This window comes from Cricetulus griseus, chromosome 4, assembly GCF_003668045.3.
Source record: "Cricetulus griseus strain 17A/GY chromosome 4, alternate assembly CriGri-PICRH-1.0, whole genome shotgun sequence".
In the NCBI taxonomy this organism is placed as follows: Eukaryota; Metazoa; Chordata; class Mammalia; order Rodentia; family Cricetidae; genus Cricetulus; species Cricetulus griseus.
In genome coordinates, this window is record NC_048597.1 from 90,659,515 (window position 1) to 91,236,230 (window position 576,716).

The 576,716-nt window shown below is 45.4% G+C and overlaps 3 protein-coding genes, 1 long non-coding RNA gene and 3 pseudogenes across 7 annotated transcripts; 3 read left to right on the forward strand and 4 right to left on the reverse strand.

The window, feature by feature from the left end:
- The first annotated feature begins 3,803 nt into the window (after positions 1-3,803).
- On the forward strand, positions 3,804-403,873 carry Ttc28 (tetratricopeptide repeat domain 28). 2 transcript variants are annotated; one of them, XM_027415916.2, is made up of 23 exons: positions 3,804-3,957; positions 16,764-17,042; positions 209,870-210,017; positions 217,832-218,104; positions 219,051-219,181; positions 299,789-300,296; positions 348,493-349,834; positions 351,015-351,538; positions 354,700-354,809; positions 356,583-356,712; positions 358,312-358,530; positions 360,155-360,320; positions 378,148-378,288; positions 384,873-385,017; positions 389,442-389,621; positions 390,048-390,768; positions 391,591-391,715; positions 393,368-393,599; positions 394,129-394,205; positions 395,315-395,338; positions 396,023-396,152; positions 398,007-398,114; positions 399,051-403,873. In XM_027415916.2, the coding sequence occupies exons 1-23, from the start codon at positions 3,874-3,876 to the stop codon at positions 400,634-400,636; spliced, it is 7,383 nt and encodes a 2,460-aa protein (XP_027271717.1). In that variant the 5' UTR covers positions 3,804-3,873; the 3' UTR covers positions 400,637-403,873. The 2 variants fall into 2 exon arrangements, with proteins under 2 accessions (XP_027271717.1, XP_027271718.1); XM_027415917.2 differs by lacking the exons at positions 3,804-3,957; positions 16,764-17,042 and adding an exon at positions 107,629-108,411 and having other exon boundaries at positions 399,051-400,636.
- On the reverse strand, positions 23,264-23,712 carry LOC100768710 (annotated as a pseudogene).
- Positions 50,920-51,234, reverse strand: LOC100768418 (annotated as a pseudogene).
- Positions 378,926-379,855, reverse strand: LOC100768996 (annotated as a pseudogene).
- A 22,699-nt stretch (positions 403,874-426,572) lies between the features above and the next one.
- Positions 426,573-436,763, reverse strand: LOC107979398. Its single transcript, XR_003485353.2, has 3 exons — positions 436,533-436,763; positions 434,155-434,264; positions 426,573-426,822 (listed from the first exon to the last, which is right to left on the reverse strand). It is a non-coding gene; the product is annotated as an uncharacterized LOC107979398 (long non-coding RNA).
- A 141-nt stretch (positions 436,764-436,904) lies between these two features.
- Positions 436,905-482,478, forward strand: Pitpnb (phosphatidylinositol transfer protein beta). 3 transcript variants are annotated; one of them, XM_027415919.2, is made up of 12 exons: positions 436,905-437,033; positions 441,574-441,604; positions 444,511-444,656; positions 447,596-447,687; positions 448,289-448,296; positions 448,947-449,021; positions 450,833-450,916; positions 465,376-465,453; positions 475,000-475,110; positions 477,125-477,247; positions 479,457-479,541; positions 480,551-482,478. In XM_027415919.2, the coding sequence occupies exons 1-11, from the start codon at positions 437,014-437,016 to the stop codon at positions 479,502-479,504; spliced, it is 816 nt and encodes a 271-aa protein (XP_027271720.1). In that variant the 5' UTR covers positions 436,905-437,013; the 3' UTR covers positions 479,505-479,541; positions 480,551-482,478. The 3 variants fall into 3 exon arrangements, with proteins under 3 accessions (XP_027271720.1, XP_027271719.1, XP_027271721.1); XM_027415918.2 differs by lacking the exon at positions 479,457-479,541; XM_027415920.2 differs by lacking the exon at positions 479,457-479,541 and having other exon boundaries at positions 436,909-437,033; positions 444,542-444,656.
- Positions 482,479-514,336: 31,858 nt separating this feature from the next.
- Positions 514,337-552,365, forward strand: Mn1 (MN1 proto-oncogene, transcriptional regulator). Its single transcript, XM_027415921.2, has 2 exons — positions 514,337-518,060; positions 552,190-552,365. The coding sequence occupies exons 1-2, from the start codon at positions 514,337-514,339 to the stop codon at positions 552,363-552,365; spliced, it is 3,900 nt and encodes a 1,299-aa protein (XP_027271722.1).
- The last annotated feature ends 24,351 nt before the right edge of the window (positions 552,366-576,716 follow it).

Sequence of the window (576,716 nt, forward strand, 5' to 3'; positions counted from 1 at the left end):
TTTTAAGGTGATCCAGTGCTTCTTTAAACTAGGCCCTTCAGCCATTCTTGTGTTAGAGGGGAAGGTGAAGAAGGTAGGAGCTAGAGACATCTCTAGTGATTAAGAGCTTTGGCTGCTCTTCCAGAGGACTAGGGTTCAATTCTCAGCACCCACATGGTTGTGTTAATCCTACTGTCAAGAATAAGACTACTACCGTAATTTGAGCCAAATTTGAAGCAAGCTTCATTTTTATTGGGGTGTACCCATGTGCTGAGCTGGCCAGTGACTGCCTCCTAAATTTGGTTAAAGAGAACATCCTTGAATCCATTTCTTGGGCCCCTTTTAAAGAGTAAAATCACAAGTAGTTGCAAAGCAGGTTTACAGAAGAAACAATTTGGCAATAAGGAAATGCAGGGGAAAAAAATCTCAGAAAACATCTTGTGGTCACCATCTGATGACAGGGTGGGTGGGGGAGGGTAAGGGTAATTAAGGTTGCTGGGTGATGGTGGTGGTGGGTGGTGGTGGCACACTCCTTTAAACCCAGCACTCTGGAGGCAGAGGCAGGCATATCTCTGAACTTGAGGCCAGCCTAGTCTACAGAGTGAGTTCCAGGACAGCAAGGGCTGTTACACAGAGAAATACTGTCTCAAACAACAAAAAACAAGTCAAGGTCATTGGTTGGGGTAAGTGATGGTTCTAGAAAACTTAAATACAGCAATTCAACTCTTACAGTAAATAGAAACCTATTTTTAACAGTAAAGCTTAATGGACTTCTAAAAGGAGTCTGTAAGGTTCCTCAGTGGTTCAAAATTGTAACTCTATCTTCAGTTGAACTCATTTTAAGTCTGAATCATTTTAAATAAAAATGCATTTAATAATTCCAACCTGTGTAACACAACAGAGTATGAGTTCCCTGGTAACCCCGTGGTTGGGAGTTTTAGAGCCTCTGGCACCCCTGTGGCTTCTGTGGGTACCAGTCATGCAAGTGGTGCACAGACATACATGCAGGCAAAACACCCATGCATATAAAATTGGATGAGGAGGAGGAATAAGGAAGGTTGGAGCCAACCTAGGTCTTTCTGATTGTAAAGCAAATGTTCTTTGTCTCTTGTAATTTATTAAGTCTTACTAAGGGATGTTGACTCAAACTGACAGAATCACAAGAGCCTAATGTCTAAAATTTTTAAGACTTATTGTATGTAAATGAGTTTTGCTTGCATGTATGTTCACTGTGTGTGCTTGGTGCCCATGAAGGCCAGAAGAGATCATTGAAGCCTCTGGAACTGGAGTTACAGATGATTGAGTCATCATGTAGACTCTGGAATGTGAACCCAAGTTCTCAACAAAAGCAACAAGGGCTCTAAACTTGAGGATTTTTCCTTTCACTATGAGCCCAGAACTGCCAAAAGTAACATAATGGTTGTGGGTGGTTTTTCTTTGTCCTGCCAGGTCTCGCCACCCTTGAGCCCCAAATAAACACACAGACGCTAAATTAATTATTGAACTGTTGGTCAATGGCTAGGGCTTCTTACTGGCTAGCTCTCTCTTCTTAATTATTAACCCATAACTATTAATCTATGTATTTCTACATGGCCTTATCTTACTGGAGAACCCCTAGTGCATCCTATCCTTACGGTCCCTCCATGGCATCCTCTTCTCGGCACCTCTCTGCCTACCTTTTCCAGAATTCTCCTGTCTCCTAGTCCCGTCTATCTTCCTGCCTCTACTGGCTATTGGCCAAACTGTTTTATTCATCAGCCAATAAGATGAACATATATACAAAAGGACATCCCCATCACATAATGCTTTTTGTATCCCATAAGCCTAGCTGCAGTGACAGCCCTTTGATATGTAGAAGGTGAAACATTATTGGTGGCCCACGATTTACCTCATAAAAAGTGGAATTTATTTCAGGACTATATATGGCTGTGGGGTTAGTAGCCACAGGAACACAGGCAGTTCTAATAACAACTTCTGTGTTTCTGATCTAGTGTGTCTGTAACTTTGCTAGTTGATGACAGACCACACGGTAGCTTGCTGGCCAGGCTATCAACTAAGCACTATACTTCAGAAGCCCTTTACCTGGACAGGACAGTCAAGAGCTGTTCCTATGAGTTCCGGTTGGTAGTTTCAAGGCTGTAGAAATGTTCTGAGGTTTGGCTGGCCTAGTGCTGAGGGCTAATGGGAACTGAGAGGCTTGAATGTTCAAGACAATGAAAGAAAGAAGAGAGGACCAATAGAGTTCTTGGCAGGGTTATGTAGGAAGGAGAAGCTGGGGGAAGGGAAGCCCCCCACCTGGAGAAGTTTAGGGTAGGGGTGTGGTGAGAAGAGCCACAGGTAGTTGTTATAGTGAGATAGCCTGGGGTTGGGGGCAGTATGTACTGTGGTATGCTAATAGGCATCTGGAATAGCCTTTGACCCAGTTTCTATTGGTTCTGACAATGGGAACCTTTTCAGTAGGTGGAAGCTAGTTTTACTTGGTTCCCCATGTGGAAAGAACTACATGAGAGGGTAGCAATCACAGATTGAAGACTCAAGGCCTATTTGATAGATAAGTTGATCCAGGTGCAGACAAGATCTCAGGTGCAGCAATGCTGGGAGGTGAGATACCACCCCAGGATCTTAGTTATAGGATCAGGAATATTCCTTTTTTGTTTATTCCAGGCTGAGTTTATCTGTTACTTTTATGTGAGAAAGATAAGAGGAGCAAACAACTACATAAAAATCACAAGAGTATTCAGGCAGTGGCACATGCCAGGAGGTAGTTCTGAGGCCATGGGGGCTACAAAGTGGGGGAAAAATTCCAAGAGATTCTTTATTGTAGGGAAAATGTTCTCGTAGGGGAAATGTTCTCTGCTATTGTTTTCCTGCTACTTTCGTGGGTTTTTTTTTTTTTTTTGTTTTTTGTTTTTTGTTTTTTTGAGAAGCCTGTGGCAGAGAGAGCTGTGGGAAGAATGGTTGGGTGAATCCCTTCCTGCTAATTACACCACAGGGTTTGAAAACTGAGCCCCTTTCATTACTTTTGTTTGTTTTTTGGGCACTTTGGAAGGACACAGCAGGAATGCCACCTGCAGGGCTGGGAGAGCCTAGTGTGTTCCAGGCATTGTGTGTGCATTGTTATTATCTTTATGTGCATTGGTGTTTTACCTGAATGTATGTGTGAGGGTGCCAGGTTCCCTGGAACTAGAGTTACAAACAGTTGTGAGTTACCTTGTGAGTGCTGGGAATTGAACATGGGTCCTTTGGAAGAGCAGCCAGAGCCCCACAATAGTTTTTTGTTTGTTTCTGAGACAGAGTTTCTCTTTAGTCCTGGAACTCATTCTGTAGACCATGCTGGTCTCACAGAGATCCGCCTGCCTCTGCCTCCCCGAGTGCTGGGATTAAAGGGGTGCGCCACCACCGCCTATACATTCATTTTTTTTTTTTAAAGGAGACTAGGCGTTGCATCTTTTGTAAGGATCTCTCAGTTCTTAACCGCTCATAACACTAGGTCTCGCCTCCAGAGAACCAGCTAGTGAGGACTAGGATCAAGAGGTGGGCTTCTGCAGATTCCATCCTAACCGGACAAGGGAGAGCGCTCACGCGGGCCTTGCTCGCCAGCATTCACCGTGTCACCTACACTGGCGCGCCTTCCCTCGCCAGGGCCCGGCGTGGTGCCCTCGGGGTGGTCCGCAGTGCGGCGGGCGGCTGCTCAGAGCCGGGAACAGCGACCCCCGCTTCGGGAGGGCTCGGGCCGGGCTCGCACTTGCGCGGTGCGAGCTGGCTCGGCCGGCGGGCGCGCGCGTGCGCGTTGAGGGGGCGCTCGCGGCGCGCGCGGCGGAACATGGCCGCGGGGCGGGCGCGCGCCTAGCTGGCGGGACCGTTAGCTCTAGCGGACGCGAAGGGGCCCGCGGGATGGAACAGCCGCTGACGCTGGCGCCCGAGCCGTCCTCGGCGCGGAGCCGCAGGCGGCGGGAGCCTGAGTCTCCGCCGGCGCCGGTGAGTGTGAGCGGGGCGCGGGCCGGGAGACTTTCTTTGTGAAACTCCGTCGGTGCGAGCCGGGCCGGGCCTCGGCGCCTGACGAGTGACTTGGAGGCCGGGCCCCCCCCACCCCCTTCCCCGCGTGGCTCTTCGGGGTTCGAGCCCTGCCGCGAACCATTAGGCAGACCTGTCCCGCCATCTGCTCGCCTGCCTCAGTTTCCACGGCTGTGCGCGCCCGCGCGAGGGTCTTGGAATGCAGCGGACACGTCCTGTCCGCACCTCCTCTTCCTCGACCCCGCCCCCTCGGAGCGGGACGGGACCGGACGGAACGGGCGTGGGGGGCGGGGTACCCGAGCCCACCATGGCTGCAGAATGCAGCCGCAGGGATGCTCAGGTGTTGCCATTGCATCCCAGGTGTCGGTAGGGAGTGGGCTTTCGGTTCCCAGAAGGCGACAGGGTGGTTGGTGCCTCATCACCGACAGAGACTGGAAAGCTTGAGGTCCACCAGTTGTTTGGGTGTGTCTGTCAGACTGAAGGATGCTGAGCAAAATTGACTGGCCTGGCTGGAGCAGCCTTTCTCCCTGGACTCTTCTCTCCCCGCCTCCTCTGACCCCCCACCCCCCACCCCAGCTACTAACTAGCCAGGGTATAGAAATAATCTGGAATACTTTATTAAAATATAGGTCACACATTGCGCCAAGAGATACACGCACAAACTGGTTTTTCAATGCAGAAGAGATTTTTATTTTTAATTTTTTTTTTGAGTTTTCATCAAGCCCTCGAAGTTGTGACTGGGGGAGTTTGCTCAGTTTTTACTTCTGCACGGTGCCTATCATGTAGCAGATGTTTAGTAAATATCTGTAGAACTGGAGTTGCAACCTAGGAACCCTTGAGATAACTTCAGTTGCCTTTTGAGGTAAATATCTGTCAGCTTTATTTCATACATGATTTTTCTCAGCTTCCAGGTTAACTTTTGTGACTGTTTATAAGGTGATGTTCCCAGTGTACTTTAGTAAAAAAACAAACAAACAAAAAACCAAGGTATATATTGATTAGTATAAGGGATCATTTCTGTATATTCTGGCTAGATTAAAATTAATTCTGAGTGTCGGGGGTATGTCTCAATGGGTAAAGGTATCTGCCATCATGCCTAGACATCTGAGTTGGATCCCTGGGACCCACACAGTAGGATAGAAAGGACTGTGGCAAGTTGTTCTTTGACCTCCTCACCTCCTCACAGGTGTACCCTCCCCACAAGGAATAAAATTTAAAAGGTTCTGAATTTAAAAAATGTGCTACTTCATTTGAAGACAATCCTCTAGGATTTTTTTTTTTTTTTTTTCGAGACAGGGTTTCCCTGTGGCTTTGGAGGCTGTCCTGGAACTGGCTCTTGTAGACCAGGCTGGTCTCGAACTCACAGAGATCTGCCTGCCTCTGCCTCCCGAGTGCTGGGATTAAAGGGGTGCGCCACCAATGCCCGGCAATCCTCTAGGATTTTTTGTTGTTGTTGTTGTTCTTTTGAGACAGGTAAACATTTACATTTTCTTTAAAAACTTTAAAAAAATATGTTTGAATGAATGTTTTGTTTGCACATATATACTGGTAGCAGAAGCCAGAGATGGGCTTTGGATCCCATCTTAAGTTACACTTGGTTATGAGCCATGAACTGGGTGCCGAGAATGGAACTCTTTAACACTTTGCAAGAGTAGTCAGTGCTTTTAACCATAGAGTCATCTCTTCATCACCAATATTTACACTTTCACCCAAGGAAATCTGAATTATTATGTATTCAGGAAAGTTGGCAATTGCTTTTTTTTTGAAGTTTTTTTTTTTTTTTTTTCTTGCCAGTACTACAGTTTCTTGATGCTGTGGTTCTTTTTCCTCCATGTAGTTGTATTTCATTTAGTTGATTTCTCTTCAGTAGGGTTTTTCAAGAAATAGAGAATTCAAGTATAAGAAAGAACAATTGGGGCTGAGATTGTGTCTGGAGAAGAGAGACTGAAAAATAAAATGATGTAATCTCTAAATGTGTTGTTTTGTTGCTTGTATGGTTACGTTTTAAAAGAATAAACTGTGTTTAGGGATTGGGGAGACAGCTCATTGGATAAAGTGCTTTCTACCAAAGCACAGGGACCCAAGTTCCACCCCCAACTCCCCGATAAAATTGGGCAAGGTGGTATGGACCTGTAACCCCAGAACTGGGAGTTAGGAGTGGTGGAGACAGGTGGACCCTTGGTACTCACTAGCCAGCTAGCCCATCTAAAACAGTGGGATTTAGGTTCAGCGAGAAATCTCTTAAAAAATAAGGCAGAGAAAACCTGGTCTCCCTTTATTCAAGAGGTTCTGAGTACATAAAATGTCTGGAAATTGGTTGACAGTCTTGGATTCCCTATAGATATGACCCAATGTAGCCTTTCTTTCACTTGTTCTAGTGTTTTTCTGCTTATACAGACCAAATACAAACACAATAGTTTTCTTACCTATTTTGTTTCTGGAAACTCTATGGTTGATTAGCCAATACCAAAGGTCCCTATGCGTCAAGCCATTATACACATTGCCTGTGCTGCATTGCGTATTAGGCCATCATATTATTGCTTTCCCTGTACTGCTTGTTATGATAAAAGTGCTCACAATGTCATAGGCAATTCAGTGCTGCTACCTGGCCCCTGCTACCCTGGGGACCAGTTAAACCCTTTACATTTAATTCATACAGTTGAGCAGCAGCTTCTTTGACTCTAAGATCTGGTAGAAATGACAAAGCTCTTCAAATGAGTTGGTGCTCCTCATCATTTTACATCTTACAACATTAGTGAAGGTAATGTCTCCTGGACCCTATCATTGTGGAGGATTGGGTTTTACAGTAGATCCGCTTCAACATTTCAGTTTCCCTCAGCCTAAAATCCCTTTATCAACACTGGGCCAAGTGATATCAAGAATCCCTAGCTCTTTCTCAGTAGACCAACTTTTACAAATACTTCAGCCAATAAACCAAACAAACTTTTGAACTCCTTTTTTTTTTTTTTTAAAACTGTGCAAGCTCCATATTGAACCTTGAAGCATTAATCTAATCTGTGGCTTTGGAGGCTGTCCTGGAACTAGCTCTTGTAGACCAGGCTGGTCTCGAACTCACAGAGATCCACCTGCCTCTGCCTCCCGAGTGCTGGGATTAAAGGGGTGCACCACCAACGCCCGGCTCTAATCAATCTTATTAATAATAATAATAAAAAAAAAACGGGAGTCAAATATTGTGGCGAGGACCTGAAAGATCAGAGAACCGGGAGCAGCCACCAGTTGTTTCCTACCTCTCACCTTGCTCTCTCCAAAAAGGCTGACATCCCCTCTCCACCCCGCCTTATCACTTCCTGTCTCCTTTCTGTAGAGTCCTCCAGACCTCTATGGTTAACTGGTGGCTACACTACTCCCCGCCCCCCCATCCCCCACTCCAAGCAAACTTTGTCAGAACACAAAGAAAATATCACACAACAGAACCTGGAATCTCCACTCATGGGCCCATATTGATAAACTCAGACTGATCAGTTTAATGTTCCATTCACCATTATACCCTTAAAATTTAGCCCTAGACTTCTTTTTTTGAGACAGGCTTTCTCTGTGACCTTGGAGGCTGTCCTGGAACTAGCTCTTCTAGACCAGGATGGTCTCGAACTCACTGAGATCTCCCTGCCTCTGCCTCCTGAGTTCTGGGACTAAAGGCGTGCGCCACCACTGCCTGGCTGACTTTTTAAAAAATATTTATTTTATTTATTTATTTATTTATTATTTTTATGTATTTCTGCCTTTATGCCAGAAGAGGGCACCAGATCTCATTATAGATGGTTGTGAGCCAACATGTGGTTGCTGGGAATTGAACTCAGGACCTCTGGAAAGAGCAGCCAGTGCCCTTAACCATTGAGTCATCTCTCCAGCCCCAAGTCCCAGACTGCTTCAATAAATTAGTGAGTATTATTAAGTTCTTTAGTGATGGAGCTTACCTCTTTTTAGATCACTTTCTATATCATCTCTAAGAGCTTGCTTAATCTTAAGTCTGGTTGTAGATTTAAAGGCAACAGTTAGTGGATACCAAGGACATCAGTATTGTTTGATATCTCTTTCAGGGAAGGTCATTGTTGGTTATACAATACAGGATTAATTAATTCCCTTAGGCAGGGGCTGGAGAGATGGCTCAGTGGTTAAGAGCACTGGCTGCTCTTCCAGAGATCCAGGGTTCAATTCCCAGCACCCACATGGCAGCTCACAACTGTCTGTAACTCCAGTTCCAGGTGATCTGACACCTTTACATAAATATACAGGAATGCACGTGCAATCAAAATAAATTACTTAAAAAAATTAATTCCCTTAGGCAAAGGTAGAGAGGGCAGTGCTGCTGGGGCTGGAGGTGGGGGGCGTATATCCTGTGCTACAGGTGGAAAGACAGCTTCCTCAGGTGACATAAATCCTTCAGAATCTGAGCGTTCAAACTCCTCAGCCTGTTAAGGTCTTTCCATACATCATCCCTGGTTACAAGATCCCAATATTGGTTCCCTGACTCATTGGTTTTGCCCCTACTAAAGAAAGTAATGAACTTAAACCAGTATGGATCCATGGAGAGATTACAGAAATTAGTACCATCATCAAGGACTTGAAGTAGTTCTTACCACATCTTCCTTTAACTCTCTTTTGGCCTGTACAGAAGACAGATGGATCATGACAGTTGACTATTGAAAACAATCAGTAGTGACTCCAGATTGCAGCTGTGGTAGTAAACACGGTGTTCTTACTTGAGCACGTCAGCACATCTGCTGGCACATGGAATGCAGTTACTGATCTAACAGATGCCTTTTTGTTAATACCTGTCCATAAGGACCACAGAAACAATTTGCTTTCAGCTGGTGAGGCCAGCACTACACATTTATGGTTTTACATAAAGGAATATTAATTCTCCAGCTCTGCTTCATGACTTAATTTGAAGGGATCTTGATCATTTGTCTTTTTTTGCAGAATGTCATGGTGTCCTACTGTATTGATGACATGTTGATTGGATCAAGTGAACAGGAAGTAATGATACAGAAGAAACTCAAAACAATAGAATTGATGTTATAAAGGATTTGTTAATAGATTGGCTTAGGAGACATTGAATCACACAAAGTACAATTTAGCTGGGGTATGCTGTCCCACAAATAAACCCAAGATATAGTATGGTAACCAGGCTTGTTAAATTTGCAATGATAGGAGGTAAATGTTTGTTCACTAAGATTGGCTAGCCATTAGACTCATCCCCAAAGAATGTGCCTCTGACATGCTCAAGGGGGCAGTGCAGGGCACAACCAATGTTCCTTCTTGGCCTGCCATAAAGCCCCTTGTTCTTTTCTTGAGGAAAGCATTCTGCCAGATGGCAATATGACCAGGTGTATGTAAGTCAGTAAAATTTTCTGTCTGAGACCAAATTATTTGGGCATTAGCCCCAGTTGTCCTTGTGACTTAGTGAAGAGCTCTTCCTTCATGTCCAAGTGAATGGAGTGATTCCTCACTGGGGAGGCATATTATTTCAATTGAAGTAGCAGCCCTTTTGGACTTCTTGGTAGTACAGATGCACATCAGAAGTGTGGTGGTTTGAATAAGACTGGCCTCCATAGGTTCATAGACTTGAATGCTTGTTTCCCAGACAGTGGCACCTTAGGAGGGATGGCCTTGTTAGAGTAGGGGTGGCCTTGTTGGTGGAATTGTGTTTCTGGGGGTGGGTGTTGAGGTTTCAAATGCTCAAGCCAGGTCCAGTGTCTCTCCCTGCTGCCTGTCGATCTGGATGTAGAACTCTTGGCTCTTTCTCCATTTCCATGTCTTTCTGCATGCTGCCATGCTTCCTGTCATGATGATAGTAGACTAAACTAATGAACCCATAAGCCCTAATCAAATGTTTTCCTTTATAAGAATTTCTGTAGTATCTTCACAGCAATAGAAAATTGACTAAGACAGAAGTTAGTTTTGGGGCCTGGGGTATTGCTATGACAGGCTTGACCATATCTCTTGGTGGAATGTGGACTTTGGATTAGAAAAGCAGTTGAACAATTTAAGTGGGGCTTAATGGACCATACTAATAGCAGCAAAGACAGTGGTGCTGGGAGCAATGTAGATTTTGATGGCCAGATCAAGAAGGTTTCAGAGGAGAAGAATATTAGTTGATGGCCTCAAGATGTTCTTGTGCTGTTTTGGTGAAGAATGTGACTGTTTTCTGCCCTCATCCAAAAAATCTGCCTGGGGTAAATTGAAGAGTTTTGGATTAACAACATTGATGAGGTGATTTCAAAACAGTCTGCTATTGACTGTTGTCATGTGGTTGTTAGTGGCCAGGCTTATGCAGATATATAACGAAAAGGAACAAGCTGAACAAGGAAAAATACAAAATGTAGAGTTTGAGGAGAAAAAGGGCCACAAGGAAGTGTAATTGAACTAAGTGCTCTGCTAAAGGAGATAAACAGAACAAAGAAAAGCCAGTTGCTAAATGGAATAAAGGGAGTGGTGACTTCAGGGCAATACCCCACCCAGCTAAGCTTCCAACTTGTGGAAAGGAATAAAAGAAAAGCTTAGGCAGTGAAGAAAACCACTGAAGACAGAAATCCAATAGGGATGTAATTGAACAAGGGGGCCCTGTTGGATAGGAACAATCTATTATCAACCAATCACAGTATCATGTGCTAGCAGGACTAAGCCGGTCCTGGGGCACAAGCAAGTCATGTGAAGAGGCCCAAAGGCCTCTTGCAATGCCATCTACTTCTAAGCATGCAATCATGGTGGTATGCTGTGGTATGCCGTATGACCAGTTGACAGAGGAAGATAAGACTACTAGGGTTTCCTTTACTGTTGGTTCTGTACTGTCTTAATAATTTTTTGATTCCTGTGACAAAGCACTAAGGCAACTTATAAAAGAAGGTATTTAATTTGGGACTCATGGATCCAGAGGCTAGTAGAGTCCATGACCATCATGGCGGCAGGTAGGCAGGCATGGCACTGGAACAGCAGCTGAGAGTTTACATCTGGTCCACAAGCATGAGGCAGAGAGAGTTTAGTGGGACTGGCATGGGCTTTTGAAACTTCCAAGCCCATCCACAGTGATAAACCTCCAAGAAAGACACACCTCCTAGTTCCACCAACTGTGGACCAAGCATTCAAATATATGAGCCTGTGGGAGCCATTCTCCTTCAAACCACTACATGGACACTGCAAGCATCTAGAAGTAGACAAGTGCAGCATTATAGCCCATTTCTGGACAATTATGAAATAGTGCAGAGGGAAGTCTTTATAGTGGGCAGAACTTCGGACAGTGCACATAATTGTACATTTTGCTTGGAAGGAGAAATGGCCAGATATGTGACTATTTCTTGATTCATGGGCTGTAGTGAATGTTTTGGCTCTGGTCAGGAACTTGGAAAGATCATGATTGGGATTTGATGAGAAAGACTTGAGGAAGATCTTTGTGGCTAGATCTCTCTAAATGGGCAAATGATGTGAAGATACTTGTGTTCCATGTAAATGTTCATTGCAATATAACTTCAGCCGAGGAGCAGTTCAGTAATCAAGTAGACAGGATAACATGTTCTCTGAATGATCAACCTCATCCATGGCTGTCCCTGTTGTTGCATAATAGGCCCTTGAACAAAGTGGCCATGGTGGCAGTGATGAAGGTTATGGATGGCCTAGACAATATGGATCTCCACTCACCAAGGCTGATCTGGCTAAAGCTGTTGCTGAGTGCCAGATCTGTAACAGCAGAGACCAATACAGGGCCCCAGTATGGCACCCTTACTAGGGATGAGTAGTCAGTGACCTGGTGGCAGGTTATTATATTGAACCCTTCATTTGTGGAAAGGAAGAAGTTGTCAGTATGACTCCATACCTCCATGACTCTAATAGCTCCCCTAAAAGACCTTTTGATTTGAGTCAGTTTAGTCAGGTATCAGGATGCAAAGTTGGCCTAAAAAACCACTAGCATTTCTGTATATCAGTAATGAACTAGCTAAAAGGAGATTAGGGAAGTAATTCTGTTCCTCAAAGAAACCTCAAAAGAGAAAAATTGAAAAAGAATGAAGGAAAGAAAGAATAATAGTCTAAGCCTATCCTTAACTAAGGAAGTAAAAGACCCCTCTAGGGAAAATTATAGCAGTAAAGAAAGAAATTAAGACACTGAGAGTAAGAGTCTTTTCATTGTCACCATGTGTAGTTAATATTGTCAAAATGGCCATGTTAACTGCATCAGTTACTTTTCTGTGAAAAAATACCATTACCAAGACAACTTATAGAAAGTTTATTTAATGTCTGGTTCCAAAGGGATGAGAGTCCATCATGTCAGGGTTGGGGTAGGGCAGGTATGGTGCTTGAAGTAGAATGCTGAGAGCTTACACCTGGAATCACAAGTGCAGGAAGAGAGCCCTTGGAATGACATGAGGCTTTGAAACCTCAGAGCCTACCCACAGTGATGCCTTCTCCAACAGAGCTGGACCTAATGTTTCTGGACAGTGTTCAAATGGGGGAACAAATGTTCAAATGCATTAACCTAGCGGGGACTTTCTCACTCAAACCACCACAGTCTACTCCTTGATCTTCATAGATTCCTAGCCATGTTGTACTGCAAAATGCATCCAGTTCAAAGTTTCCAAAATCCCTATAGTTTTTCAGTTTCAACACTGTGTTGATTTTTTTTTTTTAACATTTTGCCTCTTTTGAGGGGCCCACCACCCAGCTCCCAAATGCATCACACACAGAGGCTTATTCTTAGCTATGAATGTCTGGCCTTAGCTTGGCTTGTTCCTTGCCAGCTTTTCTTATCTTAAATTATCCCATATACCTTTTGCCTCTGGGCTTTTATATTTCTTTTCTGAAAATCTTATCTTCATTCTACTCTGTGGATTGCTGTGTGGCTGGCCCCTGATGTCCTTTCTCCTCTCCTTGTTCTCTTCTTCCTTCTTCATTTCTCCTGTTTATACTCTCTGCCTGCTAGTATCCTTGCTCCTGCTTTGCTATTGGCAGTTCAGTTCTTTATTAGGACCATCAGGTGTTGTAGACAGCCAAAGAAACACAGCTTCACAGAGTTAAACAAATGCAGCATAAACAAAAGTCACACTTAAGCAATCTTATTTTACATACCAAATCCCAGTTCCCTCTCTCTCCTGTCCTCCCATGCCTTCCACCAACCCCCCCCCATAGTCACACATCTTAAAATAATATTCTACCATATTTTCCCCTTTTTGTCTAAAGAAAGGTTTTTTTTATTTTTTTGAGATAGGGTTTCTTTATTGTTTTGGAGACTGTTCTGGAACATGCTCAGTAGACCAGGCTGGCCTTGAACTCAGAGATCCACCTGTCTCTGCCTCTTGAGTCCTGGGATTAAAGACTTACACCACCACCCAGCTAAAAAGAAAGGTTTTTAACTTTAACATAGTAAAACTATATACAACAAAAACATTTATCAAGAATTAATATTGCCAGGTGGGCGGTGGTGGTGCACGCCTTTAATCCCAGCACTCGGGAGGCAAAGGCAGGCGGATCTCTGTGAGTTCAAAACCAGCCTGGTCTACAAGAGCACAAAGCCACAGAGAAACCCTGTCTCGAAAAACCAAAAAAGAAAAAGAAAAAAAAGTCAGAGAAAATAATGCATTCTCTATCCTATCTTAGTGAATCTAAAGTTTTATGCCTAACTTACATAGCATATCTAAGGAAACTGCAACTATAACTACCTAGCCTTCAACTCCATCAAAAGCACCAGAAGGATATAATATTTAACAAAAAGTGCATTGCAAACAACTTCCAAAAACTCTAGAAATGACAGAGACGTCTGACTGCTTGCGCAGTCACCCAAAGTTTCTTTGCAATGTTGGGGCATTCATATTTAGCCTATAGGTCCATTGTATCTGACAGACTTTTCAATGAAGCAGGAAATTTGAAAGACTGTTCTGCCTGTATTGGTAGTCTGTCAGTCTTTTTCTGTGTGTCCAGCAGAATGTCTGTCAGTTTCTTCTGTGAAGCAGGAACCCTGAAGAACCATCCCTACTTGTTTTGGCAAAGTTCAGTAGTCACTTTCCTGTGGATCCTGCATGTCCAGTCTGCATATTGTAAACAGTCAACAGCGAGAACAGTTTTTTTTGCTCAGTTCCTAACCTTGCCCCAATGAAAGCAAACTCCATTAAGGAGTTTCTTCAGTGCTTATCATCTTTGAAGTAAATTGTTGCTGCCAGGATCAGATGTGTCTCATTGTCATGAAAAGCCCTAAATTAACAAAACATTTTAGATTCCATATTCTGTAGGTCTTTGAAAGGTTTGAAGACCATCTGTCTCTCTAACATATCTCTATATGATCTGGAAAACAAACCTAGCATATCTACAAATTTGATTGTTATAGATAACTAACTACTGACCTATGTTTTTTCCTTCCTTCCTTCCTTCCTTCCTTCCTTCCTTCCTTTCTTCCTTTCTTTCTTTTTCTTTTTGTTTTTTTGAGACAGGGCTTCTTTGTATTGCTTTGGAGCCTGCCCTGGCACTTGCTCTGTAGATCAGTTGGTCTTGAACTCACAGAGATCTGCCTGCCTCTGCCTCTCAAGTGCTTGGATTAAAGGCGTGAGCCATCATCACTGGGCAAAATATCTGAGATTAATAATTGTTTTTTTATCTTATATCCCCCTAAATTATAACAAGCACTCATAATCTACAAAGTAACCAAAAGCCTCTCATACCATTTATTGGGAATTTGGGCATAGTGTTCTGCAGACTGCTTCCTGCCTAATGTTGGTGAAGGCATCTTTAAGGTCCCAGAGAGAAAACTTGAGATATTTACCTAGTCCAGAGAAGACCAGCAGTAACTTTTGTTGATAGATATTACCTGTCAAGTGTGAGGATGTCTCCCCTTATTAAACCAGATCCATATCAACCTGGAACAAACCCAAAGCCTCTTGTTTCCTGTGGAAACAAAATTCCAAAGCAAATTGATTTCCATTTGACAAATACTTTTCTTAACTTTTTTAAAGTTAAGGCATTTTAAAGATATCTAGGCTTGTTTATTTCAACAGCCCCTCTTTCAAGTCCAGGTCTCTTAGCAGCTGTCCTTTGCTTTTCAGCAATCATAAAATTCAAAATCAACACAATAACATTCAGGATTCAGTCTCCCTGTGTATTTCCCATCTCTGTGACTTTTTCCTTTTTTATTATTCTCTCTTTAAAGACTATATTTTATTTTTTAACTATTTCTTGTACAACTGCCTATACTCATTTTCTTTTCTTTCTTAAGTCTACACACATTGTAGGATACAGGTTTTTCTGTCTGGACCTGGCTCCACCCGCCCTTGGGTCAGGTGGGGAAGCCAAGCCCAAAGCTTGTGGCCCAGTCAAGAACTGCATTAAACCTTACCTGCTTTTACTTAGCTTGCTGTTTCTAGCTTCAATTTAGCCCTGCTGGCTGAACAGCAGCACCTCTTAAAGGAGCCATATACTTTTTCTTTCTTTCTCAGGCTCTAGATGGTTATCAGAGCCTCACATTGGTACATCATTTTGTTGTGTGAAATGTTTTTGTTCTTTTGGGGGACCTGCCACCCAGCTCCCAAGTAAATCACACATGGAGGGTTATTCTTAGTTATGAATGTCTGGCCTTAGCTTGGCTTGTTTCTTGCCAGCTTTTCTTAAATTATCCCATCTACCTTTTGCCTCTGGGCTTTTATCTCTCTCTTCTGTAAATCTTGCTTTCACTCTTAGTCCATGGATTGCTGTGTGACTGTGTGGCTGGGTGGCTGGCCCCTGATATCTTTCCTCCTCTCCTTCCTTGGTTCTCCTTTTTATACTTTCTGCCTGCCAGCCCCTCCTATCCTTCCTTGCTCCTGCCTTGCTATTGGCAGTTCAATTCTTTATTAGTACCATCAGGTATTGTAGACAGCCAGAGAACCACAGCTTCACAGAGTTATACAAATGCAGCATAAACAAAAGTTACCCACATTGAAATAATATTCTACCACAACACTGTTTAAAAGTAAAGTCTTCTTTCTTTCTTTCTTCCTTCCTTCCTTCCTTCCTTCCTTCCTTCCTTCCTTCCTTTCTTTCTTTCTTTCTTTCTTTCTTTCTTTTTCTTTGTTTTCTTTCTTTCTTTTTATTAAATTCCCTATTTTGGGGGAGAGGTCACAAGGGTTGAGGTGGACCTGGGAGGACTGGGAAGTGAGTGTGATCAGGGTACATGATATGAAATTCCCAAATAATCAATACAAATACTATGTTGTAAAACATTTAAAAGTAAAGTCTCCTAAGTCTCAGTGGAGTCTCTTAATTGTAACGTTCTATAAAATGAGAAAAAAGTACATACTTCCAAGATATGATGGCCTGCTGGGTGAGATGGCACACACCTTTAATCCTAGCTCTGTGGAGGTAGAGACAGGCACATCTCTGTGAGTTCAAGGCCAGAGAAGACTAGAGAGATCTTAAAAACTAATTCAGCTTCTCTATTTAGGCAGTTTGCTCTGGAGATCCTGTCCCTGCCTCCTGAATATGAAGATTACTGGTGTTCACCACACCTGCCAAGGTTTTTAGATGGGTTTTAGAGATTCAACCTCCAGTCTTCATGCTTTCTTGGAAAGTGTGTTAGCCTCCTGTATGTGTCCATTTAAGGTACTGTTAGCTGTTTCAAGGAAAGCTTAGTGTCAACTTTGAGAAGTAGAATTGGTTAACTCCAGATTCAGAAAGAGACCTTGCTGCAATGAATAACGCAGAGAGAGAGAGAGAGAGATCAAGGAAGATACCCGACATGAGCTTCAGGCCTCAGGGATCTGTGTGGACTGTTTGAACTTATGACAATTTCTTTATAGATTCCTCTCTTTGGTGTGAAGACTATTGCCCAGAGAAGTCCTGATGAACCAGCACTGAGCAAAGCTGAATTTGTTGAGAAAGTCCGTCAGAGCAACCAGGCCTGTCATGATGGAGACTTCCACACAGCTATTGTTTTGTATAATGAAGCCCTGGCAGTTGACCCTCAGAACTGCATTTTATATAGCAATAGATCTGCAGCCTACATGAAAACTCAGCAGTACCACAAGGCATTGGATGATGCAATCAAAGCCCGACTCCTCAATCCCAAATGGCCAAAGGTAGCAGTTCTATTTACTTTCACAGAAGTGTCTGTTTTGATATTTAATTTTAGGATAGCATTGCATTGATTCAGTACAGATATTCATTCATAGAATCAATACTTCAGCAAAATCTAAAGTGACCAAAAACCAGCAGCCACCTTCCTTTTTAGTGGTTTTATAAGTGTGCTTTCTGCCCACATTTAATTCTTTCCCTTCTTGTTTTAGATTTATCTTGGTTTATCTCACTACGCAGGCCCCTCTCAGTTCTTCTCACCTTACCTCTACCCTAAGCTTCTCCAGATCAAGTGCTTTCTTCCCTCAGCTTCTCATTCTTGCTATGCACCCTCTTGGTCTATTTTCTCTTGGTCCTCTCTTCTGGATTCTTCCAGATGCTTCTGGCTGTATTTCCCCTCATATCTGCAGTAAAAATCTTCCCCTCAACCATAACTTGGAGTGGCCATATCCTCACTTTATAGAGTATGTATGGAGACACATGACTACTTTTGAGAATCAGGGTCTCACTGGTTCTGTGGTGTTTTTTTGGTTTTGGGTACTCTAGGGCTGGCTGGCCCATGGGCTTCTGGTGATTCTCTTGTCTCTACCTCCCAATGTATTGTAGGATTGTTGGAATCACAGGGCTTCTCTGTAGCTGGATAGATGGTGCCTGATCCTAGTTTTATCTGGTAACACATGTGCATGCAAACACACACACACACACACACACACACACACACACACACACACACACACACAATAGCAGATGGTGACAGGATTAAAAGCTGTGAAGAGGGTACCTACAGTGGGCCCTGCCAAGGTATGTCCCCAAGAGAATACACCATGTGCAACAGAGCTAGTGCAAGAGGTTTATTGGGGGAGGGGGAAAGTGAAAGCCAAAGGCTGACTTGGAATGGGGACATGAGAGAGGCAGACAGACAGACAAGAAAGCAAGAGGAGCAAGAGAGGGGACTGACGATCTGGTACTTTTTTTTGGTTTTTTGAGACAGAGTTTCTCTCTGTGGCTTTGGAAGCTGTCCTGGAACTACTCTTGTAGTCCAGGCTGGTCTCGAACTCACAGAGATCCGCCTGCCTCTGCCTCCCGAGTGCTGGGATTAAAGGCGTGCGCCATCACCGCCCGGCTGGATCTGGTACTTTTAAGGAGTGTGTATATTGCATAGCTGAAGGTGGAGAGGCACCTGGCAGCAGGTGATGACGGTAACTGCCATTGTGGGGACTAACCTAACAGATAGTACAAATGACTCCTGTATACTTTTCATCTGGATTCCCTATTTTTAACGTTTTACCACATTTGGCTGATACTTCTCTTTCTGACTATATTATTTTTACTGTTATTTTTGGAACCATTTGAGACTAAATTGAAGACAAATTGTCTTGCCACTTCTAAATCCTTCAGTATATATTGAGAACATTCTGCCATATAACCACAATGCAAACCTTAAAACCAGAACATTAACATTAATATAATAATGCTGTCCAATCTATAGACCCTATTCACATTTCCGTGATTGCTCAAGGAATGTCCTTTATGAACATAATTTATTTTCTGGCCCCATATCTACTATTTGGAAAGAATGTGTCAGACTCTATATTATCAAACCTATATCATCTACCTACATTTTAAGTAACTTACTTTATGTACTAGATTCTCATAATTCTTTGGCCCTTAATTGTAATTTTCTTGTTGGTGCCTTAACCTTTGATTACCATAGTAAAAAACCAGAAACATGTATTCCTTGCCTTTTGTTTTTAACTCTGCTTTTGCCTGTTCTACTTGTAATGCATTGGTGATAGTTTGGAAAGCTTGGAAATCTTGATTCTGGGAGCCAGCTCATCTCTTTGTTGCTGAGCTTGAAAATAAAGGAATTAGAAATTTTTCTGTGTGTCTGTGCTTGCTTCCAGGTCATACTAGGTGCCTCTATAATTTATGTCCAGCCAGCATCAAGACTATAAGATATGTACTGAAAAGAGTGATAGACCTCTGTTCAGAATCTTAGATTAGGTGAATGTACTCTTGAGTTATTTTGGGTTATGCCTGTGTTTACAGTCTCTGTAATCTTAGTATAATGTATCACTAGGGAGTAGTTCATTATTTTACGAATGAATAAGGTAGTAAAAGTAATGGCCAGCATTTGGGACCAGTTGGCAACTCTGAGGAGCAGAGGTCATTATGATTCTGATTATTGATACCCAGAAGTAAACATGTTAAGATTTGGTTGGCTTCTATCTTAGTTACTTTTCTATTGCTGTAAATAGTCATCCTGACCAAGGTTACTTAGAAGGCATTTAATTGGAATTGGGAGATTGTTTACAGTTTTAGAGGGTATGACCATCTGTTAATCCAACTGGGCAATAATAAGACTACTTTTACAATTTTTGGGCCACATTTGAAGCAAGCTTTATCAAATACTGACAAGAAGATGGACACTGACCACATCCATGCCCAGGATTCCCAGAGAATGGCTGCAAATTAATATTAATCAGGCAATCCCCACAAGGCTGTGTACGTCCTGCCTTTGTCTAATTGGGAGAAAACATACACTCTATTGTACTTCCTGGCCACATACCTCCTGCTTATGTGGGTACATCCTGTGCAGGGGGGGCAGCCAACCTTGGTTCTGAAACCTCAAAGCCCATCCCCAGAGACACACCATCTTTTAACAAGGTCACATCTCCTAACCCTTTTCAGAACAGTTCCAACAACTAGGAACTAAGCATTCAAGTGTATGAGCCTTTGGGGTCCATCGTCATTCAGACCACAGTTTCTAAAAAGGTCTCAGAAGTTAGACTAAAAGGCGCAGTAAACACTTGATTATAGTCACATGTATGTTTACACTCATCTTTCTAAATCAGCCAAAGTCTCTTAACTGGGTTTAAGATCCTTATTTCTTACTCCAAGAGGCAAGAAGTGGGACACAAGTCACAGAAAAACCAAAGTCCAGCCTCGTAAAAAGCTCAGCATCAGACACTAGGGATTCATTCATGACTTTAAAGGGCATGGGAAGCTCCACCTCTAAAGCCCTGCTATTCACAGCATGCTGAGCTCCTCTCACAGGCTCAGACAGGCTCTTCTAGCCGCTGCTGCTGTCTTTGGTGACTGTCCCATGGCACTGGCATCTTCAAAATGCTGCAGTCTCTACTGCAACTGGGCCTGACCTTCATCAGTAGTTCTGCTGGCTCTCTTCAGGGACTCTGACTCTGACACATGGTGCCAAGCCCTGATTTCTCTTCATGCACCGTCACCAACGCCTCTCTTGGTTCCAAGCCTCTGCTGCTCTCTCAGACTCCTCATGACTTCAAAACCCTGATTCACCTTGGAGACTCTTACACATTCTCAAGTTCAGTGCGAAGTCCAGTCTTGTGCGTCTCTGGACAACAGCTTCTTCATGCTGCTCCTGAGGAAGCACTTCCCAAGATTGTGCCTCAGTGATGCTGATCTCTTGTTAGGCACAGCTGATTGTCCAGCTCCAGCTGACCAGCCTGTTCCAGCAAAGGCTTCACTTTAGTTAGTGGTCCTTGTCTCTTGTTAATTACAGATGATTCTTTAGCCCCAACTGACAAAGGGACTCTCAGATTTACCTTTGAAACTTCATAAATTGGGCTCCATGTCTAAACTAGTCTCACAATAGCTTTTAAAGCTCTGAACACCAGATTTTTAAATTTTTATTTATTATTATTATTTTAATATCCAAAAGTTCCAGTGTCCTTCTGAAATCCTCCCCAAAACATGGTTATGTCTGTCACAGCAATATCCCACAAACCTGGAACCACAATTGATTTCTCTCTGTTTTCTGGAGGAACATAACCAAGGGGTAAAAAAATTTTTCAGAATTTATCTCAGAATTTATTAAGTCATCTTTAAAATAGTAGCAACAGCTAAGTCACACCTGAGAAGCTGAGAATTCAGTAGTTACTCTGTCCTTGAGTTTGGGTCTCTCAACAATTGAAGTATAAAAGGCCATTCTGCCACTCAGTCAAGCCAGTTGCTTCGGGATGGTGGGGGCAATGGTCACATCAGTGGATTGCCTGGACATGAGCCCACTGCCACATTTCCTTAGCCGTAAGTGGGTTCCACAGTCTATTTCAGTAAGGATGAAGCACTGTCTCCTCCTCAGTGGAAGTGGCCCATTGTAATCAACTTGGCACCAGGTTACTGGATGGTCACCCCAGGGAATAGTGTTATGTTGGGTGCTCAGTATTGGCCTCTGCTGCTGGTAGGCCTGGCATTCAGCAGCAGCTGTATCTTGATCAGCCTCAATGAGTGGGAGTCCATATTGTCGAGCCCATTCATAATTTCCATCTCTGCCACCTTTGTCACTTCGTTCATGCCACCATTGAGCAATGACAGGCATGACTAGGGAAAGAGGCTGGCTGTCCACAGAAGGGATCATTCTATCTACTTGATTATTAAACTCTTCCTCCTCTGAAGTTACCCTGGTGAGCATTTACAATGGAACACAAGCATCTTCCCATCCCATTTGGAGAGATCTAGCTGCATACTTCTCCCCCAGATGTCCTTCTCACCAGTTTGGCTCCTTCTAATCTCTGGCCATCCAGCCAATCCGTTAGCTACAGCCCACGAATTAGTGAACAACTGCTTATCTGGCCACTTCTCCTTCCAGATGAATCCACAACTGTGCGCACAGCCTGAAGTTTTACCTACTGTGACCATTTCCCTCCTCTGCAGTCTTTCAGGGTTTTCCCAGAAAAGAGCTGTAATGCTGCAGCCATTCACTTCTGGTGCTGCACTGTGTGAAGAACCATCAGTGAGCTGTGTCCCAGTCTCTCTTCCTCAGCCACCTAATCTCTAGGGCACACCCCATGAACCAACAGGTGAATCACAGCAGAACAGATATCTACAGATAACTGTTCTTGGGAGACACACAGCTTGCGGCCCATTAGTGGGGCCTTAGTGAAAACTGAATGTTTGGCCATGGACCATCAGGTTACCCTGCAACCTGAGCTGCCCTTTACGAACAGGATGTTCGTTCAACCACCAAATCATAAAGTCAGACGTGCACAGCAACTGTCCAACAAATTAAAGTGTTATCTGGCTGGAGCAGGTCCTCAGGGAACAAGTATGTTACATGAAGTTGCCCAAATATTATGGTTCCTATTCCCGCCACAATGGTTTCTATCCCCTAGCATGTGTCTGTGTATGGGTAGCACCACACCCTCCCCTTTCCCATTGGACTTGTCTTACCATGTTTTTTTTTTTTTTTTTTTTTTTTTTTTTTTTTTTTTTTAATAACAAAACCAAATTTTTTTTGGGGGGGATTTTCGAGACAGGGTTTCTCTGTAGCTTTGGAGGCTGTCCTGGAACTAGCTCTTGTAGACCAGGCTGGTCTCGAACTCGCAGAGATCAGCCTGCCTCTGCCTCCCAAGTGCTGGGATTAAAGGAGTGCGCCACCACCGCCCAACACAAAACCAATTTCAAAAGGTATAAAATACATGCAGTTTAACAAATGCTACCCAGAATGAGAAATGATAATGTTTCCTTTGCAGTGGTTATTTGTGAAATTAAGTGTAAATGCATCCTAGCTTTATTCTTGATATAAAAGCCTGGAGGGGTTTGGAGCACTGATAATCCTCTTAGGTGAAATATGACCTTGAAATTAATTTTTGGACTATTGCTCTATTTTGTTTAGCTAATATGGTAAGCAGTATTCTCATACAATGTTGTTTCATTCTGGCTTCCCTAGTAAGAGGAAAAGATTTATTATGTTTAACGATTTTTCCATGTTTCCACCCAGGACTTCCCTTCCCAATGTCTGTCTGGCACTCATTGTACGCTTCTTGAAGATATCTCAGCCTCTGCAGAGTTAATAAATGATTAAGTGATTAGCCTAAAATCTAGTATAGTCACCTGTAACTTCCAGGCATTATGCAGGAGTGCTTCGCTCTCTTCATCTGCCATTAAGATGTAAGTGGATGCTGTTGCTTTATCCTTTAGTCTGAGGATAGAATTAAAAGTAACTTTTCACTGTAAAGTAATTTATTTTTATTTTTTTGTTTTTCGAGACAGGGTTTCTCTGTGTAGCTTTAGAGCCTATCCTGACACTTGCTCTGGAGACCAGGCTGGCCTGGAACTCACAGAGATCCGCCTGCCTCTGCCTCCCAAGTTCTGGGATTAAAGGTGTGTGCTACCAACGCCCGGCTGTAAAGTAATTTATTAAAAAGGAAAAGCTCCCCAGGTAATAGCCAAGTAGTTTGTTTGTTTGTTTAAACTTTTAATGATGGAAACAAAAATATACCTAAAAGCGAAGCTTCTGGAAAAACCATTTGTTCTTCCCTGTCTTGTATCATTCCTCAAATTTGACCTTGGCTTCCTGCCTCTCCGAAGACTTCCTTGTTGACAACAGTTTTGTCCAAGGGGATGTCCACAGAGTACCTTGTGGATATGAGGTGATTGTAGTTATAAACTTTCACAAAAGACTTGATTTTTGACTGCTTGGCGATTTTCTTCTTGCCCATAGCAGCTGTCACTTTTCGGGGATAGTGGTCAGTTCCAGCCACCAGGGCATGGCTGTAAGGGCGGACTGAAGTGCCATTGTCAATGTTCTTCACGATGATGGCTTTGTGTCCGGAGTAGCGTCCAGCCAGGACCAGCACCACTTTCCCGGGTTTCATGAACTTGCCCATTTCAACAGCAATCAGCCGGTTCCCAGAAGAAAGGAAGCGCCAAGTAGTTTTCTAAGTATTAATTTTGCTTTCAGTGCTACATATTAGGCATTGAAAACAATTTAAATCAGCAGAAGTGTACTATGTAGCTTAATTGTTTAGAGTTTTTATTTGCACATATTAATTTTACACAATAATAGAGTCATTATGATATCTCTATTCATATATATGATACAGTTTGATATAGTTTGATTAGTCACCCTATTACCCTTTCTTGGCCCCCCTCCCCCTGTTCTCCTCCCCCAATCCTCTCCGCTTCCCAGTTAGTACCTGTTTACTTTCATGCCATTGTGTGTGAACCAATACCTGAAGTTAGGGTTATCTGCCGGAGTGTGACTGAAGTAATTTAGCAGTGGCTACGAGACAACATGTTGAAGGGTCTAATCTTGTGCATGTCTGCTGCATGAGCTCTGGAGTGTAGTGGCCTTGTCAGTCTAGAAGACAGCAGCATGAAACACTTGCCTTTTTCTCAGCCTCTTACATTCTTTCCACTCTACCATTCCTCTTCTCATGCAGAATAAAATTCTTATCATAACCCAAGAAAACCCTGATTTGGCATCTTTGATTTTGTCTTTTTTGGTCACCTTTGCCTACCATACTCCAATTATAGTCTTCTCTCTATTTTTTCCGTGGGCCATGAATATTTTCATTTCTTTGTCATTTTAATCGTATTGAACTTGCTCCCTGTAACTGTTTATTTCCCTCACATGGTTGCAGCAGCTTCTTTATAGGCTGAATGTCCCTGCCTGATCCAATGTGACTGTTTAGCCACGTTTAGTCATGTTGTTGCTTGTTGTATTTAAATAGATTTTCTTTCTTTTCTTTTTTCTTTTTCTTTTTTTTTTTTTGGTTTTGTTTTTTGAGACAGGGTTTCTCTGTGGCTTTGGGGGCTGTCCTGGAACTAGCTCTTGTAGACCAGGCTGGTCTTGAACTCACAGAGATCCTCCTACCTCTGCCTCCTGAGTGCTGGGATTAAAGGCATGCACCACCACCACCCGGCTTAAATGGATTTTCCCTACAGCTCTTTTCTTAAAAACAATATTTGTGTGTGTGTGTGTGTGTGTGTGTGTGTGTGTGTGTGTGTGTGTGTGTGTGTGTGTGTGTGTGTGTGTGTGTGTGTGTGGTGTGTGTGTGTGTGCCCAAAGAGGCCGTAAGAGGGCACTCAGATTCCTTGCAGATGGAGTTACAGGTGGCTGTGAGCTTCCAGATATGGGAACTGAGAACTGAAATTGGGTTCTCTGGAGAGAAGCAAGTGCTCTTAACCACTGAGCTTGAGCTTGAGCTATCTCTTCAGCTCAGACTTATGCAGAAAAAAAAGAAAATATAAAATGTTGTATAAGCCCTGATATATGTATGTATGTATGGGTTTCTCTGTGGCTTTGTGGACTTGAACTCACAGAGGTCCACCTGCCTCTGCCTCCCGAGTGCTGGGGCTAAAGGCGTGCGCCACCAACACCCCATGAGATAATGCTTTTTAAAGAGAGTATTTTGAAGGGCTGGAGAGAGAGATGGCTTTGTGGTTAAAAGCACTAGCAGAGGACCTGAGTTTGGTTCCCAGCAGTTGAAGTAAGCAGCTCAAAACCACCTGTAACTCCAGCTCCAGGGAGATTTGACACTCTCTTTTTGCTTCCCCTGACATTAATGTAAAAAAAAAAAAAAAAAAAAAAAAAAAACCAAAAACATTTTAGAAGTTAGGATGATGGCTCAGTTAGTAAATTGATTATCTTGTAAGCAGGCAGACCTGAGTTTGATCCCTAAAACCCATGTAAAAAAGGAGCCTAGGTTTGCTGCTGCATGCTTGAAATCCCAGTGCTTGGAGTTATTGGCTAGCCAGTTTAGCCTACTAGGTGAGTTCCAGGCTAGTGAAAGGTGCTGTGTCAACTGTCCCATATCTCCCCAAAAGAGAGGTGATGTCACCTGAAGATTGACATCCAAAGCTGTCTTCTGATCCCCATGCATTGTGTGTGTACACGAGAATTTTTAGGAAAGCCTGGTAGATATTTAAAAGACCTATGTGGACCTGTATTGCCAGTACAGCGTATCTGTATTTTGTACTTCCTGATACAATTTTCTCAGTACTAATCCACCCTTATCCCCTGGAGGCATCAGTAGGCACACTGATAGTGCTGGGTGCTGACTCAGCGTGACTGCTCTTCTCTCTCACCAGATATGAGGACTTCAAGAGCTTTCCTTAGCATTATATTATGTTGTGTTTGATGCCCAGAGAGAGCTTTCCTCCTTCAGTACTTGGAGTATAATGATAGACAAGGATATTTATATGCACAGGAATACCTAATTTTACTTCATTATATTTTACCATACTATAGATTCTTTTCCTATAAATTTTTTTGTAGATTTAAAATTTTATGAATTTAAATTGGTAATGTAGTTCATGAGGCCCTTGGTTCCAGTCCAGCACTACACAAATTCTGCTTGGTGGCACAGGCAGGCAGTTCTACCACATTGGAGGTGGGAACAGGAGGATCATAAATTTAAGATCATACTTGACTGCAAAGCAAGTTTTATGCTAGTCTGGTATACATGAGACCCTGTCTCATAAAAGAAAAGAGAGAAAAGGAAAAGACAAAAAAGGGAATCATCATAATAGCCAATGTTACAAAGAAAGTTCACTCCATTTTGGCCTTTTAAAAAGAAGAGCAAGCCCTGAGTGGGAGACAGGGCTACAGAGACCCCTGTTAACTCTGGACTGTAGATAAAGAGGAAAAGGACCACCCTGAAAGACATAATAAAAGGGAATACAAAAAGCAGGTTGTTAACTTTCATTAAAGGGACATATGAATAGCTGAGAAATAGTTTCTTGGGACTTTAATCTTTTGATAACTTTCAGATTTGATATTAACAAATCTGCTTTTTTTTAACAGATATAAATATATTTGAAGAGATTTTTTTTAGGATTTATTTATTATGTATACAGTGTTCTGCCTGCAGAAGAGGGCACCAGATCTCATTACAGATGGTTGTGAGCCACCACGTGGTTGCTAAGCCAGTGCTCTTAGCCCCTGAGCCATCTCTCCAGCCCCCAAGAGATTTTTAAAAAATACGTGTGTGTGTGTGTGTGTGTGTGTGTGTGTGTGTGTATGCATGTGGGTAGGGGTGCCCATGGAGGCCAGAGGCATCTGATCATTTGGAGCTAGAGTTACAGTTTTGGGCCACCCTATAGGGGCGTTGGGGTTTGAACTTGGATACCCTAGAAGAGTTGTGCATCCTTTTAGTCCCTGAACCATCTCTCCAATCTCTGGTACAAATGTTTTTGCCAAGCTGAAAGAAATGTTTTTATTTTTATATTTTGTAACTATCTTGTCTTAGGATTTTTATTGCTGTAAAAAAACAATACCATGATCAAAAAGCAACTTGGTGGGAAAAGATTTATTTTGCTTACATTTCCACATCACAGTTTGTCATGGAAAGAAGTCAGGTCAGGAAGTGAGAGACTGAGTCATGGAGGAGTGTTACTTACTGGCTTGCTCAGCTTGCTTTCTTACAGTACTTAGCACTACCTCCCCAGGGATGGCACAGACCTAGTGAGCTGGGTCCTTGCCCATCAATCATCAGTCAAGAAAATGGGCCACAGTCTTGTCCAAAGGCCAGTCTGCAGGGGGTGGGGAGTGTTTTGTCACCTGAGGTTTCCTCTTCCCAAACAACTCTAGTTTGTATCAGGTAGACATAAAACGTGGCTGCACACGGCTGGCTATCTGATTTTTCTGCTGAGTTATAATTAGGCATGCTTTGTTTTATCTTGATCTGTGTAAGTTATTCATGCTGTTTGTTTTAATTTTTGGTATTTTGAGACAGGATTTCTCTGTGTAGTCCTGGCTGTCCTAGAACTTGCTCTGTAGATCATGCTGTCCTGGAACTCAACAGAGATCCGCCTGACTCTGCCTCCCTCCACTGCCCAGCAATGCTGTGTTTTTAAGCTCCTAGATATTAATGTTAGAAGTTCCTGAGCTTCTGCAAGCCAGGTTCATAGAAAACATAGAGATTTCACAAGGAATTGTGGTTAGTCAATATAACTCTTTAGTTCACAGTTTAGTAATAGTATTGTTTCCATAGTACTACATTGTGCGTTTGCCGTCTGTTGTATTACACAGCTAATTTTAGGCAAGAGAGATGTGTTACACTTGTCATCTACTTTTAATCCTGCATTTTAAATAACATGCTTTTCTTTTTTCTTTTCTTTCTTCCTTTTTTTTTTGTTTTTTTTTTGTTTTTTGTTTTTTGAGACAGGGTTTCTCTGTGTAGCTTTGAAGCCTGTCCTGGCACTCATTCTGGAGACCAGGCTGGCCTTGAACTCACAGAGATCCACCTGCCTCTGCCTCCTGAGTACTAGGCTTAAAGGCGTGTGCCACAAACTCCCGGCTTTTCTTTTCTTTTCTTTTCTTTTCTTTTCTTTTCTTTTCTTTTCTTTTTTTTTAAACATGCTTTTCTAGACAGCAGCAATTCTATTGTTCCAGCACAGTTTGATCTGATGTAAAAGTAATGTTATACATGTTTGTAACTTTTATTACTTATGTGAAAAGCTTATCTTTTTTCCTTTTGTGGAAATAAAAACGAATCATAAATTTTAACTAAAGAACTTTTATTTCTACTTGCTTTATCTTTTTCCTGCTATCCCTTTAAATAGTGAAATTTTGAAGTGCTGTGCGGGAAGAAAGGGAGGAGACATATTACGTTATTAGGGTGGGTAAAGGACAGGCACTTCCATCACTAGGCAACAGGCTGTGTTGAGAAGTGTAGCGTTCCTCATTTGTGTCATCGTGTAACCACCGGGGAGCCTGAACTGGGATCTCTTTTTAATCAGGTCCAGCTGTTGATCTGGGGCATCAGCAGTGTTTCCTTCTTTCCTGCTGCGTCTTAAGCTGCTACTTACACACTGCCTGCCGTGCCCGCCCTTGTGGACTCAGCCCCTGTCAAAATATAAGAACTAAGAGTGTGACTTGACAGTGTTAAGTTTTGTTTTAAAATAAATAGGACTCTTGTTTTTGATTTGATGAGCAGGAACTTTCCAAATTTAACCCTCTCTTTACAATCTGTTTTTAATTTGCAAAAAAGATGTGGTCCAATATCCAGACTTAAAACTATTTAATGTTTTTTTTTTTTTTTAGATTTTCTCATTCACTAGTCATATCATCACCAAATTTAATACATTATTTCACAGATTTCAGTGCTTTTATCATTTGCACACTTATCTTTACTCCTTTGATATCAATCCTCCTATTCTACTTTCTTTTATCTCTTTATAACACTGTATTCTATTTCCTTTTCCTTGGAAGATCTCCTGCCTCACCTGGCCTCAAACCTAGCTATCTAACCTCTGTGGTTATTCTGTTTGAAACACATACACATAAGATACAACATGCAGTATTTGCCTTTTGGGGTCTTTGCTTTTTGGCCCAGAGTGGTTGTTTCTAGTTCGAGGCCCCTGGTCTTTGCTGTACCATCAATGTTGGTCCCTCCCTGGGACTCTTTCTGAACATCCTATTGCCACCCTGTGTCATGGAGATCTGCAGCCCTGGGTCCAAAGAACTGACCTCTCCTTCCCCAGGGCTCCAGCAGATTACAGATGGGGTAGATGTTGGGGTGGGCCAACATATAACCCTGGTTCTGGGCCTGGATAGTTAGTTGCAGGCTTGGTCAGCCTGCCAGCTCTCCCTGTCTTTGCCACGAGAGGTGTACTCTCCAGCATTGCCCTGGCTAGTTCACCCCTTGCAGCAATGTGCATGAGAGTTTTGTCTTCATGTAGTATGTCTGTGCACTACAAACCTGCTTTGTGTCATTAGAAGTTAGCCTGGAGTACAATCAAAGTGAGGGAGGATCGATAATATGAACAAAGGAGTCAAGACCATGCATGGGAAACCCACAGAATCAGTGGGTTCAAGATCTAACTCTGATGGACAAACTGACTTAGTGGAGCCCATAATGTATGGAGAGATACCTTGCTCAGCCTAGACATGGGGGAGGCGGTGTCTTGGTCCTGCCTCAAGGAGATGATGGTACAAACTTAGCAGACTTCCTAGGAGAGGCCTTACTTTCTCTGAGGAGCAGATGGGGTGTGGGATGGGGAGGAAGCGGTGGGGAGTAGGAGGAGAGGAAGGAGGGGGAACTGGGATTGGAATGTAAAAAATAAATTAATAAATCAAAAAATATTTAAAATAAAAAATACAAAAAAGAATTTAGAATAGAGTTTTGGATTTCCTGGAACTGGTGTTACAAAGCATTGTTAGTCTCCATGTGGGTCTTAGACATTGAACCAGGATGCTCTTCACTGAGCCATCCCTCTTTTTTTTTTTTTAAATTTTAAAATATTTTTAGTGACAGGGGTTTCATTATGTAACTCTGGCTGGACTAGATCTTACTTTGTAGACCAGGCTGGCCTTAAATTAACAGAGCTCTACCTGCCTCTACCTTCTGAGTGCTGGGGTTAAAGTGTGCTATGCCTGGTTTTATTTGTATTTCTTGCCAAGTGTCCCTGCTGCAGTCCTTTACTTCGGGACACAAGAACCTAGAATTAAGTGTCCTTTGGGATAGATCCAAGGCTCCTTACTAAGCCAGTTGTTTTCCTTTCCTTTGGATACTGTCCAAAGGCTTCAGCATGCTTTCTGGATCACAGTGGGCTTCTGAGTTCCTCAGACCCACCCTGACTTTCTCCATCTCCCCCTCAAAAGGAAGAGTTGGTTTCCCTGGTTACAGTGGCAGGAGGAGCACTAGGCAGCTGGTCATATGTTGACTGCAGTGGGGGAGCAGTGGGAGATGATGCATCCTAATGCCCAGAGTGTCTTTCCTTTTTAACCAGTCAGGACCTCAGTCATGGAATGGTGCTGCCCCCTTGAGGGTGGGCCTTCCCTGCAGAGTAACTTCTTCCTGGAAATAACCTTTTAGAAAATTTCAGGTTTGTTTTCATAGTGAAATAGCTCTAAGACCATACTCTGTATCTCAAAAATATGTATTTTAAATGCTGAATGTATTTTAAATGTAGGTGCATTTGATTTGTTAACATGCTTATTAAATATATTTATGTATTAAGCACATTAAGATATCAATTTACATGTTTGTTATAAATATTTATTAAATATCTTTAACATTAAGCAATGCATGCTTTAGGGCTGGAGAAGAGATGGCTCATAGTTCTTGCTGCTTAGATGACAGAAGTTTGGTTCCTGGCACCCATGCCAGGCATGGCTCACGGCAGATGGGAACTGCCACTCCTGGGCATCTTATGCCCATTTGTAGCCTCCCAAAGCAGTCCACAGAGAAACACACACATAGAGATTAAAACAGAAAGGCTGAGTGTGTTATAGAGTTAATGCATGTGTTGAGGTCTGTGAAGACTAATGCCCTTGGATGCAGTGCCCATCCCTTAAGCCTGTGCTTGACATCCTTATAGCATAAAACAGATCAGAGAATGTGGGTACTTCATAGTGTCTCACAGCTCTCTTTTTATAGTGTTTAATAGATCAGATTACATTAGAGATCATCTTATGAAATTGCTTTGCTACTGCAGAGATGAGAGGTGTACATTCATTGTACAAGTAAGGTATGGTAGCTTGATTAGCCAGTAATGTGGTTTACAGAGAGTGTGTTGCAGTTGTCACTGATTCTGAGACACTGGATTATGTAGGTGGATTTACAATTCTCTCATGTCTGGTAAAAGAATTAAAATGGTCTCATCTTGAAAGAATACAGCTTGAGCGAGGAAAATGCAACCTCAGCCTTACGGAGTTTTGCAGGTTGGAAGGGATGAGGATCGACCTTTTGGCTTTCTATGCCTAAGAACCCTTTTGGAGAACTTACTATCTATTTCTGTTGTAAACACTATTACTTGTTCCTTCCAGGAAAAGAGATAATTCTTTGAAAATAAAACAAATGTTATCTGGTAAAATGTTGTGTCTCATTATTGGGAAAATACCTTTTCAAAATAACTGTCTGTGGAGACAATTGTCATTGATCTTTCAGTGTATTAATCATGTCGTATAGTACACTAAAATCTTTAAGTGTTAAAGTATGTGTGCTTGATTCTGAGTGTGATAAACTTCAGAGCTCAATAAAGAAGCACAAGAAGTCTGGGCTCAAATAAATATGGAAATGTAGGAATTTGGGATACGTACTTTGCAGGTTTTTTTTTTTTTTTTTTTTTTGAGACAGGGTTTCTCTGCGGCTTTGGAGGCTGTCCTGGAACTAGCTCTTGTAGACCAGGCTGGTCTCGAACTCACAGAGATCCACCTGCCTCTGCCTCCCGAGTGCTGGGTACAGTTATGTTTTGAAAAAGTGGTGATTGAAGAAAAGTGTTAAAGACCTTGATTCTGCAGTTAACTTTTCCAATTAGAAACTCAAGTATTTTTTGTTGTTTGTTTTTAGACATCTGAACAGAAAGAAGCTGTGAAACATAAAGCTCTTTTTTATTTTTTGAAAAGGAATTTAAATTCTGGAAAGTATTGTTATATATTTTAAATTTAAAATGTTCTTGTTCAGTTAACTGGAAAATAGTTGAATAGTCTTAAGGTATTAGCATTATACTGGGCAACGTGGTTAGTAAAATTAAGATGAAAATAAGGAGAGAATCAGGGTCCTTTGTGAATGGAAGTTCTGTTTTTCTTTACTTTTTAAAATTTTATTTTATGAGCATTTGTGTTTTGCCTGCATGTATCTCCTTGTAAGGGTACCCATCTGGGGAACTGAGGCTACAGACTGATGAGAGCCACCATGTAGGAACTGGGAATTGAACTTGGGACCTCTGGAAGAGCAGCCAGTGCTCTTAGCCTCTGAGCCATCTCTCCAGGCCTGAACTGTTAGTTTTCAATTTTGTATTTCTGGTTTCTGCCCAGAGCCTGGCATCAGTAGATGTTTGCTAGATGCTGTTTGAGTATATGAGTGTCTGAAAATGATAAGAGAGTGGCTCTCAGGAAAGTTAAAGTCCTCTGATATGATGAGTACAAAGAAAATCAGACCAAAGACTATACAACAACTGATTTAGAGGTGTTAGGACTTGGAGGGCACAGCAGTGTATTTGTTGCACTGTTATCAGAAATTATAGCTGCAAAGTCAGTAATGTCTTCAGAAGAAAGTTGCACATGAACAGTCCCCATAGATTGGCTGGATGTGGATGTGAATAGGGAGTCCTCTTGAGTGAGGACAGTATCATGACTAACAGTGGAGTGAGAAAGTGTGTTGATGGGATTGGAAACTGCTGACCTCGGTGGGTGAAGTTAGTCTAGGACACCAAAGCTAATTTCCTGAGTGCCTCTCAGCTGTTTGCTCAGAGGGTTTGACAGATGTAGAAGTAGCAAGAAACGATGCTTTTAATGTTTGTAAGCCTTCCCTGTGAAAGCTAGAATTTTAGCATGACTTTGGTCATTACAATTCATGATTTATAGTTGTTAAATAAAATAGTTGCTCACCTTCCTTTAGTACGCTGGTTCCCACTTGGATAGAGCTTTCTCTGCTCACCCTATCCTCTACTTCTTCAGTGCACTGAGCTGCCAGAGTTGTCGGTTACTTATTAAGACATCTATCTGCAGAGAAAGGCATATGCTTGCCACAGAGCATTATCCCTCAGGGCCCAGGATTAACAGAGAAGTGGATAAGAGGAGCAGAAGCTCAATTGCCAGAGCCCTGCAGGGAGGGGCGCAGGCCAGAGGAGAACTTGAGGAAGCTTGTAGAACTCAGTCTGTGTCACAGTTTGGTGTGAGCTTACCTGGGATAATTATGTACTGGCTTTAGATAGTTTCCTGTTTGTTTTTTTTTTTTTTTTTTTTTTTTTTTTTTTTTTGCTTTTGTTTTTGTTTGGTTTTTTGAGATAGGGTTTCTCTGCATAACAGTCCTGCCTGTCCTAGAACTCACTTTTTACACAGGTGGCCTCAAACTCACTGAGATCCGTCTGCCTCTGCCTCCCAAGTATTGGGATTAAAGGTGTGCGCCACCACCACCCAGCTGTAGTCTATTTTTTAATTTAGTGATTGGCTAGAACTGTGTAGTACAGACTAGTAATGGGAAGAATTAGTTATTATATCCTTGCCTGTTAATTATTTGAATTTTGGCAAAATTGTTTCTTGTCCTTATTAAGGAACCCAGATTAAGAGAGCAGGTGAAGTGACCTTTTAGCTCTTTTAAAGTTCTGTGTTTGGCCATTGTTGTGTGTGGGAACACCATTAGTCTCAGCACTTGGGAGGCAGAGATAGATGAGTTCAAGGCCAGGATGAACTATGTAGTAAGTTCTAGTCCAGCCAAGGCTACTTAGTGAGACCCTGTCTCAAAAACAAACCAACCATCTTCAAGTCTCAGCAGGCAACAGAGCAGCATAGTTGGAAATGAAAACATGAGTATTGGATTAGAGATTTTTCTTGGACCAAATACCTGACAAGAGGCAACGTGAGGGAGTAAATTCTTGTTTTGTTCATGGTTTGTGGGTACTGAAGAGAAGGCATGCTGTTCTGCCATGTTTGGACAGATCGGATGCTGGCACTCAGCTCACTTTCTTCCTGTCCCCATTCTGTGCAGCCTGGGATCCCAGTCCCTGGGACAGCACCACCCAAAGTCGGGCTATTTCCTACCCTTTGAGTTAATTCTCAATAGAGATACCCACAGACACACCCAAAAGTATGCTTCACTAATGTCTTAGACTTTTCTCATCCAATCAAGTTTACAATGGAAATAAAGCATCACTGTATTTGTAACAAAACCCTTCTCTGTATTGTTTTGGAGGCTGTCCTGGAACTCGCTCTTTAGACCAGGCTGGCCTCGAACTCACAGAGATCCTCCTGCCTCTGCCTCTTGAGTACTGGGATTAAAGGTGTGTGCCACCAGTGCCCAGCGGATAAAATAATTTTATCAATGGCTGTGTTCACTTTTTTTTTCTAACAGTGAAACTAATAGTTGTTCACAGGGTACACACTTCCTCTCCTCCAAACAAGGAGTTTGTACTTGTTCACTTGTGCTGTTCAAGTCTGTTAGCTTTACTGTTTTATATTGTAATTTTACTGATTGTATTCCTATATATGTATATATTTCATGTTTTGAGACAGTCTCAGTCTTTTTTTTATTTTTTATTTGTTTGTTTTTTCGAGACAGGGTTTCTCTGTGGCTTTGGAGGCTGTCCTAGAACTAGCTCTTGTAGACCAGGCTGGTCTCGAACTCCGCCTGCCTCTGCCTCCAGAGTGCTGGGATTAAAGGCGTGCACCACCAACGCCCGGCAAGATAGTCTCAGTCTTATAGCTCATTATAACCTTTGTAACTAATCCATATCATCCCTAAAACTATGGTAGTTCTCTTGCCTAAGTTTTTCAAGTAGGATTACACATCTTGCTGATGATGTACTTGTGCGTTTAGTATGTGTGTGTACAGAGTTCATGTGGAGGATGCATGTATGCCAATGAATGTAGAAGACAAAGGTCAACGTCAAATATCTTCCTATGTCACTATCGTTTTTGTTTTACAAGTAGCATCTCTCCCTGAACCTGGAGATCACTGGTTGACTAGACTAGCTGGCCAGCAAGTCCCCAGGATAGTGCTGTTTCTGTCTCTCAAGCACTGGGATTACAAGTATACACTTTTGCACTTGACATTTTTTGTGGATGCTGGAGGAGAATCCAAACTTTGGTTCTTAATGCTTACACAGAGGGTAAGCACTTCACCAATTGAGCTACCCCTGTAGCCCCTGATAATAGTTAAAACTTGTATAATTTACATGAGCCACCTAGCTCTAAGCATTGTTGATTGACTTGAGCCCCTCTGTATATTTTTTTAAGATTGAGTTTTAGGTGTGTGTGTGTGTGTGTGTGTGTGTATACAAGTGAGTAGAGTGCCTGTGTGAGGTCAGGGATCAGATTTCCCCTTAGAGCTAGAGTAGAGGCTAAGAATTAAACACTGAGCTGGGCAGTGGTGGTGCACGCTTTTAATCTCAACACTCAGGAGGCAGAGGCAGGTGCATCTCTGTGAGTTTGAGGGCAGCCTGGTCTATAAAGTGAGTTCCGGGAGAGCTAGGAATGTTACACACCAAGAAACCCTGTCCTGAAAAACAAAACAAAACAAATAAAGAAGGAACTGAGCACTGATCCTCTGCAAGAGCTCTTAACCACTAAGCTGTTGCTCTGTTCCCTCCATAATTTTGTTTAAACATGTATTTAATTTGTATGAAGATGAGAGAGGGTGTGGAAGTCAGAGAACAATCTCTGGGAATTGGTTGTCTTCATCATGTGGGGGGTCAAAATTTGATCATAAGTTTTTGTGGCAGTTCCCTTTATCTGATGAGTCATCTCAGTGGCACTATTATTATTATTATTATTATTATTATTATTATTATTATTATTATTATTATTGATCTTGTAGAAGCAAAATGACTGAGATATAATAGCAATCTAGTCTTGACTACACCTTGCACAGGTATTTGTTTTATAAGGTCTGACTTGTTTGGTAGAGCCTCAGAAATTTAGGTCCACTGTAGTTTAGGGCTGGGATGCTCACTTGAGACATTAGGAAGGAAGTTTTGGTGGGCACTGAAAGTGAAGGCATTTGGTCAAATTTACTTTAAAGTCTGAGCTGGTATAAGCTTTATCTTGCATAGAGGAGAGTTCAATCCTTTTTTGCTTTGGGGGTACTTTATTGTCCACAGTAGTCCAAGGTTGGGTTGTATCATTCAGAATAGCTACAAATTGTACTTACCTCATTCTGTAAGTCATAGTCAGGAGCATAGAATGATGAAGTGAGAGGAAAATCCAACATCACTTGGTAGAGTGTTTTGTCTCTAAAGACATCATTTAGATCTTGAGCGGGATGTTTGGCCTTGGGAGGATGATGAGTTCAAAGGGTTTGGGCAACAGAGTGGGTCTTGTAGGTTATAGTGTACAATGGGTGGATGCGGAGGGGCTGAGAGCAGAGGGAGAAGGGTAAGGAATGTGCCCTGGGGCTTAGGACCTAGGGACTGGGGCATTTAGCAGGGAGAACAGTTACTCATCACCTCTTCTTCCAGTTGGTGCAGGCAGTGTGTGTGGAGACCTGAACTTTTATTAGTTGCACCAGTCGGTGATCTTCAGTAGACCTGTGACTGTTACTAGAGGTCAGACATGTGGTTTCAGGCCTCAGACAATGCAGATCTCTAACTTATCTGTTAATAAATCAAAGATGAAAATGCCATTAAAATCTCATTTTTATATAAGAATGGGTATCTCTTCATAAATATTGCAAATGTTAACAGTGTTTTGTGTTAATAGATGGTAAAATTTTATTCTGTTATCTCTGGGTCTGAACAGCACCTCATTTAGAAACAGCTTCCTGCAGAGGGACATACACTTAAGATATAGGTATTAAATTCTTAATCCCCATCACAGTTCTCATGTACTTTAAAATATCAATAATTTTTGATTATATAAGTCATACACATGAGTCCATATATTACATGCACTGCTAGGAATTAGAGTTAAATGCAAGTTTATCTTCTTATTGTCTCTTCTACTCTGTGGTACCTGAATTTGTCTTTGCAGATCTACTTCCCAGAGGCAATTCTCACAACTTGTTTTTTTTTGTTTGTTTGTACTACAATAGATCACCTGTGCATTTTAAGATTTTACCCATAATCACTAAATGTATGTATGCACTAATGTGCATACATACATACGAAGTAGTATTTTTATATTCTTCTGGCCTGTTCCTTTTTTCTCTTCACATGGCTTAATTTTTTCATATCTCTTCATTGACAACCACTTATCAATTGGCCACTTTATATTGAATATTTAGGTACTTGGAAAATGTTTTATTTATTTAGTGTGTGTGTGTGGTGTTTGAGCATGTGCTGGGAACTCTAGGATCAAACTCAGCTCATTAGGCTTTTTATTAGTTACTTTTTCCTGCCTGCCCAAATTTAGGTATCTTAATTTAGTTCTCCAAGGTTTTGATAATACATTGTTTACATAATGGATATCTATTTCCTTGTAATTTTTGTATTTTCTTAGATTGCTATTTGTTTTTTAACTTCATTATGTACTTTAAAATGCTGCATAGAATTTTAATTATACATTTTATATATTTTTATAACTTTGGTCATTCAATTATTCTTTTTTAAAATTTCTTATTTTAATTAGAAAGAAAATTATTTTACATGTCAATCCCAGGTTCCTCTTCCTCCCCTTCTCTCCTGCCCCCACAACTAACACCCTACCTATCCCGTACCCTTTCTGCTTCCCAGGGAGGGTGAGGCCTTCCATAGGGGGTATTCAAAGTCTGTCATATTCTTTGGGATATGCCTAGGCCAACCCCCTGTGTCTAGGCTCAGGGAGTATCCCTCCATGTAGGATGGGCTCCCAAAGTCCATTCCTATGTTAGGGATAAGTACTGATCCACTACAAGAGGCCCCATAGATTTCCAAGGTCTCCTCAGTGACACCAATATTCAGGGGGTCTGGATCAGTCCCAAGCTGGTTTCCCAGTTATCAGTCTGGGGACCAAGAGCTCTCCCTTTTTCAGGTCAGCTGTTTCTGTGGGTTTCACCAGCCTGGTATGGACCCCTTTGCTCATCAGTCTTCCTTCTCTGCAACTGGATTTCAGTTCAGTTCAAGGTTCAGCTGTGGGTGTCTGCTTCTACTTCTACCAGCTGTTGGATGAAGGCTCTACGATGGCATATGAATTAGTCATCAATCTCATTATCAGGGGAGGGCATTTAAGGTAGACTCTCCTCTGTTGCTTAGATTGTTAGTTGGTGTCATCTTTGTAGCTCTCCAGACATTCCCCTAGTGCCTGATTTCTCTTTAAACCTATAATGTCTCCCTCTATTATAGTATCTCTCTCTCTTTTTTAAAAAGATTTATTTATTTATTTTGTATACAATGTCCTGCCTGCATGTATGTGTGCACACCAGAAGAGGGCACCAGATCTCATTATAGATGGTTGTGAGCCACCATTTGGTTTGCTGGGAATTGAACTCAAAACCTCTGAAAGAGCAGTCAGCGCTCTTAACTGCTGAGCCATCTTTCCAGCCCCCCTATTATAGTATCTCTTATCTTGCTCTCTTCTGTTCTTCCCCCAACTCAACTTCCCTGTCCCATCACATCTTCTGCACCCCTTCTCTTCTCCCCTTCCCATTCTCCTAGATCCCTCTTCCCTCCTCCCTTGCTTCCAATTTGCTCAGGAGATCTTGTCCCTTTCCCCTTCTCCCGGGGACCATGTGTGTCTTTCTTAGGGTCTTCCTTGTTTACTAGCTTCTCTGGCAGTGTGGGTTGTAGGCTGGTTAATCCTTTACTCTTATGTCTAAAATCCACATATGAGTGAGTATATACCATGCTTGTCTTTTTGTGACTGGGTTACCTCGCTCAGAATGGTTTCTTCTAGTTTCATCCATTTGCCTGCAAATTTCAAGATTCTATTGTTTTTTTTTTTCCCACTGAGTAGTACTCCATTGTGTAAATGTACCACATTTTCTCTATCCATTCTTCAGTTGAGGGGCATCTAGGTTGTTTCCAGGTTCTGGCTATTATAAATAATGCTTCGATGAACATCATTGATGCTGCAATGAACAACACTGACAATTATTCTTTGAAAGGATTTTCACTAAATTATTCATTTTTGTATTGAAATGTTTGATCAAATTAGAATTAATTTTAGTATAAGCATATCCATCCTCTTTTTCTTAGATTTATTTTTAAGTGTTTTAATGTTTGCTTGCATATGTGTAATATGCACCATGTATGTTCCTGGTCCCTGCAGAATCCAGAATATGGCATTAGATCCTGTGAAATTGGAGTTACAGGCATTTGTGATTAACATGTCCATGCTGGGACTGGGAACTGACCTCAGTTCCTTTGCAAGAGCAAGTGCTCTTAATCACCAGGCCATCTCTCCACCCCTTCCATCTTCATTTTTATCTCACGATAACTACCCATCTTTTATTTTCTGATGCAGACTTTTGTCACTGCAACCATACTGGTAACCATTATCTGATATTAATTTTATTTATATTAAATTAAGCAATATAATTATATGCTTTAGCATATGAGTTGGATTAATTTTCCTCATTGCCTCTAGTTCATTTGATTTCTACTTTTATTGATGGGGATTAAAGCAGGGCTCTGTGCATGCTCCGAAAGTGCTCACCACTGAGCTACCTCCTCTGTCCATTGTTTTTTATTCTCACCGTTTTGTTGTCTGTAGGATTAAGGTCTCTTTATTCCAGAAGACACCAAGGTAAAACACAGGCCAGAGCTAGGTTATAGAACCCAGCCAGCGTGGCCAGAACAAAAAGGGCCAGGGTCCCCATGTGCAGCCCCTTAAGAAGCTCTCTTACGTCACCCCGGCTTTCCTTCACCACGCCCTTATGGGCGAGTCCCGGGTCCACCTGGTACCTGTCCCAGGACTATTGGGCGGGGCTAGGGTGTCTCCCTACAATTCCCCTTTTAGTCTAAAAGAGGATTAAAACTTAATAGTGTAAAATATCCAAAACTAACAATCATAAGGGTGAAATACAAGAAGATACAATAATCTGCTATGGTACATCCTATGTCTATTCTAGCTAAGTCTTAAAGTCATGTGGAAAAAGTGTCTAACTTGAACACCTTCTTCCAATCCCAACTCTAAACAATAAGAAGGTCATTCTTAACTAGACTTACACTACCCTAATACACAATAATGGGGAACGGGGGCGTAGCATCTTCTAGGTTACTTCCTGCTGAAATGGGACGATGGTAGTCATGTGGGGGCCCTGTGGAAAAAAAAATGCCAGTACAGGGAAAGTCTCTAATGAGTTATGTCTAGTCCATGTTAGATGAGATTTGTTTGATTGAAGATCTACGTTGAAATCCTCAACTTGATTGAAGTCAAGGTTCTGGTTGGAGTGTCAGTCGAAACGGAGTGAGTTGAATCCAGTGTAGTCGGGGAGGTGTAGTCCAATTCCTTTTCTGGAGCATGCAGGGATTGCTGTCAGGCTGGGTCTTGTTGGCTGTATGGGACTCAAACATAAGTGTCATCAGAGAAATGTTCCCTTGTTTATGTATGTGTACCGGGAAAGGTACCTTGACGAACCTTGATGAACCTTGACGAACCTTGACGAACAACGATTATGAGAGGGTGTGAAAGAAAAAGCCAAGAAAAACAAAGATAGTCCTCTTATTCTTCATTTATTCTGTATTATAGCAATTGGCTTCTTGATATAACACAGAAACTTTTAAATGTTGTTAAATAACATGCTTGGATTTTAGAGTAGGAAAGCCAAATCCAACTCTAAATCCAGTCTCGATTTAGTTGAATAGGGACTAGGAAATGAATAGACATAGAGTTATTCGAGAGACAGCTGTAAATTTTACCGTATAGCACGTTCCTTTTGTTTGATGGTTATAGCTACGTTCTTTCCTTGAGTATCCATACATGTAGTGTCCTTTGACTTATAGAGGGGGGTTCCTCAGAAAATACCTGTCAGTCATCCTTGTCGAGGGGGTTGTCTCCCTCAACTCGAATCTTGATCAATTTTGATGGTATCCAAAGATTTTCTTCTCCTGTGGAGACAAATGCAAAACCCCTACCCCAACGTAATACATGTCCAGGTTTCCATACCAAGGTCAGCATATCTTTGTAATACACTGGTTGGTTCAGTTCAGCAGTTTTTTCCGTAGTTCAGTGTCTTTCCGCAGCTGTCTGCCCACTGTCATTGGCATTAAGAAAGTTTAGTGTTAATAAAGCATTATGCAATCTATGTTTGGGGGGTTTCGACTTACCAGCTTGCCTATGGAGCATCTCCTTAAGTGTCCTGTTAGACCTTTCGACGACTGCTTGTCCTGTAGGGTTGTGTGGTATACCTGTGACATGCTTAATGTTATAATATTTGAAAAACTGTTCCATTTTTGTGGAGACATATGCTGGAGCATTGTCAGTTTTTATCTGCGCCGGTATGCCCATAACTGCCATCACCTCCAGTAGGTGTGTAATAACGGAATCAGCCTTTTCAGAGTTGAGAGCAGTAGCCCATTGGAAACCTGAGAATGTGTCAATGATATGATGCACATATTTCAAATTTCCAAATTCTGCAAAGTGAAAGACATCCATTTGCCAGATCTCATTCCTCCGAAGGCCTTTAGGATTGCATCCTGCTGGCAGTGGAGTTTGGTTATAAAAGGAACAAGTAGGACAGTTTCTCACTATCTCCTTGGCTTGTTGCCAAGTGATGGAGAAGCCCTTTTTTAAACCCTTGCTATTTACATGATGCTTTTTATGAAATTCCGAGGCTTCTAGCACAGTGCCAATCAATAAACGATCGATCTCATCATTGCCTTGTGCCAGTGGGCCTGGCAGACCCGTATGGGATCTGATATGCGTAATGTACAGTGGGTTACTTCTGTTTCTGATTGTTTCCTGTAACTGCAAGAACAACGAGGTTAGTTCAGTATTATCAGGGACAAATTCTGCAGTCTCTATGTGCAAGGCGACTCTTTCTGCATATTGGAAATCAGTAACTATATTAAGGGGTTCCATAAAATCCATAAGCACCATAAGAATTGCATATAATTCTGCTTTTTGTACAGATGTATATGGACTTTGAACTACTTTACTTACCTCACCTGCTTTATAACCAGCCTTACCTGTTTTGTTAGCATCGGTGTAGAAGGTAAGAACTCCAGAAATGGGAGTTTGTCTTACAATGCGTGGAAGAATCCAAACTGTCTTTTTTATGAATTTAATTCTGTCAGTTTTGGGATAGTTGTTACTAATTGTTCCCAAAAAGTCGGTGAGAGCTATTTGCCAATATTCATTATCCTTCCATAAGGAGGAAATCTCATCATTAGTTAAAGGTACTATAATCTCTGCTGGGTCTTTCCCAGTCAACTGACGAAGTCTTAATTTGCCCTTTAAAATCAAATCAGAAATCTTTTCTATATACGTCTTTAACTTTTTGTTCTGCTTATGTGGCAAGAATATCCATTCCAATATAGTGTCTTCCCTCTGCATCAGAATCCCAGAAGGGTATTCTCTGGATGGCAAGATGACCAGAATGCAGTCTAGATCAAGGTTTATCCGATCTACATGCGCATCCAATATTCTGTTTTCTACCCATTGTAGCTCTTTTTCTGCCTCAGCCGATAATATTCGTGGACTGTTTAAGTCCTTATCACCTTTTAGTGCCATTTTTAAATGCTTTAAGTCATGTCCTTCCACACCAATAATCGTCTGTAATTGAGATATTTCTCCCAGTAGCTTCTGAAGACTGTTAAGAGTTTGATAACGGTCCCTTCTAATTTGTACCTTTTGAGGTCTGATTCTTTGTAAGTCTATCTTATATCCTAAATAGTTAATAGAATCTCCTCTTTGTATCTTTTCTGGGGCAATTTGTAAACCCCATCTAGGCAGAACCTCCTTCACCATTTTAAACATACGTTCTAAAGTTTCCTCACTAGAATCAGCTAAAAGAATATCATCCATATAATGATAAACAAGAGAGTGTGGAAATTGTTTACGAATTATTTCCAAAGGTTGTTGTACAAATTGTTGACACAAGGTAGGATTATTTAGCATCCCCTGAGGTAAAACCTTCCATTGGTATCTCCGAACTGGTTGTGAGTTATTAAGAGTTGGCACCGTAAATGCAAACTTTTCTCTATCACTTTCTTGTAATGGTATAGTGAAAAAGCAGTCTTTAAGGTCAATTACTATGATGGGCCATCCTTTAGGTATTAAGGAAGGCAATGGCATTCCAGGCTGCAGAGTGCCCATAGGCTGAATTACCTTATTTATGGCTCTCAGGTCTGTCAGCATTCTCCAGTTACCTGACTTCTTGATGACAAATACAGGAGAATTCCAAGGGCTGGTAGATTGCTCTATGTGACCAGTCTCTAGCTGTTTCTGTACTAACTTTTCTAGAGCCTCAAGCTTTTCAGAGGTCAAAGGCCATTGCCCTATCCAGACTGGTTCGTCTGTAAGCCATTTTAATGGCAGGGCCTTTGGTTCCTCTGAAGGCCTGTCATTTGTATTTAGTGTCTGTACAGCCCGGATAGTTGGTAACCATTTTCCATGGCATCTTACCCGATCTTTTCTACTATCCCACGATTGTCTAGAATTCGTATCTGACACTGGAGGGATGTTAATTTGAGTATTCCACTGTTGTAATAAATCACGACCCCATAAATTTATAGCAATATCTGCTACGTAAGGTTTCAATATTCCTTTTTGTCCTTCCGGTCCAATACAAACCATCGAGTTAACACTCCGTCGAACTCTAGATAGAGTTCCAATTCCTAAAAATTGTACATTGGCCTCTTTAAGTGGCCAATTCTTAGGCCAACATTTCTGAGTGATAATAGTCACATCAGCTCCAGTGTCCACTAAACCAGAAATAACTTTATTGTTAATTTTAATTTTTAACTGAGGCCTTTTATCATTAATAGAAGCTTGCCAAAATATGCGTTTGTCATTTTCACCAGTCACATGTGATTCTTCATCACTATGTAAACTACCCTCTAGAGCAGTATCATTTTCCACCATAGGCAAGGAATTATCTATTCGTCCTGCGAGAGATTGTCTTCCACTGTTACTGGGAATGATCGAACTGTTCTCGGGGCAGGGGCCTGCTCGAGGCCCCTTTTCGAGTTTCCCGGCGCTAATAATTTCCCCTGAAAATCCCTAGTTGATCTGCATTCATTAGTCCAGTGTTTGCCCTTACCACATCTCCTACATAACCCAGAGGGCAACGACCTGTCGCGTGGGGAATTGTTAGAATTTCTCTGTCTACAATTTTTCTTTGTATGTCCTATTTTACCACAGCTGAAACATCTATTCTCCTGACGCCTCCAAGGACTTCTGGAGCGTGCTCTTCCTATGCGAGGCTCTGGGTCAAGGTGGCGATGAGCACTGGCCTCACGGTACCTGTGTGAGCCCCTGTAAGGTGCTCTTCCTTCCCAAGTCCTTCTGTTACTATCTTTTCTAATCTCCTTTTGTTTGTTGAAACCTCTTGGGACAGCTTCTTCTGCCCAGATTCCAGTATCTTGTATGTTACAGTCAATATGGGCAGTATGCAAAACCCATTCTTCTAGTGGAGCTGATCTGATCTTTAGAGGCAAAAGTATTCTTTTGCACATTGGGTTTGCACTGTGATAAGCTAAACTATACACAATTGGATGTCTTATTGTTGGATCTGTTACCTGTTTGTCTACTGCTCTGGTCAATCTAAGAAGTCTTTAAATGGTTCTGTTTGTCCCTGTTCTATTTTTGTAAAAGCTTCTAGATGTTCTCCTGATTCACGAACCTTGTCCCATGCATTTAGTGCTGCTGTTCTGCATGACAGCGTATGGTCGTCATATTCAGCCTGAATCTGTGGGTCAGAATAAATACCTTCTCCTAGGATTTTTTGGAGGGGTGCATCAACCCCGTCCCTGGCGGCTTGCCGTTCTAGGATTCTTCCTTCCTCCCTGAACAATGCTCTCCATTCAATTAAGCAGGAATTATCGAGGACAGCTGAGGCTAACCCTATCCAATCTGCGGGCGTCACCCTGTTAAAGGTGGCCCATGAATGCAATAGCTGTTTTACATATGGGCTATGAAGACCATACGAAACAACCGATTCCTTAATATGCCTAAGATCCTTTAATTGGGTTGGCTGCCATGTATATGCTGTCTGCCCCTGGGAGTGTTTTTTAGATGGTTGCCTGTCCACCACCATGGCCGGGTATACTAAAGGTGTGTGTGTAACCACTTTAGGGTGATTGAAATACCTTCTCGAATTGTGCATCTCGGATCGGAGTGAGTCAGTGTCTTCTTGTTCAAGATATGTCAGCCGGGTCAGAATTTCCTCACGAGAGGCTTTAATCTCATCCACCATAAGGGATTCAAGGCGTGATGCGGAATCCTCGATTTGCTTCGACAATTCTCCTGTAAGATTTTCTAGACGAGTAATGCGTTCATCCCTAGCTAGCATTTGGGTGGCCTGGAAATAGCCATCCAGAGATTGAAATTTAGAATCAAGGTTGCGATTAATCTCTGCCATGAACTCGGTAGACATTTCCAGTTTGGCAACCCTGGTCTGTAACTCCTCCTGTAATCTTTGAAGCTCAGTTCTAAGTTCATTATAGTCCCTCTCACATTTCCCAGCTATTGACTTAGTGGCATTATCTAATTGTTGAAGCCTATTCTGGGTCTCTTGTACCTTAGTGACAAAGGAATAGGAGAGAGAGCCTAGCTGAGTTTCTAAGCGGCTGCATGCCATCTCTAACGATTCACAGTCTGCTGCCTGCTTAGCCATTAAGGCATCATGGTCTGTAGCCTGTTTGATCTGTAAGGTCTGAATAAGTTCCTGAATCTCATCACGGTCCTTTGCTCGATCGGCTTGTAAAGACTCTAAGATGGAGCATCTGTCTATTTTTATGTTGTTATGAATGTGCTGCACTTCAGCTTGAGTATTAGACAGATCTGCCTGTATCGTATAGAACATTGAACGAAGCCTATCATCCAGTTTTTGTTCTACCAGCTCAAGAAGCAATGAATAGGTAAGTTTTGATTCATTTTGAGCCTGGCTACGTAAGGCTTGTATATCCTGCAAGTGGGTAGAGAGATCAAACTTCCTTCTGTTCTTGAGGAACAACGACACGTGAATCAAGAAAGTCACAGCTAACAAAACATACAAGCCAATATTTTGCAAGTCAGCCTGCTCCTCCAGCAGTGAATGCATATAAGCATAAGATATGTTATACATGTCTAACTGCAAAGGAAATGCAGCCATATTTATTGGTAATTTCATTTCTGGTTGTAGTAACCACGTGCCGGCCAGCAGGTGGCGCAGCGTCTATCTAGGGTAGGATCTGACTCACAGAAATCTGCTTTTGCCGCTAAGGAAATCTTTAGAACTTACCTGTCGGGTAATTGTGTCAGACAGGTGGCTGTGCCCAGGGCTAGAGTTGAAAGACTTACCCTGCCAGGGTCTGGCCGCAGACGGCGGCAGCAGGTGTAGAGGCAGGCGGGAACAGAGGTGCTTTCCCTGTGAATGAAAGCTGAAAACCTGCCTCTGTGCGCGCAGGAGCTCTGCGTTCAGGCCCTAAGCGCACACAGGTAGCTATCTAAAGTGAGTGCCCGGGAGAATTCTCCCAGGTAGCCGGAGGGCCAGACAAAGCCAGGCCGGGTCTCCTGCGGGTGGTGGAAATACCGCGGCGGGCTGTCGCAGCCTGCAACGGCGCCCCGCGGGAAGAGGAGGAATCCGGCCCAAGCCGGTGTGTGGGCGGGCGGACCCCGCAGCGGGGAGGAGAGGGCGGGGGAGGGGATGCGCCCCGCACACGCGGGTGAAACTCACTGGATTATCTGGGTGACCGTTGGCTCTTCAGGGTCGTAAAGTTCTTGGGCGCCACGTGTAGGATTAAGGTCTCTTTATTCCAGAAGACACCAAGGTAAAACACAGGCCAGAGCTAGGTTATAGAACCCAGCCAGCGCGGCCAGAACAAAAAGGGCCAGGGTCCCCATGTGCAGCCCCTTAAGAAGCTCTCTTACGTCACCCCGGCTTTCCTTCACCACGCCCTTATGGGCGAGTCCCGGGTCCACCTGGTACCTGTCCCAGGACTATTGGGCGGGGCTAGGGTGTCTCCCTACAGTTGTCTTGGGTACTAAGTTGAGAATCAAGTTGCCTAGTGTCTTTGTTACTTTTTGATTAGTGTGATAAGACACCCTGATCAAAGCAGCTTGCAGAAGAGAGAGTTTATTGTTGGTTTACAGTTCAGAGGATGAGTCCATGACCATTATGGTAGGGAGCATGGCAGCATGCAGGCAGGCATGGTGCCGGAGCAGTAGTTGAGAGCTTATGTCTTGATCTACAAGAATGATGCAGAGAGAAATAATGGAATGGTATAGTGTGTGCTTTGGAAACCTCAAAGTCCACCCTCATTTTCACCTATTTCAAGAAAGCCACACCTCCGAATCCTTCCTAAACAGTTCTACCAACTGTCGACCAAGCATTTAAATATATGAGCCCATGGAGCCATTCTTACTCAAACCACCATACCTAGTTAAGATTTACCTTGATATTTTGGTATTATATTACTCTTAGGAGGAAAATATGTTATAGAGCTGGGCAGTGGAGGCACACGTCTTTAATCCCCTTTAATTAATCCTTTAATTGTTATTTGCTTTGCCAAGATTTATTTTTATTTATTCTTATTTATTTGTTTGTCTATCTGGCAGTCTGTATGTATATATATATATATATATATATATATATATATATATATATTGATGTGCATTCAAGTGCTGAAAGAGGGTGTTGGGTCCCTTGCAGCTGCAGTTTACAGGTGATTGTGAACCCTTTGGTGTGGTGCTGTGGGACCTGGACTTGGGACTTCTTCTTTTTTTGGGGGGGGAGGTTCGAGACAGGGTTTCTCTATAGCTTTGGAGGCTATCCTGGAACTAGCTCTTGTAGATCAGGCTGGTCTCGAACTCACAGAGATCTGTCTGCGTCTGCCTCTTGAGTGCTGGGATTAAAGGCGTGTGCCACCAACGCCTGGCTAGGACTTGAGTCTCTTCAAGAGCTCTCATCTGTAGAGCCACCCCTTGAGCTCCTCTTGATGGACAGTTTAAAAATCAGCCTTATGCTTTTCAAAAGAATGTGTGTGCATGTGCACATGTATATATGCAAACACACAAGTGCCTATGGAGACCAAAAGAGTTTGTCGGTTTCCCTGGATCTCGAGTTACAGGCGGTTTGATACATCTGACATGAGCACTGGGAACTGAACTCTACTTCTCTACAAGAGGACCAAGTGTTTTAAATTGCTAAGCTGTCTCCCCAGCCCCTAGAGTGGTATTTTTAAAGATGATCATATGCATCCTTGATGGTTTGCTGAGAGTATGGAACCACTTGAATAAAAAATGAACTTTGCAGTAGCATAGTTCACCACCACCCCTCATTTTAAACGCCACAAGTTTAATTTTTTGTTTTAATCAGCCATGTGTCTGTTACAAAATTAAGAGAGCAAAATACATGTCTTGAGTATTTATTTACAGGTTTACCTCTCTCTCTCTCCTTTTTCTTTTCTTTTCTTTTTTTTTGACATGGTCTCGTTATGTATTTCTGGCTTGCCTGGAACTCACTCTGTAGACCAGGCTGGCCTCAAACTCACAGAGATCCTCCTCCCACTGCCTCCCAAGTGCTGGGATTAAAGGTGTGCGCCACCACTGCCTGGTCTAACATATTTTTCAGGGGAATTTATTTTTATTTTATGTGTTTAGGTGTTTTGACTGAATGTACAAGTCACCATGTGTGTGCAGTGTCCATGGAGATCAGAAGAAGGTGTTGGATGCCCTGGGCCTGGAGTTACAGATAGTTGTTACCCACCATATAGGTGCTGGGAATTGGACCCAGAGCCTCTAGAAGAGCAGCTGGTACTCTTACCACTGAGCCATGTCTTCAGGCCCCCTAGAAAATATTTTTTTTGTCTTAATTTCTTACTTGATAGGTGGACTTTTTTTCTTTCAACATCTAAAGCTATTATGATGTCGTTGGGTGTCTCTTTCCTTTCCCCCTTCACATTCTTTTCTCATCTGTCCCCTTTCCTCCTCTTTCCCAGCATACCAGCAATTCCTTCCACCCCTGTTTCTTCTCCTCTCTTCCCTTTCCTTTCTCTCTGTCCTCTCATTGTCTCCACGTCTCTCTCTGCCTCCCTTTCCTCTTTTCCTTCTCTACTGGGGGTAGAACTTGCACTTGCTGAGCAAGTCCTTGACTGCCAAGCTCTACCTCCAGCCTTTGTCTCTTTTGGACAGGGTTTCACTCTACAGCGCAAACAGTTCTCTCACCAGGCTTGGCTGCCCTCACTATTTCTGAAAGGAATTTAATGTTCCCTATTTTAGCTCTTAGGATCTCATTCTTTCTCAGTTTCCTAAAAACTTAATTAGGTAATGAATTTAACTTGGTTAATTCCACAATCCACATAATTAAACTTTGTGTTCAATTTTCAGCAATATTTGCCATGTATCTGCAAGAAATAATCTTTTAGGGCTATTGTTGATGCCCGGTGGATCTTCAGTTACAATTTGGTCTATGTTGATATCCTCAAAGTTGTCATAAGCACTGTATGTAGGCCCTGAAATATATTCAGAATAATACATCTCATACCCTGTCCCCTGTAGACATCTTTTGCAAATTGCAGAGTGAGTTAGCCACTTGAACCCCAGTGGTATTTGGTTTTCTTGGCACTTCATTAACAGCCACAGGGAGTATTTTGATTAACTGTGGCATTGCACGCCATGAATATTAGCATCTTGTTTCTCTCACACGTAAGGGCTAAACCCAGACCAATCACAACATTCAGGTGGCTATTTATATATATATATATTTATTTATTTTTGGACAGCTAGTATTTTATTCAGATAGCAGTCTCATTACATGTGGTCCAAGAACATTCAAATAAAAACTCAAATAAAATAAGATGTTAAAGATCAGTCTTCGGAAGCCGGGCATTGGTGGTGCACGCCTTTAATCCCAGCACTCGGGAGGCAGAGGCAGGCGGATCTCTGTGAGTTCAAGACCAGTCTGGTTTACAAGAGCTAGTTCCAGGACAGCCTCCAAAAGCCACAGAGAAACCCTGTCTCAAAACAACAACAACAACAACAAAAAACAACAACAACAACAAAAAAGATCAGTCTTTGGCCCTCTGTCCTGCCCAGGTTCCCGAGCCTCAGAGCCCTCATCCAGTGGCTGATGGAAGCAGAGGCAGACATCCACAGATATACACTGAACTGAACTCTGGAATTAGTTGCAGAGAGGGAGGAATGAAGATCAAAGGGGTCAGTACCAGGCTGGTGAAGCCTATAGAAACAGCTGGCCTGAACAAGGGGGAGCACATCGACTCCAGACTGCTCTCTGCCAGCCCAGCACAGGACTGATCCAGACCCCTGAACATGGATGTCAATGAGGAGGCCTCTGCACTCTAGGGGGCCCCTGGTAATGGATTAGTATTTTTCCCTGGTGTAAGAAGGGACTTTGAGAGCCCATCCCACATGGAGAGATATATTCTTGCCCTGGACACATGGGGGAGGGCATAGGACCTGCCCAGGATGATGTGGTGGACTTTGGGGAGCCCCCATCAAGGGCCCTACTCTGCCTGGGGAGTAGAGGTTGGATGGGGTGGGGGGTAGGTCAGGGTTGGGGGAGGAAAAGTGGGGGTGAGGGGAGGGAGAAGGATTGACATGTGTAACAAGCTTGTTCCTAATTTGAACTAATAAAAAAAACATTGAAAAAAGATCAGTCTTCAAACATCATAGCCAATGATGCCACGTTTGCCTATGAACTCTCTCTGAAATAAAACCACATCCACACCTCAGTGGCGACCCAACCATTCATAGCTTCCTTAACTGTAAGCTGTTTGAAGCTACCAGTTTTAGCACTTTGAATTATTTTTTTCATACTCTGAATAGCTGCAGGGAGTTCAGTAGGGATTATGGGAACCAGTTCAACCTTGGTGTAGTGCCAAAAAGGTGGCCAGGCATGCCTTGAGTAAATAAGTCATGGCAGCACTTACTAGCACCGGGGCCTTCTCTGGGAAGTTATGGACGAACTTGGCCATAGTCTAGAGTAGAAGGGCTCTCTCCTCAAACCGCAGGCTAGCATTCAGGTTTTTAAGGTTGTGTTTTCTGAGACTATTTCATGTAGCAAGTAGTTCCTGGTTCAATTAGTTACCAGTTATTTGAACAGGAGTCTAGTACAGAGAATTATCAAGCTGTTATAAAAACGTCTCTGCAAACTTAAAATAACTCTCTAGGGTACTGCAGAACTGGGGGAGAGTTGGAGGGGGAGGAAGGGATCGAGGGAGGGAAGGAGTGATGGAGGAGAAAGCAATAAAGGATAGATGTTGGGAGGGTCTTCCACAGACTTGTTGACCACTTCAGAAAAGACAGAGATGTGGTACCTTGGGTGGCAGAAACATTTCTGGTGTGGCAGGAATGGTCTGTAGTTGCTTCTGGAGCACAGAGCAGGTTTTTGGAGCATTATTTAACATAAAGCACATTGAAATGGGGGTACCTGACATGCATGAGGCCTGGAGGCATGGTGTTCCACGTTGGTGTGGTTGTGGCAGTGAGGTGAGGGGCACAGAAATAAGCAGAAAGAGCTCAGCCGGTCTGGAAAGGAGGCAGGGTTTCAGTGTCCAGTGTCCCAAGAGGTCGCAGAAAGCTTTCACTGGCTTCAGCTGCAGTTGAGTTTACTAAGGCTCTGTATATTCTTAGCACTTGCTTGGGCAAATTACCACCAAGTGCCTTCAGCTCCATCCCCCCTGTTCAGCAGCCAGAGATCTGGTTCATATAATAGTCCTCCAGTGCCCTCTACTGAGAAAGTGCCATATTGTGTTCATTCATTGTAAGCAGGGATCCCATCGAATGCTTCAAGTGGATATCTGACAGCTGAATTTGGAGCTTTAAGGCAGTTAATTGATAACGATCTAGCTTTCGTCTGGAGTCCTGTAGAGAGGGAGGGCCTCTGTTAGTCACACATTCTTACCAAGGGTAGGTCCCTTCTTTCAGGAGTTGGTTCCTTTTCTATTTGATCTTGGTGATGGTTTAGCTTCAGCTGGTTGTTTTTTTATGCTCTGTTCCAGGGTTATAATTTCTTATGCTTGAGAGACTCTATATGCTTCTCTGCTGTGATTTTAAATAGAACCTGTTTCTTTGGGGTGGGGTGGGGGGTTATTTGAGACAGGGTTTCTTTGTGTAGCCCTGGCTGTCCTGGAACTAGCTCTGTAGACCAGGCCGGCCTCGGACTCAGAGATCCAGATCTCCCTTTGCCTCCCAAGTGCTGTAATTAAAAGTGTGCATCACTACCACCTGGCTTTGGACCTGTATTTTTTTTTTTGGACCTGTATTTTTATTATGAAACTTTAGTATAAGGAGTAAAAATGTTCTGAACTGAGGGTTCTGGATTGTTCATTAGAATTTAGTCCCTCTAGTGCATCTTAATGATGAATTTATGAGGGACATGGAACATGGTAGATATTCAATGGGCATTTGCAAAGATGGATTTATTTTAATTTAAAAGCCATATTACTATTTTAGAGAATTTATTGCCTAACTATTATGTAAAAGTGCCCTAAGGATTTTATTTTCATTTATTTTACTTTGTTGTAAGAAACCCTTGGAAATAAGTTAAAGAATCACACATTACAATTAGCCATATCCAAAGACCATACAACTTAGTGAACATGTGTGCAGTTAGAATTAGCATTTGAGTTGCAAGCTTTGAGACTTCACACTAAATTTATACTCTCTTCTATCACTGAAACTAGAATGTCCATGACAGAATTAGAACTAGAAAACATTTAACTTCATAAGGATGAATTCCTGTGGTCACCTGTCTTTATTCCTCTTCACCCCCTTGTATTTCTCCTCTCTTTTATGTTATACTCTCAGGGTTTAATAGGTCAGCTAGTTCTGAGTCAGCCCTTTCCCCCACCCCCCTTCTTCTTTCCACACTGGAGACTGAGCTCAGGGCCTGCACATGTTTCATAAAGGTTTGCAGTATCTTCAGTGCTATATTTTTTAAATTACTTATCTAAGACAGGGTCTCCAAGTTGACCTTGCTGGCCTTGCATTTGTGATCCTCTCGCCTCAGCTTGAGGAATGTCTGGGATTACAAGCCTATCCCACTATGCCTGCTTCACTTCTTCTTGTTTTTTTCTTTTTCTTTTTTCTTTTTCTTTTCTTTTTTTGGTTTTTCGAGACAGGGTTTCTCTGTGTAGCTTTGGAGCCTATCCTGGCACTCGCTCTGGAGACCAGGCTGGCCTCGAACTCACAGAGATCAGCTTGCCTCTGCCTCCCAAGTGCTGGGATTAAAGGCGTGCGCCACCAACGCTCGGCCGCCTGCCTCACTTCTTAAATTTGCATTTTGTTGAAGATTTAGTTTCATGTTCTCACAAAGCTTTAATACTAAGCATCCAAGAATCAATTCCTTCCCTTATATACTTACAGGCTCCATTTTGTAGTTCTTATGCTGTCTGTGTTGTATAATCAGCTGTTTAAGCAAATAATGAAATTATGTCCTTAAATATGTTCTAAATCCCAAAGTGATCCTAATTGTAATCATTCAGTAAAAAAAAGATATGGATGTGTTTATTCCTGAAAGATTTGTATTAGTTGATAATGACTAAAGCAAAAATTATACTAAAAGAGCTTTTTAAAAACTAAACATACTGTAGGTATCCATTATTTTAAAGATACATTATGTGTAAAGAAAAAATATCATAGAAGTTAACCCTTGGTGGTGGTTGGTTCTGTCAGCTGGACACAAACCTGGACACATGTGGGAAGAGGAAATCTTAATTGAGAAAATGCCTTTATCATATTGGCCTGTAGGCAAGTTCGTAGGTTATTTTCTTGATGTCACAGCAATCTGTGAATTAACTGTGGCAGCTATTATTTAATTGCAGATGTGTCCAGTGTGGCCAGGGTGACATTTGAGATATTGACATAATATTGGATATGATTAATTTCTTAAGGCATCAGTTCTCTAAAATGACTTTGAAATTTTTGACTAGGGGTCAGTCAGGTGGTACACAGCTGTAGAGGTAGAGGCAGGAGGGTCAGAAAGTCAGGGTTACCATAGGCTGCATAGAGAGTTCAAGATCAGACTGGGTTACATGAGACCCTTGTCTAATAATGAAGTTTCTCATTTTCCCCTTCATATCACCCCTGTCTTGCTATTCCCCTCTTTAGAATCCCCTCCTCCTAATATGGTCCTTTTCACTTTCCTGGTTTCTGTCATTAGTCTAGGTTACATACTCATATCTAAAGATTCAGAGAATTAATATCCACAATATAGGAAAAACAAAAGTCAAGAAAACAAACAATTCAATTTTAAAGTATGGGCTATGGCTGTGAAAAGAGTTCTCAAAAGAAGAAATAAAAATATCTGTGGAATACCTTAAAATGTGTTCATCATCTTTAGCAATTAGGGAATTTCAAATTAAAACAATTTTGAGATTTCATCTCACCCTAATCAGAATGACAAAGATAACAAAACAACTGACAACAAATGCTGGAGAGGATGTGGGGAAACAGGACCCTCATTCACTGTTGGAAGGAATGTCACTCTGGAATCAGTGTGGAGAACCCGCAAAAAGCAAAAAAGTAGATCTACTGTTCCTTGGCATATGCCTAAAGGACATGATATCATACTTCACAGATACTTGGTCAGCTATGGTCATTGCTACTCTGCTCACAATATCGAGGAAATGGAAACAACCTAAGTTTCCTTTAACTGATGAGTGGATAATGAAAATGTGGTATATAGGCACAATGGAATAGTATTCAGGTGTAAAGAAAAACTAAATTATTAAGCTGACATGTACATAATTTAACTGGAAAATATACTGTAACATAATATAAACCCAGAACAAGAAAGACACACACCTTATGTTCTCTCTCATTTGTAGTTTTATTATAACTTGTTATGCTGTGTTTGACTGATATTCCTGGGTGGCCTGATCTTTTCTGAAGGTAAATGGGGAAGGAGTGGATCCAGGGGAGTGAGAAGATGGAGTGGGGAGAGGAATGGGAAGCTATGGTCAAGGTATAAAATATAAGAGAATAAATAAAAAAGAAACAAACACCAACTTGGAGGGCTGGCTAGAAGGTTATAGGGGATCTTCTGTAAAGTAAGTTAAGGTAACTGTGTAGGCAGGAATGAAGCCCTTTCAAAGCCTGACTCACGGCTCAGTGAGGCTGGTCACCTCTTACCTTGCCTCATTTCCGAAAAGAACTCGATCCTTTCCGAACAGCATCTGCACTAAACCATCTGTCTCGCTACCACTGTTTGCTGTATGCTCCTTGTGAGGCCTGTAGTGGTAGTTACAGTAAATACACAGATCTTCTGGGTTCTAAATAGCATGGGGTTGAAAGGGAGCAGACACCCCGAGGTCTAGCTCAGGTACTCTGGCCAACTTTCTGAGAAGGCCCTAGTGTCTCCTGTTTAGATGGGGGCTCAGGCTGCCAACCATCATCAGAGTTATTTATTGATTGAAATGAGGTGTACACTACCCAGACTGGCATCTGACTACTGTGTTCAAGTGATCTTCCTGCCTCTGTCTCTTGAGTTGCCAAAACAGTTGTAGTGTTACCATATCCAGTTTATTTTTTAAATTAATATCACAAACACCTATGACAAGACACTTTGTTACCTCAGTGATTACACAGACCAGATTTTTGTCAGAAAAATGGTAATAACAGCAATGAAATCTAGGATAAAGGCTCTAAAAGCTCTTGTCACTCAAGTCTGACAACCTGCATTTAGTCCTTGGAACCATAGTTGAAGGAGAAAACTGCTGAAAGTTGTTCTCTGACCTTCATATATGAACTGTGGCATGTGCCCATCCCTCTTGTGCTTATTGCTTGTATGCACACCTCCACACAGACTTATATGATGCCATCTGCAAGTACCTCATTCCCTCCCCAATATCCTTCTTGTTTTTCATTATTTTTAAGTTGTTCTGCATTTTACTTCATCAATAATCTAGTCATCTTTTGAATTCCAGTTTTAGTTATTTTTCAGTTCTATTATATCTGTTTTAATATAATATAGTTCTCTGCCACAATTCTCAATCTTTTTCTCAATGTTTTGTGTTTTCTCTTGCTCCCTTTTTTGTTATTATGAGTGTGTGGCCACCCCACACATGCAAATGACAACTTGCAGGAGCCACACACCCCCCACCTTTATATAGGCCCTAGGGATCAAACTCAGGTCTCAAGGCTTGCATGACAAGCACCTTATCTCACTGAGCCATTTTATTGACCCCCTGTTTCTCGGTTCTCTCTCTCCTCTTTTTAAAATTATACTTTAATTTATTTTGTGTACGAGTGTGCACATGCCACAGTGTTCATGTGGAGGTCAGAGGACAAGTGGCAGCAATTGCTTCTCTTGTTTTGACATGTAGACCCCAGGGGTGAACTCAGATTGTCAGGCTTGGTAGCAGGTGCCTTTACTAGATGATTCATCTCTCCAGGCTGCCCCCTCCCTTCATGTGCATCTGCTTGGTGTTCTTGTTTGTATCTGTTTTGCATGTATGTAGTACATATAAAGGCCTGAAGTTTAAAGTCAGGAGTTATCCTTCATTGTTCTTCCTCCTTAGTCACGGAGGCAGAGAAACTCAGATATTGCTGGCCTTGCTGATGAGCTTGCTTTGGGGACCCCCAGTCTCCATCCTGAGCTGGGATTAGAGGTGTAACACGATGGCCAGCATGGGTTATGGGGATCTGAAATTTGGTCCTTGTGCTTGAGAGGCGAGTGCCGTAGCTTCGGCGTCATCTCAACAGCCCTACAATCACTGTGCTTCAGAGTCTTCTGTCTCACTGTGCCTGCTGAGGTACCTGGGCATCTTTTTTATTACTGTTGGTTTGATATATGTAGTGAATTTCGGTATAAAGGGAGGTTTTATAAAAGTGTGAGTCTCTGCCTGTCCTCTGCTGGTCAGAAAGTGGGGGTGGTTACTAATCCATTTGGGGGTGGAGTTGAGAATCACATTAGTACAAGTTTTAACTGAGAACCCAGTGTGTCTCAGCTTCTTGTCCTGATGGCTTCTGAACTCTAAGTTCTAGTCTCCTCAGGTGATTGAGAATGTTCCCATGCTTTTTAAAGCCTTACTGCTTACATAATGGCGGATATATTTTTATTTTATTTTAATATACTTAAATTGCACTTTACCTCTTCTTTTCCCTCCCTCCAGCCCCTTCCAGGCACCCTTCCAGGACCTTCCATGTACCCACTCTCAAACTGATAGCTTTTAAAATTATTGTGTGTGTGTCTTCTTGCTTGTGTATGCACAAATGTACAAATGCAACCTGCTGAGTACGTTTTTGCTGTTTGTATGCATGGTTTTAGGGCTGGCCCTTTGCATTAGACAGCCCAGAGTACTCAGCCCTGGGAGAAGCTGATTCCCCTCCCAGCAGTCATTCGTTGCCTTTAGTTCTTTGTCTAGGGTTGGGACTCCATGAGACTTTGCCTTCCACATTGACATGTCTGTTGATGTTGTCATTGTTTTGGTCTTGTTTGTGCAGCTATCTTAAGGGGAAGAAAACTGGGTATCAGGCTCTGTTCTCTACCTCTTCTTTCTGGGCTTTTGACTCCTCAAATTTCTGACTTTGTCTGATTACCCAAAGGGGACAATCAGAGCATTGCTTGTTGTTAATGTTTTCTAAAGCAGCCTTATGCCTGAGTGAGGGCAAGTGTCCAGTGGAGAGGGGCAGCAGGGCATCTACCCACCCTGTTGCTGTTCTCCTCTCTTCTGACTGCTGCAAACAGAGCTCCTCAGTCAGCTCTCTGGTGTCTTTCAGTAGACCATTTTATTTATTTATTTATTTATTTATTTATTTAAAAGTTTTTATTTCATTTTACATACCAACCACAGTTCCCCCTCCCTTCTCTCCTTCTGCTCCCCTACACCTTCCTCCCACCCAAACCCCCATTCACTTCTTAGTAAGGGTAAGGCCTCCCATGGGGAGTCAACAAAGTCTGGCATATCAAGTTGAGGTAGGACTAAACCCCTCCCACCTTGTTTTGAGGTTGAGCAAGGAACCCTCCATAGGGAATGGACTCCAAAAAGTCAGTTTATGTACTAGGGATAAATCCTGGTCCCACTGTCAGTGGCCCCACAGACTGCCCAAGCCACAGAAGTGTCAATAGACCATTTTAAAAGACAAATTTGTGACTTTACTGGGATGTTTTTATGGGAAAGTTGCTTTGCCACAAATAATTCTGTCCAACCTGAATCTAAGACATACACACAGCCAGTAGTTGTGGTGCGTGCCTGTAATCCAAGCACCTGGAAGGTGGAAATAAGAGGACTAGAAATTCAAGGTCACCTTTAGCAATATAGCAAACTTTACGGATTTACTAGTTAGTGGAAAGCTTGCTTTCTCAGAAGTTAATTCATTTGCTCCACTGATCTTTGTAAGTATCAGCATTGCTGTTTTCTTCTTTTTTGGTGTTTGAGACAGGATTTCTCTGTGTGGTTTTGGAGCCTGTCCTGCAACTTGCTCTGGAGACCAGGCTGGCCTCGAACTCACAGAGATTCGCCTGCCTCTGCCTCCCGAGTGCTGGGACTAAAGGCTTACGCCACTAGCTCACCTCTTAAGTCTCTCGAGAAGTCCTGCTTTTTCTTGCCCCTTCTTATAAACCGTTCTCCACCTGGCTCCTCTCTACAACGTCCTGTCAGCTAGTTGCTGACCCAGTTTCCTGACCGCAGGTGAATTTTATTTAATCAAACACATTTTTGCATCATTAAACAAATGTTGCAGAGTATAAACACAAGTAACACCTTAAAATAGGGTCAGAGAGAGGGCTCAGTGATTAAGAACACTAACTACTTTTTCAGCAGTCCTGAGTTCAATTCCAAGCAACCACATGATGGCTCACAACAATCTGTAATGAGATCTGGTGCCCTCTTTTGGCCTACAGGGATACATGCAGACAGAACACTGTATACATAATAAATAAATAAATCTTAAAAAAAAAAAATCTCCAGAGCAAGTGCCAGGATAGGCTCCAAAGCTATACAGAGAAACCCTGTCTTGAAAAACCAAAACCAACCAAACAAAACAAGAACAACAACAACAACAAAAAAACCGCCTTAAAATAATATTCTACAACAGTCATCAGTGGTTAGAAACCTTTAAACTTCTTTCCTAATGGATAGGCGAATTCTGTTAGGCATGTTACTTCAATATACATTTATTTCCATGTGTTTTCACTCATTTCATTTTACATACTAATTCCCCCAATCTCATGTCAGTCATAATCTTAGGTCTGTGCTTCCAGGTTTGTGATCTTAGGTCTGAGATCTTGGGTCTGTGATTTCGGGTCTATGGTCTTAGGTCTGAGGTCATAGATCTGTGACCTAGGGTGAGCAAGCCAGCAAATTCCTTAGTTCACTGAAAACGATAAAAGATTCATAACTTTTCAGAAACTTGAAATTCCCATGCTGAAGGCAGTGGGAAGAACATTTTAACATTTTTAGATAAAATGCTGAACATAATGAATCTAATATATATGACATTGTTAATAATTAATATGCTTTTGAGAAACCTCTATGTATGAATTTCAGAAAGAAAAGTGCTTAATAGTCACTTTTAAGCTTATATTTAATTTTGGATATTAATGTTGAGGAATTAAATTGTTGAACCCATTTTTACCTAGATAGAATAGCCAGAAAGGCCCTTTAATAAATGTTTAGGAAGTGTTCAGGAACTTAAATAACTTGATGAAGTTATCCAGTTAGTTATGATATATACCTTTATGTTATATGCCCAATGTGGGAATGGACACTCTTGAGGTTTGATGGCTGAGATATTCTGTAGCTGAAGAGTTGACAGAAGATTTTGTGCAACAGAGAGCCTTGCCATTGGTTCATGCACTGGACCTCCTTCAAGTTTCCTGACCGTGTCTTTGTGTTCTCTATAATCTGCCTAGATAGCTCTTATCACCATTCTTTTGGGGATGCTTAGAGGCAGACATCACTGACTATTTTTTTTTTTTTTGTGGAAACTGTACTTTTTCTGTTTGGATTTTTAATTGTGTTGGGTATTGTGTGAAATAAGTTATTGGAGGAAAATGGAAGCATGGACTCAGTTGTACTCAGAGTGGTGATGGCTGACTTTTATTGGTCTGAGAGGTTGGTGCCCTGAACACTGTGAATTGAGAGTATATAGGAAAATATGCAGTGAAGGGACTGAGAATAATTTGTGTAGTCAGGAGCAGGAAGGCAGAGAACATAACTTCTCCAGATCCAGAACTGTTCTTCTGGATAAGCTGTTTTCTGAAGCTGCAAAGTAAGAGCTGAAGATAGCCTGTTTTTTGCAACCTCTGGCTCCAGGGTCCCAGGACCTTATTCTTAACGATACTGCTCTTTGCCAGCAGCCCACAGAAGGCTGCTTAAAAGAAACTTCTAAGTTTCTTGACACTGGAGTCTATTGTCTTCAAATGCTGGGCAACATATAGGGTAACAAAATGTTAGAAACTCAATGGATTTGGGAGTCCAGTGGACACGGGGACTTGAGTCATTTTGTGGAGTCAGAGTTACAAATATTATAACCAGATCATTGTGATTAGTCTTTGATATTAGTTTACAAATGTTTTGTTTTTTATTTGTTTGTTTTGTTTTTTGAGACAAAGTTACTCTGTGTAGCCTGGGCTGTCCAGGAACTCACTCTGTAAACCAGGTTGGCCTTGAAGTCAGAGGTGCACCTGCCTCTGAATCCCAAATTTGGTGTGTGCCACCACTGTCTGGCTACAACTTTTGCCTTTAAAATTGTTTTGGGAGAGTTTGGCTTTCACTAGTTAGCATTACTTATAGAAACTGTAGTTTGGCTGCCAGGTTCTTCTGCTGTCTAGTTGTAGCAGTTCTCCCTTTCTGTGGTTTTGTTTTCTGCAGTTTTTGTTGTCTTCAGTTAACTGTGATCTAAAATATTTTATGCGTATGTCAGAAAGAAAGAATTTGTAAGTTTGGGCCTGCACACTGTTCTAAATACCATGTTTGGTTGTTAGGTATTCACACTCAGTGCTCTGACAATTGCTGTGTCATTGGGCACTGAGTAACTACTAGCTCTGTCTACTCTTTGATCTGTAGTCTTTAGAAGTTTTGTGCTTTGTACTTCGTCTGTCAATTTGATCAGTTTGATCTAGAGCAAACCTGGTAGTTTTTAGAGTTAGAAAGACATAGTTTGATGGAGTGATGAGACAGCCCAGCCATTAAAGTACTGTACAAGCACGAGTACTTGAATTTAATCCCAGCACACATGTAAAAAGTTGAGTGTGGAGACACATTTTGGTAATACAGGTGATGGGAGGTAGGTCTGTTCCTGAGACTCACTTGCTAGCAGCACCATTGAGCACCAGGTCCCAGGGAGAAACCCTGCCTTAAACACAGGGTTGATGGTGCCTGAGGAGGGTAACATCCAGGTTCCTCTGGCCTCTACATGAACACTGATGTGTATTTGCACACATACACACAACAGTCTGAAAAATCCAGCTTTGCCACTTTCCAGCTGCAACCCTGGGTATGACACTTGTTAGCCTAAGTTGCTAAAGTATAAAATAAGTTACAATGAATATTATTTATTCACTGCAGGATTATAGAATTCTTGTAAATAAATGGGTTGTATTGTTACTAATTTTCAATTGACAAATGAAAATTTCTTTGTTTTGGATGAACAACATAATGTTTTGGTAGAGATACTACATGTGGAATGTCTAAACATACTGGTAACATATGTACTACATCATGTGTGCATCATTTTTTATGGTGATGAGTCTTATTCACAACATTTAGAAGCTATTATATTGTCCTGGAGTGTGGTACTGGTTTTACAGCTGAGTCTCTCTTGTTTTCGGAAACATTTTTGTCTAGCATTTCTAGATAGAGTTTGTTTTTTGAAATACTTCGTTAAAAAATTCTAAACTTGTGTGTGTGTGCTAAAGTGTGTTATGTGTGTGGTTTGTATGTGTGTGTGAGTGTGTATGTGTGGTGTGTGTATGTGCATGTGTATATGTGTGTGTATGTGTATGTGTGGTGTGTGTGTGTGTGTGTGTGGTGTGTTTGTGTGTGTGTGTGTGTGTGTGTGTGTGTGTGTGTGTGTGTGTGTGTGTGTGTGTGTGTAAGTGCTACTGTGGCACAGCATGAGTATGAAGGCCAGAGGACACCTTGTGTAGATGAGTTCTTTGTTTCCACCCTGTGAGTTCCTGTGTTCGAACTTAGATTGTCAGATTTGGAAGTGAGTATCTTTATCTGCTGAGCTATCTTTCCAGAAATACTTATTTTCTATATATATGTATGTCTAGTCTGTATGTGAACCATGTGTCTGTGGTGCTTATGGAAAATGGAGAACAGTATCCAATCCCCTGGAAACTGAAGATACAGGTGATTGTGAACCTCTGTATGTGGGTGCTAAGAGCTAAACCTACAGTTGGTGTTTCTAACCTTCGGAGCTATCTCTCCAGCGCCCAAAGTGCTTAATTCTTTTTTTTTTTTTTAAAGATTTTATTTACTTATTATGTATACAACATTCTGCTTCCATGCATATCTGCACACCAGAAGAGGGCACCAGGGATGGTTGTGAGCCACCATGTGGATGCTGGGAATTGAACTCAGGACCCTTGGAAGAGCAGTCGGTGCTCTTAACCTCTGAGCCATCTCTCCAGCCCCAAAGTGCTTAATTCTTAAGAAGCATTGCCATGTACTAGAAAATTTCAGGCCTCAGAGAGTCATAGTGTTATCATATTAGTTTACTGTTTATGTTAAAAAGGCATAATTGAAATCATCCCTTTCCAAATTACATCAACTCATTGAAATTCATTTGTAAGTGGAAATATATTAGTATCTATTTTAGTTTTTGTTTTTTTGAGACAGTGTTTCTCTGAGTAGCCCTGGCTGTCCTAGAACTCACAGGGATCCGCCTGCCTCTGCCTCCTGAGTGCTGGGATTAAAGGCGTGCGCCACTACCGTGCCCAGAATTTATTTAAATGTTAAAGATGTAAGTTGGACATGGTCACACACACACCTATTATCTCAGTACTTGGAGATAGAGATAGGATAATCAAAAATTCAAGGTCAATCTTGACCATGTAACAAGTTTGAGGTCTTGACTCAAAAAAATTTTTCAGTAGATAAAGTTATAAGAATTTTGTCTTAGCCATATGTAGTGGCACACACATTTAAATCCCAGCACTCAGGAGGCCAATTTAGGGAGATCTCTGTGCCTTCGAGGCCACCTTGTCTACATAGTTCCAGGACAGCTATAACTACATAGTGATACCCTGTCTCAAAAAAGTTCAGCCCCCCCCCAAAAAAAACCCTCACAACTTTGTCTTATAGTATTTACCTTATTTTTAAGTTCACCACATTGTGAGTGCTTCTGGATATGCCATGTACCACAGTGATTAGATAGGCCTGCCTCTTGTGGGGATGGCTAGATGAAGACATGCTGTAGCTTCAAAGGGAGCTTCAAATGCTCTCTTGCATTGCTCAAACATTAGATTTCTTGACATTTACCTTAAAACCGTGAATGGTTTGTGCTGCAGAGCTCTGGTGTGTGCTTAAGTACCTCAGTAAACACGATGATGTGAAGGACCTCCCCCCTTCCCCAGGCATCTCTCAGAGTTTCCTGTACTTATACATGGGATCAGGGACCAAAATAATTTGATATGAGCAATGTTGCTTTTCACTCCAGTTTTTTTTTCTGATTTAAAAATAATTAAGAGCCATGTGTGATGGCACATTTGTAACCCTAGCACCAGGAAGCTGAGACATTAGAATTGCCACAAATTTGGGGTCAATCTGGAGTACACGGAAATACCCTTCTCAAGAGAAAAAAATTAGGAGGTTGTTTAATAATGCTTTGAAAGTAATCATGAAGGTTTTAACTATCTTGGAGGATCATAGGCTCCCTTGTATAGTCATCTAAAAAATTTGTAAATAGGATGCTTAGCTTTAAATTAGGAAATCAGGTCATTAGTGAGAGCTTTTCTTTGGTAGAAAAGCTGCTTTGATTCTTATTTGATAGTCATTAATGAAACTATCAATTATATGAATTATGATTTTCATTTCACATAGTAATTTCCATCTGTCTTCATAATAAAATCCACTCTGTAATCTCTTCAACAAAGACACAGTAAACAGCACCTGCCATAGCACACAGCTACTTGAGTGAGTGTTCACACTTCACTGTATGAAACAACAGTGAAGGGTTAATGAAAGTTGGATACATTATAAGATTACAAAGGTTTTATTTATGAGAGGATAGGGAGGGTATGGTTATATGGATGAAACATTAATAACCTCTCCATTCTGCAGGAACTACTCCTTTTAGTCCCATAGGGACTGTGAAACTGTGTTTTGGTGGTCTGCACAAGAGGTTAAACTTGGCAAATGTTGTGGTGAATGATGTCATTGAATGTACACCATATGTATTGAAAGTCAGGGAATGCTCTCTTACTGCCATGCATAGACATATATAAGTGCTGGAATGGAAAAATCATTTCTGTGAAAATATAGACAAGTAAGACAAGAATGTTCTGTACTGAGTCTGATCCAACCACCAGTAGCTGCCAAGTATGATACACCCTGCAAAGTTTTCTCTTCTTAATTTTCCAGCTTCCAGCCTTTCGTTGGCTCTCAGAGGCAGTCTGTTTGGAAAGCTTTATTCAGTATGTTCTTTCTGTTGATATGATTTGAACATCAAGTGAGTCTTCCATTTTCTCTGTTAAAAGAGAGCTGGTAGAGTAGTCTGGTGTGCATGGTCACAGCAGATGGAAATGATTAATTGATTTAGCTTACTCACCAAATTCTTCTCTTTTCTAGTAGAGCCTCGTTATATTAGAGATTCATACTACTTATCTTTGTTCTATCCATTAATATATCAAAGATTATAATTGTTACTTTAATCATTCTTATTACCATTATTAAAAATGTTATGTTTTCATGCTACACTAATGTGTAGCTGAACATCAAGAATATTAAGCAATTGATTTTTAGAAGAAATTTAGGGTTTATGACAGAATACACAGAGATAAAAATATTAAACACCTATTTATTTTATTCTTTAATTGTGATCATCAAATCACAATGTCTTTAGTAAAAATGTTGTTTTTCTTAAGGTGGATACCCTAAAAGCTTGAATGAACTATTTTATATTCTGTATAGAAAACCACTTTATCTAATAGTATGATTCCACTAAAACAATATTTATGACAATATTCAATAATAATTCAACAGTAATAATTGATCTATCTTGCTGAATCAGTGTCTGTACGGATTCTCCCATAGTGGGGGTTCACTGGTCCAGGAGTCAAGGATTGGTAATGAGAATGGTTCCACTCACCATTAGCCATCATAACCCACTGGGAAAATTTTTCTTCCTGTTCCCAAGACCTTAAGCTCCGCTGGCTTAGAGGTTTTGGTTCCTGATTGGGGAAAAAAGATACCAGAAGATGGAAAACCTCCCATGCTCATGGATAGGTAGAATCAGTACCTGAAAATGGCCATCCTACGAAAAGCAATCTACAGATTCTATAAAACTCTCATCAAGAGTTTGACCCAATTTACAGAAGCCAAATGAACAAATTTTATATGGGAGCCTCTTTTCTGATTTTTAACTCTTTGAGGAGGCTCCATACTGATTCCCACATTGTTTGGGCTAATTTACATTCCCATGATCTTATATGAAGAAGCTGGTTGTGATTTTTCTTTTTTCTTTTGTTTTGTTTTCCACCTAGAAGTGCTTCCTTTAGAGCTAAGAATGGGTGGCTCTAGAACCTGACTTTTAGGATGAGTTAGGCAGCACAAAGATGTGAAGGGGAGGATTAGGCTTTTGCACATGTCCACTGAGGTTATCATCTTGAGCTCTGTCCTCAGGGTTGAGATATGGATTTAAGAGCTATTAACCATGTTTTGAGAGCTATTCCTTTCTAGGCAATGATACAGACAAACCCTATATATTAACACAGTGGAGCAAGTATTGGGTTCTAACATATAGGTACATGCAGAATATATATAAATAAATGATTATATATGTATACACATGGATAGAGACACTAGTCTCTAGACTATCTTAGGAATACCTTGGAAGACTACAGGATCCAGAGTATAAAATTTCATGTGATAAATGATTATACTTTATGTATCTGCCTTTCAGTTGTATGCATAGGATTTTTTAAGAACCAGAGATTCTAAAGTTATCAGAGGTATCTGAACGATATAAGCGAATACTTGGGTGTGTATTTGTTTATTCTGACAAGAGGAACATTATATTTCTGTTGTTTCTAGGATTAGGTTACAGTAGAACATAGGAAAGGAGATGTGTGTTATTATAGTCAGGCCTGTATTAAAGATCAAAGACTGCAAATGTAGCAAGTATAGCAGCACAATGTGTATTTTCGCTCGTCTATTGACTCAGGTGAAGTTGTGAGTGAATTGGAGAGCCTCATCTTTCACTATTGATCCACGGTTTTGATGCTGTTCTTGACTGTGAGACAGCTCATGGCAAATGCTGCTCTCTGGAGCGTGAGCTGCAGGAGGCCTGGCAGGCCTTCCACTGAGTGGACAGGTATGAAGCAGCAGTGCTGATATCAGTGCTTGGAGACTGTGTAGCTGTTCCCAACTGGAACTAATAATTGCTTATTCATTTTGTCAGATAATCCCATTGTTTGTTATCTTCTTGATAATTTGTAACACTTTAAAGGTTTTAGCTAATATCACTGTTACAGATATTAAACATGAAATATCTTCCCAAGAATAATAGATTAATATTTTTGTACCATATTGGAGGTTGAAATTCCCCATTAGTCTTAACAACTCAGTGAGGCAGTGTTTTTTATTATCTTCATTTTATAGATTTGGAAACTGAAGTCTAAGGATGTTAAGTAACCTTTTTAGTTTATTTACTAAGTTGCATAATGATTTTCAAATTCATTTATTCGACAAAGACTTATTTTGAGTCGATTGTAAAAGTCACTGGGGATAGTCACATGGCACTTACATCATGAGGGAGAGTCAGATATTAAAGTAATCAATCATGGACTTAATTATTTTATTATAGTAGTGATAAGTAGTGCAAAGGAGTACAATGTGGGATGAGGTGTGTAAGAGGAAGACCCAGCATATCTGAAGTTCCCTGAGGAAATACTGCATCTGGTTTGAAGGAAAGTAGAGTATGTGGGGAGTTCTGTAGATGGGGGTAGGGCATGGGCAATACTGAGGAAAAAGTATATTCAAAAATTTGGAAGTTGAAACTAAGCAAGTGTGTTTGGATCACAAGGAATGAGTACAGATATCTGGTGATTTGGTTGGGAGCATACATTTTAGAAAAATTCAACAAATTATTTAATGTCTACTCTCCATGTGATACAGTATGAAAGAGACTATCTGAATTAAAAATGCCCCCAAGATCCAGCAGAGGGTGGGAGCAGGATGCCAAAGTCTTCTGCTGGCATGCAGGCAGAAGACTGTATATATAATAAATAAATAAAAAATGTTTTATCTATTTATTATGTAATAATAAATAAATAAAACATTTTTTATTTATTTATTATGTATACAACATTCTTCTTCCATGTATATCTTCACACCAGAAGAGGGCACCAGATCTCATAACGGATGGTTGTGAGCCACCATGTGGTTGCTGGGAATTGAACTCAGGACCTCTGGAAGGACTGTTGGTGCTCTTAACCTCTGAGCCATCTCTCCAGCCCAATGTGCTTGTTTTTATCTTTGGTTTGCAGCAGTATCTTTTTTCCTCTCACTTTGGTGTACATTGGAGACTGTTACATGAGCTTACTGAGGTGACAGCCTGCTGTCAGAATTTTGTGGAAAGCTCTTTAGAACTTGGGAACGCTGCCTTTACTGGTTCCCTTGTGTTTTCCTCAGAAGGGAGTCTGCATTCTCCTAGTCATTGCCAGTGAGTGATAGCGCTATGATTCTGCATTTTGCAGGCTGCAGACTCTCAGATGCAGGGACTATGGAACCCAATTGTATTGGACAGAAACTGATGCTCCACTGTAGAAGTAGAAACAACTGTTACCTCTTAACTGATTGTTACCAGATGTACTTTCAAGACTTGTGCTAGACCAGTGGTTCTCAACTTTCCTAAAGCTGCGGCCCTTTAATACAGTTCCTCATGTGGTGACACCCAACCATAAAGTTATTTTTGTTGCTATCTCATGACTTTAATTTTGCTACTGTTACAAATCATAATGTAAGTATTGGGTTATTGATGCCCTTAGGTGTCCCTTGTGAAAGGATCATTCAACCCCCAAAGGGTTCGTGACTCACAAGTTGAAAACCACTGTTGTAGAACATCAGCAAAGACAGTAATTATGTTCTGTTGTATTTGTAAAATATGTGTTAGAATACTGTATTAGCTACATAAGTTTTAAAGATAAAGGTATGGTTAAAAATATGCATTTGTAGATAACAGAAAGTGTTTGTAGTACCACTCAGTTTTTCAAGTAAAATACCAGAATACTGGGGGCTGGAGAGATGGCTTAGTCAAGTGCTTGCCATGCAAACATGAGGACCAGAGTTTGTTCCAATCCTCGTGTGGCATATGCTTGTAATCCTAGCTCTGGTTGTTAGAGACTGGTGGATTCCTGGGGCTTGCTGTCCAGCAAGCATAGACAATATGGGAGCAACAGGTCCCAGTGAGACTATATTTATACCAAGGTGGCTGGCACCTGAGAGAGAACAAACACAGACAGACAGACAGACAGACAGACAGACAGACAGATACACACACACACACACACACACACTACAAATGGCCGAATCTACTATAATACTAAAAACTTAATGGTATTTTAAAAATTCATTTCATTAAAAGACAATATGTGTGTGTCATGACTTTTAAATGTACATTTATAAGCTTTATATAAACAGAGACTTAAATTGTTTGATTTGAATTACATTTATTTATGTGCATGCACCCACATGCCATGTATGGTGCTCTTGTACATCACAATGTCTGTGTGACAATGAGAGGACAGTTGTTGGATCTGTTCTCTCCTGGGTAGTGAACTCAGGTTGTCGGGCTTGATAAGAAGCTACTTTACTAGTTGAGCCATCTCATCTGTCTTATCTGTTTGTACTGACATGCATATAGGCACTCTTCAAATTTAGATGGAAAAGAACTACTCTATAATATGTTAATTTATTTTTTAGATATCTAGGACAAAAAATGAGATTTTTTTTCAAAATTATAGGAAATTTTCTTTTGTTGGGCTGGGGAGATGTCCAGTACAAATGGAATCCATCGAAGCTGGCCTTGGCTACTGTGCAAGTTTGTGGTCCACCTGGGCTATGTGAAATACTGTATAAATAAATAAGTAAGTAAATAAATAATCCAACAAACAGAATTCATCATTTTTTAGTCCCATCTGAATATTCTGGTTCCCTTGGCTTTGTTGAGTGTAGGATTGATCAGTAGTTGGTTCACCTTTGTTGCTCTATGTCCTGCAATATCCTTCTTCTCTGTAACAGATAGCTACTTGAATAGTTTCTGAGCTTTGCTTGTGAAGAATAATGCTGCTACGATCTTTCTGCAGTTTGTTTAAATTGCTGGTGTACAATTTGAACTTCCATGAGTGATTTGTGAAAATTCCAGTCCTTCCATTATCTTTGCCAACCTTTGGTATTTTCTGTTTACTTTTAGCTGATTAACCCGCTCATCCCATGGGGAATTGAACTTAGGATGTCCTGTATGCTGGTCAAACTGTCTTCCCCCATGGCCTGGTTAATATCTTTTGAGTCTGCAGGGCCTGTGGTGATTTCTTCTCTTCTTACTCTGGTTCTTTGTCTTCTTCCTTATGCTTTTTCCATGGAAATCTTAAATCTCATTGCACACATTAGAGAGTTAGCTTCTGCTTCGGAGATCATCTGTGTAACCTTTTTTTTTTGTATTATTATGTTCTGTTGTCTTTGTTTAATTTTCTGCTTATTCTTCTTGACAAAGTTGCTTAAGATTTAATATTTTTCAGTCTTTTTCATATGTATGCATACAAGACTATTTTCTTTTGAATCCACCTAAAGTATCATCCCAAACATTTTGATATTGTATTGTTTCTGTGATGAAATCTGGGCATGTGGACTTCTTTTATTGGTTGTGTTTCTTATGTGGACACAGCAGGCTAGCCCAATAAACAGGATGCATATTCTGGCCCAAGCCTGCAATTGGGGGTGTTGTGGGTTCCTGAGAACAGGTAAGGATGTTGGATGTAGAACCTAGGCTCCAGCTGAAGACTGGGGTACACTTATGTTGGGAAGAACTAAGAGGGCATATTTACCAGCTGGAGCCAGAGCAAGTGCGCCTGGCGGGTTGATATGGAGTAAGATGCATTGGTGTAAGCTCTGGCAGTAGCCCTGGCCCAATCCTGAAGGTTCAGTTTTCTTTTTAAAGTTGTCTAATGTTTCATTGTGTGTGTCTGTTACATCGTCTTTACGTAGCCATCAGTTGAAGGACATTTGGTTGCTTCCACTTGGGCTATTATGGATTATGTTTTAAAGTGGATGTGCAAATAACACTTGAGAGCCGGGTGGTGGTGGTGCACGCCTTTAATCCCAGCACTCGGGAGGCAGAGGCAGGTGGATCTCTGTGAGTTTGAGACCAGCCTGGTCTACAAGAGCTAGTTCCAGGACAGCCTCCAAAGCCACAGAGAAACCCTATCTCAAACCGCCCCACCATCCCCCCCCCAAAAAATCAAATAACACTTAAACAATCACTTTTAGTTCTTTTAGATATATACCAAGAAGTGGGATTAAAAGGGGCTTTAGTTTGTATTTGTCTTCCACACTTCATATATTGGAAACTTAAATAAAATGTTGCAATATTGAGAAGTAGGACCCAATAATGTGATTTATCATGAGGGTTGTGTGCTGCTGGGTCCTAACGGCCCCTTGGGGGTGGGGGTGGGGTGAGAATTCTAGAAATCAGAAGTCAATGACAGAGACCTGGGGAGTAAGGTTAAAGGAAACCACAGACTCATTTATTTAGCCATAGATACAAATCTTACTCTCCCAGCACACTGGGTTCTGAGCTGTCTGGGTTCTGAGCCGTTGACATTGCGTAGTCGCCACTCATTGGCTAGGCATGATCAGAACCTCTGACAGCTCATGTTGCTAGGGCCTCAGAGGCAGGATTGTGTGCACCCCTCATTGGCTGGGCAGGATCAGGACCACTGACAGCAACTGTCAAACTCCAGGTTGGCTCCTCTTGACCTGGTAGGCCTTAACTTCCTACAGGCTGTGCTTGCATGAAAGGTTAATGTCATTGATGCAGGAAAGAGTATGTCATAAAACAAAATTCATAAACATATATAGTGGCTGACATCTGAAAGGAGAACCCAGCACTGGGAGCTTGGGACTGCTAAAAGTTCCAGGTCAGCCTGGGCTGCAGGGTTAGCCCTAGGCCAGCCTGGTCTAAAGAGTGAGACCTATGTCAAAAATTCAAAACAACAACAATAACAACCCGTATCACACAATAGCAAATGATTGAATGAATGAACGAGCAAGTTTGGATTCTTGGCCTGGTGGCACAGGACTGTAATTGCAGCTGCTTCAGAGGCTGTGGCCAGCCTGGGTCATACAGAGTCAGTTCAAGGCCAACTTGAACAACTTAGTAGGACCCTGCTTCAAAATCAGGGAACAAACAAAAACAAGAAAGCAGCTTGAGTCTTCCCCTGCGTTTGCCTTTGCACACTCTTGTCCTTCTACCGTCACCATTGGTCAGCCCCTTGCTCCTGGATCCTTAGTCTGCAGACCAAATTTATCAAGGTTGTCTTTCATGATTTGAACTTTTAAAAGTATATCTAGGAAATCTTTGCATAATAAAAGATTATGGACAGGCATGGTAGCTTGTGCTTATCTTCAGAGGCTGAGGCAGTAGGATTGCTGAGATTGAGGCTAGCCTGGGCTATAGATAGTGAACTCCAGGACAACTTGGGCTGCAGTGTGAGGTGCTGTCTCAACCAAAAAGAAAAAAGATACTGAATATTTGGTCCTAGGTACTTTGTAAATTTTAGGCTTTATGTATGGCTGGTAGTCAACTTTAGGTTAAATTTTTAAAAGGTAATGATTTTTATGTGTGAGCCTGCTTGTGTGTATATGCACCATGTATGTGCAGTTAATCCCAGGAAGACAGAAAAGGATACTGAATCCCCTGGAACTGGTGTTATAGGCAGCAGTGAACCTCTGTGTGAATGTCAGAGCTGAACCTTGGTCCTTTGCAAGAGCAACCAGTGCTCTCTCATATCTCTGTAGATCAAACTTTATCATAAGTTTTATGTGTGTTATAAGTTAAGACTTGAGGTTCTTTAATTATTCATATACTTGTTGTCAAATCACTGGCTAAAGAATCTCTGCTACTGAATTAATTTGGAAATTTTGTTGAAAATGTGTGAATGTTGAAAATGAATGTATATACCTGGGATTGTTAGTAGATTCTCTACAATTCCACTAACTTAGATATGCATGTAGTATTACAACATCCTGTTTTTTGTTTGCTGTCTTCTTAGAGAAAGTCTTTTAAAAGATTTTTTTTTGTTTAAATTAGGCTGATTGTGGTGGTGCATGCCTCTAATTCCAGCACCTAGGAAGCAGAGGCAGGTGGATCTCTGTGAGTTTGGGGTCAGCCTTGTTGGAATAGTGAGTTCCAGGCTACCTAGCTAGGGTTACCCAGTGAATTTCTGCCTCAAAAACTATTTTATATACTTATTGTGTGTATGTGTGTTTAGGCATGCCAGCATGTATACAACAGGGAAACCCAGAGAACAACTTCTGGAATTAGTTCTCTCCTTTCACTTTGAGGTTACTGGGCAACAAACTGCAGGTCATGAAACTGTAGCAAACACTTTTCTTTACATGCTCAGCCATCTCACTGGCCCTAGAGTCTTAATGCCATATAGTATGAATTTTCTAGTTTGTATGGATTTATTTACTTATTTGGTCCCTCCCTCCCTCCTCCCTCCCTCCCTCCCTCCCTCCCTCTCTCTCTCTCTCTCTCCTCTCTCTCTCTCTCTGTGTGTGTGTGTGTGTGTGTGTGTGTGTGTGTGTGTGTGTGTGCAGGCCCATTTGTACTGCAATGTGCCTGCCTGTAAAAGTCAGCAGACAACTCTAGGACTCTAGGATGTAGATTCTCTTGTCTTCTTGTAGTCTCTGGGCATCAAGTTAAGGTCTGTGCACAGTGGCCTCCACCTGCTGATCATCTTACAGGATCTTGTTCTTTTTATACTTTGTCTTGTTCTAGATATTTTGTTTCCATAGAACTTTTAGAACCACCTTGTCAATCTATGAAGAGCTTGCTGGTGTTTTGATTTTTACATTGACTCTGTAGATAAAATTAAGAATATGAGCTCCTTAGTCGTACCAACTTTTCCAATCTGCAAATATGGTATGAGCCTATTTATCTATATTTTTAATTTTCAACATGATATTTCATACTCTCTGTGATCTGACTTTCACTAACATTTTAAATCTTGTCACTACTATCCTCTAACTTCTTATTTACTTCCACTCAGCTAATTTGTTTCCTTTTGACAACTTTCCATGTCAGGTTTTTAGACATTCTAATGGTCTTCTATACAGGCAGTATGTATTGTGTCTTCATATGGTTAGTAATAGCTTCCAGAGTCAGACAGTTTAAATTCTGGAAGATCTTCATAAGCACTGATGGCATTTTGGTAACAGTGAATGACATTTTGGTAACAGTAATACACTGATTATGAGTTCTGTGTGAAGTCACTTTTTTGTGCTTAAGTGTCTTTTCTTTCTTTTTAAGAAGGGATTGCCCCCCCCCACTTTTTTTTAGCATTTATTTATTTATTTGTTATGTATACAGTTGTCTGCCTGAATGTATACATGCACACCAGAAGAGGGCACCAGATCTCATTATAGATGGTTGTGAGCTACCATGTGGTTGCTGGGAATTGAACTCAGGACCTCTGGAAGAGCAGCTAGTGCTCTTAACCTCTGAGCCATCTCTCCAGCCCTTGAGTGTGTTTTCATGCTTGGCATAAAGTAGGTGCTGGATAAGTGTTTCTTTTATATGATTTTTTCAAAAGCTCTGGAAATAAACATTGGTGTATTATTTCACAGCACTAAGAATTATTCCTCTGGACTCCAAAATTTTATGAAATAAGCTTATATCATTTTGCCATTTCAAAAGAAAATTAATGGGTGACTGATATTTTTTTTATTCATAGATTGCAGTACCCCAGTGATTGACCTGATTGTACTTTTTCTTCATTTTGTCTCATTCATGTAATTGTTAGCTGAAGCTTTATCTTATTCTTTGTATTTCATTATGAAGCTCAGGTTGTCAGCGGCTGTGCAGAAATCTGTTCCTGTTAGTAAGTGAGAATTGTTTCTGCTAATGAAAATTACAGATCACTGTGATAAGGAATTGTCTCTTATAAATGTTGGGGTTTCTGCATATTGTAGACTTTAATGTAATTAGACATGTTCCAGCTATATTACATATTATTTCAAAAGATAAAAACAAATCTGCATATCAAGTAAGGATTTTATCCACATTATACTACTTCTGCTATTACTGTTGTGTAATTAGTTTTTTCTCTGTAATGATTTTTCTTTATATAAGAAAGAGTTTTCTTTATATAAGAAAACTCGGTAAAGCAATGAGACCCAATGATGGAAACAAGTGGTCTTCAAGCATCAGTGGTAAAATTTTAACAGCAAACATTAGAATGGAGGCTTTCAGACATAGACTGCAGGTGGCAGACAGACCATGGTAGTTGTTCAGGTTAATGTGATGGTTGTTTCTTGGAGATTTTTTTTCTTAACTGTAGGCTTAAGAGAAATTGAACAATTTGTTTCAGTACTTAGTATCTATATTCTTTGGGAGACAGAAGTGAGAGGATCAGAAGTTCAAAGTCATCCTTTCTTCTTCGGCAGTTCAAGGCCAATATCAGCTGCATGAGGCCTGACCTAAAACAAACTGAAAGATAAGGAAAAAAAATCCAACAAACAAAAGAACCGAAGAATTTATTCTGATTTATTTTAGGAGTGACTGTGCTGTGGAACTGTCACTACTTAGGTACAGTTCAGACATTTAATTTGGGAAAAGGGCCATTTCTCCTTCAGTTCAGCTCTCCATGCTTCTATTCTTTTTCCAGCTCATTGTTCTTTTAAATATTGTTCCTTTAAAAGGTGTCCTTTATTCACAAGCCCAGAAATACAGGGAACTGAAAGCTATCCTATTCAGTTAGAGTACACAAGTTGTATTCTTAGTACTTGGGAGGTGGGGATAGGAGGGTCAGGGCTGTATAATACTCAACCTTTAAAACCAAAGATAATTTGTTAATTCTCTAACACTCAAAGAATTCTTTTCATCTTTGGAGAATTATCCAGTGTGCCTATCATAAAACTTAGTCTTTGGTTAAGACGTTTATCTCTTTTGAAGGGGTGTATTTGAGGACTCAGCTCATTGCCTTGGGAGTACTAGCTAAGTGCTCTACAGTTGAGTTCTACCCTAGCCCTCATATATCCCTTGATAGGACTAAGTGAAGATAAACACTTCATGTTCACAGGTCATCTTTTTTTTGTAAGTCTTAGCTCTGTCATAGAAGTCCATAAAGATTGAGGACTGCACCCACACAGTTTGATCTCAACTGAATGTTGAGGAGTCATCGGCTTCCCAAGTTTCACTGTACACATTTTTTTTTATTACTTAATAGTAAATCTCAGCCATGTAAGTAGAAATTGCTGGATGTGTGGTATTTATCAGAGGAAACTGTGTATACTGAGAAAAATGCAGATACTTGGCATGTGTGATGTTAACATAGGTCTGATCTTCAGTCTCAGAGCTCTCTGTGGTACTTTTGGTGCATTCTTAGTTTTGTGTATCTGGGTGTATATGGGAAAATTGTGATGTGAGCCTAATCGGTAAGGTGTGGGTGAGTAAAAAAACGTAAATCAGATCTCAGTTGCTTTGAAAGGATTTCCTCTGTCTGGAGGATAGCATGTCCTCTCCCTGCTGAGTCGGCCCTTTTTGCTTTTATCCTTGGATTTGCTCTATATAGTTTCCATTTGTCATTAGGCTATTTCAAGAAAGAAAGGTATTGTAAAATGCACATGAAAGTGTTGATTATTTGTAATTCTCACCAGAGTAGGGGAATCCCCTCCCCCACTGTGGCAGTCTGCAAACGGTTAAACGTGATGAAATACTAATGAAGAATTACAGAGTTATTTGTTTGACTTTGCCACTTGGGACACTTGGCAAATGAGACAATTCATCTCAGTGCAAGCTGGTCTTATTTCTTAAAGAAAATTAATTAATGCAGTTTGTCTTCTTCCCATATCTTTGATTATAGTCCTTTTATTATATCTTCACTTTCCTGCTTTACTTTTTTCCCCTGGAAATAACTGTTTTCAAGCCTTCCTTGTTTCTTTCAACCTGATAAGTAAAAAGCAATTTTCCTTAGTGTGAGTGTATATTTGTAATTTTAGTACACTTTAGACTAGACATTTGTACAGTATCCCATGGGGGATATTCTACTCTAAAGAATTTCACTGCACCAAAGCCTCTTTTAAGGTGATTTAATCAATTTTCCCTTAGAATTGTCTTTGTTAGTCTTTATCTTCCCTTTGTGAACTGGGTTAGCACTGAGTGTCTTATGGAAGCTCAAGCTTACACTTGTCAACAGTGATTCTGCTTTTCATATCTCTGCTTTTTATGCAGCGATCCCTGTGATTTTAGGTCCACATTTTAGTAGTTTCTGAAGAACAGAGTGTTCTATAATTTCAACAATTACAACAATGCAATTTCCTTTCAAGAAATGGCTAAAGCATTTTGTTACCAAATCTCCTTGAATAATATATATTTCTCCCTTTACTGTGGATTTCTCATTTTAAAGGTAGAGTATCTATATACTCATTTTTTTTCTCTTTGGATACTCATTTGAAACACAGGATTTTTAAAAATCTAACTTTTAAATCACTTCTAACATTTTTTTCCAGCCCACAGACACAGCAAGGAATCAGTTTGAGAAGAATAAAATTATTATCAGTCATCTTCCATACCAACATTGTGTAAAAATTTTTAATCGTGCTGACAAGAACTTGAAGAACTGGAAAGAAAATGTTTAAAGCCAACTGAATGAGAAAAGATCTGGGAAATACAGGATGAAAGTGGAGTTAATTAGGTATTAAACAAATAATACATGTTAAGATAGCAGTTTGTTTAGTCATATTTAAATTAAATAAAGGCTGTATAAAGTCATTTTTATAGACTGTTGTGGTTTCCAGATTGTTTTACATTACATACAAGAATATTGACTTGGTGTAACTAAGAATGAACTGTTTTCCCTCAGTTGTTGTGTGAATTATAGCAATGGAAGGGTTTTTATTTTTCTAAGAAAATTAGATGAATTTTCTTATCAGACTAGGTTTTAGAATTACTGAGATTATTTAATCTACTAACCTTTAAATACATCGACTCCATGCAGATTACAAAAATACTCTTTATCATTTGCCCCGGTAGTGATATTTGACAGTTGAAGGGATGTTAACCTTTAAAATGAAATAACCTTGTCATAATATCATGGCTGAAAACTGACAAAGATACTAAAAATATACTGGACTTTAAGGGCTGCTCTGTTGAGCCATTTGCAGATGTTTTTATTAGAGAGATTTACAGATACCATGCTGTTAGGTATATGTGCTGTCAAGCTGAGGAGACAAATCAGACATATAAATCATGCTTGAGGATTCATAAAATAACTAAACGAGTCTTGAGAGGTGGGTGTGAGGCAGGCGCCTATTGTTTACATGTTTTACTGGCTCACACCTTTGGACTGTCACAGAGGTTTCTGCGGGGCAAAGGTGTCTCAGGTAAGTCTGTATGGTTTTATCATTCTAGATTGGGAAATTTTCCTTTATGGCTGTGTTAGGACTTTAGTGTCTTTATCAGCTATTTTTCTCATTGCTGCCACAAAATACGGACAAAAGCAACTTCTGGGTTGCTTTTTATAAGTTACTTGTAATGCACATCAGTGTGAGGGTGTCAAAACCTCTGGAATTGAGAGTTACAGACAGTTGTGAGGTGCCATGTGGGTACTGGGAATTGAACCCAGGTCTTCTCGGGGAGCAATCGTTGAGCCGTCTTACCCACTGAGCCCCCAAAACCAACTTCTGGAAGGAATGATATAGGAATTACTTTTCTCTTGATGTGATAATACTTGACTAAGACAACTTTTAAAAAGGAAGTATTTAATTGGGTGTATGGTTCCAGAGGGTTAGAGTCATTAATGGTACAGGTGAACCAGCGGCATGCCAGGCAGGACCACCTAAGATCTCACATCTTGATCCCAGAGTAGGAGGCAGGGAGAGAGAGATAACTGGAAATGTCACAAGTCTTTTGAAAACTCAAAGCCCACCCCCAGTGTCAGACCTCCTCCCAAAAGGCCATGCCTCCTAATCCTTCCCTAACAGTTCCACCAGCTGAGGACTAAGCATTCAGACATATGAACCTATGGGAGCCCTTCTCTTTCAGAATACTACTTGGGTTTATCTGGGCTCAGAGTTCAAGAATAGAGCCTGCCATGGCAGGGGAGACAGAGAGAGGGAGGTGAAGGTGTCCTCATCTTGCTTTCTCCTTTTTGTTCAGTCTGTGTCATTTAGGGCAGGTCTTCCCACTTGAGATGATCCTAGAAACTTCTTCTCAGGTGTAACCAGAGGCTTATCTCCTGGCTGATGCTAGATCTCATCAAATCAATGATATTAACCTCACAGTGTGCATTGGGGTAGAGCCTTGGTATGGGTCCTGGGGAATATGAAGGAGAATACTTACACAATGGATTTAAAAGTCTCAAGTTGGGGAAATATTTGAGGTTATGTGTCCTTGTGGCTTGCAGGGATGACTTAGAGAAGTTATAAGAATGAAAAAATGACATGCCATGGGGGTTGTGATGGAGTCATAAAGCTTTTATTAACATATCTGGGAGTGATGGGATATTAGTAGAGCTGTCATAGAGGAAGGAAGAAAGGTATTCTGTATGCGGTATATGTGTGTTTGGGTTGTATGGTATGTACATGTGTGTATGTGTTTGTGTATGCTCATGTATGTATTTTGTGTATGGGTGGTGGTAGTAGTGGTGTATGTATGTGTGGTTTTTTTTTGTGTGTGTGTTTGGTGGTGGTGGGGTTGGTAGTGTGTGTGTGTGTATATGTGTGGTGGTGGTGTGGGTGTGTATGTGTAGGTGGTGTGTGTTTGGTGGTGGTGGTGGTGTGTGTGTGTGTGTATGGTGTGTAGTGTGTGTGTATGAATGGTGGTGGTGGTATGTGTGTGTGTATGTGTGGTGGTGGTTTGCATGTGTGTCAGGTTGACATTTACTGCTTTTCTCTATCGCTTTTCATCTTAATTTTTGAGACAAGGTCTCTCACTGCAGTTGAAGGTTGCTATTTCTGCTAGACACTTGGGCAGCCAACCTCAGTCATCTGTCTCCCCATCCTTCTCCCTTTTCTGGAATTATGGACTTTTGACTCTTCATCTGATTTTTTTTTTTTTCCGGTCAGGGTTTCTATATGTAGTCCTGGCTGTCCTGGAACTCACTTAGCAGGACTCATAGAGATCCACCTGCCTCTGCCTCTGAGTGCTGGGATTAAAGGTGAGTGCCACCACCTCCTGGCTCCTTCAACTGGCTTTTAAGTGGGTTCGCCATCCTTGAATGATACTCTTAGCTAGTCTCTAGAAAGCTGAGTTGTGTCCTGTTGAACCTCAGTGTCCACAGGCGGTTGATTCACAGCCTCTACCATCCCCAAGTATTCATGTGTTCAAGTACCCCCTGTAAATGGCATAGTGTTTGCATATAACTTACACATCTCCTCACATTTAAGGTGTGTCTACCTGTGTGTATATATGCGTGGTCTTACTTTACCTTTCTCAATCTTGATTTCTCATGTGCAATATGGCAGTGTTTATTCATAGCATATTTAGATTATCTATGTATTTTATACATTCATGTATTTGTGCATATTTGTGTAGCTCTGTGATCTAAATTTTTTTATCTTCAAAATGGGAAAGTTTATTCATAAGTTATGTAGTTCCATGTGTATGTCAAATTCATATAGGTTATAGATGTAATTTATGTTATGTGGAGCTGTATCAGACATGTGCTAGGCACTAAGATTGTTTTATGATAGGCTGTCCTGAGCTTCCCAAGTGTTTCTGTATATCACTGCCCTTCAATATATGGTATACTCAGCCCAGATGACATTTCTTCAGGTTGTTTAAACTAAGATATCTATCACAGCTTACCTCTAAACAGAGCTGAGCTGGTGTAAAGGCCAGCAAGGCACTGCCACTGCAGTGCTGCTTGGACTCTAACTTTAATCAAACACAAATCTGAGTTTCTGCCACAGAGAGTACTGGTGCTCAAAAATCCACCAGACTGCTTTTATTTTATGTTGAACAAAGTAAACACTAAGAATCTCTACGTAAAGTTGCCAGTCTGGATCAGCAGAAAAAAATTATAAAGGGAACATTACTCAAATCTAAAAGATGAAAAATTAGACAGAGGCAGGTGGATCTGTGAATTCAAGGCTAGCCTGGTCTATGTAGTAAATCCCAGGACAACCAGGGCTAATGTAAAGAGACCCTGTTTCAAAAAAAGAGAGAAAGTAAGTACATAAGTAATTATTGTTACAAAGCCTTTCCCTGATTACTGAGATGTTCTTTTCACACTTTCCTGTATCAGGGAAGGAGAGGCCCCTCCCTTACCTCATGCTAAGCAAAGTATACATTTCATAGCACTTGCTACCATCTGACAAGACATGGCTTTCCTATATATGGTTAATATATATTTAAAGATTTCCTTCTTGTTATTTCTCATAAAAATAGAAACCTCACTAATGCAGGAATTTTATCTCAGGTGGTTGTTTGGAGGTTGGGGAGAGGGCTGAGTAGATAAAGTATGATGTACAAACAGGATGATCTGAGTTTGCATCCCTAGGAACCCACATTGGGAACCCCAGAGTGGTGGCATGAACCCAAAATCCAATTCTTGGAGGTAAGGAGGACATGGAGATAGTCAGATTCCTAGACATCATCGACTAGCCCCTCTAACCAATTTGTGAGCACTGTGGTGGAGAAGGGTACAAGAAAATACCCAACGCTGGCCTCCATGAGCGTGGTACTCACTAATGCTCACATCCTCACACACATCAGCACAGTCGTGTCTCTCCCTCTCTCTGTTTCTCTAACACACACACACACACACACACACACACACACACACACACACACGTGATTCTTGTTTGATTAGAAAACAGTTCACAGTTATCCCTCAGAAATTAAGCAGAATTATCATGTCATCCACACTTCACCTCTACACACACACACATATATATATATATATAATATATATATATATATATATATATATATTCATTCAGAAGAAGTAAAACCAGGAACTTGAAACACACATGCACACATGGTAATAGCAGTACCATTTACAATAGCTGATATATAAAACAGCTTGAATGTCTGTCTGCTTATGATGGATTGATATGTATATTCAGTGGAATATTGCATAAATATAAAAAGGAGTGGAGTTTTGATTTGATATTTGCTACAACATAGATGACTCTAAAACATTATGCTAAGTGAAAGAATCTAGGTACAAAGGGCCATGTGTTGTGTAATCCTAATGTTTGAACTATCCATAATGCATAAATCTATGGAGATGGAATGTGAAATGATGGCTTCTAGGAGCTAAAGGGAACAGGAAGAAAGTATAGAATGGGTGTAGGCTTTTATTGTGGGATGATAACAGTGTCGTATCTCAGATTCAGATTGTGAGGATGCTAACTCCCACTGAATTATTCAGTTTTAAATGACTAATTTTATGTTATATGAATTTTGCTGCAGTTCCTTTGAATGTTTGTAGAATAAATGATTGCATATGGTCATTTGTTTGGATAGCCTGCTGTGAGTTAGGTTTTATATATAAAATTTCCAATTTCTAGCTCTGTTATCTGAGAACAATGAGAGAGTGGGACCAAGCTGTGATTACACTAAAGCATCTATGGTACTATTTGATTTACATGGGAGAAGGGAGATCCTTAATTGACATGGAGCCACTTATTAACAGAAATAGTTCCTAAAATCTGAGGTAGTATGAGGGACAGCAGAATAAGATTTCTGGTGCACTGACTGCTGTGTATATGTGATGTTCACTGTCAAGTGCAGATATGTTAATTCTTAGTTCTCTCCTTCCAGTGGGAATGCCTGCCTATGTGATGGAACTCATGTCATCTACTCTCCCTTACTTTGACCTACTGTACATTCTATGTCATGATTGAAATCTTTCTTGGTTGGGGATGCAGTAGACACAAAATGTTAGCCCCAAACCAACCTTTAATTGACTAGCAATATCACTGTTGAATGACACAGCTTGCTTCCTAGGAAACGGAGGAAAAAAATCACCACTGAGAATCACTCCAGATTCAGTTTGAACACAGGACTCCATGAAGCGATTTTCCTTCAGCAGCACTCAATGGAGCGGATTGCCTGTTTTTATAGATTCTATCTCACAGCTTTCTTGGGCTTTCCAGTGGTTGTAATATGCAGACTTTCTGCAATTTGTTCATCAGAATACAGATAAGTTTGGATTATTTCAAATCATAACTCTCCCCAAATAGGTATAGCCCTTTCCGCACATTCTACGTAGTCTTTTTTCAGTGTGTATTCACTGGTGTGTAATTATTAGCAGTGCTTTCACTGTTTTGTGGATTTCCGAAATGAGGAAGTACTAGCTCAGGTTTGTCCTCATGTTGAAACTGCAGAGATTAGTAATTGGAAACAGAAATATGTGTGCTATGTCACCTGTTATATTGGTGACAGGAATAAGAGTTAAAAAGAAACTTTAAAAGAAAAATAGTGCCCATCTTACCACAGTTTTGGCTCTATGTTAAGTAAATTACAGAATGTGATGCAGTGCACAGGACAGAATACAAGAGTGGTTGAGGAATTGGATCTGACTTCCATCTTGCTGGTAGTGGGTGTGATCCTCAGTTTAGCCTTTAGAAAAGGAGCACGATCAACATGTTCTCCAGTGTGATGGGCTCTTAAAAAGATAAGGGTTACTCTACCTAGTGAGCTCAGGTAGGGCCTGACATGCAGACAGAGGTTTGCATTCTCTTAATCACTGGTTTGAAAACAGTAAGAAGTGTTGGCAGAGTGCTTCTTGTTTCTGGGCTGCGTTCCTTCCTAGAGTGTCCCTGGTGTCGTCTCTCCCTCTCAGTTCTCACTGCTGTCTCCTTGCTTAGGAAGAGTTTCAGAAAGTCTCCCTGAGTGAAAGCTCTTCCCTAAGCTCCTGGAACCTCAGAGTTTGACTTAGTTCTCATGTGTGTATGAAATGAAGCACTGGAGCTCTGTGGAGATGTAAATAAAACATAGACTTACCAGTCATCAGATTGTAGTGTGCTAGAGCAATGTGCCAGACTGCTTTGGACTAGCACAATGAAAGGGTTTTTTTCTTCAGCATCACAAATCCTAATTAATTTTCTGAACATTTCAAGCTTCCCACTGGATCTGTCTGTCATTTGTGACCTGAGGCTGGCTGGTGCCAGAAAGTTGATGGTGAAAATTTTTAGTTTTATGGTGAGATATGATCTTTGTATAGCCTAGTGACACAAGAAACAAGTGTCTGAAAGTGTGAGAGTTGTTTTGTGTGCGCAGTGCCTGTTTCCAGTTCTCATTAAGCAGATGCTTTCAGAATGAGTAGTTGTAGAAGCAAACTCCTCCAATTGCTGCGGTGTTTGTCATGACTGACAGTCCACATCTGGAGCTGTGGAAGTCTCATTTGGCTTCACCCCTCTTTTGTGGTACTAACTTGCTGCTCCCTCAAGAAGGAGATGCACAGTCTCATGGGTAACAGTGTTATTTCTTCATTGATTTACTTCTCATTTCTCATATTATTCAATAAAGATTTAAAAATAATGAGAGTTCTATTTTATATATCCTTGGTGAGGAAGGGAAGGAAAGGGGATAAGATGGGTATGGACAAGGAAGAATGGGAATACTATGTGTAAAATATGTGGTCGGATGCAGTGAATCGAAGAGAGTGGTGAGAGCATAAGGACAGTTGTTTCAAGGTCAGTGACATTAGCATTCTCTAATTTCTTCCTACTCATCTATGCTTTGAGTTTCTGATTGCTGCCTGATCACTACAACTTATGTTTTCCTTAAAATGTTTAATAATTATGATCCTCTAGTTCTGGGACATAAGTCATCAGATGGTCAGAGCAGTCTAGAAGAGTGGACATCCTGTCAGGTGCATCCTGGATGACAGTGTAAGTCACTGTAAGCACAAATTGTTATCCTCACATAGTCCCAAAGGAGTATTTCTCTTGATAGTTCACTGTGAGGGTTTGTGTTCAGATTTCTGGAAGTCTTGCTAACTTTGCTGTAGTTGTCTATGATGTAGACTTTGCAATGTGGCGGTCCCTGTGAGAAACCAGCCTGCTTGCAGTTAGCAACCTGTGCCAAGTTAGCTCTCATTCCGTGTTTGTGAGGGAATTTTGTTGGACAGTTTGCACATGTGTTGAGTGTGTTATTGTATGAAGCGTAACAGATGGGTTTTCATTTCCATGCTTTGTCCATATATGATGCTACTTTAACTTGTGCAGCTGATTGTGTCTTGATTATTATTAATTGTTTAATATGTTATGAGCTGGGAATATGATGATGCTGGGAAGTCAGAAGTGAGCACAGCAGTCAGTGCCTTGTGTGGTATACTTCAAGTGTCAGGGTTGCAGTGGTAATGAGATGGACATGCAGGTACATAAACAAGGTGATTTCCTAGGAGTTCCAGGCCAGCTTGAACTTCAGTATAAGACCCTCTCTCAAAAAGAAGTGGTGGCAGGGGTCCCAAGAGGACAGGAAATCAGGATGATATGATACACATTGACCTGGGAAGAACATTTATTTTCGATGGGTTTGTCAGAGGTCGTTGAGAAGGCAAGATTTTTAACTTAAGCCTCTAAAGTGAATTGAGGCAGAAGGAGCTGTAACAGCTGCAGTCTCTCTGAGATTAGATAACCCCTGTTTTTTTTCTGATTATGGAAAATTTCAAATATATGTACTTACCAGTTTACACAACCATGAACCCATTTTCTTTCATTATAGACAAACATTTCTTTAAATCTCCTCCCATGTGCCTCCCGTGTGTGTGTGTGTGTGTGTGTGTGTGTGTGTGTGTGTGTGTGTGTGTGTGTGTGTGTGGCCACACATGGGTGTCTGAGGTGGCCAGAGGAGGCTGTCAGACCCCTTGGAGCTGGAATTATGGGCAGTTGTGAGTCACCCAGTGTGGGTGCTGGAAACCAAATTCCTGTCCTCTACAAGAACAGTAAATACTCTTGGCTGCTGAGCTATCTTGAGCTGTCTCTGCAGCCCTATAGATGAAGTCTTCTAACCCATCCCATCCCCATACTATTTAAATCTGAAATGTTTGATTTTTTCTTTAACTTTTTTTTATTTTGATTTTTGAGATAAGGTTTCCAGGCTGGCCTTGAACTCACAGAGATTTGCCTGCCTCTGCCTCCCGTGTGTTGGTATTAAAGGTGTGTGCCACCATCACCTGGTTCTTCAGTATGTTTGAAAGATAAGGATTTCTTCAAAAAGTATACCGAGATACAGTTATTATAATGAAGTACTTTAATAGAAATCTCTATTTGTATTAATTATTTATTTGTTTATTTTAGGGTTCATGTAGCCCAGTCGTTAACTCACTTTGTAGCTGAGTTTGAACTCCTGTTCCTTCTGCCTCTACTTTCCAAGTGCTAAGGTCACAGGCATGTATCACCATGTATGGCAGCAGGGTCTTTTAAAAATGTCAAACATCCAGTCTTTATTCAAACTTACAGCTTCTTCAGTTATTTGTCATTTCTCTGTTGTCCCAGTTATATAGAATAACACTTAACCGCACAACCTCATAGAATGTATAGGAGTAAATGTGGACTCTATAGATCTTGTGGGTGTTTTTTTGTTCCAGGCAGAGCACCAGAGACCCATTGCTATCTCTGATCAGCTATGGCCAGACTAAGAGATACTCATGTGGATTCTCTCACATATCTAGAGCATCATTGTCCCAGGCAATCTTGGGCATGCTTCCATGGTTAGGGCAGAGAGGTAGGAGCCAAGCCCTATTGTGCAAGAGGACAAGTGGAGACTTGGTGTGGTTCATTGGTAAAGCACATAGCCACCATATGCAAAGCCTTGAATTCAATCCCCAATTCATGCCCATGTACATACAACAGGGTGTTGGGGGGAGACAGAGACAGGGTGGGGAGAGAAAGACACACACACACACACACACACACACACACACACACACACACACACATTACACACATTAGAATACCCTTGTCTAGGGGTAGAGAGGAAGGGAAAAGTTTTTACAGTTTTGCTAACTTTCCTATTGACCAAAAGAAAACTAGGAGGAACTTTATATGTGAGACAATCAACTTATAGAATAATAAGGATTTTTTTTTTGGCTCACAGTTTTTGAGGTTTAGGTTCAAATCATGGCACTAAGGCAGTGAATCTCAACTTTCCTAATTCCCTTTAATACAGTTATGTCCCCAGCTGTAAAATTATTTTTTGTTGCTACTCTATAACTGTAAATTCACCAGTTACAAATTTAATTTAATAATGTAAATATCTTATATGTAGGATATCTGATAACCCCTGTGAAAAGTTTATTTAATCCCCCAAAGAGGTCATGTCCCACAGGCATGGAGGAGCAGACCACTCATCTTGTCATTGACTCAAGACCCTCCTACCAGACCCCACTTCTTCACGGTCCCACCACCCAGTAGCTTCATGGTAGTGACCAGGGGAACAAAGATATTGGGCAAAATAGGATAAGTTTGGAGAAGCTGTTTACTTGGTTTTATTAATCCTCTACAAATTGTGCCAATAATTTCCTTCTGAATCACATAAAGTCCATACTTACTTTGTAATTAGTTGCTGCTTCATGATCTCTTCAACATGTGTTCTTCTTATATGTCACTTTTAAAAAAGAATTTGGAATTCCACACAGATAGGGAGAAAGTTAATGTGACTGGAATGTGATAGAGGATAGAGTGGCTGGCAGAGTCAGTCAGTATCTTGTGTAGCATGGGAAGGGGTGGGCTTGATTCTAAGGGTAGTTGGGAGGCTTTAGGTTAGAGCTGTGGAATAGCATGCTAGCCATTAACTAGTTATTTTTTCCAGGCTTCTGCTGAAGGAGGGAATGATATATATATTCCAGGCTTCTAGAGGCCAGAGGTGTGGGTGTGTTAAGCTTGGTATACAGTTTACCCAGCAGTGACAGAAGTGCTGGGCCAGACACAGAGCTGAAAATGATAGCTGTCCAAATGAACTAAAACTAGCCCCGTATAATTTTGACATCGTCATCTACTTATCCTACAGCATTGCACCTCCACAGGTCTTCAAGCTCTAATCTGGAAAGCACAATCTGGATGGCCTCATCTCTTGAGAATTTTAGCCCATTGTTTCTTCATCTTTGTTATCTTCTAGAGCGACTGTTTCCTGCCACCTTTTATGCATATTCCTTCCATCTTCAAAGCAATAAAGCATCTTGCCTCAGTTGACACATCGCCTCCTGCTTCTGCAGTAAAAGCTTTCTGTGCCTCCATTATAAAAGTCATGTTTGGTTGTATTTAGGGCCCACCTGGATAATCTAAAATGGTTCCTCTCTGAAGATCTTTGGTAACATACTATTTCTGTCTGAAGTCATGCAGGTTCTAGGTGCCAGGGTCTGGATACTTTATGACTGTTACTCAGTTTGCAGTGGTCTTTATAGCTTATCCTTCTAGCAGGCTTCCTGTCTGTCTGTCTGTCTGTCTGTCTGTCTGTCTGTCTGTCTATCCATCCATCTATCCATCTTCTATTTTGCCCAAACCTCCAGTTCTTTCTTTTTTGACATATAGGTGCCAGTTACATTGCAGGGGAGTAAGATTTTCCTTCACTCTCTAGATCTCCTAGCCAGTCTGAAATAAAGACAGACTAACAGAAACAATGAGGGATAGAGGGAAGTGTAACCAATTTATTATTCACATTTTAGGAGTCACAGGGATCTTAAGAGACTAGAACCCACATCCCAGGGTAAAGTGTTTCTACACTTAGGAGTAGTGGAGCACAGTGAGCCCTGTAAAGGCGTGACTGGATGGACTAAAAGAGAATGATGTAGCAGCAGTAGATGGAAAGGGTTTGGGGCACGTAGGAAGGCCTCTCTGTGGCTGCTTTTCTCCTGGGCATGGGACAGGGCCTTTAGAAGGAAGTCCTTGTGACTAACTTCCAGACAAGCTAAGTTAGAGCCAGCTCTTACACAGAATGATGGAGAGATTTTTCTGCAAATGTTGGGGTCCAGTCTCTATAAAATCCTCCTCCTATGGAAGAGGAATTGCAGTTTTTCTGGCCTGCCACACAGGAGAAGCAGGAGCAGGATAAAGAAGAGTAGCCCAGCCAAGGGTCATGATAATTTGTGTCTGAGCTCCTTCTCTTCAGTTCAAAGTCCTAACCGTTTCACACTCTGGATTCCTGTTCAGAGCCACTGTGTCTTGCTCACACACTCCACTACCAAGGTCCATGCCAATAGGATATCTGAGAGTTAGTTTAAGGTTCCCACAGAACATAGTTAGAATCCCTGGTTTGGTCAGATGTCCATCCAATCCCGAATGTCTGGACTCTTGATCAAAAAGTGTTACACTTGTCAACCTGTTGAAGAGGTATGATTTTCTTTTAAGAGAGAAAGTAAGAGGGGGGAAATGTATAAAGAAAAGATTTCAACTGAGATTGGTAATTTAGCTGCAGCTAAAGATAGCAAATCCAAAAATAATCTAAAAAGAATCTAAAAAGAAATGATAGATACTCAGTGATTATCATTATTACCTTGCTCTTTAAGCCAAATGCCAAATGAGGGCCAGTTCTATAGTCTCATTCCTTAAGATGAGCGGCAAACTCTTGTATATGTACAAAAAGAACTCGGATATCATAGTGTAGTGTAGAGGAAAAGCCAGACACAGAAATTCAGTAGATAATTGGTACTGACCATGTCTTCCTCATCCTGTTGATTTAAAAAGCATTTGCCATTGCTTGAATCAATTTGGGTTTGCAGACCTGTGTTTGAACCTGAAGACCCCCTCCAGTAACTACCCCCAGCATTTGTAGGCCAGCTGGGATTAGCCCTTGGGGAGCTATTCAGTTCTTTCCAGGGAGAATTATGTCTGTAACCCCAAATCATGCTCACATTCCTTCTTGATTTTTGGATATGAGATCACATTTTTTTCCTATCGTTCTTATCTTGAGCCTTATTTTTCTAAAAAAGCAGATTTCTTTTGTGATCTTTGGTATTTGCTTTTCTTTTTTGATACAACAAAAATCCTTTTACAGAATAAAGGAATATTTTTATTTTTATATTTTCTTGCTACACACAATTCCTAAAAAGGACAGTTGCATAATGAAGACTAATTTGAGTATCCATTAATTAATGACACTTGTGATAGAAGAAAATGACCATATTCAACAGTATATTGTTAGTCTGGGAACAAATTGCTGCCACAGCTGCCTCTGTGAATAGGCTTGCACGATGTGTCTAGTTGAGCTAGATGCCAACAGATCAACAAGTACAGGACTATTATAATATTCAAACCCTATATTAAAATTCAGCAAAAGCTCCTGTTTATATTTTTATTAAATTTTCAAAAATTGCAGTTATTAGTATGGATTATTCTTCAATAAATGAATTAGGATTTGTGCTAGTGAAATACATGGCCATATTTGGATATGGGGGAAATGATTTTCCTAATGTATTTTGTGTTAAGCAGGCACTTTGTGTCTTCCTTAGATATTGTTTAGCAAGGTCACAGCAGATGTGGCTTATCTGTTTATTTTGGATGTGAGAATACTGGTTTTAGGAAGTAGACACAAAAAGAATATAGTGGTTTATGCTAGGAGACTAATGAAGGATGAAGGTTTGGTGCTGCTCATGCCTGGACCCCATAAAATGCAGTAGATGTGGGTGCTGACCCACAAGTATGTGCAGAGGGCTCTTCTCTAAAACCATCTGGTGCAATGCATTTATATGAGCAAATTACAGATGTAAATGTGTCTGTGCAGGATTCATCGTGCACTGTGGTGCTATCTGCTAGTAGAGTGCCAAATCACATTTCACATTCTTACTACTGTGTATGATTTCTTGAGATTTACTACATCTGTTTGCTATACCCTATCTTAACACATACTCTGTTAATACAGTGCATTAATGCTATGTGGTGGTGGGAGTGTCCCATGTCTGTACCTACACCTCGGAAGACCTCAAGAGGAAAGGAAGCAGCACTGGTTTTCCCTTGTTCCATGTCCTTCATTGCTCAGATGACACCTGAAGTACTTAGCAAATGCATTGCTGCCTGTGTTTTGAGATCACTCTTGGAGTTCTCAGCATTATCTTGTATTTTTCTAACATTTTTCTGTTTGGGACTCTTATCTGAAGAGCTAGGAGACTTTTTATGAGAAAATGTAAAGTGATTTGCCAGAGTCACAAGTTAGGGGCTGGTGCTGAAAACCAACTGAATCTGATGGTCACTGTGGCAGAATTGCTGCCTGTTTTGAGTATTTGTGGGTAAAAGCCCTCACCACACAAGCCTGGCAGTCTGCCTTCAATTCTCAACCAAGAGTGACAGGAGAGAAGTGGTTCCTGAAGTGTCATCTGAGAGGTGGCACAATGCCTCCTACACCCAGTCAACAATAATAAACAACATAAAAGTTATTTAAAAAGAAAAAAATCCTGAAATTGTTCTTAACTGTTTAATTTATTTTATCATTATTTTTAATTATACTCTAGTATTTTAAAGATAAAACTTTTAACAGAATTCTATATGAAATTAAGACAGTACTAACATCAAACATTTTTTATAATTTTTAAAAGATTTATCTATTTTATGTATGAACGTTCTATCTTCATGTATGCTTTTATGCAAGAATAGGGCATCAGATCCCACTAGAGTTGGTTGTGAGCCACCATGTGGTTGCTGGGAATTGAACCCAGGACTTCTGGAAGAGCAGCCAGCACTCTTAACCACTGAGCCATTTCTCCAGTCCCAACTTGGGACATTTTACATGCAGTAAGTCCAAATATGTTAACTCAGAAATTATAACAAGAGTTCAATACTTGAGTGGTATTCTATTCAGCATTCTACAGTGCTCCATTCTACTCAGTGTTTTATGGCACTCCAACTGTGTTTCGAAAACAGGAGGGCTGCAGACATGGCTCAGTGGTTAAGAGTGTTAACTGTACTTGCAAGGGACCCAGCTTTGATTCCCAGCACCCACAGGGTGACTTCTAGCCCCCCTCTCCAAAAGTTCCAGTTTCAGGAGTCTGACAATCTAGTAAAGGCCCTGCACACATTTGCTGCATTTACAAACATACAGGCAAAACACACACACATACAAACAAAATAATTCAATCTTATTGAAAATTGAAATGGGGGAATTTATGATAAGCAAACATTGCTTAGAATAATCTAAATAATTCCATGTATAGTTTTATATGAATTTATATGTGGAAAGTTCATTTAGAGGTATAAAAGGCACTGGATACATGGGCAGTTTCTGTATTCATGACTTTTTAGAAACAGTGGGATGTTAATAAAAATTTCAGTTTTTCTGGGATATGTTACCTCATTCTTTGCAAATTTATTATAGGACAATAAATAGATGAGATATAAAATTTAACTTGGAAGGAGATGGTATGAGGAGGGCAGTGGGATGACGAATACACATGCAGATGCCATGGTATAGTACAATATGTGTCTTAGTTTGCTTTTCTATTGCTGTAACAAAATAACTGACCACAAGCAACTTTGGGAAGAAAGGATTTATTGCATCTTACAGGTCAGTGGTTCTCAACCTTCTTACTGCTGTGATGCTTTAATATGGTTCTTCATGTCATGGAGACTCCCAACAAGCATAAAGTTATTTCACTGCTTCCTCATAACTGTAATTTTGTACCTATTATAAATTGTGATATAAATATCTGATGTGCAACCCATGTGGGGGTCGTGACCTATAGGTTGAGAACCACTGTTTTAGTCCACTGTTTAGTTGAGGGAAGTCAGGGCAGGAACTCAAGGCAGTAACCATGGAGGAACCTACCAGCTCTCTCTCTCTCTGGCTCAGCTAACGTTTTTATACAGTGCAGATAGACCCATAGTAATCTAGGCCCTCCAACATCCATCATAACAATCCTTTACAGACATGAAACTTCATTCAGCTGTCTCTAGGCTGTGTCAAGTTGAGAGCTGAAGGTAACCAGGACAGTATATAGACTTAAAAACAATACAAAAAACGGGAAATTATTTTACAAAATAATTGAAAAAATTAAATATATAAAACAAAAGGCAAATTTTTACCAAGTAATAACTAAACAGTATATTATTTGGATAATTATGTTGCCTATAAAGTCATGTAACAAAATCAACTGGTTAAAGATGGAAACTTGTGTAAACAATGTAAGAGTTTGGGATTTTTAGGTGAAGTGACACTGATAGCAAAAATAGAACTGTGACTCGGAATACCCAGGTCCCTAGGTTTTTTTGTTTTGGTTGGAGTTGGTTTTCATGGGATAATCACTATGTTTTAGGGTTCGACTTCAATTTTTTTTGTCTTTGAAGTGACAATGTTAAAATTATTGAGAATTACATAAAATATCCTACCTATTTTTAAGGGAGGCTGAGAAAAAGGGTTACATAGTTTTTAAGAGTTTATAGGGGCTGGCAGGATGACTCGAGAAGTAAAGGTGATTGCCACCAAGCTGGACAGCCCAGGTTTGAGTGCTGGTGCTCCAGGTAGGAGGAAAAAACCGACTCCCATAGTTGCTGCCGAGTTCCAGGATTTCCTCTTCTGCATGTTCTGGGGATCTGAACTCAAGTTCTCATGCTTGTGAGACTGGTAGTGTTTCAACTGAGCCCTCTCCCCAAACCAACCCTCTGCCTCTTCCTTCTTTTTTTAATCTTTTGAGATGGAATCTCAGTTTTCTGAAACTCTTGATTCTCTTGATTGCAGCTGTTGGGATTATAGTTGTAGACCACCATGCTCAATACAACCTGCCAGCTTTTCAAATGATAGCTACAGAAAAAAAGTATTGTGTGGCATATACTGTGATAAAACTGTCTGGCCTGCCAGCACGTCTTCTTCGTGTTTATATTGGTTTGCTAGCTCATTTTTATTGTCTAGTGTAGAAAAACAAATGGTATAGTTCATATTGATGATTGCAAAGTTTTTTGAGCAATTAGGCACAAATAGTTCATGCCTATAGACTGAACTACCTGGGAGGCTGAGATAGGATTGCAAAAGCTCAGGAGTTTGGGACCAGCTTGAGGCATGTAGTGAGACCCTACCTTTTAAACAAATATGTAATTAATCAAAGGAAAACACCAGTTGAGACAGTTACATATGAACTTTTTGTTGTTGGTCCTTTTCTTCATGCTTCGAAACGGTTTTGTAGTTGGATGGGTTGTGGATTCCTGACCCTGTGTTTCTGCTGGTGTTATTGCAGGGTGGGCAGCACATGCCTGCCTTAGCTTAACTTCTTAAATCAATTTGAGAAAGGCGGTTTTTCTTATTACCATGACAGAATGCCTGAAAAAAGCAACTTAAGGGAGAAAGGATTTATTCTGACTTGTGTTTGAAAACAACTCATGTGTGGTGGTGTGAGGTGACAGCTGGGGAGCAGATCCAGCCCTCCAGCCCCTGCTCCAACAGCACTACCTCTGCCACTTGGGTCCCATGAGCAGAAAGTTCCATGGCCTCCACAAACTCCAGCTGAGAAGTGAGTGTTCAACTCTTAACAGCTGGCTACATTTTTATAATGACTTTATTAAGGTCTGATTCACACACCATCAAGTCCAGCTTCTTGAAATGTACAATCTCATGGCTTTTTGTAAAGTTGTGTCTCCATCCCCACTGCCTGGTTTCAGAAACACCATACCTATTAGCCGGCAGGCTTCACCTCCTTAGTCTCTGATGTCCTTGTCTACTTTCTGCCTGCGTGAAATTGCTGTACAAATGCAATTATATAACATGTACCCTTTCCCTGTAACCATAGGATGCAGGGATCCAAGTCTAGAGACATCCCATTCTTACCTAATTTGAGCATTCTACATGCCAGAAACCTGGTGAGATGTGAGAAAGTAGATGTGGTGATCTTCCCCACCAAATGGAGGAGAAGATTTCACAGAGAGGCTCTCTTGAGAATTGTTAGCTTTGCAAGAAGGAGGACCACTTGGGGAGGGAAGAAGCAGACCTCCTAAGGGTTGGGTATAGAGCTCAGTGCCACCTACTTGCCAAGCAGGCAGGGCCCCTGCGAAACCAGTACCCACCCCTAGAAAAAAAGAGAAAAATAATCGAGACTAACACATTTATTTCAGGTACATGAACTTGCTTGTTTATTTCTTGTTTTGAAATAGAGCTCCACTCTAGTCTGGGCTAGCCTCCCAGAGTCATGACAACCCTACTATCACAAGCCACCACCAACCTTTAGCTACAATTCGATGGCTAGGTGGTTCAAAATGTACTATTTAGTAATCCTAGCTATTGATTGATACTGAAAGTTGTCACCGGCATTCTGTGCTACTGCCAAGGAGCTGTGGCGTAGGTGCGAAGAGTATTTTGGTAGGGTGACTCTTGTGAATTACTTTCTAAACATGTCAGTGAGTCCTGTCTTACATGCCTCCTCAGCTGAAGGAGTTGCTCCTTGATATGAATTGCTGTTGCTTAATTTGGTAATCAGGATGTTCATTATCTGACTTTTTCAGGGACCTTTGGAGCAGGAACACAAAGCTCTCTCTTGATTTTACAGGGTGGCCAGAGAGGCAGCACTTTAAAAATTAGCATATGAATGTTTTGACTGCCTCACTTAAGACAGCCTGTCAGCTTGGCAGCCCCAAGCCTGTTATTTCTGCGTCTTCCCTTTTTCCAATTTCATGTTTTGACAAATAAGATTGTACTTTTGACAAGTGATTTCTATTCCATCTAAGAATTTCAGAGTGTTTTAAATGTGTTTATTAAACTATCTGAAGATCATCTTATCTTCTCATCTTTGGTAATACAAAATTTCCCTGATATGGAGGATAGAAGGTGATAGTACTGGTGTTCCTGTAATAAAATGAATATTTGGATAATAATTGTTTTTCTTTCAGAATAATTACTCTGTGTCTTTCAGAAACATTTCTTTCAGTTCTTCTGATTTAGGCCCGAGTGTTTTTGAGTAATGGCCTTTTCTCTTCCTTCCTTCCTTATTTCCTTCCTCCCTCATCCCTCCCTTCCTTCCTCTTTTCTTTTCTTTCTCTCTCATGATAGGGTCTTATTCTGTAGCCTAGGTTGGCCTGGATCTCACCATTTAAAACAGAATTCATGGCAGTTCTCCAGCATTGGCATTTTTGGACTGAATATAGGTCTTAGCACCCCACTGAGAGTCTTATTGCTAAAGCAAGTTCTATGTATTTAATATTATTATGTAACTGAAATTATAGTTATTTATTTGTTCAACAGATATTTAATGAATACTGTGCTGGATAGTTTTGTGTCAACTTGACACAAGCTAAACTCATCTGAGAGAAGGGAACCTCAATTAAGAAGATGCCTCCATAGATAGGTCTGTAGGCAAGATGGTAAGGTATTTTCCTAATTAGTGATTGGATGAGGGAGGCCCAGCTTATTATAGGTGATGCCACCCCTGGGCTGGTGGTCTTGGGTCCTATAAGAAAGCAGGCTGAGGAAGCCATGATGAGCAAGCCAGTAAGCAACACCCCTCCATGGCCTTTGCATCAGCTGCTGCCACCAGGTTCCTGCCCTGTTTGAGTTCCTGTCCTGACTTTTTCCAATGATGAACAGTGATGTGGAAGTGTAAACCAAATAAACCTCTTCCTCCCCAACTTGCTTTTGGTGATGATGTTTCATCATAGCAGTAGTACCTGTCTAAGACATGTACTTATACTGGGACTTGCCCCAAAGTCTGGAGTCATAATGTTGGACAGACACCATCTATAGAGCTTACATATGCAAAGTAAATTATATCATTTCAAATTGGTTGCTTATTTAATTTTTTGAGGTTGACTCTCACCATGGCTCTAAACACCTGAGCTCAAGTAATCCTCCTGCCTAGACCTCCCAAGAGTTGGGACTATAGGCATATATGGAAAGACCAAATGGTGTCCTGTCTGGGAAAAAAAATCAAACAAAACTTGAATACAAAGAAGGACACACCAGTTTTCCAGGAAGAACATTTATAGCTACCAAGATTGTGAAGGACGGTGTGGCTGCACCAGAGAGAAGGCAAGTACAATGAGAATGAGGGTAAAAATTAGTCTAGAACATGGGAAAGGTATTCAGTTTCTGTTTCTGTTCTGTGTGTGTGTGTGTGTGTGTGTGTGTGTACATGTGTGTTTGTGCATATGTGTATGTGTCTGTGTATGTATACGTGTGTGTGTGTGTACATGTGTGTTTGTGCATATGTGTATGTGTCTGTGTAAGTATACATGTGTTGTGTGTGTGTGTGTGTGTTTGTGTGTACATGTGTGTTTGTGCATATGTGTATGTGTCTGTGTATGTATACGTGTGTGTGTGTGTGTGTGTGTGTAGGACACGATTCATTTGAGTATCTTCCTCTCTTACTCTCTACCTTCCTTAAAAACTGATAATTTCATACATGCATGTATGTATTTTGACCGACTCTACCCCACATTCTCTCCCATACAATTCTCTTCCCACCATTTTTCCCTCCCAACTTCACATGATTTGTTTTCCTAAGCTGCTGAGTCCATTTGGTGTGGCTTTTATGTGCCTAAGTGTAGGGCACTCTGTGGAGGGAGCAGGAGCAGGGGAGGCTCTCAGGGGCTGCATTCCTACGCAAACTGACTCTCCTGCCAGCAGTCATCATTTGCTCATAGCTCCTCTTCCCCATCTTCATTAGTGTGTTGCCTGGCTTGATCATGTGCACGTCGTATCCATGTGAACAGCCTCTTTGAGTTCACAGGTGGAGGTGGAGGTTTCTCCACCTTACTCCCAGAAAGGTCTCTCAAGAGACCTCAGCTCCCAGTTTTGACAGCGAGTCTCTGGGATCTGACTTTCCCATCTCCAGTGCTGAGGTTACTGTTGTGAATCACTGAACCCAGTTTTTACATGAGCTCCAGGGATCCAAATGCAGAAACTCATGCTTTCACACAAAGACTTTCCTCACTGAGCCATCTCCCAGTCCCTGAAGTTTATTTTTTTGGAAAGGGAGCATTCTCACAGGTCTTTTACTAGGAGAGATGTGTGGTCTGATTTGTGTTGCAGGGTTGTTCTGCTTGACCAGGAGACCAAGAGTATGAAAGCTATGACAGTAGTGAGCCTGGATGATGTTGATGCGTTGGGGACTGAAAAGGAAGGTGCAGAGTGACAAGTGTTGGGGTTTAGGTTAGATTTTGAAAGGATACAACATGTTGAGGGCTTGCTAAGGCCTCAGATATCAGCAAAGAAGAGAAAGGTCAAAGGTGACCGTGAAGATTTGGGCCTGTGAGTGAAGGTGCTTCTTACTGGTGTGCTAAAGAACCACTCAGCCCTCCAGAGAAGGAAAGAAGGCAGCTGTGCCACGGAATTCTCCAGAAGACTCATGGGTGTGCTCATGCAAGGAGAATGGCTCCCAGCACAGATAAAATCAAATATCTATGAAGAAACAGAAAACCACTATGATTATTTTAGTTAAAAGACTATTGAGTGCCTTATTGAATCATTAAGAAACCAGGCCAGTTGGGGTGGAGAGATGGCTCAGTGGTTAAGAGTACTGGTTGCTGTTCCAGTGGACAAAGTTGGTTCCCAGCATCCACATGGAGCCTTGTAACCTCACATCCATCAAGTTCCAGGGGGCCTGACACCTTCTGGCTTCCTTGGCATTCGAGTGGTGCACAGACATACATGGAGAGAAGCACCCCCATACAGATTAAAAAGAAAGATAAGGCTGGTAAGTCAGGCTTACAAAGTGGGCAGAAATCAAGGAGGCCGGTTAGGAATTTTGTTCTTGTGATGCTACAGCAGCTGTGTTGTATCAAGGATGTCATAGCTGTAACTGTTCAGGTTGGAGCTGTAGTAATATGCCACTGTGAGGCTACCATCATCCAGGGCTGAGAATTTGATGTCTTCTGTAGCTTTAGCCACTCATCTGTATGTCACTTCACATTCACAGTTCTACCAGAGAACTGGATGTTCAGAGGTGTAGTGTGTAGCTGTCAGGTGCTAGGGAACTCTCGCTGTCGGGAGTTTTGGATGCTGTAACGACAGACACTCCCTACCACGAATCGTATCATATCATGAGGAAGTCCCCCAAAGCAGAGAGTATGAATTGAGCAGCTTGCTCTACCTACTTCTCAAAAAAAGAAAAGAATGTTTTCTTACTTCATATTCAAGTTTTAGTTCTGTGAATATTTGGATGTTATTTACTTTTTACTTTTTGGTTTTTTTTTTTTTTTTGAGATAGCATCTTATTTTCTAGCCCAGGGTAGTCTTGAACTTCCTATGTAGCCTGGGCTGGCTCCAAGCTCACAATCTCAGCCTCACAGTGCTAGGTTTCAGTCATGCATCACCAGACCAACTTCATATTGATAACATTCTTATGATAGTGTACTCACTGTTTGCCAGAGAGATAAGAAAGGGTTTCCTGGCCAGCAGCCAGTTACTTCGTGAGCAGTACAGAGAAGTGGGTGCTGGGCATTTCTGTTGAGCAGTCCTCCATGTTGTCTTCTGTCACAGAGTCCAGGTGGACAATCATTTGCTGAGTGTTTGCTCTCCTCATGGGTTGTTTTCAAGCTTTGGAAAAGTCAGGGTAGATTTGGTTCTAGATGCAGTCTTCTAATTGGATGTGACACTTGTTGATTTTGTTTTTTGAGACAGGATCTCCTGTAGCCTGGTTGACTTTAAACTTCGATTTCCCCTTCCTCCACTTTCCAAGTACTGGGGTTACAGGCCTGTGCCATTATGTCTTGTAATATTTTTTGGAGGGGGCAGGGATTGCCTTTCTCTTTTTTTAGTGTATGTGGTTATTATGTTACATAAGGACAGTTTCATACAGGCATATAGTATACTTGGAGCATAGTCCCTGACACCCAGCTACTCTTCCCTTCCTCACATTACAGCGCCATGAGTTCCCTTGTTTCCTAGGTGGTTTGAAGTTTACTCTCATGTTACATGTACAAATACAATTTTATGCATCAATATAAAATCTAGGAACCATTAATGTGAGAAAATGTGACTTTTGTCTTTCTAAGACTGACTTATTCATTTAATATGGTGGTCTCCAGTTGAATCTATTTTCCTATAAAAGGCACAATTTCATTCTTCTTCTTCTTCTTCTTCTTCTTCTTCTTCTTCTTCTTCTTCTTCTTCTTCTTCTTCTTCTTCTTCTTCTTCTTCTTCTTCTTTTTTGGTTTTTTCAAGATAGGGTTTCTCTGTGTAGCTTTGGAGCCTATCCTGGCACTCACTCTGGAGACCAGGCTGGCCTCGAACTCACAGAGATCCGCCTACCTCTGCCTCCCGAGTGCTGGGATTAAAGGCGTGTGCCACCAACGCCCGGCTCATTCTTCTTTTATGGCTGAAAAAAAATCCATTGTGTGTATAAACCATATTTTTGTTTTATTTTCTTTCGCTATACAAGGTTTCTCTGTGTACCTCTGGCTGTCTTGGAACTAGCTTAAATCCCAGCACTCAGGAGGCAGAGGCAGGGGGATCTCTGTGAGTTTGAGGCCAGCCTGGTCTACAGAGTGAGTTCCAGGGCAGAATGAATTTCCATCCCTTTTTCTCTTCTCTTTCTCCCCCATGCCTCAGTCCCCACCTTTATCTCTCTCATCCTGGTTCACATTCCATCTTTGGAGAACTTTTATAAACCTAAAGTTTTATGAATTGTTAATGTAGTCTTTATAGTTGTATTTATGAATGTATGCATTTATCTTTTATTGATTTGTCTATAAGTTGTATCTATGTCTATCACCGATCATCTATCTTATCCATCATATACCTATCATCTATTGTCTATCCATCCCTATCATTTATCTGTCAATTATGTCTATCATCTGTCCATCTATGCATGTATAAATGTATGTATATCTATCATATATCATATATTATCTTTCTACATAGCTATCATTATATCTATCACCTGTCTGTCTGTCTGTCTGTCTACCTATCTATCATCCATCTGTCCATCTCCAAACCATGCCTCCTCCTCTTTTTTCCCCATTTGCTGCATCTGTCACTTTGGTATCTTGGACTCTACAGGTCTCAAGCTGAATTCAGAGTCTACCTGTTCTTTCTGTGAGCTGTACTTTAACTAACAGAGTGCTTGTTTTTCTGGAAGATGGTACGTTCTGAGATAATCCCTAAATCTTCCTTCATGGCCCCTTTCACAAGCAGCTTCTCCTAAAAAGGCTCCTCTTTTGTTTGTGCTGCCCTAGCTCAAAGCTGCTTCATCTGTTATTGATTTATTGCCACAGAAACTTAATTGATCTTCTTGTCTGTATTGTTCTCTTATTCTGTCTTCTCAAGTATTTACAGGATTACCAACATAAAACTCAAATAGATTTGCCAGTCCGTTGTGTGATGCAGTCTCATCACCATAGTCTAACTCCAGTGTCAGGAGGAAGGCTTTGGCTTCTGCCTCGTAACTGGAAACTCCTTCCTGTCACCCTGTGGACAGGCTGCACTGGGAATTTGCTAACCCTTTATTTTTAGTTTCCTCTTCCTTAAATGGGAATGTTAATAGTCCCTTCTCATGAAGAAGTTATTTCATGCTATTTTTATGTATGTGCATGTGTGTGGAATATGTGAGTGTGTGTGTGAGTGTGTGTGGTGTATGTGTGTGTTGTGTGTTGTGGTTTATGTGAATATGTGTGAGTGTGTGTGTTGTATGTGAGTGTTGCATGTAGTGTGTGTGTGGTACATCAGTGTGTGTATGGTGTGTGTGTGTGTGTGTATGTGTGTGTGTATGGTATATGTGAGTGTATGTATGGTGTATGTAAATCTGCATATAGTATATGTATGTATGGCACATGTGAGACATCCTCCTTTCTCACTCTGCACCTCACGAAGCAGGGCCTCTTGCTGCTCTTGGAGTGTATGTTTTCCAACTAGGCTGGCAGCCAGTAAGCCTCAGCAACCCTCCGATCTCCACCACCCTGTTCCACCCCAGTGCCTGATTTAAAGTTGTGCTCAGGACCCACCCTGGTGGTAATGTGGGTGCTGAGGTCTGAATTCTGGTTCTTATACTTGCACAATAATTGCTTTTAACTACTGAGCTATGTTTCCTGTACCAAAATATTATCTGAAAGAAATAACCATTTAAATTGTTTCAGTGCTTGAATATACTCAGTGAATGAACTATTCTGGTTAATACTCTCATAGCATTCCTAGCTTTCTAAACTTAAAAAAAAACAGTTTTTAAAAATTTATTTATGTGCATGTGTGAGAGTGTACACATGTGTATGGAGCCAACTTCAAGTGTTATCTCTTATATGCTGCTGACCTTGTCTTATGATACAGGGTCCCTTACTGGGACCTGGGACTTTCTGATTAGGCTAGGCTGGCTGGCTCAGAATGTGGGTTAAAATGTGTTCTAGGGATTGAACTCAGGTCCTGGCTGCACCCAAACCTCATTAATCACTTGGCCAAGTGAGCCATCTTCTAGCCCTGCCCCCTTTTAGTGGTTTTGTAGGGTTGTTGTTGTTGTTGTTGTTGTTGTTGTTGTTTGTTTGTTTTGAGACAAGATTGGTAGCCCACATTGATCTCCAAATGGAGGCTACATAGTCTTCCTAACTTAATTCCAGTACAGCTTGCCTTGCATTTTAGGGTCTATTGGATGATTCCTAATGACTTGCCTTTCAGGTTTGGGCTCTTCACTGAATCTAGAACACTGCCACTCAGAGCCTCTTTATGTTTTGAAAAAATGCTGTGGCCTGTTCCAGTCCTCAGAGTCAGTTTTAACTATCCCTGGACTTCCCTAGCCCCAGCATCAGAATGTGCCTCCCAAGTCTCAAGTCCCGAGTCCCATCTTGTCGTGCTTGGTTTGCACACCCAGGAGCCATGTGTATGATCAGGTAATGTTGGCTGCTGTGGTTGTTTTGTTAGCTGTGCACCTACTCTGCCTCCAGTACAACAGTCACCACTCATTTCTGTCTTGGTTCCCAGAGCATTGGTACATAGTGGGTGCTCAGTTAGTGTTGAACTAAGCAGGACCCCCAGCCTCTCCAGAGCTGCTGGTGGTTCCGGAGGTGAGGTTAAGACTTTTAGAAGTGGACCTTGTGTTTTAGGGAGGATGGAGGCAGTTCCTGCAGCCAGGGGGCATGTGGCTCACTCGGACTTTGGCAAGTTATTTTAGTTTCTTAGCAAAGCAAGACTTTAACATTGTTGTGTATGAAATGCCACTAATGAAGTTCACAGACCAAGGTCCTGTAGAGGTAGACTGCAGATGCCTTTGGAAAAGGGCCCCACAAGTTAGCAACTGTTTGGTTGCCAAATTTCATACAGGAAAGTGCAACCTTAAGTGGCTGAATTAACAGTCATACTTTAGGACATGCAGATGGAGTTTGGTCCTATGGTTATGCTTTGGTCGACTTCTTAGGATACTTTAGGAAGTTTGCATGGTCTTCCTTACAGGTTGGAGGCTTTGGCATGGCTGATTCCCTCCTGTACTCATGGGTTACAATCCTCATAACTACCTGTGTTTTAGACCCATTTCATCATTCATGCCACTTGCTGTACCCTTCTGAAAATGTGTGTTCTACAGAAATCCAGAGGCAGTCTAAAGAAACTTCTCCTCACTCCTAAACATCCACCCGCCTTCCTGATCTGTCCAGCAGGGCCAGTAGTCTGAGCCTTTCTTTTCTGTGCACTTATGATATATCCTTGAACAGGTCATGTAATTTCTCTGAACTTTGGTTTTGTTGTCCATCAAAGAGTTATAATAAGCCTTTTAACCATGCACATGGTTTTAAAAAATTCATAAGAGCCTCATAAAACCAGAGTTAATATTTTCTTTTGTATTAGGTAGGTTAAAATGAAATGCTGCTTTGGGCTGGACTTAATACATGCCTGTAATTCCAACAACTTGTGAGGCTCAGTTAGGATGACATCCTGAGCACAGGCATTAAAGGTCAGCCTGCAATCCGATCGGAGAGAGAGAGAGAGAAAGAGAGAGAGAGAGAGAGAGAGAGAGAGAGAGAGAGAGAGAGAGAGAGAGAGAGAGAGATTTAACTGTGCCTGTTTTCTTGCTGTTAATCCTTTCAGTGCTTTTTATTCTATACAATAAAGAATTATTTGGTTCCCACAACAAAGTATCATCTATTTAGTGTGAAGTAGATTAGAATTTCATCCATTCACCATTCTTTTCTTCTCTCTCTTCATTCATTCTTGTTTTGTTTTGAATTTTGATAGGGGTCTTCTGTGGTAGCCCACCTGGCCTAGAACTCGCTGTGTATCTGAGGATGACCTTGAATTTCTGATCCTTCTACCTCTGCTTCCCTAGTGCTGTGATCACCCAGCACAGGGCCCCATGCTTGGCTTCCCTTTGCTCATTTAAAAATTTACACCGTGTGTGTGTGTGTGTGTGTGTGTGTGTGTGTGTGTGTGTGTGTGTGTGTGTTTATGTATGTGTGTATGTGTGTGTGTGTGTGTGTGTGTGTGTGGTGGTGTGGCTTAAACCAAGCACATGCCAGACAGGTGTTTTACCACTGAGGTTCTCTAACACATCTAACACATGGACATCTTACTGGCTACTTGGTGTGTATTGGTCTGTCTATGTATATCTAGGACAGGATCTTGCTGTGGAGTCCTGGATGGCCTCTAACTCTCCGTCCTGCCTTCACTTCCCAAGTGCTGAAATGGGGAGAATGCCACCAAGCCCAGTGTTGTTGGGCATCGTAATGATGTCCTTGTCTGTGCTGATATTCTATGATGTAACAAGTAAAGCTTGCCTGAAGATCTACCCACAGAGCTACCCACACCCACAGAAGACAGGCAGTGGTGGTGCACACTTTTAGTCCCAGAACTCAGGAGACACAGGCAGCTGGATCTCTGTTAGTTCAAGGCTACCTGGGCTACATGAAAGTGAACAAGTCTAAAAGAGAAACAGAGTTCACACCTTTGATTCCAGCACTTGGGGTCACATGTATTTAATACCAGAACAAGGAAGGTAGAGACAGGAGTGATATGACTGGGTGGATGCAGGAACTCATTGCAGTCTGAGGAGAAGTGTAGTCTGGAGAGGCAATCTGAGGACAGGTTGCCCCTTCTGTCTGAGAACTCTCTTGTAGCTGCCTGCTTTGCTTCTCTGATCTTCAGCTTTACTCTCCCTCCAAAAAAAAAGAGTGGAGAGCATTGCATTCTGAAGTTTGTTGGAGAGCAGTGCAGTCAGAGGAGCAGTGCAGTCTGGATATGCAATCTGAGGACAGGATAGCCCTTTTTGTCTGAGGTAGCGAGAGGTAAGAGCCAGTGACTGGCCACTTTGCTTCTCTGATATTCAGCCTTAACCCCAATATCTGTCTTTGAGTTTTTATTATTAAGACCAACTAGAATTCATGCTACATTTGTTCCTGGGGCTAGAGATAGTTCAGGAGTTAAAAGCACCCTGCTGCTCTTCCAGAGGACCCAGGTTTGAGTCCCTGCATCCATATGGTGACTCACAACCATGTCTAATTCCAGTTCCAGGGGATCTGTTGCTCTTTTCTTGACTCCCCCAGCATTGTTGGCAAAATACCCATACACATAAAAACATTTTTTTAAAGTTCCTGTTCCTTTGAAATTTGTGTTCTTGTAGAGAAAACACTTTTTTTTTTTTAAAATCAAAAACAAAGTATGTGATAGAGCTGTGCACTAAAATGTAGCAGTGTGAGGAGGATTAAAAACAAACAAACAAACAAACAAACAAACAAACAAAACAGCCAGTCATTCTAGATAGCTTTCTAGTGTGAGGAAGGAGCCAAGGAGGAAGGTTGACCCAGGTACAGGGCATCACAAGTGTGTTCATGGCATGTTCAGGGATCAATGAGAAGTCAGTGTTCCGGGACCCAGTAAGGGAGAAAGGGGAGAAGGAACTCAGAAAGGCAGGGGTGGGGGTAGGGGATCAGATCCTTAGAGGCATTTCAGCTGTGGTAGGCACCTTCGCTTCTGGCTTTGGGTTAGCTGCACGTCCCTGGATTTTTACTTCCAGTTCTTCTGTGATGATGTGTTCTCTAGCTAACTCCCACAACAGCTTTTGGCCACAGAGCCCCTTAATTATTAAAGGCGTGGTTGTCTCTCACCAGGCTCTGTCCTGACTTCTTGGTAACCTCCTTTAGCTTAGGGTTTTCCTTTATTACTTTCTGTCCTCTGCAATGTTTTGTACCTAGTTGGTACAAATGTTTCATGAGGCTCTGGCTTCTGGAGCCAGCAAGAAGAATTTGAAAGTGACATTTGGAAAGACGTGAGAGGACTTGGTGACAGATTAGATGTGAGAAATGATGTGGTGTGAGTTTGTGGTCCTGGGAACATAGTGATGTCACAGACAGAAACAGGATGGTTAGGAAGCGAGGCTGATTTTAGGTAGGTTAATATGGAATTTTCAGTTCTGGTAGGATATGTATACTAAGTTGCCAGAATAATTTAAGTATGTCACAGTACACTGAGAATGTTGGATTTCTTTGTGGCTGAAGTCATGATTTGGAACAGCCTCTTCCTTGTATTTGTAGCACCCAGGAATGGGGTTGACAATCAGGGCTTACACTTACGATGAGGAGTATGTTAGAGAACAGAGAAAGTCTTGAGTGGCTAAAGCCCTGAGTGAATGTGTGCTGTTGACACCGGCATAGCCTTGTCAAGGACCCCAGAGCCTCAGGCTCAGAGAGCTGACAAAGCCTTCTTGGGAGACTTAAGTGCAAGTGTTGCTGATATGTACAGAAAATGTCTACCATAGCTTTCTCCCCTGGATATTTAAGGCCTGAAAACTGTACTCATACAAAGATTGCTCCAACTGAGATTGCTAAACCTATCTCCCTGTTCATCAGAGTGCAATAACCCCCACCTCTGACTCTATAGTAAACCTAGGGGTGGTGAGGCTTCTCCATCTTAAAGCCAGTCCACCTGACTCCAGCTTTTCTGTCCAAGTGTCCACCTGTCTGTCTTTACTTCACTCCCTTACCACCCCATCAGGTCCCAATCCCTGAGGCTGTGCAAGGACATAGCAGCGTTATGTGGCACATAGCTGTGGTGCTCAGTGTGTAATGACATAGGCTCTGGAGTAAAGTCCTGTGGGTGTGAAGTCCAGCCCCCATACTCTATATGAGCATCTCAGTCGAGCAAGCAACTGTGAGTCTCAATGTCCTCCTATAGAAAATAGAATGAGAGAAATCTGTGTGGTCACTGAAGGGTGGCTGTAATTGTTTTTGGTGCTTTAATGACTTTATTTATAATCTGGGATAGTGACACACCTGCATCTGATTCCTGTATAAGTTAATTCTGCTAGTGTGTAGAGAATGTTAGGTGCATACTGCATCCATTAATGTTGTCTGCATCTGTTAGCAGGATAGTAACTTCTACTGTTGATTATATTAGCAGCTACTGAAGTAACCTTAAGGTGGACTAGGATTTGACAGGCATGTTAGATAAATGATAGTAGTATTACATAGTATTTTTATTCATAGATTAATCGCCACCCACAGTACACAGAAGATGAATAAAACTTAGTCTCTATAGTAATATTTTATAGTGATGAAATTAATACTATCCAAATATGGTGGTCTGTGCCCATGTGTCCAGCTAAGCTATTCAGGAGGGTGAAATGGAAGGAAGGCTTGAATTGACAAGTTCAAGACCAGCCTGGGTTAAATAGTGAGACTTTGAAAAAGCAAGTAATTTAGAGGAGCAAATAAAATTAATATTTAAGTTGCTAGGACAATTTTTTTTAGCTGTTATGTAAGTACTTTTTTAAAATTAGAATTTTTATGGACTTTTAAAAGATTCATTTTTATTTATTTTATTTCTGTTAAGTGTGGCTGCTTGTAAGAGTTTAGGTGCACAACCATGTGCCGGAGCCAGTGGAGGGCAGATCCCCTGGAACTGGCATGGCTGATGGTTGTGAACTAATTCCTGGTCTCTGGGAACAGGTCCTCAGTGAAGTTAGCTGAGGAGACATCCCTCCAGCTCCCTAGTAGCTGTTTGATTTGGATTTTTCTCCTTTTTGTTTCTCTATGTAGCTCACAGAAATCTAAGAATTCTAGAGAGGTTTCCTAGCCAGCCTGTGGATGCCCATGGAACTGTAGCTTTACTTTTTTTTTTTTTTTTTTTTTGCTGTATTGTAGATGTCGTGGCACTAAGACCCAGAAACCCTGTGCTCAGTGTGGCTGGAGCTGGGCTGTGCTCACACTGAAGGGAAGGAAGTCATTAGTGCAGACTGAGCTGTGGAGTTAGGTTCTTGCAGGATTTCCTTCCAGCCTTTCCCCACTAAGGTTCTTGGGAATTAAAAAAAAAAAAAAAATCTAAACACACAAACCAAGTTTTCCTATTTACTGTGCTGAGGGAAGGTAGGCATTTCGGAAGGGCAGATCCGATCCCAAGTTGTCTGAGAAGCAGAAAACTGCGCAAAGAAGCTCTGATTGCAGATCTTTGGAATTTTCTTTGCTAAATTTTACAAACGAGAAATACACCCAGAATTTTGGGAATTGCTCCAGGCTGCGTGTGAGGGTTTCATTGCTTGTCTAATCTTTTTCGAGAAGAGAATTCGCCAAAAGGGTCTTGGATGGCAGGAACCGGGCCGGGTTTCTGTGGCAGCTCGTGTCTTGGGTCTCGGCTCTGAGGGGTCTGCGGCTGATCTGAGAGCTCCTGTCGCTGGCTGCGGGGCCCTTTCGTAAGCTCGGGTTGGGGACCATGCCCCGCTCCGGCCCGGGTGAGCCGCTGGCTGCTGGGACTTCCTAGCCCCGTGGGAGAGTGTCGTGGCCGCGGCACTTCGCATTGAACCGAAGACGAAGACTGTCGGTCCTCTCCCGGGCTCTTCCCTCTCGCTGCGAACACGGGAAAGAACTAGGGGGTGCAAGGAGGCAGTATGACTTGCAGTCGCCACCGCCCTGCGTCTGCCCCTAGCCCCCAGCCCACATCTTGATGCGCCCCGGGTCGGCTGTACAAATATGATGAAATGGCAGCCCCGGAAGAAGGTGAGTGCGGCGGTGACGGGGCCGGCGCGGAGGGGAGGGCCTGAGGGACCCCCGAGGCCATCTGGGTCCGTGTGTCCACTGCCCGCCAAGTTTTTGCCTCTGGGCGCGCGCGGCCGGGCGGGGTGACAGCTGAGTCTCAGCCCCGCGTGCTGGGCCGGGGCCGCGCTGCGCCCGCCCCGTTAGGCCCGCAGGTGGGCGTCGGAGCGCCCCCTGCCCCGCGGGGATCGGCGTCCGGCCGCTGGCAGCCGCTTCCCCTGGGCCCCGCTGGGGGGCGGGCAGCCCCGGAGCGAACGCCGAGCAGCTCCCGGCATCGGACGGGCCTTGGGCGCCTAGGCTGCGGCGGGGAGGCTGCCCGGTTCGTCGGCCGCGTGGGCGAGTGCGGGCGAGCCGGCCATTGTGCACCGCGTGTGTGCATCGATCGTGGGCAAGGGGGAGGGGGTACTTTGCTTTTTGCAAGATTATTTCCTAATATGGCTCCTTTGTTGAGAACTGAAGAAAAAACATCCAGTGGTTCTATCAAAATAAATTGCTATTGGTCCCCGAAATAACGTTTCTAAATGTGGGACCCGTCCCTTCCTTGGGACACCGAGGGAGAAAGACAGCTTTCTTCAAGTTCTTGGCAGCTGTGTGTTTGGCCAGGGTTCCCCAATGCAAACTTGCCTGACTGCCACTGTTAGGTTAACCCAGCGGTTTACAGTATAGCGGGACTTTCCCTTCAATACATCATTTGGCCATGGTTTTTATTGACATTCTTCCGAAGGAAAACACAGCGAACTGAATGTGCTGTGCCCCTCCCCAGCCATGACCTGTCTCTGCTAGCAGCTGTCTGGTGTTTCACTCAACTAGCTAAACTGATTCTTTCTTTGTGCCATGATGTGTGATGTTGAGTTTGACATCAGAGCTGAAATAGAAATCATGTGTGAAATACAGAGAAGACACTGTGCGCTTGTTGGACTGCTGGGGAACCCAGCAAACCTTGCTTCATCATAGTCTGGTGAACGGAAAGGTTTTCTTCAGTATCTAATTGATTCGATTTTGTCCTGTGGCAGTTGTTTGTGCTTAGCCCAAAGCCAGAATCACTCATGTATTTGTTCTGTTCTCATCACGGGGCTTCATTCAGTGATATTGATTTAAGAGATTTGTGTCATCCCCCCATTGAAAGAGGAAAAACCCTCATATAATCAAGCCTTTTAAACAGATGCTGCATAGTCCTAGAATCTTGTATATTTGTATAATTTTTATGAGTAGTTTAAAGATATCTGCAAGCTGTACATTCACAAATGCCTGCTTTTTCTATTTTAACCAACGTGTAGTAACTCATATGGTTATGTCAGTGAAAACCCCTCCGGGTACTGGTATTGCTTGAACCACAGAAGTATTATTCTTGGCAGCCAGGTGGATTTCTGGACTCTGGAAGGCTCTTTTTCAAGCGTTAGGATTCACTGCAGTATTTACTCATCCTGTGACACTTAAATGGTTATACCAGAAGATTGTGTTTATTTTCTGTATTCATAATCACAAGTCATCATGCTATAATAAGGATGCAGATAGCAATCTGCAGAGTTCATAGAAGCTGAGCTGTCCGATTCTGTGTGATCACTTGCTGGTAGCTTGAGAGCAGTTCTACATTGAAAGTGAAAGCTACCTTGGGAAAGATGCTATTCAACCCCAGTAGGCACCACCAAGCCTTTAGCAGACTCAGTTTATTTTCTTAGTCATGCCAGAATACTCAGATTATCACACCATTGCCATGATTTCTGCCTGGGTCTGCCAACACATTTGTAGTTGTACAGTCACATCCCAAACTGATCCATCCATAAAGACTCTTCACACCCCAGAAAAAGAGTGGTACCACATTGGTGTATTCTGAATAGGATTAGGGAGAGCACCCACAAATGGGACCACAAGCAGCTTCTCACCTGGGCTTTGGGGCTATGGCTGGTTGGTGGCTTGGGGTCTCGGGGTCTTGTCAGTCACTACTAGTCTGGGCTTTTTTGAATTCTGGGTTTCTGAGTTCTCTGTAAGAGAGTGACTATAAATTCCAGATTTCTTTGTTTCTGACTGAACATGGAGCTGGGGTGCGTGATGAAAGGGGAGCTCTTTGCTCCTCTTTACACCGTTCATTTGGTTCAGGGTAAGGTTCATGAATGTGTCAACCTGTAATATCTTTTTCAGGTATGTTATCTTTCACAAAGGAACCTTTCAACATGATTTATCAGGTCCACACCATACCCCACCACACCACACCCCAAGCGGAGTCTTAGAGGGCCTTCCAGGCATAGTGGGCCCTCACCAAGAGTTAAACACTTTCCTAAAAGGAATATTCATAGTTGTATACTTATTAACTCCAGACTCATCATGTTTTATAAATTAAATATGGACAGATTTTTCTTTATCAATCATACTGCAAATAAGTGGGTTAAGTAAAAATGCAAGATTCTGAGTAATTGCCCTGGTTTCATGGTTGGGATGACATTTTCTGTCATTCAGGTAGCAGCTAGTGTTTTTAGGCACCTGCTGTATGCCAGGTGCTTCTGGCTGTCTGTGTGCATTTGTTTCATTCTAATCGAGTTCTAGTCTAGTTCCTTCTAATCTAGTAAACTGTAGCTGGGGGTTACAGCAGGACAGGATGAGAAAAGGATTGAGGCAGGCCTTATTTTCTTTAATACCATTGTGCTTAGGAATTTTGATGATCAGAGCCCTTTATCTGAGATAGATAAAACCAAGCAGGATGTTACTACAGACAGAGCTTTGCTCCCACTCCCAAGATGCTTCCCCCACCCCTCATCCCCTTCCCCCTTGAAGGAACACAGTGACTTTAGCTTACCTAGGAATTCTAAGAGCATTTATATTCCATGGCTTTGGAGGCTGGTTTCATTTTATAGGCTGGAATCTTTTTTCTTTCTCCCTGCATTTCTATCTCTTCAGGTATTTATCTAGCTTCTTTGTAGAGCTCTAGTTCCCTATGTTCAGGGGCCATATCTCTTTTGGTTTCAAGAATAATATAGTAGCTCAGTAAATGTTTATTTTGAGTAAAAGCAAATTACTACTTGGTACTATCACTTGTGTTTTTAGACCTGCTACTAAAGTTGATTCATAGATTTGACTCTACTGGGTTATTGACCAGCACCAGCATATTTTGTCATTGGCTTCTAATCTTTACAGACAACATCAGAAAGGGGGCAGCCACTCTCCATAAAATCTCCTTAGAACTCATGATTAAGGCAGACATGTTTAAAATGTGGTACCAGGTTCAGTAGCAGAACTTGCCCCAGTATCACGACCGTTTTGTTTCTGTAACCTAATTGGTCTTGTGGAATGCACTGTTCCCTGTATCATGAGGCACATTGTTTTTTGTCTTGTATTTGTAGAAGTGATAGTAATTAAAACTTCAGTCTCCTAGGAGCATGTTTGTTTACCACTGCCTTCTAAATCCAAGGATTAGCATTAGATAGCTGTGTGTCAATAGGATTCCAGCCTGAACGTCAGAAAGCCTCTGATTGGATGTTTTCGTTGCTTATCTAATGTTATTCTACTGTTCACACATAATAAAAGACTATTAATAGGAATGTGTCACATAGGCTACGTTAATTATGTAATTTGAGAATCTTATGATGTATTTATCTTGCTATACTTGTCATGTTAATAAAATATGAATCTGGCTTTACTTATCTGTTTTGTTTAAGCATATAGAGTAATGAGTTTCATTGTGACATTTCCATTCTTTGTGTTATACTTTGTTCTTACTCGCTCCCTCTATGGCCCTTCTCCCAGCACCCAGTTCTTAAATGGCTTCTCTGATGGAGCTCCATTGCGAAGCTGGTTTGAAGCTCACATGTAAGGATTGCCTCCTGTAGATATGCATCTTGCAACGACATCACTTTTGTGAAAGAATGTGTCTCAGATCTCTACTCTTTCTCTGTGATGAAGTATTCTGTCTCTGGATCATAACAGTCATTTCAAATTTTAATACAGCTGTACTTTAGTGTTTTAGTATTTATTACCTGGTTACTTATGAATTCTTTGCAGTTAATATGTCTGTGTTTCTCATCCTGGGACTCAGCTTGTTTAGTGGCATAGGATCATGTCAGCAGTCTTCTATAGATCAGTCTTCACAACATTCCTAGGTCCCTGAGCCAGTGGTTCCCTTGACTCACGTCCTTGGGAGTCATTTAATCTTTCACATTTGACTCCTCATTTTGGATCTATTTTAAATGCCATCCTAATGGTTCCCCCCCCTTTTTTTTTTGCATCTCTTCCCTCTAGGTTCTCCTTATTCATTTCAAGTATTTGTTGGAAGACATAAATACACTTATATTATTGATCTTGTTAAAGTCTAGCCCTGACTCCATGCTCTGGGAGAGGCACAGAGTGGGGTAAGCACATTCTGAGTTGGATAGGGTCATCATACTACAGAAGACATGATAGGATAGGATATGGTTTCTCACTTGCTCTCTCCCTTGCCCAGAGGCCAGAGGGGTTCTTTTTTTGGTTTTTCGAGACAGGGTTTCTCTGTATTGCTTTGGAGGCTGTCCTGGAACTCCATCTGTAGACCAGCTGGCCTCGAACTCAGAGATCTGCCTACCTCTGCCTCCCAAGTGCTGGTGTTAAAGGCGTTCGCCACCAACGCCTGGTGGCCAGAGGGGTTCTTAGTGGTGCCCATTCTTTGTTCACCCAGGTCATTTGTTCACCATTAGTGTATTAATATAATATTGTAGCTTTTACCTTAAAATTGCAATTTTGCAATTAGATTTATTAAAAAGGAACACCTGGAAACAGACAGCTGTAGTGTGAATTCTCTACTGATGAGGGAACCCTGAAGCTGAACAGTGGTGAGGATCCAGCTCTGCTCAGGTGCAGCTCTGTGGCCAGAGACTTCATTTTTAGGAGGTCTTGGCTTTGTTGATTCTTACAAGAATACTTGGCATGGAAAAGTCCTCGCTGGATTTTCACCTTAGCACAACTGTTAACCCGGCAGTCTAGCTGGACATTGGCACTAGTCACTTTCCTATGCCACAATACCTCCTTCCCCTCCTTCTCCTCCTGCCCCTCCTTCTCCTCTCATTCCTCTTCTTCTCCCTCTTCCCCCTCTTCCTCTTCTGTTTTTTGAGACAGAGTCTCATTTGCTGACCTGGACCTTACAGAAACTCATCTGCCCTGGCCTGCCGAGTGTCCTCATATTCTTACTAATCTTGATCTTGTCATTGGTTTTATCATGGAGCTTGCCTTTCCTTTGACAGTTCCTCCTTTGATTATAATCGTGTAAGCTACAGTCCTGGCTTAGGACTACAGCTGCCAGCCTGTGTGTCCATCTCCATGATTTCAGGGGCGTGGTCACTGAGGAAGAGCTGAATGAATGAATGCCTGAATGAATGATACTCTTATGGAATGACTAGTTACAAGATTATGTCTGTGCGTTTGTTGACCTTTTGAGATTGCCACATTGCATAGGTGAGAGTGACTCACCAAAAGGATAATCAGAATTTTCAGTGCACCCATTAAAAATATAGCCCCACTCACAGGATGGTGGCTTCATAACGTGCATCTAATAAGTGTCACTGAGACATGTACCTGTGGATGGATAGCCTTTCATGTGAACTCCCCCACAACTGAAAAAGGGAAAAGACATTGAAGCGACTAGTGACACATTTCACAGTGATCACAAGACATCAGTGCCATGATTGTGAACTACCACATTAAATCTTTATTCTCTTCACGCCTCAGTATGTTATTCATTTGTGTGGTGTATGTGCGTATGTGCTCACGTATCTGCAGGTGTGCACAAACGTGTACATAGGCATGTAGAGGCCAGAACTCACTATCAGCAGTCTTTCTCAATCACTGCTTGCCTTACATTTTAATGCTGTACTAGCATATATTAATTATTCATAACAGTGGGCTTCACTGTGACACCTGTAGGCCAGGTACATATTATATTTCAACTGTATCCCTCTTTGCCCTGTATCCTGACCTGCCCCCTCCCATCCCTGATAATCCCTTTCCTCTCCCCAACTAGATCCTCCTTTCCTTTCTTGTCTTCTTTTTGTGTGGGACTCAATGAGTTTCACCAGATTGTTTAAATTAACATGTAGGTGAGAGTCATGTCTCCACTCCTTAACAAGGTGTTGGCAGACCCACTCTTTCTACCTTTTTTGTGAGATAGTTTCTCTCACTGGCTTATTAGGATACGTGGAAACATCTCTGGGGTTTCTGATGTGCATGGAATCACTTAGCTTGGGATCTGAACTCTGTCTGGTTCTCATTCTTGGTGCTGGGAGGACTGTGTAACCCACTGTATTACATCCCCAACCCCAGTATCTTGGATTCTGTATATTTGGTTTGGATTGGTCATCTTTACAAGTTTCAGGAACTTTAGAGCACTTGGGGATAGTCTTACAGATTAGATGAGAAGTGAAGGATGGAAGAAATGAAGGATTCTGTGTCAGCACCTGTGCAGTCCAGGATGAGCCAGCAAACATGCCAGTGTGAGGGGCTGCAGAGTTTGATTGGCCCAGCTTGAAGAAAGGGCACTACCAGCTGCCTTCCTTTTGCTAGTCAGTCACTGCGATGACATGCTGTGGACAATACGGGAGGAGCAGGGAAAAACCTGGAGTCCTGGCTGGTTCTGTGGGCTCCAGCTCCCCCAGCAAATGTATGTGTTGCCAGTAACAGTGACTGCCTCAGCAGTAAGACTTTGCTTTCATTGATGTGCTGAAACCATGCAGTTTTATTGAAAATTCATAATTATTTCATTTAACCCACATGTTGAGGAGTCATATGACACTTCTGTCATGTACTTTCTTCACCCCCTTTTAAGGTTTTGGCAGCTAAGAATTTTCATATTCTCACTTGGCTAAGCACTTTAGCTTCATTCCCTTTTTGCCATATTTGTCCTTTAGATTATTCTGTTAGTGGTTTTTTTTTTTTGTAATTTTTAGCACTTTGTCCTTTTTGCACATAGTTTAAGAAAAATATAAAATGTATCCTTTAACATATGCCTTTTGTATAAGAAACAGCATTTATAGAAAAATACACGGACTAATTTATTTTATGTATATGGTGCTCTATCTGCATATACACCTGCAGGCCAGAAGAGGGCACTAGATCTCACTATAGATGGTTGTGAGCCAACCTGTGGTTGCTGGGAATTGAACTCAGGACCCCTGGAAGAGCAGCCAGTGCTTTCAACCGCTGAGCCATCTTTCCATTCCTTAGCATGTATCTGACTCTGTAAAACAGTGTCCAATTCACAAATGTGCCTGAGTGTTTAGCATCCCTGGTGATGTTTCTGACTTATATCATATGGGGTGAGACGTGTAGAAGTGCATATATTTGTAAGGCAGAGCTGAGGTGTGGGACAGCCAGCACCTGGAGGAAGAGCCCAGAGGAAGTGGGAGCCAGAGGCACTGTGGGAACCTACAGTGTCTGGAGACACTTGGTATACAGATTTGACTGAACCTAGAAAGGTGGTAGAGGGAGATGAGAGGGCCCAAAACCTCAAAGCAAGCTTGTTTGGTACCTGGATAACTTGATTATGTTCCCACGTTTTCTGCTTTGAATTTTACTCATTTTTATTTACTCATTTTACTTCCCCCCATTATTAAACAGATTATTTTCTCATACAGTGTAACCTGAATATAGTTTCCCCTCCCTCTACTTCTCCCAGTTCCTCCCCATCTCTTCTTCCATCCAGATCTACTCTCTTTCTGTCTCTGTTAGAAAAAAACAGGCTTCTAGGAGGTAACCAAACATGACAAAATACAGTAAGATTAAACAAAACTGTTTGTTGCATTGTAGTTTTTCATTGATAAATTATTGCTCATTCTACTTTGTCTAATGTTTTATGGAAACTAAAAACACATTGTTTTATTTTTTTTCTTGGTATTTCTAGTTAGTGCAAAAATCACAAGTTACATCATGACGTTTTCATAGACACTTGTCTTTGTTCAATGCTCTTAGTCACCTCTCCCTCCTACTGACTCTCCTTCTCCCTCAAACAGTTTCTCTTCTGCTTTCCTGGCATACACATGTTTAAATTTAGAGTCTTTAAATGAGAGAAAAGATTCAGCGTTTTGTCTTTTTCTCATCTGGTTTGTTTTCACTTAACACGATGATCTCTAGTTTTGTCCATTTTTCTGCAAACAAAATGAGCTGCTGCTTCTTTACTGGAGTGTAAGCATTTGTTGGTGGACATCTTGGTGGTTCCGTGTTCCAGACTGTTGGAAATTGTGCACAGTAAACATAGATATGTCAGCATCTGTGTGTCGTGTGCTGAGTCAGTGCTTTGGGATTATACCCAAGAGTGCTATATATGATCACATAGGAGTTATTTTTAAAGTCCTTCCTTCCTTCCTTCCTTCCTTCCTTCCTTCCTTCCTTCCTTCCTTCCTTCCTTCCTTCCTTCCTTCCTTCCTTCCCTCCCTCTCTCTCTCTCCCCTCCCTCCTTTCTTTCTTCTGTATATATATATATATATATGTTGTGTGTGTGTGTGTGTGTGTGTGTGAGAGAGAGAGAGAGAGAGAGAGAGAGAGAGAGAGAGAGAGGGAGAGGGAGAGAGGGAGAAAGAGAACAATGTGTGGGAGTTGACTTTCTTCTTTTTCTTTCATGATGTGGGGCCTGGAAACTGAACAAAAGCTGTCAGGCTTGGTAGCAAGTCCTTTTACCCAACTAGCTTTCTTTTTAGTTTTTAAAAAGGTGTTTGGGTGTGTTTCTTGCTTGTATGTCTATGTACTGCTTGCCTGGTATCTGCTTTGGAAACCAGAAGATGGTGTCAGATCTTAGAACTAGAGTTATTGACAGTTGCGAGCTACCATGGGGGATGGAAATAGAACCCTGGTCTTCTGAAAAGCAGCTGGTGCTCTGAAATGGTGAGCCATCTCTCCAGGCCCTGCTTTTAGTCATTTCGAGGAGTCTCTATGCTAATTTCCCCACAGGATGTACCAGCTCACATCCCTACCTTCAGTGTGTGAGGGTTCCTCTACCCACACCCTCACCAGCATTTTTAGTCACTGTTTTCTTAGTGATAGCCATTCTTCATGGGATGAGGTGGAATCTCAATGTAGCTTTCATTTGCCTTCATATTGGTTAAGGATACTGTACATATTTCCAAATACTTGGCTAGTTCTTTTGGGAACTTCCTGTTCAGTTAGGATTTGGTTCTTTTGGTGTTTAATTGTTTTTTGTTATTTGTAGGCTCCATGATTAGCAAAGATTTCCTCCTTCAGTGTGCTGCTCATTTCATAGTGTGGAACCCCATTGCCAGTTTTTGTAATTCCTTGCTAAGTTATTGGAGTCCTTCTCAAAAAGCCCTTGCCAATTCTGTATCCTGGAGTTTTTTCCTAGAAGTTTCAGACTTTTCACTAAGGTCTCTGATCTACTTTGACTTGAGTTTCATATGGGATGGCAGATTTGGATCTAGTTTGATTCATCAAATTTGGAAATCCAGCCCTCCCAGCACCATTTGTTGAAAAGGGTGTCTTTTCTCCAGCGTGCATCCTTTTTTTATCTTGATAAGCATTAGGTGGCTATAACTCGTGGGTTTGTTTCCATCCTGTCCTAATGGTCTCTGTGGCTCTCTTGTGCCAGTGTCATGCTGCCTTTGTTACTATGCTCTGTAGTGTAATTGGAGGTCAGGTTCGTGTTATCTGAAGTGTTGCTCTTTCTGCTTAGTATTGTTTTGGTTATTCTGGGTCTTTGTGCTGCCATATGAATTTTAGGACTGAAAAATACTTTAAATTTAAAAACAGACTGAATGATACTGACAGTCGTCACTGAATAAATGAGAACTTTTTCTATCATACCTACCCGAATTATGAGATCCTGGGTGCAACAATAAATTGTTAGCATGCTTTATTTTTTCCATGTTTCCATACCTGGAATGCATACCACACATCTACATTTTCAAGATGATCTTGGGTTTGGTATCTGAAAAGCTGCATTTGCACCCACATCCGTTGTGTATTGTGGGAGCTGAGTTTGTGGAGTACAGGGTGTCCCCATACATAAGATGGTACAGCACTGGGGCTGCAGCTCAGCCAGGCGAATGCTTGCTCAGTCTGCATGAAGCCCTGGGTTTGATTTCTAGCACACTGTCAACTTGTCATGGTGACACATACCTGGAATTCTAACCCTTTGAAAGTAGAGGAGGGTGGATCAGGACTTTAAGGTAACCCTGTACTCTATAGTGGTTTGAAAGCAGCTTGAGCTAAATGAGACCCCCTTCCCCATTCTCTCAAAAAGAAAAGTTATTGTTTTGGTTGAAGAGAATAAAGAAACGTATTAATGGTGTTAGAGACAGGATATTTTTGGACAGCCTTCTTCCTTCCTTCCTTCCTTCCTTCCTTCCTTCCTTCCTTCCTTCCTTCCTTCCTTCCTTCCTGTTTTTGAGAAAGCAGCTCTGGCTGTCCTGGAATTCACTATATATACCAGCTGACCTCAAACTCAGAGATTCACTTGCCTCTGCCTCTTAAGTTCTGGGATTTAAGGTGTGTGCCACCACACCTGGCTATAATTCCATATTTACATTCCATATGTAATTCTAATTTCCAAAAGAAATTAGACTGAAGAAATAAAAAATAAACTGAAAAATTCTTTCAAAATTATTGTTAATGAGTCTGGTAGCCTTGTTAGTTTGGGCTGTTTCAGGTTGCTTATGTGTGATTATCTTGACTATGTTCAGAGGTGGTTGTAGAACCTTGACCACACATCTGAACTTTGTAGTGTAAGAGTCACCCAGGTGGTGTGGTTTGAAGGCATGAAAGGGTTATAGACAGCAGTTGAGGCTTGGCACTGTGAGACCCCAGGAGAGGCCATTGGTGAAGGTTCAGCCTCAGTGGCAGTTGAAGGCCCAAGATAGAAGGGGTCATGAAGAGAAGTTGAAGCTTTGCACTATGAAAGAGGAGAAGCTATTGGTGAAAGTGTAACCCAGTTGCAGCAGAGACCCCAAGATTTTTGAGATGCCAGTACCATGTGATGACCACCTAGGACAAGCTGTATGCTTTGGAGAGGGCTGAGTTGGAGATGTGACCCAAGCCCTTTTGAGGAGTGCAGAACATCATGAGTGAATCCCAGATATTGGACATTCAGTTATTTACAGTGTTGGAGTTTGCTTTTGCTTTGTTCAGATTGTGACTGTGTCCTGTTTTTTCCCTCTTGAAGTATTAACTTAATTTTGATTTTTTTTCAGGAGCCCACAGCTGAAAGACTTGGAACTTTTACAAAAATTTTTGAAGGTGTATATGTATGTGCGTTATGTATGTATGTGTGTATGTGTGTATGTATGTATGTGTGTATGTGTATGTATGTATGTATGTATGTATGTATGTATGTATATATGTATGTATGTAAGTAGTTAGCTTTTTGAGACAATGGTTCCCTGTGTAGCCTTGACAGTCCTGGAGTTTGCTTTGTAGACCAGGCTGGCCTTAAACTCACAGAGATCTACCTGCCTCTGTCTCCTGAGTGAGTGCTGGGATCAAAGGTGTGTTCCATCACTGCCCAGTTTCAGATTTCAGATTTTCAAGGAGAATGATTTTTTTTTTATTATGTATACAGTCTTCTGCCTGCATGCCAGCAGAGGGCTGCCAGATCTCATTCAAGGTTGTTGTGAGCTACCATGTGGTTGCTGGGAATTGAACTCAGGACCTCTGGAAGAATGGTCAGTGCTCTTAACCTCTGAGCCATCTCTCTAGTCCGAGACTGAATTTTTAATGTGTTTGAATTTATAAAGGCTGGGACTCTTAAAGTTATTTATGTTTTATATTGTGGTGTTAATATTAATGTACCATGTTGAGACTAAATGAGAAAGGAACAGTTCTAATTGAAAAGTGATGTGTTTGTGTGTCAAGTTGACAAGGGGTCAGTTGTACTGGCTTGACTCAACTAGACTCAAACTAGAGTCATCAGAGAGGAGGGAGCCTCAATTGAGAAAATGGCACCGTAAGATCCAGCTGTAGGACATTTTCTTAATTAGTGATGGGGAGGGCTCCACCCATTATGGGTGGTGCCATTCCTGGGCTATTGTTCCTTGGAGCTATAAGAAAGCTGGTTGAGCCAGCCAGTGAGCAGCACCCCCCCTGCCCCTACCTCCATGGCCTCTACATTGGTACCTGCCCCAGGTTCCTGCCCTTATTGCTTTTGACTATTATATGGAACTGTGAGTGAAATAAACCCTTTCACCATCCAGTTGTTTTTGTCATGGCGTTTCATCACAGCAATAGTAACCCTAACTAAGATAGTCACCCAGCAGCTTGCTAAGAAATGGGTTCCATATAACCACTTGATGTAGCTGGAAGAGCGAATTGTGAAACATCATTGTCACAGTCTCTGAAGCCTGGCTGCAGGTAGAGAGGGGTCCACTTTGGTGGGGACCTTGGGCAGCTGAAGAACAAGAGTATCTGCACCTTTGCAGACAGGACAAGAATTAGTTAGAAGCAGACACAGGGGGAGGATGTTGGTCACAAACTCCACATACTGAATTACATGGGAAGACCGACCAAGACTAAGGGGAGAGTAAGCGGCTTCTCCCAGTAGATAGAATGATGGGTGAAAGGTAAGGTGCTTATACAAATTCAGAGTAGACTTCACTGGCAGGCAGGTCCTTATCTGAGTGTTGCCATTGCTCTGACTGTTTCTGGTGACAGCTGTGGTTCCTCTAGACCTTAAATGTACTCTACAGATGCTACATGTCTTATAATGCTTATGAAAGAAACATCTTAGAGTGACTGAGCTATTACAGAACCAGTGTTTTCCCCAAAGACTATAACTGGGCAAATTATCCTTGCTAATTTGTGTTGAACTCTAGGACCTTATTTCCAAAGCAACTCTGTAATATACATTTACACTGCCACATACTTGACTAAGATAAGTGAGTGTAAAAATTTGTTAAGATTTATTTTTAATTTATGTGTATGTTGGGGAGGCTATGAACAAATGACTTCAGGTGTCTATGGAGGCTAGAGCCTTCTGATCTCTGGTGCTGGGGTTACATCTAGCTGTGATCTGTTCCCTGTGGATGCTGGGTACACAGTCAGGTCTGGTGTAAGAGCAGCATATCCTTTTAATTGTTGAGCCATCTCTCTAGCTCAAGGAATGTAAAGAAAGTTCTTAAGTTAAAGTTGAAAATACTACATATCTATAGAATATACTGCTGGCATGTTTATTAGAACAGGCAAAAATACAGAGAAACAAGGCTAGAGAGGTATGCTAGTGGTAAGAGCACTTTCTGCTCTTCCAGAGGTCCCAGGTTCAATTCCAGCACCCACATGGCAGTTAACCACTGTCTTTAGCTCCAGTTCCAGGAGATCCAATGCCTTTTTCTGACCTTAGTGGGCCCTGTATGCACATGCTACACAGGCATGCATGCAAACACAATACTCATACACATAAAATAAAATAAAAATCTTAAAAAACAAAGCATTACAAAAAAAAGAGGAAGAAGAAACAATCATAAAACTTCTAACCATAACATGCTCATCAGGGTTGGGGATGTAGGTCAGTTGGTAGAGTTCTTGCCCTACATGTATGATAGCCTTTAAGTTGGCTCCATGGCACCGTGGACATGGTGGTGAATCATTAGAATCCTGGGATGCCATGTGCAGGATGTCAGAGGTGGATCAGAAGTTCAAAGTCACTCTCAGTTACATAGTCAATTCAGTCATTCTCTGAAAGAAGAAAGGAAGGAAGACAGGAAGAAGGAAAGAAAGGAAGAAGGAAAAAAAGAAAGAAAAAGAAAGACTTAAAGGTGAGCTTTTAAATTCCAGGTTATTGACTGTAAATATTCAAGCACAGTTAACATTTGTGTTGGCCGTGGCTAGGGTTGCATCTCAGAAGTGCAGCTCTTGTATACATGTGTTGAGTTCCTCGGTGCAATTGAGTACTGAAAGAGAAAAATTGTACCAACCAAGTACCAGGAAAGATTAATAGTCACAAAGCTTATTATGTTAAAAACCATAGATGGGTTTTAAATACTAATATAACAGTGCAGCTTTTATAAATAAAATCAGGTATTTATGTATACTTTGTAACCTTTTAGAGATAGATATTTTGTTTTGTTTTGTTTTTCAAGATAGGGTTTCTCTGTACAACAGTCCTGGCTGTTCTGGAACTTTCTTTGTCCACCAGGGTAGCCTTGAACTCACTGAGATCCACTTGCCTCTACCTCCTGAGTGCTGGGATTAAAGGCGTGCACCAACACTGCCCAACTAGAGATAGCTTCAATTTTGTGTTTTTCAACTGGAATAATTTTAAAAACCAAGATCAAATTTATTTTGAATGATCACAGTATTAAATATTTAGTGTAGTCACAAGATGTTGAAATATAGGCAAAATACATTTCTGAGCTTATAATATAGAAGAGAGAATGAGACAAGTATACAAGTTCTTCAAACACTAGATGGCACATCTCAGGCAGCCTCACCAGGGTGGCAGAATAGCGACAAAAGGAAAAATCACAGCTGGGGTGGAGTTGATAGGATGGACTTGGAGTTGGAGTAGAAACTTGTGGACCAAGCATCTTTATGACGGAGTAGCATTTCAGCCATCCTGGAAGGTCTGATGGTTTTTACTGGGCAGAGATGAGCCTGTCCCAGGCAGTGAGAGTGATGTAGGGAGAGGCGAACTCTGGGCACGGCTTTCACTATGGTAAGGAATCCCAATTTGGCTGGAGAGGTGACTTCTCTTGCCAGCTGAAATCTAGATGGTAATTGGCCCCAAAGATGGTGAAATTAGGTTTCACATGCCCATTCTCCTCCTAATGCCCAGTCAGTAACTAGTTTTTCTCACATTTTCATATTAAAGGAAAAAAAAAAAACTGAGTAGGCTGCAAATGATGGGATTTTACTTGGCTCTGCGAGGGTTTCTATAAAAACGACAGCAGCTGTTTACATGGTTTCCACGATTACCCCGTGCGCATCAGAATGATTTCCCCATTGTTTTATGCACAAGCCCACATTTGATTCAGCTGTCTTTGATTGTTTGCCATTCTCACTTTGTTTGTACTTACCTGATGACAGGAATGTCATAAATTTGGAATTCCAAGCTCTTCCAGCTTCACAGTGTCGCCTCTTTACCACACGTTATGTAGCACCGATAATCAGTTTGAGTGCTCTAGCACAATTCACAAAGCAGCCATCGCTCCTGGATTTCCAAATAAAGCATTTGAAGGAAATGATATTTGCAGAATGTGCTATAGTGGTGAATTTAGAGAGTACAAGATAATTACTTGTAATTATGGCAATTTCTGTAAGGGAAATCATCTTAATTTGTTCCCACTAAGAAGCAGAATTGCTTTTCTCATAGCGTCGAATCTTTTTAGGAGATTAATGCCGTGTGCCTTCATTACTTTGAATGGACATTACAGCTTTTCACTATGTCTGAAATTACCCTTTTAATCCACACTTCTGTTTGAATTTCTGTTAAATGCAGTCTTCACTTATTTAAAAAAAAATCATATTCCGGAGCTTTTGGGCAGAGCTTACACATCTCTCCCAAGTGAATAATACATCTCGACTAGGCAAGGAGACCATAGAGAAGTGACAGTGTGATGGCAAGAGGGACTATGCCAACTGTTCCTGAAATTTTTTAAATTAGATGGCCATTAGGCTTCTGGGTAATTGCTCTGGATTAAAGGAATGCTGGTGTGTCTGGCATTTTTGTGGAGACAGACTCTGTTTCTTTTCGATGCAAGTATTTAATTGTGCCATTTGGGAAAGGTAACTTGTATGTAGGATAACAGAGAAATTGAAGTGGAAAGAATGAATTTTTAGTAGACTATAATTAACTGGAAAATACCGAAAAAGGAACAAGGGTTGTATGTCTCCGGAGTTGACAGTGGTGCTTAACTTTGAGACCCAAGTTACTGTTAGGCTATCGTTGACTACAAAAAATAAATAATTTGGGTACCTGAGCCCCTGGGAATGTTCAAAATAGTTTTGAAGGGAGATGGCTCAGTGGGTAAAATGCCGGTTGCAAACCTGAACTTGGACTCCTGGCACTCAGGTAAAAGCTGGACATAGTAATGTGCATTCATCAGTAACCCTAGCACTGGAGAGATGGGGGTGGAGACAGGAGGGTAATGTAGCCAGGCTAGCCAAAACGGCAAGCTCCAGACAACGGCAGGCCGTCTGTCTGTTTCTAAAATAAAGGAATGATGTTGATTTCTGGCCTTTATATGCACACATGGGGTTTGTATACACACACACACACACACACACACACACACACACACACACACACACACACACACAGACACACAGACACAGACACACACACACACAGACACACACGAGAGAGAGAGAGAGAGAGAGAGAGAGAGAGAGAGAGAGAGAGAGATCATCTTTGTGTTGTGTGGGGATTTCTTTTGGCTGCAGTAAGTTGAGGATAGTGTGTTGTCTAGTCAACTGCTGTATTGCTGTGAAGAGTCACCATGACTGAGGCAGCTTACAAAAGAAAGCATTTAACTGGGGGCTTGCTTACAGTTTCACAGGGTGAGTCCATGACCATCATCACAGGGAGTGTGCCAACAGACATGGTACTGCTGAAACAGTAGCTGAGAGGTTATATCTATCCAGAAGCATGAAGTGGAGAGAAGATGGGAGGAGAGAGAGAGAGAGAGAGAGAGAGAGAGAGAGAGAGAGAGAGAGAGAGAGAGAGAGAGAGAGAGAGAGAGATTGGGCCTGGTGTAGACTTTTGAAACCTCAAAGCCCACCCCAGTGAAACAGTTCCTTCAGCATGGTCCCAGTTCCTAATCATTCCCATAACAGTTCCACAAACTGGGAACCAAACATTCAAATATATGAGCTAGGGGACCCACTTTTATTCAGTTGTGCTAGAATTTTTCTCTTCCTCAATCCCAGATGCAACGTTTCTTAGAGTAGAGGCACTCCAGTGTTTGATTTCCAAGAGGGAAGGTGGCATTTTGGTTGACCGTTCTTAGCACCAAACAGAAACTAGCTTTTAGGTAGGATCTGATTAGGATCGGGTAGGTAGGCAGAGCTAGGAGGGGATGAAAACTTCAGATAACTCAGAACACACATCTTAGAAGTTTCCAAAAGGTCTCAATTGTTGCCAAACTTGAATAGATTGAATAATTGCTTCAGTAGTCACTTATTGGTGGTTTATGAATATGCCAAACAAGTAGTTTGGATTTGGGGCTTTTTCAGGTTTTGGAGCATTTACATATACAAAATAAGACATCTTAGAAATGGGACTCCTGCCTAACTACAGAGTTCATTTTGTTCATGTACACCTCATATCCATAGTCGGAAGATAATTTACACAAGTTTACTTGGTTTTGATGGTGACTCACAACAGGAGATCAAGTATGGAATTTCCCATCTGTTGCATCACATTGACACTCTTAAGCTGGATTTTTGTGGTAGGAATGCCCATTCTGTGATGGTAATTGTCCCCGTGACTTCTGTTCCCCACATAGCACACCACCCTCCTTTGGCCAATAGTTTAGTTATATAGTCATGAAGAACTTTTTAATGTATGAATGATGCTGTCTTAGTTAGGGTTTCTATTGCTGTGAAGAGACACCATGCCCATGTCAACTCTCATAAAGGAAAAACATTTAGCTGTGGTAGCTTACATTTTCAGAGGTTTACTCCATTATCATCATGTTGTGACATGGTGGCGTGTAGGCAGACATGGTGCTGGAACAGAGAGTCCTACATCTTCATAGTAGGAAGTGGTCTGAGACACTGGGTGGTATCTTGAGCATATATTAGACCCTAAAGCCTGCCTCCACAGTGACACTCTTCTCCAACAAGACCACACCTCTTCCAACAGGGCCACACCTCCTAATAATGCTACTCCCTTTTTGGGGCCATTGTCTTTCAAACCACCACAGATGCCCACATTGTTTTTCCTTTTTTAAATTCTAAAACTAGTTTCTAAACCATGTTGTGTAAGATTAAAGAAGAATAATTTCAGTTGTTAAAAAAGTTTAGAAGAAGGCCGGGTGTTGGTGGCGCACGCCTTTAATCCCCGCACTAGGGAGGCAGAGGCAGGCAGATCTCTGTGAGTTCGAGGCCTTTCGGGTCTACAAAGCTACACAGAGAAACTCTGTCTTGAAAAACAAACAAACAAAAAATTTGGAAGAGGTGTATGTAGTTACTCCCTCCCAGGGATTCTTTGGCTCAATGAAGGGTCATAGGAGACCCTAGGTGGAAGAGGCCAGATACTTCTAATATAACTGTTCTGTGGCAACACAAAAGAGCTAGTTTTAGGAATTGCTTTCTTAACCTGTCTTTGTTTGAGGATTAGGTATGAAAATGTTATCTATATAGAGATATTCTTTTTGCAGTTGAAACTAGTTGGAAGGAAATGAAAGATGGGAGAGGGCATGGGGAAACATCAAGAGAAGACTTTTACAGGCACAGAGAAAGGCAATAGGAAAATGTGTCTTGAATGATACGCAATGTGATCATGATGTGGCATAATAGAAACCCATGATCAAGCTCCTGGTTTTAATATTTCCCCAGAGACATGAGATAATTGCTAAGGGACAATGTATTTTTCCTAGCAGTTAATTTTCATAGTTCCTAAAACATGTTCCCAATGTTTTTTCTTAAAAAATAATACCTATAGGTTTGACTTTGCTCTTAAAGGAGTCATGTTTTCTTTTTTCTTTTCTTTTTTTTTTCTTTTGTTTTTTTTTTGTTTTTTTTTGAGACAGGGTTTCTCTGTGGCTTTGGAGGCTGTCCGGGAACTAGCTCTTGTAGACCAGGCTGTTCTTGAACTCACAGAGATCCACCTGCCTCTGCCTCCAGAGTGCTGGGATTAAAGGCGTGCACCACCACCACCTGGCTGGAGTCATGTTTTCTAACAGTGTAAGATAAGATAAGAGGATGAGTACCCTTGGTGTGTCTTACAACAGGAAAGCTTTTCTCCCCGACAGGTAGGGCTAGAAATGCTTGGCGTTCCGCCGGAGTCTCCATGCAGGCTTACTTGGGTGCTTGGCTTGTACCAAGCTTCTCTTGGCCTCCAATGAAGAGATGAGGGTTTTGTTTGGAGATTTCTGTTGCTATTCTTTTGTACTTCCATTAAGAATAAAGGCCACGCACCTACTATTGTTACCTTGCAATGGCTACACTGTGGCTGCACCACGTCAGCATTTGGAAATATTGATAGTTGGGGAATACAGTTATGAGAGTGATATGACACAATGAACCAAAACCATTTATATTTTTGCATGACCCTGCTTATCTGAATGGAATTATGAATTACTTTAGTGTGTGTTTATAGAGTCACTGACCGTCTGAAAAATGTTATGTAAGATATTATAAAATTTAATGAAGCTGCTATTTAATGAAGCAGTAGCTATCATTTAAAATTTGGGAACTTAGAATGTCCAGAAATCTTTGGGAATATGAGGGATATACAACAATTTTTTGACTGTTAATCTTGAAATTTACATGTCAGAAATGTGGTACTTAATATTTATGCTTATTCACTTAAGAGCAACAACAAAAAACCAAACCATGCTTTCACTATTTTGATCACAGTAGTGTCCATTGGAAACAAAAAGGGACCACCAGCGGGACTGCCAGTAATGTCAGGAACAGACCCAAAGTATCACTGATCCTACAATTAAATATTAGACCTTTGGGTTCATTTTGTTTTGGGGACAGGACCTCTTACTCTGTAGCCCTGGCTAACCTGGAACTCACTATGTAGGCCAGAATACCTGTGAACTCACAGATGTATGTGCCTCCCAGTGCTAGGATAAGGGCTTGGCCACTGAACCCAGCCAGCCTTTTAGATTTTATGAGTAAAGGGCAGCTTGCTGTTTGAGGTTTTAGTGGGTTTCATTATTATATTTGAGGCATATATAATGTTGCTGATCATACTCCCTCCTTTCATTTCTGTTGAGCCTTCCTCTTCCTTCCACATTCCAGCTGGTTTCCCTTTTGCCTCCCTGCCTCTCTCTGTGATATCATCCCAATGGCTTCCTTTAGGGATGTTTAAGGCAGATGGGTGATAGTTTGTTTATAGGAGCATGACCATCTTACCAGTGACGATACCACTAACAAAAATGTCTGTCTCTCCCACCAGCAATTGTTAATGACTAGAAACTTCTGAGGGCAGGAGGCAGTTCTGTGAGTCCCTCCCCAGTTTGTGATGGAATGTTGCTGGGCCCAATCTTGTGCAGGCTTTGTGCAGATAGTCATAGTTTCTGAAAGTTTGAGTGCAATGGCCTTGAGGTCATTGCTCTCTTGTTTTATGATTGTTGGTTGTCGAACAGTGCAGACTGCTCAGAGCCAAGAAGTATGTAGATACATGAAGGTCAGAATGTTTGGTGGACCAAGTCATTTATATTTCAGGGATGATGACCATCACCTTTTGTGAAACCATCCATGTATCTTCCCATTCATAAATGGAATTCCTTAGTGCTCCTAAATGCCATTTAGCAGTGAGAGTGAGAGTGAAGTCGGAGCCACCTTCCTTTTCATGTTCACGGCAACATTGCTTCTGATGATGCTGATTTTGCCTCTGCACTCTGCTGAGTTAGCAGAGACACTTACCCTTGTTCTCTGTTCCCCTTGTTCAGTACTCAGACACAACTGAAAATCATATTCACGTCCAGTCTTGTGAAAGCTGCGACTACACCGCATGACCATATTTCATCTCTTCCTTTTTAGGTATTTGTTACAGATCTTGAAGTAGCAGCTGTAGACTTTTTATTACATGTCTTAAAGAATCATAATTGTACCAACTCTTTCATAAATGGAATTCTTCCTTGAAGTGAAGTTTCAGCCTTAAATTGGTAATTATTGCTTAAGGTATATAAGGAATAGTGACATTTGAACCTCATTAGTCATTAAGGAGTTTGATATCCCTTTTTGGGGTTTATGGTTTCTTTCAATGATATGCTCACTTGTAATTTTCTTCAAAAAGTCAAAAATTACCATGTAAAAATAAGGGGTTCTTTTTAGAAATGCCAGTCTATTGCTTTTATTACCTATAGCGAGACAAATGATTGTTTTAGAGTTGTGTTTTAATTTTCAAAGTTTCTGTTGGGCATACTATTGGATGTTTTGTATGAAGGCAGGTCATAGTGTATAGATCCCATTTCTGTATTCAACTGGGATAGGACAAAGAGAACGATGTGGGCTGTGTGGCTGAACACACTGATGTGGCTGCTGCAGGTACAGCCCACACAGGTGAAACTCCCTAGGACAGTATGGTCTTGATGTTCCTGTCCTAATTTAGTGATAAAACACTTTATTGGATCACATAGGTTATGCATAAGATGTTGCAGTGAACATTTGGACTCATGATAGTAAATATAAAATACACAAATAAGGATGCCTCTGGGCTATTACGCTCACCCTCATTTTTTTCTCTTCAGATATGATTTTGAGAAGCGTTGGTGTGTCCAAGGAATATTACCTGGGGTTCCAGTACTTAGCTTCCATGTGGCATTTATGCTTAGTCAGTTTTTGTTGGTACCAAAGTTAGAAAAAGAGATCTTTTCAAAGAGGCTGACCTGAACTCTGAGAGTGTCCTTGTGCTCTTTTTTTCCCCTTTTCTTTTTGAATTTTTTTTTTTTTTTGAGCTAGGATCTTGTTTAGCCCAAACTTGAACTTGATTCCTGTTTCTTCTGCCTCAACCTCCCAGCATGCACCATCATATTTGACTACTCATGCTTTTCTAACTATGACCCAAATTAGTACTTAATAGCAAATAAAATTAGATTTTTAGTAGGGAGAGTAACAGACGTGATCATTAGCCAAGATGAACATTTCACCATCCAGCCAAAAGCGTTCATCTGTCTCCTTTACAATTAAAGCAGAATCTACCAGTCTTGTCACTCAACAGTCATCTGGTGTGATGACAAGGGCTGTACAAACACTGGTAGCAGCTGCCAGAGAGTCAAACTCTAACTTTTCATAAATCAAAGTTGCTGCCTAGGAAATAAACCAGCTTTTTATGATAAAATTGGTAGCTTGTTTGCTTAGCTCCCAATACATTTGTAAATTAACATCTGTAGTGGATTCCAGGACACTTTGGATCTATCATCTATCTTTCCATCCATCCACCTGTTTTATGTCTCTCTTCTAATTATCTATTCATTTTCTATACCTCTGCCATCTATCATTCATCTATGTATTATCTATCACCTATCTTCCATCCATCTTCTGTCTATCCACCCATCTGTATGTATCATCTGTCTGTCATTTATCTAACTATTATCCATCCATCTACCTATTGCTTTCTTTCTTGAGATAATGAGTTTTTTCTTTATTCTCAACTTGCAGTTGCTGTTGGGAAAACAAAACTCAGGCCCTGTAGCTGTTCAGCTCAGGAGACAAGACAGACACTGAATGGTCTTGAGCTTCAGACGTTTCTGAGAATGAGATAAATGGCTCCTTTTGTTGTCAGTTCATTCATCCAGTGCTCTAATTCAGACAGAGTGCTGACATGCTGTGTCTGTCAACTCATTGTTTTGTTTCGAATTTTAACTTAAACACTTGGTTTGGTGATGAACATCACATGTTTTTAGCAAGAGTTCTAAATCAGTAGCAATTCCTGATATCCTCAGACAGCAAGAAAAAGACAAAAGCTCGAACAAATTTCTGTGGCGCATCTCCTCTGAGTGAATAATTAGGTGCTGAAATAGATAGAGAGTATATAGATGAGGCTCGATCTATTGAAGAGGCTAGTCACTTATCAAGTGCTAACAGCCTTCTGCAATGGAAGCCGAGATATCAGAAGGATAATTAACACAGCAGAACATGGTGGGAATGGTTCCTGCTCAACAGCTCAGAGAGGCTTCTTTGAAAACAGTGGCATTTTAATTTGTCATGAAAAATGAGTAGATCATCAACAAGTGGACATGGGGTAAAGTATTTTGGAAAATATGCATTCTGCTATGTAGCCCAGGTAGGCCTCAAATTCACTATACAGTCCAGGCTGCCTTGAACTTAAGGCAATCCTCCTGCCTCAGCCTTCCTACTGCTAGAATTATAGGCTTACACCACTGTACACAACTATTATTTTTTTCAACTGTGCTGGCTCATTTTTGCCAACCTTGCAGAAACTCATGTCACCTTGAAAGAGGGTATTTCAATTAAACATTTATGTCCATCGGATTGGCCTGTGGCCGTGTCTTTGGGGCATTTTCTTGGTTAATGATTGATGTGGGAGGGCGCAGCCCACTGTGGCTGGTGCCACCCCTACACAGGTGGGCCTGGGGTATACCAGAAAGGTGGCCAGGAAGGTCTTGGAAAACAGCCAGTGAGCAGCATTCCCTTGTGATCTCTACCTTCTTTTCTGTCACCAGATTCTTGCCTTGAGTTACTGCCTTGGCATCACTCAGGGTGGACTGTAACTTGTGTAGAAATAAACCCTCTTCAAGTTGCTTTTAGTCAGGGTGTTTTATCATGGCATCAGAGAAATAAAGTAGAATGGAAATGACCGTGGTCTGTTTTGTTATTTTTATTTATGTGAGTGTGGAGGTGTGCACGGAGGCCAGAGAGGGCAGTGGCTTCCCTGGAACTAGAGCCATAGCAGTTATGAGCTGCTCAATGTGGGTGCTGGGAACTGAATTCTGGTCCTCTGGAACAGCAGCAAGCTCTCCTAACCACTCAGCAACCCCCCAGCTGCCCACAAATAATGACTTTGCAAGAGGAAATGGAATCCAGGAGCATTGTGGATTCATGTAGTTGTACAGGATTCATAGGCATGGCTCTTTAGCTTTTGGCTTCCTAAGAACAACAAAATACTCAGTGGAAGGTAACCCCTAACCTTGATGGTCATTTTAATAATCTTACAAAATACTTATGTTTGGATCCTTCTCTTAGAGTCTATCCCAGTAACTCTGTGTAGGGTTACACTTCCTTTTTTTTTTTTTTTTTTTTTTTTTTTTTAGCTCTGTGACTGCCCAGTCATTTTATTTTATTTATTTTGTTTGTTTGTTAATTTGAGAGAAGGCCTTACAGTGTAGCCCTTGCTGGGCTGGAACTCACAGAGATCCACCTGCCTCTGCCTCCCCAGTTCTGGGGTTAAAGGTGTGGCCCCCACACCTGGTGCCAGTCAGTTTTGAAAACAATTTTTCTCCAGAGGCCTTCCTACCTATGTAGAAGTAGCCTTGGCTCCTCCAAACAAGGTGGGGGACATGTTAGACCCTGTTTAATTATGAGTCTATAAATTTCAGTGTTTGAGTGGGTTTGGAATTCTCTAAAGGCACACACAGGTGCTCCATAATAGTAATGGCTAGTAGATAAAAATATGCTAATACATCTTAAGGTTCAATTCCAGAGACAAGAATTTAAGAGTCTTCAACCTCTCCCCCCACTTCTCTTCCTCCCCTTTTCTCCTATGTTTGGTTCCAGAGTTTGATACTTTTAGATTTTTTGCAAGCTCTGAAGTACCCTGTGGCCTCACATGGAACATCATAAACATTCGAGTTCCTATAACTTTCCAGTGGGCATTGAGATGAAAACAACCACATTGCTGAAAGTTTCTGTAGTTCACACCCCCTCTGGTAGTGGTTATTTTTATTTTTGATTTTTTTTTCCCCTTTAGATAGTGTCTCACTCTATAGCCCAGGCTGTTCTGGAACTTAATATGTAGCCAATGCTGGCCTTGAACTTGTGACAACCCTCTTGTCCCAGCCAAGATTACAGCAGGAGCCATCATGCCTGGCTGAACATCTGTAATTATAAGTCTCTATTGTGGCCTGATGCTTTGTTTCTTCATGAGTCCTAAAATCTATTTTCTGGAGGTTCTGGGAAGGGAATGCATGCCATGAGTATTTTGAAGTTCTAAGCAGTTCCAGTGATGTCACTGAGGGTTGAACCGAATCTATTTGATTTGTTATAGTTTCCTTATTCTACTCACTCAGCATTTCCCTGGCAGTTAATTACACAGTGGCTTCGGGTATGTTCCATAAGACGCTGAAGACAGCTTTGCCGAAGGCTGACACACTTTCCTCCTTGGTTACACAGCTAATGGCCACTCAGGGATAATTAGTGAGAAGAAACTCCAATGGCCCAATTACTGTCTTCTCAAGGTTTTCCTCTTAATTCTTCTTTGCGCAAATCTTGAGAGATTGCCATCATTGTAGGTTATGTGTGTGTGTGTGTGCTATTTAAAAACTGGGTTTTCTTAGTTCAGTCAGACAAAAGGTAGAAGACCTATATTTAGCATGTGAGGAGAACCCTGTGAGGAGAGGCTGCTGTGAGGCCTCTGACAGGCCCCAGAGAAGCAGCATTCAAAGAAGTGGTGGCTGGTATTTTACAGGCCACAGCTGTGCCTGGCTTTTGCTTCCTGGGATAAGACTCATACCTATCATGCCCTATCTGTATACTGAAAAGGCTTGAGGTTTTCGTCTCTGAGCTGCTAGAGCATACATGGCTTTGTATGATATGTAGATTAGCAATCAGATGTGCCATTTTTCTGTCAGGAATCTTGACTTGGGGTATTGTAGCTTACCAGTGTAATGAAAATGCATGTGCATATGTCTTGGTAATAAAACTATGTGAGCATGCCCACCACAGTGTTTGGTAGGTAGAGAGAATCTTTAAACCTTGTAAATTTCTGAGTCATCTAACTAGGCCATATGTTGTCTGCCTCTTTGGAAAGTCTGCCCAACAGAGATCCGCACAGTGATTTAATTCTTTTTCTGAAGGTCCATGTCGGAATTAGGTGCTTCTTACTGGAGCCGGGCAAGCAGCTGGGAAAAAAGAAAAAAATGACTGCATGAAAAAGAAATCCATTAAAAAAAACAAAAAACAAAAACCAAAAAACCAAAAACCAACTGCCTTCTGGAGTTAGTATGACTACTGTAGATGTGCCACGTCTATGATTGTATTCTTTATACACAGTGGTCCCAGGGGGTGTTTGTTGATTGGGTGGAGGTAATAAAGGTTTTCATCATTGGAGTTTGAGTCTTTCCCTTCGCTGCTGTCTTCCTGTTCAGTTTAGATGTCCCAGCTCCCTCCACAGAGCCCATCACTGTCTATAATCAACCCATTTGCTTCAGCATTTGTGCCATGCTTTTCCAAGGTCCTTATGAAAGTCAGCAGAGGCTATCCAAAGCCTCAGAAGTTTAGTAGAGGCTATCCAAAGTCTCAGAAGTCTGGCAGAGGCTATCCAAAGTCTCAGATGGTGAAATTGAGGCAGGTCTTGGTGGAGGAGGTCACTTCAGTGTGATCTGCTTTACCTACCTACCTAGCGAAACTGATGGCATCAGGAAAGAATATTGCTGGGAGATGAGTCCCTCGTCACAGCTTGGCAAATCTTGTCATCAGAGAAGTAGAAGCCCTTCAGGGACGAAAGCAAGGGGTTGCATCTGGAATATGGTGACCACATGATATTCAAGTAATTTTCATAGTTCCAGACTGACACAGAAGCCCCTCCTTCTGACTGCCAGAGTTCAACAGGAAACTGTGACTCTGTGCGCTGTTTCCTGGGCAAAGGAAGAAGTCAGCCCATTGAATATCATTTTCTAAGTACAAGCCTGCTGCTGAGCCCCTGTACACAGAAGCTGTGGAACTAGAGGCGGGGACGTAATGTTGTCGGATTTCTCCTCATTTCGGTGTGTGTATGTGTTTTAAAGTTTTCAGTGTACATTTATAATTCTTTGGTTTTCATTTAGTAGTGTGATAAATATTTTCCCTTAAATCTGTATCATCAATTGTTTTAATAAAAATTATAGTTGCTTACCCATATGCTTCCGGGGTGTTGAGGGGAGTCTTTGTTGCTTTACTTTTCATTTAAACTTTTTGGTTACATTGGGTTATTATGTGTGTGCATGGACTTGCTATCTCACACATGTTGCAGTCATAGGGCAGCTGCCTCCATCAACCAAGTGGGTCCCAGGGATTGAACTCAGGTTTCAAGGCTTGGCAGCAAGTGCCTTCCCCTGATGCCAGAGTGCCTTTCTCTCTGGTCCCTCTACTTTCCCCCTAACACTTCCTTCATTTATCTTGGGGCATTTTGTCTATCTGGTATTATCTTACTATTATTTTTGTGTCACCCAAGGATTATGATAATTACACTAAGACCGTCACTAACTATGGCATGTGTCCCAAGACCTTCGCCTTAGGCACACCCCCATCTTTTCCTGTGTGACCCCAGGTCCACCTGACAGTGTTCATATGAAGCTGGCCAACTTTAATTAAGCTTGTGAAGAAGATTCTGTGCCCTTATCTTACATATTTTGCTAGGATATAGTTTTAAGTCATTAGTTATGTCTTAATAAAATAAATTAAGCAATTAAAATATTAAGAGTAAATTGATCATTTTTGTCCAAACTGACCACTTGTTTTCTATAACCACCATATTATTACTTACTATTCCATTTATTTTTATCTTATCAAGACAGGTCTCATTATGTAGCTCTGGTTGGCATGGAACTTGACATGTAGACCAGATTGGCCTCTAACTTACAGAGATTTCCCTACCTTATTCTCCTGTTTGCTTGATTTAAAGGTATATACCATTCACCACACTTGACGTTTCCATTTATTTGAAAGGAAGGCATTTCTTCCCCCCTCCTTTTCGTTGTTTGAAAACTTTATACATACACATATAACATATTTTGATTAGCCCATCACTCCCTCACCTACAATCCCTCCCCTATCCTCCTCACTATATTTTCTTCCCAACACACTTTGGTCTGCTTTTCAAACCCACTAAGCACATGTAGTACTGTAGCCTGTTTGTACATGGCACAGAACATCTCCTAGAGCATGGGTAGCTGGCCAACTCCCATACATACCAGCCATCACGCTTTTCCAATCGATCCTCAACTAAGGATTGCACTTCTTGATCCCACTTCCTCCTTCCATTCTGGTATTTTGTCTGGTTTGATCTTGCATGGGTCTTTCACAAGCACAGTGAGTTCATATGTGTTATTGCCCTGTTGTGAGTTCATATGTGTAACTGCCCTGTTGTGAGTTCATATGTGTAACTGCCATGTTGTGAATAGCTGGGAAAGCAATGTTTCATTGTAGTTGTCTATTGCATTTGGCTTTTTCAATCTTTCTGCCTTCTTTGATAATCCCTGAGGCTTGGGAGGATGGGTGTCCCGCGCGCTCTGTATTTCTCGCCAGCAAGAAATCATACACGGGACACTCGGATCCTTCTGCAGACAAGCTTTAATGCATCTTGAGAGTGAAAGAGCATAAGCTTCCCAGAGCGGAGAGTGAGCGGAGACATTGAACCAAGAAAACCATCCCTTATAAAGGCTGACCAGCCGCCTGGGACGTGTTACCCTATGAATGGCTTCAGCTCCTCAGGCCAAAATGAGCCACGGGATAGGCAGAGATCAAAGGAATGGAGATTACCCAGCGCCTGTGAAGTAATTTACATCTTGGTGTCTTCAGGCACCATTATAATGCAGGAAACGGCCCCTTACAGATGGGCTGTGATATTGATGTCCAGTTGCAAACTCATCACTCTGCAGTTTTGTGGTCCCTGTATGTTGAGCAATTGTGGGACTTGGTAGCATTTGCCTCAGCTGCACAAAGAAGCTTCCCTACTGAGGGTTGATAGATGTCCTGTTCCACAGGTTTAATCAAATGATTAAGAGTCGCTTTAACACTATATCCATTTAGCAGAATAGTAGTTGTAGAATCTTTCCGAGGGCCTATGATCTCTCTAGCAAGGGTTCTTGACACTAATAACAGTGTCAGACATGGGTTCTGTCTGGTGGAAAGGGCATTAAATCCAGTCAGAAAGTGGTTGGTTGCTCCATAACGTTTGTGTCACTCTTGTGCTAGAAAGCATATCTTGCCGGGCTAGTTGCTGTTGAACCCAACAGTAATTCATAGCTGATGGTTCCTTTTCTACCCTGGTTGTGTGCACAGCACCTTCCAGAAGTATAAAAACTAGCTGATAGGGATGAAATTTCCAAGGTTGGTAGCAACTAGAGTTCTCCAAGTTTTGTGACTCATGTATCGTGATGTCTTTGGCAGTAAGGTTTATCATCAAGTAAAGGATACCCAAGATAGCCAAGATAGCCAAGAGCAATGGCATCATCCTGTAATGTTAGGAGGTCTAGGGGACCCCCACTGCCTAACAACTCTAAAAGAGGTAAACCATTCCTGGTATTGGGATTTTTTTTTTTTAATAGCCTATGGTATCTAGGAGGGTCATTGTTTCCAGCTATAGGGTAATTTCACTTGATCTCTTTATATGCATATGTATATATTTTAAGAAGCTTCTATAGTAATAGGTTTCATGTTTTTTTTTTTTTTTTTTTTTCCTGAGACAGGATTTCTCTGTGTAACAGCTCTAGCTGTTCTGGAACTAGCTCTGTAGACCAGGCTGGCCTCGAACTCACAGAGATGCACTGACTCTGCCTCCCGAGTGCTGGGATTAAAGGTGTGCGCCACCACCACCAGGCCTGGTTTCATGAGTTTTTAAAAGGTCTTTAGTGTTAATCATTGCTCTCTATACTCCCTCCTTTATCCCATCCTCCCATCCCCCACTCACCGTCTCCTTCTTACTCTATTGTTTCCCATTTCCCTTTTATTCCACCTACGTTCTATTCCCCCCACTCCCACCCCATGGCCTCTTACTATTCTTTTTTGTGGAGGCTGGATTTTTAAAATTTTGATATAGGTGTCTAAACTGGAGTATCTGTAGAGGTAAGGAAAATACTTTTGATGTTTCTATTCAAAATTGGAAAGTGAGCTACTTAGACCAAATGAACAGTTAGCAAAATTTTGTACATTTTGGTGTTCAGAGGACTGTATATTCACTTTTCTTCTCTTGGGACTGGTTCACACTTCCTCTCTGTCCTCACACACTGTTTTCCATGTTTGGGTGAGCATCATTGTTTTTTGAGGTGCATGCTTCTTGTGCTCCTTTCCAATGGTCTCTGTTGTTCTTCATCCCTGAGGCAAACTCCTCTGCAGAGGTCGCCTGTCTCCACTTAGAGTGCTTTTCCTACTGCAGGCCACTCTGCTGTGACTCTCTATCCTGAACTCTAACAGAACCACCTCCTGGCTTACGGAATAACCCATTCATCTTCCTACACTCTCCACCTTGCATTATTGTCTTGGAGGGGTGGAGTTAGTTCCCAGATGTTTCCAATATTCCTTCCTGTGACCATTCCCCGGTTACAGTCTGACAGCTGTGGATTTACTGCTGCTCTCCAGAGAGCAGAGCTGCATCTGTCAGGGTGTTTGTTTCCAAAAGGTCATTTCCTGCTGTGAATTCCAACCAATGTGAGCAAGCCTGAGGATGCCCTTGCTCTCCTGTGCCCTTGTTTTACTTGGGAGAGAAATTAGGCTCCTTTTAGATATGCTGAAGGCAGATGATATTAGACGATGATGTGACATATTGATGATTGACTGAAACAGGTGACAATAAGAGGAGTATTTAAGCTCAACTGAGTTTTGACATGTGTCTTGGTTTAAGTGAATTAAAGAGGGAATGTTTCTGAGTTTGAATTAGTCAGTAGTTTCTGCTCCCCGTGGTTTATAACACCCGCCAAGAGTATGAAGATAGCCTAAGTCCTCACCTCTCTAAGTTGAGTCTCATTTGTCTGTCAATATACTGAGCTTCTGAACAGCCCAAAGCAAGGAATCTTCTTTATTCTGTCTTTGTTTAATGAGATGGGCCACAGCTTATAGCAGTGGTGGGGGACAGCTAGCTTCTCGATTTTTTTCTCTGAATTCTCTATTTAAATCTTTTGAAAAATACAGATTTGCTATTTTATCATTTTAAGTAATCTTGAGGTTGGTTATTTGAAATGAAATACATTCTTCCTGCATCATAATTTTAAAGTAAGTTTTCACATAACAAAATTGATTCTCCTTTTTTAACCCCTGTGACTGCCACCTTCCAGTCTGCTTGTGGTATCAATTTAGTAGGTTCACTGAAGCATTTCAACTTCATGAAGATAAAGCCCTGTTCATATTGTTCTCCCATTATCCTCAGGTGACCAGGAACATTCTGGTTTTAAGGTGGGAGTGTATGAGGCAGGTCATTCCTGAGCCCCACTGGAACTGCTGTTTGGCCTTACAGAGCCAAGCCTTGCAGCATGTGTCATCACTTTTTAAAAAGCTTCTAGTCAATGGTTTATATCAAGTGTTTAATGTGAGGAAAGTCTGTTCTCTGCTGTTTTATAGTCTTGTCGGTTTGCAGCTCACTTGCATCGCCATCCCCAAATGCAGAAAGAAAAATTATAGAAAAACACAGTACATGCTAAATCTGTGAAATGAACAGAACAATAATGGAGGAACAGACTTTGAAAACAGAGCTGGCTGTACAGGGCGGGGGAGGGGGTAAACTTGGAAGAAGGAAAGGGAGAGTAGAGCCTGTCTAGCACAGAGCTGGCAGCCATCTGGTATACCTGTGTTAGACAGTGAACACCAGTGTGTCTTGTTGGAAGTCATAAGGAGTCAGGGCTGGGAAGCTAGACCCAGCCCTGCTGTGAAGAGCCGTGTGTCAAGCTAAGCAGTTCTGGACTGCAGGAGCCAGAAAACATCCCACATTTTCCAAACTTGTCAGAAAAAAAAACAAAAAAAACAAAAACGATTCCCCCCACTCCCCAGTGGTAGAGGGTGGTCTGGGGAAGGGCAGCCCAGGAGAGCAGGAGGCCTCCTGAGGGCCAGAGGCTGTGGTTGAAAAGTGCTAACCATGACTGCCCTAAGACTCTGGCTCCAGTTTGAATAGCTTCCATTTGTCTTTATCAAGAAAGTCATGAGATATTGGAAGGTCTTTTGTGATTTGATGTGGAGAACTTATGTATTCCCCACTCCCCTCTCAGAATAGAATAGGGGTGGTTTGGTGACTTGCCATCCAGCCTGAGAATATTCCTGATTACTTTCTGTTCCCAGCTTCCATGACACTGTTGGGTTACTTTGGTTTTGAATGACAATGCTATAAAACACTTGATTATTTTGAAATAATACTTTCTATAAGGTCTTTAGCCCAGAACTTTGGGAGGCGAGGGCCTTTAATCTGCCTGATATGATGCTGTTAGCTTGTTTTCAGACTGGCAGCAAAAATGATTGGTTTGGTTATTTATTTATTTTTTTATGATTCAGATAGTACATTTGTATAGCTTGTATACTACTAAGTGTGTAGTGATTTGAGATTGTGGCTTCCTCTTGTGGTGGTGGTGGTGATGGTGATGGTGGTGGTGGTGGTGGTGTGTGTGTGTGTGTGTGTGTGTGTGTGTGTGTGTGTTAGTGTTTTTCTGAGGCAGGGTCTTGCTATGCAGCACAAGTGGATCTTGACCTTGTGATATCTCCTGCTTCACCGTTCAGCAATACAAGCATGTGCCATACATCTGCTATAAGTGGCAGTTTACTTTTTACTCTGCTATTTTCATGTCTTTGCCATCATGACAATCACTAATTGTGCAGATTTACATTATAGCTGTTGCTGTGATCCAGACTTTCTTCCAGGTATCATTTTAATCTCAATTTAATTTTCTTTTTGGAAAGTCTGTGGTCCTCATGTGTTTATTGTAGGGGTGTTGGTTTCTAATGCACTCTTTCGGGAGGGAAACATCTTAGGAACCTCATCTTGAGTTTCCTGGATTCTGAAGGATGTATTTCTTCCAGCTCTTCAGCGATAGAAGGCTAGTAAAACATGATTCTGAGAGTGACCTTGTCTTCAGTTTGTAACTGAGTAATTTAACGATTGTTATTTTTCTTCTCCTGATTAACAGTTTTTCACAGCAGACAAAGGTAGAGTAAAATTCCCACATTCTGAAGACAGATACTATATTACATTGCAAGGCAGGCAAGAAGCAAGGATAAGATCCATAAATTGCAGCTGGAAGCTTAAAATTAATGCCTTTATGCTACAGTAGCTCAAAGGATTCAGCTCGGAGTTTAATGCACAGTAGAATCTGAGCTGAAGAATCCTCTGTCCCTGAATCCTTAGCAACTTCTCGTAAGTGCATGGCTGGCTCCAGGCAGGAATGGCTCTCTTTGTTCACCTTATCTTTCGAGGTTTGAAATGATGCTGAAGGGTCCATTCCGCTCAGTGGCCCTGCAGGTTATGCTCCAGATGCCCGCAGCCTGTGAGCATCATAGGGTAAATGTGGACGAGCCCTGGCTTAATATTAGCTCTCTAAAATAACAACTGGGGACTTTGCCCTCAAAGAGTCTGCTGACTTTGTGCATTATGAGAAGTGTGGAATCTCCCAGGCAGAACAGACTTCATCAGTGTCCATTTGGCATGGGCAAAGCCCTGAGTCTGACCCACTGCCACTCCTCAGCTAACAGATACTGTGTCTAGTCTCCCTGAGAAATTAGAACAACTCCTTGATAAGTATACAGAAAAGCTGTGTTTTCTACATGGTGATGTTTTAGAGGGTCTACTTTCCAGCATCTTGTTAGTTAAGTTTACTTTACAAAACTATGCGCACGAAACGGAAAAATAAAGATGAAGGGATTTCTAATAATCCTTCCCAAATGCGACTAAAGTGACAGAGCACTGAGACTTCTCAAGTTGTTGAGAAGTCACAAAGATATTTTCTGTAATTAACAGAGCGAGCCAGACCTTTGCTGGTCATTGTAACAGCTAAATGATAACAGTGTGACCTTGAGTTCTCCACAAAGCTCTTGGGTAATAGAGGATGCTGGGTGTGTGTGGTGATTACTTCAGCTTCTTGGTATAAGACATGGCATCATCACCTGTAGGTAGTTTTCTGTTCACCCAGTGCCAAAAGAAATGGTTTGTCTATGTGAGAATGAGAAAAGTAGCAAAGAATTTGTCACGAGGGTGCTCCAGTCCTACATGCATTGTATGTGTGAGCTACAGTGCATACCACACTGCGAAATGCCTAAAGATACTGCTGTCTGGGCCTTGTTACAACCATAATTTTTATTTGCTGTAAAATGACTACAGCTCTAAAAAATTTAATCAGACAGTGAAGCAGTTAAATGGGTTATTAAGCTATGTCTATCTCAGTCTTATACTGAATCGAAAGGCTATTGCATACAAACACCCAGACCTTGTATAGAGCACTGCTGTTGTTTCTGTCTGTGTATATCATATTCCCTAATAAGGAGCCTAAGGAGTTTGACATGCTGGGAAAAGACTTGTTTATAGAGTGCTATTAGAGAGATGGGAGATAAAAAAGATTTGGAAATTAATATCGCTGCCTATGTGGGCTTTCCTCCCTCTTACTTCCTTTAGAATTGTCTTTGTCTCAGGTCTAGGAAAGTGTTGGGCAGATGTGGAGTGAACTCTGTTTCTTTGCTTCCTAATTAGGCCAGAAAATAAGAATAAATCCATTTCCCCTTCTCTATAGGCAGGTGAAAAATCATTTCTAAGAAATGCCAGCGAGAGCAGTGTCCATCTAGTCGCTAGGAGTCAAGGGTGTCACCATCTTGTTCTCTGTTATGGGTTACTGTTTCTACAGGCCTCTCTGAGGTCCAAAACACAACAGCCTACTGGACATTTGCTAACAGCCTTTATTATTTATGAATTAATAATAAACTGGAAACAAGCCCATATTTAAACAGGCAGTGATGCACAGAAATGGAACTTCATCCAGTCCTGGCGCTTGTGTTAGGAGCAGATTTATTGGACAGTGTAAACTCACCAAACTTGTCTGATACTGTCATTAGGTATGAGAGTTGTGTCTGAGATAAAGTATCTCTTCTCATAATTAGGTGTTACTAGGACCAGGCTTCAGACTTCCAATGTACCAGATGCTACGAAAGTTTATGATTGTCTTTCTGGGTGTCTTTAAGATTGTTTTCCTAGATCCCAGTGGGAAATGCATCTCCAAGCCCACAAGGCTGCTTCTCTGCTACACAGCAGGGCCAGGCTCTTCCCCATCTGTCTCAAACATAGATTTCAGCCTGAAATTGAGGAGAACGTGTGCCGTGTTAAGTCATTAACAACTGTTTCAAAACAGTCTGATTTCTAACAGTTGGTGCATGTGGAGATACCTAATTAAAATAATTCCAGTCTCGTTAATAAGATAAGTGTGTTTTCTAGTTGCCATGGGATTATCACTATCAGATACAAAGGGTTGGAGGCTTAGCTGAGCAAATGAAGCTTATATTTTAGTCCCTTTATTAACTTCATTATGATTTAAAGAGTTAAGTCCCCCCTTCCCCTTACATTTTCATGTTAGTGAGCAGCAGTGGGGGATGGGAAGATGGTACGCACAGCAGTGCTAACAGCAGGCATAGCACCTCTGAACCCCAGCAGACTGAGCTCCCACAGCAGTTACAGAGATGAGACACTGTGTGTTGTGGATTGCTAGCCTCTCTGATCATCACCGTCACTGTCTTTTCCATAAGACTTTCAGTTGATGACCTCTGCCTCCTCGGAGCCCAGAGTGCATTGTCTGTGTCCTTGTGATCCTGTGTCCTCCATGGGTTCTGCTGCTGCCCCGTGCACTGGCTCCTGCATTGTTGCTGTTCTGTGATGGTTTGTCCAGTGAAAGACAAAAGGGAAAGAACTAACATTCCCATGTACATGTAATCACTTCAGAGTCTCAAGAAAGGACTCTGGAAGGGGGCCAGGGAGAGAGGTCAGCAGCTAACAGTGCTTGCCACCAAGCTTGATAATTTGAGGCCCATCCGTGGAACCATTGCTGGAAGGAGTGAAGTACCTCCTGAAAGCTGTCCTCTGACCCTGGCATGTACACTGTAGCACAAGCGCATACCCTTCCCCAGTAAACAGAAACAAAAGGGACCCAGAATCTGCTTTTAGCCGTATGGGGACGCTTATTCTGAACTCTGAAGAACATGAAGTCACAATCACTTTGAGAAATCCCTCATGCTGCATGAAAGCCAAGTAAATCAAGCTTTCTTCAGGGAACTCTAAACAAAGACAGAATTCGTTATTAGCTGTTCAGAGCTGAGAGCTGTTTACTAAAGTGGTCTTGAGAACATACACTGTTAAATGCTAAACGACCACACAAACAGAAAACCCACTCATTTTCAATAGATACCGGAAAACACTTCGTCAAGTTCCACTTCCGTCAGAGGTTGGTCACTCCCAGCCCTGTGGGACCAAATCAGTTTCCTGCCACTGCTGTTGTTCATCTTCTATATCCTTCATGGTTAGTAACCATCCCCATTCCCCCAGAGTTCATGCCCCTTAAAGATATAACTCTCCCCTTCCCTCATCCCATGTAGGTAACGGCAGAGTAATGTTTTGGATAAGATGTCAAATGGATGAACTGGGGGTGGGGAGGGGGCAAAGATGATGGGGAGAGAGATGATTGTCAGAATGGCTGGAGGGAGGGGAGAAGCTGGAGGTAGGTTTGAGGGATGCCAGGGAAGGCGATATGTGTGCAGTAGTGCTGAAGTCAACATTTGCCACCTCCTCCATTTCCTTTTTGTATGTTGAATCATGAAAAAGAAATATCCTATGTCTCTAACTTATTAATAGCTAAGGAATATTCTTATTTGTAATTGAGTGTCTTTTTTTTTTTTTTTTTTTTTTCTCCTGGAGCTTGTCATTTGACAAACAAAGGTACTACAAACCAGGCTGCAAGCTGCTGCAGTCACATGAAAACAGGAGTTCGTTACCTAAGCATCTGGGACATATGCTTCTTAACTTCCTGTCCCTGTTGCCTTTCCAGCTTGACTAACCTCCTCTGACCCAGGTAGCAAACGGCTTCCGAGCTTGTGTTTAGGTGGCAATTAGAGCCACAATGGCACTGGACCACACAAAGCTGTTAACCTTTGACAAGGAGAGGCCCACTAAGGCCACCTACTATGTTCTCTTTAACCTTCCCCTACCTGTTACATGTGAGCAGACTAAATGGGGGCTTTTCAGGCAGGGTACTCTGTACAGCCAAGAGACAGTTCCAACCATCACCCCAGGTGTATTGGGAGCCAAGGACCTTCTTTAATGTTTCTCTTGAACCATTCAGTAATAATGTCAGAAAAGCCTTGAATTTAGAAGTGGGAACAGCTGACACCAAATAAGTTGAACTGCCACGGTGGAGTCCACCTGCCTATTCCAAAACTGTGTCCCCTCACGGACATTGGCATCACCAGTATTTTGCATGTTGTGACAGCTTTATTCATAGTACATTGTGTGTGACTAAAGCTAAGTGCACTCCTTGTTTGTGGTCTCGGGTTCCAGCACCAGTTGCAGCAGCACAGTATGGGGTAGTGTTCTGTCCTGTCTGATGAACTTGGTGTCTTGTTTGCTTAAGGGCAGACTGATGGACAGTCAAGAGGCACAGAGCATGCCATCTGCAGCTTGAACATGACTGCCTCTTAGGTTAAGTAGCCTTCTTGGGGCTGTGTGGTTGTGTAGAAGCCACTTAAGTGTCTTATTTAATTGCTGGCTTAATAGTTAGACCTGTGGTATATGGAGCCTTGAGTGTCAGAGCAAAATTGGAAGTAAAACTTCTCTAATTCTTATTCATTTTCATGGATGTTCCCAACAGAGGCAAGGCAAACTGAATTACTGTTCACCCAGGGCCTCCAAATGCCAGGCACTGTCCTGGAGTCATGTCACCTAACAGTATGGAGAGGTTCAGAATGGCTGTCTTACAAGTGAGGAAACTGAGTCTAAGGGTTGGTTAGTGTCAGTACATAATGATCTGGGATTTGAACTTGAGTCTCTTTGAATCAGGTGCACTACACAGTTCTATGTGTTTGAGCTTCAAAATGAGGAAGAATTCAGGGTTAAGGTCTAAAGGGAAGTTCATATGGCATGATGCCCCAGAAATCCATGCCTAGGGAGGTGACTCAGGGTTAGCACACTTTCTGGGCTCCTCCAGAGGACTTGAATTCAGTTTGCAACAGCCACATGAGGTGTTTCACACTCTAATTCCAGCTCCACAGGCACAGTACTCACACGAGCATGGCTGCATATAGTCACGCACACTTCCACATAGTTAAGATAATAAAAATAAAGTCTTTCTAAAAATCACAGAAAACACAAGTTCCAACACATTATCAGAGTTCACCGACTAGACAGCATGTGATATCTGGGTTGAATTTAGAAGCCAGTCACTGAACTGAAACTGCAGGATAATTAGGTAGATTACTAGAGTATTAATAGGTCTTACTTTGTTTGCACATGCCACCATGAGATTTTTAACAAGCTGGGTTTCTAGGCTTGGTATGTGGTAATGCTCATGGATCCTCGTCTCATATTACTGCATCAGACTTCGTTCAGAGTGGACAGCAGGAAGTTGTTTTCTCCTTCATCTGTCTGGAAAACTGGAATTCTGCTGAGCCTGCCAATCTCAGGCTTCCTCTGGTTTGTGTGGTGGTGGGACTGGGTGTGCTGTTCCCACTGCAGCAGCTGGATGGGTGCACTCTGTGGGAGCCATATTGAAAGGTAATTGTTGGAGTCAGACTTGAAATTTGGATTAAGAGTAGGCCAACAAGCAAAAAGCTGATGGTAGGAGATCTTGCCTTTTTTTCTGAGAAAGGATAAACATGCCCTATATCTGCAGTGTTACAACAGTGAATTAATTATGCATATCTTTCCCAGTGGGTTGATGTTTAGTTTTGCAACAATGGGCCAGTAAAGTAGTTGGTTAGGTCTGTGTTCTGCTGTTCTAAAGGCTTGGGTGTTTTTTCTTTTGTTTTGCTTGTGAGATAATGTCTCACATAGCCTGGGCTTTGAACTCAGCTGAGGATGACCTTGAATTCTTAACCTGCCTTCAACCCCAAGTGCTAGGTTTACAGGTCTTCTTCACCATGCCTGGATTCTAATGGTATATTTAAAAATGGCTGGGTGGTGGTGGCGCATGCCTTTAATCCCAGCACTCGGGAGGCAGAGGAAGGTGGATCTCTGTGAGTTCGAGACCAGCCTATTCTACAAGAGCTAGTTCCAGGACAGCCTCCAAAGTCACAGAGAAACCCTGTCTCGAACCGCCCCCCCAATTGCTTTTACATTTATTTGCGTGGTGTGTGTGTGTGTGTGTGTGTGTGTGTGTGTGTGTGTGTGTGTGCATGGTATTTGTGTGTGTATGTGCAGTATGTGTGTGTGTAGTATGTATGTGTGTAGTGTGCATGTGGTGTAGGTGGTGTGTGTGTGATGTGTGTTGTGTATGTATGTGTGTGTGTAGTGTGTGTGTGTGTGTGTGTGTGTGTGTGTGTGTGTGTGTGTGTGTGTTTGTGTGTGTGTGTTGTGCTTAGGGGACAACTTGAAGGAATTGATTCTCTGATTCTACCTTGTGAGTCTTGGGGATCGTACTCAGATCATCAGGCCTGGTGTCAAGCACCTTTACCTGCTGAACCATCTTATGGGCTGTGCTGGCCAATTTTACGTCAGCTTGACACAGAGTGGAGTCATCTGAGAGGAGTGAACCCAATACAGAAAATGACTCCAAAAGATGAGGTTGTAGGCAAGCTTGTAGAGCATTTTCTTAATTAGTAATTGATGGGGGAGGACCCAATCCAATGTGGGTGGTGCCATCCCTGGGCTGGTGGTCCCGGGTTCTATAAGAAAGTAAGCTGAGGAAGCCATGAGGAACAAGCCAGTAAGCAGCACCCTTCCATGGCCTCTGCATCAGCTCCTGCCTCCAGGTTCCTGCCTAGCTTGAGTTCCTGCCCTCACTGCTTTTTTTTTTTTTTTTTTTTTAAGATTTTATTTATTATGTATACAACATTCTGCTTCCATGTATATCTGCACACCAGAAGAGGGCACCAGATCTCATAATGGATGGTTGTGAGCCACCATGCAGTTGCTGGGAACTGAACTCAGGACCTCTGGAAGAGCAATCGGTGCGCTTAACCTCTGAGCCATCTCTCCAGCCCCCTCACTGCTTTTTTATTTTTTATTTATTTTTTTATTTTATTAGTTCAAATTAGGAACAAGCTTGCTTCAGATGTCAATCCCTTCTCCCTCTACCTCCCCTCCCCTCCCAACATCCCACCTGCCCCTAGCCATCCCCCCTCCACTCCCCAGGCAGGGTAAGGCCCTCAAAAGGGGCTCCCCAAAGTCTACCACATCATCCTGGGCCAGGCCTAGGCCCTTCCCCATGTGTCTACCTGCCCTCACTGCTTTTGATGATGAACTGCTCTATGGAACTTTGAGTGAAATAAATCCTTTCTTCCCCCAAGTTACTTTTGGTCATGGTGTTTTATCACAGCAATAGTCACCCTAACTAAGACACTGGTATAAGTTTCACTGAATTTATGGAGAATGTTATTTGACTGGTATAATAGAATAAGTTTTTTTTGTAGTCTGTTACATACTGCCGAAACAGGCTGGCTCAGATTTACAGTGTAAACCAGGCTGGCCTTAAATTCACCGTGATCCACCTGCCTCTGCCTGTGCCTCCCAAGTGTTGGGATTAAGAGCGAGCGCCACCACATCTGGCTTCTCTTTCTGGATAGATGGCATTCATTTGGTTGATAGGTGTCTTGGCTTGGGCATGTTTCTTGGCCTTAGTTCTTTCCACAGCAGGGGGCGGGGTTCAACAAACACCTGGTGAGTGAGCCAAGGAATACAAATACATTTGGCTTCACTGAGTGTCTCTTAAGTGTGTCTAAAAGCTTTGGTTTTTATCCTTATTTTGTTAACCTGATTCAATTGATTACTTAAAAAGCATCAACCCTGTTGTTGCTATCGGATGAGGGTCATAGAGTGAAGGGCCACCTCACATGCAACTTGCTCATCTCCGGCTGCCTGGTCAACTGACTCATGTGCCTTTGGTTTTCTCTTTGTTTCCCTTTACCAAAACTGGTCTGCTCCTGGTAACGTTTTGTTATCTCTCTTTTCATATATATGTATTTCCTTATCTCATTCTCCTCTTACTACCCCATCCTTTCTCAATTCAAATGTAAGCAAGAGTTAAATAAATCAAACATAATTTTAAATAAAAATTGTATCATTTCAGCATTTTATGAAGATGTACTTACATATTTTAAAGATTTATTTCTATTTTTACATGTATAGGTGCTTTGCCTGCATGTATATCTGTGTACCACACGTGTGCCAGTTGCCCCTGGAGTCCAGAAGAGGGTGTTGATCCTCTGGAACTGTGTAGTGCTGGGAATAATTGCACCCAGGTCCTCTGTAAGAACAACCATGAGATTAATTCATCTCCCCAGCTTCTGTGTTTACATCTTCTGAAAAATGTTTGAGTCTAAGAATTGAAGAATTAACTCCTTCCTGTTGGATCCCTGTCCCACCCCCACCCCCGCCCCTCACCCATTACGGTTGTTTAGGATTTGTAAGGCTTGTAAGTGGAGAGTTGGCATGTATTATCTTTACCATATGGGCCACCTTAAATATTTTAGCCAATATTTGCATATTAAATCATAAAGTTCACTTACATCTCAATCATTCTGGTTAGTATAGCCTCAAAATTGAAGGGTGTTTGCATGCGTGCATGTGTGTGTTTTGGATTGAGAATGGATTACTCTCCAGCTTGGTTCTGTTTTGTACTGAGCTTTGCATGTGTGGGCTAAGGGAGCCTTTCCATCTTCCCAAGTGCAAGGTGGCTGCCATTGCTTTTTGTTTTTAGACTGCCCAGTTGTTTGTTGCGGTGAGTATAAAGGGGCTTAGGCCAGGCAGCTTTGGGGCTGTGACAGGACTGAGCTGGCAGACGGGCAGCAAAGAAGGCAGGTCATTCCTGGCATGTGGAGGACAGTGTGAAGTAAAGCTTGGCCGAGGAGGGTCTCCAACTGGCACTAATTTAGAAAAGACAGCTGGGACCCATCTGCGATGTTTGAGTTTGTAGGAATTAAATGAGATGGAGACTTGCAGAAATGAAAAAGTGAAGGGTTTGGGCTTTCAAAATGGAGCCGTGGAGGAGTGTGCCGAGTGTAATGTTAACACCGAAAGGTGTATGTGATGTGGGGCACGGGCAGAGCTGCCTGCTGCGTCAGGATGGTAGAGTGTGAGGTGTTCGAGGTAGTCATTTGTCACACAAGTCAGCAGCTAGCGAGAAATAGCCGGTAAATTCTTGATGGCAGGCAAGGATGGCTCTTGAGCTTGTGTGGCCAGGGAAGGCCAGCCAAGTGGTGCAGTGCTCTGCACTGAGTAAGAATAAAAGCCCGTCTTTGAACGGTGCTTGAGATAAATTGTGTGATTATAAAAACACTGGTGATGAAACTCACTTCTATTCTCGGCTTATACACAGATTGTTCTGGAAACAGCTCAGAAATGAGCTGAGAGGCTGGAGCATTCGGGCTGGTATTTAAATTTCAAACAAAAGCAGACAGGCAATGGTTGGCTAGAGGGAAGGAGTCTGCTGGAGCAGCGGGGTGGGGAATCTCAGTGAGTCTCCACTGCCAAGTCTCTCCAGCCAGCAACTCAAACACTTTCACTTGTGTAACCAGGTTGCATCTTAATGCTCGCCTTACATCTGAACAGGCTGCTACAACCTGGAATTTCTAAATTGAAGTAAGAAGGAGGCTGTGGAATTGATGTACTAGAATAATGACTACAGACTATTGGTACTTAGGTGACTGGAAATGACCCCAGGAAAATTTCCTCAAGTACAAACCTCACTTGGGAGGTGGTTCCTAAGTCAGAGTCCAAGTGAAAAGGGGAATAGTCAAAATTGTCTTGAAACAGCCTTTTAGAATTTCCATGTTAGGGAACCAGTAAATCCAGCCATTGGTGGAGCCCCAGGTATACTTGACTTGTATCTAGGGGCCGTAGGGAAAGGGGTAATGCTTTCCCCCCCAGAGCTGCTTTCAGCCAGTTAGCCTGTACTTGTCAGAGGCCTGGAGACAAGGCCGAATGAAGGACAGCAGATTCTCACCTTCCCTCCCTTTCCCTGGCCCCACAGCTCTGTGTTTTTGTTGCCACACCTTCTTTCCCATTTCTTCTGTATTCACCCTGTTCCTTCCCCCTTCTCCATTCTCCTGAGTTCAGCTGGGCCGGTCTTTCCGTTCTAGCCCTGCAGCTCCTGGGGTGTCTGTCTTAAGAACTCACCTTCTGATGGGCGGCAGTGTGGGCTGCATGCTACCCCGAGGAGATTTGTACTTAGTCTTGGGGCAGCTTGTGTCTTCTTGAGTCAGTGCTGTACTGTGCTGTCAGGGAGATCCTGGCTTGCGTCTGCATGCCTTAACCATGCCCAGGCCCAGTCTGCAAACTCTGAGGGTGAGTGGGATTATGAGGTCAGTATGAGGCTTGCAGTTCATGGGATGTTCTTAGGAACCCTGGACTGAAAGGGCCTTTTCCAGAGTGGATTTCCTGTGTATGCACTGAAATAATGCATGTGATAGTCACAGTTTCCCTGAGGGAGGAAGAAGGGATCAGATACCTGATTCTATAAATCCATGGTTAGATTTGTGTTCTTAGCTTCTCATGTTTGTGGCATATTTTGTGGTATAAAGTTTTTGTGATACAACTATGGGGGAAAAAAAAGAATTGTAATTGAGGTAACAAATGAGCAGCCATCCAGTATTCACAAAGTGTCCGTGTCCCAGTGCCTGGAACCCATACTTAGCCCTGTCCCTTTTCTGGGCCACCTTCCAGCCTGTTGTTCACCCACATACACTCTGGCTGTGTGAGGCAATGCAGGTAGATGTGGGTGTTTATGCAGGTTCTCGTTCCAGCCCCAGCTTTGGGGTGCTGATCCTCTTGCCACTCATCCAGAGCAGCTTTCGACTTGGAATCCACTCTTCTGTCTGTTAGGCATTGAGCTCTGTCACCCATTGCAGGACCTTATCAAGGGGCAGCGGGCTGTGAAGGATGTGTAAAGGTACAAGGGCTGTTAAGCTGCAAGAGTTTGCTAGGCTTTTGCTTGTTTCCTCTGCCTTAACTACACAGTGAGATGATCTGGACCAGGGGCTGGATTTTTCTTTTCTTTTCTTGTGCCTGTGTGTGTGTGTATGTGTGTGTGTGTGTGTGTGTGTGTGTGTGTGTGTGTGTGTGTGTGTGTGTACCTGCATGCTTGAGGCTGATGTCCAGTGTCTGTCTCAATCACTCTTCACCTTTTTTTTTTTTGAGATAGGATCTCCCTGTGTAGCTCTGGCTGGCCTGGAACTCACTGTGTAGACATGACTGACCTATCTCTGCCTCCCCACCCCTGGAATTACAGACATGCCACTGTACCTCACTTTTTATGTGTGTGCTAGTGTTCATGGTCAGGTCCTCATTTTTGCACAGCAAAGCTCGGTTTGCCAGCTGAGCCATCTCCCTAGCCCTGGGTTTAAAAATAGATTTACTTTGTCTCCGGCATCGGATTCAGTATTTGACATGCAATAGACGGACGCTCCCTAAGGACTCACTGAATCAGGATCTCACTCTTAAAAGTGAATCCATTCACCACATAGTCCATAGTCTGCAACACACTTTCAGCGATGCAGCCATCATGTGTTCAGGGAAAGGCCAGTGCTTCATTTCCGGTGAACCTGCAATAGCAGAAAGTCAGTCGGGGTTAGGGGTTCACTTTCAGAACCCAGTCTCCTGCTGTACTGGGTTAGCACTGCTGTGTGGGAGGGGAGTGTAGCATTTTACTCAGTCTGGCTTGAGATATTCTGAGGGGTTTTTATTATCACAGTGAATCTGTTGGAAGCTCCTCTGCTGCCTTATAGATTTCATTTTCTTTAATTGGGATGGAGATGGAGGAAGAAAATAGCATTTACTTGGCATTCTTGCCTTTTAGAGCTGTGGGTTATTGATTCAGGGGCCTGCAGTGGTAATGCTTAGAAGTAAAGTTTCCCTTGGGAGCACCTGTGTTAAAGGGCAAAGGGAAAATGATTAGAATTTAAATCTCTAGACTCCACTGAACTCGTGGCTTCATTAAAACAAGGAGGGGAGGAGGAAATGATCTGGGCTGCTGCTGTGGGCTTTGTTTAACACTCGCATCCAGAAACTGATAACTCAGAATAAAGCCTCTGCAAGTGCAGCTACAGGGCCAGTGTGAGGACCCGCCTGCCAGTCTGCTGGGGAGGCTGGAACCTTTGGCTGTCTTTAAGCTAGTTTAATCTCTCCTGCCTGATTGTGGGTCATGTAATCACACACATGTTGTACTTTGATGTGTCACTCTTTAGAAATTGGAGGATCCCAAGTTGGAGGCCAGCCTGGACTGCATAGTGAATGCTGTCTCCATTTTTAAAGAATTTTCCCGAGGCAGGCTTTCTTTTAGACTACTTATCTGATACCTAGCATTGCTACTTTTAGAACTGCATTTGCTTTTTTATCTATTAGTAGGAGGGAGTAACTGTGGAATATGGAGACAACATTGCACTGGAAATAGATTTTGCCACCAAACAGCAGTATGACCCTGGAAAGCTACTTTATCAAAATTCCCTACGCTTATAGTGAAGGACTTGGGAATGACACATGAAGTTTGAGGTTCCAAATTCTGTCTTTCCACACTACATAAAATGTAATCTATTAGCTGGGTATGGTGGCACAGGCTTTAATCCTATCACATGAGAGACAGAGGCAGGCAGATCCCTGAGTTCCAGGCTGGCATGGCTTACAGAGTAAGTTTCAGGACACTGAGCTACACAGAGAAACCCTGTCTTGGAAAAAAAATTAATCTATTAGTTTTCCAATATCTAGCTACAATAAAAGAAAACAAACAAACAAAACAACCTTATCTCCTTTCACTTGTAATGTGTAATTGCTGTGTACAGAAGCCCTGCAGCAAAGTGGTTGAGAGCAGGAGCTCTTGAGGAGTGTGTCTGGGTGCCCAGGTGACAAGCAGCAAGTGCCACGGTCCTAGCACACAGAAAGAGTACACTGCCATCAAGCTGCTTTCTCAGGGAGTTGTCTTCCCGAGTCTCTATTAAATGTCTGGAAAGACGGACAGGCACCCTCTTAGATTGAGTGCCTGCTGAGGGTAGTTGGTAAATCGGTATGTAGATTTCTGAAGTCTGGGGAAAGTCCTTTCTGAGTACTGGGGTTGCTGCTGTTCAGAAAGCAAACTGTTTTCTAGTATTCTACCTGCTTCCTGGAAATGATGAGAGAGGTGGAAGGGAAGAAAGAAAGGAGAGCAGGCAGATTTGGCCATCACCTTTAAAGACTTAGACGGTTAAAGATCGTGTACTGAGTGCAGTAAGGTACATGTACACAGATGTGTGTGTATTGATGGGTGAATGGGCATTGTCAGGTCAGGCTGAACACACAGCATAGTGCATTCTGACTCCAGGTTTTTAAACTGAAACTCAGCTCCCTGCTTGGAGGCTTGAATTAAGGGTAAAAATATGGAGGCTTTCAGATATACAGACTGGTTATTCATCTTGCTGACAATAACTGGATCATTCAGGTTCAAGTAGGAGTCAGAGCTCTAGCTCCCATGGGTTTTTGACTTTCTCAGGAGTAGTGAAGACAAAATACTGAGCAAATGGGGACAGTATAATATTCTGCATGCTGAAATCCAGGCAGTGTTGAATGCTATGTGCTCTGTGCATTACAGGTTTCAAAACAACAAAGCCGGAGATGGCCTTTGCTCTGGGGGTTGGGCAGTAGCCCAAGCAGTTGTGAAAGTGGATTCAGAAAGGTCCCTATTTGTCTTGCCTTTAAATTGGTTTTGTTCCATAGTTTAACATCACCAGAGGTCACATCGCTTACTGGGGCTTTGAAAGTCAGACTGACATTGTTGCAGTTCAGATCATTGCATAGCAAAGCAGAGCCTGTGGAATCTAAGTATTGCTTCTGGTGTAGCACATGGGATCTGAGCAGAGAAAGACTCCATAGGTGACTAAGGTGGGGATTTTTCAGGAATTCCAGATTTGGACATGAATATTGATTTTAGATTTGAGATCTTGAGAATATTGGAGTAATTTCAATTGTTTCTGAAATTAAATGTAGTAACATACATTGTTAATACAGCCAAGGACTAGACTTTTGGTTCCGGATATTAATCATTTTACTGTAATGTGTTACACACACACACACACACACACACACACACACACACACACACACACACACACCCTCTGTGAAACTGCCCACTCAAAAGTAACAGAGCTTATAAAAAAATATGGTTGAGTATAAAACATTAAGAAATCTACACTACCTTGAACCATAGAAGCATGTACAAGCATGAATGCATGTCCAAATGTGTGCCCGTCCCCCACAAAAACAAACAACAATAAAAATCATAGTGCAGACAATCCAGACATGCAGCGAGAGGAGCATGGGTGCGAATGCTAAGGAGGATATTGGAAGTGAACATGCAAACAAATAGTATGAGAATGTGCTGACTTGCAGAGTGTGAGCCAGGGCACTGGAAGTGCAGCCCTGAGCCAGCAGGGTCTCTTATTAAGGGGCCAGAACAGGAAGAAAGACTCGCTTGAGGTGAGAACTACTCTTAACCTTGTGTATGAACGCTCATTTTAGATTTTCCTTAAATAAAGTGAAAGCCTTCTCCACACAGAAGCCCCCTGAAGCTGCTTTACTTTTCCTGCAGAATTCTACTAAATTTTCCTGCTCCCTTTGCCTAAGGAAAGAAAAAGAAAAACACACACAAACCAGTAACTTCCACATTTTTTTGGTCTCAGCTTAGTATTTCAGTGGAAGTGTGTGCTATAGCAGAACAAACCATGTAGTTCTGGGATGTTTAGTGAATGATACTAGAAATGAATGATGAGAAGTTTGGAAGTAGCTCTCATAGTAGATGAGTTACATCTATTCCTTAACAGCCTGCTTCACAATGCCAGGTATTGCTCAGCATGTGCCCTGTGGTCCCTGCCCACAAGGCAAGGACTGGAAAAGAGACATAAATAAAGTTAACATTTGAAAGTATGGCAAAAACAGAGGTGAGTCTTCCTGCAGAAAATTGGGTCCCAGCTGGGCTTTGAAAGCCTGGGGGAGCCTGGCAGACATGCTGTAGGGAAAGGGTATTTTTGGCAGAGATGGCGCATAGAACAGGAATAGTAAATGCAGACTGTGATCAGAAACAGTGGGTAGAATTGTGGATGGAATAAAGGTTGCACAGAGGCGGTTATATGGGGGTGGTTAGTGAAAGGCCAAGTTGAAAAACAGATTGGATCCAAATTGTAGAACTCTGAAAGACAAACTAAAGGGCCAGTGAGGTGGGACATTTGGTCAAGGTACTTGCTGCCAAGCTGGCAATCTGAGTTTGCTCTTCAGGGATTCACATGGTAGAAAGGAGAGAACTAACTGTGAAAGTTGTTCTCTAACCTTGGCACAAGTGTCACGGACTTACACACACCCACACACATTTACGTCTGTACACACAAACAACAAATAATGTAACTAAATATAAAGACGAAAGTAGGACTAAAGAATTTGATTTGATCTCTGTTGAGTGTTATGTAAGCCAGTTAAAGTTTTGAACTAGGAACGACCAAATCAGAGTTTGGAAAGGCACAAAAACCTCACAATGGATGAGTGTATAGCTATTTAAGTACACACACACACACACACACACACACACACACACACACACACACACACGGCTGTCTGTATTTATTCCTCACACTAGTCCTGAAAGTATTATGTGGTTAGCTTTTAAGAACTCTCTGTACCTTTTGTCCAATCTTGCTGTGAACCTAAAACTTGTTTTAAAACTGTATCTACTGAGATAGACATAGTGACCCACATTTTGAGGCTGAGGCAGGAGGATGACAAGTATAGGGCCAACCTGGGTTATTTGTGAAACCCTGTCTCTCAAGCAGAACCAAAACAAAACTAAAGAAAAAAAAAACCACTCCAGATTATTTGAGGAAAACCAAAAGGAACACCACCAAAAGTGTGATGGGATTTGGCTGTAGTCCCAGCACTGTGAGATGGAGACAAGGCGATTGATCAAGGGTTCAAGATCATGCCTGGCTCTATGGCAAGTTCCAGGACTGCCTGGATAACATGAGATCATGTCTGAAAATAAAAACAGAACCTCCTATCTGCTACTATCTCCATTTACAGAGGAGCAGGCTTCCCATCATCTTCCCACCTCCATAGACAGAGACTGAGTACAGCAAGGGTATTGGGGAGGCTGAGACAGACTGGAAAATGAGGGCCTTGTGAAGGGAATGGGGATGTAAAGAAGTGAAATGGATACAAACAATGAACCTAGAGACTCATGGCATGTAAGTAGCATGGCAGAAGCTCTAATGGTACCCAGTGAACTTGTTCATAGAGGTAAGATGCACTTGTCATCTGCCTGCTACTGCTTTGGGCAATAGCAATTCAGCACTGAGAAAAGCAAAGTTCCTGTGTCCATGTTACTAATCACCTACTGAGAGAGAGAACTGAGAGAGAACAAATGTATTTTATTTGTGGAACTCTGTCATCTGGCATGGTGTGGCCATTGCTGCCTTGAAATCAGTGAAGCTGTGGTCACCTGGACAAGCCACTCACATAATTTGGCCCACTAACATCCTCTTGTGGAAGGAGAGGAGGGCTCATGAGGCTCAGGAGTCCTCTCCTGAGGGTCCACCACAGATTGACAGCTGTGTGTGTGTGTGTCAGGGTGGGACAGCCACTCTTGCTGCTGCTGCTGCTGCTGCTTGTAAGTTGCTTGTTCTGTAAATGATCCCCCACCTGTGCTCCTCCTGTAAGTAACTCTGATGAACTGCATTGGTGTGTCAAGTTAGACTTGGGTGGAGTTGTTTCTCTGGCATGTCTCTACCTTGCGTAAGTAGAAATAAATGCCCCAGGAAAAGTCAAAGATGGATAGGAGAGGATGGCAGGTACTTAGAAGAAAACGAAGTCATAGAGAGAAGACTGAGATGATGGGCATGACTGGCAATAGTGTCTTAGGTGGAATGGAGTTGTGTTTCTTAGGAAATGGAGGATGAGTAGACACAGAGACAGTAAGGGAAATGCCACAGGCTTCTGGGGAGAGCAGCCTAGCAGAGGGATCCTGAAAGGTAAAGACCAGTGGAGAGAATATGCTGGTTGAATTTAAGCGGGGGATGAGGAGAGGTGTGTGGCTGGCCAGGGGAGAGAGGTGAAGCTAGCCTTGGGTGAGTACAAGGCCTCTGGTCATAGAGGAACAAGACAAACAGGTTTTTGGGAGAAGGCAGATCATTTAGGATTTTAAGGCAGTGTCGTATTTTATTTTAATGGGGGGGGGATTTTAGATTTTTAAGCAAAATAGTGACATCAAACTAATGCTTCCCAGGATCATCCTAGATGGGCCAGTGTGCAAGGATTAGAGGGAGGAGGCCATTGAAATTCAGCTCTTGGTCATCTGGGTGAGAGATGATGCCTGAGACCAAGGTGGTTAGAGAGTACTAACCCTTTGTTAAAATGGTTGGGTTTTTTTCTGACAGCAGAGTTAACTGAAGTTTTGGAAGGATTGGACAAGGTCTTGACAGATACAGTGGTACCCAGACATTTGGCTTAAGCATCTGGTGGATTAGAGAGAGGGGGTAGAATTAGATAGAGAAGCTTGGTGGGAAAGGTAGCTGGAATTAATAGTTTATGTTTGATGACTATTAAACATCTCAATGGGAAGTTGAGTACATTCATGGAGTTCAATGGAGGAATACATTTGAGAGTTATAGATTGTAACTATGGCCAGTTAGTCTAAAATGACAAGTAGAGATGGGAGGAAGGATGTGGACAGTTTGGGGTGATAGGCAAAGGATTTTCTCATACTTCTTGATACAGTTCTCATTGGAGAAAGTGCTAAATGAAACAGTAGGTGTGTCGGATGGAGACCAGGTCTGGCAACCAAATCTTCCATACTCCATTATCAAAGGGTAGATGAAGAACGACAGGAAACTGAGGGTGTGGCCAGTGAGTGAATGAATGAGTGCACACCAGCACATCTGGGTTCCTGTCTGGGACTTGATAGACTTTATCATAGGGAGAGAGTGAGACCTTGAGACCCAAAGTGAAGGATGTTTCACAGCTGAGGATAAATAGTCAATTAAGACCGAGAGTGGAGTTCACATCTCTTTGCCATTTGTAATCTTGCTTAGATAAATTTTCTCAAGGTGGTTCGTGGAAATGGGAGACGGAGGCTGAAGAGATGGCTCAGTGGTTAGAGTGTGGACTGCTCTTTCAGAGGACCCCAGTTTGGATCTCAGCACTCATGGTGGGCCGCTCACAACTACCTGTAGCTGAAGCTCCAGGGGGACCCAAAACCCTCTGGCCTCCAGGAACATCTGCCATGTAAATCACCACCCCAGATACTATAGACATGCACATTTTTACATTTTACAAATAAAAGAAGAAAAAGTAGTGACAGTAAGTAAACACAGCTCTATGTCTTTTGAGATTCTGTTACTCGGGGCATGCATTCTTAGGATGATAAGGTATTGTGAATGAATTTTCCCTTTTATAATTATAAGATGGTTATTGTCCTTTCTGATTCTATTCTTCATTCAAAGTCCTCTTCATTGGAGGTTAATAGCTCCATTTGCCGAAGCCCTGTCTGCTGTGGACTTTCTCTCTGGTGGTGCTTTTGGGCTCTCAGTTTCTTTGATAGGTAGGGTTCTAATTGGAGGCATTTGCCAAGGGTATGAGTTTGGTCTGCTGGGCTTTCTGGCCCTCTGCTTATCTGATTACTTCCTGGTGTTGCATAGCCAACTAAGAACTGTTATCCAAAGGTAGAGTCCACAGATGACACAACAAGAATCAAATCTACTTTTTTATCGCTATTTTGTAGATGACTGTGCCTCATCTGTGAGCAATGGCTTTGAGGCTGAGGAATAATGATGGGTAGAAGGATAATAATGTAGAAAAAGTGACCCCAAACTCCTGCCAAGTCTAATAGTGAGCAATAAGACACTCAGTGTAGCTGTCATCGTTGCTACATCACGGAATGTTACTGTATTCCTGTCTGCATCTTGAGTGGAAATGCATGAAGTTTACGTTGAACCTTGGTTGCCTGGATGGTGGGTTCGATGCATTTCTGTGATGGCTGGGGTCATGCCAGCAGTCTTGTATCCTCATGACTTCCATGCTGATCCACTAACGAGGTTCATGCTGTTTGTTAAAATGGAGTAATTAAGTCCTGCTATTGAGCCTGGGTTTTGAATCCATGTCTGTTCTTCAACTGTAAGTCTAGATGTGGTTGTCTACTGCTATCTGTTTTGCTCTTCAACCAAATCTCAAAGAATGGGCACTTTCTCTTGTGTCCTCCTGGAAGGACATTGCTAACGTCTGAGAGTAGACTGAAGGGTACTTTGATTAGTTTTTAATCTAGTCTATCAGGACATCAGAGAGATATATGTTTGGAAATATAAACAAGACAATTTTTATGGAAAAAAATAGCCTTTAAATCTTGCAGTTTTCTTTGGCAGAACAATATTAACATCTGGTTAGCAAACTGTGGTGCCCTTAAGAGAATTGGATTTGGTCCAATTTCCAATAAAATATTGGATTAAGTGACTACTCTTGAGTTTTTATTATTTTCAAGTACATTTTTAAGCTTCCCTTCTCCCTGTAATTTGCAGTTCGCATTTCCTCCTAAGCCGTGATTTTAGTTTGCATGATGAATCATTCTCCCTACCAGCATTTGTAGGCTACCACAAAAAATAACCTCAGAATGAAAATGCCAGGTTACTGACAGGCTGCAGACAGGGAGGCTCCATGTCCTAATAAGCAGCTGTTTTCTGGAGTCCTCTGGTTGAGGGGGAGGGGCCTAGTGTCTTTGGGTGCTGGTTTAGTACCAGGAACTTCATGTGTGTGATCTCCCTCAGCTCTACCGGCAGCCTCCGGGAAGGCTCATTAATTCTAAAGTACAGCAGATGTCATACTTTATATGGGTTCCGTCAAGACTAGCAGATTCAGAGGGTTTGTGAGTTTTGCTGCATCATCAGGCAGTGGTGGTGCTGGGAACACAACCTCCATTATTCATTTCTGTAGGCAGACCTGTAGCCAGCCCCTAAGCAGGCGTGGCTACAGGTTCCACGCCTGCTCATTTCTTTTAAAAAAATACAGCATGTTTATTAATTATTTGAGATTTTCATACAATGTATTTTGATCATATTCATCCCAAACTCCTCAAGATAGACTCCCACCTTGCTGACCTACCAACTCCCTGTCCTTTTTTTTTTTTTTTAAAGATTTATTTCATTTTATGTGTGTGACTGTTTTGCTTACATGTGTATCTATACATCATATGTATGCCTGGTGCCTGCAGAGGCCAGAAGAGGGAGTTAGATGACCGAGAACTGGAGTCGCAGATGGTTGTGAGCTGCAATGTGATGCTGGGAACTGAACCCAGGTCCTCTGCAAGAACAGTAGGTGCTCTTAACCCCTGAGCTGTCTCTGCAGCCCTGTCCTGTTTTACTCATAACCCATCAAATGCAATGCTGACGGTGAAGACAGGGCTATCCACTGGAGGCACAAACTGCTTCTGCTTCCTCCAGAAGCCATCAGCCACCACAGTTCCTCACTTAGCGGTGAAGGAAGGGCTCACGAGCCCCTCTCCCCATCCCATGGTAGGATGTTGACTGGCTTGGTCATGTGGCAGGTCTTGTGCAGGCACCCACAGGCGCCACGAGTAAAGCCGAAGCCATATCCTGCCCAAAGGACGCTGTTAATCTCTGTCCCTCCCTGATCCCTGGGTCTTTACTATCTTTCTCTCCCCTCTCCCACCATCATCTCTGGGCCTGGAATGGGGTGTGGCATAGATGTCCCATTTGTGGCCGAGTACTCCACAGATATTTATTCTCTGTACTTTGACCAGTTGTGGCTTCTGCTATAACCACTATCCACACACAGCACAAAGAAACTTGTCTGATGAGGTCTGGGAGCTCCACTCACCTACTTGTGCAGAGACACACAGTTAGAGGGCAATTTGGTACATTGTACACTTAGCAGAGTAACAGCAGTAAGTTCTCCCTCTGGGCCTGTGCACTCCCTAGCCAGAGGATTACAGTATCAGACACGTTTCCCTGTTGATTAGGCTTCGAATCCAGTCGGGAAGCAGATGATTACAGCCGTAACAGTGATGCCACCATTACATTCATAGGTATGTCTTGCCACACCTGTCACAAATTACTAGTTTCTAGTCTAGTACTTCCACTGGGTCTCACTACACTGGCTTTGAGAATACGGTGGTATCACCATCAGAAACCTGAGTGGCTTGTTTTCAAGTTCAGCCTTCTTACCCACCATTCCCTTTTCAGTAGTTGTAAATACAGTACAAACACGTCCTAAGACCAAGATGGAAATGGTTTCATCCTGTATGGGTTTGCAGTTGGGTGGGTAAGGCGTCTGTGAAGCAAATGCGGGAGGAGGTGCTTCACGGATGTGGTTCCAGAATATAAACCGCTCGACTGGAGGAGCCAGGACTCGAGGGCTCACTCAGCTATAAAAATGGCAATGGTGGTTTATTCTTATGTTGGTGGTGGGAATCAACAGGACGGTAGGGTAGCTGGTGTGTGCTCAGTGTTGTGTGTGTTAGCTGTTCCATAAAACTACCATTCAGGTTGAAATGTACGAGGCTGAGAACTAAACTCTGTCATCCTCTGGGCAGGAAAGACTCCAATAGGAGTCACATGCGGAGTCACACTAGCCATCCGTGCTTGGCACTCTTGTTTGGTTGGATTTGGGGGAGACTTCTTATTGTCACATATGCCACAGCTTTGGGGAAGAAGAATTTTTGTTTTTATTTTTGCTGTGTGTAGATCATGAACTTTAGGCCCTTCCAACAGTATGGACTGGACTTATTATTTCTGTATACTATAGTTTAGTTAAAACAAGACAGAATTGTTCCTCTCCCCTGGTGAGATCTAAAATAAATTGTATTCGTCTTGAAGTTTGTTCGCCTGTATTAATTGTGGGTTCTTTTTACTTAGAAATCTCAGACCTACAGAAAAGTTGCAAAATCACAGTGGAGTTCTGTATCCCCAGACCCACCCAACTTTGTTGTTTGTGTTTGTGAACAGGCAAAGGTGGATAGCAGTCTGGAAATGCCTTACCCCTAACTAATAAAATGTCCTTTATATTGTCTATGTTGCTTCCTAGTGAAACATTTTACTGCATACTGCTCACCTACAAGGGATAGTATCTTCTCCCATGGCCAGGATGTGGGCAGCCCTACTCCTTTTACTTCATTTATTGGCCAACATTCAGTATATGGATGTTGTGTAAAAACACACACACACACAAAATATCTGTGAAAAGAAAAACATAACTTTTATCCAAGTCTTTACTTCATCAAGTTAAATGTGATTAATAAATGACAAATCCAGATTTGACAAAGACAGTCTCTAATAGTAACTCTTTCTTACAGTTTGAATATGTAACTATACTTGTAGATTTTAATTTTCAGAGCAAATCTCTTCTTGGTGGCTACTACACATGTTACTTTCTTTTTGGTCTAGAGCCTTTCCAGAATCACATCAAATGGGGCTGCTGTTTGCCAATTTCATGGAAGTTGTAATAATTCCTTTAGTAGATTCTATTTATAGATCAAATGTCTGACTAAATATAATTACTTGCAGCTAAATCCGATCAAAGCAGTAAGCTCAGAATAATTTATGTGGAATTTAGAACAAAGAAAGGAGGCAGAGCTTGCAGGGGATGGGCATTCTCAGTTGTTTCTCCAGAGGAAAAAAATGGCTGTTTTTTTTTTTAAAAAAACAAAAACAAAAACAAAAACAAATGATTGTCTATCCTTGTTTTTACACAAAACAAAACAAAACATACACCTCAGCTTTTATCTTACCATAGTGTCCTTGTAGGAGACAGTTTTCAGACTTAAAGCTGGTTAATTTTCTTGACTTGTTACACATGGTAATTGATAAATTATGTTGTCTCTAGCCTTCCTAGTATTAGAGCAGTGTTTTCTTTTAAGGGATCTATTTTGACTGGTTTTTCTTTTTACTGGCTGTGGATCTAGGCAGAAGATCACCATCGCTGTCAGCAGCTGGTTTTTGCTCAACTCCCTAGGAGAGCTCACAATAGTTAATTGCTAGTATTATTTATTTCTTCAGCAGCAGTTGGTAGCTTCACCTGTTAGACAAGCTTGCATCCGTCTAGGTGATAAGATTGCACCCAATGGTACCTGCTGTCATCAAAATGCATCCTGCTAGATGTACTTTTGTTGCTTCTCAAGTTTGAAATGGACCAAGGTTTCCTGGCTGTGGTTTCTGGCTTTGCCTTGTCTGGAGCCAGGCAGAGCTGGTTCGTCCTTCCCGGTGATGATCACTTGCTGCTCTGTCTCCCTGCCCTTTGCACTCTGCTCCAGTCTTCCCTCCCTTTCTCTGTTTCTCCCCTTTTACTTTCTCCTTCTTTTCATTCCCCTCTCCCCCTCACTGCCAACCTGCATAATTGGTTTTCTGTCTTTCTTTTATTTTGGTTTTTCAAGACAGAGCTTCTCTGAGTAACAGCTCTGTCTGTCCTGGAACTCACTCTGTAGATCAGGGTGGCCTGCCTCTGCCTCCCGAGTGCTGGGATTAAAGGTGTATGTCACCACAGCCTGGTGGTTTTCTGTCTATAGTGTCTGAGATCCATAAAAGAAAGAGGTCTCTTTGTTGGACATCGTAAGAGCTCCAGATGTGATGTGAATGTCTGTCCCAGATTTGCTGAGGGTGTGTGCTCCTCTGTGCATGTGGAAAAGCAGCAGGGCAGGTAGATCCTTGTTGCAGACTTTGTACTTGAAGGCAGAAAATAAAAACCTAGTGCTAAGTGAGAGCAGTTCTAAGAGAAAGACAATAGTCTATTCACAAGGGCCCTGCTCTTCTGAAAGCCATTACTTCTCAGTGAGATTGCACCATTAATCGAATTTCAGCTTGAGACTGGATAAAGACAAACCAACTGGATCAACCTCTCCGTCCTTTTCACACAGATTCTATTCTCATATGGTATTATTTGAATGAGTTGTGACTTATTTGTAACCTGGGACCAAATTATGGTACAGATAGAATGAAGACCAGCGACCAGCACTTAAGGATGTCAGTGACTCATTCCCATCCTAGTAGTCCACGTCAGTGCCCGTTCTCCCTGTTCTTAGAGGAACAGCACTGGGGTCTTGAGCAGTGGTCTGCATTGGCAACTCTCTCAAGCACACAGTCCCCTAGGCTGGCTCGACCACTATAGAGCATTTGGGTGACAATTCAGAATCCGTTAGTCTTTAATTCCCCCTCCTGATTTGATTTTGGCTTTTAAAGGAGTCTATTTCTACTACATGGCCCAAAGATTTAAGCTTGATAAGGTTCAGACCGGCCAGCTCTTTGAACTAACTGTTTAAATTCAGCCTTTAAGTTCTTCATCTATAATATAAGAGAATATAACTAGATGGTGTCCACGCCACACCCTTTTATCTGTGACTTTGTGTTTTTAATCCTTAGATAAGGAATATTTCGTATATTACCTTTTTGTTCAAATACCTGTTTGTATCATTTTCCCCATCAAACTATGAATTTCTCTTTCCACTTAGTGGAGCCTTATATCCTCTGGGTTTAATATGAGGATCAATCAATGCATAATAATAACCTCTCAATTACACAACTAATGGAGATGAGGAATTGTCTAAACAAAGTATCATTTCATTCATTTTGGAATATATTGCTGAATGACAGCAAGGTTCCTCCCACTGACTTTGCTCAGGTCAGTGTCTGGTATGGTTTGTTTTTGGCACCTACACTAACCAGGCAGTCTTTGACTACAGACAATCTGGGGCTTACACAGCAGAGCAGCGTGAGATCCACTTTAACACCTAGCACTTGTTTACATTTGGTGTTTCTGACTGGAAGTGCAGTTAGTAACTGTAGGGCAAGCTGCGTGGTGGGGGTTTTGATTTTTATAAAGAAGAAATGAGGATGCAGGGTACGATGGACCCTCTCATTTATTGAGTTTGCACTAAGAATGAGCTTTGGATTTAATATTTCAGAATATAACATTTACATGTTTTCTTTACTTAACCATCCATTTTCTGAAATAAGCCCTTCACTGTTTTCAGGCAAGTCTTTGTAAGTGTGTATTTATGCACAGTGATGGTCTGGGGGGTGGCTCAGTGGGTAAGGGGCTTGTTGTGCAAGTATGAAGCACAACACCTCTGACCGTAGTGACAGGGGAATGGGTAGAGACTGGCAGATTCCTGGAGCTCACTGTACATTCAGCCTCACCAACCTGTGAACTCCACATTCAGTGAGAAACCTTGTCTTAGAAAATAGGTGACTGGGGCCGGGCGTTGGTGGCACTCGCCTTTAATCCCAGCACTCTGGAGGCAGAGGCAGGCGGATCTCTGTGAGTTCGAGGCCAGCCTGGTCTCCAGATAGAGTGCCAGGATAGGCTCCAAAGCTACACAGGGAAACCCTGTCTCGAAAAACAAACAAACAAACAAAATAGATGACTGGGCTATTAAGAGCACTGGCTCCTCTTGCAGGAATCCTTGGTTCGATTCCCAACATCCACATGGTGGCTCACAACTGTCTGTAACTCCAGTTCTAGGGGATCCAACGCCCTCCTCTGGCTTCAGTGTGTACTAGGGACACACATGGTACATAAGCACACATGCAGGCAAAACACTCACACACATAAAATAATATTAAGAAATAAGGTGCTCGTATTTGTAATAGCCAGAAACTGGAAGCAGCCTAGATGCCCCTCAACCAAAGAATGGATAGAGAAAATGTGGTACATTTACACAATGGAGTACTACTCAGCGGGGAAAAAAACAATGGAATCTTGAAATTCACAGGCAAATGGATGGAACTAGAAGAAACCATTCTGAGGGAGGTAACCCAGTCACAAAAAGACAAACATGGTATGTACTCACTCATATGTGGATTTTAGACATAGAGTAAAGGATTACCATCCTACAATCCACACTGCCAGAGAAGCTAATAAACAAGGAGGACCCTAAGAGAGACATACATGGTCCCCTGGAGAAGGGGAAAGGGTCAAGATCCCCTGAGCAAATTGAAAGCATGGGAAGAGGGGGGAGGGAGCTATGAGAATGAGAAGGGAAGAAGAGGAAGGATGCAGAGGTCATGAGGGAGCAGAAAGGTTGAGTCAGGTGTAGATTAGAAGAAAGGATATGTGATAGGTAGGGTTTTAGTTGGGGGGTGGGAGGGGAGGAGGGGAGGAGAAGGGAACTGGGATTGTCATGTAAAACAATCTTGTTTCTAATTCAAGTTAAAAAAATCTGGAAAAAAAAAAAAGAAATAAGGTGCTGAATCAAGGAAGACATCCAGCATTGACCTCTGGTCTCTACGTCTGAAGTGAACATTAGCAGGTACACACCACACACAGATAGATACAAACATACACACAAAAATAAATGCAGTGTCACTGTATCCCAGTGGAAGTTCAAACAGATGGGCAGTGTAAGACTGGGCACCATACAGAATTAAATGTATGTAAAATGTTCATGAGCTCTCAAGATGGGTGTGTCTTGCCTTAAAGAATTTCGTTGTGTAGAAAGTCAGCATCCAACTGAAGAGAACACAAGGGGAGATATGTCTGCAGAGGTTTGAGCAGAATTACGAAGCTGAGAGAATGGTGAGCTCTCCGGGAGCTGCACGACGGTGGGGCTGGCACCACCTCCCTTAGCTGGAGATGGAGAGCATGTGGCACGAAACTCCTTGTTAGGAAGCTCCGTGGTAGGAGTTGAGGTAGGAGAGAGCAATTGGTGAGGCAGGGAGGTGCTGGGGAGATGGGAGCAAACATGGCCTCTTGTCACTCTGCTCTTAAGTGACCAGTCCCTGTGAGCCCAGCTGGGCGGAAGGAGGGCCAGGGGGAGTGGGGCGATGGGAGCCCTGGGGGCTGATGTTAGTCCATAGAGGGTGCTGGCATGGCAGAGTGTGAGGACAGCACTTTGCACCATCACCACAGAAAGGACATCTGTCCATTAACAGTCAAATTCAACTTCCAAATAGAATAGAATACGCCCCTGCATACATATGAATTCTTTTATTTTCGTGCTTGAGAATTGATAATGATTTTCTTTCTGCCTTCCTTATCCCTTCAGGAGAGAGAGTTGTATGTAATTGCTAAAAGCTGAGCCTAGCTCTAGAGATTTGTTTACTTCTATAAATCCTCATTTTATTCAAGAAAAGGAGATGCACTGGTGGTGTTGACATTTCTTTTAAAGCTGATGAAAGATATTTTAAATTAGGCATGAATCTTTGAAGACCTCCGTAGCTCATTTTTAAAACATGGGCCATCCTCTGAAGTGCGTGAACTGTGAGAATGGGAGTCTCTCCGCCTAAGCACTCCATGTTTCCTTTTGAACGATGCGTTACTAATCTAATTATCGTACTTGTTACAACTGATCACACAGAGGATGATTTTTTTCCATGGGCTTCTGCAGTCTGTGGATCCCCACCTGCTGACTGCCTCAGCTTTATTGGTGACCCACCAGAGTCTCATCTCTGGGCAAGAGTTGCGTGTTAGAAAGACAAAACAACACTCTGCCCCACAACAAATGTGGTTATGGGTCCTGAAGACGTAGCCTTTGTGTTCAGGCTGTGTGCACACTGCACCTTGCTATGGCCCTACACTGTCTGCTCAGCAGTGTCTGCCCTGAGAAGAGGAAGAGAAAACACAGCCAGGTATCTTGCCTGTCATCGCCTGTATTCATTTCTAATCCCAGTCACCATAGCCTCTAAAAGATATGTGTGTACTGTTTCAGGGCTGGCTTTATCATTTTGAGCTTTCACATTTTTTTTTTTCCATTTTGGCAAGAATGGTGTACCACTTTGAAAAGTCAGGGCCCCTTTTAGTTCTTTATTCATATCTGAGCTTCTGCTTGTTACTGGGGTACTAAGAGCACCCAACAAATCAGGGTGGTCAAAAAGAGGAAGTCCCTCTAGTCAGAATCGCTATCCAGAAGACTGTGACTGCCCTAGGCTTTAGCCTGCCTACAGTGTTACAGGGCCTCAAGTAAGTAATGGAGGGGAGTTTGATTAATTGTCAGAAAAAAGTCACTGTTGCCTGTGGGGTACTTTCCACTCTGTCACAAGGTTTATCTCACCTGTTGTTCCTGGACACTAACAAGCAAAAGGAGACAGGTGCAAATGGAAGCAGTTGTGTTACCCAAGGGGCACTTGCAGGTCCACTGAGCAGTCATGCAGTCCTCTTTACAATGAACAGCACAGTCTGAGAAGGTGCCATCCGCAGCAAGTACCCTAGGCAGACAAGGCTTCATTCTAGACTACGGGTGTCTTTTGTAGAACATCTTGAACCTTACTGACTTGTTGAAGGGCTTTTATTTTGTTAGTGTATTATGTAGCGTCTTGAAATGCTGTTCAGCCTTCTCAAGTACGTCTTCACACACTTGTAAATGTGTTTGCACAGTCTTTCAGTACCACCCACTGTTCTATCAGTTTAAACACTTGTCCTACTAGGCAGAGAATTCCCATACCACAGTGTGTACACTCAAATGCGACTTCTCAGAAATATTGTAGCATCATTTCCACCATAGTATAGAAACATTCTTTGTAGTGTTGTATCATTATAGAAAAACAAATACAAATGGTGGGTGGGTGGATGTGAATGGAAACTTTTGAAAAGAAGCTGTGTCTGCAGAGACTGGTCGACCCACTAGAATTTCAATACTGTGGGGAGATTGGGTTGTTGCAGGTCCAGGGGCTAATTACCTGTCTTGGACTAATTCTAGCCCTCTGGAACAGCTAGCTGTCCCTTGCCTTCTTCCTCCGTGTAGGCACTAACATCTTGTGGCTTACAGATAGAAACCTCTTTGGGAATGTATTAACTTAGCAGACAGCTAGCTTCGATCAACCCCAAAGCCAAGAATGTCGTCAGACAGCATCTTGGTCCTGGAGAAAAGCTTCCTCCATCTCACTGTGCTCACCTCTCTGGTATGTCTATCCGTGTCTTTTAAACAGACCTTGGTTTATGAAGTTCTTTGTTCTGTAAAACTATGAACTTCATGAAACTTCCTCCATGTTGGAACATGGAGTCTGAGGTCACCTAAATCTGTGTTCCTGTGCCATGGTCCTTCTCTATGGCTCCAGAATATACTATCTCTTATTCTCTTTAGGATGATGGCTGGACAGGAGAACTCAGTAATGGCATTCGTGTCTAGTGCTGGAGAACACACACCCCAAAGAAAAGGAAAGAAAAGAAAAGAAAAAAGAAGGTTAAAAATGGGGAGAAAAGTTTCTAAGTCTCACACAACTTTTAAGTGATGGAATTTGTACATTTTTAATATTGTGTGACAGAAAGCCACCTGCCAAACAGCTGTTTCTTCCCCCACTTAGTCACTTAGATGTAACTTCTCATAGATAATGGAAACCTGCTTGAAAAACTACACTAGTTGGATCATTGCCTCTGTTGTGATCTTACCTCTTTCAGTTTTCTTGCAAAAAAAAAAGAAAAGAAAAGAAAAAGGAAATCAGGGAAGTAACTGCTAATTCCTTATTTAAACCCTTATAAAATGTTCATTACAGGGCTGGAGAGCTACTGGCTCATTAGTTAAGAGCACTTGCTGCTTTCAAAGAGGATCCAAGTTTGGTTCCTAGCACTTACATCGAGTGACTCACAACAGCTCCTAACTCCAGCTGGGAGCGGGGGGGGGGGGGGGGCAGTGCCCTCTGTTAGCCTTTACTGTCTCCTACAAGCATGTAGTGCATATAATTCTCTCTCTCTCTCTCTGTCTCTCTGTCTCTCTGTCTCTCTCTCTCTCGCTCTCACACACACACACATACTCTCTCTCTTTCACACACACGCATGCACACCATTTAAAAATAAGTTTATTGAGATATATTTAACATATAAACTACCCATAGTTAGATTGTACAACTAGGTGTTTTGACATTAATGAAACCTATTATAATTATAAAAAAGTTCAGCTTCTACTGAGAGGGGAATGTGGACACAGGGTCCCACCCCTAACCAAGAAGCCATTTGCAATTGATACCTGCTGGGAAAGGGAAAATAAGTTTTCTCCAGTGGAATGTCATCAGATATATTAACCACACTTGAGGGCAGGCTCCATGCCCAATAGTAGCTGGCCACCACAAATCGAACTCAGTATTTTTGTGGATTTGTTATTGTTGTTTCAATTTGCTTTCTTTGGCACTTTTTGTCATATTGGCCGTTTGCTGGTGTGTGTGTGTGTGTGTGTGTGTGTTTTCTTTTGAGAGAGAGAATGTAAGGTAAGAATGAATGGTTAGGGAACATCTGGCGGGAGTTGGGGGAGTGAAAACATGATCAAAGTTATATGAGGAAAAAAAAAAAGAATCCAGATGCTGTTCTGGGCCTTCCCTCTCATAGATACTGACTTCCTAGCTAGCAGACTCCCAGGTGCCAGGGTTTCTCACCAGAGGAAGTGAGCATGCATTAAAGTAGGTGTTGGTGGCCAGAGCTCTGCTTTCTACTGGCCTCCCTGTCTCTTGCCTGGAACAGAGAGCCTAGCTGCAGACTTATGCTGTGAAACCTCCCCACCCATGTTGGCCCATCCAGGCTGCTGCCTCTATGTCTGTTTTCCATTCTTAATAAACTCCTTACTCCTCAACAGTCCATCTCATTGTGTAGCTCTTGAGTCCCATCTAAATCTTAACTAAGACCTTTCCATCACCCCCAAAAAGTTTTCCTGTGCTGTTTGTAGACCCCTGGTCCTTCCTTGCATTTTCTGTTTTGTGACACACACACACACACACACACACACACACACACACACACACACACACACATTTGAATAATGCAGTATACACTCCTTTTGTGTCTGGCTCCTGTCAAGTAGCTATGTTCTATTTCAGTATGTCTTACTTATTTATTTTTATTATCGTTGGTGTTTCATGCATACTCCATCTTTTACTGGACTCAGCCGGTTTTTAGTTTGGACCTCTTATAGATAATGTATCTACGTATGAGCACTTTATGGACCAGCCTCTCCTTGAAGATCAATATCTAGGAGGAGAATGCATGTTTTATGGTAGGTGTATGTTTAACTTTTCAATAAACTGCCACTTTGGGCTCTTTAGATGATTGTGTCATTTTACATTCCCACTTGAAATGTATAAGACCTTCAGTTCCTGCTTAGCCTAGCCAGCACTAATTCATGCATGGCCAGTCTGTTTAATTTTAGTCACTTTCCCAAGGTAAAGAATAGGGTGTCATTATGGTTTTAATTTGCATTTCTGTAATGACTAACGACCTGAGTGCCTTGTCATTGTATGTCTTTCATATGATTGTCTCTTTTGGTAAATGATCTAAATCTCTTAATAATCTGTTTTAATTGAGTTGCTTGTTTTCTCATTGATGAATTTTGAAAACTCTTTATATTTTAAATATAAGTCCTCTCTCAGACACACACTTTTTTAAGTATTAGTTTTCACTTGTGCCTTGTCTTTTATTTTTATGAGGTGTAATTTATCAATTTGTTACTTTATAGAGTTTGCTGTTGGTGACATATCAAAGGTATAGAAACTTTCTCCTGAGTGTGCCTTCCTCTCTGGGTGCCTCCCTCTTCGCCCCCCTTTTCTTTTCACTCTTAGGCATATAGTCATCCATCGGTCATCAGCTTGTTCTGGCCCCTTTGCTGAAAAGTCTATCTTCTTCCCCTTGCATTTGGCTTCCTGCTTTTGTTACAGCCAGTGGGTTTTCTGGTTAAGTATGTCTGCTTTTCTGTTGCATTACTTAGCCCTGTGAAAACAAAAGAACAGATAAAAACCAAACTCTTACAAGCTTATAAACAAGACCCCAAATGATCTGCCCTAGTTTGACATCTGTATTAACTGTCTGTTACTGTTCATTCCGTGCCTTTCTCCAGTGCGGCGTCCTCCCCTGTCAAGTTCACACCCTGCAGCAGACAGATCTGCTAAGTGTGTGTTACTTTGATTGTGATTTTTTTTTCATATCTGTCTTTCTGAGCAGCTTTTTTCTACAAAGGCCAGGTTAATTCATGTTGTATCCATGGGCTAGAACTTGGGACTGCCAAGAGAAAGGTCTGTGGAAAGAAGTGGGGATGTACAAGTAGACACTTGAAGAGTATTGGCGGAAAGTGCAGTTGTTTTAGATTTGCCTTCTTTCCTGAGCAGAGAGAAATGCATCATTTTCCACAGGCTACTTTATCTGCTTTGCAGGATTCTTGGCTGACATAGTTTCTTTATATAGTTCAGTGCTGTGAGTAAATGACACAGGAAAACAAAGCCAGTACTCAAGAAAGGTGTGCAAGAGTAGCATTTCAGCCCACAGACTGGACAGTTGTCACTGTGTCATTAGGGTCTCAGGAGGTCCATATATGCAGAAATGAGCTTGAGCTGGGCTCTAGAAGGATTTCTGGCTGCATTTCTTAGGAACTTGTGAAACAAGTCATTTCCCTTGCCTCTGGCAGAAGGGTAATCTGACCCTCCATTGACACATACCTGTGGTGGCTATCAGCATATCAGAGCCCATGCTGGCCTCCTGGCTCCCACAGTCCCTGTTCACAAGCACCCATTATATATTTCAAAGCTTTCAGGCTGCTGTAGGCCACCATGGTGAGTGGCATACCCTGTCACTCCTTTTCATCCCTAACTTTTTCATTTCCAATACCCATAAAAATAGATTTAATTGGACATGTTCAAAGGATCTAATTTTGGTTGTTTCTGTTTTAATAAGACTTGGCAATATTTCCTAATAAGCCGACAAATCCAGCGTGAAAAAGAAGCGATTAGAAGAAGTAACCAAATAACTGTACATACACACATGTGTTAATAACTACATATAGATTTCATTCTTTCCTTTAGAAAAAATAAGTATGGGCTTCACGACAGAGAGCAAGATTTGTTTCTTTAAGCATTTGTAGAAACAGTTCCTGAGCAGAGACTCTGTGGAGCCCATTAGCACTAATGAAAAGAATCTCCAGAGGAGGTGCCCTAAATGGTTTCTGTTTGCATGTGGCAATCCCATGTGCGATCTCAGCCATTTTTGCAGAGTTTGCTTCTGTGCTTGCCGGCTCATGTTCCCATTTCCTGGCAGCTAAGCTCTTAGTAATGACACATTTCATACCTGTCTGTCATTTCATGGCTTTATTGCCTGCCTCCCTCCTCTCCCTTCTTTCTCAGACAAGGTTTTGTTATGTAGTCCAAGCTGGCATTAAGCCCACCATCCTGTAGCTCCCCAGTGTTGGAATTACAGGCATGAGCCATCGCTGGGCTCCACTTCCTCATTCCAAACATTGAATGATCATGTCTGAAATATTAGAGCTGATTGTATTAAAGGCGTTGAAATAAAACTATAGTACATTTCTTTCTTTCTTTTTTTTTGGTTGGATCTCTTTTTTTATTTAATTTTTTATTTAATTTTTTATTTAATTTTTACAAATGATAATTTCACATGTCAATCCCTTCTCCCTCTCCCCCCCTAAACCCCCACCGTCCCCTTTCCCCCTCCACTCCCCATAGAGGGTAGAGCCCTCCACCGGGGCTCCCCAAATTCCATAACATCATCCTGGGCCAGGCCTAGGCCCTCCCCGATGTGTCCCAGATGAGAGTATCCCTTCATGTGGGATGGGCTCTCAAAGTCCCTTCTTTTTTTTTTTTTTTTCTTCATTCATCTATTTAGCTCATAAATAAAGTCATGCACAATTATGATACACAATGCAGTATGTTCACAATGGCATGGCTAAATAAACCAATTCACATGTTATATCACACATATTCATCATTTTTGTTTTGAGAACACTTAAAGTATGAACTATAGTACATTTCTTGCTGACTGAAGTTTTTGAAAAGTTTTACTTTATTTTTATTGATGTGTATGTCTCTGTGTGTATGCACACACGTGTACATGTATCCTCAGAGTCCTGAAGATTCTCTGGAGCTGGAGTTATTGGCTCCAGCTGTCCAATATAGGTGCTAGGAATCAAACCTGGGTCCTTTGCCAGAATCTCTCCAGCCATGAGAAGCACTTACTTCCTAACTCCAGTAAAATGTGTGTTGTGTGAACAGAAACAGACTCTTGGACTCTAGCTGGGTGTTCATTTTCCTTGACCTATCACTAAACCAGTTTGCTTGGTCAACTTTCAGTTGTACTCAAGTAGTTCTCACAGGCAAAGCCTGCTGTTGAAATGGGCAGGGTTCATGGCTGCAACGAAGAGACCACTGATCTTCAAGAAAAATTTGACATGGTACCTGAGATGGCTGCTGGATGAAAAACCAGTCTAATTCCCAAAAGTCTTTTGATATTAAATTTTAGTCATCATTGTAACCTGAATTTTAGAATCCAGTCCCTAGACACAAGCCTATTGGTTGGTAAAATTATGCCAAACTATTGTTCACCTTCAGTGTTGTTAATGGAAGAAACAGCTTATTGTAGTTATTCTTTGGATGTATAACATGAGAGGACAGAAGACCCAGGGTAATTTTCAAAATCCCATCCCTGTTTTACTCAGGAAGCTGAATAGATACCGAGACGTGAAGTAGTCAATAAAAAAAGCATCAAGAGCACCAGGAGCCATAGTGGCCCTCGTCCACCCTGTCTGTCGACCATGGGAGCTCCAGGCTGAATGCAAATCATAAGCTCCCCCCCCCCCCCCCCCCCCCCCCCCGGGCATGAGATATTTCGTCCTTGTAGGAAGCAGTGAGTTCTGTGATATATGAGAGTATTACTGGCTTGGGACAAGGCTCTCTGTTCTAATTGGAGGCACGTTGTAGGACCACGTTTAGCATGCCAGCCGTCCCCCTTGAGTTGTAGTGCAAATTGCTGATTAACTGCTTTTATGTATGCGGAACCGACACAGCACCTCATCTAGAAACAAACAGGAGTGCTCTAAGGAACCAGTCAGAAGTTCAAACTGACATTTAGAAATTGTAAGCCCACAGACTTCATGACAAGTAGTGCTGTCAGTTTAAATTATGGCTTTTCTACCTAGAGATAGGATAAAAGGAGCCAGGCTGATGGCCCGTGAGTAGGGCTTTGGCAGCTGTGCTCTGGTGAGCTGAGAGATTGCTCGTTCAGGTCTAATATGTGTGAATGCTTCCTCTCCCCTAAATATGTTCTGGTGGTCAGCGGCTGTGAGGGAGGGGCAAGGCTGCAAATGCTTGCAACAACAACAAATACAAATATTTTTTGCTGTTATGGGATTAATTTGAATGAATTGATGAGTTGAAATGCATAGAGATTTCTCAGAATAAAGCACTCTGTGTTAACATGAGGAAGGCTAAGCAAAAGCTCGTTGTCTGGAAAGGTTAACCATCCAGTGTGTGTATTAGGTGGGCAGGAGAGGTGGTTCAGCAGGTAAAGCACAGGGTCTCACAAACAAGATAGATAACACCTGAGCAATGACACTCTGGGTTGTCCTCTGGCCTAACCCCCTCTCCTCATAACAGACAGACACACACACACACACACACACACACACTGAAGAATGTAACCACTTGGTGTCCCTTGATTTTGGTGTCTCCTACCTGGCTCAACTGTTTCTGCTATTTTTTTTGATAGGTTTTCCCACACTGTCAAGAAATCAGCCCTCATACTGTAACCTAAAGCAGCATAGTCTCTCCTGTGATTGCAGAGTCCTTGGATTAATTATGCATCAAGGTATTTAATGGATAAAATTCCTGGTGAAAAAATTAAGTGCCCACCACATATTTGGCTTTAGATTGTCTGTTGGTAACTGTCCTTCAAATTCTTGAGTATCCAAAAATCAATTGAATTAGAAATCTTGACTGTAACTGACAGAAATATGGTGGGAATCCTTCCCCTAATAGCTAAATGGATGCTCATGTAGACAAATGGCTGCTATGCTCATTTTCTCATTTTCTCATTTTGCCCTTCACTCAGGAAGCACGGGGCATAAGCACAGCACCTGGAGCAGGAAGTTTGGCCTCTGCTTCTACTCCCATGGTTCCTGCAAAGCACCACGCTTTCCCCAGTGGGTTCTCCAGTGGTAAAATGGGCTGTCCATTCATATGCATGCATACATACATAAATGGAATTATTTTGTTGACTTTGTTTTACACAGATACTATGATCACATGGAACATAATAGAGTCATTATACTAGGGCATGGCTGCATGGGATGTCATTTTAAGAAGGGAAATATATATATATTTTTTTGGTTTTTCGAGACAGGGTTTCTCTGTGTAGCTTTGGAGGCTATCCTGGCACTCGCTCTTGTAGACCAGGGTGGTCTCAAACTCACAGAGATCCACCTGTCTCTGCCTCCCAAGTGCTGGGATTAAAGGCGTGAGCCACCAACCTCAAGCCGGGAAATATTTTTTATGATTTATTTATTTATTTATTTAGTATACAGTGTTCTGCCTCCATGTGTGCCTACAGGCCAGAAGAGGGCACCAGGTTTCATTACAGATGGTTGTGAGCCACCATGTGGTTACTTGGAATTGAACTCAGGACCTCTGGAAGAACAGTCACTGCTCTTAACTGCTGAGCCATCTCTCCAGCCCGGGAATTTTTTTTTTTAATTGAAAATAAAGTATTTTCATACATTGTATTTTGATCACAGTTTTCCCTCCCTTATCATCTCCCCACCTCCCCATCCATCCAACTCCACACCTTGCGTTTAGTTTACTCTTCTTTTGGGGATGGAGCCACGATCCTTGTAGATGTTAGCCTGAGCTGCTTCACCAGCCCCCATAGTTAGAATTTAATGTTGCTTACCATGTCCCTTGTGGCTTGGGTCTGGAAACCTGACTGGGGCAGTGAGGGAATGAAGAAATGACAGATATGTATGTAGAAGAGATGGGTCCAGGTGGACTGTACACACACTGTTGTGGTGGCACCAGCTACCACAGCAACCCAGAATCTCAGCAGGAGGGAGGGACAGCTGGTCTTTGCAGGAGATGTATGTAGGTAAGCAGTCTCAGGCTGTAGACATCAGAGAGGAGGAACCTGCAGTTTCTAGCTTTTGCAAAGTCTGTTTATTCATTCCTAAACACTTGTAGTTGCACAGACTATTGATGTGCGATAATGTTCTTGTTCACTGTAAAGGTTTGTCACTCATATTGGTTTATTTATTTTTATTTTTTAATTTTTTATTTAATTAGAAAGATTATTTTACATGTCAATCCCAGTTCCCTCTCCCTCTCCTCCCCTGCCTCACCAACCAACACCCTACCTATCCCATACCCTTTCTGCTCCCCAGGGAGAGTGAGGCCTTCCATGGGGGGGGTCTTCAGAGTCTTCATATCCTTTGGGATAGGGCCTAGGCTCAACCCCTTGTGTCTAGGCTCAGGGAGTATCCCTCCATGTGGGATGGGCTCCCAAAGTCCATTCCTATGCTAGGGATAAGTACTGATCCACTACAAAGGGCCCCATAGATTTCTGAGGTCTCCTCACTGACACCCACATTCAGGGGGTCTGGATCAGTCCCGTGCTGGTTTCCCAGCTATCAGTCTGGGGACCAAGAGCTCTCCCTTGTTCAGGTCAGCTGTTTCTGTGGGTTTCACCAGCATGGTATGGACCCCTTTGCTCATCAGTCCTCCTTCTCTGCAACTGGATTTCAGTTCAGTTCAAGGTTTAGCTGTGGGTGTCTGCTTCTACTTCCACCAGCTGCTGGATGAAGGCTATAGGATGGCATATGAATTAGTATGCCATCTTTGTAGCTCTCCAGACATTTCCCTAGTGCCTGATTTCTCTTTAAACCTATAATGTCTCCCTTTATTATAGTATCTCTTATCTTGCTCTCTTCTGTTCTTCCCTCAATTCAAACCCCGTGCCCCATCATATCTTCCTCACCCCTCCTCTTCTCCCCTTCTCATTCTCCTAGTTACCTCCCCCCTCCCCACATGCTCCCAATTTGCCCAGGAGATCTTGTCCCTTTCCCCTTCTCCAAGAGACCATGTATGTCTCTCTTAGGGTCCTCCTTGTTTACTAGCTTCTGTGGCAGTGTGGATTGTAGGCTGGTAATCCTTTACTCTATGTTTAAAATCCACATATGAGCATATTGGTTTAATAAAACACTGATTGTCCAGTAGTCAGGCGGGAAGTATAGGTGGGGATACCAGAGTAGGAGAATTCTGGGAAGAGGAAAGGCAGAGTTGCAGTTGCCAACCAGACTCAGAGGAAGCAAGATAAGAATGCCTCATTGAGAAAAGGTACCAAGCCATGTAACTAAACATAGATAAGAATTATGGGTTAATTTAAGTTGTAAGAGCTTCTTAGTAATAAGCCCGAGCAATAGGCCAAACAGGTTATAATTAATACAAGCCTCTGTGTATTTATTTGGGACTGAACAGCTACAAGGTGGGGCAGATCAGAAACTTCTGTCTACAGATTACAGTCAGTTGTTTGTAAACACTCATCCTTGGATCAGAGCAAGGTTTTGCCATTCTGAGCCTGACCTGAGAAAGGCTTTGCCAGCTTCTTAAGGGTCTGAGATATTGGTCCTTGACATGTCTGGGCCTATGTCAACAATACACATTCACTGAAGACTTCATCTACTTCTTACAAATTCACTCAGGGATTCCTCTACGCCCTACTGCTGCTGTCTTGAAATTCTGAATAACTGTGTTTGGGTGTTTAGTATGTGGCATCAGATAAACAGGGAGTGCATGCCTAGAACAGGCACCCTGCACCTCCTACCCCTCCTGTCCTCATTACCCAATAACTTCTACCCTTGGCAGAGTTTGGGTGTAGACACATTGCAGGTTTATACTGCACCTCAACCTGTGAATGGTGACCTGTGTGGTACCTGTGAGCATCACAGCAGTAAATTGCAAAAATAAATAAATAAATAAATAAATAAGAAACAATATAACTTGGCTAGAGAGATATAACCAAAGAGAAGGGGGGAGTTCTTTCTGCTTTTCAAGACGAGAATAGAACATTTTCATTTTTCACTGGCCCCCATGAATTATATGCCTCAGAAAAATAGAACCAACCTGGCTTTCAGAGTCTTTGGAATTTTTAAGGGCCCTATCAAGACCTCCATGCTATAGAAAATTGTGACATCCACAGAAACCTTTGTGGGAAAGGTAGAGTAGATGTCAGCTTAAGCAATGAGTAAAGGATAGGAAGATGTGACAGCAATTTGGAAGAAATTGTTCTATTAAATACATTTATTGAATTATAATTACTCCACAGCTAACTCTGAATCTTACATATCAGTAATGTTTAAGAAAGAACTAAAAAAGAAAGGCTGGCTTTGAAGAATGGGGAAGGAAGCAGTAACTGCACTGGTTGCTGGAAAGAGTGGTCTTTGCTTTCTGTGAGTCAGAGAAAACCGAGCAGTCCTTAGATGTTGAGAAGATGAAGTCAAGAGCAGGAAGTCAGATACGATCATCTCTAAAACGTCACCGGAAATGTGTTGTGTGGATTTTGTTTACTCTTCAGATAAGGATCAAAAGGTTCTCTTTTCCAAACCGCCAAGAGGTGCTTTCTCTTCTGTTCTTTGAGCCCAAATGGCTCTGTGAGCCCCTTTCCTGTGGCTCAGGGCCACGCACGCTTGGCTGGCTTCTCCGCCATGCTGCAGCAGAAGGCTCAACAACAAAGCAAGTGGACTCCTGCCCTGTTCGGGGTGTTTGGTTGTGAGATCCGCTGGGCTTTTGAGTATGCAGCCATGTGGCATGCTAGGGGCAGCTGTCACATTGGCTCTTTCCAGTATCTTGGAAGCTATTGGCAGTGACTATTATTCTTTGACTCCCTAGGGAATTGAATTAATTGGCTCCCACATGGATAGAATATTTATCAGAGTTTGGAAGTTGTGAATACATATTAAGGATTATTATATTTTGGTTGTATCCTTTTAACTGTAAAATAGGAATAGCAATTTCTACCTTACAAATTAAGAGTAGATTAAACTAGGTAAGAGGTGTAAAACGATGGAACTTGTTTAAATATCTATACCTTTTTGTGAAATAAAGTATTAGTTATATTAACCATGGCTATGATATATAGGCAGGTATTAGAAAGAGACATACCATGAGTCATTTCTGTCCTCTTGCTTGTTTATATATTTATTTACTTTTTTTTTTGAAAATATGCTGTCATAAGAGTTGTCATTTTAAAAATGTAGCGGAACACATTGCAAACATGTCCAGTTGGCATTAAGTACATTAATAGCTGTGCAGACATACTTGCTGTTCATCCCCCAAACAGAAGTTCTACCCCCTGGGTCCTGATCCCCGATTATGCTCACCCCACATTCCATCTCCATGAGCCTCCTTTTCTAGAGCCTCATCTGATTGAGGTTGACCAGGATTTGCTGTCCCATATATCTGGCTTTTTTTAAAAATTTTTTTAAATTTTTTACTTTGCAGGATATTTTCAGGGTTGAGCCATGTTGTGGCATGCATCTGAATTTCATTCCTTTTTATGGCTGATATGTATATCACATTTTGCTTATTAATTCATTGACTGACACTTGACTGGTTTCCACTTGTCAGCTCTTGTGGATTCCAGTGCTCTGAGCACTGGTATGTGTGTGTCTAAGGGAGTTCTGGAAGTATTTTCAGACACGCACCTAGAAGTGCAATTGTGGGATCATATGCTATTTCTATATTTACCTTTTTGAGGGCCCACAAACCCATTCTGCATTCCTGTTATGCACCACAGTTACAGCTTCCTCCGATCCTTTCCCATACCTGTTTTTCTCCTTACTTTAAAAAGCAAAACAAATCAATAGTTGTCCTAGGCAGTCCAAGTGGCCTCTCACTGTGGTTTTGCATTTTCATAGGGATGAATTACAATGTGGTATCTCTTCCTGTGCTTTGTGTGTGTGTGTGTGTGTGTGTGTGTGTGTGTGTGTGTGTGTGTGTGTGTGTAGAAGTATATAAGTCTTCTGGTTTTCTTTTTTTTTTTTCCTTTAGCTCTTTGTCTTTATGTCAAATGGCACTGTTTTGATTACTATATATGTATAAAGTATTTTAGTTAGGGGTATAGCTGTAGTTATTCAAAACTTTATAGTTTTATAACTAGGTCTTACAATTCCACGTTTGAATGTAGTTGGGCATTTCCCCAATATCATGCGTAGAAAGTACCTCAAAGTGTTTGGTGTTCTACCTAAGAAAAAAGATTGCCAAATCCAGTGCCATGAAGGCTTCCCTTACATTTTTTTTTCTACAAGTTTCATAATTTTATGCTTAGGTCTTATAATTAGGACTTTGATTCACTTCGAAGGACCTTCTGCGTATGGTATTAAGGAGATGTCTGACTTCGTTTCTTCGAATGTTGGTATCTACTTCCCAAGAACCTTTGCTGTAAAGATTGGATCTCTCCATTGAATAGTCTTGGCTCTTTGGTTGCAGATAGTCAACCACATGGGGCAAAGACTGACTTGTGGGATTTCTATTTTTTTCCCCGTTAGCTCTTTGTCTTATTTATGCCATATGACACTGTTTTGATTACTGCAGCTTTGAAAGTAAGTTTTGAAATCAGGAAACTGGAGGCTCTCATTTTGTTCTTTTCCACGATTGTTTTCACTACTCAGGGTCACATGAAGTTCTGAAGGGACTAGCTCCCCTTTCGGCAGCCATAACAGCCGAATACGTGCTTGCTATAACCTTGCCTTGGTCACTTAGAGGTCAGATGCCTGTCTCGTGACAAGGAGCCAATCAGAAGTTAGCTGGTGGCACTATGCTTTATGGCTCTGGGTGTGCTTTACGGACAAGAGCACAGCAATGACGTAGAGAGCATAGCAACCACCCTGGGAGGGCCTATGGGCCATAACAACCAGTTGACCAATCAACACAGGGCAAGCCCTCCAAGCCTGGAGGCACACCAATCGTGAGCCTGTGCGTACCCCTAGACACTCCCCTTACGCTGCCCTATAAGATCTTTCAGGAGCCCCTAGGAGCCGTCTTTGCTAGCCATCCGCCATGGTGGGTGGGTGAAAGACCCGAGCTAACATGGGGTTAGCTCGTTAAATTACAATAAAGCCTCATGCAATTTGCGTCAAGCTTTCGCCTCCATTCTGTGATTGGGGTGGCCTCGGTCCTGGGCTAAGATTCTGGAAGCCTGGGCTTTCCGAGGGTCTTACAGTTCCATATGAGCTTTAGTATAGGTTATTTTATTTTATTTTATTTTTTTTAAATTTTAGTATAGGTTTTGTTCTGTTGATTTTAGCAAATATCTATTTAGTTTTTTTTTTTTTTTTTAACATGAGTTGCAGAGTATGCACCTATGGAGTGAGTGTTCAGCCACAAATGACACATAATGCCACACTCCCTTCCCAAGGCTCAGGAACAATTAAGAAAGATGGGGTGGAAGGTTTATGAGCCTCAAACAGGGAGGGTGGAGTAAAACAGTATATTGTGGGTATGACAGGACTGCTGCAGTCACGTGCTCATGGCACTTGTGATCACCTGCACAAGATCAGTCAGCATTCTGTCAGCATGGGGAGGGTGCATGAGCCCGTGACTGAGAACCTGTGAATAGTTGTTTGTTTCTAGTAGGGGAGGGACAGTCAGTATTTTTCTGATGGTATAGCTCCTGGTAGGTTGGCCACACTCCCGTTGGTGTCCACCACACCCAGAAGTGAATAGACAGCACACATTGGAGTGAATGGGTTATTAAATGAACTAAAAAAAAAAGAAAAAAAAAACACATGAAGTTGAGGGGTAGGAAGGTGAGGATGGATCTGGAAGGAGCTGGATGTGAATATGAGAATAATACATTGTAGTATTTTTAATACATTAGTGTTATAAACTCACCTTCAGGTTATAACATGCTACATATATACACCTATACCAGAAATATTGGGTTCAGCTGTAATCCTTTAGGAGTGATACTCTTCATTTACAGTGAGGATGTTTTAGGATGTAGTTGATCTGTGTCACTGTAGGGACGCCTCATTTTAAAGCTGTATCAATATAGTGACACTGTCCCCTAACGATGATGATGACAAGTGAGGTTTAGAATTACATGCGCCTTCAAATCCCTGCTCTGATGTTTACTATTTACATTGTGTATGTGTATGACTTCAGGCAGGCTCTCCCTTGCTAAGCCTGCTTCTATCTTTGTGAAATGAAAAAAAAAAGGTAATTAATGTGAAAATTCAGTGCAATAACTTAGGACAGTAAGGCTCCTGCAATGTCTGATATATTCGGAGAGCACACATACCTTAAGCATCTAGAGAAATTTTTGTCTTTGGCAGATGTGTGAGTGAGAGTGAGTGGCTAGCCATTTAGGTTCTTCCTGCTTTGCCTCTAACAGCAGGTTTTGAGATTAAAGACAGGCTTTTCTTACTATGGGATGAGATTTTTTATAGCTCGGATTCCTCACGCATGTCTTGTGCATTTCCTCCTTGCTTCTTTGTACTCTTGTTTGATGTATTTGGAACTCTCTTATTCTGGCCTCCTCCTCACAGCTTCATTTCTCCACGTCTATCTCCTGTTTATCCTGCAACGTGGATTTAATTTGATTTCCATCGTGACCTTTGGGTTATCTGCCTTGCCACTGTTGGCAACCTTTCTGTTTTTGTCTGCTGAGGCCCTTCCCATTCAAGTTTCTGTTTTGTTCTTTTTCAAATCTGCCTTGGTGTTTTCTAGACTGCCCCTATTTAATCCCATTTAGTTTCTTCATCTTCTTCAACATTTTAAACACAATTGTTTAAACTTATGGTTTGTAGAATTACACTTATATATCTCTCATTGTGCCATTTCCCTGGGTGATGGCTTGACCTTTCTGACCTCTGTTTGTGGGCTTGATGACTCCTGCTTCATTCAGGTAGGTTGCTACTCCAGGGCTGGATTCTGTGACTGAGTCCTGGAATCTCTGTCCTCCTGGGGCTTACTTTGGCTCTAGCTTCTGCCCACCTTTCTGCTCAGTTCCTCATTATTTCTAGCTCTTGTACATTTTACTTCACTGGATATAACTCAGCCACATAGCTTAAAATCATTTTCATTTATTCTGTCTATTCTTGGTTTTGAGATTGAGAGCTGTGTCTTTAAAATTGGCACAGTACTTGGTTTTCACATATTGACCGGAAGCCTCTGTGCATGCTTAGACACAGACATTAACATACTCCTAAGAAGTCTTTGGGATCTGTGATTAAATAATTCCTCTTTGTTCACACATAGTGTGCGGTAACTAGCTGATAAAAGAGGGATAAATGAACGAGCTCCAATGCACTATTGTCTGTTTTGAAGTTATAAGCACTAGTGAATCTTTAAGCTTTACTGTTGCTCCATACTGCAGTTCTCTGCTTTGTTTTATTCTGAAACAAATGGTACACATGTATTAATTAAAGTGAACCTATTCAGAGGGTGGATCAAAGAAGGGAGAATATCCAGAAAGTGCAGCACCTGGTGTTTAAAACTGGGCTGCATATCAGCAGGGGAGGTCAATATCAATAAGCCGCTAGCAGAAATTCCTAGATGGAGCTGGCAAACACCCCCAGGGTCACTTCTGAAGGGAGAGAGCAGTCCATTTGTGCTCACCCACTTAACTCATGTCCTTATCTTCATAAGCAGACTCTGATAAAAGAACACTAAGTAAGTAGTTTGTTTTTTCCTGGCTTCCAAGGCTGCTTTAATTTCCCCATAAACACCGAGATAATCTCACTTAAATGAAGTGCTTTGCCGAGTTGGGTGGAGCCTGTGTTCTGCTGCTGTTCAGCTTGAAGGGTTAATACTGACTCTGGATGAACATCTGCTGGCCCCATATTGACACAGGAATAAATTATTCATCATGTAGTATTTGGGAATTTTAAAAGCTCCATGATGAATCCTACAAAACTATATTATGTCTCTGACATCCTTGGGTCTCATTATTTTGTCTTCAATTATTCACAAAGGCTTTTCACGTCTCAAAGCATATATGGAATGCTTGAGGTCAGGCGGGCACATGGCTGAAATGATGGAGACACTGCTAAGATACCGTCTTCTTTTTGTTTGGGAGCTGTTCTCCTTCTGGGGACCAAAGGCTGAGCTCTATTGGCCAAGGACGTGAGTGCTTCCGTTTATGGAGCACAGATCTCGGGCTGTGTTCCTGGTGTGCAGTGGCCAGTCTTTCCCCAGTTGCTCTGAAGAAACACTGTCTTAGGGATTTTCAGACTGTACTTGGCATAAAAAGATTTGCTGGGTTTCCCGTAAGTGCACAGAGTGATATTCTAAGACCAAGCAAAAGGCTTCCCTGAGTATGCCTAGAATCAGGTTTTGTTTCTCTACTGCTAGTGCGTTAATTCCTGACCTCTGTCTCTGGCTGCACTGTTGTGGCTGTCCATAACCAAGGGATTCTTGAACATGTGTTTGTGTGTGCTTCCATGTAGAGTAATGGTCTCTGTTGCAGTCAGGTGGAGCCTATGATTGCAAAAGAGGTGACTAGAGAAGTATCATTCCATGCATGTTCTGGGAACAGAATGCAGGACCTTGTGTGCGCTTGACAAGCACCACTCAGTTACATCCCAAACCCCACCCATGCTTGAAGCCAATATGTTTTCTAGTTTATCTTACTCCTGACCTCAAAAATCAAAGCAAAAACTTTGCTTTGCTATGGCTAACCCAGAAGCAATTTTTTGGAGAGTTTGGACAAAACACATTGAACTGTTTAAAAACAATTAACAGCTAGATTTATTACTTCTTTAAAAAGAGGCTTAAAACCAAAGACTAGAGGTCCAGATTATCCATAACATCATTGGTGAACCTGCCAGATACACAGAATGTATAGTAGGAAAATAATTGGTATAGCTGCGGGGAAAGTGCACTTCTCTGAAGTGAAGTTGATAGTTAAACTATTCCAGGACTGCTTTACAGTGTTCTTTAGCTTCTGTTCTGCACAGTGTATGATGGAGGGGACAACGTGCTCTGACCTTCTAGGAAAGGCACAGTGTCCTGGACAGGTGTGCCTCCACTGTCTCACCTCACCAACAGTGTGGGTTCAATAATGCCTTGAGAGAGTTATAGTAATGCGTTGGGACTTTTGAGGTTGCCATTTTGTTGAAGTAAATTCGGATGTGTTTTTAGATTATGGTAAGAAATTATTGATCTTTGTAATTTGCCCTCAATACATGATGACATAGATGCTCATAACTGCTTAGATTTTGATGTAAACATTTACAAAACACCAGCTCATTTGCTCTATCTCTCCAGTGCCTAGAATGTGGCAGAGATTGATGCTATTTCACAGAAGAGGTTGTAGGACAGAGGTGGTCTCCCTACTGCTTGTTCTGTGACTCCAGGCTGCACCGTTGCTCATACGGCTTTGGCAGATGGAAGGGCGTTTGTTCAGTCTTGGTAATGGACATGGATTATGTCCCCATCTGCTTGATAGAAACTCAGTGACTACAAAGAGCAATGTCCATTTAAAATATTAAATTGCATCAAAACTTATGACATTTAAAGTGCTTTTACGATTTAGTTAAGATAACAGTTTCATCTGTTTCCATGTAATTACAGAGGTTTTGAGTCATTTTAATTTAGCAGGCCGGAAAAATCCGACCTCTGGCTACATGGCCTTTTCATTGACACACATACACACACACACACACATACACACACACACACCATGGCTAATCCTTGCTGGTTGATTTAAGGGTGTGTGTGTGTGTGTGTGTGTGTGTGTGTATGCTTGCATGAATGCGCATGTGTTTGAGGAAGTTTCATTACTTTCTGTTGTGCTTCTCCAAGGGCTCTAATTGTCCCTACTGCAGCCCCCAGGCTCCTCCTCCCATCTGCTGACAGCAGTCAGGATTTCCATGTGACAGAACAGCAGATTATTGAGTTTTTTGTTTTGTTTTGTTTTTGTTTTTGTTTTTTTTTGTTGTTGTTGTTTTTGTTTTTCTAGACAGGGTTTCTCTGTGTAGCTTTGGAGACTGTCCTGGGATTTTGTTTTTTTTTTGTGTCAGGGCAGTAGGTGTGTCCCTTGAGGTGGTCTTGTGGGCACATAGTTCATCAGTGATTATGCACAGGACCCACTTTAGTCTGAGCAAGGAAGGAAATGTCAGGCAGAAAAGCATGAGTTGTTGCCCCTAGGGGTGAGTGTCAGGGCATCGCACTGGAGAGACACTGCTGCACTGGTCCTCCAGCATGTCACTCTCACATTTCCACTTGGCATGTTTAAAGAGCCTGACATTTTGTTTCTCTTTGTTCATTTGAGTGGGGAATGTGGGATTAGAAGCCATCGATTGGTTAGCAGTGGTCTGTAGCTCTCAAGTAGCCTTTGGTTGTGAGTGAAAGACCTGAGAGTTTGAAAACCAGTCTAATAATGAGGTCCATCTGCTGTGGGTGTCTGTCCTCTTCTGGCTTAACTGTGAGAAAGTTGATCACCATGGCTACAGGAAGCCTCGCCTCCTCTCAGGTGAGAGCTCACTCTAAGGATTTTAGAAACTGTGCATTTTCCTGGGCTCCAGTTCTCCACATGGTAGACTTGGAAAACCCCATGGCTTTACAGAGTTAACCCCTGGAGCCCTTCTAAGTGGGCTTGTACTAAAGTCCTGAAAATCCGGAACAGCAGCAGCTGACTCCCCAGCCTCTTGGCCACACCCTGCCTTGCAGGGATGAGCAGCACAGGGAAGACTTCAGGGCCACAGCACCCATTGAAGATGTGTCTAGGTCTATGTGTTCAATAGTAATGGCTGTTTTCCTCTACAGATTTTAACCTTAAGGCCATCACTGGCCAGAGCCCTCAAGCATTAGGTGGACTGTTCCAGGCCAGGGTAAACGATTCTACATGACTCTTGGAGTAATGGGAAGGCAGGTGTCTGCCTCTCTCCTGCTTGTTACTGATGAATGGAGTGTGATTTTAGTTTTGATTGATTGATAACAATATGGAGGTCTGATGGAAGATGCCAAGACCCTTGCTTTTCTCCTTGCCACCCTTCTGACTGGGCCTTATGTTCCCTGAAGGAACTGGAGAGGGTTTGGTGATTATGGGGCTTGAGATGCAGTATGCTTTTACTCTGTGTCCAGTATGCATGGATCTTGTTTCTTGTGTCTGAGGCAACTGTGAAGTTAAATGAGGTGCACGCTCAGTGGAGGAGGATGAGAGATGGGCACTTGGACCGAACAGAAAGCGGCAGCCACTCTTACACAGCTACTCTTACGAGCTTTTCGTTCACCTTCTGCCCCAGCCACCTGTCTTGTTCTTACTTCCTTTTCTCTCTCCTTTGCCACTTATGCTGTGCGCCCACCACCCCTTCTCCCACTCGTTGTTCCCGGCATCTTTGTTCTCCTGGCCTCTGTCTTCCTCCTGTTGCCCCGGTGCCCGAGCGCAAGCAGCCTTTGTGTATTAACAGACTGGTACAGAGTGAGCACACACCCGGATGACTGCTCAGTAGTACTCAACGGTACACAAAGGATGGCATACAAGTTCTCCTTGTCAGCAAGAGCTGTTGTCAGCTTTCTGCGATAGCAGGTGGCAGCCATGGCCCACTGTCAGCCCGCTTGGATCTCCTGTTCTCAAAATCTGGCAAGAGTTTGGAGCTTCTGTCGTGCACCACCCCTTTTAGAAATTTCCAGTAAACAGAAGTAGTTACAGTGTTCAGACAAAACCTGTAGAGCAGGAATGTCTTTCACTACAGTCTTGCAAGTTGTATGCCAATTCTAGCCTGACACATGAGGGTGAGGGTGCCACAAACCACCAGCACTCCATTCGGACAAGCACGCGATGTGCTCACACAAAGAATGCTGAAGTATAAAACAGTGTGCAGAGACTGGATGCCCTGAGCTCTACTTTGTGGCCCCAGACTGTCTGCTTACTCTTCTGAACCTCATGTTCTGGTCTATGGTATGGGTTACTGCTACCCATTCTATGGGATGGGTTACTGCTACCTGCCTCCAGAGGATCGGGAGGTTAAATGAGACCATGCATGAGCCACAGCCTGTCGAGGCAACCCCTGACATTTGCTAGCATTTGTTTCCTTTTTTCCATGCAAATTACCTGACCACCAGCTCCCACCCTAAAAATTAAATAAGGACTCAGAAACTTGTGATGAAAGAAATAACTTGCTCTGAATGGCAACTTTTTCCTAAGGAAAGAATGAATTCCCATTTGTTTTAAATATTTTAATATGATTTTGTTTGAAATGAAGAAGATGGACCATGTAACTGCTCAATACCTCAAAGCCCAGTAGTTTTATGATTCTTTATTGTTTTGGCAAAACCAATACAGCATTCCTTTCTGGGTTTGCAGTTCTGGTTTGTATATAGTGAAAGCCTTTGAAAATGAGGCTGCACTCCATAAGAAGCCTTTCTTGTTCTAGTAACCAGAGCATTCATGTTTTGTGATGATGTTTCCTCTTAAAAATAAAAACAAGTGAAAATGAATTTCTTTGCCAAACTCCTAAAGCTGCTTTGCCTTAGGCACAGCAGATCCATAAAAGGTCATTACAGGCACACTGACCACCAGCCTTCTTTGCTCCCAAAGACAGGACCAAGGCGGACTGAGAAAGGGGTGGCTTGGGAAGGAAAAAGACCTGGCTAAAGCATTTGCTTGTCTCACATGCTAGAAAAGGAGTTCAGGGTGAGCATTAGCATTTTGGGAGCAATATTTTTCTTTCCTTCCTTCCTTCCTTCCTTCCTTCCTTCCTTCCTTCCTTCCTTCCTGTGAATTTTTATTTTGGGAACTACCTTTTGAAAGTTCTGTTAACTAGAACCTTATTGGCTCTAGCATGACATTTGCCTATGTGATCCCAAATATTTGTGGCTTTTCTTTTAATTTCAGTTCCTGAGATATTAAGAACAGCTGGTTAAAGTTATTTATTCTGATACAGAAAGGTATTATGACTAAACCACGCCAAATAAAATTCAGCCAGGGAGGTGGCAGACTGCAGGGGAATGAGAGTGTGAGCACTTCTTTGTTTCAGGAATGTGTGAGGAGATATAGGGAGGTGACTAAATCCTCTAAGCACCCCCCAGGGAGTATTTTGGGGTGCAGGGGTAGGGAAGGTGGTGGATATCACCAGGCTGCTTCATAAAGGTGTCCTCATGTAAGTCTCTCATTATTCCTCTTCCTCTCCTAGTTTATAAAAGAACGACTTGCTCTCTGGTTTCCTAAGAGCAGAGTCTGGGCAGCAGCATGGGAAGGGGTGAGAGAAGAGTGGTTAGGGAGGCCCATCTTTCCCCTGGGAAACATCCCTGTTCTGTGATAGACTCTGCCTTGATATGTGTTATAGAATTAGGGCGGGACCTGGAGAGGTGGTCCAGTGGTTAGAGCACTGGCTGCCCTTCCAGAGGATCCAGGTCAATCCCTAGCAGCCACATGGTGTCTGGCAACTGGATGTAACTCCAGTTCCAGGAGATCTGATACCCTCTTCTAGTCTCTGTAGGCACTACACATGCATGTAATACACACAGAAACATGCAGCAAAACACTCATGCAGAAAAAGTAAATAAAAGGATTTTTAAAAGAATTTGTATGATTATCAAATAGCTGGTATTGGGGAGTCAATGGAACACTCAAGTGACTGTTCATTATAATAATTCTTACCTGTACTATGAGCAATCAGAAGGCCAAGTCTATTATTTTCAGGGATATTTCCAGCATACTGGGATCTTCATGCAATCTCCTTGATGCTTCCAGGTTCTTGGGTGTCACCTTTCAGTATCAGCTAAAAGTTTTTTTGTGTGGCCTTTTTGTTCTTCCATGTCACACTTTTCAAGGATATTAAAAAAATGTTGAGGGGGAGCCATTACAGGGTTAGGGAGAAACTTGGTGCTTGGAAAATTTCCAGGAATCCACAAAGGTGACCCTAGCTAAGACTCCTAGCAATAGTGGAGAGGGTGTTTGAACTGGCTTTCTCCTCTTTTGATTGGCGACTTTCCTAATTGTCATCATAGACCCTCCATTCAGTAACTGATGGAAGCAGATGCAGATATCCACAGCCAAGCAGTTGAAGAGATGGAGGAGAAATTACATGAGCAAAGGCTTGGGGGTTGGGGGGTGTCAAGATGATGACGAGGCAACCCACAGAGACAGCTGACCCAAGCTCGTGGGAACTCATGGACTCTGGGCCAACAGCTGGGGAGCCTGCACTGGACCAAACAAGTCCTTCTGCATGTGGGTGACAGTTGTGTGACTTGCTGTGTTTGTAGGACCCCTGGCAGTGGGACCAGGATCTATCCCTACTGCATGAGCTGGCTTTTTGGAACCCATTCCATATGGTGGGATGTTTTGCTCAGCCTTGATACAGGAGGGAGGGGCTTGGTCCTACCTCAACTTGATATGCCAAGCTTTCTTGACTCTCCATGGGATGCCTTACCCTTATTGAGGAGGGGTGGGGAGTGGTGGGAGGAAGGGATGGAGGGGGAACTGTGGTTGGTATGTAAAAGGAATAAAAAAATTTAAATAAAAAATCTTGAAATGAGATTCTTTGAATTAGGTATCTGTGCATCCTTAGTTCTAGTGTGGCCATGCCTCTTCTTCAAGACACAGCTTGATGTGGCCTGATTTCTGCCTCATGCTGGGTGATGTCACTCTAGACTGCTAGGCCATGATCAAAGGATTGGTACATGGTTGGTGAGCATGGTCTGTCTTAGGCGTGAGCCAGATGCCATTGATGAGTACTGAGGGTGCTTTAAAATAGTATTGGTATTTGTTGCTATGCAAAGTTATGGTATTGCTAAGGCATAGCAGTAAATGCATAATATGTGGTTATCTTTATATGTAAACATAGCATACATTTAATGTCAAAATAAAGACTCCTCTTATCCTTTCTCTAAACTCTCAAGGAAATTCAAAATACTAAAATTTTACATTAAATTCTTGAATTGCTCCTATTTAGGAGCAATTTTTACACCCATCTTGGACAGCCAAGGAGTACCTGCTGATGGCATGTGCAAATGTGACTCAGTGGACGTGTTGGTATAAAGAGGACAGGCTTACATGCTCCCAGATGTCTGCGCATGCTCCGTGCCATCCTGCGGGTTCAGCGGAGAGCTCTGCGCTTACCATGTCACATCAGAGGAGTAAACAGACAGCTGTCCTTCCTTGTTGGCATCTTTGAAAGATAAATTTGACGTTCTGACCTGGGATTTTCTTTCTGATTTCTAGTCTGTTTGGTTTTCTTTTAAGACTAAATTTTTTTTTGTGAATTATGCATCTTGGAGATATTTTCAGGCTTGTAGGGAATGTTATCAATGTTTTGGATTCCATCATTCCCACAGTGTGCCTTTTTCTGTATCTCTGTGGGCAACTAGAAACTGTCAGAGAGAAAATATTTGTCCTTTCATGCATCGTCTGGCTCTGGAAGCAGCCACTGTTTGGGGTGAAGGCCATTTGTAATCTTCTCTTCTGGGTCTAATTGTGTCCTTACTTTAAAAATTCCTTTAAATATTCAGTTTCTTTAATCTGTTAGTCGTCATGGTATATCTATAACATGATAAATGACTTACAAGTCCAACATGCTCGTGTAGCTTCACTTACCTGTATAATTATGCTAAACATCTTCAACTCCAGAATATAAGCTTGGCTAGTTCTGATGCAAGGTGAACACTTACTATTTGGGGTTTTTGTACCTCTATGTGTATGTTTGCTCAGCTGTGTACAGATGTTTGTATATCATGGACTTGAAATCATAACTGACTTGTTATTACTTTGTCATTATTTACCTTAGATGTATGTAACTAATTGACTACTTAAGACAACTTAGGCTAAAAATAAGTGGCCTCAGGAATTACAAATTTTTAAAGATTGTGTGTCAATAAAATTATGTCAGATGCAAGCACAAGTGTGTTCAATGGTTTCTGGGTGATGGGATGAAGAGGCAAATTTACTTAAATTTCTTTTTTGTTTTGTATTTTTACTAAATTTCCGTAGGTCAGCATATATTTTCTAATTAGATAATACACATCTTTGAAATAAAATATGGAGTTTTAATTTCTAAAACATTTAAAATTTATTTATTCTGTCCTCTAGTTGAGAAATACGATGTTAGCGTAAGATCCCGAATCTCAAACTTGAGCGTGAAGTAATTTTGTGCATTGCCTTTCTGTTTCCTCATTACAGTCACATGCCAATCACATACCGAGACCCGGTATTCTTAGCAGGGCTGTGTGCCTTACTTAGGGAGCAGCGCTCATGTTAGCATTCATACACCAGAATACAGAGATTTTTCATTAACATTTTAAATTATATTCATAATATATTTAATGCATACTAGAGTTTATTAACATTAAATTTTATTTTTTACATAGCTGTTAGTGTAAAATCCTGTAATAAAACGATCAAGTTGTCTGAGATGTCAAAATAAATAAGAAATTGCACGTTATTGTGAGCTGACGTTCTCACAAGGTCGGTTGGATAATGAGAACTCGATGAAGTCAGAATGTTGCAGGTTCAGAGCCAAATTATGTCAAGCTCTGGTTAAGCCCCTCAATAGCCATTCCTTATTCACCTCTTTGTCTGACCTAACAGACTCGTAACTGTCAGATGAAACTATTTTAGAATGTACTAACTATGCTAGCCCAGCAGCCTGAGGCTAAGGATGTCACTAGTCAGCCTCTGGGGCCTTTGTGGTAGCCTCCTAAATGGGTGGGGCCTTTGCTGTAGCCTCTCAGTGGGCGGGGCATTTTCTGTAACTTCGTCGGTGGGCGGGGCCTTTGCAATAGCCTCTTTGGTGGGCGTGGTCTCCACTTAAGACCCTCACCTGTTCTGTGGTTGCGAAAATCTGGAATCTGTTCCCATGTGGAATTGTGTGTTTCTGGGTCAAGGTCCGGGATAAACTGTCTTGTTCCCTTTTTGGTAAGAGCTGTATTTTTGTGTCAGTATTATTGTGATTTTACAGCTAACTGAGCCGTTTTTCTTACTCTTTTGCTGTGATGTATTGGTCTCCAAATGCTCTCAGTTGCCGCTGCATTTATGTCTTATTCACCTTCATTGGTCGAACTTGGATCCTTCTGGCCTTGAAGTCAGATGCATCCTCGGGTCCTCAGGTTGCTCCAGGTTTCTAAAATAGGCCATGTGTGGTAGGTACTCTTTGGAGACTTTAAGATATTTTCTCTTCCAAGACCTGTTAATGCTGGAAAAGGGCATTAGAGCAATAAACATGGTGTTTTCAGAGGGCTCATTAAATCTACAGAGTGTTGTTTTTGTCTTTGGTCACCCTATAGAGGACTGTAACTGTAGGCCTGTTGTGAGGTATATCTATATGCATAAATCAATTTTGACATTTTCTTTAGTTTAATGATAATGTGACTTGGTAATAATTACCGTGGTAACTTCCAATTAATGAGAATTGTGACTTGGATTAGATGCCTTCTAATTAGTACTTTGTCATTTTACATCACCAGAAAATGGTGTGTGCTGAATTAAGGAAAGAGTTCCATTTGGCAATAGGTGGTTCATTAACACATGGGAAGAGACAGACAGCTCCCACCCTTGCCTAAGCCTTTGTTAAAAAGGAAGGGGGGATGGGGATGGCAGATCTCCTGTTCAATATTTAGGGGGATGGGGATGGCAGATCTCCTGTTCAATACTTGGAGGGGGGATGGCAGATCTCCTGTTCAATACTTTGTGCTAGGTTTGCTTCTTGAGGAGTGGGGTGTTGGAAAAGCAGTCAAATTGATGCCGATGATTGATCAGTTCTCAGTGATAGTGAATTTGGAGGCATTAGGGAGAAGTGTGAGATACTTCAGCAGTTACTCACTGTATGAATAATTAAAGGCAAAGAACATTGCATTTCACAAAGTAGGACCTCGCAACGGTGTAGCTGTACAGACCCTTCAGAGGTCACCTGACTCCCCCACTTTAGAGATGATGGAACTGGGGCTTATATAACTGGCTAGTAAAGAGGTCAGGGCCAGCACAGGGCTTCTCACCCCACCCCTCAACACCTCCATCCAGTGCCAGCAGGAGGGTCAGGCTGGAAATGTGACTATGCATAACCAAGGTTAGAAATACAGTGATCTGATTCCCTCAGATTTGTCAAAAGCTTAATACAAAACTGTGCCAGAGAACTCTGACTTAGCTGCTGTCCCATGGTTAACAAAGCAAGCAATGGATAAGTGACAGATTTGGAAGAAGGAACCCAAGTGCAGTGTGATAGACATCCTTGGGGATGGGACTAAAGCTGCTCAGAAGATAAGGTTAGAGACATAGCAGAAGTCACTCCCTGATATCACAGGGCTAAGAGGCATCCTTGCCCCATCACTGAGAATGCTTGCTCTGCTGCTGTGATGAGCGACAGCCAGAAAGAGGAGTTTTTCAGTGGATGTTCTCCTGACTCACGCCTTTCTGGTAATATATGGACTAGTTCTCTAGCTCTGTCTAGCTTGCAGTGAGCAGCTCTCCCACCCCAGAGTGAACCAGCAGGAAGTGCAAGAATCTGAGACTCCCCCTTTTGCTGTTATTACAAAGTATATTTACAGTTGTTCATTTTGTTTGGCTTAAAAATGTTCAGATTGCTTGAAATAAGCAAAAGAAATGTAAATGATTTTCAAATAGACTAAATTGGCTCTTGTAATATAAAATGGCTTTATTTCTGTTTGCATTGGCCCTGCTTATTGCACTTAAGTATTTCTCAGGAAAGGACCTTTTCTGATCCTCGGTCTCCTTAGCAAATGAAGTCAGGATGAGTGTCTGAATTCAAATGTGTGTTTTTTTACATTTAAATTGCTGTTCTCTGCTGTAGGAAGAGCTCATGAAAGCCATCCATAGTTCATAAGGGTGGACTCTTGTGGTGAAATTAGAGGCCATTAGAACTATTGGTCTTATTTCCAACTGAATTAGTTAACTGCCTGTTAAGGTTCAGAGCATATTGACCAATAGGCATTTATTACTCTAGCCATAATGACACAATGATTTCCATTAACTGCCAGAGTTTACAGAAATAAAAAAGACCTTGCAAAGAAAGTGGTTGCATTTAATTATGAGGATTAATTAGGCATTTAAATGTGGATGTAAAGTAAGTTTTAAAAACGAGTATTTCTTTTTCATCGCTGTGAGCCAGAGTGCTGAAGGGTATGAAGATCTTGTTGTCTGGGTCTTCCGCCTCACCAGCGCAGGCCCTGAAATTGCTGATCCATGATTCCAGAGGCTACTTATCAGCCAGTGTCACATGGTGCGTAGTCATTTAACATTTTCCGTTAGTCATAACGTGGATTGTGCTGGGAATGATGAGTCTGGCTGCTATCTGTATCTATCCTAATATATTAGAATATCAGATATACTCTCCCGAGAGCTTCAGAAAGTGATGTGAATTCTTTCTGAAGGACTTTGAAAGTGAGACATTCTGAACCCACACTGTATCACTTTCGTATTTGTATTTAATTATGGTCATAGCTTCATAATTAACAAGGATTCCTTCCTTCAGGAGCTATCAATTAAACTAGAGGCTTTGCGTATCAGCTTTGAACTTGCAGTGGTTAAAAATGTCTGTGAGGAGCTAAGTTAAAAGAACTTTTTAAAAAATTAATGTATCCTGAAAGGATATAGAGAAGATGACAGATTATGAAGTGGAACCTACTTTTTAAGCATCCGGGATTCTATTGCATTAAAAATTGATGAGTGAGCTCTGAATATTCATCTCTAGGAGCGTTTGAACTGATGCTGGCGAATCAGCTACCTCTCTGCAGAAGACTCATTTGCAAGTGTCAACCTGCATTCATCTCAAACTGCTTGAAATGGGTTTCTTCATTTGTTTCAGAAGTAGTTTCAAAAGTTGATGCAACTAAGTATCATTTGTATTTCCTCAGGAGGAGTCAAAAATCCACCTTGTTGACTTTAGTATGGGTGGTTTCTCCCCGAAGGGCAGTGCATCATTTTTTTCAAGCTTAGGGCTTTATGGGCAAAGCAGCTGTGCTTAAATTCATGTCTGTCCTGGTTAGGGAGCATGGCCAGCCACAGAATGGAGGTAAATGTGGATTTGTTCCCTCTGGGTTTTGGCATTAAAAGAAAGGGACAGAGAACCAGGAGTTTGAAAGATGGGGCTCTTCCCTCAGCTTTGACCTGTGACTGGCACTTGCTCTTGTATTCTCTGGGTTGCTCCTTTTCTTGTCTAAGCTTCATTATGCATCCACCTGCCCACATGCATTTGGATTGTTTGCAGTTAGAGGGAAATTATGAGTAAACCTGCTATAAACATCTACAAGCCTTGTATGGATATAAGTTGTCATTTTCCTAAGGTGAAAACTAGGAGTGGAATGTCTGAATCAAATGTTAAGTCTAAATTTAATAAATAAGAAACCACCAAACATTTTTCTAGATATTTGTGTTCCACTATTTATGTTCAAGACTTTAGTTGCCCTGTGTCATCACCAGAACTTTTTGTTGCCTCACTTTCCCTTTTCTTCTGTACTCTAGTCCATGCACAGTGTATTTGCTGTGGATTATCCTCTCAGTATGAGTTCAAACCATGTCCTCTGGACAAGAAAGGACCCTGTACCCATGAGCTCGCAGCTGCTCGCAGCTATCTGAACAAGATCAAGACTATTAACATTGCAGCATAGAGTGGAGAGGGGTTCATGAGTCTCCACCCCTAGCTGGGGAGCTATTGATAGTGGATGGCTGCAGGGAGTTGGTCTTCTTTAAGGTTGTGTCTCCTAGCTAGTCAACCACACTCTAGAGCAGCTGTTCTTAGCCTGTGGGTTGCAACTCCTTTGCAGGGCATGGGAGGGGGGTGTTAAAGGCTCCTTAGGGGTCACCTAGCATCATCAGAATACACAGATATTTACATTAAGATGCATAACAGTAGCAAAATTACAGTTGTGAAGTAGCAACAAGAATAATTATGGTTATGGGTTACCACAGCATGAGAAACTGTATTAAGGGGTTGCAGCATTAGGAAGGTTGAGAACCACCTCTCCAGAGGGTGGTTGCACAACCATGAATATGTGGATGGCACAAATCAGTTTAGGTGGGTTCTTGAATAAAACAAAAAGACCCAGAAAAGGCGACACAAAGCTGGGAGGAAGGAGTAGAGGGCAGATTTGGAAGGAGTTAGGGTGAGGAGTGAACATGAGTATGATCGAAACAGTTGTATGCACGAATGCCATTCCCAGAGAATTACAAAACCTATTTAACATGTTCAAATTAGTGTTTAAAGTGTTCGAAAGAGGAAATGTTGCTATGTATCCTACCATAATAAAAATCTTATTAACTGCCTGCCATAAAAGCATCCTTGAACTCTTTATATTGCTCCATGGTATTTTATACGAAGAGGTTTCTCTATAACACATGCATTGCCCCAGGAGAGAACTTTGCAGGAGCAGGGAGGATGGAGCGTGGGTACTGTTCAGTTTCTCTGTGAACCTAGAAAGCCTTTACGGAGCTGGTGAGGTAGCTCACCAGATACAAGTGACCCGGAACCTAAGTAAAAGTGGGAGAACAGAATCAGAGTGTCGTCTGACCAACGTGCACACTCCTAAAGCTTCAGGTAACTCTGCCATCTCAGAAGTGTGGCTACGCACAGCCTCCTGGTGCAGTGCCATAGACTCTCATCTGAAGTGGTGTGAGCAAAAATCAAGAGTTGCTAGCCAAAGAGTAAACCAGAGGCAAGCCCTTAGTGATGGAATCACCACTGCCCCAGGAAGCCTGTGTGGAGCTCCTGCATCTCACCCTCTATGTAGCTGTGATTTTCATAGACCGTTCTGGAAGGAACTGATTGGCAGCAAGCAGCAGCTACATATGGACACAGACTGCTGAGACTGCCCTGGGTTCCTTTTGAATCAGTGAGAACTGAGGCACTTGATCCACGTGCTGAGGGTGGGCGTGTCTCCTGGTCCACTCTTGTTCTTTGCCCACCAGTAGTTTTTTCCTTCCCCACCTTCCAGGCTGTGTGTGAAAGCACACAGTCTCTGTGTTCTGGCTGGAGGGAGGGTGGCAGGGCAAGGCTACAGACTCATGCTGAAACCAGATGGTGTGTTTGGAGAGGTCAGGAAATCCCCTGGTTTTCTTCTTGGCTTGAGTTTACAGGCTCCCTGTGCCATAGCTGTGGAAGGAAAACCCAAACTACTGCAAGTTCAGAGCCATTGCTGGGGGGGTGGGGGTGCTCAGACACCTTTGGTTGTGTTTTTAAAGCTTAGAAGAGAAGCTCCAGACGAGGTTTACACGTTTTTATGAGCTGACTCAGTGCTGAAAGTGGCATCCACCTACTTATTTAAGTCCTGGTTTGACACTTCATCTTTTTTTTTCTTCTTTTTTTTAAAGCTGCTTATCAAGCTATGCTCCCCCCCCCCCACACACAACTCTTTGGTTAATACACTTTTGATATGATTAATCTAAATTAATTTTGGGAGAAGAAATAGTTGATATGATGCAACAATTAGAATTGAAGGCAGCTTTCCATTAGATAATGAATCTGGACAAAGCAAAAGCCAAGAGCCAGAGAAAAAACATCTCACAGCTGTGGATTCAGTTGGAACATTGTGTTTAGGACATTTGGTCTGCTGATTCTGGGTTCCAGAAAACATGATGGTGTTTTCTAAAGCAATCCCTGATTTCTCAGGTGTTCTTTCAACATAGAATATGGCAGATCAGTTAAAAAAAAATAGTGAAATCAGAAGTGTAGTTTTTTGGAGAGGTAGGAGTGATTTCTCCCAGCTAAGCAGTAGAAACAGTCACCATGTGTTCTTTGCTTATTCTCCAGGCTTTGTTTTTTTTTAATTTTAAATATAGGATACCAACAAATAGAACCAAGAGAAAACTCACTTGAAAAATATTAGAAAATAAAAGAAGTATAGCAAATTCTATTGTAGCCACAAACAAACAAGCCTGGGCTTGCTGGTGGCTTCTTTTGTTTCTCTGTGATTTAAAGCCTTGCACTCACAATCTAATTAACATCGAACTGAGTTGCAAGTACAGTGGCCTGTTTGGTTCAATAATAATACATTTATATGAAAGGTTAATGAAACGAATTTTCTCTCTATCCAATTCATTAAAAATTGTTCCACAATCAAGGGTTGTAATGGAATAGAGATTAAATATTCATGTTCATAAATTGTCTGTGTCATTTCTGATTTTCCTTTATTTTGGCATCCATGTTTTGAATTTTACAACTAGAACAATTCCCCCCAAAAATGCTGATTTAGAGGCTAATTGTGTGCATTAGTTCTTTCATCAAAGACATTGTGTGGACCAGAGAAAGAATATGGCAGTCAGGTTGGTTGTGCTCAGTTTCTGGGGACAACTTTGCCTACAAAGGTTTCCAAAGAAGTCCTTGCATGGGACAGAATGGTAGAGGTAATGCTCAGTAAAACAACAGCACATGGGTCTGGGAAAAACATGAATGACTTAGGTAGGCTTGGCAATTTTTTTTTTTTAAAGAAATGTATCTATGCCATAAAAGGAAATCCGTAGTAGTGGGGTTAATAGGTCAACAGTGAACTCTTTTAAAGTCTATGATAGTTATCAAGGCTTAATGGTAATCATGTGCAGACTAGGCCAACAGTCCCTCAAAGGAAGGAGTTTTCAGTCTTCCATCCCTACCTCCTCCTTCCTTCCCACCCAGGCCTAATGAAGAGTGTGAGCATGTAGTATGAAAATGGATCCTATTCAGTAAGGAGTGCTAAAAGTTTCAAACCACGCCTGTCCTTTTAAAATCACTGTTTACATATGTATTCTCCAGTTTTGTCCTTTTCCATAACAGTTGCATGCAGTTGTTACACTTGCACCAGCATTGGAGGCTTTTGGGGTTTCTGGCATCATGTAATCATTTTCATTTCTGACTGTGTTGTTTTACATCAGAAGTCAATATTCCTGCTTTTCAAAGAGCCAGAACCAGCACTTCTATTCCCCCTAGTTTTAAAAATAAAACAAGGGGGAATTTGGTAGTCACGTGGCTTACAAAGCATGATGAGAGGTGGCGGTGGTGAGGAGAGTGCAGTGGCACAACCTGGCCACACCAGAGGTGAGTACTGAACAGAGGATATGCGGCATTCCCATCCAGATTAGAAAAGGCAGCCAGGGAATCTTAAAGGCCAACATACAAAAGTACAGATTAAAGCTGTCAAAAGGGAAATGATTTGCAAATGCTTGGATTCAGTAAATATGCATTGTACGTGTGGATCTCACTCTTTATCCCATGTAACATCACACACATCTGCCGCTGTTTCTAGGAGTGCTTGAAGGATGAGTAGTTTGCTGTTGTCAGTGTTTAGCTGAACGTTTTTCCTTTAACCCTCAGGATGACCACCTAATCTAACAAAATGCTATAATAATCCTAACAGTTTTTTAAGCAACAAATAGTAAATACTGTAGTCGTTAGATAGGTTTTGTTATTGCTGAAATACAGTGACAATCCTAGTGAGTTAGCATTTGCTGCCGCTTGCCACTTTTCTAGTCTTTATGCCCTGCTTTGGAGCGTGGCACCTCTGGCACACAGGTGGTGCCCATGTGTGGAATAGGGGATGTCCTGAGGCATATGAGGGTGACTGTACATAGGCATTTAACATCATCCCATAAGTTCAGCTTCCCATGACATGTGGCACAGTGCTGCCTCTGCTCCTTGTGAAGGGACCAGCATGTCCCCTTTCTTGGATGAAGTGGTTTCCCAGGGAAACTGTAATAGAAGAGGGGCAAACAGGCACCAGGATGTCATGCCAGCTTCTTGGTGCCGTGGTTAACAGCCAAATCTCTGCACACCCTGATCCTTGCTATGGTTGGGGCTGGCAGTGGCTCCTGGAGTAGCTGCTGTTATCTCCTTGGACTCAGTAATTCAAATTACTTTTTGTCAGCTAAAATAGATTTTATCTGTCAGCCTTGTAGCAACAAGTAGTTGTTCAATTATATGGCTTCCGAGTTGCTCAGGTCTCTTTGTAGCAAGTGAACGAAACGAAGATTGGAATCGGATAATATTTTAAAACATTTCTTGAGATTGATTTTATGTGTATGATTGTTTTGCCTGAGTGAGTGTATGCACACCATGTATGTATGCAACACATCTCTGCATCATTAAACAAACATTCTGCAGCACAAACAAATGTAACACATCTTAAACTAATATCCCAGAACACCTACCAACAGTGAATGAGGGGTCCCTTTGCTTCACATCCTCTCCAGCATTTGTTTTATTGATTTTTGCCATTCTAACAGGGGCAAGAGGAAACCTCAAAGTTGTTATGATTTGCATTTCCCTAATTGCTAGAAACAATGAATAGTTTTGCTTTGTGTTGTTTTGAGATATTTCTCAGGCATTTATATTCCTTCTTTTGAAAACTCTATCTTCAGATCCAGCCAAGGCCCAGTTTTTGAATGGGTTGGTTGTTGTGTTTTCTTGACTCTGATTTTTGAGTACTTTATATATTATGGATATTAATCCTATGTTTGCAGATGCATAGCCAGGAAAGATTCTATCCCACCCCGTGGGCTTCCTCTTCACAAGATTGTTTCTTTAGCTGTGTAGAAACTTTTTAGTTTTATAAAGTCCCACTTTTCAATTGTTAGCTTTAACTTTTGAGCAAATGGAGTCCTATAAAGGAAATCTTCTCCTACACATACTTCATGTTCAGTAATTACCTATGCTTTCTTCCTTCAGTTTCAATGTTCAGGTTTCATGTTTGGGGCTTGATCCATTTGGAGTCAGGTTTTGTGCAGTGTGATAGATGTGGGTCTAATTGGCTGTACTCCTGTCATTCTTCTGAATATCCAGTTTTTTTCTTCAGAACCATTTGTTGAAGATACTTTCTTTTCTCCAGCTTATGTTTTTTGGTGTCTTTGTCAAATATTAAATGGATAAAGTTATTTGGGCCCATGTTTGGGTCTTTGATTTTGTTCCATTGGTATTACATATCTGTGTTTGTACTGGTACCATATTGCTTTTATTATTATGGATCTGTAATAGATACAATCTGGATGCTGATCCCTCTAGCATTGATCTTCTGGTTCAGGGTAGTTTTGGATATACAGGGTCTTTTATGGTTCTATATAATATAGGATAATTTTTTTTAAATATTTCTGTAAAGAATGAGGAGAGGATTCTGAGTGAGAAAGCATCGAGTCAGTAAATGTCTTTTGGCAGAACTGTCATCTTCACAATATTCACAATCTTCACAATCCGTGAGCATGGGATATCGTTCCATTTTCTAGTGTCTTTCTCTCTTCATTTAGAGGTTTAACATTTCCATTGTAAAAGTCCTCATTAAGGTTTATCCCTAGATATTTTATTTTCTCTGGGGCTGCTGTGAATGGGAGTGTGTTCATGATCTTCTCTTTTTGTTTGCTGGTAATGTATAGAAAAGCCAATGATTTGTGCAGGTTGATTCTTTATCCTGTCACATTGCTGAATTTGTTCATTGCTTCTAGAAGTTTTCTGGTGGAATTTTTGGGATCTCTAATGTATCATATCATTTCCAAAAAGGGGAAGTTTGACCTCTTCTTTCCCTTGTTTGTATCCAGTAATTTCATTCTCTTATTTTGCTGCTCCAGCTAGTGTGCTTCAAGCCCAATATTGAAAAGGAGTGGGGATGGTGAGCATTCCTGCCTCCTTCATGATTTCAGAAGGATTGCTTCAAGTCTTTCTCCATTTAGGATGATGTAGCTGTTGTTGTGTTGAGGTATGTTCCCTCTCCTCCTATTCTCTTGGTGATTTCTATCATGAAGGTGTGTTGGATTTTGTCAAAGGCCTTTTCTCCATCAATTGATATGATGGTCATGTGATTTTGTCTTTAAGTCCATTTGTATGGCCTGTTTTTTTTTTTTTGCCTTGTGTATATCGAACCATCGTGTTTCAGAGAAAAAGCCAACTTGATCATGGTGGATAATCATTTTAATGTATGTCTATATTGAGTTTGCAAGTACTGAGAACTTGTAAATATGTTTTCATCAGGGATATTGGCCTGTAGCTTTATTTTTTATTGTTTATATTTTTTTGTCTTTACCTAGTTTCAGCATTAGAGTGATACTAGCTTCATAGAAGGAGTTTTGGAATTCTCTCTCTCTCTCTCTCTCTCTCTCTCTCTCTCTCTCTCTCTCTCTCTCCCTGTCTGTCTCCGTCTCTCTTTCTCTCATAATTTAAGAAAAATTGGCTGCAGATCTTTGAAAGTCTGGAAGAATTCTGCTGTGAAGCTACCTGGGCCTGAATACTTTTAGCTGGAATTTTTTTTACTACTGTTTCAGTTTCTTCATTTGTTATGGGTCTGTTTGAGTTGTTGTCCTCTTGGTTTAATTTTGTTTGTTTGTCTGAATTTAGGAATTCACCTATTTCCTTTAGGTTCTCCAGCCTACCGGAGCACAGCTTCCTGTATTCCTTTATAATATTCTGAATTTCTTTGCTATCTGTTGTAATGTTTCCCTCTTCATTTCTGATCCTCATTTGGATCCTCTCTTCTTTCTTTTGGTTGGTTGGGTCATGGGTCTGTTGATCTTGTTTATGTTCTCAAAGAAGCAGCTCTTAGACTCATTGAGTCTGCTGTTGTTGTAATTCTTCCTTTGGAATCTATTTAACCAATTCCTACTCTGATTTTTATTAGTTCTTGTCATCAACTGGGGATGGATTTGGTTTGTTCTGTTTTTTGTACATTTTAAGTTATATCATTAAGTAACTCCTGTCTGGTTTTTCAATCTAAGCACTTAGAGCTGTAAGTTTCCCTCAAAGGACTGCTTTCATTGTGTCCCAGAAGGTTTGTTGTGTTGTGCTTTCTTTTTCATTGAGTTCCAGGATTTCTTTTTTTCTGTCTTGATATCTTCTTTGACCTATTTATCATTCAATAATGAGCTGTTTAATTTCCATGAGTTTCTGCATTTACTAGAGATTTGTTTGCTATCAATGTTGAGTTTTATTGCATTATGGTCAGGTGGAATACATCGAACTAGTTCAGTCTTCCTGAATTTGTGGAGATTTGCTTTGTGCCTTTGATATTCAGGTGGAATGTTCTGTAGATATCCATTGAGTCCGTTTGAGGTATGATGTCATTTAATTATGATGTTTCTCCCCCTACTTTTTGTGCAGATGACCTGTCCAGGTAGACCCTGGAGAGTGATGTGAAGGATCTGTCTGGCTGAGTGGAGAGATTGGAGGCTGTGTTGAATGGGGACTGGCAGGGACTGGAGGTTGATTTCAGTGCAGTTTTAGTGCAATTTTAGCAATTGTAGCTAAACTAGGCCAGGGCAGTGGATGTGGGTCCCAGTTTACATCTTTGAGTTGTGGAGGGTGTGTGAACGGGGAGGATCAGGTAGACTCATCCAGCTAGACTGTGGAGGACGATAAATAATATTTTTAATATTTGCATATATATTGGAATTCTGTATATTTTCTTAATCTAGAATCTTGTGTTCTTGTTAAGTGTTTTCTCATTAACTAGCAAAGAAGGCAGTTCTATTCTGTGTCAGGTGATATGCTAAGTGCTCTAACCTTGTCACAATAAACTACACTTTAGTTTTCATCTTTATTAGCTTAAATTTTGTTGTGGCATATCCCTCACAGAAACCCCGAGAATTAATTTTATTCTGTAGTGACCTGTTGCTGGGAGATCCTCCACTGGGTGCCCACTTGCCATAGAGTATGTTGTTCAGACATGATGTTTCATCCCAAGGGAACACTGCTGAGCACTGACTGACAGTGTCTGAGGGCATGGGGAACTGAAGAAGCCTTCCCTTTGCTTCTGAAGAATGGCATCTAAAGCTGTGGGAAGTAAGACTCCAGTGTTACCCTTCTCATCTCCTGTGAGTCTAAGAAAAATGAAACAGTCAGAGACTCTTGCACTGCCAGTCACATGAGACCACAACTTGCATCTTTAAATCATGTGTGTGTACATGTGTTTGTGTATGTGTCCATGCCTGTGTGTGTGCACATGTGTCTGTGTGTATGTGTGTGTACATGGCTTTGTGTGTGTATATATGCCTGTATGTGTGTACATGTGTATGTGTATATACCTGAGCGTGTGTGTATACATGTCTGTGTGTGTACATGCCTCTCTCTCTGTGTGTGTGTATAGGAATGCCATGGTATGCATGTGAGAGCAGGAGAGTGTCGTTTTTGTCTTCCACCTTATTTGAGGATCTATTGTTTATAGCTTGCATTTGTAATTGAACTTGGCTTACTTCTTTGGCTAAGGCAAGTAAAACTTGCTTTTAGTAATTTTATTTCATAAACCATGAACTCATTGATCTCTCGGTGAAATAATGGATGATTTGTTTTAGGATACAAGAACTTTTCAAAATTAATACTAAAAACTTAAGATTTTTGTTTCTTATAATGCATACCTGAAATCAATAACTCTAGATATTCTTTATCTCCCTCCATAAGCAGTTATTCTTACTTATAGATACCCAACACATTTATTTGTGTATACGTATATATACACACACACTATTATTTATTTATTTATTTTGAGGTATGATTTCACTCTGGAGCCCAGGATGATCTGAAACCCACTATGTAGATCAAGCTTGCCTCAAACTCTTGGTAATCCTCCTGCACAGCCTCCTTGGGTCCTGGGATTTTCTGGTTGTGCCACCACATTCGAGAAACATACCTATATTTATATAAACCAGGGTATATCTGTATTTTAGCCTTGTACATCTGTTCCAGGCCCACAGACCTATGGTTATTTCTAGGTGTACTGTATTCCTGGAACACTCTAAAATGTGACGCGAGTGGGTAATGAAACAATGTCTGCAAACACCTTAAAGATGGAAACAGTGACCAAGTCTAGTGGGAGGAAGTGAGGAGAGTGCACTTGTGGGTTATCATCTTACTACACCTACATTTTAACAGCTGCTGCTTGTTTAAACCCATAGAGACAAAACAGCCCACAGTTATTTGAGCATTCATTCCGTTATGGGTTAGTTCTTGGTAGAAACCCAGACTCGTCCTTTTTCTTCTTCACATTACCTCAGCGTGCTGCTACAGAAATGAAGCAAGTGGGTTTATGTGGGAACATGAAAGTCACCTGCTCTCGTGTTCTCCGTGTGTTTGTGTGACAGTATAGAACTTCATGTTAAGCAGTGGTTTTGAGAGTTTGAAACTTCATTTGGATCACATGAATATCATTTGTGAAAATGGTCAAGTCTGTTTAACTAAAGAAAGGTAAACTCGTGTTGTAAACAGTATTGTAGGAGTAGATTTTAGAGACAGATGTTGTGCATCTGTTTTAATTTTATTTTTATTATATATTTATTTTTTTTTGATTTTTCGAGACAGGGTTTCTTTGTGGTTTTGGAGGCTGTCCTGGAACTAGCTCTTGTAGACCAGGCTGGTCTCAAACTCACAGAGATCCACCTGCCTCTGCCTCCCAAGTGCTGGGATTAAAGGCCTGCGCCACCACTGTCCGGCTTATGTGGGGGTGTTTGGTCTTTATGTGAGTCTGTGCACCACAGTGACACTCTGATCGTGCAGTAGATTGTTCTCTGTGTGCTTGAAAAGCAAACTGTACTCCACAAAACTTAAAACAAATTATGATTTAAACTCTAAATTCAAGGCCTGTGGAAACTGCTTACCTTGAAAGCTATAGAGCCTTCATCCCCATGAAAGAATCTACATAAAACACCGGGTGTGATGGCCCATGCCTGTGGTCTCAGCTGTGGCTGAAGCTAGACAGCCAGTCTAGCAGTATCATTGAGCTTAAACTCCTGGGGAGAGAGACTTTGTCCTAGAAAACACTGTGGACGGTTCCTGAGGAACAGCACCTGAGCCTGACCTTCATCCTCATACATGCACACCCAAGTATGATGGAGCACACACACACACACACACACACACACACACACACACACACACACACACACACACACACACACACACACACAGATTTTTTTCTAAGACAGGGTTTCTATGTAGCCCTGGCTGTCCTAGAACTCTCTCTTTAGATCAGGCTGGCCTCAAACTCCCAGAGATCCACCTGCCTCTGCCTCCTGAGTGCTGGGATTAAAGGCATGTGCCACCAAATCCAGATTACAAACAGAATTTAAAAAGAATTCTATTGTTAAACATTTTTAATGTCTCCTATAATTTCTTCAGTTAGCTGAAAGGGAGGAAAAGGTTCTCTTATGTTCACATTGGTTTTTATCAGTTTAAAACTAACCAATTAAAGGATGCAAAAGATGATCTTGGTTGTTTTGAAAGAAAGCACATGTTTTAGGTAACTGTTTTAAAATATGTTTGAAACCCCACAAAGCATGTAACCATTGCCAGGTGTGGTGACTAAAGGGAGACAGAAGAATAGCCACAGGGAGTTCGTGGCCAGCCAGGGCTACATAGTGAGGTCCTGTTTCAAACAACAAAAACAATCAATCAAAACCCCCAGACAAATAAAACAACAAATGTGGGTGTCCAAACTGAGTTTTAAAACAATGATTTGTGCATGCTCTCTCTCTCTCTCTCTCTCTCTCTCTCTCTCTCTCTCTCTCTGTGTGTGTGTATGTGTGTGTGTTTTCCTCTCTCTTTCTCTCTCTCTCTCTCCCTCCCATGAACTTGTGTTCCTGACTTCTCTTGATGATGGACTGTAATTCATGAGCCAAATATAAGCTTTTCTTCCCCAAGTTGGTTTCTGTCAGTGTTTTATCACACAACAGAGAAGCAAACGACAGCAAAAATCGCCAAATAGCTGTCCTTAAGCAGGACGTCTCATACTGCTGTGCTGCCAAGGACAGCCTTGTCCTTGATCCTTCTTCCCGTGTCTCTCAAGTGCTAGAATTTTAGGGATATCAGGGCCAGTTAAGAATGAGAATTTCTGTTGGGACTTTATGTGTTGCTGGGGATGGAACTCAGGGCTTCATGCTTGGTAGGTGAGCACCATACCAGCTGCAGCCCAAGACTGTGTTTTAAATTATTTAGAAACAATATGAGAATAAGTACCAAGGCCCAGAACAGAATCAGTGCGTCTGAGAAATGAAAACAAATTTAATGTAAGTTCACGAGAGACATACAACTTGTGATGTTTAGAAGAAATGAGTTCTTTGGTCTTGAACCCTTTATTCTGTTTTGAGCCACAGGCATCTTATTCAAAGCCCTGATAAAGAATCACTCTGGGCACTTCAGACAGCAAAGTGATGAATAAAAATCTGTGTTATCTTCCCCGTGTTTTCCAGGCATACTTCCGGCAGGGTGTTGCCCTCCAGTACCTTGGACGCCACGCAGATGCCCTGGCAGCCTTTGCATCTGGGCTGGCTCAAGACCCCAAAAGTCTCCAGCTCCTGGTGGGGATGGTAGAAGCTGCCATGAAGTCTCCCATGAGAGGTAGGTAGGATGAAGTTCTTCAGGTATTAATGAAAAGCAGACCACCTAGCCTTCCAGGGTGTTAAGGTCACCTCAGAGGGTTCAGAGGTGATTTTGACAGGTAAGGTGGGGTCTGTGGGCTGGTGATGAACCCTTGGCATGGGCAGATGAGTGTACTTCTTTGTATTTTAGGAATATTTAAAGAATTCCCACTGTGAAATTAGATTTAATATTAATTAGATTTAATATTTTAAACCATAGTACCTCTAACAAAAGTTGATTTTCTTGTATGAACAAATATAGCTTTTAGAAATAGAAGACATTAAGCCAGTCTTCACTCCTTCCCTCTTTCTCTCCTTCCCTTCCGTTCCTCCCTCCCTCCCTCTTCATTTCATAGGAAACACAGCAGTCAGTTCAAAGGTATTAACAGGTAGTTTATTCTGGAGCCAAATATGAGTGACCATGGCCTCGGGAACACACAGTTTATATTTTCCTACATCTGTGTTTCCAATATGGATATAGTTTTATAGCAAGAGAACAAAGAACATTATAAATCAAGGCATTGCCTTAGGAGAAATATCAGAGAGGTGGGTTACAGCAGGATGCGGGCTTCTCAACTCTGGCCCTCAGGTGTCTGCTGCTAACATCCTTAGCCCTTCCATTGGTGGAGGGTAGGGTTTTGTAAGTTAGTGCATTCTGAAGGTTCTTATCTGTTTATCAGGATGTCAGGCCTGACACAGAGGTGGGCAAGGGGTGCCTCCTTAGGAGCTAAGCATAGCCCAAGAGTACTTGTAACTAGGCTCCCAACCCCGCAATGTTCCAGTCTCTCCAGCCTTTGTGGACACAGCTTCTTTCAGGAATTCTCAGTCACACTTCCCCTCTTTCTTCATAACAGAATCCTACTCTACAGAGTTGGCCTGAACTCACTGTGTGACCAGGCTGGCCTGAGCTTACAGCAATCCTCCTATCTCAGCTTCTTGACTGGAAGGACAATAGGTGTGAGCAAGTGTTTACACAGCCATGGGCAGCACTTCACATCTTTAGGGGAACATCAAGAGGATGTGTTTTGCACTCAGAAGAGATGAAAAGGAAGACAGATTGAGGCTGTTTATTTTCTCTGTTGCTTTATTCAATTGATCTTCTGAGAAAACAAGAGAACACAGGGAGATGGTACTGGGCAAGGCTGCAGGAATTCTCAGGCCCTGAGCGGTTGTCTTCATTTTGCAGAGTCATGTTTTCACTTTCTTTTATTCTGTGATCCTCTGAGGTCACACCTGGGACCGGAAGAGTACTGAGCAAGCATTCTCCAGATCTCTGAGTCCTGAGAACACTGTGAGCACTTAGGAAGTTTTCATTAAACACGTACATGAGCTGTCATCTTAGGGTAGTGACAGGGTTGTGACAGTGGATTTGCAGCCAATCGGCAAGGCCACTGCCATATTATGCCCATAGCTTATGTCAAGCAGGACCGCCTCTTTGCCACAGAAATGGTCTGCCTTTTAATTGTTTACACTAGAGAATGAACATTTTGTTTAGTTTTGAAACATTTACAGCATGAGGTGGCTTTAATTTGCTGCCTGTATTGTACTTGGCTCAAAGTATGTGCTAAACAAAAGTCTGATGAACAAGATAGCGCTCATGTCTCTAGGCGATCCATCACTCTATAGAAGAGTTATTTTCCTGAAAGTTGGACATTTCATACTTTTGGGGAAAATTAGTAACAAACCTCTCTTCAAGCTGTTTCATAAGTACACAAAGCCATGTCTTTGCTTCAGGGACTAAAAGCTTTCCCCAACATGGGCCTTGCTGTCAATAAGTCATGATCCAGGGTTGACCAGTTGGGGCTCCAGGACATTTTGGGAAACAGACAATAAAAAAGCCAACCTATCTTCTTTACCATTTCCTCTCCACGCCCCCCATCCTCTCCATGAAGGATGTGCATAGAAGTTTTCCAAGAACTAGCAACATCTTTTAAAGAATATACATAGAGCATTTTTATTTAGTCCATGAAGATAACACCTGTTCATTCTGAGGCATTCCTGCTTCTGCTGTAAGATGTTGCCCTGGATGTGTTGATGCCAGCAGAATGATTCCAGTTTGTTTTTGAAGCAATTTGTTGAGAAAAATGTGAAAAAAAAAAGAAAAGAAAAAAAGTCTTCCCTGTGGTGTGAAAAGCAGCTCAGAGCAGCTGTCACCCCTTGGGTACCTTCTATCTTACAGTGAGTGACCCGAGGCTGACCCTGGAGAAAACTGGTTCTTACAGGTGCCTGGAGCAGTTCAGTGTCATCTTCTTACCTCAAACTTAATAAATCTGGCTTGTTTAGCATTGCCTTCGCCACCCTGTCTGCTCCAGGCTGGCCTCTTCTGAGCCTACTTTCTAGGGCCTGTGGCTGTGCACCATCCTGCATCCTAGTAGCCTTACTCTGGGACCACCATTGTTTGCTTCTCATGTTTTACAGACCTGCCTCCTGCATTTTTCTAAGTTTCTGACAATGAGGCCAAACCCTGTAGTTGGACCCATCACAAATAGATCTGACCTGCAGTGTCCTTTTGATGTTGTTCTAATTATTTTGTCTGTTTGTTGAGTCAGGCTGTCATGAAGCCAAGACTGGTCTCTGATTCACAGTGTAGCTAAGGCTGGTCCTAAACTCCTAGTCCTCCTGCCTCTGTCTCCCAAATGCTGGGATTACAGGTGTGAGCCAAGATGCCTGGCTTGTTTTGTAATTCTGAAAGGCAACAGAGAAAAAAAATTTCCTTAGCCCAGGTGCTTTGGTAACCAAACAAAACTCTCATGACTTGAAAGAATGTCTACAATTTGGTGCTTATTTTTTTTATTGATTTATGTTTTTAATTTTATGAGAGTTTTGTTTGCATGCATGTATGCCTGTGTACCACATGTGTGCAGTGCCCATGGAGCCAGAAAAGGCTCTCTGGTCCTCTGGAACTGGAGTTAGAGGTGATTGTGAGTTGCCATGTGGATGTTGGGAATTGAACCTGTGTCCTCTGGAAGAGCAGCTGGTGTTCTAAACCAATGAGCCATCCCTCCAGCCCCAGTTTGGTCTTTTTTTTTTTTCTTTTTTAAGGAAGGTTCAGCCTATATTAATCTACTTTTTTTCTATATAAATATACTATCCATATCATATTAAAATTGATTTGATTTTTATTATTGTCATCTAAAGACATTGCCTTCATGAGCTGTCTGTCGCCTGTTCTGAGTCTGTCATCTCTGTCATCTCTGGAGGTATCCATGGAGGCTGCTTTATCATGTGCCCATGGAAAATGGCTGGCAAATGCTTAAGTTTTTGTCTCTCAGTTTGCAGGCCTCACCTGCATTTATCTGTGTCTGCCCTCCATGCAATCCTCCCTCAGGCCCAGTCGCTTTTCACAAGAGTCCTGCTTTGGAAATGTTATGTGAGGAACATGGAGTTTTTCTCCCATTTGTTAAACACATTTATAGTGAGATGGCTTTGCTTCCTCTGTGCCTAGCCTTTCTGTGAGGGGGAAATGATGGTGTCCATCCCCTAATGTTCTGGGAGCTACACACGGGAGTGAGGCCGGCCCTGCAGAAGCCTTCTCCTCTGCAGGAGGGATGTGTCCTTTTAGGGTGTCCAGGCTGAAAAGAAGCACTTTACCGTACCCAGGGGCTTCTTCATGTGCACTCACTGGAGTCTCTCAGGGCTTAGCATCAGAAACCTGGCTTCTCTTTCTTTCTTGTCTGGAAGACATCTGATGCTTCCTAGACAACACTGTGATTTCCAGTATTTCAGTTTATTCCCATGCCCCTTCCTCTGTGAGGCCCCCCTCCTCAGGACCCCTCATTTCAGCCGACAGTTCTCAGAACCCTGACTGGGAGCTGCACCATCTGCTTCTAGATGCTCACACAGTCTCTCCTTGCTACTCACATCTCATTTATGTAGATTAGGTTGTTTAGATAAAGTGGCTGGACATTGTGAGGTACCGCTTAGTTCCAGGTGTGGAGTCCCTAGTTCAGAACTGTTGACATGTAGAGAGGTGTGCATCTCAGGGCTGGCAAATGTCGAATGCCCCTTAGCAGAGGGTGGTTGTTTATCACCCACCTCCACTACGTTCTCACAAGCTCCTGAAGTGCCAGGAGATGTGACTTTGTTCTTCTTGAATTCCTAAAGACTTTACATTTCAAAAACCTGCAACAGGGCCCAGTTAGTGTTGTGAAGGGCCTTTATATTCCTATGGAATTGGGTTGACATCAGTTATTTCATGTATTATGCATGCATTCTAGAGAGAAAAACATCTGAGTAGCTACAGGCTGCCAACATTCTGTTCTGTCTAATCTGCTAAAAATCACAAAATTAGTCCCTCTGATGATAGCACAAGTTTATCTTAGAACAGAAAATAGAGCAGTGGGGTTGGAAAGAGTCTTAGAGGGCATCCATAGATTTTTAAAAAGAGACTTGCTGTCTTTTTCATCAAAAGCAAATGCAGTTGGCTGGATACAGTGGCATGGTCCTGTGGCCCTGGCTACTTGGGAGGTTAAGATGGGAGGATGGCTCAAGGCCAGGAATTTGAGACCAGCTTGGGCAACATATCAAAAACCCCAATTTGAGTTCCCCAAACCCAACTGCTGGCTAGAGATTCTGATTAGTGACCTCTGAGATGTAATCTCAGCTCAAGCAGAGAAACTTAACATAAAAAAGGAAATCACATACAGTGAAATGGGTGCCCTGTGTATATATATATTACTATATACATAGGCAGAGATGTCACATTCACATAGGTGTCTGTGGTCACATGTACACATAACCATGCACTTGTGCACACATGCATCCCTGTGTAACCATGGCAACAGCCATAGCCTATGCACTTGGCAGTGTGGGGAGCCTGAGGTTAGCAGTTCTGAAGGACAGACATGTTCTTTCAGCCATCATTCGCTGTTTTCTCCATTAAGCCACATCAGCTTCTGTTGCTTCATACACTGCCTGATCAGCCCAAACTGACCTTTCGGAAACCTCTTTCTTGCAGAGATTTGTCTGTCTCTTGCTGACTCCCTGTGTAAGACATTCATTCTCCCTAAAACACCTCCCATTCAAAATAAAAACAGTGACTCATTTAAACGCTGCCTTTTGTTTAACAGGTCAAGTTCTCCTCCCATGAAGCTTTTGATCATCTTGAAACGTTTTCACATCCACTTTATAATTATCTTTGCAGTGGTATTTGCCTTTTAATGTACTTATATTCTCAGTCTTATAATTTTCTTAATTTATCCTCATATATCAAAAAACTTGCTCAAGTGAAGACTTTTTTTTCTTCTTAGGAGTTTTTCCTTCTTGGGAGTTTCCAGACAGCTCCTAACCTTGGCTTTCTAACTGTTACAGTGCTGTCTCCTACTTCTGCTGCTGTTTCAGGGGCTCCACAGTTGCTATGGGAAAGACAGTCTCATACTAAATTAGCACAAGCCCATGCCTGCGCCCCTTGTTTCAGGATGAGCAACAGAACATTTTCCTTGTGTGTTAGGAATTCCCATTCTGCATATCTGCTTCCTGCCTTCCAGTGTAAAGTGAAAACGTCCAATCCCAACTTTCCCACACTCCTTTGCATTCTGAGTTCCAGACTTTGAATCAGAAGCTACAGATTCAATGAAGACAGGGTTTCATAGAATGTGTTACTGTGGTGGATGGCAGCATTTCTTCTCTGAGGGCTGTGTTCAGTGGCAGGGCTCTGCTTCAGTCCCGAGGCTGCATCTCTGCCTTCTACAGCATCACTCGGTGGGTTTCTATTTAAAAGCAGCTAAGCTAAGGTCTCTGTATCTTGCAACTAAATCTTCCTGCTGTGGTGACCCAGTGGCCTGGAGCCCTGCAGTAAGTAGACTCTTACACTGCCTCTGACCCTGTCTGATGACCTTAGATGAGTCAGATAAACGCCCAGATTCTTTGTTCCTAAAATGATGGTGCCTGATAGTTCTGGTTTTTGTTAACTGGAGGTGGGGTGTTGTTTTGAGCACCCCCTCCACTCCCTCCCAGCCAGCCCACAGCAGGGGCCAGCACAACCCTGCTCCCAGCATCCTGTGGTAGACTCCTCTTCTGTGCTAGCAGTTCCTGCTCTCTCCTGACTGTGTTTAGCCCTGTTGGCTAGCCAGTGCTTACTAGTACTCTGCTGCTTGCATCTTGACAGGAGTAAAAATGTTCTTTGTTCTCTGTTTAGTGATCTGATTGAAGGGGAAAATGCTTTAGGCACCAGCAAGCTCCAATGTTTCCTTGGTGATGTTGACTCAGGCGAGAGCTCCTTAGCAGAGAACTGAAAAGTCATAAATTGCAGAGATTTCGTGTTAATACAGAACACTGGCCAGGAGGCTAGAGATTTAAAGAGACCAGCATTGTCACAGGGTTGATGTGTGGATTATCGGAACCACTAATGTGAAGGAGGTTTCAGGAATACTAGAGGCACAGTTATAATTCTTATTATCTTTAGAGAAAATAGAGAAGGGAGGGACAAGAGCTTGTCATCTGCATCCAACTCCCCCCCCCCACACACAAATAGAAGTAATCCCATATGGCTTACTGACCTCTAACCTGACTGTTGCCATTTGAACATAAAATGAGGCTGGCCTTCGTTTTACCACCTGAGAGCTCACCCGGGTGCAGGAGATGGTCTCCTTATGGCTTTGCTTGCTGGTGTTTTATGTGTTTGTGTAGTAGTATAAGAAGTTGAGAAGGGTTGGCATTTTGTGGGTACTGTTTCCTTCACTGCATCTCCTAGGAGAAACTATGAGCAGGCTTTATTAATGAGTCCATTCTCACTGCTTTTGATGACAGATGTGTTAGGGGCACTCACCAGTGAGACAGTGGAGGGGACTTTATCATGAGCCTGCACTGCACCACTTAACCACCTAGAATAAAGCACTGTTAGCACAAAAACACGTCTCTTACCTCCAAGAGGATAAGAGAGAGTTTATTTTGGAGCCAAATATGAGTGACCATGGCCAAGGAGCACAGATTTAGATTACCCCAAATTCCATGTTCCAACAAGGTAGCAATTTCATAAACTTTTTATGGTGACAGAACAAAGAAAAGTCATAAATCATGTCACTTTCCAAATACACTATGCAAGTTATAGTAACAGGTGGGGAGAACTCTGTTGGCCTGTCATAGATGATGCCTGACACTGTCCCCAGCTCTTTAGTTGGTGATTTTGTTAATACATTTCAAAAGTTTTTGTTGTTTGTTTTTTTCTTTTAATCTGTTTATCAAAATGTTAAGTCCAGTTTTATCTGTTAGTAATAGGGTGTTTGTTCTGACACAAAGGAGAGGGCAGGGAATAGAAGCTTAGTAGGCTATATAGATCATCCAAGATAAATTGTAATGAGGCTTCTGACCTCTCTATACCACCAGTTTCAATCAGCCAATCAGTAGATGCAGCTTCTTTCACAGAATTCTCATTCACAGCATTCAACAGTTTTATCAGAAAAAGATTTTTACTGGGCAAATATGGAGCAACTCTAAAATAACTGTTAGCCAACACAAGCCATAAAATGAAGAGAGTTTTGAAACAAGGGTCGTTGAGGGCTGGAGGGCTAAGGGCAGCTGGAAGGATGGACTTGTGTTCTGAGGAAGAACAGGATAGACACATTCAGGGAATGTGTTAAGCTGGAAGAGAGGGTGAATGTGGCCATGCCTGCAGGATAAAGAAACTGCTGAATGGGTGAAGCTAGCTATAGGATGTGTGGGCCATCTGGTGGTGCTAGGGTCCTGTTTGAAGAGCTTGTGCTCGAACCAGACACAAGCCACAGACATGTTTCTAGAGCACCATGGAAGGATTGCCATGTCTATCAATCTTCATTGCCTTGTTTTCTTTTTCTGCAGACACCCTGGAGCCCACTTACCAGCAGCTTCAGAAAATGAAACTGGACAAGAGTCCCTTTGTGGTCGTGTCTGTGGTTGGGCAGGAACTCCTGACAGCTGGCCACCATGGGGCCTCTGTGGTTGTCCTAGAGGCTGCTCTGAAGATTGGCACTTGCAGCCTCAAACTGAGAGGCTCTGTCTTCTCTGCCCTGAGCAGCGCACACTGGTCTCTAGGGAACACGGAGAAGAGCACGGGGTACATGCAGCAAGACTTGGACGTAGCCAAGACCTTAGGTATGAGGCTGGCCTGCATGTCAGCTGCTCACCCTGAACTTGGCAGGACCAATATGTGTAACAGGACATTTGATTTCAGAGCCCCCCAGGTCTTGAGGATTTTCAGACAACAAGGGTCCGAGGCTCCCAGAGGGCCTAGCAGTGTGATTAGTATATTCATAACCTTCCTCTTGGTTTTCATGTTAACAGTTTTAGTGCCCCGTGTGCTGGTTCTCTGGGTGACTCGTCTTCATTTTAATTTTGTCTCCCATGAGAATGCACCTGGGTTTGTCAAAGGGCTCAGTACAGGCTGGCTGTGGTGGACCACCCTGAGAGGCAGGTGGATCTCTATGAGTTCCAGGCCAGCCACAGAGATTAAGAACTTGCATTGTGGAGCCATATGACTGCAATGGCTGTCACTTACTAGCTGGGGGAGCTTTGTGACTTTGTTTCTTGCTGTTTGGAGACAGGGTAGCCACACTGTGTAGCCACAGCCAGCCATTATCTTGTGAGCCTCTTGCCTCCAGGCAAGGAAGAAGAAGGAGGAGAGAGGCATGGCTTGTGGCCATCAAGGTAGTGATTTTTCAGGGACTCTCAGGTTGCAGGAAGGAGGGCTGTGGGGACCTGCTATCAGATACTCCTAGAGAAGTGATGTATGATAGGAGGCCTGGAGTCAAATGGCTGAACCAGCAAGCTGATAATTGCTCAGAACCAAAGGTCATCTGCAGAGTGGGGAGGAGACTCCCAGCAGCAGCTGGTTTGTATCTTGGTCTGTAACACCCCACCCCCACATGTGTGCTACAACAATAAAGTGGTCCAGAGAGTTGGGTTCTAGGATCTCATCTCCCTATACAGAGCCTAAAAGAAAGTAACAAGTCCTAGTTAGTCAATCTGTGGCATTTAAGAGAGCCATGTATGTTATAAGTAATGCTGTAACTTAGAGCTTTTTTCTCCTTACCCAAATCAGGTGACCACACAGGAGAATGCCGAGCTCACGGGAATCTAGGCTCTGCGTTCTTCTCCAAAGGAAACTACCGAGAGGCTCTCACAAATCACAGGCATCAGTTAGTGCTGGCCATGAAGCTCAAGGATCGGGAGGTAGGAAACTCCGCTGTAAACTGAACTCCGTTTTCAGAAACACAGAGCCCCTTGATCTGTGCAGGCGGTGTCTGGGATGCCTTGACATCCTACTTGAGAAGCTGGTAATTGTTCTCTCATGCAGGACTAGGTATTGAATGTATGTTGTGTAGTGTTCCTGACCTCAGAAGCGCGCAGCCCGATCATGTGCGTTGTTCTAATTCTCTTCAACTGTGCCATGGAGCAGACCGGCAAAACGGTGGAGAGCTGTATCTGTGACGCACCAGACGCTAACACAAGCTTTACCTTGTGGTCTAGTGTCACGACTGTCGCTCATTTGTCTTGTCTCTTCAGTGGGTTTTTTACTTCCGAGAGAGAAGCCTGTTGAGTTTACAGGGAGAGCCATCTTCCCCATGCCTGGATGAGTCTGACTTGCAGGTTTCAGTCTGCGTGAGATCATAACTGTTTTTCTGTGTGGGTTATTTTGCTTAACATGATGCCCTTCACACTCACACATGCTGTTGTGCCTTGATGTTAGTTTTTTGACACTTGGGGTGTTCCCTTATTCTCTTTAACCATTCTTCTGCTGGTGGACAGCTATGTTGATTCCACAACTTGGCCATTACAAAGTATACCTTTTAATCTAACATTGTGTCTGTGACCTTTAGTTGCATCTTATATGTTCTGTTGAGCCATTTTTAAATTGAAATAAAATGCCCATTGTAAACATGGGATTGTGGAGACAACAAACTACATCCTTCCACCTTGTGCATCTGAACTCTAGTCAATTCTAGGATTTTACCAAACAGTAAGGTAGCAACCCAAAGCCCATTAATCTGCTCACCTTTAGCAGCGATGGGGTTTTCTTTCATGCAATTACTCTCAGATACTTAATAGGGGAGGTGATACCTTCGCCACAGGATTTTTCATTGAGAATAACCTTCTGTCTCCTTTAATGGCTTCAAAATTAATTTCAGGTACCCACAGAGACCTTCCTGTGAGTGAATATTAATTGTCAGGAGGGTCCATAAATTACATTGTATTAAATGTTCTCTCGTCAGGAAATCTGATATGCAAATGCACCGAGGCCTCCAAAGGTCTTACCACCCCCATTTCTCTCCTGAGCATCATGTTTCTCTACCCATCTGCCCCCCCCAGGACCCCACTTTGGCTCACTGCACCTGCTTTAGCCTCTATCCCCTGCCTGCTGCTGTACCATTCTTGGCTTACTGCCCAGGCCAGAGACCGTTCCCTGTCATGTTCAAGTCTGCTTGGTGACTGAATTCTCTTATTTCTGTAGTGGAAATCTGTTTTCTGTCTCTCTCCCAGTCCCCTTCTCCTACTATACTGTTTTTAGGATGAACTGTTCCAGCAGCTTACTCTCTGTACCTTCATCTTTTTAATAGAAATTCTACAAGTTGAGAATGGGTTCATTCCTGGGTCTGTGAGTATAGCCCAAGGTAGTGAGATGGTCGAGTATGAGTTTAGGTATCCCACAACCTCGAATTTTAATTTTACCTCTGGTAGTACTTGTTGTGTGGCCCAGAAACTGTCTTAAGTGGATGGATTATCATATGAGTTGATTCATGTTTGGGCTGCATCACAACTTTCTTTGTTTTTTTTGATGAACATCAACACTTGTTTCTTAGGTGTTTGCTGATACATATGTTTAGAATGATAGATTTTTGCCAGTTTTCTAAAGTGGTTGTACTGAGGTATATCATCAGTAATATGAGGGGTTTCTTAAACTCCAACAAAAATAGTTAAAAAGCAAAAAGGGGACACAACTATGTGTGCTGTTACAGGTTGTTCACATGCTGTTGTGAAGATTACATGTTATTTCAGAGCACAGAGCCTGCAGCTCTAGGGTTGAGGGAGTCATTCTTTCCCTCCTTGCTATATCATCTGTGTGTACACCACATATAACTACAGAGTATCAGTGCTTGTTTCAGAATATTGTCCCAATTATTCAAGTGAACTGGGCACTGCTGGAAGGGATTTTCTTTTGTTAGGTGGCGTTGCATGTGTATCTCCTGTCACACTGCTGCATGTAAATGTCCTCATTTCTGAAGCCCTGTTTTATGTTCACCCAAATTCTAGTTTCTTCTCTCTTCAGCCATCTCTTGTAGAGTTCTTTCAGTTGCCCTTCTGAAATTTAGTTCAGACCATGAAATTACCTATTTTCAAAAAGCCTTGCCAGCTCTGGTCACCTCTGGGGGCATCTAAATGCATGCCTTCATAACCATCCCTGTGACTTTTCAGCCGTTCCATGTGTGTGTTTCATCCCTCTGCATATTAGCTCATTTTGGTTCCCAGTGTGGAAATCCCACCTTTGGCCGTGTTAAATTTGGCTGAACATTTCTTTTTCACCAAAACTCTTTCTCGTCGTTTCTATCTGACATCATACTATCTGCTGATGAGGTCCATTTTATCGGTCTCTTTGTGTCCTGCTTAGGGAAATGTTTGTCTACCACCCAGCTTTATTGTTTCAGCATCTGCAGTTAGCTCTCTGGCCATGGTTGGTCTGGGGTGGAGAACAAAGTTAGGTTTCTTCCCATGAATGCAGCTGACCCAGCGCTTAAGAAGCTGCACTGCTTGCTGCTTTCCTCATAGGTAATGTACAAAGTATTAAAGATCTTTCTGTCTTTATGCAAACAGCATACTGTCTCGCTTCTGTAGCTGACTACTGAGCCTCCATCTCTGACACTGTCATTCCTGTAGCTTTGTTGTAGGTCACAATTGTGCTGACGTCCCAGTCTTTTCTTTCCCACATGTGGATATGACATGTTTCCAAATCAGCTTGCCAGTCCTTCTTTCTATAGACATCCAGCTGCAATTATGATTAGAATAGACTGTGGCTAATATATTTATTATACAGTGGGGTCATAGCCCATTTTCTGTGCATTTAAATATAAATGTCTATATAAAATATGTAGTCATGTAGTTTTCCTTTTAATGCTAAGAGAATATTTTTGTACTTATTTTTGCAATTCTTATTTATATTTGTTGATGTGCATTTACAGGGTATGGTGGGGTGGCTTGATTCATGTACATAAAGTATATGATTAAGTTAGAGTCGTCAGTGATTCTGTGTTCTTGCATATTGTTCTATTTTTAGTTACTATTTTAATTATGTGCATGTGTCTGCATGGGAGGTTGTGCACGTGAATGCAGTATCTTTGGTGATGAGGATGTCAGATCTCCTGGAGCTAGGATTACCCACCGATTGTGAGCTGCTTTGTATGTTTGCTGGGAACCAAACTTGGGTCCTCTGCAAGAGCAACATGTGTTCTTAACCACTGAATCATCTCTCCAGCCTCATGTATTATTGTTTCTATGTATTGAGAACCCTCAATTTCCTTTCCTCTACTATTTTAAAATTCATAACACACTGTGTAGAATGTGCTTGCCCTGCACTGTAGAACATTGGGACTGAGCTCTCTGATTCTGGTGGTATGGACTCTCTCTCTCTCTCTCTCTCTCTCTCTCTCTCTCTCTCTCTCTCTCTCTCTCTCTCTTTCCTGCTGGTTCAGGGACTGTGATTCTATACTTGGTATGGTGGAGGACCTGCAATGTTTGTCTTTCCTTGGCTGTTGTATTCCATCTAACAAAATGTCCTTCAGTTCCATCCATGTTGCTGCAGATGATGGGATTTCTCAGTTTATGGCTATGTCTATATTACCATTAAAAATCTATTCATTGACAGGTATCTTGATTTCTTCCAGTTATAACTGTAGTGAATAGTGTTGAAGTAGACACAGGTGTTCAGGCATCTCTTTGATGCACTGATTTCTTTCATATAATCCCTGCAAGTGGATTTTAATTTTCCAAGGCATCTTATCTGCTTTGGACAACTGTGGTCTGACTTGAATTCTCACCAACACTATGCCAGGCTTCTTTTTCTCTACATTCTTGCCTTGTCCCCTCCCCTTTTTGGTTTATTTATTATGTATACAGTATTCTGCCAGCCAGAAGAGGGCACCAGATCTCATTATAGATGGTTGTGAGCCACCATGTGGTTGCTGGGAATTGAACCCTGGACCTCTGGAAGAGCAGCCAGTGTTCTTAACCTCTGAGCCATCTCTCCAGCCCCTTTATCCTCTTTGATAACAGACATCTGTCTCAATCACAGTTGTATTGCTGTGAAGAGACACCATGACAATGGCAACTTTTATTAAAAGACAGCATTTAATTGGGGATTCTTCACAGTTTTAGAGGTGCAGTCTATTATTGCCATGGTGGGTAGCTTGGTGGGCACACAGGGAGACATGGTGCTAGAGAAGTTAAAAGTTCTACATGGGGATCCATAGGCAACAAAAAGAGAGATACACTGGGCCTGGCCTGAGCCTTTGAAATCCCCAAAACCCACCTCCCAGTGACACACTTCCTCTAACAAGACCACACCCACTCCAAGGCCATACCTCCTAATAGTGCCACTCCTTAAGCATTCAAATATATGAGCTTATTGGGCCCATTCCTATTCAAATCACCACACCATCCCTAGAAGGTATATGGTGACAACCCATAGTGATTTTGTTTCATTTTCTTTATGATTATTGAGTATCAACACCTTTTCATATGCCTGTAAACTATCTGCCTTCTTTTTGATGTAACAGAACAGTCATAAGCACTTGCTGCCTTTGCAGACCCTAGTTCAATTCCTTGCACCCATATGTACCTCCAGTCCCAGGTGATCTGATGCTTCTCTTCTAGTGTGCTCAGGCACCTGCATGCATGTGGAATACATATATAAACACACACACACACACACACACACACACACACACACACACACACACACACACACTCAGATATCAATGCAAATGTTAAATAAAATACATAAACTTAAAAATATACATATTTAGAGATGGAGGGAGAGGGACTCATGAGTTCCCACACCAGCTGAGGAACTGTTGACAGTTGATGGTTTCTGGGGAGAGAAAGTCAGTTTTCTTTTCATTTCATTAATGTATATATGTGAACTGGTACCCACAGAGGTCAGAAGAGAGCGTTAAATGCCATGGAACTGAAGTTACAGCCAATTATGAGCCACTTGGTTAGCTCTTGCTATTGCTGGAAACTGAACTCAGGTCCTCTGGAAGAACAAGAAGTACTCTTAATCACTGGGCCATCTCTCCATGGCCAAAAACCAGTTTTCTTTTAGGGTGCGGCCACTGTTAGGTAGCCCATGCTCCATACATGGCCCACACCAATGACTATATAGGCTGGCAGGGTATTACAAAAGAGGACATAAAGTTTGAAGGGTGAGGTGGATCTGTGTTAGGAAGAGGAATGGGGTTAAGTAGGATCAAAGTATATTGCATGCATGTATGAATTCTCAAAAAAAATAAACATTATATTTAAAAAATAAATACACATATTCAGGCTCTTTGCCTACCTTCCCTTCCTTCCTCCCTCCTGTCTTAAGTGCTGAGTTAAGTTGTCTGTATTATCCATTTGTCTTGGATCTAATACACAATTTGGAGATGTCTCCTGTTTCATAGGTTGCTCCTTTACTTTGTCAGTGGTTTTCTTTACTATATAGAAGCTTTTCAGTTTGATGTAATTCCACTTACTTTTATTATCTGTATCCAATATTCATTCAAAATTAAAGTATTTCCCCATATTTGTTATAAGGGTGGTTGTTATGAACATATCAATATGTAATATTAATATTTTAGAATTGTTTTCAAGCCAAAAGGCACATTGGTCCTGGGTGAATCTCCAGGCCTGGAACTCCTGGTCCCTTGTTCTTGGTGGCCACACACTCACCCCACACCCCACCCTGGTACACTGAACGAAAGGGCATATCCAGTGGTTCACCGCACACCGTTGTTGAGCCTTCGCTGTGAGGATGAGGAGGCACCAGTTGCTCTTGTCTTTGCTGGCTCAAATCCTCTGGAGGTCCCTCCTGTTCCAGGCCAGACTTGGTGATGTTTGTAGCTTGGAGAAGTGTCCAGGTGACAGTGGGAGCAGACGCTTCCTTATATTGTTCTTGCAACTTCGGAGCCGTAGAGCAAGTTTTAGAAAGTAAAAAACACAACTACATTTTGGTTTCCTATCATCTTTTTTGCAATTAACTTTGTCGTTACTGACTAAATTCTAACATTCATGTCAGTGAGGATCCCTATATGGTGTCATGCTACCCTCAACAGATCTTGTAAAGTGAAAGAGGATTCTTTATGTTTATGAAAATGAAGGCGAATCATAACCACCTCCAGTTCATGACACACACGGGTTTGTCACACCAGGAGAAAACTGAGCTTCTGGGCCCCCTTTAGGATGGGGCTGCAGGAAATTAACCAGATGACTCCCGATGACGTCACCTTCACCACAGCACTGTCTCTGTTTCATCGGAATTTTTTGCAGCCACTCTCTACACAGTGTGTATTATATAATCTGCACTAGTGGTAATGTGAAATCCATTAGAAGGTTTGTGGTGTGTGTGAGTATGTGTGCACACATGCATGTGTAAGAAAGAAAGAATGTAGTTAAGGTAATTATTTTACTCCTAGTAGTACAGGGAGTAGATTAAAATGTAAAAAACATTCCATTTTAGCTGAGAACTGTACCCTCATGGGGAGTATTGAGTTCATGGGGAAGGCTTGGCAGCCTTCTCTCTGTGTCTCACAGGCCTTTGAGGAATGAGCAGGACAGTTACACCGTAACCCAGGTCACCTCAGACGGCAGGACTTACAGAGGAAGGCAATCAGATCCAGTTCTGAGGGTGAGATCTTTGCATTATGAATCAGCTGAGTCAGGCCTTTCAGACCTGAGGCCGGTTATAAAAACTTCTTTTCAACCTGCTGATAAAATAGTAATGACCTCAAAAGAAACAGCAGGCCCAGCGAGTCTGCACCAGGCTGGCATGAGGCATGCTGTGCAGCAAGTCCATTTTCCCTGCTGGGTTTTCTGAAATTCTGCTTCATCGCCACACCACCTATCATGTTTTTTGGTTGTTCTGGATTGTAGCATTCTGTGCTCCTTCTAGTGACAAGCAGAAGAAACTTCAGGTTTAGGAGAGACCTAAACTAGAAAATAAGACTCAAACCCAAGATAAAAGGTGCCAAGTAAGACCAGCCTCAAGAAGTCAGGGTGATGGGATTAGTTGAAAAGCTCTGTAGAAACTAGTTAACCAACTGTGATGGTGGCCCGTCCTTGTAGACACTGGAGAGGTCCAGGGGCTTAAGGTCAGCCTAGCAAACATGATGGGTTCTCTTTTTTAAAGTTTTGTTGTTGTTGTTGTTGTTTACTCTGAGATGGGGTTTCTATTTGTGTAGCCCTGGCTGTCCTGGAACTCACTCTGTAGATCAGGCTGGCCTCGAGCTTACAGAGATCCCACTGCCTCTGCCTCCTGAGTGCTGGGATTAAGGTATTAATGGCACGTGCCACCACCACCTGGCTTTTTTTAAAATAAAGGTTTTAAAGTGTGTCCAAATATATCAAATAATATATGCTCATAATATATGAAAAATAGGAAATCTCAACAGCGAAATAGAAACTGTAGGCAAGTAAAGTAGAAACATTTGGGCTGAAGAACCTGACAAAAAGTGCCCATTGGGCTGGTTTACTAGAACATTCCAGGTGAGGGAAAGGGTCTTGAAGATGGGGCAATGGAAAACACAATGTGACCCTGAGAGGGAACATGGAAAGAAGGTGACAGGGCCAGTGCTCTGTGGGGGAGGGGCAGGTGCAGATTATATATGTGGTGCAGAAAGGACGGAAAATCAGGCAAAAGCAGTATTTATGGAAATAGTAGATAACGTCTTCTCCAGATTTAATTGGAAGGAAACAAATGTACAGATCCTAAAAGCTTAGGTGACCTCAACCGAGATAAATGCAAATAAAACCACATACTGTAAACCAATTACAAGAGAAAACCTTGGAAGCTTCTAGTGAATAGTGACACATGACACAGAGGAGGGACAGTGCAGACCCTGTCTGGCTTTTTAACAGAAATAATGAAGGCCGGGGCAAACATTTTAAAGTCCTGAGAAAATTCTGTCAACCCAGAATTCAATAACCCAAACTAATTTTGAGTGAAGGCAAAAGAATACATCTTAAAGGAAGTGGTGACCAAGGAGGTTATCAAGGGCCCTGCCCCCTGTAAAGTGCTCGGGGAAAGAGTTTTCAGGGTGAAAGACAATAATATTAAGCAGGATACACATTCAGGGACACAGAAGGGACAGGAGCTCATCAGCATATGGCTGAATGGAAAAGACTGCATGCACTTCTTTTTCTTCTTCTTTTCTTAAAAAAAAAAAAACAACAAAAAACAAAAACATATGCTCACTCAGAGCTAGAGAGATGGCTCCACAGAGCCCATGCAGCAGCTCACGACCACCTGCAACTCCAGTCTTCGGGATCTGACACCCTCTTCTGGCCTCCAGTGGCACTGTACACACCTGTACACACACACACACACAGCATGGACATTCATGCTGGCAAAACACCTAAACACATTTAAAAAACACCTTAAAAAATAAATATAATAAAATGCTTGCTTAAGACAAAGCTCTGATTGTAATGTTTATAGCTCACAGGTATGAATTGTTTTTGTTTGTTTGAGACAGGGTCTCAGTATGTAATTTTGGCTGTCCTCAAACTCCCAGAGATCTACCTGCCTCTGCCTTCCATGTGGGAAATTAAGGGCATGCGCCCCTATGCCTGGCCATCAAATCTATTTTATTTTCCTGTTTTTGTTCTGAGAGCTGGAAGTTGTACAACCAGTTTTAAAACTTGTCTGACAATTTTATTATATCTCAACACATCATGGCCAGTGAGATAGCTCCAGGCACCTGTCTCTCGGAACTGAGAACACGTCTCCACACTGTGACTGTGAGAGCTCACAGCAGTTTTATGCATAACAGCAAAGTCTGGAAACAGCCAAGTTTTTCTCAGTAGAAGGATAGATACATTAGCTGTTGCGTGCTGATACAATAAATGCAATAGAAATAAATCTCAAAACCATTAGACTGCAGGGAAAGTTCAGGCACAAAAGCAAACATGGTTTATGCACTCAGCAGCAAGAAGTCTAGAGAAAGCAACACTCATATGTGGTGAAAACTGTCACTGGGGACAGGGATTGACTTGGGAGCTACCTAGGTCCATGGTCTGTCAGCTCACTAGTGGTGTAATTAAATGTTCACATCTCATCATGTGTGCATATTTTGTGCAAAATGCACTGGGCTCTAGGTATACATGCTGGAATATTTAGAACAGTGTATACATTAAGCTGTATGGGAGGTAGGCAGGCTGATGAAAAGTGGTCTGATTAAGCAGGCTTAACAGAAGCCACAGAAAAACATTAGGGACCCAGACTCTTAATAGAACATGTAGCTATGCAGCTTGCTGCTCTGATAAACACAAAAGCTTATGTTTTTGTAATTTCTGTACCATAGAAAATAACAGATAGAGAATTTGGTGGTAGAAGAGTGATGGGCAGTTCTGATGGTTAGATAGATACATTGTGGATCCTGGTCCGCATGGTGTAGGTTTCACAGGGTACCCTATCCCTACACTCCATGCCAGGGAAAGAGCCACTCCACCGCTCTGCCTCTGTCCTGGCTGTACACACAGCATGCCTTTTTTTTTTTTTTTCAAGAAAGGGTTTCTCTGTGTAGCTTTGGAGCCTATCCTGGCACTCGCTCTGAAGACCAGGCTGGCCTTGAACTCACAGAGATCCACCTGCCTCTGCCTCCCGAGTGCTGGGATTAAAGGCGTGCGCCACCAACACCTGGCACACAGCATGTCTTAGGATAATCCTGAAACTGTTCATAGGTGGTTGATGGCCAACTAAATGCCCCCAAACACTGAGGTGCTCGATAGCCATGAGCACAGGTTGTGTGGGAGGGGTGGAGGACACTGGCTTTGAATGTTTTAGCCGAAGAAGTGCTCACTTGCTGAGTCAGAGGCCTTTTCCTATGGGTGGCTTCCCATGGTGAATGCTATAGAAAAGGCCACTAAGAGTTCAAGGTCATCACCAGTTGCCTAGCAAGTTCAAGGCTGGCCTGGGCTATGTGAAACTTGGCCTCAAAAGAAAATGTGGTGTTTCTAAAGATCTTAAAAGGTCCCTTATTTATTTGTTGAGTCATGGCCTCACTATGTGTGTTCTGGCTGTCCTGTAACTTGCTATGTAGCTCAAGCTGGCCTCAAACTCACAGAGATCCACCTGCCTCTGTCTCCCAAGTGCTGGGATTAAAGGAGTACACCACCACACCCAGCATTAGTCTCATTTGTTTTTACCTATTATGATATAATCTATATAATATTAACTGGATCCTAGTCATTTAAAATGACTGTTACTGATAATAAATTATCTGCATGTGATGATTGGTGTTTACCATTATAAATCTGTAATTCTGGCTGTGCCCTGTTATGTATGTTTCCAATAATCTCCTCTACTTCACTGTGGTAGCTGACCACACCCAGACCAAGGCTGTCTGTGAAGTCAAATTAGGTTGCTACACCTCCAGCCTCACCAACTGTGGGGCACAGTGCTCCTCTGCAAGTGGCTCTGTTAGCCTCCCCATTTGCGACTCTGCAAATGACTGCATGCAGGGGGCAGACACATCTCTGGAGGTGGAAGGTGATCATAGAGATACTGCAGGACTTCTTGGTAAGGTATCAGTAGAAATGTTTCCAGGCAAACTGCTCCTTCGTGTAGCCCCGAGACTTGAGAGATGGCATTGCCTCCGTGGCGTGAAGGTCGGTGCGTTCTTGTCTGCTGGCTCCAGGTGTTTGGGGCATGTGGACATCCTTCTTGGACACCATCACGCCCTCCTTAAAAAGGAATTTGTAGATGCAGTCCCGTTCTTGAGCATCGATTGAGGTGGCCACAGGCCTAGGGCAGAGACTGGAAAGGACAAAACGAAATAACAGCAGACAATTCCTGAAGCCCATTCTTTTTTGTAAAGTACCAAGATCATTCAATGTCCTGTTGTTGTGGGTTAAAACAGTTACAGTCTGATTAGACGAGATGGTAAGTCCGTCTTGCCACTCATGAACAGTCCAGTCTGCTTGTGTAGTAAGAAATGAGTGTGAGTGTGCATGTTTGTCAGGCTCTGTTGAAGCTCAGTGGAGCAGCCACATGGCCACATTGCTGGGGTGAAAAATAATCCACGCCTGTAAGCCTGGACCAGGATTCTGGTTCCTTCTCTGCCTGTGAGATCCTGTAAGAAAATGGTTAGGAAGAACAAGTCTGTACCACAAACTGTATACCAGTGTTATTGTTTGAAGCAAATCACGACTTAGGACACTTTCTCCAAGTTTAAAGTGAAGTACACAAGCAGTTGGAAAGGTCTTCAAAGCTCTCAGACCAGACTGATGGTTGTCCTGAAGCTGCTTTAGACAAGGGGTGTTTACAGGACTGAGCATGGCATAGCCTGCAGAGTCCAATATTTTCAGAGTCCTGTGATTATTGAACGTTACCTTGCCTCAATGGACTTTAAGAACCCTATAAATAGAATTCAAGGTTCTCCTTTTTAATAAAAAAAAGTTTAATTATGGCTGGGAATATAGCTCAGTTCGTGGAGTGCTTTTCTGGCACACAAAGTCCTGGGTTTGATCTCTGGTGTTGCATAAAACTATGCCTGATTGTGAACACTAGTGAAACTAGCACCTGGGAGGCAGACACTGGAGGATCAGTTGATCAGGTACCCATGACTTTGTGATGAGTTCGAGGCCATCCTGTTTCAAATATCAAACATACATTTTAGTTGGCATAATAACCATACAAATTTATAGGGTATGGAGTACATTTGATCAGACCAGATGTCAGTGCGTTCATCTTTTCTGCCATTTCTCAGCCCTTCTCTTCTCTTGGCGCCGATGCTAGTCAGATCTTTGCTATCATTTCTTCGTATTGGTATCCTTCAGAAAGCTCTCTACCAGCTCTCCTGAAATACACTATCAATTGTCACAAACCATAGCTATTCTACAGTGCTCTAAGCATTGGAAGCCATTCCTCTTTAAAAGGAGCCAGAGCTCTTTCATCACTGCGTGCCCATCCCCCACACACTCACCCCTCTATGCTGTCAAGTGACTGGTGTCTTCCAGGCACCACAGACATCCATACTTCTGTCTTATTCTTGTGGGCACTCTTAAACAAAACATCCCCCCAGAGATCCTTTTGTTTTATATGTGCTTATCTTTTAAATTGGTTCCCAGTAGAAATATCTTAAATTAGGTCTGGATAATATTCTATGGACGAAGTAGGGACATAAGCTACTATTTCCAAGGCTGTCTCATTCCTCAGTGTCTTCAAATACAAAGAGGGAGTGATTGGCAGACCTATAGCTAGTGATCAGGAGGAGGAAGAACTGTGTAGACCACCATGAGGCACATTTGCACTTGAAATTCAGGCTTCTGTTAGTACATGGTTGTTTAAATTAACTTTTACTGACATGTAATACACATAAGGAGAGTGCACAAATAATTTAAAAAATGGATTTTCTGTGAATTTGGCAAGGCAAACACACCTTTCTAAGCTCTGCCTAATCCAGTGTTTCTGTCACTCAGGAGTCTGGTATCCTCCAGTGTTAGCCACACCCAGGATAACTGCTATTCTGACAAATTGTAACTTGGCTAATTTTTCTTGGTTTTAGGCTCCCCTTATGCTTGGCTTTATTCTCAACACCATCTCTGTTAGATTCCTTTTGATTTCTGTAGTTTAGCTTTTCTGCCACATGAACATCTCCAACATTTGTTGATTCTTTTAGGTTTTTCTATTTTCTTTTCCTACTGAAAATTCTGTTTTCGTGTTGTTGTTGAAGAGAATCCTTTTTTCCTTCTTTCTGGTTTATCTCTTGCTTTATAAGCACTTCTAACACACTGGCCTGGGAGTGGTTTGCTTTGTAATTGCTACTGCGAGATCCATTGAGGATCCTGAATTTGTGGCTTGATATTTTTACCCTATTGCAATATCCTCATACATCATCTCTTAAATCCTTTTCTACCCCATGGTTTTTGTCCTCTGAGTCTACAGTCTGACTGTCCCTACATCTCTAGAATTCAGACTGTTTAGTGTCCTTGTTATTTTTCTGTCTTTCCTCATAGCACACCGCACCTTACGCTTGTCTGTGAAGCTGTGCTTCATAGCACACTGCACCTTACACCTGTCTGTGAGGCTGTGATCTATAGCACACTGCACCTTACACTTGTTTGTGAGACTGTAAAAGTACACTACACCTTACGCCTGTCTGTAAGGCTGTAGTCTCAGCCCACTCAACAGCCAGAGCAGTGTGTAAACTTCAGCCTTCATCTATGACAGTGAAGATGGCCTTAAACTTCATTTGCAGTTTACTTTGAGAGTATTGAACCTTATTTTTTTATCAGTAAAATCAGAAACTTTTAAATCTGTTTATAAATGACGTTTAAAAAGTGGAATCGGGGGCTGGAGAGATGGCTCAGAGGTTAAGAGCACTGACTGTTCTTCCAGAGGTCCTGAGTTCAATTCCCAGTACCCACATGGTGGCTCACAACTGCCTGTAATGAGATCTGGCACCCTCTTCTGGCCTGCAGGCATGTATGAGGATAGAACACTGTATATATAATAAATAAATAAATCTTAAAAAAAAAAGTGGATCTGACTCTGGCTTGCAGATCCTGAGAGGAGATGTTGGCAGTGGCTTTTCTGTAATGTCTTTGGACTGAGAGTGTCTCCTGTGGTACAGGAGTGGGTGAAGCTGCACCTGGGCAGTATATCTACTTGCCCTTTAAAACAGGTGATGGAAACAGATGCGTGGAAAATGACATTAATGGAGAATAAATGTTACTTAATGCTTGACCTATGTACTCCAAAAGCTACTTTAAAGTTTATGGGTGATTTTTTTTTTTTTAATGGTGAGTGTAACCTGCACTCTCCAACCATCAGTCTGCAAAAACCGCAAGGTTCCTCTGGGTACTCAGCCTCTCCAGACACACCATCGGGTGTTAGGCAGTGTCTCATCCTACAGCTGCTGTGTAACAGCTTTGCTGGAGCTGTAATTTCCTGTGCCATGACTTTCTTCATCTCTGAACTTTTTAGAAAGTAACCCTCAAGGGTCACATTTGAAACACTTGATCTTTTTTTAATGCAGTTTTAGAATTCAAATGTTCCTCAGTGTGTGTCTTTTTCTGTTTGTTTCCCAACCCCCAAGAATTAATGGGGTATCAAGTGAAGACAGGTAGTAAACAAGAAATAATTCAACAACCCTTGGGTATTTAGTCCAGACTGTTAACAACTGTAATAAAGTAGTGGGAGCCCTGCACCCACATTTCAGACACAGGAGGGACTTCGGGATACTCACAGAGTTCCTCACTTTGCAGGACATCAGGAGGATTGGGTAGAGCTAGATTTAAGCCAGCCTGCCTCCCTCCCTCCATCCCCAGACAGGCTTCCCACACAAGCAAGCACAGGCACCAGGCTCCTGAGTGCTGGGCCCCTGTGCTGAGCCCCAAGCTTCGCCCTTTCTGCTCAGAGGTCTTGATGGAAAGACTGGTGGGGCCCAGGAGATTGATTGGCTTGTCATTTTCTCACAATAGCCCTGCTCATCCTGACTGTTAGAAGTAAGCCTTGTTTGAGAAGAACGATGGCTTACTAGGTCCCTTTTCATACCTGCCTTTCTTCATCCCAGTAAACCATCTTTGGAATCACCCTGCTTTCCCAAACCCTTTCTCATCAGTCAGTGTGTCTAAAAACCCACATCCCAGAATTCTGCATGAAAGAGGACTTCAGGTAAATTTGGCATTTTTCAGTGCAAGGCCTACTAAGCTATTGTCCTGTGTTACGGAAGTCAGTATTGGGATACTGTGCTAAAAGTCAAAGCTCACTCCCAGACAGTGTTATTAAATGTAGCTAAATAGGTCTGGTGAGCATAGCCAGTGTGCAAAAATAACTTTAATGAACAAGGCTGAGGAGAGTGCCGAGAGACCAAGAGTACTCAAAAGTAGAAATTAAAAGTAGAATAAAGAATAAAGAGAGCAAGGCAACTTGTTCCTTGTTCCTGGTTGGGCTGGGTCCCCTGAGGGACCGTAAGTTCAAATTCTCTTTAACATGCATCTGAATCTTAGCTCCCAAAGGCCACGGATGCCACTGAGATGCCACAGTGGGCAGTGGCTTCTTCATCTCTGGACCCTCCGGAAGCCTCTAGTTACAGCCTCAAATTTAAAAATAGCCAGGAAATAAGGGAAAATCATAAACTGGCTATAATAAAATTAGTGCTTGCGTGAAAGGCTATTGCCAGGGAACAGCTTTTAGAGGGCCAGGTGCTGCCAGAAGGCCGCTGGGTGTTGGCAGTCACCAAAACTTTACCGGCCAGCACGCCGAGACCCGAATGAGGCATTTTTTTAAAGGTGCAGCAGCTTTCCGCCATGGTCATTGAGTACTAAGTGTTGTTTTTAAGTGATAAAAAGTGGGTCAAAAAAAGGGATTGCCACACGACGTAAACATGAGACTTTCCCCCGCCTAAGTAGAAATTAGAATTGTGTGGACTGTGCCTGATAAACCAGGGCCTGAGGAACAACGGAACTCAAGTCTAAATGAGCAACAGCAGCATAACACCCACTCCCTGTGCATCTGTGGAGGGGAAAGGTAGGAAATAGATGTGAGGCCTGGCAAGGATCCTTGCACTTCCAATTAAATGTGCTGGTGGAAGATCTGGAATTCTCATTACTACTTGAAAGGAAAGCTGACTCTGTTTCAGAATCAAATATTTTCAAACTAGTGTGTCACAGAGCCGGCTGTGGTTCAGTGGTCTCACTGTGAAGTATGCATCACCATGGCAATTGGCTCTCCTCCCCACATACATCATTAACACAGATGAGCCTCACAGTCTGTCTGTCTTCTCAGTGACCTGGCTGAAAAACATTCTACCTAACCTCAGGAATCAGTCTTGAAAAGGGTGCATGGTGGTGAGCAGACCCACGTGTCTCATCTCTGCAGCTGAGTTTGTGGGGCCTTCTCCTGTGCCACCGCAGGTAGCAGTTTGGGTTGTATTTCTCTACACTGTTCATGTTTCTATACGTGTTGGAAAGAATGGGCTAGATGATGTCAGTCAGTCCTTCTGCTCTTGTGAAAACACACAAGTGAGAACATTGGCTAAACCAAGAGCTTTCATTTCTGCGAGCTCTCCCCCACCCCCACCAAAGGCTGGGGCCTGACCTCAGCACACCTGTGCCTACCCTGACCTCGGCACACTCAAAAGTGCACTTACTTCTTGACCTCGGCACCTGCCCACCTCACTCTTTGACTTCAGCACACCTGTGCACCCACTCCTTGACCTCAGCACACCTGTGTACCCACTTCTTGACCTCAGCACACCTGTGCACCCACTTCTTGACCTCAGCACACCTGTGCACCCACTTCTTGACCTCAGCACACCTGTGCACCCACTTCTTGACCTCAGCACACCTGTGCACCCACTCCTTGACCTCAGCACACCTGTGACCTCTCTGACCTCAGCACACCTGTGCCCTCTCTGACCTCAGCACACCTGTGCACCCACTCCTTGACCTCAGCACACCTGCATTCTCCCTGATCTCAGCACACCTGTGCACCCACTCCTTGACCTTGGCATACCTGTGTACTTACTCTTTGACCTCAGCACACCTGTTCACTCACTCCTTGCCTTCCCTTGCTTTCCCTTTGCAGTGTGCTGAGTGTATCTCTCTGATGCCAGTGGAAGGAAAGAGCCCTTCTTGATGGCTGTGAAAATGTCAGTGAAAGGATTCCAGTGCAGCTGACCAGCATGGGCCCCTGAGGATGTGGTCTCTGTCCTTTATCATGACCATGGAACCTGAGTGACATTACAAAAGCAATGTCTGAAACCTTGAGCAAAGGCACTTGAGTTCAGAAACACTCTGACTGATGTTGGCACTGATATGCTCAGGAATGCCCACTTCTTTGGAGGTTTCTCAGGTTTAGGTAGTAACTGCATTGTTGCTCGATGATAGGGCTTAGTCCAGGTTCCATGTATGTGATGGTCCCCTGAAGAACTAAGTCTAGGTTATTAACCTTTATGCTTAGCCTGTCAGATATCCAGCCGCCATTTGTGTTTCATTCACAAAAAAGAATTAGACACTGGTAAATGATCATAATAAGGTAATGACTTGGGTCCTCCTCCCAGATCTCACAGTAGGTAGCCTGGATTGCCTTCTTCCCATTTGCTACAGTGTGGTTTGCATTGGTACCTCCCTGACTTAAGTGTCCTGGGTGACAGTTTATTAAAGGGAATGGATTTTTGCAGCTGATAGTATGTCTTCTCCATGGATATGTCAAGGTTGTTGATATCCCAAGGCTATTGATATGTCTACTATTGATATGCCAAGGCTATTGGTATGCCTGTTGGATATACCTTCCAGGAAATAGGAATAGAATTGAACTGCTTTTTCTTCTTGCTGGAAACGTATGCTTCTTTCTACTTAGGTAGCTAGAGACAACGGGAACTAGAATTAGGGAGCCTGTTGTAGGTCATGTGGTTCAGTATTCAGCATAGTCCCTGCCAGTCCCCACATGCACCAAGCTAAATGCTGAAGTTTTCTCAGGTATGTGTCATCCTCAAAATTCGATGTCCTGGATGCCTTCTAATTTTGAGTTTAAGCATAGTGTCATAGGAAGTGTCCTGTATTTGGTCAGCTCTGAACTAAAAACTAATTGTTCACAAATACCCAAAAAATGATGGCTTCCCAAACCTTCAAGCATACAAAACTTATGTCCCGGAGCTGCGGTCATGTGGCCATTCCTGCAGGACCTGGGCTTTTGTAGGGCTAGTGAGTAAACACCTTTCTGATGCTTAATAGTCATGTGCATCTGTTTTCCGTTGTCATAGCAACTACGAACCCTCATTTGCCCGAAACAGCACACATCCATTTAACAGCTTTGATGCATGCTGGGCTCAGTGCGTTTATTAAGTAACTGTAGCCAGCTGACATCAGTCCGCCAGCAGCTAGAAGCTTCTCCCTATTAAGGCCTCCCCTGGGACATCCATGCCCATCAGGCCTGTCCAGCAGCAGGTCTCCCTGGACAAGCTCTTTTGAGAAAGGCAGGAAGAACAAACACTTGCTAACCTGCTTTCATTCCACTGAGTAACATTTTCTCTCCTTAAGGAAATGGATTTGATCAAGCCCATCCTTGTCACCACACTCCCAATGGGAGGAATGAAGACTGTCTCCGCCACCCTACTCCAGAGTGTGGTGGCTTCATCATCTGATAAGTGGGTGTGATGGGAAACGATGCACCCAGGTGGCAGACATTTTCATTGTGCTGTTCTCAATCTGATTCCTTTTGAGAAAGTAACAAAGGGAGAGCAAGTGGTGACTGGAATTGCTATTCCTGAGCTATTCAGGCTTCTACAACTCTGGGTGCCATTAAAGGAATGTTGCTAAGAATATTTTCTATTCCAAGTTTTGTGGCCACTGTAGTTTTTCTGAGCGCATCTCCTTCACTATGGGTGACTTTGACTTTTGGTTTAACATTACTCTGTCCAATATTTGTCTTGTCCCAAGCGTTTTAAGTGCATGCATAAGCAAATCACCCACAATCTGGCCGTGATGGGACTTTTGAATAGTAGCGGCTAGTCATTTTGGCGGATCTGATGCAATAATGACAGGCCTGTTCACAATGCTTCTCTCAGTGCCTTAGGCATGTGTGGCCACATCTCCTTTGATGCCTCCTGAGTTATCACAGAAAGTGCTGACACCACCTCTGCCTTGTAGACCTGGGCGTGAGGTGCTTCTCAGAAGGAAGACACATTTCTGTAGGAGTCCCTGCATTTTCTCTCCCAACAAAGACTGACGGAAGGGACTAAATGAATAAGTACTGATGAGGAAAAGCTTAACTTCCCAGTCCTTCACCGAGACAGAAGGTGTAGGTGGCCCTGCACGAATGGCCCATAAGACAGTGCTGCAGTCAGCTTGGAGCAGTGCACAAGTCTTACAGTCAATTAATTGCATATGTTGCAAATTCTAATAATGACAGTTTCCAAAACCCCACCAAAAAAACAATGAACACATGATGCCTTCATGTCTTAGTATCTTTGTTCTCGGCTATCTAGAGATGTGGGCTCTGTTTTAGAAATTATTTATGTATTCACATATTGTCTTATTCTCAAGAAGCTCATTGATAAATATGTTATTGTTTTGAAACAAACATCTTATAGGTAAAAATAGAATATTGATCATTTCAAATCTTCAATCGAATGTTCGATGCTGTTGTTACCCATGAAGAAAGTGAGGAATCAGAAATCACTCATTTATGTGGTTCACCCTGGATTTAGCTCTTGAATTTTAAGTCACATTTAACACTTTTTGGCATATGACTTCATGTATGTCACAGGTATCTTCAGGAAGGTTTTCATCTCTGGTTCTTGTCAGTCGGCATGAAGCCTCTCCATTTTCCAAGGTAATACCACAAAAGATCTTTTAGCCCTCTCTCACACACATACACATCACATATCTGTATGTCATCATGTATGAAATATCTACCAGTCAGTCTGTCTATCTACCTACCTACCCACCCATCTCTGCCTCTGCCTCCCAAGTGCTGGGATTAAAGGCGTGCGCCACCACCTCCCAGCTTCTACCTCTCTTTTAAATACTGCTCTTTTCGTTCCCAAAAGTTGTGTGGTGATCCTCCTCATCATCTCCTGAACACATTAAATGAACAACTCTCAACCTGTGGGTTGTGACCCCTTGGGGGGCTGTTGGACAACCCTCTCACAGGGGTCGTATGTCAGTTATCCTGCATATCAGATGTTGACGTCACGTTTCGTAACAGTAACAAAATTACAGTTATAATAATTTTATGCTAGGGGGGTCACCATGACATGAGGAACTGTACTAAAGGTCTGCAGCGAGCAGTTGGAAGGTTGCGAACTGCTGCACCAAACATTTCCAAATATGTGCATGTTATTTCCCAAGCATTGGAAGAGACAACGTCTAGCTGGGTTTTCTCCCTCTTCACTCTCTATTCCTGATCATTCAGACCCAAGGGCAAAATTTCAAACTGAACATTTCAACATGGTGTCCCCCTGTGTCAGATCCCTGGTGACTCACTGAAGCCCACAGTTCAGTCCTGAATTATCTTTCCACTGTCTCTTACAATAGTGTTGGTGGATCCGGCCCTGTACCTTACACAGTCTCCTACTCCTTTTGTCTTGATGTCAACATTAGGTAAAGCTCCATCTACACAGACCACACACACACACACACACACACACACACACACACACACACACACACACACACACACACACACACGAAGGGGGGGATACCTTTCATAAATGCTGGGTCAACATGATCGCTTGGCAAGCAGATCTGTCAATATCACCTGACTGATAACACCCAGCACTATTTTGTTCCATATTTACATAAGAGTTGGCACAGGAGTCTAGAGACTAGTGTAGATAAAGGAAAGCCAGATCCTGTCTGTGTGCTGAATTTATCTTAGCTCAAATTTGAATTTTTGGGGCTGGAGAGATGGCTCAGCTGTTAAAGGCTAGGTTCACAATCAAACTTGAATTTTTGTTATTAAAGGAAAAAGTGACAAAACCATGTTTGAGACTTGCTGTCACCTGATGGCTGATGCTTTTTTGAGGCTATGGTATAGAATCACAAGTAGAATGGTTTTATTGTTTTTTTTTTTTTTTTTAAAGTAGAGCTAGCTGTTTAACCTCTCTAAATTTTTGTTAAAGGGGAATAAAAACAAAACATATTTCAAAGGACTATTAGATATCACAGGTGCCTTCAGTTCAGCACCTGACCACCCTGCATGACATGTAATGAAGATTAGGCGGATGTTTTGACAGATGCCAGCATCTTGATCTTTTGACGCCTGGAACTGACTTGTTCTCTTACTCAGTCAACACACCATGGACTTGACCAGAAGCTTATCTCAAGTTTGTGGGCTTTTCCCTTTCCAGTGCTGGTTGTTTCCTTCTCTCTAGCCCACTGACAATTCTGAGAAAACCAGTGTGAGTATCTCAACACAGATTCTGGATTCTTCTGCCTCCCTCGGCCCTGCCTTCACCTCTCACTACCGATCCATACTGTCCACTCCTCACTGCTGATCCGTACTTACTTTCCACTCTTTAACTGGACTGTGCACCTGGTCTGCACCTGGCCATCTGCTCACCTCACAACTGTCGGATTCCCAGCCACTCTCATGGCACATGAACTGGCCCCTCCCGTAGGGGAAGCCTCGGTTGCCTACTGCCACTTGGGACTTGTGGGCCGACACATCTGGCATCATCGCATCTGTTATGCAAGAAAGAGGCAGCTGCTCCTCCGTGGGCTCTCAGTAGATAACAGTCATTCCTGGGTCTGTCACAGAAGTCGCTCATCAGCACCCGCTGTATTTTTCGTGCATTTTTTAACTTGAGGAAGTCTCAGGTTTGATTGTGTCAGGGATCAAGCTGTTGAGGTATTAGGGACACACAGAGCTTATTTGAGATACTTTGTGGATAAGAGGAAATCAAGAAACAAGTCGTATCATGAATATGAATCTTTTAAAGCTGTAACTTTAATTTTGCCTTCTTAACGTGCAGAAAACTCTGTCTGGATTACTATCCCAGGACTGCAATTTGCAAAAGTCTAATTCACAAACTCAGCGGAAATAAGTGTTTGTGTCAGGTACAAATGGCTATAGCTGTTGAAGCTGTGGGGTTTCTCTGTGGAGTTATGACCCTGGTTTTGACCCTGCCTGGTAGCACAGCAGTTGGCTGGACATTAGCCCAGACCTTGTTTCCAAGTCTTTCTGGTCTCCTTGTCCTTATTATCAATTTAGAGAGACAGTAGGGTGAGGGTGGCAGTGGGGGACACAGGTGAAGGCCAGAAGAGGCTTTGGATCACCTGGAGTTGAAGGTGGTTGTGAGCCATACAAAGTAGATGCTAGGAACCTTCCTGAAATGGAATCTTTAAGCAGCAGATGGCAAAGGACCTTAAGGATCAACTGATCCAGGGTCTCCTGGCCTGGGTTCTATAAGCTGTTAGAATGCTCTCTTCTCTAAGCTCTCCTTTTCTCCCCGCCTCCTGTGTGGGTGTTTGTTAGGGATGAACTCTTGTCTTGGGCATGGTAAGGCAATCTTGTACCACTGACCTAACTCCTGGCCCTCAATGATAAGGGGGTTTTGTGGGCCTCATGTATGTGTGATATCCAAGGTTAAACACTGAGCTTACTAGGCTTCTTTCCGTGGGTGTTCTTGGAGCTTTAGGTGAATTAAGGCACTTTACTGATTATAAAGGGAGAGATGAACTAAGGGCTGCTCAAATATTTGAATTATTTTTATGTGGACCATGTATTAACATCAGCCAGAAAAATCTACTTGCATTAGCAAGTCAGAAAGAGTGTTCTATTCAAAACCACTGAAATAGCTGCATACACTGGCCATGACTATAATTCTAGTACTCTGGAGGCTAAGGCAGGGGAATCATGAGTTTGATGATGGCTTGGGCTACTTAGGGCTACATAGCAAAACTTTGTCACAAACAGACAAAGAAACAACCCATCAAATTATCTTCCCACAGCCAGGTGGTGGTGGTGAAAGCCTTTAATCCCAGCACTCAGGAGGCAGAGGCACTCGAACCTTTGTGAGTTCAGGGCCAGCTTGGTTTACAGAGAAAGTTCCAGGACAGGCTCCAAAGCTACACAGAGAAACCCTGTTTTGAAACACAAAAACAAAAAAATATAAAAAAGAAAGAAAAGAAATATCTTCCCACTACCTGGGGCCATGCAGAGCAGCTGAGCCTTCTCAATGAGGCCAGGGCAGATGGCTGACTTTCACCATCTACTTCACTGGGGTTCCTCCGAGCACTTGGTACATCCAGCACTCACTACATCCTTGCCCAGTTACTGTTTTCAAGAGGTCTGTGTCCTACTGCAATGCTATTCTATCATGACAGAACTTTTTAGGCTATACCGTATCCCCATCTAGAACATAGCTTTGCACATAGTAGACACTCAAGAACCATGTCTTGAAGGAGTTGATTGTCATTGTGAAAAATGAATTGTCTAAACAAGCCTAGGCTAGGAAGACAGTCACAGTCTCACCATTTCCTAAGAGGCCAGGGGCCCCAGGGACGGGAGGACCCCTGCGAAGTCCTGGGTAAGAAGAGAAGAGCCACAATGAACTTGCACAATAAATGTGGTGCACTATCTTCTTCAGGACCCCAACCAAGAAGGAGGTAAATTAGAAAAGGAGGCTCCTGAAGAAGAAGCAGGTTATGCAGTGTTTGTCTGACTATGTTACACCCTGCTGGAGTTATATAGCCAGGCAGACAGGAGTTGGCAGGGCAGCCCTCTGGCTTGGCTGGACAGTGACCCCTGGGCTGGGCTCCAAGTCACGATGAACAAGTCCGTGCAGGGGCAGTTCATTTCTGGACACTGTTTTCCAGTAAGAGGCTTGGGGATGCTTTTTTTATGTTTGTTTCGTCTGTGGATTTGGGGAATTTTCCCTTTTATTTTCTAGGTCCATCATATTAAAAAAACGAGTTCCTCCTTTGTCCTTTAGAAATAATAAAGGGCCAGGTTGAAGACACGGTACTATCATAATAGTTCTAGTTCTTTCCACAGAGAAATTGATTCCCTGCCCCCCCCCGTCCCCCCCCCCCCGCCCCTGCCCAGAATTCAGGCTTCCTCTCTGTCATAAACTTATCAAGAAGAATGAAAGAAAGACACTTGCACAGCTCTTCACTCAGTGGGAAAGACACTCCTGTCCCATTAGTGATGGAGCAGGTACAGTAATGCCCAGGGAATCACTGCAAACCTTGTCCCCTGAGATGCAGCCCGACCTCCAGCACCACAGAGACTGGCTTTCTCCTCTCCTGTCTTTGCTGTTACAGCCAGTTTGTTTAGCATCATGTTGGGTCCCCAGACAAAGTGCAGAGTCCCCGATTTCCTAATGAATGTTATGTCTCCCATGTCTGCTCCTGCCTTTTCTCTGAAGTGGCCATGCTTGTAAGACATTTTCCCAATAAATTTGGAGACAGTTGATCTGATGTGAAAAGTGGAAAGCCTCTGGAGTGGAAGGTCGGGCTCAGTGCTGTTTTCTGTCTCTGCTCCCAGTGTCTCTGTCTGCCCTTTCCCCTCTTTGCAATTTCCTCTGACAGTAATCATGTGATCATGTCACCATCATTTTGAATGCCAAATATCTAAGTGTCTTCAGAATGCAGCCCAACACTTTATAGGCAAATGGTGAAGCTGTTTCATCTGGCATTTCCATTACTGCTCTTCTTAGTGGATTCTAGACATAAATGTGGCTGGCTAGTTTTTCCCCCCACAAAAGTCATGATGCAGAGCCATTGAGCTGTCTTTTTGTATTTGATGCTTTATCCATTGAATACACAGCACATTGTTTTTTCTTAGAAATGTGATTTGCTTTGCTTCGAGGATATCTATAATAGTCTGTGTTAGCTTTGTATAGCATTTACATTGTATCTTAGAGACATGGACATTTCTCACAGTTTTGTACCATACCTAAGTATTTTGTGAACTAACATCAAATTACTCTATTGTCTCCAGTATTCCGAGTCCACGTTAAAAATAGCAAAATGTTAAATTGATACCATTATTGTAGCTACTGTCAAATTGTTCTTTTACAGAGAAGTAAAAACTGTCTGCACCTTTGCACGTACTATTTCCTCTTGTATCTTAGAAGTTTTAAGCACACCACACTAATTTGTTACATGTCTGTGAAGTGGATGAAGCTCCCGGGCAGTGTTGGTTTCTGGCACTGTCCTACTGATGGGCAGCATTTCTGGTGTCTGCTAGGCTTCAGATCACATGCTACTTGATACATTGCAGAATTCCTCTCTTACAGCCCTCTTTGTCATGAGTGTGTGAAGTCATTTATTTTATTTCATTTTGTTCTAATTTATAAAAACAAATGTAAAAGTACTAATATTTTACATGTAAAACATCAACTGTAGGCCTAATGTTCTAATACAGTTGAGGATAGAAAATCAATGACCCTGTCTCTGCCCCAAATTGTATGTTTTTATCCTCAATTTGGATGGTTCTTTGACTTCTGCTGGTAACGAGGAAAAGGACAAGACTAATTCCTGACCTGTGAGGGTCATCCTTCTAACACGAGTTCCATGGTTTGACCGGTACATATTCAGGCTTGTTCACATTTTCAGTAACAAAGTTTGCATCCTAATTCCAGCAAGGCTCTGTCTGCAGGGCCATGACGATAAGTGACCTCTGTTACATATGGCACGCACTACCTGACCAAGTGTAGTTTGTACATACAATATTGGTTTCTGACCAGATGTACAGAGAGCTCAGAGGACTGTCTGTTCTTTGGGGGAAACTTGGAGACTTCCTGCTGAATAGTTCTTCACAAAAGAATAAGATTTCTCTGCAGACGGTGTGTAAAAGCTGACCCTGGCCCCTGAGATTAGCTTGTGTAGTGAGACAAGGTTGATACACTGCATGAAGTCTCTCTCTCTCTCTCTCTCTCTCTCTCTCTCTCTCTCTCTCTCTCTCTCTCTCTTCTGCCTTTATCCTTTGTGTGAACCCTTTCCTTTTCAGCAAACACTGCTCAGGTCCCCTTTACCAACAAAGTGAGCTACATCTCTTGAAAATGTGACCTACATTCAGCACTCACACTTCTAGTTAGTCCTCTACTAAAAAATTTCTTTACTCACGTTAAACATATTCACAAGTGCTTCCAAATTGCTCATATATCAGAACAGATGAGGTTACAGCTGCAGTAATAACTCACAGAGCAAGAGCATGTTTGATCTGCACTGATTGTTGTTTGTGGGTCATTGGAGCAGCTCTGTTCATCGTTCTCATGGACACTCGGCCTGAAAATTACCGCCATATTGAACGTCGCCAGCTGCTATACAAAAGGAAAGGAGAGCTTACCCTACAAGCCCTTCCTGAAGTGGACCAATGCGTAGAGCTTAGGTGTTCAGAAGGCAGCTGGCTGGGAATACTTAGAGTTGGGATTGATAAAAACACAGTTTTGTTGCTTTTGGTAGCAGTGTGTCCTCTTTTTCACTGGGTCATGGGGACGCCTCTGCATATATGTGTGCCTTGCATTCTTCAATGAGAGCTCCACCTTTAAGGAGAGGGGTGGAAGAAGAGCCCCTCCCAAGTGGCCTTATATATCCACTAGATAGGAAAATTTTCTTTTTTAAAAAACCAGTCAAGAGCTTAATGTTTATTTCTTGATTTGAGCACTCATATACTTCAGGAGTAAAAAATTCAGACTCATGAGACAGGGCAAGGGAGGTGAATATGATAAAAACTATATACATGCAAGAAACTGTCAAAGACTAAATTTTAAAAAGAGAAAAGAATCTTCAGACCACATAACTGTTTGTCGCAGGTACTAGATACAGAGTTTGCACGTGTGATGGAGGGAGGTTTCTTGCTTTGTCCACAGACAGCTTTTCTCATCCCTTCTCTGGACCTCACTCTCTGACTCCCCTGTGCCTGGGTTTGATTCAGGCCACAACCCCACTGGTGACCATATGCCATGCTGTGGTTTTGCCTGTCTTCCATGTTGGTTTCCAGCCTGTTGTTTCTGACTGCATTTGGAGTGAGGGTCCCATGCAGACTTCAGTCATTCTTCAACTTCAACAGGTCTTTGCTCTTCATTCGTTTTTGATCCATTCCCAGTTCATCAATCCTCAAGGATACTTTCAGCTTTAGCTTCTTATCTAACCACACCCCTTCTGCACCACTATATACTCCTACAGTGGATTTCCTCCATGACTTTTCTATACCGTTGTTTGTCTTCCAAGACAGGACCTCACTGGGTTGACAATGCTGGTCTCTAACTCCTGGGCTCAAGCTGTCCCTCCATCTCAGCCTCCTGGGTGACTGATGATAGGCGCCCACCCCCACCTGGTTCACTTTCCAGCTACTTCTTCTTCCCCTCTGAGGCCCCATCAAATACTTCTTCCCCTCTGAGGCCCCATCAAATACTTGCTCAACACATGCTTGTGTTTGTCAACATTATTGCCCCAACACATCCTTTCTTTGTGAGATCCATCTTGTTTTCAGGACAAAGACTGTTACCCAGACCAGAGTTCTAGCTTCACATTTTCCTTTCCTGTTGTATTCGGTGGCCTGTTGACACAGCATTTAGCTATTCCTTAGTGAGTTTATCTAGATGCATCTAACCCAGTGCAAGGGAACAGCTCCTATCTGGTTTTCAGCTGCCTCATTTTGGTGTGTGTTTCTGGGGAGATGGCGTGGCACCAGTGACATTCATGGGTTCCCTCATAACAGTTACAGTTTAACTTTCAGTCTGCCACTTGCAGAAATGCCTAGTACCATGGGACTATCCATCCCTTCTCTTCTTCTAGTCTTGTAACCATTCTGAACCAGTACATTTCAGGGTTGGGTGAGAGACTTCCAAGCACAGCCGACCAAAAGTGGAACTGGAGACCTTGTCTTGGTGACGTACTAGACTTGTGGTTTTGTTGCAGCCCACAATCCATAGTCTCTATAGCTATCCCTGGACATGGACAGAGTGCTGTCACAAACCTGCTGGAATGACTCTATCAAAGGAATCAGAGCATAAGATAGAAATGAAATGACTATATGTTATCCTGCCTGGGGCCGTTGTGGAAAGATGGTTGTAGCATGTTACCACATTGCCATTTTATGTCCTCAATGATGCCAAATGATTATATGGCTGTTTTTTTAGTTGTGTGTTCATTGCTTATAATACAGTGATTTTCTCATCTCAATAGAGACTGCCCTATGGCTATTTGATATGCCAGAACTCGACAATGAATGTCTGTAGTCTGTTGTGTGCTTTGCTCTTAGTCAAATGGAATGTGAGAGGGAGATGGGCTGGTTGATTTTGACTTAAGCTTTGTTTTAACGTTCATCTCATAGCACTTTTAACATTTAAGATACAGTGGGCTGGCATCTGGCTCATTTGATAAAGCGCTTGCCCAGCCTACATGAAGCCCTTGGTTTGATATAAAACCAAATGCGATGACACACATCACCCTGGACCTTAAGAAACTTCAAGACTAGTGTGAGATACATCTGTCCTTCTCTGTGGGGTGCATTTTCTCATGTTTTCATATCATAACATTGATATTCTATACACTAGGCTGTGAAATGTGCTCCATAAACTTTAAACCACTTTTATCAGATCACAACTTAATTACTGTGACTTGCTATGAACTTAGTTATTAACTCATACTCCCCCCCCCATTTTTATTTCTTCCACTACTGTCAGGGACTGATACACAGTCCAGCACTCTCATTTTCAGACAATACCCATTCTCTAGACCTAGAAGCGGCACTCTTATGTGTGAAGAGACAGATGGCAAGCACTTGAGGGTTTTTAGGACCTGTGATCATAACTCATCCACTCTGCCTTTGTAGCAGTGAAGCAGGCATAGATGACGTGGGGTTGGGTGGCTGTGTGGTGGATGTTGAGTGGACGGTGAGGCTGTGCAGTAGGTGATGTGTGGATGGATTTGACTGTATTCTAATACAATCTTATTTACATCAGCATCTAGTGAGTAGGGTTTGACCACCTGTGCTCTGTACAGTAGCTTTCAAACTTCCTGACACAGGAGCTGTTTCTACTACTGTGTAAGATTCCTTCTGTTTTCCTATGTTTTGAAAGTTAAATTTCCGTGCCAAGCAGTGGTGGCGCACCCCTTTAATCCTAGCACTTGGAAGGCAGAAGAGGGCAGATCTCTGAGTTCAAGGCCAGCCTGGTCTACAGAGTGAGTTCCAGAACAGCCAGGGCTACACAGAGAAAACCTGTTGAGAGAGAGAGAGAGAGAGAGAGAGAGAGAGAGAGAGAGAGAGAGAGAGATCCATGCAAACTCAAAATTAAATAATAGGTTTATGCTCCATTTTTGATTAGTTTGAGGGACAAATAAATAATGAAAATCTGTCATAGCCATGCTGCCTATTCTAGGACCATTGATCTAAGTAGCCTTGTGACATACCCAGTCTAGTTATTTATCAATTGACAACCACACAGCTGACCCCTGGGAATTCAGAGCATGGAATAACTGAGACCTGGGCCCGTGGCCCTTGCTTGCCCCTTTCCTGGCTTCTGCGTCTATTACCTGCCACATATATGAGATGCTGCCCTATCATCAGGCCACTCAGCCATGCTCTGCTCTCTGCACCTCAACAGTTGCACCCAGCCCATTGCCTGCAGTCACTTTACAGCCAGAGCATTCACCTCCGTGTTGTTCAGTTCATGTCAACTTGACACAAGCTGGGGTCATCTGGGAAGGGGACTTCAATCGAGAAAATGGCCTCCATCACACTGGCCTGCAGTCAAGTCTGTGGGGCAGTTTATTGATTTATGGTTGATGTAGAAGGGCTCAACCAACTGTGGATCACCCTCCACTCCAGCAGGTGACTCTGGGGTTTGTAAGAAGAGAAACTGAGCAAGGCAGTAAGCAGTTTCCCCCGTGGCCTCTGCTTCAGTTCCTGTGTCGAGGTTGCTGCCTTTGCTCCCTTTAGTGAACTGTGACTTAGTTATAGAAGCCAAATAAACTCTTCCTCCCCAAGTTGCTTCTGGTCTTGGTCTTTACCACTACAGTAGAAAGCAAATAAAGACAACCTCCAACCCTGCTGGCACAGGTAATTCTCCATATGGTTCAGATGGCAAAGCAGCACTTCTAGTGGCAAGTGTCTCTTTAGAATAACCATCTAGAATGTATGAGTCCATCCAGCCCAGGGCTGATGTGTCTGTGTGAGGGATCGTGTGCTTTCCATGTTTAAGATAGTTTGATAGTTTTCAGTTAAGAGCCAACTTCTGATTGATTCTTAACATACATGATTGTTTAAACTTTGTAAAACCCTTAACTTTGTTAATAATGTTAGCATTGACATACACTCACACAAACGTGCACACACACATGTGAATGCTTGCACACCCGTACATCACACAAACACACAGAATGAAAGTACAAAGAGAATAAGAAAGCTAAATTTAAAATTTTGAATTTTGAAATAAAAAACCAAAAATGATGATGGATAACAGAATAGTCTTTTTTACATGTGTCCTCCAGTGCATCCTGAAGAGAAAGCTCGAACTGAAGGTAACATGTGAGCGACCAGTGCCATGCCCCATCTGGTTGAATTCTAGATAGGGCAGAGTGGTGTGGTTTAGCTTCTAAAGAGAGAACATTTCTAAGTACTGAGTTTGAGGACCCGGCTTTGCCACATGATTCCATCCGGCCCCTTTCTTTTATGTACAGAAGAAATTCCTTAGCTGTGTGCTAATTAAAAATCTAAATAGCTGAGAGCCCTTGATTTAATCACAAGAGAAGTGAAATCCTCAAAGGTGCCACTCTGAGAAATAGCGCATGGGTCTCAAAAAGGCAGAGTGAATGGTGGGTCTTCAGGCCTGACCCCTGAGGTAATGTCTCAGAACTGAGTTTTCAGTAAAATTGATAAAGTGTCTTTATTCAGTCTCCCGGGCTAGAAGCACATTCGTCCTCTCATTCTGCTGGATGGACTATTTGCTGTCAAGGACTGCCCGTCCCTATGAGTGCTGAAGGCAGCTGGGGAGGCATGCAGCCTGCCTCGAGGGGAAAGCAGGGTTGGCGCAGTCTGTTCTGGCACGGTCCTGGTAGAGACACTGACCTCCTGCCCCGACCTTGAGAAATTCATCAGCTCCTAGGACTGCCAGAGACTGTAAGACATTATCTCACTCAGCCCTCTGGCTCCAAGTAGGAATTCACTCAAGTTATCTCTGCAGAGGAGAATGTCTTTGTGTTCAACTTGCATGATTAAAAATTGGTTGGTTTTTTTTTTTTTTTTAATTACCTGTGGGGGATTTAGTGTTACCTGCTCCTAAGATCTTCAGGGCTGGTGGGTCGCTTGGCACTGTGAGAAGTAATGGTGATATGGGTAATTAGAGTTTCCATGTAGTGAGTGTTCTCTGTGCCAGATATGGAAATGGGGGCTTTATGCATCCACTTACTTAATCCTCAGAGCTGCCCAGTGGGGCAGATCCTGTTCTTGTCCTCTTTTTTTTTTTTTTTTTTTTTCAAATGAGGGAATGCAGGGTCAAATCCTCCAAATAACAGGGTTGGGATTTGAAGCCTGGGCTCGCTCTCTCTCTGAACACGGTGCTCATGATCTCCGTGTAGTTCTGCCTCCTTCCTTATCTTACCATCGAGCTTCTCTTCAGGGGATCAGTTATTAGGCTACATAAAGAATTACAGACGGATCCGGAGGCTTATGGAATTAAAACAATTCCCCTAGTCTCGCCTATCGTGAATTAACATGTGCAGCCTTCCTAATTGGAAGCATTCACACTGAAAAGCTAGCACAAAAGCGACCAGTGGCATCGCTGTGCCCTTCCCCCTTTGCTAACGCCCCGTGCTTACGCCCCTGTCCTTACCACATGGAAAAGCAGGAAAGCATGAAAGCATTAGGAAGCCGACCTGCCAGGGAACTCTGGTTTGAATTAAGAATGTGGCCCTTTGCTCTGGGAATAGAGATCCTGCAGCTTCAGGTACCAGAGTTGTCTCTCCCTCCCTATGTGAGTATCAGCAGAAAGCCAATGCTGTGGCTTCAGTATTTTATGGAAGACAAAGCTGTAGCCAACACTGGGGTCATATGCTTCCTTTATACTAACCCCTGAGACAAAATGACCTGCTTATGTCATTGGCCATGACAACGGCAAGTATGGCTCATCATTTGACTGTTGGGTCTGGCAGCACTGAAGGTCGCAGGCATCCCACTTTGAATTTTAATGTCTCCCTTAATTTAGGAACACCTCTGGAACTAACTCCTTTTTCCATGTCAAATAAGAGCCTTAGAAAGTTGTACAGATTAAAGTAAATTCAGCCCCCCAGCCCGGCCCCCGATCTCAAGGCTGGCTACAGTGAGAACTGTCAGGGAGATAGATGGGAGCGCTAAGGTTTCCTGGAGTTTTCAGCCATGTGTGGGCACCACATGTGCTGTGTTCAGTGAATACAAATACAAGAACACATGCTGTTTCCATTAGGGACACTTCAGACCCCTCTGTCCCCAGCCTTCCTGGAGAATTGAAGGGGTCATTTATCACAAGCCACTTACCGATACTGACTGGGCTTCAGGCCCTCATACAAGTAAGCAGTGAACAGTGTGTCCTGGCGCTTCCAGAAGGCCATCGCACAATGACAGTGTTTCCCAACACTCCACAAATTTATTTGCAGAGAAGCCACTTACGAGTTACTTCTGCAGGGTACTGCCGACCTGACCATGTATCCACTCTGCTGAGGCTTTCCAATGACTAGTGACAGTCTAACAACTCACCAAAGTCCTACATACATGTAATTTTTGGTCTTCTGGTGATCTGTTTGCTTACTTTTTTGAAAAGGTCTCCCCATCAACCCCACTCTTTGTCAAGGAAAAGCTTTTTTTTTGTAAGACTGAGGACCCACGTCACCCCAGCTTTCAACAATCCTTTCCATTTCTTCTCCCACAGCCTGGATTTGGTGTCCTCTGGGTGGGCTCAATCCCAGGAAGCTCTCACCGAACTGTCCCGTATCTCTGTGTGTGTCCTGAAGGCTGTACTTTGCTGTCCTCTGTCCTCCTCTGTAGTGACCCAGGGCCTCAGAATGAACAGCCGGCCCTAGTACCTCCTGACCTGCTCAGGCCAGCCCGGGGAAGTACCCCGAGAGCTGCTCAGGCCAGCCCCAGGTGACTCTCATTAGCATCCTCACGCCAGCACCTCATATACCCTTTCTTGCCTTGAGAAAGCTCATACCGGAGAGCTGGCCAATAGACAGAATCTCCCATCTGTTCTCCTTCAGGAGCTGTCACCAGATGTGCCCCTTGCTGGATGTTGACCCTGAAAGCCTAGCAGACACCCAGGAGCCATGCCACACACTCTTCACATTGTAAGAGTGCTGGCTTCTTGGCCCTTGACACTTCCTGCTTAATGGGTGTCCTATGCTTGGCCTGGTGCGTGTGGCATTGCCCATTGCTTCCCACACTGCATTGTACACGTCAAAGGGCTGCATCTCCTTCCTGGCCAGGCACTGGGCGTGAAGTCTTCCTCCTTTTAAAGTTTTATTTCCACCGAGGTCTGGCACAGCACAGCCCACCATAGGCTGATATTTCTAATCTGTGATACTTGGTCTTTCTGCTTCTTGTCATTTTGTCACGAGAACAGTAACACACAGGAGCTCTGAAGTCAGTAGAATGAAAACTGAGCCCCACCGATTGTGAGATTGCCATTCTGCCTGTTGTTTGGCTCTGCTGATCCTTGTTTTTCTCGTTTGAACTTTGGGATAGTTTCCGTGCCTTAGGTGCTGAGCCGGTTCAGTGAGATGAATTATTGATGGAAGGTGCCAAGCACTTCAGTCATGACCACAACAGTGTGCTAGAATCCTGTGGAGCACAGCACACAAACACATGAAACAGGTAGCATAAGGCATGTTATAAAAGGTGACATGACGAGCCCTTACAAGGATCCACACAGCCAGGCCTCACGGGCACAGAACTTAGAGCATGCTTGCTGAATGTCACATTCCACGCCAGAGCTTTGCTAGAATACCTGCACTGTATATCTCACTCAGTCTTCAAAACCACACTGAGAGCCAGGCAGTGGTGGCACACCTTTAATCCTAGCACTCAGGAGGCAGAGGCAGGTGGATCTCTGTGAGTTCCAGGCCAGCCTGGTCTACAGAGTAAGTTTCAGGACAGCCAGAGCTACACAGAGAAACTCTGTCTTGAAAAACAAAAACAAACTAACAAACAAAACTACACTTAGATAGAAAACTCTTTCATATTTTACCCCAAGGTGAAACAGCTTACTCCCTAAGTGGCAGGTGAGATTTGAACCCACATCTCTAGTAATTGGTCTCCGTTATTTTTCTACTGCATTATACTGCTCTGTCCAGCAGAGGTAGGTACAGATAGTGTATCTAAGGCACAGTGTAGGCTTTTGGAGGTGAAGATTTCCTTCCATTAAGGCTAACAAAATGTAGTCGGAACAATATTTACTTTGAACTTCATGGAAGAGATGGATTTAAACAGCTCTTCCAAGTATGGGGAGCTGGAACTGGAGCTGGAAGATGACTCAGTGGTGAAGAGTACAAACTGCCCTTGCAGAAGACCAAAGTTCAGTTCCTAACACCCATATAAGGTGTCTCACAACGGCTTGTAACTCCAGCCCCAGGGCATGCAGTGGTCTCTTCTGCACTCACTTGTGCACTCTCTCTCTCTCTCTCTCTCCCTCTCTCTCCTCTCTCTCTCTCTCTTACACAAACACACATACACGTGCACGCGCACACACACGCTCACAAGCACACTCACACGCACGCACTAAAAGCTCAATTCTGAAGTATGGTGACCATTTGATAAAAGAACAGTATAGGAAGCATTTCAGATGGGGTAATAGCATGCTGAGAAATAAGCATGTTGGTCAAATGCTTGCCTAGCATGAATACCTGGGTTCCACTCCCAGCACCATATAAGCATGTGGTGCTACATGCCTGTCACTCCATCGATGCTGAAGGCAGATCAGAAGGTTAGACATTCAAGGTCTTCCTTGGCTACATAGCAAGTTGAAGGCCAATTTGGAACATGGGAGACCCTATGGGGGTGTGAATGAGAATAAAGAGAAAAAGCACATTCGTGTGTATTTGCTGCCATGCTGGTGTGAAGAGGAAGTTATTAATATGGGGCTGAGATTGAAAAGGAGCCTGGCTGTGAAAGCTCCTGCTGCAGGGTTAAAGACCTTGAATTTCCTCCTAGCATGTCGGGAAGCAAAGATAGCCCCTCTAACGTATCCCAACACTCAGGCAGAAGTGCCAGGTGCTTACCAAGTATTTTCCAGTTGCTTTTCTTTTTTAAAATGCATCATAGGTGGTGGTGGCACGTGCTTTTAATCCCAGCACTCAGGAGGCAGAGGCAGGTGGATCTCTGTGAGTTTGAGGCCAGCCTGGTCTACAGAGTGAGTTCCAGGAAAGCCAAGGCTACAGAGAGAAACCCTGTCTCAAAAAACAAACAAAAACAAAAACAAAAACAAAAGCATCACAGGAAAACATTCAGCATATATAGAGTACCATGGCTTAGAAAATAATAGTAATAAATAATAATAAAATAATTTTCACTAATAAAGTAAGTTTGCAGTATAGTGAGATTTTTCCCCCCCTTGGTGACATTTGGAGAGCTTCCAAAAAGCTTTAAGTCCTGGCTTTACCGTCTTTTAACATATTAATTATTAACATATTAACATTATTCTATTGTTAATAGCCTCAAATTCAGTCTCTCCATCCATAAAACTGTTCACAGTAGCTAAGATAATGATTCAACTTAGGTGTTCATCTGCAGGTGAACAATTAAAGAAAATGTGTCAGATATACACATGGAATACTATCAGGCCTTAAAAAATGAGTGAGATTCTGTCACTTATGGTACCATGAATGGAACTGGATGGAGGACATTAAAAGGAATTAGAGACACACAGTTCTGCCTGTTTTCCTTTATATGTGGAAACTAAGAAGTTGTTTCTGTGGAAGAACAAGAAGTGTGGTCACCAGAGCCTAGAAAGAGCATGAGGGGGCCTGGGGAAAGGGAGTTATTGGGTCAGGGGTGCAGCTGGCTAGGAAGATTCACTTTGATACTCTATGGCACATTCAGATAGCTGTGGTCAGCAACAGATAATTGTTCAAAGATTTTAGATACATAAAGACACGATCAATGGGTGACAGATATGCCAGGTACACTGATCTGATTCTTGCACTTTGTATTCATGTATTGAAATATCATGCTGTACCATATAAATATGCACAATTATGTGTTAATGAAAAAATACTTGTTTCTTTCTTTTCTTTTTAAGACAGGGGCTCTATTTAGATCTGACTGTCCTGGAACTCACTATGAAGACCAGGCTGACCTCAAACTCACAGAGATTTGCCTGCCTCTGCCTCTTGAGTGTTGGGATTAAAGGGTTACACCACTATGTCTATCTTACCTGTTTTTAAGAACTGAGAAATTATGTATATGTTACCTCTTTATAGTATTGGCCTAAGGATAAAATGAAATCATTAATGTATGCTAATAAGTAATAATTTAGGGGAGCAGAGGAGATAGCATAATCAGTAAACAAGGACCTGGGTTCTATCCCCAGAATCCACATAAAAAAGCCAGGATTGGAATTGGAGAAATGGCTCAGTAGTAAAGCGGATCTGAGTTCAGTTCCCAGCACCCATACATGGCAGCTCACTATTATCTGTAATGCTACCACTAGGAGATTTGACACCCTTTTCTGACCTCTGTGGGCAGACACATACACACACACACACACACACACACACACACACACACACACAGAGAGAGAGAGAGAGAGAGAGAGAGAGAGAGAGAGAGAGAGAGAGAGAGAGAGAAACACAGCACACACACATAGAAATGCACACTCACATACACACATACATCAAAAAAAAATCAAGCTTCTTTTTTAAAGCTAGGCATAGTGCCTGGTCCTTATAATCGCAATCCCAATGGTGGGGAGATGGAAATGGGAAGACTGCAGCTTCCTGGAGAGTCTGCTTACCCCTAACTGGAGAGTTCCAGGCAGGTGAGAGACACAACAAGGTGATGGCTTTTGATCATGGACAGCTGGGATGGTCTTATGACCTCCTTGTACACACACACACACACATGTGCATATGTTCTCACCCATACACATATGAATCTACACAATAAATAGTAAGAATAGATCTTGCTATAATTATTAGTAAGAGCTATATAATCTTTGAACTGGTTTTGTTAAATATAGCTTCAAGTCTGATTTTTTTTTTTGTCCTTTGGGTTTGTTTTGGTTTTGGTAGTGGGGTGGGGGTTGAATTTTTTGTGGGTTTTATTTCTTTGTTTCGTGCACTTCATGCTGGCTTCAAACTGACTACGTAGCCAAGGATCACCTTGAACTCCTTACCCTTCTGCCTCCACTTCCCAAACCCTGGGATTATAGGCAGGTGCCACCATGCCTTACAAGCCTGTGATTTTTTTCACCCCACCAAATTGTTAAAATAATAATTCCGTTTTATGCACCTTCAAAAGGAAAATTTTGTCTGAACATTATCCAGACCCTGAGGATATGAATACAAGCATGACTTTTTAGGAGCGACTTTGCACACTGTGAAAATGAAGCCTGATCCAGCTTTTTCTGCGTGCTGTTTAGTAAGCTCTAAGGGCATTTGAATGATAACCGCTTTCTCTCCTAATACATAATGTTGCCACTTGGGCTTATTTTGCTTGTAGGCACTGCACAGGCCCCATCAAGACTAGGCCCCTGCAGTAGACCTCCTTCTAGGTGTGTGTGGATGGCCTGCTAGATCCCTTTCACTTCATTGAGCTGTGAAATTGACACCAAATTGTGCCGTTAGCTTGTTTCTGAGGAGTATGTTACACTGGATGGTCTCTTCTTGCTTGCATGGTACATGAAAAAAGATGACAAGATAAAAATGTCCCATAAATGAACATGAGCAAGGAAATTTAGATGTAATTTGTAATGAATTAAAAATATTGAATAATGTATAAGAACCCTGCAAGCAGAGGTGTAACTGCTCTGAGCGGGCAGCCAGTGCCCCAGGAGGAAGAATGTAGCTTTCTGCTTCTCTGTGAACACTGTTCTCAATTTCAGTTGCCTTCCTCATGGCCTGCTAGCAAGCAGACAGTCTCTGGGTCAGATGGAGTCCTCCAGAAGCATAGCTGTGTGTCTGTGGCATGCTGTTCACTTGGGCCTATTCTCTCCATTGTTAAATAACACATTGCCTTCTTTCTGATTAGAAAATCAAAGCGCCCCCCCCCCCCGAAGTGGTTGGGTAGAATCTGAGCCTCCTGAGTAAGGTCCGGAGTGTGAAGCTGAGTGAAAGGGTTCTCCATCCTCCATGCGTTCTGAGCAGGCACCCCATTCCCCCATGTTCTTCCTCCCTGCTGAATCCTAGCTTCTTGCTGTGATTCTGGGCCTATTTTTGTTTCCTATTTTACCATCTGAAATGAGAGTGTACCAATAATTGATATCTAAGTACATGTAATTGCTAACTTTTTTTCTCACAGCTAAAGCCTGAGTTCCACACAGCAGAGTCTTCTTTTCTTTCCCATTATATATTCTGTGTCTCTAGTGACTGCCACACAATAGGTGTTCAATAAGCATTTGTTGAATGAGAGGCTGAAGAGACACGCCTGTATTCTCTGTCTGCCACTCTTTAGCACCCAGCTCCTCCTCACTTCACCTCATCCTGCTGCCCTGTGTCCTGGCCCATCCCACCTCTGTAACTGTGAGTCAACAGTCAGTTTTCCCACTCTCTCCAACTCCAGCCTGAAGCCCCTTGTGCTTCCAATGGAGCGGGGCCTTTCCCTTGTCTGATAGGAGATCAAGACTGGCGCAGTATGAGGGAAGGGCTTGCTGTGCCTTCCACAGTTAAAGATCCATCTTAGTTTCCAATCTATCGCAAATCAAATGAGAGAAAATTGAAAAGTCAAATTTATAAGCCCTCTTTATTAGATTAGATATAAAATTAGTGTCCAGTTGCATTTTTGAAGTTGGTACTCTTCAATTTTTGATATAGTTTATATCTGATACCTGTAACAGATGAGCAGTCCATAAGGTTTGGGAAGTGGTGCAGTTGGTCCCATGTATAAAATGTGATGTGAGTTCCATCCCGTCATTACTGCTCCCAGACTGCTACTGTGTTGTTGGTCACAGAGGTTAAGTAAGATTGAAATTTGTTCCATTTAATTGGCACCAATGACTGGTTGGCTAAAGGGGAAATCATCTGGAGGAGGAATCATAGAAAAATAGAAAGATGCCCACATGCTCCTGTGTGCGACCTCAGCTAGAGCAAGCATGGACAGCTGGTGCTGTGGCCTTGAGGTGCTGGGTCTCTGCCTTCAGCTGACCCCAGCCCATAGGGTTTGCAAACTCATCTTCATGTTAACTAACCTGCTTACATTTCATTTTCCTCAAAGAGGTGCAAGGATTGAGTACATGTCTTTACAAGGAAATCTAAGGGCTGGATTTTTGAAAATTTTCATGAAAAATTTTTCCCTCAGTATTTTATAGTCATCACATGTATATCGGCTTCATTTTGCTCTCACCATCTTTCCAAAGCCTTTACACCCAGGTCTACTGTGTGTGTGGAGTTTATCGGCTTACACAGCATTAGGTAATCACCGTAACAGCCAATTGGGACCTGAGCTTGTTTGGGCTCAATATAGGCAGACAGATTCTTGGCGAGTACATCCCTCAGTCCACTGACATGAATGTCGGGCCAGGATTGGAGCAGGAGGGGACACTACAGTTCCAGATAGTGCCTGTCCTGTGAAACCAGCATCATGTTTCCCCTGAGGCTGGAAAGCAGGCACCAATCTGAGTTTCTGTGGAGATCCTTGAAGATGGTTCCTCTGGTGCCTGTTTATCAGTCAGGGACTCTTGTCTTCTAAGGGCAAGCGGGTGGACTCTAGGTCACCTTTGAAGGCCATCCTGTGACTGATTATAAGTGCACCACTTGTACTTCTCCTAGCCATTTCATACTCCCTCTGTATAATCGCCAAAGAGGACTTTGAACTTCCCTTCCCGTTCCTGCCTCACCTCCCAGTGCTAGGGTTCCAGGTGTGTATCTTCACACTCGGTCTACACAGCGCTGGAGCTGGAACCCAGGACCTCATTGTGTTAGGCAAGCACTCTACTAGCAAAGCTACAGTCTCTTCCCCCCACCCCAAGAGCCTTGTCTTCTTTGTGTATAACCAATGACACATCCTAGTTCTTTGGCTAATTTTAGTTCTGTCTGTGCCTGCCTTTAGTTTCATTACCACTTACTTATCATTACTAAACCAATGTAACCCTTGTGTCTAAAACACGCAGGGAGGCAGGCAGCCCATTTGCGAGATACCTTATTTTTCTATAATTATGCATTAACAAGACTGTGCCCCCCGAAACACCTTCAGCCATCACCCCGCACCACCTGCACCACCGTATATGCACTCTCCATACATTTTTGGCTTCACTTCTGAGAGTAAAAACTTTACCCCTAAAAACTTCCATTTGTTTTCACCAATAATAGTGATAGTCTCCTGCATAACAGAGTACAGTTATCAAATTCAGGATTTTTAAAATGCATTAGTGGGGAGCAAATTGAGGGCCTAATGGTTCATTCAGAGACTCACAGCCGCCCGAAGCACAGAGAATAAGTGGCTGTGCATGCTACTGTAGCGGCCTCTCCCTCACCAAAGCTCAGGAAGCATCATGGACTAAGGAGGAGAAAAGAATGTTAGAGCCAGAGGCTAACAAGGAGTGCTGAGGAATCCTGACTCCTGGAGAGGACATGGTTACTACATACTTGAGTTCATGGCAGCTGTGATTACTTGCTCAAGATCAAGCCAGGCAAAAATTCCAGCATGGACTGGGGAGAGCTCTCAAGGCCACACTTGTGGCCAAGGAGGAGCTGTTGCCAGTTGATAGCTGCTAGGAGATGAGAGCCACTTTTCTTTAGGGACGTTGTCACTAGCAGGTTTCCCATGCTCCAATGGATGGCCCCGCACATATGGGGAGCACCCATTAGACTCAATAGATTATGAATTTTCTTTTAAGGAACATGAAGTTGGGAGGGAGATGTGTTAGGGGAATTGAAAGGATAGATAGGGATGGATATAATCAAAAGGTATACATATGTGAAAATTTCAAATTATATGGTTTTAAATCAAGAAGTTAAAATACAGAAAGATATCACATTCTCTAGGATGTTTTATATCTAACACTGGTAGTGTCTGGTGACATTTATAGTGACAAAAAAGAAAAGTGTTGTTTTGTTTTTGCCTTAAAAAATTCAGGGCCTGGTGTATTCTGGGCAGGTACTCTACCACCGAATTTTACACTCAGTCAAATCCGGGAAAGTTACATTGAGGAAGCGCTGTTATGTGTAGTCATAACTGTCACTAACATTTGATTTCATCAATTGTCCCAGTAACTTTTTTTTTTTTTGCATCACAAGAGCCAATTCAAGATCGTATTTTGCATTTGATTTTCATGTCTCAGCTGCTGTCCTTGGATTAAACAGTTCTTTAGCCTTCCTTGACCTTGTGCATTTCCTTGAACAAGCTTCCATTTGGGGTCCTTTGTCTGAGTTTCTTGAGGGAAATATTTCAGGGATCCACAATGGAAGCGACGTTGGGTCTGGGTGCATCAGCTGAGAACTGGAGGCCCTGTGTTCAGTGAGGTGAACCTGTACACGATTCAGACTGGCTCTGCTGACTTGGCAGAGCCAACACTGACCTAATATGTAGGAAGGGCGTGTTGCAGTTTGAATGTGAAGCATTTCCCACAGGCTCATGTGTTTGAACACTTGGTCTGAAGCTGGTGGCTCTACTGGGAGAGACTGTGGCAGCTTTGGGATGTGAAGCAGAGCTGGCTGAAGAAAGCGTCTAAGGCTGGGTCTCACTTCTGGGCCCAGCTGTCTGTTTCTAGGCTTTGCTATGCCTAGAAACCTTTGTGGTTTATGAATAACTTGTAAAGAGATCCTTTGAGAATAGATGTGACTAAAAACAAACTTTCCCTGCCTGCCGTGTAGTCATGTATATTACTGCATGGATCCTTATTTTTATTCTCTGATGTTGCTAACTTGTTTATTTTGATTTTTGAAAGGGAGCCTTCCCATTGGCTCCTGTGTCCCTGTGAACAAGTCTCCATTGTTCTTCAAATACTTCTTTACTCCTGATGCAAAAAGATGTCCAGGTTCATGGCTGGTCCCCTATCTAGGCCCCCAAGTGGGCTGTTTCCCAAGTCTTCTGGGAGAAACAGAGTTTAGAAATTAAGAAATTAGGTGTGCTTATTGCTAAAGAGGCATCAGTGTTTGGGTATCTTCTCTGGAAGCTAAGCCAGAGTCAACTCTATGGGTATACATGCCTGTATGGTATAGACATGTACAGATATATGCAAAGAGATGCCTGCTACTGTGTATACACTCCCAGATCCACACACTTAATATGTGTATCTACATCTTGGCCTTCCTCCCCTTTTTGAGACAGGGTCTCCCTAGATAGTCCTGTCTGAACTATAGCCTTTTCTGTATTTAATTACATTTAAAACTAGGCATGAAAAATCCAGCCCTTACAGATGCCTCTGTCGCCCAGTTCCCTTCCAGCTCCCCATTCTGCTCCAACAGTGAGAAACCTGGCTTTCTGTCATCTCAATGTACTTTCTCAGTCCCGTAATATACACAAAGTAGCTTGAGAAGTACTAATTTAGAAGACTATAAAAACAAACTCCCCAGCTGGAGTTCAGTATTGTTTAGGGTTGTTTTTGTGTTTGTCTGAGAACAAGTCATCAAAATACTAGGTTCCAGAGCCTCGTGGCTCAGCTCCCATTCATCCTCTGGTATGATTGTGCTACTCATTCCAAGTGCAGACAGACTCATTTCTCTTGTCTTCTAGGGACCAGAGGCAGGGCTGTCAGTCCTGAGATGGGGCACTCTGCCTCCACCGTGTTGGTAGTGTCATAGCTGGGGGAATTTCAAGTATTTAGAATTAGTGGGTCAGAGACAGGAAAGGGCAACAAAGAAAATGATCTCCAGTAATGCATGTGCGGTCCCTGTAGGCTTCAAGGAATGCTAAACTGGAGCCATGTTACACTGGTTCTCATGACCCTAGGCAAAGAACCTCTACCAAGGTAAAGGGTGACAGTTTGACAGATGAGCAAGCACCAGAACCTCAAGGGGCCAGCCTGAAAGGTCCAAGGTGTCTGGGGAGATCCTAGAGGACATCTTCTCTGGGAAGGACCAGTTCTAACAAACTCAAAACAAGGCTTGAAATCAGACCATAGACTCCATACATAACCCCTTTAGAATAGCGGTTAGAAATAAGGACAAAGTTTTAAAACAAAACTTAATACAAAGAAGAAAGAAATAGAAGCCATGAGAAGGAGCCAAATAATCTTCTAGATTAGGAAAAAATACAGTTTGAGAAATGGAAAATTTTCCTGATGGGCATAAAGCAGATTAGACACAGAGAGATCAAGGACCCTAAAGATGCAGTGGTAGAAGCCATCCAAACTGAAGCAAGGGTGAAGAGGCCACAGAGACAGGAGAGAAACCTGGGAATTTAGTGGGCATGGCCAGGTGTTCTAACAGATACACAGGCATTTGTAGCAATAATAATTAAGGAATGTCCTAGTTATAAGGAAAACACATACCCAGGAATTCCAATGAACTCCCTGTTACTGGGTGAATTTTTCTTCTTAGTTCTTGCCTCTTGAAGCAAACAATTCAGCCAAGAGATACAGACTAATCAGGCCCTCATTTAGCAAAGTAAAGCATATACCAGAGAGCTATTGGAGTGGGTTGGCCTGAAAGGGGAGTAATAGCCTGCAGGGTTTTGTGTTGCAGACTTTGAGGACATCTCATGAAGTCACTGTTGAATTCCTCCAATCCCACACTATTGTGTACCCTCCATGGTCAAGATGCCCCTGTGTTTTTTCCTTCCATGTCTATTTGGATGTTAGTAAGTGGGCATATATGGTTTTTGGAACAGTGTCCTGGTGCCTTAATTTCTGGTATGGTAGGAACAACCTAACTGCAGCTTCAAGGATGCTAAACCACAAAGGCAATGTATCAGGAAACAAAGTTATCAAGGTATAACTACACAAAGGGATGTATCAGGAAACAAAGTTATCAAGGTATAACTACACAAAGGCAATGTATCAGGAAACAAAGTACCAAGGTGTAACTGCAGTTTCCCTGGTTGTTTCACACAACTCCCTGCCTCCATGCCTCCACGTCCAGACATGATAAGTAGAGTAACTATACCAAGGCCTGTCCTAATCCAACTGACAAGATCACACAATAAAGGGAATCTCTGATGAGCAGCCTGAGAGGAACAAGGTTGAGAAAGACAGCAGACTCTTCTTCAAAGCCCATGCAAGCCAGAGGCAGTGGATGGCACCTTTGAAGTGTGAAGAGAGAGAGAAAAAAAAAAAACTGTCAACCTCACATTTAATGTCTAGTAAAAAATACCTAGTGAATCAATATCTAGCAAAAAATATATAAAATATACTTTTAAAATGCTAAAGACATTTTCAAATGAAGACAAATTGTTGCTTGCAGAATTGCACTCAATAAGTGTTAAAGGAACATTTTCAGGTGAGAGGAAAAGGATAGCAGAGAGAAACTCCTGTCTCCACAAAGGAATGGAAGGCCTTCAGAATGTAAATATGTGGATAAGCATATGTGACTTTGCCCTCTTTTTTTTTCATTTGTGTAAAAGATACTCAACTGCATAAAGCAGAAATAATACCATATTGTGAAGCTTCTAGGTTGATGAAGGATATATTACGACAAGGGCTCAAACGAAGGGGGAATGATAAAGCATGTTGTGAGGTAGTGCACACCAGGCAGTGGGCAACTATTCAAGTGTGATTGTAGTGACAGAGCTTTTGTGGGTGTCTCTTGACCACATGGCTCCTATGGTGGCTCTGGCAGCTCCTTGAAGATTCAGTGTTGGTGCTGTCCTGTGGTGATAAGAGAGACTTAGTTGCAGCATCAGGGTTGAATTCTGAAGGCCATGACAGAGGCAGAGTGGGAGGGAGTAGTTAAAAGCTAGTAGAAGAGATACCAGGAAGCACTTACACTGCAGTGTTGGTGGGCATTTCTAGGTTCTCATGGGGTTCATGATCCTCCACTTCATCAGAACTCCACTGGTGCTCATTGCCTGTCTGGGCTCCTTCCATCCCTTCCTGATGAATGCCCAACTAGTTTCCAGAGGCCTTGAAATGTTGGCATCTTTCAAGATGATTCTAGAAGCGTTCTTCTTCCCTACCTTGACCTGGGGCTGACAAGTTAAAGAGCTAAGCCTGTTCTTCTTTCAGGTTCACTAGTGTGCTTAGAACTATCCACCAAAGCCCTCATCCTTAGATCTTCCACTAATGTGTACTCTATATCTGTGGCAGCTTCTTTGTCACCCAAAAACTCTGCCTTTTATTGGCCTTTGACCCTGGGTGACTGCAAATAACACTGTGTCTCATCTCTTACACCCCCATTCACCAGCAAGCAAGTTGTATCCAGTCTCCTGACATCACTGCAGTTTCCGGTCCTTGTTACTCTGCTCCTGAAGCCCCATTCTAAGACCAGTGGTCATGCCCGACATGGTGGCAGATATAGACTGAGAGTGGCAAGGGAGTGGCACCTGACATGGAGGCAGATCCACTGTGAGTGTCAGAGGTAAGGGATTTAACACAGGAATCAGACCTTATGCAAATGTGGGCATGGCCAAGGTTTCTAACTTGCCCTCCCAAGGTTCTTACCCTGAATACCCTGAAGCTTGCCTAAGAGCCTGCATGCGGGCACTGAACTCAGAGGGGAGTTTGTGGGGTGGATCTGTGGAGAGGATGTTTCCTCCCTCTAACTGCTGTGTCAGGCATCTGCTGTGGGGAGAAAGAAAGAGAGAAAGAGAGAGAGAGAGAGAGAGAGAGAGAGAGAGAGAGAGAGAGAGAGAGAGAGAGAGAGAGAAGAAAGGTTGATGAGATTTTCCCCATTTACACTTAGTGACACGCCTATCTCTGCTTCAGTGTTTTGAGATGCTGCCAGTGTGTGTGCATTTCCTCTGGGTCTCGAGCTCTGTCCCATTGTACAGACATCATGATGAAGTCAGTTTTCTTTATAGCTTCAAAGCCTCCCTCACTTCCTTTCTTGACAGTGTCTCACTCTGTGCCAAGCCTAGCCTTAGTCTCAGGATCCTCCTGCCTTACCCGTGAGTGCTGGGGTTGCAAGCACACCACCAACCTGGCTGAGAAATGTCTATATTTAAACTCCACTCTTGCCTCACGATAGCTAAAGGCATCACTTACAGTAATGCTTCACCTTGATCATAAAATTAGTTGAGAGACGACAGTCAAGATTTAGAGCCTTCGTTGAGCTGCCAAGGAGGACACTGTGCTTGTCTTCCTTCCGGTGCAGAGTTGAGTGAAGGCAGCAGACCAGGCATCGATGTCAAGATGAATGTCACTCCCTCATTCCTTCCTTGACCTCTTGATCTTTTAGAGGTGAGAGAGAGGTCAAGAGAGGGTGATAGAGATAGAGGAAAAAGAGAGAATAATAGAATAACTGGAAATTCAGACTAAGAAAAACGATACAGGACTGGTGTTAGTTCCAACCTCCTCTCTGTGGGCTGCTCATATCTCCTGTGGTCGTGTTCTAACTGAGTGCAATTAACCCTCCTCATTCTGTCTATCGCAAAAGCTTATGCCTTGGAGCTCTTGGAGTAGCCTGCTCCTCAGAGACAATGTGCGGGATCGCAGCTCAGGTTGGGAGTTCACATCTGTAAGTTCACGGTTCACTGAAGGAATTCAGCATTGTAATTTCTAGTTTAGACCTAAATTCTGTTTCCTCAGATGCTTCCTTGGTGTATCTCTGAGTCCAGAGATTTTGTTCACTGCCTGTGGATGGCACCTCACTTACTCCAGGACTGTGCAGGTGTCAGTCCCAAAGTGAAGCCAGCACTGTACAGAGGGAACCAGACCTTGATGGTTCTTACCACCTGGCAGTCTTAGTGGACTCTCCATTGTCCTTTAGCCAGTGATGTATTGGGCTGCAGAATGTACATTAGTTATGGTCCTTTGTTTTTTTTGTAGCAAATACAACTCATGATTCTGTTGTTATTACTAATGCATTTGGGAGATATATATTCAGCTTTAAATCACCATTTAATGCAATTTTTTGCTATTTCACTAGCTGTGTAATGGACAGATATTAACAACTTTATTAAACAATATGGTAGTATTCTAAAAGAATGTATAAATAGCTCAATAATAAAAATGTGTGTATTTTGTTAGATGTAGAGATGTGTCCCTATAGCAAATAACAATGAAAATAACTAAAATATAAACAAAATTAAGTGACAGTACAGGGCTCCACCTAAAATCAATGAAGTGAGGTCTGGGATATGGCTCAGTGTATAAACTGTTCACTGTGCTAGCATGGGGAATGGAGTTTAAATCCTTAGTGCCCATGAAAAAGCCAGGCTATGTTGACATATGCCCCTAATCCCAGTGCTTGGGAGCAAGGACAAGCAGATCCTGGGGGCTAGTCAGTCTAGCCAAAATGATGAACTTAGGTTCAGTGGGAGACCCTGTCTCAAAAAATAAGGTTGACAGTGAGAATAGACATCGAGTCTCTCTCTCTCTCTCTCTCTCTCTCTCTCTCTCTCTCTCTCTCTCATGTTCACACAGTGTGCATACCAAGAGCATTAATGCTCAAATTAAGTGCCACATTAATAACTATACATAAAAAGTGGCAATACAATTCAGAATTACATTTTAAAAATAAAAAGCATAGCCAATCTAACCTAATTAAGAAACTTTAACTAAAGAATAACTAGCTATTTCTTGTGTTGACCCTGAGATCTTGTGTTGAGTTCCAACCTTCTCACCAGTAACTCAGGTCCCTCCAGTCCTGGCTGTGCTCAGGTTCTTTTGATGTCAAGAAATAGAAATGTGTGCACTGCCCATCGAGAGAGGAGAGGAGGGCTTTGTGCAGAAGGCTCATGCACTATGGGTAGATGCTCCAGTGTCCCCAGCCTCTGCTGCTGTAGGACACTGGGTCTGTTAACCACCCCACCCCAATGGCTGCCCAGCCCTCTCTTGTAATACATCCTCTTAGGGTTAGCTCTTCTTCAATATGCCCCTCCTGTTTTTCATTCTGTTTACCAATTTAAATTCCTTAAAACAAATTAATCTTTGGTTGAAACATTTTCTTCATTCTAAAAGTAGGAAACTAGTTATTCAGTGGGTGAGCTGCCCTGCAGATGAGTGTCCAGCCTGGTTCCACAGCTGTGATTGCCAGGGGACCCTGTGGTACTCACAGAGCTATCTGTGGCTAGGCGTTCTTCACCATTGCCGTGTCCCATACAAGAAAGGCCAATGCCTGCTTGATGTAGGTCAGGATTTGAAGAAAACTACTTCTATCCTAGTCCTCTCATAGATCCTTTTCCAGAAGTGCTAACCCACTATAGCACCCCTGTGTATTAAGTCAAGAGTAAATATTGAAGCTTGGTGTCAGGTCAGCAGCAAATGTTACATCAGCCATATGTTTGATCTTTGTTTCACACAAATCAACCATGTCTCATCCATTCTTCACCCTTATCAAAGCTGCTGTAATTGTATGGTTAGATGTACGAATGACCTGATGTTTAACTTTGATTCTTTACAACAAATAAATGTCTTCCTTCTAGACATTGGTTTCCATGGGTTTTCCTAATGGCTATTAGAGCTGAGCTCTTGACGGCTTCCCCATCAGCCATGTGTAAGCAACCCACATTCCACAGTGTCCCTTAGGACTTGTAAGCTGAACTGAGCAGAGCTGTTCCCAGCTGTGATCCGCAGACATTAGCTGCTCCTGCAGAGGGTTGTCTTGCAGCTCCATGAGGACTTAGAGACCCAAGCTGTGTGTTTGACTTCTGAAGAGATTTGGACTTAAAATGTAGGACTCTGGATGCATTCCCTGCCTTCATTTCAAAACTAACAACCACAATAACAAAAACCACAGGCTCAAATGTCTGGGTCTTCTTGAGTCTCCTTGCCCTTGTATTACAGCACTTAACATTTTACGTTATCATTTACCTCTCTCTCTCTCTCTCTCTCTCTCTCTCTCTCTCTCTCTCTGCCAGTCAGTAGTTGTGGCATGAAAATAATGTTGAAAGAAAGTCTAGAGATGTCCGCATTAGAGCATGTCTAACTATGTGCAGACAGAATGCTCACTAGGGTTACAGATTCGTGTTTATTATAGTGCTCAAACACAAAATGCTTGGTGCATTTTTCACCGTTTAAGTGTCCCACATAGACATACACATCTCTCTTCCTTAGACCTTTTTCTTTTTGGGGAAAAAGAAAAAAAACCCTCACGCACTGAATTGAATAATGAGCTTAGACTTTCCATTAAGTCATTTCTCTTGGCTGAGGAAGATTAAAATCCTGGGGTTGGAATGATTAGAATGCAATAGTTTATAGTGTGGGAAGCTCTCCCCTGACTTGGCTACAGCTTGCTCTTAACTAATGTTCAGGTCTTCCCATCTGGCAATACAGGGGATACTTCCAAGGCAAAGTATCCCACTTCTGCTAAACCCCGCCCAGCCTTTCTGTGTCCCCAAACATTAGCGGGGTGTGGGAACAGGCATGTGAAGGTGAGGCTTAGGCTCTCCTGTAATTGTCTGGTGAGACTCAGGAGCAGAAGGTATGCTTTTCAGGCTGGCTAGAGTTGTATCTCAGTTACTTTGGTTGTTGAATAGCCATGTGCCTGGGTTTGGTCCTAGGGGTGGGGGGGTATGGTTAAAGGTGGCATTTCTCACTGAGCCATAACAAGACAAAGCACCCCCACCCAGCTTGTGCCAAGGTGCACTCTGTGTTCCAGTCACCTGTGAAGGGGTCGTAGTGTTAGACCCCCGGAAAACTCAGGTATCTGGGGTCCCAGGCTACGATCTCGGTCACCCCGATCACCAGGCAGATTCAAGAGCTTGCTCAAACTGCATGAGGCTTTATTGTAATTTAACAAGCTAATACCATGTTAGCTCGGTCTTTCACCCACCCGCCACGGTGGATGGCTAGCAAAGACTCTGAGAAGCCACAGGACCAAGATCTTATAGGGCAGCGTAAGGGGAGTATCTAGGGGTGCACAGAGGCTCACCACTGGTGTGCCTCCAGGCTTGGAGGGCTTGCCCTGTGTTGATTGGCCAACTGGTTGTTATGGCCCATAGGCCCTCCCAGGGTGGTTGCTATGCTCTGTGCGTCATTACTGTGCGCTTGTTGCGCTTGTCCTTAAAGTACACCCAGGGTCGTAAAGCACAGCGCCACCAGCTAACTTCTGATTGGTTCCTTGTCAAGAGGCAGGCACCTAACCTCTAGTGACTAAGACAAGGTCATAGAGCACGTGTTACTGTCATGGCTGCCGAAATGGGGAGCTGGTCCCTTCAGTAGTACTGAATCTCCAGAGTTAATAGAGAGCATGGACAGGGTCACATCTTCCCAGAGGTGCAGGCCTGCCCTTGAGCACAGGCCTTCTGTGGTTGGACGATGTGCTCACACACTTCACTGTCTGTCTTGGACATCGCACTGCTGGTTGCTCTGACACAACTGTAGCTGGAAGAAAGAATAGAAGCTTTGTGATCAGAAACTGCTGTTTGTAGAATGCTGGTGATGGCCAGAGGTTGGGGTGTGCCATTCCTTCCTTCATGTTTCTAAGGTGACTCTGAATCTAGTTAAATTGATAATGAAAATTACCATCACAAACTATGTCAGAAGGCTTTTCCTTTTCTATTGTATGGTGGAAAGCCAGTCTGTTCCTGGGCTCCTCTTCTGACCCATGGGTAACTAAAGAAAACTGAACAAAAACTTTAGCACCTTGCCTTTCCATGAGATATAGTAAGGGCAACTCTGGTGTGTCACTTGGCATATGCTTGGGGCACATGGCCAGCAAGGGCAGCTCTGGTGTGTCACTGGGCATGTGCTTAGGGCACATGGCCTTTGAAGGCAAAGTGTTTGTGCTTTGCTATGTATTGGTTTTACTAGTGTTTCGCAGGCGGCTTAACCTCAGAGCTGAAGTGGCATACCTCAGAGTTAAGGACAATTTTTTTTAGACAGATTTTCACTGTGTAGCCCTGGCTGTCCTGGAACTTGCTCTGTACACAGTGACACCCCCCCCCCCGAGTTACACCCAAGGTCGAAAACAGTAGTTTTAAGTGAAGAAAAATCCTTAAATAGCTTGAACAACAAAGAACATATGATCCTGGGGTGAGAGGTGCCAGTGAGTTCTTAACAGGGCTTCTAGCTGACTGCCCAGGGTGGACCCAAAGGAGAAGAGGGCATATACTCATTCTGGTTCTAACCCTGAGTCAGCCTCTTAGTAATCATGACTTATTTTATTGTCAAATGTGCATTTAAAAATGCTTTCTAGTTCTTTGGTGTCAGAGAAATTCTAAAATCCCAGAAGCTTCAAAACATATTCTCAAGAGAAGGCATCTGACTGGCTCAGGGGGTTCTGAGGTTCCTTGAGGGTATTGAGCCATGACTGGAAAAGTGGAGTCATGTGTGGTGGTTTGAAAGAAAATGGCTTCCAAAGAGAGTGGTACTATTAGGAGGTGTGACCTTGTTGGAGCAGGTGTGGTCTTGTTGGAGGAAGTGTGTCACTGTGGAGGTGGCTTTGAGGTCTCATATATGCTCAATTCATGCCCAGTAGGACAGATCACTTCCTGTTGTGTAGCATGAGGTCTTAATAATAAAAGCCCGGAGTCAGATATAGGGGTAAATGCTGAAAGATAAGAGAGACAAAGGAGCAAGCCACAGCCACCCCTTACCTCACTAACTTCCCAGCTGAAAAGAGAGGGAGCTCCTGGCTCTTCCCACCTTTTATTCCTCTCTCCTCCCAGCCATATCATTTCCTGTCTGTCTGTACAGACCTCCAGACCTCTTTGGCTAACTAGTGGCTAGCTCCAGCCGCTCTGGGATCAAGATGTAGCTCCGTCTCCACTCTCAGCTCCTTCTCCAGCACTATGTCGGCCTGCATGCCACCATGTCCTGCCATGATGATAGAGGACTAAATTCTGAAGCTGTAAGCCACCCAATCAAATGTTCTCCTTTATAAGAGTTGCTATGGTCATGGTGTCTCTTTTTACCAATAGAAACCCTAACTAAGACACCCACTCTCTCCAGGTTAGAGAGCAGATCCTCCAGAAGGGATTGCTAAGACAGACTCGTAGGACCCTGTATAGAACTTGTGTGCTCCATGGACCAGTGAGCTCAGCTTTCTCTTGGAGCTGGTGAGAGCTTGAAATCTCAGGCCTCATGTGTGTGCATACACACTACAGCCAAGAAGCAACACATGGCTATGGCTGCCCACTCTTCTGACGCGCGGCTATGGGCCATGGCCGATGGCATGGCAGGTATTCAGCAGCACCATGGCCTCTGCCCACTGTCTGTGGCAAGTCCTCCCAAGTGTGACAAAACATGGGGCTGGCTTCAGACACTGACAGCTGTCTATGGGGAGACATTACCCTACTCTAAAGGAAATAGCACCTAGAATGTTCTATGCACTATTCATATAGAAATGCTAGTCAGGCCAATGGGATTTACCCACGTGTGTAAAGGCAGGTTTACTATCAGGCTTTGGGTAAGCTTTTATTTCTTCATCACACCAGGTTTTATATGATTCTTACATACTTAACTGAATTTGTTTAGAAAACCATTTCTTAGAAAACCATTTCTTTCCAGTTTCCATTTTGGAGTTTAGAGCGAGGCACTTGCACAGGTGTCAAATCTACATTAAATCTTGAACTTGGCTACTGTGCAATTGTACTTCTTTGGTATAAAATATCTCTTGTCGTGGAGCACTAAGACCTTTCTCTAGAAGTTCCACTGCTGTGGCCAACCGTGGGGTTCATTGGGCTCAGCTCCAATGAAGATGCTTGAAGCTCATGGCTGTGAGCGTTAATCTCTGTACATGTCTAACATGAGAGTGGGAGGAAACACCTTGTCAATTTCATTTCTTTTGAGAAGCAAGACTTTCTGTGGGGCCTTTGTTAGCTTCACCCACTGCAGCAAAGTGTCTCTCACAGTATGAAATCCCCTCTCAGAGACACGAGTCTACTGTGGGGGTAGCATTGAGTAGGCTCACAAAGCAATATGTGAAAAGAAGGAAGGACAGAATAGCAAGCAGGCGTGCAGGGTGCTGCCCAGTGCCAGCTCTGGACTCCCCTGTGGACGCACCTGCTGTGTTCCGTGTCATGTTGAGAACATCTGACAGAAAGACTATCTGGTCTCAGATGTATTTCCTCCTCAGGTCAGACTCTAAGGATGTATTAGGCAAATGTATTTATCTGTTTAATCTTGTCTAATGTCTGCCCTTCATTATGAATGGAATTCTTTCATTATCTTAGGCCAAAGGTCCATTTTAAAACATGTATCTATGCATATTTTAAAATCAAATGCAAATATGCGTGCATAATTTGTTCCCATTTCCTAGGTTTAATATTCATGTTTAGAGGCTGAACAGTGCTTGGGCTGATTAGCTGAGGCTTTGTTTCTACCAGTGCCCATTGGGGTCAATCTTGAACACTGACAGCCAGTTTGAGAGACTTCTTTCTTTACAGAAGAGAATTGACAGGTGCCATACTGTGCATGTCTGAGGATGCTGACCCTAATAGAAAGTGGGCAGATTGGGAACATTCCTCACAGCCAAACACAACGTCAGCCTCTGCTGTGGTAATTGCTGGGTCTACAGGCCCTGTAGAGTCTCACACATGGGTACAATGTGAAGAAGGTCTCTTCAGTCACTGAAGGTTCACATTTCTTGCTTTTGTTTTATTTTCTGTCAGCAAAGTGTGTGTGTGTGGGGGGCTGATGATCACCTTCTGTTACCCACTGCAACATCCATCCCAGGACTCTGCTTGGGATTCTTTGCTAAAAGCACATGGTAGCATTCTCTCTTTTACCTCTGGCACCTGCTGCTCATCAGAGCTTTTGGCCAGCAGCAATGTCTGGTTGTTATGCAGACTGATCTGCATTAAGAGTGAGCGTGTGAGTGTGGCACACACAGCTGCCATCTGTGGGTGTGGGTCAGTGGGCACTGGAGGCTGGGCACTTTTCACAGAGGAGGCTGCATTTGAACAGGGCCCTCAAAAGTCATTGGGAATTCCAGCAAGCATAGGAGACTGGGCACACAGTCCATGTCCTTCTCATCTAAATACCAGCAGCTGACCATGATCCTGCTGGGGTCAACTGTTTTCTTGTTTGGTGCATGCCTGGTGACTCTTACATAGTGTTCAGTCCACTGGATCAACCTTCTTGCATGTCAACCCTATCCCAGCTCCATCTGGATGTGCTGTGTTTCTGGATACAGGTTCAGATTAACGGTAGGCCTCAGAGTTAGCTTCATTAGACCTTGGCTCTCCTCAGTTTCTCGCAGACTTGCCACTTGCCATGCAGCCTGCTTCAGCATAGCTTGCCAACCATGCTCTTAAGGAGTTGGCATAGTTCCTGAGCTCTGCTGTTTGCACCTGTGTTAGTCAGACCACTGTGGTGGTGACAGATGCCGGAGAAAGTTTCATTAAGGCAAGAAGGACTTATTTTGGCTCATGGATTCACTCCATCATGGCAGGGAGGTTGTGGCCACTCTAAACAGCTCCAACCATGGCAGGCAGGATGCAGACACAATGTTCTGCTAGCATGTTTTCTCTTTTTATTCCACCTAGGCACCCAGCCCATGGAATGGTGCAGTCCATACCAAGGGCTGATCTCCCTAGACTTAATCCTCACTGAAAAAAGGCCTCTCACACACCCCAAAGGTGTGCTGTACCAACCTCAGTGCTTCTCCCTCGAACCACATTGCTAATCAAGGTCAACCATCATGATGCTGTAGTGGGGTCCCTTCTCCTGCAGTGTGCGGGACCTCCTACTTTCTCTAACTAACAGAGTATACCAAAAAGTGTGCCATAGAGATGACCTGATGTCTAGGAATGATGGCTGAGTTCAGACCCAAGTAGCTGTGTAAAAAGCAGGGTGTGGCCTTGCACCTGTAATCCCAGTGCTGGGAGCAGGGGCAGGAGGATTGCTGGGGCTGGCTGTCTACCACCCTAGTCTGGATTAATTGAGAGACCCTGTATCAAGGGAATAAAGCAGGGATCAGTTGAGCAGGACACACCCAAGACCCTCTTCTGGCTTCTGTACATGCACAGCCAGGCGTGTACACACACACACACACACACACACACACACACACACACACACACACACACACACACCAAAAGTGCTGGAATATGCATGATATTTTTGTGTGGTCCATATAAGGTTGTAGCACCTGCTCTGCTGGAATCTCCCTCTCCCTACTGGATACAGAGGAACAGTAGCTGTGGTAGCCATGTCTAGGATTTCAGATGGCAGAGAACTGCAGGTTGTCTGTTGCTGAGGGAAGTCTCCATTGATGGCCATCCAGAGACTGAAGCTCTCAGCTTCATAGTCACAAGGAACTGCATGCTTGGCAGGTAGGGAGTAGGGAGCAAGCTTCCTCTAGGCCCGGTCTCTAAAGGAGAGCCCAAGCCTGCACAAAGCCTTTTGCCACCCCAGAGGGCCCATCGAGGCTGTGCCTGGACTCCTGACTCCCATACAGACATATGAATGTGTGTTGTTTTTGTGACTGTGAACGAGGAAGTGCTGTTACACAGCAATGGGTGGCTAATACAGCGTCTCAGTGGAACAAAGCAAGAGACCACAATTCTAGTGCCTGTTTGAGTGCCTGGCATCTGGCAATTAGATGTGTAATTATGCTTTATTAAACATTTTTCTGTCTCCTAACATTCCTAAGGAAACAAGAAAGTTTTATTTTCTGAAAAGAACTGATTCATCACCTTGATTGTCTAACTTCTGAGGCAGGTGTCCCAGATAGAGGATGCCAGATGTGATGCAGCAGCTGGAACAGGGAAAGTTTGGAGTCACAAAGATTATGTTGAGCGCAACTCTGTGCAGGAGAGAACAAAGGAAAGATGAAATGCGGGTTTTCTAGGGGTGGTATGGGGGGAGGAGCATCTGTAGCACGGTAATGAGGGTTCAGGAGGCACCTCCACCTCGTATAGATACAGAGACGGTTGGCATGGTTACTGGTGGAATACATCTAGAGCATTTTCAAATCCTCTGTTTCCATAATGGTGTGGCTTGATCTGTTATTTGTGTATCAGCCTAATAGATGGGGGTGGGGGGAGTCCTGTTTATTATCAGTCTTTTGAGCTGTTTATCTTCTCAACCTCTGAATAGACGTGGAATGAACAAGCTACATGTTATCTCAAGGAAGAAGACTAGAAACATTTCAGTAAACACCTACAGAGTGTTTTGTCACTGGTTGCCTGGCTCTTCTTGTCCTCTCTACAGCAGGGCTCTGTGTCTGGAGCTTTTCCTGTCACTAGGTTAAATGAGCAGTCTAAGGCTCAAAGTGTCCCAGCTACATGGCACAGGACAAGTGATCTTGGGGACATAGCTCAAATCCCCAGACTCCAGAACTGTGCTCAGTTAATAAATAAAAAGAGAATAGAGGCTATTTGCATGTTTAAAAATGCAAAACAAAACTATGTTAACACTGGCACAGAAGCCTGGATGGGACACCTGTGAAGATCCTAGTGTGGACGCAGGTGGCTACACAGGCTTTTGCTAAAGTTCTCTGTCCTTACTTCCATGAACTTGTAGTGGGTGTGGGATTTTCTCCCAAGAATGTCCTCACCTCACTGTCTATTGATCAGAGAAGAAGCCCTGGAGGCCTGCAGGCCTTTGCCTCTGGTCAGGAGCATGGAGGTTTGCCATCTTTGGGGCATCTTGGTTATCTGGCTGTGGCTACTCTTCCTAACTGTCTGCCTATCAGGGATCTAACTCTGAGTCTCTAGCTCTGTGAAGCAATAAAATACGTGGATGTTGCTGGACTCAATCAACTCTTGCACGATGAGCATGTCTTTTTAATGTTCTGTGACCAGCTGGTTGTGAAGCCCACCTTGCCTCTGCTGTATCCCAGCCAAAGCCCAAAGCTGTCTCAGATCAAAGCCTCCCTGTGCCTGTTTGAGTTGGAAGGTGAGTAGCAAGTCATGGGACATGTTTTTCTGTGAAAGAACAGCAGAAAAATGCTTTTCTTGACTTGGATATTAGGAAAACTTTTTATCAAAAAATAAAACTAGTGAGCCTATCATTTTAAAATGTTATTTGTTTTCAGTTCAAAGTTCTAAGAGTTGGGATACAAGGAAAATGTGTACCTGCTAGTGTGACTGAGCTTGATAACTATCCAGTACTTAAAGATTTTTGTGAATGAGACGGTGGTAGGCAGGGGTGTGTGGGGTGATAGCTTGGCGAGGAGTGTCTGTGTGGGAAGATCTGTTGGCAGTTGATGGTGTTGGAAGTTCAGGAGCATGTTAACCTGATTAAGGACACACTCTGCCCATTAATAGCAATAGCAATAGGATTGTCTGATTTTATCGTTTTATTTTGTCTATTCTTTTGTTTTTGAGTTTTGGTTTTGTGATAGGATGTCATGGAGGCCATAGTAGACTCTAATTAACTCCCGCCTCCATCTCCCAAGTGCGGGGACCACATATCTAATGTTGATCTTATTTCTCTCCATCACTATAATTCCTTCTCACTAAATGGAATCCACGAGTTCGACATGACTTTGTAGAGCTGATTTCATCAGTATGTGGTGAGACCTCTAACTTCCCATCTGAATTTATCATTTGGTCAGCTGTACATTTCTTCCCTACATGTTAGCCCTCAATTTTAATGATTTATTTTTTCTGATAAGTTTGGGTGATGAAATTTGCCCCTGGAATTGTTCTTCAGTTATGCAGTTTTGGAGACAGCACTGATTTTCTAGATTATTCACTGCAGCTTTGCTCATACAGAGGAGTGGTTTGGGGGCCATGGCATTCAGTGTTTTCTGTGGAGTAACGTTTGGTGAATGCGCTGAAACTGACCACACACACACACACAAAAAAAAAGATCAAAACCTGTTTCTTATATTTGAGAATGTTTTACACGTTTTCTCCATGTTTAAGCTAAACCCTTCCATCAACTGAAGTTTATGAAGATGAGATTACTGCCATCCATGTCATTAGTGGACCTCAGGACTGATAACGGCTATGATTCATCCCCCTGGGCCTTTGTGGAAGCAGCCCGTGTACCTTCGTCACTGACTGCCTTGTGCTTTGGTTTTCAAACTTTTCCAGTCAACCTTGTGGGTTCTCTAAGGGAGACCCTACAGTTTGAGGTTCAGCTACAAGCTAGGTGGCCCCATGGCTTGGTCCTTTTGCAAGGGTGGCACGCCATGGTGGCAGCATCTGTGGGACCCCAGTGACCCGATGACCTCCCATGAGGCTCTGCTCCTAAAGTTCTCCACCAGCTCCCCACCATGCCACTCCGATGACCAAACTTTTACTTGTGGACCTTAGGGGAACACTCACCTAAGCAACTGAGTGGCTCACCTAAATCTAATTTCAGTTCAGTGGGTCCCACATGCAGAGTGAAGCAAGCACCCGTCACTCCTTAATTAACTCCTGTGCTGCCCAGAAGCTCATTCCAGATGCCTCACAGATAAGGAGGTTGGACAGCAGATGTTCAGGGTGAGCTCCTTTCTTTGAAGGCGTTTCCTCCCTGTCCTTCACCTCCACTCATTGAACCCAGTCAGGTTGTAATCTGTCACTTCTTCACCCAAAGCATGAAGGCCTCTTGCACTTCGGCTGTGGTAGTCAGTGTGCTTGCTATGTGTTGGTCTGCAGACTCCCCTCACCCTTGCAGGGACTGTGTCTCATGTAGATGTCTGCACATGCTGAATGCCTCTCTGTCTGATGTTCTGGGTGCTGAGGAAGCAGCAGTGACCCAAAGTGCTGCCCTTGGAACCCAGGCAGATGTGTCCCTGCTTCTCCTCTGCATCTGCCGAGTATACTAAGGGCTTAACCAACATTATCGAATGGTTGGCTGCCTCTCGTCAGGAATGTCTTTGTCTGGCTTCCTCATAGCCAGAACTCGGTGACTTCAAATCCCTTATGAGATGACCCATCCGTTCTGCCTATGAAACTCCAGTGCCACTTAAGGCAAAGTGCAGCTCTTGGATCTTAAATGATTTAACAGAGAAAGCACTAAGCAGAATCCATCCACTACCAGGGGCACATTAAGCAGATTTGTGCGTTGGGCTAAATTTCCCTTTATGGCCTGAGGTCTGAGTAGTGTGATGAACTGGGCTCTCACACTGGCTGTGGACACTCAGCTGCTGCTGGCCTAGCACAAATTCTGTAATTATCATTGAAGTTTATTAAAGTTGAAAGGTGATTAGAAAGTGGATGTATATCTTCTCTTCTCCCCAGAATTAAACAGTGGAAAGTCTGGAGGTACCTCGAGACTATAACCTGCTTAGACTCCAGTGAACAAGGAAAGGAAATTAAAATTTCCTCTTATAAAGGAAATCCAAGGGGCTCAGACCTTTGCTAACCAAGCTCTGATGCCCCATCCTTCTTCCAATGCGGCTCTTAGTATCACCCTTCAGTCTGTGGTCCTTGTTGTCTTTTACTTGGCAGTTATTACAGAGTATCTCAGCCGAATCAGTGCACAGTTAGACGGTAGTGAGATTAGGCTCTGCAGGCCAGCCACCAGGACTTTGGGGAGACTCCCAAAGCAATTCTTTGTTTGTTGTAGATTTCAGGCTATAACACACACACCCCTCCCCACAGCTGCTTAGGGGTTTGTGCAGCAGATCTGTATTGGGCCTCATCTGCTCTTCAGATATTTAAACCATCCCATGAATCAGTGGGAAGGAAATAGACGTCATAGCATGAAAATCAATGCACTACCTCTTCTGAGGGATTATTTTCATGTAAGCTTACTCTGAAGTGAAATAAATGATTGTGTGGTTTGTGAAAGGAATGCATGCATGGTAGGGGTGCGGGGGACAGGGGGCAAAGGGTTTGGGCTGTGTGGGTTCCTTCCCCAGCTTAAGAAACCACCTTCCAGAGGCTAATTTGTGTGTATTTATCCTGTACATTCTGTTGTTCATTAAACATCATCGTTGATAAGTCCAGTTTAATTCATACCATTCAGCCAGTCACTCTCCGGCCTGGCACTTTCCTGTGTTAATCTCTTCCTCCCAGTCCTTTGGACTCCACTCAGTGGAAGTGCCACTTTATTAAAATGTAATAGCTTGACCTGGGAGTACAGGCAGCCAGGCCAAATTGTCAGGTGTAAATCATTCAGGATTTTAGGCACATGCCATTTCTTTGTTGTTTTGTTACATGTATTAATTACTGTGCTGTCCCACCTTGACCTCAGGCTGTGAGCAAGGTGGGACTTAGAGATTTGAGGACATTTACAAGGAAGAAATTTCTGAATGGAGAAGTAAATGAAAATGAACTGAGTTCTTCCTCCATGTTAGGATAGGAGAGCATTCTCCCTCCCTCCCTCCCTCCCTCCTCCCTCCCTCTCTCTCTCTCTCTCTCTCTCTCTCTCTCTCTCTCTCTCTCTCCACCTGAAAGGTGGCACGTCTCTGTTCTGTTTTGTTGTGAGAAAGATGGGGAGGTGAAACGCTGTGGGCTACATATTTCACAGGCTCTCGGTGGGGAAGAGGCCAGCAGTGAGTGAGCTACTGTGCACCTCTGCTGAGGTCATATTTTACCTGGAACACATATTAGACTTTGATGTTTGGTGTGAAATCCAGGAGACTAAATAAATAATAAACAGTTGTAAGAGAGGGATGGGGGAAACGCACGTCATAGCACAGAGCTTCCTGCTCCCAGGAGCCCTCGTCATTAGACACTTAATCTTCTCCGAATGAGCACAGATGTGTGGCTATGTTTTCAAGTGGTCCCTGTAGCGCCTAGCATTTATGAGTCCTTAATAAATTTTTATCATAATTAATATCCCAAATGCATTGGGGTTTTCTCTGGGGGATGGCAGAACCAAGGCTCAGGAATCTGTGGGAATGATAAAGTATTGTTTTATGAGTTTCTATTTCCCTGAGCCTGAGGGCATCTTGATTTACTGGCTTGTGTTCAGTACCATGAGCCCTGTTCTGCTTGAGAGGGTTCACTGTCACCAAGTGTGGAGCCAGGCCACCATTTATTGTCTCAGCAGAAAGAAGTATGGCCCTCAATTGGATAGAGCTGGATGATGATCAAGATCCCTTGGTCATCTGGAAAATGGGGACAGTTTGACTTTTCCTTCAGGTCAATGTCAGTCCAGATGTGTTGTGTGTGAAGGGCCAGGGTAAAGACAGCTGTTGTGATCCCCTAGAACTAGCCCAGTGGCTGCTACCCCCAAACAGTGTACACAGCTTTTTTCAGCACTATGCACAGAGGTTTGCACAGTGCTGTCCAGGAGGGGCAGGGCAATGGTGGGAGGGAAAAGTCAGCATGGATTTTATCAAGGAATTGGTCACTGAGAGGAATCATGAAGAACAGTTGAAATTTTGATGAGCAAGGCTAGTCTGGGGGAGTCCCCTAGGCATTAAAAATATGGCAGTGAGTATTTGTAGTTCTTTCTGGGTGCTCTGAGGCTCACCATCTATCCTCATGAGCAAGGCAGGGGCAATATACGCACAGCACTGTGGTCCTGAGCCTGAGCAGGGCACTGTCTCTTATCACTTTTCCAAGATACATCTTTGTTTTTTATTATTATTTTGTTTTATTATTATTTTAAGGCAGAGTCTTGCCCCAGAAATCAGGCTGGCCTGAAACTCATAATCTTCCTGGCTCAGCATTCTGAGTGCTGGGATTACCTGTGAGTGCCATGCCTTATTATGCTTGTGGCAGTAGAACTGTAGTGGGCTTGTGTCAAACCACAGAGGTAATGGGGAGAGCAGAGATCAGGCACAGGCTTAGGCTTTAAAAGACTTTGGCAAATTAGAGTTGTGGTCACAGGCTTATAGCATGGCATTCAGTAGTGACAAAAGGATTAGGAATTTAATTCTGCCATCAAAATAAATAATAAAGCCTTTCTGGGTAGGAGACCTCATAACGGCTCATGATGACTTAACCTGGAAGTAATCTCAGCTCCTTTTTATGAACACAGTCAGGCACTGGTGACCTTAAGACCATCCTAAGATTTAGGTTTCCTAAACAAATACGATCTGTTATGGGTTCCCATGAAGTAGCTACCCTCTATTGCTCATGTGCTATCTTACTGTGACAGATAACAGCTTTCAGCAAATATTTGCTTTGTGCCAGGCAGGGAGATAGGTAATGTCTTATATCACCTAACAGTCTCCAAGGGCAGGGCAGGTTTTTATCCTTTTTTTTTTTTTTTTTTTTTTTGATTTGAGACAGGTTTCTCTGTGTAACAGCTCTGGCTGTCCTGGAACTTGCTTTGTAGACCAGGTAGGCTTTGAAATTTCTGCCTGCCTCTGCCTCTGCTCTGCTCTGCCTCTGCCTCTCTGCCTCTGCCTCTGCCTCTGCCTCTGCCTCTGCCTCTGCCAAGTGCTGAGATTAAAGATATCGTCATCTTAGAGAGAGAGAGAGAGAGATGAGAGAGAGAGAGAGTTCTGGAAGGTTCAGTGACTTGCTTGCTGGGAAGTATAAGAGAAAAGCATAAGCCCACCTCACTGAAGTCCACGATTGCCCTGCTCATCTTCTGCTCACAGATGCAAATATGTGCATAAACAGAAAATTAAACTGGCAGAATGGTGTGTGCCATTTGTCACCATTCACAAAAATTGAAAACATACAGAAACATGACAGATTTTACAGATCTGTAATATACAGTGATGACACCAAATGTTCGGGGGAGTGGGAGATGTCAAATTCTTACAGCAATGACTCTAAAAGGGAAAGGGAGGCATTGTATCTGTGACCTTTGTTGCTGGAAGTTGAAATGGAGGGTGGGGGCATTCCAAGGGAAATATGGGAGAATGTTAGAATGCTAAAATAGGCCACAGGTAATTGTTATTTTAGTTTTCTGCATTTGATGTGCTTAAAATGATGAAAAGCAGGAAGAAAACCAGACCTAACTTATTGAGTAGAAAGCTCGGGTGGTGCTTGCATTGGAGGGAAAGAACTGAAGTCCTTCTGCACCAGTGATGAAGCTGCCAGGCCTCTTGCCACCAGTGCCTCTGCAAGTCTGACATGGTTATAGCTCTATAAATCTACAATGCCAGGAGAACCCTTCCACTCCCCCACCCCCTCACCCCCCCCTCCATTTCTTCTGTTTTTAAGCTACAGCCATGCAGGTAGGATTGCACTTGGAGATCGGAGATCGTGTGACACTTTTAGAGCCATGAAGCCAACCCAGGCTGATGCTCCCCACCACTGAGGTGAGGACAGAGCCCAGCTCATTCTATGAAACGAAGACACATCTTTTCACACGGTTGCTGTGGGGTTTCCTATGGCACTGGTGGTGCCAAAACATAGTAGTTATTAACAGGTTGTGTTATTTGGCTTCTGGTTCAGTGCTGTGCAGGTCTATGTCCTGAGCATTTCTCATTATATGACCATGCTCTGTACTCACAGTTCTGGTCAGGCCACACTCCTCTCGCCTGCAGACCGTGAGTATGTGGCCCTGCCTTTCCCCTTTGCTCCCATCTCCTGTGGCACCACAGAGTCGTTCCTATCTCTTGCCTCCCTCAGTGCCTGGAAAGTTCCCTATTTTTCTGGGCTTCTGCTCCTCCCCTCTGTCTTGGTCCCTGGGCCGGAGTAAGTATTCCTCTTCTGTCCTTACCTGCCTCCTGTCTTCCTCAGCCTTCACCCTTGCCTGGTACTTGATAAGATCAAAGCAACCACTGTTCATCAGTGCAAAGCGGCAGATAATAGACACTCAGTAAGTATCCATCTGGTCATTGCAGTGATGAGTCTGGGTACTCACAACCTGCCCCGTGTGCCATTCACTGTGTACTCCTGGCTAATATCAGTCTCCACAGTGAGACTCACTGTCCAACCCAGTGTGCCAGTGAGTGTGCATTCTCTTACATAGCAGACTCTAGGGAGGTGCTGAGCCAGAACAACGGAGAGTTCTAAAAGCAATCTACATCTGCTTTCAAAGTGCAGTGCAAACACTGTGTGTGTGTCTGGGTAACATGACAACTGAGTTTACAGGTTGGGCCTGACTCCTAGAAGTAGTCCTGGTGGTCTGGACTGGAGTCTAAGATCCTCAGTGTGGCCCAGCCTTTGTCAAGCCTGTGCAAGGCCCCAGGTTGGTCCCCAGCACTCCTAACTCGTTACCCTAAGTTCTCTGAAGAGCTGTCTGCAAAGCCCTCCAGCTATGACTCCTGTTCTGTCACCATTTGTTACTAATTTATTCTTTTGAAACTGTTCTTTTTAATTCAAAAGCAGTAATACTAGGTCTTTTAGAAAAATCCTTTGACCCTTCCTTTTAAAATGAAGGATTTTAATATTAATATTTGAAAACAGTACATCAGCCAGTTTTCACCACTCAAAATAATTACTGTGACTATTTTAATGTGTTTCATCTCTGTCATTTTAAAAATAAAAATTATATAAATAGTGTAGGTAGATGCTCATGGTAAGCTTCCCAACCATTTGCTCTGCCCACTCTCTTCCCTCTAGTGGCTGTCAGTAGAGGGGACTGTTCACCTGCTGCCCATTTTTAGTGTGTGTGCCTCCTTCCAGGGAGGATGGGAGTCATTTGATAGCATCTGGTACAGAGGTCAGGGATGCTGTGCCGAGACACAGAAAGGACCCCCCACTTCCAAACAAGAACTACCTGACCCATTGCTAGTGCCCCTGTTGCACAGCCTCCCACAGATCTAGTTACAGGAACGCTCATATGTGCACTAATAATTCAGTTTTATGTTCTTTTTTTTTTTTTGGTTTTTCGAGACAGGGTTTCTCTGTGGCTTTGGAGGCTGTCCTGGAACTAGCTCTTGTAGACCAGGCTGGTCTCAAACTCACAGAGATCTGCCTGCCTCTGCCTCCCGAGTGCTGGGATTAAAGACGTGCGCCACCAACGCCCGGCCAGTTTTATGTTCTTTACATGTAAACAGCAGCCTTCTTTATGTCTTGGCTGCCCCTTGCAGAAGTCCTTAAAGACGTGCATACATGCAAACGTGTGTGCATACACATCTACATAGTCATGCCATACTGGACTTCCCCTATTGCTACCTGACCAGCCCCTGTGTGGTCCTGTGACTTCTAATACTCTGTTAGCTCAGTGCATATTTCTGTCTATTTCTCTAGTGGGCATGTTTGCAGTTAGAATTGCTGGGTTGCAAGGTATTACGTAGAAATGTCCCGGGGGTTGTGTTTTTTAAATAAAAAGATTAGGGGAGCTGGGGAAATGGCCATGAAAGCATGAGGACTAAGTTTGGATCCCAAGCAAAAGGCCAGGCATAGCAACACTCACCTGTAGTTGCAGTGCAGAGTAGACAGAGAGATGCTTGGGGCTTGCTGGCCAGCTAGTGCAGCTAATTGGTAAGCACAGAATCCGTGAGAAACCCTGTCTAAAAACAAGGTGGGGCATAAGTGAGGAAGACAACCAATGTTGATCTCTGACCCACATACACACACCAGTGCAGAAATATGTGGGAGTGCACATGAGAGCACACACACAGATATGTGTATGCATACACATACAGATTGCAAATACAGGGTGTGTGTGTGTGTATTAAATGTGTATTAATCCACACTTTTTAAATTAACATTGTGTTAAATCTCCAACCAAGAATGAACTACTGGTTTACAAAGACCGTTTTTCTGTAGCTGAACGTCACTGCATGCACCACCCTGCCCATTTTGCAGCTGTCTGTGGCTGTGACCCAGTTCCACACAACAGTGAGTGGAGATGTTTTCTTCTGTGAACAACCCCTGGTTGTGATGGCCTGTGCGTTTGCTCTTCCCACTGGATCAGTGTGGACAGTAAGGATCAGCTGCCTTTGTGGATCAGATCCCACCTTCACTCCACTCAGCCCCGTTGGTCTCTCACCTTCTTGGACTGTCTCATGAGCAAGAGCTAAAATCTACTGCAGGTGAAAGCTTGGTGCTCATATCAGCTAGCACTGCCCCAGTCACTAGAGCAAATGCAGTATCTTACGTGACTGTGTGCTGGTCTCACAGTATGGCTGTCCAGTCAGTCACCTGACAGCTTCGTCATTTCCCCACAGTTGCCATGACGGTCATTGGTTGGCCACTGTCACAAGCTCTTAGCCACCATTGCCCCAGCACATCTTGCAGGCAGGATGGATGTGGGTTGAAGGTTTTACGGTCGGGACCCTGTTCATCCTACCGGGTTGCCTCGTCCAGCCTGCATGTGAGGGGGCTTCATGTGCGTCTTGTGCCTTGTTTGGTGAGAGAATAATTTTTTTTAAAGAGAGGGAAATAATGTCATGACAGTTTCCTGTAACAATCCTCCTTCCAGGTTTTGTATTATTTTGTTCATATAGTGCAACAGTTGTCACCCTGGAAACACTGCGTTTCTCTAGGAGACATTTTTGGCGATGTGACATGAGGGGCTTTGGTGGTGTAAGGGGAGGCACAGGACAGGGCACAGCAGCCAAGAATCCCCTGTCCAAAATAACAATAGAGCCAAAGCTGAAAGTTACTGAATTCAACTCTAGAAAGAAAACCATCCCCAAGGACATTTCCAGGACTTTGGGTTTGTTCTGTCAAGTGGCTTTGAGGCTTCGCTGGCTCCTGCAGTGGATTTGAGCCACCTCACCTGTGTGCCTGAGCGCTGCCCAAAATTCTTCTGTACACTTTGGGATTTGAAAGGTGAAGTACAATCTTATGTTCTCTTCTGAATCTTTTCATATTTAGGGGTTTTAAAACTATTTTGGTGAGTTGCATACACTTGTTCCTGTTCCTTTACACGTGGCAGCCTTTTTTTTTTTTCCTTCCAGGAAAATGTTTTGCCATCTGATTTTCTTTGTAGTATTTTTTTCCATGTTTGACATAAGTAAATTAAAATTTTTATAGAGATACCTTTGTTTTATTCTTTGTGGTTTCTGTTGTTTTCAGGCATAGGAAGCCCCCCTCAGCTCAGATATTAAATGGTCACTTACAGTTGCTTCTATTTTCAGTCCTTATTTCTAATCTTTTTTGTCTTCATGACATCATTTTAGGCGCTATCTGGTTTTTAAACAAGTTTTTATTTCCATTTAATGAGTAGTGCTTTATTTCTTTATGATTCTCTTGTTTGTTTTTGTTTTGTTTTGTTTTTCGAGACAGGGTTTCTCTGCGTAGCTTTGGAGCCTATCCTGGCACTCACTCTGTAGACCAGGCTGGCCTTGAACCCATAGAGATCTGCCTGCCTCTGCCTCCCTAGTGCTGGGATTAAAGGCGCGTGCCACCGATGCCCAGAAAATGTTATTTTTTAAAGTGTAACCAAAGGGTGAGTCGTGCCTGAGAGGGGGAATGAGGTGTATGTTAAGAGAACGAGCCTGCAGCATCTGGCGTCTAAAGCAGTGGGAACCCCAACTGGACAGCAGAGCCATGCAGTGTAAGTCCTTTCCTTACCAGCTGTGCTTCGATCCACATTTCTCACCCTGAACAGAAATCAATTTAAATTGACCAAAGGTCTTAATGTAAAAACTGAATCTGTAGAAGAAAGCATAGGGAATGTATTTCAAGATACAGATGCAGGCAAGGATCTCCTGGACAGGACACAACACAGAATCTACAAGTGGGGCTCCATGAACTTAAAAATGTCTGCACAGAAAAGGAGCCTATTAGCAGAGTAGACAGACAGCTAGAGAATAGGGGAAAATTCTTTGCCAGCTGTACCTCAGACAGAAGCTTGATATCTAGAATGTAATAATAATAATAAAACCTGCAAAAACTAAACATCAAAAAACAAGAGAACACAACCTCAAATTACCAGTCATTAAATGGACCAAGGAGCCGAATACGCCCCAAAAGAAGCTCAAACGGCCAATGAATATTTTTAAAAAGAGTTTGACATCCTTGTCGTCAGGGAGAGCAAATCAAAACTGCTTTGCGATTCTATCTCATCCCAGGCAGAACACCGATAAGGATGTGGGAGAGAACTGGTACTCATTCATGAAAGGAGTGTAAGCAAATAACAGTCACCATGGAAATGGGGGTGGGGGTCCTCAATAAACTAAAACTAGAACCACCATGCCTGGCCATCTTGGTGTTCTTTAATGAAAAATGCCAGCCTAGACTGCCACGGCAACAGGCTGGTGTGAAAAGTTCCCCCAATGTCACCAGTTCACCAGCCTAGACTGCCACGGCAGTGCCGCTGATCTCTGTATGCAGCCGGCATTCACAGAGTGGGCGAGTTTTAGATTGAAGTGGGCATTGTCATGCAGAGAATTAAGAATCCAATGGCGACTACATCTCCCACACTCTTACTCCCAAGCCCCTGAAGTATGTCCTTGACATACCCCAGCTGACTTAATCGATGCATTTCTCTCAAGTACCCAACATGTGTTAAATGTCCCATTTGCTCTGGTTCTCTCTGATGGCACTTGTGAGAAGTTTGAGGACCGCTGTTCATCTTGTGAGATAGATGACATTACACGAAGCATACCAGGAGAATTATAGCCCACTTGGATATTCCGTGAGGGAGACTGGAGAGATGTTTCAGTGATTAAGAGCACATACTGCTCAGCAGGGTACCTAAGTTCATTATCCAGCACCCAAGCATACTTGTTGGGTGGCTCAGACCTGCCTGTAACTCCACTTCTAGGAGATACAATGCCCTCTTATGGATTCCATGGGCACTGTTTTCACACATGAACATACCCCCAAGACACACACTCACAAAATCAAAAATAAATCTTTTATTTTTTTTAAAGAAAGAAACTAGAATAGAGGTTGGACATGGATGTCTCTTCCTGTGAGTTGTCAGTTTAGCAAAATTAAGTTCATCACATCAAAAATTAGGTTTAAAAATAATTGAAGGTTTTTGTTTTGTTTTGTGTTGTTGTTTTAACTATTTAAGGACTGGAAAGATGGGTCAGTAGTTAAGAGCATATATGATTCTTGCAAAAGACCCAGGTTCAGTTTCCAGTGGCTTACAATTATCTGTAACTCTAGTTGCAGGGGATTCAACGTGTCCTCCTGACCTCTGTGGACACCAGGCATGCACACAGTACACATGCATGCATGCAGGCAGGCACAACACTCGTGCACATAAAATAAATAGGTATAAAGAGCATTCCTTCTGAGAACTCTGTAAATACAACCAAGACTCTGTTTCTTGAACTTGAAGTTGCAGTTCCCACATGTTCACATTTGCCCGCAGTCCCCCCGGCTCCCTTTCCAGCCTTTATCTTGCGTTCCCTCTGAGACATGCAGGGTTGTTTGACTCTGCCATGCTCACTGCCCGACTGTCTTCATGTCAGTACTTCCACTTGCTTCTCTTGCTGCCAGGTGAGAGGCAAACATGCTCACCACCCTCCCATTTCCCCTCATTTCCTCCTCCCCTCCCTCCACCCCTCCCCTTCTTCTGAACTATAAAACAAGGTAAAATATACCCTGGGTGTGATCAGGATGGCCCAGTATAGGCAGGGGATGTGTTCCTGTCTTGGGAGCTGGAGTGGAACAGGGCTGCACCCACCCACCCACCCGAATGGAAGCTGTCAGTCACCTCCCTCCCACCTCGCCTAGCCCCTTCTTGTCTCTGTGGTACAACCATTGCCTCCCCTTTTCCCTTCACTGACCCAGAGAAAGATACTCCACTCCCTTTAAGAGTGTTTCAGAAAGAGACCACGAGGCTTCCATAAAATTGTGTTTTCTCACGGCTCCTCTTTAATACTGTGGTGCATTGAGTGGAACCTTCAGAAGTGGACCCTACCATTGTAGGAGCTGATCCTGCTCTTCTTCTCTGTGGAACTCTAAGAGCTCACCCTTGTCAAGCTGCACTTAAGTACCCTTGAATTCATTGCCTGGTATGTGGGTTGGAAGACATCTGTGGATGTCCCTCCACGGAGTTACTTACAGCTGTGGCTGCGATTCAGTGACTGGGGCAGCTTTCCGGGAGCTGTCAGGCACATCAGGTGTGTGGGCCAGGCCTGGATCAGACATGCCACACATCTGCAGATGACACTGCAGAGAACATTGCACAAATAATGTGCATCTCAAGCCTGTGGGTGATGGCACACACCTTCAATCCCAGCACTTGGGAGACAGAGACAGGTGGATCTCTGAGTTCAAGGCCAGCCTGGTCTACAGAGTGAGTTCCAGGACTACCATGGCTGTCACACAGAGAAACCAACAAAGATGGTGATGATGATGGTGGTGGTGATGATGGTGATAATGATGGTGATGATGGTGGTAATGTGTACCTCATCTCAGTTGATGCCTGTGGGCAGGCCAACTGACCAGAAGACTTCCAAATGTAATTTTTATATCTAGGCAGAGGGATTAAGAATTTAAGTTGCTCTGAACACATGCAGTAGATTGTTGTAGATGTTGTTATAGTTTTCTCCACCTTAATCAAATTTTTGAGTGTGTGTCCAGTTTGTGATACAGTTTGAACACCTGCCTGCTAAGCCACTCCAGGCACTTCACTCTGCTCATCCCTTGTGTGGGATAGTTTGCCATCAGGTCTTGACTTTGTGCCCTTGCCTTGTCATTCTTGGTTATTTTACTTTGTACCAGTTAATTAATGCTTTTGTTCTCTTAAAAAACGGGGCCAAATATTTCTACCTGGTGATGAGCCCTGTGGAGATCTGAGGCGATGCCAATGGGAAGACTGGAGTTCCATCGCTCACTGGCCCTGAGGTGCCTGCTTTTCTTGCTTTACTGTCTGAGTCAGGATGGGCCTCATTCGGCAAGGAGGACCACTATGCTTGTTTAACTGCACCCTCCTGCCCCCTTTCCTGCCACACATGGAAAAGTTCTTGTAATTAATGACATCTCCTATTTGTGAAGCATAGTCCATGTAGCTGGTGGTGAGTGGTTCACACCAGACCAGCCCCACAAATCAATGTTCTCACCGTCTCAGGCTCTGCTGCTACTCAGGTACTAGTACAAGAAAAGGAACAGTGTCTCTCACTACATTAACACCAGCAATGCTGCGTTGGTAACTGTATCCTCTGATCATTTCACGCTCATGTGCACAAAACAAAGGCCAAAGGGAGTAGATTTCAAAGATTTAACAGGAGTGCAACCAACAGGGTGAGGAGCAGCAGCCAGAAGAGCAAGAAGGGTAATGAGAAACAATGAGTCCTGGGCAAACAGAGCAGCTGCTTCTAGCCACAGGGACCACAAACATGAGCTGAGTTTTGCTTGAGAAGTGGAGATGGAGGTGGCTGGTGTGGTGGAATTGACTGAGGCATCCTTACCAGGGAGGACGGGTGGCATCTTTGTATGCCCTCATGGAGATACAAACCCCATGGCTTAGATGCCTCATTTCACTCTGTTTCATGGGAGGCCTCTTTGCCATGTCCCATGTTTTACAGGGTTAAATTAAAAATACTAGTCACTTTTAGGGCAGCCAGGTCTACAGAGTGAGACTCTGCATCAGAGAGAGAGAGAGAGAGAGAGAGAGAAAGAGAGAGAGAGAGAGAGAGAGAGAGAGAGAGATAGACCCTTTTTATGGTAGAAAATTTATCTAACAAATATAGCCTGTTTAATGACATTGTACATATTTTATTATTAGCTAAAGTGAAACACATTTAGAATCTAAATTAAAATTTTAATTTTTCTTTATTGAATATATATTTGTTCAACTTTCAGGCCTTTGTACAGAATCTTATTTCTTTGGAGATTCAAAAAAATGAATATATGTGCTTGTATGCCAAATAATTCCTGTGCCCAAGGGATGATGACAAATGTCATACCAAGGATCCCATGTTTTCAGATCTTTCAGTTGGCATAATGACAGAGGGAAGGGCGGCACTGAATCGGTACATTTCCTCTTTAAATAAATGTCAGAGCAGATTAAATTACTATAAATATATGACAATGGCATTTGTTAATTTACTCAGTGTCACTGGTGTTTAGTGCTCATAACAACAGTTCGCCGTAATTGAATACACCCCGTGTGCCAGGCTCTTTAAATGTGTGCTCACCATTGTACCCTGAAGTGGCTGTCATTTCCCTATCTTGTATGTAAAGAAATAGAGTGAACTTTGTAGGAGAATGTGTCCTGCAGGGACAAAGACTGGAACCCAGGAAGCACACTGATCGCTGTCCATGCTAGATGACTGAGCTGACAGAATTAGCAGTTGTTTAAAAAGTTTGGTTAAAATGGTCAAAGTTTACCTTTGCATTTGACACTGAATAGCACTCCTCAGTGTTCAGAGAATGTAGCAATGCAGTTTACATGTTAATATTACAAACCTCATTGGTTAATAGTGCCACATTATTTTTTAAATATTTAAACTTATCATTAAAAATGAAATGGACAGAAATTAACTCTAGATGGACTTAGTATATAGATAATCAGCATTGACATAAAAAATACTAAATAAAACTAGTGTTTTCTGGAGCTGGTCTCAGATGCTGAACATATTGGGGCTGTTAAACGCGGTGGGCTGCTTAATGCAGGGCCCAAATGATGAGGAAGCGGGAGTGACCAGCTTGTGACTGGTCACTGGAAGAATATGTATAGATTTGCTTCTTGTGCCAGTCACAGCAGAGTCAGTGAAGGCCATGGAGACTTGGGATGAGTGGCTGGGGGAGGCACCTGCTGGGACTGGAGACCTGGCACTGGTCCTGGTCCTTCCCTAGTTACTAAGATTGACCCTCACCCAAGATGGTGGCACTCCACACACATCTAAGGAAATTGAGAGATTTTCTTGGCAGATGTTTTTCAGAATACTCTAAAGTGTCCCATGGGTACCCCAGGTACCCACTGGGGCTACTATAGAAGAAGCCCACCTGAGCAGTGGAGCTTCACTTTGGTCTGTTTGACATGGGAGTCTTGGTACACTGCCCAAGTTGTTCTTGAACTCTAGGATTCAAGCAACCCTACCTCAGCCTCCCAAATAGCTGGGACCACAGAGGTATGCTTCAATGACTGTACCTTCAGTCATTCAAATCTCATGTTCAAGCTAGTAGGGCTAGATGATTAGGTGACACTTGAAGCCAGTAGCCTGGGTGATGTATAAGCATAAAGCCGCCTTCAGCTCTAAAAGCCCTTTGCCTCTCATGCTGAAATCTGGGTTTGGAATCCTCATTCCCCACAGGGGAAGAGGATGGATCTGCTAGAGTGAGTGAGACAGCAGAGAGCTGAGGTTACCATCTTTGCCCCTGAACATCCGGAAGCTGTGTTTGTCAGAGGGCCTCAGCAACCATTATTACAACCTGGCCTTTCTCGTGGGACGGTGCGGTAGCATCCCTTCCCAGATGGAAGCAGAAGTTCTCAGTTGTTCAGTTCCAAAACATCTCTCTGGGTCCTCAAGGGTCCTTTTTCCACCCAATTTAAAAGCTATCCTCTAGCATCTGCACACAAGCTGTCCCTTGCTGGGACACTCATGTACGGGTGTGTTTTCCATCTGTCTTCCTCCACATTCCTCCCTGTATCCCATCCTACCAAACCCAGGCTTTATGATTCAGTGTAAATACTGCCTTCTGAGGTGATCTGTTACATTCCAACCCCTTAGGAACAGTGTTTTATAGTCACTGAAATGACCATAAATGCAGGGTGTCTGGGAGCGATGGCATGGAACTAAAACAACATCACGCTGGAGTGAACTCTGCCATGGGAAGTGCCTCCGAGACAAGGCTATCTCCTGGTGCTTGACCCGCCTAACTCTTCTTGAACAGCTGCTACTGCTCCAGGTGTCTACTTTGACAATCATTGTGGCTGAAGAGCTTCCGAGAGTAGTGGCTATGAGGTCCTCCTAGGTTGTAGCCTGGTCACTAGGGTGCAAAAGCAGGAGGAGAAGCCCTGGGCAATGCCGACTAGCCACTAGGAGAAGTTTCTCCCTGCCATTCAGAAGTTGTCGACTCTCAGCGGCTGCATCGTGGCATGGCACTGATGGCACACAGCACCAATGATGTTGTATTACACCAAGTTTACACAGGGCATCAAGTTTTCAAAAAATGAAATCATTATAAATTCTGGCAGTTTTCTGGTGTAATTAAAATGTCCAACAGGAAACCCCTGGGAAACCAGATGCAGTTTTACTATTTCTAGAGCCGACAGTGGCAGTGTTTCTTGCCAGCTTTCGTATCTTATGACCTATAAATTGCTCTTAATAGCTAATCTGTCATCCCAGCTTCTCACACCAGAAAGCTTGTTTCCTTATTAATCTGTTCATTTGCATCTGCAAAGGACATTTACAAATCCTCCGTTTGAAAACATTGCCGTATAATGCTGGCCATTATAAATAATTCATCACCTGTGATGGAAGCTCTTGCGCCTAGGTAATAGATCTTTGTGACATTATATTATTCTTCCAACCCTAATATAATTTGGATAAAAATAATTTTTATGAAAGTCCTCTGGCTGCCGGGTTACCATGGAGAACCCGTAACTGTTACTAATGACTCTGTAAGCCCGGAATATAGACTCACACCAGCCATTGTATCGCACCAGAAAGGCATTCAACTCTGCATACTGTTTATACAGTAATTGTGTAATATTCCTTCAAGCTGAGGTTTAGAGTTCGGGACATTCTGGTTGGATGACTATGAATAACCCTGACACCAGTCATGGAACAGGGCAGCTCGGAAATAACTTTTGAGTCTCACACGCCTCCCCGTTTATGTGGTACAGTTAGGTTTCCTCTCTCTTGGCTGTTTGTTCACAGTCCTGCAAGACCCCATGTAGGAAGTGTTTCCCCACTTAGACCCTCAGATTTTAACTGCTTTTGTTTGTGTTTCATTCATCTGTGTACTTTGATCCAAGAAGCATGTGTAGAAGCAGGAGCAGGATGTGAAAGGAGCATCGGGCTTAATGAGGGGATTAGGGTCAGCTCACAGTGCAGCCAGGCAGTGTGTACACACTCTTCCATTCCAGGGAAGCTTGTGGTCTGACCGTCAGCCTCCCAGTGGCACAGAGATAAGTATGGTGTCACTAGATTGACACTTTCTTTAGAATGAAGCCACGGCACCTGTTTGCAGAAGCACTGAATTCTGAACTTTTTTTTTTTCTTTTTGCCATGAAACTGTCATTGGGTGGCATCATGGACACTGACAGCGTGAGGAGATGCCTGTAGTGTTTGTCCAGGTGTCTTCTGTGACCACTGAGTGGACATTCCAGGAGCCCTTGACTGTCATCCACTCTTCATGAGAACTACTTTGTCAGCTCAGGCGCCCAGGCTCTAATACACCTGTTAACTGAGCTGTGCATGTTCTCTGGGCTTGTATCTAGGTAGCTATGGGTTCTCCCTAAGTATTGATTCTCTGTGACTTGGAGAAGCCTGGTTGATCTTTGCGCCTAGACACACCCAAGGCTGTCACAATTGTCTAACACCAATTTAGGTGCCAGTTCTTCTCGAACTGTTTTTTAATAGAATGGACTAAAGTTCCATTGCAGAAGCTTGTGTGACTGGCACATGACCAGTCACACACGGGCCACTGGATAGTTAGCCTTCATAGCTGACTCTCAGGAAGATGTCTCCTGGAGAGTGAAGTTACTAATTTATGCTCAGTGGAGCGTTAGTCAGGATTGGTGGGTTGTGCAATAATAACAACCACTCCCAGCAGATCCATGGCTTAAAGCGGAGCTTGACTTCTCATGCCCACTCTCTGTTCACTACAGACCAGCCAGGGCTCTTGTACACAGTGACACATGCAGATGGGTTTAGATGGGACCGTCTGTAGCAGCAGAGGGGAAGGATGCGGGGACATGTGCTCTTACCAATGCCTACTGATTCCCAGAAATGATCACCTTGATTAGCTGAGGCTGGGTGCGCCTCCAGTTGGCTTCACACAGGCAGAAAGGAGAGGAGCCCTGAAGGCTGCCCTCTGTTAGTACTTACACTTTACCACACCCCAGCAACTGCCCTCTGTTGGTACCTACACTGTACCACACCACAGCAACTACCTTCTGTTAGTACAGTACTGCTGTCTGAATTAGTTTTATTCTCCTTGTCTTTATGGCTCCCCCTCCTGTGTATGGCAGTACAAACGCCCCTGCAGTCCCTGTTGGTCATTCCATGCAGAGCTTGAACATACCCAGTGCCAGGGCTGGAGTTGCTGTGCATGGCACTCCCCTGCAATGTTATTAGCTAGTACCTTTAGGGATGTCACTACACCTCTGTGCACACTGCTTTGTCTCACATGCCAAGTTTGGCATGATGATCAGAAGAAGCCATCTTTGGGAAAAGCCTGGGATTGTCCACACTGGATACAGAATCTGCTTCCTGGGCTCAGCACACACATCTACATCATGCCTTGTGTAGGCTGTTTGTTTCCTGGAATTACCCACCCACCCCTGCCCCCAAGAGAGAATCTCATATTTATGTATAAATAATTTTTCAACTAATGGCCTTCTTTTAGAGCAGAAAATTGGGGAAATAGAGTTCTCACACAGTTGCCTGCCATCTACTCCTCATTTATTGACATCTTCTGTATGGTATGTATCTCACAAACGATGAGCCAATGTTGATGTATTGTTTACTAAAGTTGACATTTACAGTAGGATTCATTCTGTGTTACAAACGTAAATGTCACATATCTGCTATTGTATCATGCAGAACGCTTTCAGTGCCCTAAAATCCCTGTGCTCTACCTGATAATGCCCCCACTCACAATCCCCTGGAACGTCTTCACTCTGAAGCTTGCCTGGTCCTGAATGAATGCAGAAAGAAGACATTTCAGGCCGGATGGACTCTTTCACCAAAGCATACATCTCCGGTTTCATCTATGTCTTTTTTGTGGCTTGATAGACAAACAGTTTAGCCTCATACTGCCTCATAAATGCCACAGTTTAATCATTAACTGTTTGAAAGTCTTTGGCTGTGTTGTTTTGGTTTGAAAGTGAGGTCTTGCTGTATGGATTGGGCTGAACTCAAGCTTCTAATTCTCCTGCGCCAGCCACCTAAGTGCTGGAATCACGGGATCCGATCTGGGAGGTTGTAGACCTTGAGAAAATGGAGCCTGCCAGAAAGAAGTGGGTCCCTGGGAGTGGACGTTAAAGTCTGACAGTCTGACTCCTCTTGCTGTTTACTCTCTGCTTCCTGACTCCAGATCCAAGGTATCCTCGCTGTGACGTCTTCCCTCAGGCTACAGCTCCTTGAACCTTAAGCCAAAATAAATCCTTCTTCCCTTCAGCGAGTGTGTCAGGTTTCTTTAGTCACAGCAAAGGGACAAGTGACCAAGTCCACCCCTAACTGGACCAAGTCCAGTTAGGCAGATATTTGCAGAGCAGTAACCTGAGGACTGTGCTACTTTGTGCAAGTGAAGGTAATAGTGCTGCCTGCCATCAGGGGTTCAGCTGCTTCTGTTGTCTTTTTAGTTGTGGTGACACAATTTTGTGCTATATTTCCTGGTCATCTTTTACCACATTTCTGAAATGACTAAAGCTGAGTCTGTTGGAGTAGGAAGAGAAACTAATATCTGCAAGCCCTTACCTGGGCTGTCCCAAGCTCTCATGGGGAAGGAGCCTGGGCTCCTCAGCATTCTTTAGTTCACTTTGCAGATCACTGCATGTCTGAATCCAGAGCCCCTCCATGTTTCTGTGTTCCTTGGCTGGGTGTTGGTTATTCAATGTAGGATCCGGGGTTTATGAGCACTGAGCTGGAAGGGAGTACATCATACACGTGGATTTGGGTAGTAAAAGGGAAAATCAATATTTCTGCTACTACTTGCAAATACAGTCCCTGTCTCCCCAAGTACATGCAATTAATCAATTGGCAATCACACCGAATATTCCTCAGGTAACAGAGCAAAATATAACCACTATGAAAAATATGCACGCAGTAAGGGGAACACGTGCCAGATGGGAGGAAAACATGTACACCCTCAGAGCCTTGTTTAACGTCATGTCGTCAGTGTGGTTCTGGTGTAAATCATATTTTATTTCTCAAACTCAGACCCTTGAAGATAGGTTGTTGTGTGGAGGAAGTTCCGGCTCTAGCTCAGGCCTCAGGAAGCTTGGCGGGGTGGCGAGGTGGCTGGCCCTCAGTGCCTGAGCCTGCAGCTGGGGCTGTGCTTTGGCAAGAACACGACTCATTTCTGTCTTGTAAAAAGAGGAAACCATTGTGTTCTTCTGCCCAGATAGATTACTAGTGATGTTTTCTGTGTGCATTTTAGTGTTCAATACAGATGTTCCCAGATGTGTCCTCTGTGGGAAGCAGCTGCGGCTTTTCTGGCACAGAAACCCTAGTGAGATCGATAGACAAAGGCAGCATGAGCCTCATTGCAAACATAGTGTCTGTGTGCAGTGGGCCTGGGATTCCCGGTCGACAGGGGGCCTTTGTATTCCCCCCCTAATAACCTGAAACCGTTTCAGGTTCACCCTTATTCTTTGGGAGTACGAACAATGACAAGTGATTAATTTCAAACACACTTAGCTGATAAATACCATCACATGTTATTTGCCCAGGGGCTGTAAAACACTAGATTTTATTTCCTGTGAAACTGATAGGAATATAGATGTTCGTTTTCAGTGGCTGTTCTTGTGGCTGCCTGGTAAGAGCCCAGCTCAAGTGGCTCGGGGTCATCAGCACCCATGTACCTTGGCTGTGAGTTTACAGAGCACCACACCATTGCATGGCACCATTACCATGGTGCTATCAGACATGGTTCAATTGGATGCCAGCCCAGCCCTTCCAAGTGTGTACCGTGTTGTTATCAGCACTATTCTATAAGCACAGAAGAGGTGAAGTGACTCTGATGCTCAACCCAGTTCTATCTTGTCCTGTGCCGAGCCCACCCCTGGCTTCAGAAGCTATGGTGCATGCTCTGCCATCACAGAGTCCTGCCCGATGAGCTGCCTGACAGCTCTACAGAGCTAAGGGGAGGATGGAAGGAAAGGGCTGATGTCCTAGTCTTCTCCACACACCCTGGAAGGGAGTTCTCCTCATGCTCACAGAGCTTCAGTGAGGCAGCTCCTGTGTCTTCCTGGCATTTAGAGAAATAAAGACTCAGAAACACTAGCTCTCCAAACCATCATTTGGAGTTGCCATAAACCAGAAATATCCAAGCACAGTGACACCTGGGTTGCTGTGCCTGCCTGAGTCTTATAAATCTGTCTGCTACACTGTTCAAGGGCTCATTGCCTCCAACCAGATCTGCTCTGTGAAGCTAGCTAGTGAATTATTTATGGCTTACACATTTGACAGGGGCTTGGGGCTACATTTGAAAACACTCAGCTCCTGGCTTGTTGCTGTGGAAGGTAGAAATGTCTGTCTGGAAACCAAGGCTTAGAGCTGTTCAGTTGCTGCAAGTCCCAGAGGTAGGCTACCCAAATAGCTGAGCTCAGTGTATCTGGTCCTTAGCTGCCTGGCTTCCCAGAGAAGAGCCTGTGCATCCTACCAAAAGGTCAGTGGTTTGGAATAGGTGGTGGTCTAGAATGTAGCCTCCCTAGTGGGGTTTAGATGGAAGAGAAGCCACGTGGAAAAGGAAAGACACTGGGGCCAGGGTGAGTGCTGGTGGAGTTTGAGCAGTAGAGGGACGTGGCATCCCGCCCTTTGTCCCTCTGATGCTCAGAGGAGGGACATGAGGCCAACATTGTCTTAGTGGCATGTTGCCTTGTGACATCATTGCTGCCTCAGCCAGGATCCAACTAATACAGCATCGTAACATCCCTAGAACTGTATCTATCCTCACTACTCAGAACAAAAATGCAAATTTACAAGTATCTGTTTCCTCTCTTATTTCTAAATATCTTCTTATGGGAACACGTGTGTGTTGATAAAAGAAACTCAATGTAGTTCACTTTGCAAACACACCAACCAGAAGAACTGTGGAAATGGTCTCAGACCCTCTTAGCAAAAACTGCTACCTCACAGAGCAAAGCAAATGGGGAGAGTGCATCACTCATCTCTATGAAATATTAATAAAACTCCCCGGAAAGGCACAGAGGAACTTGTCTGAGAAAGGAAGGCCCTCCTTCACAGGGACAGCATGGCCTCATTGTTGCTCTCTAGCTGGAGGCCCCTGTGACCACGCACGCCCTTTGTCTTCTGGGGTCACATGCTCATATTACAGAGGTGGAAGCAGCATAAAGAAAGGGGACCACATGCCAAATGACTGCACACATGTGACTAAGGAGAGAAAGGGAGGCAAGCTTCCAAGTTTCAGAATAAAGGAAAGGGAAAGCCGAGCATAACGTCCCTTTTATATCTCTACACAAAGGACTTAAAAACCAAGCACTGGAGTCTAAGACCGACATACTTGGTAGGGGCCGGAGAGCATATGGCCTTTTCTTTGATGCTTTGATTTGCTGCTTGTTTTACGCCTTTGTGTAGTACTCTACTGGCATAGAGTCATTTTCACTAAGACCTGTAAAACTCAAATCTTTATTATTTTTCCCGTGCTGGGGGTTGAACTCAGGACCCTGTGAGCCTGTTGGCAATACTCTACTGCTGAGCTATACCACCAGTCCATTAGGACCTTGAAGACAAACAGGATTTGATACAGATGACCGGTGTGCAATGGGTGGGGTCCTGGCAGGTAGCCCTTCTCTGTGCTGAGAAGGGAAGCTGGGGATCAACATGAGCAGCAGAAGCACGGCCAGTCAAGCAGGGTCTGCCCAGTTCTGAGGTGTTAGCGGGATCCCACCCCAAGTTCTCCTTTGATTCTGGTTCAGATCTAAGCCACAAGTTACTCTCGGGAGCGGGATAAGAGAACAGAGGGTCCTGGCCCCCAGTATTATAAGTCATGGTGGAAAGCAGCCCCCTCAACACGTGCCATTGGCTTTGGGAGAGAGATGCAAGGGACACAGGGCTACTGCTCCAGGCACAGAGCCATTCGTGGGTCCCCTAGCATCCTGTGTTCAGGGAATAGAGCCATGCTGGGGTCCTCCAGTGTCCTGTGCTTAACATGAGATTTGGGCATCTTCCAACATTGTCTTCCATCTCAGAAGCTAGTGAGCACTGACAGAGCTGTAGTGACAGTGACCGCTAGGAATTTCAATACGTCTTCCAGATGAAAACCACACGAAACACCACCTGTTCCTGTGAGGTCAGCTTCAGCATAACACTGCTTACGTGGCCACTGTCTTATGTTAGCAGCTCACCATGGGATGTGCTTTTTGTCAGTTCTGAATGGGTCTGTGGTCTCCTGGTAGAAATACTGCTGGAAGCTGGATTGATAATTCCAGACGACTCTCAAGTTTCATCTGCTGAAACAAACCAAAACCATTTTCTGTTGTGTTCTCATTTCCCTGCCTTGTCTTTCCTCTCCAGGCAGCTTCCTCAGCCCTGAGCAGTCTGGGCCATGTGTACACAGCCATCGGAGACTATCCAAATGCTCTGGCCAGTCACAAACAGTGCGTTCTTCTTGCCAAGCAGTCCAAAGACGAACTTTCTGAAGCCCGGGAACTCGGCAACATGGGAGCTGTGTATATTGCCATGGGCGACTTTGAGAATGCTGTGCAATGCCATGAGCAGCACCTGCGGATAGCCAAGGATCTGGGGAGCAAGCGAGAGGAGGCCCGAGCCTACAGCAACCTGGGCAGTGCCTACCACTACCGGAGGAACTTTGACAAGGCCATGTCCTACCACAACTGTGTGCTGGAGCTGGCACAGGAGCTGATGGAGAAGTCCATTGAGATGCGGGCCTATGCCGGCTTGGGCCATGCTGCCAGGTGCATGCAGGACTTAGAGAGGGCGAAACAGTACCATGAGCAGCAGCTGGGCATTGCCGAGGACCTCAAGGACCGGGCTGCGGAGGGCCGTGCATCCTCCAATCTGGGTAAGGGCCTGCCTTTGTGACACCTGGGCCAGTGGCCTAGGCCAGAAATGGCTGGAGCAGCTGCTCTCTTTTTGGAGAGCTTGTGTGTTTTTGTTCAAAGAATTCCTGTTGTATCTTTCCTTCGGCTATACCGCCTGAACCTGCCTACCATAAATCACCTCATCTCTCCTGTGCTCTGAGACCTAAAACCTTCTGAGAAACAAAACACCTGACCTTTGAACCCATCCAGAGAGAAGAGCAAATATCTCTCTAATAGAGAGGAGAGCACAGGGGTGGTGGGGAGCTGTACATGACTTAAGGGCCTGAGGAAAATAGAACAGGGGTGACTTTACTTGGTGAATTAACCCACGGAGTAATTTTCCCTCAAAATTATGTATATTAAAGAATAATATTGATAGTTTTAGTATAAATGCAAAATCATTTCATGAAAGACCCATAAGGAAGATGTATTTGTAGTTGATTTGGTATTTAGTTACAATTTAATGAGACTAACAAAAGGTCATGGGTAACAGGAAATCAGGTGCTTTGATGAAGTCTCTGGTCTCTGTATCCAAACACGGGAAGCCACACAGGGACAGAAGATGCAGGCATGTTTGGAAGTGTTAAGTTGACTTCATTGCTGAGCCAGAGCACCCTGGCCGTTTGTGAGCTCTGGAGGGTTGGCTGGGGAGAGGATAGGAAGGCAACCTCACTGGGATCTGCCTGGGTTTCAGATACCGCTGGCAGAGACTTTAGTGAGTCTTTTTCTTAAGTGAACTCACACACAGATGTCTCCATCCCACTGATGCCATAGTAGCACTTCTCTTCCCTTCGCACCACCTCTGCTGCTTTTAACTATATTCTTTGAAAAAAAAAATGCCATGTGCCACAAAGGTCTGCCGGGTCTGGCTTTGAAAATGACCTTGAGGCCAGAATGGGAGTCTAGACTTGTAGGAGTCTTCAGCCATTTGACATGAGGGCATGATGTTGTCATCTATTAACACTTGAGAACTGTACCAAAAAAAGAAAGAAAGAAAGAAAGAAAGTATAAGAGCCAGGTGGTGGTGACACATGCCTTTAATCCCAGCACTCGGGAGGCAGAGGCAGGCGGATCTCTGTGAGTTCGAGACCAGCCTGGTCTACAAGAGCTAGTTCCAGGACAGCCTCCAAAGCCACAGGGAAACCCTGTCTCAAAAAAAAAAAAAAAAAAAAAAAAAGAAAGAAAGAGAACTGTACCATTGAGTCACACACACCAAAGTCCCATCTTTTAGTTGGGGCTATGTTAACAGTTGTCTTTGGCCTGTGGGTCCTGGGTTCATCATGTCTGGAAGAACCAAAGAAGTAAGTTCCTGGCTGTATTATTCATTCATTCTATTGATTATCATTATTTATTGACTCCTCACTATATAATTAATCCTGTTTAATGTATTTAAGGGATGTAGACACCCAAAAAGTCTTGTGCCTTTGAAGAACTAGAAACAGTTGGGAAAATGTCACAGAGCAACAGGGGTTCATCTACTTGCTGTTTTATCTACCTCTTTTCATGTTTTTCAGTAGTTTCTCTAGAAATTACATCATGCAGTCTCCACATTACTGAATGTGGAGAAATGCTGTATCCCTTCCTCATACATAGATATTTTTCTAGATCATTCTGGTTGGAGATTTATCAGTTTTCTTGATTTTTTTTTTTTAAGAAGACCCAATCTTTACTTCTGATAGTGCCTTGGCGGTGTATGTTTGCTCTTCCATTTGTTTCTGCTTGTGTCTTGTGTAATTTTATCCCCTCTCCTCTGAGTTCTTGTTTTAGCTACCAATCGTGAAGCCTGAGTCCACTGACTGTGCCCCATTCCCTTCAATACAGTCATGTTAGGGGTCTTGCATTTACTTTGAACAGTGCTTTACCCACCACATGACTTATATATTGTTTTCCCTTTCGTTGAGCTTAAATAATTTTATAAGATCATTTATGATTTTTATTTGGGCCATTTGTTTAATTTTAAGCTATTTGAGGTCTGGAGTAGGGCTTAGTGGTAGAACATTTGCCTAGTATATATGAGGCCCATGGTTCAGTTCCTAGCACAATGCAGAAAAAAATCAATAATCAAATCATTGGGCTAAAGAGATGGCTCAGTGGGTGAGTGTTTGCTGAGCAAGCATGAGGACTTGAGTTTTGGTTTGGTCATGCAAGCCTGTAAACCTAGAGCTAGGAGGAGGGGTATGAGAAGATAAGCAGGTCCTGGGGGCTTCATGGACTCAGAGTCCTATTCATGAGTGACTGAACTGGGAGGGCAGGGCAGGGCATGTCTGACAGACACCTGGATTGCTCTCACCAATGTGCAGTAAGAGATGACAGGAGACTGTGCAATACTGTGTATACATGATGTGCATGCGTGTGTGTGGTTTGCATGTGTGTGGATGCATATGTGTACAGAGACCAGAAACTGACACTGGGTGTCCCCAATCACTAATCCAGAACTCATTGATCTGGTTTGGCTCCTCTAGCTAGCTAGCTTGTCCCAGGGCTTCCCTGTCTCTGCCTCCCAAGCACTGGGATTATAGGCTGGCTACCATGAGTATCCAGTTTCCATGGGTGCTGGGGATCCAAACACACACAAGTCCTCACACTTGTGCCATAATTTTTGCCCACTGAGCTGTCTCCCAGCCTTGACTTAGTGAATTTTAATATATTTTTGACAGAATTTTTCAAGCCTATGAAGAGAGAAAGAAGATCAAAAACAGGAAGAGAACCATGGCCCACGTCTCCTAAGTACAAAGCAGAAGGAACGGGCCAAGAAAAGTATTTGAAAAAGTAATAGATAAAAATTGCTTACATTTTATGGAAGTTAGATAAAAGGACATATACATACATACATACAAAGCACATAGATGACAGACAGACAGATATACAGATATAGATAAACAGGTAGATATATGATAGGCAGATAATAGGTAGATAGATGATAGATAGATAAGCTGATAGATGCAGATTCAAAAAGTGAAAGAAAATTCAAAACTAAGCTGTAATGTGCACATTATAGTCCAAGTGCTTCAACTGATGTTATAGGAAATCTCAGAAGCAGTCAAGGAAAATGAAAAGGTGCATACATTGAAGTCTTTCAGAAACAAATGGGCTCAAAAACACTGGGGAGACATTTGGTGAGGATGGGGCATTGAAATAAAGGTCTCATTAGGTAGCCTTGGCTAGTCTAGAACTGGTATGTAGACCAGGCCGGCCTCAAACTCCGCTGTCTCTGATTCAGAAGTGCTGGGATTAAAGGTGTGCTAAAAGAAAGATTAAAATTTCCCATCAAGCCTAGAATGCTGTATCCAGAAAAACTATTCTTCAAGAATGAGGATGAACCGAGTGTGTGTGTGTGTGTGTGTGTGTGTGTGTGTGTGTGTGTGTGTGTGTGTGTGTGTGTGTGTGTGTGTGATCCCAGCACCCAGGAGACCAAGACTCACCCAGGACTTGAAAGTAAATCCTGTCTCAAAGTAAGCCAAACAAGCAAACAATGAAAACAAAAACAAAGTGAGCGAAACAAACTTTAAAAGGGATGAAGGCAAGCACAGAATATTCTAGGTGAGCCACAAGGAAGAGCTCATCACTGGAAGAGAACCATAAGAAATGTTGAATGAAGCCCTTTGGAGAGACGGAAAATGTTACCATATGGAGGCTCAGATATTTAGGAAAGAGAGTGCCAGAACTGGTAAATATATGGGTAAACAAAACATTGTTTTCCTCTTAAGTGATTAAAAGACCGTTGAAAACAAAAATATAGTACTGTATTAAAAATAAGGCAAGTATATAGTGATAGGTGTGGCAGCTGCACCATCTAATACAGCAGGTGGAAGCAGACACATTTCCAAGGCTGCCAGGTACTTAGATCTCACAGGAAACCTTCTGGTATTAGCTCAACGTGGACTCCAAACTGTGATGAACACTTGAAATCTTCAGAGCAACTTCCAAGAAAAACAAAAAGTTACAGCTACCAAACAAGCAGGCAGAAGAGGAAAACAAGGGAGAGGGGTATAAAGGAGAAAGGGAAACATGGTAGGATGGTGACCCAAAATCCAGCAACTGAATGATTACATTAAATGTTAAAAGAATAGGTCACAGAAAGGGGCTGGAGAGATGGCTCCATGGTAAGAGACTGTCTGCTCCTGCAGAGGACCTGGGTTCAATCCCCCACACCCACACGGTGGCTCACAACTGTCTGAAACTCCAGTTCCAGGGGATCTGACACCCTGTCCTGGCTTTCATGGGTACCAGGCACACACACACAGTGCATAGATATGCACATAGACAAAACACTCACACATATGAAATAAAAGTGTAAAAACATAGAAGTTCACAGAAAAATTACTGCCTAACTCTGTTCTCCGTACTTAACAAACATAAGTAAATAATTAAATGTAAACTTTAAGAGAAAGGTATATCACTAATGACCAAAAAGGAGTCAAAGGACAGTTAGTGTCCAAAATCCCAGCAGTCTCATGCAATCCACACGCTGCATCAGAGTGGCATAAGCATTGTGGGTGTCACTCACACAGCTGCAGCCAGTTTGTACTCATTGTATCAAAATAAGTAAAGGCAACTCAGAAAAAGAGAAAGTTATGTTTTATGTTCAGTGAAGCATAGGTTAGTTCACTTTAGAATTAAAGTGATTCGCTGAGGCAGGGGTTGGGGTGGAATAGGAGGGAATGAACAGACAAATCATAACTGAGCGTTAGCCTGTGGGATATAGTGTTTCATGGAATCAAAGAAAGAAACAAACACATCCACAATCTACAGCAATAGGCAGAGATTTCTTCTGAATGGGCACTTTCTCTCCTCCCTACCCCAAGACCAAGACAGGCTTCCCTAGAACTCTGTAGACCAGGCTGGCCTCAAACTCAGAGATCCACCTGCCCCTGCCTCCCAAGTGTAAATGGGCATTCTTAACAACTGGTAAACATATATTTTTAAAATTGAAAAGACAAAGATGATCTGAACAGTAGTGCCATCTGCTTGGCCTGGTGAAAGTCTCAGGAATGTCATTCCTTTGGAAACCCCATAGTCTCTGACCACAGCAAAGTGAGACCTAAATTTAACGACAATATAGTGTCTCAGAGTTTTAAATTTTTATGTGTCTGGTTCACACACCCAAGTATGTGCTCATGAATGTAGAACCTGCTGTCCCATGCCTGGCTGTTGGTGGCCATATTTATAATGGTGATTATGGTGTAGGGTGCCACTTAATCTCTGGCAGAGGCCAGCTGAGTTCCCAGCATGGAACTGTCGGTTTTTTCCCCCACTGGTTCTGGGGACAGCACCAACTCTCCTGAGCAGTGGCAAATGGCACCAGCCAGGAAGGCTCATCAGCCGTGGTACCCACTTGTTGTTGAACCTCACTCATGTAGATGCAGCCAACCATGCCATGGAGGACCGGTTTCTACCACATGACCCAAAGTTCCCAAGATTAAGCACACTGGTAACAGAGCCACGTGATGCCTCCACAGCTGACAGATGAGCACAATGCTCCCACAGGCAAGCATCCCAACTGTGCCCAGAAGCCTAGACTCTCTCTTGGGCCAGACTCATTGTTTCCTGCAGAAGTGAACTTTAAGATACATACTGCATTTTTTAGCTTTAGAATTTCCATTTGGTTCTTTTCATTAATATTTCCGTTTTTAGCACTGAGATTTTACTTGTTTGTGGTGTTATTTTTTTCCCTTTCCATAGCCTCATCTAGACATGGTGTGTGCTTTTAAAGCCTTGACAGCTAAATCCATGTGAGTCATCTTGGGGTTGGATCTGTTTGTGTGTGTTTTTTGTTGTTTTTTCTGTTTTTGATTTTTTTGTTTTTTTTTTTTTTAGTTTGACAGATAGCCTCATACTGTGACATTTAAAGTGTGCAACTCACTGGTTTGAGTATAGTCATGGTTGGTTGGTTGTTGGTTGCCTGGAGTTTTTAGTATCACCACACTCTCTGTGTGCAGTAAGGTGGGAATGTATCACACATTGTTAGAGAGATTTGCAGAGAACCTGCCTTCTGGTGCATCTATCTGTATAATAACATCAATGTGTTGCTGTCGCTTCCGGGCCGTTGACTTGACTGAAGTCAACCTCTTCCTATTGTGGGTTGCAGGGGAAACCTTTCTTTGCAGCTTTTAAGGGGCAGGTTGTTGTAGTTAGGGATTCTGTTGCTGTGATAAACACCATGACCAAATGCAAGCTGGGGAGGAAGGGGTTTGATCTCATATTACAGCCTGTGGTCCATCAACCAGGGAGGCCAGGGCAGGAACCTGGAGGCAGGAACTGAAGCAGAAGCCATGGAGGAGTGCTGCTTACTGGCTTGCTCCTGCTCACCAGCGTTGTAATTTTTTAAAAGGGGGCACAACAGAGAAAAGAAACCATGTGACAGAGCTTAAGTGGAGGGGTTTATTACTGGCGGAAAGTGAATGGAAAAGGGGGAAGGGGGGAGGGGAGACCAGCCTCTGGGGACAGGAGCGGCAGCAGAAGAGAAGAGAGAGGCAGAGAGAGAGAGAGAGAGAGAATGAGAGAGAGAGAGAGAGAGAGAGAGAGAGAGAGAGAGAGAGAGAGAGAGAATGAGAGAGAGAGAGAGAGTATATGGGAGGTGGGCAGGGCCCTTTTAAAAGGGAACATAGTGAACGTGCACAGGTGGTGCTCTTAGTGGCTGCAGCTAAGGACGTATCCTGTCAGAACCCCAAGGACAGGCCAGTACAGATGCCTGAATACTAATAACCAGTATTTTCTGGTTTGCCCCCTTCCCCCTCCTGTGGGTTATCTACAGCAGTTTGGGCTCAGAGAAAAGCTGCTGCTCCACAGCTGGAAGTCCCCACTTAACTTTTAACCTCAGCAATTTGGCTTTTGCTCTTTCCCCTCCCCAGTGATCATCTCAGGTGGAGCTGAGAGACCTTTTGAGGTTCCAGAGTTGGCTCACACTGCAGCCAATGAAACCCCCTGCCCTGTTCTGTGCAGGACACTGTCCTTACTTCCTGGCTGTTCTTTGTGTAGATTAATGGGGTTTTGTTGTTTGTTTGTTTGTTTGTTTAAGTTACAACCGTGGTGTATGCTTTTGTGGAAAAAGTACTCACAAAAGTGAATATATTGGAAAAGGACACCTGTCTCCTCATGTAACTTCTCTGCCCCACACCTAGAGTTAGCTACAGTTAGTGGTGTGGTAGAACCTTCCAGACCCCTTACCATATGTGTAGTCTCACACATCTGGGGATGCAGGCTCCGTGGCTGCAGCCTGTCCCATGTGTGGAGTGGAGTCATGACACACTTCCCCAGAGCCTGCTTGCTTCTCTTCTCAGCCTCTCAGTCTCCTTGTCTTGGAAGTGCCCTTCCCTCCAGGTAGGGTTCTTGTGTTTCATTGTTTCTGATCTTTGTCTATCTGTTTATCACCCCCAACCTTTGACCCCTGTTTTCTGCTTGCCCCTTCCAGCTCTACCCTCCTGCTGTTTCCCGTGTTCGGGTGCTTACCGAGTGAATCTCATCTCACGCCGGTATTCAAACACTGAATCCAAACATGACCTTTGGCTTTCCAACACTGGCCATTTGGGCTTTGCTGAACTGTTGAGGACCTAAGGCTGATGTCACTAAATGCTGTAAACCAGTGATTAAACAATGATATGTATTCTCTCGCAGAGCAGTTGTTGCTAAGAATCTGAAATCAGTTTCACTGAGCTAAAGACTAGCCCATCTGCAGTGGCCTGGGGAGATCTGTGTCTTTGCCTCGGCCACCTTCCTAACTACCTACAGCTCACAAGTCCACTGTTTGCTTCTGACACCATGTTGTCCCCCTGCCTGCCCCAGGCACCATCTTCCTCTAGTAGGGACAGATGTGCCTCTGTCAGGCCTGCCTAGTAGACCAGAGTAACCGCTTCCACCCCATGAACCATTTCCAGGGAAGGACCATGGCGGGCACTGTTCAGCCTACCGCTCCATCCTGACAGCACACTGACATCAATCTCTTCCCCCTTTCCTTGCTTCAGCTGACTCTCAGTCACTGTCCTCCCAGTGGTCCTCTGCTTTGCCCTCCCTAGTTGTCCAGTGTGTTGTAAGAACCTGCCAGCCCAGCTCTTCCACGGGCAACATCCATGTCCCCTCCACCCTCTACAGCAGTGTCAGGCTTATCTTCTTTTTTATTATTTTATACACATTGGTGTGAGGTTGTCAGATCCCCTGGAACTGAAAGCTGCCATGTGGGTGCTGAGATTTGAACCAGGGACCTCTGCAAGAGCAGCCAGTGCTCTTAGCCACTGAGCCTTCTCTCCAGCCCCTAATCTTATCTTCTCAAAGCTCCACTTGTTGGCTGCGGTATCCTGTGTCCATACGATAGTCAGTCATTACGTTGCAGTCAAAGCTGTCCTGATGATGGACACATCCAGGCTTCTGTCTGTCCCTGCCACATCTCCTGAACACTCTGCACCTACTCTGTGCCCTTCTGACCTCGCCATTTTCCAGTTCGGCATCCTTTCCTGCTTTTATGTTCTTCCTTGAGCTATCCCCTTCTTCTTGTCTGCAGTGTGCCCATCACTTCAGGATCACACCAAATTCTATTCATTGCTTGTAGCCTCTCTTTTAGTAAGAGATTTCCTTTGTGTGAGCCCAATAGACTTTAAACACTGGTCTCTTGCTCTGTTCACTGTTATGTGTGTACTCAATAGGCATAGTCACTTCTGAGGCTTCAGAGTTCCTGGCTGGTAGGAGCTGCCTTGTGCTTTGTTGTCTGTGTCAGTGCCTTACACAGAGTGGGTTCTCAGTACATTTGGCTAATGATTTAGGTAGGGTTTCTATTGCTGTGAAGAGACACCATGACCATGACAACTCTTATAAAGGAAAACATTGAACTGGGGTGGCTCTCTTACAGTTCAGAGTTTCCATTATCACCATGGTGGGACATGGCAGCATGCAGGCAGACACGGTGCTAGAGAAGTAGCTGAGGGTTCTATGTCTTTCACAGGCAGTAGGAAGTGGTCTGTCTCACTGGGTGTGTTTTGAGCATACATGAGACCTCAGAGCCCACCCCCACAGTGACACACTTCCTCCGACAACACCACAGTTACATCTCCTAATAGTGCCACTCCCTTAGGGGGCATTTTCTTTTGAGCCACCACAGCTAAGAACAAGCAATTAGGAGCTCAAACATGTGGGGCAGTGGTGTCACATGCCTTTAATCCCTGCACTCAGGAGGCAGAGGCAGGCGGATGTCTGTGCGTTCGAAGCCAATCTGGTCTACAGAGTGAGTTGCAGGGCATCCATGGCTGTTACAAAGAGAAACCCTGTCTTAGAAAAAAAAAAAAAGTTGAAACACAAAGTGGTGTGCTGGGGTGACTAGAACAGTGATGCCTTTGGAAAGAAACTGGAAGAGGCAAAGGGGCTGGGAAAGCTCATGTGAGTTCAGTTTTCTGCAATCTCAGTAGTGACTTCTTCACACTTCAAGGACCATTGGTGAATAGAACTACAAGCAAGTGTCAAGGTGACATCTTAGAGGTCAAGAAGAAAGGCAGCCAGGGAGACCAAGTCAGGACCACAGGATTAAGAACAGGTAGAGCTCAGAGAGAAGAAAGCTTCAGGATATGGTGGGTATAGGGTCCATATCAAAGCCCAGGAGAGTGAGCTTGGCTCACTGAGATCTTCCACTGCAGATGCTTCCTGTGTCGTGAGGGGCATGGTAGCTTGTGGAGGTGAGAAGGCATCCGTACCTGTCACCCACTTCTCACTGGATTCCTGTAAACCGTCTGAGTAACTTCCTCCTGCCTTTGGTCAGCATTTGGTGCTGACTGAAATGGCCTTGAGAATGGCCACCTCTTCAGGCTTGAAGCTCCAAATGGCTGTACTTACAGGGCAATGTTTCTGTCACCTTGAGGTTTTGGTGGTTCTAATTTGGGCACCTTGAACCCAGACCTCTGATGTCCTGTGAAATAGGTTGCTAGACTGATGTTCCAATTAATGTTCTCTAGCTCCACTTGTCACAGATCTTCTCACTGACTGGGAAAACAGGCAGAATTACTTCCCTTTCACTTTCAGATGAAGTGTAATTAGGAAAGTAAGAATGGAAACAATCACTCTTATTTCTCCCCATTCCCTGCCCAGCCCTATCCCCACACTACCCCATATCCCAGCCCCTTCCCCACCCCCCAATAACCTCCCACAGCCCTGCCCCATCCCCACTTGTCGTGGCCCGGCATGTCTCAGCCCCAGACCACAGAAGCCACAAGGTCCGGCCCGAGTGGGGGAGCGTGGACTCGGAAATTCCTAGTAAACCAGCAGCGATAAAGACGAAACACAGGCATCTTGTCATCTTTAGAGAGCTCTCAGTTCCATGCTGCAAAACTGGAGTCTCTTCTTTATTCAGCATCTTCCTGGCTGTTATCTAACCGTGCTTCCCTGACCACTAGGCCATTTCTCTTCCATCTTTCTGGACCCTCTCAACAGATCTGTCTCCTAACTATCTCTGTCCTCACTTGTCACTTACATCTACCCTCAGCCCTGGTGCAGGTCTATTCAAATGTTTACTTCTGTAGAGATGCAAACTAGGGGACATTTTCCACTGAAGCTAAGCCATTAGCTTAGCAGATTAGCTAGCATCTGCAAATACAATGTAGACCAGAGCTCCCGGTTACTGGAACCAGAGGTTTGGACCCCAAGACACTTTCTAATCGCACAATATTCGACCCCCGACACCCAATCCCATTCTACCCCTACATACCTGCCCTCACCCCTGTCCTGACTCTACCCACCCCACCTCCAGCCCCACCCCCAACTCATATCCTTCCCATCTCCATCTCTGTCAGGAAGGTGGCAACTTAATTTGCTACACCCCTGGCATAGATGCAAAGCTGCACTCTTTTGGAAGCCAGTGACCACATATGTCAGTTTCAGCCTAGTTGTCACCAGTGTTAGATCTAAAGTGAGATATGGAAAGTGTGTTCCAACAAGGTTGGAGGTCTATCAACTGTCCAGCAGTCTATCTGGAAAATAACTGTCCTTTCTCGTTTAACAACATCTTTTGTCTAGGAAGTCACTTATTTGGGGAATGAAAGGGAGCTAAGACTAGTGTTCACTCATCCGTTTGTCCCCTGAGTAGTCCATGCTTTGTTCCGCACATTTTGTTGAGCATTAGTTGCAGGCTGGTTCCTGCAGTCTTACCTCTAGTAAGAACAGTGGCTCCTCCCCAAGGAGCTTTTGGCTTTCATTCAGGTGTGTGTGCAGAGCTGCTCTGGGCCATGCACTCATGTCCCTTTTCATGGCCAGTCCTTCCTACCAACGGGCATTGAGGATACAAATGGGTGTGAAATGTGGCACTTCTAATTCCTTGATTCTCAGAAACTTGTTGCATACAGGGCTTATAAGGTCTCAAAAGCCCATGTCCCAGCCCGGAAGTGATAGTCTTTCTGGGAGTCATGTTAGCAAGTGTGTGTCAGGAGGTATGCATTGCTCCTCAGCAGCAGCAAATGATGGGGACCAAAACCTGTGGCTGTCTGCTGGAATAGTTATGGAGTCTAAGAAAAGTTACCTAATATCACATTTGAAAATTGAATCTTGGCAATCTGAACCAGAAAATTCTGAATTCCCAGGGTTACTTGCAATACTGTTAGGTATTATCTACATAACATACACATATACTATACACCTTAGTTATGCATACACTATATCTTAGCTATCTGCAGTCTCTGAATAGATTTGTGAAGTAAATAATCACTGTGAACATGTGCAACTTGGTTATTCAAAGAATCTCATAAATTATTTTGTAAAAAAAAAAATGTTCTGCCAGTCAGTGGCGGTGTTTGCCTTTAATCCCAGCATTTGGGAGGCAGAGGCAGGTTATCTCTGAATTTTGAGGCCAGCCTGGTTTGCAGAGTGAGTTTCAGGACAATAAGGGCTACACAGAGAAACCCTGTCTCTAAAAACAAAACAAAAACAACAACAACAAAAAAGAAAAAGATGTTGCTAGTAATTGTTAGACCCCCGGAAAACTCAGGCCTCCGGGGTCTCAGGCCACGACCGCAGTCACCCCAATCACCAGGCGGATTCGAAAGCTTGCTGCAAACTGCATGAGGCTTTATTGTTGTTTAATGAGCTTACCCCATCTTAGCTCGGGTCTTACACCCACCCACCATGGTGGATGGCTAGCAATGACAGCTCGAACAGGCTACATAGAGATCTTGTAGGGCAGCGTAAGGGGAGTGTCTAGGGGTACGCACAGGCTCAGGATTGGTGTGCCTCCAGGCTTGGAGGGCTTGCCCTGTGTTGATTGGCCAATTGGTTGTTATGGCCCATAGGCCCTCCCAGGGTGGTTGCTATGCTCTGTGCGTCATTGCTGTGCACTTGCCCGTAAAGCACACTCAAAGCCATAAAGCATAGCGCCACCAGCTAACTTCTGATTGGTTCCTTGCCACGAGGCAGGGATCTGACTTTCTAGTGACTAAGGCAAGGTCAGACAAGCTGTTGTGGCTGCCAAAATGAGGAGCTGGTCCCTTCAGTAATCATTTTCTTTCATTCTTTTTAAATTTCAGTTTGTATGTTGGGTTCTCTTCAAGAGGAAAGAGGTCTGGCTTTATAGGTATAATTATAGAAGTAATGAATCTAGATCAGTTAGGTGTTTTTCTCTGGAAATCCTCATAATGCCACATAGGGCCGTATTCAAAGCAACTTCCCTACTGTCACAGCCTGTGAGACCTCACTGGAAGTTCTTGGCATGAACCTATGCTTATGTTTTCTAGCACTTTCTGTCACAGCCACTATCCTTGTGAGATAAACTTACCCGGTATCCCAGGAGTAAGGGGTGTGAGTCTGCTAGGGCCACAGGGCAAAAGTCAGAATTGCTTGATACTCTAAGCCTTACAACCCCAACAGGAGCCTCACTGGCTGTAGGCTGCAGCCATACACCTGCTACACCCACCAGCCTAAAGTGAGTTAGGTTATAGACCAGCCTGGAGCAATGGCCCTGCTCTGCCCAAGTCCAAGGCTGCAAACATTTCCACAGAACCAAAGCCATTGTAAATGTCTCCTGCCCTAGAGAAGGGTCTCAGGATGCCTTATGGGGGTCTAGGCCTTCCAGAGGATCCATCAGCCCTCACCACAGAGCCATGTGAGCAGAGAGGAGAAGGTTCCAGTCAGTCTTCCAGAATTAGGCTCCAGAGGGAGGACTCTGCACTACCATGTAGCCACTCCCACTCTCTGTGTGGAGCCAACTGTGTGAGAAGAGAGACAAGACTGGGCAGATTATCTAAGCCTGATGGTCCTGATGTGGAAATACACACACACCTCTGGAGATGGAAAAAAAATGTAAAAGAATTAATATTCCCCATGGCTCTGATACAGATTTATTTTTCTGGACATCTAAAAGAAGGAACAAGGCTGTCCCTTCCCAGTTAAAAGGAGCAGTGAGAAACAGAGAGATCTCCAAAGCAGTTTTCTGATGATACCCCAGAGGACTTATGGAGAATGATTCAGTTCCAAAACAGCCACCTATCCAGTGTCTGATAAATAATAGTAACATTTGTGTCAACCTTTGTGCCCCCCCCCACTTGTCCAAACATTGCTGCTTGATGGGCCCAGGGTTTTCTGGCAGATGCAGTTGGTGTCTGCATCTCCAGTAGAGATGGGTGGGTCAGCATGTGCTCCTGTAGCGTGTGCTCTGTACCTGCAGGACACTGCACAACTGCTGCTGGAATATTGAATAGGTGCCGCTGCCAGGTCCCAGAGTTGTGTCTCCAGCAGGCAGAGCCTAGCAGTAAATTAGCTTATGTTTCAGCCTGGCAGTTGGCACTTGGTTCATTTGTAGATGCTAATTGTAATCTGATGTTATCAGCGGCAGGTAATTGAAATGGGCTTGATGAATTACTTAATTTCTTTTAATAGCTGAGTCTTCAAGAACTGAATAAAGAAGATAAGGTGATGGGGAGGAAAACACAACAGCTCTATCTTTCTAATTAGTGCTTGGAGGGTTCCCTCTTCTTTATACAAATGATGGTGAACATGTGAGTCCATGAGTCGGAGGCCCCCATGGGGGCTTCTCTCAGTAGGCAGCCCTGTCCCGAGCACTGAGAGCTCTTCATCTGGGACCTCAGAAAGGAGCCCTGGAGGGACTACAGAGGGCACTGATTTCTGAAGTTTGTTTCTCAGACTCGGGTGAGCCGGTCTGCCCCCATGCTCAGGCTCCTGCGGCCTTCACCTGGCACCTGCACCTCTCACCCCTGGCAGTTTGGGAGTCTGCAGCAACACCCATATGGCCAGCCCTGGCTTGGCCAACAGTGATAAAGGCAGATGTGGCGTGGGACCTGCCCTCTATTCTGGACTCTACCTGCTGGACCCATGCCACGTGACTGCTGGAGCTCCAGAGGCAATGGTGGAGGGCTTTCTTCCAGGATCTTGTGGCTCTGTTTTTGGATCTCGCGTTCATTTTTCAAGACCCAATGGGGTGTCTTTGGAAGAATTTTCTTTTGGCTGGTTCCTTTGTTTTTTGTTTTTTGTTTTTTGTTTTTTTGAGGAAACTGAAGTAACATCGAGAGAATATAAAACATTAAGGTGTCTTTTCTATAAGATATGGTGGTGTTTGCAGACGATGTAGTGAGTGATTACCTAGACTGCCTCTAAGGGTCCTCTGATGTAACACCATGAAGACAGTTGTGGATTGAATGAAGATTTCATGGCTGTCAGCCACTGATGCAATTTTAGCAATAATCTTCGTGTAAATAACACACACACTGAGAGCCCTAACAATGTCTCTTTTTAAAAATTATTTTCATGAATTTATTTGTTTGGTGTGTGTGTGTGTGTGTGTGTGTGTGTGTGTGTGTGTGTGTGCGTGTGTGCGTGTGTGTGTGAGTGGGCCATGGCCCACATGTGGAGGTCAGAGGAAGCTGATGGGAGTCTGTTCTTTCTTTCCACTGTGTAGATGGCAGGGATTGAATGAGCTTGGCCATTTGGCTTGGAACTTGGGGCCTTGTCAGTTCATCTTGTCTGAGCTATCTTGATGTGAAAGTTTCTGAGCTGTATGTCTAGGAGTTTATATCTTTATGAATGTATCTAATACTTTTCTTTATTTAATCTTTTATCTATAAATATCATATCTATATGTATATATATATATAGTACCATATATATGGTACAATGTGATATTTGAGCTGTGTATATAATGTAGAAAGATAAATAACACCTCACCCACTTTTGCAGTGAGAACAGTCAAAATCTAGTGTCTTGCAGTTTTGACATATAAAACACATAAGTATTTCCGTGATATATATTATAATACCAGAACTTACTCTTACCTAACAAAGCTGCTATTCTTTGACCAATATCTCCTCTTTCCCCAGCCTCCAGCCCCAGTTGAACTCTGTGAGTTCAACTTCACTAGCTCCTACATATGAGTCAAGTAGGTAGTATTTGTCTTCTGTGCCTGGGCAGTTGTACTGACTACAGTGTCTTCTAGGTTCATCTGTGTTGTCTCTGATGATGGGGTTCCTTCTTCCTGTGAGGCTGTGTCATATTCCAATCTGTCGCTATACCAGTTGTGTTTATCCAGCCATTGATGCATACGGGTGCTTGCAGACATTGGCCATCATACATCATGCTGAAGTACTTGAGGGAAGTCTTTGACACACTGACCCCAATTGTGTTCCTGGTTGTTGTTACCCAACACACCTCCATCTAACCTGTCCTGAGAATGGGACCGGGTCAGAAGTCACCTTGGAGTCCTCACCCACTTCCCTCATGTCCCAGATGGAGCAGTTCAGAAGTCTCAAGACTTCTCCTCCCAAAGTCAGTTTGGATGTGTGCTCACAGCAATGGCTCAGTGTTGCCCACCTGAGTCACTCGCAAAATCTTCTCCCCACTAGTCCCTCAGCTTCTCTTTTAATTCATGTTCCACATGGTTTCCATGGCAACTCTATAGAAACTCCCAGCTGCTCCATCTCGTCATGTCATATCTAATCTCAGAACCCTGCTCTGGGTCCCTGCCGCCCTCAGGAGGAAACCCCCAAGTCCTTCACCTGCCATTTTCATTTCTTCAATAACCCCTATCAACTCAGAGTACCTCTCGAATGTTTTCCATGTGTGGGAAGAATGGGCGCCTAAATTCAGCAGTCATTTCACCGAGTGCCCTTTAACTTCCAGAGGGATGAACACCCACCTCCCCTTACTGAGGTGCTGGCCTCACTTGCCTTACCGACTTCGTTTTCTGCCACTCACCCAAGCCCAGTTCCCCGTTCCCACCTCTGGTGTTGTTCCTCACACCGTCTCTTCCTCCCCAGATGCCTCTTTTCCTTGTGTGGAGCTTCAGCACTCCTTCATCCTTTGTATAGCACTCTGAAACCAGAAAAGACGGGTTTAGAAAGAAGCCGTAGTGCTCGTCTCCAGTTCCTGGACATTCTGCACATGGTACTCATTAAGTATCACACATCTTTACCAGCTACATCATGCATTTTAAGGCTGACACTGTGTGTCTTAAGCTCACAGGTGGCCTCTTCACCAAGTGCCCAATGCTTGGTCCCAAGTGAGTATGGATGACGGTTTGCCTGCTGTTCCCATGACAGAACACCACACAGATGATGTAAATTATAAACCAGAGAAATTTATTTGGCTCATCCCTGTGGAGGCTGAGAAGTTTAAACTCAAGGGGCTGAATCTGATGAGGACCTCCTTGGCTGTGTCCTAAGCTGTCAGTGGAGACAGAGCATGGCAGGACCAATCAAGAAACTCCCACACTGCAGCCCACTCCTTAACCCCACCCCCATGAGCTAATCCGTTGGAAGGTGTCTTCCCTAAGGCCTTCCCTGGCAAGTAAACTTCAGTGTGTGTTTACAGAGGACAGTAAAGCCACAGCAGTGTCTATTTGTCCTAATGTGGAGAAGAAATGGAAGCCAAACATGCTGGGAAATGCCAGGCATTAACTAGTCCCAAGCACAACACTTCCTTTCCTTTTTCTTGTTCACTGCACTCACACCTGTACCCTCATTCTCCAGTTCAGCATCCTGTCCTCCCTGCTGTGGATCCCAGAGCTAGAGGCCCATTCTGGGCAACAGCAGCAATTCTCAGACACTTTGTTGTGCACTTTGACATTGCCATTGGTGTAAATATTGGTGTAAAGTTGGAGGTGTGTTCCCTCCAACTGTAAAAAGTTCACATTCCATGATTTTTTTTCCCCTTGGAAATTGTGTGAAGGTCTTCTTCAAGAGCTGAGCATTCTTAACATTGGAACCATCTCTCCAGCCCAACTTTGTGTTTATTTCAAACTTTTATTTGTGTGTATGTTTGTTGTGTTCAGTGTATGTGGTGCATACGATATGTTATGAATATGTAGTATATTATGTGTTGCATGCATGTGGTATACTGTATGTCTTAGGGACGTTATGTGGGCATATACATGTTCAGATGCTCATGTCCAGCTACATACAGGGGCCAGAGGAGAATGGCAGATGCACTGCTTTGCAGCTGTCCATCTTATTTCCTTGAGATGGGTGTCTCCCAGAGCCTGGAGTGAGCTTGGTGGCCAGGGAGCTCTAGAGATTGGTCACAGGTATATGCAGCCATGTTGGATGTTGGTTTTGTTGCTGTTGTTGTTGTTCTATTTTGTTTTTTGAGACAGGGTTTCTCTGTGTAGCCCTTGCTCTGTAGACCAAGCTGGCCTTGAACTCAACAGAGATCCACCTGCCTCTGCCTCATGAGTGATTAAATAATCGAGCCACCACTGCCTGGCTAATTTTTTTTTTATTTGGGTGCTGGGGATTTGAACTCAGATCCTCATGCTTACACAAAAAGTGTTCGTACCTACTCAGCTGCCTACCCAACCTAAAACTTTTGAAGTGAATGAGAAGTATGATAAGCTTGAGAAACAGTTAAACCATCAGGCAGCAATTGGATTTTATTGTACCATTTTAATTTTATTTCTCTCAGTTAGTAGTACTAAATTAAGCAGATTTTTCTCCTCCCTTTACACAGTCCTTTGCCCTGTAGCTGTATAAGACAGTCTGATTAGCAGGCTAACTAAATAATACATTAACCTTTTGGATCTTGATCCAAGAAGTTCTCAAAGTACGATACAATGGGGCCTTTGTGCAAGTTTGAAGAGTGCTAATATTTATGACTCTGAACAAGAAAATCACTAGGATAGCACACTGTTTCAAGTACATGAACTTAATGGCCTGTTCTCTCCTGTGTTTAACAGCCAGCCTTAGGAGACCAATGCTGGCTTTGCTTTTTGAGGTATTCAAATAACAGGCTCCACAAAGGAAGTGAAAAGGCCTTTGTGGAAGCCGCACACACCTTTGAAGTGGCTGAGAAGTGGCTGAGGATAAAGAAATGGTGCTGACTGAGTGCCCCAGAGTGCTTGGCGCACCTTCTTACACCGTACTCAAGTCATCTGAAATGCAGGCTTGTCACCATCAGGAAGGGCAGCCTCAAAGGACAGAAGGGTGAAGTTGTCAGGACCCCATAGCAAGCCTGGGGAAGAGCTAGGGCTGGAACCATGGCTGTCTAAAGCCAGAGCTGGCGTTCTCAGTACTGTCCTATACCTCCCTGAAGAAGTGGCTGGGTTCTTAAGAAAGCTCTAGGCTCTGGCACACCCAAGGGACGAGGACAATGTGAATTCAGGGTGGACATATGCACCCACAAGATCCTACTGGCCTTCACACTTCAGCCACTGCCCCTCCTCTGGGTGAAATTCAGAGACTCCATGCTCAAGACTCTGCAGCATAATTAGTAATTTCATGGTGACTTCTCTCCAGGGCAGAGCACGTATCCCTGGAACTGGAGGAAAGCCAGGAGGCAACTTTTAGTCACTGCTGCTGACTCAGCCTGTCCCCACTTGACTTCTGAGTGGGAGCGTTCAGTGGCTTGGTGTGCAGAAGTCCTCTCCTCATGGATGTCCTACTGGAAAGCTGGTCACTCTGGGAAGGGTCCACTTTCATTTTCCGAGGCAAATTTCATTGGTGCCATTCAGAATGTCTCCAAGAGCAGTTAAAACGTGGAATGAGTGCTCTGCCATGTGCCCAGCGCCTGTGAAGCAAGCTCTCCTCAGAATAGTCCCTATGGCAGAGCTTAACAGGCTACATTTTTAAGCCAGACTGGCAGAGTTGGCCACTTACTGGAAGCAACAGCAGTCAGTAATTGCATCTCCCTGATTCAGATGGTATGTTCTAGCAAATCCATTATGGAATACTGAATAAGACAAAGACAGCTTACAGCGTGGCCCAGCTGCTGGGGGTGCTCTGGGGGGACCTATAATCGGCTCCGTGACTCGGTAAAACCGGTGAAGCTTCACAATAAGGAGACCTGGAGTTCAACCAGGAATTCCAGACTGTCGCCTTAACAAAACAGATGGTGGCCCTAGGTCGTGGTTCCATCAGGCAAGCTGGCATGTCTGCCTTCACAGCCCTGGTACTTCTCACATGCCTGATGGAGAAAGACATCCACATTGTCTTTGTGTCCATGGAGAGCCCACAAAACTCTGACTGTGGTAAAGGGCCTGTGATGTGACTCTGTATGAAATCCTCCCCTGGTCTCCGTCCCCTGGGGCTTTGGGTTCTGCGTATACACCTGTGGAGCTGGCTGCTCTTTTCCTTGTAGAAGGAGGAACTACTGGAATGTGTGTCGATTTCTCTTGTTTTGGTTGCTACCCACTGACAAAGGACTCACTTTCAAGGTGACATCTAGGGCTTGTGTAGTGTCTTGTGGCCCGGGTAGGGGTCACCATAGAACTCAGGAATGTGGAGAAAGCAGAGGTGGCAGGGACTTGTGGATCTTGATGGCTGGCTTGTGTTGTGACCATGCTGTTTTCACTTGTGAAATGGGGATAATTATATAGCACCCAATCCCCGAGGTTGGCCAGGACTAAATGTGTTAATATGTACAAACTTCTGCCCTGCTCAAGAATTCAGCTCCTCTGGGAAAGAAGATGTCTCCAAGAACAGTTGGAGGTGAAGTGACTGATCTGCCCCCATGGGTCCAGCGGAACTGTGAAGCAAGCTCTCATCAGAATGGATGCCAAGCACACAAGGACCCACAAACATCACCGCCATTAAGATTGTGTCATGTGTGGGGAGAAAACATCATTTGTTAACACAAAACTAAAATGCTAACTCATGGTACAACACTACTCACTACAAAACACCTGCCCAGTCTAATACTGGGATCTGCAGAGGTGAAGATTTTCTAGAGCAATGGGCAGGCTGCTGTTTGGTCTCTTCGTTTGTCCACACTCCAGTATCACTGGCTAGCATCCTCCTGGTTAGAAACATTTCAAATGAACAAGACCCCTAACATAATTTCAATCAAAACATGGATGGGGACTTGGTTCTAATGTTGGCTCCACATCCCTTAAGGGACCTTTGGAGGAAGGCTCTCCATCCTGGGTACCACTAAAGGCAGGCATGAGCAGATGCAGTGTCCAGTGTCCCATAACAGGGAGATATCTGAGTGGTTGTTACATGTCTTGGGCCTGAGTTGAATGCCAGGCCTCTCCTCTGTGGGACCTTGGTTAAATCCCCTCACCTACAGGGTCTGTTTCTAAAAAAGGGGCAATGATTAGACTTTAACTTGTGGGTTGCAAACCCTTTGGAGGCTGAACAACCCTTTCACAGGGGTCACACATCAGATATATTATTGCATATCAGATATTTACATTATGACTCATAAAAGTAGCAAAATTACAGTTCTAAAGTAGCAATGAAAATGATTTTATGGTTGGGGTCGCCACAACATGGGGAACTGTATTAAAGGGTCACAACATTAGGAAGGTTGAGAGCCACTGGATTAGATATGTGTTGTTCTTCACAAGATTGTCATTGAGTCCAAAAAGAGTGTGAATGAAGCCGGGCGTTGGTGGCACTCGCCTTTAATCCCAGCACTCGGAAGGCAGAGGCAAGTGGATCTCTGTGAGTTCGAGGCCAGCCTGGTCTGCAGAGCTAGTGCCAGGATAGGCTCCAAAGCTACACAGAGAAACCCTGTCTCGAACCCCCCCCAAAAAAAAAGTGTGAATGCTTGATGACTAGAGTGACATCAATGTGACTAAACTGAACACCCACACCTTAGTGTGGTTTCCTCATTAAGATACCTTCCTAAGAGGCCACAGCAAGGAGCACAGCATGGCTTTCAAAAATAGACAAATTAGGTTGCCAAGTTCATAGCAAAGCATTATATTCCTTCCAAATTTTGTTGTTGTTGTTAGAGGGACCACGGCTTCTGTGAGGCTCCTCAGACCCACATCAGCTTTCCCCTGTGCCCATGGATGGGGACACCCACTGGGGACACCCTACCTACCCTCTGCAGGGGTCTGTTTGCTATCCTTGCTGGTTGTGAGCCGCTTCAAATGCCTATGTCTTCCCAGCACTAGCTCTCAGCATGTTAATCTTCGATGCTGTGTGAATTGATGAGGAGTGCTTAGCAGGATCGCAGGCACTCGGTGAATGGCACTGCTGTTATTATACGCCCGTAGATTTGTCTCTTTTAAAATAAGCCTGCAGATGTCTCCACTCATCTCAATTAGTAGGCTTGAGGAAGGAGCAACCCGTTGCCACGGCATCTTTTTAGTTTCTAGAAGGTTCTTACCAAAGAAAGTAGACAACAGCCAGTTGTTTGTGCTGCAGACCCAGCTGTCTGAAACTGTGACCGATGACTTCAGAGCATCATCTTGAAAGAATCTGAAGAGCCTCTACTATTAGGCCTGGGCAGGGGTAGGGGTGGGGTAAGGTGGGGCAGGGGGTGGGGAGATGAGGGTGGGAGGCAGCCAGGGACCGAAAACCCTGGGTCTTGGTTCCAGATCTGCCCTGGTTTGAATTGTAGCACTGAGCAGTGTGGTCTGGAGAGAGTCATGTTAAATTTGAAACAAGGTTAAGGGCCTCTGTGTGGGCGTGAGGGTGGCCCACAGTGCAGGCTCAGAGAAGGCAGCAGGAACTGAGACCTCCCATCCTGGGAGTGAGCTTGAGCCACTAGGTTCCTCCCTTGTCTTTCCCTTCACCTGGTTCCCAGGTGATGCCAAGGCTCTGGGGAACTTAAGGTAGTTATTTGTAAAAAGAAAAACAAAACAAAACCTTGAGGATTCTGAGCTAGACAGATGAGAGAAACCAGCCCCTTTTGTATCATGGATTTGCTAGAAGTTTCTTTCTAGGCTGGTGAAAAAATAACTTTCTTTCCTTATACGGCTTAAACTGTAAGTCCTTTTCCCCTGTCTGAACATTCTGGGCCTTCTGTGTGATCCTGTTTTGTTTGCTCCTAAACATGTTTGTAATAATAGCAGAAGCAGCAGTGTGCATGCTCACAGAGTGTCTGCTGCCATTCCCTGCTTCAAGTCCTAGGAGACCCCCCACAGCTCAGCCACTATTACCTGTACTGCACCTTAAAGAGGGAAGCCATTCTAAATGGTTGCCAAGTGATAGATTTCCTGTGGGGATAGGAACACTTTCCAGAAGTGTTGTAACTGACAAGGTAGCCCAGGCCGGCAGGGTGGCTTTAGGAACAGCTGTTAGCCAGGCTGGTTGTTTATGAAGTATTTTGGTGAAATGGCCACTCTGACCTTTGTGACTATACACACTGACCCACAGGGGTGGGTGTCTGTTATTGGTCTGCTTTTGTCCATTTGTCTGTCTACTATCTACCCATTCTACCTCCCCATCAGTCCTTCAGATAAACCTTGGACACCTGCCATTCTTAGAGGCATGATGCTGGGAGACCAAACCCAGTGGGCTGGGAGTCAGGAGATCTGGCTCTGCGATTGCCCATTTTCACAGAGAGCTGAAGCGATCTGCAGTCTACTTGTGATGCAGATCCCTTCTCTGAGAGCTGTGACATCTCCTGACAGAAATGAGCCCAAAGGCTGTAGCCAAAGGACATTTCACCCCTGAGAGTCACTGGGAATATGCAGATGGCTCAGTTATTTGCACATTGGGGCATTCAGGTGTTCTTCAGAAAGCTCACCGTGTCCTGAGAACTCTAGAGCAGTGGTGTTTGGAGGATAGTGTGCCTGTCTGACAGTTGTTCTATGGAAGGTGGATAGGGCATGTCAGGGAAGTCCTACAATGGTTTTCTTCTTTGCCTTTTCTTTGTTCTCTTTTTACGACTCCAGTAACAGGAGTTTTATTACAGCAGTTTGTGTTCTCAGCTCTTTTGCTGAGGCTTCTGCATAATTTATGATCTAGATTCCAAAATGTTAGTGAATTGCTCCACCAGAAATAATGGAATGTGACAGCAATGGATTCCACATTCTTGGCCCAAATATTTGTGTCTGTGGTTTGCAAGTCATTTCATAGCACGATTGCTGCATCGCTCAAGCTGTTACCCAGGATAGATTCTGACAAAGGAAGAGAATTTGGGTGACTGTAAAAGCACAGAATAGGTCCATCCACAGCACTGAGCTTATGTGTACCAGGAGAGAGCAGTCTCCTCCTGCCCTCTCCTCCAACAGATGCACCCCACCCCTCCAGCCAGGCAGAATAGTTGCATTAGATTAGTGGTTTCGAGCCCAGGCTGATAGCTGATCAGGCCCACTGGGCACTTTCCTGCCTGACTAAAGCAGGCATCTGCCCTCTCCATGAGCCCCAAGAGGCACCCCAGGGAAAGGGTCCAGTGGGCAGTAAATGTGAGGCCTCAGGGAAACTCCCAAGCACCAAAGACATAATGCTGGGACCAGGCCTTAGTGTTTAATTGCTGTCCCTTGACCCATCTCTATTAGGACAAGCTGGTCTTGGGTTCAAATCCCAGTGATATTAGAAAGATCCGGAAGCAGAATATACTTTGAATGCAAAAATCACTTAATTGACAAAAAAGAAAGAGTCACAGTACTGAAGAGACTGTTTTAACAAGTGAACTACCCCTGTGCTGATGTGGCCCTGCTGGTTAGTCACAGAGGCTTGGTGACAGTGGAACCATGTCTGAAGGCACTGAGAGAATTTGTCTTGGTATTGAATTGTCCTTCCTATGGCAAAAATGAGGCCAAATCTTATCCGACCAAATTCCTGGACTCCCCCTGAGGCTGGAGCTGACAGGAAGCAACAGCTGTGGGCGTGCAGAGGGGAACATCCACAGTGGGCAGGGTTCTAGTCTAGCAGACAGCTGCTCTTTCTCTTACCAAAACCACCGACACATTGCCCCGTGACCAGCTGGAACCTTCACTCCCGGCCACACCACCCCAGGGACCATGGAAAGGATCACAAAGGGATGTGCATGCGGTTGCCTTTGTTTCTGCTCTCCTGACAGCAGCCTTTCATGAGACACAAACATTCTTACAGCCTCGGGGGCCCTTCCCTCAAGATATAAAGAGAAAGCAGGGCGAATAAAGCAAAAGCCTTGCTCATGTTTTTAAACAAAGACAGGATCTGAAGAAGACAAGGCTGAGCAAGGGGGTGGCAGAGAGCTGCGCATGCCTGCCCGACGACAGATGTGAAAGTGATCGCAGGGGCTTGGTGCAGAAACTCCGCAAGGAGGGGCATGAGTTCCAGAGTGAGCTGGTCTTGGGTTCAAATCCCAGCATTGCTCTTTACTCCTTGCCCATCTGCAGAACAGCAGTCTGGAAACCCGGTGGCAGGAAGGTTTCAGGTTACTTAATTTCAGCCTTAGATTTTTTTGGGGGCCATGCTAATGAACCCATAACTGAAAATAGTTACAGTAACTGTTTTCTCTGACTTAAAAAGTCAAGTCTTGGAAATCTGACCTGAAAAAAAAATGCATACTTCTAACTTACAGGTTAGGTTTAATATGAATAAGTAAGATGGTGATAAAGCCACACATACTATTTATGCATTTAATTAACCTGCCTTCCTTGAGAAGGTTACAGTTGTTTCTAGAGCGTCTGGGCCATGGACAGTGTGGCTTTGCTGTATGTCTAAAACCTGTGAAACTCTTCAGGGGATCCAGAAGACGGTGCCAACAGTTGGAGCCCACTCTCGGCACACTTCCTGGGACACTGAGTGGCACTCAGGTTTACCTAAGCCCTGACAGACCTTCCTACAGAGGGAGCCATCTAACTCGTTTTGCACTTTGAAAGTATTCCTTTAGGGCTCATGATTCTGACAGGCAACCCCACCTACACTACTCACTTGAGAAGAGACTGTGGTGGGGCATCCGGTGTTTGTCCCATGGGCCTGTCCGCCTCCCAAGGTCTTCCCTGAGCTGTGAATGGGCCTCAGAAATGGGCATGAGGAGTAGCTGCTTGCCACTCACAAACAGGCTTTGTTTTCCATTACTTCATGCTGTAAACTGTGCTATTCACATTCCCTTCTACCCTTCCACCTTCCACATCCCCCCTCCGGTCAAGCCTGTGAGCTGCTTGGAGACCCATTCCCCACACGAACTCATCCCCATACCCAGCACCAGCCCTTGGGGTCTATGAGCCCCTTAGGACAAGTTACAGTTCACAGAAGGCCAGTATTAACCTAATTGTTTTGGTAGTGTCTTGATACTCACTATCCTTTTAATCCCTTCAGATCTATCCCATTTCTCCCCAAACTCAGGAAAAGGCAGCCATCCTGTTCCTGGCTGCTAACAAAGCAGAATGAAACGTCTCATGATTCACGTTTCTGTGTCGCCATGAGTTCCGTATTTTGGGAGCTGATAGCCATTGCTGTCTTCCATTTATCTGAGCTGTCCTTTATTCTTTGCTCATACCTTTGAGTTCAGTTCAACAATATTGATTTCCTTCTAATGGAATACAAGCCCCATCAGATCTTTAATGCACATTGAGTCTCGTGCTGTTGGGAGAGGCAATGCTGCCTAGTGACGAATGGCTCAGACTGTGGTGGCAGTGGACACAGGGCCTCTCATTCTGCCTGGGGTTACCTGCAGTCAAATTGTTTGGTCTCAGTATGGAACAGGATTTTTCCCAAATTACTGCAGCCAAAGCATCACTGACCATGTCTGAACAGCAGCTCCTTAGCTTGCCATCAGCTCTAGTCATCCCCACAGAAGGCGGCACAGGCTTTGGCAGAGCAGGCATCTATCTATCTGGACAGTGATGCCATACTGGGTGCATGGGACAATCAGGTCCCTCTTCTGCTACTCTTGCTTATTAGCTACTTGGCTCCCCTTGTACAAGGACTTGTAAACATTTGTTTGGCATTGTTGTTGTTTAATTTATGGCAGCGAGGAATCTGTTGGAACATTTGAAGGATTTTGGAGCTCTCTCCCTAGAGTCTAGCAGCACACCTCTTTGCATCATTAAGCATTCATAAAAAAAAAGGGGGGGTTCTAACAACTTTGACGGTATCTTGGGATCATAATGATTTTTTGTGTGAGACATTTGTTTACTTCTGACTAGCTAGCTGATGTTACAGTCTGTTCCACAGAATGAATTAAACTCATCAGAAAGCGTTGAAGGAGAGCTGCGGCTTTAAAATACACCCAAAGAGCTCCTGGGTTAAGAGCATACACTGCTCCTATAAAGACTTGAGTTAACATGTGTGCTCTCATGTGTGTGGTCAGAGAACAACTTGCACGGATTGTTTCTCTTCCTATGCTTTGTGGATCCTGGGGACTGAACACAGGCCTTTGGGCTTGGCATCGCGCAGGTTACCTACTGAGCAACCTTCCAGCCTCAGAAACTTTCTATTGTTAATCTTGTGAGTGAGTGTAATGCTAGAAGTTTGACTGCAACACAAAACAGGAGGTGGTTCACGCCCTCACCCTGAAGCAGCCAATTCCTTCTCCAGGAAAGACACAATCTTAGGAAAACCTTGCAGTAGTCAGGGAGTGGACAACCTAGCAAGAAGAGTCTTTTAGACGCTTCTGCATTCTAGGCTACTCTGTCCACTCAGAGCTACACAAAGACACATGGTAATCAAGCTTGGGGAACTGGAGCTAGACCCCAAGAGGAAACCAAAAAAGAGGAGCAGAGAACAACAGCACAGTTCTCAGAAGAGACTGGAAGGAAAATGTTTCCCGAGTGCTGAAAGAAATGGACCATGTAGCCTGGAATCCTGTATCCAACTGTAATGAAAACCAAAACATTCCCAGTTGGAAGAAAATCAACAGAATTTGTCACCAACAGACCCATCCCAAAACAACAGCAAGAAGGTGCATTATACAAAAAGGAAGTGCTGAGGGGAATTTTGAAGCATCAAGAAGGGAGGTAGAATATGGTAAGAGCAGAAATACAGGCAAATTGAACAGACTTTCTTACATGCACCTTGACCAACAGGAGCACATGGCACTACCAGAGTGTTCCCTCAGAACACAGGCAGACACATACATTTATCATGGTGGCCAATACCCCAGGCCATATGACAAATTCAAGAAAATTTGATTTGAAAGAACTGAGATTATACAGAGTATGTTGTCCAAACTCTATGGACCAAACCAGTGGGCTGGAAAAATACCCAAAACACCAAGAAACTAAAGATTTTTACATCATCTATCGGTCAGAACGTCTGGAAGGAAAAGAGGAATACATTGAACTGAGTGAAAGCTACAAGGTATCAGAGTTTGTGGGGTGCAACTGAAGCAGCATTAACAGGGTGATTCATAGCACTATGGCAGAAACAGACTCAGATCTATCATCTGGTGCCCCCCTCTCAAAAACAGCAAAGCAAACAACTACCCAGGAGAAAGGACATTATAAAGTAAAAGCAGAAATCAGTGAACCAAAGCCCACAAGCAATAAGGAAGTAGAAAACAGTGGGCAATAAAAATAAAAGCTGGTTCTTTGAAAAGATCAATAACAGTTCACAAGTCTACAGTGAACACAAGTTATGAACACCGAGAATGAAGCAGAGGGCATCATTGTTGACCTGCAGACATTTAGAAGAAGTGAGGGATGCTACTGTGTACACCTCCTGTGTGCAGGAAGTGAGGGATGCTGCTGTGTACACCTCCTGTGTGCAGGAAGTGAGGGAAGATGCTGTGTTCACCTCCTGTGTGCAGGAAGTGAGGGATGCTGCTGTGTATACCTCCTGTGTGCAGGAAGTGAGGGATGCTGCTGTGTACACCTCCTGTGTGCAGGAAGTGAGGGATGCTGCTGTGTATACCTCCTGTGTGCAGGAAGTGAGGGATGCTGCTGTGTACACCTCCTGTGTGCAGGAAGTGAGGGATGCTGCTGTGTACACCTCCTGTGTGCAGGAAGTGAGGGATGCTACTGTGTACACCTCCTGTGTGCAGGAAGTGAGGGAAGATGCTGTGTACACCTCCTGTGTGCAGGAAGTGAGGGAAGATGCTGTGTTCACCTCCTGTGTGCAGGAAGTGAGGGATGCTGCTGTGTACACCTCCTGTGTGCAGGAAGTGAGGGAAGATGCTGTGCACAGACATTTGAGAACTGAAATAATGTGGACCAATTCTCTGAAAAGCAGTAATCTGAGTAGTGATAAACCCAGTAAGAAAACTAAGTTTACAGTTAACCCTCCCTCCCCCACCAAAGAAATCTCAGTCAGGGCTTGATGGTTTCACAGGATAAATGGCCAAACAAAGAGTTCACACAAGTGATTCAGTCTCTCTTAGAAAACTAAGGGAGGAATTCCTAACTTCTTCTACAAAGCCCATTTCTTCCCTGGTCCTCTTAACAGGCAGAGGCTTTGCACATACCAAATGCATTATATATATATGTGTGTGTGTGTGTGTGTGTGTGTGTGTGTGTGTGTGTGTGTGTACATATATATATATATGTATATATATATATATATGTAAAACCTATGAGTGTAAATTCTTTGTAAAATTTATTATAGTGTGTAGGCATAATAGCTGTGGGTGTGTGGGTGTGTGTGCAGCTCACAGAGGGGAGAGGACAGCTCTGCGGGGGGTTGATCGCTCTTCCATTTATGTGTCCAAGGATCAGACTCCAGTCTTATGTGGCAGGCTCCTCTACCTACGGAGACATCCTGCTTTCTATATGTAAATTCTTAACAGCCTAATATAGAATGGGCTTCAACTACACACTGAGAGAATTATGTACCACAAGCAAGGGCAGCTGCAATATCAGGGAAGAAGATGGAGTGAGCATTAGAAAAGCAAATGGTGCAAGATTCTTTATTAATAAGCATGCGATGTGTCTGAGGGTCCAGGACACCAAAGCCAGACTCAGACAAACCTGGCAACACCAAGTGTTTATGAGGACTCTGGGAGCTGGAGTCCTCACATGCAGACAGGATTCAGCATGGCCGGGGGTGGGGGGTGGGCACAGCAGTCCCCTCATAGGTGTCTATCCTAGGAAAACTAAAATGTCCCCATACTGAAGCTCCTTGTGAAACCAATTATTTCAAAGTAAAAAGAAAGGGGAAGTGTAACTGGAGTTTCTTTCCAGCTTGGTCCCGCCGCCCTTCAGCCCCAAATAAACATACAGACACTATATTAATAATAAAAGTTTTGGCCGATGATTCAGGCTTCTTATTGGCTAGCTCTCTCTTAATTATTAACCCATAACTACTAATCTATGTATTTCAACATGGCCTTATCTTACTGGAGAAGGCCTGGAGCATTCTACCTTCCTGGTCTCTACATGGTGTCTCTTCATGGCCTCTCTGCCTCTCTCCCCAGCATTCTCCTCATCTCCTAGCCCCACCCATATTCCTGCCTCTACAGGCCAGTAAGTGTTTTATTCATCAGCCAATAAGAGAACCATATATACAGAAGAACATCCCCCATCAGGGAAGGCCATGGTCAGCAAAGGTCAATGCCAGGATTGAAACAGGCTCTTTCAGCTTTTATCCAAAGTTTAGTGTATCATCACATGGCTGTGGCTTACACCTTCAGCACATACATGGCATCTCCCAGACTCCACCTTCTTCCTCTCTGTATCTTTGTTTGGATTTTCCACCTGGCTCTATTCTGCATGGCCATTGCTTTATTTATCAACTAATAAAAGCAACACATATTCACAGCATACAGAAGGACATCTCACATCATGCAACTCTGGCTATTACCACACTGGCCTCTTGGGTCACAGTGTTGACATTCCTGTATGTGTATCTACTCACCCCTCCCTTCCTCTTTGTAAATGGCTAGAGCTGAGCATTTTGCCTTTTCCCTGAAGTGTGAACTCTGGGAAATTATGTTCACCTAGAGGTTACAACACCGATGGGCTATCTCTTAGCATTTTTGGCATAAAAGACAAAAAAAAAAAATCAAATTTTCTGAGTCTTTTGAGTGAAGGATTCACACTATTTTAGGGATTAGCTCAGGGACAGAAGAGGTAGAACTGAATTTCTACCTCTGAGTGCTGTGTAAAGACTTCATCCACAGGACAGTCCTTGGCAGTGGGTTTCTGAATGATGAAGCTGAGGTTTTGGAAGGGTCCACTATACCCACAGTCAGTGCACAGTGGCTCTCCATGTTTCACAAAACTCACCAGGAAACTAATTTTAGCTAAAATATTCTCCTGGGAAAAGTTGTTTTTTAAGTTTTGAAACACCCAAGCTTGTAAACATGATTATTAGATAAACCTTTCTCAAAAGGTGTGGGGTAGCAACTCTCTGCCCACACCAGTACCAAGCACGAAGTCACATACCGCTGGACTTCAGTGGATCTGATACTCAGGTTCTGAGTTCACAGACTCAGTCAACCTTGAAATGAAAGTAAGTGGGAAATGAGTTTGTAGTAACATGTACAGACTACCCCCCCCCCCCCGTCTTCATTCCCTAAACAATACAGCGCTTACTCCACATTGGCAGCAGCACAAGTCATCTTGGGAGGCCAGAGGTTCTACACGAGCCTGTGATGCCATGGGGGTGGGGGCTTGATCTGCAGGAGGTAGGTGATCCTCCTACCCAGGATTAACTGCTGCTTACCCAACAGGCACTGTCAGTGTTGCCTTTCCTTTCCTATCCAAAGCCACAGGCTTGGGAGGCTTGGTAAGGGGGATGGTTAAGTGGCTGCCTTCTTAGGGATAGACATAAATGACCCTGCTCTTCTGGCAGAATCACCCCTGTTTTAGGGTTATGTATTTTAATTTTGGATGAAAATCTTTTTCTGTCATCTGCTGTCCTCTGTGAGAATGATGTGTTCCCCAAGGAAACAAAGCTATGAAGAACGTTAAAAAAAAAAAAAATCAGTCTACAGGGCCGACATGAGCTTCTGTGGGGACACTGACATGATCCAGTCCCCTCAGGAAAAAAATCAAAATCCAGATTTTCCAAACAACAAGGCTGTTTTCAACATTATCATTCATCAGAAACCCTAAATGGGCCATGGTGCTTCTGCATCCACTGTTCTCTCCCCGTGTGTCCCCAGAAACTGCTGACACCTGGCTTAGAGGCACACTGACACGTAGAACTGGATGCTTGTGCTCAAGCAAAACTCAACCATCCTTCTGACGGTGGTAGAAGGATGGAGATGACAAATGCCGTCAGCATCATCAAGACAAAACTAAGATGTTTCTGAAGCCTCAAGGCTGCTTCCATTCCTCCAAAGCCGCAGGCACAGCCTGAAGCTCCTTGGGCTTGGTCATGTGTCTCCTGCTCTTCCTGGGGTGCAAACAAAGGCAGACAGACATACCTGAATTCAGGGAGAGGGAAGCCCAGATACCAGTAGGTTGAAACAAGTGTTGAATTAACATAAGCATGGCATCCTCAGCCAAGGAGCTCTGGTCAGACCTGGCCCTTTACACATCCTAAAGCTGCTTGAGGGAATACTCCAGTGAGCTTGTTCCTCCATGCAAAACATTTCCATTTAGTCTCAGCCCCCACACCATGCCTGGGTCTTGTCCCCCAAGAGCTTGTTAGAGATTTGTCCTCTCAGAAAGCCCCACCTCAAGCCCCGTCAGTCAGCCTCAGTGTGTTAACAAGGTCCCCCGAGAACATTAAGAGATCCTCACAGACATTAAGCTGAAAGGAGCCTCACTCTGCCTCCTTCACTAGCGTCATCATCATCACTGGGACCAGCCCAGCCGGGCCACTGGAGGAAGTGCTAACATACCCTGTGCAGGAATCATCTCCCTGAGATGAGGGGGATTATGATGACAACAGCCACTGCTGTGCCTATATCCCCCTCCACCAAGTGCCAGGTTCCCCCTGGGGAACCACACTTACCTCATCTTCCCACTGCCTTACAGGGTCTTGATAGCCACAGCTTACAAACAAGAAAAATAAAGCTTGAGATTCAACAGCTTGCCTGGGGTCATACAGCCAAGAAAAGCAAGAGGCAGGGGAATTCTGCCCATCGGGTCACTGTACCTCCCAAACATCACAAAACATGCTGGGACAAGAAAAGGATTGCAGAGATGGCTCTTAGCCTTGGCTGTATTTTGGAATTGCCTGGCACATGCCCAGATCCTTAGTACCAACCCACACATTCTGATTTTGTGTGTCCGTGGTCTGAACCTGGCTTGAAAACCTCCCTCAGGGGCTGGTGAGTGGATAAAGGAACTTGCCATGAAGGCTCATAGCCTGAGTTGGAGCCCTGGAATGCAAGGTGGAAGGAGAGACCTGACTCCCACAAGTTGTTCTCTGTCCCCTCGGAATGTAAGAAAAAAAATTGACTGCTCCCCGATGATCCTACTCTACACCCCAGGTTAAGAGTTCTGGCTTCAACCCCTTCACCATTTGATCCTGTTGATGTCCTGTGAATGCTGAGGTGAATGTGACAGGTACCTACGGCATCTGTCACAATCCAGAGAGAGACGTTTTTGTAATCTCTATACCTACCATTCCTCCACCCTCTTCATATACGGCTCAGCCCTTGTCATCAAGAAACGTTTATTTACCCTGACTCTTTAATTGGTCTCTGCATAGCATGACCAAGAACAGGTAACACAGTGCCAGTCCTGCCCCATAACTTGGTGACCGAAGTTGGCTCTGCATGTCCCATAGGTAAGCAATCGAGTCTTCCCCTTAGCTACCCAGCTGAGCTAACTGAGGTTTGCCGGGATCAAGCAGTTTTCTAGGATGGCAGGTCAACTGAAATCATTCCCAACAACCAATTTCTTTACTATACTTTTGAGTAGGCAAAGGATGGAGCCCTAGAGAACCAAACACTGGGAATTCGAGTTAGTACCAGGCCAGTCTCAGGGCACAATACCGTGGGAAACAATGAGCAGCTGAGTCTTGTAGGTCACTTTTATTTTGTTGGTGGTTGAAAATTTAAAGGTAAAAGGGAGTAAAGTCGATATTTTATTAACTAAATATAAAATGGTATCCTAACGTGTAATGGATATGACAACGACATTTTACATTCTTAGTCTCACAACGAGTCATTGAAATCCAATGTCTCTTTTATTGAACCCCTAATGAGCCACCCAGAGTGGAAGATGCCAGAGCTCAGGCACCATGGGACAGGGATCTGAGGCCTCACTGGGCCCTGTCAGTTCTCTGTAGTCAGCCACTGAAAAGTTGCACTTGTGACGTTAGTCATGCAGAATGACAGGCCCTGTGACTGTTTTCTTGAGACACTGGCTACTGGCTCCTGGAAGGACACACTGGTTCTTCACTAGATCCCCATGGCACGCACAGCTTGGCACTGTCATCAGACTTGAAGGCTGTTTCTAGGAACTAATTAGAAGCTACTCGGCACTGCAGTCAGTCACTTCACTGTTTCTCCTCTGCTCTCCAGGTTCCCCTGCACCAGCGCAGGCTGTTTCATGTTTTTTGTTTTTCTGTGCCTTGTGGGTGCTGTGTCTTTCAATAATAGTGCACACAGCCACTTCACTGCTTTCTGATTTCTACCTCCCAGATCCTCTCAGGATCCTACAGGGGCAAGTGCGGAACAAAGCCCTCAATGGAGTAGTTTCTTCCCACTTAATTTATGCAAATGACTTGTAAGAGAAAACTCACCCTTTGTCTCTTCCCCCAGCCTCTTGTAATGAGCTGTGCAATAATATTTTTTTTTTTGTTTAATGGATGAGGCACTTTTGAATTAGTGACTAACATATTTTTATACTGAATAAATTTCATTAATGATTTTTTTAAATCACTGTTAAGCCAGTTGATGTGTCTTATTAATGACGTGATAATCCTCTCTCAAAAGCCATCCTGTAAAAATCGACTGCAGATAAGAGGCCCATCATCAAAGAAATACAGATGTTCCGATGCCAGCCTGCCGCACCGCCAGCTGTATGCTCCCCCCTACCAAAGCACAAGGTGGAGAAGCATTCCTCATTCTTTCTTTCTTTGACTCAGAAAAACCTTGGGCAGCTTTGGAGTTATAAGTGAGCACGCACAGCTAGGGAGGGAGGCACCATTCCTACACCTGTCCCCCAGGGTTGTCACTGTGTCCTCCCTCTCCAGGCTGGGGGCAGCAGCCTTGAGCTCACCCTTACTCCTGGTTTGCACTATGGTAATACAGTGAGTGTTCACTGATAAAACATTAAAGATTGCTTAGCAGTTTATGTCAGAGCTAACTGAGCCTAATAAATCCAGGTGTTCCTTACTCTAGAGGCCTGGCAGATCCTGACTCCAAGGCGGTGAGATGGGAAACAGGTCCACAGTAACAGTAACCAGCTGTCGGACTTCAGCTGAGTCACTCCCCTTCTTTGTACTTCACTTTCTCCATCTGGAAAATGAATGATTAATGACCGTGTGTCCCTGCAAGTGGTGACGGAGAGAAACAGAAAGTGAGATATAAAGCTGGTGGGGTCCTTGGAGGAAAGGTCTGGGTAACAGCAGTCCCCATGACTGCCACTGCACTTCCTCCAAGGTGTGAGGTATTCAGCCACTCCTTCCCTGGTGTCTAAAGGAGAGCTGCCTGTGTTGTGGGTTCTCCTGGAAAGGTTCAGGGTTTTTATCCCCAAGAGTCACCTATCTGTCTCATTTATTCCTGCCCCAGGGGCAGAGTGACAGCTTGACACCTGAAGCCTGGCTCAGGGGAATGCTGCAGGTGGGGATGCTTCTCACCTCTCTGTAGCTGGTCCTGGCCCAGAGTAAGGAGCTGTTAAAATGAATGTCACTACACCCTGGGACCCAAGCTATGGCTGCTTTACTCTGTCATATGAGCCACAACTGTGAGACAGAGATGTGGCTCTTGTCTGAGCACCTGGAGCATAGAGACAACCCCTACTGGGCCCACAAGCAGTGCCTTATGTTTAAGGGGAGCCACTCCAAGGTGCAGCTCCATGTAGTTGAAGGTCAAATGGGAAAAAGGAAAATAAGCCAAAAATTGCTACATAATAAGGAAGACACAAAAGATTCTCAGGTCAGGGGACCTTTGAAATCTTTTACTGTGTAGACTAAAAGGTTTTTCATAGTTAAACATCATTAAAAGCATAAAAGGGGGCTGGAGAGATGGCTCAGAGGTTAAGAGCACTGGCTGCTCTTCCAGAGGTTCTGAGTTCAATTCCCAGCAACCACATGGCTCCTTTCAACCATCAGTAGTGAGATCTGGCGCCCTCTTCTGACCTGCAGGTAGACATGCAAGCAGAACACTATACATAAATAATATTAAAAAAAAAAAGATTAAAAAGACACAAAGTAGATGGCACTGGGAAGCAAGCAAACCACTCAGGCTGGTGAAGTCACAAATCTTGGAGAAGATCCTGATGCCAATGCCCTACTAACCCAGCACAATTCCTAGCCGAATTCTAAGTATTTGTCCTTATACCCAGAGAAGTGCAATTCTCACTCCTTATCAAGGAAGCTTCTGTTTGCAATAGATGGAGACTGTTACAGAGAACCACAGCCAATCAAAATGCAGAGTGATGGAGCCCAGTCTCAATGGAGACAGCTGCAAAACCCCTCGTGCCCCGAAGGCTCAGGGAGCATGGAGGAAGTAGGGATGGAAAGATTGTGAGAGCCTGAGGATCAGGGAGTTTGCTGTGAGACCGAGTCTCCCAGTAACATCAGAAGCCACACCCGTAAAGTCTCAACAACACGGCTGCCCAAACATGAACTGAACAAAGGACAACAACAGACATCCCCACGTAGAAGGGGGGAAGACCACGGAGGCTGCAGTCTGACACAAAGAACTAAGGAATGCTGAGAGAGAGAAATAGTCTTCCCCAGGGAAGAGCTCACCAAGTTGTTACCCAATACCAAATGATCGGTCCTGGAAACATACGGACAAGTAACATTATACAGACTGAGCGTCTTCTATTTAGGAATGTGTACGTATCCACATACAGATATGCATGTGATAACAATCAATGAAAAAAAGAGGCCGTGAATTTGGAGGAGGGCAAGGGGTGTGTGTGGGAGGGCTCGTAGGGAGGTAAGGGAGGGAGGAAATGACATAATTAAAAGTTCAAAGATAAAAATGATAATTTAAAAATGTGGGATAGAGGTGGACATTTTATAAGGAAAAAGCAAATTTGGCGTGGAAAGGATTGGGTGCTGATGAGAAGGATGAGAAACACAAGAGTGAAGGCTGCAGTGAAGGCAGAATGGGCAGAGCTGATGCAGGGGATTGATGGAGAGAGACACAAAAGATCAATGAAAAGGATAAGCAATGCTGTATGAGGCTCGGGGTCGAGCCTTTCTCTCACCATGCCCTCATGCTGGTGGGCTGCAGACTTGTGCCACCAAGGGAAGTTTGGTCCTGCATCAGCTGCCCTGAAACAAGGTGGCTGTCCATCCTCAGCCTTCACCCCTTTCAAAAGGACCCTCTTGTCCGGCTTGCTATGACCATGCGGTTCTATCCCAGCCTTTCTGGGAATGGCTGTTATGGTTATGTGGTGACAGATGAAATACTAGCAGAACTACTATGCTAAAATAGATTTTATTCCCATAAACAGACCTGTCCACAGCTCTGTTTGCTATCACTTTCATTACTCAGAAACCTAAAGAACTATTTTTGTATTTTCTACACCCACATTGAACAGCCTTGGCTTGACAAGGCACAGATAGCTATCATCAGATTTTCTCTATATGTGCTTCGAAGAACCTGTCCTCATTTTAAATTCAACACATAGAACATGATTTCAAACCCTGAGTAAAACAGTCCACTGCAAAGCAAAGCAAACAAGCAACAAAAAGCCAAATAGGCCCAGGCTATCAGGAACTACACTAAATGTCCACAATGATTATTCCTGTCACCAAAGTGACTGTAACAGATCTGGGGAGATGGCTCCATCAGTAAATTGCCCACCGTGAAAGCATGAGGACCTGAGTTCAGATCCCAGCACCCATGTAAAAATCAGGTGTGGTGGCATGTGTCTGTAATCCTAGCACTTTAGGGGTGGCGGTCAGACAGTAGGGTCCTGTAGCTCCTTGCACCTCTGGCCTCCATGTACATGTGTACACACATGTACTTCCTGCACGCATACAAACATATACCACATACATATGTAGCCTCTCTCTTTCAGATAGATGATAGATAGATAGACAGACTGACCTGCTGAGTTGAATTCCTGAGTCCACTGCCTCTGCCTCCCAAGTGTTGGGGTTACAGACATGCACCAGGCAATCTTTCCATTGTAAACAGATAATCTAGTCCTTGTGTACAACGGTTTAAGTAAAGGTGAGCTTCCTTTTTTCCCCATTCTGCTCACCTTGACCATATACTCAAAGGTGGCTAAGATGTTCCACATATTATATCATCCAAATTAATGACAGGAAACTCCATCTGTTGCATTGTGTCAGAACTAAAAGCCTTTCTGAGACCCCAGAAGACTTCTGTTTTGTTTTATCGGTGACAGTAGTATGATTCATTTAACAAGCCTTGGCTGTAAGGGAGGCTGGGAAATGAATGCTTAACATTTTAGTAGCACTGGCAAAGGCAGATAGGAAGAGGGCAGAAGTAAAAATTGAATGTTAGAGGCTTGAGATATGCCTCAAGGGTATAGTGTGAATAAAGCCTTGTGTTCTATGCTGCTGCTGCTGACAATGACTCATGATAGTGGTGTTGGTGTTGGTGATGATGGTGGTGGTGATGGTGATGGTGGTAGTGGTGGTGATGGTGGTGATGGTGGTGGTGATGGTGGTGGTGATGGTGGTGATGATGGTGGTGGTGATGATGGTGGTGGTGATGGTGGTGATGATGGTGGTGGCGATGGTGGTGGTGATGGTGGTGGTGATGGTGGTGGTGGTGATGGTGGTGGTGGTGATGGTGGGTGGTGGTGATGGTGGTGATGGTGGTGGTGATGATGGTGATGATGGTGGTGATGGTGATGATGGTGGTGATGGTGGTGGTGATGGTGATGGTGGTGATGGTGATGATGGTGGTGGTGGTGGTGGTGGTGATGGTGGTGATGGTGGTGATGGGTGATGGTGGTGGTGGTGATGATGTGGTGATGATGGTGGTGGTGATGGTGGTGGTGGTGATGGTGGTGATGGTGATGTGGTGGTGATGGTGGTGATGGTGGTGATGGTGGTGGTGATGGTGATGGTGGTGATGGTGATGGTGATGGTGATGATGGCGATGGTGGTGGTGGTGGTGATGGTGATGGTGGTGATGGTAATGATGGTGGTGGTGGTGGTGATGGTGATGATGGTGGTGGTGGTGGTGATGGTGGTGGTAGTGGTGATGGTGGTGGTGATGGTGATGGTGGTGATGGTGGTGATGATGGTGATGGTGGTGGTGATGGTGATGGTGGTGATGGTGATGGTGGTGGTGATGGTGATGGTGATGGTGGTGATGGTGATGGTGGTGATGGTGATGGTGATGGTGGTGGTGGTGGTGATAATGGTGGTGGTGGTGATGGTGGTGGTGGTGGTGATGGTGGTGGTGGTGGTGATGGTGGTGGTAATGGTTGTTGCTGGAGTTTCCTTGTTCTGCCAGGTCCTGCCGCCCTTCTCAGCCCCAAATAAACACACAGATGCTATATTAACTATAAAACTGTTGGCTGATGACTAGGGCTTCTTGTTAGCTAGCTCTCTCTTAATTATTAACCCATTTCTATTGATCTAAGTATTTCCACATGGTCTTGTCTTTCTCCACTACATGGCATCTCTCCGGCACCTCTCTGCCTCTCTCCCCAGCATTCTCCTCGTCTCCTAGCCCCACCTATCTTCCTGCCTCTACTGTCTATTGGCCAAACAGTATTTTATTCATCAACCAATAAGAGAAACATATACAGAAGGACATCCCCCCATCAGATGGTGGTGGTGTTGATGGTGGTGGTGGTGGTGGTGGTGATGGTGATGATGATGAAGAAAATGAGTGTTGGCTAAAAGCCTTCGCTACCTAGCACAAGCATTTAACAAGTAATATGTTTGTAATAGTAAACACACTATTATGTTCATCTTTGAGTCTACTATACTGTCTCAATAAATGTGATAAACAGAATGAAAGAAAGATACAGCATCCAAGAGGGGTCTTGGGATAAATGGCCTCAGTGCTCTCCACAGATGCTTTCTCAGTCAGACACAACTGGATAGCACCTTGACCTCCACGGTATATGAAAAAACTATTTGCAGGAGACAAACTATAGATCTATAGACCTTCCAGGACTGAATGGCAGACAGAGGAATCCATCCCCTCCCAATATACTAGGCTGTGACATGTTGAGAGCCAGCAAATGTTTAGAACAGTGCAGTGTTACCCTAACCCTAACCCTAACCCTAACAGATTGGAACAGAGCTCTGAGTTTTCAACCCACACATGAGTTCTCGAGGAAACCAGCACCTTTGCCCATCCAGGGGCCTCCAGGTCCCCAGTAAATCCCTTTCAATCAAACAACAAAGGGGAAACTGACAGTCCAGCCCCTTTCAGTCCTTTCCGTGCTTTTGATGTTGCTCCGAGAATTCCTTGTATGAACAGAGCAAATGAGCAGAAGTCTTGATGACATTACACTGAACTGGCTAGAACTTCCCTCATTTTAGAGTTTGAATTCTTAATCCAATTTGAATTTTAAAATGAAGCTCTTCAGATCTGATGGCTTCAGGGAAACAAATTCCATGATCTTCTCTCAGCCTTGCTAGGAACTCATTCTTCTTGGCAACTGAATTTACAAAGTGAAGTCATTTTGAAATAGCATCCTTTTGGCCTGCCCTTCCATCCCTCTTCTTTCCTGTCAATCTCCAGGGTTCCCTCTGGTCTGGGCACACCCTACTGTCCTCATGTGGTCTCTACTAAAGGAACAATGTTGCTCCTCACCCACACAGCATGGCTGGATTCTGCAGCTGCTACTGCAACAGACTCTGAGAGGGCAGAGTGTGACCAAGGTTGAAGCGTGGGGCAGTGGTTCAAGCCTAAAATTCACCACTTAATGGCTGTCGGTTCTGTGAGTGGTTCCAGTGGTAGCCTAGCCATGTTCCCTTTGTTCTACAGTAAAATGAGAAGTTGAGGGGCCAGGGGCTTTGGAAATGGACAGTACTCTAAGACTTAGATATAGTTCAAGTCCACAATACAGAAAGTATTTGTAGAATACTGGTTGCAGAGGTTTTGGAGTATATCTGGGAAGATGTATTATGCAGAGCTGTGGGCCCAATCTGAGAAAATCACTTCAAGGTAGAACCATGTAAGTGGTGGTCACACCACTGGTCCCGGTGTCCTGGCATCAGTGAGACCATGAAAGAGGAATGCTTATATGTTGCTGTAGTTATTATTACCCCCACTACTGTTAAGACATGTACCTTGGGCTGGCTAGAGGCCACCAAGCCTGATGGCCTGAGCTTGATCCCCAGGACCCTCTTGGTGGGAGGAGAAAACCAACTCCTATAAGTTGTCCCCTGACTTCTGTAAATGTGCTGTAACACATGTATACAGTAAATAAATGCAATGATATTTCACCTATTTTTAAAGTGCTTCTTCATTAATAATGAAACTGGAAGGTAGGCCTGAAGATGGAGGTTTCTGTCCCGCCAAGTCCTGCTGCCCTTCAGCCCCAAATAAGAACACAGAGACATATTAATTATAAAACTGTAGGCTGATGGCTAGGGCTTCTCATTGGCTAGCTCTGTCTTAAAACTACTAATCTATGTATTTCTACATGGCCTTATATTACCAGAGAATTCCTGGCTCGCCTTATCTTCCTGGTCTCTACATGGTGTCTCTTCAAGGCACCTCTCTGCCTGTCTCCCCAGCATTCTCCTCATCTCCTAGCCCCACCTATCTTCCTGCTTTGACTGGCCAGTCAGTGTTTTATTCATCAACCAATAAGATATATATATATATATATATGTATATATATATATATATATATATATATATGGACATCCCCCATTACAGGCCATATATTCATGTCTTTCCTCTTTTGCGGGGAGTATTGAGGGTAGAAATAGAACCCCGAGCCTGCTAGGTAAGTGCTCTACCACTAAGCCACATCTCAGTCCTTAATTTATCTTCCTGATGAATTGCATGTACAATGGGGATGGCTAGTGACAAAGCCAGAGTTTAAAAAGGAATGTTTCTAGTTCCTCAGACCTTTGCTCTATTACCAGATGACAGCCCAGAGGCTTCCAGCTAACCAGCTCTAGTGATTGAAGAGTCTCAGCTGGGCAACAGTACAGACAGTGTTTTTCAGATTGTTCATTAGAACTTCCAGAGATTCCAGAGGGAACACCCCAGAGCAGCAGCACCCCGGCTGTGGTGCACTTGTCACCGTGCAGGTTGGATTTGCCCATTTCCTTCATGTGTAGCACACTAGCATAGACTGGCTGTATTATAAGAGGAAAAGTCCCCAGGTATAGCATCAGGCTTCTGCTGGCCAAGTTGTGGGAGCATAGCTGTCTGTCTGTCTGTCTGTCTGGTGTTTCCTCCCTTTCGAAGTGATCAGAGTTCAATCATGGGGGCACAAAAACACCCTGCAGGAGATCTCTTTCCTCCCCATCCACTGCACACACTGTCCAACAGGAAGCAGAGCCTGTTCTCAATCACACACAGTTAGGCTGTGGTACTCTCAGAGACAAACTTCGTATCCTTGGGTATGATGATGCCAAGTCCCATCGGCGGAAACATGGTGGCATCTAAGCGTGATACTGAATTACATTTTACATAACAATCCCAGAGGGAGGCAGATCTTTGAGGACTGATGATTGACACTGTTTGGAGTAACAGCCCTTCCTAGAAGGTGGAGCACCATGTTGGTGTTTTCAATTTAATGCCATTGTGATGGTCTTCTGAGATTGGGAGACCCGAGGCCAGGAGGGGGAGTAGCCGGCATGTGCAGTGTAGTAGCAGAGCCATAGAAGGGATCTTGCAATGCCAGGGCCCCCGTCTTACTTCAGAAAGATGCCGTTCCTTCGTAACTGGCCACTCTGGCTTATTCAGGTGGTAGGATATGGTGTGTGGAAGTGAGGGGCCAAGGGTAGGCTAAGCTTGACAGGCATGCAGTGGGTGTGAAGGTTCCATTGCCTGACTGTAAGTTGTCTTATCCCATCAAGGATTCTACTTAGCTCATAACATCAAATGATGAGGCAGTAGAAGTAGGAAGCCAGGACTCAGGGCAGTACAAATAGAGTGGAAAATGAAGACCAAGGCAACGGTCTAGAGGTACCGTGTGAAGGGGCTAACACAGCTGCCATAGCCGAACAATCTCTCTGAGTTGGAGTTCCTGGCAGCTGAAACAGAAAGAGAAATCCATAAACCTCATCACCCAGAAAGCAAGCTGAGTGCAGAAAGAGCCGTCAGAAGTCCCCACGTAAGCGATTCTGGGGATGGAACAGATGTTATCAGGAAAACTTCACCGCAAATAACTGTATCAGATTTCATTGTTTCCTTTCTTCTCTCTTTAGCCAGGTCTGGCTCTACAGTCCGGGCTGGCATGAGCTTGTGTTGACCCTCCCAGCTCTGCCTCCCAAGTGCCAGGGTTATAAGCTCCACCCCTTTCCTTTTCTAACAGCAAATTTTGATCAAAACCTTTACCATCAGACCTGAGGGCATGAGACAATGCTCACACCACCAAAGCTTGTTTATCTGGATCAAGTGCATAAACTTCCATAGTCTCACTAGGCCAAGGATGGGGCTTAGAGCATCTAGAGGCATAGTGCCCAAATGCTTCTTGGGAAGACTTCATGGATGTCTCTCTTACCCCACCAACTCTGTTAGCTATAGTGTAAATTGCTAGGCTTAGACAGCTCATCTTGGTTGCCTATCCATTGGACTGTACTGGTTCTGGTACCATGACAAAGCTTAGTGGCCAGCAGGGTGGCCATTGCAGCTCTCAGGCAGCTTACTGGTCCCAGTCAGCTGTGGCCCATCTCCCTGCAGCTGCACTGTGGAGAGAAGTGTCAGTGAGGTGGCACAAGGGGACTTTGGGGTGCTGCTTTCTAGCTTCTAATGCTCCTGACCACAAGGGAACTCAGCACTTCTCCACACACTGGCAATCCAAGTCCTTGGCTGTGCTCCATTTTTCCTAGACCAGGATGAAGAAAAGGGCAAGACTGTGTGTGGATAGAGGTGGGGTGGGAGTGTGGGGGAGGGGGGGATGTCACTACAAAAGCCCACTACAGCCATAGCAAGGGAAGAAATGCAGAAAAGATGAACAGGGCAGCCTGTGAGGGCATGCAGGGCTGCCCGCAGGCTGCCACAGCCCTAGAGCACCAGCAAGGATATCTGGCCTAGAGGTGGCAAATGACATTTTAAGTGTCTCACTCTTTGCAGGTCTGAAAGAGCTCAGAGAGGTGGGACTGGTCCAGCTGTTGAGGCTCAGTCCAGGAAGGTAGAAGAGCTATCTCAGTGTAGCAGTAATTACATCCTAAGCCTTGAAACCAACTCCCTGTGCCACTGCTCCGAGGCGTCTTTTACTGTGACACCCAAGCATGTTTTGTTTTCTCCCACAGTGACTAACAGTGGCCTGCTTCCCATCAGATGCTCTCACAGCGCCCGTCCGGCCCAAACTGTTAGGAATGACAGTGCCCGACTCCTCCTTCATCATCACCGTGGAGCACCCCTTCCCAGCCACCCCCTTGTCATAGCTTTAATTACTGTTTCTCCTACTCCATAACACAATTAATCTTTCCCTCTAGCTGAGATTTACAGCCTCAGAGGCTCAGGGGATTTTTTTTTTTTTTTTGAGCAATTCACCTGCAGCCTGGGTCTCTGATTACCCAAAGGGAAGTAGGATGTGGGGCTGTGGACAGAGCTCATGAAATACATATGTGCTTTAGGGTGGGTTCTTGTTGCTGTTTACACAGCCCTAAACTTGGGGACAGTGTCAGGAGAGGACCGCAGAGCATGTGATGTATTTTCTTAAGTTTATAATAGAAGACGGGTGCTTCCAACACTGTGGACTTGTGGTAAGAGCAGAATGCCACAGCTGCAGGAGTGCATGCCGGAGCAGGGCTGCTCCCCTCTCAGTGGCCTCCCAGCACAGACAGGAAGGATCCAGAACAAAATATCTACTTCACAGGCCTATCCCCAGAGTCCCCCTTCAGGTATGGACTTGGTGGTTTATTAACCAACACATGAGGCTAGCACACTAGTGATCCAATCTTGATCAACGGAACCACAGCTAGGACCCAAGCCCTCTGCACGTGTGCCACCTCAGGTTGTTTTCAGGCATTTCTGAATCAGGCAGAGGCAGCCCCTGGAAAAGCCTGCCTCCCTGTAAGACACTTGCAGCTGATAAAGTCATATGGTGATCCCCCATTTGAAAATATACTTTGCTGTCCCACTTTGGTGAAAATAATGGGGACTTATCTACAAGGACACAATTAGTTTAAACAGTCTGATCAGACTGTCAAAGGCCTTTGACTTCAGCTGTCTGTTCACCAGGCCTGTCCCCACCTTCTCACACAGAACAAATGTGTGTAAAAACTTGAGAGGAAGATCCAGGAACCTCAAGTTGATAGGGATGGATCTCTGGGCCACATCTGGTGCATAGAAGGAACAGATAGAGCAGGTGCGACACACCGTGTCCCCTCCCACCCTAGACAAAGTGTGTCCTAGGCGGTAAGTGTAAAGGTCATGACCATGAGCCAACACAGGACACAGTGTTGTCATCCCAGTCTACACACAATGTCCTTGCACCTCAGGGAGGGATGAGACCTGGTACCTGGAGGGTCTAGTGACCAGTTGATCACTTCCTCTACTAAGGTCCCCAGGATGGAAAGATGTGCTTAGACCTACATACATCAGGCCTTGGTTACACTGAAGAGTCTCCTGATCCAAAGGGGGCTACATAGAGCACACAGTGCCAACTGGTCTACCTAGCTTTATTATTTAACTGTTAGGAGAATAATGTAATGCTCCTTCCTGCTGAAGGCCTGATTTTCCTCATCTTGTTTCCACTATTAGCATAAACACTCCATGTCCTCCCAACTCCTAGGCTATGTGAAAACCCAGCCGGGACACTGAGCTGCTTCTTCACCTGTAAACAGTTCCATATGCACCCACCTCGGAGAGCCTTACCCAGCCTGGCTGCTATGCCACGCCACACAGTCTCTGGAAGGAAACACGTGGGCTGGTAGAGCCAGGGGGATGGGGTACAGGAGTCCATGAATTCTGCCAATAACTCCCCTCTTCTTCCTGAGACTTACTCAGAACATTCATAAAATGACCCTGGAAGCTGGGCGGTGGTGGCACATGCCTTTAATCCCAGCACTCGGGAGGCAGAGGCAGGCAGATCTCTGTGAGTTCGAGACCAGCCTGATCTACAAGAGCTAATTCCAGGACAGCCTCCAAAGCCATGGAGAAACCCTGTCTCGAAAAACCAAAAAGAAAAAAAAAATGACCCTGGAGTGGAGAGTGTCTTTCCTGTTTCCCAGACCCTGTGTTTCCTACGAGGACAGCTAGACTCTCTGAAAGCAGAGGAAGAGCAGGTCCGCTCCAATAGCCCAGCCTAGGCTGGGCACTAACAGCAATCAATGAGAAGTAGGGCCCACTGTGTGTATAAGACGCAGGCTCTGCTTCCAGAGGGGTTGAATGAAAAGCTGCCCGAATTCACTGCCTGGCTGTAACTGGTATCATTTTAGTGGAAATGTTTTCTTCCTGGCCTGGCCTAGTGGCCCCACCTTGGCCTCCACAGAGTGTGTTGAGCATGCCATTATGGCTCTCACCACAACCTTTGAGGTAGACATTATTATTCCCACAGGTAACCCATAAGTGGAGACGCAGTGTCCGCGTGTCTCCTCCCCACATACCTGGTGAGGGTCAGCTTTGTGAGAGCTTCTACCCCACTAATCTTCATTTAATTCCCTCCCCACAGCCCATTGTCACCCAGGGCACCCCTGCTGACAGGCTCTGTGTAAGTCTTCATCAGAGTGACATCCTCCTGGAAAGGGCAGGAGGAGCTGCAGATTACCCCCTCTGCGTGTGCACAGTCATTCACTGACAGCTCTTGGGAGGCTTTTATGTCGCTTCAACAAAGAGAACAGCTGCCAAGAGAGTACACTGTCCCTACAGAATGCCCTGGGCTGGCAGCAGCCAGAACCTGCCATGGGGGACACAGCGGAGGGAGAGGCCAGCTCAACTTGGCCTGCCTCTCTGCCCTTGTCTGTGTATGGAAGCTGTAATTTTGAAAGCCCTCCTCTGGTTCTTTGCTGGCCCATGGAAGATAAGGAAGCAGCAGTGGCAGCTGGCTGGAGACCAGATCGGTTTGCCATAACCAGCAGGCAGCTTCCTTCACAAATTATTGCAATCCTGGACAGCCATTATTATCCCAACTGCTCCCTGCTCACTACTCGGACCCTTGGGCCAGAGTAAAAGAAACAGATGCCCCTTCTGTTGCCTTGTTCATTGGCCAAGCTATCTTAGGTGTTATTCACAAAGTGTGATACAAAAGTGTTGCTTTACTATGTTTCTTTCTTTCATTGTATGTTTTTGAGACAGTCTGGCCTTGAACTCACAACCCTGAACTATGTGCCTCTTGGGTACTGGGATTACAGGCATGTACTGCTGTGGCCAGCTCTCATTCTATGTCTCTAATATGATTATAATCTGACTTTATTGTTTTTTAAAGGTGGGGACAAAGACTTTTCAATTTTAAAACAAAAACAAGAAAGTAAAGGCTCAAATACATTATATGTCTGTCTGTCTCTAGGACCCTCAAATGAATGGGGTGGAGGTTTGCTCATAAAACAGGATTTTTTATTTTGTCTATGGCCAGGTTCCTGGAGAACACAGTATAGCTGACCGTGTAGGAGGGCAGAAGTAGCAACAGGGCCTTGTTTTGGCAGATAGGGAAAGCTACATGAAGGCATGCTTCCCTTCTCCGAAGGCCTTTTGCTGTTCCGTCCTCATTTCCCAACTAGCAAGTGATCGTATTGACTTCTAAATGATCACCGTGGTAAAATCCAAAGGCTGTGCCGGGATTGCTGAGTACAAAGGTGGCTCTGGGAGGAAGGGACAGAGCAGGGCCAGGCAGGGCTTGCACTCATGTACAGTGATTCCTGTCTGGGTAGATCATTTGAAGAGAGAAGAAAGGTAGTAAATGATTCGTTTTGTCCAAGGATGCTTGAAACTATGAAGCCTAAAGGTAGCTTAGGAAGACAGGCTAAAAGTGGGTCTTTTACTGCAGCGTCTCCAAGTTCCCACCATTAAAGAACCCACCATGTTAAATGGGCATTCCTTCCTGGGAAGTTCGGTGTCTCCAACCCTGTCAGGGTCTGAAAGCTATGCCCCTTCCTCAGAGCAAGCTGGTGACACCTCCAGTTCCATGACTGGACACAACCCCAGACATGTCACTTGTCTTATGAGATCAAAGCCCTGACTCCTCTGGTGCACACACAGCCGCTTTGTCTGTCCAGCACAGGACTGCTGAATAAAACCTCATCCACTTACATATCACCATGCTTTTATAGTTGTTCTCATTTATGCCCATCAGTTTTCATGGCAACATCATCTGTAATACGGGATGCTTGGGGTTCTTATTTGTTAATCGGGTGTAAGTAAAATGGTTCTACAGAGTTGGTTTATTTTTGCATATTTTGATTATTAAAGGAAATCAGTGCCCCCATCCCTCTCTGTTTCTTCCATTGTCTGTTGACATTTATCATTCTTTGCCTATTCTAGAAAATTGGGATCTTGATTTTTTTTCTTTCTAAGCTAAACTGAATTTTACAACTATTTTTCACAGCAGCTGCTACAATTTTTCATATACGTCTCACATATTTTCTAGTGTTTTGTGTTTGCCCTTTTAATTTTGCGTGTTTATTTGTAAAATAGTTTCATTTTTGTCATCAAATCTGTTGGGTTTTCCTGGCAGTTTGAAACTTGGGAAGCCATCCCCCTGTGCAGTACTGAGGAGCGTTCAGCCCCACCTTTAGTTGGTCTGAAGCCTTTTCGTCAGAATTAGCACTCGCCTTAGACTGAGCTGTAAATCACTTTATTGTTTTTGTTTGTTTGTTTGTTTTTTGTTTTTCCAAACAGGGTTTCTCTGTGTAGCTTTGGAGCCTATCCTGGCACTCGCAGTGGAGACCAGGCTGGTCTCGAACTCACAGAGATCTGCCTGCCTCTGCCTCCCGAGTGCTCGGATTAAAGGCGTGTGCCACCAACGCCCGGCTGTAAATCACTTTCTCTAACCTTCTGTTCGCTTCCCCTTTATTTCAGGCATCATCCACCAGATGAAAGGTGATTACGACACAGCCCTGAAGCTCCACAAGACCCACCTGAGCATCGCCCAGGAGCTGAGCGACTACGCCGCCCAAGGCCGTGCCTACGGGAATATGGGCAATGCCTACAATGCCCTGGGTATGTATGACCAGGCTGTCAAGTACCACCGTCAGGAGCTGCAGATCTCCATGGAGGTGAACGACCGTGCCTCTCAGGCTTCAACTCATGGAAACCTGGCCGTTGCCTACCAGGCCCTGGGAGCCCACGACAGGGCCCTCCAGCATTATCAGAACCACCTGAACATTGCCCGGGAGCTTCGGGACATCCAGAGTGAGGCCAGGGCACTCAGCAACCTGGGGAATTTCCACTGCTCCAGAGGAGAGTATGTCCAGGCTGCACCCTACTATGAGCAGTACCTCCGCCTTGCTCCTGACCTCCAAGACATGGAGGGAGAAGGGAAGGTCTGCCACAACCTCGGCTATGCCCACTACTGCCTTGGGAACTACCAGGAGGCTGTGAAGTACTACGAGCAGGACCTGGCCCTGGCCAAAGACCTCCATGACAAACTGAGCCAAGCAAAAGCCTATTGCAACTTGGGCCTGGCCTTCAAGGCTCTGCTGAACTTTGCTAAAGCTGAGGAGTGTCAGAAATACCTTCTGTCCCTAGCCCAGTCCCTGGATAATTCCCAGGCTAAGTTTCGAGCCCTAGGGAACCTGGGTGATATATTTGTCTGTAAAAAGGATGTAAACGGTGCAATAAAGTTCTATGAGCAACAGTTGGGCTTAGCTCACCACGTGAAAGACAGAAGACTGGAGGCCAGTGCCTACGCAGCCCTTGGTACCGCATACCGAATGGTCCAGAAGTATGACAAGGCCTTGGGTTATCACACACAGGAGCTGGAGGTCTATCAGGAACTGAGCGACTTGACAGGGGAATGCCGGGCTCACGGGCACCTGGCAGCTGTCTACATGGCCCTTGGAAAATACACAATGGCGTTCAAGTGCTACCAGGAACAACTGGAGCTGGGGCGGAAGCTGAAAGAGCCGAGTCTGGAAGCCCAGGTGTACGGCAACATGGGTATCACAAAGATGAACATGAATGTGATGGAGGACGCCATTGGCTACTTTGAGCAGCAGCTGGCCATGCTGCAGCAGCTCAGCGGGAACGAGTCTGTGCTGGACAGGGGCCGGGCTTACGGCAACCTGGGAGACTGCTACGAGGCCCTAGGGGACTACGAGGAAGCCATCAAGTACTATGAACAGTACCTGTCTGTTGCCCAGAGCCTGAACCGCATGCAAGACCAAGCCAAGGCCTACCGGGGTCTAGGAAACGGGCACAGGTAATGTGGACAGGAATGGGGCTACATACAATCACAAGGAGAGGAGCCGTGGCAAGAAGGGCAGCTGCCAGCTACAGAGCAGTTTGTTCCCATGCCTCTCATTTGGCTTTTCAACAATTCATTGGGTTAAGTGGGTGGTAATATTGCTGTCATGTATGAAAAGACACCAATGCCCAGAGAGGGTGGGTTAGTGCCTGAGGTTACACAGCGTCAAAGGACCAGCTGTGAGAGTCAAACCCAGGGCTCAGACTTCACATTCAGCAGACAGTGATCAAGATGCAAGAGTTCACATGGCTGGAAAGATGGGGTAGATCTGCTTAGCTGACCTCTGTGAGTGCCTCCACATTGTATGAATGTGTTTATTAGTACAGCATTCAGTAACCGCCAGTTACTCATCCCCGTCTGGTAATAGAGGGGCTGGAAACTGGTCCTATGCATCCAGCCTCACCCATGTTGGGCACTGGCAGAGCAGCCCTAACAGTATAACAATGCTGCACTAAACACACGTCCATCCATCTGCTGTGGAACAGGGGAAACTAAGGCTCAGTCAGTGAAATCCACATACCTAGACACTGGCTCCATCTGCCACCAAAGGCCGTGCTCTTCCTGCTCTTGATCATATTGTCTCTGAACAGTAGGGGAAAAAGCTCTGTTGGCCGTGGGTTGCCTCCCTCCAAGGGGGGAACCCAAGAAGGTGCCTGCATGTATAGACAGGGCCTCCCCGAGGAGTGGGGATCAGGGCTCCTGGAGTGGAGGTAGAGGTCAGACTAAATCGTCACCCACAGACTGCTCCAAGAAACTCGGGCTGAGCGATTTACAGCTCCTGTAAAGCGATCTCTAAAGCACCCGTCTAAGCAGTAGTGGAGGCTGGGAGGCCCGAGTCCCAGACCTTGCTATCATCGTGCCTATTAATATATTTTATGTTTCCTCGGGGGTGCGCATCCCACTGAATCGCAAGCTCTTGGGAAGGTCACTGAGGGACGACTCTTGAATTGCTTTCCAGATTATGAAATTCCTCTGCATCTCACTCTAAGGGCACATGATAGATTTTAGCCAGAGAAGGAGTTAAGAGCTTCTATAGTAAGTGACAGTGACGAATGCTTTTCATTTTCTCAGGGGTTTTAGCATGTCTGCACCTGCATGGAATGATCTCATTGCTTCTCTGTCTGCATCCCCACAGGGCTACTGGGAGCTTGCAGCAGGCCCTTGTGTGCTTTGAGAAGAGGCTTGTGGTGGCCCATGAACTCGGGGAGGCCTCCAATAAGGCCCAGGCCTATGGAGAGCTGGGAAGTCTCCACAGCCAATTAGGGAATTATGAACAGGCCATTTCCTGCCTGGAACGCCAGCTAAACATTGCCAGAGACATGAAGGACAGAGCCTTGGAGAGTGATGCGGCCTGCGGCCTGGGGGGTGTCTACCAGCAGATGGGGGAGTACGACACAGCCCTGCACTATCACCAGCTCGATCTGCAGATTGCAGAGGAGACCGACAACCCCACCTGCCAGGGCCGAGCCTATGGGAACCTGGGTCTGACCTACGAATCCCTGGGCACCTTTGAGAGGGCCGTGGTCTATCAAGAACAGCACCTGAGCATTGCGGCACAGATGAACGACCTGGTGGCCAAGACGGTATCCTATAGCAGCCTGGGGAGGACCCACCATGCCCTGCAGAACTATTCCCAGGCGGTCATGTACTTACAGGAAGGTAGGCAAAAGGCTCTGCCAGAGGAGGCTCAGTCACCTCTACAGAGTGAGGGTCTCACAGGCCCCACCATCCCCACCAGGCGTCCCCTGATAGTCTCAAGGTGTTTCCTTGCCCTGCCCCAGCTCTCTGGACTCCAACTCCCTCTCTCTCTCTCTCTCCCTCTGTTTCAGTACCTGCCCCTAGCCTGCGGCCCAAACAGCTGCTGATACCCTTGACTTGTCAGAGCAGCAACTGGGCACAGGACACATCCTCACCAGTTGGATCATGAGGGTCTACTTCAGAGACACATCCAACTGCCCCAAGCCCCGGTGGCCTAGGACAGAGATGCCTAAGATTCACACTTGTGGTTCTCAGCCCAGGCACAATAGCTGCTAGCCTAGCATGTCTGGTTAGGCTGCTTCTGAGTGTTTGCCCTGACAGTGCACAGACCAATGTCAAGGAGCAGGACTGGAAACTGGGCTCTTCGGCTCCCTCCACTACTATGAGTCTGTCAATTACCCTAGGCCAGTGGGGCCTCACACATGTCCTTCCTACATGAGCCAAAGCCTTTCCCCTCTATACTGGGATGGCCCTGCTCCTGAAGCCCTCACGAGTGCAAAGGGACTCTGAGTGTGGGGGTATGGGTGTGCGAGGGGGAGGGGTGCCACTCATTAGTGAAGGACTTGGCTCCAGGTTTCAAGGAGGAACACCTTAGTAAGGGCTTCCTCCTGCAGTCCCTTTGGCCAGATTTTAGTTCTCACAGCAATACTCAGACTGTCCTTTTTTCTACCCCTTTTTCTTTTTGTAATCGTTCTTTTCTTTGACAGTGGTGAGAACCAAGCACATGTTAGCTCATCTCACATACTAGGCAGATTTGTTGCCATTGAGCTGTACCCTCCCCCACCCCAACCACAGCCCAAGAACTGTTCGTTTATCTCCGTTGTTGCAGCTACATCGCCAAGGCTTGGAGAAGTACAGCGGTTTGACCCTGGCTATTAAGTTGGTTCACTGTAGAGCAGGCCCAACCCCTGTCTGCAGTTGTTTCTGACATCACAGAAATTACAGGGTTGGGGCAGCCATACCGGGTTGTTCTCCAGCCCCCAGGGGATGTCCTTAGAGGGGGAAGCAGGAGGCTGAGTAGAGAATGGCTGCAGGCTGGCATTGATGCTCTGTACAGATCTGCATCGGAGACCTCCTAAAGCTGGAGCCACTGTCGCACCCCTCCCTGTGTGGCTCCCACTGTGCAGGTAGGGCTCTGTACCTGTGAAAACAAGCCCCGAGCATTGCTTAAATTCCAGTATTCTAGCAGTCCCACCACCTAGGGATGGCTTTCAGTTGAATCTGTGAGACCCAGCATCCAGCATTTGCAACAAGTACTTTTATTGTTTATTCCCTCCTGAAATACCTTTCCATGCAGCAGCTGGTTTGACTGAGTCACTGAGTCACATAATTCTATATTTATGGAACACTCTGCAGCTCCTTTTTATTGCCTCTTGTGCTGTCTTATAGAGATCTAAAAACTCCCCAAGTGTGTGTTTGGTGGAGAGGGCCTCTGACCAACAGTTCCTCATGGTCCTAGCCAGGTGTCTATAAAGTGCTGTGAGCAGGCTCAGATGGAGAACACCTGAGGCGCTCTCCCAGTGCTGAGCAGGAGGTCCCACAGCCGCTGGCCCCAGAGGGCAGCTCAGCTGGACAGCACTCCAGCCTTCTGTGGAGCTTCGGACCAGCACTACCTGCATGCCCCATGCAATGGAACCCTGTGTGATTCCGAGTCCGGACAGATCCCAGACGATATGGCTTGACACTGGCTAACACCACCGCCTTGAGTCAGCTCTTTCTCTGCCTGGAAATTAGAAAAGGAAGTGGGGTCCATCCAGTGACTCCTGGGGCTGTCACAGTGCAGACGAGCTGGCCCTCAGGAGTGGGATGGTCAGGTTCCCCCGGGAGGCAGCTCCAGTGCATCTGCCCAGGTGGCCTGTGGACACTCTCCTTGCTGGGGACACAGCAGGAACATGGCAAGGTTCCTCTCTCACAGAATGTGTCTTCAATGGAGTTGCCCAAGGACCCTGCTTCTGACTCAGACCCAGGGACTGACCAGACACTTGCTTGGAAAGGTCAGCATGGCAGCCCCTTTAAAGGCTGGAACAACCAGAGCCACTGTCTTTGATGTGAAATATTTACAAATTCTCTGTTGCCCACTGGCACGATTTAAACTCAGAGTGCTGTTTCTGAGCTCTTTGGGTCATGTGTTTTGAAATGCATCATGCCTTAGGCTGGCCCTGGGCATCACTGTCAGCTGACTCGGGGCCTTTCCCAGAGTGCTTGGCGCCGGCTTCCTACCCTAGCTTAGATGAGAGGGAAGCCCTGGCTCGTGTGTACAGTTGAGCCTCGGCAGCTGTACAGTGCCCCCTGCTCTGTGCAGAGAAGGTTGGAATGCAGGCAAGGTGGCACTGAGACCAGCATAGTGACCAAGAAAATAAACAGTTACTGTCAGACTTTGCCCCCAGAAAGCCCTGGAGGTGGCTGGTGTCCTGGAACTCCCAAGCTTGCTGTAAGTGACCCACACCACAAGTGCCTACATGAAGACCATTAAAATGAGGACAGTCATTTAAGCCTCCCGGCTCATAATCGTGCTTGCTTGTGTCACCCCACTGAGGCATAACACAGACTCAGGCTTGAGGGAAGAGTGGATAGGACATGGAGCATGCCAGCAGCTACAGGAACAGGAGCAGGGTCCAGCTGTGTGCCATTGCACTTTCAAGAGACCCTCACGAGTCTCCTCATCTGCGCTGACTGGATGCTGTTGGTGAGATAATAAAGTGTGTGATGTTGGATTCTGTACCTGGCCGTTAGGAAGAGCTTTTCCCAAGCAGAGAATCCAGGGACATAAATGTATCAGCCAGGAGTTTTCATTTGCAAAACTCAGCGTTTTGCATCTGTGAGGGCAGCCAGGTTAGGGTCCATGGGTTTCTGCCTGCTCTGCCGACCTAACTGCTGCCAACAGCTATCACCTGGGCTCTGCTGCCGCATCTCCTCACTTTCTGTAAGATTGGAAGAGTCCTCTCCCCGAGCTGGTTTGGCCTTAGTCCTGCATTCCCTACAGCCATACTGTTAACACTCCTTACATGTACCTGAAGCAAAGTCCCTCTCCCCTCTCCTGATGTCTCCTTGTCTGTTTTCAGGCTTAAGGTTAGCTGAGCAATTGGGCCGAAGAGAAGATGAGGCAAAAATTCGCCATGGTCTTGGTCTCTCCCTTTGGGCAAGTGGAAACCTGGAAGAAGCTCAGCACCAGGTAAGCAGAGCTCTGGCCCAGGAGCCCCAAGTACTCACCATGGCTGCCTCAGCAGCCATGGTCTTCTCAGAGGTGCCTGTCTCTTGTGCTGATGTACAAAACTCCCAGCCACCCATGGGGAAGGCTTCACAATGGTTTTTTCAGATTCTTGTGTTGGACCGGGCCCTGTTCCCATGGTGTTTAATACAAAACTGCACTCTTCAGCAGAGAGGTTAAGATCAGACATGTGGCTATTGGGTTTAATGTCCTTGCAAGTCTCTGGCTAGGGCGGAGGGTAGTAAGTCCCTGTGGCTACAAGTGTGGAGGTGGCTGAAGATACTCTTGGCACGCTGGCTGTAGGGGGAGCAGAGATACCTGCTTCAAACTCACCCCTTGGCCTGAATATTGTGAACGGTGTGCCAGGCAAAAGGGATCTCTCCATGAGCAGAGTGAGGCTTCTATCCCGAGGAGCAGCCTGAGCACAAGCCCGGATGCTGGGTGCTGAGCTCTGTGCTCAGAAGGGTTAGAGATCAGGCTGAATAAATGAACAGCTCAGTGGGTAAGAGCATGTGAGTTCAGTTCTCAGCACCTTCATCAGGCAGCTCACAACTGCCTGTAACTCCAGTTCCAGGGGACCCAATGCCCTCTTCTGACCTCCACAGACACTGACAGACATGAGTGCAAGTAGGTACACACACCAATAAAAATTAGAAATCCTAGATGGGTGGTGGTGGCACACGCCTTTAATCCCAGCACTCAGGAGGCAGGGCCAGGAGGATCTCTGTGAATTAGAGGCCAGCCTGGTCTACAGAGTCAGTTCCAGGACATCCAGAGCTACTACACACAGAGAAACCCTGTCTCAAAAACAAACAAAAAATTAAAAATCCTTTTTTAGAAAGTATTAAAGGCAATTTAAATGATTAATTCTGTCATTTCCTACTTGTAAGAATAAAAGTAGCCAGGCGTTGGTGGCTTACGACTTTAATCCGAGCACTCAGGAGACAGAGGCAGGAGGATCTCTGTGAGTTTGAGAGTAGCCTGGTCTACAAGAGTTAGTTCCAGGACAGCCTCCAAAGCCACAGAGAAACCCTGTCTTGAAAAAAAAAAACAGTTTATATTAATTTTCCTCAAAATCCTCTGGGAATATGGATGACAGCTTTATCAACAGAAGAAACTAAGGTTCATTGTTGTGGCCAGAGTGACAGCAGCTGGGTAGCAGAGCTGTGAGCATGCACCTCTGTCTGCTCTTCTCTTCATGGGTGCTTCTGGCTCCATGCAAAGTTTGTATAAATGTGGAGCAGTGAGGACAGAATCTGGTCCCCTAGGTGGCCCATGTGAGTGAGAATAGCCCACTGGAGACAGGCAAAGCCTGGTCTTAGGAGAGCTGTGTTCAGGTTCTGTGACGCTGGGCCACCTACAGTCTCCATGCCCAGCCAAGTCTATCTCCAGTGTACCTAAGGCCTGAGTGGCAGGGTCATACCTATCTGGTGACAGAAGTAGAAGTTTTAAGCAAAACCAGCTCTTGTTTGTGTTGGTAACTGATTTTTAAAACTTTTTAAAATTTCAGACCAGCAGTCTTAATGTTTCATATTCCCTCTTATGTCCAAGATTGGTCATGTAAAATATAGTTAACTGGGGCTTCAGGTCCACAATGACCTGCCGGGCAGCCATCCTTTAACCCCTTTAAAAGGTGTTTTTAGGTTGTGCACCCATGTATGAGCAAGAGTTGTGTTGCCTCTGTCGAATGGCTGGGCATGGTTATAGAGAAGGGGTGACGGTCTCTATCTCTTGCAGCTCTACAGGGCATCGGCCTTGTTTGAAACGATCCGGCATGAGGCACAGCTGAGCACGGACTACAAGCTCTCCCTCTTCGACCTGCAGACATCATCCTACCAGGCCTTGCAGCGGGTGCTGGTCAGCCTAGGTAAGAGCAGTTGACGTGGTGTGTATGCATGTATGTGAAGGAACCCACTGTGACATAATTGTCTTAATGACAGGAGAGCAGTTCAGAGGCCGAGAAAGCTGAGCAAGTGTCCCTCTGCCAGAGATACCCACCGACACTAGCTTCAAGCCCCCTCAGGTCATGTACTGAGATGACACTGGCCTCTTCCGTTTCCTCAGCCATGCGTTCTTGATACCTATTGCTGGTGAGCCTATGCTCTGGAATGTGTTATACAGTCAGGGTTCTTCCGACCCCAAGCCTATGTATTGCAAGGCACCAGGGCAGTCCATAGCCACCCTTCCCTGGGCTTCGGTGGCCACAGTGTCCCCTTCTTGGCTCTTTCATTGCCTGCCACGTCCCAGAAGGTATTTGTAAGAGTTACTTTTGCTATGACAAAACACCCGACAAAAGCAAATTACAGAAGGTTTGTTTGAGATACAGTCCAACATAAGGGTGGACAAGTGTGGCAATGAGAACGGGAGGCCACTGGTCACCTCGCAGCCATAGAGCCCAGAAGCCAATGCTGGTGCCCAGCTGGCTTCCCTCCATGGCCTTTGTACTCAGTCTGAGACCCCAGCTCATGGGCTTTACTGCTCAGGGGTAGGTCTCCCTTTGTCTGCTAAAGGGCCCTTCTAGGGTAGCTCCTAGGTGAACCCTAAACCAGTCAAGATGGCAGTGAAAATGAGCATCTCTGTGTTCATCAAAATTAGCAAAGTGCTTTGGGCATTTGAGGCCTTTCCACCCACCCGTCCTTCCCAAGTTTCCCCTTGGAAAGTGGAGTGTGCTCTTGCCTAGGATTGTACTTCAGTGCCCATTGTGATCACAGTGTTAAATCATCCAGGACTTTGGGGTTAATTTTCCAGTGTGCTCAGAAACTGTCCCGCTGTTTCAGCTGATAAGTTAATAGAGTAAAAGAGGGTATCTGCATGCACTCACACAAACCCCCTCTTTCTAATGCTGCCTGAACAGAAGGGCGAAGCATCCTTCAAGAGCCACTGGAGTTGTGACTTTTTGAGCTCCCTGCCTTGGCTTTCTGTCCCCTCGGCCTTTGCTCTGGCAACAACTCCATGTTGGTATTTGTCCTAAAGTCGCTCCTCTGCAGTGCCTTCCTTACTGGGAGCCTGTGGCTTCATGTCATCATGCCTTCACACTGATGCTGCAGCTTTGAAGTGACATTGACAAGTGTGCACGGTGTCTTAGAGGAGATGGGGCTAGAATGCATACTGCAGGCTGAGGAAAGCTTGGAAGAGAAGCAGCCTAGAATCTAGAGATGTCACAGGTGTCAGCCCTCTGCCTGTGGGGTGGTAGGAACACACCATAGAATGGGCTCTTAGCTGTAACAGCAGCCAGGCCGCCCTTGCAGGCACTGATAATGAACATCTCCATACTCAGGACCTCACCGAATCTACTGAGCTAGGTGGGTGACTACCATAATCCCTGTCTGGGAGTGAACCTGAAGCAGTGTGCCTGAGATTCCACCACAGCTGGCAGGCACTGTGGCAACATGTTTCCTTCCCCAGATCAGAGGGGTACTCAGCTACACCCCCCCTGAGTGAGCACACCTGTCCTTCTGTCTCCTAGGCCACCATGATGAAGCCCTGGCAGTAGCGGAACGAGGTCGGACGAGGGCATTTGCTGACCTACTGGTGGAAAGACAGACGGGACAACAGGACTCGGACCCCTACTCGCCCATCACCATCGATCAGATCTTAGAGATGGTCAATGCGCAGCGGGGACTAGTGCTGTACTATTCCCTGGCCGCAGGCTACCTCTACAGCTGGCTGCTTGCTCCTGGGGCAGGTGAGATCTCTGTGAAGCACAGGAAGTGAGGTGGGGGAGGAGTGTAGGGGGGGAAGGTGCCATCTCCTAGGTCAGATGAAGGTGAACCTTAGCTGCAACAGATAGTCCATGGTGGGGCGTCCCATCAAACAGCCCAAGAAGTTGCCATTCCTTGCTATCGGTTGAGGACACACCTGACAAAGAAGGCCACAAGAAAGGGCTAAATGCAGCAGCCTATTTGTAGGCAGCTGTCCATACTAATGAGTTTTCTCTCCGTGTGATTTGATCGTTGTGACCCCCGGTATAGTTAGATACCAGAGTGATGATGACTCTCATGGATTATAACTAAAGTCGCAAGCTTGAATTCCTGACTTTAACAGAATCAATTTGTTATTTTTACTAGTTCTGTTGAAGTAGAAATTCTCTTTGATTAAGTCAGCACTAAACATGCAGGGTATACCAGTTTCACTGAACACGAAACTACTAATTGGCTGTGAGGTCATATTTTTTTTTGCATAATAAAATGTTGATGGCTTCACCATGTTGGAGACACACCAGATCCAATTAGAGTTTATTGACTAGAGAAGTAGGTCTTCTAATTGGGAATCCTGAAGAATGGGCCGCTTGTATATCTGTAAAAAGTCCAGCTGCCAGGGAGAAGTGACAAGCTTTTCTCTCCATCTGCAGTAAAGGTGATTGTGATGGGGCCATGGCTTCTGAGCGCCTGGGCCCGCTTTATCAGCCTGGCCATCTTCCGCTCACATCCCTGCTCACCTGGGCTTTCCACAAACAACCCTTCCTCTTACCCCTAACCTTGTAATGCTGCGTCTTCAGTTATGGCTGTTCTGGTGACCTGATGAACGATGTCTGCACCCCTGCCCCCAAGCAGGGCTCACACTTGAGCACAGAGTTGATGGTTGGCAGATGTCAAGAGCCGTCTCTGTAGAGGCTGCATTGTTGAGGACACGTTTGACAGGTGGCATGCCCAGATCCATGTGACAATGAGCCATGTGTAATGAGGTGCCTGTTGTGTCCTTTTTTGTTCTCTGTGCTGTTAATGAGACTGAAACTTTTGCCAGGGCTCTGATCCAGTCAGGGGACCAGCAGCATACCTCATTACCATATGAGGACACACAGCCTATGCTTATTGCCAGGAAGCCACCGTGGGCTGCCCATTTTACAGAACCATCTTTTTTCTCCCTTAAACCATTAGTGGCCATTGACCAGTTGGTCTTATTTTAAAATGGCTATGTGCTTATTATGGTTTGCTCTTGTGAAATGAGAGGTCTCTTAAAACAGTTTCCACTTGGCTAGTTCTGGATTTGTCCATGATTTCAGTCTCTGCTGGGGCTTGATCCAGACACTTGCACACGGATCACAAGGCAGGACTCCCCAGAGCATCATTCTGAAAGTGGCACAGGAAGTAATCTGAACTCAGGACTCTTGCTCGTGTCATCAGAAGCTAGCCTGTGTCTTCCTTGTGTGGGCTGTGAGCGGGCACTGCCCCAGTTTAGAAAGCCTGAAGCCATGGGATCTCAGCATGCTTGGCAAAGAAATCACACAGCACCAAGTTCCCCTTTCCTGCCCTCACCCGACCTCCTGCTACCCAACCATCCATGACATTGCCATGCTCACCTTGTTGCAGGAATCCTGAAGTTTCATGAACATTACCTGGGTGATAACTCAGTGGAAGGTTCCAGCGATTTCCAGGCCAGCAGCAGTGCATCTTTGCCCACAGCGACCAGCTCTGCCCTGGAGCAGCACATTGCCAGCGTCCGGGAGGCCCTGGGGGTGGAGTCTTACTACTCCAGGTAGGGTGATGTGCCTAGTTCATCTTCGTTCCAGTGTGGGTAGGTTTTTCTGGGGATTTGGGGGGCAGGAACTAGAAAAAGAAACCTGTGGGAATCACATGCACTGTTGGTCTTAGCCCAGCCACTGCAGCAGACAGTAGAGTGTCCAGCATGCATGGCCCCCTGCAGGGCTGGGAAGGATCTCTTCTGAGATGTGGGTTCCTTGAGCCGGAGGTGGTACTGACTATATAAGCATGGCTGTGAAAATAACATGACAGTCAACTTAAAAACAAGGGCTGTACTTATCTATAACCAAGTGTTTCGTTTCTCATGAAAAAACATCTACTCAGTCCAGGTAGGGCACCACCAACAGGTGATGTATTCCACCCAAGTCCAAATCAGTAGCTGAAGGAGTTTACATGGCTGCCTTACAGAACATGGGTCAGGGGCTACTTACAAATCATGGCTGGTCCCTGAACACCTATACCACCAAAAACATCCCACTTTAGCTGTCTTCTGCCTCCTATACACTCTAGATGCACACATCCAATGTGTGGTCTCTATACCTCATGTAGCCCAGGAGAGCATTAGATACCCAGGTGACAGTGTCAAATTGCTAGCACCTCCCAACACCATGTGCAGTGGGGGGCAGGATTACTTACAGTTGATGGGGATGAGAGCGCGAATGGCTGGAGTTCAGGAGAAGGGACCACTAGCCTTCTTTCCATGAGGAAGCAGCAACAGGCCTCACCTTTTGACAGTTGAGTAGGTTGCCACAGCTTCTCTAATGAGGGCAATACTGGCCAGTGCTCCACAGCACCAGCTATCCTGAGTCTCAGTGGCAAGGACCTGTCCATGGCAGTCAGTGCCGGGTCTGGGCAGAACATCTGCTTTTGTCCTGAATGGCCTGGAACCACAGAGTCCAAGGTGTCTCTGTGCTCCTGTGGGCACTTTGTCTGGCTCCAAGTGTGGGCATTTGTTGGGATACCGATATACTGATAGAGAGGCTCTTACATGAGAAACAGAATAACCACTGGACAGTGTAGCATCACAGTTATAAGGGGATGGAATGGCCACCTGTTTCAGATCTCCAGTGACATAAATCAGAAATCTGAGACATAAGGGAACCGGCTCTTGCTTACAACCATGCTGGTGTCAGAGGCAGGGCTAATCTAGCCCTCACCCAGACAGTCTTCCAGACCAGGCCTATTCTGTTCTTCATTATCAAAATGAATATCATATTTTGAGAAAACAGCCAAAGCATATAAAAAATGTCATTTTCTAGCTCCCGTTTTTTATGAAGGATGAACAGGCATTGCCCATATGCACACTGTGGTTGCTGTGCATACCAGGCTGGCCTGGGCTTGGCCTTGGGCCAGGTGGTGGTGGTCGCAGGGGTTGACACTGTAGTGAACCACAAAGATATGGAAGTATGGATATCCTCTGAGATTTAATTCATAAATGCCTAGGAGCGAGGTCAGACCAAAGGGAGACAAAGCCGCATCTACAGACCTCCCAGCACGTGCGCAGGGCGACTGGGATGCTCCCTGGCCCAAGCACTTCATGCTTGAAGTGAGGAGTAAAAAGGGAGGGGGAGAGGGAGAGTGAGCATGGCAGTGCCCACCTCTAACAGTGTCAGAGGACTCAGGGATGTGTCCATCACAAGGCTGTTCCCACAGTGGACATGAGGCCACCGTGCTCTTGTCCTGACCTCCACCTTCCCCAGGACTGGAACAGCTGCTTTGTACAAGTCTCTGCTCTATGCCAGATACTGGGGTGGTGATGGCCAGGGCAGGCAGCCTACTGACCGACCTACACCAACACCACAGTCGGGCAGAGAACTCGGGAACTCTTAGGGGTTGTCAGAGATAAGACTGCATTAGGTGTGAGCACTTTTTCCAAGTTGATCTCCTTCCCATTATCTTCTCTCAGACCCATGTCTGTCCTTTCAGCTGTCCCAACTCGCAGTGTTATGCTGGTTACTCTAAGGGTTTGATTAGTAATGTCTGTCTTCTGTGGGACTGGGAAGCACACTGAGATGAGGACTGGAACACAGTCACTTAGAGGATCCACTGATCTGTACTGTGCCTCCCCCTGTCCACAGCAGTACTGTGTATTCACAGTGAGTTGAAGCTGAGGCTGGGAAGGCTCTGAACTGTGCTTGAATGGGCCTGGCTACAGGTCAGAGAAGCCACCATTTCCAAAGGAGGCTACAGGTGGGGCAAACTGAGAAAGAGGCAGGGCAGTGCGTATGCTCAGAGTGCCGAGTTTCAAACCAGTGTGGCTATTGTGCAATTTTTTCATATTTTTTGTGTTTTTCTTCTTGCCTGTTTCCTCTTGCTTTGGTTCAATGTTGAGTTTTAAGTCGTAGAGATAAAAAGGTTTACAGTGAATGGGGACTTGGGACTACAGTGGCCTTGATTGTAGAGTGGCTACCTTTAGAAGACATAGAATTGCAGTTGGAAGAGTGTTGCAAAGAGGGAAAGTCCTCTCGGTTGGCCTTGAGTAGAGGCACGCCACATTGATCTCACTACACTCCAGTTAGGAGCAGCCGTTTGGGACTTGCTGGCTGGGTGAGGCTGCTGTGGCCAGCTAATGCTCCTGTTGGGCTCCTTCCTCCACATTGGGACCTACCTTCTCTTCTTTCTGGCTAAAGAAGAGATAAATGGCCCTTTTGGAGCCACCACCTTCTCTCTAGACTCAGTGCCCGAACCTGCTTAGTGTAGCTGTACCCCAAGGTGGTGCCTGCGCTTTCACTCCCAGAGCATCCAGCTGAGGCTCAGCAGTTTAGTAAGTTGCCCAGGGCACCCAGCTATTTGCACCATGGACTTAGAATTTAAATGTGGCTTTAGAAAAAGGACCCCAAAGTCAGGTGCTGGCAGGCCGTCTGGGGCAAGAGAGCGGTGTGCTCATATGCTGTTGACGGCGGGAGAAGAAACCAAGCACAAGGCCTCCATCACCATTCTCCCAAATGCTGCTATCCTTTTGGAGACTGTGGTAGACTTCTATTTTCCTCTTCTGAAACTTCCATTTGGCCTACTAGGTAGTCATTCTTCCATCTCGCTGACCTTCAGAGTACAGCAGAAGAAAGAAAAATATGGAAGATGGGAAAATAGAAATATCCTGTCACTAAGCAGTCAGACACATCCATCAATTAAAGCATCTCAGGACAGTGACTCTGAGAACTGAGAATGGCTTCTTGTTGAAAATACAAAGTTCTTTAGTTTGAAGAATTGTTTTCCCAGTGCAAATGTGTTGCCCTAGATATTTCTTGAAATCAAAGTATTTCCTATGAAGCCTCATCATAAGAAAAGCCCCAGCACTTCTTCAGTCTCACTCATTCCCATTTGGACACAGACAGGACCTGTTGGTCTCACACTCTGGGCTGCCCCACATGATCACCTTGGCTATTTTTGCTCACCTTGAAACTGGCTTGGCTATGTGGCAAATATAAAGACAGCAGCCATTCTAAAGCTGTGGAAACACTAAGCCCTTGTAGACTGGAGGAGGGAAGGAAAAGCAGAGTGTGTGGGGCACTGAGCAGGACAGGGTCCCTGTCACTAAAGCCATCTGAGGTCAGAGGCAGGCCCTCAGTCCAAGTCTGAGGGCCCCCCCAGGTTTTTGATGGGGCACTGGCTGTGGAGGTGGGCTTGTAGGATGATCTACCAAGCTCTTTGGATCCCTGATAGTTTTCCTGTGTTTGAGACCTTTGGAGTGTTGCCTGGGGCTGGCAACGGTATTAGCAGAGATGGAATCAGAGCCGCTATGACACTATGCAACACTAAGTCTTATTCAGCTCCTACTCGGGGAGAGCAAACCTGGAGCTACTGGTGGTTGGAATAGGAGATCTATGTCCCACAGGCTCATGTGTCTGAACACCTGGTCCCCAGACTGGTGCCGCTGCCATTTTAGAAAACGGTAGGAACTTTTAAGAGGTCAAGCCTCACTGGGGGAAGTGGGGGGCTGGGAGGTGGGCCTCGAGGTTTGGTTGTCCGGCCCCACTTCCTGTCCACTCTGTTTCCTGACTGCAGATACCACGTGACTGTGACTGGTGGTCTCATGCTCTTGTCACCATGGGTCCCGCCATGATGGACTGTTCCAGAATAAATTCTCCCTCTCTTAATTAAGTTGCTTTTGTCAGACATTTGGTCCTGGAAACAAGAAAAATGCCATCCAAGCAGGCAGCAGAGGAGATAAATGCCAGCGAGGGGCAGCCAGTGGAGCACAGCCTTTGGAGCTCTGGTTAGAGCAACACAGGAGCTTTTGGGAGAGAGCTCTTCCAATAGGGTAACTGGACATCCCTGTTGGTGAGGTGCTGTGCTGGGCCACAAGGAACCAAAAGGAAACAGGGAATCACAGGATAGAGGTTATGAGTGGAAGAATGTCACAGAACTCAACTGGACACTAAGTTGGCCCACCTCGCCTTCTCTAAATAGTCCACCTTCAGTATTTCGGATGACAGAAGACATTGCCGTCAGTCTACGAGGACCATCACTTGTCCACACGCACACTCTGCTCCTTTTCATTCTAGGTACTGATGCTGCAGAGAGGGGAGCCAGTGCACACCTTCACATATGGACCTTTGTTTCTTCATAGGAGAGAAAGAAATGAACAGATAGGCCCGGTCCTGACTCTTGCCACGTACTAACTGCATGGCTGTTACTGAGAAGTAACTCTCATGGGGTTTTGCAGTAAGAATGTATATAGGGAGGAAATGTAAGCAGAATTTTGAAAAATTATTTGATGACAGACACATCAAAAATATTTCATATCATTATTCATTTAGGAAGTGTGACTTAAACCATAAGGACCTACTAGTAGGGATAAAATGTAAAAACTGATCTCATGGATGCTGGTGAGGAAGTAAAGGGAGGAGCGGGTTTGTGTACTGCTGGTGGCTGCAGCCCTGCAATCACCCTGGGAAGCCTCCAGCAGGGCAATGAAGCCAGTTCCCTCACTGTGGGCATGCGATTCCACTGTGACCCTCACTGTGGGCATGTTATTCCATTGTGACCCTCACTGTGGGCATGGCATTCCACTGTGACCCTCACTGTGGGCATGGCATTCCACTGTGACCCTCACTGTGGACATGGCATTCCACTGTGATCCATGTGCCCAGCAGAAAGGAAAGCCTCTGATGACAGGGACTTCTTCAAGGACAACAGTTGTATGCCTGACACTGCAGTGAGCCATCAGCCTAGTGCTTCTCTGCATGCTGTGGTCCTCTGCAGTAAAGGCTTTGAACTAACTGTGAGCATCACACAGGGAAGCCCACAAAGCCTGTGGTGAGCTCCAGCAAGCTACATGGAAGGGCAGACGCTATGCAACTCTGATCATGTACCTCCTGGAGCAGCTTCAGTCATCTCTGTAGGGAAAGGCAGGGCAAAGTCAGCTCCAACATGTAGGCTGAGGGGGTGGGGTGGTTGAAATAGAAATAGAATAGAAATAGAAATAGAAATAGAATAGAAAAAACATTCTATTTCTTTCTTTCTTTTTTTTACTTTCTACTACTTTACAGGGTTTTTAGTACAATGAGTTTTAGCATAAACTCAATGTTTATGTTAAGATTTGTGAAGTTTATTTTGTGGAGTTTTTGTATACATATTTTATGTTAAAATGCATAAGTACTGTTTCCCAGCTAATAATATGCCTTGTGAGTTATCTGAAAGCACTTTACTGTAATTCACTGTGTATCATTTAAACTGCACCCAGATAGGAAATTAAGCAGATGACTAGAAGAACAAAGAGATCAGGGTAGACGTGCAGCAAGCAGTAGAATGCCAGCATCAAGCCAAGAGGCATATCAGCATTCATTGTAAAAATCATTTAAGCTTTCCTGTATCTTTTTAATTTTTCATTATAAAAACTTTTGGAAACTATACAAAGAAAGCAGTGTGGACAGATGATCTTACAAATGCAAAGTGTATACTCCTGGGTTCATCTTAAAGAAGTCTAAATTAGGCCTTCCGTAAAGATGCTTGCACACCTGCGTTCACTGGGGCCCCGTTCACAATAGCCAAGATGCAGAACCAGCCTAGCTGTCCATCAGCAGACAAATGAATAAAGGACATACACCATATGCATACAATGCTGTTTTATTAAGCCATAAAGAATTAAATTATGCCATTTTAGGGGAAATGAATGGAACTGGAGATTATCATGTTACGTGAAATAAGCCAGAAATAGAAAGGCAAATGATGTTTTCTCTCATATGCAGAATCTAGGTTTTGTATCTGTCATGAAAATAGAAACACTGGGAAGAGGAAAGGAGGTTAGAGGGGAAAACCCTGAGCCACATGATAAGAGGGAACCTCAAGTGAAGAACTGTCTGGATCAGACTGGCCTTGGCTAGGTCTATGAGGGATAGTCACGCCTGGTGTGGGAACGCCCACCCCCTGTGGGCAGCGCCATCCCTATGTAGGTGAACCTGGGCTGAGGAGACAGCTAACTACATGAGCCAGTGAGCAGAATCATCCATGGTTCCTGCTTTGAGTTCCTGCCCTGAATTCCCTCAATGATGAACGGTGACTTGGAAGTGTAAGCCAAACGAATCCTCTCCTTACCAATCTGCTTTTAGACTTGGTATTTGTACAACAACAACAATGCAACTAGCACTTGGGAGGCTGAGGTAAGACCTCAGTTCAAGGCCGGCCTAGGCTATAGAGGGAGACATGAAGTGCGTGTATACAAGTGCAAGAGCGGCCACCAGGTTGTACAGTGACTACACATAAATAGCTGAGCATGTGTCACATGTAGCTGAAAACAAGAAGAGTGGAAGACTGACGATGTAAGACAATGTTGCACATATGCATATTTCAGGAGAGAGCATCAAGCAAGTGATGTACGGTGCACGCTGGAAACAGCTGCCAGGAGGCAAAAGTAAGGTCAGTAGGACCTGGTGAGACAGACCATGCCAAGTGGATCGTCTGACAGATGGTGGTCCTCCCATGGACGACTGATGACAATGAGAGGGAGGACACCTGAGATGGAAGTGGCTGTGGGGAAAGTATGAAACCTAAAGTCACATCTTAGGGCCACTAGTTTCTGGCTGTGTTGCTTGGATCAAGTTGTCCATTGGTCTCTCGTTCTCATTCACCAGTGAGGACCACCATCCTCACCTCGTAGTGTGGTCAGAAACCATAAGCCTGGGTCATTCTAGGACCTAAGGTATGTGCTGTGCTCATCAGGGTTGACCTTCCTGCCCTTGGGATCCTGCTAAGCCTGCCTCTCCTCGGCATGTGCCTCTTGTTGTTTTCTCCCCAAGGCCCTCCAGCACTGGTGGTCCCTGTCTGCATGTCCATGTCCTTCCTTTAGAGGAGTTCTTGTTCTTAGTTACGCACGTCTTGCCTCTTCTAAGCACTCCACTAAGGACTCCTTCCCTGCCGCCTCCCACTGTCTCTCTAGACGTTGGGCCTGGAGCAGAGGCTGTGTGCCTGTTTTGTGTTGTATGTATCTGATGAAGGGGCCAGTGGGTGGGCATTGCCAGCTCTTCCTGCCTTTTCATTCAGGGAGCCTGTGATGCATGTGGCTGAATCGCTGCTCTATGGCCTACTTTGGTTCTGCTCAGCAGTGTGCTCATCTCCACAAACATGCACCAGCAGGAGCCTGGCCCAGTTCTGCTGCAAGATGTAGCCACAGAAGCACCCTGGATTCAACGATAGGGAAGCTCTCTGTATTGTGGGCTCTCTTTCAGTTATTTTTTGTACACTATGGATTCCATCTGAGAGCTGGAAGGGATCTGAGATTTTGTGTAATTAAACCCCGAAGTGTTGGCCATTCAGTAGGAGACTGAATGCTCAAAGCTGCTTGGGATTAGCAAGGGAACCTCCCTCTATGGAGGAGGCACCCAGAGAACTGTTACTGGCGGGGAGAGATGTGGGCTGTCTAAAGAGAGGGCAGAGCAATCCAGCAGTATAGAATGACATAACTAGTGGCTGGAGTGCCAGTGTTGGTGGGGAGCCCACCGAGATGCTGGCTGCACATCAGGGTTATCACATGGCGTAAAGGGACAACATGGCAGGCCATTCCCATTCCCCATCCCATCCCCATGTCAAACCCTACCTTACCCTTGATCCAATCCTCACTCCTCTGTTCTTTCATCTGGGCCGTGACTCAAATGCTAAAATCAAATCCAAATGCCATGCTTGGCGCTCTCCACTGCAGCCCAGAAACGCTGGGTTTTTGCATCATGCGTGTGGCATACATAGCAGCCAGCTGAGATGGCCTCAGACCCAGGGGGAACCTTTGGCACAGCCTCAGTCTAATATTTGCATGTCTTCAAGTCAATCCAGGCTCACTGGGAGGCCTCATCTCAGTGAGAAATCTATAGTAGCTCAGATCTTTGGTTCACTGGGCACCAGAGATGTGCTCCAGCCAGCCTTTGACCTTTGCACATCAGTGTCCACACTTAAGAGAGGGATCCTTAGCGAGCACCTCAAGCCTCAAAGTGTGTCCTGCAGCAGGCAGGTTCTGATGAACACCAGTGTGCAGCTCCTCAGAGCAAGCATGACTTTCCAGAGAACTTTGCTCCCTTCTTCCCCACACACTGTTGACCTATCCTTTCTCTCTAATCATGAAAAGGGGACACTGTGACAGAGCTTCAGAAGGCTGAGGCAGGAGTTTGATGCTAGCCTGAGTTACAAAGATCCCATCTTGGGGACGGGAGAACAAAAGAAAAGAGGGTGGAGAGAGATAAGATCTCAACTGCCCTATGACCAGCCACTGCCCTGCACCCACAGGTCCAGAAATATTGGTGGTGGGCCAGCAATGCATGGCCCTTGGGTGAGCAGGAAAGAAAGGACTACACAGGCGGCAGCAGTTGTTTATCTAGGATTGCTTTGCAATTTGTATGACAAAAACAACTGCAGAAATCCAAGCTTTTCCTACCATTGCTCTTTGCATTAATTTTCCAACATCCTGCCCCCAGTGGAATGATAGAGACTTGTCTCTCTCAATGTAATAGTAACTCCTGGATATAAAGTCCCCAACCCTGTCCCACCCCAAATAGAAACTGCTTTATTTGGTTCTTAATAGCCACTACCCAATTATGCTTCTTTAAGCATGAAAACAACAACAACAACAAAATGCAGTCCTAGGAGAATAATTTGGATCCACAGAAATTCACACAGCAGAACCAACAAGAGAATCCAGGCCACCCCGTTTCTTAATAGGGATGGCACACATAGCTTCTGCCCCTTGGGGCTCACCAGAGACTACTTTTCAAGCCCCACAAAGCAGGAGCTGGCTCACAGTATGGCTGCATCAGATGCATCTGTGAGCACTGTAGTGTGAGCACTGCAGACAGCCTCTCAAGCAGGTCCCTTGCCTCTCCTGCTGTAAGCCCAGAAACAAATATTTAGCTGGCTGCAGAGAGCCATCCACATGAGTGCTGTCCCCCTGGGGGTCTTCTGCACGCAGCGCCTGGCTGGGCCTTTCGCGTGACACGGGACATATAATATATTTATGTCTTGTGTAACCATAGAAACCTGTTGTATTGGGGAAGATGTTGCAATTCTGCTTCTCCCCAGAAGGATGAATAAAGCCACAGGGCAGCAACTGCTGCTGTAGGCTGCAGGCAGCATTTACTAGTGTCCACATCTGTGGATATTAACAAAATATCCAATAGACATAAGGAGGTTAAGAACTACTCTGTAATTTTAGACACTCAGAACCATGTCATCGTTTTCTTGTATTGCCTACACAATTTGCACTTCATTAATTATCCCGAGGACAGTGGTCTTGTTTGTGAGAAAGCACTTCCTTTAGGGAGTCCCTGGCGTAAGACAAAGATACACTTGCTCTACAACTGTACATTTGTTGGCTGTACAGTAGTGCAGAAAAGAGTGTGGCCATTGAGAAGGGAAGGAAGTGATGCCAGTTTAACCGGGACTCTTCCATGCCCTGGATATAATGGAAAGATGTGCCTTCCCGGTCCCTGTGAGGAAGGCAGTCATTTAGGGGAAGGACCCAGCCCCCAGTAGCAGTGGCACTGGCTGTCATTTCCCTTTCGATCCCAAGCAGGAACCCTCGATGCAGGTGGAAACTTGCTTTTATGTAGCACATCTATGGTACCTCAATACTTAATCAAAGGCTTCGAAATACTTATTAATTACAAAACCCCCAAGGGTACTGAGGAATGCAAACTCCATCTCTTTCCCAATTAATTCTGCACCTTTCCATTTGGCAAATACGTATGTTTTGTGGCTCTTAATAGAGCAAGGAGCCTCTTGGCTCTTTTGTCTGTGAGTGGATTGTTGTTGGGGAGGTGTGTGTGTGTGTGTATGGGTGTGTGTGTGTGTAGGATTGTTTAAAGGAATGTCCATGGAAGCTCCCAGTACACCTGATAGATGACTTGGGCGACATCTGCTGGCTGGTGATAGAATCAAGCATGTCCACCAAACCAAAAGCCCTAAGTAAATCCTAAATCCACATAGGCCCTGGACTGTGGGTGGTAGGTGTAATCATGGCTGTGTAGGCAAGGCGTTTACACTTATTGTTATTATTTTCTTTATTATTGTTATTTAAATGGCAGTATTAGAATGCAGGGGATGTTTCCTGCCAGCTAATAACCATTTAAGCTGCATTTGGGGGCTTTCATGACTTGACAACAGCTTCTCAAAATCTTGGGCTATTAAGCCCCCTACTGGGTTAATGTGGCAGAAAGAGACGAGAAGGGCACCAGCCAGCAGCTTTTGTGCAGCACTGCCTCCCCAGCATCTGGAGGTGGGGAAGGGAGCAGGTCCTTTCAGAAAATCCAATTAGAGGGAGAGAGGGGAGCAGTCCCCTCCCCCTCCCCCACCCAAGCAAACTCTCTGCATTGCCCTGGCTGCTTCAGCCTTCAGGCAGTGCAGACAGGAAACTGCTCCTACTCAAAGTTCAGGCTCCATCCTGGGCACAAAGGTGTGGCAGCTTTTCCAGATCCCTCCCGAGGAGGAGTACAGATCTCATTGTCCCCAGACTCCCATTTCCCTGTGTGGGTATCATACTCCCCCTCTAAGGAAGACCTAGGGAATGGCCAATGACTCTAGAGGTTGTCATTGTTTCTTTAGAGGCTGCATCTTCTATACAAATGCCCCTCTCCCACTGGCTTCCCAGAATTGGGGCACCTCTGTTAAGTACTCTCATTTTCAGGTGGCTCTTGGTGGCATTACCTTGTACAGAGAGTTTAAAGATGGGCCGTTTGCCTAGATTTAGAGGATTCTAGACAAAGCTGCCTCCCGTCGCTCAGTTCCATGGCAGCATCTGATATGTGAGAGTGGCATTTGACCGGGACACACAAGGTGGTGTCTAGAGGAGCTCTGAGGGCCCTACCCAGCGTGCTGCTGTGTCGAGCTGTGGGGCTCCTGTTATGAGTGGCCACAGTGTGTGATTCGCCATGACTCCCTCCTTGCCCAAGCATCTCCTTCTCACTAGTCAGAAGTCATTCGGCATTTTACTGTAACATTCCTCAGTGCATTTACAGGACCAAAGGCCTGGAACAGCCCCCAGTACCACGCCCATGTATAAATCCCTACACAGCACCTAGAAGCTACCGTACATCTGCTCCTCTGAGGCCTGCTTGACGCTTAGCGAAAGAAGGCCCTGGGCCTCGTGGGGACTCAGAAGGCTGTCTCAGTTACAGTGGTTCTGTGCTTTGCAGGACAGACTCAAATGAAGAGGAATCCATGTCGTAGTGAATAGTGTGAGAGCCTGGTGCTGCTGAGAGCCAAAGAGACGGGGCGGGTGCCTGGTTAGCTTGGAGCTTCTAACCTGAGTAATCCTAGGTCAACATCTGTGCCTCTGAGGGTGGAGGGTGGTGTGGAAGGCATGGGTCTAGAAGCTTACCATTCTTTGGCTGCTCTGCCACTACTTCCAGCGGAGCAGGCTACCCATGGTACCGAGGGTAAGGCCTTCACCACAGCATGGAAGGAGGGCCTTGACAATCAGCAGCGGATCTCAGCTGTTATGACCAACTGCTCACAGTTCCTTTGAACTGGGAGTTGGAGCTTATAGTCTATAGTCTATGAGGCCCTAGGGCTGCTAACCTGGAGGGGTGCCTGATAGTCCCCCATGCTCACGTATGCATACCCGCCTTCCCTTTCTACCTTAATATGATGTGATGGGTTATCATAAACCCTTACTATCTCTAACAAAAGTGGGGAAAGGAAAAGCTAGTGCCATGGACCTGAGGCACACATGGCAGCATCCATGAGTGGAACCATCATCTATGATTCCAGAGACCTGACCCCCAAGCCAATCCTGTAAAAGCAAGTCAATGTCACTTTCTAGAGAGTCACCTCACAGGAAGCATCTTCCAGGTTCTGCTGAGGACCTGGAAGAAAGGGATCCTGGAATTGCTGTGAAACCAGTAGAATTTTGTTTTCCAGTGGCTGATATGAGGGCCCCCTGGGTAATGGAGTTTTCACAGTTGTGTTGATCTCACAATGCTGGGCAGTATGTGTGTCCCAGGCACAGGTAGTGACATCTAGGAGACCCTTCAGAATCTATATAGCCATCTGGCCTCCAGAGTGGAATGACCCAGAGCCCTGGCCTCCACACCTAGCTATTCAGCCAAGGCAGAAGTGAGCACTGATCAGGACTCAAGAGCTCACTGGCTCATTCATGATCTCCGTGAGCAGGTCCAGGGCTGATGAGCCATGCTCTAGAACAAATCTAGATCTGTCTGTGGAGTGGAGAGTTCATGGCTTAGGCAGAACAGGCTCCTCCCTGGCAACAGTGGAGGTGACATCTGGAAACTAGGCTGGCACTACACTAAGGAGGGGTCACGTGACTGAAGCGAAGGCTCAGCTGGGAGGGGACTGACAACAGGAAAGGGTTTCTCAGCGAGCAGCAACAGAAATTAATTCAAAATCAAACACATAGTAAATCTGAGCTCTGCCAGAGCTCACATACCTGTCACATCATGTGACTTCACTGCCACCTTGGTTCCGAGCACAACACGCATTTGCACTGCATACGCCATCACACAACTGAGTGGCTTCCCTCACTGACCTGGCTCCTAGTAAGCAGAGGTGGGTAGACTGGGAGACCTCTGTAGGGTTGAGCTCCATGGGACCCCTCATACTTCCCAGAGGGTGGGGCAGTGGCTATGGCAGCCCTCATCAAGTAGTCTCTTATGTGTCATTATACCCTCCTCTCTGGCCACTCTTGACTCCCCTAACGGACCAGAAGTCCAGGACAGCACTCAAAGCCTTTTCCCACATTCACCTATAGGGAGAAGCCCAGCATCATGTCTTTCCATGTTGGCATTTCATTTTCTGTGTAAATGGTGTGTGTATATGTGCACTCACTCACACTCACACACACACACACACATACACACACACACACACACACACCCCTCTTGTGTGGGCTGTGATTTACCCAGGGTATCAGTGCTTGCTCACTCTGTGTGAGTGGGGGGTGGGGGGCTTCAGTATCTTCCCTTGCCCACATCTGCTGTCAGTCTTAAATGATTACCACAGGAACAGAAGAAAGTAAGTGTAGCAGAGTAGGTACTGCACTTTTCTCTGGCTATCAGCATTTTCACCAAGGGATGCATGTATTACTGGAAGAGATAAAGACTCCAGGAGGGACTCAGTGACAACACAGGAACAACTGTCATGTTCACAGTATGCCTTCTGTTGCAGACTCTCACATCCATCCCCGAGTGGAGAAGCAGATGTGCGCAGAAATATGTGTACATCTGATTCCTTCACAGCCCTCACAGGAGCCACCAGAGTGAGAAAGAAAATGTCCCTTCAGGGTACTTTCCACCTGCAAGTGTTGTGCCCACACTGTCCATCCCCTGTGATTAACCTAGCTCACTTGCAAGGAAGAGGGTCTGCTGGCCTTATGTCCCAGGGAAGGATCTAGAAGGATGGGATATATCCCACCCTCCCAGACTTTGGGTCTTTCCATTCCAACAGCATTCACAGGGATTACACTGGGCTCTGTCCACATCACACATCAACTCAGAGGATGCCATTGTCAACACTCTCCCAGCAAAGACTTCAAGTAAGACACCAAGAAATGAGGCTTCAGCCCAATTGCAGCTTTCTGTGTCCCTGACAGCTGGTCATGACCACTGTATTCCCTGTAAGTAGAAAAGGTGGACAACACTGTGAGCTCCTCCTCTCAGAACCTGAGTACAGACGCGATCACTCCGGGCTGAGGGAGAGACTCACAGAGCTCCAGGGCTCAAGTGACTTTAAAAACCATTTTGGAAGATAATTTTTATTCTTTTATCAGTTTAAGGGCAAGTCAGAATGTATTGATCGTTTGTGGGTTGGCAGGGCAGGGGTGGAGAGAGATGTGCGAAGGGAGGGAAGGGGTAATCATTTATTTACCTTCACACAACCAGGTTTGTTCTAGAGTTGACATGAAGGTAACACATTTTGGCCTTGAGAAGGATACAGAGAGCAGTCACTGCTAGAGTGTGACACAAAGCAGAAGTCTTTCCCAGGAAATGTGGGGAGGGGAGGGGGTGCGCATTAGTAGCCAGGCTCCTGAGAGCCAGGCTATGAACAAAGAGAATATGTACAAGCAATTTGACATCAGAGTCTGTGCCTACTGTGTGCTGTAAGGTTTGGGATGAGAGGATTTGAACAAGCTATTTGACATCAGAGTCTATGGCTACTGTGCTATGCATGGCTCTAAGGTCTGGGATGTGATGTTTGCTGAGGAGAGCATCCTCTATCGGGGACTCCCTGCATCTGATCCTGTACACACTCACGGACTTTCTCGCTTGAGTGTCTCTTGTCTCAATGGCATCAGAACTACTGGGTGTGATATTGCCAGCTTGGTGCACCAAAGTCACACAGGTCTCTGGGGACACTTCCTCACCCCACACCAGTCATCTCCAAAGCATAAACAGAAGAGAGATTTTATAGTGAGGGTAAAGGGTAAGACTCAATATACTGCAGTTCAGCCTTGCCATGTTGTAAGAAGAAAGTGGGGGTTACATGGGCAGGGTCATCCATCACTGCTCAACTGTTTCCTTTGGAAACTGCAGTTCACAGCTCCAGAGCAGGAGGATAGCCACCTTCTGTGGCTGTGTTTACACACAGTCTAGAGCCAGCCTCAGGAACACAACCAGGTATTTCTGAATGTGGATGCTAAAAGGGACATCTTTATGATCAGGTGTCACCATCCCTTCTGTCCTCCCCAGTATGAGGTTCTGCTGAGACAAGACCATGAAGGCCAGACCCTCCCTCTCTTAAAGCTCGGCTAAAACTAACCAAGAAAAAGCAGAGGGGCTGGACTGTTATCCAGGAGAACATTCCTGATGTCTAACTTCTTCCATTTCTTGTACTCTACTGAGTGGCTTCTGGGGACATGGTTTCTCCTCTGTTGGCAGGACTGTGAGCATCCCAGGAAATGTGCAAGGCACTTGGCCCCGAGGGCAGGCAGGGGTGTCAGAGGCACTGAACATGTGCAGGGGTAGCAGAGGGACTCCCTCAGTGGGAAAATCTTTTATTAGAAGGAAGTATCCTTCCAAGTCCAAGGGGCTCAACATGTAGGTCTCTGCCCTGCATACAGCGGCTCCTTGCTGTCACCTCCAGCTCAGGACTTTCCAGCAAGTGACTGCTCATTGGTACAAGAGAAGGTCTGAGTCAGGGAATTGAAATGAGTTAATGAGGGATGCTCTGACATTAACAATGGCATGCCTGTGCAGAACTCCTGCCCACTTGGGACTAGGAGATCAATGCTTGCTAGTGTAAATCCTTCCTGGACCCTTCTGCCAACCTGTCTGTCCCTAGAGCAGGCTGAGCTCTGGCACAGCTCAACACTGACTCATGGCCGTCTCTTGGGGAGTCACCACAATGAGCATCTTGGAGCCCACCCCTGGCCAGTATGATTTATCTTTGCCAGAGTAGCAGGCTGGGCTCTGGCAGAGCTGGAGTAGGTACAGGCAGGATAGGCCGGCACCTTGGAGAGGCTGCTATTGACCCTGCATTGCTCTCTCTCACCCTTCCAGACCTACCAGGGTGCCAGTTTATGCTGTAACCTTTGCCCTTTGTCCTCCATAGCTTGGTGATCTAAACATCAACCTTTGCTACCCCCACAATAGGAAGCAAGAACAGGGCCCTCACCATCTGTCTCTCGGGAGCCCAGGAGTAGAGAAGGCCAGGGCAAGAAATTCAAGCTAGAATCGTTAGGCAAAGAGAATCACAAATGAGTAAGTAAAGTGTGATGATGCTCAAGGGCACTGATGAATAGGGCCAGAGCTTGTTAGATAAGAGAGTAGACACTACAGGGGAAAGAGAGGCTGGTCTTGGTGTCCAGGAAATAGCTGACCAGGCCGCCTCCCTTCCACCACTCCTGCCAGCTCCTGGCCTCACCCATCCTGAGACCTTGATAACTTCCCTACTTAGCTGTAACTAGTTCTGCCTGCAACACCAGCTCTTCTTGATGGTCCTGCTGCCTCCCATTACAGCCATCAGCAGAGTGACCAAAACCAGGCCTAGTCAGTGCTGAAGGCCTTCCGCACAGCACCTGTGGCACATCCTTGCATGCTTGCTGGCATGCTCCAGCCTCACTCCCACCCTAGCTGTTCCCACAGAGTGTTCAATATGTTACAGTTTACTCTCCATGTGCGGAAGTTACCATGACCATCCCATACCTCCTCTGAGCTTCTCCAGGGCAGAGGCTGTCTGTGTTCAGGCAGACCAGCCCCAGAAAAGGGTCTGATGGCACACACCATTGAAGCATAGGGTCTTTTTGTATGTGGTAGTGTGGGGGAGACAGGGTTTCTCTGTGTAACAGCTCTGGCTGTCCTAGAACCCACTCTGTAGAACAGGCTGGCCTCAAACTCCAAGATCCACCTACTTTTACTTAGGGTCTTAGCAGGTGGAAGCAAGGCTTGAACTCATGCTTTTCCTGCTTCGACATCTCAAGAACTGAGATTACAGGCATCACGTCTGGTCCAGGGGCCTACTGGCTAGTGAATGAGTATACTTAGCATAACTTACATTTCTTAATCTCAGTCAGTATTGAGTAACAGCAGGATTCGTTCTGCCTTTTCAGTTTGCTGGGTCCAGGAGTAGAAGACTACTCTCTCATTTGAACACAGGTAGTTTAAGTTTTAAAAGGCGAGTAAGGTCGTACAGAGATGGCAGCAGAGGGACTGAGTAGGACGTAGTAAGCGGTCACTCTGGAGTCCCGAGGTCTCACTCTGACATTTCCAGATGTGAATGTGACCTGGGCCTGATGTGGAGAAGAATCTTTGTCCAAGAGACCACAGGTGGAGGAGTGTGTGTATGGTGATATTTGGGAGCCACTGTGGCCATATTTGTCTCCCTGCACACACAGAATGCAACATGTACAGTAAATACTCCTCTAGTCATTTTATTCATAAATCAGGGCTCTGACGGGCATTTCTGTTCATTTAGAGTGTTTCACGAGGTGTCCATTAAAGTCTGCCACAGGGGAGATACAAATGAATTCAAAACTAGTCACATCCTCAAGCCCCACCTGGGGGAGGGGCCCAAGGAGCCTGCACCATCCATTAAAACCACCATGAGTCTGTCTCCTCATCTGGGAATGTCCTTCTAGACTGTGTTCTGGGCCTAGCACCATGGTTGGTATAGCGTAGTGATTAGCAGATGTTTCTAGAATGGTCTAGAATACAACCTGTGCTGGGGGTTGTCGCACTGCCACACGGCCTGGGAAGAGTGCCTGCTCCACCAGGCGTGTGCTAAATGCTGGGGCACGCACTGTTCATACATTGTTCCATCTGTACAGTTCACAGCTGTGTGGATAGCCACAGTTCACATGTGAGCCACAGTATGGAAGAACCTTTGGAATTGGAAGCCACCTCCACAGCAGTGTGTCCTTTTCCTGATGGCTCACTGGTGTTTTCCCACAGGGCCTGTGCCAGCAGTGAGACAGAAAGCGAAGCTGGAGACATCATGGAGCAGCAGTTGGAGGAGATGAATAAGCAGCTTAACTCAGTGACGGACCCCACGGGCTTTCTGAGGATGGTGCGGCACAATAACCTCCTGCACAGGTACGGCACTGGCTCTTAAACATGGGGTGCTCCCGGCAACACGCATCACATCACAGGGCATGGAGCTCTGATTATGTCGGGCAGTTGTAGAGGCAAGTCTGGTTCTTTGTCTTGGCACCAACAGTTCAAACAGATGGGCACAGCCTTTTCACCATCCTTTTTGGTACAATGGAACCCAGGGTTGTTCTGCTGCCACGCCAGCTCTGAGCTGACTCTCCAGCCTCAGGAAGAAGCTGAGCAGCTCTCATTTCTCTTCTAGCTTCTCACAGGCCTGCAACTCAGAAGGCTGGAAAGAGCCAGTGGGGTAGGAGTGAGCAATGGCCCAGAAAAGAGCTTGTCTACATCAAGCCATCCTGACTCCAGTTCCCGGTCACTTCATAAGTGGGTGGGTCACACACGGGTGGAAATGCCACACCTGTGAGCTCAGGTTGGCCATATTTTGTAGTGGTGATTGTGGTGGCAGTACTGGTGACAGTGATTGTGGTGTTAGTGGTAAGGGCGTTAGCAGTTGTGCTGGTAGTAGTGGCAGGGTAATGGTGGTAACAGGTTTTTTTTTTTTTTTTTCTGCTAAATACTCTGTATTTGATATTACACATGGACCACAGTAAGTGCCTTTCAGTGGTAAAAGGCAGCATCCTTTGACTTAGGGAATTTTAGTTAAAATGACATCATCAAGTTATTTCCTGATGTTTAGCCATTGCATGTAACAGACCAGTGAATGCAAACTGAAACACAGGTGAGTCTTCTCATTTCTGAAGACAATAACAGAGTTTTCCCAGTGTTTAAATATACTCATACGCCCAGTTATACAAATTTAAGTATAAACCATTCAATAGGTTTAGGTGACACCCCCATCTTTGTGGAAAGTAAAACTTTAATAATTAAGTCCAATCCTATCTTGAGAAAGGGAGAGAAGTGATGGTATTTATGCAACTGGAATTGTTATTTTAAAAAAGATCATATCCACTTTACTATAAGCCAAGTTTTACTTAATCAGGATTGTCCAATAAAAACATTGTTAGCCATCCATGATCTGAATTTTGGTGTGTGAATTAAATTATAATACACATTAAAAGTCATGAGACATTTATTTTGTAATAAATAAGGCATCAGAATTACTCATTAATAGCCTTTTTAAGGTAAGCTATTAGGTCTGCCCTCTCTCCCTTCTTCCAGCGAAGATCATTTTTGTTCCAGGGATGTACTTTTTGGGATTCTCCAAATACTCCATCAGGGTATCCTCTCCCCAAGTGTATGCCTTTGTTCTTGTTGGCATCTGTGTACGAGAATCCAGCAGCCTGGCCTGTCTTCCTCCCGAACAGACCATGGAGATGTGGTCCAGTCTTATGCTTGCCTCCCTTTCCCACAGTGTGGCACTGGGCACACTTCTCAACAAAAATCTTCTTACCTTTCTCAACATCGCCCATTTTTAATTCGCTCCCAGGTGATCAGCTCCACAGCCGCTGCGACCTGGAGACGGACGTCCCGCTCTCTCGTGGTAGCAGTTTTGATGGTAGTAATGGTGATGGTGGTGGTGGTGGTGGTGGTAGCTGTCGTGGTGTTAGTGGTGGTGGTGGTGGCTGTCGTAGTGTTAGTGTTGTGGTGTGTCCTGTGATGGCAGTGCTGTTATAGTGGTGGTAGTGGCCGTGGTGGTGGTGGAGTTGATGGTATTGTAGTATAGTGTACTGTAGTGATGGTTGTAGTTGTGGTGTTAGAGGTTGTGGTGGTGGTGGTGATGGTGGTGGTAGTGGTGTGAGTGGTTGAGATGGTATCAGAATTTGTGGTTCCTGTCTTCAAGGGCTGCTGGCTGCCTCAGGACTCCAGGGAGTCTAGACTGGGTGGGTGGTCTTGCTTGGCAGCCCTACTGTGTGACCACTGTTACTTTGTCTGCTGCAGCCTGGTTTCCTGTCATTGTGTTACCAGGGTGATAAGAGTCTGTTTGCCTTCCAAGAGCCCAGCAGCCTTGGGAAAAAGCCAAAGGCTAGAGGGCCAAGCTGGTGCTGCCTCTCCCTGCCCCCTTGCAGGTGTCCCTCCTAGTCCTCACTGGGTTGAAGTTCTGTGACACTGAGAAGACAGTTTCCCCAATCCTAATGTGGGGTAGACTCCCCTCTCCCTTCAGTGTAGTGATTGAGGACCTAGTTTGCAACTTTCAGATATGGAATAGCATTGCAGAGATAGTGGCTTTCTTGTCAGGCAAGAGTGAGTCTGGGTAGTTTAAGGGAATGTGGGTGGGAAGTGGCCTACACTCTGCAGTGCGCCTGTGTTCAGGTGCTAGCCATTGTAGAGTCCAGCTCGTTTCCTTTTCCTCCCATCACACATCTCTCATGTGAGGGCCACCAAGGGAGACATTGAACCCCACTAGACTCCACTGGACTCCTAGGGACTGGGATACCTGAGAAAGCTGGGACCAGAATGTGTCCACAACCATCCATTTTTGAAAGAGGGCTTATGTCCAGAGTGGCTCTGAGACAGGTCCTTGATATTGTATGTTTTCTGATTCATTCAAACAACATGTGCTCCCCAAAAGTGGGTGTGTCCCTGGAGTCTTGGCTATCTGTCTCTGCACTAGGTCCCTTGGCAAGGTCAATCAGGAGCAGATAGTCCACTTCAAGGAGAGCCCAGAGGTTTGCTAATCTTCTATTCCCTCTGCTGACTGAGACCAGACCATGCCTACTCCCTGCAGCTGTTCTCAGCAGCTGCTGAGTCCACACTGGTCCTTACAGTGCTGGGATGGCAGCCCCCACCCACTCCACATGTGCCTGGACAAGGCTGGGGATGTGACTTTCTCTGGGTTCCTGGCTTCCCTCCAGGCAGCATAGGAATGGTGAGATACAGGTGGGAAGTTAAGAAACAGCTGTCAGAAGCTACTTGCAAAACGGCCCATCAGTTAGTGATAAGCTTTATTCAGAACAACAGAAGACCCACAGGCTACCTCTAAGTCCAGCTGTGCTGGTTGTTTTAATGCATAATCTCTCTAGCAGGCAGTATTTTCTTCACTACTTTTTAATTCACTTTCTTATCCAAAATACACTAATCTCCCAAGATTAGGAGATGAGAACAAGCTGAGGAGGTAGGAGGCTCTGCCCGGCAGCCCCTCAAGCTTTCTGTCTGATACTCTGGCCCCACCTCAACCAGCCTGAGCCTGGGGTGACAATGCCCAGACCACAGTCGAAGAGAGTGAGAGCTGGAGAGGCTTTTGAAGGCTTTCCCGCTCTGACTCCCTGCACCCATGCTTAGTAACCCAGTCCCAGACGGGTGTGCTACTGCGGAGGTTCTCAACCTCTCTGGAGGGTTGAATGACCCTTTCACTGGGGTCACCTTTCAGATATCCACATTATATTTCGTAACAGTGGCAAAATTAGTTATGAAGTAGCAATGAAAATAATTTTATGGTGTGTGTTGTGTGTGGGGGGGTCAGCACACCATGAGGAACTGTATTAAAAAGTTGCAGCATTAGGAAGGTTGAGAAGCACCGTGTTAGTGGGGCTGCAGGCTGTGATCCACACCCTTCTGGTCCCCGCTCTGAATGTCCCCACCCCATGTCTCAGCGCATGCTGTTCACAGGAAACAGTGGGATGATGTAATCCTGGAAGGGGGCCTTGCTAGGTGGGTAGCTGGGTCTCCCAGCAGATTGGTGGCAAGATGGGGCTCGTCCCTCACCCCTACCCTGAGGCAAGTGGGTAGTCACCTGACCTTCCCTCAAACACTTTACTCTCCCAGAGTCAGGTGGTCCCTAAGTCACCCTGCCATCTTTCCGACTCTCTCCATTGTCCCCTCTGCATGACCCAGAGGGTTCCTGGGTCTTAACTGCCTTCCCTGGAGGCCTTCACCCGGCACCCTAGCTGAGTACTCTCTCCCTCCCAAATGCCCTGGTGTGCTCATCTCCCAGGCTACACACTCACTAAAGCCTGGGTCCTGATTAGGATTTCTTTCTCTAGCTCTGAGGCACTGGCTACTTTGCTACTGTTGAAGAAGTCTGATTCACTAAACTCTGATGGGTGGAGGAAGAGATGAGCAAGCCAGGAGGAGGGTATAGAGGGGTTCTTTGGTCAGGATTAAAGCAAACATTAGCTCACGAACCACCACCCCAGCAAAGAGAAGGCATCCATGAGACTCAGCTAATGCCACCAAGTACCAACACCATGTAGTGCTTCCCAGATCTCTGTTGACCCTCCCCATAGCTGTGAAGTGGGAAGCTGGCCCTACTCTTCAGCTGACCTTGGTGGAAAGCCCTTCTGGCTTTCTCTCTCAGCTGGCAGGCTTACAAGGAAGGCAGCCTGGAGCCTCAGAACTAGACCTTGTCGAGCCAGAACAAAATCTGACCTGTCAGTGCCCGGCCTCCCAGAGCTTAGTCACCTTTCTCAGCATCTGCCTGGGCTTCTACAGCTTTAGCAAGCATTCACCTGCTCTTGCATAGGCTCCTCTAGGACAAAGCAGGAGCCTTCTGGGCCCCATGGAGTACCCTCTTCCCATGGAAAGTTCTTCCCAACACATCTCTGAGCGGTCCTTGTGAACCCACTGGGAGCAGCACTCCACAGGCTTGCAAAGCCCCTGGCAAGGGCTGATCGTGTTGCTGCCTTGGAGAGGTGAGAAGGCTGCTGCACAGGCCTGTAGTCTCATCTCTCTATGTCCAAGCACCAGTAAGCTGGATGCGCCCCTGCACTGTCCCATGAGGAGTGTCAGTAGGAAGAACCAGTCAGGCTGCAGTCACAGTACAGGGAACAGATGGAGGGACAGAGGCCGGGTTACACTGTCATTCCGAGCTCCTACAGGAGGTGGTAGGCTCTGTGGGGTAGCGGTGTTGTATGCCAGGTGAGATACTGCAGAGGTGTACTAGAAAGTCTGGAGAGGGGAGGAGTGGAGGCAGAGTCCTGCTTATAAGAAAGACCATCCCAGTTGCCTAAGAGAGCTCCGCCCATGGCGGGAAGCAAGCAGCTCATGCTGAGGTGACGCCGAGGTGGGGCTCACTTCCATGAACCAGGCCTGGAGGAAGGCCTAGAGCTAACGGCACAGTCCCAGCTCTGCCAATCACTTATCTCCCCCTCCCCAGGAGGAGACTCACACCACGCATCCCATGCCCCCTTTCCGCATTGTTCTATAGCAGTGCATATGAACAGTACATCCCGGATTGAGCATTCCCCGTCTCCGTGCACAAGGCAGACTGCTGTGCTGTACACTCCTCTAGAAGTAGAGTAATAGACATCATTTGAGAAGCCAGCTAACGAAGACTGTACGGCCCCAGGAAACCCTCTGCCTAGAGCTGAGCTCTCACTAAGCCCAAGTGGAGCTGGCTGGAATAGATGACAAGACAGTGATCCAGCGCCACCTTCTGGAGCCCTGTGACAATGCAAACCTGATGCCCTGCAAAGGAAGAGCAAGCAGCCTCACAGGCCTGGGGCAGCTGCCCAGGATATAGAATCTGCAAAGATGAGAGAAGGGGACAAGGCCCCTGGGGGCTTCCCTGGGGACCGTGCCTGCTCCTGGGCCAGTGTAAAGTAGAAATGTGTATGTGCTGCCCCAGCCTGGGCCAGGCTCCCTTGTTCAGCCGTGAGATCATCTCTTCAGAGTACAATCTGCACATCTCACCTTCAGGAGAGAGATGATCCTCTCTGTGTTCCTGGATATGGAGTGCCACTCCAGAGTCATCTGCATGTCAATGACTCTGACAGCAAAGCCATAGCACGCCCTGTCACTTGTGATTACATTTCTTCAGTGAGGAGAGGACACTAGCTGCCTAGGCCTCCTTGAAGGACAGTGAAGACCTGAGGGGAAGGTACATGACAGCCACAGTCAGGGAGGCACACATGGGCCCTTTACATCCTTGGTGCAGATAGCCCTTCTGGTTTGGTGCCTGCCGCTGTGTCTAGCATCTGGCAGTCCCTGCCAGTGCAGGTCCTGCAACATATAGTGGAAACCAAACACTACAGAGCTCAGCTGTGTAGCTACCAGTGAGCCATGGTAAGGCCACATGAGTCAGGTTGACTGACAGACTCTGTGACCTCCTTCCCATTTACCTGCATGTTTAGTGCTCTTTGTAGCCCTGGAGACCATGACTGTGCCTAGCAGGCAGCCAGGGCTTAAACACATTTTCTGAATGAATCCACCAGCAGTAGTCCTTATTGTCCTTTGAGGGTTGAAGGTGCCTCTGTGTTAGAAAAATGACCACCAATAGCTGCACAAGATGTTCCCACTACGAGCACTTCCCAGTCAGCAGCTCTCGGGGCACACCCCTGTGAAGCAGACGGGCCCTGCCAGGGTCTGGCTGGGTTTGTCCAGTGGATCCTTGACTTGGTTTGCAAGTTCACTGGTGCTGGATGTTATTCTCCTTGTCGGCTACATGGAGCCCTCCTAGTCCTTGTGCTTGATGGCACAATTGCTTCATACAGGACCGGCACTCTAGGATGCTCGATCAAGTAGTTGATACCACAGAGATGGATGCTGTTGTGCATAGAACTCAGGGTTGTATGACAACCTGCAAGGGTAAAGCGTGAGCTGGAGTTGGCAGGCGTGCTGTGTGGCCCTGCAGGCAACCCGAGTGATGGGGGGGGGTGAGCCTGATTCCTACCCTCATCCTGTCTCCCCAGGAGCTGCCAGAGCATGACAAGCTTGTTCAGCGGTACCATGTCACCCAGCAAGGATGGGACTTCCTCTCTCCCCAGGAGGCAGAACTCATTGGCCAAACCCCCACTCCGTGCCCTGTATGATCTGCTCATCGCGCCCATGGAAGGGGTAAGTGCCTCCTGGGGCATGAGGCTCCTTGATATCAGAATACATTGTTTACTGGTCAGTGCCCATACATGTCCCCCTAGAGCATTCAATGGACACATTCTTGGCATCAAGCTGGCAGCTCTGAGTCTGTTCTTAGCTCTCTTCTGTACAGGCTGCAGGCATTCAGCCTCAGTGCCGTTATGTGCTCCTTGCTTGGTCTTGAGGCCATGAGACTCAGAGTGAATGCCTCCACCCTTATCTCATCCTAGATGTCTGTCCTGATGACCCAAGCCAGTCCCTTGCTCTTTCCCTGGGGCTCAAACAGAGCCAGTGTCCAGTGTTAAAGACACCACACAGATCACCTAGCTCTCTGACTGGCATGTCCAAGCCACCCTAAGCCTGACATATCCTTTAATTCAGACAATGCTATTTGATGGTAAAGGGACCTTGTTGGACCTGAAAGTTTTAGGGGGCCTACTGCAGGCAGGACCATCACAGTCAGCGGATCTGTCTACAGAGGCAGAGCACCCTGCAGCAGTGGCACCGTGTATCATGAGATCACAGTTTGTGTGTGACTCCTCCATCCCCTGAATGCCACCTCCCCTCCCTCCCCCCCCCCAGCTCCCTGGCCTTCCAGCAGTGTTTCCACTGGCCTGCCAGTTGTAGGGTGGCTATTATGCTTCCTGGCACCATGTGGCCTCTGCCCTTTCCTGACCTGTGACCCTGGCCACAATGCTTGGTATCTTTTCTCTGTAGGAAGTGAGGTCCATATGAAGCACAAGGATAAAGGGGAAAGTACACTAAAGCACTGGGCTGCAGGCAGGGACTGTCACCTGGCCAGGGGGAACCGCTGTGTCCAGGCCCCTTCTCCAGGTCTCTTCAGCCTTCCCCAACTGCAGCCTTCCAGATGTGGTTACTTCTGGACAGGCCGAGCCCCTCTCGCTCCATGCTCTTCCCTGCCCCTTCCTATCTTTCCCCTCTCCACACTGCCCATAAGGCTCTGGCTTTGCTGACTGAGGAAGACTTGTGTTTCTCTCTTACCTCCCACTGCCATCAGAAGTCCTCTATATTCCCTGAAATGCTCCCCACCCCACCCCCGTCCGTCACTTACTTGAGCCTCCTCAACCCTTTGCTTATGGTTGCTTGTACTTCTGCTCCATCACTGCTGAATTGTTGGCTGGGGAGCAGGGGGACGATGACTCTGACATGGTTCCTGCCTGGTAGGCTCCACTCCTGCCCAACTCAGTAAGGCCTCCATCCTGAAGCCCTGTCCTCTGCTCCCTACACAGCACGAAGGGGGCCTCAGATCTCGGTTCTTGCCTACTTCTCCCTTGTGACTCAAAACTCACATTCCCAGTCAGGACCAGGACCATCCTCAGCAGCTGGCATGAGGCTTAGTGCAGATGGGCACTCAGAGTTTATGGAGCTGCTTCCTGTTACAGGCACATTTGCATTTGGTCCAATACAACACAGCACAGGAAGCAGAAGACCAGGGAGAAACTAGGTAACGGCTTTTGTGGCCACCCGTGGCAAACTTTCCAAGAGCTAGATGCAGATAGCCCCCCCAGCACCACAGCAACACAGGCCAGGCTTCCTGTGCATGAACTCACAGTTGGGCCATGGCTGAGGCAGCCCCTGGTGGAGGTAATCCTCACCCCGAGAAACCACCTTTTGCTGAAATCCAAGCAGAGCCAGGCACTACAGAATCAGCAGAGGAAGCTGAAGGCAGGAGGCAACACCACACCTACCAGAGGGAACTCTCCAAGTGCCTGGAGTACAGGGTGTGCCTCAGACAGTCCCTCTCCTCCTCTGTGACCCCCCACCCCCACCCCAGAGTAAGTGTGCTAAGTCATGTCTGCACACCCTCATGTCCCTGCAGAGGTGCAAGGAAGGGTGGCCTCAGCTTTAAACAGGCTGAACAGCCATCAGACAGCACCTTCACAATGCTGATCACCTGATACCTGCCAAAACTGTGTGTCCACTGCAGGAGAGAGATCAATGCCTGGACCCACACGTCATGAGTCAAAGAGTGATTCCTTCGTAGGCCAGAGGTTGACAATGGATGAGCTCAGCTGCTTTAAAATAGGAACCTGGTGAAAGCTGTGTAAAGCTCTGAAGTAAACTGTGACAGCTGCTAACCAGGCTGCCCTGGGCTGGGGCCTATGCTGAAGTTTCAGCACTCAGGATGCTGAGGCAGGACAGTGTGAGCCAGGAGTTCTCAGCCACTCTGAGAAAGCATGGCAAGACTCTAATCAAAGTGTATTTTTAAAACAAAAGAATCCATTGTGTTTTAAGAAAAGGATTTCTGAGAAGCTGGGATCCAGTTTTGTGCTCAGTTACAGCTATGCAGTTAACACAGACTTAAGACACACCAGGTACTCGCTGCCTTCAGTTTGGGGACAACCTAGCAGCCAGGGCAAAAGTGGCATGTCAGCTGGGGTGTAGACAGAGTTTCTATTCCGCCTGGTCCCACAGCCGTTTAACCCCAAGAGCTCAGAGAAGGAATAAGCCAAGGCACACCTTACCTCATTAGCATCTCAGCACAGGGGTGACCCATCTATCCCAGGGTGTCCTGTGCCACCCTCCCACCACCATGGCCGCCCTAAAGCAAGAGGCCCAGAAGGGACTCCTGTAAACATGCCACACCTCTCTAGAGACCACCAGAGGGCGACATAACACTGCCAGCGTCCAGAAACAGCCCATCCCCCCCCCCCCCCCTACACACAGAGAAACCAGTGGACCATACCCATAGATGCTACCATAACAAGGAAATGTCTTGGGGACATGGGTGGCCTATAGGATGGCATGTGACCCAGCTTTACTGGGGCTTGGACAGTGGAGGCTCAAGAGGACCTACAGGTTGGCATCTGATAAAATGATTCCTGTGACTCTGGAAGCAAAAGTTTGGATCAATTTTACATGCAGCAGGTCACCTGAGTCCCCATGTTTCCTGTATCTTGGAAAGCAATGCTCTTACTGCTCAGCGTCACTATCGTCACTGACAACCTCACCGAAGTCAGGGTCCTGTCAGCCCTGCCACTGAGGTCTAGCCCAGGACTTGGTGTGCATGAGGCCTAGATACCTACAGCTCTACAGACTCTCTGTGAGCACACACAATCTCCTGGGCAGCTCTGGTACAGCAATGGCCATACTTTCTACTCCCTGGGTCACACCATGGCTCACTTAGCTCTTCTCAGGAAGTGGTTTGTAAAGCAAACAAGAAGTAATCCAGGGATTTCAATTTCCTACTTTCTCTCGGGTTAGCCGGATTAGATTATAAAAGGAAACAAACCCTGGGGTTTGTAGAGCCTGCACTCCCACTTGGCACATGTCACTTTAGGTTAGCAAGTGCTTCTACCACCCTCAGCCCGGAGCCCCTGGCAGCAGGCAGCTGGGTCAGATGAACACATTCACTTCCTGAGGGTACAGCCTGTCAACCTCACCAAGTCAGACTGCGACAGGCAGGGTGCTGGACACAGGAGAAAGGCGTCTGCAGATGACCCCTTCTGCTCAGCGGCTTCCGCTCCATCTTGGCTCACTCACGGGCCTCTCCTCTTCCCCACTTCCTCCCATGCTAAAGTATAGAGTCTTGCTCTATAGTGAAGGCTCACCTTGAATTCCTGACAATCCTCCTGCCTCCTCCTTCCAGAGGATTGAGGTTATGGGTGCGCATCACCACACCTGGGTGCTTGGTCATCTTCACAGACAGTTTTCCTCTTTGAGTCACTGCCTTACTTTTCATCAGGGCCCTTTTGGAAAGGCCACCTCTAGGAATAATGGACAGGTGTCTTCGTGCTGTGGCATGCATACAGATCTCCTCCTCAGGTCCTCACCTAAGTTCTGTCAGGAGAGATGCTGCCTCTCTGACCCCTTGTTATCTCCAGAGGCCATAAATAGAGACAGCATCTTCAGAGCCAGGTCCTGGGGAGCTGTGTTGAGACCTAAGCATCACAAAATTTCCTGGACCACAGGTATCCTGATCCCAAATCTTTCATCCTGGCTCTGAGTGTCTAGCTTTGTGCTCATCAAAATGGGAGACTCACCAGGCTCATGGAGTCCAGGCTCAAGGACGGTCACTGCATGTGCTCCTCAGTCCTGGTACCCGCACAGCCTCGCCACTATGGTGCTCTTGGGGATGCCTCTGGGACAGCTCCCTCTGCATTCATTCTCTGCATCCAGGGCAGACACCTGGATCTATGGCAGTTGCTCTTTCTTTGGGTGTCATTCCCCTTGAAGCTGGTGACTCTCACTTCAGGTCACCCACAGATCTTGACAGACTGTCCCCTAACCTCCTCCCAGTGAAGCATACAGAAGCCCCACCCTCTAAGGCAGGCACACTTGTTAACACTTGTACTGGGTAACACCTCTAGTCCCTGACAGTTGGCCAGGGTAACCTTGGATGATGGGCTGCCCACCCTGAGTCAGCCCTTGTGCTTACTCTGCAGGGCCTGATGCACTCAAGTGGCCCCGTGGGCCGGCACCGGCAGCTGGTCCTGGTTCTGGAGGGGGAGCTCTACCTTGTTCCCTTTGCTCTCCTGAAGGGCAGTGCCTCCAACGAGTACCTATACGAGCGCTTTACCCTCATCGCTGTGCCTGCCCTCCGCTCGCTTGGTCCACACTCCAAGGTAACATATTGCCTGGCTCTGGGGTCCGTCCCCACACCTATAACCTGAACAGAGGGTGGGATTAGCAACCAGGCCCCAGGCCCAGGGCTCAATTCATATAGGGTAGTTTCTGCCTCAGTGGTTTTGAAGATCTTAATTTTTAGTTTGTTGTTAAATTATAACTTTGTCAGGTCAGAATCAGTTCCGAGGGAAGGAAAAAAATTCTGGAGTTTCCATGGCTGACTCCAGGTCCCAGATGGGAAGTCAAGCTGGTATCCCCAACATTGCCTGGCTCACACAGCACGCTAGTTTCCAGAAGCCTCTGCTCCCTGATGGCAGCAGGCAACTCCTGGTGTCTGGGGTGGGGGGGGTGGGGGGCTGCACTGGGTCACAAAGATGCTGAACACACAAAATGCCCTGCTGACAGTGCTGTTTCCTCCCCTGCAGTGTCACCTGAGGAAGACCCCACCCACATATTCCAGCTCCACTGCCATGGCAGCCGTCATAGGCAACCCCAAGCTCCCATCAGCAGTAATGGACAGGTGGCTGTGGGGGCCAATGCCTTCTGCAGAGGAGGAGGCATACATGGTATCAGAGCTTCTGGGCTGTCAGCCCCTTGTGGGCAGTATGGCCACCAAGGAGAGGGTCATGAGTGCCCTGACCCAAGCTGAGTGTGTTCACTTTGCTACCCATATCTCTTGGAAACTGTCAGCCTTAGTCCTCACACCCAACATGGAGGGCAACCCTGCTAGCAGCAAGAGCTCCTTCGGGCACCCCTACACGATCCCAGAGTCGCTGCGGGTGCAGGACGATGCAAGTGATGGAGAAAGCATCTCAGACTGCCCACCGCTGCGGGAGCTGCTCCTTACTGCTGCTGATCTCCTGGACCTGCGGCTATCTGTGAAGCTGGTGATCCTCAGCTCTTCCCAGGAGGCCAACAGCCGCATCACAGCAGACGGCTTGGTGGCACTAACACGGGCCTTCCTAGCTGCCGGTGCACAGTGTGTACTAGTGGCTCTGTGGCCAGTGCCAGTAGCAGCTTCCAAGATGTTTATTCATGCCTTCTACTCATCCCTGCTGAATGGCCTAAAGGCCAGTGCCTCCCTGGGTGAGGCCATGAAGGCAGTGCAAAGCAGCAAGGCCTTCTCACATCCCTCCAACTGGGCAGGTAGGCAGCTGAAGCTTGTTGATGGTCCCTGGGTGGCTCTCCCAGCCAGTCTCTTTCTGCAGCTGGGGACGGGTAGGGAATGGGCTCTGTGTGCCAAAGCCCTCATACTCAGCCCCTGGAGGCACAGTCATCACCTTCTGGACTAGGGAGTTCACCCTCAGAGTGACTGCATGGCGCTCAGTGTCAGTGGACAATGGGTGTCTGTCAAGTGGCACCTAATTTAAAACTCTGTGTTAGAAAAAAAAAAAAAACCCACCCTTTATGTGGCCTCTGGAAGATGTAGATAGGGCTGTGTACCATGTTGAGGTCACCAGCCCCTCTGCAATTCAGTGTCCCTGCCAGGTACTGTGGCTCCTTCAGGGCAGCCCTTATCATCCACCAAGTCAGCACAAGGCTACAGCAAAGCTGTGCCACTGAACTAATGGTGCTCTGGCAGGGCAAGTGTCCTGATGAGCCATGGTTCCTTGAGACCACACCTGTCTTGCCATACCCCACAGCATCTAATGTAGGAAGCCAGGCCCTCTGCGTGGCCCTTGGTTCCTACAGGGGCTCCCTGTAGAACAATGTCTTTTTGCCCCTCTGGTTGCTAGTTACTGCCCTAAGTTCTCTCCCACAGGCCTCTTGACAAGGAAGCTTCAGGGTGCCCAGGCTAGTGGCTGCTCAGGAGGCACCTTCTTGCCACTCACTGAGACAGCCAGGGAGTATGGATGCCCAAGAGATCAGGGACCACACCTACATTGCCTTGCTCTGTAGCTGAGCACTTGGAAGCAAATGGTCAGGACCGCAGTACTGTCCCCTAAGGTCCCTCTGTGCTGTCCTCAGGTTTCACGCTTATTGGCAGTGATGTAAAGCTGAACAGCCCCTCCTCACTCATCGGCCAGGCCCTCACAGAGATCCTGCAGCACCCGGAGCGGGCACGGGATGCCCTACGAGTGCTTCTGCACCTGGTAAGAGCTAATGGGACCCCGTGGGGAACCTGGGCAAGATGCCAGTGAGAGCCATCTGGACAGCATGAGATGGGGGACCCAGCACAAGCCATGGTGACCAGATCCCACTGCTCAGTTTCCTACCTGGAGAAAGGCACAATGCTGACACTTCAAGGTCTCTGGGAGGATTAGCAGGAATGAGTCCCAGGAGTGCAGTAAGACCCAGCAGCTTATAGATCTTATACTTTATCACCAGTGTCTTGCCTGACTCAGAAAAGGCCCTATTATGCCCTTGACCAGCCTGGTGGTCATGAGGCTGTAAGGTGTCCACACAGCAGAAGTTGTCAGTTAAGACAACCACTCAGAAGGGATAGCTAGAAGGATCAGGGGTTGAGGGCTGACCCAGAGTACAAAAGACCATCTCAACCCCAAAATAAAAATCATGCAAAACTCGTCCCATCATTCCCCTTTGCTAAAAGCATGGAGAGCAGTTTCCAGTCATTCCTAGCCCAGCCTGGGATCCATGTAGCATGGATCACACCATGGACACACAACTGTCTGTGGTTACCTCACAGGCCCAGAGTAGGCACCATAGCAGAAGATGCTGTGGGAGCTGCAAGTAGGCTGGGGTCCTGGTGGACAGGCCACACTGGCTGTGTAAAACTCTTATCCCATGGGGAAGACTCAAGCCGGACCCTTCAGACCCCACACCCTGGGCCTGGTAGCTCTCTGTGTACATACTTTCTTCAAGCTTGGGTCTGTGTGGAGGCTCTGAACCTTAGGCAGTTAGCAAGCACTGCACTTAGGGGAGCCTAGTCCTGCTGTGAGCAGCCACACGCCAGGCCCCAAGGATGTCACCTTGTATGTGGAAGCTACAGTATAGGACCCTTTCAAGTTTCCCACCACACCCAGAACACTCCTTCCAAGTCACTGCAGAGAGCTTTTTCCCCCACACTCCTCTCTCCAGCTGGGCTGCAGTGGCCTTAGAGGCTCCGGATGTAGGAATATTTATTGTTTTCCTCCTCCCCCAGAGCCACACACCAGGCTCCCCTGCCACACTTTCCTATAACAATGCCTGCCCTCCTTCAGAAGGCGGTGTGCCTCCAAGACTCTATCCCAGGGACAGCCACTTCTGACTGTAAGTGGACACTTCCCTCTCCCAGACATCTCATCTGTGCTGCCCTCCAAGAGAAGCCTCGGGTAACATGGGGACAGTCTGCAGTCCTCTGTGGAAATGTGTGCCTTAGGGCCTGTGACAACTCAGGACAAGGCCAGGTGTTCACTGGAAGTGGCCTGACGAGCCAACCATGGAGCACTGCTGTTGACATGTTCAGTTTCTGGGTAAATCCCAGAGTTCTGCAGAACATGAGGCTCTGGCAGGCACTGGTAGGGCTGGGCAGGCTCTGGCCTGAGGCTGTTTTCTGCGATTTGCTATAGTGTCTGTGGAGTAGGGAAGAGCAGACTTCTTTGCCCCAGCACTGCAGCGCTGATGATTGTATCCTGACCACCACACCCTCCTATGCCTAAGGCCCAGTGATCTCTGCACCGCGTCCTTAGGCCTGGTCAAGGGGGCGTTCTAGGTGGTAGTCACTAGCACTACACTGACTTCCCTCAAAGCACTGGGAGGAGGAACAGGGCTGACCTAAGTCTCTAACTGTCCTGTTCCCTACTAGGTGGAAAAGTCTCTGCAGCGCATCCAGAATGGGCAGCGCAATGCCATGTACACATCTCAGCAGAGTGTAGAGAACAAAGTGGGTGGCATCCCTGGATGGCAGGCTCTCCTCACGGCTGTGGGCTTTCGGCTGGACCCTGCTGCCAGTGGCCTGCCGGCAGCTGTGTTCTTTCCAACCTCAGACCCAGGCGACAGGTTGCAGCAATGCAGTAGCACCCTCCAGGCCCTGCTGGGTAAGCTGCTATGGGTGCACAAGCAGGGCGGGGGTTGGGGGGGCTGGGCGGGTAACACAGAGGGACCATGAGTCACAAGAATGCTGGGCCTTGTAGCTAGAAATACCCCAAGAAGTGGCAGAAGCCCAGCCAGCCACTGATGCATGGCTGATGTCTGCCTCACCCAACCTTCCTGCCTACGGTGGTCACCTGGGCTTTGTCCCTTCCTAGGAGTGTCCAGTGGTCCTGGGCAACTAACAGCCACAGATCAGCAGCAGCTGTACCTTTGGCAAAACCACAGACCAACTAGGGTGACACAGAGGCACACCACTGGGAACTAGGGTATCCTGGAAACATCACTAAGGGAGAGTCAAGTGCTGGGTCAGGGTCCCTCTCTCTGGAGGCCACATGCTTCTGTGGTAAGCCACACAGGGACATGTCTCTAGCTGGGCCAACCTGCAGCAAACTGCCCTCAGCACTCTGTCTTAACTCTTTCCCCTGGAAGTGCCAAGACCCTCTGAGTAACATCTGCTCCTCTGTCCTGACTCAGGTCTGCCCAACCCAGCCCTCCAAGCACTGTGCAAGCTCATCACGGCCTCAGAGACTGGAGAGCAGCTCATCAGCCGGGTAAGTAAAGCCAGGCTGGACAGACCCAGACAGGCCTGTCAGGCACAGAGTGTGGCTTCCCTGCCTTAGGGAATGGCATCTCCAAACAGGTAGAGTCTACAGACAGGTTTTCAGGGCTCATACCCCTGCCTGTGGTCCAGGTGTCTGTCTTCTTGCACCCTGCCACCTCACCCAGCTTTCTCAGCTAACTGACCAGTATCACAGCCACTGTCCTGAGCCAGCAGGCATTGGGCCAGCCTCTGAGACACAGCGCTGAGCACAAAGCCAGATGCATGGCAGCTTTTAAAGGGAGGCTGCTTTGAGGAAATGTGGGTGGAATTAAAGGGTTGTGAGAATTTTGATTCTGAGCTTCGAGCAACCCCATTCCCGGCAGGGTCCTGTGGCTTCTCTGTCCCCCTGACTTTCCTTCTGGCCACTGAGAGTAAGAGTCCAACCCAGGGGCAGCATGTGTGGGAGGACCTCTGGATGGCATTCTTCAAGGGTGCATAGTGGTTTTCCTGGTCACTCTGGAGGCCATACCTTGATACAGTAGTGCATGTTCCTCTGAGATATGTAAGCCAGTCTCTGCCATGTGCCAGTATGGGTACCCTGTGTGAGCTTCACCAGGGTAGAAACTCTCAATGGCTGTTTCCTGGAGACTTCTCTGCATTGGGGCTGTGAGCAGCCAGGGACCTGACTTCCTTGAGTTCCTGCTGGTTTATAACTCGCGTACCTCATCTACTTGCTGTGTTGCATCAGGGGACACTTTTAGAATGTTGCATGTTAAAACATCCAGAATACAGGTCTGTTTCCTCCAGACAAGAATGCAGGACTTGAGGATGAGAGCCTTAAAACGTGCCAGCTCCTTATGACTCTTGCTTTCATGGAACAAAGGGACTTTGTGTTTGCTCACTGTGGGCCCCAGGACAACTGGACACTGGCTGAGGCACAGCTGTTCCTCTCCTTGTGTCCCCTGCTGCCTCTTGCTCCTCTCCCTGGTCAGAGCCAGGCTGGTGTGACGCTTCCTACAGTAGCGATCAGCTTGTGTGCATAACTGCTATGCTTGTATCTAAACTCTTTTCTTTCTCTCTCTCTCTCTCTTTCTTTTTCTCATACTCTGCTGGCTGAAGGCTGTTAAAAATATGGTGGGAATGGTGAGTACGACTTTAAATAGCAATTGCTGTCAGGTGAGCACCTTGCCCACCCACCCCAGTACCCTGCAGCTCTGAGCTTGCTGACTGTGCACATCATGCTGGCACAGAGTTCTGGGCTGAGGCTTGTCGCCTCCTCTGCTCTGGCTACCCTTGTCCTGTTCCACTCTGTTCTTGATTTGACCTCTGAGGTTCCACTAGAGCAGCAGGGGCAGAACCAGTGACAAACAGGTAGAGCAATCCCACTCCAGAAGAGTTGACAGTGACACTTGAGTGTGCCACACGAGCTCTTCCATGAACTTGCGGTTGCAAGATGTAGTGTTCAAATCTTTCTCACCTTGCGCAAAACCCTAAAGATGGTCTTAACTAAGTACATAATTGAGAACAGAGGGCGCCAACCCCAGCTCCCCTCCCCCACTCCCACAGCCTCTCCTGTGCTTTAGGAAAGACAGAGATTGGAACAGCTAGGGCCCCAGGAGGCTTCTCCACCTTTATCCCCACCTTTATCCACCTTGCCCCACTGTCCATGACCAGCACAGAGGGCAGTAGGTATGACCAAACTATAAGGGACCTCCAGAGGCTGCAGGTGGCCTGAGAGGCCAGCAATACATGGCAGGTGACATGGCTTAGGCAGGGTGGTCCAAAATGTGGCAGGTCTATGCTCACATCTGTCTGTCCCTCCCTCAGCTCCATCAGGTGCTGGTCCAGCTGCAGGCCTGCGAGAAGGAACAGGACTTTGCCTCAGCTCCCATTCCGGTCTCCCTCAGTGTCCAGCTGTGGCGGCTCCCAGGGTGTCATGAGTTCCTGGCAGCTCTTGGTAGGACCAAGCACCCTTGACTTAATGAGCTACTTCATTTCAGTTTTCTTTGCCCTGTTTTCCCTCCTATTTTCTGTTGGGTAAGCCCCAGTGATGTAAAAATAGATCAACCAAAGATGCCAATGCTTCAGCCTGTTTCCCTCCATCACGACACCCCTCTAGTCTGCCCTTACCTTTCCAGGGCAGACCAAGTTTTACCACAACTCCAGGGGGCTGCTGGCTGGAGGAAGGACAGTGGCCAGGTCAGACTTCAGAGACTAGCAGTGAGAGCAGGAAGACCAAGAGCAGCATGAGGTTAGGAGAGAGATGGGGGCACACCAGGCTGAGGGCAAGGCAGGGCCCCTAGGCCAGATGAAGAGGCCTCTGATTGATGTCAAAGAGAGTCTGTAGAAGATGTCAATATGATGTCACTACCACAGGAACCATCAGATATTTCGGGACTGCACATCCTTATGCTCTGTCCTGGGCATCTATTCCTGCCAGGGCTGGCTCCCTGTGTTTTCACTTATAATGTATTTCTAAGGGAGAAGGCAAGTCCACACTTGGTGCCTTTCACAATCTGGGCTACTTGGTTTTTGTTCAGAGTTAAGGCAAATCTGGTAAACTGATGAATACACAGATGCCACCAGAGGCAGCACTGGCAAATGGGAAAGGCTGGCTCCATGCCATATGGTTCACTTCTGTCTTGGCTATCAGCTGCTGCCTCTGTGGCAGGGGCACAGGTGTATCATTGGAAGATGAAGCTCCATCTTTTTCTCTCAGCAAGGATAAAACCAGTGGTGTGATATGGCATGGTCAGCCCTCCACATCTGTGAGCACTGTTTCCAGCCCTTTTACCAGCTGTGTCATAGAGAACAGTCCAGAAGGGAAATAATCCCAGCCCCAGCTCCACCAGTGTCCTGTGCACCTCTAAGCGGTGTGCAGGAGGGACACACACACACACACACACACACACACACACACACCTGGTCCTTCCTCTTCCTGGAGGCAGAGTGGGGAGGAAGAGAGCAGTAAGTGGTAGGTCTGATTTCAAAAGTCCTTCTATCCTCATTTGAGGTCCTTCTGCCAACCACCAGTGGTGGGAGCAGCCTATGTTCTAATAAACCTTTATTTATAAAATCAGTATGCCACCAGCACAGGGCCATCAGTGGTGGGACCAGTCGACTCCAGGCTCTAGCAGAAGCAGAGGTTTCTGTTGAAAGCATTTCATTTACACAAATACTTACCCTTTAAATGATGACTTCCATGAGGCATGCATGTTTATTCTGTAGTCCAGAGAGTAAAGTTTCCCACAGCAACCAGAATGCCCTGTGGGTTTTCTGGGGAGCCTCATTCTGAATGGAATGTTTGCCAAAATCCCAGCCAAGAGTAGAAAGGAACAAGAGCTCCCTTGGGTGACTGGCCAGCAGTCCAGTCTAAAGCAGTGTGCCTGCCAGTCCCAGTCATCTAACAACAGGAGCCTTCATGCAAGCTCCCTTTCCTTCCCCACCCTACAGTCTCCAGAAGGCTCAGCAATGTCTCACGTAGGAAGTCTGGCTGGTCTCTTCTGGGGGCAGTCTTTGGCTACAGAGCCTGGGAAAGTGCTTGCTGGCTGCCTCTGTGATGCTCAGCTAACCTAGACCTCTGGGGCACATCTGCCTGGAGAGTGAGCAGGTTGCTCTGTGGCTGTGCCTAAGTGTCTAGGTCTCATGGAACCTGACTCTAGGAAAATGGCAGAAGAGTCAGGCAAAATTCCATAGAAGCAGGAAAGGCTGTGTCCAACAGCTGTTCTGGGCAAGATAGCCTGATCACAGTCACCTGGGAAATCATGGTGGGGGCCTTGAACAGCCTTTCACATCTTCCATGTTCCTCTAGGTTTTGACCTATGTGAAGTAGGCCAAGAGGAAGTGATCCTGAAAACTGGGAAACAGGCTAGTCGACGCACTACACACTTTGCACTCCAGTCCCTGCTGTCACTCTTTGGTAAGCACCTCCCCTTTCCCTTAAAGGACAGTCAGTGATGCAAGCTTAGTTTGTGCTAGCATCTTCTAGGGAGGGGCTCACAGAGCTCCTTGCTCTGGAGAGCTTCATTCTCAGGGGATACAGGCAGCAAGCTCATTAGCTTGCCTAAGGCCAACCTAAAACACCAAAGTGGGGACAAGACTGGGGGACAGTGGAGCTGATGGAACATGGCATTGGTGTCAGGACATGCCTGTCCTGCTCCAGGGTCATGCAGGTGAGCATACGAGGAGGTCCATGGGACCCGAGGACATACCTGGCCTGAATGCTGCTGTTCTGGGGATTAGTTGGCAACTGGAGGACAGCCACGGTTTTCAGGGCAGCCAAACCAGCAGGTCCTGCTAAACAATGTGTACTGTGACAGAAGGCTTGAGGGAATGCCAGGCTTTCAGAACAGGTGCCAGAGTGAGACAGCATTATCCGAACATCATCAGGAAAGCAGCAGCAGGAGTGGGTTGGAGTGCTGTCCTGGGTACATCCTGTTCTAGAGCATCTGTTAGATGGCTACTAACGTGGGGGCTGGGAGACTGGGAGGAGACCAGTGCAGGCAAGGGGAGGAGCTCTGTGCCCTGTAGGTACTGCAGGGTCAAAGGGAACTAGCAGGGGGTATGGGTCCACTGCATAGCCCAAACTGGACTTGGGCTATGAGCTCACTAGTGACATTCATAATAAGGACTAAGGCTCGAGTGGAAGGTGACAGGGGCCGAAAGAAGGGCTGCCCAGTGAGGCCTGTGACTCGTAGCTGGGCATGTCCTAGGTGTTCCATTGCCTGTTCATGAGGACTGGGGGTTAATTGTGTAAGTCTTTACTAGCTTCTAACATTAAGGATGTCTTGTGAAAGAAAGGTCAGCCTGTACAATCCTAACTGTCCTTTCTTTGGCCTGGATGTTCTGTGCCTAGATTCCACAGAGCTCCCCAAACGCCTCAGTCTGGACAGCTCATCCTCCCTGGAGTCACTGGCATCGGCACAGTCTGTGTCCAATGCTCTGCCACTGGGCTACCAGCACCCTCCTTTCTCTCCCACCGGGGCAGACAGCATCGCCTCCGACGCCATCTCTGTGTACAGTCTCAGCTCCATTGCCTCCTCCATGAGTTTTGTCTCCAAGCCTGATGGGGGTTTGGAAGGCGGGGGGCCCCGAGGACGACAGGACTATGATAGGCCCAAGAGTACCCACCCGCAACGAGCTACCCTGCCACGGCGCCAGCTGTCCCCTCAGGCCAGATGTGGAGGCAGCAAGGAAGAAGAAGAATACGAGGGCTTCTCCATCATCAGCATGGAACCCTTGGCAACCTACCAAGGTGATGGGAAGGCACGCTTCTCCCCAGACCCTAAGCAGCCCTGTGTCAGGGCACCAGGTGGTGTGAGGCTTTCAGTTAGCTCCAAGGGAAGTGTTAGCACTCCCAACTCCCCAGTAAAGATGACCCTGATCCCCAGCCCAAACTCACCCTTCCAGAAAGTGGGAAAACTGGCAAGCTCAGACACAGGTGAGTCAGACCAGTCCAGCACAGAGACCGACAGCACTGTGAAGTCCCAGGAGGAGGCCACCCCAAAGCTCGACCCCCAGGAGCTGGCCCAGAGGATCCTAGAGGAGACTAAAAGCCACCTTCTTGCGGTAGAGCGCCTTCAGAGGAGTGGTGGGCCAGCAGGCAAGGGCCCTGACCGAGAGGACGGTGTGGTAGCAGCACCCAACAGCACCACCGTCTTCAGAGCTTCGGAAACCAGCGCCTTCAGCAAGCCTGTCCTCTCCCATCAGAGGAGTCAGCTGTCACCACTCACTATCAAACCCCAGCCCCCAGCCAGGAGCTCATCGCTGCCCAAGGTGAGCAGCCCTGCCACCTCAGAGGTCTCCAGCAAGGATGGCCTGAGCTCTCCTAGCAGCAGCCGCCCATCACCTGGCCGTAACACCCCAGCCTCCCCGGCAGACCCACCACTCTTTAGACTCAAGTACCCCAGTTCCCCTTACAGTGCTCACATTTCCAAGTCCCCCCGGAACACATCCCCTGGCTCAGGCCACCAATCCCCTGCGTGCAGTGCACCATCTCCCGCACTCTCCTACTCTTCAGCTGGCTCTGCGCGCTCCAGTCCAGCTGATGCCCCTGACGAGAAGGTGCAGGCAGTGCACAGCCTCAAGATGCTCTGGCAGAGTGCACCCCAGGCCCCCAGGGGCCCCCAGAAAATATGCCGGGGTGCACCAGGAGCCCTGACATCCAAAAGAGATGTCCTCAGCCTGCTGAACTTGTCCCCTAGGCACAGCAAAGAAGAGGGCGGGGTAGACAGACTAGAACTGAAGGAGTTGCCTGTGCAGGGGCGTGATGAGGTGCCACCCAAAGTCCCCACCAACGGCCACTGGTGCACGGAGACAGCAGCACTGACAACATCTGGTGGCCTCAGCACCACAGCTGCCACCCGCCCTCTGAGATTGCCCTTGGCCAATGGTTACAAGTTCTTGTCCCCAGGAAGGCTCTTCCCTTCCTCCAAATGTTAAAGCATCTTGGCCCTGACTTGGTGCACAGTACAGCCAGAGTCTCGGGGTCCCTCATCTAGTGCAGTCACCCACACAGCCACTGATACCATCCTTCCTCAGACAGGTGGGCTCCCTGTGCACGGTCACTGCCATGCCGAATACCACTGTACTCACGGGTAGCTCCCCGGGCCAGATTTCACCAAAAGCAGGTCTTGCGTGGGGTGGGAACGGCTGTGCCTTCTCTGCCTCTTGGCTCCTGCTTCTGCCACAGGACCTGTGGGAAAAAGGCAGCACCGGTTTTGCTACCGAGTCTCTCTATGCATCCCTTTCCTACAGGAGCGCAAACAGCTCTTGTTGGGCTTCCAGGTGCTGGTGGGATATAGAATGTTCTAAGTTAAGTTCTGCACTGATGCATTACACTAGCCAAAAGGAGAACTATGGTTTTTAAAATGCCAATTCTTTGTGATTAAATTGTAGCCATTTTGGTGGATACCGGAAATCACAGCCACAATGCAATAACTCATGCTGAAAGCACTTGCATCCCCAGCTGCTCCCCATGAGCTAAGGCCAGGGGTCTTTTGACCCCACTGTTGGCCAAACTTGAATTTTCTTAAAAAAAAAAAAAATCTGTACTCTTGTCCAGGCATTTCAGAACTATGCAATTGTGGTTTAAAACACAACGTTGTGCTTTTAAAACATAACTGATCTTTTTTGTACATGGATAAACACTTGGTTTTATTATCAATAGTGCTTTGCATTTATAGCTATTATTTTTAAAAGCTCAAGAAATTTTAAATGTCAAAATTTGAATATTCATCCGTAAGTAATAATCAAGTTTTCTTGGGGTATGGTTGAAATTATTCAATTTACTTATTTAAAAAAAAAAAAAGATAGAAAGGAAAAAAAAAAAAAAGTTCCTGGCTAGCTAGTCCAGAACTCCGGCACTTCAGCTGCCTTGCTGCATCTGTTCTCTTCTCCCAGCTCAGGCCCCGTAAACCTCTCTCCATCACCAGGCCCAGCTGGTTCTTGTGACTGCCTGCTGCCACCTGAGTCATTGTCAACCAGGTCAATCTTCAGATGCACTGTGACAGTGCGAGTTGCAGCACCACCAGGTTGGGGGAACACTCAATGTTAGTATTGAGAGCAGTCACCTGGGCTAAGGCCCACTGTCATAGGAGTGGGGGCTGGGGAGGCTGGCATCATGACTCTCCAAGGGCACTTCTCACTTTGAGTAGGATACGACTTTGGTTTTGTGTGTGTGTGTGCTTCTGATTGTGGCTTTTTAAAGTAGGGTGTCTAGCCCATACTAGCCTCTCAGATTTTCAGCAATCCTCCTGCCTCAGCCTTGAGACCTGCACCACCACACTATTCTATGACCTCACTCTGTAGCCACTGACTGCTACCTCCACCTCAGTTTGCTCTTTTAAAAACTGGCACTGTGGGCTGGCTCCATGATATTCTAGTGAGTTTTGTCATAGAGGATTCTGCAAGGTTATTGGGTTATTTGACCCAATAACCTTGTTGACAATGATAAGGCATTCACATTGACCCTGGCCCCACCCCTGGGAGAGAAATACTTCACTAAAACAGCATGCACTATCTTTAGCTTAGCAGGGAGCTCACTCGCCATGTAGCAAATGAAAACCAAACCCAGCACTGTGCATTCCGCTTGCAAAATCAGGTCCTCGGCAACCGAGAACCAACCTCAGCACACACGCGGGTGGCTGGGCCCTGTCCTTCCCAGCCGCCACCTCAGCCTCTTCCCCCAAGTGCCCAGCGCCCTGCTCTTTGTGCTCTGTCCAGGGTGCAGCCCACCATCAGCAAATACCTCCACCCCTCAGACCATGTGTGGTTATCAAGGCATGGAAGACTCCAAGGCTGCCCTGGTACACTCCTAGGTACATTGTTGTTGTTTTCTGATTTACACTGAAGAGCCAAACAGTACCTGGGATGCTTTTTATTTAACTCGGATGTAAGTTTCAATGAAGGAAAACTAAGTTGACAAAATAATGGGACCAATGTGCAGGTCCAAGTTGTCGTTGTCTTTGTCAGTCTTGGTGATTTCAAGCATGTGAAACAAAGTCAAAAGGAAGTTTCCAGCTTCACTGTAAAGAGGAACTTCAGATCACAAGACACTGCACGATTCAGGGTTCTGTATGGGTCAGGGGTTGGCAGCCATGGGCCATAAACCAGTGATGGATTTTACCTTTTTAAGATGGTTAATAAGTACAAGTCTTGATTTTGCCTCTTGGTTCACAAAGCCTGAAGTCACCTATTAAAAGAAAGGTTGATGACTCCTGGTCATCAGACATCCTGGTCATTTTCTGCATACAGCAGAAAATGCAACTGAAGTTTTGTTCCACAGCCAGGAAGTATTCAAGGGCCCACTGGGCCTGGAACCTTGAGGGCTCACACTTGGTATAGGTGGCTTCTATTTAGCCCCTGGCTCTTCATCCTGCATAGGAGGAGCCAATAGATGTGGGGGTCAAAGTTACAGAAGCAGTTTCTGTCTCCCCTTTGCTGGTAGTGAGAGATGTTCCCTTAAGCTCAGGAAATGAAAATTTTTAATAAATTTTTTTTATTAAATGTTCTACCCTGCTCTACCAGACAAAGACATGTCCCACACAAGCAACAGCCTCATCTAGCAGCTTGGTGGGACCATAGAGCAAGGCTGCCCCAGTTTATGACTGGTAACTGCAAGCTAACACAGGAATCACCTACACAACTCACATCTCGACCCACAATGTCTCTGCAGCAAAGTGCAGATCTCACCTTCTTCCCTTTTAGGGAAAAAAAAATCGGTCCACACTGATAGGTGGTGAGGTGCTGCTCACAGGGTCCAACTGCCCAGCACACACAGCAGCTTCAATGACCCTTAGCTGTGCATTTCTAAGGAGGCAAATGGCAACAGTGCAGCTCTTCCTCACGCATTTTGTTTTGTCTGAACTGACTATATATGTGGCTTGTGAACTGGACCTGTCTGTAGCGGATCCTTCAGAGACATCCACGCCAGCACCCACCCACCCTCACCCTGGGCACCTCCCCACTTGGCATTCACACTCCTTATATGCATTGTTAGCCACCTTTGGCCTACATGGACTTTTTTTGTAAATTACACAGTTTCCAGACAGCATTAAACTTTTTATATTACGAAATTTGTCATGTAAAAAGAACTTCATATTTTTATTGAGGCTGCGGGCGCTTGGCCCTTCCTTTGTGATTCAGTGTCTATTAAAGCATGAGCCTGTTGGTTTTAAACACTGTCTCCGAGTGTCTCTCTCTATGCATTTCCCACAGTTCCTCAATTGTGACCCTGCCAGAGACATCAGGAGGAGAGCAAGGGACGCTTGCACCAGGCACTCTAGACACACATAGAATCTTAGGTGGACAGCACCTTGGCTCTTCTAGAATCGCAGTATGGTGCCAGAGATGTCTGCTGGTGAGTGGTTACTTAGACAGGAAGGGAAAACAAACAAAACAAGTCTTAGCCACCTGATTTCCTATCTCACGAAACTTTCAAGGAAGCTTTTTCAGGGAGAAGAAAGCAGTCCTCTGTGTGGAGAGGCATGAGGCTAGTGAGTGGGGCCAAGGAGATGCAAGGACACAAGCGCTTTAAGGAGTGATGTCCCATGGGGTAACAGCAAAAAATGTTACACAACAACATATAAAACATTGATACTAACCTGCTGTGTCAGAAAAGAAGGAAGCAGGTTGTTTTTAAATGCATTAAATATGCATAAGCACAAAATAGAAGATTATATCAGTGGGGGAGAAATACAATATAAAAGGACAGAAAAAGAAGAACAAAGTTCTGATGAAGTGAATATCAGGAATGCCAAGTCAGCTGAGCAAGTGCAGCTTGACAAGAGATGGAAGGGCCCCACACTCTACAGTCTGTGTGCAGAGCTCACCACAGCACATAGCCTCAGATGGCCGATAACAAAGGAAAATACAGCAAGAAATCAAGAGGCCTGCTGTCTCAGGATGAACATAGCAGAAAAGACAAAAATCTAAATCTGGGTGCCACTGACCACATAGCCTCAAAACTCAGGGAGGAAGTTTGCCAGATAGATGGTCTAGTTCTGCAAAATATCCTGTCATAAAAGGAGACTTCAACACATAGATAGCTGAAAGACCAGAATATGTGGTAGGTTAGACAATCCAGCAAACAGGAACCTGCCTTCCAACAGTAAAGCCACATTTCTCACATGCACATGGAAGGTATTTCATGAACACAGCATATAGACCACATAACAACACCGGTCCTCACCACACAGTCACGGTCCAGTTCATCACATAAGAACACCACATAGTCACAGTCCAGTTCATCACAGAAGAACACCAATCCCCACTCCACAGTCACAGTACGGTACAGTCATCACAAAAGAACACCGACCCCCCCCCCCATCAAATGGCTGCAGCACTGGCTGTACATCTGACAGCAGGGGTACATATGAGCTACAGTTCTTCCCAGCAGGTTATTTAAAGTACACAACCTGACATAGAAATAAACGATGTGAAAATATGGGCTGGGGTAGAGTCATGGGAGAACATTTCCTTAGAATGTGTGAAGACCCGTTTCCACCCACCACCACCACCACCACGGGGAGAAAGCTCACACCACACAGTGTCCGCAGATACCTCCAGCCACCCTGGAGGTCCCTAGGGCTTGCTTCTTTGTTCATGGTAGGAAAGTTTTTTATGTACATGTCTTATTTCCAGGCTTCTGGAAGCTGACACAGTGGACCTCAATAAAACACAACATTTTAACTTATGCTTGCATGCTTCTTTGGGGAAAGTTAGAGACAACAGCCATCATAGTCTCCTTGGACTTGGTTCTGTGGCCTCCATACCTAAGCAAGGCATATCCTCCTATAAACCTTACTCTGTGGGTGACCGCTTGTGACACACTGACCTGTTGAGCTGTATATTTAGGGAGTAATGGACAACATGGGGTGCATCTGGACATACTTTCCCAAACACTTTTAATTCATGATTGGTTGAACCCACGCATGAGGAACCCCTGGGTAGGGTACAGAAAGCCAGCTATGTATAAAATTGTAAGAATAAAACTGGCCTGGTCATGGTGGCACACGCCACCTTTAACCCCAGCACGTGGAAGGCAGAGGCAGGTGGATCTCTGAGTTTGAGGCCAGCCTGATCTACATATGGAGTTGCATATGTAGAAGCTGTCTTAAAAAACAACAACAAACTCTAGGTTCACAAAACAAGTGGAATATAAGTGCTTAAAAATTCTATATGTAATTGCAAGACCTCCCAACCCTGGAACAGGGCTGCCCCTCTAAGATGCAAGTGCCAGGGGTCGACTGCTTGGGCCTGAGGGAGGCAATTCAGGAAGAGAGAGAAGATGCTAGGGCAGAGAAGACTGGAGAAAGCAAGAAGGCAGCAGAACTGCAATCAGAACAGCTCAGGGCTGTTAATGGGATGGACAGGAGGGAATGCTACCACCAAGATTCTGTAGAAACAGAAAAAGGAGCTGGGCAATGCTCCAACAGTGCATGTGAAAATGCAAAGACATTGCTCGCAGTCAAAACAGACCCCAGATATGCAGCAAGGAAGCAAAAATGCAGCTCCAGGCATTCAGCTCAAGGCACAGTAGTAGCAAGAGTGGAGAGGACAGTGGCAGATGTGTGACATCTTGCTAGTTCGCTTCCTGATATTGTAAGACACACCTGAGATTTCAGTTTACAAAGATGAAGGTGGCTCCCTGGTGAGTTTCGTTCCTTGACCTCTGCTCTGAGCTTGTGAGGAGGAGACACATATGGCAAAAGCACATGAAGAACACAAGCCTGATCATTTTCTGACAAGAGAGAAAGGAGAGACAGGGATCCACAATTCCCTTTTGAAGGCCAGCCACCACTGGCCTCACCTTAGTCCCCAACTCTTAACGTTTCCTGCGGCTCCCCTCACAGTTCTGTCATTTTCAGGTGAAAAGGACGGCTGGTCAGAAACTAACCTTCGACTGGAAAAGATGGGGAAGTTCTATCAGTGCTGGAGGAGAAACCAGAGGCAGTCAAAGAGCAGTTGTGGTCACCTGCCCTCAGCTCAGAGGACAGCTTCCAAAAGGAAAAGGCCAGATGCCTTCCAGGGGACAGCTACTCTGTCTTTCCAATTATTGAGAAAATATAAAAGTAAGGTGTCATGTCCAAATCATTCCAAAACAAGTAGAGTATAATAAAGATAGGCCCATGTTATTATGAACAGATTTTTTTTTTTTTTTTTGGTTTTTCGAGACAGGGTTTCTCTGTGGCTTTGGAGGCTGTCCTGGAACTAGCTCTTGTAAATCAGGCTGGTCTCGAACTCACAGAGATCCGCCTGCCTCTGCCTCCCAAGTGCTGGGATTAAAGGAGTGCACCACCAACGCCCAGCAATCCCTGTATTTCTAAGATTAAAAAAAAAATGCTTATGTGTGCAGGGATGGGTGACCATGTAAGTACATGAGAGTGTAAGTGCCTGTGGAAGACAGAAGAGGGTATATTGGATCCACTGGAACTAGAGTGACAAGTGATTGTGAGAACTTGGGTCCTCTGTAATAGCCACAAGTACTTTTAACCACTAAGCCATCTGTCCTCCTCCTCTGCTGTTGTAGAATATTAATTTAAGATGTGTTATAAAAAATAAAAAATAAATTAAAAAACAAACAAACAAAAAGCCGGGCGTTGGTGGTGCACGCCTTTAATCCCAGCACTCAGGAGGCAGAGGCAGGTGGATCTCTGTGAGTTACAGGCCAGCCTGGTCTACAGAGCAAGTGCCAGGATAGGTTCCAAAGCTACACAGAGAAACCCTGTCTCAAAAACAAAACAAACAAACAAAAATGTGTTACATTTGTTTATGTTATGGAATATTTGCTTAATGATGCAAGATGTGTTGCATTCTTTTGGGAGGGGGTCAAAACAGGTTTTCTCTGTGTGACAGCCCTAATTGTTTTGGAGCAGACTGGCCCCAAACTCACAGACATCTGCCTGCCTCTGCCTCTCAAGTGCTGGAATTAAAGGTGTGCGCTACCACTGCCCAGCATGTTGTATTCTTTTTTTTTTTTCAGATTTTTTTATTTGAATTAGAAACAAGATTGTTTTACATGACAATCCCAGGCGTGTTGCATTCTTTTATGTTGCATCTATAAAGCTGTGTTACTTTGCCTGCCTAAAACACCTGATTGGTCTAATAAAGAGCTGAACAGCCAATAGCTAGGCAGGAGAGGGATAGACCAGGCTGCCAGGCAGAGAGAATAGATAGGAGGAAAAGTCTAGACAAGAGTGAGGAGCAAGAAAAGGAAATGGAGAGGAGGCCAGCCATACAGCCAGTCATGGAGTAAGAAGGAAAGATATTTAGAATATAGAAAAGTAAAAATCCCACAGGCAAAATGTAGTTAAAGAGAAACAGGATAATTTAAGTTAGAAAAGCTGGCTAGAAACAAGCCAAGCTAAGGCCCGGCATTCATAAGTAAGAATAACTCTGTATTTATTTGGGAGCCGGGTAGCGGGCCCCCAAAGAGTAAAAAAAACCAACCACACCCTGCCCCATTCTTGTATTTTAAGCGAAAACAGCTCAGCATGAAGGTACTACCTGTAATTCCCAGCACTGAGGAGGTAGAGGCAGAAAGATCAGAAGTTCAAGGCTAGCCTCATTTACATAGGGCTACATGAGACTCTGTTTCAAAACAACTGCTAATAGAAAAAAGGGAGAAAGGTGGACTTTGAAATGGATGTATGTGTTACTGACACGCATACTGCCTAATATACATGCTGGCATTCCAAAAGGGCCAGAGCACTGACCCTAAAGGAGCATCTATAACATCTCAGATATAGAAGCCCAATAGCATTAACTAGAGGGCATTACTGGGCTGAGCACATAGAGTGTGCTGTGTAGTTCACACTGTGGTCATGCTGAAGACAAAGCCTGTGCACAGACAGCAATGCAGGATGTATGGGTTTCCCCTTCCCTCTCTCATGTTTTTGTTTTGAGGCAGGGTCTCACATAGCCCAGGCTAGCCTTGAACTGGTCCCTCCTGCCTCCACTTCTTGAGTACTGCTATGGTGAACAGGTCTGTAACATTTTAAGACACTACAGCTGTTAACTGGATGTCACGGCGGCAGTAGAACTGAGTGCCCTAACCTACAGGCAAAAGCCTAGGGCATGCTGCATGAGAAGCTCACATGCCTGCACAGCTAGTGCTGGGGCGCTTGTTGAGCTCCAAGCTTCCTGCTTGCTAGGGCTCCTCTTTAAAACCAGACGCTTATGCTTTGACAGCACCACAGTGTGCCACGTTTTCCCTCTAACACTCTCTATCAGGCTTACCCAGCTATGCAGCCTCCAGCAGGACTAAATACCCACAAGCAGCAAGGAAGCGACAGCCTTGTATCTGCTCCAGAAAACTCGGTCAAACAGCTGGGTCCAAACACACTATGTGGACACGGTAGCATCTAGACAGCGCTTTGCCCCTCAGATGACCACCACCCAGACAAAACATTTATTAAATTGGTAGAAATTGTGCATTTTGGCTCTGGGGGATAATAATACTCTTTGCTCTATAAATATCCTCAATACAGTTATATTAAATAAAAACTTTTAAATCAACTCCCAGTAGCAGAGCTGGTGGCATACCCTTTGAGTCACCAGAGATGGAATGAATTTGAGTTCTGCTCTGTCTGGCAGCATCACGCCAAAGTCAGACCTTTTTTATATAAAGGGCTTTCTTTTTAATTTCTTTATGTGTATGACTGTTTCTGCCTTTATGCATGTGTCTGTACACTATGTGAGTGCAGTACCCACAGAGGTCAAGAGAGGGCAACAGATCCCCTGGGACTGGAGTTAGAAACAGCTGTAAGTCACTACATGGGTGCTGGGATTTGGATTCAGGTCCTTCGTGAGGTTAGCCTGTGCTCCTAATCACTGAGGCCTCTCTTCAGCCCCTGTATGGAGCTTTTTGAAACATAGCCATTTTCTTTTTGAAGCAACAATGTAATTATGAAATAGTAAAATTGGTATGTAATCAGGAAAGAGCAAAGTCTTACCTATCATTAAGATATCTTCTGATTAAGGGGTGTTGTTATAAGTAAAATCTAGCAAAGGCAAGTAGAAAGTTGACAGGCGTTAAAAGAAAGCCCCCTTGGGACATAATAAAAATACTAATGTGCAGAACAAAGAAAGAACATCAAAAGCTGCAAGGAAAAAAGACCAAATATCATATAAAGGCAGACTTTTAGAATAACACCTGACTTCTCAGCATAGACTCTAACAACCAGAAGGACCTGGTCAGATGCTCCACAGACCCTGAGAGACTATGGAGGCAGATGTGAGGTGAGCTGGCTGATCTGGCTGGCTGGGGGGGAGGAGGGGGTCCCCATCCTCCCTCACCACTCCATGTGCACCTGTCCTGAAGCTGTGTGCTCAAAGAGGATGACCTTCCCCCAATAGAGGAGGGCTGGTCTTTGTTCAAGGGTATATGAGTAGCTGCACTTACAGATGCTAGCCCCATACTACTATACCCAGCAAAATTTCCAATCACAATAGAGGCAGAAAATAAGAGATTCAAAAAAAAAATTCAGCTATTTACAAATTCAGCCCTACAGAAGGCACTAGAAGGAAAACTCCAAGCAAAAGAGGTTAACCACACCCAAGAAAACACAAGGAATAAATAATCCCAGACCAGCAAATCAAAAGGACACATGCATGTGTGAGTGCAGGAATACGAACATATGAACACACACACAGAGCAAAATAACAGGAATCAAACACTGCTCACTGATACCTCTCTATGGTAGAATATTATCTTAAGGTGTGTGACTTTTGTTTATGTTGCATTTGTTTAACTCAGTAAAGCTGTGACTCTTTGCCTATCTAAAACACTGATGGTCTAATAAAGAGCTGAAGGACCAATAGCAAGGCAGGAGCAAGGATAGGCGGGGTTGGCAGGCAGAGAGTATACATAGAAGGAGAAATGAGAGAGACGAGAGGAGGAACGAGAGAACAAGGACAGGAAAATGTCAGGGGCCAGCCACCCAGACAGCCAACAGAGTAAGAGTGAAAGTAAGATTTACAGAAGAGACAGATAAAAGCCCAGGGGCAAAAGGTAGTTAGGAAAATTCAAGATAAGAAAGCTGACTAGCAACAAGCCAAATTAAGGCCTGACATTAATAACTAAGGCTATGCCTCCATATGCAATTTATTTGGGAGCTGGGTGGCAGCCCCCCCCCCAAAAAAAAAGCCAAAAGAGTAAGGCATTTAAGCTGACCGGAAGACAGCAGCTGGCATAGGTAGAAGCTAACAGGTCCCAGGCCAAGAGAAGGGCAGCCTGGCTAGGGCAGAAGGGCACCAGCTGACAGTGGTGGCCAGGGTACCAGGATCAGGGAACAACCACTGGAGGGAGGGGCATGTGATCACTGTGTGCTACTTGGATGGGGCACAGATCTTGGATGGAACTTCACACAGTAGCTCTCAACACCAGTGGTCTCAAGTCCCCAATAAAAAACCACAGACTAACACTATGGATACAAAAACAGGATCCATCCTACTGCTACATTCAAGAAACACACCTTAGCATCAAGGACAGACATCACCTCAGGGTAAAAGGATGGCTGATTTTAAGTTGAATCACAGAGCTTCGGTAATAAAAGCAATAAGGTCCTGACACACAAACAGATGGACAAACCAGTGGAACAGAACAGACGATCCAGACAAAACACAGCTACAGCTACTTGACCTTTCATAAAGATGGCAAAACTACTCTGGAGAAAAGATAGCTGTGCTGGGAAAACTGGGTGCCCAAAGTAGAAGAAACTAGATCCTTATCTTCCACTCTGCACAAAACCCAACCCCAAATGGATCAAAGACCCCAGCATGAGACCTGAAACTCTGAAACCGCTAGAATTGAAAACAAGAAAAAACCTCAGGAATAGGCACCAGTAAGAGCTCTCTCACAGGACTGAGTGATTCAGGAAATAAGGCAGCAGGTGCCAGTGAGACCTCATGATGATAATAAGTTTCTGCACAGCAGTGGGAACAGTTAATGGACTAAAGGGCCTACAGAACAGGAGATCTCTGCTAGTTATACATCTGATAGGGGATTAGTATCTAGAGTATACAAAGAGCTTAAGAACTAAATAAGAAAATGACACAGTCAGAAAGGTGGGCTAAGGAACTGAATATAGTTCTCAAAAGAAAACATACAAATGGCAACAAATACTTTTAAAGTGTTTGTCTACATTCTTGGCCATCAGGGAAGCAGATCAGATAGAAGTCATTTGAGACACCATCTCACCCTGGTCAGACTGGCAAACATTAGGAAAACAATTAATAGTGAATGCTGTTGAGGGTGTGGGGAGTGGGAGCCACTGTGGGAAAGCAGAAAACAGAGCTAGTGTATGCCCAGCTACACCACCCCTGGTTACAAACACACAGGACTTGACCTCTCTCTAGAGACTCCCAAATATTCATCTTTACTGTTGCTCTACTCACAACAACAGCAAGGCAAGTAAGCAGCCCAGCCCAGATAGCCACTATATGGGACATCTATACAACAAGACTGCCATGGCCATGAACAAAAACAGAATCACGAAAAATGAGTAGGAAGAAAACATTGCCCAGTGTTGGTGGTGTACGCCTTTAATACCAGCACTCAGGAGGCAGAGGCAGGTGGATCTCTCTGAGTTCAAGGCCAGCCTGGTCTACAGAGCAAATGCCAGGATAGGTTCCAAAGCTACACAGTGAAACTCTGTCTTGAAAAACAAGAAAGAAAACATTATGTGAAGTACCCAGGCTTAGAAGACCAACATGGCATGCTCTCACATGTGTAAAGTCTACCTTCTAGTCTTTATGCTTGTATATTTATGTGGGGGCCCAAGAAAGGCGGGAAAAGGAGAATTTAAGGAAGAAGGGCAGGGCAGGTAATGGGACGCATGACGGGAACGGGGAAGGCAGGCCATAATAATGCAAGATAGTGCAGAGGAGCTCATGAGGGAGAATCACCAAAGACTGCATGTATGAACATGCCAATTTGCTACTCTAATTAGTAAACACCTTAGAGGCTCCCTCCTCACATCCTCCTTTTAAAGAGCACCCTTTGATTGTGACTCTTCACTCCAGCTTTACTTTTCTTCACCAAAGAAACTGACTGCAAAACAGTAATCAATAACCTAACATCTGCAATTGGCACATCAACCACATTCCAGGGCAGGCCCCGTGCTCAGGGCCACTTGGCTAACACAAATCAGACCCTGGGCCTTTTTGTTTGTTTTTAAGGGAGAGAAAGAAAATAAAGTCAGGTGGGTAGGGAGGAGTAGAGGAAGGGAGAGAATGTTAATTATAGTATATCAAATTCTCAAGAACATTTAAAAACTAAAATGCAATTAAAAAATAATTTGCCATCTGAAGCCCATTAGGATGGTGTCTTAGGTTTCTATTGCTGTGATAAACACCGTGCCCACAAACAAACTGGGGAGGAATAGATTGATTTCAGCTTACTGTTTCACATCACAGTCCATCATTGAGGGAAGTCAGGGCAGGAACCTGGAGGCAGGAGCTGAAGCAGAGGCCAGGGAGGAGCACGGCTTATCATAGCTTTCTCGTCTGTTTTCTTGTACAACCCAGGGTCCACAGTGGGCTGTGCCTGCCCTCATCAATCATTAATCAAGAAAATGCCCCTCGGGTTTGCTTATAGGCCAGTCTTATGGAGGCATATTTTTTCTACTGAGACTCCCTCTTTCCAAAAGACTACCTTGTGTCAAGATTGACACCAGCCAGCACAATGCACACTGCTGTTCTGTTTCCATCCCTTCCCCCCCACAGAGGGCAGGGTGGGATTGCTAAATATGAAGATGACCCAAGACCCTCACAAAGAAAGTCAGGGAGGCTTCACTGGCAAGTGTGAAAAAGAAGATACATTATTCCACCAAGCGATAGTTTGACTATCAAAAATGTTGGCCTAATTAAAAATCATGAATTTACTAACATTTACCAGGGTGTTATGTAACAGTTTCCTCTGAGATTGAAACACTCTACCTGAAGGAACAATCCCTAAGCAGGGAGGTACAGTTCAGAACAGCTTCAGGAAGTCTCTGAAACTGACCATATTTACTAGGTCCTTCCCTGCCAGAGTAAACATGCAAACTGCCTAGAGTCACTATCAGGCCAGCCAAACTATAAAGGAATCAAATCAGCTCTAGGGAAGAAGCAGAAACCAGCACAGCTGTGGAGAAAAGGGTTAGACTAAGACACCTGGGGAACGTACTCTCCAACCTGCTGAGCTGCCCATAGACTGTGCAGTGTGCTCCAGAGTCCCAGCTTTGTGAGTTGTCACCCAGGCAATGCAGGGGTGAGCTTGGGTGATCCAGTGGGCTGAGTCATTTCTGTCCCTATAAATCACCCCTCACCCATGTTCCTATAAGTGATCCGGATAAAACTCATGGTTCACCAGGTTGGACTTTGGTTTCATGGGCTTCCTATCTGGGATGAGTAGACATGTGTGTTGCATCTCCCCAGGAAAAGTCTTGTCACACAATACAAGATCACTGTCAAATGCTGGTGGCAACACAATGATGTCACAGCTGCTCAGAGATGTGAACAAGGCCTAAGTGGAGGGCAGAGAGGTGTCGCTGACATGTGCCAAGTCTCATGAGCTCTCATTTCCATGGTCTGCTTTCCACCCTCCACTGTTCCTCTCCATCTCTCAGGGCTGAATTTCAGATTCTATAGTTACCCAGGCTCCTCATAGCAGGTCTCATACTACATTCTTTTTTATGAGGGGGGCACAAATTTAAAACAAACTTTAATTCTTAAAGTTTAAATACTGACCAAGAAGAATTTGATCAGAACCACTCTCCCTAGACCTTTCCAGCTGAGTGGCTCAGGCTAGATTCTTGAATGGCTCTCACCTAAAAATTGATGGGGGAAAATTTTTGCCAAGGATAGACAGGTTCAAGAGGAGAAATTCTTCCAGGTGTTGTCTCAAAAACCACTGCTCTACATTCTAGAGACAGCCAATCATTTTCAAAGATGCTCTATAGTTCCTTCAGATTGGCAAACCCAGGGGGAAGAGGGAGGAAGGGAGGGAGGGAGGGAGGGAGGGAGGGAGGGAGGGAGGGTGTGTGTGTGTGTGTGTGTGTGTGTGTGTGTGTGTAGCCTCTTCTCTGCCTTTGGTCCTGCAGGGTTTGTAAGCTCCCACTTTCACATGTAGTTCATTCTGTTTGAAATACAGTAGCCTGTTCCCATGACTGGATCTGATTTAGAAGTACCTATAAAGTATTCTGAGCAAGGTAAGTGTCTAAATGGAGGCAAAAGCCACAGTGGCCTTGGAGAGACAACAGAGTCTTTTGGGGAGGGCAAGGTGCAGAGTGATAGACTCACTAACTGCTTCAAGGGCAGAGTAAGGAAGACACCATGCACAGGAAGGGTAATGACAGTGGCCCTGTGTGGGTTAGGGAAGCATCCACCCATGGTGGGGACAATGACAATGGGCATATGTTACAAAGCAAGATTGATCCAACACAGAGATATTCTAAGGATCATGAGAATTAGGCTTCATACCCAGGGAGGTAGAGTTAAACAAGAAAAGTTGGAATCAACCTATACAGCCCTGGGTGGGAAGAAATCGGAGGTATTGCTGTAAATTCACTTAATCACTAAATTGATACAAGGATGGCTGGGAGAGCCTGGCAGCAGTAACAGCCACAGTGGCAACGAAAGCATGCACACCACCAGAGCCTGGTACCAAGGACCACTTAGCACTCCTAGGAAGCAGGGCTCCCTGGGAAGATAACTAAGAAGAGCCAGAATGTGTGGCCTATCAGAATGCAAGAAAGTGATCAGAGATTCACCCAGCCTTGCAAAAGACTCACTTACTGCTTCAAGAAGCTCCTATGGGATTCAGGTTATGAAGAATCATGCTAGTAGGCTAGTGAGATGGCTCAGCAAGTAAATGTGCCTACCACCGAGCCTGATGACCTTGAGTCCAATTCCATGCACCCTGTGGCACTCACACACAAGCACACACACACACTTATGTGAGTCCAGGACCCACACACATAAGAGAGACCTGGCCACTACAATTTGTCTTCTAATCTCCACATGTATGATGTGGCATGAGCATGCTCACACCACACTCACACATACAAATAATGAAATGTGATGGTTTTTCAAGGAGCATGCTAGGTACAAGTTATAAGCCACTGAATAAAATAAGAAGCTGAGTCTGCACTCATGTACGTACACAAATGGATAAACGCCAGGACTGACAGGCAGCAGGACAGCATCCATATGGAAAAGTGGCTCTGGGACTTTAAAAAGTCTCCCATGTCACTTCTCTCATGCTCATGGAATTTTCTGGAGCATGAGGGTCTACAGCTCTTTAAGCATGCATGTCTCCTTAAACATTTCTATGCCACTTGGGCCAACCCCCGCCCCCACTCCCTACCCCCTGCTCCTACTCTACCACTTGCACTCCTGCTAATTACCATTTACAATTGAAGTGAATGAAGCCTTACTGAGTTTTCTGTCAGTTTTTATATCCCTTAAACCTGTTTCCTGTTTTGTTCTAAGACATAGTAAGGCTATGGTTTGGGCCTCTCCAGGCTTGTTTTCAAGCTGTTTTGTGGGACCAGGGTAGCCCTCAGTGCAGATATTCTCTATCTTTTCACAGGTGGCCTCTCTGGGGCTCCACTCTGGCTGCTGGGGACATGCCTGTGAGTCTTGTGGGTTGTTCTGTGGTTCCTTTCTGCGTGCTCATGGCAGCCTGTCTCCTCCCTTGGCAACCTATCCTGCAAAGCTTCCAGCCAAGCACCTACAGCTTCCCAGGCCTCACTACAGAGGCCAGCTCGGTGGAGACCCCTGTGCTCAGGCCTGGACACACTGTGTAAACTGCAGCAACTGTTTGTTTCTCAAGCACAATGTGCAGACTAGAAACTTCTGCTTAACCTACTCTCATCAGTTTTTACTGTGATTTACTTAAGATGGTACTGAATCTGGGACGAATTCTATCCTGACTGGAGATGAGCATGGAAAACAGATATTTACAATGATTTGAAGTAATAATGTGGCCTTGCCACAATGTCAGAGGTATTTATCAATATAAAGAGAAAAAGAACTTACCAGAAAGCCTAGAGGGCCACATTTCAATGAAGAGACTGAAATAAACACCACCAGAAATCAGAGAAACTGCAATCATACTACTTCATAGTTAGAGCTCTCGTTGGACACATTAAAAGGGCCATTGCCACACAGCTGTGATATTCTTGCCAAAGACCTATAACCTGCATCAACCACAAGGAAACAACAGACACAGCCCAGAGGACATCACTGTTCTGTCAACAATAAAACTAGGGAGCTAGAGAGATGACTCAGTGTTGTGCGATGTTTTACTCTTTTTGTTTTTTGAGGGGCACACCACCCAGCTCCCAAATCAATCACACATGGAGGCTTATTCCTAGTTTTGGATGCCCATCCTTATCTTGGCTTGGTTCTTGCCAGCTTTTCTTAGCTTATATTATCCCATCTATCTTTGGCCTTGGGGCTTTTATCTTTCTCTATTACGGTATACTTTTTCTTTCCTTCTTCCTCCGTGTATGGCTGTGTAGCTGGGTGGCTGGCCTCTGAAATCCTCCTCCTCCTTCCTCTTTCATTCCCAGATCCTTTCCTTGTTTCTCCTTCTATTTATATTCACTGCCTGCCAGCCCCACCTATCCTTGTTCCTGCCTCGCTATTGGCCATTCAGATCTTTATTAGACCATCAGTGTTTTAGACAGGCAAAGAATCACAGCTTCACAGAGTTAAACAAATGCAGCATAAACAAAAGTCACACACCTTAAAGTAATATTCTGCAACAACTCGGTGGTTAAGTGCATGTACCACACACACTCATGCGCAGATACCCTTACACATAGACAATAAAATAAATCTTGGAGAGAAAACACATTTGGAAAATAATTGGACAACGACTATCACACAGATTTATTTATGTGCTGGCATTTGCCCACTCAGCTCTCAGATGTGTGTTCTAAAGAACTGCCTGTATGCCTGAGGAGACTGACAGCTGCATGCTGTTAGTACCACACAGCAAAGTCAACTGATGGGCTGGTGAGGTGACTCAGCAGGAAGCCCAGTCACTTGAGTTCAACTCCCAGGTCCCACATGGTGGAAGGAAAAGAGCTGATGCCCACAAGCTGTCCTCTGATTTCTCCATGCACCCTGTGGCACTCACACACAAGCACACACACACACACACACACACACACACACACACACACACACACACACTCAATAAATAAATGTAACTTTTAAAAATTGCCTTATTACTGATAACGTTCATGTTTCTATCATGATGATAACTTTTCATGATTATTTTTGCTATGGCTCAAAGTAATGAGTCTACTCAAATTTCTTGTAGATAATTATTTACTGTTCTTCCACTGATTTCAATGCAGACTACAGACAGTGGCCATGCCAATATATTTAAAACTCTCTCTCTCTCTTTTCTTTCTTTGAGACAGGATCTATCTTGGCTGTCCCGCAGCTTGCTATGTAGACCAGGTTAGCCTTGAACTCAAAGAGTTCTATTTGCCTCTGCTCCACCCCACCAAATTCTGGGATTAAAGGCATGCACCATCATGCCTGGCAAACTTTTATCTCTTTTGTCAACTTTAAAGGATTCCTGAAAGCTTTTAGAGAGTTGCAACTTTGCATCCATCTGTCACATGTCAAAGGGACCCCTTCTTCTCCCTCCTGTTGGATGTGTATTCTTTTTGTCTTCTAGACGTCCCAGGCAGAGAGACAGACCTGCAAGTAGCAAGTAAGCCTGCCCCCTAACCCCTGAAGCTTCTTAACTTTATCTTCTGTCCCTAGTCTATATCTGCCCCAGCAGATTTTCACTCAGCTGACAGACACCATCCTGGAATCAGCTGCGACCTTGCAACTGCTTCAAAGCAGGCTCATCTTGCTATGCCCAGGTGGTCCTGTCACTTAGTGAAAGCCAATGTGAGTCAGTCTGGCCAAGTGAAAACTATGATTCCAGAAGCTGACTCCAAGATCCTCCTATGGTCTCCTTTGGAGCTCTCTCCTCAGCGCACTGGTCTCTCCCCTTCTCATAATAAGATTGCACCATCTCTTCAAGTTCTTCCAGGTGACATAACCTGATGGTCAGCAAACCAGATGCTTCTGATGGAATTTCTTCAGGGTTCTTACCATTGCCTGCTGGCTTGAGACTCTGCTTTGCACCAGCGTTTTAGACTCCCCTACCTTCAAGCCCCCAACCAGTAGGAGGGCTCGTCTCTCCTTATCATCAACAAAAGGTTGGGATTTTAGGTCCAACACCTTCCCCTAAATGGCCGCACAGGTGACATTGTCCTAAACAGAAACAAGGACTTTGGCCAAGAAAACAGAAGAATTGCAAGTGGGTGAACAAGCATAAGGCAAGCTTCTGTTCACCAGAAAAGCAGATCTCCTAGGGTGCACCCCCACAGATGGCCTTGGCAGTAAACCTTTCTTTCTACCCACTAAGCTGTCTAGTTTAGTAGACACTTTTTCTAACTCAGTCTTACTTCAAATTTGCTAACCTCCTATGGTGGGTACCTACCTTTTGTTGCAGGATGTTTGATCACACTGTGAACCCTAAGATTTCATTATTTATTGGAAAAACCTATTTCTAGTTGTGGTATGGCTCAGCCCTAGCACACATCTTTAATCCAAGAGCTTTCTACTTGGATATTGTAAATAGGATTAAATAAAGTCAACCACAGGTTAAGAGGTGAAGCAAACAACCAGTTGACAGGAAAAAATGATAGAGGGTAAGAGGGAGTCAGGAGGATGGATAGAGAGATGCACAGGAAGTAGAAGGGAGGGACATTCAGAAGAGTGGTTTTTTTGTTTTGTTTTATTTTTCAGAAATGTCAGCAGAGGAGGAAGGTCAGCTGGGTACTTTGTCTGCCTCTCTGAGCTAGCAGGCTTTCACCCCAGCATCTGGCTCCCAATACTTTATTGGTAAAGCTGAATGATTGAGATTTATATATATATAAAAAAAAAACAGCAGCCATTGGATCAGGATGTAAGGTTCTCAGCTACTGCTCCAGCACCCCACCTACTGATAATGAACTAGCCCTCTAAAAGTGTAAGCAAGTCCTTACTTAAATGCCTTGAGTTACCTTGGTCATGGTTTCTTCAGTATGTCTTACTGATGTCTTCCCCTAACTCGGCTTCCCAAATTCTGGGACTATGGGTGCATATCACCACACTCAGCTCTCAGTACATCAAACCAAATAAAGTTAGAAAAGCTTTTGATTTTGACCTGGTGTTTGTTTGTTTGTTTGTTTGTTTTAATATGACTCTAAGCACATGATTGAAAAAGATAAATGAGGTGGCTTTAAACTACCAGCTTCTACACAGAGAGACAGGCAGTAGAGAGAGGAGACAAGTCATCTCCCTACCCGATGGGAGACAACACTCACGTTAACACATCTGATAAGAGGTTAATATAGAGAACATAAAACAGACTCAAACAGCTCAGTCAGAAGTCATCAAAGGGGGCTGGAGAGATGGCTCAGGGATTAAGAGCACTAACTGCTCTTCCAGAGGACCTGAGTTCAATTCCCAGCAGCCATATGGTGGCTCACAACTATCTGTAATGAGAAGTGGTGCCTATTCTGGCCTGCAGGCATACATGTGTTCAGAACACTTTATACATAATAAATAAATAAATCTTTAAAAACATATTTGAAAAAAAGGTTGGGTGGTGGTGGCACATACGTTTAATCCCAGCACTCAGGAAGCAGAGGCAGGCCGATCTCTGTGAGTTTGAGACCAGCCTGGTCTACAAGAACTAGTTCCAGGACAACCTCCAAAGCCACAGAGAAAACCTGTCTCAAAAAACAAACAAACAAACAAAAAAAAGTCATCAAAGGACCTGGATAGACATCTGAAAAGAGGCAGACTGACAGGGGGCCAGCAACCACATAAAAGAACACTCAGCAGCATCCACTGACAGGAAAAGGCAGCTTCACCCTGACGCTCCACACACTTGCTCACCCACCCAGTGGGACAAGACGGAGAAAATGGAGCTGTCCTGCTACATAGGAAGTGATGGCGAAGACAGGACTACTCTATGGCCTATCCCAATCAAAGAAAAGGGAATCATTATGCTGGCATGAATATTTCCATGTTCAGGGCAGCACTATGGACAATGGACAAGACACTGAATCAAGTTAACTGTCAGTCAACCAATGAATGGATGAAGTCAATATACTTCATGATGTACAATATATGCAGTCTCTAAAGAGAAAAGATTTTTGTCATTCACAATGACACATGTAAGTCTATAGTTATGCTGAGTAAAACAAGCTCAGGAAAGAGACAAATATAGACCTCCTTCCTTTTCCTGAGGGAGGGGTACCACATCGAGGACAAGATATCAAAACAGTTTGACTCTGATGAATAAAAGAGATGAGTCATGTCCTTGGTGCAGAACCTCATTACATTACACAGAATAGCATTCAATCCAAAACTTAGTAATTATTTACTTGTGGAATTTTCCATTTAATATCTGCACTTCGAGCCCAGCAGTGGTAACACATGCCTTTAATCCCAGCACTTAGGAGGCAGAGGCAGGTGGATCTCTATAAGTTTGAGGCCAGCCAGGTCTACAGAGTGAGTTCTAGGACAGCTAAAGCTACATAATGAGATCCTGTCTGGAAGAGAAAAAGAAAGAAAGAAAGAAAGAAAGAAAGAAAGAAAGAAAGAAAGAAAGAAAGGAGGGAGGGAGGGAGGGAGGGAGGGAGGGAGGGAAGGAAGGAAGAAAAGGACTTTGCTGACCCCAGGCAAATGAAACCATACAAGGTGGAAGCTCAAAGCTCCGATGAGTGGTGACCACCCTGCAGGACCTCGTTTACACATGAGATCTAAAATAGCATGGCCATCCACACCAACTTACAGTCTGCTAACAAGCCCAGGTATGATGGCTATTCTGGGTTGTTTGTTCAACTACATCTAGAATTAACTAAAAATTCAAGACACTGGATTACTTGAAGGGTTCTTTTGGTTTGGGGGTTTTGTTTGTTTGTTTGTTTAATTGGTTCATCTGACATAGGGAAACCTACCTTAAATCCAGATCACTTGATGTGGGAAGACCCATCCTAAATATGAGCCATACCTTCTGGTAGAAGCCTGCATGAAGGAGATGGAAGAAGGAAGCACTTGTTCTTTGCTTGATTGCCCTCACTCTCAATGGTAAGTCCATCCCCTCACTAGCATGAGAGCCTGCGTCTTCAGGACTCTGACATATATTAAAGGCCAGCTGAGACATCCAGCCTCATGGATTCTTGGACTTCCCATTGGCAGAAAGCCATTGTTGGATTAGCTGGACCACAGCCTGGGGGCTACTCTAATACATCTCCTAGACAGACAGACAGACATATGATGATTGATTGATAGACAGACAGACATATGATAGATTCATGATTCATTCTATCAGTTCGGTTCTCTAGAATACCGTGACTAATATACCAGGAAAAACCAAAAGGGTAAACTAAGAAGAAAATTATACATCCTTCAAGGTAATCTTTTAAAGTTAAAATTAGTGCAAAATAGAAAATACTTTTTAAAAAAATTATATTTTGTGTGAATGTGTGTGCACAAGTGCCAGTGTGTGTGTGTGTGTGTGTGTGTGTGTGTGTGTGTGTGTGTGTGTGTGTGTGTGTGTGTATACAAGTACCTTGGTGTGTGTATAGGTCAGAGGACAACTTTTAGGAGTCAGTTCTCTCCTTCTAACATGTAGTTCATGGGGCCCAAACTCAGACTGACAGGTTTGGCGGCAATAACCTTTACCCACTGAGCCATCTCATCTACCCTGGTAATATTTACCAGTAGCTGGAGAAAGAACTCCAAGAGAGCAGCCGGATACTGGCACTTTCACTCATTCCTGTGCAGTCACAGGTGTGGCACCTCTGGAACTGTCCCCCTTTGTTTTTGTGAATCAGGGTCTGCCTGGCCTGAAACTATATCAACTAGGCTGGTCTCCAACTCAGAGATCTAACCTTTGCCTCCTGCACGCTGGGATTAACTATGTGCTATCATACCCAGCCTACCTTGTTCTTTCAGTCAGAGTCTCTCATTGGTCTGGGGTTCATTTACTCAGCTAGGCTGGGTAGCCACTGAGCCCCAGGATCCTCCTATTGCTGCCTCCTTAAAGCTTGGATTACAGCTCACACCACCACAACTGGCTTTATATTTCAGTGCTGGGGACTGATTAGGATCCACATGTTTGCATAGTAAGCACTTTACAAACTGAGACATATCCCCAGCCCAGCAGTCCTTTTGTTTTACAATTTCATTTATTTAATTGTATGTGGATGCACACATAAGAGTGCACATGCTGGCTGGGTGATGGCACACACCTTTAATCCCAGCACTCAGGAGGCAGAGGCAGGCAGATCTCTGTGAGTTTGAGACCAGCCTGGTCTATAAGAGCTAGTTCCAGGACAGCCTCCAAAGTCACAGAGAAACCCTGCCTTGAAAAAAAACAAAAAACAAAAAACAAAAAACAAAAAACATAACACAAACAAACAAAAGTACACATGCCACTGCACTTCTGTGGAAATCAGAGGACAATCCATGGCTGCTCTCTCTCCACCATGTGAGTCCTGGGGATTGGTGGTCAGGCATGGTGGCAAGGGCCTTTACCCACTGAACTATCTCACTGGCCCCTGTCATTTTTAAAAATTATGATGGAGATGTGACTGAGTTAAGATTGGTCTTTAGGTAGACAGATACAGGATGCTTAAAGGTTGTGACAATATTTAGTCTAAAGCAACCCACTGCTTTAGTCATTACAGATGAGTCACAGAAACAAGCACTTCAAGTTTTAAAGGGAAAACTCTGACCATGACATGAAGCCATGTCACAAGTTTGCTATTCACACCTACGACAACACATGATTATGCCAGATTTTACAGAGCAGGGCATGTTTTCATTGGCCTCGACTGTGCATCACCAAAAATAAATGACAGGACAGCTCTCCCCTGTGTCTCCCTTCCCTCCCTCCCTGCTCCCGGATTCCCTGCCTTCACAGATCTCCTGGGGCTATGTGGTGTCCAGTGAATGAATGATTTAACCATCCCTTCCTAGAAACTTCGGGTAACTTTTACACAGTGACACTGAATAGCATTCACTCTGAAATCTCTCTTCTGTCACTCTTTAACCTTATAAGTGAACTATTTTTTTTAATCTAGCAGAGAAATCAGAAAACTTTTAAATTATGAATGGTAAGAGAAGGGGGATTCACGAGTTACTCTGCTACTCAATTCTGACAAACCCTCCCTCCAGCACCCAGACTGGGGAGTATGTGAGAACAGTCTATGCAAGTGAAAACAGAAAATGCAATTACATTTTATTGCAAGAAATTTGGAAAACATATTTTTAACAAAGTTAGCTATTCAAAAAGTGTTGCCTTAGGCTGCCTTTTAATAGCTCCTTTTCACAAGTGTGAAGTTTAATGGAGGTGGCAGCATTTACAAGCAACACCAAAATGGTATCTTAATTACTAGCCGAATTTTCTGAGGCAACAAGAGATTAAATGGAAAGAGAAATTAGTTTTACAAATGGCTTCATACATCTTTATGTTATACCCCCTCCATCAAGCCACAGATGGTTATCTTGAATTTCCTAATATTATAGGCAATTTTCTTTTCCTTGGGCACACCCAAATCCATCACCACTCTCAATTACATCTTCTTTTGGAATCATTGATAATAGCTAAAGCTGTTTTTCATAATGATTTAAAACTTACTGACCACATGACTCGGCCTTGTCCTCATTGGGTTCTGTGTGGAAAGGAAACTTAAGACTTGTTCAAACTCCTGGCTCTGTAGAGTGCAGTGTACTCACAGCATGGCTCTGTGCAGGCCTTGGCTTGATAAAGCTAACTGTAGTGCCTGGTCTCTTGCTGTGGTCAAAGGTAAGAACCAGAGCTGGGGGGAGAAAGGCTGTTACTGTTGTCATGCGATGTCATTCACATCTTCATTAAGAGAGACGCTAGGAGTCTATACAACTACATATGTCTTTAAAAGCTAACAGATTTTACTTTCATGTGGTCAAAACACCCTATCAGAAAAACAATCCTGCTGAACTGTGTTGGCACACACATTTACTTTTTGTCTTCTTTTGCAGGCTCCAATCCATATCATGCATCAAACTTACCTTAGGCTGGAAAAGTCCACAGACTTTCTTGTCTCAGAGGACAGATTTCAGGGGGAAAGCAGCAGCCAGCCAGGAGGGAAATGCTGCAGAAGTGAGCACAGAGTGGAGTCTGCTCCAGGTGTTCTTGCCCTACATGGCTGCAGAAACCCAACTGAACTCTATTCTGCCCTCTTGTGGACGAGTAAGAAGTTTTAGCTCTGACAACCACTATTTAAACGTCATTTTTATTAGTTCTTTGAGAAATCTGTACCTGCTTTTACCATTGTAACCCTGCTCCCCCAACTCCTCCCAGATCCACCCAACTTTTTTCTAGAAAAGAACAACAACAAAAAACCTTCAGGATCAATTTCTGCTGCCCAAATAGTCTTGTATATATGGTCTTCCTCTGGAGTATGGTTGACTTCCGCAAGGTATCAACTGACAATAGCTTCTTGGCTAAGCTTCTCCATGCTGGAATTTGGTTGGGCTTGGCTTGTACAGGCCTTGCACACGCTGTCACCACTGCTTTGAGTTCATATGTACAGCTGCCTTGTTGTGTTAGAAAACACAGTTTCTTATAGTCACACCACTGTGTGGTGGTTTGAATAACAATGGCCCCAACAGGCTCATATATTTGAATGGTTAGTCACTAGGAAGTGGCACTCTTTAAAAGGATTAGAAAGATTAAGTGGTATGGCCTTCTAGCAGGAAGCGTGTCCCTGGGAGTGGCTTTGAGGATTCAAAAGCCCATGCCAAGCCCAGTTTTGTCTTTGCCTACATATCAGGATGTAGCTCTCAGCTACTGCTCCAGCATCTGCCTGAATGCTGCCATGATTCCTGCAAGATGATAATGGACTAAACTTCTGAAAATGTAAGCAAGCTGCCAATTAAATGGTTTCTCTATAATAGCTGTGGCCTGTAGCAATGTCTATGGAGCATTTCCTCAATTAATGAGCGATGTGGGAGGGCCACTGTAGGCAGTGTCAATCCTTGGCAGGGGATCCTGGAAGGCATAAGAAAGGAAGCTGGATATGGGCGTGAGAGCAAACCAGTAAGCATCCTTCCTCCATGGTCCTTGCTACAGTTCCTACCCTGACTTCCCTCAATGATGGACTATGACTATAAATAAGCCCTTTATCCAAATGCTTTCAGTTATGATGTCATAACAGCAACAGAAAGCAAACTAGAGATAACAGAAGCTTCTATAGTAGGTTTCTATGACATTTTCAAAGGTCTTTGGTGTCATTATCCTTCTCCATAGTCCTTTATCTTATCCTCTCTTTCCTCACCCCAATTTAACCCTTGCTGCTGTAATGTAAGACCCTCGGAAAGCTTAGGCTTCCAGAATCTTAGCCCAGGACCGCGGCCACCCCAATCACAGAATGGAGGCGAAAGCTTGATGCAAATTGCATGAGGCTTTATTGTAGTTTAACGAGCTAACCCCATGTTAGCTCGGGTCTTTGACCCACCCACCATGGCGGACGGCTAGCAAAGACAGTTCGAAGCCGCTTCGTACAGATCTTTATAGGGCAGCATAAGGGGAGTGTCTAGGGGTACGCACAGGCTCAGGATTGGTGTGCCTCCAGGCTTGGAGGGTTTGCCCTATGTTGATGGTCAACTGGTTGTTATGGCCCATAGGCCCTTCCAGGGTGGCTGCTATGCTCTCTACATCATTGCTGTGTGCTTGTCCGTAAAGCACACCCAGAGCCGTAAAGCATAGCGCCACCAGCTAACTTCTGATTGGCTCCTTGTTAGGCATCTGACTTTCTAGTGACTAACTTCTGATTGCTTCCTTGTCACGAGGCAAGCATCTGACTTTCTAGTGTCTAGGACAAGGTCATAGAAGCACGTGTTCGGCCGTTATGGCTGCCAAAAGGGAAGCTGGTCCCTTCAGTAACATTTCCCTTTAACCCTATTGGACTCTACGTTCTTGCTATCCTATTCACAATAGTCAGGAAACGGAAACAGCCCAGATGTCCATCAACTGACTAACTCCAAACAAAGCAGGCAACACTCCCACTGTCATGGAGGAAGACCTGTTAGAACACAAACAGAAAGGGGGTGAGATATTTTTCTGTAGCTGTGACAAAATACCTGACAGGACAATTTAAAGTAAGGAGTGAGACCACAAACAACAACAAAACTAAACAAAATGACTATACCCCACTCACACTTGTCAATGATAACTTTAAATAATAATGACCTTAATTGGCCAGTCAAAAGACATGGGCTAGCAGAATGGACTAAGAAACAAAGTCCATCTTTCTTTTGCCTAAAAGAAACTCACCTTAGCTTTAAAGAGAGGTGCCAACTTAAAATGAAAGGATAGAAAAAGTTATTCCCAGTAGATGAGACCAGGAAGCAAGCAGGTATTCCTATCTTAATATCTGACTTCAAACTAATCAAGAGAAATAAAAAGAGCTCTTCATTCTAATCAAGGGAACAACTAACAAAGAAGACATTATCATGCCAAATATATATGCACCAAACTCTAGTGCATCCAATTTCATAAAAGGCATACAAGTAGAATTCAAAACAGATTGAAACATGATTTCAATGCCCCACTTTTTCTAATAGACAGGTCATCAGGACAATAACAACAAAAAATAGAATTAAATGACAGCAGGTATCTCTATAGAACATTCCACCCAAACACCAAAGAGTGTGAGAGTGTGTGTGTGTGTGTGTGTGTGTGTGTGTGTGTGTGTGTGTGTGTGTGTCTAAAATATACCATAGCCTGGAATACAAAATGAATCTGGACAAGTTCAGAAATTTTGAAATAATCTCATGTATCCTACCTGACCATAATGCTTAAAATCAACAGCAAGCAAATCTCTACTAAGTACACAACTCATGGAGAATAAACATGAGTGATGAAGAAATCAATTAAATGTAATGGCAGCACACACCTTTATCCCAGCATTAATGAGCAGAGGCAGAGGCAGAGAGGCAGAGAGGCAGAAAGGCAAAGAGAGGCAGAGAGAGGCAGAGAGAGGCAGAGAGAGGCAGAGAGAGAGGCACAGAGGAGAGGCAGAGAGGAGAGGCAGAGAGGAGAGGCAGAGAGGCAGAGAGAGGCAGAGGAGAGGTAGAGGAGAGGCAGAGAGAGGCAGAGAGGCAGAGGAGAGGCAGAGAGGCAGAGGAGAGGCAGAGAGGCAGAGAGGCAGAGAGAGGCAGAGAGGCAGAGAGGCAGAGCAGAGGCAGAGGCAGAGGCAGAGGTAGAGGCAGGCGCAGACAAATCTCTGTAAATTCAAGGCCAGCCTGGTCTACATAGTAAGTTCCAGGACAGCCAGAACTGTACAGAGAAACCCTATCTCAAAAAGAACAAAAACAAAAACAAAACAAAAAACAGAAAAAGTGGGAGGAGAAAAATTTTAATTCCTAGAATTAAATAAAAACTTTTGGTACATACTAAAAGCAGTTCTTTGACAGAAATCTACAGCTTTAAGTGCCTACACTAAAATAAATCAGAAATACAAATAGATAATCTAATGATGCAAATCAGGAACTTGGGGGAAACAAAGAACAAATCAAACTCAAATCCAGTATATGGCAAGAAATAATAAAAAAAACCAGAGCAGAAATTAATGAATTAGAAACAAAGAATTAATCTGAAGATTGGTTCTTTGAGAAGATAAACAAGATTGACAGACCCTTGGCCCAAGAAACCGAGGAAAAAAAGGACCCAAATAAACAGAATCAGGAATGAACAAAGAAACATTACATCAGACACCAAAATATTTAGAATATTATCAGGTAATGTTTTAAAATGCTGTACTCTGTTAAGTTGGGAAATCTAAAAGAAGTAGATGAATTTCTAGGTTCATTCAAACCACAGAATAAACATCTTTGAAGTACCACTATAATAAAAACTTTAAATCTCTGGAGAGATTGAGGAAGATGCTAGAAGATGGAAGACATCCCATGTTCATGGAGCAGTAGAATTAATGCTGTGAAAATGACCAGTCTACAAAAGCAATTTACATATTCAATGCAAGCCCCAATAAAAACACCCACAAGTCTTCACAGAAATAGAAAAAAATCCCAAAATTATTATATAAAACACAAAGATCTGAGACAGTCTAAAGGATTACCATTCCAGACTTCAGGATATGTCACAGAGCCTATGGCCTTGGCACAGAAACAAACATGAGAGCAAGGGGACAAAACTCAAGAGCCAAACATGAGTGCACGTAAGTACAGCTATCTGATATTTGACAAGCATGTCAAATACACACACTGGCAAAAAGACAGCATCTTCAACAAATGTTGCTGAGGAAACTGGGTGTCCACATACTGAAGAATGAAATAGAACTGTATCTTGCACAAAATTTAGCTCCAAAGGAATCAAAGGCCTCACCGAAAAACCCCAAACACTGAAAGTGCTAGAAGAAAACATAGGTAGTACCCTACAGGACACAGCTGTAGGAAAGGACTTTCTGCATAGTATTCCATGTGCCCAGGAATTAAACCCACCATTAACAAGTGGTGCTTCACTCTGAAAGTTTCTGTTTTGTTAAAGAAACATGTAATCGAATGAAGACAAAAGCCAGAGTGGGAGATAATCCCTGCTAGCTATGCATCTGATGGAGGAGCACTATTCGGGATATATAAATAGCTTTTTAAAATTCTCAAGAAAATAATTCAATAAGAAAAAAACTAGAATTCTCAAAAGAAAAAAAATGGCTAAGAAGTATCTCAGCTAAGTATTCATCATCCTTAACAATTAGGGAAATGCAAATGAAAATAACTCTTGAGATCTCATCTCACCCCCAGTCAGAATGGCAAAGATAAGAAAACAACTGACAACAAATGCTATGAATTCTTTGGCAAGGGACCCCTCACTCCTTGTTGGTAGGAAGGCAAATTAGTGCAGCTACTCTGGAAATCAATGTGGAGAACCCTCAAAACACTGAATCTATTATATGACTGGGCTGTGCCACTTCTTGGCATACGTCAAAAGGACTCGACATCCTAGCCCACAGGCACTTGCTCAGCCATGTTCATTGTTGCTCTCTCTAGTCACAATAGCCAGGAAAGGGAAACAACCTAAATGTCCTTCAACTGACAAGTGGATGACACAAATATGGTACATAGACATAGTGGAATAATATTCCGAAGAAAAAGAAAAATCATGAAATTTGCAGGTAAATGGATGGACTTGGTACTTGGTAAATATATTAATTGACCAGAAGGACAAAAGCCACATGTTCTCTCTCACCTGTGGTTTCCAGATTCGTATCTTCAGATAAGTAAATGACCTGGAGTAACCACAGACTGTGGAAGTGGAAAGGGACCATAGGAAAGGGAGGGCGCTCTAGAGAGGGAATAGGAGGATACAGGTGATATAAAAGGGGAAATGGAAACAGGGAGAAGGCTTTAATTGGGGAGGGAGGGTAATACAGAAAACGAAGGAAGAGGGGCAACAAAATCACTAAGGATGTTTGAAAAAGACATAGAGAATTGTTTTATATTTATCTAAAGTTATATATAAAATATATATGTGGCTTAAACAAAATTACTCCCCCTATAAGAGTCATAGACTGTCTAATAAAAATCCCTATACAGGACATGAGAAACTTTTTGAGTTGCTTGTTGGGGGAGCCCAAGAGACTCCCAAAACAATAGGCTATTGCTATTTTCATTTGGGTGCCTCCTAGAAGTTGAAGGTAAGCCTCTATTGCTGAAGACATCATGCCCTTTGGACAAGACACTTGAGCTGGAACTGACCCCAAAGCTTCCTCTCCGAGCACTAGTTTTCACAGTAGTGGAACATGGCATGCAAACTGATAAAGGAGGAAGGCAATCAACAGGCCTAACCCAGCTGTGGCATCTATGAGCCACAACAATGACCAACACGGCAAGATATCCCTACAGGTGCAACAGTATCTTGGCAATGACTGTGATGACTATTTTTGGTTGTTACCTTGACTACATCTACCAGGTGACAAGGAAAGGTGCAAGCTTTGAGTGGGACATGAAACAGAAGAAGGCTCTTCAACAGGTCCAGGCTGCTCTACCACTTGGACTGTATGATCCAGCAGATCTGATTGTACTTGAGGTGTTAGTGACAGACAGGGATTATCTGGAGCCTTTGGTAGATTCCTATATGTGAATCATGGAGGACACCCTTGGGATTTAGGAGTTACCATGCTGCAGACAACTATTCTCCCTTAGAGGGACAGCTCTTGGCTTGCCATTGGGCCTTTAGAAGAAACTGAATATTTGACAATAAGCCACCAAGTTGTCATGTGACCTGAGCTGCCCATAATGAGCTAGGTATTATCTGAACCACCAAGCCATAAACTAAGATGTGCACAGCAGCAATCCACTATCAAATGAAAGTGGTATCTATGTGGTCATGCCTGAGTGGATCCTGAAGACAAAAGCAAGTTATATGAAGAAGTTGCCTGACATGCTTATGGTTTCTACTCCTGTGATGGGGGATGTCCTTCTGTATGCTGTGTATATGTGTTTCTCCTATTGATTGGTGAATAAATGCTGATTGGCCAGTAGCCAGGCAGGAGGTATAGGTGGGGCTACCAGACTTGGAATGCTGGGAAGAGGACGACAGAGACAGAGCCACCAGAGAGATGTCCATGTAGCCATCGAAGGAGTAACATGCTAGAGCATTATGGGTAAGCCACAGCCTCGTGGCAATACATAGTTTAATAGAAATGGGTTAGTAATTAAGAGAAAGCTATGCAGTAAGAAGCCTTAGCCATCAGCCAAACCGTTTATAACTAATATAAGCCACAGTGTGTTTATTTGGGACTAAGGACTGCGGGACCAGGAGAGACAGAAACTCCGTCTGTTATGCTGTCTGCTGCCAAGCACGACCCTGTAGCCTCAAGGGGTGTGCCCTTTGATATGATAGATTGAGGAGGAAGAGAATGTGGGGGAGTCTGGTTTACTGATGGATCTACACCTTTTGCAGGTAGCACACAGAAGTGGACAGCTGCAGCATTACAACCACTGGGACAACCCCGAAAAATGCTTGTGAAGGAAGACCTTCACAGTTGGCAGAACATTGGCCTACACATGTGGTTATACATTTTGCTTAGAAGGAGAGATGGCCAGATCTGTGATTCTTTACTGATTCATAGTCTATAGGTAGCCAATGACTGGCTGGATGGTCAGGGATTTGGAAATAGTGTGATTGAAAAATTGGTGAGAAAGACTTCTGGGGAAGCAGCATGTGGACAGATCTCTTTGGATGGGTAAAAGATGTGAAGATACCTGTATCCTGTGTAAATGATTTTCGAAAGGTGACTTCAACAATCAAGTAGACAGGATGACCCACTCTCTGGACAGACAGCCTCTTTCTCCAGCCTTTTCTGTCATTGCCCAGTGGGCCAAAAACAAAGTGGCCATGGTAGCAGTGAAGGCTACGGATGGGCTTGACAACATGGACTTCCACTAACCAAGGCTGATTTGGCTACAACTATTGCTGAGTGCCAGATCTGCAACAGTATGGCACTATTCTCCAGGGTGACCACCCAGTGACCTGGTGGCAGGTTAATTACATTGGACAACTTCCTCCATGGAAAGGACAATACTTTGTCCTTACTGGAGTAGATATTCATTCTGGTTATGGGTTTGCCTTTCTGCATGTAATGCTTCTGCCAAAACTACCATCCATAAAATTACAGAATGTCTTACCCACCATCATGGTACTTCTGATCAAGGAACTCACTTCGAAGCCAGGGAAATTTAACAATGGCCCATGCTCATGAAATCCACTGGCCTTCCCATGCTTCCTACCACCATGAAGCAGCTGGCCTTATAGAACTACAGAATGGCCTCTTGAAGACACAATTACAATGCCAAGGGGGCCAGTAGCCTAGAGGGTTAGGGCAGGGTTCTACAGAAGGTAGTATATGCATTGAGCCAGCATCCAATATATGATGTGGTTTCTCTCATGGCCAGAATCCACATGTCCAAAAATCAGGGGATGGAAAAGGAAACGGTTTCACTCACTACTATCCCTAGTGACTCACTAGGAAAATTGTTGCTTTCTGTTCTCGGGATCTTAAGTTCTGCTGGCCTAGAAGATTTGGTTCCAGAGGTGGGAGTGTTCCTGTCAGGAGGCACATGAAACATTCCACTGAACTGGAAGTTCAGACTTACTCCTAGTCACTTTGGGGTTCCATTGCCCTTTAACCAACAGGCTAAAAAAGGAATAACACTATTAGGAGGGGTGATATATCCAGATTACCATGGGGAAATTGGATTGCCTCTCCACAATGGAGGTAAGAAGGATTATGTCTGTAGTGCAGGAGACCCTTTAGGGCATCTCTTGGAGCTACCTAGTTCTGTGATTAATGTCAAAGGGAAACTATAACAGTCTAATTCAGGCAGGATGACAAAAGGCACAGACCCTTCAGGAATAAAGACGTGGGTCACTTCTGTAGGAAAAGAGCCAGGACCTGTTGAGGTGCTTGTGAGGGTGGAGGAAATACAGAATGAGTAGTAGAGGAAGGTAATTATAAATACCAGCTGAGGTCATGTGACCAGTTGCAGAAATGAGGATTATAACTGACATGAGTGCTTCTATTTGTTTATAATTTGTTTGTGTGGATATTTGTGTTCTCTTTCCTTAGTTTCCTTATCATGTAATGTAACATCAATTGACACAATATTAGAGGTTATCATACTAAGTTTTGGGATACTAAGAAGTGAACCTTAAAGGACACTGCCCCATGTTCTAAAATATACAATGCATTTGTGATTTATGTGGATAGCTATATTGTGTTAGGCATAATTATGACCTGGTTATTTTCATTTGGAAATTAAGCATGGCAGAAAGAGATGTGATTGTGTGTCAAGCTGACAAGGGGTGAACTTGTGATGGCTATTCTTGGTTATCAACTTTACTACACCTGGAATTAACTAAAAACCCCAAGATACCTGACACACCTGTGAGGGATTTTAGTCGGCCGGATCATTTAGTTAACTGTTCTTTGCCTGTGTGCTCTGGCTCTCACTTCAATGGCATCAGAGCCTATTTCTTTGGAATTCTGGCATACATTAAAGACATCAAGCCCGATGATCTGAACACTACTGGGAACTTTCCACTGGAAGACAGCCATTGTTGAACTAACCAGACCACATCCAGTAAACCACTCTATTAGTTCTGTTCCTCTAGAAAATCCCTACTAACACAGTAACCAACAGCTGTCTAATTGGATGAAGGGCCTAATTAACAGGAGGGAAATCATGCCTGTTACTGGAAACATAGCCAATTACATATGACTAGTGAAGCCATGGATATTGAAGGAGAACCTACAACTGCCACTTTACTAAACCAGCATAATACCTGACCATTCTAAATATTTGTCCTTATACCCACATGGAAGTGTGTATCTCACCCCTCATCACAGAAGATTCTTTTCGCAGCAGTAGGAGACCATTACAGAAAGCCACAAGTAGTCAAATGCAGAGAACACTGGTCATGGGTGCTCAGCTCCAGCCGATACACCTACAACACAATTCTTGCACTTAATACTCAGGAAACATGATGGGGGGGGGGGTGGAAAGACTTAAGAGCCATAAGACCAAAAAATCGGCCATGAGATTGTTCCTTCACCTAAATCTCAATAACATGGCCTAAACAAGACTGGAACAATTCCAATGACATTTGACATTCTAAGGTTATGGGGAAAATCTCACCTCCCCACCCCTAGGAGAAGATCTATGGGCAATTAACAGCTGCATTCCATACAGAAGCAAGGGGAGGACTAGTCTTCCCTAGGGATGAGTCCCCTGACTGGCTATCCAAATACTGAGTGGTCAGCCCCAGAACTTAAACATGCAAGTATTGTACTTATGTGTTCATTTATATGTATAATAACAATGGTTTAAGAGAGAAGGCCCTGGGTTTGAGGGGGAGAATGTGGTCAGACACAAGAGGGATAGAAGAGGGTGGGGAGAAATGATGTTATTATATTTTAACTAAGAGTTGCATGAAATTCTCAAAGAATACACAAAATATTATTTAATAACAGAAAATTTATGTGTGTGCTTATATGCGCACCTGCATGCACACGACCTCAGAAAGCAGATCCCCGGGGCTGGAGTTACAGGTGGCTGGTTGTGAGTCACCTGATGTGGGTGCTGGTCTTCTGGATGAGCAGTAAGCACTCTTAACATCTCTCCAGTCCCCTTTATGGCTTTATACTTTAGTTTACTGTTGCCGATCACTGGGAGTTTTTATATGGCTCCCATTTTAAAACATCTATTGCAATGTGGTATATTTACATAGGTGCTTCATCTGATTTTGTTGTAGTGTTTAAGACTGACCTCACTTTACTGTTGGCACATGTAAGGCAAGCACTCTATAGACTGAGCTAACCTCCTTAGTCCTTTACTATCTTTTATTCTATGAAGCAAATCTGTTGTGATGGTAATCCCCTATTTTTGGTTGTGTAAATTGGGTCACTGCAAAATTCTTTTTTTTTGGGGGGGGAGGCTCAGGACAGGGTTTCTCTGTGGCTTTGGAGGCTGTCCTGGAATTAGCTCTTGTAGACCGGGCTGATCTCGAACTCACAGAGATCTGCTGCCTCTGCCTCCCAAGTGCTGGGATTAAAGGCATGCGCAACTACCACCCAGCTTCCTGCAAAATTCTTTTCTTAAGGCCTTTTAAAGTCAAAGAGTAGGACTCTTTGGCTCAGGTCTTTGACTCTAAAGTCCAATCCAGTTTCTCAAATCGGTACAACTGACCTGAGCTATGATACTTAACAAAATTAAATGCTTGGGGCTATTTCCAGTTTTCATGAAAATATTCTCAAGATCATTAGGAAAGGTTAAAATATGGTTTGACAGAGTACAGAATGCACAAAGTGACTGAGCTATAATGTGACCTGACATGAAATTATGCCTATCATGTCTACAGTTCACTAGTTCCCTACAAGTCCCACCAAAAGGTCCCTGGATCCCAAGAAGTTATGAATCTCAGCGAGTGGAGGTAGACAAAATGAAAGGCTACGTCCAAGTGCAGTATTTAAGTGACTGTTCAAAATCATTTGACTAGAGTTGTGTTACATCAACTAGTGCACAAAGCCGTGTGTGTTTGGGAATCTTCGGGTTAGTCTCAGTAAAATCTAACTTTCATTCTTACTGTAATGAGCTCTCTGCCCTGCAAGTACATAACGATGAAACCAATGCCTAAGGCTGGTAGAATTCGTCTAACCCAGCTGGGTCTCTGTATTGTAAAAGTTGCACTTGTTGAGGAATACATATTTGGGTGGGGCTAAGCTATTAAAAACACAGGCTGCACTAGCACACCCAGGTCTGGTTCCCAGCACCCACATGGCATTTCACAACTGTCTGCAACTCCAGTTCCACGTGACCCAGTGCCCTCTTATGGCCTCAATGGGCCTCGGACCTGCACACGGAGCAGACACATATGTAGGCAAAACAGCCATACGCAATTTTATTTATTTATTTATATTTTTTGGTTTTTCGAGACAGGGTTTCTCTGTGTAGCTTTGGAGCCTATCCTGGCACTCGCTCTGGCGACCAGGCTGGTCTCGAATTCACAGAGATCCGCCTGCCTCTGCCTCCTGAGTGCTGGGATTAAAGGCGTGTGCCACCAACGCCAGGCTCAGCCATACGCATTTTTTTTAAGTTTTTTTTTTAATTTAGCACAAGGGACGAACACACCAGGGTTAAAACACTGGTCTGGGATTCTCGAACACCCTCCTGCTAAATCTGAAGCGCCAAAACCTGGCGTCGTCGGCTTCCACACCTGTGTGAAGTCTCTAACACGCTCGACGGAAGCCAGACGTCTGTCTGTCTGCCTGTAAGGAAGGAGAACTTCCTCTAGGAGCAGCGAGGGAAGGCAATACCAGTCACAGCACATCGCCGTCTAGAACTCCGACTGCAGAACTCACTCAAAGGCGCCGCTGCAAATGAGGCCGGCGAGGACGTCGGCAGCACGCAGCCAGCCCCGGCGCTCGCCGAGCGTACGCAGGCGCGGTCCACGTCTCACGTGCGCGCCAAAGGACCGCGCAGTCGCAGTGGCGGCCTCGTGCGCTGAGGGCGAGGCGTGGACTGGGCGGAGCTAGCCCCCCAGGCGCGCTGACGCAATGGCCCGCGGCGGAAGGGTGCGGACGCGCATGCGCCGCCAGGACTCGTACCTTAGGGAAGGCCGGGCTGCGCATGCGTACTGAGAGGCCCGGTGGTGGTGGCGGCGGCGGCGGCGGCAGCTGTGAGGGGGTTCCCGGAAGATGGTGCTGATTAAGGAATTGTGAGTGGGTCGGTGGGCTGGAGCGAGGCTCCGGGACGCGGGCTGGGGGACGGTCGGTTGGCTCAGTGTGTGGGGCGCTCCAGGGACGCTACGAGCCCCTTACCGGAGCCCCGAGGCCCTGTGCGGAGACGCCGCCCTCCGTGGTCCGCGCCAGGCTCGGCGGCGCGGCCGGAGCTCCCATGGGAGCCGGGAGTGCCCGGCGAGGGGTCGCCCGCAAGTTCATGCCAGAACGCCTGCGGACTCAGTGAACCTGACCCCTAGAACATCTCCCTGACACATCTACCTCTGGTCCCTCACCTCCAAGATGAGGCGACACTGGCCCCACCTGCTTCACCAGGTTCCGATGCGGCGTTAAAACATACGGTGTGGCAAATGAAGACGTCCCCAAGTGCATCGGACTGGCCCCATGATTTTGTTGAAAAGTTGTGGCTTTTCCCTCCTACTCTTCAGCGCTGTGAACATGACAGGAAACTGTGGTGTTAGGGAATGTTCGGCTGTCACACATGAATCAGGGTTCCTTGTGCAATTAGGGATTTCAAGTGTGACCCATTTTGTAGTTGCTCTTGGAAGCCCTCACCCCTACTTTCATTTCAGGTTTTTTGCGGCGGGAGGTGGCCCTAATTTAGCTGTGTAGACAGCTTGTCTGTATTGATGTCTACTGTGTTTAAAAGAAAAAATCACTAACAGTGCCTTTGCTTAACACCGCCCAGGTTCTATTTTCTGCTCATACCTAAATTCTCTCTTGCCCATCCCAGTATCACAAGGCCCCCTTGCTGTTCCTTTGTTGCTCTGCATATAGGTTTGATTCAGTGTCGGTCTGTTTCCGTCTCTCTGCTGTTTTGAATGCCTTTTCCTCAAATCGGTAGCTCACCTTCTCGGGGATTTTGTATTGTTTGTCTTTCTCTGTGTTCTCTCTGTATTGCACAGTATACTCACTGATACCTCCAGCTCTCAGAAACAGTCTTTAGTACTTATAAGATAATCGGCAAACATTTGGTAGGGTTTTTTGTTTGTTTGTTTGTTTGTTTGTTTTTAAGATTTATTTTTGCCGGGTGTTGGTGGTTCACACCTTTAATCCCAGCACTCGGGAGGCAGAGGCAGGCGGATCTCTTTGAGTTTCAGGCCAGCCTGGTCTACAAGAGCTAGTTCCAGGACAGGCTCCAAAGCTACAAAAAAAAATTTTTTTTATGTGTACATATACACCATATTCATGCAGAGGTAAGATGAGGATATCGAGAGGGAGTATGAGCCACCATGTGGGTGCTGGAAATTGAACTCAGGTACTCTGAAAGAGCAGCAGATTCTCTTAGCCACTGAGCCCTCTCTCTAGCCCCTCAGCAAATGTTTGTTAATGAATTAATTGATGACAGATTAATTTGTGTTTGTGTGTGTGTATAGGCAGGTGCCACACCGTACTTTTGGAGGTCAGAGGACAACTTGAAGGAGTCAGTTCTCTGCTCCCATTAGGGTCCTGCTGCTGGAACTCAGGTTGTACTTGGAGGCAAAGTGCCATTTGCCCACTAGCCATCTCTGGCCCCCCAAAAAATCACAACTTTTTGTTAGTGATGGGGAACCTGAAAAAAGGCATACTTTGCTCATAGTACTGAACTTTGAGATTGTATGAAAACTTTCTTCCAAGTAATTTTAACAGTGTATCTTACAAGCATCACCTCATTTGTTCTGGTGGTGGAATATTATGACAGAAGGAGAATTTGAGACAGACAGAAATGGACTTGCCCCAAGCCACATAGCAAGAGAGACGCAGCACTGATTGAACATAGGGTATTTAGTTGTTTTCAATCTGTTAGTTACTGATTGAACATAGGGTATTTAGTTGTTTTCAATCTGTTAGTTACTTGTTTTCGAAATGAGAATTAACTTGAGTTAATTCTTTGACAGTTAACTGAGTGGTCTGCAGACAAAGTAGTCCCAAGTGGGAATTTATACACTATGCATTTTGAAAATCTTCTAAGATTTGTTTTTATTTGTGTCTGTCTATCTGAGTACAGATGCCCATGGAGGCCAGAGGCATTAGATCCAGGTAGAGCTGGAGTTAGAGGTGGTTGTGAGTTGCCTAATGTAGTCCTGTAATGAACTCAGGCCCTCTGCAAGAGCAGTCCCTCTGAGCCATCTCTCCAGCCCTGTCTTGCAGACTTTTACTTTGTAAACATTTAAATGCACTACGTTGGCAAATATTTACCCAACATTTAATTGTTTTAACAGTTTCTAGGAGAGCTGGGTGTTGGTGGTGCACACCTTTAATCCCAGCATTCAGGAGGCAGAGGCAGGAGGATCTCTGAGTTCAAGGCCAGCCTGGTCTCCAGAGCGAGTGCCAGGACTGGCTCTAAAGCTACACAGAGAAACCCTGTCTCGAAAAACAAACAAACAAAAAAGAACAGTTCCAGGGCCAAGTGTGGTGACACATACCTTTAATTCCAGCACTGAGAGAGACAGATCTTTGTGAGTTCTTGGGCAGCCAGGGCTACGAAGTAAGACCCTGTCTCAGACAAAGACAGACAGGAAATGGCTTTCAGGGAAGACTGGACCCTTCAGTCTTCCCTGAATAACAGATGGGGTTCCCGTTAGTGTAAAATCTTGGTTTTAAAGCATTTGTTGCTGGTTCTGTTTGGAAAAACACTGAGGATTTTTCAGAAAAGTTTGTGAAGTGGATTTATCATTCTAAATGTCATAGCCATTTTCATTTTATGAAAGATTTCTCTGAAAGTGTTGTTAAACAAAAGTGGGCATCTTCTGCTAATGTGTTAAAATTACTCAGCTGTGATTCTTTGGTTTTTGTAAAACTTTGTTGAAGACTTCCTTCCTTCAGTCTCTTCCTCTCTAGAGTGCTACATCTTGGTTAAATCCTTTTACAATAACTCTTGAAGAGTCCCTCAGAAGACCTCTTTATCTTATTCTCCATGTTCCCAGCCAACTACAGCTGATCTCTTGAGATCAGCCATAGCTGTGTCACTCTTGGGAAAACCTTCCAGCTCTTCCATTGCTTCATTAATGAGCTTAATACATCTTTATGTTATGTTACAGGCCCCGGAAAATGCTTCCAACCCTCCATCTTTCTTGTTCCCCTTTCCCCAGTTTATGTTCTCTATAGTGAGACAGTAAGTTAGTGTGCACTGTAGGGCAGTGGGTGAGACAAGGATGCTTGTTTATAGAGGAGGGACTTAACAGCAAGTTTGTTTTCCACTGAGAGGCAGAAGTTTGGGGCTTTTCAGACTTTTGTTTGTTCATGGTTTTCAGATCACTGTTACACAGGGAGACAGTCACCTGTAGTAGGGGGAGGAAATGAGGAAACCTGTTTTGTAGAAATAAGGGATTTCCTTGTCAAAAGTCTGGAGGTAAAAAGCGGTATTCTGATAGAAACAATGTAGTTGTAGACTTTGGGTCGTCTTGAACTGCGTTGTAGTAAAATGGAACTGTAAAGATAACCTTTGTGATGTCTGGTAGCACATACCTGGACAGGATCAAACACAGATCCATCTTACACTGGCTGTGCCTTGGGAGAGGGTATGGTATTTGTGAGGAATAAGGCTGTCTCCTTAACAGACGTTTCTGCTTGTTCCAAAGCCACCTTCGCTTACTTTTGTCTCACTTGAATAATTAGGCGGTGGAGGGACTTCTGGAAACATTCATTCATGGACTTCAAAGCATGTCTGTATTCTGAGAGAGCTATCAAAAATAAAATATGCACAGGGTTAGAGAGAGCTCTGGCTAAGAGCACTGACTGTTCTCTCAGAAGATCCATGTTGGGTGGCTTGTGACTCCTGTACCTGCAGTGCCAGGTGACCCCATGCCCTCTTCTCGCTTTTGTGGATGCTTTCTCATACACATAAAATACACTGCACAGAGCCCCGTAGTGGTGGCACACGCCTTTAATCCCAGCACTTGGGAGGCAGAGGCAGGCGGATCTCTGGGAGTTGGAGTCCAGCCTGGTCTACAAGAGCTAGTTCCAGGACAGCCTCCAAAGCCACAGAGAAACCCTGTCTCGAACCCCCCCCCCAAAAAAAAGAAGTACAGCACAGTGTGGTGAATTGATGAATTGAAACTATACTAAAAATTTCATGAGTGTCCTAACAGAATCTACAGACAATGAACTGGTTCATGCTTGCTTACCCTGCACCAGAATCATACCTCTGCATCTGGGGTCCTATGGCAGTGAGGCAGGTAGCCCTCCAAGTTCAACAATGGCAGATGTAGTCTTGAAGTTGAGACCCTTAGAGTCCTAGGCTTATAAACACCCTCACCTGTAAATCACATTCTTGTGCGCTGTGTCATTAGATTTAAAGTTTCAGGCAGGTGGTGGTGGTGCACGCCTTTAATCCCAGCACTGAGGAAGCAGAAACAATTGGATCCCTGAGTTTGAGGTCAGCCTGGTATACAGAGTTCCAGGACAGCCAGGGTTACATAGAGAAATCTCATAAAAAAAACCAAAGGAAAAAAATTGTTGAAATTACGTTGAATCTAGAGATCTCTGTTTTAAAGCCATATCAAAATGTAACATATACTTTTTTCTTTTTCTTTTTAGTCGTGTGGTTTTGCCATGTTCTGTTCAGGAGGTAAGTTTTTTGGTTTGGTTTGGTTTGGTTCTGAGCATCCTATTGGTATGATTTACTGATATTTTAATCTATACTGTTTTTGTAGTATACATTTGCTTTTGTCTTCTTTTTGGGTGCAGTTCTGGGATCTGGACCCAGGTCCTCAAACATGCTAGGCAAGCAGTCTACCAATGAGCTATATTCTCTGCCTTTATTTGCTATTTTATTCCAGCTTCTTTGACAGAATGGACCATGGGTTACAGACAATTGTAAATAAACTTCTGTTATATCATCTCATTTGGGAAAATCTGTAGAAAAATAGTTTAGCTGATGCAGAAATTCTTTTCAACACTGTCCCAGAAAAATGAGGTTCCAGCCTCAGTTTAAGTTCTTCCTACATGAGAGAGCCTGCTGCTGAGAGAAGAGGTGGCCTCCTTTACTACTGGGCACTTGTCTTTTCACAGAACTTGCTTTTCTGTACCACTCGTGAGTTGAGCCTTCTCCGTCTCTTGCCTGTGGTAACACTTAAACTTTTCTGATGGTAGCCCTGCCTGCACCACCCCCAAGACCTTCTGTTCCACAGAGTTAAACATTCCCAGCACATCCATTTATGCTAATATGCTGTGACCTCATGACCTTACACAGCTGGCCTCATTGCACCATTGCACCTTAGTCATGGCTCTGCACTGAAATGGTATTCCAGATGTGATCTTACCATCAGTTAACAATGAGATGATGGTCTTGATCATATAGTGGAGGACCTGTCAGAGAAAACAGAGAGGCTGTCTGAGGGACTCGCACGCAGAGCCAAGCTCAGCTCCCCAGGGCCCTTCTGAATGTGAGAGTAGTAGTCCTCAGCTGACAGTAGATCCAAAGCAGAGAATTGGAAGTTGGACAAAACAAACGATAAGCTAAGAAATGACAGGTGACAGAAGGCTGGAAAAGCAGAACTGAGGAAAAGTAGTGATTCTCCTTCATGTGCACTCAGCACAGCTGCATGGTGACTGAGCAGGCTGGGGTTTCACCACATCACTCAGAGCACTGGCTGCACCAGGCCCTGCTCTGTTTGTATAATTGATTAATTGAGCTCAGGGGTGGAACTTGACATTTTTGTCGGGGGGGGGGGGGGGGCTGATTGAAACAACTTGTTGAAATCTGGAGTCTTGACATTGTCACCCCAGAAGTTTTCAGCTTTGGGTTATGTTCAGATTTAACAAGAACACCCCCCCACCCCCACCCCATGCATACACCTCCATTCCCAGAATCTGAGTTATTCTGTTTTGGTTTTTCGAAGACAGGGTTTCTCTGTGTAGCTTTGGAGCCTGTCCTGGAGACCAGGCTGGTCTTAAATCCAACTGTCTATGTCTCCTAAGTGCTGGGATTAAAAGTGTGGGCCACCACACCTGACCCTGAGTTGTTTTTCAGATAACACCAATGAGAAGACCTAGTAGCATGCTTCAAGTTACCAATTCATCAATCTTATTTCTTCATGAATTTTTGTTAGACCAAATTTGTTCTGTTTTCAAGATCTCTTAATCCTCTTTTGAAATCTGACATGTTGAAAGTAGGTTTTGAAGGACTTAAGGAGTGTGACATTAGCATTAGATTAATCCAAACAATATGTCAGCCTCCCCTGCAGTCCAGATTCTTTTTGTTTGTTTTGGTTTTTCAAGACAGGGATTCTCTGTCTTGGCTGTCCTGGAATTCTTTGTAAACCTGGCTGGCCTGGAACTCATAGAGGTCAGACTGCCTCTGCCTTCCAAGTGCTGGGAATTAAAGGCGTGTACCACCATGCCCAGCTCAATCCAGAGTCTTAAGTAGATACTCGGGAGCACCTAAGGAATTTCTGTAGTTCCAGTCTTTCAGATCCTTCTAAATCAAATTGAGTAATGCTGGCTGGGGGTGGGGCTATTAAGTTAGCCACACAACTTTGCGTTTTGGAGGGGAGTATTTCCTGCGCCTTTGGTGATCCTTTTATTCTCACAGGTATACTTTTAGCTTTAATTATGAGTTAGTTTTTTTTTTTTTTTTTTTTGGTTTTTCAAGACAGGGTTTCTCTGTAATGTTTTGGAGGCTATCTTGACCAAGCTAGCCTCAAATTCACAGAGATGTGCCTGCCTCTGCCTCCTGAGTGCTGGGATTAAAGGCGTATGCCACCAACATCCAGCTAATTATGAGTTCTTGGAGGTAAAATTTGTGCCTTTAAAAATAAAGAAAAATGCTGCTTCAAGTTGTCTTAATCAAACTTGAAGAGATTGGCAGTAGTCCCATGGTTTAGTTCCTGGAACCAGTAAGACCTTAAGAGCCTCAGTTTTGCCACTGATGTTGACTGTCAGAGCAGTCCAGTACCAATGACTCATGGGAATTGCCCTGCCACTGAGAGCCCTGGCTGGTTATGAACTAGGAATGACTGGGCACACTAGCCTTTCATGCTAATTCTTATATGCATGTATATCCAGAACATTTGTGCTTATGGGAGAATTTTGTTGAAAAGTTCTCATCTTAGATACCCAATACTGGTACTTGCTTCACCAGTCACAGAAGAGACCCCAGAGCTGTGCCAAAAGGTCTTATCCCCCACACAACATACTCTTCATTACCACAAAGCCTTAATTAAGGTTACACTCCTAAGATGTAAGAGAAGCAAAAATGTTTCACAGGGTACATATTCGTAGTTCAAAGTCGAACTTAGTGCTGACATTTTCTTGATGCATGTTATTCTATAAGTGAAATGCTAGTAGCTTTTGATTACTAACAATGGGAATGATTCGATCATCTGGCATTTGCCATTTGAGTTCTGTTTTCATGTAGAACACGTGCTGAGTCGTTTGCTTGAACTTTTTTGTGTCATATTTATTAAAGTTTTAACATAGGAAAGTTTGCTAGCTTTTAATGACTTAGTAAAACTCTGCTCTTTGGAATTCCAGTATCAGGTTGGACAGCTTTACTCTGTTGCAGAAGCGAGTAAGAATGAAACTGGTGGTGGAGAAGGAATCGAAGTCTTGAAGAATGAACCTTATGAGAAGGATGGAGAGAAGGGACAGTACACCCACAAAATTTACCACCTGAAGAGGCAAGTGGGGTTTCCACCTGTAACCTGCAGTACCTACCTGGCCCGCTGAGCTGTAATATGCAGTGACCATGTGTTATGCTTCAATTTATTGTGGGCCCCCTCATTTTATACTCAGTTATACAAGTGATACACCTGCCTGTAACAAAAGTTCAAACAGTAGGGAGGACTATAAAATTACAGCTTCATCCTCAACCTGAAGAGAGATGGTTAGCGGTCAGGAGCACTGGCTGCTCTTATTGAGGACCCTAATTTGGTTCTCAGAACTCACGTGGTGGCTCACAGACATCCACCACATTAGTTCCAGTAGATCCAGCACCATGGGTATCAGGCACACATGTAGTTCACGTACACACATGCAGGCAAACCATTCATATGCATAAGGTAAAAATGTATAAAATTCATCTTCACTCCTTGCCACCAGTGTCTGTAAAAAGAGAAATACTTGAAACACTTATCCTGGTTTATCCATGGTTTTGTCTGATACCTATAGGATTTTTTGTTTGTTTGTTTGTTTATGTATATGGGTATGTAGGTTCTGGAGCAAGTGTGTGTGTCAATGTTTGTGGGAAGGCCAGAGTACGGCTCAGAGATGATGGCCCCATTGGGATAAGGGTGTGTGTGTCAACCTGGACCTCACCAGTTTTACTGGACTGACTGACACTGGGATTGTAGATACAGGCCAGTGTGCCCCAGCACATTGACATGGTTTGGGGGGGGTGGTGGTGCCAGGTTCTAATGCTTGTAAGACCAAGAATTTCACCAATGAAGTAACCCCACTAGCCCCTGTGTGAGTTTTTTTTTAAACCAAGTAAAATTCCTTGGTGTGTGCCCAGTATAGTTTATTTACCTGAGCCCTACAGGGTAGGAATGAAGAGTACCACATTTTAGGTAATTTGCAGTTTAGTACATTTTGTAGTTGTAGCACACTTTCTGGTTGTCAAGAAGGATCTGCTGGAAAGCTGTGACAGTTTAAATTGTCCTCCAAAGTTTCATATACTAATCTTCCATATTTTTCTTTTTGGAATTTTTGCCAGTTTCCACTTGTGATTCTTCATGGGTGTGGTTGGGTGTGTGATGGTGGGGAGGTCTTTGTGACTGGTAGGTTTTGCCTTTGTTTTATTAAGTTCTTTTGTGCATTCATCTTAAGCTTGAGTCTTATCCATACCTTTTTCTTTACAATAGGAAATGCATACCCCAGAGTAGAGATGGCTCTGAGTCCTTTTGCAGACCACCTCCCTGTCTCTTAAGGTTGGGAGGACATCTCTTCTCGCCTCAATTTTCTTCTCTGTACATTCAAGTAAATCTTTCTAAAGCACCTTGAAATTGTAGATGAGCTTAGGTGGTTACATTTAAATTTTGCCATCATTTTCTTCTATAAAGTTTTATTTTTCCTGTGTGTGTGTGTGTAGGTGGTTACATTTAAATTTTGCCATCATTTTCTTCTATAAAGTTTTATTTTCCTGTGTGTGTGTGTGTGTGTAGGCCAGAGGAGGGTTGCAGGGTATAGTGATCCACTAGACATGTGTGCTGGAAAATGAACTCTGGCAGGTACTCTCTCTCTCTCAACCACTGAGACATTTCTGCAGCCTCTCTTTAATTTTTGATTCATCCATTAATTCAGTTCTATGAAGAGCTAAAAGTTCCTAAATGAAAGCACTGGACTCTTTCTGGGAGTGCTAAAATAAGCCAAAGGGTTTAATGTGTAAAATTTTGTGTTGGTCTGTGATATCTTTTTATAGATTACTATTCCAAATGTGAAAACATGAGCTTGTTCCATTGCTGTCACAAAACACCATGACCAAAAACAACTAGGCAAGGAAAGGGTTCATTTGGCTTACAAGTCACAGTACATTGTTGAGGCAAGCCAAGGCAGGAACTGAAGCAGAGACCATGGAGGAGTGTAACTCACCAGCCTGCTCTCTCTGGTTTGCTCAGCCTGCTTTCTGTAGCACCCAGGACCACCTACCCAGGGGTGGCATCTACCCCCAGTGGGCTGGAGGCCCTCCCTCATCAATCATTAATCAAGAAGACACCCTTACAGACTTCCTGCAGGCAATCCAGTGGAGGCCTTTTCTTAAAAGTTCTTCCCAAATGACTAGCTTGTGTCAAGTTGACAGAAAACCAATCAGGAAACATCTTGAAATAAATGTGTACTATCTTTTGTTTGAAACCTAAAGGCTCAGATATTAGAAAAATGGCACCTTGTTGTATAGAAAGGTCTATTATTGGGCCATTAGGTATTCATACAGTGTTCATGTTTTTAAAACCTAATCAGATAAAAAGCCTAGAAAGTCATTAAAGTGTTAGGAATGTTTATCACTTCCTGCTGGGTGATTTCATTTTTATGGAAAAGAAGACTATTAAGTACCATTTTTGAAACAACTGATTTAGGTAACTCTCCAGCCATAAATAATGACTCTCAGTTGAAGAGAGCTATAAATATGGTCACTGCAAGTGATTATCACTCAAGAGCTTATTTGGGCATGATAGAACTTTCAGGTTTGGTGGTACAGGGTCTCTGGAGGCTGCCTTCCTGTGTTCTTGGTCTCTTGGATCAGTGTCTTCATTACTGAAGGAACCAGAGTCATTCCACAACACCTTTTCTGTGTACCAGTCCCCAGACAGGCAGGTTGAGTTTTGTACCAGGGGACACAGAAATACACACTAGCCTCAGTACCACCAAAATATAAAACACACACACACACACACACACACACACACACACACACACACACACAAATGAGCAGTAGCCTCTTATATAGCTAAACTTTTTTTTTTTAAATCATTTTTAGCATTAATTTGATATGGGATTATTTGGGGATTGAAATAAAATGTTAGTGCTACCTAGCTCATCAGATTTAGAATGTGATAACATTTTTTTATAGAAACAAAAATGATGGGTGCAGTTGAAAATATATCCAATGTCTTTCTCCTCACAGCAAAGTTCCTGCATTTGTAAGGATGATTGCTCCTGAGGGCTCCTTGGTGTTTCATGAGAAAGCCTGGAATGCTTACCCCTACTGTAGAACAAGTAAGCTGGTCCCCGGCAGCACTGTACCCTGTTGCCCTTATGAGTGCCCTGGTCTCAAGGGTTAGACCAAGCAAAGCCGCCTCTGGGGTCTCAGATAGTTACTGCTTCACTGCTTGGGTGATGGCTAGGGAGCCACTGGTTTCCTCCTCAGACCTATGTGTATCCCTTAGTTCATTCCCAGATGACAGCCATAGGAAGTCCTGCTGACTGTTGGCTTTGGGGTGGACAAGTAAACATGGAAACCATAAAGGTCATTTGCACCCAGAGGTGCCTTTTGGTGCTCCAGCAGCCCTTTGGAGGATGTTACAGATTTGCTTTCCAAACCAGCTTCATAAATGATATAACGTTTTTGTGATATGCTTATTAGCATTATTTTAAATTAAGGTAGATTATTCTTCATATTGTCATTGAATTCCATAGTCTTAATCAAGGATCTCTTGGTGACACTTATATAGAGACCATTTTGAAGATGTAAGCTACTAAGTGTTAATGTGTTTGGGATAGCTTAGTCTACCTGACAGAAATATGGGGACAGGCTGTTTTGACTCCATCTAATTGAACTTTTTCCTGTTTTGCTGCCGGCCTCGTCTCTCTGCCTCAGTTGTAACGGTGAGTAGCATGCACTGTTCTTCAAACTTTGTTTTCACATCTTGTTGATTCCCAGCTGCTACTGGCTTTTCGCTTGGGCTCCCATTGCTTCATGGCCTGTCCTGTGTCCTCATTCTGCCATCCCCACTTACATGTCCCAGGCTTGCCACACTCTTTACTGGTTCTCCTTTGCTTTTGCTTTGTCTTTGAATTCCAAATTGCTCAGCAAACCTCCCGGCCTTCTCTCTACCCCTGTGCTGCATGATGAGTGGGAGTGCTTGGATTATGTAAAAGCATCATTTGCCATACCCAACAAGCCCCTCAAAAATCTGGAGCTGGAGATTCAACTTGGCCATTGAGAGCATAGGTTGCTCTTCCAGAGGATCCAGGTTCAGTTCCTAGCACCTACGTGGTGACTCACAACCATCCATAAATCAAGTTCCAGGGCATCTGGTGCCCTCTTGTGACCTCTACAGGTACTAGACACACGTGTGGCTCACATACATAGATGTAGGCAAGACACTCACACATAAAATAAAAATAAATAAATCTAAAATAAAATGGGGAGTTCAAGGCTCTGGGTTTGGAAAGAGATCCACAGGGGGGTGCTGTGCAGGGAAAGACTTCCGCAGAATTGTGGAGCCTGCATCACTTTCTTGTGTTCTCTGCAGAATGAATATATGAAAGATGACTTCTTCATCAAAATTGAAACATGGCACAAACCTGACTTAGGAACATTAGAGAATGTAAGTTTCCATTCTACACTAAAAGGGTGGGGCATGGCTGCTTCATGGAGTGCTTGGTCCACTTGTGCAGAGTTCTGGGTTTGGTTATCAGCACGATCAGGGCTGTACCAGCTCTGCACTTGAGTGAGGAAGGCTGTGGGAATGGGAGTTACTAGAAACACGGCTATGTTGTTGGGGTAAGGCAAGCAAGCCAGACACAAATCGGTTTCCTCTATCAGTCCCTACGTTGATGCTTGAGTGGACTCATCTGAGATTGCTGTTTTTATCGTCAGCTCTCTTACTTGGAGCTAGGAGAACATGGGTGGTAACGCTCACAGATGGTGCCACAGCCAGTTCTTACCTGGTAGATTTGGATTGTTTTTCCTCACCAGAGCACTTGTTCTTAGCAGAATCGATTACTCTGGTGGTTATGCCCACTTCACTTTTCTGGGCCACAGCTGATTTCAGAGAAATGGCTAAAGGGCAAGAGTGAGAAAGGTGCTTGGTTTGCAAAGGCATTGACAAGCTCCTGACATACATTATAAGTATTATAACGTACATTCATACCTGAGCTTCAAAGACACCTGCCGGGATGCTGGAAACTAGCCGTGAAGGCTTGTTCAGGAGCTGGGCAGGCATCTAGAGGGCCATGATGCCCTTGGACCCAAGGGTCTCGGAAAGTGTCTGTAGCTCTGGAGCATCAGCATCCAAAAGTCATTAAAAATGTGTGTGTCCTCAGGCTGTTAGCACCTGCCTTCCGGTGCACAGCCACACATGGAGGAGCGTGAGTTAGTGGAGGGGCTGGATTTTAGTCCTAACGGCTGTGTGCCATGAGGTTCCATTTTTGGTGTTCATTCATAGAACTTAAATTTTAATTTGTGTGTTTGTCAGTTGATCATGTGACAACATATTTTTGATTGAATTTCTCTAAAAATAAAGGGTCTAAATGAAATGTAATGATTATTTTATACTCTGACTTATCCTGCCATTTCCAACTTTCAGACAGGCTTAACTTTTTAAAAACAGTTCACAAGGTTTGAGAAATTATTGAATAAGAAGTGTCAAGAAGTTGACAAACTAGAAACAAGTTGTAGTATAGTCAAATCATTCTCCTTTTAAAAAATGATTTGTTTTTATTTTATTTATTTATATATATTTTGGGGGTGGGTGTACATGGGTGCATGTGTCAGAGGAGGTCACAAGATTCCAAGTCCCTTGTAGCCGGAGTTGCAGGCAGTTGTGATCCAACCAACATGGGTGCTGAGAACCGAACTCTGACCCTATGCAAGAGCAGTTTGTGCTCCTAACCACTGAGCCATCTCTCTAGCCCAGTGGTTCTCAACCTGTGAATGGTGACCCCCTTGAGGTGGAAAGACAATTTCACAGTGTTCTGCTAAATCCATTAGAGAACACAAGATAGTTAACATGACAATTCATAACTGTATTAAAGGGCTGTAGCATTGAAAACCACTGCTCTAGCCCCTTGTGGAGCTTGTTGAAATGAGCATGTCATGTTACTTTTGCTAGCATAGAATTTAAGGGTTCATACTTTGGCTAGCATAGAATTTAAGGGTTCAGAGCACTATGCTTATATTACTTGAATTAAACAGGCAAGATACATTCTGTTACACAAATTACACAGATTTCTCATGGGGAAGCAATACAAAGAGTAAAAGCTGTCCAGATCTCAAGATTACCAGCTGCTGCCTACTGAAATAGCAATTTCATCCCCATACTGTATCCTGAGGGACTCACACACTCTAAGAGGACATATGGAAATGTAGCATTTTTTTCCTGGAAAAGAACACACTAAAGTTTTCTGTCTCTCACAGGTTCATGGCTTAGATCCAAACACGTGGAAAACTGTTGAAATTGTCCACATAGACATTGCAGATCGAAGTCAAGTCGAACCAGCAGTGAGTACTACCCGATGGCATCTTGTTGTGTCCCCTTCACATCTCACAAAGTTATTTTCTGTCTATCGTGTACTCTACATTTCTACACTGAAATACTGGGCCCAGGGTTAGTCTGGGCAACAGGGACCCTGGAAGAAGAGAAAGTTTTCTGTGCCGTAGGCAGGCTCTTTAAGAAAGGGAACAGTACTTCACATATGTTGGAGTGTTTTCTGCTTTAAAATGATGAAGATCATCTATACTTTTGTACTAAGTATGAGTAAGAAAGCAAAGGTGTTCCTCATGTAAGTTTTCATTCGCTCAGTTAAGGCTAGCCTTGCTAGAAGGGTATGGTGCATGATTGTTTAACAACTAGAATGCTATTTTGATTTTGGTTTTTTAAGCTTCTTAAATTTTTTATGTGTGTTTAATGCGATTGCACAGCACACATAGAGGTCAGAGGACAACTTTTATGAGCTGCTTCTCTCCTCCCACCTTCACATGTGTTGTCAGTGGGGTCAAACTCAGGTCATCAGGCTTGAGTGGCAATGACCTTTTACCCACTGAGCCATCTTGCTAGCTCTGTTTTGATTCTTACTAAATGTAAGTACCTGTACCTGCCTCTTCTGACCCAATCTCCCTCATGTGCCAGGTGAAGACCTCATTTGTTCTGGTTTCCTGGGGTTGGTGCATGCTAACTCAGGCCTATTGTATGCAGGTACTGTATTTGATTGGCAGGTGCAACTGTGCACAATTTATAGCTAGGGTAGCCAAGGATGGTCTTCTGCTCTCTCTGCTGGTACTTACCTGGTATGGTTTGTTCATAGACAGGGCGTTCAGTATTCCCTACCATTTCTGTTTTTAGTGCGTAGTCTCTGAATTTGAGCAGTGTTGTCAGCTCAACAGAATAGAAATAACTCAAATACAAACTGTCCACTTTACTATTGAAATTTAAAGGTGAATCTTCTAAAAGAAAGGTCTCTGACTTTTATCAGGAACACCTGGGGTTAAAGTTGATAGTGACTGGGCTGAACACCACTCTTTTAGGGCCCCTCCCTGCTTAGACAGACTTATACCTGAGACCGACCTCTGGCCTCTGTACACACCCACCATCACACACCACTGAAAAACAAATGTGGGCACCAAGTAGTGGGGGTGATCCTGGGGTCGGTTGATTTGTTTTCACTTGTACTGTGATTTGAAGTTACCTCAATTTCAAGGATATTTCCATCTTTGAAATTAAGTAAAGGGAACAATTTTACTCTGTTCAAGTGGGGAATCATTCAGACGCTGTCTGCTGTTTTTGTTGGGGGCGTCTGTTAGCCAGTATGTACTGTATGTTAAAGAATGGTGAAAGGAAGAGAAGTATCTAGGATGAAAGAGGGAACTAGTCAGCAGGTTGGCTGGGTACCTAGCATATCTGGTCACAGACAAGGTGGAAGAGCAGTGTGGCAAGCCAGGATTGAGTGCCCTGGGAACAGCATTGATACATTGTGATTGAATTGATGTGTTGGCCAACAGAATAGAATGGTGACATCAACTAAACCTGGACCTTCATGGTTCAGTAGAGTATAGGACATGCCTGGCTTTACTGGGAGCATGAAGTTTTTGTTCTTGTCCTAGGACAAAAGTAGACAGTGTCTGAGAGTGCGGCCAAGGCAGCCTTCTGCTCTGCTGCCTTACAGGTGAAGAGACCATGCAGTTGCAAAGGTTACACAGGTGGTTCTGTGGAGATGATGTTTGGGTTGGATGGTAATGGAAAGAATGGATTGGACCTAAGCATTATGATTTGGTGGAGATGTTGTGACCAAGCACACTTACTCTAAAACAGGTTTTAGATTCAGATTCTGAGGCTCTGCCACCTACTGATTTTTTGATTCCCTGTGCACAGCTATTTAATCTTGTGCAAAACAAAGCTGACTGCACACAACACTAAATATGAGCACACGGTAGCAACTCAGTTAGCATATGCAGGCCTAGCTGTCATTGCTAGCTGCACTGTGCAGGTGTCTGCCCCAGTGTCACTAGACATTGTATATAAGTTTTCACCTGGGTGTTTTTTTCTTTTTTTCTTTTTTAAATTGTGTGTGTGCACATGTGCAAAGATTTACTTTTTATTTATGTGTATGTGTGTGCATGTGGATACCTTGGAAGGCCAGAAGAGTTGCTTGGTTTGGGAGATGAAGCCAGCGCTTTTTAGCTGTGGAGCCACCTCCCCAGCCCAATTAATTTTCTGTGGTTTTGCAGGGTTCATAACTCCCCTTTGCAAATCTACATTTCAGATATGAGTAAATGCAAACTTAAAGTATACTGATTTTGCAGTACCATTTTTTTTGTTGTTGTGATAAAATGTACGCAGCATAAAAGTTAACCTTTGAATCCTCTAAAACTGTACAATGTAGTGGCATATTGTGTACTCACAGTCGTTACAACCATCACCGTCTAGTTCTGGGATACTTTTGTTACCCCAAGAGGATACACTGTGTCAATCACCAATCTCCTATTTTCCACTCCTTAACCCCAGCTTTTTGCGGCCACTGGGGTTTGCCTGATGGGTCTGGTTGCTGCTTAGGCTGTGCATGGTTTCAAGTTTTATTTGTATTATGGCATATGTCAGTGCCCACCTCTTCTTTTGACAGTATCACACTGGGTGATACACCACATTCTGCTCAAGCTTTCATCCAGTGTTGGGCATTGGCCGTTTTGATGGTATCACAATGGGTATTAGGGTCTGGACACTTCCCACTTGTGCTGCAAGCACATCTCTTCACCTCACAGCAAGCTCACAACAAAACTTTAAAATGACTGAGTTTATTTTCTCCCTGCTGTTCATTTTATAAGAAACGAAACAGTTGCACTAGTAATTTTGAGGAAATAGGTAGCCAAGGCCTGTCAAACTCAGGACAAATGTTAAATAGTTGAGAGTGGAGAAACAAGAATTTGAAAGGAAGCTTGAGTCTTTTCACTCCATCTGGTGGAGTTCTCTGTCATTGCAGGTGGATTTGGTCCAAACATTGCAGTCCAGAGTGACTTTTGCTTGCTTTAGGGCTCTCCCTCTGCTAGGCTCTTAAGTGGCTTGAGGTTCACTCCTGTTGACTTACTATGTTTGCTTATTCTTAGGAGCTGGATTTTACCATGTATTGGAAGGACTGTGATTTGACCCCTGGTGTAGCTGCATACTTGACTGAATGCTTTGACATGTTTGTATAATTGAAGTGGCATTGTCAGAATAACTCTAGAAGCAAAGATTTGTTGTAAGAATCTGTCAGTGTGACTTAGGTTCACAACATAGTTGCTATAGGAACCATGTGCATGTAAATATGTGAGTTATTAGGGATGTTTTGTTGATGCCTTTTGGAACAATTTTGTAAGACTTGGTTTGGATACATTATTTCTTTAAGAAACTAGTGGGCTGTCTGATATTTCTGTATAAATATCTCACTCAGTTTCTTTTGCGCATTACATTGTATTCACCTTGCAAAACTGACTTCCTCTTTGAGAGAAAGCAGCATTGAAGTGGAGTGCCAGTAAGGGCTTGTGCCCTCAAGGAGGGAGGGTCCTCATCTCTGGAGTTGAGCAGTGACAGAGCACGCACACTCTGCCAACACAATGCCTCTGCCCCCTCACACTCCTTATCCAAACCTCTGTGTTCCTGATCACATTCCCTGCCTTCAGTTTTCTCAGTACATCAGCACCCTTGGGCCAGGGCAGCATTGTACGCATTTGCATTTCATCAACCTAGAAAGAGGCATACTTGTTGATGTGGGGTGAACTTTCCAGGGGAACTTTGCTGGATTTTTTGTTGTTGTTTTCTGTAGTAGTCATTTGCTGGCTCTGTTGCTGCTGCTGGTGTTTCTATCAGGAGATTGGGGGATCAGGGCAGTTTGAGACCAGCATGGGGAGACCCCCCATCTCAGAAAAACAAGATAAAAAGAAGAAAGAAGGGAAAGATACTCAGAGAGGTTGGGTTTTATTGTGCAGGCAGTAATGGACACAGTGCTGCTGCAACCGTTTCCTGATCCTGCACCGTGGAAACACAATGCTGCTGCCTGCACTGCAAGGATTCTGAGCTATTTGTGATCTGTTTTTGTTCAGGGTAAAAAGTATCTTATTAGATTGTAAAGAGTCAGCATGTGCCTCATAAAACATCCAAATGTAAGTTTAAAGATTTCCCCCTTCTCAGGTTGTTGATACATAGCCACAGCAGAATGTTTGGGCTTCTTTAGTTGCCCTGATGAGATGCTCACCATAGCCTCAGCTCATTTCCAGGATGTACACAAACGAGGCACTTGACATCTGCTTCTGCTTTGTTTCCTAAGGTATAACATTTGAATTTGGCCCCTTTAATCATGCTCAGCACTCTGTCTAAGTAGCTTTCCATGATTTGTATACAAAAGTCACTTCCCAGGAGAGGAAGGCTCATGAGCTTGAAGTGTGCACACCACTAACAGCAGAGACCTTCAGTTTGGAAGTAATTTGAAAGAAATGAGCACAGTTTTGAAAAGAGAAATTGGAACCACATTTAAAGGTATTTACATGAAATGAGAAAGATGTTTGTCAGCCTTTCTGTGTGTGACTTTATAACTTCCAGGATGGGTTTCTTTCTTCTATAGTAGAAATGAAAAAAAAAAATTTTAAAGTTTTGAAATCTAAAGTAATGCGTATTAATATGCTTTAAAGAAGTTAGTAATAAGCCTATCTTAGTGATTCAGAAGGTTTAGAAATACCGTTGTAGTGCAATGAGATGGCTCTGCAGATAAAGGGGCTTGCTGACAAACCTGAGTTCAGTCCCCAGGATGCACACAGTGTAAGGAGAGCCAAGGCCTGCGAGATATCCTCTGGCTACCCACACTTGTGATGTGGTATACAAGTACCCACACTTTTTACACATACGCACCACTTTTTAAAATATAAAAATACAGCTCAGCATGGTGATGCAGAATATTTTCCCCATCTTAAAATGCAGCATGTTCAAAGAGAATAACATTTTCCCCTTGTGTTTCAGCTTGACTATAGTATTTTTATTTGTGGTCAAAGTAATTTTTTTTTCAAAACCAAAAATGACACAGTTTTAGGGATGTGGTGATAGATCACTGAAGATGGTATTCCTCGACAGGAAGAGGCACCTATTTCTGGGTCACAGGAAGCCCCCCCCCCCCCCCCCCCCCCGGTGGTCCTCTGCAGAGCCTGGAGCAGCTGGGCTGCCTGAAGCTTACTAGGCTGACAGTGCTTGTGTGAGCCCTTCCCCACCATGCCTTTCTCCTCACCTGCCTGTGTGTCAGATCTCCTTCCTTTTTCCTGTTGGCCCTTCACTGCAGGCTCGCAGTGTGGTCTTGGAGTATTACTATGCCTTGTGGCCACTGCCTGGAAGGTCATTGATGCTGGACTTTAGACCACTGTACACATACATCTATCTCTAGTAGAAAAACTTATTTTAAGCAGCTTTTTCCACACAGGATCTGACAACCAACCTGGGGGTCCTCTTAGTGTTCTTCTTTAGGAGGACACAGGTCCCCTCCAGGGAAGTGAGTTGTTGATGACACTCCCCTTCCCTTGAAGTATAGGGCTCACTGCTCCACCTTCTTGTGGAGAATCCCATGAGGCACAGAATGCCCAGCTTTCTCAGAGACTCTGCTCCTTTTCACTTGTGGGAAGAGAGAGTAGGAATCTGAAGCAAGAAGACTCTCAGTTGGAGGCCAAGGCCCAACCTTTACCCCACCTTTATTTGCACTGTTGAGGAATTTTCAGCCCAAGGAATGGCTTCAATTCCCCAGCCTTGGCCAATGAAGGGTCATGGGTTGGGTGTGGGGAGTAGCAGACCCCACGGTGGGCTGGCAACTTTACTTTCTAGAGCTGGTTGAGAGAGCACTTTTTAACTTACTTGGGGCAGAGGAGTAGTTGCCAGCTCATCAGTTCACCTTCCCTGGTTCTCAGAAGCAGGCTTTTTGGAAAGGCCTGGGCGTCATCTTTTCTTGTGATAGTGAGCTCTGTTAGACTTTGTCTACACATTATGTATATATGAATAGTCTTCATAGCATATGCTCTACTGCACTATTTCTAGAGGGAAAAAAAACAATCTAATTTTTAATCGATAGAAGAATGTATTTCCTAAACAGTCCATACTGGAGGATGTCCCCCCGCCCCTTAAAATTAGATAGAATAAAATCTGGTTGGAAGAGGTTAATAAATATTAATTCAAACCATGTGGGATCATTTTTATTTGTCAGCTTTTGGGTTGACATTTTCTTCGGGGTTAGCTCACCTACAGTTCCAGGTTAACCAGTCGTGGGTGGCACTCTGGCCAGGTTAAGCCATCAGTCCACATAGCTGTGATTTGACTCTCTCTCTGTGTGGGTGTATGTGTGTGTAATTGGTGGGGCAGCTTATGGCTGATCAGTAATATGTGTGAAAGTGGGGGGCAACTTGTAACTGATCACTGATGTGTGTGTGTGAGTGAGGAGCAGCTTGTGTCTGATCACTAGTATATGTGAGAGTGTGTGAAAGAGAGTGACTGAAGAGTTGAGGGGGCAGCTTGTGGCTCATCATTGATGTGTGTGACAGACCTTCAGAAACTGCTCCTGATGCATGTGGGAAGGTGGAAGGGTCATGGCCCAGTGGCCAGTGTGATGGGTGCAGGGTATGGTAGCTCCCTGAGTGGAGGAGAAAACAGTTTCAAGTCTGAGGAGACTGGCCTTGCTTGTGCCTTTGCTGCAGTGAAGCAAGCAAGCCCTTGACAGGATCTCTTTTTGTAGTGAGTAGTAAAGGATCCCCCCCCCCATCTTCAAAGTGGATATAAATAAATGTAAGCATGGTTACCATTAAAAATAAATGTGAAAATATTTTCCCACTTTAGTCTGCTGCCTTACATGGTCAAGTACTTCCAGCGTGGATTTAGAGAGCTCGCTCCTGCAGTTTGGAGGCATGGTTGGCAGCAGCGCCCTCTTGTGGGGAAATAACATCCTGCTTTTTCCATGTGTACATTTCTGTTAAAAATCAGTGTGTAAAAACATCTTCACAAAAAGTGCTTTCTGACTGGACCCCACTATCAACCAGGTTCTAAAAGAAAAAATAGTGAGGAGGATGGGGAGGGTGGAATTCTGAGAGCCAGAAAATGTTTCTGAGCACTCCCTGTTACAATATTTTTTCAGAAGTGTAAATTATCTATCATCCATCCATTTATCCATCCGAGGAGACTTACTCTGGAGCCCTAGCTGGCTCAGAACTTGCTGTATAGACTAGTCTGGCCTCTCTCTTGAAATCCTGAGATAGAAGGTGTTGATAGACTTAGAGACTGTTCCTTAGGTTGAACAGGAGCCAGAGGTCTTTCAGGGTGTAGTATCGAGGGCACCAGCTTAATTCCTGCTCTGGGGTCATGGGTAACATGTTTGGGGGGAGCACCCTTCCCTCCCCCAGGGGCATGGCTGAGAGCACTGCTGGGGTGCTATGCTGCATAGCTCTGAAAACACCCACACAAATGATGCAAGGCACATCCAGCCCAGCAAAGGTCAGTCCCCATTTAGTTAATGTCATGTGCTTCTGATGTCTTCTGAAGTGTTAAAACACTGCCAGACTTCCCAGGTGCCGTTCGGATTTGAAGTGGATGTTTGAGGAGCACCTTTGCTGACGTTGGCATCTAGAGCCTTAAATGCCTACTTTGACATAATTATCTGTGTGTATGGAGATGTCAGGGGTGGGGGCACATGGCACACATGTGAAAGTCAGGACAGAGCTATAGAGTCCATTCTTCTCTCCTACTTTACTTGGGTCACCAGCTTACATGACAAACCTCTTGGTCTGCTGAGCCATTTTGCCAGCCCAAGTGTTTTCATTTTTTGTTGGGTATGTTTTTGGGATTTGTTTGTTTTGGTTTTTCAAGACAGGGTTTCACTGTGTAGCCCCGGCTGTACTGGAACTCACTCTGAAGACCAGGCTGCCCTCAAACTCACAGAGATCCACCTGCCTTCCTTCTGAGTGCTGGGATTAAAGGCATGCGCCGCCACCACCACTACCACCACCCCCAGCTGTTTCTTGGTTTTTTTTGAGACAGTATCTCACTGTGAAGACCAGGGTAGCATCCAACTCAGAGATTCCTCTGCCTCTGCCTCTGCCTCCTGAGCACTAAGGTTAAAGGTGTGTTCCATGACACCCAGGGTAACAGTCTCTTCATTTTTAAGGGTTATAATAAAATATATTAACATATAGTAAGGGCAGTGTTAAAATAACAAATAACATGGTATTTCTGTACATAGAACAGGACCAAAACAGTCAACTCAGCACCCTGGGGAGGGGGGGGAAGGGCTGGAGCGGGGACCACAGTTAGTTATTTCAGGTACTGTCAACCCAAGCATCTGCACTGTGTGCCTCCCAACCTCTCCTTTGGGAGCACCACTTGTTGTCCTTGCTCTGTTGTCCAATGTACAGTATGTCACATCACACATTTCATAGTAAACGTTTTCCCAGCGCTGAAATTTTGACAATGCCATTTCTTTGGGGGTCTGCCCTTATAAACACGGCACTGACTTCCAGCAAGGGAAGGGTAGCATTAGAAAGCAGGAAGAAGCCGCTGTCCTGCTTTCTAGCACCTAGCACTGCCCATTGGCTATAGGTGGCTAGGCTGTGGTGCACACCCACAGTCCATCTGGGATCATCTTGCTACTCTAGGACTGTTTAGAGGGGGCCTATAGAATTAGAAAGACAGAAGTGCTGTGCCCACACTTCCCGACCACGCTCTGATTGCTTAGCTTTGCTCTCCATACAGGTGTTTGTAAATGCAGATTTTAGGATTCATTGGAAAGCAGGACTTGTGGAGGGGCCACATTATAGAATATTTTTAATGCAGTTTTGTTCCTCTGAGGTACATTCAGTAACAGAAACTAGGCCAACAAGTTATTGACAATTAGTGGTCCTTTGGGACTCTGCTTTAATGAATAGATAAGAATGATTTGTAATTAGCATAATAATTATATGCAAATGAAGGCTTCTGAATTGCTCTAAAACACTTCTGAACTGTTTAAACAGCCCTCCTGAGATCTTGTTACTCTATTAATTTGTGTAGCAAATCTTTTTTTCATAGATCATGCAAAGATAAACTTCAGCCCGGCCCCTATGCTAGTGATTATGAATTCCAAGGTGGAAGGACCTGAATTAATGAGATTTACTTATACTGTATTAATGGTACTCTGTGGGAACCTGCAAGGGTGAGGAGTCACTGGGGAGATGTAATTAAAAACAGAAAAGAAAGCTGCTGATTGGAAAATAACTGTTGAAATCAGTTTCTTAAACAAGTTAGTAAATGTTATTTCTTTCTCTGTTATTTGCTATGGTAACATTCAAGGAAAACACTTTTTTAAGCAGGCTGGCCTGGAGTATGGCTTGCATTCTGTCAACTCCACACATATAGTCAGTCAGCGTGGGGACTAGAGACATTTTCTTTCCTTTTTTTCTAAGGGCCATAACCTTTAAAACAGGGTAGAGTGGTGCTGATAATTGTCTTCACATTTCATTTGGCCTCTCTCCCTAAGCTTTGCTGAATTGATCAGTAGTACCCATGCACTTTAAACTTAGTGATTATCTATGTGCTGTTTGAATAGACACCTAATTAATCATCGAATGCTAAAGTAGAATATTTGATAGCAGGCTGCAAGATCCTAACGTTTACTTTGTAAAACTCCCTGTGGGCAGAGGGTTATATGGGCTGAACCTGGTCTTTATGAGCAAGTGTCGGGCAGTTGCTAAGGCTGGTACTTTTGAGTAGCTGTTCCCGTCTCTGCTTACCTTCACCTGTGCTAGCCCAGGCACACTTGAAGCAGTTTCTGGTGTCTGGGGCTCATCTTGATATTCCACAGCTGTCAGGAAACTCACCTCCTACTCCCTTCCCCATTCATAATCATGCGTTAAATCTAGGCTCAAGGACATATTTAGGTTGGCTTATCAAAGGTTTTATACTTAATGTTTTGGGGACAGCCACTATGCTAAAAGATTCATAAAACTAATATTCTTTGTCTTCAAAATTAATCTGGTTTCTATTGAGAGTTTCTGTTGCAAGTGGCAGTCGGTAACAGATGTGTGCCCGAGAGGTTGTACAGCTTTCCTGTTCCAGGGCAGAACAGTTCCTTATACGAATTTAATGACTGTGTTCTGCGACTCCAGTGTGGAGACATTAATCCACTTATTTACCATATCATACTTTGTTTTGTTCTCCAAGGGAATCTTGACTTCCATTCGCCTTCATTTTTACTTAAATAAGAGTTTCAGTGACATAGCATTGGTTAGCACTGATCCAAATGTGTCTTGTGCTCATGTCATTTGGGCACCATTGTTGGCGGAGCAAGTACTGTCTCGGAAGGCGCACCTAGCTAGATAATGATGGTTTCACCAGGCCTTTATCCTGACCAGGCCTCTGGGCATTGTCTAGATAATTAAAATTAGATCACAAAAAAATGTTACGCACAGCACACCTTAGTATAGTAAGATTTTGCTCCATTTAAATCTGATTTTAAAACCTTTTTTAAGTGTGTTTCCTTGGCCTAGTGAATTTGTTGGGTTTTTTTTCCCAAGGATTATAGAAAGTGCATAGCAGATTCAGGCTTCAGAATACCCAGGAGCTGAAGACTCAAGTAGACTGCAGCTGTCTTCAACCACAGTATTCTAAAAGAACTAATGAGATGAGAAGCCTGCAGCTGGTGGCAAGCACAATAAACCATGAGCCAGGGGCTTCTCTTCATCAGAGCCTCCCTTTCCCCCTGGGATCCCAGAGGAGACAGAATACTAACAAAGCCAGCAGGCTGTCTCATTCCACACTATTGCTCATTTGCAGCTGTAATTGGTAGCTGAGGTTGCATTCTGTATGCTGAAACTGTCATACATGAAGGAATATATTTGTTCGTTGTGATATGGATATAAATCGACCAGTTTCCAAATCCAGAGACCAAATCAGATACCCAACAATAAAACTCAACAAGAAGATACTATTCAAAAAAGAAATTAATGTTTATTGTAGAAATCTAAAATTGGGCTTGTGAAGACTACATCCGATTCCTGCCTTTTTATATCATGCTCCTTAATCCAACTGATTAAACATTTACGAATTCAAACCAGCAGTGTCTAGATTTTGACGAGGTGCATTATTCTCACCTGTCAGGGTTAAGGTGTCATTGTTAATAATTGGGTTATGTTACATTTTCAGTATAATATCTGTAATGTTTGCTGCTTTGTACTCGAGAGAAAAACAAAGAAGAGAAGATTTCTATGTAGCCACCTCAGGAAGAAACACTAGGATACCCCTGGTGCTGGGGCCGGCTTCTTGGGTTTTTACATGTTTACTTTCTGAGGTTGCTGACACCTATGGCTGCCCTGTGGTACAGTTATGTAAGCCAGGGCAGAGATCAAAGAGTTCAGGACTGGAGAGATGGCTCAATCTTCCAGAAGACCAGGGTTCAATTCCTATCACCCACATAGTGGTTCACAATCTTCTGTAGTTCCAGTTTCAGGGGATCCAGTGCCACCTTCTAGCCTCTGAGGGCAATGTATGCGCGTGGGGTACATAGATACACATAAAATGAACAGAGAGTCTGTTTGAAGTCCGGGTATTGGGAGCTAGCTGTGTCAGTTCCTCACTGGATGGTAAGCTTCGTGATGCATTTTAGAAAAGCAGCCATGGCTGCCTTGCATTGATGAAGGCTTGCAGGTGTGCCTTCTGAAGTGGTGTCAGATCTAGAGTGAGGCTTTCACAAGGTTTTCAGTGTCTAGTTTCTGTATCTACTGTAGATGGGTTCTGTAGATGCGTGACATGTCTGCCTCGCATGGAGCTAGGGTAGAAGACAGTGGGGTATCTCTATTCTCTAGTTGATGCCCTTGCTGGTCAGAATTTAAACCAAGTTCCTCCTTCTTCATAAATTGCTTGGCCCTAATGTATGGACTGCCTTTATTTAATGCCATTGGTTTTATTGTGTACACTTCATTGTGTGTTTACTTATTCTTCCCATGGGTGTGGGCAGGTTTAAAGTTCTGCAGCACCTCCGCAGTTTTCCATACTCAAAATCTTGTTCCCCTCTTTTCTTTCACAGTTTAATGCATCCAAAATCAGGTTTTGTCTCCCTGCTATGACATGTATTAGCTTTCCATGTCTTTATTATTAATGGCACATAAAACAATAGTACAACCTATAGCTGTCAGCTACATACATGTAGAAATGTAGCGTTTACTATTCAATTCCCTTACAGTTTAGGTTTTGTAAAAAGAAAAGAAAAACATGGCTGGTATGGTCATGGCCATATCACACCCTAGTCCATAAGAAAAAAGGGGTATGGGTTCTCACAGATCAGTCATGGCCAGCCTGCTGGGCATTAGACTGACAATTAGAAATTAATTGTTGAAATATTTTAAACATGGTGTGCCTTTTTTTCTACTTTTGTTTTTGTTTTGTGAGACAGGGTTTCTGTCTTAACACTCATTCTGTAGACCAGACTGGCCTCGAACTCACAAAGAGCTGCCTGCCTCTGCCACTCCTCCCTGGCTTCTTTCTACTTCAATATGAAGGCCACTTGTCTCTTGGAAGGGGGTGTGTTCTTGACTGGTTTTGTTCAGTTTCAATTTTGACTGAATGTTCTCTCTTGGTGGTTAGTACACACTTCTTGAAGTTTGGGTACCTGTTTTGCTTTATTTTGTCTTGTATGCCTCTTTCAACTAGGCTGACATTAGGGACTAGCCCTGTGTTCTGGCCCTTATCATCCCGTGGTAGCTGTTACAGGGACTTTGATGGAGGGAAATGGTGCTGGAAGTGTTTGTTTGATGGAACGACGATTTTTAGTTTGGGAGGGGGTGGGCTTTAATTCGAGCCTCTGCTTTAGAAGAGAATGGTTTGGAGGCTTACAGGTATGTTTTTGTTCAGGTAGCTTCTGCTTGTGAGTGTAAGTTTTGGGATCACTTGTTCAGTTGCTTCTTTCCTGGATCTGAGGAAGCATGCCAGTTTTTTATGATGCAGGTGTGAACTAGAGTCTGCGAATTTATCCCAGCTGGCAGAGATCGAAGTCACTGCTGTTGTGACCAAACAGGTGGAGTGATTCTGGTTCTGGTTGTCCTGCCCCTGGGGAGCAGCTCATCCCTGTGTCCTTTCTTTCAAATGCTGACTGGCCTCATGTCCTGGGCATACCACATTAACTATTTCAAATCATTGAGACCTAGTGAAGCCAGCAGGTTCACATGTTTAATAATTTCAGCCCTTTCTGTAGCTCCTGAGACAGTGCTGAGATGGCCTTCCAGTCGAGTCCAGGGTCACATGTTTACCCCAGCATGCTTCTTTTTTTTTTTTTTTTTTCTTTTTCTTTTTCTTTTTTTGAGACAAGGGTTTCTCTGTAATGCTTTAGAGGTTGTCCTGTAGACCTGGCTGGCCTTGAACTCACAAAGATCGCCTGCCTCTGCCTCCCCAGTGCTGGGACTAAAGGTGTGAGCCACCAACGCCCAGCATTTCCCAGCATGCTTCTTAAAGGTTTAGTTTTTCCCTAATCCTCACTCCTTTTCTTTTATAACCCTCCCTAGGAATTATTAGCACGCCATATGCCTTTACTAACTGGTCACTTCTAAATGACCATTGCCAGTGTGTCTTCTTCACTTTGGGGAAGTTTGTGTTGTATTGTGGAGCATGCTCCTTGCATGCTTTGCTTGACAGGCTCTTACCTAAGAATTGCAGTTTTCAGCCAGGGTTTCCCCTCAGCCTTGTCTGGGCCCTCTCTGCAGTGTTTGTGCCCTTCACAAATGCTATGTAGACCTTGGGCCCCAGGAGCCATCCTGGAAGAGGCACAGTCTCCAGGCTTTAGACTGACCCCTGGGCTTATGTCTTGACAGTTAGTGAAGTTCCCGCCATTTGTTCATACTCTAAACATAAATTTACTTCTATGGAGGAGATGAAGAGAGGAGGGGAGAGGGACAGGCACTTTAGACAAGTGATTTAATTCATTTCCTACAATTTGTCAGGCCAGATGCACTGAAAGAAATAGCTATGTGTGTGAGTTGTAGATTTGGGGGTCACCTGTGCTCACACACGCTGTCTCTGCCTCTCATGACAGTGAGGGACTTAGAGGACACAGATCCAACAGGGAAAGAGGGAAGCGCAGCAACGGGGCCTGTGGTCTGCTCTAGTGTAGTAGTGACTCACAGTGTCAGAAGCAGCCTACGGTCATTTACCATGTGCAGGTGTTGTCGACCGTGAGGTGAGCAGGCTTTAGTTCTTAAGCGTGTCAGCCCGAAAACCATTAAACGCTTCAGCATAGCATCTAGCCTTGGTGGGCTGCTGTCACTCAACACTCCTAATTACATAGTTGAGATAAAAGTTTAAAAAGTAATGGGATGCAAACTGCAGGTGCTGTGTGTGGACCATTTCCCCTGTGTAAAAACACAGGGGGTTGTAGCTGCAGAAAGCTGCCTGGCAAGGTTAAACAACAGTTTCTGGTTTTCTTCTTCATCTCTGACTCTATTTTGCTTTACAGGACTACAAACCTGATGAAGACCCTGCGTTATTCCATTCAGTCAAGACCAAGAGAGGCCCCCTGGGACCTAACTGGAAGGTATTGGCTGCCAAACATGCTGACAAGTGGCATCTTGGCAACATAACACTTGACAGGTCCTGAGTCTTAAAGAAGTGGTAGTGTTTAAATGAAAAATAAAAACTGCACAGAGGGTTTTATTTTCGATAAGAATTTAGGGCCATTTGTAGTTGGCCTGTGAGTGTGTGTTGCATTAACAAACAGAACAGAGCCATGCTGTGCTGAGGCACCTGAAGAGAAGCAAATGGTTTGCTCTTGGGGGACTGCAACATCTCCTGGCTCCAGACAATACAGAAATCAGTGTGAAATGAAGGTTTGTAGTGGGGTCTAGTTGGCATCAACTCTAAACAAGTTCCCTCCACTCAGGTATTTCCCTGACCTTTTTGATAGCTATGTTTCTGGAGAGCAGGACACCAGAGCAAGTACTTGTAGTCAGGTAGAGCACACCTTCACTCCACGAAGTGGGAAAAGTAGTTCCAACATGGTGGTGTTGTGTAGTGCTCTACACCAAATGGAATCCCTTAAACAAGGCTTACAGGTTATTCTGATTAGTTTGACAGACTGGGAGGCACATAGAAACCCAAACCTGACCCGAGCAGGTTTTTCACCCTCAAGGTTTTCTTGGCAGCCAAGCTCTAACAGGCTAGTTACAACTTGAGGGAACAGTGCAGTGCTAGCTGCTGCTGTGGATGATCCCTGCACAGCACTGTTAGAACTGCTGTTGGAGCTGTATTGTAAACTGTTGCACATCAGTCAGCTAAAAGGAAGGAGGGATCTGACTTTGTTTCATGTGAAATGAGTCATTGCCGGTTGTGGTTAATCCCAGACCTCAGACAAAGGCAGGCAGACCTCTTGTGAGTACAAGGCCAGCCTGGTCTATGTAGAGTTCTAGGACAGCCAGGGCTACACAGTGAGACCCTATCTTAGCAAGGAAATAAAGAATCATACTTTGTCTTATTTCCACATTCGTTTCCAGGGTAGAGTTCAAACTCTTCCAACCATATATTAATACGACTAGAGACTTAATGCTCAGGAAGTGGTAAATGTCCCACGAGCATCATCTGAGTCCACTCAGAGTTTGCTCTGTGTCCCCACCCTTTCCAGGTTTGTAGCCACATTCTCTAGATACCCCTAGGTCAGGCAGGTGGCTCTCCAAAGTGTGTCCCTGCCGATGTAGCTCTGCCATCTCTGGTGTTGACTCTGGCTAGCATTGCTTTTACAGGGGATGAAGAGCTACAAGGTTTGTGACAAAACCCTGAGTTCTTTTGCCCAGTCACCAGTGTTGGAATATAGATTTTACACACCTGTTAATGGTGGGCCTGTTTTGCTTGAGTGCAGAGCTTTCCCCGTAGGAACTCCTGTGAGGTTTTCCAACCAGCCCTAGAAATACTTTTTTTTTTGGGGGGGCTTGGTTTTTCTGCTTCTTAGGAAGTTAGAATGTTTGTAGCTTGTTCTGGCTTTGTTAGTGACGTGTAATAGTCCTTTACCTCTGGTTGATGATAGTTTAAAATTTTTGAGTAGCAGGGTTTCATGGTGGGGCCCATGCTACCCCTGTATGCTTAGTGATTCCCCTTCTCAGCCTCATAATGCTAAGATGACAGGCATGAGCTGTAATGGGCTGTGCCTTGCAAAGCAAGTCCCCACAGTGACTTCTTATTGCCCATGCAGAAAGCTCCTCCAATCCACTTGTGTGTTGATCACCTGCTCACTTTATCCACATGGTGGTAGATGTGGGTACTCTTAAAAAGCAAGCATCGGGCTGGAGAGATAACTCAGAGGTTAAGAGCACCGACTGCTCTTCCAGAGGTCCTGAGTTCAATTCCCAGCAACCACATGGTGGCTCACAACCATCTACAATGAGATCTGGTGCCCTCTTCCGGTGTGCAGATATATATGGAAGCAGAATGTTGTATACATAATAAATAAATAAAATCTTAAAAAAAAAAAAAAGCAAGCAGCTGCTAACTGAGCTGTCATGACCTTGGGAATAATGGGGTATTGAAGAAAAGAAGCCAAACCCATTTACTGGTTGCAAGGACAAAGATTACATTCATGACAGTAGCTGAGCACACATGGACCTGATCAGCAGGCATGTGTCCTTACTCTGCCTGGTGGTGTTGGTGGCAGGCTGAGGACAGAAGAAATGTGTGGGGGCATGACAAGACAACTGTTGTGGCACTGCCAGCGGTGCTGCGGGTATGACCCATACATACTCTGTGATGTACTGTGTAGGCCGAGAAGTAGCCTGTCTATGAGATGTCCTAGCATTATCACCTGCTGCTTCAGCAGCCTGTTGTTTACCAGTCCACATTCCAAAAATGTGTTCAAGGCTAAGTAAAACTTAGAATCCTTTCATTTGCTTGTGTGTCTTTAGTTGTGCAGGGGATCAGACCTAGGACCTGACATATGTTAGGCAGGTGCTTTGTCACTGAGTTACACCACAGTGAGTGCTTTCCCACTTCTTTACTTGATATGGGGATGCTGCCTGCTGTGTGTACTGGCTGTATTCAACTGAGAGGGAAAGGTCCCTATGGTCTTAGGTGCTATAAAGGGTCACATTTCACCTTCCAAACTTCACTGTGGAGCAGGTACAAGTGCTTTGTGTGTGAGTGAGAAATGTGGCCAGAGAAACCCAGATAAGAGTTGTAGGAGAGACTGTGGCGCGGGAAAGTTGACAGGCCTGAGTCCAGTGCTGCCCACAGGTGTAAGGTGTGATGGGGCAGGTCCTCGCTCATTCGTCTGCCTTATTGCATGGTAACAGTTGAACCTCTGTGCTTATAGTTCTGCACAGTGGTCAGGACATCTCTAGTGATAGAGGCACAAAAGGAGACCCGAGCCAATACTGTGAAGGTTCATGCATCAGGATTTAGATAATGGAAGCTCTGAGCCTCAGTTTCCATACCTCTAAAATGGGATTGTTAATACCAACCTCAAAAGTCATTGGGAAGATTGAATGACATGAGTAAGTGCTGGGCACAGAAAGTCGTGTCAGAAGGACAAGTTCTTGGGGTGTGGGTATTGCACTGTTTTACATCATAGAGTTCTAGTCCCAAGCAGCCCTGCACACTAATAGCTAGGATTCATTTGTCTTGGGTCACCAGCCTGTGCCCCTTGTCCTTACAGTGTTGAGTGAGTGCTTGGTGTAGGTCAGCTATCAGAGCCACAGAGATCAGAGGACCTTCCCCAGCCCGGTGGTGTTGCTGCTCATATCCCAAGCTTGTTTTGGGCACAGGCTGTTATTTTTTTTCTGTTATGGTAGGACACATATTTTTACTCAAAAACAAACAAAACCAGGATAGCCCTAGAGACACAAGCCTTAGTTGTGTGCTCAATTTCCCTCTGAAGAAGGAAATAAAAGATCTGAGCACATGAATTATACTTTGTTACTTAGAGTTCAACATGAAGTGACTTTGTGCATGCTAATAGAGCAATTTATAACCTGATTAAGAATTTTGCTCCAAGGCAGAATTGCTGACGAACATCTTATTTCTCTGTGGCACAGTGTGTGTGCACACACATGCATATGTATGTGTAGATGTCTGTTTCTATCTGGAGGGAGTGTGTGTATATCTGTGGTACCAGTGCAGCCGCTTCTCTTAAGGCTTCCAATAGTCTTTTGCATGTGTGTTCCTCCTAGCTTTCCAGTTTGCCACTTCTGTGGTGTCCTACTAGCCCAACGAAAGGCCTTGAGTCTTTCTTCATTTAAGCCAGGCACTCTTGAAGAATTAAGCTTCTGTATCTACAAATGGTTGATAGTTAGTAGCTAGGAGGCTCTGCCAGACTACCTGCCTCTGCAGCGTCATACGTCGGAACACGTGGTGATTGGTTCAGGTAAAGGAGTTGGCCTAGAAATGACAGTGATTTGGCATGTGTGCAAGTATGTTCTTCCAAGTGCTGGCAGTTGAAACTTGACCTTTCAGACTCCTGCTATGGACACTGCTCAGTCACACTCTAGAATAACCCTCATGGCATTCTGAGCCCTCTAGGCTAGAGAAGGACACTACAAGTTGTAGAGACACCAGTTTGTTTCCTCCCTGTCCTCGTGATTGCTTGCTTTTTCTACCCAATTTGTGTGAAAAGATGATAGCAGCCTTGTCAGATGAAATGTAAGATTTTGTGCCAGGGATGGGAACAGCGGACCTAGAGTACAGCCCTGGAAGTCTCGTTCCAGGTGAAGACTAGTAAGAAAAGTACCTAGAGCTTCCTCCTGTGGCTCGTGACCAGGTCCTTTCATGGATCTGCCTGCCATGCTCTCAGATCCTGGGGCCCCCAGCAGCCAAAAGAATGCTTCCTCCCGTAGTCTCCTGTTTGAAACCCCATAACTGGAACGTGCAGAACTCAAACTGGTATCTGGTTAGGCCACATTTTCGGTTCTGTACAATAAAGAGGTCGACAGACACAGCAGGTTTTCAGAGGAGATTACACAGTTTGGTGACTTGGCTTTTAGCTTGAAGTTTTTAAAAATGCATTTAGCACTTGGTATGTATGTATTGTGCTTGCAGAACTTCTCCCAAATGAGCAAGCCCATGTTTTAAAAAATCTGGGTGCCCTGGGCTTCCTGTTAGCCTTCACCTTGGTTTGGCTGTGGAATGTCTCTGCTTCTAGGCAGAGCTGCAGGATTCAGGCCTCTGGAATGTATGCTGCCTGGTTTGTGAAGTGACTTGGCAGAGCAGGCCTTTGGCCAGGCTCTTCTTGAGTCCAGTGGAGTGGGACCATGTAGCTGTATTTGTACATGGCAACTTCCATCCTAATGAGGAAGGGTGTGAACTGCGCCAAGTTGTTATAAGGGAGCATGGGCTCTTCACACGCAGGGGCCTTCCTGTTTGAGTTTATTTTCCATATTTTTATGAAACCACCTATGATTAGTTCATCCCTTGGGACTCTTTTTGACTTAGGAGTCTCCCACCATGAACCCCCACCCCGATGGAGGCATGTGATGCAGTTGGTGCTTCAGGTCAAAGTGGCCTCTTTGTTCCACTTCCTGTTTTGTGTGAAGCCACCATGGTGTGTGGCATATGGCAGTGCCTGGAGTAGATGTGCCCTGGGTGGGTGCTTAGTGCAGGCTCAGTTAACTGCCATAAACCAATGAAAATCAGTGAGGTGGAGGCCTGACCTGTAGAAAAAGTGTCCAGCCCAGGCCCATCTAGAAGACTCAGAGCAAAAGCTGTCGAGGGAAGAGAAGATGGTACACAAAGTTAGAAAATGGGGTTTTGCCTGAGATGGTAATGCACATGCTTGGCATGTGTCTTGTGATCCTGTGTTGACGTTTGCTGGTGCACACACTGGCAGCCCTTACGACACGTTTATTTTTAACTTTCTCAGTGAGATTTCAGTTGGAAACTGAAAACTGCGTGCAAATTCGGCCGCCAAAACCGAGCGTTCCGATTGCCTACTGCCACAAAACTGAAATGTTGCGGGAGTGTGAGTCGCACAGAAGATTGCTCTGCTCCTGCTGCAGAGCTTGACTCCTCGAATGCAGCACACCCCAACCCACCCTTATCCTGCAGGTCGAGCCATGAAGCTAGTGAGGCTGAGAGGGGCTGAGAGGACCAGGTCAGAAGAATGCCCTCAGACGTCTTTCTTTCCATTCTCCCACGTTTGTGGTGTATATTTGTTTGTCATGGGTTCAAGAATGTTCTTGGGGCTGATGTTGGCTGATTGCTCACCACGCAGCTCCACATGCTGCAAGTCATTCAGTCACGATGTGTGGTTGCTGTGCCTATTGCTTCCCTGAAGGTCTCCACCACATGCCTCAGAGTAACCTAATACGTGCTCTTAAATTGAAAACATGATTTGACTTGGGAAGCTTCATTTATAGTTAGTAACATGAAATGTAAGGAATTCTGCGACTATACAAACTATTTAAATGCAATTTTGAAAACATTTTGCAGCTAACTAGTGCATGCTACATTATGGATGAAATTTAAATTAGGTGGGGAAAAACATAATGTGGGGTTCTTTTGTTAGCTGGGGACTCTCATCTTACACAACTTCTGGTTGCTCTTTCGTTAGCCAACCAGTGTTCCCCTTCTTTTAAAAAATTGCCATTTTAAATTTTACTCTACATAGAATTCACTTACTAGCAGAATAACGGTATTGTGAAGTAGCAGAATCAGCCTTAGCTACCTTGATACAGGTAATGAAATCTTCAGTTTTGGCTGGATTGGAGCAGTGTGTGAAAGACCATCAAGAGTCAGTTGTTTTTAAAGCAATAAAGAGGAAAAAATTCTGTCTGTCACTTTTGTATTGTTTACAAAGAACCAGGAAGCTGTGGCCCACAGCAGTTGAGCTCCCAGGGACCCGATACAAGCTAGAACTTCTGTCACAGTGGGAATTTTCACAGTTTTGAAAATTATGTCTTTATTTTTTTTTTTTTTTAAATAGGGACTGAAGAGATGACTTACAGGTTAAGAGCACTAATTTTTGTAGAGGACCTGGGTTTGGTTCCCAGTACCTATATGTTGGCTCACTACCAGTTCCCCAGTTCCAGGGGATCTGATGCCCTCTGTTCTGAGTAAATTAGCACATTTGTATTTGCTTCTCTAATAACAAGGTTAATAGCTTTTCATCTCACTATATCAGAGTGTACCCCAGAACAATGGTATGGAGATGTTTAAAGCCCTGTTTGTTTGTTTGTTTGTTTGTTTGTTTGTTTGACACAAGGTTTCTCTGTAACCTAAGCTGTCTGTAGACCAGGCTGGCCTCAAACTCAAGAGATCCACCTGCCCCTACCTCCTGAATTCTAGGACAAAAGGCGGGTGCTACCACCTCCTGTAAAGCCCTATCTTGATCACCAGTTTAAAGCCTGGGTTAAGGGATGACTCCCTATCAGTCGCTTAAACAGGAATGACACCCAAAATACCACGAATATATTAATTAATAAAGGAAAACATGTAGCTTATATATTGTCCTTATTGTTTTCCGGTGACTTCATAAGTCAGGAAGTCAAGGCAGTGGGCCTTTGTCTGCTTGAGCAACTTTTAGTGAGGTTGCATGTTCTTCCCTATTTTAGGGTAGGGTTGTGTTGCATTTAGCTCACTCTTCTAAATAGAACTGGGTTTCCCTTTGCTTTTATAAATTGTGGGGGAATTCTGAAGGGTTGTTGTTGTAATGGTTGAGGTTTGGTTGAGATTAAGGTGTGCTGCTTAAATTCTAAAGATGCAGTTTGTAGCTTGAAGTTACCAGGACTTGTCCAAGCTGAAAAGTGCTTAGAACTGTCAGTGTTGTGGGACTAGGGTGCTGGGCTATAGAATAATTTACCCTGGGTGTGTAGACAAGGGCATGTGTAGGTACTGGGGCCTCCCAAGCCCATGGATGTAAACCCGTGCTCTTGACCTGGTGCCAGCTAGACCTGCCTGACACTCGATCCACACTCTTTTCACCTGCAGTAGCCCTCATGGGTCAAAGTCCCCAGCATGGGTTCATTGTTTAGTGAAGAGATGGTCTATGGAAAACTCACCTTACCATCTTCTATAGAACTTCAGAGGCAGGGTGGCCAGCTTAGAGCCAGGCTTGCAGTCGAGGAGAGGGAGGCCCATGTCAGTTACCTGACCTGGTAGAAAAGAAGATATTCTGGAGCCACCTGTATCTGTGTTAGTCTGACTTCAGGTCATTGAAACAGTGGGCTCAGCAGTGAGGATCTCCCCAGGACTCTCATGCTAAGAGAAGGAAAAAGTGCCTGTTTAACGGGAGCTTGTCTCTCAGAAAGAGATCCCATACCATTCTAACAGCTTGTCCCCACCTTACAGGATGAGACTGAAGACCAGATGATGACAGGTCAATGGTGGGTGGAACTGCGCCTTGATGGTTCTTATGTACTTGGGCCCTCTATTTACACTTCCATTTCATTTTAGGACCCCAAAGATGAACTTGAAGGGTTTGCTGCATATTGTTGTCCCTCTTCCCCATGTGACCACATTGAGAAGCCCTCCTTTTTCTGCTTCCTGTTATTAAATTGGCTCCTTTTTATTGGCTTATGGAACACAGGCAGCCAGACCTGGCTTGACATACTGTGACCCCGTGTCTGATAACATCACTGTGTGCTACAGAGTCTTTGATAGATGAACAGTTCCCACCAAGGACAGCAATGTTGTTTTGTCATTGAAAATGCACATATGTGCGGAGCAGTGGTGGTGGACACCTTTAATTCCAGTGGGGGAGGGGGGCAGAGGCTGGTATCTCTGAGTTCGGGCCAGTTTGGTCTACAGAGTGAGTTCTGGGACAGCCAGAACTGTTACACAGAGAAGCCCTGTCTCGGGAAAACAAAACAACACATATGTGAGGGATGGAGGGGAGGCCTCAGCTGTAAGAGCATTGACTGCTCTTCCAGAGGTCCTGAGCCTAATTCCCAGCAACCACATGGTGGCTCATAGCCACCTATAATGGGATCTGATGCCCTCTTCTGGATTAAAGGTGGATATGCAGGTAGAACATTGTATACATAAAAGAAAGAAAATACAAACATTTTCCAAGTCAGTTTTGTGTGTGTTTGACCTGACATCACCTAACACAGGGTGATGTGTAAATGGTCCCCATGTAATAATTGCTGAAGTCAGCTTTCAAAGTGAGGTGTACAGTGTATTCTCTCTCTCTCTCTCTCTCTCTCTCTCTCTCTCTCTCTCTCTCTCCTCTCTCTCTCCTCTCTCTCTCTCACACACACACACAGACAGAGAGAGGGGAGAGGTTAGCCCCTCCCCAGGGCAATGTATAGTTAAAGCAGAGTTGCACACAGTAGGTGTTAGATAACTAGCAGCTAGATACCCAGGTAAATGACATCATCACCCTCCTCAAGCCTCTGTGTATGTGTGTATGTGGGGGCGGGGGGTGGTAAGGAGTGTGTGTCAAGAAGCCCAGCTAAGGTAATTCTTTTCAAGAGGGGCACAGCCGAACTCCCCAAGGTAGCAGTAACATGGCTCAGAGGACAGTTGCTCGCAGCATCCCCATTTACCTAAGCAAGACTTATTTTCCATCTCCATCATTTGAGTACCAGAGTGTGGATCTCAGTGGAATTGAAGCTGCATGCAGAGGCCATGGCTGTTAGTAGCATGCATTTGCATTGTTGGCTATGGCCTTCTGCCCTCACGAACAGTACTGTTCCACCAGGAAGTACTTGAAAATACAGAAAATGGTGAAACTCCACAGTGGAGTTAGGAGAACTTAAACTTGTTTAAGGCTCACTATTGATAAGAGCTTCACCATACATAAGAACTCCAACGAAGCCAGGAAGTGGTTGCACACGCCTTTGATCCCAGGAGAGCCAGGCAGATCTCTGTGAGTTCCAGGCTAACCTGATCTACAAAGTGAGAGTGTCAAGACAGCTGGTGCTACACAGAGAAACCAAAAACCACAATGACACCAGCTAACAAACTCATCTATGAGACCACATAGCTGGGAAGCAACTTGGTATGGGGCAGGAGAGGAATACTGCTCTTTCATTGAAATGACTCCAAATTTGTGAATTAAACACGAGAGACTGGTTTTTCTTGTGTCTGTGATGTTTTATATAGCAGTCAGTTTCGATCAGTGCCTAAACAGTGAAGTGACAGTTTCTCTTATTTTCTCACCCAGAAGGAGCTGGCAAGCGCCCCTGACTGTCCTAAGATGTGTGCCTATAAGCTGGTGACCATCAAGTTCAAGTGGTGGGGGCTGCAGAGCAAAGTGGAGAACTTCATCCAGAAGGTAAGTTCACTCACATTGTGGGGCTCTCTTGTGAGAGATTGGAGAAAAGGCAGCCGTCGGGAAATGGTCTCGGTGACAAGCATTTTCTCCTATGTGACATGAAAGTTACTATCCCCATGTGTCTGTCTGATCCCCTGAAGACATAAAATCTAAAAGAGGGCATCAGATAGATACCCTGGAACTGTAGTTACAGACAGTTGCTGGAAACCAAACCCTGATCCTCTGGAAGAGCTGCCATCTCAGCAGCCCTTAAGGACTTTTTAGGAGAAATGTAGCCTTTATTTATTTATTTATTCAGTGTACTTTCCTGAGTTTTCACAGATGGTTTTTCTAGCACTTGAGTACAAAGCCCTCCCATGGCTAGCGTGACTGTGAAGAGATCTGGTATCCTGGCCACTTCTCTGGCACTCATGTTGTCTTGTCTAGAAGTGTCTTCTATAGACGTCTTGCCAAGCAGTAGATAGACCCTGAATTGGTGACATGGTCTGAGGATGAAGAAAACTTAAGCAGTTAGATGCAGATGGGGGTTCACAGTGGTATATTTACATTTATGCGTAGTGTTGCCTAACACCACACAGAACAACAAAATGCACCAGGTTATAAATACACAGGAAGATGTGGGAATACCCTATGTTTACTCTTCTTCCCCCTCCCACTCCCCCATCATCATTATAAAGATGTCTTTCGGGGCTGGAGAGACAACTTAGTGGCTAAAGAGCACTGGCTGTTTTTCTAGAAGCCCCGGGTTTGATTCCCAGCACCCACATGGTGGTCTGCAACCATCTGTAACACCAGTTACAGGAGATCCACACCACTTTATGGCCTCCAAGGGCACTGCAAGCCTCAGGTGCACGGGCATGCATGCATCCACATAAAAAGAAATACTGGGGAATAAAGAAGACATCCTGCTACCCCCTGGATTATCATAGTGGTTCTTGTGCCTATTCTCAGCCAGCCCTAGAGCACACTCTGTACCTGCTAGCCTTGTCCCCCTGGACATTGTAGTAATAGGTTGACAATCCAGTTTAGATAATCAGAAGTCGATCCCATGTGTAAACATGAAGTTTGCTGGTGGGAAAGTTGAAAATTGTTCCCAAAGTGTTGGTTGTTGTATGTACTTTGCTCTCTTTTTGGGAAAGTTGAGTACAACTTAAAATAGTTAGGTATTTAAAGCCTGTATTCTGTACATGGTTTTCATATCTATGTTTGTGTATGTGCATACACATGGGCAGTAGTATAGAGCACAAAATAATTAATGCACAGGCCCTAGTGCTTTTCATCATTGTGTCTCTATGCACTGGGGGCTTTCCTTCAGTGCAGTGTGCCCAAGTGAAGACTGGGTCTAGTTTTATTATGGAAGGATTGAGTTGACCTTTGACCCTTGGGGCCCAGCAGGAACATATGGGAATCAGTTAAGTGTGCTATGCACTCTTGGCTTCTACTAGATCATTAATCCTTTTGCCAGTAGAGATTCTTTACCATTCCTAAGGAAACTTTGAAAATAAGTTTTGATTTATGTTTGTTTGGTGCTTCAAGTTTGTTGTGTGTGGTTGTGTGTGCCAACTACATGGATGTGGAGGACAGAGGACAGTTTGTAGGAGTTGGTTCTCTCCTTCCACCGTAGGAATCCAGATATTATGCAAGCACCATCACCTCCTGAGCCATCTTGTTGCCCCTCACAGGGAATTTATTTTCCTGCATAAAGTTATGCTAAGGTGGAATTAATGTTGATGTAAAGAACTTACGTATTTATTTATTTTGTGGCAGTCTCTCTACACAGCCCTGGCTATTCTGGAATTCATTATGTATACCAGGCTGGCCTTGAACTCTTGAGATCTGTCTTTGCCTCCTGAGTGCTAGGATTAAAAGCATGTGCCACTATATTTGGCCTAGTTTCTGGTAGTATATGAAATTGTCTTTTCAAACTAAGTGCATGTTCATTTTATGGGCTGCTTGAGACATGTAAAGTCAATGTGTCACTAATTGGATGTTTTTGCTTACTTTGTTTTAAAAGCAAGAAAAGCGGATATTTACAAACTTACATCGACAGCTCTTTTGTTGGATTGACAAGTGGATTGACCTGACAATGGAAGACATTAGGAGAATGGAAGATGAGACTCAGAAAGAACTAGAAACAGTAAGACTTTTTTTCTTTTCCTTTTTCTTTTCTTTTTTTTTTTTTTTTTTTTTTTTTTTTTTTTTTTTTTTTTTGCAGTGGTTTGATTTCCCTTTCTAAACCTGTGCATGAGCAAGTGTGGACTTGGAGTTAGGGAGAGTGTTGCTCGAAGCTATTTCTCACCACATGTATTTTCATCATTCTTGGACACTAATGCCCTCCACCCTCCTAAAGGTGGACAAGAACTGTCTTAACCTAGAATGTGCTCCTTGTCAGAAAGCATCCCAGTCCTTTGTGCTGGGCTTGGGCATCCGTTGTCTGCCACAGTACCTGTTTTAGCTTGCTCAGCAGGCAGCTCAGCTTCCTCTGTAGACAAGGTGAGGCTGGTAAGAGAGACCTCCAGGTCCAGTGATGCCGCCTCCCCCCTCCCCCCTAGCAGTGAGCTCTTCTTCCTTGGAAAGACATTGGCAAGGGGTCAGGTAGCTTCATGACTAATCCTGCCCTAGCTCCTGCCCATAGCCAGTGGGTGTCTGCACTCTTCTAAGGCCATCTTCTTGGATTCCTCCCACAAGGATTTGGTTTTGATTTTTTTTTTTTTTTCTTGAGTCATGTTTTTCTGCATTCCCAAAGTGGGAAGTAAATCCAAGGCATGTCTAGGACCTTCATGGCTTCCACACAGTCATCCTGAGCCCTGCCAGAGGGCCTGGCTCTGCAAGCCCTGCAGGTGTGGTAGCTGATGGCCTATGTGAGGCTAGAGCCCCATGGAGTCATGGGGAGTGGCAGGAAGTCAGACTATCTTGTATTTAAAGTAAACTATAGACAGACATCACCTTATAAATGGATTTTGCTCCAGATTATCTTAGGTTGACTGAATTTGGAATGTCCTTTCCCGGAGAGACAACATTATAAGGGGGTTGGTTTTTCTCTTACTCAAGACTCTTGAGTTCTGGGTCTCTGGATGGGATGATGGGATGATGGAATCCTAGCAGAGCCCCTAGCCTGGAGGTGCCAACTCTTGCTCCCACCTGTGGCATTAGGCCAAAAGATCAGCAGCGGCTCTGCCAGCTGTTTAGAAGTAGCTCTGTAGCTGCTCAGGACTCAGACCAAATGAGGTCCCTGTGAACTTACTTGCTTCACTCGGTCCTAGGTTCATGTGTGAATACTTGAGAAGTGTTTTAGGCATCTCAGCATTCCATGCTGACCATCCATCCTCACATTAGCTGCTCCTTGTGAAGTCACAGGAGTACTTTATCCCAGTAGTGGTGTTAATGGTCCCATCAGTTGGGTTGTGCAAATCCTCAGAACTCCATCAGGCTTGTGGCTGGGAGCACCGGCCAAGAAGCTCCTTCCCCACAAAGATGCCTGCATTTCTGCAGGAATTTCTTGTCATGCCTGGTCAAGGACTCTCATACACTATAATGTTTTTTAATTCACAGACATTTTAGACTTGAGAATGCCTGGCACCTTAAGTTGGGAACAGAAAGTACACGTACATGCATGCACATGTGTGGCCTGCAGTTTGCAGAGCTGTAAGGATGAGCCAGGTGGTGGAAATGAACTGGCCAGACCCTAGGGTGGATTGGGAGAAGGGGTTGTTTTAGAAATGCAGTGTTTGTTGTCTGTCTGTTTCTGGTTTTCTCCTTTGAGGGTTTTGGTTTTGTTGTTGCTGTTTTTTTGTTTGTTTGTTTGTTTTTGTGTGTGTGTGTTTGTTTGTTTTGTCTGTAGCTGTTAGAAATGCTTACTTCTTTGCCAGTTGTTTTTGCCCTGTGCTGTTCCTCTGTGTGTCTCTTCCTCTGATTCTTGTTCTTTTCATTAAATCTAAAAACACTGAGAAACTGCTCTCAAAACAGCCGAGATAGCAGCAGCGTCACTGTTTCCTGTCTGGTCCAGGGACATAAAAGGTGGACAGACAGACACCCCCTACCCTCCCAAGCATTCTCTCAAAGCATATTGACACTTCCCTTGCAATTGCATCCCTGATAATTTGCTATCAGACTGGAGGCCTTTGTTTAGATGTGGATACAGGTAACTTTCCAGGCTGTTTAAGGAAAGCCCCTAGCAAGTTTATTAAAGCCAGGACCAGTAGAAGGCCTCAGAACTCCATCCCTTTTGGGGATACATGAGAAGCAGACAGTCTCTATATAATCATTGCTAGATCTTTTTTCTCCACTTGCTTACTAACCCCTACATATAATCATTTTAGCAGCTCATGATTTTATTTTACATTTAGATGCGTAAGAAGGGTTCCGTCCGAGGCACGTCGGCCGCCGATGCCTAGATGAGTCCCCTGTAGGTCAGAGACATTTTCAAACTGTGTAAGTGATGACCTGGGTAAAAAGATGTCTAAAACTTGCACCTTCTGGTGATGGGTAGTTAACTGCCGAGCCCGCCTCAGGCTCTGCCTGTGTTGATGGGATTCTACTTCTAGAATTGAAGAGGTGCCTGCTGTAGGAACTGTGAGCATGTATGTTTTATGGATCATTCTGTGGGCCAGGTTGAATGTCACAGTCTCCGTCCCACTGTCAGTGTAGTCGCACTTATTTAGTGGCACTGCCCTGGAAGCTGGTTGACATTTTGATAGCCAACCAGTTAGTGGAACTGTCTCTCGATAGAACCTTTTGTGGTTACCAAGGAAATCCAGATCCCTCCTGCCACATCATCAGGCCAATTTCAGTAGCTCACTGAAGATAAAATGTGTTCTCTGTGCCACAGTCTCCCTGTTTACTCTGTAGTTAACTTTGTAAGCCAAACATTTTTCTGTGGTGTTCGCTACCAAAACCTGTGTGCCCACATAGATGGGCAGAGAGCATCCAAATCTGCTCCACAGGCTTAGGCAAAGAATAAGAGCAGTAGAGCCTACTGCTTTGTGCCAGTGTCTGTGAGGACAGGAGTGGGGCCATGTGCCCAGCCCTCGCTGAGCCTCCCTGCTCCATTAACGGATATCTTTCCCACATCAACTGAGGGAGTGGTGCTAGGTCGTGAAAAGGAGCTGCTGTGCCCAACAAGATCTGAGTGACACTTCTGAGATTTCCCCAAAGCTCTCATTTCATGTTCATTCAAAACAAAACAAAAAAAAATTTTTTTTCAATTATTGTCACTTTAAGTACTAACTTTCTGTGATTTGTTCCTGCTTCGAATTTACTTTTCTCTGTGATAGAATAAAATGTTTTGCCTTTAGCATGGCCAGGCCAGTCTTTTTAAACAGAAATAGAGTTTTGGGGTATAGTAGTTTGGGGAGTATTTTCTGCCAATTTTTTCCCCATATTGAGTATCTCAGGACAGTCCGTGGCCTAACTTCCTGTGTGCTTCTTTACTTTCTTACAGCTACGGAGTCAAGGCCAAGTGAGGGGAACAAGTGCAGCAGGTGACGAGTGAAGATGCAGCCAGTGTCTCTCAGTGTTGATGTTTCCGGTGTGTGCCTGTGATGACTCAAATGTACATGTGCGTGCTCTCACACACACATACACACACACACAAACATACACACACACACACAAACACACACGCACACACCCTGTGTGTGTATGTGTGCACGTCTGTAGCTGTATGTAAAGCACATATGGCTACAGGCCTAGATACAAAAGTGTATATATGTACATGCAAAACATGGAAGGGATCAGTACAGTTTCTCCAAAGTGCTGTACCTATCTTCAGCAAAAATACTAAAGAATATTTTCCATATATATACCTGGAACAGATTTTAATAATCATCATTGTGATGCCCTTGGTGGATAAATGGACTGCCATGTGGTGCCATGTGGTGCCGGCTGGCGTGCTTCATGAATGCCAGGTGTGGACCAGTGTGTGTAGCCTTTGGTTATGTTTCTGCTTTTTTCAAGTCGCCCCACATTCACTTGTAATTCATCCCATCAGCAACAGACTCCTACAGAAAGATGTCTTCACATTCTTAGATACTACAGTGGATCTGGAAAGTAAACTCTGGATGTATTTATAACTATTTATTTCTGGGTGGCCACTATCTTCCAGCCAAATCCAACGATATCTGTCAAGTAAAGAGTAAAATTAAAGCTCTTTGCTAGTTTGCCCTAGGGGTGGGGAAATCCTTTTTTTAAAATTGCCACTTTTTATTGGATTTTTTGTATTTTGAATTTCAAGTATTTTTCTACATCAAATCTAGCAAAAAAACAGTGATGACGGTTTGTGATTTATAATAAACACTAGACAATATTCAGGCTCTGGTTAAGCAAACAAGGTGATAAAAGAAGTACACCCTCACGGTATTGTCGGTTGTGCAGAGGACTTCTGTGGAGTTTTGTTTCTGGAATTCCAGTGTGGAGACTATGCAGACCGTCTGTGTTGCTCTGAGCTTACAGGGTGGGAAAGTAGTGACATTTAGCTCTTTTCCTGCTGCAGTCCAAGCCAGGGGGAAATGCTGATGGTGAGCTAGGAACAGTTTGAATGTGGCACAGGGGCAGGCTATCCATCCTAAGACCCAGCTAGATCCTGACCATTGCTGCTGGCACTGCTTCCTCTTCTCCCACCTCTTCCTCTTTCTCCTCTTTTTTTTAAAGGAAGGAACAATAGCTAGGTAAGATTTTTTTTTTTTTTTTAATTAACTTTTCTGTCTGATGCTGTTTTCCCTTGTCAGTCCTGGAAGCCTAACCAGAATCATACTGTTGAAGCCTTCAGGTCACACACTGTCTTTTTAACCTCCACACACCCAAAACACATCACCACAGAGTCCTCCATTTCCCCCAGAACACATCACCTCATAGACCTCCACCCCCCCCACCCCCCGCAGAACATATCACACATGCATTCAGCCCATTAGTAACCCCTTTGCTGACAGTCTTGCCCTTCATGCTCCTCCTCCCATGGGAGCAATGACAGAGCTTCCCACTGTATTGCAACAATGCCCTGTCATCCTCAGCAACAAACCCTGAGTTCCATGTGTCCTCTCTAAACATAAATGGGCACTATTGGGAGATGGGTGTGGTCACATTAGTGGAGAAGTCACCAGAAGGGTCACCGCCAACCCCAGGCACAGGAGAGCCCAGTCTCTCCCTCAATGAAAGTAACTCACGGACATCTGTAGTCTCCATTGGGGGCTTGGGCACACAAGGAAATGTGAGCCTGATGTGGACTCTAATGTTTTTCTAACAACTGTGGAGATTGAGGGGATGTGTGGTGAATGTAAAATTACCCCGTTGACTTGGCAGTCTCTTGTGTAAATTACAGTAAAACAAAGTAAGTAAAATTGAAACAAAAATAAATTTGATCACAAAATGCCACCTGTGTGCTTGAATGGCTGTTTCCCTGGTGCTACTTTCTTGGAGCAGTGAGGAACACTTGGATGCTGGCTTTTCAAGAGTTCTGTAGGTTTCAGCAACCCCACTCTGAGAAAAAGACAAAAAGGTTCTTGATGTTTTGCTGGTCCTGTGAGGTGGCTTGTTTTTGACATGGGCCTGTGTTTTTAAAGTGCTCTGTCAGATTTTGCTGTGATGTCTGACTGTCTCAAGATCAAGGCTCCGAGATACTTCGTCCCTTAGAACTTGGTTATTTCCGCTGTGCTCTGCTTTTGAGACAAGACCTACTGCCTGTTCGGATTTAATGAGCAGCATGTTTCCAGGGTGTTTGAGGTTCCTTTCTCTCTTTGATTTTTCAAGAGAGGGTTTCTCTATGTATCCCTGGCTGTCCTGGAACTCATTTGTAGACCAGGCTGGCCTTGAACTCACAGAGATCTGCCTGCTTCTGCCTCCTGAGTGCTGGGGTTAAAGGTGTGCCCCACCACTGCCTGGCCGAGGTTCCTTTCTTGCTATTTCAGATAAAGCATTGGCATGCCTGGTGATCTGTCAACCTGAGTGTACACACAGGCACCTGATGCTCAGCATAGGTTCTGAGGCAAGTAAGTGCCGATGTGTAGTCCAATGTGGGAGACAGAGACAGGAACAGGTATAACACAAGATGGTGTGATACTCTTAAGGAGTAGTGTTGCAGAACAGATGTTACACACTCCTGGGCGAGCAAGAAATGAACAAAACTTGCAGACCCGGCAGCTGTGACTCCAGGAGCCCTGAGACGTCCCAGAGTCTTGCTCTCTGCTGTTGAGGGCACAGGTCCAGGCAGGTGGTCCTGCACCCTTTTCACAGATAGGAGCCCTCTTCCCTGTCTTTTTGTTTTGCTGTTCCACTCACTTTCCGTGCTGCCTCCCTGTGTGTCCAAGGCCACTCAGACCTCCTGTCCCCTCAACCTGATGGTGTTTGAAGTGTCCCAGCCCAACCCCGGCAGACGTGTCTCAGGAGGTAAGAGGCATTCAACGTCTGTCGTGAGAACACACTAGAGCCCCCCCAGCCATCCTCATGGAGAACATGCTTAACTTGCTGTTAGGTCAGTAGAGCCACCAGGAGTCAGGAGGTAATTCTCAGTGTCTGTGGAGTTGCAGGATTCTAGGGCTTGGATTGGTGTGGCTGGAAGGAAGGAGAGCAGCGGAAACCAAGTCCCTGTCCATCTTGTCTATGTGATACCTTGGGCAGACCCTCCCATACACTCCAGTCATGTTAACCTGGCATGAAAACAATATGCAGCTGCAGCTGACTTCACATCCCCTTGAGCAGGTTACATCGGGGAAGTGGGAAAGGTAGACGTTCCTGCACTCTGATGTTGCCATGGTGTAAGGTTTCACCCGAGAGGCATTCAGAACCAGCCGCCTCCTGACAAAATGAGCCTCCTGCACCTTGAAAGGCAGGCTCACCCAGAGGCTAAAGTTTCACACAAGGAGCCTTCGTGACTACCTGATGCATCAAAATCTTCTGAGTTCACATGTGACTGGATTAAGAATGTCTCCATTCCTGCCAAGGTCCTCTAACTGTCCAAAAGCCAGCCTGTGCATCTCCCGTGCTGTGAGTGAATGTATCATGCTAGGGGGATAGCCAGCCCATGCATCTCCCGTGTCCTGAGTGAATGTTTCATTATGCTGGAGGGACAGCCAGCCTGTGCAACTCCTGGGCTAGAGGTCAGCTTGACAGTAGCTGCACTCTAGAAAACAAATGAACACCTTTACAGATGCCACTTTCCCATCTGACATCTTTCTGTGGATTGGTCTTGGTGCACACCCTCTTCAAAAGCAGGAAAGGAGCCCAGAAAAACCCGTCCTCTCCCAGAAGTACCTGTCTTCTATCAGGTACTAGCTCCTGGAAACCCTTGGCCGGGTGCTGCTCCTTCAGGAAGCTGCATGTTGAGTGGCCTCTGCCACAGCTCAATTCCTGGTTGGCCATCACTATTGACTGATGGATGGCACCCTTAAATCTCATATTTCACTTTCCATGTTAGTGTGGGCTCTCCTCAGGGGCAGGTGTCATGCTGTACCTCAAAGTTAACTCTTGTAATAGAAATTTCGATCATGAATGTCATTTTTCCCCAAGTCGATGTCTGCCAGTCCAGTGACAAAGACACCTTAGTCTTGGAGTCTAGGAGAGGAGGAACGAGATCTAGTCTCTTCCCTCAAACCAACAACCTAAGGGCAGCAGCTCTGGCAACTGTCCAGGGAGCTCTGAGTCCACCCATTCTCCTTCCTCCCCATTTCCTGAAGCCAGAGGCTTCAGCATCTATTTCTGGAATGTCAGGGCATCACTAATGGCCACCCTAGGCAGGAAGAGTAGTTGGTCCCCCCAGCTCCGAGTTTTCCTGGATGCCAACGAGCCCCTGCTGCCCTTTGTCTCTCAGTTCAAGCCATGTTCTAACCACCCTCATCTTAGGGAGGATATCACAAACATCACATGAAAAGATAAGCTCACCGAATATGGTGGTGCACACCTTTAACCTAGCACCAAGGGGAGACAGGCAAGATTGCTTGCCAGTTCAAGACCAGCCTGAACTATACAGGGACTTCTGTACCAGCCAGATCTACACACTAAAACACTGCCTCCCCTCTTTTTAAGGGTTGTGAAGTATCTGAGGCTTTGACAGCTGTATGTGTCTGTGCTTGATACAGAAACAACCAAGGGGCCCCAAAAGCCTTCATGATAGGGCAGGTTTGACCAGTGGTCAGAAACAGGATCCTGTATGGATAGATAGTCTTGGGCTCTGCCGGAAGCATCTCTCTAGAACCCCTGTGATGGTACTGCGTTCCTGACCCCGTGAGGCCCAGAATGCCAATCGGCATCAGGTGCCTCATTCTGATGCTGACTAGAGGAACCAACGTCAGTCTGCTTCCCTAGCTAAGATACTCAGAGAAATGGAAGCATTTCATTTCCAGCCAGCTGCAAGGAGGTACTATGGTGAGTTCACAGAAGCATTGAAGACATGTGCAGTCCCTCTGCTGTGGTGTCCCCACCTTGTTAGCCTGGGCTTTGTGCCCTGCCTTCTGGTGGAGTCTGCTTCAGTTCCCAAGAAGCTGTGAGGGGCCTGACATGCTGCCGGTGTGTTGATCTTTTATTGTATGTTGATAGCAAAATAACCTTGCATTCTAGGCATGGAGAAGCACAACAGAGGAGTGGCTTACAGGGTAAAAACAGAAGCTTTGCCTCTGGGTGACCCATGGTAAGATGGCTCCCTGCATCCCTGAATGCTAATAGTATCATTTTAGCACCATTGTCACTCTCTAACCCACCCAGAGGTGCTGTACCCACTTCTCCTCCAAGGTGTGCTAGCCTCCACTCCTATGTGTCCCTCAGGAGAGGACCCGTGAAAGGCCCCAGGTCATCTATAGTCCACGGCGGCTGTTCATTTTAGAACTGAAGCTGGCTAGCTTTCTGTAAAGGACCAGGTGTTCATCGAGATTCTGGGACTATATAGTCTTGTGCCGCTGCCCTGTGCTGCCCCTGTAGCAGACGAGTACCCTTGAACATCACAGGGTGAGGGGTGTAGTTCCACACGGGCTGGGTGATGCCTTGCTAATAATTCTGTAAGGCATCCTTTGATTTGAAAAGCAATGCTGATCTCCCCCAGCACTGTAGTCCTCAAACCACCTTTGCAGCTAGCTTTATGGTCACCTCTGAGCAAGGGTCCCTCCTGCAAGTCACCTGCTTGTCCAGACCACAGTTCCCAGATGCAGAACTCCAAGCCTCAGAACAACAGCCTCAGTGCTCAGCCACATTTTGTTTCACTGTTGGTTTCTTTGGTCAGTTGTTTTGGTTTGGCTTTTCAAGGCAGAGTTTCTCTGTTTACATCCTCAGCTGGCCTCAAACTCACAGAGACCGACAGCCTGCCTCTGTGGGCCTCCAGCAGCTTGAGAGCATCCGCTCACAATGGCCTCTGAGACCGAGCCGAGCCTCCCCATGGTGGCACAGAAACACACAGGCATATTCTGTAAGTAGATGGGGCGGGGCAGGTATGGGAGGTATGCGCTAAATGCTGGAGCCCCTCACCCAGCATGGCCTCTGGCAGAGTGTGAGCAGCCAGGTCTATTCTAAGATTCCACACTTGGAGGCCTCAAGGGAAGGGGGTGGGGGGCAACATTCTGCCCTACTGAGGCCCCCTGACCAGGGGCACCTTGTCTCCTCCCACCCCAGCTGGCTTTGTGTTGGTGCTATGGAGTGTCCAGGAACCTGTTGTGTGTCCATTCTAAGTGCACTTGGCAGCGGTGTGGGAGGGTAGGGGGTGTCCTGGGGGTAGGGCTGGCCTGTGAACACCTGGAGGGAGCAACTTTACCAAGGCATGGTAGCCGAACCTGTAACACACAGGCCTGAAGGCTACCTCCCCACATGTCTGGCCAGTGTTGCCCCCTCTGGCTTGGGACAATGTCAGTCAGGCATCTAGTTGGCCATGAATTCAGTGCCCTGCTGTGGGGTCCAGAAATCTAATGGGATTTTAGGCTTCCTCTTAGCCCCTCTTGAGTAACTGTCTCAGCTTTTCCTCCTGTGAGACTGAGGCCAGGACCTGTGTACGTTAGTGCCGCCCATTGCTGGACTTCTCCACTGCCCTGAACTTCACACTACACTCTAGGCTTCACACACACACACACACACACACACACACACACACACACACACACCAAAGACTGTCATGATGCACATGGCAGGGTGCTGGGAGGTGGGGCTGTGCTGGGGTGAGCCGGTGACCCCATGCTTTGCTCAGTGGGATTACTGTTGCTTTCCCTGTCCTGTGTTAGTGAGCCCTGTGTGGTTGATACCATGGAGGAGTTGTGGAATGGACCTAGCTGCTCACACTGCAAGAGACCAAGCTGGGTCAGGGGCTTTGGCATTTAACACATGCATCCCATGCCTGCCCTTCTACTTAACTGAACAATAGGCCCAGACTGAAGCCTTGGCCCCTCTGAGCCTTGGTGTCCTGCCAGTGGAAGTCTGAGTAGTCAGCACCAACATGGAACATGGCTCTGTGACAGGGAACACATGAAAACAACCCTTTGTTTGTGCCCTGGTTGGGTTCTTAGAGTCACCAGCCATCCCACTTCACCCAGGACAAAGGATTCCTGGGAGGCCACACTTGGGGGCTAAAACCAGGACAGTCCTGGACAAACAGGGACCATTTGTCACCCTGTTATAAGACCCAAACACCAGCACTCTTGAATCCAGCAGCTTTTATTTAAAGGTAGATGTAGATACCAAGACAACATTCTATAGGAGACAAGCAGTGCTATAACCTGACTGCCCCCAGCTCCATCAGGGCACAGATTGCAGAGCTTCGAGGAGGAGCAGGGACTGTAAAGCTAATCTCACAGGAGGTCCCTGAAAACACTTAGCAAAGCCAGGTAAAACCGTACACCTTTCTCCCCAGGCTGCCCTGGACAGTTAGGGCGAGTACATCCAAGCTCACTGAGCTTCCAGCAGCCAAGGACCCCTCCCCACCTCCCCAAAAGAGTGCAGGGCCCCCAAGGCAGACATGTCTGTTGTGTTCCCGCCCCACCACTCCTGCCACTCACCCCTAGGCTCCACCCACATTGGCCTGGTTCCAGATTCTGAGACCAGAGCGCCCATAGGTCTGTTTTGAATGAATGGAACAGAGAAGCTCAGAATTTAACCCATTCCTTCCTAGCTTGCCTCCTGCCATTAACCATTTCCTGGTGTCCCTGCCTGCGGCATGACCCGGCAAGAGCCGCTCGGCTGTCTTCCCATTTTGCAAGGAAACATTTCTTCTCGCTCTATGACTGCATGCGCTCTCGTTTCTCTCCCTTTATCTTAATGAATTAACCGGGTGCCCGTTGCTCTCCCCTCCCACCCCCCCAGTTTATGAGCTGTACAGCAGTCACTGCGATCTTAGTCAGCCCCACACAGTTGTCGTACCGGTTCCTATTACAGTAATTGGCATGAACTTTATTCTTTTGCAAAGAGATTCTCTGGCCCGCTGAGACTGCATAACCATCTGCCATAAATTGAGACTAGTACGGCTTATTTTGGTGAATGCAAAATTGGATCCCATTCTTTACTCTGTGGCTTGATTCAACTTCCAGATGGTTAATCCACATGAAGTAATAGGAATGCGCCCCGGCTCTGCTTAGCTGAAGATGGAGACGTAATATTTATTTGCTGATGTGGAGGCCTCCAAACGCTGCCCTGTCGGGATGTCAACATATAACACAGCAGCACAGAAATGTCAGCTTGTTCCGTAGGAACGAAAGCCTCCCCTGAGTTGCCACAGGGAACCCCTGGGTGCCTCCTCCCCACCCCCAGTGTGTCCTTGACCTAATCTCAAGAGGTTTTGTTCTCTCCCAGGCTGCCTCTTATCAGCTAGGTCTGCCCGTGTAGCTGGCTTCACATCTGCTTTGACTTTAGTGCCTGTGACATTTTCATTAATACTTCTCCAAGGTTGGGCCTTTATTCCAAATACCCTGCAGCTCACAGAAGCTGAAGCTCAGCTGTGCCCAGCTGGGGGGCTGCTGGGAAACTTGGCCCCGAAATACCAACAAGTCTGCTGTCCCCACCCAGATGAGCGGATCAACGCTTTTTAATTGTTACTGGTCATGCTCACCTGCTATGCCGGAGGAAGCAGAGGTAGATCTTGGGGGTGGGGGAGTGACTTTCCCTCTGGGGAATATTGACTGCCTCTGGGCTTGGCAGTGTTTGTAGCCCTGCCCCCTAAACCCCTCCTGGGCCTCAGCATGTGTTGCAGGACTGCCTGAAGCCTGCTTCTCACCACCTGGGTGTGCTAAAGCTGCAGCCCCCTACACCAAAAGAGGTCCTTCAACCCAGTTTACCCAGGGGCTAATCTGGTTTAGCCCTACCTCCTGTGCACCACACAGAGCTGGGCAAACGGAGACAGTTGCCCATCCTATGGCCCTGTCTGTCCTAGGTCTGCAGAGAAAACCTCCAGGGACCATTCTGAAGGTCCTGTGCTGTGGCATGTTCTCCAGGTGATTCTGATAGGCCCTCGAATTTGGGAACCACATCAATGAATCTCAAGCACCCACACAGTCTTCCATCTTACTACCTGCCTTTGGGTGCAGAGGGCATTCTGCATAGATTTAACCCACAATGCCATCACCAAAGTCTTTATTTCTTCCTGCCCCCGTTCTCATCTCGGCCTGCTTACCTTTTGCCACTCAAAAGACTAGTGGAAGGAAGAACTGAACACAAGCAAGTACTGGTGGTCAGGAATGTGGCCTACACCTGCTCTTCTCCTTCCTTCTCAAAGTTCTTGGGTAGACTTGATTAGCAATTAGATCAAGGAGATTCTAGTCACATGGGAATTAAATGTAGCCTTACAAGGGGGTGGTGAAAGCCAAGTGTGGTGGTACATACCTTTAATCCCAACATGCAGGAGGCAGAGGCAGGCTGATCTCTGAGTTCCAGGCCAGCCAGATCAAATAATAAGGCCCTTTCTCAAATAACCAAGAGAAGTGAGGGATATGTGAAGAAAAAAAAAAACAAAACAAAAAAAAAACAAAAAAACAAAAACAGCAACAAGAAACCAAACTTGGAAGTTTCCAGATGGAACAAATAAACCACAGTTCTGGGGCTTCACAGCAATGGGGTCTGATGGGCCCCTCCACCCATGACACATGAAGCCGTGAGCAGACTCAAGTGTGTATTTTCTAGTCACTCCAGGCTGCCGTGTGCCTTTTTTACAGCAGCCTTTGCCATGTCTGCTCGGGCTGCCTGTACCATGCAGATGGGAAGACTTTAAAGTGGGCCCTTGAAATGCATTGTTGGCAAGAGAATGGCAACCAACAAGGAGCTGCCAAAAGGAGCCCAGGGTCTATCCAGCAGGATCAGAGCCACTGGCTGGAGCCACTGGCTTTAGTGGCGGGAAGTATGTTTGTTCAGGTGGGCTAACTAAAGCTCCAGGGGCACGCTGCAGTGGAGGAAGGTAGATGTGGAGCCAAGTCAGAGGAAGGCTCAGGCCATCACCCTGCTGCGTCAGGTACACCTTTCACACTATCATTGGATGCACCAGTGCCTCCTATGGTCCCCACCTGAGGAAACTCTGGAGACACTGCCCTTTCTCACTGCCTGGCCAAGGCTCCTCCATCCATCAGAGGAGCCTCCTGACTCTAAAGTAGACAGGCCACATCCCTGTGCTCAATGCTCTCCTGGAAAACAGGGTCATGTGCAAATTCCTTGGTGGCTCTCCAGGCCCCCTGCTCTCATCCTGCCCCCCATTCCATTCCAGCTACACTGCCTCCTGCTGGCTACTTTATGACCTGCCATGCAGGGGCCCTTCAGCAATGGCTGATCCCGTTCCCTGGAATGATCACCACATCCCCTCAAAGGGTCCCTCCTTTGACTCACTAGGTCCAATATGTCTTCCTGAACCACCATTTGGGCCCTCTTACAGCTAGTCATAGCTTTTTTTTTTTTTTTTCAGCACTAGTTACAAGATGGGGATAAGAGGGCATTTCCCACTGGATCACAAGTTTCAGGAGATCCCTGTCCTCATGGCTGTTACATAGTGGATGAGCAACCACTCTCTTCAGTCTTAGGATGGGCAGGCAGTTCTCAAGGAGACCCGCAGTAGCACAGAGATCACATACTACTGAACAGGGGTGTCCAAATGTAATAATGGCCGTCCGTGTTGCTCTGCCCAGAGCAGCCATTCTGGAGCATTCTGTGTAATTGGAGCACAATTAAGCATCTGGCAGTGTTTCCCTGGGCCGAGATCTGATTCCGAGCTTACTCCACATGAGCTCTGGTTTCTTTTCGCTAGAACAACAAATCTGGATCGCCCCCTCAAGGCCGACCCTGTGGTCTGGACTGCAGGGGATTACTGGGGAATGAGGCTTCCACTAAAAGAATTTAATCTCCAGACAGTGAGCTGTATATTCAGGGACAATCTCTTGGACTTTGCATAATATAAAAGAAGATACCCACCATGAGATGAGATGAGAGGCATGTCACACTCAGCTGGGGCAGGAAGCTGCCCAGCCCGGGCTGCTAGGGAGGACCAAGGCGTTGTAATGGAATCATCTAAGGCACACCTCACCACACTTTCCTCCCAGCCAGCACTCTTTGGCCTCACTTGTGCTTCCACACTTGCCAGGCCCTGTGTAGAGAGAACTTCCTCCATGGTCGTGATCTCCATCTTTCCCAAATAAAAGCCAGTGAGCTGTCAGCTACCTGCAAGAATGAAGCTCAAAAATGAGAGAAGGTAGCAGGGATAATGCCATCCGTGTTCTTGAGAGCCATCTGACTGTCACCCTCAACTACATGTGCATAGAGCATGGCAGGTGGGTTGGAAAGGTGAGACCAGGGCGTGTGGCAGGGGAAGGAACAGGCTAGAGTAGAGGGCTGTCAGGTGATGACACCTGCCCACCCGTAGACAAGTGTCCTTGAAGAAATTAGTTCAGTCGGGTACCTGGTGATAAAAAGAGTGAGGGTCCCATGAGCCATAACCTGCCTCCCCAATGGGTGCTAAAAACAGTATGGCAGGGGGCAGCTGGAGAGATAGATGGCTCAGGGGTTAATAGAGCTGCTCTTCCAGGGGACCCAAGTTCCAAAGGACCCAAGCTCAGTTACCACACCAAGCAGCTCACAATTGCCTGAAACTCCAGCTGGCCTCCAAGGGCACCCACATATACCTTCACGGACACACATAAAAGTAAAATCTTAAAAAAAAAAATGACAAAAACAAAACAAACCAACAAAAAACCCAAAACTCGGATTCTCAGGACTTGTGCACTCATCCCATACTGGAAATAATATTTGGACCAGAAGTGCTTCTGTTTCAGATTTTTCAATGTTTGGGTATTCACACAGCCAACATCCTTAATCTGGATGTCTCAAATCCAAAGTACTAGGAACCTAGAACTCTTTCTTCCCAGAGCGGTGTTGTTTGCGTCTCCTAGATACTTGAGTTTTTGCAGAGTTTGAATCAACCCAAGCATGCTCAGAGAGTGAGTTTTCAAATTAAAGGTGTTTGGCCAAGAAAAGATGAAAATCTGCATTCTTGCATTATTTCCCCTCTCCTGAGATTCTAGAACACACTCTGGTGTGGTGCTTCCCTTCCTATCTTTTATTTGTTTATTTATTTCTGTTCTCCAGTTCTGGCATCCCTCCCTAAGGCTTTTTTTCCATCCATAGGCAGCCCCCTTTCCATCTTCCCTGGTCTTTCCTGATTCACTGCTGCATGAGACGGAGATACTGAGTAAGGTAGTTCTCCTAAACAGCTTAAGAGTCATTGTTGTCCCTACCAAAGCAGGTCATCGAGGAGGAAGCAAGGCCAGTGTAGGCACCCAGGGGTCCCCAAAGCAAGAAGTGCTTTGCAACAAGAACTTCACAAACACCTTGGACCCACAGGCTCGTGTGCAGAGGAGATCTGCAGAGGGAGAGATGGAAGCAGGTTTGGAAGAGCCTAGAAAGGCTTGGAAGGCAGTGTTCCATGGCAGAGGGGCTCCCTGCCTGTTGTAGCCCTGCAGGATCCATTCAAGAAGGCTGAGGGAGGAGGGCCTCAGCTGGGAGTCCACAGGCTGAGACAATTAGGGGATAATTGGGGCTGAATCATCTTGGTGGAGGCCCAGGAGGGTGTTGGGTGGGTGTGGGCCCTGTAGTGATTGCTCCAGACCAGAACTGGCTGAGTTCATTCTGTGGCTCAGACGCCTGAAACCTGGCATTCACAGCCCAAGTGCCTGGCCTTGACACCGAGGTGACCTGCTAAAGACAACACAGGCCTCAGGAATGCCTTGATCTACTACCAGGGGCTCACTGGTAAGCACTGGCCTGGCACATGTGAGCCACCGTTCCATCTCCAGTGCTATGGACATAACAAAAATAGTGTCTTAACCTGGGGCAGGACCATAGCTTATCAAGGAACAGTACCACCGCCTATCTATTCAAAGAAGTGCTCTTTCAGTATCTCTAAAGTCAAGATGGTTTTTGCAACTGATAATGTCTTGGCTGTGGTGTGCTGTCACGGTGACAAATAGTAGACTGGAAACCACTTATATAGGGCTCAATACACATCAGCTATCTTCCACAAACCTTGCTGTTGAATCCTCTCAACAACCCCATGCGTTTGGATGGAAAACCTAGTTCCAAGAGTGAGTCCTGTGTCCAGCAGGTGGGGACTCCTGGTGACACAGTCTGACATAGGCGAACAGACTCTGAAAAGGCAGGACTGCACTTTCAGCTTGGCACCCAAAGCTTGCCCTTGGCCGTGGGAAGGTAGGTGGGTAGAGGGAATCTATAAGTGGGCAAGCAAACACCCAGTCAACGTTGCCCCACTCACATCCCTGCCACCCCAGCAACCACCTACACACAACTCTTACTCTCTCTCGCGCGCACCCTATCCTACTCCAGAAGCTACCATCAGATGGAGAGAGATGGATGTTGGCAGACAAATGACCCAGTTCCCTAGCCCCCTATTAGGGTATCTGGGGTGTAACCCACACAATCCTCCAAGGTCCCTAGCACTCCTGCACCTGAGTGTCCCAGGCAGCCTCTAACGCAGCTTTACCATTACCTCTTTGCCCCGACTCAGCTCCTTGGGAACTCCTGACATGACAGTCCTGCTCCAAATCTCTGCCAGAGGGTCTGATTTGATACAGTGGTGAAGTTGTCAGGAGGATGAGAGTGGTCTCACATGTCTGTCCATGCCGGTTGAGAGCCTGGAGGTCAGGGACTGGTGAACCTTGAGCCAGTGGGTCTGCCGAAGCCATAGATCAGAGTGAAGGTGGAGCCCAAGAACCCCCACACATTGTGTGGCAGCTATGAGCCATGCAGGGTATGGGCTCAGAGAAGCTGCAGGATGCAACGAGACTTTAAGCTCCGAGTCAGGTCTACAGGAGCCCTGTTCCAGTCCAAGTCTCCTGGATTGTGGGTTACATTGCTTCTTTGAACCTCATCTTTCTCCTTCGAAATGAGCCCTGTGCTACAGGTTACCCAGGGGACCCACTCAGGGAGTAACACACAGCGAGCTTGTCATACGAAGCTGGGCCCAGAATAGTCCCTTTGAGGAGCCGCGCAGGTCCAGACTCGTTCCAGTCTCAGGTGTACATGAACCCATGTGTAGCCGACACTCAGCCTCAGTGGGCAAGCAGCCTCCTGAGAAACCTTAGGAGCCCCCCAAAGAGACAGGGTCTGATCAGAGTCTGGCCTCTGACCTTCTCCCACCTCAGCCTGTAGGGTAGCTGAGATCAAGTGCACGCTGCTGGACCTGATTCTGTGACAATGGTTTTATTCCTGAGACACTGTAAGGACTACCCTGCTGCAGGGCCTCCACACAGACTGCCTGGAAGGCTGATCCCTTCTCTATCCCCTTTGTTACCAGTGAACATTCAGGAAAGTCCATCTCAACTCAGTGACCTAAGGTCATCATGCCACTGTGGACTCTGACAGGTGGGCACAGCCTCTCCCTTCCCCAGGCAGACAGAGGCTACCCCTGATTTAGTAAAGACATTCTCCCTGGCCATGTACAGTTTTGCATGCAGTCAGAGCTCTACCCAATCCATGTTTGTTGAGCAAATTCTAGACAGGGCTTCTGACACACAGATTGAGACTGTTTTAGTATTGTCTGTGGGGCGGGATGCGTAGTGAGAGCCTGCATGCCCAGTCTAGCCTCACCTCGGTTGTGTGGTTGGTTATCAGAGCGATCCAGCCCTTGAAGATCAGTGAGGGCAGTACCCCAAAGCAGTCAGGAAGGGTAACAACAGCCTTGTCCATTAAAGGCTGCCTTATCTGGTTTCTCAGAGGGGATTCTACCCAATAAGGGATGATAGGGGTTTTGGGGAGCTCAGGGCCTAGGGGTGTGCTGTTGTTACAAGACCATTGCCTTTTGTGAAATTTTGACCGTATTTGATGCGGATGAGCGTTTTTGTCAATATGTATGTATGTGGACCACAAGCTTGCCTGCTGCCTGAGGAGATCAGAAAAGGGTATCTGATCTCCTGGAACTGAAGTTATGGATAGTTGAGAGCTACCATGGGGGTGCTGGGAACTGAATCCAGGTCCTCTTCAGGGGCAGCCAGTGACCTTAACCACTGAGCATTTCTGAAGCCTTGGTTTCTTTTCTAATTTCCTATCAGTCGGGGATGGGGTGGGGTGGGGGGTGGGGGAGTGCATTTCTCTTGCTCCTTTCTAGCTATCCTCTTGCCTCCAGCTGTTCTTCTCCCAACGTGCCTGCTGGGCTAACAACAGAGTCATCTTTGCAATAAAAAATTTAACCTTGTAAGCGCTGTGTAAATGCTCCCACACTTACCCAGTGCCTTCAGGATGAAGTTCTGAAGGGGCATTCTGTTTCACTACCATATTCCTGCTATACCTTGGTATCCTTTCTGCCTACCCTATATTCAAAAGCCTGTTCCCATGGAAATAGACCATCTGCAACCATTTAATAGCTGGGGTTGTGACACTGAAGCCACTTGCCGAGAGAACTCTTGGGAATGTGTCCTAAACTGAGGCACCTTGAAGGAGAAGCTTCTGGGATGGGGCTGAAGAAGCTAAGATTTTAACAGGGCACAACTGTGACTCCAGCACTGCTGAAGCTGGAGTACGAGGGTGGTGAGTTTGAGGCTAGCCTGGGTTACACAGAGAGACCTGTCTAAAACTCAGAAAAAAATATATTAAAAGACAACAACTGTCATCCTCATACATCTTCCCACCTCAGTTGTCCACATTGTAAAATGGGCATATGAAACCTAGCTGGAGAGGTTGCCAGGGACCCTGTGGTCATCTGTGAGTCAGGGACACTGCTCCTAGCCACCATGACAGAACATTGTTCTCTCCATGGGGTGATTAACTGTCCCCTTTTGCCCTGTACTGAAAGGTTTTCTTGAAGGTAAGGCTCAAAACTGGGTCTGTCAGGCCCAGCAGGAAATAAGTTAGTAGCCTCCATCTCCTGCATTATTTGTTCTGGAACAAATGTCTTGCCAGACCAGAACTTGGAAAATGCCAAGTGTGTCCAAAGTGTGACCCAGGGGCCGCAGGTTCTGCACAGAGGCACAAGTTGGCTTTCAACACATGAGGGATTGGCTGTTCCCTTTCAAGGGAGTAAGAACGGTGTCAATCTTCACCCCTTCAAGGGCCACACTGTGTCACCCCTCCCTTCCGACGACCAGGCTCTGGCTTGGACCTTCTGGACTGCAATCTAAATATTCCTTCCATCAGAATCTCATGTTGTTTCTTCTCCTACATTGAGTCTCCAGATTTATTTTGAGCCAGGCAGCTCCTCACCCAAACTCCTCTGCCTCCTTTCAAAATCCAAGGCTGTGTTCAACCTCCAAGTCCAAACCGCACTTATGTAACCGGTGGTGATGCTGAGTGAGTGAGGCTGGTTAAGAAGTGAGGCCCCTCACGCTCCCAGCACAGGGGACATTCTGTCCTGTGGAAATGGTTCTGCTTTGTGTGTATCTGTGTGTATCTGTGTGTGTGTGTCTGTGTGTGTGTGAGTGTGTGTGTCTGTGTGTGTCTGTGTGTGTGTCTGTGTGTGTGTGAGTGTGTGTGTCTCTGTGTTGTGTTTGTATGTCTCTATATGTGTGTGTGTCTGTGTGTGTCTCTGTATGTCTCTATATGTGTGTGTCTGTGTATGTCTCTATATGTGTAAGTCTGTGTGTGTCTCTCTGTTTCTCTATGTGTGTGTCTGTATGTGTGTTTCCCCTCTTGAAATTCAAAACAAAACAAAACACCCCCCCTCCCCGCCGCCAGCTCCTTTTGCTCAAGATGTCAAAAAGAAGACTAAGAGAAGGGAAAAGGCCTGGAATAATTTCAGCATTGGGCCCAGATCAAGAACGGCAAAAAGCTGGGAATATTTTCCGAAGTCAGGCTGTGAGTAGAGTCACCCTTACGGGAAATGGAGCCTGACCTTGTGCAGCTCCAGGGGTGTGCTGGCCACATCTTCCACCAGAGGGACAGCAGGCCCCGATCTCTATCTCACTGCATTCTTCTCCTACTCCATGCCCAAGCCGCCTCTCCCCATCTTGGCATCATCTCACAAGTGTGGCATTATATTAAATCCATTTTCTTAAGAGGTAAATCATGTTCCAAGAAGCAATGATATCTGAAGCACCTTGTTTGTTCTGGGAGAACAGGGCTTGAACTAGGTCCACGTGTCCATCACCATATGGTGCCACAAGCAAGTACCTACTCTCTGCCGGCTGGCAGTTCATCTTGTCAAGCATCCACCCAAGATTCAACTTTCAGTTTCTCACCAGCGGTCCAAAGATGGAGTAACACTAAAGGGCTTACTAAAGACTTTTAGTAAAACAGTGCCTGGATGTTTGGGCCTGTGACAACTGTTCCTAGAACCAAGTTTTTTACTGGGGATCCTTAAGACCTTGATCAACTCTCAGGGGTAACATAATTCAGAACTGGCTTCCACCAGACAGCCGAACGTCCCCGAAGGACTGTCAACACCTATTATGCATGTGAGGGACTTTGCTTTCCCTCTTAGAACAAATTCCAAAGTGGCTTCTGAGGCAGAACTGGGTGGAGCCCAGGCTCATCCATTCACTCTGCTTAGCTACAGACTTCATAACAGAGCAGAATGCGGTCCAGGGAGCCATCAAAGAGGGCTTCTTGGCAGCCTACTGCAGATGGAGGTTTCTGCTCCACCTGGTCCCACAGCCAATTTACCCCAAATAAACATACAAAGACTTATATTAAGTATAAAATGTTTGGCTGATGGTTCAGGCATCTTATTGGCTAGCTCTGTCTTAATTATTAACCCATAACTACTAATCTATGTGTTTCTATGGCTTTATCTTACCAGAGAATGCCTGGAACATCTTATCTTCCTGGTCTCTACATGGTGCCTCTCTGCCTCTCTCCCCAGCATTCTCCTCATCTCCTAGCCTCGCCTATCTTCCTGCCTCTATTAGCCAAACAGTTTTTTATTCGTCAACCAATAAGAGAAACCTATATACAGAAGGACATCCCCCATCAGAATCACACACTCCAGTACAGTGTGGACTACAGAGCAACACCCCATCTCAAAAAAAAAAAATCAGAAAGCAAATGATTGGTCAAGAGAAAGTTCCTATGTGAAGGAAGGGGATGCTTCTGCAAGACACGAGGTTAGTGGCAGATGGGGAGCCACTCCAGCCAGGGAACATGGCAGCCTCTGGAAGTTGGAAGAGGTAGGAATCAGCTCCTCAGGCCTCCAGGAAGGAATGCAGCCCTTTTGCCACCTTGATGTTAGCCCAGTGAGACCAATGTTCCCAGTGTCATACTTCTGACCTCTAGTAATGTGAAAAAGGAAAGCCAATCTGTATTGTTTGAAGTTAAAAGTCTGTGGTGGTATGTTATTGCAGCAGTGAGTACTGAATATTGCAGAAGGGAGTTCTAGGTGGTGAAATAGCACCTGCCAAGGCCTGGGATGAGAAAGGGCCTGGCTATGCCTTAGTGTTCTGACAAGGGTGCTATTGTCACTGCTTCTGTCCAGGTCTGGTGCAAATACATCTTGGGGAGTTCCTGTCTTCTCTACTAGTACTTCAGGAGTGTGCTTTGCAAGATTAGGCAAGGATGAGGCACTGGCCTGTCAGATGAGAAGACTGCCTTTTCCCAGTGCATTCATAGTGTTGTGCCCAAATTCTGAATCCCCAAATCACCAAGAGACCCATTTCAATGCAAAAGCAATGAGTCTTTTATTGCAGTTGTTTAACGAACTAACCCCATTAGCTCAGGCCTTTCATCCATCCACCATGGTGGATGGGGGGGGGGAGATGCCGAGAAGCCACGTGATAGAGATCTTATAGGGCAGTGTAAGGGGAGTGTCTAGGGGTACGCACAGGCTCAGGATTGGTGTGGCTCCAGGCTTGGAGGGTTTGCCCTCTGTTGATTGGTCAACTGGTTATTATGGCCCATAGGCCCTCCCAGGGTGACTGCTATGCTCTGCATGTCATTGCTGTGCACTTGTCTGTAAAGCACACCCAGAGCCATAAAGCATAGCACCACCAGCTAACTTCTGATTGGTTCCTTGCCTCGAGGCAGGCATTTGACCTCCTAGTGACCAAGGCAAGGTCAGGCAAGCACGTGTTAGACTGTCATGGCTGCCAAAATGGGGAGTTGGTCCCTTCAATAGAAACCACCAGAGTCAAGACCATGCTGAGGAAACCCATAGAAACAGCTGACTTGAGCAAGTAGAAGTTCATGGACCCCAGTCTGACCAGCATAGGACTGAACCAGGCCCCCTGAACGTGGGTGTCAGTTGGGAGGCCTGGGAAGTCCATGGGGCCTCTGGCAGTGGAACCAGTATTTATCCCTTGAGCATGAATGGGCTTTGGGAGCCCATTCCCTATGGAGGGATACTCTCTCAGCCTATATACACAGGGGAAGGCATAGGTCCTGCCCCAAATGATGTGTCAGACTTTGATGATCCCTCATGGGAGGCCTTACCCTCCCTGGGGAGTGGATGGGGGGTTGGTGGGGTGCATGGGAGGATGGAGGGAGAGGGAACTGGGATTGGTATGTAAAATAGGATTGCTTTTAATTTAAATAAAAATTTATTTAAAAAGAAAAAGAAAGAAACCACCAGAGGAGGGGACCTTGACAGAGGAAGGAAGATTGGCTCTTAGAACATGGCACCTGCTGTCTCTGAAGTCTTATATGAAACTGACTGGCAGAGTTTCCCCTTCTAGTACTGTAACCTCACTGGCCCTTCACACCACACCCTGCGATGCTCTTACACCTCAGAGCTGTGAGAACTGCCAGGCCGGTGGCAATGACTCCAATACCCAGGAAAGTCCAGAACCAGCATATGGAGTGGGACCTGGCTAGAGCCCACCTGTGTCTTAGCATGGCCTTTCCAGACACCACCCAGTGTTAGGTTCTCAGTTGTGACAAATAGACAGTAGTGTTAGCACTGTCAATTGCACAGCTTTGTGTTACTGGGCTCACAGCTGCTCAGCCACCCTCTGCATCCACCAAACATTGCTCCCCATCTCTCTGCCCTGCTTGCCCCCTATGCTGGCAATCACTCTGCTCCTTTCTGTATCTCTGGCTTTGTCTGTGGAGAGTTGTAGGAACATTTGAGCTTGGGTGTTATTGGAACACCTGTTTTCCTTTTGTGAGGAGGGTCAGTAAGTGTGGAAAGCCAAAGCATACTTCCAGGGGAGTCTGAATTACTTTTCCAAAACTAAGGTCAAGTAGGCTTTCCCAACTCTAGCCCTGAGGTTAGGAAAGCACCCACATGTCACCTCTGCAACTCAGTGACAGGGAAGACAGCAGATGGGAGAGACATGGGACACACATGGGGCCATTGGATAGGTGCCTGTGGTTATCAGATCAAGAGGAGGACCATCAGAGGCAGTGTGAGGGTCAGACAAGCCTGTGTCTGGGCTGTTTTCCACCCATGAGGTGAAGCTTCCTCTGAACCTGGGGCTGGGCTGTGGAAGGAGCTTCTAGCAGCACCTGGACACCCTCTTTGCAAGCAGAAGAGAACCTAGAGAGCTCCCAGCCAGGGCTGCCTGGCCTCCTCAGCTCATGGAAGAACTTTCCTCAAACGCTTTCAGAAGGTTTTGCAGGTGAGTGCTCACACTGCTAATATTTAACTGTTTTTTTATTATTTTTTAATAGATTTCTAACCAAGAGACTTTGTCAGCTGGTCCAGCAGCCTGGTAGGGATCCTACCCTAACCCTGGTCAGCAGTTGCTGGCCACAAACCTCTCCCACTGTCAGTGGTGGTGGTGATAGCGGAAGCAATGGTGCTGGCTGCTGACTCTTTGTCTTGGTGGGAAAGGCCACCAGCTCCATGACCCAGTTGTCCTCCGGTCAGCAACTCCTGCCTCACCCTTCATCTCCTGAAGTGGAGAGGTGAGAACTTGGTCTGGGTTACCCACAGGGCCATGGCTCACCCAGCTGGAGTTTGAACTTGTATTTGAACCTGAGCCTGTGCTCTCTCAGTACTGGTTATTCTGCAAAGGCTCTGTGTGTGTGTGTGCACGGGTGTCACCTCCTCTCATTAAGGATAAAGACCTTTGCACAGTGGTTCATTCCAACTGTTAAGCCAGAGGTTTGGGAAAAGGGAGTTTTCTAGAGAATAATAGTGGTCAAGTTCATCTACTGTAAAGACAGTCTTGGTTGAACCCAGGAGGTTACATACAAAACAGCATGAATGTGGAAAGGGACCTGTAGGGACATGGGGTGGGGGTGGGTGAGGTTGAGACTGGGTGGGGGGTGGGGCCATTGGGGGAGGGAATGAGACTAGCCAGAATGCATTATACACAATTATGAAGTGGTCAAAAAATCACATCTAATAAAAACCAAATATTAAATTAAAAGTGAAGAGCAATGTTTCACAGCATCTCTTTAGTGTCCAGCTTTTACATTTTTCCCCCCATGTTGTTTCCTTAGAGAGGGTGTGGCCTGAAAAAAATCCCTGTTTAGGGTTGAGTGTTCCACCATCAGGTATTCTCAGCACAGTTTTATTTTTATTTGTTTATTTATTTATTTATTTCAGTTTTTCAAGGCAGGGTTTCTTTGTGTACCCTTAGCTACTCTAGAACTAACTCTGTAGACCAGACTGGCCTCAAAGTAACAGAGATCTGACTTCCTCTGATTCCTGAACGCTGGTATTAGACGTGTGTGCCACCACCGCCTGGCTAATTTTATTCTTTTTTTATTATTTAAAAGTTTTAACAATAAGAATTATTATTATGTATATGTATGTTGCAGGGGATGGCATGCATGTATTGCAGTGTTCCTGTGGAAGTCAGAGGATAGCATGTAAAAGTTGGTTCTTGGGGGCTGAAGAGATGGCTCAGAGGTTAAGATCACCAGCTGCTCTTCCAGAGGTACTGAGTTCATTCCCAGCAACCACATGGTGGCTCACAACCATCCATTATGAGATCTGGTGCCCTCTTCTGGTGTGCAGATATACATGGAAGCAGAATGTTGTATACATAATAAACAAATACAATCTAAAAAAATAAAAATAAAAGTTGGTTCTTTGCTCCTACCATGTGAGTCCAGGGGATTGAACCTAGGTCCTTCGGCTTGGCGGAAAACACACTCACCCACTGAGCCATCTTGCTGGCCCCAGTTTTAGCCTCTTTAAGCTGCACCATTTACCTCACCCTCTGTGACTGGATTGCCAACGGAGCCGAATAGACAGCACGGGCACAGACACGACTGAGCTGCAGAAGTCACCTCTGCATTTGTATGCAGTTACTATAAGATGTCATTAGGAATACCATAAAGTTGTCATAAGGCGATTCTAATTATTTTCTAAAGGTAATTGTTGCTTTAAAAAAATGTATCCTTGGCCGGGCGTTGGAGGCTCACGCCTTTAATCCCAGCACTCGGGAGTCAGAGGCAGGCGGATCTTTGTGAGTTCGAGGCCAGAGCTCTGGTCTCCAGAGCGAGTGCCAGGATAGGCTCCAAAGCTACACAGAGAAACCCTGTCTCGAAAAACAAAAAAAACAAAACAAAATAAAAAAAATGTATCCTGGGGGCTGGAGAGATGCTCAGAGGTTAAGAAAACTGACTGCTCTTTCAGAGGTCCTCAGTTCAATTCCCAGCAACCACATGGTGGCTCACAACCATCCATTATGAGATCTGGTGCCCTCTCCCAGCATGCAGGCAGAACATTGTATACATAATAAATAAAAATAGAAAAAAATCTTTAAAAAAATGTATCCTGAGCCAAGCAGTTGTGGGTCTTTAAATCCCAACACTTGGGAGGCAGAGGCAGGCAGATCTCTGTGAGTTCGAGGCCAGCCTGGTCTACAGAGTGAGTAGTTCCAGGACAACCAGGGCTACACAGAGAAACACTGTCTTGAAAAACAGAAGAAAAAAAAAGGTATCCTGTTATGAGTTGAGCCCATGATCAAGTTCGAACTAAAGTCGTTTAAACATGAATAGAGTGAGACATATTGTTAGCCATCAGCCAGCTACTTCTTGGCTGACTGGAGGTGGATGCATTAAAAATTGTGTGGGCTGAAGGGCAAACCCACAGTAACAGGAATGAAGTGTTTTGTGATGTTATTTGAGAAACAGATTTGAAAACTGAATTGAATATCACAAACCAAATCTGGGCAAAATGGCCTGACATTTTTACCATAGATTCTATGTAGTGTTGTTTCTTAGGGAAGCTGGTTCCCTGGGGGAACATTCTAGAGCATTTAAGAGTCAGCATGTGCTGAACTGAATGGTGTTCCCCGATATTCAGGTCCATGGAGAACCCACTTGGAGACAGGTCGTGGCAGAGGGAGTCACATCAAAACTATTGCTCAGTGGGTAGAATGCTTTCTCAATGTGCACAAAGCCCCGGGCTCCACGGCGCAACACCCCAGCACCTTGTAAGCCAGGCATTGTGGTGGTGTGCACCTGTGATCCCATCACTGAGTAGGTAGAAGCAGGAGGGGTCAGAAGTTCAAGGCCATCCTCAGCTACTGAGTTCATGGCCAGCCTGGGCTAATATGAGAGCCTATCTTAAAAGCAAAGACCTTGTATTAAATGTGTGCGTTGGGGGAGGGGAGCTTAAATCTAGGATGCCCTTATGAGGAAAATTCAAACAGAGGCACCTGGAGACAGTCACAGGGTGGAGGGAGGAGGAATCGGAGCAATGTGTCTATCATCCTGGAATCCAGGGCTCACCAGGAGGCTCTGGTGCTAGGTCCACATAGTAGGCTCAGTTAAAGTCTGTGAGAACAGCTTGCTTGCTACAGCAGGCCTTGCCTCTTGCCTTGGCCTTATGAAGACCCAGTTTGCATAGGGTCTTCTCAGATGTATCTGGTGATGTTGGGCTGTCCAGACTCAGGTTGGGAGGGAAGGTAGTTCAAAGCTGAGGTCAACTGAAGGAATGTCTGAGGATGTGTGGCCTATTGGTCAGGTGGCTGCATCTTAGGCAAAAAAAAAAGAAAAGAAAAGAAAAAGAAAAAAAGAAAGAACATCCCATTAGTCCATTAGTGTTGGGTATGAGTTGCCAAAAGACAGAGGTGCAGAGCTGAGGTCTCCAGGGACTCACTGAAGAACCCCGACTGTCATCTCCTGGGATGTCACTGGGACAAGCAAGTGCTTGTGTGTGACCTGGCTTAAACACACGTAGATCTTGCTGCTGTCTAGGTATGAACTGGGGGTGGGCTGTGGGGTTCAGGGCATGGGAATGGGTGGTTAGCATTTGTGAGTGTGTATTTGCACACTCATGCGTTGTGTACTCCTGTGCACGTGAGATGCATGTGTGCATGTGAGTGCAAGCCCTGCAAATGTCAGAGTGGAGATGTGTCCCAGGTTTCTTTCCCTCCGTCTGAGTCTCCCCTTAGGGTTGGGGTGGTTGCTGTAGCCATGGTGGGAGGAAACCCAAGGCCTGGAGCACCCCTCCTCCGCAGTCCTCCCCTTTGGAGCATCTCTGTGTCCCTGCACCCTGCCCCCACTTTCTCCTGGATCCCTGTGATTTAAGAGGGCATTTTCCTTTAGGGTGATATAGATTCTGAGACGCAGCATCCATCTCCGGCTTGGTGAGGCCGCCTGAGTTATAGCAGATTGCTTTCTGTGTGGGGGGAAGGGGCGGAGGCCGCTGGTTGCTTTCTGCTCCCTGAGCCTGGAACATTTGAGCAAACATTCCTGGCTGCTTTAGAAGTTACCAGACCCAGATGAGCTCATCGCAGCCAGAGGTGGGGGCAGCTGGCGCCTGGAGCCCGCCCAGAGCTCCCCAGGTGGCCCGGTGGCAAATGGTGGAGGCGGCTGGGCCTCAGCTGGGAAGAAGGCAGCCAAGACAGGGTGGGCCCCTGCACAGCTGGGTCTGCCTGAATCCGGTGGGTTTCCTGCTTAGGGCTCTTCCTCAGAGCTAAGGAGGCACTGGCTAGGAGCCTCTGTAGCATAGCCATCGTCTGGGGAAGCCATGCTGAGCAGCCTGGCCCCAGCCCTTCCTGGGGCTACCCCAGGGAGCTACCCACTCTGCAGGGCCTCAGGGCCTCTCTCCAATGCAGTAGCTGCTGTTTATTGAGTGTTAACTATGTGCAAAGTGCCTGGGCCCCATTCGCCCTCCTAATATTCTTAAGAACTCTAACTCTTCCCACTTGACAGATAAGGAAACTGAGGCCAGGAGAGGTATGGTGACTGTGAGTGACCAATGTGGAAGGCATACCTTCTTTGTTGTTGTTGTTGTTGTTGTTGTTGTTGTTTTCTGTGTGTGTTTTTGAAATAGCGTTTCCTCTGTATAGCCCTGGCTGTCCTGGAACTCACTCTGCAGACCAGACTGGCCTCAAACTCACAAAGATCTGCCGGCTTCTGCTGGGATTAAAGCATGCGCCACCACCGCCCCATCATACTGTCTTCTTTTGGACACAAACCAGTATTTGGAGAATGGGTGGTCTTATTGCCAGGTACCTGGAAGACCCAGGGAGTGAGCCTGGCCCTGATTTTCTGGGCTGCTTCTCAAAGCCAGCAGGCTCCTTCCCACCCTGTCCCACCCTGGCAGCCTAAAAGCAAGGGGAGTTCCCCAGGCCCTTGGGATTGTCCCCAGGCCCTTGGGATTGTCCTGGGTCTTGCATGCATGTGCTAGGCCAGCACTCTGCCACTGAGCTGTACTCCCCACTGTGGGGTACTGTCCCTTCAGTTCCCTTCTGTGAAATGGGTACAGGTACATCCTCTGGTGGGATTGGCATGGGACTTAGGACTGACCTCTGGAGGGACCTCATGGAGAGGAGTTCCACTTCCCTCCCGCTTGCTCCCAAGAGGATGCCCAAAGCCACCAACACTTCCACACTTAGGAATCCTGGAGAGGGAGCCACTAGGCTCTCCACACTCCTGGGGTGACACAGGACCACCACACCCTACCATCTTATTCCATGCTTCGAACACCTCTCCTTGCAGACACCATTGAAGCCAGGTTTACGAAGGAAGCTGAGGCACAGGGGGATTTATTCTAAGCCACACAGCATCTCCTCCCTGGTAGGAGGAGGTTAATGATGCTGCCAAGCAGGGGTCCTACCTGCTCAGCACCAGGGCTGACACCACTGCTGCCTAGCGTCTGTCCAAGACTGGCAATAAGACCACTTATTCTCCAAGCACAGGTGGCCTGGGGAGTCACTGAGATGAGACAGGCGACCTCCCTGTGGCTGTGTGGGGGACTTCTCTCTGCAGCCACAATTAACCTCAGCATAGGAATGACATAAACAGCCTCCATGCCTACAGCTGCGGAGGTGGAGGCAGAGACAGGGACAAAGGAGGGTCAGTGACAAGGGATGTTGTGGTTTGAAAGGATAGGTGAAGGCTGTTTAGAAGCCCTCTTGCCTCTGGGTTCTACTCTGGGAGCCCTATTGCCACCTGGCGGGAATTGAAGGTGAGGGGGGCCATGACCATGCTAGTTAGGTTTGTTGTTATCATCCTCACCATGGGTCATGTGATGCTTTGTGCATAAGGTCAGCTTATTTATTTATTTATTTATTTATTTAATTGCTGATTGGGAATTCTAAGGGAGGCTAGGCTGGGCCCCAGAGCTGTTGGGCTTCATTTCCAGCCTGTGGGGCTGGCGTGAGTTATTTTGGGACAGGAGCCAGGTTCATCACACTCAGCTTACCGAATGGAAAATGGAAGCTCCTGGCTGGTAACTGTCTGGGGAAGAGGCATCCATACAGGCAAGGCTTCAGGACCCGAGGGCCTAGGTCATCTGTGAGGCCTGGAGCAGGTCACCACCCCTCCCAGAGCGAGGGCGTTGAGAATGAGGGGCACTTTCAAGACTCAGGGGGATTCTGGAAAAGTCTGTGTGTTCAGAAAAGAAGCCCTGTCCAGGCAGCAGTGCAGACTCCTGATCCTGGTACTCTGGAAGTCAGGGCTATGTTGCAAGACAACAACAAAAACACAAAATAAAAACAAAACAAACAAAACCAAACCCCCAAAGAAAGGACTGGCTCTGGTTACTATTGGGATCCTGTCTCTCAACAGGATTCCTCCTCAGCCTTCTCCTTCTGTGAACCTTGTACCCAGAGCCTCTGTGTGCCCGGGGCAGCTCTACCCTGGTGCCAGCAACATAAGCTGCAGTGCCAATCATCAGTCAGCTGGGCAGCTGCGATGTGGGCAGTGCTGAGCTGCCTTGTACGACACAGGGAGCCCCAGAACAACCAGAGGCCCGAAGCAGCTATGGAGCACCACACCCCTAGTGGATGGGTACTGTGCAATTGAGTGGCTTATGGTGACAAGAGGGATTTTGTGGCAGTTGGCCCCAACAACCATCCTCCCTCAAGAGTGCCATCCGAGGGAACAGTCAGCAGGTTCCCATGTTGAAACACTGAAGTCAGGCTGCCCAGAAGGAAAGAGTGGAGGGTCCCTCTCTAGGCTAAGAGTCTCCAGGATCTCAGGCTGTTCCTTGCAGACCACAGCTGGGGTTCCAGAGGAGCAGAGAAGAGTGGAGAAGAGCTTTGGCCCTGGCACCAGCTGCCTAACTGCTAGTTCTGGCTTGTTTCCTTTGTGAGCTTGGGCACATTGCTTCACCTGTCTGTGCTTCAGTTTCCTCCTTTATAATGTGGAGGAGAGTAATTGAGCCTATTGAATATATTAACAGTGACCTACTAGTCTACCTGCCTGCTACCTGTTCCTGTCAGTTACCTGCTATCTATATTAGCCACCTATCTTTACCTATGGATCATCTATTTATCATTCATCTATCTATCTATCTATCTATCTATCTATCCATCCATCCATTGTCTATCCATCCATTTTTATCCATCCATCCATCCTTTATCCATCGTCCAATCCACCCATTATCCATCTGTCATCCACTCATCTACTATCTATCAGTCAATCATAATCCATCTATCATCCATCCATCATACATTCATCTATCTATCTATCTACAATCTATCTATCTATCTATCTATCTATCTATCTATCTATCTATCTTCATCATCATCATCATCATCATCATCATCCATCCATCATCCATTTATCTATTCACCTTTCTTCCTCTCTCCCTTCCTTCCTTCCTTTCATCTGTTCATTTATCATCCATCCAGTACATCTTTGTTTCTTTCTCAATTACCTGTCCATTCATCCATCTACCCTGTGAGCCAGGCTCTTTCTTGCACTTTTCCATTCCTAACACATTTGTGACCAGACAGTGTGCCTAGCCAGGGGCAGTGGCTCTGAACCTGAGACTTAAGACTCTTATACCCAAGCTGCTCTTAAGAGGGGCAGGTGGGCAGACCTGGTCCCCAGGGAGTGCATCTTGTGCCACAAAGAGGGAACTCTAGACTGTACAAACAGTATGGCACACTCTGGGCTAGCTGCTTAGGGACAAACATAGGACTTCTTCTCTCCCAGGCCTGGTTTCCAAGGAAACCAGGTGAGGATGCCTTCTGGGACCACCTTGAAAGGCAAAGAAAGGATGGCTCTCAGGTCTCCAGGGATTTGCTTCTGATATTTCATGGTATTCACAAGGCCCACCCATGTCCATCTACCCTGGAGGGTCTCCTGATCCAGGTACTGACCGTTTTCATTCTCCTCGTTGCTGCCTGAAACTTCCACACTCTTCTAGCCAGGTTTCTATATCTGGAAAAGTCCTCTGGCTTCATATGGCTTTCATACTCCTATTCTACCTTCAAAACCCACCTTTGTAAACCTTTTTCTATTTCTCTCCCTTCCCATCACAATTATTTTAAGTCCTTATCGATGGAATCCCTGTCATGCCAAATAATGGGACTCCTTTGGTCTGATGTGACCACTGAAATTCAACTTTTCTGAGTTTTCAGATGGAACCTTGGCATACAGTAGGCATTCGGTGGACAGCTAGAAGAAGAGACACCCTCAAAAGATATCAGGCATCATGTGTTGAGAGGTGGGAATTGCTGTTGCTTAGCAACAAGCAGCCTGTGGCTACAGGAAGGTCTCATCCCTTCCACCCACCAGTCAATCCCTCTGTCTTCACACTAGGTCTCCCTGGAGGTTTCTGTCTAGGGTACCATCTAGATGCCCCATGGGCACTAGCATGGAGGAGGGGGTAAGGCACCCATCACAACAGCTGGGCTACTGAGCAAGGCTTCTTGCATTCAAATGCAGGAGACATGTGAATGACTGCAATGGCAGGGAGAGGAGCAAGTGCTTTGTTACGGGCTGCACATGAGGTCTTCTGGCTCTGCAAACATGATCAGTCACCCTTATGCTCTACACAAACCGACTTTGATGCCCCTTTCCAAAAAAGAAAATAGAAACTCAGAGAAGGTAGCATTTTGCCCAAGGTAACACAGCCCGTGAAGGTGAAGATAAATCCATGGGCCCATGAAGAATGCCATTTTGTGGCCACTCCATGGCAAGATGCTGGAGGAGTGGATTCTTCCAGGCCTTTCAGAGGACTCTGCTAAGTGTCCAAGCTCCAGAGTGCATGGGAGATTTGGGGGAAGGGAAAGAGCATTTTGGGGGGAAGAGCCCTGCTATCCCTCCCCTCAGGGCAGTCATGCGCAGCTATGACCATGTAGCACTGGCCTGCCAGTAGACCCCACTGTCTGTGGACTGGAGTTTGGGATCTGTTAATATTTGGTTCTGGGCAGATTTCTTGACTAACAGAGACATCTGTCCGAATGGGTCAGGTCTGGACCTTGAAGGACTGCCATGGAGATGAAATAGGACCTGAGATGGGAAGCCCCTTGTACTCAGCCAGATGAGAGGATACCTCATTGCCCTGTCACTAAGGTTCTGACGTGTCTGTCCACCGTGTGTGTGCTGACAGGTCCCCTTTGTGTATTTTTGTGGGACTGATGGACAAATATGAGTGTTGTGTCTCCTGCTCGTGGGGCCATGGGTTTTGAGTGTGTGTTGTCATGTGTGGATGTCACAAGCCCTTTTTCAGCCCTAGCTGGAGGCTGCTCTGAGTAGCTAGGGGGGCATTCCAGGCAACTCCCCACATGTTCTCTGCTAACAGCACCCTCAGCAGCCCCAGGGCCCCAGCCTATCTGTGTCCCTTCCTTCCTTTGCTGGTGCCAACATGCTCAGTAGTGGTGGTGGTGGTGGGGTACAGGAAGGGGGAGAGGAAGGAGGAGGCCCGGGTGGATGCCCGAGGCTCGGCAGCTCCTGGCTTGGTGCCGGGAGAGACTCTGAGTTTGTTTGAGCACTAGGGGGCAATGTGTCTGTTTGAAAGAAACTTAGAAGCCAGCTCCAGAGGTGTGAGCACACACAGGCACGTACAGGGGTGCCCACACCATAGAGGTGCACACTCTGGTGCACAGAGGTTCTAGGCAGAAGTGAATGTCCACAGCAGGACAAAAGACACGCAAGGGCAGAGGTGAGGGCACTCAAGCAGTGAAGGCAAATGCACAGAGACCAATAGCTGCACACCCAGAGAGACAGACAGTGGTGGCTGGGAGCAGACAACACCCATGTGGGCACACACACACACACACACACACACACACACACACACACACACACACACACACACACACACACACACCACAGTGACCTCCAAAGATGCATGCACCTGCAATATACAGAAACACACAGATGCCAGCTAGCCTCCCTGAGCAAAGACACAAATACCAGCATTTATAGTGTTAAGGAAAGGGTCCTCTCCCTCCAAACCCTCTTTAGACACTCACATACCCCACAGTGCGGACTCTGGGAAAGGGCCTGGGGAAAATATGTCGCACCTTCAGTTCAGGTCAGATGTGGGGACCCCCACCCGAGGAATGTGAAGTAATACCTCAATACCTCTTGGGGAACACGCCTATGCTAACTTCTTCCCAGCTCTTGCCATCCCTCCCTAGTACTCCACCCAGTTCCTGATGCACCCCGTCCCTTCCTGATATGATGCACAAGGTATTCCAGCCCTTCCTCAAGAGAAGACTACTGTCCCCAAGATGGACACAAGGTCAAGTGTCACAGCCTTGCTACCTGGGGCAACCCCCTAAGATCTATCCCTGAACTCTCCTGGGAGGTCCAAGGGCCCCTTGCTGTGGGCCTGGAGGGTCACTTGGGGGTGTCTAACTGGGTCCTTATTCCTTTGTGCCTACACAGGCCAGGCCCCTGTCTTCTCCCTGGCTCCCCTTCCCTGTCACTTTGCTAAGTAATAATTTCCATGTCCAATTCCATTTCTTTTCTAGTTCTGAAACCTCTAAGCTATCAGCAAGAGGATAGTTCGCATGAAAACTAATTACACAAAATCAATATTTAATCACAGACCAACAACCTGATCCTGCAGAAAAATCCTTTTAAAACTCCACCACCCTGCACAAATACTTCTTCCCAAAGCTTATTTATGGGTCCTGTTTTTTTGGGGGGGGTGGGGGTAATTTTCATTTTTAATTTCAAAAGAAAAAAATCTGAAGACTGCAGGAAAGGCCTGAGCTTGTTGCAGCTTCCTGATCTTTATTTCAAGTGTGTGTGTGTGTGTGTGTGTGTGTGTGTGTGTGTGTGTGTGATGGAGTGGGGGTGGGGGATGAGTGTTGTGTGAGGGATGATGGAGTAGGGTGGGTGTGTGTGGGTGACGGAGTGGGGGTGGGGGATGAGTGCGTGTGTGGGGGGGTTGAGGTGGGGGTAGTGATTGCTTCAGAAGTCCCTTGGGGCTTCCTGTCCCCCCCTTCCTAAATCGAGCCCATTTTCCACCGTTCCTTTGCTCAGAAGCTCCGGGGAGTAATGAATCCGCCGCGAATGACACGGTAACTTTTAACTCATGCCCGCGACAGTGCAGTGCTTAATCTGAGGTTTTTAAATAAAAAGGGCTCCGGGTTGGTTTTATTATAACGTTTATTTCATTTCAGATTTCATGCGTAATTTAGCAAACGCTAGACAGACTTGGGCGATAAACACTTTCTTTTGTGGGGGGAAAAGGCATTTTTATACACCATGCTTAATTTTATTTAGATTTAATAGCGATATCAGGGCACTTCAACGAAAGTTCTTTTTTTTTTTTTTTCATTTCCCCCTCCTCTTTTAAGAACCCTGGCCTGCCAGCAAAACTGCCTCGCTTTATTTCATGGCAAGGAAAATTAAAGGCCTTTCTGCCCCTCCTCCCCTACTTACACTTTGAGAGGAAAACACGCACAGGCGTGCTGGCGCGGGGGTGCGCGCGCGTCCACATACTAAACACCACCTCCTATCACCTCCAACTTCCAACTTTTAATTGCAAGACAGATTTCAGCCTCCGTGAGGATCAGGAGGATTTAAACATTTAAACTAAGATTATTGGGATGAATATTTCATAGGAAACAGGGCAGATATTAAATTACTCCTATTGATTTTAGTATCACAATCCAATTCCGTTCCTTGACCTCTTCAGTTTAATTGATCTCTTAAGGAGTCCAACTTCGCGCCCTCCAGGGCCTGGGCCTGCGCGCCTGTGGCCGCCGCAAGGTGTCGGAGACCCCTGTGTGCGCTCTGCGCGTCGCCCTTCTCGGGGTTCCGCATTGTTTCGCCTCGCTGCTCCCGCGCCGGGCTCACTCAAAGTGTCCGAGTGTGCGTGGCTTCTTCCCGGCAGAGCCAGGGGCAGAGAACCGGAAGCCGCGGAAGGTGGGAGACTCGGGAAGAAGCAAGCTAGTCCCGGCTCCCGGAGACAACCTCACTTCGTTTCTCCACGGCGATCACATCGTGAACTTCCCAGGGTCGGCTCCCTGGGGCGCCGCCCCGGGCTGTAGCATAGGCGACACTGAGAGACTTTCCCTGGCGAGTCCCGGGGCTCTGCCAGGCGACCCCATTGTCTGTGCGCCCCGCACAGCTCACCGCCCACCTCCCCGCCCCCTGCCCACCCGGCAGGTCGCGCTGGCTCCAGTTGGGGGTGGGGAGTTGGGAACAGTGTGAATGGGAAGGGGCGGACAAAGCCCGGCTCCCGCCGTAGTCCTCTGCTCGCGCCCTCCCCAGCCTGGGGCACCCAGGGCGCACCCCCATCGCCGTAGGCTGGACCCGGAGGAGCGCGGGTCGGTGGTCAGGCCTGCGCAGCCCGGACCCGGGACCACCTTAAGAGCGAGCCCCGCCCCGGGGCCCGCTCGGGCGGCGCTGATTGGTGCAGAGGTAATGGCTGGAATGGATTGCTGAAACGCAAAACTTGTTGCTGCTTCTCCCGGCGCCGGCTAGAGGCAGACGCGGAGCGGGAGCCCGGACCTCGCAACGCCCCGCCCGCCCCGCGCGCCCAGCTCGCCCGCGCGGCCCCTTCCCGGGTCCGAGGGGACCCGCGGAGCGCGGAGGCGGGAACCGCAGCCTAGGAACCACCGACCGCAAGCCTCCCCTCCCGCGCGAGGCCCGAGACGCCCGCGAACTCGCGCGGCGACTGGCAGACGAGCCCGAGCCGCGGAGCCGCGCGTCTCCCGCAGCTTGCGCTCCCGCTCCGGCGCCCGCATCTCCGGCTGCGGGGCCAGCACCGGCGATGACGAGAGGAGCCGCCTGTGTTCCGAGCCGCTGAAGAATTCGCCGCCGATCGCCCGGAGGTGCGGGAACCCGTGTGGCCCGGGCGCGGGGACTCGGGGCAGGGGAGGGACCAAGGGGCTCTCCTACGGCCCCAGCTACCGCGCCGCGGACTCCAGAAGGTGATCATTCCGTTCTCCCGCTCCTTTCCCTCCCCCCCCACTTAACTTTTTGTCTCAGCTCGTCGGCCGCCAGGTCTCCTCTCCGCATACCCACCCGTGGCTGTGCCATCCGCTCGGGGCATGGGCCCCCCGACAAGGCTCCAGGAGGCGCCGCGGCCTCGCAAGACGTGAGAGGCCCGCTTGGGTAGATTCCGAGGTTCCGGAGAGCAGGGGAGAGCTCCCAGCCAGCGCCCGCGCGCCTGGCCGGGTGGCTGTGAGCGCTGCGCCCTGCGCGGTGCAGAACGTCCCGGAGCGCCGGAGCCGCGGCTGAAGCTAGTAGCTGGCCGGAGGAGCGCCGCGGAGCAGGCTGTCATGCCCTATTGATTCCTCCCTCCCCGCCAAGTATGTTTGGGCTGGACCAGTTCGAGCCCCAGATCAACAGCCGGCACGCTGGCCAGGGCGAGGGGAACTTTAACGAAGCCGGACTGAGCATGAACGCCCACTTTAAGGCTCCTGCTTTCCACGCCGGGCCCCCTCCTGGCCCTGTGGACCCTGCCATAAGCGCTCTGGGTGAACCCCCGATCTTGGGTTTGAACATGGAGCCCTACGGCTTCCACGCGCGCGGCCACTCCGAGCTGCACGCCGGGGGGCTGCAGACACAGCCTGTGCACGGCTTCTTCGGTGGCCAACAGCCTCACCACAGCCACCCCGGAGGCCACCACCCGCACCAGCATCACCCTCATTTCGGGGGCAACTTCGGTGGTCCCGACCCAGGTGCCTCGTGTCTGCACGGGGGCCGGCTGCTTGGCTACGGAGGTGCAGCGGGCGGCCTGGGCAGCCAGCCGCCCTTCGCAGAGAGTTATGAGCACATGGCGGAGAGCCAGGGGCCGGAGGGCTTCGGCCCGCAGCGGCCAGGAAACCTCCCGGACTTCCACAGTTCGGGCACCTCAGGGCACGCAGTGCCTGCTCCGTGCCTGCCGCTGGACCAGAGCCCTAACCGGGCTGCCTCTTTCCACGGCCTGCCCGCCTCCAGCGGCTCGGATTCTCACAGTCTGGAGCCCCGGAGGGTGACGAACCAAGGAGCTGTAGACTCGCTGGAATACAATTACCCGGGCGAGCCGCCCTCAGGACATTTTGACATGTTTTCGCCCTCTGACTCCGAAGGGCAGCTGCCACATTATGCGGCGGGTCGCCAGGTTCCCGGGGGCGCTTTCCCGAGTGCTTCGGCCATGCCTAGAGCCGCAGGCATGGTGGGTTTGTCCAAAATGCACGGCCAGCCACCTCAGCCGCCGCCACAACAGCAGCAACCTCAGCACGGAGTGTTCTTCGAGAGGTTTGGCGGGGCCCGAAAGATGCCTGTGGGTCTGGAGCCTGCAGTGGGCTCCCGGCACCCGCTAATGCAGCCTCCCCAGCAGGGACCACCACCCCCTCAGCAACAACCCCCTCAGCAGCAGCCACCACCACCCGGGCTTCTGGTCCGACAGAATTCTTGCCCTCCTGCTCTCCCGCGGCCCCAGCAGGGCGAGGCTGGCACACCCAGCGGCGGCCTGCAGGATGGGGGCCCCATGCTGCCCAGCCAGCACGCGCAGTTCGAGTACCCCATCCACCGGCTAGAGAACCGGAGCATGCACCCGTATTCTGAACCTGTTTTCAGCATGCAGCATCCCCCTCCTCAGCAGGCACCCAACCAGAGGCTGCAGCATTTCGACGCGCCCCCCTACATGAACGTGGCCAAGAGGCCGCGCTTTGACTTCCCGGGCAGCGCAGGCGTGGACCGTTGCGCCTCGTGGAATGGCAGCATGCATAACGGCGCCCTGGACAACCAACTCTCTCCCTCTGCCTACCCAGGCCTCCCAGGCGAATTCACACCGCCTGTGCCGGACAGCTTCCCCTCAGGACCGCCCTTGCAGCACCCGGGTCCGGACCACCAGTCTCTGCAGCAGCAGCAGCAGCAACAGCAACAACAGCAACAGCAGCAGCAGCAGCAACAGCAACAGCAGCAGCAGCAGCAGCAGCAACGCCAGAATGCGGCCCTCATAATTAAACAGATGGCGTCTCGGAACCAGCAGCAGCGGTTGCGACAGCCTAACCTGGCCCAGCTAGGCCATCCCGGGGACGTGGGCCAGGGCGGCCTGGTCCATGGAGGTTCGGTGAGCGGCTTGGCCCAGACGAACTTTGAACGGGAAGGCAGCAGCGCGAGTGCAGGGCGCCTGGGCGGCTTCGAGCAGCAGGCGCCCCACCTGACGCAGGAGAGCGCGTGGTTCCAGGGTCCACACCCGCCCGGAGACCTGCTGCCCCGGAGAATGGGAGGTGCTGGGTTGCCGGCAGACTGTGGCCCGCACGACCCTGGCCTGGCGCCTCCCCCTGCACCGGGTGGCTCTGGGGTGCTATTTCGAGGCTCTCTGCAGGAGCCTCTGAGGATGCCGGGGGAAGGCCACGTGCCCTCACTAGCTTCGCCCGGGCTGCAGTTTGGGGGTAGCTTGGCCAGCCTAGGCCAGTTGCAGTCACCTGGGGCCGGTGTGGGGCTGCCCAATGCTCCTTCGGAGCGGCGGCCCCCGCCTCCGGACTTCCCTGCGCCAGCTCTCGGGGGCCAGCCCGGCTTTCCATTTGGCTCAGGGAGCCGGCAGGCCACGCCGCACAGCGCTCCAGGCGTGAACTCGCCCCCGAGTACCGGCTCGGGTAGCGGCAACTCGGGCGCTGGCGGGGGAGCTTACCCGCCACAGCCGGATTTCCAGCCCAGCCAGCGCAACTCGGCCAGTAAACTGGGCGCTCTGTCGTTGGGGTCCTTCAACAAGCCCAGCTCCAAGGACAACCTGTTCGGCCAGAGCTGCCTGGCTGCGCTCTCCACCGCTTGCCAGAACATGATCGCCAGCCTGGGTGCCCCCAACCTCAACGTGACTTTCAATAAGAAGAACCCACCCGAGGGGAAGAGGAAACTGAGCCAGAACGAGCCCGACAGCGCGGCCGCAGCCGGCAACCCGGGCTCGGATTACTTCCCCGGAGGGACTACTGGGGCCCCTGGACCCGGAGGCCCTTCCGGGGCCAGTGGTGGCGGTTCCAAATCCTCAGGACCGCCTAACCCACCCATCCAGGGGGATGGCACCAGTCTCTCCCCCAATTATACCCTGGAATCAACATCGGGGAACGATGGCAAGCCTGTTCCCGGGGGCGGTGGCCGGGGAAGGGGACGCAGAAAAAGGGACAGTGGTCACGTGAGCCCAGGGACCTTCTTCGACAAGTACTCCGCAGCTCCTGACAGTGGGGGAGCACCAGGGGTGAGCCCTGGGCAGCAGCAGGCTCCTAGCTCGGCTGCTGGAGGAAGCTCAGTGAATGAGGCCCGCGGGCCCACGCCCCACGAGAAGGCCCTCACGTCACCTTCTTGGGGAAAGGGAGCCGAGTTGCTCCTTGGGGACCAGCCGGACCTCATGGCGTCCCTGGACAGCACAGCCAAATCGGATGGTAGTTCCCCACACGTGGGTGAGTTCGCCTCTGATGAGGTGAGCACAAGTTATGCGAATGAGGACGAAGTGTCCTCCAGTTCTGACAACACTACAGCCCTGGCCAAAGCCAGCCGAAGCCCCCTGGTGACCAGCTCACCCAAACTCCCTCCTCGAGGTGTGGGTGCTGGTGAACATGCACCGAAGGCCCCTGCGCTCGGCCTGGGTATCCTGTCTACCTCTTCCTCGACCCCTGACAGCTATGGTGGGGGCGTGGGCACCGGCCATCCTGGCACTCCAGGCTTGGAGCAGGTCCGGACCCCAACAAGCAGCAGCGGTGCGCCGCCCCCCGACGAGATCCATCCCCTAGAGATCCTCCAGGCCCAGATCCAGCTGCAGAGACAGCAGTTCAGCATCTCGGAGGACCAGCCCCTGGGGCTCAAGGGTGGCAAAAAGGTTGAGTGTGCAGTAGGGGCCTCAGGAGCACAGAATGGTGACAATGAACTGGGCAGCTGCTGCTCCGAGGCCGTCAAGAGCGCCATGAGCACCATCGACCTGGATTCTCTGATGGCAGAACACAGCACCACCTGGTACATGCCCCCTGACAAGGCCCTGGTGGATGGTGGAGATGAGGACAAGACCCTGGCGCCCTGGGAGAAGGCCAAGCCCCAGAACCCCAACAACAAAGAAGGTATATGTGTAACTGTCTTCCTTGTTTTCTGGTGCCAGCCCTAGTGTAGGCTGGTCTTCTTCATCTCCGCAGACCCGGGCATCCTGTCTGGCTGCACCCTGCTGGGCTATCAGATAGGTTTTGGTTTTCCTTGTGGCAAGAATTTAGATTCTCTTCTGGAGGATCATCCGTAGTTACGCCTTCTATCTCCCAATTTTAGCTGAGTTTTTCAGGGTCCAGACCTTGGAGAAGAGCTCCCTCCCCCCATTTCACACTAAGACTCTTGCCACCCTCATCCTCAGCCCCCCTCCCCCCCTGCTTAAGTGTTCTGGGTCCCCTCACTGGCAGGACACTTGGAAGGTTGTATCGCCCACCCTTCCCTCCTTAGCCTTCGGCAGGAGTTAGCTTAGGTGCAATACTTCAGCAAAGTCCCCGCCCTGGTGTGGGCAGCGTCACTCAGAGGCCAGGCCTCATTGGACATTTGTTTTTTAGAGAATAGCTCTACCTGGGGACTTGCCAGGGCTCCAGGCAACCACCACAATCCCAGGTGTATAATCTTGACACTGGGCATGAGGGCTGAGGCTAGATTCTGCCTGGCAGCCACCGCACCACTCCTTCAGGACATCATTTGTGTTTGGGGATATGACTATGTGTTTGTAACACACAAAGGACCTTCGATTGTCAATATCTCACTTGGCATTGGTGACAGATGTCCAGTCCCAGGTCTCATTTGCACTCTGAACTCCCCTTCCTTTCCTACCAGGCCTGCAGGCCTTTAAGGTATGAGTGACAGGGCCAGTAAAAAAGTCGGAGGGATCTTAAATCTAAAGAGTAGGCTGCAGTGAGTTTAAATTTTATTTGAATGGGGCTTAAATTTTTTTCCTTACAAAAACATAGACAGTAGCCTTTTAAAATTGTTAAGATTGTTTCACCTTCTTTCCCCACTTCTAAATCCTCATTGGTTGATTGGGTTTTGCTGGACAGAATATTACCATGATGCCCATGGTGTGGCTAGTAAATTTAAACCTGTCTTTTTAAAAATGTACCCTTGATCGATACTTCCAGTTTTCTGCTCTCTGCTGAACCCTCCCACAGACTACTGTGTCTTAAGCATGGATCTGGGGAGGGTGGGTTTTAAGAGAATATGACAGGCCCTCTTTTGGGAGGAGGAAGATGGGAGCTGGGGGGTGTTGGAACTCTGTCTGAGTAGTCTTCCTTAGGTTTCTGGTCCTCGAGTGTGGTCTGGCTGCTTTTCTCTTTGTTCCTCCTTACTGCCCAGCCTGGGATGCCCAGACGCACGCTCTCATTTGAAGCTGGGTGTTTAGCATGCACAGCAGACACCAAGACCGGCATCAGCATTCTACAGACTACTCCCGTGCAAGGCCAGAAATTGGTTAGTTTGGGACCCTCCGCTCTCCGGCTCTGGCTTTTAAAATGGAGTTGGACACAGTTTCCTGTTGTCCCCTTATTTTCTTGTGTATAACATCTCGATCTAGCCGGATCGATAGTCAGTTAGCACAGAACTCAGCGCTGTCACTTCTGCTGGTCTAGCCTATCCACCCCCCCCCCCAGTAATTAAAAACATATTGGCCAAAATGGGGTGAGAAAAGTTTTAAAAAATTATAGAGAACTAATAAAGAAAACCGGTTAGTATTTCCCCTTCCAGTCTTCAGAAGGACCCTACTAGGTGGAGAAGTATTGCGGTTTTAATGAGTTTTTTTTCCTTTAATTTATCTTCCCATCTTATCCTTAGTGGGAGAGGTGCAGGCTGCAAGTACTGAAATGTCAGCACAGATTTTTTTTTTTAAGCTTGTTTCAGTGTCCCGGTACTATACATATATGGAAACATGTGCCAGTTTCTTCTGGGTTGATTCCCCCTGTAAACTGGAGGGACGCTCACCTGTCTGTGAAGAGACAGAGACTTCCTTGGGCCCAAAGGGCTGGGTGTCTCCTAAGCCTGGTGGGGGATACCCACTTGACCGCCATTGTTCCCCACTCTGATATAGAAAGCTAATCCCCTGGGTAGCTCGACTCACCCTTACTGGTAGTACATAAAGATGATTAAACTTTTCATTATGATAACAACCCACAGTTCCGTTTGTATAGGTTGTACAAATAAATACACACAGTTTTCTGTCAGCCTCTGAGAGCCCTGGCTGAAAACCAGTGAAAAGAGCCACTTTGGAATAAGTCAGAAAAAAAAAAAAAAAAAAAGGAAAATAGTCTGTTTTTTAAAAGTCCCATGGTCCCGTTAGCTGAATTGGGATATCCAGTGAGGCTGATGGGCCTTGAACTTCCAGCCCAGAAAGTGCTCCCCTCCACCACCCTCTCAGGCAAAGGCAATTTCTGTAATGATATTTTATTTTGTCTCGCTGTAAAACATGCCAGTACTAATGTGATTAAATATTAACTCCATTTCTGAAATTCTCTGCTCAGATGACAAAATGCTTGCTAGTCAATGTTTTACAAAGCGATCCATGCTGGAAGGAGAAGTACGGAGCCATGGGATGTGCCTCACTTGTTCTTTGGGCTGTAGATGGTCCCTGGGAGAGGAAGAAAGTTTACTGGCCCATTGCAGTTCCTAAAAAGTCTAGGCAGGAAGGTCATGTGGTGATGAGCAGAGCGAGCGTTTCTAGATGACACGGTCCGGACTTCTTAACCAATTGGGCAAATAACTTTTCATTAGGAAACTCCACTTCTACCCATGAGGCTTCCTGCATGAAGTTGGAGTGGAGAAAAGAGCCGGGTGAACCAACCTGAGTTCGAGGTGGTTCAGACGTCTGCAAGGATACCATGGCTTTAAGATAGTTGGCCGGATGTCTACGTATGTGTAATAGGCATAGTGTAGACTTGGGGAATTTCAAGACCCAAAGGAAGGGGAAATGATAGTAGAAGATAGGCAGTGGGCACTGACTTGGGAAAATCTGTTTTCTCTCTTTCTTTGCCCCACATGAATTTTAGGACAGGAATTTTCCATGATCTGTACTGAGTCTGTTCTCACCAAACTGCCCTCTTTCTCCTGGTAGTCCTGTGTACTAAACCCAGCGACTAGAGGGTCTTCCACTCAAGGAAGGCAGGAGCTGCTGACTGTGTCTGCACTTCGCACCCAATCCTTGCCTTCTCCACCCACCCCTCCATTTTGGAAGTCGTGTGTTTTTACAGAGACTTGGGAGACATTTTTGGAATTTTGTACCTCTGTGTTCCTGTAGGAACACAGGCAAGGTTGAGAAATACTAGGTAGGCAGGAATGGAATGCTAGACTTTTGTTAGGTGTAGGGTGGACTTGAGGCAAGGCTTGTCCTGGCTGCACCCTGGCTGATGGAGCCATGTGTCCATCATTCCTGCACTAGGGAGAGAATTTTGAAGTCTCATCTGGACTTTCCCTGGGAAGGTAAGGCGGCATTGCCATTGTTTTATTCCTGCAATATCACCCAGCACAGTTTGCACGCCTTCATGTGACTTCTGTGTCTTCATCGAATGTAACCCCAAGCTCCTCAGGTGCTAATCAAGGGTACTGTAAATGGATAGGGATCCCCTTTGTGCAGCCAGTGCTCTGGCTGCCCACTCACTGGCTAGTGGAGGGCATATAACTACTGTTCTTCCACGCTTATTTAATATTTCATGGCTGTAATAAACCTGTCTTCCATGCCCGCCTCCCGACATAAAACCCCAAGTAGCACACATCTGCAATTATACATTTCCACTAAATATTAATAAAGGACAACGGATTTTTAAGGGGCTGATGCTCAGTACAGTTGAACTTGCCATCCTCTCTGCTCCTGCATTTCCCCCTGTTGTGTTTTAATTTTTTTTTTTTTAAAGTTTAAATACCAGTGCATTCCAACGCGCGACATTTACTTATAGTTACACACAACTTGTGCTGATGGGAAAGTGATTCCTCATGTTAGCCTTCTCTCATATAAATTCATTTGGATTTCTTGCGAGGCCCCTTCAGACCGGAAGTGAGAGGCTGTTGAAATGCACTCCTGTTTTACTGAGGGCTCTAGGAAAAGAGCGTGGGTGGCTTAATCTCATTTCTCTTTCTAGCAATGAAATTCTGTGATTCCTGATATGATTTTGTTTGCCTGACAGAGGTATTTAAATTTCTACAAAGAATCTTAATCGGCCCTGAGAATACAGCTGGCCTCACCAACAAGCCACTTGATCCACTCTCCTGATATAAAATATGCATCTTTAATACAGCATGCTAGGGGACCAGGTGAAATGAGAGGAGTGAAATTCTCTTTGGGGTAGAAGGACCGGCTGGAGGGGATCAGGGGGCTCCTCAACACTGTAGAATCGGCAAATCACTAGTGGCCTGTTCCTCTCCACTCGAGTGACAATAACATTGGATTGTGTTCCTTGCCCAGGGAGCAATCTGCTTTGCCAAAACCGTTTAGGAGATAAATACTGTCAGTTAGGAATACTGTATTTACCTCTGTTTGGCTAATTTTAGAGATGAAAAGCCTGCAGCTTTGTATAATGGGATCAAATATCTGGGGAGTGTGTGGGGACATGCAGGCAACAGGAGAAACGGCCAACTCCTCCCTTGCCCAGGGGTCCTCATCTAGCTTGTTTTCCTGTAGCCAGCATGCCTGCCTGCTTTCTAGCCTATTTGGCTAATTCTCTTGTTTGTTCTTTGGCCAGGAGGAGCTGGGAAGAGCCCAGTTTCCTCCCCTTCACTTAACTCAGCATCTGTCTGGTGAGGGTAGGTTTGTTAGGACGAATCTATTTTTAGGCGTGTCTTGGGTAGATAGATTTGAGTGTGGGATTTGTTTGCTCATGGCAGACATGTTGATAGATCCCTTAGCGTGTGATGGAGAGGAGTTTCCTGGCCTCCTCATACATATCGAGACCAGATGAAGGAGTCTGGGGGCTTGCTAGAGAGAGTTAGCCCAAATGGGGTTCAGTGTTCTGTCCAGTCTTGGGGCGACAAGCAAAGGAAAACAGATTTCTGGGTGGCTTCTGCCTGTACCCCGACAGGCACGCATCTATGTGGACTTCTCTCACTCAGATCTCTAGCTTCTTGTCCACGGTCCCCATCCTGCTTTCCCAAAAGTGAGCTAAAATCCTCATCTCCGTGGCTACAGCTGGCAGCTTCTGTTTCTGTAAAGGGACTGAATGGGCATGAATCTCAAAACCATTGATTCCGAAGTCCCTGATTACAAAACCTCTGCCACTGCTCTGTGGTTGGCTTTTGACTGGCGTATCTCAGCAGCAGACACTTACACCCTTCACTGGGTTTTGTGTGCGAGCATGTGGAAGTGTCTTCCTGGCTAAGTTCAGCTATGTCTGGTTTCTTGTGAGGGGAGGAATCTTTGAATCAGTGATTTTCCCAACTCCCCCTTTCCCCAATTGTGGGCATCAGACACTGCTGTTTGTTTATGGAAATTCCTCTTGTTTATTGTAATTTTTTGGTACCAATGATGTGGCAGAGAGGATGCTGGGCTTTCAAATTAGTCATGGTTTAGCCTGCAGGGACCCTCTGTGTCCAAAGGCACAGAAGTCCCTTCACATCCCAACACTGAGCTGCTAGGGGGACTGTGAAGCCCATAATTGGGCTCCAAACACAAGCAGCTGCTAGGATCCTGGTGTATCTGTCTGGATGGTTCCAAGGGCCAGCATGCAACACTCAGTCTCATCTGGGGACAACTGCCTGCCAGTCTCATTTGGGGACAATTGGTTGATCTGCTGGGTGTAAGGACGCCTTGTAGGTGTGGCCTTCCCAGGGCCCAAACTCTACAGAGATGTGTGGAAAGTGGTGTTGAGTTTAATTTTCTTGGGTGGGGAACAGGTTTAAAAGCCATCATTTTCTTGTGGCATATTGACCAGAGGGAGCTGAGGCCTGCTGTGTTTTCTTGTCGGCGTGTTAATCAGTAGGCTTGAGGTTTGGAAGGCCAGCTGAGTGTCTGCTATAGACAGTGGTGCCATACTGAGGCACCAGGTCCAGGAGGCACCACAGGTTCCCCTGAGTCTTGTAACTGTTTCAAGTCTCTAGTAATTTTCAGTTTGGACCTAGCAGCCTCACTGTAGACAGCCTTGAACCTACTGAGTGGGACTCCCAGCTACGGTGTCCAGGGCTGAGAAGGCTGGGTGGTTTGTATTATCACTGTTCCCTTGCAAAGCTAGATCGAGAGAGAGAGAGAGAGAGAGAGAGAGAGAGAGAGAGAGAGAGAGAGAGAGAGAGAGAGAGAGAGCTTTATAACGATCGTCTTCGAATCCTTCCATGATTTATACATCGTCGGAGGGACCCAAATGCCCTTTAAACTGAAGGCGATTGAATTGAACAGTTTGGAGGTCTTAACACATTCCTACTCGCTTGCTGGCTCTCTCCGAATGTCCCGGAAGAGACATCTTATATAAAATGAACTGCTCTGAAAAAGGAGGGTAAAGACACCCAGTCAGTTTAGCCCAGTGTAGCCCACATCCTTGGCGGCAGAAGCAGACTCTCACAGAGTTCTGCCCTTAAAGCACGGAGGTTCAGCATGCCTGCCATGCCACGTTCCCCCTAGACCAACTGTGTGACTGGAAATCTCTGTCTTTCTTCCCATTTTTGGCCTCTCTGTGCAGAGTTCTAGGCTCTTCACAGAGACACTTATCCTAGAATTCAGATGGCTCTGACAGCTACTGGTTTAGGGTTTGTAGTTTGATTTACTTGCTCTGGATGAAGAGCTGAAGTAAGTTGGAAAAGCATGTTGGGGGCATGTTGCCTTTGAGGGTCTTTGGAAAACTAGATGCTTTAAAGACACTCAGAGGAGAACCCCATTTTAGAACCTCTCCCAAGCCCTCCCCCAGATGTCAAAGGCTTTGGAGGAATTGTGAACTGACTTTGGGGCCCTTGGGGACTTCTTGCCCTGGACCCTCTTCCCACAGCTGGCCTTCAGCAACCCAGTGGCCCATCCCTGTGCTTGAGCTCCTAGATTTAAAATTACTTTTTCCTCCATGGTGCTGATCCAGATGTAAAGAATCTTTGGGCAGAAAGGGTTCCTTTGACCCTAAGGCATGGGAAAGACACCCCCCCCCCCCCACCGTGGCTGACGGGATGCTGTGGCTTTTCTGATGCCTTGGGCTTCTTCACATGGAGTGACTGGGGCCATGAGTCTGTCTTGAAGTTGGGGACCCCAGCATGCTTTGTCTAGCTTTCCTGGTTGTATTTGGGAGTTCCTGGAATGTGAGGTGATAGTTAATGAGTTCCTCTATGCATGTGTTCATGTGACCTGCCCGACACACACACACACACACAGAGGGAGAGAGAGAGAGAGAGAGAGAGAGAGAGAGAGAGAGAGAGAGAGAGAGAGAGAGAGAGAGAGAGAGAATCAGTCATTCAGGGCACAGGACATAGGACCCTTCCCAGTCACAGTGACATCCTTGAATCTTGGAACATAGTATTGTTAAGTGATTGACAGTGACCACCAGGAATGAGATACTTCGACGGTCTCTTAGATCAGAGAAGGTGGGTGAGTCTGCAGAGACTGAGCAGCCTAGGGAGGAAGCTAGGCTAGGCTGAGAATATGCTAAGAAGTTGACAGATTCTTTTCTGTCTGAAAACTCTTAACTGTTGAAGGCTCACCTGGTGTGGGTGCCCCCTTTCTCAGAGGACAGAAGGCAGAGAGAGAGAGGGAGAGAGGGAGAGAGAGAGACAGAGACAGAGACAGAGACAGAGACAGAGAGAGCCTTTCCCAGTTTGGAAAACCCGGGAACAGCTTATTTTCTTACAGTGGGAGGAGTGGCTGCCATAGAGATGATGGACAGGCTGAAGTGCGCCCAGAGAGTCCAATGTTATTTACTGCATCTCAAGATTTAGGTGTGGAAAATAATTTCTAACAGTGGGAGTCATTTCCATCTCCCGGACAAGGCAAGGGTGTGGGAATTGCTTGGAGACTGACATACCTATCACAAATGACAAAGCCGAACTTTCCCCACAGGGTCACAGATGTAGGGGGACAGATATGGAGGGTCTTGCTTGGAAGGTCTGTTAGCAGTGAGCTGCCAAACCAGTACAGGGTGGTAATAACTGAAGGCAGGCCTTGGATGGGTTGAGCCACAGAAATGTCCATCTAGCCAAGTCCTACAAATGCAGTGAAATTTGAAGATGTGCTGGGGTCGTTCCATAAGCCAGGGACAATGGGATGGGGGTGTCCTTTCCCCTGGAGACCAAGTGAGCTGGTCTTACCTTCCCCAATCCCCGTGGCAGGTCCGTCACAGTTAGAGGAACCAGCATGCCCTCACTGGCCTCCTACTCAGTAGATATTTTTATCCTTTTTTTTCTGAATGGTGAGGCAAAAGGGAACTCAAGTTAGTGACGGATTTAGCAGAAGGGAGATTTTCTGACTTGGGCTGAACCTGGTATAGGAAGGAGCCATGACAAAGAGACTTAATGCTTGGCCTTTAAGGGTCCAGGAACCCTCATGCCCTGGTAAAAGGCCTGGCTGGTTGAAACAAGTGGTCTTTCATCTCTGCAGCCGACTGTTGCATCTAGTAGCTGAGTAGAGAGAGGCTGGCTTTTTTGAAGGGCAGCGGCTGTGTGATCCTTGTGCTGTGACTACTTCTAAATGATCCAGGCTCTGGGCATCTTTCTGTAGGTTGTGTTTTGGGCATATGTATGTGGTGTGTGTGTGTGTGTGTGTGTGTGTGGGTGTGTGTTGAGGTGTGTGTGTGGGGTAGTGGTGGGTGGGTGTATATGCCCTTCTGAGCTCAGGCCTGAAAACTCTTACTAGGAAATGAAAACATAAATTTTGCCCCTCGAAGATCAGATAAAGTTTTGGTCCTGTTGGTGTGAGGTAGAGGCTCACCTATCTTGTTGTGATCGGGTTTTGCTGAGTTGGCTGTCTTGTTGGGCCTCTTTGAGAGGGCTGGTGAATCTCCTTGTGTATTTCATTATGTTGGCTCAGTTTAGTTAATAAGCATTTAATATGTGTTTGGTTTGTGAGAAGCATCCGTGTGAGGTTAGAAGTGTTTGTATGTGTGCACATATGTTTCCCACTACCCAGAGCCTTGGAGGCAGCCATAGAATGTGGTCTCTTATGATGTCTCCATCCTGGGACCCTGGGAAGTTTCTGAGCATTAATTCCTAAAAGATACAGAGGCAGATGACATGACCCTGAGCCGAGGTGCCTCAAAGGTGCCCTGTATCATACTGCTACTGTGATGATCGGTGGGAGTGCTGGTGTGTGGGCCTCTGTGCCTGTGTGTAAGTTCAGAAATGGGTGGGTCGATTTCCAAAGAAGGAAGGGAAAACATGCTGGGGCCTCGTAAGCCGGGAAGAGAAAGAAGATGGCAGACTGACCCAGAGCCTTTCTGAGGACTGTGACTTCACAAGACACACATGTCATGTTGATGGGCGTTGCAACTGCAGGCCCTCTCTTTGTCCGTGGGCTCCCCACAATTTGCCTGTCCCTAAGATGGCGTTTGAAAACTTCACACTTTAAAGCGACTACCCCCATAAAGCCAAGTTAGGCAATGGCAATTTTGAGCAAACATCTTCCTGAGGGGCCCCCCAGGTCCCTGCTTGCTTTGGCTCTCACATGTCATTTTCTGCCAAGGCCCCATCTTTGCACCATCCAGGCCCAACCTGGGTGTTTTTGGCACTGTGCCAACCTTCAGTGAACTTGAGGCTCTGAGGAAGCAGCAGGCCTTTGGGATGATGAGGAGACAATTTCTTTTTCTTCCTTTTATGTGGGTCTGTTAAAGTCTAATGGACATTGTGTCTGGCTTTAAATTTGGAGAGGGTCTTTATCTAACCCTTAAAACCAGAGTAATTTCCTGTTATTACACATCTCCCTTGTCTGGGGTTCTGTGTCAGGGTGGGTGCACACCTGTTATCTTTCTTAAATGTGATTATGACATTTTAAGCTTCTGGTTGGTAGTAAGAATTTATGGGCCAGGTCTTGCTAGAAGGCAGCAGCCAGAGGCACGGCCATGAAGGAGCCCCATGCCCAGCTCCTGCCACAGCCTTACTTCTCTTTAATGAATTAATCTAACTCCCCACACTTGGTATTCGGTAGTTATTTTGGGAATCCAAGGGAGAAACAACAGGAAGATTTTAAGAAAAGAAGATGAGAAAGAGGAAGAGGAGGAGGAAGAAGAAAAAAAAGAAGACGAAGGAGGAGGAGGACACTTTGAAAAAAAAAAAGGAAAGGAAAATTGCTGCTTTTGAAATCTGGGCAGACTTGACATGAGACGCTGTGGAGACCGTGTGAACAGACCCGTGCCACTTAGCCTGAGGTGGCCCCACTGATTCCACTTCTCTCAGTGGAGTGTTTTCCGTTGTTCGGAGTAGCAGAGTTCAGAACAGCCCGGCACCTCCTCGAGGCATTAGGTAGCATGTTTGCACACCCTCGCCTTCCAAATCTAGAGAAATGTGGTTTGATGGGAAATAGCAGTCTTACCATCTTGCTGTTTGCTCAGTGTTTAAAAATAGTTTGTTTTGATGTTCTGAATTTCATCTTATCCTTATTTGCTTGTTTGATGGAGATGTGTGTACTGTGGTGCCTCGCGAACAGACAGGGAGTGGTTGCCTGGTTAGAACCACACAACCAAAAAGTGATGGTGATTTGGCATGGCCCCTGGTGAGAGGGAGCCAGGACATTTGCTTTTGGCTTAAACTATCTCCTCCCTTCTGCAGCATCCTCTCCCCTGTTCAACAATATTTTGTTTTTCCCTTTAAAAGGATTTGGGGCCCATCTGCTGAGTCCCCCTCTGAATAGCATTTCAGGGGTTACAGTAAATGTGTTTGAGGGCGATCTCAGCTCTCAGCCTGGGTGTCCCGGCGCTAATGGTTAGCAGGGCCTATTACAGAGACTCCAAGTGCATTGTAAATGGCTTATGCAGAAAAACCATTTAGATAAAAATGCAATTTTCCCTTCTGCATGGAGTACTAAGAATTAATAGCACATTCCTTCTAAATGGGTATTTTCATATTATATTTTCCCCCTAATGAAATTCCTTTCCCAAACAGGAGCAAGTTTCATTTTGAACTTGGGGGTAGAATGGACATGTTTGTTAGCAGGCAGATACAGCACCCCAGCCCTTCCTTGCTTGAGGATCCTGGGGACTGACTCGTGCCTGTGTAGGATGAGACAGGGTGCAGAGGTGCATCTGCCCTGTGTGAGTTTCCTTCCTTTTTCCTGCTGTAGGTTTGGGGTACTGGGTGGTTTCAGTGCATAAAGCAATTAGCCCTAAAGCTTGAGTTCTGGAGGCTGAGCCCTGACCTGGCCCTCATCAACCCCACCCCACCCCACCCCTCAAGCCCAGCTTGGGGAGTTCCCATGATTCTCTTTGATTGTGTTTGCCTGCCGGCAGGGCAGGCCTGCTCCTTCATAGGTGACAGCTGGGAAGGGGACTGTTTTGTCCTGAGTGTCTAGCAAGGGACTGCTCTAGGGGCCAGGTCCAGCAGCGCCTGCCTGAATGACTGATTTGGGCAGGGGATCAGGTACAGGCTAGGCAGCTCACAGCAGTGACAAGTGCTGGGAGCTTGTCACTGGCTTCCCTGGGATTGGTTTGTGGGTGTGCCTTGTTGAGAGGCACTGCTGCCTAAAGACCCCAGAGTGCACCTCTGTGCTGTTTCCATGTGTGAAACGCAAAAAGCCCAAGGTGGGAGAAACTTATTCTTGCCTTTTATGTCCTTGTCCTAAAACATTTCCCAGCTGAGGGAACTGCCCAGAGAGGACAAGTGACTCAGCCAAGGTCACGCAGCATAACTCCCAGTGAGGGATGGACTTCAACCGAGCCTTACCTGTGGCCTTTTCTTTTTCACAGGGGAGATAGATTCTCATCCAGCTAAGTTGTTTTTTGTTATTGTTGTTGTTTTCTTTTTTTTACAGACCAAAGCCAGGTTTCAAACTAGAAATTTTCAAACCTTTCTAGACTTCCTCCAGGGGCATTCAGCATTTTTCTGTCCTTGCAAATAGTCTGGATCCTGGGGAAGCTGTGGGATACCTCATCTCTCCTCATGAGAGACTGTGCCTCAGGCATGGCTCTCTGGCTTTTCTGTTGTCTCAGACATTCAGTTCTTCATTCTTCCCTGTAGCATCCTTGACACAGAGAAAAGGGGGAAAGGAATATTTCCCCCATAGAAGCCTTGTGAAGACCCTGTAGTGTGATGGTGGTGGGTGCTGGACTAATGTTGCAGAAGCACAGGCTCCAAAGCCAGACCTCCTGGGTTCAAACCCCAGCAACTCTCCTTCCTATCGTTGTGTCCTTGGGCAGGTTACTCAGCCTCTCTGTGCTTCTGTTTTCTCGTTGGCGAAGAGGCTAACAATAGTTCTCCCTCAGCGAACTGCAGAGCGCCAGTCTTCACTGACAGCCTGCTCTGCCGGCTGCTTCATGTTTAAGACCTTCAGAGATTAAGACATACACAAGCATCACTTTTACTGTTTATGCAATCTGAAGGTTGGGGAAACTGAGGCAATAAAGATTCAGCGTCACCATCAGGCTGGAGGGTGGGAGATGAGCTGTGTACAGACCAGACCCTCTTGTTGGAGGCTGTTGGGCAGACCTCATGTCGGCATCAGCTGGTGGGGCTGGCAGCGCGCTGTCAGGCGCTGTTGGTCTCCGGCAGCTGGGAGCATGGAGGTGTTTTTCTTCCTTTTGACAGCATTACCCGGCTGGGAAGCTGTCCCTGGTGTGCATAACGGTCACCCTTCCTGTTGGAGGAATTCATGAGCTACCCCAACCCTACCCTCCCAGTTCTGGGCAAGGAGCCAGAGCCAGCCATAAACAGTCTGGGAGCTGACAGTATACCCGCAAAACCCTGGTGTCTAGCACCTCAGGTGGGGTCTCAGCAACCTGCAGAACTGGGGCAGAACAGAGAGAGTGACCTGGGGGTAGAGTGTTGACAGACAGTGAGGTCTTTGCTCCTGTTGGGATCAGAGTGTTAGGAATTGGGTCCCCCTGGGCTGTGTGACTTTGGGTAGGAACACCACCTCTCTGAGCATTGTTTCCTTTCCTGGTAGACAGGTATACTCCCATGATTCTCTACAAGGTGGGTGTGGGCTGAGCGGCAGAGAAGTAGCAGAGAGCTTGGAGTGCCGAACTTAGGGGGAAGGGATGGTTCTCTGACCCTCAATCCAGTTATGCTTCAGTGTTCATGACTGCAAACTGGGCTGTCGTGGTGGTCTCAGCCAGGGTGATGTCCCCCAGGAGAATTTTGGCAGCATCTAGATACAGCTCTGGTTGTCACACTGAGTCAGGCCTTCTGGAGTGTAATGGATAAAGCACTGGCAGAGAGTGGCCCCTTTCACCCCAACAATAAAACCATCCAGCTTTTCCCATAGGTAGTTCCCATAGTCGAGAAATGTCTGGACAGCAGTGAGTGGCCTGAGATCAGAATAAACCTCAGGTCATTCAATAGGCACATACCAAGCCCTTCAGCATGTGTCAGGGCTGAGGGGAGCCACTCTGGTGCAGTCTGCCTTCTAGGGTAGAAGATAGACCACAGACAGCAATAAAGACAGCATCCCAGGATGGGCCAGCCTGGAAATAAGGAAGGACATGACAAGTCCCTAGCCTGGGCCACAGGGAGGTCTGTGGGAGATGCAGACACAGCACAGAGTTCGGGATGGTGAGAAAGAGTGAACTGTGATGCCTCTGGTATAAATGTTCTTTAGCTGGTGTTTCAGCCACAGAATTCCTGGATCTGTAACATGGACTTCTGTGTCTTGAAGCCAGCCACGTCCCATTGTTCAGGTTCATGGGTATAATGGCAGTGTCAAGAGGGTTTGTGGGCACAGTTAGGGACAGCAGTGTTTCACTGTGGGCGTGATGAGAGCTGGGGATCGGGGAGGGCTCTGGAAGGTGAGAGCCCATGTCACCGCAGGTTTTCATTTAACTGGGGTTTATTTGAATTCAAGGTGACCCAGAATGCTTTCCTCATTCCAAGCCAGGCTACCAGTTAGAACAGGGGAGATCTCTGCCACCCCCCAGGAGGAAGAGCTGGGGCACCAAGGTGGGGCTCAGCTTGCTTTATCTGGGGAGTCTGTGGTCCTCTGCTCAGGGCAATCTGGGATTGATCTGCTGGTCCAGGGTGCCTGCTTCCTCCATCCCTCACCAGCAGGGAGGCACAGACTCCACCCAGGTGATTGACTGCCCTGGCCTCCACCTTCTGGAAGCTTTTCTTTTGCTTTGCTCCTAGCATTCTGTGTGGTAAAGGAAAGTAAGTGCCCTTGGCCTAAAACCCAGTTTACAGATAGGGTAAATGAGGCTCAGTGATTGGGTGTGATCTGCCCAAGTCCATCAGTCTTGGAGGAATGGTGTGCAAACTCATGCTCTGATCCATGCTTAGGCAAAGACACACACAGGAGGAGGCTGTACTTCCTTAGCAGGTACTGGAGGTAACACCGCTCTCCTACACTCCCTGCCCTAGGATAGTCCAGTTTTTGTTGAGTATTCTCCACAGGTGGCAGAGCTGGGCTCAGAGCCCTGGGCATCAGTGTCATGACGGGGTGTGAATGGGGCAAAGACAGCCTTTTTCCTGATTGGGCCTCTGTGATTCAAGACACAGATCCTGGCCTCAACTGATGAGAAGGGCGCTTTTTGTGTGTACAGGGGCACAGGGCCATGCTGGCAGGACTGCTTCCTGTTGATTTCAGGTGGGGCCAGTGTCTGTTACAGATAATACTGAGCATAGCAACCCCGGTACTCTGCCATCTTTGACCCACCAAGGCTTAGAAAGTTTCTGCCAGAGAGCTGGGTCAGAGCCCAAGATCATCCATCTCTGCCAAGGAGGTACTCCCCATCCCAGCTACCCACCTCTTCTCTATCCTGACCTTGCCCCTCGAGACTCCTCCTGTGAGACACCATTTTCCTCCTTTAGCTTCTTACCGTTTTTTGGGACCTGGCTGACTATAGCAGAATTTCCTGTCTCACCTGCAGCCTGCTGGTCATCAGGCTTGTGTGTCCCAGACCTGGGGAAGACAGTGAAAGAATCAAAGGCCATGGCATCCCACTGGATAGGTTAGCTCCCCAACACCCAGTTTCCTCAACTATCTTTTGGGTTTTATGGAGTGTGGTGAGATTGAAGACCTCTCATCCCAATGCCTGGCATGGCTCAGCTGTTCCAGGCCTTGGCAGAACATAATTTCTGTCACCAATGTATAGAATCTGGACCTGTGGGAAGTGAGGGATGCCACTGGAAGAGGGGAGCCAGCGTTCCTGCACAGGGATCTTGGGCAGGACCAAGGGAAAGCCCAGTCTGTAGTTTTGGGTGGAGGTTATCCTAGGTATTGGGCAGGGTAGTGAGGTGCTGCCTTGTGGGACTTCCCAGGTTTTTTCCTGTGTGTTTTCAAGTGCAAGCCAGTAAGAAAATACATCTTCGGAGTCATGAAAATTGGTGTTTTATTTGTGTAGCTGTTGTTCATTTATTATTTGTGTGTATGTGCGTACACATTTTACATTTTACCTGGAAGTCACAGGACCACTTTCTGGAATCAGTTCTGTCCTACTGTTTGTCCTGGGCATCAGACTCAGGTCATTAGGCTTGGTCGCAAGTGGCTTTACCCACTGAGCCATCTTGCTGGCCCAAATCCATTAGTTTTAAGCTCTCTGCTCTGTGTAGCGTCTTCTTCAATCCCTGATTGTGTACAGCTTTGGAAAATCTGCCACTTGCTAATTTGAGGAAACGGTTGTAGAAAGTCCCTGGGGGACTGCTAAGTGCATCTCATAGAAGGAGAATGTTGCCCTGAGTGTGGACATGGGCAGGGATGAGACAGACCTGTCAGCCCTTAATCACGGGACCATCCCTGCTGCTTTGCCACCTGTCACCTGTTACTAAGGCAGGATGGGAGAAGCACCCTACAGGTCTTTCCTCTTGTGAGACATAGCCTAGGCTAACTTCAAGCTCAAACTCTCAAGGCTGGGACTAAGGTGACTAGGTATCTTCGATGCCCTCCAGATCCCCACCCTTTCTCCTTTTCTCCCTCCTGCAGAAGCCATCCCAGCATGCTCTTTTGGGGCCCCCAGAAACCAATTTGCAACGCAGAAGATCAAGTCTGTGTCATGATGGCTCGAAAGCCCCAGCTAGGGAGCCTCTCTGTCAAGAAAGAGAAGCCTGAGCCCACTGATTCACAGTCCAGGAATTAGGGCAGCCCCATGCCATCTTCTAGGCCAGTGGTTCTCAACCTGTGGGTTGTGACCCCTTTGGGGTTGAACGACTCTTCCAAAGGGCTCACCTAAGATCATTGGAAACCAAGGATATTTATATTACGATTCATAGCAGTAGCAAAAATACAGTTATGAAGTAACAATGAAATAATTTTATGGATGGAGGTCAACATACCATGAGGAGCTGTATTATAAAGGGTCACAGTGTTGAGAAGGTTGAAAACTACTGCTCTAGGCACCGTTCCCTACCTGCCCCGAAGCTGACCAGACTCCCACTGGATGTTAGTCTTCCCTGTGCATTTTTCTTGGTTATCATCGTCTAACAGGATGGGGTTGAAATCCTTGTGACAGGGCCTGCGTGCCTGAATCTGAAGGCAATTAAACCAGGACCCACAGCTTAATGGTCGGGGGGTCCCTGCAGGAATCACATTTGATGAATTTCCTCTAGTCTCCTCAAGTGAAGGGAGCACCCCCATCATGGGACAGCTAGGTTTCTCTATCAGAGAGGCCATCTTGGCTTGCAGATGGGGCGGGGGAGGTGTTCCCTGCCCAGGAAGACCCAGGCGAAGGACCCTGCCAGGGTTAATTCTTCAGAAACAGAGAATTCCTGATACCAGATATTTCTTAAGTTTGCTTGGGGCAGGTAATTGAGTTTTGCTGAAGGAAATCTATAGCCCCTCTTCCTTTGCCCCCTCCTCCATTCCCTTTTCCCCAATATGCTTGTGTCTACCTTGGCTGCTTTGGGTGTGCTGGAAGAGAGCTCAGCCCTACCTGTGACTCTGGGACATAGGGTCTCCCTCCCATTTTCTGCCCTTTGACACCGAATTGAGTCTAAGCTGGGAGCAGCAGACACAGCGGCTTACCTCAGCCGAAGGTTCCCACATGTGCTGTGCACATTGGCCACCATTCAGACTTGGTTGCGGTCGTGCAGGGCAGGTGTGGCCACATCCACTGCTTCAAGCCATCAGGCCACATGCAAGGCTCAGGTGAAGTCCACCCCTCACTGGAAGCTGTGCTGCATATCGACTTACAGACAAGGAAGCTGAGGTCCTGGCAGGGCGGTGCTGGGCTCAGGCTCCCAGCATGGAACAGGTGAGAGTGGGACGGGGTGAAGCTTCCCCATGTCTCAATCATCAGACTCTGTCTTGGACCCCGCCTCCTCCCAGAGTCCTGTAAGAAGGGGCTTGACTTACAGATGGACTTCATAGCTGTTCTGTAGTTACTCAGTGGATAGTCAGCCAGAGCGTGACTGCAGGACACGTGGTGCTATCCTTGGGGTACTCATTACCAAGACCCATTTTACTGATGAAGGTGCTGACCCCAGTGAGGGGACCTTGGCCAGCCTATGGCAGCACTGAGCTCTGGCCTGGAGACGGCACCAAAGGGAAATTGGAGGTGGGTGGTCTGAGAAATGTGGCTCAGGGAAGAGCATTGCCAGGGTGACTCTGGGACCCGCTTGTCAGTGGTCCAGGTCAATTAACTGGTAGAGCCACTCTCTGTACATCAGCCTCTATGTAATTATGGATGCTGTTCTCCAGGTCTCAGTTTCCCCATCTGAGCAATGGGAGCATGGCGGTGTTGGGTCTCAAGGGCAGGAGGCTCTGCTGGGATTAGCCCCTCTGTGGATAGCCAGAAGCATGAGGGAGCTCTGACCTAGTGTGAGCTCTGACTTAGCCCAGCCTTTAGGCTGGTCTCTAAACTGGGCCTATGTGACCCTGGGTAAGTCACTTCACTGCTCTGGTTTCCAACCCAGGGAGGAAATGCTGGCTTCCTTGGTGAGCTGCATCTGTGGTAGAGAAGAGGGGCATCTGCTTCGAGTCTCCATCCTTGATTGCCGACAATAGCTACCCTATAAGCTAGGCCTCAGTTTCCCCATCTGCAATGGAGAAGCTGTAGTAAAACACCTAGACATACTTGCTACCCTCAGGTAGGCTATCTGGATGGATGGAAGGGCTTAAACTTCAGACAACAGAGTGCAGAGGTGGCGGAGTACAGCAGGCGCCATATTTAGCAGTGCAAGGCCTGCAGAGGGGGTGTGTCAATAGAAGGACCAAAATGACATTTTCAAGCCTGGGTTTGAATCTTGTCACTCTCCTATGAAGCCCCATGCAAATCACTTGTTCCCTTCTGACTCAGTTTCCCTTCCTATGAAGTGGGCCCCATGGATTTCTGACCCAGAAAGCTAGGAGGACTTGGTGAAGCATGGCACTGAGAGGTCAGCCTACGCCTTCCCAGGACGCCATCATTCTCCGGCCCAGTTCAGCCTGGAAAGATCTGGAGCAGCAGAAACAGAATCTAGTTCTCCCCTGGCTGGTCCGTGGTTTCTCTTCCTCTCTCCCTCCCTCCCTCCTCACTTGCTCGAATCAAGCTCAGCACGTTTCCCTGGGAACTGCTTAATATTCTACTGTGGTAAAATGAACTCATTGGAGCCACCCGCACGCGGCTGAATGAGCCCTAGCAGCCTTTCAGAGTGGCTCTAGACCCCCCTTGGGCCTCAGGGAAGGCTGGCAACAGCAGTAGCTCTGGGACAAGGGTCCCCTTTTCTTTCTGGTTCCCCAGGGGACCTGTTTCCCCAATGGAGCTCCTGGAGGGCCAGAAGGGGTCTGCAGCTTGGGCTGGGCGGCCTGTTTTGGGGTTTGTTTGGGCTACAGGGCTCTGTGTGTGAGGCCTCCCGGGGCAAGATGAGAAAGCTAGGTCTTCTACAGTCTCATGATTTCCTCTAATCCAGCCTTATATTGAGCCCAGAGTGGGCAGGGAGCCCCAGCCTATGATGGTGATGATGGTGATGATGATGATGATGATGATGGTGGTGGTGGTGGTGATGATGATGATGTGGGGGGTGGTGGTGGTGGTGGTGGTGATAGCAATTTAGGTGGGGATGGTAGTGCTTCTTCTGGTTTGTTTTTGTCTATGTGACACAAACCTAGACATGTCTTGGAAGAGGGAATCTTAATTGAGAAAATGCCTCTATAAGATTGGCCTATAGGCAAATATGGGGACTCTTTTTTGATTAATGATTGCTGTGGGGAGAGCCCAGCCCACTATGCATGGTTCCACCCCTTGGACAAGTGGTCACGGATGCTGTAAGAAAGCAGGCTGGACAAGCCATGAGGAGCAAGCCAGTAAGCAGTGTTCTTCCATGGTTTCTACTTCAGTTCCTGCCTCCAGGTTCCTGCCCTGACTTATTTTGATGGTGAACTATGATGTGAAAGGTGTATGATGAAATAAACCCTTTCCCCTATGATTCTGGTGGTGGCGTTTGTCACAACAATAGAAACCCACACCAAGACAGTGGCGATGATATTGATGACAGTGATGGTGGTGGTGGGGAGGGTGACTGTGGTGATATCTTTCTTGCACAAATAAAGCCTGTCTGAGAGATCAGAGAGAAGGAGTAAGCCACAGCACACCTTACCTCCTAAGCGTCTCATCAGAGAAGAGAGCAACTTCCTGTTTCTTCCTGCTTATATCCTTTTTCTGCCTAGCTGTATCACTTCCTGTCTGTCTGTACAGACCTTCAGACCTCCATGGTTAGCTAGTGGCAAGCTCCATTCTCTGACCCCCAAACAGGCTTTAATTGTGCAAGAAAGATATCACCCCAGGTGATGACAGTGATGTTGATATGGTAGTGATTATTGTTATGATGGCAACTGTGGTGACAATAGTGATGGCGATTGCAGCAAAGACTGCCATTTGTGACATCACCAGAATCACAGTATCGGCTGTCCTTATTCTTATTTGACACAGGAGAAAACCGAGGCCCATAAAAGTCAGCTTGATCAAGGCCACCAGGGCTCTATGCTTGGTACTACCACAGAGTTGTGCTAAGGTCAACTTAGCTTAGGGAGGGTAGCTCATAGGCATGTAGTGTCACTGCTTAAGTGCTGGTCATTGTCATTAACTGATGACTTAACAGCTGTGGATTCTCCCTTCCCACACCCAGTAACTACTGCATGCCATAGTTTCCCCCTCAGCTCTCTCAAAAGACAAAGAGGGGGTCGTAGAGTTAGAGGTTGTCATGAGCATAGACGAGACACCATGAAACTGACTGAGTTGCGCCTGGCAGGTGATAGCATGACATCTGCTATTATTATTTCTGACATTGTCACCACAAACATCACCATCATCATCACCATCACTACCGCCACCCCCACTCTTCAACCTCTGTATCTCCAACACTCTTTGCTGAGTGGATTTAGGTCACTAAAGGCAGATGTGGGGTGGTTTGTTTTGGGATAGGGTCTTTATATATAGCCTAGACTGGCTTTAACTCAGTATGTGGCCCAAGCTGGTCTTGGCTCTTCTTCTGTCTTAGCCTCCTGAGTGCTAGGGTTACAGGCATGGTCTGCCAGTCACACCTGTTCATGAAGTGTGTCCCTACCAGCTGACCTTGACTTGGTCATTTTATTGCTCTGGATCTCAGTTTCTCCTTTGTTGTGATGGGTGGAAGTGAGATTACAGATTTGGTGCCGTGTGTTAATCTAGATCAACAAGTCTTGACTGCCCGTGAAGCTGTGTGGATAAAAACTGAAGCTGGATCTGGGTCCACAGGAGCCAGTGTTGTGGTTTATAAAGGATGTCTGATAACCCTAGACAACTCCTGTGTGGCCTCTTGGCCTCAGGTGTGACTCAGTAGAAGGATCTTCCTGTTAGGAAATGGTAGCACTTCTTTGTAGGAAAAACACTTGTCATGCTAGCCCTTGATACAGATTGGGATGGACTTGGCAGATTGTCCTCTGTTACCACGATCCAATCTGTGTTGTCTCCACTGGCCTCCTGCAGTCATGGGACAGGCTGGCGTGGTGGCTGGGTTGATTCTCATTTCTAAATTTCATTTCATTTAGAAACTTTAGAACAGTTAGTGTGTGCACATGTAGGGATGGAGGGGTGACCACAGGATACCCCAATTCTGGCCTCTAGGGGTTCTTGATCCCAATATCATTTGCTAGTGTTACTCCAAGAACTCAGGTGGGTCCTAAGGTCTGTTGCTTGGCAACAGAGATAGACAGTCTTGGCTTTGACTCTGCCCCAACAGCCAGCTCCTCTGCATGCGCTCCTGGGTGGGTGGTTGCCTGCTTGGGGCCTGCTGTTCTCTTCTGGGACTTAGGTTAGACTGTATGTGTAGGCTCTCATTTCCCAGGGCTCCAGGAAACAGCCTGGTGGTTTCAGGTGTACAGTGGGTAGCTGTGAGGGAAGGTAGGGTGCCTGGAAGTTAGGACAGTGGGAAACCCATCACTCTCTTCCAGCTTCCCTTTTACTCACCTGCCTCTGCCTCTGGTGTGGGATGGTGCTGGAAGAGGTGCTGGGAAGGACTTGGCCAGGTCTCAGGCTGGTGTCTGGTGGTGATGTGTGGTGTTAAGTAAGGTATCCCACCTCTCTGAATAGGAGTCTGGAGACTGTGAAAAGAATGGAGTTCTCACTCTGCAGCTGTGTGTACATGATGCTCAGGAATGGGGAAGGTGTACTCATCCTGGAAAAGCCAGCCCAATGGATGCCCTCTACTCAGCTGTGCTCTCTCTCTCTCTCTCTCTCTCTCTCTCTCTCTCTCTCTCTCTCATATTCTTATTTTCACTTTCTCCTCTCTCCCTCCTTCAGAATCAATGCCCTCCCATACCCCCAGTTCTACTCCTCTTGTCCAGAGATGGCTGCAGAGCCAGAGAACTAATTCCCCTGCCTGAAGTCAACTTAAATGTCACGCAGAGAACATCATCTCAGGTTCCTATGCCACAGCCAGGCAGGGTGGGCACAGGGTCTTCCCAGGGCACCTGTCAGTCCATGCTGAGGTCTAGACTATCTTCTTCCTCTCTGTATCCAAAGCCCACAGGGAGCATTCTAGGATCCAGGCTCTGAAACAGGGTGTCCCCTGTCTGTGAGCCTGGGGAAACATAGTAGCCCCTCAGAAAGTCCTGTCTTCAGCCACCAGCAGCAATTTTTTGTAGGTTCCAAAGCCCGGAGTAGTGGCAAGGCTTCCTCAGGAACTGGCAAATTATAAGACCTACTGTGTGCAACACGAAAGCCTGCCCAGGGAGCAGAAGACAAGGCCCTCAGTGTATAGAAGTCACACTGTTGGGTTGTACAGGAAAGTATGAGAAATCAGGGTACCCCTGTTCAATACAGATGACACTAGGTGTGACAATGGGCGTGACAGTCTTGCTAAGGCAGGGGCATGCAGGAGGACAAGCCAGGTGGAGAGAGAGAGAGGGGACAGCAGTGTCCCAGCAAGGTGAATGAAGGCTGGGATAATGCTGCCACTCCTTGGTGACAGTGGACTGTGAAGGCCATGCTTCACAGTCTTTGATAGATCTTAGTCACTCTTCTGCCGTGACTTAAATGGCCTGGCCCTGGCTTCCCTGCTGTACAGCACCTATCAGCCTGGCCTTCTGGGATCTTTTTCTGTCTTCTTTGGAAGGTCACAGGGGCAAGTAACTTGTGACCTCTGCCCTCAGAGGAAAAGCTCTGGGCTTTAATCCCGTGTGTGTGTCCTAGAGACATAAACCAAATAGAGAAAATTCCTCCCGAGGTGGAGTGTGGGTGTTACAAAATGTGTCTTGTCCAGTGGGGGGGGATCTGACAGAAGATGAGGACAGACTGACTCAGTCATGGCCCCCACCCCGTACCTGCCTCTTCCCTCGGAGGCCTCTGCTGCTCTACCACACCCTACCTTCCCAGGTTATGCCAGAAACCTCATTTGGGTGTTGCAGGCCCCGGAGGAACTCAGAGCTAAGCCAGTCACCAGGGCTCAATCCTTCAAGCCTTCTCCCACCCCCAAGGGAGAGATTAAGGAACATTTCCCAGAAGTCCACAGGGCGGTTGGGGGTGGGAAACACCCACTGGGGGCTTCTGCAGGTCATGGAGTCACAGTTCTGTCACCTTCCTCTTACAAAAGGGATAGCAGCTAAGAGATGGCAAGCAGTATCCTTGAGGTCACACCACCAGACTCTGGCAGAGCTGGCACCTGGTTTCCTATAAAGGGAGAGGAGAGCCTGGTGAGAGGGACATCAGACCGGGCACTCCTCTTTCCAGTAGAGACTGGCTATCACAGAAGCCTTGGGAGGTAGGAGCCGGGGATGAGAGCTCTGAGCTCTGAAATCAAGTATGCTAAGATGTCTGTCCCCACTGCTGTGATGGGCATAAATGATGGCTCTTTCTAAGTCCAGGGGCTGTTTAACACGACGGGCTCTGGATTCACACAGACCTGCGTCCAAATCTAGCCTGTCCACTTTCATTCACGTGCCTTTGTTTCTCACAGGCTGTCAGGAGGATCGGCTGGGGCTGGGGATGTGGCTCAGGCGGCGGAATGCCAGCCTAGCATGCACGAAACCCTGGGTTCGATCCTTAATAAAACAGAAACAGACCTGGTCATACACAGCTATTACCCCAGCCCTGGGGGGGGGTGCATATTAGGGGGTCAAGCTCAAGGAGTTCAAGGTTAGCCTGGGCTGTGTGAGATCCCACCTCAAAGGGAGATCAGCCTTGAGAGATTTGCAGCTGGTCTGGGCAGCGTTCTGCTGGTTGACCCCCCGGACTATCTGGCCATTACTGTTCTTGTTAGTTTGGGGCTGGACTTCCAGGATGCTTCTCTGGCCTGATGTGGCAGCCTTGCTCTGTCTCAGAGAACCCATTTCTCTTCTGTGGAAACTCCTGGAGTGATTTCTTTCCTTCTTCATCTTTTCTTTTAATTTAAAAGCATTTTTAGAGCAACTCCAGTTCATTGATTTTTTTTTTTTTTTCTGTTAGGGTTTCTGTTGGGGCTTGGAAGGTGTCCACAGCCAGAAGAAAGGCGGGCCACAGTGACCAATAAGGGTATTTCAGATCTCCTAAGTGTCATGGAATAACATCCTCATGTGTCTAGAGCACGCATTAAGAGCCCACTAGATAGTTGGAAACTTCCTCCGCGTATAGACTTGAGCCTCAGGTTTGAAGGTTGGCAAACTTTCTCTGCAGAGGTGGCAGTTAATATTTGGCATTTGTGGGTTGTACAATGCAGTGGTTCATTTTGCCTGGGTCATGGGGTGGCCAGATTTTTAGCTAACTATCGTTTCTCTGGGAAGCCCAGACTCTGCTACAACGACAGGAAAATAAGGCCATAAACAAGGCCACATGCTAGTAAAACTTGACTTGCAGGTGTGAGCAGAAATCAGCCAGCCTGGGGTAAACAAATGCCTTGGTGATTGGGTCAGGAGATGAGACGGGGTTCTCAGTGAGTAACGAGGAGTAGACTGGGGCGCTGTTAGCCACAAGTGCTGCCTGTTATGGCTAATATCTGCATGAGTGAGTCTCCTAGCTACCCTGCCCCTGTGTCTCTGATCTCACTGTGCACACAGGGAAAGTGAGGTTCAGCAGCAGTGGCCCACCTCACCCTGTTTGTGCAACATTCTGCACATCTTAGCCCTTCCTTTGCTGGGCCTCGGTCTCCCTTCCTGTGACTTCAATGAGGACTTGCTGGCGTGAGGTGGAAGCCACGATGATTGTGTCTGTGGCATGGAAGGTGGGCAGAGGCACAGGGAGGTGTGGTGTGGCTGCTGGGAGCGCTGACCTGGGTCTGGGGATCAGGTGCCGGTGTGACTCGGAAGCCGCCCAGGCTTCCCATTTGGTCTAGTTAGGCAAGGGTTTTCCAGAGTGTCATTCATGTGGTATGACAGTGGCTTCAGTCTCTAGCTTGCTCAGGGTTGAAGGACACCAGGGAATGTGTGTTTTTGCAAGTCAGGAGTCCTGTGCCAAGCCTGGGGTAAGGAAGATTTGAACTCTTACCCACCTTGACATATTCCCAACATGCTGCCCTTACTCTGAGTCATCCTTGGCTCCCTATTGCTTTCAGAAGGACTAAGCTCCTTCCTAGATACCCCATGACTGAACCCATTGAGACTTGCAGCTTGGGCTCCTCAGCTCCACCCCCCAGAGTATAAATCAGTTCCAGTTCTGGATGTCCAAGGCTGTGTGAAGTTTTTTTTTTTTTTCCTCAAAGAGGCCCAAGGGGCTTCAGATGTCCCTCTTCTTCCTCACCTGCAAAATTCTGTGTTCATTCTTAAATCTGCCCCCACACCTCCTCCCATCCCTGTGTCCTCCTAGAGCCCTGAGTCTTGGACAGGCACAGCCAAGACCTAATGCCCCCTCATTGCCAGGCAGGAATAACTAATCCTGCTTCTCAGAGTAGGATGTAGAGATTCAGGCAGCTGATTTGTGTCTGCCTTAGCCCCACAGTCTGGCACTTACACATTGGTTACCCAGACCTCCGTCTGCATAGCTTGTGAATGACTATCCACATGGACCCCCTTTTTGGGGAAACATCTGAGCTATGGGAACTTATATGGGTGGCAGGCAGTTGCCATCCCCACTGTCCCCCTGAAGGAGTACCCCACACAGAGGGACAGGCATCCTCAAGGATCTTAACCCTGGAACATCAACCCTCTGAAAATGTATTTTCTGAAATCTATACTTACAATTGAAGCCACGAGGCTGGATTGCTAAAGAAATGGGCATGTGCTGGGCGTTGGTGGCGCATGCCTTTAATCCCAGCACTTGGGAGGCAGAGGCAGGAGGATCTCTGTGAGTTCGAGGCCAGCCTGGTCTACAGAGGGAGTTCCAGGACAGCCTCCAAAACAATACAGAGAAACCCTGTCTCATAAAACCCAATAAAGGGGGGGGTACGTTTATCTGTCCTGATAGATGGAATATTGTTGGACCAAGGAGCCACTTAGTGAGTACAGCAACTCGATGTAAGGCCCAAGTTCATGTTTCAGCACCAGGTAGAGAGCTAGGCATGTATACACAAGACTGCAACTCCAGCACCATGCAGAGTGGATGGGCCCCACTGCTAGCCAGCTTAGCTCCAGCAAGAGACCCTGACTTGAGGTCTTGAGGGAATAAGGCAGTCATGGAACAGGACCCCAGCATCCTCCTCTGGTCTCCATATGTATGCTCCCAGGACTAGATACCTGCAGGTACCCCCTCCACTACACACACACCCAGCACACTACCACTCCCCTATACCCACCACACATACCTCTACATACACTATACACACACACACACACACACACACACACACACACACACACACAAGCACATGCACACAAAATCACCCACACCCACTCTCCACACATACTTATGGTTGAAGTTACCACATCCAGGCAGAGTGTGAGACCCTTAGAGTTCAGAGAGAGGCAGCATCATGTCTGAGGGTCACCCAGCACTCAGTCTCCAGTCATTGCAGTAAAAGGCAGAACAACCCATGGTACAGTCATCTCCCCTGGAGTCAGGACTCCACAGTATGGTGACAGGAGATGGCGGTCATCTGGTGCACACGAGGCTGGCCTTTGGGAACCATGCATTCTCTGTCCTGAATCTTGGATGAGGAACTGATGCCCTGAGTTGGTAACTTTTGGCTGGAGGAGCTAGGTCCCTAGATGTCGTGTCGGCCAAGGAGACAACTGGACACATTTTAGGACAGAATCTCCCAGAAGAGCTGCTTCAGCTTGGGGAGATGATGTCCAGCCTGTGGACAGTGGTCCTTCTGTCCCCTTGTCCCCTTGTCCCCTATCCCAGCACCCTCTCCTCCCAACTTTGCCCTTTTCTGCCCTCAGCGGGCTCATCTGACTGACAGCTGCCATTGTCCCAAGGCAGTGTGAACTGGTTGCTCAGCTTCCCCACAATGGCTGTCATCACTCTTCAGAGCCCTGAAAGCTGGGCTCATGGACTCCTGACTCTCGTGAGGCTTTTATCCAGCCTGGCCCTGTGCTGGGGCTGAAGGGTGTGCGGGACCCTCTCTCAGGACCTGTGACAAAGGGTGTAGCCTGCACCAGGCAGTGTTTGTGAGACAGCTTCCAAGGGGCTTTGTGTTTGTCTACCTTGGGTAATTCCTAACTCACTTGTGAGCCTGGACATCCTTTCTAGAGAACAAGGAGGGTACTGGTCTGAGGAGGGTGACAGAAATACAGAAGGGAGGGCTGTGAGGGAGGGACTGGGGCCACAGTCCCTTGCCACCCAGACAGGGACCTTTTTATCTCTGCAAATGACTCCCTACCAGATGGTGTGGGTGTGGCCGGCTCTACTGATCATCAGCTCTGTGGCTGTAATGCTGTGAGTTTTAGTCTCCCTGGACTCAGTTTCCAGTGCTGTGAAATGGGCTGTTGATTGGGCCCTTGTGCCCTGGCTGTTGAGGTAGCCCAAGGTCAGCAGAGCCTGTGACTCTTGTCACTGTTGCAGCCTGTGGCTGGCAGTACAGAGGCTCGGCTGACTTTCTCTGTTGTCACATGACACTGGGGCTGGACACTGGAGGGGGGGCTGAGGCTGGAATGTGTGTGTGGGGTGGTTAGGTAGCTGAGGTCAGGTGCTGCCTGCCTTGGTCCCTATGAGATTCCATGTGGTGTCACCAGCAGGCTACCGTCTCTGAATCTTTAGATGGAGAACTCTGGCCCTAGCTTCAGGGGTCTCAGTTCTTCCCCAATCTCTGCCTGTAATATGGATGCACTCCCAAGGAATTAAAGGACTGTGGGTCAGTCAGGGCTCTAGTTGCTTGTCCTGTTGCTGTGTTGAGAAACGCTGGTGGAAGGAAGGCTGTATTGTGGCTCATGGTTGAAGGATGCAGTCTGTCTGTCTGTCATGGTGGGGAAGGCATGATGGCAGGAGTGTGAGGCAGCTGGTCACACCACACCACAGTCAGGAAGGAGAGAGATGAAGGTGGCGCTCAGCTCACTTTCTCCTTTTTGTTCGGTCCAGGACCTCAGCCCATGGGATGGTGCTGCCCGAGTTTTTCTTCCTCAGTTTACCCAATCCAGATAATCCCCCCATGGGTGTCCTGGAGTGGTTCCAGATCCTGTCAAGTTGACAGTGAGCACTAACAAAAGCTAGCATGGGGTGTGTGCCATGACTCAGGATGCTGAGGCAAGGCTGTAAGGTTTGCTCAGCCTAGGCTATACAGAGGGGCTATGTAGCACTCTCCCTCCCATAAAGAGAAAGGATGGATATTCACCTGCCACAGTCATCAGAGAGGACTGAACAGCCCCCGTGATGGGGAGTGATTTGTGTAAGGCCACACAATGAGCAGGGTGTCATGAAGACATTGAACAGATATCTAATAGGTATTCACTGTGTGCTAGGAGCAAGAGGGCCCGTGTCTCCAAGAAACTCCATCCCACACTCTTATCACTTTTACAGATTGGGAAACTGAGGCACAGCAAGGTGCCCTGCCCCAGGTTGCAGAACTAAGATTCAGACTCAGAGTCTGGGCCCAGGCCCATGCCAAGCTGTTCTACTTCAGAGTCAGGGGAGGCTGGGCTATAGGGCTCTTGGCTGGCTCTACTGGGGGGGGGGGCGGTTTCCAGACCTTCTGCCATACACATCTTGCTGAGGTTTCGGCTCTTGCCCCTGAAGCCAGATAGCTAAGCTGTGGGCCTGTCTCCTAGAGCTGCAGAGGTGGTCCTCTTTGCCCTTAAGCTCTTTTTTACAGCTAAACTTCAATTTTGGTTCTTTGCCCAAGGATGGGAATTGGTGTCCTTGTGCCTCAGCCTGAGTGTCAGGTGACAGGCGCATCCCACCATGTCCTGAAGCAGCACGCTCATGGAGACAAGACTCAGCACTGTGGTAAAGGGAGCCGTGGGGTGAGGAGACAGCTCAGTTGGTAGAGTGCTTGGTATGTAGGCTTGGTGACCTGAGTTTGTCCTCAGCACCCAACCACAGCACTTGGGAGGCAAAGACAGGAGGGGCCTTGGGGCTTGGCGGTCAGTCAGGACAGCCAAACAGTGAGCTTCTGTCTCAAAACTAAGAATAGCCAAGGAAGATACCTTTATGGGTTCTGGCCTCTACACACACACACACACACACACACACACACACACACACACACACACACACACACACCTTAAATGGCCTTTCCACAGGACTAAAGCTTTGAACCATATAGCCCTTTGTAAGCTCCTGCCCTTTGGCAGACCCAAGATGTTGGTGTTGGTGCCATCATCCAGCTCAGGCAAGTGACTGGCTCTACTCTTGGGAACTTGTCCACCTGAGCCCCATGTCTCCAGGTGTTTGATCCTTGGCAGCTTGTGGGGAGGGGCTTGGACACACAACTGCCTCTCTTTGTGCCTGCCAGCAGGACTGGAGGTCATGTACCTTGGGTTGGGGACCCCCTATGGGTTTGACAGCTGGGCAGGAAGGTGGAAGTCAGCAGGGGTGCAGAGGGAGGGTGCTACAGATAGAGTATAGATGTGGTGAGGACAGAGCTTTGTGTAGGGACTGTACACAGCAGGAGAGAGACAGATGGTGCCAGAGGCTGAGGGGCAAGTGTGACCAGGAGGTTGTGTAAAGTCAGGGCTCAGTCCTGGGGACTGGAGAGCTACAAAAGGTTTAAGCAGGAGGGAGGTCTGTTTAGGCCTGTGGATAGTAGATGCAGAGAGAGAAAACTGGCTGGTGTGGCCAGTCTCAAGAAAATGAAGTGGTCCAGCCCTGAGACCCAGCAGCTCTGCCCTATCCAAGGGCAGAAGTCACAGAAGACAGCACCTCTCCCTTTACTCCTCCTGGGCTCAAATAAAGGAAATTCAGAATTCCCTTTGTGGGAATCGGGCGAGGTGAATGTGGGGGGCGGCATTAGCTGTTGTTCAGGCCCACACTCCCTCTTACATAAGCCATGAGTTAAAAATACCCATTCTACCTCACGCTGGCCGTAGGGAGCCCCAACAGAGATGAAAGCACTGCTGTTCTAGGTCTGGTCCCCCAAATCCTGAGCTACTGAGTAGCAGTGCAGGCCCTGGGCCTTTTGGAGGCTTGGGTATCTTGTGGACCTGCCCACCACCCCTCTGTGCCTATCCTCAATCTGGGCACCAGCTGGACCCCACCCATGTCCCCTGCCTTGGCCATCCCTCTGGTGGGCAGAAAACAGAAGGCCAGGCCAGAACCCCTATCCCAGGACTCAAGGTAGAATGGGTCTGGAGAGCCACTGAGGCAGGAGCATGGCTGCCCAGCAAAGGTTGCTAGTGCCTGAGCATGGCCCCCATGTTGGATCCTGGCTGGGATTTCAGTGCAGAACAGGGTGCAGCCAGGATTTCTATGTTGACCTAGAAGAGGAATGGAAGGATAGAGGAGAAATCCCAGGAAGCAAAGGGGAGAATGAGAGAAGGGGGAGGAGGGAAGAAGGAAGAAGGGAGGAGGAGGGAGGAGGGGAAGAGGAGGGAGGAAGGGAGGAGGGAAGAAAACAGGCAGCCAGCAGCCAGCAGCTCCAGTAGCCACTCAAGGCAAGTCAGTCCCTTCACATTCCTGGTTTCCCTGGTCCCTTTGCATGGCTGTTCCCCATCTCCTAGACTCCAGGGTCTGAAAGCTGGAGGGGTGAGACACGCACAGTTACCCCAGTGTACAAGTGCTGTCTGCCATTGCTGTTGGACTCACAGGAGAAGCAAAGAGACATTGGCATTCACCTCCTTGCCTCACTGCACGACTTCCTCCTTCACTTCTGTGGCTGTCTCGCTGTCCTGCTGTGGCCTGAAGCCTGGCAGACAGAAGCCCACGTGGGCCTTTGTGGCTGCAGTGAGTGTGTCAGACTGGTACTGACCTCAATGCCATGAGGCGAAGCCATCAGCAACGATAACCCGGTGCAGGGTCTGGTCATCACGGGTTAGTCTTGAGAGGAAGGACCTTGCAAGAATCTGTCTTCTTGCAAGGTAAAGTTCAAATTCTCCTGACCATTCTTGGCCAGTCAGCTATGGGCCCTCACTTCTGGGGTGCCACTGTCAGTGAGGTCCATGCAGGGTATGTTTTTAGATGATGGCCCCTCCCCTCTGGGCACCAACCCTCACCAATATGCATGAGGCCTTCTCTTCTGCTCCACAGTCCCTTAGCTGTTGTGAGCCTGGCTCAGCCAGGATGTCACCTCCAATAACAATGGAGGAACAAGTACTACAGACAGGCCAGCAGCCTAGGTGTGGGGGTTCCCTCACCTATCAGGAACTCCAGGCTAGGAAGAGAGAGCCAACCTGTGGTATCTGTCAGTGCTGGGTACCCAGAGATCCCAGGTGTTCTTCAGCCCCAGGGGCTTGGTGAGGGGACGGTGTTATCTCTGCATTGCTGACATGGAGGCCTAGGTATGCTCACCACCTGAGGCTTGGGGACTCGGCGTCTTCTTTGCTGGGACAGGCTGGGACTTGAACAGCTTCTGCAGGATAGATTTGTCATCAGTGAGTTGACAGCCTGAGGGGCCACCATCCTAGGGCATGATGGGTTCCCTATATTGCAATGACTACAGATGGGATGAATACAAACATGCTTGCATAGCCAAGAGCTGAAGAAAAACATTCTCCCCTAAAAGGACGGAGTGTGGATACTAGGCTGGGTTGATGGCCTCGTGAGGTCCTGCTGAGACTGGGGAATCCTGTACCTGTGATATGTGGTATCAGGCTAGCCCCTCATTCACCCTTTCTGGGTCACAGGTACTTCTGCCATAATGGAGGAGGGGCAGTGTATTGTTGGCTTGTGGGGCAGGGGGATGGAATTAGACAATACTGGACTCCACCCCAGGTATAGCAATAGCTTAAGGAAGTGTCGGCCTAGGAATGGAAGCAGAGAATGACTAACCAGAAGCAGAGGGTGACCAGGGAATGGATTTACCTGAGGTCGATAGTCGTACATGCTTAAGAAATATCTCTGTCATGTTTCCTTCCTGGGGCCTGCAGTCAGACCTGGACCTGGGTCTCTTCTGCCCTGGGCCCCACCTGGCTCATCTCTGCTTTGAGACATGCCCCTATCTCTCTCTGCATGTAAGGATGCAAGCATGGCTGCATGACTCTCTTGAGAGGATGGCCTGCCCCTCATGGGATATTGCACCCTGGATATTGCATTATCATGTAAATATAACACTGGGCAGGAAGCAGGGATTCTGCTGGGAGCGAGGCATGTGTGGGCTCACACAGAGCGAGGACTGCATTGCCACAAGCTGGGGCTTGCATGTGCTCAGGAAACCCAGTCCTCTGTCTCTGCCCTCCTGAGGTGCACTGGGGATGGGTCCACCGGTAAAAACAAAACTGACCTGAGCTTGAAATCTTAGTTTCCTTTACAAGACAAGTGCAGACTCCATGTGGTGCGTAGGAGGGAGACCACCTAACCAAGATTTAAGAAATGAGGGTCTTCACAGGTTTCTGGGTGTCTCTCCTTCTGACCTTTCTAGGGTCATGCCTAGCAGCCCTACTGGGGGCCTCTGTATACCAGGCCATCACACGACCCTGAGAGAGACAGCAGAAGAGCTGTGCCACTCAACAGTGCGATTGCAATTCCTGAGTTGCCCTGATTGGTCACAGAGTGATGCTGCCTGGTGTCACTCAGGAGGATCCATGGGCCACCACGCCAGAATATAGTAATCCCAAATAAGTGCTTGTTGATGGGATGGGTGAGGGCAGAAGCCAAGGCAGGTTGCTCTCCCCACCCTGCAGGTCCTGAAGCCCTGGAGTGGAGCCCTAAGTCATAGAGGTGTGCCTTGCCCAGGGGGTGGGGCTTAGCACCCTGTTAGGGCCAGGCTCTAGTGGAAGACACTTCTTAATCCTCGGTACTGGGTGGGGAGGGTGGGTGGGCAGCTTCTGCTGTAAAGATGAGGGTCATGGAGGCCAGTATCGGGGTGTGCCTCCTTAGTCTTAGCTGGGCCCCCACCCCAATTTCATCTTTCTGCTTGTCTACCGAATTCACCATTCGCCCATATTCAAACCTCAATTTCCGCTGAGCCTTCCTGGTGGTCTAGCCTCAGGTAGGGTACCTGACCCTCTGAAAGAGGAGAATCGGGAAGTTGTCATTCAAACATAGTAGGGCGGAGCCCAGGTTTGCTCCGAAGTGTGCTTTGAAAACTGATTTGTCCCCTCACTACCTCAAGCAGAGGAGGAGGGCACATATACTTTGTCCCAACTCCTGCTAACATGTTAGTCGTTGTTCAATGCCTTTTCTTTGGGCATTCCTGACACAGAGACGACTGCAAGGTGTGGTAGCTCTGGTTCTGTGTAATCAACTGTGTGAGTTGGGAGTTGAGGTGGCTTCCAGTGAAGGTGTGGAGGAAGCATATACCACCCACACACTGGCCTTCCCACAGAGATGGTTGACATGGTCTAGGAGCTCAAGTCTGTCTACTTGAGCACTTCATGGCACTTTACAATTTACACAAACACGTTACCATAGTAATAGCCCGGGTAACTAATGCATAGGAGGTCCTGTGTGCCTGGGTCATTCCATTTTCAGAGGACGGGACTTGGGTTCCTTTGTTGTTCTTTTGTGGGGGTCTCAGTTAGAACTATATGTCTCCAGGCAGGTTTCTGTGCCTGTCTGGGCTACAGATGTCTGTCTTTAAGGTGCAGGGCTGGGAGGGTGAAGGATGTAGTAGGTGTCATAGGCTCCTCCCTTGCCAGCCCACCCCCAAGCCACCTCTTCTGAGCCCATTCCTTATGCCCTAAGAAGGGCAGAAGATGACTCTGGATAGGAGAAAGTTATTGGGATGTGACCATAGAGCACTCTGACCTTTGCCTGTCATGAGTGGTGTCATGCTGGTCCCTACTGGCTCCTTCTCCATCCTGCCAATAGAATTCTCCTCCATGTCCCCTGAGGCAGCCCCTTCTCTGGACCTCAGTTTACATAGCTCTAGGGTGTGCTATGCAGTTTGTCTATTTAAGGAAGTTCTGAGTGTAGAGTAGGCCCACAGCAGGTGTCTGTCCAGGGGACTAGTCAGTCTCCCCGACTCTTTTAGGGTATATGTGAAGTCCTGGGCACCCCTGGATATGCTTTCAGCCCTCCTGGTGTCTGGTAGTCTTTGCCCACCAGAAACGGGCACACACTGATGCCATTCTTCTTATCTCCTGCTTCTTGGAGAACAGCAGACCTAGAGGTGTTGCGGGTGTGGTGTGGTGGGCTTTTCTTATGTAGTCTTCACAGCCAAGCCTCTGAGACCATCTCCAGCCATAAAGAGGGCCAGATGCTACCTCCCATCACCCCTCTGCCACCACCCAGCAGGGTCTCCCACCCTCCCATCACCCCTCCACCATCACTCTGCGGGGTTTCCCACCAGCCACTAACCTGTGTCTTTTTTTCTCCACAGCCCATGACCTCCCCACCAACAAGGCCTCAGCCACCCAGCCTGGAAGCCACCTGCAGTGCCTGACTGTCCACTGCACAGATGGTGACCCCAAGGCCCGAGCTTCCGTACCCACCTGGCGGTCTCTGCACTCTGACATCTCCAACCGATTTGGGACATTTGTGGCCGCCCTGACTTGAGCCCATGGGAGCCCCTGCCCTACCCACCATGAGGGCCTCTGTGGCTGAGCAGACTTATGTTTTTGTCTAGGTTGGTACCTGCTTAGTGGCACTCGGAACGGAAAGGGTTCATTGCAAGGGGCTGGGGAAGGTGATGAAAAAAGAACCTCAAAATAATTATTTTAAAGAAGCTGTGTGCCACATTGCCACACCAGTGTCAGTCCTCAGCCAACAGCAAACGCTGGCTCAAGCCGATTTCCTGCTAGAGAACCCCCCTGTTTTCTGTACTCAGAGAGTGTTCTAGAAGGCCCTTGCCTTGTTTAAGCCCAGGCGGGGTGCACCTGTTATATTCTCTTTGATTCTCTCCCCCTCCCCATTCTCTTTCCCATTTGCTTTGTTCATCGCTTACTAAGATGGAGGTCTCAGAGAGTAGTGTTCTGGAATACTCCCAGGTGGGAGCTGCAGGGTCATTAAAGTGTTAGCCTCTCTCATTGTCACCAGTTAGGAGACAAGACAACAAGCAGCTAGAGGAACTGCTAGGGACTGGGTTTTCTCTGTTCCCTGAGAACTAGGAGAGGCATTTTCCTCACTGGCCCTTAGCCTTCATAGCTTCCGTTCTTCCCACTGGGAACTGTCCCTCTGGTCCCTCCTGGGTTGTGTGCTGGATGCTGGGATGCCAGCCACTTAAAGGAAGCCTGCCAGGGCCAAGAACTCCCTTCTCCTTTACTGACTTCACCATTGCACACGCTCTGTGCTGAGCAGGGTGGCCTTGTGACCCTCAAAGGGGACAGGGGAGGGGTAGTCAGTTGTCCTAGTGACTTTCTGGTCCTGCTCTCCCTAGTGATAGCCAGGGTACCTCAGCTCTTCCACTTCTTCCTGGCCCACTCTAAGGGACTCCATCCTGGGAGGAGGGATTAAGGTAGCCAGACTCTGGCTGAGACACTCTCTTTGATCCTGCAGTTCCCTCACAGGGATAGGAGGGAAGGAAAATAAAATGAGTGGCTTCATGATGTCCATTGCTGGGCCTCATGTTCCCTTCATGGGATATCTCCTGCCATTTTGATTTCATTTCATTTTGATTTAAAAGCAGAGCCCTGTCCAATATGTCCCCTGGGAGAGGCCCTCCCCACCCCTACCCCCAAGCAGAGAGGAGCAGAGATTTCGGTGCTGACATAGACAATACCTTGGGTGTGGTCTATAACCTACCGACTTGTGTGACCCACTGCTGTGGAGCTTGTCCGTCCCTGGGAGGGTCAAGCCAGATCCAGCCCTCCTGTTTAAGCTCAGTTTTTGTTGTCAGCGTGTCTTCCCAATTGCTCCTTTCTGAGCCCCCACCCCAACTTGACAAACCCCCTTCCTTTTCTTAGCAAGAGGCCCCAAGGCTTGGGGCTCTCCAGACACCCATATTGTTTGTGTCAAGGGACTTCAACCGTGGGAGCCACTTGCCAAAAGCTGGCTCTCTACCTTGTGTCCTCCTCCTCCTCTTCTTCATGGCTGAGGTCTGAGCCCCCAGGGTCTGCACTTGTTGCCTGGGCAATGTGATGGGGCTCAGAGGGCAGACAGAAACAGGTGACATGGGCTGGTGAGCAGGAAGGGCCCTCTGCTTTGTACCCAAAGCAGTGATGGGGATGGCTTCCCCATTCCACGGGTCACAGAGCATCCTCCAGGCTTTGGTCCAGACTCTACATTCACCTTCAGAGTTTGCAATGTCTAGCTGTCTGAGAGAGCCAGCCCTTTCACTTCCCACACAAGAATGACTTATTCTTCACTGCTTAAGGCTGGGGAACCAGAGTATCCTAACATCCATCAACAAACTTCCCAGCGTCAAGTCCACATGCAGCCACCAGCGTGTGGCTCAGGCCACCTCCAAACACCCCCCTCCCCCAGTGTCCAGTGTTATCATGTTCTCACTTCCCACCGCCCCAGGGTGAAACAGCTTTTTAAAATAGCCTTAAGCAAAAGGATGTCATGTCATTGAATTTGGTTTAGTGGAAAGAATAAAAGTGGAAGAGAAACCACGCCCGAAGCGCGAGAGCCCAGGAACAGTGTAATCAGTATGCAGCCAACTCCAGTAGAGAGAAGAAAATCGCTATTGCACATGTAAAATATGAACCCTTAACCCTGCGGTGCAGTGCGCGAGCCTGTAAGCTTTTTTGACTCTTAAAGAAAACCATTTCTGAAATGCTTGGTTGGAAGACAGTGACAATAGCTCATGAAACTGAGTGGTATTTTTCTTTCTTTTTTTAAAAAAAAATATGTAAAGTTGAGTCTTCCGTATTCACGCATACTGTATATACGTGTATATGTTTTGCTGAACGGCTTAAAGAACAATAAATACAACGTTAATGGTGTCTGGGGTGTGCTTCTGGGAGGGGCTTGTTTCTTTCCAGGGGATCCTTACTTTCTGCACAAGTGTTTGGTGTGCCTGCGTGTTCATGTGTGTGTGCACACACACTTGGGGAAGCTTGAAGTTGACATCAGGTGTCCTTTGTCACTCATAAGAGCCCAGCTGTCACCAATTTGGCTAGTTGGGCTATCCAGGTTACTCTGAGGATCTCCATCTCTGTCTCCTAAGGGTGGGGGTTGCAGGTGGCCACCACACCTATCTGGCTCACGCGTCAGTCACCCAAACTCCACTCACCCTTGTGCAGCAAGTCCTTTATTCACTGAGCCATCTCTCCAGTCCACATGGCTTTTAATGTTCCATGGAACACTGAAGTGGAGGCTCAGGTGCTGTCCTGAGTGGGTGTGCGCCTGTGTACACTGTGCACATGCATGTATACAGATACACATATGTGTGTGTATGTGTGTGTGTTCTGAGTCAGGGCCTCACAGCCTTGATGCTTATCCCTTCTGGGCCTGATCACTTTTTCCTCTTATGGGACAGGGTGGGTGCTCACGCCTTCCTTTTCTCCATAATGACAGCTAGACTGTCTCCAGTTTTGCCTGGTGTGGAAGGACTGTCCCAGTCAGGAACTCCTGTGATGGGGGTGGGGTGTGGGAAGCCCTGGAGGGGTTATGGGATGGTGACCCCTCTGCAGTCTTGTGTCCAGCTGTGTAACTGCTGTGAGAATGTGGCTGCAGCCTTGGTCACCTCCCTGTTCTCATTTGAGAAACGGGTGCAGTGTGAGGGTCACCACAGTTCGAGGAACGCCTCGAGGAAGAAGGTTCTGGATGCACTGCTGTGGCTTTGGTATTGCTTCAGGGAGAACTGCATGCCCATGTGGTAAGCTGGTCCCTCTGCTTTTAGGACCTAGGGTGGCCTCCATTTCCTTTGGACAATGATGATGGAGCTCTTTCTTAACACGTGCCAAGGCCTTGGGTTCCACATACCCCCTTGTTCCAGGGGTACAGATAGCATCCAATGTGAAGGTCTCCCACCATCTTCTGTGGTCCAGAATTCCAGTTTCAGCTTTATGGTTCAGTTCAAACCTTCGAGCTACCCCTTCTCCCCTTTGCATCTTTCATGATGTGTCCCTTATAGTGTGGTTCATGAAATACGGTGGCAGAAACCTGGAAGGGCTTGTTACCTTCAGCTTGCTGACCTTGAACTCCCTAGAGTTATGGTGGTGCTTGGGTTTCTCTCCTAGCCTGTCAGGGGCAGCAGTGACACTGGAGCCCAGCAGCATGCTCCCCGCCACCCATGCCTCTACTGTGCTCCCCTCCCTGGAAGTTCATCCTGTCTAGCTGATCCCCAGATAGGCATGGAACTGGCTACCCAGGTCATCCATACCTCTACCCCAGGAGCCAGGAATTCTGTTTCCTGCTCGCTTTGAGGCTCACCTGGCAGTGAGCCCTTGATTAGCCTTGCTCTCCTCAGTGGTGTACTGTATACAGAGCACTCACTACTGACATGGGGAGCACAGCCAGATGCAGGTGGGGACACTACCAGCACAAGGAAATCAGCGTTGTATTTGAACTCAGCTGGTTTATTTCTCCTGTTGTGGCCAGGTAAACCATCAAATACCCACAAGCCAGAAGTGGAGTTCTGTGAGGTGTGCCCCAGACCACTGTTGTCGCCTGGGTTTCTGAGGTCACCAGTGCCAGATGGGACCAAGGGCTCAGCTTACAAAGCAGCTTTGGGTCTGTAGCAACAGACACCATGGCCTCCCTGACCATAAATTATCCAGGTCTAGGAGGAGTCTAGTCTCTGTAGTGATGAAAGGTTCTTGAGGAAGGGCATGTCCAGATAGGGTTTTGAAGAATGAGTAAGAGTTTATCCTACTTCTCCCACTATAAATTGACTTTGATTATTCAGTTTTTTTTTTTGAGTTTTTGAAGTCAACTTTATCAAGGTCACAGTGCTTTCTCCTCAGTGTGGCTGCTTGAGGACAGACCATTGGTCTTTAGAAGGGTCTTTAGACTCTTCGACCTTTAAGAGCCCCTTCCAAGTTGTCACCATTTTATGATCATGTCCTGGACTTGGGAAAGGGCATGAGTGTGGAGCATTGTGCTGGGTGGGGCTGGGTCATGCTGCAAATGACCCAGACACATGCAGGAGACAGGGGGACATGCCAGCCCTGGGTAGTGCCAACACAGTCTAGGGATGAGGGACAGATGGTGGCCAGGGACCCTGCCCCACTCCAGTCAGAACTTGGGGAGAATCTGCATAGCAGTAGGGGAGTGAGAGAAGCAGGTGGGGTGCAGAGTCCAGGACAGATTAATGCTCATGCCTCAGTTTGCTTGTATGTTATGTGGGGAGGAGTGACTCTGTCCTGGTTTGTATTGTCAACCTGACAACCTGGAGTCACCTGGGAAGAGGAAAGCTCAATTGAAGAATTGCTTCCAGCATACTGGTTTGTGGGCAAGCCTATGGGGCATTTTCTAGATTGATGGTTGATGAGGGACAGCCCAGTCCATCCACTGTGGGTGGTGCCACCCTAGGCAAGTGGGTCTAAGACATACAAGGAATGAGGTTGAGCCAATGAGAGTGCTGGACACTAGCCAGTAAGCAGCCTTCTTCATGGCTCCTACTTTGAGTTCTTGTCCTGACTTCCCTCAAAGATGGTGTGATGACCTGAATAGTAATGGCTCCCACTATATGTTTGAATACTTGGTCCCCGGTTGGTGGAATTGTCTGGGAAGGATTAGAAGGTGTGGCCTTGCTGGAGGAGGCATATCACTGGGGGTGGGCTTTTAGGTTTTAAAAGCCAAGTCTCTCTCTCTCTCTCTCTCTCTCTCTCTCTCTCTCTCTCTCTCTCTCTCTGCCTGTGACTCAGATGTGAGTCAGTGCCATGCCTGCCTACCTGTTGCCACACTGCCCGCCATGACAGTCATGGGCTCTAACCCTCTGGAACTGTGAGACCCCAGATTAAATGCTTTCTTTTGAGTTGTTGTGGTCAGGGTGTTTTATCCAGGCAATAGAAAAGTAACTGAGACAGATGGTCTGTGACTGGGAAGTGTAAGCCAAACCCTTTCCCACCCTAAGTCGCTTTTAGTTAGAATGTCTTATCACAGCACCAAAAAGGAATGAGGATGAAGAGCTGACCACCTCCAGGGAAGACACATCTCAGGGTCACAGGAAATGCCCAGCCTGAGGATCACCAGGACTCACAGATTCCTGCAAGTCTCTGCCCTGTGCTGGGACTGGGGCAGGAGGGTGCAGCACAGGTGGCTGTCCATGTATCCTGTGTCTATGTGCATCTACGCATCCATACTTGTGCTGGCTCTGTCTGTGTGTCCTGTGTACAGATGTGTCTGCGTGTCCACCTTGTGCTGGCTCTGGATACTGAGATGCCCATGTTCAAACTGAAATTTGTAGTAAGTTTAAAATGTGCTTAGCTTTCAAAGTCAGACCAGGAAGAAGAAAAGGTATTAAGTATCTTACTAAATAAAATCGAGTTTTTTTTAAATTTAATAATGTTGAAAGAATGATTTGAATATGCTAATAAAATACCCTTATCTATTTTTCTCAATTAGAATGTGGTTGAATGGTTTTCTTTTACTGTGGTGTTTCTGCTTCCAATGGTTATAACAAAGTAGTCAAGCCTGGGAGTTTTCTAAAGCAAAGAGATCTTGTTTGCTTATAGTTTTGGAGACATCTGTTGCTGCAGTGTGAGGGAAGGGGGATGGGCAGGAGGGAGGAGTAGGGAGGGAAAAGGAGGGAGAACAAGAGGGGCAGGGCGAGACTGGACTTGCTTTGCTGTGGGAACTAACCCAGCCCCCCAAACCCCACCCAGTCTTGGGACAACCAACACAGGCTGCAGAAAGGGGAAGTCCATTCCTTACTGGCTTCCTCAGGACACTAAATACCTCTTAAAGGCCTCACCTGTGCACAGTGGGGGAAACAGGAGGGGGATTGGCTACATTGTATCCACTATAGGCTCAGAACAGCACCCTGGTAAGCTGTCTTTGAGAAAACAGCTGGTTGGGTTTACCAGTTACCTCTTGATCCATGTTTTCAATTTATAGATATCAGGAACAAATAATAGTACTTTTAACAATACTGTCCCATCTTAGTCACTGTTCTATTGCTGTGAAGAGACATCAGAACCCAGGTAGCTTATAAAAGAATGCATCTAATTGGGGACTTGCTTATAGTTTCAGAGGGTGAGTCCATGACCGTCATGGTGGGTAGCATGGCAGGAGGCAGGCAGGCAGGCAGGGTGCTGGAGCAGTAGCTGAGAGCTTACATTCAGATCCACAGGCAGAAAGAGAGCAAGAGAGTGAGAGCAAGCAAGAAAAAGATGAAGGGGGGGTTGAAAGCTCAGAGCCCACCTGTAATAACATTGTAACACAGCTCCTCCAAAAAGGCCACACCTCCTAATCCTTTTCAAACAGTTTTACCAACTGGGGACCAAACATTCAAACACCCAAGCCTAAGGGAGTCATGCTCCTTCAAACCACCATTATCTCTCTGCTTGGCCCGCATAGGTTTGCAACCACAGAGTAATGCAAAAAGCATTTAGTCCAACTTCTAAAGTCCCCAGAGTCTTTCACAGTCTCAAAACTGTTCAGAAGTTCAAAGCCTCTTCTGAGACTCAAGGCAACCTCTAAACTGTAACTCTCCACATGCAGAAACACCAGGGCTGGGCTCCTGCTAAGGAAGAAATGGAAGGATATCTGTGCAGGAAGTGTCTGAGGCCCGCCAAGACTGCCTGCACATGATCTGCTTGGAAAGTCTGCTTCTGTCTTCCCAAGAGCTTTGTACAGGGTCAGGGTGCTCCTGTCCCCAGTTCTGGGCTGAGGGAGGCACAGGCCTGCTGGCTGGGCAGGCTGCAGCCTCCTGGCTAAAAGTCTGTGCGCACAAGCAGCCATTGTCTAGTCCAGGAAATCGGTCCTCCCAACCGACAGGAAGGGGTGGGGGCGGATCTGCACCGGAATGTCTGCTTGAGAAGGAGAAATGATGTCACTTCAGCCATAAAAAGGCAAATGCCTGAAAGTACAGGCTCCCCTGTTCAGAAGGGACAGAAGAGTCTCTTCCAAGGAGCCTGTCACATGGCCCTGGGCAGTGGGTCCTGAAGGGTAGGTAGGGCACCTCCCCACTGTGGGATGGACAAGAGGAATTTTGTGTGTAGCCTTGTATTTTTTGTGGTGCTGAGGATGTAACACAGGGCCTGTGCATGCCAGACAATTGCCCTTCCACGGGGCCACACCCCAGCTACTGTGATAATTTTAAGTTCCCATGGGAGCCCCTGTGTGGTACCTCCTGTGCCTGTACTAAGGTCTTTAACTGCATCTCCTCACTTGGCTCGTCTCTCTTATGTGAACATGCTGGGCAGCTACACTGGCATGCAGTTGTGGGGTATGTCCGAAATAGGAAGTCCTTATGTAGGGTGAGAAGGCAGAGGAGGCCCAGAGGGACACCTCAGCATCACATGAAGATATGTGGGTGCCATCATATGTATGGGTGGCAGGAAGGCTCTGAGCAGGAACAATGATTTGGAAGACAGAGGGAATAGAGACAGATGCAGGAAAGAGTTCACCAGTGTCCATGGTAAGCAGAGTGACAGGCAGAACTGGCTTTGAGATGAAGCTACCAGTGCCAATCAGCCAACTAGGCTTTGTGCATGGCAATGGTGATAGTGTTGATGGTGGTGATGGTGACGGTGGTGTTGATGGTGATGAGGATTATGATGGTGATGGCGGTGATGGTGGTGCCGGTTTATCTTTATCATCAACATGATTGCTCTGAGAAGCTTTGGAGATTACCAAAGCACTCACCTCTGCACATGTCTGTGAGGGTGTGTCCAGAGAGGATTTACTGATGGGAAAAAACCTACCTGAATGAAGGACTCAAAGGGAAAGGCAGAGGCAGCGCCCAGTACGGGCCACCTGCACCCCTGGCTTCACTCTCCTTCCTGGCCACTATGATGAAAGTGTCACCTCCACCATACCCTCTGCCACCACGGACTGATGCCTCTGAAACTGAGTTAAACGAACCTTTCCTCTCTGCAGTTGTTGTGCGGTCAGGTATTTTGTCATAGTGTTGGAACTGCACAGAGGCAGCCGTGGTGACAGCGTCAACACCAGCATCAGTAACTTCACACAGATACTCGGCACCCTCACCTGCGCCTGTTAGTACACCCCTTTCCTATAGATCAATGCCATTTGCGATCCAAGTTTTCAGATGTGGAAACTGAGACAGACATGCCATGCTCATCCAGCTAAAGTGGAGTAGAACTTAGCTTCAGGCTGTATGACAGAGGTTGTCCTCATGCCTATGCCCAGGGTACAAAGATGTTAGTGTGCAGATTTACTCAGCCTCCCCAATCACTGAGCCAAGGCTCTGAAGGTGAAGGTTACACTGTGTCCAGGTCCTGCCATCAGCTAAGCACCCTGGTCCAAGGAGGAATGGGCTTTCCCCAACCCACAGCTCTCAGTGCTTTGTCCTGGAAGCCAAGTGTGGTATAATTAGGTGTCTGTGGATCCAGTTTCTCCCAGAACACACAGCCAATGGAGCCGGACAAAGGCTAGAGACCTTGCAGGACTGAAAACTCAGGGCTACTGCTTCCTGGATGGTCAGTGGCTCCCAGAACCAGCTGAACCACTGGTGGTGCTGGGATGTAGCTGCCAGCCAGTAGCAGGAAACTCGTGCACAGAACAGGAAGGGAAGACGTTGGAGGACTAGACCAGGCTGGGTGTAGAGACCCTTTCAGAGGGCTCAGTTTTATATCACATGAAAAGCAAAGCTGAATAAAGTTTTTAAAAATCTGGGCCAAGGAGCCTGGCGTTGGTGGCGCACACCTTTAATCCCAGCACTCTGGAGGCAGAGGTAGGTGGATCTCTGTGAGTTAGAGGCCAGCCTGGTCTACAGAGTGAGTGCCAGGGCAGCTTCCAAAGCAACCCTGTCTCGAGAAACCAAAAAAAAAAAAAAAAAAAAAAAAAAATCCGGGCCAAGGAAGCACCTCAGTTGGCAGGTACTTGTCTAGCTCGTACAAAGCCTGGGTTGGATGCCCCAGCACTGAGTAAAACTGCGTGTGGTAACACACACCTGTAATTCCAGCTCTAGGGAGGTGGAGTTAGGAGGAAGTTAGAGGCCAAAACAAAACAAACAACCCAGACAAACAACAACAACAAAAACCACCTCCCTGCTAAGCGAAAAGACTAACCAAAGGAGGCCAGCAATATGGGAGGGGCTGAGCAGGGTCCAACCTCTGGTGCTATCTACCCAGAATGCCCCAGGCCACCTTTCCTTCCTCCCAGGCTTCTCTTCTCGCAGAGCGGACTGGGAAGCATCCTTCTTCACACTCTAGCCACCACCATGATTGGGTCTAAGACAGGCACATGATTAACAATGAGCCAATCAGAGCCCTTCTCTGGGAGTCTTGTATAAACCAGCTTCCTTCCTCAGAGGTGAGCCTTGAGTGAAAGGCTCCCCACTCCAGCTGTGGGGAGATGAAGAGGGAAGGGTGAAGCAGAGAGACACAGCAGAGGACAAAGGCAACGTCTGGAAGAGATGATGTCCTCAGAAGTGACCCCACCCTACTCCCCTTATGGAACTTTTGGTGATAAAAGCTCAAACATAACATCTTTGATTTCTTTTGAATCCTCCATATGGGCCCGGTTAGGACTTCCAACTCACCACCCTCTGGGTCAGCCTCCAAGTTCTGGGGTTACAGGCACTTGGCCCACTCCCAACCATTTCTCCTAAGCTGGCTGACCCCATGTCAGCCTCCTGGGACTCCACCCTGCTGCTGCTGCTTCTTGCTCCCTCAGCACCTTGGTAGCTCTTGACGCTCCTTGGCTCTAAAAGCCTGGGTCAACATTTCTATCAGTACTTACTCCTCATCAGAACCACCTGTCTCTCCGAGCTCCACATAAACGAAGCAGAAGCAGTTCCTAATGCTGTAGTGACCTGTGACCTGTGACCATAACATTATTTTCGTTGCTACGTCACAACTGTAATTTTGCTACTGTTATGAATTGTATTGTAAATATCTGATATGTGACCCCTGTGAAAATGTCGTTCAATCTGCAAAAGGGTTGTGAGTCACAGGTTGAGAACGGCTGCTCTGTGTGCTTTTAACCCTACAGTAGCTGTGGAGAGAGAGTATCTGTCACCTTCGAGCTTACAAACATAGATACAGAGGTGCAATGCCGTTGGGCATTCGCTCTAGGTCACCTGGCAGCCATTTATACTGAGGCCACACCCTGCCATGAGTACTCCTTCAGGGGTCCTTGATAGTGCACAGATATTTACAAATCACCTCATGGAATACCAGCTACCTCTGCTTCTTGTAGCTGGCAGAGTTGGTGGCTTCATGCAACAGATACTCCGTTTAATCTCCATTTGGTTTGAGAGGTGACTTACCAATGGCCAAATGGCTAGAAGATGACAGGGCCTTCCTCCTGTGTGTGTGTGTGTGTGTGTGTGTGTGTGTGTGTGTGTGTGTGAGCTCGCGAGCGCATGTGTTCTGAAGCTTGGGTGGTGGCCTTAGGATTGAAAAGGCCCCTGCCCCTGGCCTGCCTCCTTGTTGCGCTGAGGCTTTTTCGTTCCTCTGCTGAGACATGGGATCTACTTTCTGTTCCTCGAATCTAGGCACACCCAGGCTGCAGTCATGACACAGAAAAGGAGGTGTAGACAGCACAAACACATTTCCTTTGATTTGGAAGCTGCACCCCCAAGATTAAGGTGAAGCCCTGCCCTTGCTGAGGCTAATGGTCGCTGGGAAGAGACATTTTCTTCAGTGGTACATCTACCAGTGAGCTGTCCACACTCCTATAAGCAGTCTCAGTGAAACTCATGGGTTCATAAAGAATAAACCAAACAAAACCCTAAGCCCACAGAAAACCCAAAACAACAATGAAAATGTCACACAATGTGTATTGCTAAAATTCCTTCCTTGAGGGACAAGTAAAACATTTACCCCTCCTCCCAAGGTCCCAATGACAACTGGATTCTGCCAAAGATCCCTCTGGGTAACAACTGAGTTTACTGGGCTTTCTCATGGACCATAGGTGAGGGTTACCTACAGGAATGTGGATGCTACTCCCCAAACCAACTACACTGGAAAGTGTTTACTCACCAGGGAGAGAGCTTCCTGTAGCAGCATAGACGGAGCCCCTCGCCCCTATGCTTTCCTTGGAAGCATTGCCAAGTGGCAGAGCAGCTGGATACTCGGATGAGGATCCTATGCCTTACTAGGAGAGCTGGGCTGTAAACTATCAACCAGCCCAACTGGGATGATCTTTTCACAAGGGGTGCAATTCCCCAAGATGAATTCCCCAAGACATTGTTGCTTGACTTGGAGGACAGCCACTCATGACAGCGGGCTTCAGGTGACGGCTCCCTTCCACTTTGCAGATGGCCAGGAGGCCATCTTCTTAATGTGGTCCTTGTGCAGTAGAGAGATGAAGAAGGAAAGGGAAGAAGGGGGAAGGAGAGAGTGAAATGGGAGAAGAAAGGGGAAAGGAAGTTCCATAAAACCACAGCCATATTTGACCAAGACTCAACCCTATGACCGCATCAACTTTGACCTCCTAAACCCCTATCCCCAGATAGCCTACTGGGGCTTAACCCTTTAATACACAACTTTTGTCAAGGGGGTGGGGGTGAGGGTGGGGGAGGCAAGTACTGGGTTGGTCCTATATTAGCCAGTCACAAGTGGCAAAAGTGGGTTTGTTCCAGATCCAAGGAGAACCTTGAGGGGGTTTGTAGTCTTGGCTCATCTTCACTGCTGGAGGTCAGCCTCCACCACACACATTTTAGTGACCAGCCCAACTGTAACCCAGGAGAATTGTGAGTCAAATAAACACATTTTGTTTCCAGCCAGGAGATCTGAGGATGGTCTGTTGTCCGGCAAAGATGGCACAGATTTTCACATAATCTTGGGAGAGGTCCATCTGGAACTGTTTTCAGAGAGGTGAGGAAGCAGGGTTCATGCCAAGGAGAGGTGGTGGTCAGGGACTTGGGGTGCAAAGCTGAGTACGGCCATGGTGGCATGCAGTTTTGGCCCACAGATCAGATAAATGATGGTGGTTGGTGGCACATGCCAGTAATTCCAGTACTCAAGTAGCAGAGGCATGAGGACAGCCAGCTGGAGGCCAGCCTGAACTGTGTAGTGATTGTGAGGTTAATATAGATCCTCTACTTGGCAGGATCTGCGTTCGTCAAAGCCACAAGCCTTGGGCGTGTCTGTGAGGGAGTTTCTGGATTGTTAATTGAGATGGGAAGGTCTACCCAGAACGTAGGCAGGAGCATCCCATGGGCTGGTGTTCAAGGCTGTTGTTCACAAAGGAGAAAGTGATCTGAGAACCAGCATCCATCCCTCTCCTTCCAGACTGCAGATGCTGCCCTTGGTGAACCATATCTTCAGACTGTGAGCCAAACACAGGTATTCCAGCATCGAGTGACCCAGTGGTGCCATGACTATCCTTACTCACAGAGCATGGTCCATGTTGGTACGTGACTACATCTCTGCACCTGGCTGAGCAGTGGGGACGGTGGGAAGGAGGGGTGTCCACTCTGGCCAGCTCTGAGCACTGAGCCAGGATGTTTGGTTGAGTATGTACACATGGGACCCTGCAGGGGACAGAGCAGGGTACTTGGGTTTCCATTCATCTGCTTAGCAGAGAAGCCCTGGGCACTTTGGAAAGACTGCAACATCCACTTGCTGGGGCCTGGATGGAGCTTCTGTCGTGGCCTCAGTTTCATCAAGGAGACAGGAACAATGTCACTCACTCTATTGTAGATTCAGGAGCTCTTCTTTGTCCTGGAGCCCTTGCAGAGGGTAGTTGGACTGCCAGTTTGCTGGGTTCCAAGTCATTCATGACTTCCCTGGGAGGGGATGACCATACTGGTTACTCATATTCTAGTAGAGGTGTGGGCTTCTCCATGGATAGTACCTAGACATGCACAAAGGCATTCTCCAAGCTCCCAGAAAGAATCCATTGACAACCCAATGTCCAGGATAAGCAAAGGGGAGAAACAACATTCCTCACCTACTCACCCAAGGAGATTTCGATGCAAGGGACCCAGGCAGTTGGAAGTCAACAGCTTATTAGGTCCTTGTTATATGGGCCCCTCTTCTGGAGTGCCTAGGTTCATGAGATGGAGCCCAGCCCAGTGCCTCCTGTCCAATGCCCAGCTAAGCTGCCAACTGTGCCTAGCACAGGGCACCCTGAGGATGTGACATCACTCTTTATGCAGATCTGTGATGACAAGGACAAAGGGCAGCGAGAGTGTATGCACCCTCAGCCATCTGCCCCTGAGTGGTGTTTGCAGGAGTCACGGTGGAGGACCAGAGAGGCCATCTTTGTCTCTACACCCAGTTCTGACAGGGAAGTTCATAACCCGATGTTCTAGGTGATCCTTCTGTACCAGTGAGGAAGGCTGTCTCAGTGTCTATCCCTATAGCCCCTCACTGTGTTTCATATAGGAATCGAGTTGTGTGTTTTATTGTATTAAGCGGATCACCAGTCAGTCAGTCTGAAGGCACTCGTCTGTTCCCTGCTGGCTCCACTCTCCACTAATTATCTCAGTGGGTGGCAGTGGATACTCATGTGGACCTATGTGGATACCAAAAACAGCTTGCCAGGTGCTATTCTGTACCATGCCCTTCGTCTTTTCTGTGTTCTGGACCCCACTTTTTATGAATATGGAAATGGAGGTCCAGAGATTTCAACCAACTCATTCAAAATCACACAGCAAGAGAGGAAGGACAGAGTCTGAGCATGCAAGTGTCCAGAGCCAGGCTGTGACTGTGAGCAATGTCACATGGGCTTCCCCAGGCTACCACCTTGACCCTCAGGCAAGCAGCATGCTTTCCTTAGCCTGGAGAAGCCTTGTGGGGGAGATATATGGCAGCTGGGAGATGAGGAAGTGGTAGAAGGACTTCTGAGGAGGGTGTCAGCAAATCCGTGAAGCTGAGGTCCTTGTGGCTGGGAGGAGGAGGCAGCAATGACAGTGACGGGCACAGTTCTGGAAGCTTAGGTGACTCCACGTCACTCCTGTGCGTGGAGCGGGGGAGTCTCTCTTCCCTGTGCCTCACGTCAAGCTAGCTATTTTTAACCCTGCTTTTTATAGTTGAAACACGCTCATGTCATAGTCACCAAGAAGGAGCACGGCAGACTCTGAGGAATGACGTGCAGGCAGAGTGATGTCGGGCTCCCCAGTCACCCACCTTCCCTGCGGCTCCTCAGAGTTCACTGGGGGGAGCTTTTTCAGGACAGGGACCCTGGTTCCAGCAAGAATGGACTGACCCCTTGCTCTCTCAGCTAGAGCCCTGAGGAGATTGCCCTCCGTTGAACATCCAGAGCCCATGCACAGACCACTCCCCCTGCTTCAGTGATTGAACCTCATTTCCACTGTCCCCAAACTCATGGCTGGGGTGCTCCTGTTCAAAAGGTCAGATCTGCTGGGGAGACAGCCTTGGAGATTAGAGGACTTGAGTTTGATCCCCAGAACATACATTTAAAGAGCTGGTGTGGTGTGAGCTGTAGCACCCACTGGCACTGGAGAGGAGGGCCCCTGGGATTCCTTGGTCAGTCAGCCTAGTCTGTGAGAGAACCTTCCTAAAAAAAGAAAGAAAGAAAGAAAGAAAGAAAGAAAGAAGAAAAGAAAAAAGAAAAAAGGTGGGTGGTATCTGAGGAATTATGCCAAGGTTGTCTTTTGCCCTCCATACTTGTGCCAGCGTACACACACACACACACACACACACACACACACACACACACACACGTGCCCATCCACACACACAGTGCACACACACACACACACACACACACACACACACACACACACACACACGTGCCCATCCACACACACAGTGCACACACACACACACACACACGTGCCCATCCACACACACAGTGCACATACACACACACACACACAAACGTGCACATACACACATACATGCACAGATACACACACATGCATATACACATCATGTATACTTACACATGGACACATATATACATGTGCATGCACACATACACACATGTGTGCACACACATATTTATACACATTCATGCATACATACATACATACATACATGCACACATGCATGTGCACAGACAGACACACAGATCAAATCTGACCATGGTGCTCCCAAAGTTTATTCTCTCCTTCCTCTTTAGAATGAGCCCCCTTCCTTCACCTGTCACCCCGTCACCCCTGTTACCTCTGTCCAGGCCCCCATTGTGGCACTGCACCAGGGCAGGGAGCAGACAATGTCCCTGCTCACTGGGAGACATTGAAGCACAGAGACAGTGGCATGTTGTTTCAAGCTCACACAGCATTGAACACATATCGTGCCCTTCTGCTTCTGTGTGGGTGGTGAGGTGGGATCACTGGGTTTCGAGTCCGCTGCAGGCTGGTCCTGTCACCCCTCCTCATAATACTTGCCATGTACCCATTGCTCAGAACAGTACTGATGGGCCAGGCCTGGTGCCTCCTGCCAGATCTACTGCTGCCAGCTAAGTCTTCCTGGTCTTCTCGGTGGCAGCCTAGGGGGTGGGGCTGAGAACAGCTGAGCATTGGCAGAGGACTGGCCCTTGAGATGGGGAGGGGACATCATCTGGCACCAGCCATGCTTCCTGGAGGCCTGTGGCTCAGCTCATCCTCAGAGCTGGAATTGCCCCATGGAGGATCTGTGACTTCCCTCTTGGCATTAATAATACTGTTAATTAAGCAACTGAGGGGAGGGAGCATGGCTGGCGCCAGCGAGGGTACAATGGCCTGAAAAGGGAACAGGGAGCCTCATCCACTGCTTCCCAAACAAGGCTTTCAAAAGAGCAGCCTTGGGGAGCGGGTGGGAAGAGCCCAGTCAGCAAGGGCAGGGAACATGGGGTACTCTGTGCCAGCTGCCTAGCTGTGCCCTATGGCTCCCCATGCTACCCGCTGCAGCAAGGCTCTTCTGCAGCTGTCAGACATGTCAGGCCTCACAGGCTCCCCAAGACAGAGCATCCCTAGCTTCCTCTTTTATGGAACAGACCAAAGTAGCTTCCGTTTCTTCCAGGGTAGATAGTGCCAGGGGAGACTGGTTGTCTGGAATGTTGGTCTGAGAATTTGGGTCTGAAATCAGTGCTCTCTGGAAAAGCATGCAGGGGTTGATTAACAATGTCTGACATGAGTGCAGGATTGGGCATGTGAGCAAGAGAACTATCTATGGATTATCCAGTCCCTGCATGGGACTGGATCTAGGCCCCTGTAGACAATCAAATCTGCCAGTCTTCATGCTCCTTATGGAATAGCCTGTGTGTGGGCGTGGGGCCCATGCACACCCTCCCCATCTTAGGTGGACTTCCCATCCTTAGCATTGAGCAAAAGCTGTGTTTACTCAGGGAGTAAAAGAAAACCAATCTATACCTAAAGGTTAGAGAGTAACCCTTTCAGCCCAGGTCAGAAACCATGCAGAACTAACTGCTTTCCTTCCCTCTGCTCTGTGATTTTTTTGATGCAGAGTGGGAAGAATCTAGGGGTGGTAATAAAGCCTTGACACTTGTCAGTTGCCTCAAGTCACAACCCAGGGGCTGACACATACAGCTTCATAAATACAATTATTACATACTGGCCATGGTGGCACATACCAGTTATCTTAGAACCCAGTGCTCAGGAGGCTGGGTTGCAGGCCAGCCTGGGCTACACATCCGCACTCACACTCTAATGCACACTTACACTCACACTTAACCTTCAACCTTTCCCCAGCCACAGGGACTCACAGTCCTATACCATTTAGCACAGGTTGGGTTATGCTACAGTAACAAAAGTGCCCACAGGGCACTGCATAGTAGAGGAAGTCTCACTCAGGCTCTGTCTTATCCTCTCTTCCTCCTGCTCCCTCTTCTCCTCACTCTCTGGGACTCACTATCTCTTAGTCAGTGCAGGATGCGCCATGCCTCAGTAACAAGCAAGCCCGGACTTCAGCACAGCTCAGCCACTGGGGCTTGCTCCTGTCCACACTCTGGATCCGCCTGCTTCCTCTCATCTTCCTCTTGTCTCTCACTTCCTGTGTGACCCACACATGGCATCTGTAAGTTCTGCAGGGAAGCCACGCATGTCCTGTCATGTTAATTGGCATCCGTGGTCACGGTGGATGCTGAGGGGTAGTGGTGGTGCTCCTTTGGTGAGGAAGTGTTGGGCATCCGTACCTACATGCATAGAGGTCCTTCTGGAGGACCTCATGGCTGCACAGTTCTGCGCAGAGCCACACCCCTACCCTTACAGGCATCCCAGCCCCTCCCCAGTACTTGTCACTTGCCTCTACATACAGCACACTTCCAGTCACCCTCACAATCCACTTGGGGCCATACTCAGTTCTGCATGCTGTAGACGAAATGCTCCTAAATATGGACCCAGAAGCCAGAGTGAGGCCCAGGAGGAGGTGGTCTTTGGAGGTGACAGGGTTGGTAGGGTAAGCCTCCAGGTGGGACCTGTGCCTGAGAGTACCTTTGACCCTTCTGACTGGCAAGGACACATCAGGCCAGTTGTGAGGGAGTGGCTGCACAAGGGACTTCCAGTGCCTTGGCAGCCTGCAGAACCATGACTGATGCTTGTCTGTGACTCTTCAGCTTCCACTCATGGTGGCTCCTTCTCAGACACAGACACACTCAGGCTGTCCAGCTCTCAGCCAGGGGCCATCTGTCCTGGCTAGTTTGATGTCACATTAACACAAGGTAGAGTCATTTGGCAAGAGGGAACCTCAATTGAGGGAAAATCTATGGTGTTTTTCTTACTTAATGATTGATGTCGTTGGGACCAGCTCATTGTGGATGGGCCACCCCTGGCCTAGTGGTTCTGGGTTCTCTTAGAAAGCAGGTTGGGCAAGCCATGAGAAGCAAACCGGTGAGCAGCACTCCTCCATGGCCTCTGCATCAGCTCCAGCCTCCAAACCCTGGCACCTGCAAAACTCTTGACACCAGCCCCACTTTGGCTGATATACATTGCCTGAATGAACTTGCAAGGAGAAACTTTCTCAAGTACAAAAATTCACCAACAGTGAGACAAGAAATATCAGGGCAGGGACTGTGTGTGTGTGTTTGTGTGTGTGTGTGTGTGTGTGTGTGTGTGTGTGTGTGTGAGAGAGAGAGAGAGAGAGAGAGAGAGAGAGGGCATGTATGTACGTGACCGTGCATGAAAGTGTGTGCATACATGTGAGTGTGTGCATGCGTGTACACATGAATGAACATGATGTGTGTGACAGTGCATGTGTACATGCAATTGTGTATGCATGTGGATGTATGTGTGTGCATGTGTGAGTGTGTATGTATGAGTGTGTGTGTGTGAGCACACGCACGTGTGAGTGTGCATGTGTATGTGTGAGTGTGTGCATACTCCAATGTGTGTGTGCATGGGAGTGTGTGTGGTGTGTACACATGTGTGAGTATGTGCATTTGAATGCATGTGTGTGCATGTATGCATATACATGCATAAGTTTGCATGCTTGACACCATGTGGGGGCCACCTGGGGAGCATATTTCCAGGAGTTGGAAAATAGGAGTCCATGTGCGTGTGGTGGGGGCAGAGTGGGTGAAGGGTGACAGGGTCTGGCCTTGTGTGGGTTTTGCCAGGCTGTGGTTTGAATGTGAACCCCAAGTTCTTAGCAGAACAGCCAAGCCACTGGCATTCAGAGGCAAAGCCTCTGGGCAGTGGGCAGGTCTGCAGAAGCATCGGTGTCCTTCCAGAGGTACTTGGAGGAGGGGCTCTTCTGCCATCTGTCAGGTGCAGGCCCAGTGGGTGTGCTCTCTGGGACCAAGGAGAGGGGTTCTCAGCAGATGTCCGTGCCACCTAGAACTTAGACTCTGGGCCACCAGTGTGTGCCCCAATTTCCCTCGTTTTTCAAATCCCCCGGTTGGGTCTTCCTCAGCTCAGTCTGAGTGACCCTAAGCTGCCTGTAGCCACACATCTGGGTGGGAGGCTACAAACATGTAGGTCTGGGTTGGACATAGGCTTTTGAGTCCCTTTCTACCTCTGTCTCTGGTGCTGCTGGCACCAGGACGGCCCTGGACCTGCCCCGACTCCCTGGAGAGCAGCCCTCTCGTGGACTGTAGTCCTCGGCCTGCTCTATGCTAGTCTATTTACAGGCTATGAAAGGGCAGCTTTAGCACTGAGGGGTGTCTGGGGCGGGTTTAACATGCCAGGCAATTCTCACTGCCCCAGTGCCAGCCGGCATAATTCACTCCTAAATTATGGCCATAAATTCCTTCAAAGAGATGGATCCTCAGGCCTGTGGGGGGTTGATGCCAGTGCTGCTGAAGGGAGTTCACACTTCTGTTGGAATTAAAGGGGACAGCCAGCCAGCTTGGGGCCTGGAGGCATCTCTGTCCCTTCTTGAGGATGTGAGTGTGGGCAGTAGGGAGTGAGCTGTGGGTGTTCTTCAGTGCAGGGAGATGAGCAGGGTTTCCATTTGAATCCGCCTATAGCACTGATGCTGGGTGTATGGCAACCCCCAAGATCTAAGAAAGTGATTGTTCAGAGGTTCCCAGGAGCGATGCATTCAGGGAGTCTGAGTGTTGCAGTGACTGGATCAGAATGGGATCCGAGGGCAGAGCTTTTAGAGTACAAAGGAAAGGGACACAGAGGCCAGGACTGGAGCTAAGCAGTCACAATACATGACAAGACCAGAAGACAGGAGAGGCAAGAGTCGACACCCCCCTTGGTGCAGCCTATAGCGACTGGGAAGCTGCAGGGTAGGTATCATGATGCTGGGTGGGTTTGTCAAGTGGACAGATTTGGTGTCTGCAGAAGAGGATTCCTGAGGTTCAGGGGTTCTGGTCCAGGACTCTTAGACTCCTCTAATATTTTATCCTCAGGCCTCATCTGTGGAGTGGTGTGACGTACTGTCAGATGCTCCGATTCACACACCCACCCACTCACACATTCAGCTGATACTGGCTGAGTCCTCTGTATAGATAGAGCCAGGTGTTGGGATGCAGATAAGGGGGACTGAGACCCCCAGCAGGCATGGTCAACCTGAAGCCCATGGGCCACATGTGGACATAGAGAGCCAGAAATGCTGACCCATGCAAAATCTTAAATTGACTTAAACATTATGTAGGCATTGTTTGTGTTTGAGTTTGGTTTTAGATGTTCAGGAACACAACATCTGTTCTGTAACAGAACCAAAAGTTTGAATGAGCTTCAGGCTGCAGAGAGCTCCACAAGGAAGGTACATAGGTCAGCTGTTCCAGGCAGGTTCCTGGGACGGGGCCTGGCCCTTCAGCTGGGATGGGACAGGGGCATAGAGAACTCTAGACTGGGTTTGGATCCTGGTGGCCTTAGAGCTGAGCCACTGTGGAAGGGAGAAGTGACTTTCGGTGGCATTTGGGGGCTGGAGTGAATGTCACACTTGCCTACAGCCTGCCCTTCGCCAATACTACTCTTCTTCAAGGGGCCCATCCTCACTGTGAGGTACACAGGGAGGCGCTGCCATTCTCTGTGCCCCTCCTCCAACCAGACCCCACCCCAGGTCCACCTGCCACTCACAGGAAATCCCTCCACAGACTTGATTCCAGACCCTGGTCTACAAAGTCAGCTTGGTGCTGATTTCCTTAACGGCTTTTGACAGGCCCAAATTTCTCTGTAAGGAAGATAGGGGAGGGGGCAGCTTAAGACTCAGCTCATCAGGACAGTGTGAGTTGGGCTGTGCAGGGCTCTGTCACTCCCCTTATTGCACTTCCTCTTTCCTTCCTTTCTTTTGTTGACAGGGTTTTATGTAGCTCAGGCTGGCCTCTAACTCACTGTGTAGTCCAGGAAGATCTTGAACTTCTGATCCTCCTGCCTCCATATCCTGAGCCCTGGAATTATAGGTGTGTGCCCCACTGTGCCACGAGTATGCAGTGCTGAGGACTGAAGCATTCAGAGCTGCAGGCATACAGGAAGCACTGGGCTCGCTGAGCCACACTTCCAGCCCCTCATACCTTCATTTTCTTTTCTGAGCGTGGTTGAATGGCCTCTCTATTTTTCTGTAATGACATTAAGCTTCATTGTCAAAAAAAAAACAAAACCCAAAAACAAAAAACAAAAACACTTTTAAGGGAATAGATCTGAAGAAACCATAACGCCCAGAAATGGATCTGTCAGGGTCCCCTGTGGCTAAAGTCAGCCTCTGGGAGGTAGACCAGCATATAGGAGCCTCTGACCTGGTGGGTATTGGGAGCCATTGAAGATCTGTGAGTAGGGAGGAACTGACCTTGGCTGCCTCCCTGGAGGTGCTGGGGATCCTCCTTCAGGCCTGTCTTGGGTCCAGTAGGCACCCAGGCCCCCAACTTCTATACTGACTGAGAAATACAGAGACAATCAGGCAGTGAACCGTGGCAGAGGGTTTATGAGGTGGCTATGCTCGAATGGTCGAAAGTTAGGGAAAATGTATTTATTACGCTTTTCATGGGCAAGTTATCATTTTGTCAAACTTTATTAGAGGGACTAATTAATGGGTTGTAAAAAGTACTAGTGCGTGGCCGGAGAAAGAGCTGGTCCCGGGGACATTGGCAGCCCCAGGATTTATGAGCCCTCGGTTCCCCATTTATTAATGTGGGGAAGGTGTGCAGCAAGGGTTATATATGGGTTGGTATGGAGCGAGGCTGTCTAACTCCCCTCCCCTGAGGTGTCCACAGGCCTGGGAGGGTAAGGGAAGGACTCCTGGGGAGGCAGGGGACCTGGGCTGGCTATGTGACCTTGGATGACCTTTTCCTCTCTAAGTGTCTCAGAGTCTCCATGTCCTAGATGTAAGGAGGCAGAAAGAACTCAGCAACACACGAATGCTAAACCAGGAATGAGCTGGAGAATGTGGGGGAGAAGGGAGAGAAGAATCCACACCTGCATGATATGTGCCCCCCACGTCAGAAGTGACGTGGAAGCTGGATATGCACATGCTTGTTGTCCCAGCACTCCGGACAGAGGCAGGAAGATCTGAAGTTTGAGGCTAGCCTGGGCCACTTACTGAGACCCTGGCTTAAAACCAAATAAAGAAGGAGGACACAGAAAGAGCCAGCTGCCTTCACTCGGCTCCTCTCCTGCACTTCTCCATACCCTTGTCCCATTATCGTCTCCTGCTCTCAGCTCAGGGTCACTTTTTGCAGGAGGCCCTCCAGGCTGCTGCATGGATAAACCAGTTATGTCCAGCGAATGTACCAAGACTCAGTGGCTGTTTCCCCTGCACTAGGCACAGCAGGGTGTGTCTGTGCTGTGTCCTGCTTTCTTCTGCTCTGGCTCACCAGCAGCTTCATGGCTGGCTGCTGAGTGGGGTAGCTGTAAGTAGGGTCACAGGACCATGAGAGGAGGTGATAAAAGCCTTTGGGTGGAGCCTCATGGTCACCAGGTGGGCAGTCGCCTTAGCTAGAGGACAGGTTCTTTGGTCTATTGCCCAACAAGAATGCTAACCTAGGGTGGGGTGGGGGTCAGGAGGAGAAGGTGACTTTGACCTGAGGGGGTATCTTTTAGTGTCCTTTCTGCTTTTTGCTTTTTGCAAAAAGAGAGGGGGCTGACACTGTGCTGTCCCCAGGTCTGCTGCAAGGGAGAGCTAGGCATTACTCTTGCACTGTGGGCCTCCTCATAGTTTTTCAAGTGTCTCCCCACAGGCCTGGGAGGTTGGCATGGTGATCCCATTATTCAGTCATCTCAGAGCTCCATTAGACTGCCTGGTACTGATGGCTGGCACATTGGTTGGTATAAAACACCCAGTCTCCACCCACAGGAACCTTCCAGTCCAGTGGGGGAAGCAGAGCTCAGGATGACAGAATGGAATCAGAGACACACAAGGGGCTGGAAGAGATCTCAGGAAAGAGGGCATTTTAGCTGGGGAGTCCCACGGGAGATGCAGAGTGAAAACGGAATGCAGGCTGCTGTGATGTGCTCAGTAGGGACACCCGTACAGAAGAGGACAGAGGGCAAGGTCAGTAGACACAAGGCAAAGAGAATTCCCTAATAGCTAGCCAAGGGATTTGGGTGGGAGAAGTCTGGTGTAGACACCATGTGCCAGGGAGTCAGATCATCAGTTCATTGTTGATAAGAAGAACATTCCAGAAAAAGCTCGCTGACCTGGACTAGGACATGGGACAACACTGTAATAGCCCCTTCCTACAGAATAAGTGGGGTGGCCTCCTCCAGTCTCCCCGCTCCAGTTCACCCTCCCAGTGTGTACCCCTTTCTATGCACATAGTACAAATTAAAGCCAAAATTATGTGAGCACAAGTGTTTGGACAGAGAAGCCAATAGTTAACTCCCAGTGAAAGGTCCCTGCCTGCCTCTGCCTCCCCGGTGCTGGGATTAAGGGTTTGCACCACCACGCCTGGATCCTTGCTACTCTTTGTAATGGCTGCACAATATTCCTTCACAGGGAGGCACTGCAGTTTATTTAACTCTCTTCTTAGTTGTCTTTGTTATTTTCACCTTGAGGGGAAGATATCTGTTACGGGAATTCTGTCACTGGTCCGATAGCCAATTGAAAGGAGAGCTTTGGTCCCAGAGGCACGGTTTTCATCAGGAATGGATGTGGCCGAAAGAAAAGGTGGGGCCGAAGGACGTGCAGCTGTGGCTGCAGAGGTGGCAAGGGGTGCCTGGTGACTCGGTTCAGATTCTCCATTTTGTCTTGTGATATTTGTGCACGGATTTTGCTTGATAATAAACGATAAAGTAACCTTTTTAAATCATCCTTTATCAGATATCTTTCCCCTCTAGACAGTAAGTGGGAGTGTTCTGGATGGCAAGAAGCAGAAGCCACCCCGAAGGTGCATAAGATATAAGGCTTTGGAGGAGAAAGTGTATTTAGCATTGGGTCAGGTCTGGGGATGCCAAGCTTGTTTATAGGACTGGGAACAGAAGCAGGGTCAGAGCCACTGAGGCAGCAGGCCAGGTGCTGGGCAACCCCGAACCCTAGGCTAGCCATTGCTGCTTACTAGTAATACTCATAGCCCGGTCATGTTGTGGGGGCTCCTCACAGCCTCCAGGCACTGTGGCACAGAGGCCAGCCAGAACTACACAGTGAGACC

Bases quoted from the DNA above. Each gene is read 5' to 3' on its own strand.
- Ttc28 (XM_027415916.2), top strand. From the start codon at position 3,874: ATGGAACAGCCGCTGACGCTGGCGCCCGAGCCGTCCTCGGCGCGGAGC. The intron at 219,182-299,788 runs GTAGGAAACTCC...TTTCCTCTCCAG, and splicing joins TGAAGCTCAAGGATCGGGAG to GCAGCTTCCTCAGCCCTGAG. The intron at 391,716-393,367 runs GTAAGAGCTAAT...GTTCCCTACTAG, and splicing joins TACGAGTGCTTCTGCACCTG to GTGGAAAAGTCTCTGCAGCG.
- Pitpnb (XM_027415918.2), top strand. From the start codon at position 437,014: ATGGTGCTGATTAAGGAATT. The intron at 437,034-441,573 runs GTGAGTGGGTCG...TTTTCTTTTTAG, and splicing joins ATGGTGCTGATTAAGGAATT to TCGTGTGGTTTTGCCATGTT. The intron at 465,454-474,999 runs GTATTGGCTGCC...TTTCTCACCCAG, and splicing joins CCCTGGGACCTAACTGGAAG to AAGGAGCTGGCAAGCGCCCC.
- Mn1 (XM_027415921.2), top strand. From the start codon at position 514,337: ATGTTTGGGCTGGACCAGTTCGAGCCCCAGATCAACAGCCGGCACGCT. The intron at 518,061-552,189 runs GTATATGTGTAA...TTTTCTCCACAG, and splicing joins GAACCCCAACAACAAAGAAG to CCCATGACCTCCCCACCAAC.